General features: G+C 39.0%; 6 protein-coding genes and 1 long non-coding RNA gene across 51 annotated transcripts; 4 read left to right on the top strand and 3 right to left on the bottom strand.

Annotated features, from left to right (window-relative positions):
* Positions 1-6,863: 6,863 nt before the first annotated feature.
* LOC104140056 (multiple epidermal growth factor-like domains protein 6) lies at positions 6,864-221,181 on the bottom strand. 9 transcript variants are annotated; one of them, XR_011142750.1, is made up of 37 exons: positions 220,944-221,181; positions 206,778-206,912; positions 206,040-206,149; positions 204,441-204,548; positions 102,092-102,214; positions 80,752-80,874; positions 67,935-68,057; positions 65,146-65,268; positions 62,837-62,974; positions 60,521-60,643; positions 59,823-59,945; positions 58,737-58,895; positions 55,965-56,096; positions 53,644-53,772; positions 53,089-53,217; positions 51,760-51,894; positions 50,636-50,770; positions 49,877-50,002; positions 48,285-48,416; positions 47,157-47,285; positions 45,827-45,958; positions 42,682-42,810; positions 37,117-37,245; positions 31,521-31,649; positions 29,632-29,760; positions 28,992-29,117; positions 27,757-27,885; positions 27,022-27,150; positions 25,347-25,478; positions 20,717-20,845; positions 19,605-19,730; positions 18,771-18,888; positions 16,389-16,517; positions 15,923-16,051; positions 15,161-15,286; positions 12,446-12,574; positions 6,864-11,786 (listed from the first exon to the last, which is right to left on the bottom strand). XR_011142750.1 is itself a non-coding variant. In XM_068953771.1 (37 exons), the coding sequence occupies exons 1-37, from the start codon at positions 221,126-221,128 to the stop codon at positions 11,707-11,709; spliced, it is 4,761 nt and encodes a 1,586-aa protein (XP_068809872.1). In that variant the 5' UTR covers positions 221,129-221,181; the 3' UTR covers positions 6,864-11,706. The 9 variants fall into 9 exon arrangements, 7 of the variants coding, with proteins under 7 accessions (XP_068809872.1, XP_068809871.1, XP_068809876.1 ...); XM_068953771.1 differs by having other exon boundaries at positions 18,771-18,899; XM_068953770.1 differs by having other exon boundaries at positions 16,389-16,520; positions 18,771-18,899.
* A 33,464-nt stretch (positions 221,182-254,645) lies between these two features.
* GOLIM4 (golgi integral membrane protein 4) lies at positions 254,646-289,675 on the top strand. Of its 8 annotated transcripts, none has more exons than XM_068953778.1 (17): positions 254,646-254,715; positions 255,280-255,436; positions 271,342-271,416; positions 272,716-272,765; positions 273,502-273,555; positions 274,072-274,222; positions 275,634-275,716; positions 276,327-276,410; positions 278,512-278,679; positions 279,481-279,813; positions 280,901-281,139; positions 282,400-282,479; positions 282,984-283,096; positions 284,241-284,408; positions 285,150-285,218; positions 287,316-287,396; positions 287,762-289,675. In XM_068953778.1, the coding sequence occupies exons 2-17, from the start codon at positions 255,340-255,342 to the stop codon at positions 287,915-287,917; spliced, it is 2,001 nt and encodes a 666-aa protein (XP_068809879.1). In that variant the 5' UTR covers positions 254,646-254,715; positions 255,280-255,339; the 3' UTR covers positions 287,918-289,675. The 8 variants fall into 8 exon arrangements, with proteins under 8 accessions (XP_068809879.1, XP_068809882.1, XP_068809881.1 ...); XM_068953779.1 differs by having other exon boundaries at positions 254,662-254,715; positions 255,295-255,436; XM_068953781.1 differs by lacking the exon at positions 276,327-276,410 and having other exon boundaries at positions 255,295-255,436.
* An 18,831-nt stretch (positions 289,676-308,506) lies between these two features.
* On the bottom strand, positions 308,507-320,369 carry LOC104140036 (acidic leucine-rich nuclear phosphoprotein 32 family member A). Of its 2 annotated transcripts, XM_009668558.2 has the most exons (7): positions 320,104-320,369; positions 315,391-315,541; positions 314,215-314,308; positions 313,078-313,196; positions 311,861-312,003; positions 310,982-311,179; positions 308,507-308,996 (listed from the first exon to the last, which is right to left on the bottom strand). In XM_009668558.2, exons 1-7 carry the CDS (start codon positions 320,127-320,129, stop codon positions 308,885-308,887), a joined length of 843 nt encoding a protein of 280 aa, XP_009666853.1. In that variant the 5' UTR covers positions 320,130-320,369; the 3' UTR covers positions 308,507-308,884. The 2 variants fall into 2 exon arrangements, with proteins under 2 accessions (XP_009666853.1, XP_068810237.1); XM_068954136.1 differs by lacking the exon at positions 310,982-311,179.
* Positions 320,370-337,345: 16,976 nt separating this feature from the next.
* Positions 337,346-393,075, bottom strand: SERPINI1 (serpin family I member 1). 5 transcript variants are annotated; one of them, XM_068954962.1, is made up of 10 exons: positions 392,955-393,032; positions 373,373-373,499; positions 362,060-362,327; positions 359,552-359,782; positions 356,706-356,900; positions 355,616-355,820; positions 347,465-347,562; positions 341,439-341,525; positions 340,081-340,170; positions 337,346-338,306 (listed from the first exon to the last, which is right to left on the bottom strand). In XM_068954962.1, exons 3-10 carry the CDS (start codon positions 362,307-362,309, stop codon positions 338,230-338,232), a joined length of 1,233 nt encoding a protein of 410 aa, XP_068811063.1. In that variant the 5' UTR covers positions 362,310-362,327; positions 373,373-373,499; positions 392,955-393,032; the 3' UTR covers positions 337,346-338,229. The 5 variants fall into 5 exon arrangements, with proteins under 5 accessions (XP_068811063.1, XP_068811062.1, XP_068811061.1 ...); XM_068954961.1 differs by lacking the exon at positions 373,373-373,499 and having other exon boundaries at positions 392,959-393,075; XM_068954960.1 differs by lacking the exon at positions 373,373-373,499 and having other exon boundaries at positions 392,955-393,068.
* Positions 393,076-393,144: 69 nt separating this feature from the next.
* Positions 393,145-409,182, top strand: PDCD10 (programmed cell death 10). Of its 10 annotated transcripts, XM_068954969.1 has the most exons (10): positions 393,292-393,356; positions 395,022-395,137; positions 395,614-395,654; positions 400,599-400,864; positions 401,673-401,726; positions 403,149-403,266; positions 403,902-404,028; positions 406,501-406,579; positions 406,911-406,993; positions 408,699-409,182. In XM_068954969.1, the coding sequence occupies exons 4-10, from the start codon at positions 400,769-400,771 to the stop codon at positions 408,778-408,780; spliced, it is 639 nt and encodes a 212-aa protein (XP_068811070.1). In that variant the 5' UTR covers positions 393,292-393,356; positions 395,022-395,137; positions 395,614-395,654; positions 400,599-400,768; the 3' UTR covers positions 408,781-409,182. The 10 variants fall into 10 exon arrangements, with proteins under 10 accessions (XP_068811066.1, XP_068811068.1, XP_068811069.1 ...); XM_068954968.1 differs by lacking the exon at positions 395,614-395,654 and having other exon boundaries at positions 393,240-393,356; XM_068954970.1 differs by lacking the exon at positions 395,022-395,137 and having other exon boundaries at positions 393,350-393,420.
* A 4,902-nt stretch (positions 409,183-414,084) lies between these two features.
* LOC138068143 (uncharacterized) lies at positions 414,085-418,754 on the top strand. The gene is made up of 3 exons (XR_011142790.1): positions 414,085-415,998; positions 416,938-417,069; positions 417,893-418,754. It is a non-coding gene; the product is annotated as an uncharacterized lncRNA (long non-coding RNA).
* Positions 418,755-476,884: 58,130 nt separating this feature from the next.
* Positions 476,885-506,232, top strand: ZBBX (zinc finger B-box domain containing). 16 transcript variants are annotated; one of them, XM_068954400.1, is made up of 22 exons: positions 476,886-477,090; positions 477,546-477,616; positions 478,976-479,122; positions 480,786-480,855; positions 481,636-481,723; positions 482,571-482,684; positions 484,138-484,231; positions 486,708-486,756; positions 486,879-486,988; positions 492,961-493,128; positions 493,622-493,790; positions 495,247-495,367; positions 495,867-496,003; positions 496,257-496,360; positions 496,698-496,804; positions 497,646-497,815; positions 498,930-499,171; positions 500,024-500,186; positions 500,744-500,899; positions 503,470-503,700; positions 505,092-505,194; positions 506,014-506,232. In XM_068954400.1, exons 5-22 carry the CDS (start codon positions 481,656-481,658, stop codon positions 506,087-506,089), a joined length of 2,382 nt encoding a protein of 793 aa, XP_068810501.1. In that variant the 5' UTR covers positions 476,886-477,090; positions 477,546-477,616; positions 478,976-479,122; positions 480,786-480,855; positions 481,636-481,655; the 3' UTR covers positions 506,090-506,232. The 16 variants fall into 16 exon arrangements, with proteins under 16 accessions (XP_068810496.1, XP_068810498.1, XP_068810497.1 ...); XM_068954402.1 differs by lacking the exon at positions 480,786-480,855; XM_068954409.1 differs by lacking the exon at positions 478,976-479,122 and having other exon boundaries at positions 476,888-477,090; positions 497,784-497,815.
* Positions 506,233-576,716: the final 70,484 nt, after the last annotated feature.

Below are 576,716 nucleotides of genomic sequence, written 5' to 3' on the forward strand. Positions count from 1 at the left end.
TGTTTACACTTTTTTTCCCAAGCTGCAGTTAAAATGAAAATATCCAGACAGACATCCAGCATGAGGCTTGGGAAAGCATGTTTCTTTTGGCGAGTTCTACCACAAAATTTCACCTAAAAATGAAATACAAAAGATTGGGGTTGAGGGGAAAATACAAAAGAAAGATTTGTTTGTAGACGAATTACTCTGTGCAAACCCATCCAAAAACATCAATGCAATTGTTCATTAATAATAGACTTGGAAGATACTTAGAAATGTTTCTCTTACTTTGAACTTTGTGAAGGCAAACAGAGTGCTCAAACGAGCAATGTACTTGTGCATATACTTAACTTTCAGCAAACTGGTGTCCTTTCCTGCCTCCTTCACCAGCCCAAGTTCGGCAGATAAGGCGCTGGCCTGCGCTCAGGAAACGTTCAGCCCTCGGTGTCAGATCAGCCGCTGGGCGAGCACCACGGTCCCTCTTTTTCACCTCCTGTCCATCTTGCATACACAGATTTTCAGGTCCCTCGGTCAGGGATCATGTCCCACTTTTTCTTATGCAGCGCTTAATACGACGGAGGCAGGAGCTGGCCCTCTAGACACTACCGTAGCCGTGTTAATAACACCGATTTCAGTAGGCCTCCTCGCACACCGAAAGTTAAGTGGTGCTTAAGGGCTTTCCTGGCTGGGGACTAGAGGCAGGGTAATTACGCTGTGTAAGGATCCTGGCCTACAAAGTTGTGAGAAGCTTCAAATCCCACTGATTTTGCTGGCACTTCAGGGCACTCAGCACCTTCCAAGATTAATTCCTCAAATGGAGGGAGGTCCAGAAACATATATATTAGAGCACTTTACATCTTCAGCTGCAGTAGGGCTCTTCCTGGTGACTTTGACAAAGGACAGATTATGTATTACACCGTACCATAAACTTCAGCAATCTAAGAACTCAGAAAATACCCTGTTCTATTACTCTCCTGGCTTTGACATGAAATATTAAACACCGCTTACCAAAGTAACGTTATTGAACACAGATGTCCACTATCACATTCAAATTGTTCAAGTCAATCCAGGTTTATGTATTTTCTTTACTTAAGTGTTCGTATAAACCAAAGTATGCCCTGACAGTAATGATTTCACAATATACTATATTCAATTATGGAGATAAATATGCATTTACATTTTTACTGAACTTTTTGCACATATACATAAGCTCCAGCTCCAACCCATTTTTGACATTTCTTTGAAAATAAAGGAATAGAAAGGGTGCCACCTACTGAGCCACTTGGACATTTTTGTAGGCCAAGAAATCATGGAAATCACCAACAGCTAGTCCCAGTTACAAATACACAAATGTTAAAAGGTCTATTTTTAATCCTGCAGGAAGACAGACATGCACAGTGTTTTCCTTAGGTCAAATCATTCGGTGGCTACAGCGCTTACCTGGGGTGTGGGAGAACCCAGGTCTCGTTCCCTCTTGCATCCGAGTGGGTTTGAATTTGCCTAGTCCTCAGAAAAATCCAAGCAAACTGAATCAGTCTCTGTCATCGCAGTTTGCAAATATCTTTTGTACGCAATGAATGAGAACCTGGAAGTGCTGCAGCACCAACACAAAACATTGCTAAGGACCCACGTCATTTAGCAATCTGTCACTAATTGGAAATGTATGCTCTTAAACAGCTAGCATACAAGCTGTATCAAACGGGAGATTTAAGCATCTACCTACATTTAAGAACCTACCGAAAATGTGCATTAGGCCTGAAGATCGTATCTGTAATGTACTTAAAGGCTCAAGAATGAAGATAGGCTCTTAGTACATTGTTTTCCCTTTAGGAATCCAATGAGGTCCAGTCCCATCTTCAAATTTGGCACTGCGCGGCAGGTACTTTGAAAGCGTGGTAGGGCTACAGTTTCCTCCCTTGAAGAAGATAACTATCAAAATACACATAAATTGCTTTGATATCAGGCAGAGAATCTGTCATTTACAGGTTTTCTTTAGCTGTAAACGTATACAGCCTGGTCATCCTTGACTTTCACAAGGGGAAATCACCTTTCACATCAAGACCACTGCAAATACACCTATAAGCAGGAGGGTCACATCTCTGATAAACCACGATTTTGCCTGTGGTCCGAATTGAATCTGGTGATGAACTGACACCTTCAGAGGGATGGGGCAAGTACAAGAAAGTCCTTGCTGACTGGCCATCTGCATGCATCTCTCGGATTCCCTCTCGCAGTCTCTATACCAAAAAGATTCGGATGTATGGCAAATGGTTTGCTGCTTGACTTTCCGCAAAAGATAGAACATTTCTGCTGATTTTCTTTGAAATTACATAGAAGCTTCTCCTAAACAGTCAGTTATGTTCATGACTGATGGATCCCTAACTTTTTTTTTCTTTCTAGTTGCATACAGAGCAGGGAGATGTCAGGTGTGCCCTGTTTCAGGGAAAAAGCATGAAAAGCAAAAGTCAGAGATTTTCGCCTCTCACGAACTTCGTCAGCTTTGGGACCGAAAGGGGCTTGACGAAAAGCCAGAATCACAAGGACTGACAAGCAAATCAACAATAGGTAAGATTGCTGACATTATCATAAGGAGGAACTGGAGAAGTAGATTATTTTTCACGCATGGGCCAACTTCTAAAGCTAAATCTCAAAGGATACCAAACGTGTGAACAACACGCTCCATTAGCCCCTCCCTGCCGAGTATAACCTTAGCCCCATGAAGCCATCACCAGACTTGCAGATACACCTTCATCTTGGTCTTCGCAGATTCAGACGGACCAGAGGTTTTCATGAGTACCATGTGCATTTAATGTTTGCCAAAATTTCTTTTCTTGCGTTGGGGACTGGTGTAGCAATAACATACTTGGGAAAATAATTGTGAAACATTAACAAGTCCTTATTGTTAACAGGTGTTTCTGGCAGAAACTCCTTTAGGGCAACTTGGACAACACACTATAGTTTATTTGGTAATGGCATTTTTCCCAGAGGGACCTTCAAAGTCTCTTGTGTGGTGCCTTGTATTCCTGGCAGCAGAGGCAGGAAGAAACCCAGTTTTCAACATCCTCTTTCATGCCGACTCAAAATAAAACATTCATTTATCGGCTGTAACATTTTTCACATCTCACATGACTTGGCACATGCTTATCATACGATAGCTTTAGCGCGGGGCACTGAAGTACCATTTATGTATTCAAGACGAGTTGTGGATTGGTCCCTTTTTCAGTTCCCAAAGTATTCAGGGACTGTTTTCTGCACGCAGCAGAACTACACTCACTGAAATACGCATTAAAACAGATTTTTACTGCTGCAGTGCTTAGGTGATATCATTCTTTCCCAAACCTTTAAAAATCTTTTGGGATTTTCCCATGGGAGGTAGCACTGGCTACTAGACAGGACTCTGGTCTGGTAGTGTGGAGGTCTGGGCTCCGGGGAGTAGCACTCAATTTGTATCAACTCTGCACCTCAGATTTTCCTCCCGGGAAACAAACACTGGCACCTCCCCTCCTCAGCAGAGTCTCTGGGATTTATGCTGGAAAGCAATGTAAAAAAAAGCACCGTTTTTTTGGAGCTAGAAATAAGAAGAGAAAATTTACTTGAAATTCATCACGACAACATACTGAACTTTTTAGTGCAACGCTGGATTGAAAGGGCTGGAAGCCCTGTACAGTGCGCTGCCCCCAACCTCACGCTTCTCCGCTGTTCCCTAAGCAGATGGCACACCGTCAAAACAATGACATTTGACTATCAAACTAAAATTTGCAAAGCTTTCCAAGGGAATTAAAAAAGCCAGTTACCACTCCACATCAGAAGGGTTTTTGCAACAAAAAAACTAACCTAAAACAAGCCCTGCCAACACTCTCTACAAAGAGGTAAAGATCTTTGAGGCATTTTACTTTCACCTTAACTTTTTAAATAAAATACCTTGGGGAAAGGATTCCCTTAACTTTTTAAATAAAATACCTTGGGAAAAGGATTTCCAGTGTATCACGACAGAGGCTTTGCTGCAACAATAGCCACACTGGCAAACTGGCTTCTTTCAACACAGTCTTGAGTTTGTATTTTAAGTCGTTTTGCCACATTGCTAGCCAAAAATAACTATTTTCTCATCAAATTCATCAGTTCTTGTAAAAATTTACCATGCTACATGTGACTGTGAACAGGCCTAAAAGCCCTGCAAGGTGCCTGCTCAGGATCCTTGCTTTGCAGGAGGTGGACGGGCTGAGAGGGCTCAGGAGAGGAGGACGGCTACTGCAGCGCTCCCACCCCTCACTGCCCAAGAATACATCCTGGATTTAATATGTTTCAATGCTTGCTGTTCTGTACTTCATATATACCCCAAGGTTAAAGTAATAATTAAGAGCAGCCGCCTTTACTTATGTACCTAGTAGTGCACAGCCAAGATCCACAACGGCTACCACAACATGAATGTCAAATAGAAGAGTAAAAAAAACCAAATCGGCAAGCAGGAATTACCCCCACAGCCTTTGCTCACACTGATCTTATTTTTTGTTGATGACATACAGAAAGGAATCTAAGTGCATATCTTACAGGACATATAAATCATTTTAAACTGGATTTCTAGTTGAAAAAACTCCAGCTGCGAAAACCAGAGAATTTTCATTAAGTCACTTTGTAAGTAATTTATAGCACTCTAAGACTTACAAAATAACAAAGAAATGACAGGCCAATTCCTTCTTAATTAGAACTGGAACAACAGGACAGAATCAGTGGGAATAGTGGAGCATTTCCATCCCAAATATGGCTCCACTTAACCAGGAAACGTGCACTCAGTTAACTCTGGTGTTCCCACGCTAGGAAGCCTATATGCAATTTTCAAAGCAAAGCTTAGAAACAAGATAAATCTTGACGTTTCACAAGAGTTTTCCTTCGTGTTTTGGGGTGAACTGAGAAGGAATTGTAGGTGGAAGGAAAACATTTGACGCAAAGAGGTGAGAGTTTATAGAAACCTCGGCAAGTTTTGCATTAAGTTTGGGAGGAGTTCTGTTCAAGCACTGAGGCTGTGTGAACAGAGCTTGACATGCTGTGGACAAGCAATGGTCTTGGGGCACAGCCATCATATTGTTCTGGTTTTACAGTATCTACCCACAGGGGCCATGGTCCATGACTGATGCTGTTAGGTCAATCCACATGTGACCTCTGGGCAACAGCTGGACTAACTCTTGGATCTCTTACACCAAGAAATCACAGCCCTTAAAATAAATTAATGCTCATCAGGTCCTTGGAGTCACTAGAGGGAGACACGAGCACATGCCTTAAACTAAGACGTTACATCTGGATTGGAGAATACACCCAGTAGACGATGGCTTGAAGCATTTCAGAAATGAACTATAATATCTACACCACATGCAGCTTCTCAAGATGTTCCGCTGTCATCAGTTTTCTAAAAGACAAAGGTTTATTGGGCTATTACTGAAAAGCGAGCCACTGCCAAATGGCATGAACAATTAGGTTACGAGTTGCTGACATTCTTATTCATATATATAACCACACAATTAAGTTGCTTGGTTTTCTTTTTTTAAAAAACTACCATGCTTGAAGCAATAACAAAGCAAGGTCTTATCGCATAAAACTTTACAGAAAGTCCTTTTTAAACCGTTCATGGGTTTTGGACAGTTCTTTTTTACTGTGTGCAGGCAGAATATTGTATTAGCATTCTGCAGAGTTTTAGTGCTGAGCAAAATGAGAGATTTACCAGTACAGATGACAAATTGGTTTAGTACTGTCTCAGGATGCCAAAGAGACCACTCCTTAGAGCACTGTTTCTTTGATCACAGTAACAAGACCACTCTTATTCCAGTACTAGAATATCTACTAAAGGCAGACACAAACATTTCAAATGCTGCAAAAAGATATTTTTTAAAGGATTAAGATGCAGACTAACGCTAACCCTACACAGGTTGAGCATATAATCCACTGTGTCTACCTTTTGATCAGTTCTTAACTGCAATGTTTGGAACTAGAAAGGTAGTGCGATAACTTAAACTATTTCTTTAAATGGTTTAAATATTGCTTATAATAACAAAATTATTGGGCAAGCTGCAGGAATTATAGGACTATCCTTATAACGTATGCTAAGAAGAAGACAAACCAAATGACCTTAATAATGCTTTTCCTTTCTAAAACTATATGAACAATGAAGTAAATCACTTATGACAAAAACCTGCACTTCAATAGAGCTACAATAAAGAACTGTTTGCTCTAAAATTTAAAAATAAATCCAAGCCCGTAAAGCTGTTCTCCCAGAATCTAGTTAACCATATATGTCTGTTATTTTTTTTTTTATCTGACAGCTTGATATACTGTCCCCCCTTTGTTACACATTTTCTATTCAATTTAGTACGCTACTTCCAATTAAACACCACACACTTATTGCATTACTTGGCATTAAACAGGCACATGTGTTCCTTTAGTTCCTGCCAGGGCGAGAAGACAATACCCTCAAGGTGAACAAGGCTATTTGTACGGCGAGTATTAGGCTCTGGGAAGTGTCCAAGAAGTCTGATGGAAGCCTGCAGGTGTGCGGTTTCAAATGCCTTCAAAGTGCTCAATGCCCAAGTCTTCCAGAAATGTTACACTTCATAACCATCCTCTCCCAACAAGATTTATGCTGTGTTTTGAATACTTCTAATATTCTGGAGTCTGAGTGCCAGAAACCTCTTTTTATCAGGCTTGGTCACTGGAGAAGTTGCTCTGGTCAAGAATCTTTACATATACCCATTTTTGTACAGGCCGTATTGCTACTATTTATTATATACAACCTACTAAAAGCAGGTATGATTTCAGTGTGTTCGCTCTGAATATAAATTAGTTCAACAGAGTAAAATTTGATCCACAACATAAGCCTATTGCATTAAGATTATCAATAAGGAGAAAACAAGAACAAGTTTTAATGATACGTTTATAAAAAAATTAGCATCCTTTCACTCTTATAGGTATACAACAGAAAGTACAGTACAGTTTTGAGATATACCCCCCCATGTTCATTGAATAGGGGTTATAAATTCACAAAGACATAATACTGCTATGCAAATGCTTATTAAAAACAACAACAACAACAAAACAGAATAAGCAATTTATGCTCTACCAGTCTGAAATGCTTTGTTTACCCTTGGAAATTGCTCTACTGTGTTCGAATTTAAAGCTTTGACCCTGCAAAAGAATGACCGGGCACAACCGTCACTCATGCGGGGAGCTACTGCAGTCAGCCGCAGGTCAACATCCGTGGATGAAACCTCTTCCAAGGTCTGGAGGCTGAAAGGGTTGCTGGCCTAGCTGTAAAAAAAAAATTTACACGGCAGTAGGAGGATAGAGGTTTCCTGGTGCACCAATTCCCTCCAGAACTCTTCTTGAGCTTTCCTCTGCTCTGATAAAAAACTAAACTCTAACAGCAACGCCATTATTTGTCATCATTAGATCAACAGTATGAAGCCACCGTGGCTCCAGAATGTGTCTTTGGCTCCTCTGGAAAGGATACAAAGGTATAATTTCCATGTTTGTCCCCTTGGCAACTTCTGATACTGTGATGGTTATTACTTACACAAACAGAAAGCTGCAGCCAATCAAAATAATATGGTTGGCAAGGAATCTGGGCAAACTTTAACAGCAATGGTTCTTCAACATAAAAAGGATAAAAGTAGAATAATAATTTTTGGCAGCAGAAGCGGGGAATTTTTAAAATTCTGATTGTTTTCCTATGAGGATAGCATTATAAATACTGAAGTCTAACTGAAAACATGTTGTTCTGGTTTCATGAATTCACATTGAATAAAATTCTGCTGTATCCACTGAGTTGCACTCATTTCCATTCTTCTTAAACTGAAGTTATCTGGAATGTACAGCAAGGTAAGACAGTGGAATCTGGCACAGAAACTGCCTGTTCTAAATAATTTAAATATCTTTCTGAAAGAAGCTCTCTGTGTCTTCAAGTGTGTTACACTGGAATACACAAAGCGCTCTTTTCAAGAAAGCTTAATTAATTTTGGTCTTCTGGGAAACAGATGGCCAAGAAAGGCATTTGCCAAGTGGAAGATGCACATAAATTTAAATATAAGAATAACTGTCACTGAATTTTTCACTTTCATTTTCAACAAGCTTCAGCGCGATTATACAATTTTGACAGTCTATCACTAGGATCTGATGAACCAAATAAACAGAGTTATATTATCTTAGTGGTAATTAAACTCAGTTGTCACAAAATGAGTCTAAGGAAAACTCCATGCAGTCGAATAAAGGACATTTGTAGGCACAGAATCAGGTACATTTATTAATCTGCAGTAGGAAGCAGCATCAGAAGATATTAATGATATTACAAGTAAGCAAACTTGCTTGATTAATAGGTAATGATGTAGAGTTTGGCCCTTCATCTACAAAAAGACATCACGTGACCATTTTCCATGCCTTCAGTCATGAAAAAGTGAAAATCTGCAGATCTACAGATCCAAAGAAAGACATTTAAAAATCTTCTTTTAATGTTTTGAAATATTTAGTTTTGATTTTTACCTTTTTATGATTGCACTTCATTCTATGTTTTGGAACAGAAAGTCATACTGAGCCCCAGATCAGAATGATCTGTTTAACAGCACTGAAGTGAACTTTCTTTCCCAAGACAATAACATAAGAAGCCGAGAAGTATTTTGAAGGAGGAATTAATAAAAAAAGACTATTGCATGTAAATAGTTTTATATGAATTGCCGTTCTAATTTAAAAAAAATATATATTGCTGAAATATTTCCCAGGCAGATCAACCTGGGCCTCTAATTCATTGGCACAGACTCAATATCTGTCACTTAAAATACGTGTTTCATCATGTATCTAGAATTGTGAAATTCTTTAAAAATACTCAATACAAAATATGTTATTTCCTTTATAGTACATATTTACACTTCTAATATAAGGTACTGCGGAAAAAGTAAGCAAGTACACGCAGGTGTAAAGAACACAGCTTCAGAAAGGTTTCTCCTTCAATCAGCTGCTCTAATCACATTTCAGTATACCTAGATAAGAAAAACAGTCTATTTTGTATACTGCCACCAAAGAGCAAGATGCTCTTGCTCTTTATGCATTAGTTGCTGAGTAAACATGCCAGACATTGGGCCCACTGACATCAGGCATCTTCCCCTACACTACAATTTCAGACATACTGGAATGAGTCCAGTGAAGGGTCACCAAGACTATTAGGGGCTGGAGCGCACGTCGTTCAGGAGGGGCAGAGAGCAAGGTCTGTTCGTCTGAAGAAGACAAGACTAAGGAGAGGTATCGTTGCTGTCTTCGACTACTCCATGGGGACTGAAGTCACGATGAAGCCCTCTTCTCGAAGGTCATGAGGTAAATGAGATGAAGAGTGATGAACTCTTCTCAGATATGCACAATGAATGGATGAGAGGCAGCAGACGGAATTTGCAACATGGGAAATTCTGGTTAGATAGTAGGAAAAAAATTTTCACAAGGGTAGTCAAGGCTAGGGGGAAGGCCCAAAGAGGTTGTGGAATCTCCACCTCTGGAGATAGTCAGAACTCAGCTGGACAAGTCTCTGAGTCACCTCATTTTGCTTTGAGGTTGACCATGCTTTGACCAGGAGCCTGGGCCGGATGATCTCCAGAGATTTCTTCCAACCTAAATTATTCTACGAAAAACGTTGACTACAACGCAACGCTCGCATTACTGCTGTAGTTCGGCTCTTTGGCAAGTGAATGGTAAACACATTGGTGAGATCAAAAGAAGTCAGTTGCTTGACTCGGATGGTTTTTCTCCAGCAGCTAATAACATGGTATCTAATTGTCCTCTCGTACAAGATTTACCTTACTAGATCCAATCCACTTAAGTGAAATGACTTTTGATTTACACATTGGTGAGCTCAGACCCAGGCCAGCACATCTCCAAAGGCACATTTAAAATGTCACAGCTGACAGAACAGGCCTACTGAGGAACCACACGCTTCTGACTAGTTGGGGGAAAACGACAATTTTGACACATTTACATCAAGTAAACTTTCTACTAACATTCCTAGAGCTACAAAGAAGAAATGACAAGGGATCAGAATCCGTACCTGTGATTTTCTGGCTAAAAGCATAGCTGGTTAATTAATTTGGTCACAGACACAAATATCTTTACTGTGTTGAGAATGACTTTCAATACCCATAAACTGATGAATATCAACAATAAGCCTTACATTAAGCTTGAAAAACACCCAACAAACTTGTATTGCTTCAAACTGATAACAGTTTGAACTAAAGTCCCAGGTGAGCAAAAGTCCCAGGTGAGCAAAAGTCACTTATTTCTTACTGGACACTTAATGACTGCAGATTTTTTTAAGACCTGAGGTGAACCTTGGGGTTCACTCTCTTCACGCACTCCTTATCCAACTGCAGTAACAACAAATATTTTTTTAAAAATTACTAGTTAGCATCAAAAAGGAGGAAAATCTTTTCTTGCAGAGGGGTAATTTATTGTGGTGTGTGAATGACAGATGGAATAAAAGATCTGCAACTGCCTGCACTACAGCATCTAAAGAGCCCATGGTCTTGATGTCTTTCAGTAAGTGCACTTTTTATGTAGTCGGACCGAAGAGGTTACTGCATAGGTTTTGTAACTTCTAACAGACCTAAAGAGAGGTATAAAGTAGAACCATGGAATCAGGATATTAAAATAGATTAACATTATTTCTTTATACTCACTTTGTCCTATCTTAAAGAACAACCTGTTAAAACAGAAAAAATAGCACCAAAATATCTTTGTTCTTTTACGAGACCAACAGCAGATGTTGAACGGTATCAGGGCTTTCTAAAGCTGACTTAATCAAATTATTGTGCGGTAAAAGCACATTGCTTTCCATTATATAAACAATACACAAGAATCTTTAAACTACCTAAAAAACATCTATCCTTGCTTGCTTTCTCCATCCAAGATAAAGCTCTTTTCTGTGTAAGAAGATACTGTTTTATGAGAGCTGCTGCACAGTTTGACTTGACAAACCACTGAGAAACTCAAGTGACAAGACAGGAGAATGCAGAAACCCAGACAAGCCTGATAGATGACATCCTACTTTTCGGTAGACGGACTTAGATGTAAATGAGGCATAAACTGAGACCTTCCAGTCTGCGAAATTCATGCTAGAAATGTGGCACATATTCTTAGATTAATTAACAACTTAACGAGGACTGTGGTGAATTCTTCATCAATGGCAATTTTAAAATTAGACTGGACATTTTTCTATAACATATGATGCTATTCAAAGAGGAATTAATTCAAGGAATTCTGAGAGTTTCTGCGCAACAGGATTTTGCAGTGGATCCATATCGGCTTCATGATCTATGAAAAACTCATTTAATTTCACTCTGGTTGTCAAGTGGGTTTATAAAGTCACTTAAACTCGGTGTGGCTCACCGTAAGTTGATATGTTCCATACTGGTTATCCTGATACTCTGGAGCTGGTTTTTCTAAAAACGTGTCCAAGCTTTCAAACAATGAATTGTGTTATAAATCAGAAAGAATGTCAGGTTCAGATTAATTGAGGGGTAAGAGGCTAGGAATAAATATATAAAACAGATTTAACTTTTTAAAAGGATCCAGCTACTAAATGGCCTCTGTAGTCTTCCATAAGAAGTGTGAATACTTCTGTACTATTCAAGCTGAATTGAATAGCCATTTTCATATCTAAATTCAAATACCGTCTGTGCATATAAAACAGTTCATTTATTAATCCAAATGTTACTGTTGCAGAGCTCTTGGAAAAATATTCTCTCTTTCTTGGGTTTGTTCTTCGTAAAAAGGAAGCTTTGGAGGGCCACCTAGAGAATTAAGTAGAAACACAGTTGTAGGTCTATATAATATAATTCTGAAATATTATATAGATTATACAATTTATACTTAAATAATTTAATATACTGTACCCTTCAAAAGAAAGTAGAGGACTGAGCTACACTGACTTCCTCACAGAGATGGACAGAACAGGTAAAACAACAGTAAAAGCATCTCTCAAACGGAAAGTTCACAAAGTGTTTCCTAAATCAAATTCATTCTAAAATGTATGGTATCGCTAAACAAGTCAGCCATGATTAGCTTACAAGTGGGAAGAAACTTTCGCACAGCACTACACCTCCTTAAGAAGAGAAATTATCTAAACTAAAACAAAATCATTTGTGATACTCCGATGAGTTCTTCAGCATCTTCACAGAGCAATCAGAATCTACTTAACGTTTTTACTAACTCCCGGCCTCTTAGGAGGGCAGCACACACAGATACAACCCTTCCAAGCAAAGCTGCTGCTACCAAGGGCTGTAGGCTTTTCCACCAGAGATAGAAATGCAGAACAGCTGATCTTTCTACTGCCTCACACAGCCTGGCACAGCAGCTGTGGTGCCCGCTGCTGAGCACCGTTTGTTGTGGTGGGGCGATATTCCTGTCTAAATCACGTGGTCAACGCCTACACGTTTCCAGCTTGTGTTACCTTCTTTGCACGTTGGCCCCATCCATGTGGCTGGACATACGCAGTTCCCATTGTAAGGATTGCACTGGGATTTGTTGGCACACTGGCATCGCAGAGAGCAGTCAGGGCCGTACCGGTCCGACCTGCATTCTGGAAGGATAAAAGTGTTTACAAAGAGGGGTACGCTCCCCTAATACTGTCCCTGTTCAATGGCTGCCCTGCACTGAAGAGCTCCCCTGAAAGTGTACGGACAGAAAAGGCAGCAATTGAGACCAGTGTCAGCATTCAGGGCAAAACGCACACAGTAGGAAAAAACAGGGATATTTATTTCAAAAAAATTCGTAAAAGTCACTGGCTTTTCACTGGGGAGGAACACAAACCTCACACGGGCTCTGCTGAGAATGCAAACCTCCATCAAGTTCTGCAAACTAGGAGAAGCTTTGTTGGGGTCAACTCCTGAACTGAAAAAAGAAATTTTTTTTTTAATCTCTACTAAGCATCTGGCATAAGAGTCTGGGTTAGGAGACTTAACCTTGTTTTGTCTAAGGTGATATACAAAGAACAAATCAACTATTATTACATTGTATAAGCATGCTTTTGCCACGTATCTATCAGGAGGTAAGAGAAGTGAACCAGCAAAAGAGATCTCAGGATTTGCTCAGGGAAGTTGCTGTCAAAATACTGGGTCCACATTCTCTCCTGGTTCTCCACTACACGGTTTGGCTGTCAGTCTATAGCAATAAAGAGCCTTCTCTTAAAGAATATGACATTGAAAATTAATCCATTTTACATATACTCGTACATCTTATACCAACCACACATAATTCAGCTGACAAATCAAACACAAAACATCTTGCTCCTCTCCACCTTCACTGCAAAGGATGAACAAACACATTTCATGCCTAGGCTGACAAACTTCCGTGGCAATTTTTCCAAGATGTTTATGCATTCAGAGTACAGGCAGGAAGGAAAAGTTAGTAGCAGGTCACAAGGCAGGGTGCTAAATACGCTGTAAACAATAGCCCTCTTTCCCTCACCTCACTGGAAAACACAGTAAATAATCGAGACGCTTGCTTTCTCACACAGCCACTACTCGGTAAATAAAAGTGCTGCTGAGGGCGGCATCAGCTGCAGCCCCAACACGTGGGAGAATTCCTCCCCTGCGCTCTGAAGCTTGGCCTCTTCAATTAGGAAACGTTATGAGAAAAGGTCTCCTCGAACACCTCTGGACCTGATTTTAATTTACGTAATACCACATTTTCATGTTAATAACAATGTGTATTTAAGACATCTGTTTGAAAGTCTGCAATGTTAATTTACTACAGAAAAAGAGAGCTCATAAAAGTCTGCTATATTCTCTCTCTCTCTCTTTTTTTTTTTAATTAACATTTTGCCTGTTTAATGGGTGCTTTACCAGAGTTCAAATTAAAATCAGGCCTTTTATCTTTATGGCTGCTGCACAGTCACAGCTGCTCGCAGTTATATCACAGATGAACTGACCCTAATTGAAAATAAAAATGCAAATAAAACCTACCCCATAACAGCTTTTCATGGATGGGGGCTACCCTAGCCGATTTAAGAAAAATAAAAATGACTCCTATAGTTTGCAAGAAGCAAAAACTCTTTTCACATTTCTGGTGCTGAGCTTCCCCCTTGCGTTTCATTTCTGCCTAAAATTTCACTGGAAAAGACTCTGGATTCACAGAGCCTTACTCACGGCACAGTGTGGTTGAACTCTCCAGTCAGCCCAGGGCCTGGAGACTGAGTTACTTTGATTTCTGACAGTGCAGGGAGGGAAGCAAATCCAACTTTTTTGGATTGTCCTTAAGCTCCCAGCAATTACTTAACTCTCCCTTGCATTAATAGCATGATGCTTAAAATCGTTTCCTGTCCTATCCTAGAGCAAAGGAGACCTAGTATTCCTCAAATGTGATTCTGGAGCTTAGGGTATCAGAGTTTCCTGTGTGATCCTGCAATATTAGCACATGGACATTCATGCCTTTTAGCATGCTTGCTAGGACATGAGGATTCTTTTTCATTCAGTGATTGCCATAAATTCACATCAGCATTACTGAGACCAGAATCTGGCTCAGGAACTTTAACTATCATTAGTGCCTCTCAACTCTGCAATGATTTCGGCAGGGTACAGCATTCTGGTTTGTTTTCTTTACACTAGAATTTTCTCATCTATTTTTATGCCCTCGTTATGAAATAATTCTGCCTCTGTGGGCCAACCCGTCTCCAAATGCGCAGCCCAAGTGCCTGTGCTGCAAATGAGGGAATTTTATTTGGATCAAACGTTCTCGGACTACTACTGAATCCTAGAGCCAGAAACAGCTGCTGCAGGTCCCCTACCCCCCACCCACTCGTGCAATCGGATCCCTTCACACCCGCCTGCACCCCTGTCAAGCAGCTTCCCCACCACATCTGCAAAACTGCTACTTGTGCTACCTTCTTAGTATATTCTTCAATAATGCATGCTCCATGAAACTTAGCGCCAACGATTTTACAGCTGACCCACATAGTTTTCCTACCAGTGCGTCAATTTACATATTGATTAAAACAAGAGCTGCACCCCGTTGATAGAGCTGTTTAACCTGTAAGAGGGTACTTAGTTACAAGTGTTCATGAATACGCTATTCCAGTAAACGTCCTTTCACAATTAAGCTTAGACCAACAGGTCATACAGGTTTAACTATGTATCGTCCGGCCCTTGGAAAGTATCACTGGTCTTACCAACGTCACATTTGTCTCCAGTCTTCCCAGGTGGGCAAAGACACCTTCCAGTTGCTGGATCACAGGGAACTCCTCCACAGTCACATCGAAGCTGACACCTCTCGCCAAACCACCCAGTATCGCAGCCTAACATAAAGAGCACGTTTTCAGATGCACTGCATATTTGAGTTGCAAGAAATACATCAGCTCAGAGGAGTTTTTCAAGGATGTCTCACAGGACAGCTCATAAACTCTGAACTGAACCTAGTATAAATGCCAAATTTAATGCAGAATGGAATATCATGGAACAGGCATAATATTTATATGATCTCTCCTTATGTCGGTTTAGTCTAATCCAACCTATCAAAGGTATCTGTAAATCTGTCCCAGAAACGTAACTGGCACTTATTTTCATTTTTAATTAGAAGTCTTTGGAAGACTATTCCATAACGCTCAACTGGTTTAACATACACCAATTTAATAATCTTTTTGAAATTTTAGGAGCAAATTTAAAATCAGTAAAAGGAACTCATTTTTAATAATCAACATGTGGAACTCATTGCTGCAAGACATCATGGAGACGAGGACTTTAACTGCATTAATCAGAACCAGGTTAGTTTATTTATAAGGGAATGAGAACATCCAGCTCTAGAACAGGTAAGCAATCCCAAATTCCCTGTTCAGGGTATTCAAAAAGCTAAAAGTTTGGACAAAGTTGCTTTCCAGAAAGTGAAATGTTTGGGTAACAATATGATTTTTTAAACATTAGATGTGAATAAGTACCTTTTTCACAGTAGACACCTTGATAACCTAAAGGACAAACACACTGTCCTGTCACTGCATTGCAGCTAGCTCCATTTTTACAGGCACACGCATGAAGACAGCTTAGCCCATAAAATCCAGCGGGGCACCCTAAGAAATGAAAGTGTCAAATGAGAAAATTTATGAAGAAAAATATACATCCCTTGAAAATCCTGCGTATTCTCTGCTATGTTCCCTGGTAGCCAACAAAACTGCTATATGCTATAACCTCTAATAATCCCGTGTCCTTTTCAATTCACCACTAACACCCCCAATACCAAAGCAGTATGCAAGTTATTCAGATCCTGAAGTAGTCTGGTGCTCTGGGATGCCCCCCAATTTTTTTTCCAGAACCACAGAGGTGTTTATATGACTATTCGGAAGATCCCACGTAGTCTTACTGTTGGAAAACAGACTACTCAGGCTGTTGCAGGGGTTGTCCACTTACTGTGCTCGCAAGAGTGGCCATAATAACCTTCGGGACACTGGCAGCAGCCCGTGAACCTGTCGCAAGTGCCGTTGTTCTGACATGGGCAGGCCAAGTGGCAGTCAGCTCCGTATTTACCTGGGAGACATTCTGCTGACAGAACAACAGAAACTCTTTTTGCTGACCTCACATGGAAAAATGCTTGCATGATAGCCTTTATAGCTGAAATCTAATGGCCATATAATAGCTTGTAGAGCTGAGATGAACACTTGTTACGAATTTCCCACTTCCACTCCCTTCTGCACATTGAAGACACAGCAATTTCTGCACATTATGATGTATTTGTTTACTTTCGTGAGAAATGCTTTTCTTATTACACAGATGGTTGTACAGCGTTCAATTTCCTTGTGCTTTTAATAGTCCATCTCTTTTAATTGTGGCTTCATATAGTTATTGCTGGAAAAAATTAACTGTGTGTTGTAAGGCCACATAGAAAATGAGATCTTCTCCACTATTTGTGTATCTACAACAATATTTTCTTACAGGGACTTATAAAAGCTACATTGCAAAAACGTAGCTCTTCCTGGTGTGTGTTGTCACTAGAGTTCACACTATTCCCGGTCCTAACAAAATGGAAGGTTTCACACATAGTAACAGACATACCATGTGTAATTAGATGTCTGCTTTTACAGAACTAAACATGTCTCCAATTACTGAAAGCCAAGTCATGCAAAAGTGACTGTGTCAATATAATTAACCTGTGCATCATTTCTACAGAAGTTAACTTTGCCACTGCTGAATAATTTGAATGAGTGTGGCCATCCAAATAATCAGATTCATACGTCTGCAAATGTCAGACAAGCCTTTTTCTGCATCTTTCAAGAACATCACATCTAATCAGTAGAAAAAAAGATGCATGACTGCAAGATGTCTTTCAGTCAAAACACACTGAGAACCACACTGATGTGGAAATCAATATTCAGTTTTCCATTAGCTTGGCTATCTATGTCAAAAGATAAACAGTGGAGATCTTTCTAGTGATACAGCACACAGTCCTTTACGTTACGTGTTGCCCTTGGCAATTGAAACCAGAGACTTTTTACCTAAGCACACCTGTAAGATATACACATGATCCACACTACTCTAGGACACCTGCCTGGCCCCATAAAGGCTTTGCTACCCAAACGCAGCCTATGAATGGTTTTAGAGATTTCAAGGAACAGACAAATAAAGGTGAGCACCCACGGCCTACACAACTTGAAGTCAGTCAGTTATTGGTAAACTCCACTTTTCTGGGGGCTTCTCTGAGTGACAGCTAACAGTGGTATTCACATTGGGAGTGACTCCATGTGGTTAGCATCTTTTCTTTTCTCCCTGCTGCTCCCCTACACACACATGCATGAAATGGGTCCCTGAGTCTTTTCAGGTGCAAAGTGAAATAATTCTACAGAATTCTGTTAAAAAAAAGTGCCATTGTTGGATGCCTCTATAACGACCAATTCTTGGTAAAGCTAAGGAGGGAGTTGGATATTCTACAGATATCAGGGAAAGAAGCACTGTAAACGAACTGCAGCATCTGGAGCGAAGACTGGAGTGTCTTCGGGGAATTGCACCATGGCAGTCTTGATGTGATGATGACACCATCTTGAATGTAAACTCAGAATTAACTGTTCCTTTGACATCATATCATAAAACTCATGATTCCTGCACATCTAAGTCCATAACTAGACAGATATCTCTTGATCTGGAGAGAGGAATGGGAACACAGAAATGGAGAACGATTTTTGAGAGAGGGGAAGAAAGGAAGGACATGTGAAAAGAATCTATTATGGGATTGCAAAAGTATTCCTGGAGTGAAAACTGAGCTTGTTCTGTTGAAGCATGTTTTGCATGTCTAAAGGCCATCACAGAGAAATAAGAAAGAGCTAGCAAGGCAATCACAGTTGTTTTGGACAGATGTTGTCAGGACTGTACTAACAGGAAAGTCAATACATGGGAAGTTTAACTGCAGTCCAATGTCAAAGGGAAAAGACCAAGAACAGAAAAAACATAACAAAAAATAAAGGAGACACGGGCTTCTGCTGACCTAAAAATGCGTGTGTGAAAGAAGGTACAAAACAAGGTTCCCACGAACAAAAGAACATAAAAGATGGACAGAAGAAGAAATAAGACTTAATGTGAGGGAAGTCAGGAGCATTCCAGAGCAGGATTCACGAGGAAAATGGCTCTGAAAAAAGACCTAAAGCTCTGACTTAGTGCTATTCTGCTTGTGAGAACCCAGAGAGATGAATGCAGCTGGGAGGGAGTCTACTTCAGCAAAACCTGCCTTATTTTGAGTGTGTGTAGGCTCTGAAAACCCCTCCTTGAATCTATATTTCTACTATCATCAAATCAGAAAATTACCTTTCTCACAAGAGCTTCCTGTCCAGCCAAGACCACAAGTACAGCTCCCATCCACTTGATCACAGATACCACCGTTCTGACAGGTACATGTCAGCTGGCAGTTGGGGCCATATTGTCCCTGGGGACACACTACAGAGAATTAACAAAGTTTGAAAAAAAGATATTAGCATCACAAAGAAAGATGAAAGCGACAGGGAATAAATACAGATGCACACTCCCCATATAATATCACAAGTACCTGATGCAACAAGGCTGTGGGACACACGCAGTTCTTCACTGCATGTTTGTCAGCAGTTTAATCCAAGCATTCCGTCTCACCTCATCTCCATCTAGCTTTATGCCACGTTTGCTCTGCTTGCTCTCTTCCCCTTGTCCCGTCTCAGTCCTCCTCTCCAGCACATCCTTTCCCTTCACTTTTTCAGTTCAAGCAATTTGCTTCTAAATTTAGTCTCAGCCATCCACAGTACCCTCACACTGCTCACCTTGTGTGGTATGAGCTACCCTTTTCCCTGTCCTAGGTTTAGACTGCAGGTGCTGAGAGCCGTGAATTCTTTGGCTTTGCAGAGAAACTAGTGTAATGGTACCAGTGGTGGTGGGGTAAAGTGCTGAGGTCTGGGCAGGAGATGAGCATAGCATAAAGGAGGACTGAGGGAGCAGAGGGACAGGGGCTGAGATCCTGTGAGGTACAGCAAACTGCAACATTATCTAGCAAAGCTTGCCTTCAAAAATGTTGGGAAACGCAGCCACAAATAATGCTTGGCCCTGAGTCTTATTTGCTGGTTGTCCCAAGGACGTGCCTAGCTGACAGGACGACCGTGGGTGCCGCTTTGTTACCTTGCTGACAGCCAGCTCCCGTTTGGCCAGGAGGGCACGTGCACTTGCCAGTCTGTGGGTCACACTGACCTCTACCACACGAACAGAACAGGGCGCAGTCCTTCCCATATCGATTTTCAGGGCAAGCTGAAGGAAATACAATCTTTTATTAAACATCCTGGGCGTCCAATGCCAGTTTTCATTTTTAACAGAGGCAGCATTCTGCAGAGCCAGCTTCATTTTTATTCCAGGTAACGTGCTTCAAAACAACAAGTATGAAATCAAAACCCATCCAAAGATATGACAGCTTCTTCCTTTGAAACTTTTCTTGAGGCTATAAATGTCCTCCATGCCTTTACATGGAACGTTTGGTAGCTTTTCTACCACAAAGGTGACTATGCAACTGGAATCTCAGCTAGTTATGCTTCCAACCAAAGGATTCTTTCTTTCCTTAATATCGATGCTGTCTTGTACTGAATAGCAAAGCTGTAGACTACTAAACATATTGAAGTGTTGCATTTCTGTGAATAAGCTGAAGAGAACTTTAGAAAGTGACTGGAAATGGTAAAATATCAGTGAAGTTCTGATTAGTGCTAAAACCTGTACAGTCTGTACAGGTACAGCATGTGGAAATACCAAAGGCTCAGCACTCATCCATATTAGGAGATCATAGCTTTGGAAATACCACAGAAGTTCAGCCCCACAACCCAGCCCTAAAGCAGAGAAGGACAAGTAGGGTTGTCATGGAATCCTTACCAGTTTTGCCATGACAAAACTTGAACTTTTTCCCATTTGCTGAAAATAATGTCACCGTAGCGTGAAGCAAAATATTGAGATAATTTCTCAACCTAGAAATTTTGGACAGGAAGAAGGAACTTGAGCAATTCACGCTGAGCTGTCTCTAGAAATAAATTTGGGCAAGCAGGCTGTAATCCTGGGATGGATGTCTTGCTTTCGCACATACAAAAGAAAGGGAAAATATTTTGCAAGAGAATTTTTACAAAGCTGGAATCCTGATTTACAATTCAAGCAAGTGTTAGCCGGGATCTGTCTATTTTCATACCAACAAACTATGATCTGGACTATCCTCAATGCTGCTTTTTAAAAGAAGCAGAACATGAATGATGGCTTACTTTTACTACAGTCAGCTCCAACGAAACCAGGCGCGCAATCACAAGTTCCTGTCAAAGGGTCGCAATGGCCTCCATTCATGCATTTACAGGATTTTTGACAGTATGGACCGTAAGTACCTTTTGGACACCCTGTTTAAAAAACAAAACAAAACAAAAGTTGCTAGTGGGACTATTGCATTTCCGGTCATAAGCACTTTGTTTTGGAGGTAGCAAGAAAAGCAAGCCCAGTTCTCCAGAGATTTTTCCTCCTGGATTTCTATTCCAAAACAACCTGTTTCCCCTTCCCCTTCCAAGGCAGGGATGGAGAGATGAAGCCTTGGTCCCTCTTCCTTTGGGCAACAACAGCCTCTTTTGCCTGTATTGGTGAGAAGACATGAGCCATCTCTGCCTCTTTCAGGCGTTCCTCTGTAGGACACGTTCTAGTTAGTGGTGCGCCAGAACTTTCTTTTCTAAGTTTATGCAGTACAAAGTTTGTTTCCTCTGTAATCCACTCTTCCTCTCCAAACTGGAATTTGCATTGCTCTGTCCAGTCTAGTGGCTTGTGGATGGAAGACTATGAAAACATGTACGTGACAGTAACATAAGAGACTTCAGGACTTTTCAGAAGATAGATATAGGGCAGATACACTTCACAGGCAAAGCCAGAAAATTCTCTGAAAAGAGAAAAGCTATATTTTGTAATAACGCAAACAAACATTGGACTTAGATGAACTGCTGAGCCAATGTTTCAGGGCTGTCCGTCAACAGGTTTCTGAGTGTTTCCTGATGGCGTATATTTCTGGTTACTTTCTGGACAACTAATTTTGAAGGAATGCTGCATACAAAATTAGGAAGACACCAATGCATCTGTTTCACTTAGCCCACATCTTTAAGATACTCCTCAGAAGCATGAAGGCTAGAACCAAAAAAAGTTTCCACAGTTCCTAGGCTCGTGCCTCTAGCTATCATGGTTGACTCCAGCATGCTAAAACTAAACGCTGGAGATTATTCTCCCAACTTTGCAAGACTGGAAATACAATACAGAAGACAAAGGGGAAGAAGCCACTGCTTTTATAGCAACAAAAATAGGAACGTGGTTCAACAGTTGCACTCACGCTACTACCTCTAAATGACATTTCCTTGCTCCCCACTTCCTTCTTTCCCTCCTGCAAAAGGAAAGCCTATGGCTACTTTGGAAATCTGGTTGAATATATATTTGCATGTCTCCAAGCAATAGAAGTCTCTACATTCTGTGTAAACGATTATACATTTTCTTGTTTGAAGGCACAAAAACATGGTCTGAGTGGCTGGGGAAATCCTTGGGTTTTTTATGAGAGAGAGAGACAGAGAGAGACAGAGAGACATACACATGCACTATGGTACATCTTCAAAGGGATGTTTTTAAAAATACAACTGAAAATTGGCTTTTGCTTGACTCAGGATAGCAGATCATCAGGACTAAACAGATACACACTTTTACAACAGGCAGATACTCCCCCCAGCCCTTCTCAACCATGCCTTCTTCTCAATGAATACTTTGTCATCAGTGCTTCCATCTGTCAGTACAGAAAATCTGTTTCACATGCAAATCCTGGCATCAAAGAGTGATCCTCGAAGTATCTATTTAATTTCCACAAAGAAATGAAGTTAAGGACACACCCTGATTAAATGATTTAATCTGGACTCTAAGTGAGTTTCTTCCCTCCACCCCCTTTCCTTTTGGTCATCATTTGGCTTTTCTCTTTTTTTATTCCGTTTCCCACACTCCCAGCTATGCTGCTTCTCCCTGGCAAAGCTTTCAGAATTGGTCCTCATTTCGAGACTAACAAGAGTTGTTCCATAACTAAAAGGGGATCGAGTAATTCCCTCCTTACAAATTTATTTATGCTTGCAGTGTTTTATTTATTTCATTTCAATGGGGAGCAACACAAGCAGGGCAAACATGTCAGCTGCAACTTTCACATGATCATTAACAAGGCCGTCTCATCTGTTACCACTTTGCAAGAGAACTTATATGCAGACAGCTAGGGCAATTTACACAGTGTCCTGCCATTTAAGTAGGCTCTGCATTTATAAAGAGGGTTAGCCTCTAACCACCAGTTATCTAATAAAGACATTTTCTAATTTAACAGTTTCCTGTGCATCTGACTTATGTTTTTGTGAGAACGGCAGGAACTGCAGCCAGATTTCTAACTCATTTCCTGATCTCTTCCTTCTGGCTTGGGTAGGTGACCGAAAGCTCCTAAATCTTTTCATACAAACTGTGTACACTAGGGCTTTCCTTACCAATATTACTAATTGCATTGCCAAAAATGCAGTTTTGATGCATCTTGCTAGCTACAGTTTGAAGGTGAAGTTGGTGAGGTCTTTTTGGCTCAGGGTTCATCCAGCTCAGTAAAGAGCACAGAGATGCTGTGTGGTTTTTCTGTCCACTACTACACCTCTTACTGTTTTTTTTTTTCTCCTAGCTTCACCACACTCAAGTGCATCTGCCCATCCATCGAATTATGGACAACTGATGGGAACCTCATTGCTAGTTTGCCTGCTTCCTTTGTATCCTGCCAAGAGACTATTTCAGTTCTTCACTCCAAAATTTGAGAACATGAAAGCCTAGTTGCTCTTGGCTCCTAGAAATTTGACTTCCCAGCCAACTACACCTTTTATAGATATTTTCTTGAACCTTTTTTCACAGTACTATAAATATAGCAGTAGTTGCCAGAAACCATTTCCAGCAGCATCCAACCACATGTTGACTGGATTGAAGCCCACTTAACTTCTTTGGGAGCGGCTCCCTACACTGTTTTTAATATTTCAAAAGCTTCTTCACCATGGAGCAGCCCCAAGTCTCCCTGTAGTTAGAAACGAGGAGTGTCAGCAGAAACGAGGAATATTTAATATCTCCTCCAATGTCGCACTGGCTATCCCTGGTTATCAGACAGTGCAAGTTCAGAATCAGGTCCATGATGCCTCACTTCACTGACCTATATGTAAAAATAACTTACACACAAAATGCTTTGCTTCCATTTTCATGGCTTTCTCCAGATTGGTCAAAGTCACAAGAGAATAGGAAAACAAAAAAAACAGACCTGAGACAAAATTTCCTCTCTTTGAATCTCTACACCAGTGATACAAAGACATTTCATTATCCCTTCACTAAAATTTTAACAAAACTGCATCTCTTATTTGAGAATTGCTTTTCAAGATACTGTGTATTGTTGGAATCTAAGAGAACATGGCACCACGAGGGATGTAGGTCTTGTACACTATAGGTTTAATCCTAGCAACACAGAAGTACACAGCAAAATCCTTTTTGCAATAAAACACAGATTTCACTTCGTAAGTAATTTCTTTTACGTCAGCACTTCAGTACAACTATTAATATTTTAATCTTTAAATTTGGAAGCAAAATCTTAAAAGATCTAAGTAAGCTCAAGGGCATTCACGATAACCTATGGAGATTTAGTACCGTATACAAAGATAACAACTATTACAAGATTACTACAGAAAAGGTAATAGGCTAACCATGATTAAGTCTTTTAAAATAGCACTGTTAAATAGCTGATCTCTTCTACTGGTCTACTATAATATTTATTATAATCTAATTTATAATGGATCCAGACGGCTCTAATCTAGATTTTGAAGGCCAGATTTCGATCTCACTTACAGTAAGAACTGATGTACAAAGGAGGATAGAATCAATCATTATGTATTATTTTGTATTTATTTTAAAGAACGACTTGTGATAGCATGATGGCAATAGAAATGTCCATCTCTCAAATCTGCGAGCCTCTTATCCGTTTCTACTCTATGAATAAAGCACAGGTTTAACCCTTACCAGATCTGCACATATCGCAGCTGGCCTTTTTATCCAAAGTGTCACCCAAAAAAGCAAGCAAACAAACAGAGCCATGCTGGATTTGGTAGAGAGAGACAGACTGAGCTTGAAAGAAGACAGCCCCTTTTATTCTTTTATGAGACCATTACAAGCCAAGGAGTAAAAACAAAATTAAAGTTGTAAATAAAAAGGTAATTAACTGTCTCCTTTTTTGGATACTTCAGTATATGTTTCTTATCAGTTGCCACATTCCACCAGAAACAATTTTACAGATGTCCTAAAATACCAGCATGAGGCATGTGGATCTGGGAATATTTTTTATGATGGAGCGTTCAGCCAATTGGCATTTTGTCCTTTACACTAGTCACCATTTTTCAATCCAGAGTAACAATTTGTTTAATTTGATTGTTCCTCAGAAGGCTCTACAACTTAACTGACTTTATGAATCACTTAGATTTATTGCCAATTGCAGCTCGTTGTTTTATAATAACCGTTTGTCCTTACTTGAACACTCAGAGATTTCGCGAAGCATTTTGGCCCAGGTATTTTGACAAAAAAGAGCTATATAATATCTTTATGCAGCTGAAGATGAGAGTTGCAAATATAGAGTATTATATTGATATTCTTCAGTGTGGCATGAAACTGGAAAGAATTTCACTAGTAAATGATTGTGTTCTCCAGTAAAAAAATTCCTCGCAGAAAGGCAGGCATGTTTATTATTGAGTATTAACACAACCTATTACTGTATCTCAGTCAGCGCTGAAGGTATTGACAAAGATGAATTCAAAGCATCAGCATGCACTTCTGCATACTCACTGTGGTTACACTGGGCTCCGTAGTACCCCGGGAGGCAGGCGCATTCGCCTGTCACTGGGTGACACTCCTCGTTCTCTGCAGAGCACTGACATACTTGGTTACAGTTCTTACCATACGTGCTCGGTGGACAAGCTTGGGGAAGAGGAAATGTAAACCAATAAATTAAATTTGTCTTGGTAAATATAGCACTCAAACAAAGAGCAAGCTCAAATTTATTAAATAAAATCCCTGCCTACAGAACTATGCTGTCCTCTGGGACTTTGGATTTATTACATTTACTTGGGGGTTACTTCACTGCCTGATTTTGTTTCGTTCAGTCAATTTGTGCCCAACTGTCAAGGGCCAGATACAATTTTCTTGTCACTAGAGAAAATCATAGGGAAATGTCAGGTAAAATTGACTAAAATAACAGTATAATTCACAAGGGACCAGGTGTACGGATAAAGACATTCTACCTTTTGCAGGGAGTTTAAACTTGCAAAACTGCTTTAGCACAAACATTTTTATAGGTTGTATTTTGTCTGCTACAGCTACATTGTCTACATTTTTTGGTTTTTCCATCTCTATTTGTTATATTGCTGCTTACTACAGCGTTTCCATAGTTCAGATCCTCTTCACAGGTAATGCAAACTGGTGTAACAGAACAGATGTAACTGACTGCTAGTAACACAAGCAAGGCTGAGTTTTGCTGTTCCTTGCCTAAGAAGGTGGACTTAGGCTGTGCTTAAGGTGGGCTGCCCAGATAAAGTTATGGGATGGGAGAGGTTGTGCAATCAGGAGGCAACAGGAGGGCAGCCTGCAGCACTGGGCTTCCTCTCTCTGCTGCGAGGAGCACTAAGGTTTTTAGAAGATCTTATGAGTCAGACAAGCAGCAGCTATTGCTGGATGGAGGAGCAATATTCATCAATCCCAAATCCTGGCTTTTCCCCCAAGAGTGGCATAAGCAGCAGCCAAGCCTGGCCTTCAGCAAAGCCACAAGGGGCAGCAGCACCATTACCCTCTTTCTGCCCCAACTCAGCACGTGCCCAGGGCCAATTACAGTGGTTACTTACATTCCTTCTATTAATTAAGTTGCCTTAGTCGTGGATCACGATTTGTAGTCTTTTAGTAAAAGATATGGGACACAAAGTCAGAATTCTGCAGCCGGGGTCACAGAATAAGCCTGCTTTCAACGACAGCTCCAGACGGCCAAATCCAGCATCGAATAAAACTAGATAATGACATTTCCATGAACTCTGATAGGCAAGAATAGAAGTTCTCTCACGGGGAAAAGGCCAAAAGAAAGCAGAGTTCCTGCTTTACCCACGGCAGAATGACCGCCACGGACAGGGAGCTCAGCTAAGTTGGCACCTCCTCTTTCTATTTTTATCGAGTTCAGTCCCCAGTTGCTCTCTGCCAGCCTGAGAGCTGCAGATCTAGATAAGAAAAACCTTGCGAACCCAAACAGTACTAGGAAGAGAGGACAGAACTGGCTAGGTCAGAGGGTCATCGACAGGCAGCAGAGGGGTGCAGCTGTATTCCACACACTGGCTCTAGTCCATCTTTGTTACCGTAAAGTTCCTCTGCCCTTGCTTTTCAGGCGTAGATTAACTCATCGTTTTATTTATTTAAGAAATGAATTGACCTCCTGTAGTTTTTACCAAGGAAATTATTTACTTTCTTAAAAAGAACTTACTTTTTTCACAGCTGTAGCCAGTAAATCCTCGCGGACAGCCACACTCTCCAGTCACGTGATGACAGGGGGTACCCGCAGGACAAGTGCACCGCTGGGCACAACTCAGGCCATAGTAGCCAGGCAAGCAAGCTGGAACAATGGAACAAATTCTGGTCAGAATAGGTGGCAGAGTACAAGGATGATGGTTTGAAAGCTACCACTCTGCAGCTGATCTGCTGCAACTATCCATGTGAGCACTTCAGAACCTGCCCAACAGTGAGGCCATGCAAGTTGGCACAAATCTGAACAAAGTTCCAGTTAACACATTACCCTTGAGAAACGGAGATAAGAGCATGTAGAAAAAGGGTTTGGAGAGTAGGGTGAGGGGTGGTACTTTTAAAGCTGCTTTAACTGGAGAGAAAAGCCAAGTCTTTAGAAACCAAAAGCTAGATTCAGCATGGACTTCAGCTAGTGATAGTCAAGACTGGGCCCCCTATGCCATAAAGAACATCCATACTTTCAAAAATTGTAGCAGTTCAGAGAGGAGAATGAAATATGTTCTAAATAACTCCAGGCTGACTTGCAAAGGGGAGAAAAATTATCTGAATCCTACAGAATTGATACAACAGTTCTATGAGGTGGTGAAAATTTCAGAAGAGTAACGTAGGAATGAAAGGATCCTGTCACTGGATCAGAATCTAAAAAATAAACACAACAACAGGAACTTTTCTTCTTAAACTCTTAGCAGATACTCACGTTTGTCACACTGCCTTCCTCGCCATCCCTTTTCACAGTGACACGCTCCAGTCTGATGGTTGCAGGACAAGCTGTGCACACAGTCACACTGCTCCTTGCACCACTTCCCAAAGAATCCAGACGGACAGACTGAGACAGAGGGAACACCGGTTCTTTCTACTGCATGTAAGGCATCAGTCATTGACAAACAAATCGGTATTTTTCTTCTTGGATCTAATGATGTACACTTAGAAGACTGTACGCCCAGAAAATATAATTGAAAGAGAATATACTAAAAATATTAAAAGCATTTAGCATTGGTTATTAGTGAGTCTCCATATGAAAATTTGCAAAGACTTAGCCGTAGTCTAGAGTACAAATCCAGATAGTCTCTACAGAGGTGGTAATGTCATTTACTTTTACACTCTCACGCAAACAGGAAGAGTGTATACATAAGAGTGTATCTCACGCGAATAACCGTTTCAATAGTGAGAATACACCACGCCTAGGTATTACTTTCCACCTCATAGGTCCTTACAAAGCAATCAAAGAGAAAAGCGTGGACTGACGAAAAGGGAGATCCACTGCAGAGGTCCTTACACTTCACACTGATGATTAAAGCTTTGTGAGCTCTCAGCACTTTAGGATGCATCAGAAAATTGCTTGTGGCTTGCAGAGTCGGGGCAGAACGGAAAGCAGATTTCAATTCATCTGATACCTGCTGCTTCCGAGGCTTTTATTTAAGGGACTCATACGGATCTAAACATGGCAGACATCTATTTTAAACCTGAGCAATTAGGACCATAGGTCAGGCATGGAAGTTAGAATGCAATTTGGACCATTGCGGTCTGTTTTCCTGAGCTTCCTGCAGTGACACACAGAGAAGCAGTAGCACGTGGTTGGGGGCACGCTGATCTGGCAAACTCTCTTTATGACTCACTTTCTTTAATATATTCTTCTGTGTATCTGTAAGGTAGAGAAATACCTTTGTTTTCTTAGCAGGCACGGTACAGAAGTAGAAAGCAAATAAATGATTTGGACAAGGGCATGTATTTGTGATTGAGCAGACCTGTCTCCAGAGCTCCTGAGAAACAGGGTGAGCTCTCACGTTTTCATGATTTTATTGACCTACCGAATAATAAAAAAATTAAGATATAAAGAATGCAGAGAAACGGACTCCATATTCTAGAGGCAGAAAAGGCTGACTGCAGAACAGACTGTTAAAGAAAAGCGTTAGAAAGAGCAAATATTCGTACCAACATCACAGTGCTCTCCAGTCCAGCCTGAGTGGCAGATACATTTGCCTGAAAACCGGTCACAGGCTCCGTGGTGACAGCTACAGTTCTGCTCACAGCTCTCTCCATATTTCCCATCCTCACACTCTGAAATGAGACCGTGGAGACTGACAGAAGGCAAGACTGGAAGGGGTCCAGCGAGATCAAACTTACGCCTCTGAAATAAGGCAAGCCATCTAGGCTGCTCTTAAAAACCTTCAGTAATAGACACTCTGAAACCTCCCTAGGCAAACTCTTCTAGAACATCATCCTTTTTCTCCTGGGGAATTTCACTTATTCTATTTTCTCCTCATTTTGAGACCTTTTTCTTTCTTCCCTGTCCTTGAGAGACAGAGAGAATACTTCATTCCTCTCCTTTGTCCAACAACTCTCTACAGATTTGAGTATTAGTATTGTATCTCTGCTCAGTCTTGTCTTCTCTGACTAAACAACCCCAACTCTTTTAATCTCTCCAAACAAGGGATTCTACACCTAGATCTCTCTGGACCTCTCCATCTCGTCTCTTTTTCCTGGACTGTCTCAAATCAGATCTCACCAGAACAGAATTTCATTGCAGAGTGCAAGAAGGACCTGAAGTAATGAAGAACATGATAAAACTCACCCAGCTCACACGCTATCCCAGTCCAACCCTCAGGACACAGACACTCGCCCGTCACACGGTCACATGTAGCTTGGCTGTGGCAGATGCAGGGCTGTAAACAGTTTACACCAAACAAACCAGGAGGACAGGCTGCAGATAAGAGTTTTAAATTAAGAAGTGCAGGAGAGCGCAGGTAAAATACAGCCTTCCCCAACTCACACCTGCTATAACCCCAGCGATTGTGTAGGTACTGTTGGAGTTACAACAGAGTAAAAATGGAGGCCAGGACTTTCAAGGAACTACATTAATATAAAACTGGTCTGGGAGCAAAATATGCAAAAGGGCAGATGACAAAGACAAATAACTACGTCCCCCGCACATGAACTCAAAAGTTTTCTCTTCAAACTTACGACAAACGTTTCTCGGGTCCTTTCTCTTAGCTTTCTCAACACTAAGGAATGTAGCTATTGATTTCCCTGTTTTCAGTTTTCCTTTGTACAGTGCACTTAAAATCACAATTACTTTTGTAATGAACAATTGATCTTGCTATCCACAGCTGGCTGATGACGTTTTGCAGTTTACCTATTTTTAATGTAAGTAAGTTTATTAAAACCCATCACAACAAGTTCCTGTGGAGACATGCTAATTTTTGGCACCAAAAATACACACACCTCCTATGTGCTGAAGCGGTAACTGTCTGAGATGTTACCAGGAGTAGGTTCTCACTCTGCAAAAGGATGGTCACTAGAGGATACTGGGAGATTGCTCGCTCATCCTCACACATTTGTACCACCTCCTTGCTTCCAAAGGCTACAGAAACCACCAAATATGTCATTACAGAAAAAGGGTACGCTTGACAACTTCTTTATATTTGACGATGGCTTTTTTATTTTTGCATGCTTGGTATTTGAGGACTTTCAGCAAAACAGGAAGTTTTAGGCAGTACTGGAGATATCACCATGAAGAAAGGTTTGGTACATCTCAGCTTTTTATTCCTCCACGGAAAGCCCTTTTATCTTAGGTTCTAGAGAGGGACTCCTTAATTTCTATATTCCTCTACCTACCTTTCACCCTCTTTACCTAACTGTCCTTCTCCCTATTACACTTAGCAGCAGCTGCTTGTTTGGAGGTGTTTACTCCAAATCCTAGAGCATCCACAGCAGCAAGCGTACCAAGTTTGGCAATCCCTGTTCCACGGCACTGTTAGGATGCCAGGGAGGTGATAAAGCAGGGAATCTCGGCGGGGGCAGGCACAGAAAAAAAAAAAAAAAAAGGTTTCTATGACAGAGACAGTTAAGCTTTTGCTAGTGGCTCGGATATAGTGGATTAGACGTAACACAAGCCTCAGCACAGCCTTTCTTTGGCGTCCTCCTTCCTTAGGTCTCCTTGGAGTTTGTGTTTTGAGTCTTACATATTGGTATAACTGCCAGTGCTGAAGCTCTCAATGCCTTTCACATGTTCTGGATTCAGCCTACTATGTCTGGAACAGCCTAAGGTAATGATGCGTATCAGCAGAATACATGGGATAGTGAAGTAGACTACAGAAAAGAAACAGTTTCACTTCTGCGTCATAAATGGAAGTTTTCTGGACTTTTTCCTCCTTAATCAGACAGACTTCACAATCAGCTTTTGTTTCAGTTTATGATTCAGTTTCAGCCTCTTCTGCCTCGTGCATGCAGAGCTCTTACACCTGGCCCCGCAATGTGTGCCCTGACACGGTGCACTCACAACACCCACGACTCGGAGATTGTTTTTTAATGTGCTGAACTGCATTATTGTGCGGATACAAAAATAACGACAAAACAGTGCACAGAGCTGATAATTTTAAATACCAGTGGAAACCCTCTGAGCCAAAGTTTTATTTTTCTTTTCTATAATCTTCTGCAGCAGAAGTGAAATCCTGACTGTACCTTCTTGGCAGGTGGCTCCTCTCCATCCCGCTGCACAAGTACATGTCCCAGTTACATGATCACAGAGCGCTCCATTGTGACAATTACAAGCGTGACTGCAGCCTTTCCCGTAACTGTCACCCTGGCAGGCTGCACCGAGAGAAGTCCATAAAATGCAATTAGAACACATCAAAGGAGGCATCATACAGAGCAAATTCGAGACATAACCCACTTCTGGGGAAATCAGTTTGAAATTGGCTTCTGACAACACACTTTTCACATCTTAGAGGAGCACAGGTTCACATATTAACCATGCCTGACACTAAATAATGTGGCTTAAAAATATGTATCATAACACATTCTGAACAGATTTTTATCAAAGACTAGAATCACGGGGGTGATGGATCAGCTGTCATCCTCCTGCACTGCGGAATGTCTTTGTGTTAAACTAATGGTCCAGCAGAACAGCCAGCTTGACAGCCTGGATATTTATTTGCATCCTGGTAAGAGAACTGACAACTTCATTGTTTTCATTGTTCATTTTTCACAGTTGGATGCATTAGCTCACCCAGAGCCTTATTCTTTGGTCAGAGAGGAGTGATATTTTCAACACACTGAGTTAAGCAGCTGGCTCCCAGGTGAAAACTTAGCACGGCCATCTCGCAAACGTGCACTTGCTTCAGTGCCATTTCCAACTGCGCTGGTGCTGCCCCCCATGAAAAAGGACAATGATAAAATCCCTGTAATTTCCATTGCACTGGAGAGGTGGATCTCTTTAAATGGCGGAAAGCAGAATATACTGTCATTCTGGTTTCCTACGTATCATCCACAGAATACAGGAGTAGATGATGAGGGAAAACGTGGATAGTCTTATTAATTTTTTTTTTTTTTTAAATCTATGTTACGGAAGTTCTAATTCTCTTGTATGAAGCTGTTAGAGCGTCTCATCCCTGCTAGATAACTAGCACTGCTGGTACACACTGGAGAACCAGAAAACGCCCTGATCCAGGAAAGTGTCCTGTACTCCCTGACTGGGACATCTCCACGATCAGACCCAAATTATGACTTTTCACAAAAAACTCTATGCCTTTGAGGGGGTCATCTGCAGAATACAGTTCTGCATGGAGGACGCATCTCTAGGGCCAGAGCAGAAGAGTGAAATTATCCCGACCTCAAGGGTGATCTGGTTGACAGCATCTGAGCTATTCACAGCCTTTTTCTTCCTATCTGAGGACTTCTGCCTTCCCAAATGCAATTCTCATAGATACCATTCCTCCTAGAACTTCTTTTCAGCACTGTTCATTTTTGTCATCGCTTGGACCCCATCCATACAAAAACTACAAGAAAGTGCAGGAACTTAGTCACGTCACAGTTAAAGTTTGTTCTGCAAATGAGGCCTGTTTGCCAAGTTAAAGATTCAGCCCATCTTACAGAGCTTTGGCTCAGTTATGGGAGCAGAACTAAATATTTCCACAATAGAGATCAGGACTGTATCATAACCAAGCCAAAGGAAAAAACAGCTCATAACCAGGTCCCCTGACTAGTTACTAGTGGTTGGTGTGAGGTTTCCAGAGAATGTGGGCAAAGCTGCTCTTATACTCCCTGAGAAGACAGAGTTTTGCACTGAAAATTCTGGAAAGAAAACAGAAATTTCTGCAGAAGAAAATTTAAGCTGTTCTCATGTCGTGCATACAAACTTTTTTAGCTTCTCTGTGGGGCAATCCTAACTCTCAAACCACTTTTCTGAAGAATAAGATAACAAGGGATATATATAATCTAGTTTATCAAGTGCCTTAACTGAATGTACAAATATCCCAGGGACTTTTTCTCCTGTAGTTGTGATGAGTGTAACGGAAAGAAGAAATGGCAACATTTAAATTATTAGACTTTTTTCTGCTTCAAACTTTTCCTCTCAGTGCCTTTCCTTGCTAAAACGAGGAATTATTCATTTGCGGTCCTTAGAATCCTTTTTACACTCAGAATAAGGAACACGTGAAACTGGAGGCCAAAATATTCAGGCAGGAAGTCAACATCCGTCAAAAGCGTATGGGAGCACAGGGGAAAGACATGGACTAAGACACAACAGGGCGCGCAGAAGATTGGATTTCATGCAACTCACATAGATTATTCTCCCTCAAATTAAACTGCTGCTTTAAAAGAACAAGAAATTTGTAAAATCAAATACTCAGATATTATGAAATATCAAAACTCCAGTTATCAGTGACCCAGACACAGATATTGGGAGCACTGAGCTTTCTGTAGTCATTTACTCTACAAACCAACGTGGTTTCTCTACCACAAGGAGATGCTTCTGTGAAGATCCAGCTGAGCCCTAACAACTCCAGGAAGAAGCATTTTCAGTCCTAACAGAATTAGGGGCAAATTTAGTCACTGAACTCTAGTTTCTACAGTCTGTACACAAAATGAGGTGGTTTTTTTTTTTTTTTTTTTTTTTTTGGAAACAGCTGAATCTGGATGAGTTTGTATACAGAGAGCAAAGGTCACGTCTCTGGCATAGGAAAACGTCAACGGTAGAATCCTCGCTTCTATATTGCTGAGGCATTATAACTCTCAATAAAAGTCTATTTATTTATTTTTAATATATGCAATATACCTTTCCTAAACCTCTTTCTTGGAAACCTAAAATAGCTTAGCTGGACACCCAAAGGAAAAAAAAAATACCCCCAACATAACCTTAAGCTAAGGCTTGGAAGAATTCATCCCAAATTATTGAAATTCATTTATAAGCAACTGAAAACAGTCTTGTAATACAAAGTGTTAGGCAGCTTTCACAAAAGGCATCCCTGTCTGTATCTCCCATAATTAGATAGCAGTTTATAGCATGCGCTGCATGGCCAGCTTAAGATCAATTCAAATCCCATGAGGTCAGAATTAGTTTTCAATATCCTCCAGCACATTGCCTGCAATCTGATTACGTGAAAACAAATGCTGTCCTTCCAGCTGTTAGAGCTAGCAAGTTCCAGGAAACGGGAACACAAACATTAAACATCGAACACAGACTGGCAGTAAGATGTGAGCATCTCCTAGGCCTGCCTGGGAGTCATCTGGGGATGTTCAGAGTGATGCTGCCGAGGTCTGAAGCTCTGGGACAAATGGTACCCGGATCCGTTCCTTCAGTGGGTTTCCTCCTATTCTCTAGAGGGTGGTCTTTGACACCTGAGAGCACTTACGGCTGAGCAGATACACATCCTAACCAGAGAAACGCGCACAGTGAGGGAGATTGTGCAGCACCCAAAGGCATCCCCCTAGCGCGCCGGCTCCGCGAGGGGTGCCAGGTGCCCACGCACCCAGGGGCGAGCCAGCAGGAGCTGCCTGGAACCACTCGCCCTGCAAAGCAACAGGCAGGAAGAACTGACCTTCATTTACAAATATTAGTAAACCTACTTCACCCTGCAAGATGCTTCAGCTGAATCAATCATTTAACTCCATCAGGTAGTCGGCATCTCATTTAAACTTCTGCAAAACAGAAGCTGCAAGAGCAGCAGGTAAACGCCAGCCGCATTGGATGCAGGTGGGATGCAGACCTCTAATCACTCTGCTGGTCCCAGCTCTCCACTCAGTGGCAGAACAGGAGCGAGGGGTTCATTTTATCCCTCCTTATTCACAAGCTCTTTTCAGAGAGTTGTCAATTTTCAAAGCTTTTTCCTTTGCACACTGGGATTTCCCTAAGCCCACAGCTTTTAAGAGCAGCACAGTTGAGACCGAATCAATTTCTGTGTAAATTAGGTTCCCTTCAAACTTGCTCTTCTCCCCCATTCTCAAGTCCCTCAGCAACACCTCAGTATAAAGACAGTGTCATTTCCGGTCAGGCGATCTGAGAAGGGGCTACTTCCAAATATTTTATTAACTACTGCTGTAGGACAAGGCTTAAAATCAAAAGGAAGACTCACTGTTTAGCCAAGAGAAACACAGGTTACCCTTCTGCATTGTTAACTGACCTTGCTCTTTACTTAAGGCAAAGGAGGCCTCAAAGGCTTTGGCATCTTAACTAGCGTGAGGAATAAATCAAGCTCAGCATAAAGCTCTAATGGCCGCAGTGCAAGAGAATAAATAGTTTCTTTCTCATGTGAGTAGAGAGGGGCACAGAAGGCCTTTGACAAAGAGCCGCATTTCTTAATTGAATTTAATGAAATATGTAGGGAACAAAGCTTCCCACCCCTAATACAGTGTAAAGACCGGGGAAGGGCCAAGGTGACAGATCGCTAACTTCGAGGTTCGTCGGAAGGGCAGCAAAAAATAGGTGGTGACCAAGAAGCAAACATCACACCTGTTCAGCAACACCTTGTCTCCTCTGAAGCATGTCTACACGCCAACAGCTTTCTATTTATTTCTCAGAGTCAGCTCAACTGCCTACACCCACAGGGCAGAATCACAGTTATCTGCTTCAGATGACGGGACAAAAGCTGGCCAAGGGGCCCTACGTGGGGGCCACAAGGAGGCAGGAGGAAAGATTCACCAGCATTGACTCTCCTATAAATCAAGAAGGGCAGGAGAAGCCCTCTGCAGGAAAAAAAACGGCTGTGTGAAGGGGTGAAGGAAGAAGGAGAGGAGATGAGCAAGTGCAGCAGGCAGGTTGTGTAGTCGATCTGCTCAAACAGGGCTGGTTATATCATAGTGCATGTCTGGAGAACAGCATTGCTTCACTAAGAGTATTATTTCTATTTTCTAAATTAAGCTGTAAGTTTCTATCAAAGAAATCTGAACAGCTGAGGGTTAAAGAGATCTTATGAAAGTGTTCACCAGCAACAGAAGTTGGCTCTTTGTACATTGCTGCTTTGGATCATAGCTCTACAACACAACCTTCAGAAGACAGACAGATTTTCAAAAGGGAAATATGGATCATGGTATCACGCTAAAGGTGAAGCTGAGGTTAAAACCTGAAGATCTTAAAAAAATAAAATTAAAAATTAAAAAAAAAAAAACGAAAAATACCTTTGCTGAATTTTGCTGATGGGCTCAATGATCTTCATATATAATGCCATGTAGCTAAGGGAAATAATTTCATTTCCCAGGAAATTTGGTGAAAAATTTCTCAGAAGAGCCCATTTTATATCTGCATATATAGAGACATACAAAAAACCTATTAACTCAAAGATTGTGGGAAATTCCAGGAAGTGGAATATTTTACAAATAACTTGTCATATTTTCTTAGTTGTATAACTACGTTATACAACTATTTTCTCATGCTAAAATAACAAAATAGCCCCAGATCTGATTTTTCCACATTCTGCATTTGTGATCTGTGGCTTTATGACTGGTAATTAGATGAGGTACACCAGAAACATAGATATACCATTTCATCTCTTAATGTTTCACAAAACTGAAAAACTGAAATTCATCATACAGCAGGATATAGCTCTGCTATTTAAAAACTAGTACTTATAACGTTTGACAAGTGCCAATAGAAGTTAAAAAAAAAAAATCAAGTTGATTATTTACACAAGCAAAAATTGTTTCCTTTTATGACATCTTTGGAAAGGAATGTGACTTATCCAAAACCATATCCTAATAGGTCACCCTATATGCCTAAAAGAAACAAATATTAGGGAGTTGAATGGATTTGCAAACAAGGATCATGACTGTTGTATGTACATACGCTGGTCGCACTTTTCTCCCACCCAGCCGGGGAGGCAGTGGCACGTTCCTAGGACGTGGTCGCAGCTTGCCGCATTCTTGCAGTTGCACACCTGGTGGCAGTCAAGTCCAAAAAATCCATCTGGACAAGCTGAAAATGCAAAATAACCCTTTTTAATTGAAGGTCCCGTTTCTTCTTTGCATAAACTTTAGCTCGCTCAGAGATCTGCAAACACTGTATGCTGCTAACCTTCGACTTGATGCTTTGTCACAGCGTCACTCTGTGATTATACTTTTGAGCCAAGGGTGCTTTAAGGGTTAAACCTGCACAGTCTTGTGCTGTGCGTATCTCAGAAAAACGTGACCCATTTTATAAAAGCAATAGATTTCTGCATAGAAAAACACAGCTGAAAATATATTTGAGAGCCATAAAACAGGAGAGGGAGGAATCTGAATTCACACAAGTCAGTAATTGTGCCTCTGTAAGGGATAGAGTAAAATAAATGATTCAATACTAGACCACCAGACCATCTCTGCCGATCTCCCTGTCTTCTGAAATGCAAAACATACTCTCCCGTTTACTCTCCTGACACCTTTCTAAAGGTTTTCTAGCAGTGAACGTAAGATATATGGTTGCAGTTCAGTGCTGAAATGAAAACCTTGCAAAGAGAAGGAATAGAGAAAACAAAGATAAAATAAGTGTGGCAAAACTTCTTCAGAGAGCTTAAGGAACTCAGCACCATACCTAGGATGTGTAAGGAAGTGCAGCATTCAATTTACATCTTTACCACTGTTGACGGTAGAAAATAAGCCTGTGGTTTTCAGAGGGGCACATCATATCCAAAGTGCTGTATGACAAGGATGCTAAGGTGGCAATGCAGAGTTCAAAAATATTAGGAAGTGCCAAAATTAAACTGTCTATATAATCTCAATTTACCCTCTCTGTCTGCATGCATATATATGTGTGTTTGTAGATTATTTAAGTATGTATAATTATACTATACTCAGTAATAATAAATCTTTAGAGTCACAACTGTATGTCATTCTTTCCGCAGAACCTCGGAATCATTTAATCCCAGGAGCGATGGTGCTCCTCAGAGGGGCAGCTAGTCAACAAAACTTAGTGCTTTGTCCTCATTATCCAACATAAGCTTATATTTAAAACCCATTTCTCAAACTTCTACCATGAATTCAGAATGACTAGTTTCCCAATAAAGTTTTATAGGATGTTTATCACCATATGAGATTTAAAGACACCACACACAAATTTCACAGCTATCTACCAGGTCAGAGTAATAGCATTATCTATGGGCATCTCAAAATTTCAGACACTTTTGTCCCCTTTCTTGCCCTCTTTTTCATGCCCAGGCTTTTTGTTCCAGCCTATTTTTACTGTCATTTCTGCAAATGTAAACTCAGTCCTCTAACAGAAAGATTTCTATCTGTTTTGTCTACCAGGGGAGAAAAAAATCTGTATCTCTGGATATAGGCAGACCTGGACTTCAGACAGTGAAGATGGTAGTTTAACACAGAGCAACACCTGCTTTGGCTTCTTTACTCTTACCATTTCTGCTTAGCTTGTGATTACATACCATTGTTGCATTTACTCAAAATCAAAAGGCTGATCTCTCCTTCATCCTGTTCAGGCTGCAGCTTCTATTTTAGCATATGAAAAATATTCAGGTTACACTACTCTCCATGCATGTACTGGAGAAAACTGTCTCAGAAAAGTGGAAAAGTACCTCATACTGATATGAAACTATAAAGCATTAGTCAGCCTCTGTTTGGTTCTTACTGGTGAGAGAGCTGTTGAATCAAGCTGTAAGAAAGAACCGCCTGCACATGGTTTCAATCTTCATACATCCTTATTTATTACGCGTCAGTAGTGCGTATGGCACAGCATACAAGAAAGGACTTCTGCTACTTAACCCTAGGTAACTTCAAAGGCTGACAAGGTTTTCCCTTTGTTTAATTCAGGGACTACAGAGCATTGTCAGCTATTTTTAGACATCTACAGTATTTATTTTCCCCCTTTATCTTACTAAAATATCTTATTGGGCTATCTAACAATATTGATTAACTGCAGAAACCCCAAGACAGAAGCACAGTTAGTCTGTCCTGCAACAGCACCCATTTAGTCAGCAGTTCAAATTCGGACCTTCAGTGCTATACTTAACACGGGCTATAAATTCCTGTTATTAATACATCAGTGAATAAAAATAATGTAGGAAAAAATCTGAGACTCCTGCCCCTTTCAATTCTGAGGGATAATTGTGCAGTGTTTTGAGCTATGCCATCAGATCATGCAATGAACTGGATAATTCTTCTGCTGCTTTGATATCGCAACTTGACACTTGCCTTCAGTCATACAACACAACACACAATACCAGAGAGTAGTGGGGAACAAAATTAAACAAAATCACAGTACAGTAAAGGCACCTTGGTAGCTTTTTTTTTCCCCCCTAGTTAAATGGCCTATTTGCAAACCGTAGCTGCTTTGCAATGGAAACTGCTCTGCTCCTTTGATAGCTCTTTTGAGTACCAAATCAAACAAAACCCCAGAGGCAAATTTGGGGGCTTTTGCAATTTCAGCCTGAATCTGGACACCATGTTATCACAATGCATAATACCTGGAATAACAACTGCACTCTCAAAACGCTATTTGTGCGGGCGTGTATTTCAATATTACATTTTGTAAGGTGCCGTCTTCTCCTGGGACTTTGAACTTACAAAGCTATAAATGTTTCAGTTTCGCTGTTTCCGTGATGATGGCAAAGTCCTTCTCAGCCCTGGGATGAAGCGTCAGCAATATGCTAGATGTCTCAGGCAACTCAGCCAGCTGTAGGTCTAAATTCCTCTGGCGCATGTGAGAAGGGCGATGGTTCCAAGGCTCAGAACTTGGCCAATGTGGGTAGACTGTCAGGAGGACGGCAGAAAAGCACACACCTGCCAGAAGGACACCCTGCCAATTTCCAAGTCACTAAAAACAGAAGTGCTACAGCTCTTCAGAGAAAAGGTTGCCAGGAAGTTCCACCAAAGGCAAACCACCTACACATTTTCCTCAATCTTTATTTTTGCAAACAGCCAAACTATTCTGGATGAAACTTGCTACACATAATGGTAAAAAAAGGTCAGCTCAGAGCAAAGTCTCAGCATGTCTGAGACAAAACATGTACAAAACTGGGTCTTATGACAACTGCAAGGTAATCTTAACAATAAGCACTGAAGTCTGCTTGCCCCTAACACAATCCTCTTCCAGCAATTTAAAGAGATAAACATGCTCAACAGAACTGATTTGGAAACTGAGACTTGTATTTTTTTCAATAGACATCATCTAGGCTTCCCAGTATTCCTCACTCCTGCTTTGGTAAAGGATAGTTAGCCTCCTCGTCCTTTTGATTCCTGCTGAAAGGAACAGATTTGCAATGCAGATAACTATGGTTTTCCAATATGGTTCACACTCATTTGAATTCAGCAGAGAATGCTCAATTCACCAACGCCTTTGGTATATAAAAAAATAGTAAATACCTCTCAGTATATAAAAAAATAGTAAATACCTCTCAAGTTGAATGACTTAATTTCCTATAGAACAGACTGAAACTGGTCATTTTGACTCACCAGCTCCCGACATCATAACTACTACAGAACAGCAAACAAGTTGTAGGACACGCATCAAGATAAATACAAGAACCGTGTTTAGATGTGACTAGCTTAACAAAGGGCCTTCTTTGTTTTTCCCTTTCCTTTGCTATGCTGCTACAAATGAACTTTCCTTTGCTATGTTCAGGAAAGTGTTAAGAACAAAAATGAAAACTGTTTACTTTTCAGGTAAGTAAATCTAGGTTAAATAATTTTCTAAATATTCACTAAAAGACTGAAGAGTTTTGAGATGAGGTTGGACTGACATCAGTAACGAAAGATCTAGGTCAGGCCTGCACAACAGACAACTCAAGGGCTTCTTGTGGCCCTAGAGCTATTTGCGTGGCTGTTGAAAAGTAACACAATTTGTCTGGACTGCTACCCAGCCGACCGCTGGCCAGTCAACCTTCCTGTGGGCCACTTGGCACACCTGTACTTTCTCCTGCCAAGCCAGCAGGTCAAAGCATTCTCAAAAATGGACCTGGAGGAAGCCGGAAGACTGTATTGGGTAAGCAGGAGGGGCGTGAGGGAAGCCGGAGGTATTGTGTGGAGGGGATATGGCGAGACAAGTACACTCCAAGGCTGACAAACCAAAACTTTTGATGGTCTACCAACATAATGCTTCTCCTAGGCAGCGCTGGCTCTGGTATAATTGTCCTTAGTGCAAGGTGGGGTGGAAGCAGAAATTCTCTTGTGCTTCCTCCCAGTATCACAGTCTCTGATTCTTAGCTTTTCCATAATGCCTGGCCAGGTACCATAAGCCCTACAGGACCTGCACAGAGACAGTTCTTGGGAAAGACAGCCCTGTTTTCATACATACTGACTATATAGCCATTAATTTTCCAGGAAGACGTGTTAGCATTAGTTTATCAGTAACTTCTCTGTTTCTGAGCCAAAAGAGAGGATAGAATTATGAAAACAGGGTTAAAGTAAATCATTTTAGAAAGGAACATAGCGTAGATATCATAAATTACGTCACACAGTTTCAAGCAGAACTTTGAACAGAATATTCATTTCATATAATAATTCCTGGAGAGAATGAAAGGGAAACAACAAACAATTTTCTGAATTCCAATCAATTGCGCGTTTTGCAACACTGCTACAAAAGCTGTGAAGCACCTTCCTCTCCATCAGAGGGCAATATGTGCACACAAGTGGTACCATTTCCCTGTTGTAGCTGTTAACACTACTGTTGTAAGCTAGCGGATAATGCTGCTTCCTAAACAAAATAATTGCGGCATTGGTTTAATGATCATCATTTATAAAATTTTCAGTCATTTAAAACTAAATAATTTTCCGAATATCTGACTGAATATGTGCTACTTCTGCTGCATTCAGGAAAGAATATATTTTATGATTTGTACAATGTTACAGCACGCAGCAACATCCTTAGAATATGCCACAGACCAACACATAATGATGTATCTAAGAAATCCAGCCCAACCTTTCCATCGCTTGACCAAATTATCAGGTAATACATGATCTGTTGGATTTACTGAAGTTTACTGAAGATTGCGTTCTTAAGGAGTTCTTTCAGGAAGATGCACAGACTCATATTTTTCTCTAAAATATTTCAGAGATGCATTAGGAACAAGTAGTTCTGAGGCAGGACAAGTATCTTTTTGCTCACTGCTAAAACTGTAAGACTCTATGAAGAGAGCCTTCATAGAGACATGATACAGCAGGGGTCTCAAGCACATATCTCATTTTAACCATGTGATCATTTCTGTATGCTGATCGGACTCACAACCCAAAGTTAGGCACACACTTAAATGCTTTGTTGCGCTGAGATACAAATGCACATTTTCGTATCATGTTCCAACGAAGTTGAATGTTTTATTTACATCAGGCACTGCAAATTGTAAAACCAGATCTTCAGCGATCCAAAAAAAAAAAAAACCCACAACCTATCTGCATAAAACTGAAAGAGCAGAATGAGAAACAGTACCTTTTCCACAAAACGTTCCTGTCCAGCCAGCCGCACAAGTACAGGCTCCGCTCACATGGTCGCAGACAGCCCCATTCCGGCACTGACAATTGTACTCACAACCCAGGCCAAAGGTTCCCTCGGGGCATCCTGCAGGGGAAGAATCAAAACCAGACGATGAGTTAATTCTGGAACAGATCAGTGATCAACTGGGAATTTTTAAATACATGGGAACTCTTACTATTCGCAAAAAAAAGGATCAAGGCTTAACTGTAATACCTAAAACTGATATGATTAAGTATTCTCCTTGGGGTCCAGATAAAGTTAGGCTGTTTTTTATTAAGATCTATTTTAGAAAAATGTCAGGTTGTTGAAAGGCTGTAAATTGTACACAGACAAGTAACATCATTTGATAGTTGCAAAGCCTGCAACTTCAGTATTTCTGCCTGATGACTCTTTACACGCTGGTCTAGAACTGCTGGTTTGCACGCGTCCTCTGGGCCTTCCTCAGCCAGGAGGCGTAAGGCTCCCAACTTCTGGGCCTGCTTTGGAAGCCCTATCCCCCTTTTCCTTGCAATCCTGACTCCCCAGAAGGTTGGAGAAAATATAAAACATGGTGACCTCCTTTGGAAAGCTCCAAACTGAAAGGGGCATACTTCACTTGCAGGCTCTGCTTTCAAAAATTCAAGCTAAATTGAATTCCAGCTAAAACATTACATCTGTGGGACAGATTAAGAAACTACATTTTCACAGCAGTTATGGTAGGAGCTTTAAAAGATTTGCATGGTGCTCACTATCTGGAAGAAAACAATACTTGAGCACGCACATAATTTCTTCCAATTGCAATTAAGAATTGGGCCAGTCGCCTAATTTACATTAGATGCTTTGGACAAAGCCGAAATATAGAAATATATTTAGGTTAAGCACAATATTGCAGGGCCTCTATTCAAGTTTAAAGGTCTTGTGAACTTCCTTCTAAATGAATTACGTAGATTACTGCCAGGTTTCTTTAAAAGTGTAGGATTTTTACCATTTATATCAACAAAATGATTTTTCAGGCAATCTGGAAAGCATCACAGAGAGCAGAAAACAACAAGGATCCTCAAAGACGAGTCTACGTCTGGAAGAAAGTGGTGTGTATGATTCTGCCTATTCAGTATCCCGGCTGGCACTATGAGGAGCTGGTGTGAAATTTGCTCACTCCAGCATGTTAGTGACTCTCTACTAACGGGAGCTGGCCTCTGGGCCTCTTATAGAGGCTGGGGTAAGATGTCGAAGTACCTTAAGTCCTTCCTTACTTTCAGTCGTTGCTTGTGTCTGAAAATGGGTCTCCGTTTAAATGCATGTGTTCCTGCATTTATAGGTCAAATTCAGTCCCAGAGCTGAATTGGTGCAAAATTCCATTTACATCACCTCATCTTTCCAAAGCTGTGTATCATCATGCATACACTGTTTTAATGAGTAAATACGCAGAAGCGTACTCAGGTCTTAAAAGCTTGATTCTCCTTGGTGCTTATTTTCACTTGAATTTTCAAAGTCCAGGGAGAGCTATGCAAGGAAAACAGTTTTCCAGTGCAGTAATAAGCTTTGGGCTCTCAACTGGGCTTTCTTCAAACCTAAAGCATTTAACCTCGAGCCAAGACTTTCAAGGCGATGGCAACAGTCAGGATATTTCACAAATGACTCTGCTCTCCACAACACAGAGAACCTGCCCTCTGCTCCGGCAGGCACACTCTGCTGCAATGCATGCCCAGAAACATTCAAAACTCCAAGAGAGCCTGAGATGATTTGCAAAGCTGCAAGGAGAATGAGCCTAACCTTAAGCAAGAGTCTAAATAAACTTTAAGAGCAGAGGAACTGTCAGATGGTAATGGAGATCTTGCCTCCAAGGCAGCATAAAATGTTTAGGGAAGAATTGTGGCTTTCATAAGCTCGCTCCTTAAAACAGACCTACGTTTATGATCAGTGCTTCATACATACAGAATCAAAAAGAGGAGAAAAGCAAACAAAACCCTCCCATAACCTACAGACAAAACACTAGGGGTTGCCAAATGTTTCCCTGGTGGCAATGGCTTCTTTGATTACTTTGCCTCTGCCACAGAGGTGAGGATCAGCTATCTGGCTACTTTCTGTCCGCAGAGATGCCATTTTGAGAGAGATTAAGAGAGAAAGGTAAGTGCAGCTGGCATCTACTTCTCTGGGAGCTGGTCTTCCCACCAACTGCACTTCCACTTCCTCTAAGCTGACAGCAATAAGAGCTATAAGCTTAACTTCTCAGGGTTTTTGTCTCAGGTCACCATTCCAGATTAATTATTTTGACATTTCTGTGTGACACCAGCATTAATTCTGCCTACACTACTGAGACTTGTTCAGCTAGGTCTGTGCCACTGAAAGACTGTTAAACTGACAGATAAAAAAATTATTTTGTTTAATAATAATAATAACAACGTAATGAAATAGCTTAATTACATAATTTATTGCCACAGGGTGCTGCGAATACCAAAAGTTTGCATGGGATCAAAAAGCAATTAGGCATATTAACGGAAGAAAAATATTAAGGTAGAGCAAACATAGAGATACTATTTCTGCCTCAAGAAGCCCCTGAGGCTGAAACCAGGGAAAACGTATCAGTAATTATCTATATGCCTACTTTTATCCTCTTAAGGCATCTGCTATTGACCACTGCTAGGGACAGGTTAGTGGAGGACAAGGGCCTTTGGCAAGACCACTATAATTTTGATATTAATAAACACAGGTCCCTACATCTTTCTGATTTTACTTCTGATACGCCTATGAGAAGCATTTCTATGCCTGGTCTTAAAAAGGATTTATGAAGAAAAAGCACATACCTGAAATTGGATAAATATAACTGATACGGAAAAATTTATGCTACAAGTCAGATATATATCAATCCTATCACTGACATGAAGTCTTCCTAACATTCAAAATAGCTGTTTAACTCCAAACAAGTCTGAAAATAACTCTTCTGGAATCCAAATTAGTTAAACTATCTAACCTGGAAGAAATCTGAGATTCCTGGGATGTGGCGTTCCCCACAGACAAAAGACAATACAGCCTACATGTCTTCCTGAAGGGAATTTGAAGGAAAAACAATTTCCACTTCTTGGTTTTGCAAATTCCCCATATTGACCAAGTTGCAACTTACTCCATTCACAGTGTTTCCCGGTGTATCCTGGCTCACAGAAACAAGATCCGGTGACTGGATCACAGCTACCATCACTGCTATTGCAGACACATGTGTTTTCACAGCCTTGTCCCCAATGGCCACTATCACAAGCTGCAATGGGAAACAATGTTTACAGATACATTGGGCTTGGCCAACAGATAATTTTACATCTAAATGAGAGAACAGAAAAGGCGCAAAATGGCCACTTAAAATACAGGCACCGCAGACTAGATTCTCAGCTGCAGAAATGTGGCACAAATCAATTGAAATAAGTACAATTTTTGTTGATTCATGCCTGCTGGAGGTAGGCAGCTGAGCTGCCTTGCTGACATGTCTAGTCTCATGAAGAGGGCAGAGGCTGTAAAAATTTTTGCATCTCTTTTCCTGAACAGAAACAAACATTTTTCTTTGTCATGATCATATAACTCGTTAGACAGCCTAGGCATGTACGGGAAGTTATCTAAATGGTCGCAAATATTACTAATTGGTTTGATTTTTTAAAAACGCACGTTGGTGGACTCTTCAAATTCTGCCAGAGTTTTCCTCAGTACCAAGCCTGGGAAGCCAGGTCCAAAACTTACTTCTGTCAACACCTGCAATTAATTTGAACCTTTTTATGTTTACAAGATCAAGTTTAGAAAGAGATTTGTATACTGTTGGCTTTCTGCAACAGAGATCATAACAAATCGAGGAGAAAAAAAACGTAACAAGGAAAAAGAAAGACTCAGACAGGATGGTTTAACATTTATAGGCTACTACTCAAACAGGGCAAACCTGTACTCTTCCACTGCCATCCTTATGGAGAACCACACTAAGGTCAACAGAAGGATGCTCTGCTTTTACACAGAGCAGAATTTCTCCCAGCATTTACATTCACAAGTTAGGGAGCGACATTAAGACACAAGACTGTGCACATGACACTCACTTGTTGAAAAAATCTCTCCTAAACAAACTGAAAAATTGAGAATTAATCTTAAAACTAATCTGTGCAGAGGACGAAAAACAAAAGTGACTGTCAGTCAAAATGCTGACAGATGGCACTGGGCAAAGGGATCCACAGTGTTGAAATAAGTGCTTATATCAATACTTTGCACTTCATCAGCCATCTATTTCAACACTCTGAACCTAGATAATTAAGGATTATAACCACCCAGGCTGTGTAAACCTATAAGGACACCATTTCAGAGACAGTAAGATTAGTAAAAGTATATTAAAAAAAACTGTAATAGACTAAGAACAAACTTACATTTGTAGTTCAGTTCCTGAGAGAGACCGTGTGGCACATATAGTGAACAGACGTGTGACTCACCACGTTTGCAGTCCTGGCCAGTCCAGCCAGGGGGACACGTGCATTCTCCAGTAACACGGTGACACTGAGCACCTCTACTACAGCTGCATAACAGAAGGCAATTTTGTCCATAGTAACCAGCAGGGCAGGCTGAAAACAGATGAACAGACTGTAACATCACCTAGATAATAACTCAGGCACCCATCGATCTCTTCGAATGAGACAGCAACAGCTTGCCCCCTAAAACATGCATTACCTTCCACCCGGAAATCAGAAAGGTAAAGAGAAAGAAACATCTGCAATGTGTACACTAGGTGTTTATGGCTGGATCCTGTGAAGTGGGAATAGCTTGAGAGACTTTAGGGTACCTCTGCTGAATGTCACAATCAATCAGGTAAGGCAAAGAGTGCTTAGCACAGGTAAGCTGGGGCAGGGGTGGGCACATTCAAACGTTCATGAAAAGCACTGAGCCGTTCTGTGATGAACAAGGAGAAAACATACGCCATCACCGACGTCTTGCATGAAGGAGTGCTCTCTCTGAGGGTCTGTCTATATTACAAGCACTTGAGTCACACTCAAGCACGCTTCAATAAAGCTATGTTCAGGGAACACTCAGCCACACCACAGCAGCACAGACCAGTCGCTTGAGTCTGTTCTCAACAGCTCTGGTGGGTCTGCCCGGACAGCACTGATGCTACTCCTACGTCCTCACTACTATGATGTCCTGAATTAGCTAGGTTAAGGAGTATTGCTGCAAAAATAATCCTAGAGTAATGCCATAGGGGCCAGCTGGTTGCCCAACCCTTGTCAAGCAATCAGAATTACTATGTAGGTATTGTGGCTATTATATACAGTATTTCTGAGTAAATATATCCACAGATTAGGCCTAATAATTATATTATTTTGTGAGGCAGTTTAGCTAGTCATCTGCATTTGTCTGTAATCTCCCTCTGTCTGGCAAATCCTGCCAAATCCAACCTGGGGAATTCTTGAAGCTTAAGCGTACTTTATCTTCGAGCAGTGCGTCTAATGTAACAAGTATCTTGTAAAATAGGAATAAGGTAAAAATCAAACCATAAGCTGGATTTTCAAGCTAACTTTCTTTTTTTTTTTTCTTCTTTCACTGAGAAGGCCAATATGATGACTTACAGGATGAGCAGGATTCCCCAGTGTAGCCAGGGGGACAGTCACAGGCTCCGGTTTCTTTGTTACACCGTCCTCCGTTCGCACAGGGCTCGCAGGAGGACTGGCAGTCTAATCCCCACCAACCATCAGGGCAATCTATTTAAAAAAGCACGAGAGATGCCCACAATACCAATTTCTATTTCAAGACAACTACAGATTTATGCTGTTACTTAAAGAAACTCAAAAATAATAGCAAAGCTAAGCTGGAAAGAGGACCCTTACATTATCTCTATAGAGCTACAGCGCCTTCATAATAAAGCTCCCCAAAGAATCAACATGACACCATGTTGCAGTACTTCAGAACACATTTGAAGATAGACACAAAGGCTCTCTTCCAACTTCCATTGCTATGTGTGTGTTTTCCAGTTTGGTTTCTGATGCAGAAATGTTGGGAGCGTTCAGATATATCTGAAAAATGAATTACTGTGCTCAGCAATGGAAAAACAGGACAGTAGTCTGAAGGGAGGCTCAGGAGAGTAGGATTGTGTTTTTGTACTTTTGCTTGGCTGAGTGGGGGAAAAGATAGTCATACAGTATTTCCAGGTAAGCTGGTGTTATAAATGTATGTCACTCATAGTTCTGTAATTTGGTTTGGCCGATTTCTAATTTCCCATTCGCTCTTTCCACGTGCAAGTAAATCACGTCCCACTGAATCCTGAGGAACAAAAGAAACACAGCAGGAACATCACATATAACGTAAGTTGGAGGCAGTCCATTGGAAAATGAGAAAAGGTGATTAGTACAAAATAATTTCTATGGACCATTACTGCATTTTTCTATAGGGTTTTCATGTGAAATGAGATCATAACATGCCTGTCACATATTAATGTCTCTGCACTTTTGTCAGATATATTAGCATCCCAGTTTTCCCCCATGGTCCAAGCAGAGGGACTGGACAAGAGGTGGAGTCCAGGTCTCACCTTCAGCTCTACCTCCTTTGCCGTGTTTCCTCTAAAGGAAGCAGTGAGTCACAGCTTGGGTCTGCTCTGGGCAGATGGTCCTCAGAGCACGCAACCAGAGATTTACAAGTGTCAGAGGGGCACACCAAGATCCCTTGGTAGCTCACTGTCCCTGAGACTTTCCTCATTACTCTACTTACACCTACAATAATGCTCTCCTTTTCAGCTCCTTCCTCTGTTTTGGATCCATCGCTCCATTCTCCCAAATTTTTTTTCTGGTTCCACGATAGCTGCCTTTGACCTGTGCCCTTCAACAGCTCCTGAGGCACTGCGTGTATATCCCAAGCTCTGCTCTGGGACTCAGAGCTGCTGCAGTGCCCTGATCTCTGCCCATCTTGCATAAACCCAGCCCAGCACACAAATCACAATTATTAGCTGAGGCAGAGACACAAGGCAGGGTGACTGAACCACACTCCCCCTGGACAAGGGATTGCACATGTTGGATGTAGTATGTTCCACACCAAGACCTACCCTTTACCCATTCTGCAAATGAAGCATACTACACGGCAGCAGTTGTGGCGGGAACAGAATAATTCAGCTTATTTCCCTGGTTCCAAAGCAAGCAGGCTCCCTACCCTGGCCAAACGTCAAACACACCTTGGTCACATGTAGCGCCAGTTTTCCCAGCTGGGCAAATACACCGCCCAGTCTTTGAATCGCACAGTGCATCTCCGCAGCCGCAGCTCTGCCTGCAGTTCACACCAAACCTCCCAGGGTGACAAGCTGTTCAAAAGAAACCCAAAGACACGGTTAGTGTATCCAAACATTTTGAAGATATTAGGAGGCACCAACAGCAGCAATTTGAAATTGAGCTGTGTTGGTACAAAGTGATCTGCATTCGCATCATTGCCTCAGTGACCTGTGGTGTGTAACTAACTGCGCAAGAAAGCGCTAAAAAAAATCTGTGCCTGAAGCTTGACAAAGAAATATGGTTACCTGGCCAAATAAAGAGCATTAGTAACTTGCCTTAATCTTTTACCAGTCATTGGAGGGGATGTAAAAATCACACAGCAGTTTCCAGCCTCAGCAACAGACCATACTGCTGGTTAGCAAAACAGCCTCCCTTCAACAGCTGTAAAGGAATAGCAACGTGTCTCCTATGAAATCTAGCTGTCCTCTGTGTTTTCTAGATGAATTCAACAGCCCTATGCCTGCATACATATTCTCCATCATGGATCAGGGATGACGGCTAGCGCTGCCAAATATCACTTCAGCTTCAGTGGGATCTGCCTACCTGAATCAACAGCAAATGTAGCCTCTCTCTTGCCTGAAACTTCTGTATCTGAACACGAGTTTCTTTGCTAAGCTTTCCCGGCCAGTGTGTACCTCCCAGGGAAATATGCATTGAGTACCTACGTAAAAGGCATTTTTCTCCGTGAAAACCAGGTGGGCATGGATGCTTGCAGAATCCCGTCTCATGATCGCATAACACATCAGGAGGACAGCTGCACCGCAGTTTGCAACCAGCTCCATAAAAGCCAGACAGGCACTCTGAAAAACGCAATAAACACAGAACATATGCAAGGAGGAGGAGGAAGAGCTGAGAAAACTGAACAAAAGTCATAAAATAATTTGGCAGAAATTTACAGAAAATCCATTATAATGTGTATCTTAGAGGTGCTGATAACTTAGTTTAAACATTTATTAAACACGTGCATGGACATTTCCAAGAGGTTACGGCTCAGATATAACCCAGAAACAGAGCTGCAGGAGGCGTCAGGATATTGTCAAGTACCGAGCGATGACAGAATTCTTTACTCTTCTCATCTGTTACACCTTCTGCTGCCCTCTGTTTTCATTCAGTCCTGGGAAAGGGACACTTTCCCCCAGAATTTAGCATATTAGCAAGAATGCTAAAGGTATCCAAATCCCCCAGAACTAGTGTCATAAATCTGACACATTACTGTGTGCCCGCAGAGTACGGAGAAGAATCTGAGGGGAGGATCTCTACTGCATTACGCCACTGCTGTCTACAGAGGGCTACTGAGACACACAGACATGAATGTAGAATAATGTTCTCTTTGAACTACCCTCGAAAGCTACAGAGAATAGGTAAAATCCAAAGACCTGTAAACCTGAAAGAACGGTCACATTACACAGTACAAATAATACTGTTGTCATAAAACACAGTTTCCCCACTAATTTACTGTCCGTGTAAAAAAAGAGAAGAAGGAAAGTGAAAACTCACAGTATCTTCAGTTGTATAACAATTTGGTTTCTCAATTTCTGTTGTCATTTGATCAGGCTAAAACTACTATATTCTTAAACCTTGTTCGCACTGATGTCCCTGTAATATCAGCGCTCTGCGATATCAAGCACTCATAGAATTTGCTACATGAAAAACCACAGACAAAATAATTAGTAGAGCACATTAGTAGCAGCAGCAGCAGCAGCACAAAGCACAGGGGAGGAAGACTGAGAAATAACGATACAGGACAAAGGAACAAACAGACAAAAGAGAACGTGGCTTTCTCTTATACCTTTCTGACACTTTTTGCCTTGATAACCAGGTTTGCAGGTGCAGGCACCGCTCCTTGCATCACATTCCAGCGTGTTCGCTTTCACGCACTGACATTCCTCTGAACAGCCCGCTCCATAGGCCCACCTGGGACAGGCTGCAGCCAGATTAAAAGGAATCATTAACTCTGTAATTATGCATGAGTTATTTAAAATTGCACACTTTTGCAGAATGCAACTGCTGCAAAGCAAAAAAGTTCATTGTACTCCTCAGCAAGTACATCCCCATTCATATGATAGTACCTATTAATGTGTGGGTGTGTAAAATAGAGTTTACGTGACTCCTACATTAAGTAATTGATTTGATTTCAAGCAATCTGTGGTGAATGCAAGAACCAGGTATGTTTCAAAGCAAAGTTAGTTGAAGCTTCTGAATGAAAACTATTTGGGTTCACTCCAGGACAAAAGCTTTCATGAAAAAAAACACACAACTATCTTCTCAGTCTTGCATAAATTTTCCAAACAAAACCTGTAAGTGCAAAGAAATTTGACCATCTATGTCGTAACACTTTTATGCTTTGATTCTTTTAACATTTTGTCTTTACTCATGAGTTTATTAGCACTGCTGGTGTTTGTGAGAATTAGCACAGGCAAATATTCCTACTTCAGGGCCAAAACTTAGATGGCTCAGGTAGGAAGTCAATACAGAGGGAAGAATTTCTTTAGAGAGAAATTCAGAGGAAAAGCTTAACTTATGTGCTTTTTACTTTTGATTTACCATAAAAGGCAGAGAAACTATCATCAGTGAACTACAGAGTGACTACCAACATTTGACGTAAACCAAAAACGTTGGTAAATAGCACTAGAGGCTTAGTTAGGCTTGTATGTGGCCTTCATCCTGCCCCTGCCAGCCTTGCTCCTCAGTTCCCACTCCAGCCCTATCGAGACCAATTACTTAGCTCCAACCAGCCTTCAGTCAACGATTCAACCTCATCAACAACCCTACCGTTGACCTGCCCACACATCCATCCCAGCCCAAGCTCAGCTATAGTCTTCACCTTTATGCACTAGTAAATCTCAGTCCTTATGGCAAAATTAATTCCAGAGGAAGAGAAGCTTCTGTGCCTCGCCACAGTGTCTCATATGTCATCTGCTCCACTCGACTATTCTCAGTCCATCGCAGTATGTAAAATTTGGGCCAGACCTTAAGTCTGTGAGCTCTCCCTCCAAAGTCAGCTGAGCTACACAGTTCCCAAACCCTTGCTGATTTTATACCTCATGTAGAATCTCTTTAAGACTGTTATGCTGTGCGTGTGCTAAATGCACAGATCAGAAAAACGAGCGGGACTTACTAAGGTGGCAGAAACGCCCGTACAGCCCAGGGTCGCACAAGCAGGCTCCATAGAGGCGATGGCAGTGGCCAGCGTTGGCGCAGTTGCATGGCTTGTTACAGTTCTTCCCAAAGAATCCTTTTGGGCAGCCTTGGGAGTGCACAAACACGACGTCACATCAGTTGTTAAGTATTAAAATGAGAACACCAGACCAGCGCGCTCTCAGCAGGCACTACAGAACAACCTGCTGGGGAAGAAGCATGGCGCTGTGCTTACGGACGGGGCCTGAGACTCCACTGCTCCTGCCTCTGCCCCACACTGACTTTGGCACTGACCTAGGGCTGAGTCTCTGTATCCCATCCTTACAGCGCGCTCACTTTCTCTCACACTTTTCTTGTCTAGTATTTAAATAAAAAGCACTGCAAGTCGCTCATAGGTGTTATGTCTTGTACAGTGGAGATTATTCTCGTTTGGGCCCTTCAGACGAGCCATGCGCATTTACTTCTAGCTAGGAACAAGAGGAAATTGTGAGGTTCCAGGCATAAACCCCATCCAGCAAAACAACAGAAATCATACCATCTTCGCACAACTTTCCGTGAATTCCTGGCGGGCAGCGACATTGCCCTGTTACAGGGTCACAGGAGCCTCCGTTCTGACACTTACAAATGCTGGCACAGTCTTTCCCATACGTCCCAGGGGAGCAAGCTGCAGAGAAAGCAGAGAAGATGAATGGGCAAAGTAATTTTTCCCTCTGCTAGAAATGAAGTGAAATAAGACTTCCGTCATCCCAACTGAGCAATGGAAGAATCGCTTTAGCCAAGCAGGCTCTAAATATATAAGGTAATAAGTATTCATTCAATATTTGCTAGACAGATCATTTTAAAGTGACACCTGAAATAACCAGGCTTACTTACTGAAGGAACTTCCAAATCCCAATATCCAAATTCTCCCATGTATATTCTCCCCTCCGAATAATTCATGAGTCTTAAGAAACATTGCATAAGAAGTACAAAGTTTAAAATTGAAGCACTGTTCTGAATATTTGGAGGTAAATATTTTGCACATCTTTTTTTTTTTTCCCCAAAAGGCCTTTTATAAAAATAATGTTGTAGTTGTCTAAAATACTTAGCGTCTCCGAAATTCCACAGAGAACTGTGTACAAAACGGATCCATAACAGCATGGGATTCCTTCCTAAAGCTCAAACTCTTCCAGCGTGAAAGAAATTGTGAAATAGAGCATTGCTCCATTATTTGCAGCTTGAGCTAGCTGAGTAAATACAGTTATGGGAACCATCTGACTTAACTGACATTTTATCAATGTACATTAAGAAACTTGACATTTCACATCAATTTTCTTTCAGTTTCTTCTGTGCATTATTACAGAAATTTAGTTCTAGTTTTCTCAACTGTTAAGCTTCCCCTAAAACCATGAACCATGCTGTATTTTAAGAAAACAAGAAAAAAGAACAAAAGCACTCATATATGACTAATTCATACCGATCATATATTGCATTTATCCTTGTTAATGCCTGCTTCGTAGGACTGCAGGTTTGACTTAATAATGCACTTTCGCTATTCGTTACTCTTTAAGTTCCAAAGGAGAATTCCTCTAGATTACAAGCCCAGAAATCCATCGTAAATATAGAACAAAAGTGTTATCATTATTTATGAAGTGAATTAAATAATTTGAATCCTATCGTGAACATTTTATAATCTATCCTGAACCACTAAAGTGCCATGAAGTAAAAACATCCTAACCCGACAGGCTGAATTGTCTTAGGTAAACTAGAAATTATCATTTTACTCCTCTTCCTTCCTATTCTCTCATCTGTAACCAATGTTTATAGACCAAATCCAAGACTGGGCTCCCAAAATAACTAAGGGCAGAATGTTCATTTCAGTCATTTGCTGTTGTTTCTCCATTTTTGTCTTTGTGACGATGTCTCCAAAACAAACCTGACAGCGATTAACCCGAAGATGACTGTCTACCAACGCTAAGCATTAATTCTTCAGTGTTTCTTTGTCTCATCAGTGACAATGCAGCAAAGACAATTCCCAGTGTCATGGGCCATCACACTATATAGTACGAACACAAACAAAGAGGCCCATCTCAAACATATAGCAAGAACTGCTTTGTGAAATCTCAGGCAAGTAATACATAAGTTTTGCCTAACTGTAGATAAAGAACTGTGCATTGTACATCAAGAAATAGCCATTCTGTCTATACAGTTGGTTTTGGAATATACTTCTGAACCAGTAGACAGGAATATGGAAACTAAAAAACTTTATATAGAGAGTTCTGGCCAACTCAGTAAGAGAATTCTGAAAAAATACAACTTGCAATATTCAAAATTAACCAACCCAAGGAAATCATGTTAAATAACAGTAAGAATGAAAGGCAAGAGAAAAAACACGTCCAAGTTTACCAACACAAGAAAAAATACGGCAAAGTCTCTGGGATTCTATAAAAGAAAAATCACGTTAGGCATATAGGTCAACCCAGACTGTTACACCACCTGCCAGGACAGACTTCTGAAACTCAGCTGAGCAAGTTGTGGAACGAAGCATGGCAGACACACTACCGCACCTTGGCATTCTGCAGCAGCATTCAAAGTGAATAGGAACGAATACTGACATAAATAGTTTACAGAGGATGCTGTATTGTATTGGACGGTAGATGGTTTGAGGGTTCTTGCTGTAAAATGCAGCATCCCTTGCAGTTTAGTATACCATGCTATCATAAAATTTTGATCTGCCAATGAGACACTTGTACTCCTGGAAGACCTTTCTGGATTAAAAGAACAACAGTTTGTTACTATTTCCTACCTACCTACAGTGTCACAGCACTAGGATAAAGTCCCTAACATTCAAATGTCATCCAAAGATACAGTACTCACTTTCATTACAGATAATGCCATTCCATCCAGGTGAGCAAATGCAGCCACTGTTTTCAGTGTTGCATCTGCCTCCGTTCATACAATCCTCACAGCTCAAGGTACAGTCGTTGCCAAAAGTATTATCAAGGCAAACTGAAATGGAAAAATACAGGAGGCTTAGTGAGCACACAGATAAGACTTTCACAAGCTCTCACCTATCGCTCCAGATGCACAAGTGCCAAAAGGACATGTGCAGAGCACTGACAGGCTGAAAAAAAAAATATTAATGGTGTTAGCATTGCGAATATCACTGGAGCATCCCAAAAGGGGGGTCCAAATAGAGCGTCTCAGATTTTCTTCTTCAAATTTTGGAGTCTAAATAAAAGGAAAGCCGGAACTCCAGCTGGAATTAATTCCATTGCATACCGTAAATCTCAAAGAGTGCTTAAAACTATTTTTAAAAACTGCCTGATATGAAAAAAGGACATATTTATATGGAAGAACTGAGAAATATGAAAATGCATTCTTCCCTCACCTTCCCTGCCTTCCTTTTCTCTCTTGCACACAAATAAAAACATGCACACACACATGCACTCTTACTCTCTCTCTTCGTGGCGTCTATTAACAAAGGCACAGAAAGTAAATGCGAATCTTTGCTAAAATATCTCAGTGACATTAAGAACATAACCACATGGTCAGTCTACTGCCTGACAGGTTTTATGGATGTAGCTTGAGGTTTTTTGGAAAGGGATTTTGAAAAACACCTGAAATCAAGTTTGGCAGATTACTTCAGCTAACAGTAAGTCAGCAGGCTGGTTGCTTTTCATCAGCAATTTTCTATGTAGGGTCAGATTTCCTCTATGTCCCAGCACCCAACTGTTCCTTTTTATAAAGCTGAACAAATGCGTAAGCTTTCAAAAACAGTCAGAATCCCAGTGTTCCCACTTTGAACATGCTGAAAATTCACATCAACAAAAAAGAATACAAATTACCATTAAAAATGTCATGTTTCCACATTAAAAAGTCATTAAATCTATTAAAAAAAAGCAATCACTTGCAATAGCTTATTGTTTAAAGAGCATTTTTGTGTTTTGCAGCACAAAAATACGTTTGAAAGTATAAAGAATAGTTTGGTGTTTGGGAGGTAAAAGAACTTACTAAACCATTAAAAGTTTCATTCCTTCATCAGCTTTTCCTACAGACCATCAAGTGCTGCAAATTCTCAGCTTTCGAAAAAGGGCAAATGCTCAGCTGTGAGTTATAACACCCAAATTTATGTGGTTAAACATGAAAACAACATGCTAAAACTGGTCAATCAATATTTGATTGTAGTTTCTATGCTTGATAACCATGGGCAAAATTATCTTTTTTGTCCATTTCCCAGTTGGTTATCAATATCACTGAGTTCACCTGGATGCTATGTGATCTGGGAGGTCTTAACAGTTCTGTTCATAAATGTAAGTTAAACATTGGATTAAAGCCGAGAATAGTTCCTGAATTTGGCTGTACAGCACAGCCCTTGGATGAGTAATTGGAGCTCATGAGACTCTACAGATACAAAAATCATAGGAAATAAATAATGAAAATAAATCTCATTCCTCCCTCATGAGGGCGTATAACGCCCGTATAACCGTATACACCCGTATAACGCCCTCATCAAAAAGCAAGCACAACTTTTGAACTCATGGTGCTCTAAGTGATGAAGTTTCCATGTTCAGCTGGAAACAGGTGAATCCTGAATGTCATGCAAAGTCTCGGTGGAGTACAAAGCTGTTTGCTAGAAGAGGCACATGATGTGCTATATGCACTCACTGCTACGGCTGCGTACACTCGCATTGTTCTAGTTCATCACCAGTTGTGACAGGCCCCTAAGTCAGCCAAGGCCTTAAGGGAAACATCCATGCTTTTTCCTTAGAACGTGCCCAAGCCATCCAAAGGGACCTGAATCTCTAGAGGTAAATTGTGCTTTATCACAAATAGGAATGACAAACATCTTAAGCAAAAACAAAACAAAAAAAACCCCAAAGAGTTTATGAACCAAAATGCCCCATCTTCTCCCTAACTCTGGGAGAAAGGGGAGGGGAGCAAGAGGGATATTTCCTACGGGCTTGCTCTCAGTACAGAAGCTCTGGTGGACTTTGTGCATTGCAAAAAACTACCCAGTTCCCTCTCTGGCAGCATGAGAAGGATCTTTCTGCCTGTTGCCTCTGAGGCTTTGGAGAATATATCCTGCTTTTTGAAGTCTCCCATCTCCTACTTGTGTTGCTTGCTTTATCCCGGCCTCTCTCCTCTCGCTTCCCCACTTTCTCCCTAGCAGACTCCAACAGAAGCAGCCAAGATGGGAGCCTTTCTCCCTGTTGCCCAAGCAAGTCTTATTTAAGGCAACAGGGTATAGAGTAACATATAACAATGCTATACGAGAAAATGGAGTCTGTGCACTCCTGTTTAGCGGAAAGCGCCTCTGGTTTCCAGCAGGTGCACACACAGGGCTCAGGCACAGCGCTCAGGTCCAAAGCAAGAACCAAAAGGGCTGTTGCCCAGTGTGCTGCTCCCGGAGCCCTCCGAAGACCGCTGCTGTGCGACAAGGAGACCCCTTCTCTCAGAGAATACCTCCTTCCCAGCAGTCTTAGAAGATGGGAAGGAAATAGACTTAACGCTCAGTCTTTACTTGTAATGTCTTTTCCTGACAGCTTCAGCCTGTCTGGTTCAGCCTCCTTCTTTCCCCAAATTCTCCTTCAAAGACTATTCCTTCAGTTTGCCACTGCTACAAAAAACAGTGGCTCTTTCACTCACCAACTCTGTGTGTCAGCGTGAGCTCCCCTCGCTTGTCGTCATCCTCGTAGAAGGGGTCGAGTGCAACCGCGTAGCGAAGGAGCTGGGGTGGGTGTCTGAACTGCAGACCAGGAATCCCCGCAAAGCCCACGTCTGCCTCCACCTCGGCACTGCCTAGCGCTAGGACATACACAGCATTAGGACCCGAGCCTGTCTTAATTTGCGAGACCGTCCCCATTTACAACTTTTCTGTTAGATTTTTCAGCTGATTTATCTTATGGTCTGCATTTATAAACGGAGATTCCATTATCCAAAATAGAGAAAAAACCACAATGCTTCCCTTTCTTTTCTTCTGGAAATAAACTCTGGACCTGGGATGATCTGGAGCTCAGACCAAGGCCATCTTTATTATTGTGCTAAATTTTAAATTGGTAGTTTAATTTTCCTTAGCTGAAGTTTGAGACTATTTGCAGTTAATTAAGGTCACTACTTTAGCTTGTTTTGGAGATCAAAAATATAGATGAGGCTGGCTGTTCAACTCATCTTCAAAAACTAAAATCGGAGCCTTAAAATGATGGGAAATCAGTTAGCTTTTTTTTTTTTTTTTTCTGCAGTTAGACAAAATATCAAGCTCTGGCCCAAAGTTTAGTAGGTATTAAACTAGGTTATGAAACTAAGTAGCTAGGCTAAACTCTTTTTCTGGTTACATTGGCTGAAATCCAGAATCACGCCACTGACCTCAGTGGAAAGCTTGCAGTAGTTCATCACAGCAGAATTTGGCTTTTTTTCCCCCCCACAGGATATTAAACTTCTTGATAAAACAGTAGAGAAAACCGTCAAAATAGTATTTATTTCTAAAAACAGAAGGTTTATGTTTTCAGGCATGTCCAAAGGATATAAATGTTCACCTTCCATTAATTTCTGACAAAGCCAATTGTTTGAATATGAACTTGGGATCTCCGTGCTGCATATAGTGCTACCCTGGCCACGTTTAAAGATGGCTCGAGTTGGCGTCCCAAAGTCCCAGGGTCTTCGAAAATCCTGGTTCTGAATTCACATGCTCAATGAGGAATATTTAAAGGCCTTCAACGTGTAAAAATAACTTACCAATGCAGGACTGTCTGTTAATACCAAGCCTGTAACCCTCCTTGCATGCACATTCATATGATCCCAGAGAATTAACACAGAAATGGTCACAGTCACCATTATCAAGACGACACTCATCCACATCTAGAAAACCAAACATAAATGCTAATTAGGCACAGGTACGTCTGAGTGGATAGGGCAGCCTAAGCCTAGCTGCAACTGAAAAATTACTCTGGACATATGAAAACCCTGTTTTCTTAGTACTTTGGGGGATCTCTGTTTCTCCTCTAGTATTGAAGATTTCAGAGCAATATGCAACAGATTATTTCATCTATATTTTTGTCTTAAGTAAAAACAGCTGCTTTAAACTGTTAAGCTCAGTTGATGATCCTCTGGATAGGTTGGGGGCTCTTCTTTTGCAGAAGCAGTCTTTAAAACAGGTCAGTATAGTGTTTGTGCAGAGAGAGGAAGAAAAGTTTCCCTGTGCTGACCTGTCTCCCACAGCCCCACTTGTCCACGCTGGACGCCGAGTTATTACTGTAGTTCAGTTTCAGAAAATGGAAATCACATTTGTAAAACCTTCTCAGCAAAGCTGGCATACGGCCGCCAGTTCTCTCATTGGGGAAACTGCTAGAGAACACTGGAATGAGCTTCGAAGGCTTCTCTTCCTTGCTCTGTTGTGCTTAGTTAGACCGAGGCATCAGGATTAAACCACTTACCGTCACAGCCACAGCCATCGGCATTCAGCTGGAAGCCCGCTTTGCAGGCACACTCGTAGCTGCCTACGTAGTTGATGCAGAACTGGGAGCAGCAGGCCTCGCCGCTCGCGCACTCATCCCGCTCTGCAAGGAAGGGGGCAGCTCAGCGCAGCCCCCAGACACAGTCTGTGCTGCAAAAAAACCGCTCCCGAGGATCCACGCTCAGTGACTGCTATGAACGCGCTACTGCTCATTTTAACTGTCACAGCTTTGGTAGGTAGCTATTGCGCTTTTCAGCGAATGCCTTTCAATTTCTTCCTCTCCTGTTGCCCACATAAAATGTTGTTTGAATCCTGACAGCAGCCTGGCTCCTGCCTTCATCCACAGCAGTGGATATGCACCACGTCTAGGGATATGCATCCTGTCTGCAAGTCTCAGATGCTACCAGGTAGTTGATAAAACAGACGACATCAGCTAGGTCTCACCAGCAAATAAATGACACCTATTTAACAGCAATCTATAGATAATCATTTGCCCTTTAGCATGTTCAACCATATTCAACATAAACTAGCAGTGAAACAAAGCTCTGATCCAACAGAGTATTTGTCGTCAGGGTGAACTGTCAGGCGCAATTGTACTTTTTGATTACGGATAGGCCATTGCCTTATTGTGCCTTGTGTCCATCTGGAAATTGGTATGGTTGGAGCTGCTGTCCTGATGATTAGATACAAGAATCAAGCTGCTATCTTTTAACTCCAGGCTCCCAGCTGATCTCAGCCCTTTCAGTCAGTTGAGCTATTCAGCACCCATTCAAGGGGTACCTTGTCAATGCTGAGTTTGCAAAAGGCTTTTGAATATCACCTAGATGAGCAACCACAGATGTGAAAGGTCAGTGTCTCAATTAACCTTGGAAAGAGTATCAGCATTATTAGGAAACACTGACAACAGAAAGAGGAGAAAGAAAATGTAATTAATCAATCGAGGTGACGAGGTCAGCATGAAAATGATTAATGCAGGTTATTTGAACATGGCATGTTTTCCAGAAATGTCACGAGCAGAGCTTCTCTGCAATATTTCAGATGATATCTTGCTCTGGGTTCTGTTAAGAGCCCATTGTCCGTGCAGGAATGTGAAGCGTGCATCCAACAAATAGGAATTTTTTGCTGCTAAGAACAGCTTTTCACTTCCTCAGCCTTGCCAAAATCTTCACCTACGCGCTCACTTCCCTCGCTGTGGCCAGAGTAACTGTTTTCCCTCTGAAATCTCCATTAGCAGGCCTCTGAACAACAGCCTGGGCAGAATGCTACTCTAAGTCCTTTCACATATACAGAGAAAGGAGACTGGAGAATCCCGCTCCAGTCAATCTCTGCTCAAGCCAGGGTCCAAATCTGCCTTCCTTCCCTCTTCTCCTCCCTTTTTCAAGCTCCGCTGTCAACCACCCTTACAGGCCTCTATACTTTCCTTCCTCCTCTGCTTGCTCATCTGTCCTGCACTTGGGTTTTTTTGATACTAGTCTGCAACGTTTCTCCTATTCACAAGATTTCCTGCCCTCTAGCTCTCTTCAAATCTTACTGTACTTTTCTGTGATGCCTGTTCCTCTGGGGTTGTTTTCTCATCTTGGCTATTCTTTAAATTTTTAATGGCACAGTGACAGAAACCCTAAAACAGCATGAAATACAGTTTGCATAGCAAAAGCTATAAACACAAAAAATCACATCGTAAAATTGTATAAAACATGAAGGAATTTTTAAGCTCTTCTCTTGAAATAAAAACAAATCTAATTCTACTGCTTTCCCTTCTGAAGTGTAACTTCTCACACAGTTAGAAGTGCAAGCTCATCAGTGAGTAAATCTGATGGAAATAGAGCAGCTTCCACAATGCTCAGTGGAGCCCGCATGTGAAACGCTTCTGAAAAGCAGTCCTTACACTCACAGCTAGAGCCAATCTTCTCCTCCAACAGCTGGCTGAGGAATGTAAGGAGAAAAAAAAAAAAAAACACAAAACCGTTGCTTAGGCTGTACACAATGAAATATTGCCATGACAATTTAAGTTGCACAGAGGTGTCATTTTAATTTGGGAAGAAGAAACTCTTCTCCTCATAAATTAATAATCCCATCAAATGCACACAGAAAGGCAAGCTAGAGCACCGACTAAGGAAGTGCCAGAGGACAATATTAATTAAAATTTGTAAGAGAAGGGAAGGGGAGGGAAAGGTATTTCCTCCAGTGACAGCTCTCCTCCAGACGTCCCCTGGCAGAGGAGACCCTCCTTCCTTCCGACAGACCAGCAACACCTCCTCCCTTCTCCTGACACGATGCAGGATTCATCATAAATTACCTGTGCATGTTTTGCCGTCAAAACCAAGCAGATAGCCATCATTGCAGGAGCAGCGAGGCCCAGCGGTTGTGTGCTCACAGCGATGAGAGCAACCACCGTTGTTCTTCTGGCAGCTATCGACAATTTCCATTTCGATGCCTTGCAGAGAGATGAATCAAAAGGATGTTAAAAAGCAACTGTGGGAGGAGAGTAACTGGAGAATAACCCTCCTGCAAAAAAGCATCCATAAACTGACTGCTGTAGCAGGTAATATAATATAAGCTAGCACGTACACCAGAGAACAGCAAATTTTTGAGTCACTGAACACTAGATATATGTCTTCTTGTGTCATAGCAGTGGATACTTTCGACTTCAGTAACATGAAGCTGGTTCACCATTTTAGTAGTTGACCTGTTGCAGTAGTATTCACAGGTTTCTGGAGATTTATGTTTTGTTTGAACATAGCAGTGAGTTCTGCCCTTGCCCCAAAGGAGAAAAGGAAGCAGTTGAGAAATCCTGACAGCTAGACAGAGAGGGCTTCACAGCTGAATCTTATTTTCCAAAAAGCAGCCTTTAGCTTTGTATGTGAGTGGGAGTCAGTTTCTAAAACATCCACCAAACACAAATGCCTTCTACATTTTCATGGCAGAATTCAGGCTCCCAAGGCCGATAACTAACCAGGAGCACGTAAGATAACCTGCATGTTTTGGCCCTTCGATGCTTGGTCGAGGAGGGGTATAGCAGCTCCTTGTGCGTATGGCAACTCCAGTAAGACTTTGTTCAATACCTTATGAGTAAAGATAGGACGCCTAGTCGCTTGCCCGCTTACCCTGACAGAGACCACCCCAACCTCTGTCAGTTGGTTGCACTGCACGGTCCTCACAAAATTTGGGCCAGGTCCTCTAGAAACTCTCATATAGGAAAGGAAGCATCTTTCCATCTCATTCCCACCCACATACTTCAGGAAACAATATCCTTAACACTGAAAATAAACTGTCATGGTCATTTACTGTGTCTGTCTTAGTTCTTCATCAGTTAAACTGGAATAACAGTACTTCCATATTTCTCAGGGTAAAGAGGAGAATAAATAAAGAATGCAAATTGCTCAAAAATTGCGATAATTCTGATCAAAAATATATGCAGAATGGTTTAATTTTAGGGTTTGTTCCCTAATAACATAGGGCACAAAGAACAATGACCACAGACACTCGCTGAACATTGCGAAAAATTTTTTCGGAAAATCACAGTGAAATCTAAGCAGTCCAAACCACTTTTACTGTCCCCATAACAGATCATTTCCTATCTATACATTAATTGTATTTCCTCTGCCATTGCACTATTCTCAGGTCCCCATCACTTACAAAATAACTCACCAGTATCTCTCTCTAACGCTTGGTTTTTGTTTTTAATTTATGTCAGTGCTTTGAAACTGATTTTCTTCCTTATTGAATATTTCTTACACATAAATTCTTAACGAATGCATTCATTCTCTGGCATGTAGGATATTTTCCTAAGGAAATTCTGCTGAAAGTTCTTGCACAGTATTATTAGGTTGAACAATCTTTGCCTGCCTCTTTGCTAAAACAGGTCACGCTTTTGTCTGCATTCCAGTGAGCTTATGTTAGGTCCATAATAACACCAGCTCTTCCACACCACCTCCTTTATTAATCTAAATTTACCCTCAAGGGCAGCCCAGGACTACAAGTCAGTCCCCTTCTCAAAAAAAGCGGTGTTGCTTAAGAGACCTTGCTGGCAAGTATTAAGTATGTGAGGGGGGACAGCAGGGCTCAGCATTGGTTCAGTTTGGGAAATTTTAGTTGTATAACTACTTTTTTCAGCCCAAATTTGCTTCCTTCCTTTTTTTTTTTTCCTTTCTTTTTTTTAATAACGTCTGCTTAATAACGTCGATAATCTCAGGAGAAAACGTCAGTAAACCTTGACAGATAAAGATGAGAGCAGAACATCAAGTTGGTTTTCTCTTACATCAGATCCGGAACACAAGAAAACTGGGAGATGGGGACAGGAGTGAATACATTTCATAGAATAGCTGTCTTTTTGGTAGCTCTGGAACAGAATTCACTATACTCTGAAGAGAAACCAGCCGGGCTACTTGCTCTTTGAAATGCAGTAATTAAGAACAGTGTACACAGGCTTAAGAATGTATCAACTGCAAAAGCGGCAACAGCATACGCTGAATAAAATGATATTAAGCTTGAGCTTTTGCATGCATTTATTTTGCTGGGAGTTCTAATCTAACTGAATTAAAAATGAAGCATAGCATTTTCCAGATAAGATAGCCTGAAAAGCATAACTGCAAAGCTGTCACTTACGGTAGCACTGCTTTCCATCAGCCCCCAGCTCAAAGCCGGGATTACACACACAGGTGAAGGATCCTGGAGTGTTCACACAACGATGAGCGCACCTGGCTCTCCCTTCTGCACACTCATCAATGTCTGTGAAGCAGAGACATCCATTTGGATATTAAGATAAAAACCAACATCACTCTACACCCATGTGGATATATTTCCAAATGTCCACTGAAAAGAGCATCTTGATGTTAGTCTGCGCATGGCAGCATCTAATGAATCCAGAAATGCTAAACCCACAGCACTGCTCCCCAAAACTATTATTTTTTTATTTTAATACTGCTGAACCTGAGCCCCTCAAAATGAATATTTACAATATTAAACATTATATTTTCAGTGGCCAAACAGCCACAGTGGCTTGTTTATTGTTAACGTACCACGAGCAACTGGAAAAGAAGCCACCTGAAAAACTCAGGAAAAAAATATCCTAAAAATATCACTAGGTCCTCACAGCCGTGACATTTAAATTGATGGAGCAGGAAATATCTGATTACTTCATCAGTGACAACTGATTTGGATTAAGTAGTGGGTAGTTCTCAGCAGGTACGATGGAGACAGACCTTCTCTGTCACACCCCTGAATCTTGCAGTTTCTTCTACATAAAGTCCAGCTGAGAGGCAGCTACTCTAATCAAAGGAGTGTCACCCCATCTGCGAGAAAAGAAAAAAGGTGAAGAGCTCTGCATGCAGAGCCTGTTCTTCACAAAGACCTCTGTCAAGCAACCTGTTCCTCATCTTTACGATCTACAGTCTATATTTGCAGGTAAACGCCACTAAAGTCATCCATCTTCTAAAAAGCTCAATGGCAGAGCATGAGAATAATTTTAATGAATAATAACAAAAAAAGGAAAACAAAAAACGTTACTAAATATTGCTGCTGTAGAGTGTAGCTGCAGAAAACACCACTCTCTTTGCAAAGGCCGGCATCACCTTTCACATGCCGAACACCTAAGTGACTTCCTGCTACTTCTCTTGTTCTGATACTTTGCTTGCAAAATATAGATTATCCAATGCAATGACCATGGGTCAGACTGTTTCTCACACAGGAAAGAACTTCAGGTGGGCGGACTGTTATTTTTTACCACAGCAAACCACTTCAAAACAGTTTCTTTTCTCTATATGCTATAGGAAGTCCCATGCAATGAGACGAGGAGGTATTCTCTGCTACTCTCATGGACTCCTGCACTTGAGCACAAGTAGGTTTTTGAACACAATCAGCCTACTTGCAAAAAGGGGCCCCAGGCATTGCAAAAGCCTTTCATGAGGTCATGAAAATTTAAGGGTGAATGACAGCTTCTCTGAAGCAGCAACGTGTGTAGTTGCTGCTCAGAATAAAATGGGTTATTTTTCCTTTTTCTGTAATTAATTGTCACTTTGCAAGTAGAATATGTTGGCAAATGTTGTAAGTGTTCTTGTTTTTCTCCTTCTCGAGTAGAAAAAAAAAAAGTTTGGAAAACCATACCAAAGCTGCTGTCCTGCATACATTTCTTCATATCCTGTAAATACAGCTAATAGCTGAAGTATGAGCTCCCCTGCCCTCTGCCTCCTCCTAGCTTGGTTTCTGAAAAGTCAAATACTTAGCTTGAATTTTGCAAAAGGCATTGAACAATTTCTAGGAGCAAAACCAATAACTGAACATTCACAGTAAGAAATGAAGCTTAATGATTCAAGACTTGCCATGAGGTCAGGAAGAAAATTTGTTCCAATATATAGCATTGCAAGTTATCTGGTGCATTAGGTTATACATAAATTAACAGAATTGTCAACGTGTATCCCGGATAAAATGAGTCACGTTCTAACCCTGTTATTAAATCTACTGCTGTTTGCACCGATTAATCATCACTGCAGTGTCTTGAAAATATTTTAGCTGGTCAGTAACTTTACTGAGCTGAGTAACCCCCGTGAAAACAGTGCAATTACTTATGTGTTCAGTGTTACTCACAGTAGAGTTTACAGGCCTTTGAGTAAAATATTCAGGGCAAGAAGCAAGTACTTTGCTAAGCACTCAGCACACTGTCTAAGACAATGATTTAAGTCTTGCTAAAGTTCTGGCCAAGTTTTCTAAAAGAGTAATTTAAAATTACTGCCTGAATACGTACCCTGCTATTGACAATGCTGTTCAAAATCAGTTCACCATGAAGCCCATAGGTGCTTAGCACTTCATATAACTGATATACTATCTGGCTTCCAAACATCACATTAAAAGAGAAAAGCAGATACTTTGGTCCTTAATTCCCACCGACTGTGCGTCTGAAATCCTTTAGATCCTTTTGAAAATCCAAGACTAAATAGGGGACTTTGGAATTCAACTTTTTAAGCTCCTTGGAAATCTTAGACTTCACAATTTCTTTCTTCTCAGTAGTTTCTCTATTAATATGGAAGCAGTTCTCCAGCTAAACAGCCTTTTGAATTCTAAATAGGTTGTCAGTGACCTGGTTCAGAGTGTCACTTGAACCAATTTTTGAGGAGCTATATCTGGGGCATTATTTTAAAGGCACCATACAAGAATAATGCCACCATATCTACAAATCCAATTGCTACAAAAGCATGATTTAAGAGATCACATGGGGTAATCTTCATTACTAAAAGGGTCCTCCAAGACTACTGGCTGAAAAAAATATCACAGAAAGAACTGTTGTTTCAAAACGCACACATACATTTGTATAACATATTCACTTCCATTTAAAGCTCAGTAAGCCAGAACACTGAATAATACCTCTCTTCCCAATAAGCAGCCCACATGCAGTTTCTTACCTAAACAGGACTTTCTGTCTGCAGAAAGATAATGCCCTGGATGGCACTCGCATTTTGCAACTCCTCTCTCATTTTGACAGATCTGTGAGCATCCGCCAGTCCCACTTGCACAGGGGTCTTTCACTGAAACCAATTAGAGCACACTGTCAACTTAAAGGTCACATGTTTGTCTGAAAATGGTCTTACCTGCCATCGTTACCACTAACAACTAAGATTACTGTAGCTGAAAGAGATTAGCCTGAAAAAATATGTGAAGGCTCAAAAAATATTTGATAGAAGTTGGTGTATAGTTAAATTCGTTGTTTTACTGTACGCTATTTTCTCTGCTGTTGGACAGCGTTTTTCACAGAGCAGGAGAAACATTTTCAACAGTGGGAAAATGCGGTTGCACGACCCCTTTAAGTAAGACAGGAAAAACGCATTTTATTCTTACATTGCTCTAACTGAACAGATTCCAAGTTTCAAGAGTTGCTCTAATCAATGGCAATTGGCATTCCCAGATGTGTGAACCTACAAACATACGTAACAGTGGAGTTTGTCCCAGAATAATGTGTGTTTAGAAGTCGCTAGAGAAAATAAACGGCCCTCTTCAATCTAAAAACATAAAGCACTAACGTTGAACATCAAGATTTGTTTTTGAACAGCGACATACCATATCAAGGATAAGCAGTTCTAAGTGGCAAGTACTTACAAACACATTTATAATTTGCCTGCAAAAGTCTCCACCTCCAAGATTTCACTGTATTTTGTGTGTCTATTCTCTGGAATACATACCTGCACGCGCTCCAGCTGAGAGCATACAGATGCATTTGCCCATACAAATAAAGACTTTGCACACACAAATACAGGCCAACATTGACAACTGGGACTGTCTGAACAGGTCTGATTTGGGTTAAGAGCCAGAGTTTTAATACCAACATCTAATATTCTGCACGAGTTTTAAGTTCCCTACAGAGTACTAGCTATACTAACATGCTGGTGAGTAACATTACCTAGGCAAATTTGAAGGATACTTATGAAAAGGCATCCTCCAGTGTTCTGCTTAGTTTCAAACAAAGCTCTCTAAAAGTTAAGCCTATTTCCTTAGCAATTCAAGCTGTAATTCAGTTTCAAGCCTCTTACTAATTACTGTCTGATTTGAGACATTTGATGGGTATTCCTTGCTCACCTCCAGCCTGCCTGCGGCTGACCCCAAGCATTCACTTCAGCAGTACCTGTCTAGTTTTTAATCATGTCAGAACATGGCATGTCTGAGTAAGAGATACCTTTTATATATATATGTAGCTATACATATATATAGGGGGGTGGAGAGAGATTTTTATTTATATATTATATATTTTGTATAGAGATATTTAAATTTTTTTTTCCATTTCCTCCAATTTTCACCTGCTCTCTACTGCGTAGTCAGTGGTGTTCTCTGCCACTGTTTGATAACAGACAACACTGTCCCAAAACACATACGAATTCCTTCATTTCACCTCCTTGCATCTCAAGAATGTAACCGTTCAAGTCCGCAGGCTGAGTTTGACTTGACAGTATAAAAAAAAATCACTCTTCAGGATGTAGGACTAAAATTTTCTGTTGGACTTTCAACATAGGTTGCAAATAGGTTTCCAAGAGACAGCAGCTCTTCATCCTACGCAACACTTTAAAAGGCTGACAACGGCTCTGCAGTTTGACAATTTCGGTCTACAAAGGATTTAGCTTCAAGCAAGAACTCATTCCCTGGCTGGTATAAAACATTGATTTATTTGCTGGTTCTTTTTTTTTTTTTTTTATTTGGATGAACTAAATGAAGTCGCTATCAAACAGCATCTGTTAAACCTATACATTATAAAGGTTTTCAGAGCTTTAATTAGGCAATGATTACAGCATAGAGTAAAACTTGTAATAATCTCTGGAATGACAAAAAGCAAACGACAAATTATAGGGTAGATGTCAGTAAAACATAGCAATTATAATAAAAACAGGAGCCTTGGAAGTCCTTATACAAGATTAAGGTTTGTAAAAGAAAAAGATCTTCAGGACACAAGGCAACCACTGATTGACTTGTTCTACACATGTGTTCTTTGCTAAGGCAGATTTCAGGAAAAGCTTAAAATAATTAATTAGTGTTCTTTTTCCTACGTGTTTGGCTCTTATTGTTTGACTCAGTGACATTATTGGGTAACAGACTCCATGCTATGAAACTCTATTCCAAGCTGCTAAACACTATAGCAAAAAACATACTAGAACTTCTATGTTTTCTACACGTCCCAGAACAACCAGCAGAATCTCATCTGAAAATGTCACGCTACTGCACCGATTTAGGATGGCAGCAGTGTTCTTGGCACAATGTAATTGTGGATTTTGATCTCTTACTGCAGGTCTATTCTGATATCGGGTGCTGGAAAGTGTTTTATGTCCTGCGGAAAGTAGGGTGCACCTGCAACGCATGTGCTCTGGCCTCTTCCAGACCTTCATCGTATGGTTGCAAAGGACAGGGCCCAGCTCTCCAGTCCTATGTTTTATGCCCTCTAGAAGAGCAAGAGAAAGAGAACTGGTACTCACCAAGCTAGTTTACTTGCTCATAACAACCACGACTTCATACTGGAAAAGACGTAAAGCGGTACGGAGTAAGATTTCCTTCTCGTGTTTGCGGGCGGGGGGTGGGGGGAGGAGCAGGGGGGAGAAGCCGACAGTAGAAATAGCAGCGATTCATGCAGAGGAAACTCAAAGGGGCTTGCGAAAGATATTTGTTCTTTCCACCCCTGGATAGCCCCATGGAGAAGTCACTCCGGCAGATCTTGTGTGTTGCCCATCACTGTTGTACAAGTGGCAAGACCACTGCTGATCACACCCATACCTGCCTTACTTGCAAAACCACTTTGTCCGCCATCATGCCACTCTATCCCATAGTTTTGTTTCCACATTAAAGGGTGTATTACCCTGTTGAACTTTCTCTTTTAATAATCATTAATGCTATAATCATCCAGTGATACAAATTACGATACTAGATAGCCCACTAGAACTTATCCAGCTTGTTTTATATCTCTGCTGTGAATAGCATTAGGTATCAACTTTACGCAACGGAGCACGCGGCAAAGATCTCGACGCTAGTGCAGACCTACATGCTGATAAATAACTCCAGCCTACACCTGCAGGTAAGTCAGCTTGGTGCTGAACTCAGCCTGAGAAGTCCTTGACTTAGTGACCACCAGGTCAGGCATGGCACCATGTATCTGTAGCTGTACAGACTGAGTAGGCTTGGGCGTTTCTGTACCACTTTTCAGGGCTACCGACTGCAGAGTTCGCTCCCAAGCAGGCAGCTATGACAACTCTGCCCCTGCAGCACACAGAGGCCCACTGTTTTAAAAAGCCTCATGACCCTACAAATTCTCCATCCAATTCTTTCTGGTTTAAAATTAAAACCAACCAGGCACACCTCCTCCCACCTTCTCTTTTTAAAATGTCTCAGAACTTCTAACTGCCAATCCAAATGTATTCATGGCCACTTTACACGCATTTGTTCTTGTAAAAATCTTGGCTGTGAGCTTTAAGCAGCACTTTTCTCTCCTGGGTGTTTACTCACTAAGGTATTTATGGAGAAAAGCATCCCACTTGGTCTTCGTTTTGCCAGCCAAGCTCCTCGTACAAGATGTGTTCTCCTTTGTCTGGTTACAGCAGTCCTCCTGGGGCTTTTGGATTTTTTGCCCTATTATATTTTGATTTACATCATCGTGTATGTAGGTGACCAGGCATGCACACAAATCCCAGAAAAAGCCTGACCAGCTCACAATACTGACCTTGCACCTTCTCCATTGTTCTATAATTACTAGCAGTTGCTCATCGTTTGATGACGAACTGCTGCCTTCAGTGGATGCCTGACCCTAATCAGCCCCGTGATGTGAGCAAGTGAGCTGCTACAGTCACCTGCATTGCAGCAAAACCTCACAAATTAGGGGCTCAGTCCTGCTCATTTTGCCACTGACTGAACTGGACTGCAGCAGAAATGGACCCTGGCGTCTGAGACACAGGGTAAAGTTGCACACAAAGGCTTGACCCGAACTAAGAGCTCAACTGTTGCCAAAGGGCAGGACTCCTCCCACTGACCCAGGCACCGTTTCGCTCCCCTCGGCCACGTGCTCCTGGTGCCTTGCAGCCTCAGAGCCTGCCAACTCAACCTCAGCAAAAACAGCAGAGTTTTACACCGGGGTCGGTATGCTGAGCTGGTTCCACCGAGGATGGCTCAGGTGCCAGGGTAGCTAGAGGGCACAAGGCTAGGAAAATGGCCCAGAAGAAGTGGATGAAGATTTCCACCACCCTGTCCCCCACTAACGCTCTCATTTTCTGACTCATTCTGACAATCGCAGGGACAAAACAGTCACCAGCAGAGGATTCACCACCTAAAGAGACAAAGGAGAAACAAGCTGGCTTCAGCCATTCGCTGAAACGCAGCATGCATAATCCCTACACAGAACAGGACGCAGGAAGGCCAAAACTTATGGCCAAGTGCTCATTGTGCACAGCATGAGTTGGAAGCAAGCTGAACAGCAGGATTTACTAACACTTTATACACAGCATATAAAATCTCTGAGCAGAAGAGAAGCCATATGGAAACAGTTTTGTGACAGGAATTTTAGTGCAATAAATCCACAAATTTGGCCCTATCTTTCTCTGGCATATTCAGGGGTACAATGTGCATGTGCCTGTGCAGTGGAAGGAGGGGCATTGCCTTAAAAATTGATAATTTTTTAAGATTTACCAAAACAGCATTAATCAACTCCAAAGCATTTAACTCCAATCCAAGCATTTCTCTTCTATTTGGGAGAGCATTTGTTTAGTAACCTGAAGGGGGATGAATGAATCAGACTGTGATTACAAATAACATAAACCAAAAGCAGATAAAGAAAAGACCTCATGTAGAATAAAACATATTATACAGGCCAACTTTATATACAACTTGGTAAGTAATTAAATGCTAGGATTTAAAATGATTAAGCTCCTAACCTACGCCATCATTGTCAGCATGTGACGAATAGCCAGGGATCTATTAGCCCAATAACTTGTTTGTCATTATGAACGAAGGCAAACTTCACACCTCAACTGTGTATGATTTTAAGCCTGTTAATAAGTGAATCTTAAACCTGCTTTGGCAAACAGGGTGAAACATAAATGAATATAATGCCTAATGGACTACCCTGGGGTCTTTTAACTAGTCTGCAGTTTTCCAGACAGGTAGCACGGGACTTACTTTCACAGGATTTGCCATCCCTCTTCAGCTGGTGGCCTGGTCTGCATGGAGCTGAACACGCTCCTGCTCGCAGCCCCCTGGGCTAACGCTGCAGGAATTGACAGCTGAAGCCGAGGAAGCATTGAAGTAACACACGTCAGCGACCCACCGAATTTATTTCCCATTTCTAATACATAAAGGACAGTAAAAATATGCAATCTTGTAATTTTTACAGTCTCTCTGGACAGCTTTCATGAACGTACCTGTCCCCATCCCCTGCCTGTACTAGTCTCCCTTGCCTTCACAGGGCTTGCTTGCCGCAGCGTCCCACGTTTGCTAAAGCTAGTGAACTGCGGAGAGGTAGGTAAGATCTAAAAGCCGTAATGCTGACTGAAGTACAGCCACCCTTTGATCTGACAGTAGCAAAACACTCAAGAGTCCACTGAGGTAAGAAGAAAAACCGGAAAGGCTCCGCCGGCATTCTTCCATTGTTTTTTCTGACCCTGCTATTTTTGATTAAAAACAAGAAATTGTCTTTCAAGCTTATTTCCTCAGCCTCACGCACAGGAAGCTCTAAGTGACAGGAGTCATAAGCTCCACAGGACTACAGGATGGACACACAAAGTAAATAACGAGGAATAAGACATTCTTTAATACGCCTCTAAAGATGCTGCTTCTTTTACATAGACAAATTAATATTCTTTTTCTGTTCAACATATATCCCCTGCCCCTGGGGAAACATTTCTCTTCCTGCCAAAACATGTTAACACACACCCACACCTATTCACACTCTGCCTATAAAAATAAGATGGATCACTTGAGCCTGCTATTGTACTGTACGTATGTAAGTGTGAGCCTGTGTATGAATGCATCTATATATATTTTAACAGCAGTGTTTTATTACATTATCCATGGGTAGCTAGAAAAACTACTTAGTCCTTCACGGAAGATATCAAACTCTGGACCCACTGAAGTCAGCAAAGAGCTTTGCCACTTATTTTGGGAAGGCCAGCGTGTGAACGCAGAAACCTAACAAGAAGCTCAATTATACAATATTAGTTCAGTACAACAGTGGTATCTGCAAAGTACAATAATAGATATTCAGAAAATACTAGCCACTAAAGCTACTGTGGGATGCATTTCCCCATGTGCCACCAATTAATTGCGACCAATTCATTTCTACAATCAAATATGTGTTAAAAAGACAAAAAGAGAAGCAACTTTTTACTCTACCATTGATGCACACAGAGCAGCAGCCAGGAGATGTCTCTCCTGCACACTCGACCTGACCTCGGCTGCTGATTTGCGCTCGTGAAGAGTCCGCAAACCTGCTGCCCAGGGGAGGGATGTAACTCGAAAGCAGCTCTATTTCTACAATGCAGACACCAGCCCCGATACACTCAAAGCTTCCTGTTTGCTGCATCCAAAGACGCGTTTTTCAGTAAGAATATTCAAATAAGATGAAAAGAGTTCAGAACACAAAAATGCCTTCCATCAGCTCCAAGCAACGGCATATAAGTCCTGATTTTTAAAAGCGGCGTTTCTCCTTCCTTTTCTGGGCATAAGCCAATTTCAGAGTAATGGAAGAGAAGAAGTAACCTGCTGTACAGAGAATGTTGTCGGTTTTAAAGCCAAGAGCGAACGCCCTTGCACCAGGCAGGCCACAGAGCCTCATTCGAGTCCCCCAGCCAGCCCGCGCTCTGCCGTTTGGCAACGTTTGGAGACAGAGATTATCCTGGAGCAGCCCCTGAAGGGTTTCTGGAGCCCGCTCCCGCGGCATCTCACACGCTACATGAGAGAAGGTGCTAGACTGAATGAGATTAGCCACTAGCGAATGAACAGAATAAATTACGCTCGCGCTGCCAGGCTCTTGGCAGCCCATCTTTGATCAGGAAGAGGGAGAGACTTTGCATATAATAAGTCTAATTCCACTCTCATAAAAGGGCTTACAGCTTGAGGTCTGAGCACATTATTATTTGCATAGGATTTAGGCAGAAATGTGGCACTCCCTCCACTTTCCAAGATTTCCTCTTCAAGTTCAGGAGAAAACCAGCCCAGCTGCCAAGTCATTAAAAGCACAGAGGTCGGGGCCTGGCGCGAGCCGCTCGCCGGGGCCGGCGGAGCCGAGGCCTCGCGATGGCGAGCCGACGCAGCGGCTGCCCTCCCAACTGCTGCGGCTCGCCTGCCTCGGTGCCGGCAGCCCAGCGCCCGGAGCTGCCGCGCGGTCCTGCCGAAGCGAAGCACGTGCAGAGGAGCAGGGGCCCACTGCTCGCCCGCCCTTTGCACAGCCAGACAGCAGAAGAGTACGGGACTGCCGGCACGTCCCGGCTCGGTCTCTGCTTCTGCGTTTCCAGACCGAGCTGTTTTGAAGCATGAAGGATGACAACCTTTGTAAGGGAGATGGTGGTATGAGGCATCAGGTGGGAAAGACCAGAGTCTGCAGATGGGCTCCATCTGCACATCTGTTTAACGCAGAAGCGGACACTCATAGACAAAGGATTATTCTGGCTCCAGGAGAGAATGGTGTTTTCAAAATCTTCTGAACTTTCAAGTTCCTCCAGTAGATCAGTTATATAAATCTCCATCTCCTGGACCCACAGGACTGTGTCACTAGCTTGGCTTCTACTTAAGAACAAGTTACTGCGTCTTACAGCCATGTTGGAAGGCCTCAGAATAAGCCCTGAGCGCACGACTGTCGGCTCTGCAACAGCATTGCCTGCCCCTCGCACCCAACCCTTTCCATTCTCACAGACCTATGTAACACAAAGGAGGCAAGCTTTGGCCTTCAGCATATATTTTTCAAGCCATTACTTTTTATTGTAAAGCTCCTATCCGTCACCTTAAATCTAACCTTATCGATGATAAGGAATGTAACTTCAGGTGTACTGTGCTTTTACTTTGTGGCAGAATATAGATCATAGCTTTGTATAGATATTTTCCTGCTTGCTTCATCTATTAAGAGGATCAGTGTGCAAAAGTCCCCACAAAAAACTGCATCTCAACAGCTTTTCCGCATAAGGCAAACATCAAGGATAACAGCTGGCACAAGAGATGAATGGAGTCCTAAAGCCTGTGTTCTGCTTTGACTTCAAGGAGTTCAAATGGGAATAAATTCCAGGGAAGACAATGAATTTACATAAGTCCAAAAACACAGTCTGGTACAACAATAAACACGCTCTTTGTCTGAAATTTCTGCTTTCCAGGCACCAGAAAGTGAAACTTTAATGAAGTTAAATTCATTAAATTAACATAATCAAGGCATTAAAAACGAAGCAGAAACATTGGACACTGTTACCTTTGGTTATTTTAATTACCGAACTTGTAAGGGAGCATTCCGGCTGGCACACATATCTAAAAACAAATTCAGTATGGCGAGAAATTTATGAGACAAAAAAGATAGGGAAGAAAAAGAAGCATTAGAAAAAATGGGACTCCAGCAAAACACAAGGTATCGGAGATCATCAAGGGATTCAAGGGAAAGTATTTTACCTTTCACGCACTATTCCTAAGTGAACAAGGCAACCCATCGCAGAGAGGTTATTTGTCTTCAAGTACGTGCAGCAGTTTCTAACGAGAACAGGAGGAATGCCAAAGCACAAATAGATTTCTTTTAATCTTGTTCTTTAAGGATCACACTAGCGGTGCAAGGATGGACTAAGAGGTTAGACAGGATCCCAAATGCGCTAGGAAGGCTTTGGAGCAGGATGGGCCTCACTGTGAAGAGCCTGCGACAGAACTTCAGTAATCTTCCATAACAATCACACAATAAAACAACTTATCCTACGTTTTTGAGTCTTCAGAGGTGGGCTGAACAACTTCTTATAAGAATATAGATCCACTTGCTTATGTATGTGCTACTTGCAAGCCATCTAGGCTGGAAAATCTGCTTCCCTCAAGTGATTTTGGCACTTTTGCTCCCAGAAATGTAAGACTGCCAAAAAGAGAAAGAGGAGATGAAAAGAATGAACATAACAAATCTGGGCTGTGTTCATCTGAAAAGCTTGTGTAAAGGGATGCTTGTTTCTTATTCCTATATCTGATATAGTAACCTTTCATAAACAGATCGTTTCCAGAAAGTAGTCCCTTTTTATTCTTAGCATGCCTGAGAGACTGTTACATTCTCAAAGTATTCACGGAACAAATACTATTGCAAATGTGAGCCCTATTTGAAATGCTAGATGTTCTGCTTGGCTGCACTAGGTCAGAAGAGACATGCATTATTGTTTCTACTTCCTGATCAGACGAATGCTCAAAAATTTACGTATAAATTGGTGGAGCAGAACAGACAAATGGTCCGTCCCCACCGCAACCCTGTCTCTGAGAGCAGTTAGTGCCGGAGTCCCTAGGCCAGACACTCTTGGAGTTCTGTTTTATATAAAATGCTTCTTTCTGTCCTCATCAATGAGCATTTGTCCTGTGCTCCAGTGCATGAGAGTTTATTATATCCATTTATTTTTGTTGTCTTATCTAAATAGCTGAAATGAAACTCAATATTCTCAGCTCAGTATTGTGCACATCTATTATCATGATAGCAACTCTCTCTGTAACTTACTTCTGTTTCTCATCTTAGGATTTATTTCTGCTTCTCCTGGATAATTTCTGAGATATGGTGAACATAAGCAATATTGTATTAAGTATTTTTAATAACTTCTTGTGAATACTTACATTTGTGAAACAAAAAATCATTTTCTGATAATGTTCATGACTAAGAAAACTCTAACTGAACTTCTTGATTTTTTGTGACAAAAGAAAACTCTACCATACTATGTTAACAGTAGGTTCTAAGTATTACACAAGTAAACTCATTTAATCACCAAAATATCTGCTTTTTGTGTTAATTGCTCACTTCTGTTGCTCTTTTCTCCCCAAGCCCCTTTAGTCATTTTTAGTATGAAATTCCTTCTCCACCACTGTCTAAATGAGACTCTCCTAGGAGGGAGTAACATAACTCAGACATCACATCTTCGACATCTGGGTCTTCCCTAATCAGAGACAGCTGCATTTCTCTATCTTCTTTTAATTTACAGAAAAATACTAGTGTTTCCAGTTAAATATGAACCATTCCTTTTTATATTAAACTTACCTATTTCTTTCACACATGTGTTTCCTTACCCACTCCTCTTCCAACTAAGAGCACCAAGCAAAGATTGAAACTTCACCATATTATTCATTGCAGCTAATTATCAAAACGCTGCAAGTCTTTGTAAAACCAACAAACCTAGAAGGGTAAGTTCTTCAAATAAATAAGACATCTTGAGCACTAGTATGTCTTGTGTTCTAGTTGTGCCAATAAATTTATTGCTGCGATAATACAAGAAATGACTGATGACATACTTGGCTGATTTTAAGCATGAACAAGGGACTTCACGCAAGAACTGAGACAATGACAAAGTTGTGAGTAAACTTATTTTGCAGTTGTGATATGACTGTACTTAACTGTTCTTCTCATATTATCTAAAGCCGAGTTTAAAAAATTCAAACAAGAGACAGGCTTTTCTTCTTCCCAAATGACAGAACATTTAAATCCTTTTACAGAATCTGACAACTTGACTTTTGTACTAGCTTTACTGCAATACAAGGACACTGTATTTTATTTTGTTGTTGTTGTTTTTTAAAACAAGACGCAGAATAAACTAGAGATATGTTTCAGGACACACAGTGTCCAATGCAAGAAACAGAATTTATTATGAATTGAATGGCAAATCTGCTTGCTAGTCCTTTGAAGAAGCACAGAACAGAAACTGTGCCACATCCGCTAGCTGAACTGCTGAGCTCCATGGTGCTCTCATTTACATGAGCGTACGTCAGGGTAGCTCCAAACTGCACGTCACTGGATTTTCACCTCAGCCTGAAAATGGATATAGCCTTTAGGATCATATCAACTCTGTTCCCACTGTTTTTGAATGCTGGATTCTTAAAATGGGGTTACTCTGACCAACAGTAGATGCCCGTAAGTACAGCTGAGACTATCACTCAGATTAGCAGAGCAGCTGTAGAGATAACTGCAGCGATACATGCTCTATTTGTAATGACAGCAGTAAGGAGGGCTTATAGTCACCAAATCCAGAAGCAAACATACCTGAACATTTCCAAAATGGGAGCTTTAGAAATAATTATTTAGAAATAATTACTGTTGTTTGGTTGACAACTTCTGCTGTTGTTGGCTTCCTTTATTTTCTTTTGCTTGGGTGTGCCACAGAGGAGCACAGCAAAGGCTTTGTAGGCTCAGCAGATAAGGTGGATTCAGTGTCAGGTGCTACAAAGATGCTACAAACAGGACTGCAGCAGATTAAGATGTATTCCTGACGGGCAGGAGTGATGTAACCATGTAAAGACAGCTGTAGATAACGGAATAGATCAAGGGAGATAGGGCCACTGCGGGAACAAAGAGCTATCATAAAGCTACTGCTTCCTAATTATCAGCCAGCAGCATGAGTACAGTCTCAGGAAAAGCGCTTAAAACTCTCAGCTTCATATGCATGGGCCCCTCTTCTGTGAGCAGAAAGGATTAGCACAAGATAAACACACTGTAATATGCCTGAGAGGAGAGTTTTGAGCCCACCTCGCACATCCTTCTCACTATGCCTAATAAGTAAAATATAAAACAGGCTTAAGCCGACAAATTTGCACTACCAATGGTTTTACATAAAAATTCAACATACAATGAAAATTGAAGAAGAGAGAGCAGATGAAGGGAAGGGCTCCACCTCATGCACTTCTGAAAATCAAAGACCTCTGACCGCATACTTACATTTTCATTAGCCTTTTAAAAAGCTCCCTCTCCAGCTACCAGTCCATAGCACCTTAGCCTTAAAAGTATCTTAGTAATTCACAAATTTGGCCTCTGCTCTGGTGCCTCTCAAGGGAATTGTCTGCTCTGCTCACTGTAGCAGCATCTGGGACTCTGCCTCTTCCTCTCACGCCTTGACTCTCAATACAGTTAATGATACTCTCCTGCTTCTTCTCACGAGATAGCCTTGGAAATCTCACAGGGTCCCAGCAGCCTCAGGAGGATGATTGCCTCTTATAGATTAGGTTAAAATCAACTTTAGAATTCATTTAGAGCCTTCATTTATGAGCACTGAAGACACAAGCTGCTTTATGGAGCTGACTGCCTGGAACAGGAGCATTTTGTCAGGCACCTGTGGGCAGAGGATTTCACTGTCTATTATTGGTGCCTCCTCGGAAAAAGCAAGCAAAAAGAATAAAGAAAGGGCAAGAGAAATGGGGGCAGAAAAGCCAAGAGCTTGGTTGGAACGTGCAGTGGGATGCGATGAAAAGAAAAATGCTCAGAATTGGAAAAACTTTTTTGTTTGAAATGAAGACCTTTTATTTCTTTGACTCCTGCTGGCTTCCAAAACAAAAAAAAAAAATTTTTTTTCACAAGACTGCATCAGGGAAATACTGGATGCCATCACCACTTTGTCCTCAAAAAAGAACAAATTTGGAAATTCTGGCAAACTGCTTTAAAGGAAAGAGATAATGACATCCTTTGTGAGTTAAGCAAAATTCAGATTGCGAAAGACTATACACCTTCGCGTTTACGCAAAGACAGGTTCAGCAGAGAAAAAATGTCTTGAAGTATGTGAAGTAACGTTTACTTACTTACGCAAGTGCGCCCGTCAGCATGGAGCTTGTATCCCGTACTGCACTCGCAATAGAAGGAGCCCTGGGTGTTCACACAGCCCTGCTGGCAGCCTCCGTTCACTACCGCACACTCGTCGACGTCTAGAGAAGACAGGCAGATGACTAAAATTACAAGACAGCCTCAGAAAAGACATTCTGTCGTTCTCCCGGACCACAGACAGATGATACGTAATGCAACCATCGCACTTCAGTTGCGAATTTTTTTTTTGTTTACTTTTCTTCTGTACTGTAAACAGAGCAAAGAAAATTGAAATGTTATGGAGTTTTTCAAAGTTCCTGCAGGCATTGCCTGTGCACTCTCTACTTCTGAAGCCCTTGTTAACTGAAGTGATCCGCAACATGGATGCTTCCTAAGATACAAGAAACAAAAAACCACAGGGAAAGTATCACAGTAATGGAACACATCTGAGCTTGTAGTTAGCACTGGATAAACATCTCGCTTTTGTAAAAATTTCCTGCATGAAGATTTCCTTTTGCATTTCCTTTTTGCATCCTTAATTTTTTTAGCAGTTGCTCTTGAGGGTACTAGCACATACAATGGACATAAAAGGAAAAAAGACATGCAAGACCATCTCAATTGCCAAAACGTTTTCAATCACTGACTACACAACGAACTTTAATATTACCTTTAAAAAGGAGAACGATTTTGTGCCATATTTTCTGTGACTCTTATCCCTTGGGCTTCCTCATGTTCACCTGAGCTTTCCTTGTCTTTTTCTCAGATGAACTCGCTAAAGAAAAGTGACTTCACTGCAGTGATTTCCTGATGGTATCTATTCTGAATCTAAGCAGGCATCTTTCCATATTTCATATGTTATAGGATTACATTCAGTCAAATAAAGAGAGAAACTGCCACTAACCCAGTTTGAAATTGTTTCTCTAATATTCCATCTGAAAACAAAGACAATAGACAAAAAACATCGAGAAAATTTTAAGCAAACGTGGAAGTTTAAAACAGTTCTACAAAACTGCATTTCCAGAAGTACATAAGCAGTAGCATGAAGTCACTGTACACAGCATCTGACTGGCATGTTGCTGCCAATGCCACAAAAATCAACACACAAGTCTTTGGAAATAAGGGTCACTTAGTCCATACCCTGACAAAATTTTTTGCCTGATAGATGTCTAGAATCTGTCCTTTCCTTAACAGCCTCCAGCAAGGACAATTCCACATGCACACATCTCGCCCAGGTGCAATACTGACAGTAAATTATCCTCAGCATTCAGGCGATTTTACTGTTGCTAAGGCCAAACCACCCTTCCACAATATGCAGCTATAAGGGAACCAACTCCTTTACAGCCCCCTCCCCTTTTTTTTTTTTTTTTAAAGAAAGCTTCCCACTGACTTAACTGCTCTTTAGATCATGTTCTAAAACCACCCTAAAGGATTTACCTACCCCAAAAAAACCTAAGCCTGCGTGGATGAGGAGATGGGGTTTTACAGAAAGGACTGGCTATGAGGAGAAGCGCTGCAGCAGGGAAAGGGGCCAGCGACCGAGCAAGGCACGCGGGGCCGAGAGGAGCACGGGAGCAAGAACACAAGAGGGGTGTTTGCCCCATATTGCACTTGAGAAAAATGGGATCTGGCTTTCATATTTTTACTGTTGATATATCTGTTTTCTATTTCACTTTTATGGTTTACATTTTTTATGTGTTTATGTTCATTCCATTTTGGAAAATCTAATCAAAACTAAATGAAAAAGGAAGTTTTAAAGATGATTTGGAAACACAGAACGTCCTGGTCCTGATGAAATGTAGTTATAAAGTTAAATTTTAATACTTTACATGTGCATTTCACTCATCTAAAATGAAGTCCTTGTGTTCACTAGTGTTTAAATTCAGACCATTTGCTAACGCGTGCCACTTTTTAGCCCTTCTGCTAAATTTGCTCTTTTATTAGGTAGTATACTAGGTACATTTCCTACAGCCTGGAGGCATCTGGAATACTCTTTTTTTTAAATAGAAGTTTCATTTTTTAATGTAAACAGTAAACAGAAAACGTTATTCATCTTGTTGAACGCCATACTGTTAAGAAACGCTCTGCTGAAAAATAGTAGGATGAAATCAAAACCAGGAAAGTGTCTTGAGTATCACAGAACTAAAATAAGCAAAACGGTTCAGAAAAATGTAACAAAGAGGCAGCTGAACTATACAGTCTACCATATTATAGTATTTGTACCTCAATAATCTCACTTGCTGTGAATTTCCATGTATTAATTTTATAGGATACAACCAGTTGCAGAAATTATCTAATATTTCAAATACAGCTTTCGATTCGGATATCAGCACTTTTACAAAGGAGAAAAAAGAGCTGAGGTGATAAAAATGAGCAAGTTAGCGACTCTCTATTTGAACATTTAAACAAGTGACTTGATTTAAAAGAGAGCTCTGCACCCAGGAGCGCCAACGGACTTAGGCAATTCTTAAGCTGCCTTCCCCTTATCGAGGCACATCCGGAAAGGTCAACATCTCACTTGAGCTGAAGGCACATATCACCAGACCCTCTGTCACCTACCTTCTTCATTAACTCCTCCTTTATGACACTTCCCTGTTTCAAAACCTGCCAATTCAATTTCCACAGGGGCTTCAGAGAGCTGAGTGCTTCTCACAGGCAGACTATTTATTTCGGCATTTAAGGAGGGTTTGGAGGCCTAACTTTAGGCCTCCATTAAGAAAGAGACAAAAGCAAAAAAAGAAAAAAAAAACCCACCTGATCAATACCTTAGGGACAACCAGTATACTTTATTTGCTACATAAAACACCTTTCTAGGCCCAGCAAGAGGATTTGATGGCAATATAATTAAATGAAAAACAGAAGACCCTGAAATACCTGTATATAAAAGCTGTATCTAAGCGCACCCGACTCCCTGCAGCCAGGTGGGGAGAAACACGAGCGAGAGCAATGAGCTTGCAACGCGATTCCAAGACTGCCTGCTCACGATGCCATATGAATGGTACGTTGGATGGCAGACAACTCTTTTCAGTCAAAAGCTTTCTCTGCGAGATCAATATTTTAAGGACTACATGTTGAAAGATTCCTTCATGTACTGTAGACATAATCAGGAAAAATGCAATAGGAAACGCACACGCAATGGTATTGCCTTTCAGCGTCTTCTACATCTCAGGGACAGGAAACAACTTTGCCCCCAATTACGGAAGAAAAATGCCCTAATTATTTTGCCTGGAAGGCACTTTCAAAGCAGACACTAACCTAAATGCTAAATCTACTCTTGCAAGTTTAAAAAGTGTAACCCGTTGTGATCTTTATACTAAAACACTTACACCAGTAAAAGACATATACTGGGAAAACAACAGATATATTTAGGGGTGTTTAAGTAGCCACTCCTTTTTCCACATGGGAATCATTATAGAAATATAAAATTCTTTAAAAATTACAAAGTCAAACCACGTGGGATTACAGGAGATTGTATCTATTTAACAACACAATACACTATCATTAAATTTGGATTATTTTCTACCACAAATCAAACTAAAATACCTTCATGGTCAACTTTCTACAGGTGCAATTCAGGACGCTTATCTGAACTAATCCAAATTTCAAGCCATTTTCAGGTTTGCTTATCACAAGTCATACCATGATGAAAGCAACTGCACTTCCAGAAAGCAGAGCAAGAGCAAGCCACTGAAACGAAAGGTCATAGAATGAGAACTCTGTGCTGTCCCAAAGCGATTTTGAGAAGGGGAATGATTATGCTGCGAGGTGAACAGAGCGGCCAGTTTGTGAATATCCTCCTATTCACATATGAAAGATTTAACAGGGAAACATCTGAGATTCCCCACTGAAGGTATCTCTGCTTTCCAAGCTCTCTGTACGCAGCACACGACCTACTGGCTGGGGCCAGGCGGTGCAGCCTCCAGCCGTCCAAACCACCACGCAATACCAGGATTTACAGGGATTGAATCCCAATTTACCTGCTTGTCATGAGGAACAAAGGAACCTAGTAGGAATAGCCTTATGATAAACTGTACAACCTAAAAGTCAGTCCTACATGTTTCTAAGCTGCAAATTATTTTAGCCGCCACTAGATGCACTCTTCTTAGCTGTTCATGCTTCTGAGGTCCGCGCGTTTAGACAGGGCTCGGTGCATAGCGACTGCAAACTGACCTTTGGGGCATCCTGAAAGGATGCACATCTCAAGTCCTGAGCTGGGCAGAGGGGACACAGTGCATAAATGCAAGAACTGCTTTCCACATTGTGCCTTTCCCAAGGGCAGACTGCACCAAGGAAGCTGCACGTTTGCAAGTCCTCTATACCCCCGAACAGGGGCTCTGCTCATCTCCAGGGAAGTCTGTCCCCCACTCATTTGACAGGCCACACTAGTAACAGTCTGACTTCCTTGCCAAATACCAGTTTAAACACAGAGCTCTGAGATTACCTGTTTGCAATTCAGGGTCATCCCGTCAGTGGCTTTTGTGTACAGCTTCCTGTTTGTTGGGTTTTTTAAATATCTTCACTAAAATGTTTACGCACAGCTATGATCAACTAGTTCCTTAAAAATAAACAGGTAGCAGTGTTAACCAGAAACACAGCTAATTAGCAGACCTGCAACTATGCTTTTATAAAGGGAAAAAAATGCAGGATGTTGTCAGACCTATTCCCTACTAACAAACATCTTAGCCTTTTAAACCATTATAAAAGGTAAACAACATGCAAAACTAAAGAAATCTGAAGAGTAGAAAAAAACAGTTCCAATTTTTGGATTGAGTAGGCTTGAGTATTTGCCATGTTCCTTCCATTTTTATCTTTCCCCTCTTTCTTGGCCATATCACGCAAGGCCAGATACACCTGTGAGTAGGTGAGTATTTTTCAACTCTCAGTTTTGGAGTTCTCCGCTTTCAAGACCGCAGCAAGACCCCCAGCTCAGGAACAGGCTGCGGGGTTGCTGCAGCCCCGGGCAGCCTGCAGAGCCACAGCTCCCACAACTCTAAAGGCAGGGAGCTGCCAGAGGCGGTTGCGCTTGCACTGGAAACCATGTTTACATCCTTAAACCTGCAGCATAACCAATAGCTGAATGGTCATGAGCCTCAAAAAGGGACTGAAAGTGCTTGTCCTAGTTTACAACCACTGGACAGACACTTCATGAAATCCCAAGTCCTATTCCCTTTTAAATCTTTCTTTTTCAAGGAACCTGTCCAGCAATTTCTGCAGTCCCTGCTCCCAAGATTAATACATGATCCTCTCTTCCAGGTTATTGCCGAGTGATACATTCATGACTCTCTTTTTCTCTTCTGCAGACACATGCATATATTTGGGCTCTGGACAGCTGCCACTTCAGATCTCAAAATGCCTGCAGAAGTACTCAGATAAAGGCCTGCTTTCTGTTTTAATTCAATTTATTTTTTTAAAGAAAGGCAAGAATGTTTCTCACCCTGTTTCTTCACAAGGTCAGTATTTGCAACTTTTATCACTTCCACATACCTTACTTTCCTGCTTACTTGTGCAGCTGTTTGGAAACTACAAGCGCAGGACAAAAAGGTCCTCTCACGTCAAGTTTATTGCACACTTGCTCCTACTTGCACATTTGTAGTAAAATGAAAGGCTGAGCATAAAGTTATTTACAACAGAGGCTCTGTTGCAGGCCCGAGTTCCCTATTCTCCTTTGGGCTGGGCAACCTGTCACTAATATAAGTATTCTGAGAATCCCCGCCTGGAGAGAGAGGTGACATTTCAAGGCATCAGAAGAACGGCATTTACAGAAAAGACATTTTGCCAAGAGCGCAGTGACAGCGTAACACGAGGTCTAATCAGGCACAGGGTGGGACAGCAGAGTTTACCTTTCAGCTGCCTTCCCTGAGCCAGTGGCATTTCCCCTGGACGACCAATGGACAGGCTTTGTCTCCCTTGACTGGAAGGAAGCAGCCACCGCAGACTGATAACTGTTTGAAGGCAGTACCACGTGGCAGATAAGCAGAGAACAAATTTCTCCTTCCTAGCGTACTCTTCAGTGCAAGCTGAAGCACTCTGAAGTGCTGTGAAATTTTCCGGAGGAAAGGGTAGACGTGGAAATGCCCCAGAAACAAACAAATCTGGGGAATAGGGACTTACGGAGAGAAGGTGGAAGGTTGCCTGTACTGGAGCCCTGTAAACTGAAGTTATGCTGCCACCACATTTCAAAGCAGCTGTAGAGCACAGTGTTTTGCACATACATAACTGGTGCCCAGCTTCTGGATGCGGATGCTACCCTGGAAAGGAATTACAGCTTGAATGTGAGCCCGCTTTAGACATGCCCTGACAACCACAGAACAGACATGGCGCATTTGTGCATGCCAGAGGGAGGGAAGGTGACTTTTTTAGAGGTCGTCTTAAAGGACAGCGTAATCTGTCCTCTCCGTTAGTACGTCAGCTCAGCTCTAAGGCTCATCGCTGTAGAAGGGAAAGTTAAAGAAAGATTTGAACAGTCGTAAACTGACAAACTAAAAATCCCTCTGTAGCAACCACAATCCGGCTGTAAAGAACAACGCAGAGAGAGGCAGAGACTGAATACACTTGAGCTGTGAGTGTCACCCACCCAGCAAACACAGGAGACTCGACAGGGATGGAAAGATTCATGTCAAGCTGGGAGTGGCTGCCAGACACAATCTCACTGAAAGCAGGCACTACAGCCCTTATATTGAAAACGTGTAATTGGGCTTCAGTGCATGCCAGGTAATCCACACACATAAGTAGTCAGGGTTTACTTTCGCCCAGTTAAGATCAGCTGAGTCAGAGCCTCACCTGTACGTGCTGGCACACCTGCCTGTGCTCAGGAGGGGATCCAGAAAAACATACACCATCCACCCAGATGACTTTAGCTGAAGCATAACTACATGCTTCTTGCAAGATGCCTAAGAAATACTACACAGAATTGGAGTGACTGACACATTTTGCATTCGCCACAACAAACCCAGCTTATTGCAAACAGGCTGCAACCAACAGAAGCAGCAAAACACAAAACCCTAGCTACCCTTCTTCAGAGGATGGTTTATGCTGACGGTTTTAAATTTATAATGTTAAAATATAATTATAAATAATTACAGCAATTATTTCTAAAAAGTCAGGACCAGAGACAGGAAGCATGGTCTACTGGTTGCAGCAGTATCCTAGAATTTAGTAAAGTCAGGGTTTTGTCTCTTTGTTAGTCTAGGCAGCTCTGTGGGCCTTAGGTCCACACACAATGTTGTGAGGATTAAAGATAGTGGTACAGTCAGTCGCTATGGTGGCAGAGAAACAGGGAAGGGAAGATGAGATGTTTATAAAAAGAACCCCAGAGAAACATTAAATGGTTGCATTTGAAATTACCACAAGCAGCTGAACCGTTCAACTCAAACATTTACTTGGAACTGAAGTTACCAAACATCAGGTTTACCACCCGCTCGACCTGAAGAGCTTGCCTAGTCACTTTAGCTTGCTAAACTGCAGCTCATTTGGTATGGCAGATATGAGAACTCCCTTATTTTTGATATTCAAAATGAGAAGTCAACAAAGATGCGTGACAGGGCTTTCCTTCTGTTCTTTGTAACTGCGCTGTGATTAGTCTGTTTTATATATTCCAAAGGATGTTTAAACCTCACACAAGTTAAGAAATGAAAATATCATATGGTCTTTCCCCACTAATTTACATGGTGGAATTTAAACACGATAATTTGGCGTGTTTCTAAATTCACTAATTTAGATGCTTAAGGGAAGCAAGAGAAACAGGCTTGGTCGTAGATGTTCATAAGCTGATCTCAAAAGTTAAAATTTATTTCTATAAAAGCATAACATAAGAACCATTATTCCTGTTATTAGATTAATTTATACAAGATTCAACTTCCAGCTCCCCTAAAGTCACGTAATTTCCCCTAGTCTTGAATTTGAAAACATCCATAATTTGACAACCAATGTGAATCTATTCACAAATGTACATGCTATCAATGATGGCACAGTTTGCTCACGTTACAACAATCTATCCTGTTTTGCAAACATGACAGTGGTTTTCAAAGTTTGACTGAAGGAGGTTTGAAACTCCTGCTCCTAGTAATATATTTGCCTTATTTCTTTGACCATGAAATTAGTATTGATTCTAGGAAGAAAATACAACAAATTTGAAGTCTGGTCAAAATTCCCCAAGAGAAGCAGAATTTACTGTTAATTGGAAAAAGTGTTTCTGTTTCACTGAACCAAACTCATCCGGGAAGAGGGAAGAGAGCGATTTTTGATAGCTGTTAGTCTTCCATGAAGTCTGGGTTTGTTTATATGTATATAGATGTGTGTGTATATATATCTATATATATTTAAACAAAACAGGTGAACATGTTATGAGTTCTTCTTTTGAGTGGTCTCCTAGAAATTGGTGTTAAAATACCTTTGTGAAATAGCTTTCAGCATAGATAAATGTACTCCTGTGGAGCTAGCTGGTCATTTTAAACTGTTACTGCTCCTAGGCATTTATTTTTGTTCCTCAGTTGTTTGTTTCTGCCCTTTTCTGGCCCCTCCAATGGATTATATGAGCATCCATTGTCTGCTTCACTTCAAAGTCAGCCAGGTTAGCTCAAATCGCTGCTGAAGCTTACTTAAATTTCAGTAAGTCACAGGTGTCTACAAGCCTGCTACAACAAAATTAATGGAATAGCTTGAGCAAATCGTACTGAAAGGAGCATGTCAAGTCTGATAAGAGATTGGTTAAAAAGCATGGTAAAGAGATTCCTTACCCAATTTAGTCCCTGAGAACCAATTCCACAATGAAAGAGGACCCTTGTCAGAGCAGTGAGTTTTGCACTGTGTTTCTTCTTTGCACAGGATTAAGGACAAAGCAGCTTTAACCAGCACCTATTTTGGCAAGGCTATCCAATTAGCTATGCACAGAAACAGGCCTTTGAAGTTATTTAATTATTTACCTTTCCCTTAAAATCAATGGCATTGAAAAAGGATTTTTCGTACCAGGTTCTCTTTCAGGTTGTCACCTCTTTTCAGACCTCCCCAGTGATTCACACTGCGAACCGGTATTTTCTACCCTACAGAGGGTATCTTGCTTATATTGCAGATGTTTTGCCAGGTAGCTTGTTTTGCCTAGGTAGAGATTCCTTTCTCATAGCCCCGGGTTTATCTGTCTTTGAACTGAGAACACAGCAGGGCAGGGTGCATGGCACTGGGAAATGCTTAACAGCAGAGTCATCTACTTGACTCAGTAATTAAGCAATATTTGTGCCAGAGCTTGAAGGGAGATGATACCAGTGACTGCTTTCAAGGTGGGAAGAGGAGTGAGGCATCTCTGCGGTACAGCTTTTTTAGAGGAGCGGGGAGCAGCTGCGGAGAAAAGGCAGAGATCTGCTTCCCACGAGCGAGACGGCGCACATCGTCCAGTGCAAGCACCCTACAGCCCCAGGGGACAGGCTCAGCAGCAGCCATGCTTTTGGGGGGACACGTCTAGAATCACCGAAAGGGACAATCCAGCTGACAAAGTCTTAAAGACCTGGATTCAATTTCCTGAACTGTCACAGGCCTTATGGTACAATAAACACATTAATAAATTACTGTGAGATGTCACACACGCCTATTAGTGGGAGCCATAGATGTTTCCAAAAAATGACATCCGATCTGCAGAAAGTCCTAGTAATTCACTTGAATTAACTTCCGGGGGGGACAGAGCAGAGAGAAGAGGCTTTAAGACTACTTTCTTGGGATACGTCTTTCATGCAAAGCCTGACACAATCCAACAACTGAAAGTGGTTACTTCCTCCTCACTGATGACTGGATTCCACATTCACAGTTTATTTCTCAGGTAATCCTCAAGAGCATATCTCCTGAACACAGGGATGTGAAAGGAAGAAAATGGCCAGCATCTATGCTTTTGATTTCTGCTTACATTCAACGTCCGACATGCCAATCTCTCCTGAGATATTTAACAGTGGTTTAGCTCAATAAACAGTCAAGAGCCCTTTATTCACAATTCTATATGCAAACCATATGTTGCAGTTGAAAACTCTTAAGATTATAATTAGAACTGTCCATTCAATTTAAACAAGGTCAAAAATGAAAACTATTTCAAATTCAATAAACAGGCCATTTGAAAGTGTAGACGCTGTGGAGGACAAGCTTAACGACTTAACTGACAGGTAAAGCCTCATTTCTAATCCTCATTTTGATACCGTCTGTAGCCTCAGGAGTCAAAACACATCACTGTTCAGTCCTCAAAATATGCAGAGAAAATGAAAATGTCAGTTGAATGAAAAAAAGGAGAAGCATCTGTTTGATAGCTGTGTAAGCCTGTGATATGTAAACTGCTTTGGAGTCAAGCAGCCCTAATTAGAGTTTGAAGGCATTCTTCATTAAATAGACACACACAAATACGAGTTTTAAGTAATTATTGGGATCAGATGATTTGCAAGAAAATCAGGGTCAAGAATTAAAGGAACATAATAATTTTCCTGGACAGACCCTCAGACAGCACTGTGATGTTACCACATAACAGTGAGGGAATACTTTTTACCCCCTTTTCACAACGCAGAGCTGCAGATTTTTCTCCATTTGTAGTCTTTAACAAGAAAAAGAATGATCTGCTTCTCAATCTTGGAGTAGTATAGAGCATCTTAGAGAAGTAAAGCCAGAAACGAAGCCTGATAGGATTACCGACCTCCACACTGGGGTTATACTAATACATATTTTGGCAACAGTACACGCTTGATGACTCCAATTGACGTGACTCTCCGCATGAAATCCACACGGATGGACGTCAGCTCTCAGCGAAAAACTGGGGCAAAGAAAAGTGAACGACCACATGAAATAACAAGGGAGTACCATCTGAAGAATGAGAACTCAAACACATAACTCATGAACTAAAAAAAAAATTATATACTGAAGAAAACAGTCTCATTAATTTTATTCAGCATATCCTGCATAAAAGAAGTCAATGCACCTGTTGTAGACAGTGAAGTTGGAAGAGGAAGATTTGCCTGTGCACCACAGTAGTGGGTTGAAACACAATAATTAAACATTTATGTCATTTCTGCTTAGGAAAGAGACTTTGAGATCACTAGCATTAGCAGGTACACCACAGTGCTACAGCAAGATTTTCTGACATGGGGCACAACAGTAGAAGGAAAATTGTTATGGGACCATGTCACACCATCAATTTTTAAATGCTATTCTTCAGCACAATTCAGTTAGGCCATGCTGGGAGGCAGGAGGGTGGCAAAGGATATCTACAAGGAGACGTACTTAATAGGTGACAGCATGGTACAGCCTAAATTCCTTGTACAGATTCAAATCTGAGAAGTACTAAGGTAGTTTATGAGTTGGGAAATCAGCATCTTCTCTCAGTAGGAGATGACATTTTGAAAATATGGTTATGGAACAAAATTGGAGAAAAATGGTTGATCTGATGAGAACATCTGTTTTTTGTTAGCAGCAATATTAACGTCTGCTTGCTGAGCTCAGTAAGTGCCTTTACTACAGCAGGATGCACAGAGAAATGTCTTTTCCATGCACAGTAAAATATGCAAGAGAAAATGATAATTATGCAAATACCTTCATAATCTGATCTGCTTCCAGCTTACAGTACATACACCCTGCTTTTCTGAAACACGAATGCTATTTGTGACAAATGTCCTACTTCGGTTGGTAAAAAGCTTTGTGTCATCGCATCGGTGAATTTGTCTTGCAAACTGACTGGGACATAAGCCAATCTGGGTAATAATTGGTTTGGGTGGAGCAGTTGCCAGTCAGAAGTGTTTTGTTCAACATGTGAAACACATGCAATGCGATCATTACTCCCTAAGCCAGGCCTGCTTTTGCATTATACCACCAAGCTAGTTTGGAGAGTGGGGGCTAGGAAACAGGGAGAGAAATAAGATGTGTCAGCCAGCAAGCTTCACATCTCTATAAAGGAGAACACAGTACCTTCAGCTCCATTTTCCGTAAAAACTGGTTCACTGAAATTGCTCTGCACTCATTAGTTCATATGATACCTTCTCAAGAAGCCTCCACAAAGAGTAGCTTCCCCTCTGAACCATAATTCCAGGTCTATCATCTGCAACATTGTCAGCGAAAAGAAGACTGCATGTTACATAGATTTTCTTGTTGTTCTTCCTTGTGCCATACACTCGTCACGGCTCTGCAGATTCATCCGCAAGAAGAAAAAAGTGGCGCTAACACATCCCAGACCTGTCCATACCAGCTTTCAGAATTGGATCCTAATGGATTTTGTCACTAAGAAAAGAAGACGCCTCTTTTTTTCCTGAGATTATAATGACATCAAATTAATCACCTGATTGCACCATTTTTATTAGCCATTTCTGAACTCCTTCACTGACATTGAATCCCTTTTGGAACCGTAATTGTTAACAAGGTACTCAGGTGGGTTTTCAAAGAACAAGTATGCAATGAAGGCAGGTGTATTTCAAGTTGGTCTTCTAATAAAATCACAGTTAAAGCCCTTAGGTACTCATGTAATTGAAGTTTGAGTAATCCAATACAATGTTGATCAAACTACTGATCTTTTAATAACAAACCAGAGCCTTCCCAGCAGTTCCTGATCTGACAGTCATGTCTGGATCACTTCCTTTGGGCCATTCTTTTCAACAGAGAAGCTGTCATATTTCTGTTTGTTTCAGATATTATCGAATATCGTTTTGAAGCTTTTTAAGTATATATCAGATGGCTCATAAAACACATGGGTGTTTCTATAAAAAAATGGGATCTTTATTCGTTGTCCCAGGGAAGAAAGGTATTAGATGCTACTAAAGAGATATATAAACAACAGTTAGGATTTCTCCTTCTCCATATCTCAGTATCTGCCGTTTGTCATTGTTTACATAGCCTGTAGGCAAAGCTAAACAAAAAGCAATAGTTACGCTGCACAATACTCTCCTCTGAAAGGCAAATGTGCACATTTTTCCTTTTATAATTTCCATTTAAAGTATGAACTGAAGGTTTCTAAGCCTTGCCTCTCTATACAAGAGTAATTCAGCTGCAATCTACATTTTCGATGTGCCCAAAATGAACACCAAGATGACTCATGTGCTGGTTACAAGATGCTTATATTTGCTAGTAAGTACCTTGCTACAAACAAGCTATAATTTAAGTATTCTAAACTCTTGGTTCAGCATAAAATTACTACTAACTGTAATTTTGGAGACCATGACCAGAGCTTCAATTTCAGGCTTGCAAAGCTCTTCCTACACAATGATTCTTAAAAGTATGAGCGTATTTTCTTCCCTGACAACAGCAATCATTGTATCTCCGTAACTGTGGAAAAGATTACCTAGCTTTTAATTCACATTAGGTGGCTGCAACAATACCATGCTTCTTTTCTTTAAAATAAACTAATTATTGTCAATCAGCACAGCGGAATGTTAACATTCACCATAACCTGCCTTTTCAAAGGGATTCAGAAATGTTAGAAACTAGCTAATATACACTAATCATCAGAGCCCTAGAAATGTCTCAAAACATATTTGTTCTGCAGTCTATCATTTTTGCCATATTATTTCAATCTATATATTATATTTTGTCTGGACAATAATAGTCCTATTATACAGCTATATAGTGCTTTTTATCTAAATATTCAAAGCTCTTTGTATGCATTAATTATACCACGTTAAATCCTGCATTGAGGAAGTAGTATAATATTTCCAAACCTTAACCTTTTCATTGCCACAAGCTGATCAATAAAGCTTTATACATCAAGCAGTTTGGACAAAGAAAAGTTTTCATGCCAGCATGCTCGATCATGCCAAACTTTCTGCACAAATTCACAATTGCAGAAATTGGACTCTCACCCAGAGAAGCTATGAAGGGAACGACTGTCATTCTCCCTCCGCTTTACACAACCACTCCTTTCCAACGATAATACCAAGTTTCAGTTCCCACCTCGTGTCTCCTTCCAGCTGGTCGAGCCCATGTGAGGCTTTTCAGAGCCCAGAGGACAGACTCGGAAGCCGCGTGGCAGCCGTCCACGTGACAAATCTATAATCAGGTCTGACGCACAGTTAGCTTTCAAGCACCATATGGATTGAGCAGCAGAGCCTGTAGAGATGGGACTCTTCATTTTCTGTTACCTGGGAGGCCTGTGACATCTACAAACAATTTTTCCCTTTCAGTCCCTGTCAGATCAATAATTCATTTGATAACTGAAATGCAGAATGGAGTGCCAGTTTTTTCTGTGGTTTATGAATAAAATGCTTTTTAAATATCACACTGCGTTGGAACACAGCAGAAGGTATGCTGTAGGAAACGTATTACATATTGATATGCCATACTACACTGAAGTCTAATTGCAATCCTTACGCAATTTGAAAATTAAACTGACAGGTACATGTTTTGTGTAGGCAAGAGGCTGTTATTAAATGCTATAGGTGAATTACACATTCTAAGAGAAAAATCTAGATTAAAAAATTCCCCCATGGAAAAAGGGCAGTACCTTGAACCAACTGTTTTCTTCTTGAGCAATAAATGGTTGCAGTCTGACTGTCCAGAGATCCAAAGCTGTAATCTCCCTTAAACTCCCTTAATGTTGCTGTTGCTTTGGAGCCTCTGATTTGGGTATTGTCCGTTTCTAACCAATGGGTCTGCATAAAACTCCTGTTTAAAGAAAGTGATGGAAAATTTTGGCTGCACATGTTATCGTCAGTTCCAATCAATCAAAAAATGTATGCAGGATAAATTAAATCACTCATCAATGGCTATACTCAATCTGGAGGAAGCTGTCATAACTGTTAGTTCATCTACCCCGAGGGATATCATATGTGAGGAATTATGTGGTTTAGTTCACAGTTAACTTTGCTAAATGTATGAGAGAGGAGAGGGGAGCAATTGTCAAGCATGACTCTGAGAAAACCTAAACAAGTGCAATTAAAATCCAAAATTATATCATTACAATTACCCCAATGAGTTCAGAGTATCAGATGCTTTTCGCAACTAAGACTGCCACATTACTGCTCCAAAACTAGGCTAGAACTCCGTTTTCCTTCTTGGCCCTCCATGGTTTGTGTAGATGTATCTATCCCCCCTCCTTCCTTCACTGATTGAAGAAAAACAAGTCAGATCTGAAATGACTGTGATTTTGTTGCGTTTACTATATGATACATTTTAACAAGATTGAAAGGGTTCATGTGTCCTCAGCGCATAATTGCATGGATTAGGCTTGGAACGCGGCACAAAATGAGAGGGGGCTCACCGAACCCACCCGCAGCCTTCTTCACCTTCTGGCAGAAGCTGCGAGGCTTAAATTAGCACTCCAAAATTCAGTTCAGGTCTCTGCCTGCTCTGGGCTTGCTGCTCATGAGGATTCCACTAATTCATTAAAAAAGTCCAATAACCTACCGTTAATTTTACCTTTACTATGTATTGGTTGAAATTTTAATGCTTGCTCTTGGTAATTTTTTTTGCTCTAATACTGTAACAAAAGAGACAAACACAGAAAGATGACACTATTTGACTACGAGAGTGCAACAACTACTTGCATCTATTGATCCCTGTTGGCTCTTAATGCAGCCTAGGACTGCATAAGAAAGGTTAGTCGAATGACCTCCAGCATTCCTTTCTTCTGAAAAAGCAGAGGCAAACGCTTACTAAGAGAGCCAGGAATTTCCAAAAGAATTACTGAGGAGCAGAAATAAAATTTTAAGTTAAATTTCCAATAAAGTCTGCAAATATAGCTATGAAAGTCTTATAGTAGTTTCTGCCCACATCTTTGCAGTCATGCATAAACGATAGGCAGTTCTCCCACCTAAATTCTCCAGAAAACTGTAAAAGTCTACCTGCATAATGCCAAATAGTCTTTACAATGCACACCTGAGTCTTAGTTAGTATCTTTCCTTTTACAAAAAGAATATGGGAATCCATGATTTGTACCTACTGGGATCAGAAATCAAAAGTGGTAATTGTGCTCGTTATTTATGACTAAAGACATTGATTTGGCACTTAGAAATAATCATAAATAAGCAATATTTAAATGTAAAAGCAGCTATTGCTACTTGTTAAATTTACTTCAAACGATCAGACATCTACCAGTATTCCAGATGGACAAACTGATGGAGAGGAAAGTGTTTATTCTTCAGCTTTTGACAGAATGCTTCACGGCTTTTTAATATATTTTGCAATTTAAATACTTAGAATTTTCTGACTCAGCTGTAAGAATCCATTTTGGAGTCCCAGGATACCAGAGAGCACTTAAAGACACAGTTGAGAATACCAGAAATTACTTTTTCCTCTTTTCCCAACTCTTTTTTTCATTGCCCATTCTTCTTCTCTCCCCTCTTGAATTACTGGGGGGAAAAAAAAACTAATTAAAAAATCTTTCATAGTAATCAAGATTGTCCTTATCCTTCTGATAAGGTCACAAGATGGTGGTGCCTGTCCCCCTAATTCTTCTCTGAGGTGGAAATTAAGTAGGCACAGTAATTCAGCTACAGATAATTGTGCTACAATTCCTGCAAACAGTTTTATTTGCCTATCTTAAGATGAGGTCTTGAAACAGAGAAAGATAAAGGAGGTCGGGGGGCTTTACCTCATACAGGACTGCTTTCACCGGATTACTGTAAGTTTTGAGCTCATGCTGAGTGAAACTTGTTGTGTGTGTAATCAGAACCAGTCTATTTTTCTTTCTGTTAAATATCATTTATTTTTCTTCTTCTTTTTCTATTGAAGTGTTCCTGAAAATACCCAAGAGTAAATCTGTGTAGTGGTGTGTCATAATATTATGAGTCAAATGGAAATTTCTAAGGCAAGCACTACTGCAAAAGTATCCTGAATTCCTCCAGTGGACCCATTTCTCCTATTAAAAAATAAAAGCAGAGACTATGATGAAGTAATCTCTGCAATAATTCATCCTTCAGTATTATTCCACTTTGCTCCTTGCCATTTCCTTAGAGGTGCACGCTGTTAGGTCCTTCAGTTTTTCATGGTACATAGCAGGAGCTTGGTGAATTGATTCGACGGGTAAGGAAAACAGTCCAAAGTGCAGAATTAGTGTGTTCACCCTCTTCAGCAAAAACATTAGGTTTCACCAAAGTCTCATACCGTACAGACTAAATAAATGCTGAGGTCATTTTAATAAACACTTTCTTTCTGTTAGACAAATCCTTCAGTATTCCTTTTAGGCAAGCTATTAACTCTTCTTTGGAAACAGTGTTTAAAGACTTTCCATCAGACATGAAATCAAGACAAATCACTGGCAGCAATGACTATTATATTACTTGGGTAAACAGTGGTGGCCTTGCAAAGTCACACACTGTCTCAGGGCGCAGCCGTTCCAAAGGTCTATCTGGCAAAGGTCAGGAAAGCTGCCAAGACTCAGAAGTTTGTCTAAAATCCCCAGGGATGCCTGTGGATCAGGTTACAGTGATCCAAATATTACTCTAATCAGTAAAATAAAAGCTTCTTTTCATTAATGGCTAATCATATGACTTCATTTGTCTCTAACTTCTTCCAGTTGCCTTGACAGATGAGAACACAATAACATAAATAAGAAACAACAGTCTATCAAAGAAGGTTAACATAAGGTCATGGCCTTTCTTATTGGACCTCTGCAGCTTATTCATGTGTAAAAAGATGATTTTGTAGCCCTAGACTCAGCATGCTTTACAAATCTGGACTTGTACTGGTAACTGAGTTTTAAAACTGTACCTTTGTTTGGAAAACACCACTTTTGCTTTCTATGATGTTCAGGTAGAATTGTTTTGTGTTAATATGAAATACAAAACGAGCATATCTTACATCTCCTGGTGTATCACATAAGAAGTCAGCGTCACCTCTGCTCAACAAATAAGGAGGTACGGCATGAAGAAGTTGATTTGCCTCAGTTACTTGGCAGACCAGAGACAAAAGCACGAAACAAGCCTAGCATTTCTAGCTGCCAAGCCTTTATTAAACGAATACTGCAAATTCTACAGATAGAGGCACAAGGCACTTCACACACGCACGCGCACACACGCGCGCACACACACACACACACTTCCCCTCCCTTACTCTGACCACGTTACAGCTTTCTTGAGCAAATTCACCCCCTAACGTTAACAAGATTGCTCCCAAAAATTCTGTACTCCACTGTGGATGCAGACGCTGCGCAATCAGGCTGACAGTCACATCCTAATAAATGTTAAATATTAATTTATTGTATTATTTGTAGAGCGATTAAATTCAAATCCTTTCCCATTCAAATCAGAGGGTTTTGTCATTAGGAAACATGAAGAGCGAGAGGTAAGCATGAGTTTTATGTCAAAATTCAACTACTTGCAAAAAAACTTCTGTCAGATAAGGAAACCTAAGAAGGCCTGTCCATGAACAGGGGAGATAAAATGCTGTGGAACAACAACTTAGATAATTAGTTTTGAAAGGTTAATCAATTCAGCCCTCTGGCATTTCTATACAGATACACGTGCCTTCACCTTACTACAACTTGCTTCGTGATGTTAGCACCACGCGTTGCGGAGAAGTAAGATAGTGAAGTAAGATATTAACAACATACAATTCTAAACGATATATCCTGCTATGAGAGCCCACAACTGTTTAGAGAAGATCCTTACTGTACTGAGAAAGGTTACAGAGCCTGCAGCTGTACCGTTCGATCCCCTGCCCCTATGGCTCTCTTAGCTAACACCCAAACCATGTCAGGAAGCAAATGCTTAGCTAATGCTGATTGCCATAACTTGTTTTAAGTTTATATTGCCTATTTTTTTGCTGTCGTCTTGTCTGCATTCCTGTAGCCTCGTGCCTTGCAGACACCTTTGATGCCACTGAGCCTGAGCATTCTCAACTCTTTCGTCGTCTGCTGTGAGATTAGGCCCTCGGATCTCCTAAAACTGCTCACAAAAAGAACAGCTATTATTGACAAAGTCAGCAGTGCGTTTCATCATATAGTTGGATTCATTAATTTTTATCCACTTTCCGCTCCTCAGCATTAAAGAGCTCTGAATGACTAACAACAGTTTTAAAGAAATACACAGTTATTTCTGACAACACCTTTCCTTTTTGTCAGAAGGATACTCTATTTTGTTTCTGAAAAACGATATCAAGTTTTGCACCATAAGGACCTACCAAATAAAATTCTGCACGACTTCTATGGTGGTTTTCATAATGTTATGCCTTATTTGTATCTTGGCTTATGAAAAACTGTACAGCAATTGATCATTTCAGTCACTGGTGAAATAAAACCCAACCGTGAGATGGATAACAGAAGCAGAATAATAGCACCCAGCTATTTTACACGATACTTTAGACTAAAGGTAATATAAAGGAGATTGAAGCTATAAGGAGAGAAAGAATGCAACTACCCAGAATGACTATAAGCCTTATTCCTCCAAAATGCCCGGGTAACCTCCATGATCATATTTTATCCTCATCTGCAAAAAGGCACCTCTGAGCAACACAGAAACATCGTCCAGGGGCAGCAATAAAATACCAAGTCACACGCTTACTTTTCCCACAAATAGTGGTCAAGCACTAAGTCACTTCTGCTTCAAAATCTGAGGGCTAGAAGTTGAAGGTCTCTTGTTGCAAGTCCATATAGCCATATGCTCATTGTCATTACTGACTTCATTTGAACGTTCACTTGTAATTAGCGTCGCTCCTACTATCACAGTATTTTATGACTTGAATGGCAACCAGTTTATTCCACATTTCCTTTTTTGTGTGAAGTTTTCAAGCAGTGGCTTCAAAATAGCTAACAATGTATTCTTCTGTAATTCCTGGTTAGATAATATATGGTATAAGAGTCAAATTTCGAAAGCTCTGTTTAAGTTTTTAAGGAATGTCAAAATAATAGAATTTAAAGTATATTTTAGGAATAGCAGAATTGTGCAGAAGAAACACTAATTTAACTAACTTACTAACACAACTATTCCAACAGAAATAGTACTGTCACATGCTAGATAATTTTGAATTAAGATGAGTAGGAACCTGGCTTTCAAAATCTGAAGTTTCTGAATAACTTTTAAGTCAATCTGAAAACAGTAAATATTCATCAATATACAGTCCTATGAACTCATTCACAGGTATATTACCAAATAGTCACCGAAAGAGGTAACAGAAGAATGAGGTGAAGTAGCAGGAATCTGTGAATCACACGCAGTATTTCTGGCTTCAGTTCTCCAGAGGCCAAAATGAAAGCACAGAAGACCATAATGAAAAACTTCAATCAAAATAAAATAACCATCCAGATCTTATTTACGTTGTCAAGCTGGATATCAAATGATAGCTTGCAGTGGAAAATAATTCTACAGTCTTCCAGCGAATAAAGAGTGCAGCTGAATAAATTATAAAGTTAGGATAAAGAATATAATCACATCTAAGAAAGGCATTGCTTTGTATCAAACCTTAAAAAAGTTTAAAGAGGTAAAGAACAATGGTATAATGCAATCCTGGCAGAAAGGAATTTATGAGATGCTATGCAACAGGAAAAGCCAAAGAAGATGGCTTCTTATGAGAAGATGATAATACATTTAATAAAACTGTATCTAACACCTTTCATCTTGAGAGAATCAAAAAACTTCAACTATATACTTATTACAGTAATGAAACGCAACTGAGGGTGCAAACTAGGCACACAGCCAGGACCCAGAAGGTCACAGAGCAGAGAACGTTTATTACAAGTGTAAGGAAGCGCATTCAAGAAGGAGAAGGAACCACTTTGACCTGTAATACACTATACCTTGGCTACATTTTTACACCTGATCTCATCTACACTTTGCATCTGATGATGCAAAAATGTAGTGAATAGGCTTATTTACACCTGCTCTATGTTTATCAGAGTGTCATTTAGAAATCTAATCATAATTCACTTAATTGTTCTAACATAAGCTTATGCAATGCTCTAGTTTTCACACAAAGTCAGACTTGCACCTGAGATTGTGTACAAGAACAAATATCACCCCATAACGGGACTTAGATCTCCCCTAGGAAGAAGGCAAATGGGTTTACAGAGCATGTGATTTTAAATCCCTTTTTATTCGCTTAATCTCCAGCTGTGGAATTGTGACTGAAATGCAAAAATGTATGCGCATTTTCTGATAAGAACAGTTTTGTTTTAGAGACAGATGAAATATTTGCAAATATAAATACTTTCTTCAGGCTTTTAAACAGATGACGGAAGTTTCATAATCAGAACATGGCACAACCAATCCAGGTTAAGTGATACAATTTTTCAATAAAAACCCTTTGAAGTGTTCTTAGAGTTACATCTTCATAATCCAGACATAAGAAGATCTATACTCTTGACAACTCTGAGTATATGCTCTTCAGCTGGCTCTAAATAAAAGGTAACATTTCCCTTTCCTTTCCATGATTTCCTCATAGTGGTGAGACATAGCAAAGAATTTTTACCTCCACATGATTTTCCATCTTCCTCCAGTTTCTGGCCAGTCGGGCATTTGCAGTAATAGCTGCCAATAGTATTACAGCACTGGTCGTGACAGCCACCGTTCTCAGTGGTACACTCATTCACGTCTGGTAGGAGAAAGTATTAGGCAGTCAATAAGGAGCAAGCATTGATCAGATTATCTGTTTATTTAATAACAACTATGTACAGTTCTGATCTTACAGACTGAGAAAGCTACTGATAAATACAATTAAGGATCTATTCAGGCAGCGACTGCAGAACTGACTCCCGTCTATGTTACTGTTCCCCAGAACTCAACCAAGAGACACGACTGCGCAATTTTTCCTCTTCCACTTCTCTGCAAAACAAGCTGCATTAGTGCACCCTCCCTTTCAGAGCAGGCTATACTAAACACGCTAACTTTGCACTAAAGCAGGTCAGGAACAACTATTACACTGTCAATTCTAGCAGCTCAATTGCCAATTGTGTTGCTTCTAGCAATCATGACAGAGATGAAAAACACCCGGACAATGGTAGCATCTTAAATCAATGAAGGTCCTTTCTTTCCGTAGGATGTGTGTGTGCTAATATCCACATGACTTATATACTCCTCTGTTTGAATCTGTGCTTTCCTGCATGGTTTTGGATAGGAAAAATAGATATTTACACATTATAAATGAAGAACATTACAGAACTATATAAATAAATATATAGATAAATAACTAGCCAATGGCTGAGAAAAATCCAGTGAAGACCAGCTTTTTTAATCCATGTACTTATATATTCTGCATGAGAACTTCTGAAGTCGACAGAACTCTGCAGGTCAGTACTGTTCTGTTGAATGGGATCACAGACAACAGACGGTACCAGAGTATTTCCAAACTAAAAAATCAGTCAAATGGGATAGCAAACTTAACAAAAACAGCAGGCATTTGCTGTATTGATTTCATGTATTTCAGAAATCTTGTGTAACACCTTCCGGCTTGTATTGCTCTCTCTGAAGTGTTAATATTGTCACGGAGATGCAAAATTCATTCAGTTCAGGGTAAGGAGTTACAACAATGAATCTGCATAAGAATAATGGGTTGCGGGGATCTTTCTTGATTTGTTGATAAAAGCCTTGAACTAGCTTGTTGGCGCAGTAGTGCTACTCAGCATGAGGTTCAGCGGAAAGCCAGGGCCAAGGGGACATAATGCATGCTCCAAAGCTGGCAGGAGGATGCAGGTGACAGCTCTCACATCTGCAACGCCTTTGGCACTGGTACAGATCACACAGTACATTCAGGTTAGAGAAGCAGGAGAAGGAAAGCAATGGAGAAGCAGGAGAAGGTAAGCAGTGAAAGACAAATAAAAGAATAACTAGAATCACAGTCAATAGCTTCGTCTAAGAAGCGTTCTGCGTTTCCAGCGGGGAAGCACGGCTTTTTGTAAAGTGTCTAATTAGACACTGGTCAAAAGAAAACAAAAAGCACTGTATAGAAGAATTTCACATATATACAAGAAAGATGAGAATCCTTCAGCTGCAATCCTTAGCCTTCAAAGTCTAAGATTTACCTAGGTTTGTCAGCTCACTGATGAGCTTGAGCTCAGTTTCACTAGCTTATTAATGATTCTGGCTACAAAACAAAGAGCTTAAAGAAACTGGGGCGGTGGGGAGGGGTGTTCAAGACTATTAAAAGGCTAAAAGGAAAATGTATGAAACGTCAACATTTGCCAAAGTGAAGCTGAAGCAGTGCAAACTCACTAAAATCAATTCATTTCTCTGCAGCTCTAAATTCAGTGTAATGACCCACACCATAAAACTTTCTTTGCCCTCATTATTATTGAAAAAACATGGGTAAGTTATAAAGAAAAAATCAATTATCTCACAGCTATAGGCTAAACCATATCCTAACTCTCATGAAGTCAGCAAGATTCTTCTCTTGATTTCATGGGAACACAGTTTGGACAGATAACTTTTTTTGCAGAAAATGCACTCACGCACACCCCAGAACACCAGAAGAACCATAGCAAAGACAGACTTTTCGGAAGAGACTGAGGGAGCACATGCCCAGGGACAGATTTGAGCCACTTTCCTCAAGGTACGAGAAGGCAGCACGGCACTGTTGGGTATCACACGGAAGTTCGACAAAACAGGCATGTTCCAAATGATTTATTTCCTCTGACTAGCAGACGCCCTGATATGCCTTGAGGTAATGAGCAGCAACGAGCTACGTAATAACCTTGCTCCACAGCTTCAACTTCTATACTTTTATACTTATAGTATTGAAAATTACTTTATTCTTTCTAGACTATGTTTAACATATACTATACTACTTGACCTCCTAGCATAACATATTGACTGCATGATGTGATCTGCGATACTCAGACCAATTTATTAACATCCGTCTCTGTACTTTGAACCAAAAGATTAAAAGAAAGTGTTTCTAGCTGAGAAGCTAATCATTATGCTCTTGATTTCACTAGCGTAAAATATATTTGGAATTCTGCAGTGCTATTGCATATCAATGTATAGAATATTTTTGCTTTTGATTGCAGTGTGTTTATATTAGCAATCAGAAATCTGTTTATTTCCTGTTCCGCATAAAAAGCTGTGGTCCCCACATGTGGCATGCCACGATAAAAGTATCTGTGCTACGTGACCCATAGCCACTTTTCCCATCTCTCTCTCTTACTTCTTACGCTGCGTCCAGGATTTCCTCATCTCTGCCTTAACGCACGCTTTCATGCCGTGCTTGCTGCTTCCCCTTACACCAGAAATCCACTGCTTATTCTACTATATGCAGAAAACTTGACTTTTCGTTCACACGCCTCATTAAAACAAATATTTCATTTAAAACTGATCATCAGGACTCAGCAACTAAATGATAACTAGCTTCACGTAAGAAAACAAAATAAGCTTTTTGATATAGCCTTATCCCTATCACACAGCATTTGAAGACATACACTCATGAGGTATAAACTGTAATAGTTCTAACTTGAGGGTCAGGAAAATTTACTCCCTAAGCACCTGCCTCCTTAATTGTACTATGAGTCCCTGTAGAAAGGTTTCTCCATTGTCTGCACCATGCCCGTTTGTTTTCTAAATTCAGTAATAAAGGTCAGAAGTTACCTCAGTCAAAGGAGCACAAAAATAAATGATCTGAATATGAACCAAAAATGAGTTTGTTTGACATTTGTAAAAACACAATCCATATAGCACTTATAACCTGCAAGCACCTGTTCTATATTCTTAAAGCACACAAAGTATTGAGAATTTTAAAATCTGATTACAGATTTGACACTGTAATTAAAAAAAAAACACACAAACCAAGAAAAACAATTCTGCTAAATGACAAATTTCAGCTTGCTTTCCATATTCATTGTCATTCAAGGTTGCAAATAAATTTGTCTCTTGGATAGCAAGAAAAATGACAGAAAATTTCTGACATGTTACAAGTCTGCCAGCTTAGGCCTGACAAAAGTTCAATGTTATCAAGACCATCAATCCATCTGTAATGACATACTGTAGGCGCTTCAAAAATAAATGTGATTTTTGCTACTGCAGTATTTCACATTTATTTATAGAGCCAATGTTGCAGCACAGAAACATTATCCATAGGACATGCTCCACGAGAGCTTTCAATCCTGCCATACCAAGTCTTAAAAAAGACTCTTTCAGTAGACGAAAAACCCTTCTTCATCAATGATAGTTTCCAGATTAACGTTATACATGATCTGTCTATTATACAAGTGGAAGAAAACAGTATATTTAAAATCCACTAGTACTCAAAAGCGTGGATTGTAGACACGTGCCTACATGTCCTACTTTCCCTACACGCATGGTCTTACAGGGCAGCACCACACACAACAAAGGTATTCATTTATCTAAAAATCTCATCAAATGCTTTATACCTTCAGAGAAGGAGAAGATGTCTCATTTCATTATATGAAACACCTTTGCTCAATTAAATATGCCCAGGAGCTATACGATAAATAGAGAAGGACTGATTCCATTCCCCTTTCTTCTGCATTCTTGTTTAATGCTACTCACACCTTGTTTGAAAATATCACGTAGCAGAGCAAGTTAGTGAACACCCCAGGCTTCAGTAAAAAAGAATGTTTCATTGAGATTTTATGTAAAACTAAGTGATTTCAGATTTCCTGCAAGTGAAAATTTTTTATAAAAGCAGACACTGGACAAAATGTCTTTCACTGATGATTCCAATTTTAAATCTAACAGAAGTGACCTGCATTATTACTAACTCTCAAATCTAGCAAGCAGATTAGGACAAATTAAAAAAAAGTCAGTCTTCCACTAAGAAGCAGCAATATGTTAGGCTGCAAGTCTCCTCTCCACACCTCTAAGCTCAGCAACTGGGGAGGGCTGCAGTCGTGCAGCTCCTCTGCACAGAGCTGAGTGCAGCATCCCTAAAAAGCAGCACGAGACGCAGTCTGCCCTGCAGTCTGTGTTTATATCTATGGCACATGGCAGCTACCCTACTGCCTTCAGTTTACGGTATCTTTTAAGTATGACATGTTACTAGTATAACGAGTTCATGCAATATAAAACAGTATAAATTAATATGAACATTAACATAAATTAATACAAATAGACATTCATATCTCAGATAACAAAGAGAATCTCATAACTGCAGGCCGCTGTTTAAAACATTTTTTCCAGGGTTGCTATGTTTATGAGCCACACATGAGCAATAACTTTATTTATTTATTTTTAAGCCAGCCACATGGCTAAACCTGCCATCTCAGTGACCACCCCTTTGGGGCTAACCTGTGCTCTGAACCATAAGAAGCTGACTTCAGTGCATGTCATAGCTTATGGGATTTGCAATAAATCACTAAAGTGGAACAAAATCTGTAAAAATCATTCACATTCTTATTGCAATACCACATGAACAAAGCTCACTACCATGGAAATGGAAGGTTATCCTGATTAGCTTAAAAGTATTAGTCTAGCACACAGTACTAGCGTCATTTTAATGGCAACTTAGATATGTAAATTCCTAACTCTGCAAACATAACTCAAATGCTTTCAGCTGCAAAACCCTATACTCATGATGCTTTGAATCAGACTCTAAGTATGATTTGCAATGGGCAACTTAAATCTACCTATATGTCTACCTCAAACAATATACACGAGTACCTGGTACGTATACAAAGGGGTATGTATGTGTTACATTTTGCATTTACATGGAGGTGTTACAGGCAAGTACCTGCAAACCGTAACATACCCTTGCCCGCTTCACCTTCACTCTGCCCAGTAATCAGAGCCTTTTAATACTACAGAAAATTACAGAATTTTAAATTATTAAAAATCTATACAGAGCTGTCTTCTGGCACCTGGGAGAACTCAGTGAATGAGCTGCAAACTGGAAACACCTCCAAAACATCTGCCAGATACGCAATATTTGAAGAATCTGCAGTGGTGAGGGACAGCACGTTTTTTAATTCAGAACCGCAGGGGATATCTCTGCCAGCAGAGCCATAATTATCACAAGATCAATTCACCCAAGCAGGGGGTCATAACAGTGCTACCTTGGGCCAAACCTTTTAAAGCAGTGGTCAGTAGCAGGTACACAGGGAAAAGCGTAAACCAGGCCAGCCCACAGACACGACCAGGATATTGTTCCTACGCCCAGCACGCCGTGGCTCAATCACCTCTTAAGGCACAAACACCGTCTTTAAAATATCAGCTCTTGATGGGCCAATTCCATGAATTTGTCTGTTTGCTCTTGCCTCTGTATAAACTTTTAGCATCCAGAACACGCAGTGACAATGAGTTCGCAAATAATGTAAACAGAGATTTTAGAACTGGACTTTCATATTCCCATTTATAGATCTAAATGATTTGATCTACTTTTTATCCACTGAATAGGTAGCCCCTTAACTTGCTTAAGGCTTTAGGCACTGTTTTTCAGAACTATGGCCCAGATGGTCTAGAACAAAAACCATATGTCTGAATAAAACTTGAAACTTGAGAAAGTTGATTTGAACTTTGTGCCATACCAGTGATTTGCCTATAATGTAGCTGATGCCAATACCTATGCATATATATCATAGTAACGTTATACAAAACTAGTTGACCTATAGACAGGCTGATGAACACAGTGCCCACACCCCAGATAATACGTCTGCCTTTTTTTCCTCCTCGTTTTGTGCAAGAGCCATATAACAGTCTTCTTTTAACAGTAATTGTCTCTAAACGTAAATTACATCCATCACTTCCAGCGCTAACCATAAATTATCCGTCTGAATAGAAAACAAAACTGCTCATTCTGATAGTCAAGCACAGTCCTACATGTGTATTGATTAAGCACTCTTAATGCTTTATTAGGTTTTCTTCTCCACAAAGTCAATAACCGGATGAATATTTCTTCTTGTGCTGTTACGAAGTACCATAAATCTGAGCTGCTGAGCTGTTATTAACAAGCACCTGATGAACGGAGCAGACGTGTCTGAGAGTCTGGCACAGATTCGTCCTGAGTGAACTCTCAGAAAACACCCATCACAGCCATTGTCTCTCCCGGCAGCTGTAGTATCTGTGCTTTCCCAAATTAGTCCTTTTTCTTTCCAAATTACTACTGCATGTACTTCTCTTAACCCACACATCACATTTACATACGCAGAGCACATCCGTCATCAAATCGTACGAATGCACGTAGGGCACACCTTCCCCTTGCAATCTGAATCTCTAAAACGGACAGCCGTCTTCTGATACGGAGCATTAACAAATCTGGTGTTGTGAAACCTAGATGCAAAATCAAAATCAAACAAAAGCCCTAGTTATAAAACTTATTTCACCAGTTTTCATTTTCCCTCATTAAAATCATAGGCTGCAGATAAGGATTCACCAGGTTCATCAATGCACTGGCACACACCAAGAACAACTCCTTTAAAGTCAGAATAAAAACACTGTAGAGGGAAGAACCTGGCTCAAAATTTAAATAAATTAAACAAGAAGCTCTTAAAAAACAAGACGCTGGCAAAAATTATGTTAGACTTGAGCTGTGGTTCATCTTGAGAAGTATCAGAAAACGTTTGGTACCACATTGTCGGTACAGAGACGATCCGTACTATCACAAGCTCTCCTCCTGCTCTCTAGTAACTGAAGACTAGGATAAATTCTGAAACACAGTGTTTAACAGTCCTTTCCAAATCTGTATGACTGATTACGGCAGTCCTGCACAACCATACACACAGCTGCTCTCTCTTTTTTTTTGTTTTTCTTTTTTTTTGTTCGTGAGCTTCACTCACGTTTTGCAACAATGACTTCCAAAACCAAACAGTTATGTGAAAAGATATCAGCTTTGATTTGGTTTTTTTATCCCTCTAAAATACTCTATAGAGCAAGAGCAACTACTTCCTAAGTGTTAAATACAAGACCTAAATCATGTACAAAGTTTTCTTTCCTACACTGATAGGAGTAAGTGAAATGAGAGGAAATATATCACATTACAATAAAATCCTACAATAGTACTCATTTTAAAAATACATTTTCACAGGCAAGGTGTGAATAACGCAACTGAATGTCCCAGAACATCTGAATAAAGCAACAACAGACTAACAGACGCTAATTGGCTATGATTGGAGATGACTGTGGAGTATGGCTAGAACTATGATTACAAACAGAGCTGATGCCTCCAGCCCAAACCTCAAGTACCGTTGCTGCAATTAAAGATATTTTATCAAATTAGACAAGTGTTTGCCTTTGCCTGCGATGATGGTTACGATCAAAACATAAAAGAAAGTATAATTTGCTATAATGTATCTTTCCTTACAACAGAGCTCTGCTGAGATGGATTTCTTTCTTCTTAGATTTCCTGTGCCACACAAGGGAGCCTTTTTAGGAAGGATTCAGGACTCAGCAGCGACACCCTTAAACGCCTGTGCTTTTGTCTAAAAACACATTTGCCCTAAAAATGCACTCTCTTTGAGGTATATCTAACTTCCATTACCAATGAACGGTGGTTATACCCACACAAACAGGAGAAAGGACTCCCAACTTTGTCCAAAAGTTTGGTTTCACTGTTTAAGTTCTCACATATCTTCAGGGCTGAATACCAGCTCAGAGATGCACAGCACTGGCATCAAAAGAGCACGGCAAGAAAGCAAAGGCGGCAGCTCTTGCATTCTGCACAACCTGTATTTTTCAGAGATTTAAGATGTCACCTCCTGCGAGGAACACTGCAATAGTCCAACACAGAAATAACAAAAGGAGGGATAAAGATAGCACTGTACATGCTGCTGCTTTTCAGACTCACTAGGATAAAAAGCAAATGAATGATTTCAGACAGAAATAAATATGCTTGCTCCCAGGTAAAACTCCATAATGACAGGTGAGATTCGACCAATTCGACAATGGCATACTTTGGTATCGGTGTGCAGCGCTTATGGTTCAGTGAGGTTTCAAAGGTCTATGGTACCGTTACTTAAAATCTACCTGCAGCACCAAGCATATGAGTCCAGGCAGCCCGACAAGTAGGAGCTGTACGAGTTTCACACAGCAGGGTACAGAAACAGTGAGCTGGACCCTGCAAGAAGAACAGTTTATGGGGAAACTGGCTCCTAAACCTTTACGTAAAGGAAAAACAAATCTTGGTTTTAGCTTCTAGTTCCAAAGGAGGTGACAAAGAAAAATACTAAAATAGGTGTATAATAAAGTAGGTGTTCATTCTAGCTTTTTCTGAGCACAGAATAAAGGGAGAGAAAGAGGCAAGGAACTGAGCAATCTATGTGAATTGCTCCTTTTCTCCAACCCTGTAAAATAAATGTCTGAAAACCAGGAATGTCTTCACTCTGCAGCAACGCTATGGAAAAGGAAAAATCAAGGACACCACAGCAGATTTTAGTACTTTCATTCATGTTGGGGCAGATCCTTATGCACGTCAACACTGTCATGTCAACACTGTGACAATTCATTTTAGCTGAAATCTGTCCTACAGCTTAGCTTTACTCAGAAAGTCCATAAGCAGATATCCACGTGCAGAACTGTTTATATCTTCAAGTGAGAGTCGAGCCCAGAGTGCTTAAGGGCATAAACTACTCATCCCTTTACAGGGGAGAGGGGGAAAGAAAGAACAGGAAAAGTCAAAAGTCTAAGATATTTCCAACCCCACTGCTGATCCCACATGCAAGCACTCTTAACCTTTTAAAAGTTTAAAGTTTGCAGGAGTAAGTTGATTTATCATAAGTCACCAATCCTGCTGCCTTTGCACTCACGCAGAATACAAGCATTCACAAAATTTATTGATACTGCTTTGTTTGGGACAGTAAGCTCTGCCTCCTTGGTAATGAGAAACATTGGTCAGGAACATCCTAAACATTCAGGCAGATCCACATGGTTTCTGACGGCTAGTCGCATCTACGTCAGCTGCCTGCCCAGGCCTTTCAAGAAAATGTTTTTGGAACCGCTTGTTTCCTTTACCAAATGAAGAAAAACCCGCAAGCCAGAATCGTAGGTGCGAAACCATCAGTGCTGCTGTAGGAGGAAACCTGTCAGATGACAACATTTAAAATCACGTCACCTGCTTGCAGTCTCCATTACAGGACCAAAGCCATGGTTCCAGAAATTGCTGCTTAACATACAAACAGGCTGATTATCACAATAGTATACCGAGAGCAAGCTAATATATAAAGGAGTTTAAATTTCAGGTCACCTCTATTGCAGTAAGCCAGTACTTTATAAACTACTCTTTTTCATAATATAATTAACCCCAGGACTAAGCATGTGAGCAAATTAGTTCATTTTTCACATGAATAATGAAAACTTTTCTTTCAAGCCATTAGGTACTGAAATGAATGTAAAAGATTTCTTAGCAGGAAAAGGATGATATGTGCCCAGCTTCTGGTTTAGGATCGGAATTAATTATTGGGCTTTAAATGGAAACTCCCATTTTCTTCTATTTTCTTTCTTAATAGTTGTCCTTGCCTGTCAATGTCAATCACTAATGTTTCCTGGTAGGACAGGCTCTACCCATCATTAGATCTAGCACAGGATGCTATGAGATTAATGTGAATAGAAGAAACAGCAATGAATGGAAAGCTTCTGCCACTGACTTAAAGGATTTAAATATTTCTTTCTTCCTGTGCCCTCCTGAATATTCTCTCTTCTTTTGTTTTTCAGTTTTAGAATATTTTCCCATCAGTTATGCGGGCAGAAGTACTCACTGCCCTGATAAAAATGCTCTGCTAATAACTGAAGTTGCAAAGTCACTCTCACTTTCTACTACAGAAATTAACTTTTCTGTAATCATTCCCTGCATGGCTGAAACGCTCATACAATCAGGTCACTCATTTACACCGAACATAAATGAGAATTCTTTATTTGGTTTACAAAGACATGTTCCATTACCATTTACCTGCACGCTGTCACAGCGTCTTCTAGTAAGTGATCTTGTGTGTCAAGGGCAAAGGAACCCATGGAAAAAAAAAAAAAGATTAAATCTTCATCAGTTTAATTTGTAAAGAAACCCAAGGGAGGTCATTATTCCCAAAGACTTCATTGCCTAATTTGTCTTCTGAATTCTTCTAACTTATTTGACACCAATGGGTGCTTGTTAACTCATACTTATTGCTACTGCAGGGCAGATTTTCTATAGAGTTCCCCGAGCAATAGAGTGCGTGCACAAAGAGTACAATTGTTCAGCGGAGAGGACATAGGAGAAAGGGAACTGCTGGGTGCTTCAGAAATGCAGCTATTTCACTTAGCGCTAAATGGGAGCTAGGCATTTCAGAAAAATCTGGATCTTTCTCACTAGAAATGATAGTCAGGCAAACATCCCTTAAGGAGAAGGGAACTCCCACTACCGAACTCAAGAGGGACACTGAAACTTGTATGCAGAGTTATATCAAGCTTGCAAAGGAGAAAGATGTACAAGCCACTAACTTACATGTAGTTTTAGCTGGGACAAGCTAGAAGCAAAAGACCCAAGAAATCAGACCTTCCTCTTCCATTTAAACTAAGAGTGACTAACAAAGCACAGCTCCGATCTCTTAGGTGCTTTGCTAGGAGGACAGTACAATTTTCAAAGGACAGAGGTTTCCTTTAAAACAAATCAATCTTGCTCCGTGCGATTGTCTAGTCAGACACTCTACAAAAGGAACAACTTGGCTGAAAGTTACCTTAGCCTGGCACCAGCATTTGAACCTGGGACCTTCGCTACTTTTGCGAGCACAGATGTTCACCATGTGTAGCAGTGGTCGTTAACAGCAGCTTTAGTTTTACAGCCCGGGAGTTCTGGTTATAAAAACATGTGATCTCAAGGTTTTTAACTGTCGGATGTCAAAGGTGATCACACACAGAAATCAGAGAACCGAAACTGTAAAACCTGCATTACTAAAACTGATTCATACCAGAGCCAGAAAGAGCCAATTTTATGTAATACAAACTTTACATGCTGGTTTCCAATACAAACCAAATTTGCCTTTTAAATCTATCTAGATGTCAGCATCTGGTTTTGATGCACAGCCATACCAATTTTTTCAGTGGGTATAACTGAAGAGAGATTCGTACTTCTGTTTTCAGCAAAGCATCCGTGAGACGGTGTAAATCATTTAAAATTACTGCATCAATTAGTCTTTTCACATGTCATTATTTTACACTTTGAGATACCCATTCCTCCACCTCTCTCCCTGCAAATGGTAGATAGATCTTTTACGTTCCTCGCTATTAACAAAGGCTATACTGTTGTAAAATCTTAAGTAACAACACGCTTCTATAAAATTCTTGGTTTCAGGACACCCAACTATATTTTGTGAACAATAATATGGTCAAAGTATTACATTTAAAATGCTCTTAAATATTAAGCAGAATAATGAATAGAAATAAATGTAATTTTCTTAAGATATATTGTCAATGTTTAATAAATTAAAAGCAGACAAAGGGCAAAAATTATTAGCAAATGAATATTGCAAACACGGGCAAAAAACCCCTTCAAACACAGGCAAACAGGTATTGTGTGGAAATAAAGATATATCCATGTTGCCTTTGTGTATGAAACACGTAACTTCAGGCAAAGACAAGTATTCCACAGGCCCACATATTATTTGCAGTCCTAGTGCTGTTTTCAGAAGAGCAAGTGAGAAAATAAATCAATAAATATGTTTACCTTGATCTTTAGCTCACTCTATATAGACCACTCAGAGCTTCTAATTTAACTAAACCACTTCAAACCAAATGCTGCAGGCTCTTCAGCACATGGAAAACCGGTTGTATAGTGCACCTCAGAAAAATCCAAGGCAGAATAGTCTGGCCTGAACTTACCTTAGATGGGATTGAGCGCTATTTAAATCAAAGACCTTTCTTTCTGTGTGCGCGAGTCCCCCACCAAGTGTAAGCATGTAAGCCAGAGAGCAGTGGTGATGGGGCATAGGTCTATACCAGTTCACAGCTCAAGTTCCAACACTTGGAATTCCACCCTTCGCTTCCAATCAAAAAATAAATTCCTCACATTCAGACAAGTCTAATTACTTTTTTGCATGGAAGAGACAGCCAAATTCATTCTGACTCACAAAAGGAAAGTGTGATTTATGAGCAAAGTACAGCAATGTAATGTTATGGATGGTTCTGAAAACGTAGCTAGAAACATACGTCGCTTCTAACATCTTAGCTGTTGCCAACAGTTACCACCTAATGCTGTCTGAGCTATCACAGTGATTTCATGTTCAAAGTAAAGGAAAGACTCTGGTATCTGAGACACCACGTTGTGGTTACTGATAGCAACAGTGAATTTTTAACAAAAGCAGCAGAACCTTCACAGAGAAGGCAGCAATCACGTTTCCATCACGCGGGATGAATTCACCACATACGTGTCCTTGAGTTATTTGAAGAAACACTGCGTCAGAGTCCTCAAAGTTGGCTGTAGAGCTAGGAAGCAGTGTAGAAAGTTTGACAGGAGTCAGGCAAGCTGGATATTTAAGTTGCTCATTTCACTTTTCTGTGCATACCATACCACTTCTTTGCCCCTCCTAGAAACCTGAAATGTTTAATTCTATTAAATACATACACCTCTTCTCCAGGGTGCTCCATCTTACACAACATGAGCATTAATGAACAGTGAAAAGAGTTGACAGCAATTGGATATTCTTACTGGATAAAAGTATATTCGTACTGGATAAAAGGTGTGAACAGTGACTAATGTAAGTAACGTAAAACCTGATTACTACACCACTAAAGCAACAGATCACAGGCTGAAAGACAGAAGAGAAGGAAATTAAAATTTTAACTTCATGGTTAATTTTCTATGCAGCGTAAGGCTAAAAAGGATTACCTGGGAGTTTTAGATAACCCAAGGTTATTGATAGAAATTGTGTTAGTAACTGATATTTTTTGCCTGATACCTAACCGTGGTGCTACATAGCGCTATTCAGTATACTTTGCCACTGGATATTATTGGGGGTTTTGGTGAAATATGCTGTAGCAATGACTCCCAAGGAGTGCTGCGGACTGCACTGGCAAAGTGTGGCATGGCCCAAGCGGAGAACAGGGGCTCCAAGCCCAGCAGATCTCTGCTTGGCCTGTGCTGGCCCTGGGCAGAATTTAGGATCAGGCATGAAGTTTCGCTTTATTTTTATTTTTTTAAGAAAGTGTTGTTCTGTGGCATAGCTCATAGAAGGTAGATTTTCAGCCCTGTGACATGGGGAACCTAGAGCCTCATGTGAGTATGCACACCAAAGGAGCGATGCCCCATTCATGTTCCCTACAAATCCTCTGTCACACTCCCAAGAGAAAGATTTGGTGTGCTGTTGGCTGTCTCTCCTCTAGTTTGGGACACCAGGAAACCACTCAGTAGGTTAATCCACTGGTTTACAGCCCTTTGTGTTTCCAGCTGTGTAAATAACCTGAATTAAAAAAGGGAATTTGGATCATTATCTTTCAGTTCTGTCCTCCTCCCTAAAAACTGTTGTGTAGACTCCCTGCCGGTACATGAGTGATATTCCAGCAACCTTTTGTAGAGCTCAACAATCCTATCTATGTACTACTTGGAAGAGCTTTGCGATGCTTGTGGATAAAAGATGCAGCAGAGGTTGTTTTGGTTCTTCTGGAACACATGATCCAAAAGTATGCAGTAGGAAAATTAGTAAAAATAAATGTTAATAAACAAATTTATCACAGGAGATACGAAAAACCTTTAATGAATGCTTAGGTATTGTCAAAAAAAAAATTTCATACTTCAAACAAAGAAGAAAAGAAAAAGAAAGTACAATCTGTACATAAATGTTGCACTGAGATTGGTCCTCAAAAGGGCAAACCAGAAGGGTAGACCCAGCAGGAAGAGTAAAAGCAGAGGCTCTGTTTCTTCATAGTCCTTGTAGACTCGCAGAGCTCCCCAAGTAAGAGCGGGAGAGTGATTATACCGGAAAAGGAACAACTCAAGGAAATACTTCTCTCCAAGACAATCCTTCCTACCTTTTTGTTCATTTGCCTTTACAGCAGGTGTCGAGTTTGGCCCCCTGCACAGTGGATGACTGATGGTATACAGCAATGAGGTATGCCATTCCCTTTTGGATATGAACAACTCCACACACTTCTGAAACTAAAAATTTAAAACATAGCTCCTTTACCTCCACCTTTTTTCCCTCCATTTTCTGACAATCCTGTTGTGCATTGTCAGAGCAGAGACTAAGAGGCATGGGAGGAAATCAGCTGTTTTGGGGAAAGATCAACACTTCTTGTGAGGCCAAGATTTAACTTTTTGAACTCCTAAATGTGTGACCTGAACAGGTAATATTTATCTGTAAAACAGGTCTGGTACTTAACTCACAATAATCTTTCAGTATCTTCACGTTAAAGTGCTTAATTCTATCTTTCCATCCCATGCAAATTACCCAACTCTTGAATCCATACACTTCTGATTAAATTACAAACTGGCTAAATACAGCATTTGAAGGGAAAAACCCACAAAACTAAAGTATAACTGGGAGGGGGGAATTACAAATTCTACCAAGGTCATTAGTGTACAGAATGCAAATTGTCTCCCATTTGTCAAAGACCCCGGGGAAGTCTAGAGATAATTGAAATGATAGATGAACAGAGGACACTAACTGCTAATGGTCTGTATATCAATGAATCAGTGTCATATTTATGAAGGGCTTTGGGAAATTATTTTAAATACTTCATCTATGGCTGAAGTTTAGCCTGCTTTTAACGCTGCAAAATTAAGTTCAGTTTATAGTTCCACAAGTACAAACCTGTGGTAATTTAGGGTCAGTAGCAAGGTACGGAAAAACTGCATATATGCTTGTGCCAGAAATAACCAAAGCAGCCCATAGTTAGCTTTCTCAATTACCATGGCTTATGGTGTGACTGGGAGCGATATTCATTTCAGAGCTGATCAGAATATAGGATCAGGCCTCACCGTCATAAAGCTAGCACTTAAACCCATTTATTTTCCTGCGCATCTTGATTCTTTCAGAATCTGAACAAACTGCAAAGACAGAGATTGTATCACCGATTCTCCTAGTTGCTTGTTTTCCTAGTATTTTTAATTAGAAACTGCTTAGGGCAGGGACTATTTGAGAGGTATTTATATGGCACTGGCCAAACAGGAACGGAAAGGAAGAATTGAAATGTTCCGTTCTGAACTGAAAAGTTAAGTCATATCTTGGAGGTAACTTTCCTGCGGTGGCACAGAATGCTGTATTTCTGTTTCAAAGGAGGAAACACTGTAAAAAGGTAAATGATTCTACTTAGTCCTCTTCTGCTTGCATAGAGGCAGTGGTGTTACATGTTGCCTAACTACTAAGAAATGACAGCAAAAAAATGAGCAAGTAAAAGGGAAGTTTCAAACTTTACCCTGACTCAACCAAAAGGAAAGACATCTTACTGCAAACAGTTTTGAGGGTTCAGGTTTCTTCTTTTGGTTCTCTGGGTTTTTTTTTTTTTCCTGCTTTTCTTCCTGCACAACGGGAAGATTCCTGATGAAGGCAAACAGCAGGATACCTGCAGACTTTCTGTCGAAAAGGTTCTTCTAGCAAAAAGAAATAAACTATTACATCTACTTTAAGTGACAGATAGCACTATGCTGAAACAAGTAGCCTTACCACAAAATTACCTGAATGAAACACCTTTTCATTCGCTACCTCACTGAAGGAAATCACATAGGAAAACAGGAAAAGAGGTAAGTTTTATGAATGATTTGTATGTAGAACAGAGAGATTTGTTTCATCTGAAAAGGGTACCGCAATAGGCCAGCTTGTAGAAATATGCAACTAATCCAGAAATTACATCTGGATTTCTTCTAAATTTGAATAAACTGGTTATATCTAAAATAAGCAACTGATTCTCCTGTTATTACACAAGGTTTTGGCACACAAGGCAAGCACATGAATAAGGTTCTCAGGAAACCATTGCTGTTCGACAGGAAATTGCCACAGTCTAAGAATTACTTTCTTTGAGAAAAGATAACACATACGCGGCATTCCAAGGAAAAACCTCTCAGTAGGTTTTCTGGTCAGTACAATTGTATTGTAACACTTAAAACCACACAATTTATAAAACGAATCAAGAAGTCTCATTCGGCTCATGAGAAAACAAAGAAAGATTTTCAGGTATTGGAATCAGTCTTCTGAATTACAAAGTAGCACCGGGGATGCAGGAGATCTGCATAGGCATCCCTTAAAGTGACAACAAATCTCAAAGAGCAATTGTGATCAGAAAAGCAAGACTCACACAAAAGGACCCTGCAAATCCATCTGCTGAGAACAGCCCTGGCCATACTGACTCTCTTTTCTAATAAAGACATCTGAATAAATACTCCAAAACATCCCTGTAGAAAAGGCTTAGTATTACTGGGTAAACTAAAATCAGCAGCACCTCTTTTCCGGAATAAAGACAGACTAGCTAGCAGGACAAGCAAAATAAGATGACTAGAAGGCATTTTTGAAAAGATCAATTTGCATTTTGCATTTGGCTTGCAAGGCTGGAAAACACACCAAACCAGTGTGTGCTCAACACTGATTTGTTTTCATACCTGTCTTTCCCCCTGTCACCCCCTTTATTGTCTTCATTTCTCTTTGTCTTCCTTAATGCAAGTTTGAATTAACCACTCTAGAAACAGGAATGAAATATCCTGCCTTAGTTAAAGAAAATGAACACATCTTTTTCCTCCTTTATCTATCAGTATGAATTTACCAGTCAGTGAATAAGAACTGGGGCAAAAACAAGTAGAGCTGAGCCCGAGTGCTCCCTCTTGAAGGCCCTACAGTTTCAGCTTGAGAGCCTTGCTAAATCCGTTTTATCCCTATGTAACACAGTAGTGTACGCTTCCTTTTATATGGACATTTTTGCCTAGGACCACAGTGTTTGGCACTGTGGAGTCTCCACAGTGTTAGATTAAAGCCGCTGGCAAGGGCCAGCACTGCCCAGTGCCAGCCCTCCAGCAGCTCTGGTTAAACTGAGAGGCGTTGCGCTAGGGGACCGGCGGCACCTTATCTCCGCCTGCGGCAATACCACGTTTCCCCCAGCAGCCTGCACCTTCCCTTCCTCCCAGATCCTTTCTCGAATAAGCAGGCACAGAAGACAGAAAAAGTTCTTTGCAAAATAGTAAAAGCTCCAACAAAAATAAACGTCGAGCTTTAGTGAAATCTTAATGCTACAGAGAGAGACGATATCTCGTCGTTTCTCTGCTCAGTGCAATTCTATCTTCTGTCTGCAGAGAATTCCCACCTGTGGCTTCGTGGAGGCTCTAAGGAAGCAAAAAACCTGTCCCTTAAAGATTTCCAGGGGAACGGGTTGCCGGGTCTCAGTGTAATGTTAACTCTTCATCACCATGGACTCTAGCACCACATAATCGGAAAAGGGATATAAATAAGTTATTTCACCTCACAGGTGTATTATGAGGCTCCATCAATTAGTCTTTCTGAAGTGCTGTCTCTGTATCTGCAATTGTTTTTATAGCTTACTAAGCAGCCAATTAATAAAACATTCAAATCACCTATTTGCTGAAGCACATTTGTTCTGCTAGATTTTAATTTTTTGAATGAGTGAAATATGAATAAGATAATTTACCTGAGTTAATGATACAGTACATGTTAACTGATCGGTTATTCTGCATGAGGAGACACCTATTTGCAGGGAACACACTTGACAGGCAGTCTTTCATGAATGCAATTACTTGCAATGCCAGTGTTTCAGCATCCTCTTCTGTTTTCATTTTTGCTGTTTTATAGAAGTGTCTCTCAAACCCATAAGGGAAAGCAGATTACCTACTACTGATTACCCAGCACATTCAGAGTGAAGGTAAGGGAAGCGTCTTTCCAGCGACAAGTTTTGATATCTGGATCAAATTCTCCTCTAACTGAGCCATGCTTCTCCCTCTAAGGAAGTCTTGCTGAAACCCAGGGGTAAATTTGCCTCTTTGTGGAGTAACTTCTCACGTCATATCCTCCGCTTTCTTTTTTCTTATTTCATTAAGATTTTGAGTTATATATACAAACTGTTCATTTCAAATGCTCATTATGGAAATACTGCAAACCCAGAAGATGTCACAATCATTTCTTTTACAGCTTTTCTTTTTGTGGGCGACATTCATATTGCAGAATAATTTAGACAGTAATTTAATCACAGGGTTTAGAGGTCCAGCAAATGTTACATTTACATAATGTCAGTCTTTCAGTAGATAATTTGGTCCTTTGCATGTGTTAAAAGACGACACGGCTTGTTAAGATCATGTTAGTACATTTAACCCAACAGATGAATGGCTGGTTTGTTAATCTGCCATATAGTTCTAATTTTCCTAAAGATGATTAGAAAATTCTATTTAGAGCAAACCCATGAGCGTTTGCATTGCATCAGAGTGACAAATCAAGAAGATCATTCAATCTCTGGGTCTAGAAATCTCCTTTAAATGGTCATATGTAGTAGCTACAACACAGTAAATACCAAAACTTCCTTTGTATAAATATATTAGTTAATATTTTTCTCATGCCTGCTTTGAGTACATGTGACTGAAGACAGCAAGATGTGCCTCATAACTTAATTTTTATAATATTGTCATAAGAAAGTATGGGTATTTAATAGTTTGGAAATGTAATATTCTTTTCTCTCCTGTCAAATGTTGCTAAAGAGAATGAAATGGGATATAAGAAACTCGATTTAGTTTTAGTGTGGTAATGCTACTACTCTGGACCTCCAGAAGATAAAATAATTATTACTCAGACAGAAATAATATGTCTGTACAAGTGATTTTTAAAAAGTACTACTGTGCATTTAAATTTAGAAGCATAATAGTAGAGCGAAATGGCATCTCAGGAACCGCAACAGTGAATACCTGTAGTTAATACTTTTTTTTTTTTTTTCCTTTTTTTGTTGTTGTCTCCCCCCCCCCAGCCCAAGTGGGACATTGTATCCCTGCTACTTTCATTAACTGAAATCTCTCTCTTAAATTAAAACTTGCACAAGACCACGATTTATAGCAGAAAAACTCGTGTCATCTGGCCAACCCACGCCAGTGTAGGATTTTCCCCTCTTTTCCATTGCCTCACTTGTCTGGCTTTAAATGTACTGCAGCTAACCACAGACAAAATCAATAAGCCAAAAATTACACCTGGAGCTGATAGCACATTTTGATCATTTACTTGCATCTCGGACCAATTTCACCACCCTTTAAACAGAAATGTGTCTACCTAGAGGACGAATTCATACAGGCTTTGATCACTGTAATATATAATAGACATCCAGAGCAAATGTCTGAAAGAAGCTGAGGAGCAGGACAGAAGAACAATGCAAGGAGACACACACACATTATTCTCCTTAATCCACTCAACTGACATCTGTTACCCGTCCTCCTTCTCCAGCACAGAGAAGCACTTACTTTCTGTCCTGGCATAAGACTTTGAAAGGATCGTATTTCATTTCTGAAACAATTTTATTTCTTCTCTTCAAATACTTAATAATAAATGGAAGTACTGTCACTTCCCCCATATTTGTGTAGTATCCTCTCTTTTTACAAGATACTGGAGATATGGCTGTAGTCCTTGCTGCAGGCTTTCACAGCTGATACATCTAATTTGAGTTGTGATGCAAGGGACAGCTTGGGGGGGGGGGTGAGTGCTCCATTATACAAATTTTGAGAATAGCTAAAAATTTCAACTCAATAGTCTGCAATCTGTATCACGAGTTATTATTTTATGATTATCAAAGCAACTGAGTGGGGTTTTCCATTTATTATTTGTTTTTAAAAAGAAATCCAAGTAGCATTTCTGTTGTAGCAAGTTTGTGCTCAGGACTCCAGGAAAACAAGGAAATTCTATCCCTTCAAGCAATAAAAGACAATTCCGATTCATCTTAGCAAAGAAAAAAATGGAATTGCTTATATTTGCATTAATACTTTGAAGATAAAGTATTTATCACCATCAGAGTTAACACCATCACAGTTAAATCACAACGGCTTACTCAGAGATTTAATTACCGTTAAAGATAGAAAAATACTACTTGTTATTCACACTTCAACACAGCAAGGTTCCAAATTTAGAGTTGAGGTATGACACCTACAGGCAACTCAAAATGCATTGATAAGTTTGTTGTGCAAGTAATGAAGTTTTAGGATCAAGACACTTCCTTTGTATTTTCTCAAACATAGTTTGCATTATGACACTAAGATTGGATGACCTATCACCGAGTTTATTTCCTTACTCAGTTAAGTCCTTAAAAACCGTTCAAGAGAACAATCTAACAATAAGGCGTGGATTTCTGTCAGCCAGATGGTTCCACTAGTTGATTCTCTGGTCAACCAGACAGGCATAGACTTTATGATCTGTGGGTCTGTACAAGGAATACCTTGGAGAAGACATACGACGTCAAAGTATTCCGAAGGTCAGTGTATATTTTGATGTAAAATGAGAACCTTAATGGTAAAGTCCTTAAAGTTCTTTACACCAACCAAGTAACTGGAGAAAAAAAGAACTACAAAGAACTACATGTTTTCTAATGAACGTGAAGTGCCAATTTCAGTCAACACTGACCTATTCCCATCTCCAATATATTTTTTGCCATTCTTTTCCTTGCAGTCCCCGGTGTTTAACTACAGAAACACATCTCATGCACTTGATAGAACTAAAAAAGCTGGCTTACAAGTCCAAAAACAACATGTCTAACTCTTATACAAGAAAGCAGTGAAAAATCGTAGAAGTTACTCCAAAACTATCTATTAACATTTCATTAGGCATAAGAATCAAAGAAAAGCTTTGTGAGGAATGTCTGCCACATCTATATATTGTTAAAGCTATTACAATCATATCAGTGACTTTTTTGAATCTTGTATTTTATAGGCACTGCACTATAAATAGATCACTAAAATCCTTATTCTTCTGCAATTGCTGGCACATATATTCTTTCCTTGAAGAGAAATAGAAGTTTTGACACTGTTGCAATTTAATTAAGAGCCGATTCAAAAATTCTTAATGTGTCTGAATTAACATGATTTGGGGCATTGGTTAAGTTTCAAATATATTTTTATATGGACAGCAACAGGTACATGCTGCACTGATAGCAATCAATACACTTAACTCAAAATAAAAGGCCAGATCACTGTCAAAGCATATGGGGAATAGGTTTCAACCTAAAGAAGAAACCAAGAACTCAAAAGGTCATATTTACTTCATGGTGAGTATACATACACAACAGAGGCACATATCATATAATGCTTAGATTTACCTAGTGAAGCCATAAAAGGGTAAGATGTGAATCTTAAGTATTATATAATATGCATCTGCATTCCCAATTGTATATGGACACCTCACAATATAGTACAATAGAGAATATTTACCACTCTTATCTGGCAAATGAACCTCATTCACGCTCAGGAATGGTGGACTGCTTTGTTTTCTTGTACGAACCTGTTACGTAATGGTTTTGGTAGCCAACTCCAATCTCTGCCAGTGTCAAACCTGGGAGAAGACACAGTGATTCCCTGGTACCAGCTGAATGCACACCCTGTGCGCTTTACCTAAAACCCCACAAATATGAATAACCAGCAACCGGCACAGAAGAAAACTTCGCATATCCCTCAGTAGCAGAGCTAATCTTCCTCTTACTATAAGATTTAATCATGTAGTTCAAAGGGAAGCAGTGCCTTTATGATGTATAGATTTTTCAAACACTCAGGATGCACATTTAATTTTCTATTTACTGAAGCCTTCAAACCTGGCAGTAGAGAGAGACTGCAAGATCACCAAAAAGTTGGAGAGAATTGAGACTAGAGAGTATAATAATGATAAAAGCCTCACGAGAGATTACCCAGATGTTTCTTGATGCTAAGCATAAACTATATGAAACCCCAACTAGCAAACAATGAACTAATTGAAACAAGTCCCTACCTGCTGTAAAAGGGGAATACTTAGTGACTCAATGCGTAAAATATTTCACCTGCTTGCACTGTCATGTACAAGGCACAAAAGCCTCTGGGCTACTGTCATGGTAAAGTCTGGAAGAAGTCAGTCTCAAATGGGCAAGAAGACAAACAGGATGTGTGATTTAACTAGGCCACAACTTTATTAACCTATATCTTCAGGGAACTAACAGTGATAACTTACACAATGTAGGCCATGACTCATTTTTTAATCATTTCTGTCCGGTAAAGAGCTGTGCCGATGCCCCCTCCCTCCTCTTGTACATAGCTGAACTCCTCTCAGTAAGACTCTCAAGGGGTCTAGATACGGGGGTTGCCTGTACTAGATGTTATCCTCTACCCCACTTTTTTTAAGGAGATCCTTGTTCCCCCAGGGATGAAGCACTTGCCCAGGAAACATGCAGGTATCACATATTGGTTCAACTTCTACTCAGTCCCAACCGGTACGGACAAAATTAACAGTTCCCTCAACAGCATTTCCCACTGGGAAAGTAGACATTGCTTAAAAATCACATCAAATGCAACATATTGAGTGGGTGGATACCTAATTCACATCATCCCTGCCTCCTCCTGGCTTTGTCACCACCTGAAGGGCTGGTCTGATAAAGCCTCAATATACGGTTCCTTTGTCAAATCCCAAATGAGTTCCACTCATGCGTAGAACAAATATTTTGCAGAGCTCTTCCTGGTGGGATTAGCCCATCTAGTCTTGCGTTGGCCAACTGAGCATGGTTTTACCATTGAGATACTGCTGCGAATTTCCAGGGGAACCGCCGGTCCATCTGAAGACCCAGCGCACAGTAGATCCAAACACTAGCTCTCACGATTATAAATTTTTATAGAAAGGCTACAGCCCAAGACACTTTCAGATGAAGACATGACCATCAACTTTGATAGCATTTGCAAATTTTGGGCCAAGTGCTCTGCAGGCAGAACTCTAGAGACTTCAGAGTTATACCAGTAGAGAATAATCGTCTGGCCAAAAGCATTAAAAAAGTTCTTGTTATTGTTGTTGGAAGCCAAATGACAAGCAATTCATTACTACACTGTAGTTCAGTGCAATTTATTGGTTGATTTGCTAAGAGGGATTTTAGCTACATACTAATATACATGCTATCAAAAGAATGCAAATTCAGTAATGTAAGTCTAAATGAATGAAAAGTAACATTTTCTCACAGTTTGCAAGAAATTAACCTTTAACGTCTTTCCTATGCTTTGGGAACAGCACTTGGCCAAAAGCTCTTACAGTAATAAAGCGGTGACCCATAGCAAAGAATAAATGTCAGAATGAAATGATAACAGCAAGCCTATTTGCCAGAAAGTGGTAATTTATAAGATTTTAATTTGAGATCATCATGGGGGGGGTCAGCCTTATCAAATAATTCAAAATGTAGGTCACAATTATAGCCCCTGAAGTGTGGTTCTGCTCTGAAATGTGACAGTAAAAATGGCATGTTTATTATTTCTGAATGATTTCTTTATCAGATATATTGAGTCTATAAGTAAAATGGTAATGGGACAGATTCGCTTTTTGCTTTCTCCAATTTTTATGCTTGTGTAGCTCACTGATTTCAGTAGTTATTTCTGATTTTTGCCCTATCCTGAAAGGAACATCAGACCCCCTGTTTATCACCTGCCTGTTTAAAGTTCTACAGGGCAAATTATGCCCTTGCTGTTCCTCAAGTCACCCAAAAGCCTTCAGCAAACACGCACATTTCTGACTAACTGGAATTCAGCACGACAATTCTCTCAATAATAAGGATAACAAAACATAATCTACCTCTCACTTCAGGCAAATTCCTTAGGTGGTGTCAGTCAGTGTGGCTCCATCAAAATCAATGGAGCTAAGCTAATGTACACCCTCTAAAGATCCGTCTCTTGGCTTCCTCAGCTCTTCAAGTCTGACAGCAGGGGGGGAAAGGCATTTAATGGGCTTTTAAATCACCCTGCCCAGGTCAGTAACTGTGAAACTCTAATACTTGCTCTAGAGCACATCACTAGGAATGACCAGAATCCAGCATTTATTTCAAAGCAAACCACGTTTTAAATAAGTTGGTCCAGGAAGAAGCAAAGAGCTATCAAGTATGTTTCTTACCTTTACTCACAGCACCTTCACGCGCCTGTGAACTCCTAATTCCAGGTGGATTCTTGATATACACAATGCAATTACTCATTACTCCCAACCGCTCAACATACTTTCAGCAATGCATTTGGGCCACTTCTCAGCCATTTTCCAGTGAAACTGAATTAATTCTAACAGAGCAATAGAATAAAACAAAAGAACAGCGAACGAGGCCCACCAGCTCCAGGTGAGTGTGTTTGCTCCTCCTTTCCCTCTGCAGAGGGGAGGAGACGAGGCTGTTGATGTGCCAAGAGGGACCTAGCCCGTCAATAAGTGCACACAGTGTTGTTGCTGCAAGGAAGCAAGTCCTATCCATCCAGTTCTGTCCCAAGACCCTATATATTTGTTTCTTTTTCCTTTAAACTACAACAAAAGTTACAGAGGCTGAAAAAAACACCTATTCCCCTCTTTGGGGAAACAAGCTGTAAACATGGAGGATAAATCCATTAAGGACAATGGACTGATTCAACTTTCCATTACACAACTTAGAAATCAATTAGGAGAATACTAGACTTAAACACAAAGCAAGTGAGAAGATGGCCTGTAACATCTCCATAGTCTCCATTCAGAATAGTGTCAGATTCTGATTCTTTCCCATCTCCAATTTCATTCAATAATGTTATTCAATAATTACCAGCAGTTTCTCAGTAATTCTGTCTTCCTACATTCCTCTTCTGCAACAGCTTTTGATATGCCAGTATACACATTTATAAAACTTTATGCTGAAATGCAAATCGACGATCAAAACAGACTGTATTCTCTACTTGTCTGTCCTAGAAACTGCCCTGGCCTAAGAAAAACACTAAAACAGATTTCCTAAGCTTGCTAAACTCTACCATTTCAACAAATAAAAATCTGTTGTCACTTCAAAATACTTTGAGATTGATCTCATCTACTTCAAAGAATATTCCCAAGAGAGAGAATAAATGGGCAGTCACACAGACTGACTACCTGGTAGAATTGTCTGGAGGTGACAAGTGCACACAAGAATGCATAACATTGTATATACACACTCACCTTTCATTATAAAACAAGTGGGAAAAATTCAAGTAATTACTCCTTATGGACAATTTGTTGCCGAATGGCCTGAAGCAATAGCAAGGGCAGTTAAGAGTTGATAAGCCAGTCCTTAACTGTGGCAACAACCTGTATACTGGGATGAATGTTATCGTGAAGTTCAAGTAATGGTTTATAACTCTAAATATTGGCAATATTTAGAGCAACCAATTTTCTCTCTCTTGGAAGGCAGAATATCTCACATTAAGTAAATAAACCATAATTCAAAAGCAAGATCCCCAAAAAGAAAAATCTATACCCTCCAAAGGAATAGGTCTCACTTATCATATTGTGTGTGCTTGAAAATACATAATTATATGTCAGAAAACAGAACATGAAGTAAGGCACTGAAAACACCTTTCTGCTCTTTTCTCCCAGGCTGAGTCAGTGTTCAGATAGCATTTTCAAGAGGATGCACATGGCTTAGTCAGTAAGAATAAGCCTGCTTTTAGGAGGCAGTTGTCCAGCAGTATGTGCCTAGTCACAAATGCACATAAAATGCCTGGAGAACTTCCAGAGCAAGCTGGGTTTTTTTGAATAGCCACCAACAAAAATAGTCCGAAATACTCTTCAACGGCATCTATCTCTTCTTCAAAGTTTCAGCAGACAGCAGTTCAAATCTCTTGAAAAAGAAAACATGAAAAACCTAAAGGTTAACAGGGAAAGTGAAAATGAGCCCAAATTCAGTCCTAATAAATACTGCTTATTATTCAAAGCTTATAAGAAACTCCAATGGGGTGCCAAATCCCACAATAGCAAGCCAACTCATTAATTTTTAACATTCAACTTCTGGTCCAGACTGGACAAAAACTCAATAATAGTTTCTCTCGCAAAGTCATCTATCACAGCTAAGTTTCCAGGTGGGTCTAGAACACGTACAAGTTCAAGAGCAGAAAGGGCTGGACGTTTATTAGAATGCCTTTTTTCTTTTTTTTAATGGATCAAAAAGGCATAACTAATACTAGGACTGTCCTTTAAGTTCTCTTACGCAGTAAGAATATTGAAATGAAAGCACAACTTGCTTCAGTTAGCACGTTTGACTATTTGTATCTTTGCTTCCACTGGAGGACAAGGGAGGGAAGGTTCATAGCTGTCCACTTGATTTGATCCCTTCTTACTCCTTTAACAGTGCCTGCATTAAGGGTGTCCTGGCCATGATGGGGGCTTCTACGTACTGCTGTGATAAGAGCGAGCACTGTTTTTTCCCCCTTCTGCTTTAGCTTGAAAACTGCAGAAACTTAAGCGTGAAACTTAGAAGCTGGCCTTTCGGTATTTCCGCCCCTTGTACATCAACTAGCTACTTTTTGTTCTTATTAAGCGGCTGCATTATTCTTGCAAAAGAACAACGGGTGTGGAAGAATTTATTATCATATATATTTTTAGAACATACCATCAAAAGATGGTGAAAAATGCTTGCGTGCAGGACAGGTGAAAGACAAGTGTAATTACTACTGCTTGAAAAGTTTATTTCAAAAGCTGGACACAAGTCATTGCCATGACATTTTAATTTTCCTGGATAAAGCACAGCATTCTGATCTCATTTACACTGGTGTAACTGCATTAGGATCAGTGTGTTTTTTCCAATTTACGTTTCAGTAAGTAACACAAGAATCAGGCCTGTAACCCTTAATCATTAATTCTGGTTCACCTCTTGTGTGTAACAGGAGCTGTCAAAAAGATTTTGGAAAACTGTCAATCTCTGATACAAGATAAAATCTTGATTAATAAAAATAATTTAAAGCTGAGTTTGTTCTATTAGAAAGAGAGGTCACTGGCACTACGGTGTCAAGAAGCCAGTATTTTTCAAACACATGGTATTCTTAGGGGAAATCAAAGCCAAGTCTGTACAGAGTCTCCTGCCAAGTGAGCTAACAAACCCTGTTTAACAAAACAAAATCATACTGATTCTTAGAAGAACTCTTTCCTTAATAAATAAAAATGAAATCAAAATGCAGACCAAAGTAAAATTACCTTCAGGATCACATTTAAAAGCAAAGGAAGACACTGTGTGTGTGTGTCGGGTAGGAGGAGATGTTTTGTTTTTAATAAGCCAAAAGATTAATGGAGGTAATCAACAATGCAAGTTTAGTTAGTTATCTGAGTTTCCATTCAGTTCAACTTGCTTAAAGCTAACTAGAGCTTAAGTAGTGATCTAAATGATTTACTGAGAAGCCACTTGAACAGCTTTCAGTCTACAGACTTGCTCAAACTGAGAATGTCAAGAGAAAGACTCTGTAGGAACTGAAATGATCGTACTCAGCCTGACTGTCCTTCCATTTTCATCCATTTTATATATGTGCCCCTTCTCCAATATCAGCTGTTTGGGAAACGTGAATACAGCTAGGTCTTCTGAGAGCAGTCAAGGCAAGATTTAAGGCAAGAGACACAATAGTCAAGTCACTCCACCTGCACACACAGACCTACAGAACACCTCCGGACGCAATCACTGCACTTAGCAAAGTTCCCATTTTTGAGGAAAGGACTAAGTCTACAACTTCTAGCAGCCATTTGTGGGTCCTAAATATCCTTTCCACCTCTGATTAGTCATGTTTTTATACAAGCACAATGTACAGATGCAAGGTGGTGAGGTATCCCATCAGCTACATACAGGTATGTCCAATACTCCAGGTTAGCTGTTAATTTGTGATAAATTTCACAAAGACGGAAGGAGAGAATTTGGCTCCAAATTTTAATTCAGAGGTGTCCACCTGACACAATGCAGTGTCTGTTAGTGTCACCTCCAACCGAGTTCAGAGAACGGCTCTCGTACTCCTAATTCTCGGATCTGAATTAAAATGCCTTTGCATCAAATTTTCCTCATTCAAGTTAATTCGGGCTATGCCTATGAAGAAAAAAAGTCAAGGTGCGGTTCCGTGGGCGCGCGTATGACATCAGTTGCAGCTAAACTAACTAGCTACATGGCAACATGCACTGGAGATAAAACCAAAGCAAATGCCAGCACGATATATTGTGTCAGTAACATCAAAGGAGAAGGGGAGGGGAAGTGAGTGTGAAAATCAAACAGAGTGCTTGGGAAAGAAAGCTAATTTTGAGTTTGATGTGCACGAGTGACACTCATTAAAAATTGACAAGTGCATGTTAGAGGATGCCACCTGGGATTATGCAACTGCTAATTAACATTTAACACCATTTTCTAACCTTATAAAATATTCTTAGCCTGCTGAAGGCTTCTTCATAACAAGCACATTGGAAAAAAATAAAAAAAGCAGCACCTAGCAACAGCAAATCAAATGGGAAAACTTTATAAACTTTTAAAAGTAAGACAAGATTCACCAAGGGCTTGCTTAAAGGGACACCACCAAGGGAAGCACAACGTATCAACAGGTCAAAATCTGCATCTCTGACACTCCCATTTCTTACTCGAGGGCAGGCGCAAGCCTCACACCAGCAGGCACAGAGCAAAGGCAACGTGCACCAGCAACAGATGCCGTGGCATGAACTGCAAGCACCCGTGCCTCCTCGCTGCAGATGGACCCAGCTCTCCGCCGGGCCCCGCTCCTGTCCTGCCGCTGCTTCCACCGTGGCGCCAACGCTCCTGGCCACAGGGTTAGCTGCGGGCTCGCACAGCCCCAGCACCTGCATTTTCCTACAGAGCACCCAATTTCAGGGTGAACGCCACCCTCCTATCTTCTGTAAGCCACAACTGGCTGTCTGCTAACCTGAGAGTATTGAAATGAGGTAAAAGGGTGAGTAAAACTCTCTCACCCTTGAGATCTGGCATAAGCCTTGAGATAACAGAGGATTTTTACCAAAGGCCCTATCTCCTAGTTTCATGTCACTACCCGACAGCTGAATCCTGGTTTCTAGTCTTTAGAACAGAGGAAATAGGAATGCCAGGGCACCTAGCATGTGTTCTGGCTCTAACTTCACGTGGTTTAGGGGGTCCCAAAATGGTCATTTTGAAAAGTAAGGTTGGAAGTACTGCAGAAAGGAGAAGGAGCATACAAAAGAATAACTGAAAAGAACAGGAGAACGAAAGAGTGAAGGTGGACAGAAAACAGATAAGGTGACAACACTTGCACAACACTGGTGGAAGTGATCACAGTAGAGAGATGAAAGGGAAATATTTGCTAATTCATCACACATTTCAAGTAGTCCGGGCAACTTGTACTTCAGCACATTTGAAAAAAAAAGCTAAGCCCAAACCAACAACTTTTACAGATTACATTAGTTTTTGGCTATTTATGCAGTGTGTTTACATTTTGCATTTCATAGCTTCAACAAAGAAAGGAGACCATACGGACAACCCAAACAAAGCTTGCTTTTACACTGCACGATCTACAGGCAGCTCAGCAGATTCCACTACAGTAATGACAACATGGTTCTCTGCAGTTAAGAGATGTTTGTATAAACGCAGGAGCCTTCTAGACTTGTATACGTGTCCCAGAAATAAAGAGATTTTGGGAAAGATAAATATGTAATGCTGTATGTGTATGCTATAACCTCATGAAAAAAGATGTCCCCATAATCTTTTTGATATGGCCCTAACTACAGCATATTGACATATTTAGATAGTTTTTAACTAATACATTGGTATTCATACAGCATGCCCAGGAGCATTATATTGCGTCTTTCTTCACAGGCTTCCAGATGAACTTGTTAAGTGCATGGTTAAATGCTTTCCACAGAGGCAAGATAGAGTTTCTCCCTCTTTTCACTGGGAAAAGAGAATGGGATTAGCTCTTACAAATAATTCTTAAATCAAAATCTTTTAAAATGGGGCAATACTTCCAGCACGTTCAGATGTGCTGCATTTTATCCATATTCCTTGAAATTTAACAGATAACAATAGCTACTAATGTAAAGACACACCCAAAGAATATGACACGTGTTGCCTTGCAGTTCTCTATCGGGGTAAAAGATAACAAGGAAAAACACACAGAGAGAAGACTGACCATTCAGAAGACAATAAAGGATACTTCTCTAAAGGAAAAGGAGTATTTTAAAAGAGGAAAAAGGGAGCTCAGTAAATAACATGCAGTGATGTTTCAAGTACTACTTAAGCCAACATAAAAGCCCAAAACCAAGAGAAGAGTCAGGATGTGTAGGATTAGATTGGATCAGAGACATTGTACTGAAGGAAAGCAGGGTATTGGAAGAAAATTAACTTTTAAAGAAGAGAGTTGCTCTTTCTTGCAGAATTTGAAGGAGCGCACACCCAGGTGTTCTGCTTGCGACTGCCCGGTCCTCCAGCCCCAGCTCTTGCTTTTGCTTTTAGTGGGCACTACCAGGAGCAGCAAAAGCTCGGGAGCTACCAGAGCTGTAATCAGAGCAGGACGTTACTGCACATCCAAAACGAAAGCCCTATAACCTGCATAAGCTGGACAGCAAATACATTGTCTAAACAGAAGGTGAAAGAGTTGTCAACATACAAAGAAAAGATACGTAAAATACATAAATTCTCTTGGTAAATCAGAAAAATTTCCTTTTTATGGGCCTGGTTCAAGAAGTCATCCGCTGTACTACAGCAAAGAGCTTCCTGGGCTCAGTCAGAGCATTCAGTCAGAGCCAGGGCTAGACTGTGCTTCATGTCAGGCATCTATATTAATTTTCAAGTGTGGCTGTGCTAAAGTTTTGGTGTTCACCAGTCACAGATACTATGCTGGCTTGTTCATGAACTGCAAAACCTGAATTTTCTTATTGTAAAAGGCAGAGAATAAACTTTAGGTTTATCAAAAAACAAACAAATAAAATCAACACAAATAAAACCACCCAAGGATTATTTTTACTATTACACACCACTGTTTTAAGAAGTTAAAAATGATGGCCTTTTCTGAATGGTCTCTATTTCAAATGTAAAAAGACACTTTCTCTTAAAGGAATACTTCTTTTGCAGAAAAGCTACAGTGATAAAGCTTTCTGATTGCCATAAACTGTCATCTTCTTGGAAAAAAAAAAAAAAGATCAAACATAGACTTTAAAATCTACCCAAAGATTCTAACCCTTAAGCCACTAAAAGAAAAACAGTAAATCAGCTTTAAAAATATACTACTGAACCCTTCATATTCCTAGAAGAACATGCATCCGAAAAATTATTACACTGCAAATATGAAGTAAGAAAAAAAAAAAAAAGACCCTATCTTATATGCCAGAAGGAAATACAGCAATTAAAAAAGAAGAAAAGAAACAGGCTTGAAAAGCCTATTCAAAGAATGGCAGAGTAGGGTTATTTTGATTGCCACTATGCAAATGAAAAAGGATTTAGATAAATGGCACACAGAGACGAATTTTATTCTTTTCTTAACTCCTTTGTCAGATCCTTCCAATACACAAAGTTTCTGCCTATACCATGAAGTAACATTTTAGGGGAGTTTTTACTTCTTTCCTTATTTTCTAAGCATTTTAATTTAAAAAGACACTAACAGTGAATTTTGGGGTACCCTTAGGGCAGTTTAAAACATACACTTAAAAAAAAGCTTTTTTAAGATTATTGCCAACAATTGTCTGTACAACAGAAACTCATGTTTTCTGTACTACTTTATTCACATGCTTCTGTGTATACCAGGTGGAGGCACAAAAAACAAAAAGACAGACATGGAATGGACTTTCTCTAGTGAAGTGCCAATTACGTGGTCCACCAAATCTGCCAGTTGTTTTGAAGGCCACCACATCCAAGATATATTATAATAATTAACGCTGGAAGCTATATCTGCATGGTTAAATATAATCAGATTCACAGCTAGGAGAAATGGTAACAAGTAACTGCTGTATTCCTCAGGAAACCAGGAAAACCTCTTCCAGTTTAGCAGGAAGAAGAAAAGGCTTTTCAGTAAGACGGGGCAGGTATTTGAGGCTCAGACTACTTCCTCCTAACTTTACCCCTACTCTATTTGCAATTGATAATGACACACCAGTTTATTTGTTGGAAATTCCCATTTTATTTTGATAAATGGGAGTTGGAGTAAGTCTCTAGCTGAACCGAACCAAAACGCTTAAGATTTGTCCAGTGCACTTGAACAATGAAGAAATATCGATACTGGAAGATAAAAAACAAATGTTATATTTATTATTATAGGACTTTTTTGGTTGTATTTCTGTGGACTTATTGTACAACCAGCATTCCCAAAGGAAAACTAATTTAATTTGTCTACTCTTCAAGCAGAAAATTTAGGGAAAAGTGGAAACAGCACAAAAAAAAATGATTCTCTTCTTCCAAAACTAGAGGAATATTAAAATCAGAATATGATAGCTTTGTAAATAATAATAGCTTATGTAAAATCAACAGAAACAAACCTTTTCCTGTTTCACATACAAAGGGGCTAACATCAATAAATTCAAAGGTATTTTGTACAAAACTACGAACTATCTATGAAAAAGTGGGGATAAATTTCATCTCATTTTTAACAACTGTGCCCTAAGATCTCCCTGACCTTTACGATGATCATGATAACAAGAAGTCTAAGTCCTCCCTTCTTTCCCTCTTCACCACCACCTCCCGCTTTTCCCTCTTCACATTTATTAATGCAAAAGAGTTCCTCACACAATTTTTCATTGTCATAGACTTCATTGTAAGCAGGCTAAAAGCAAAATTGTTCTGTACTTGCCACACATTTATCATTTCATGTAAGAAAGTAAAACCTGCAGACACACATACTCATCGATAACCAGCGTTGACAACAGCCACACAGCCCCTGAAACCAAGTATGGGTCGCCTTAAAGTTTTCTTACGAGGTCTTACCCACCCTTGATTTCTGGAGCCATGGGGGCGGCTTTGGTGGAGCTGCGGCATCTCCGTGGTAGCCCACATGGGGTGAAGATGAGGAGTGTGACATCTGTCTGTGCTAACTCCTTACCGATTGATTAGAAAACAAAGGGGGTTTTGGCCAAGAAACACATGCGCCTGATCTAATGACTTATATTTCCTGCACAACATCCCTCTTACATCATTTGTGCTGTCTCCACTGCACTTTACAGGGACTCATAAACATTCCACACTTATTCTGCAATGTATTTGCTCCCCGCAAGACAGCCGATTTTCTATTAGCGTGTAAACTGCATGCTTGCCAGTCAGCTAACCTCATCAATCTTGTCCAAGGCAGAGGAGCTGGTACCCTGTTAAAGTTTCTTCCCAGAAATATTGTAAAGTTATTCATTTATTTATCAAAAAAAAAAAATCATCTCTAGACTTTAAAAATAGGATGTATTAGGGGAAAGAGAAAGGATTACTGAAGCTATTTTTAGACTCACACTTCATTTTTTTAACCCAGAGGAATCCATTTTTGTGTTTCCCAGAAGAATATATTACAGTACCATACCTAGTTTGAACTAAAAAACCAGAAGATTTTTAAAATAAGTACCAAGACCTTATCTTGAATTTCTACATTATGTTCTCTCTTAATAATGACTAGTAACTCAGCCCCTGCGGAGCAGAATAGATTGAGTATCATGCTAACACAGCTTCTTATTTTGGGGCTGACTTAGTTGCTTACTTCTTCATGCCACTGCACTGCACAGACAAGGCAGACTTTGAGATACCTTGAAGAACAGGGCTCCGCTGAGCTACCCGCTGTCAGCACGCACCGTAACGCAAGAAAGGCAGCCTCTGCCACGAAGAGCTCGCAGTTTCAAAAAAGACATGGTAGAGACTACTGGAAGCGTCACGGATGATCAGAGTTTGATTAGTTCAGTATCCTGCCCAGCAGACGTCTAGGAAATCACTACATCAGAAAGGGAAGGAAAAAGTCATCCTTTCTGTTCACGTTCTGCTCATTGCTGGAAATCAGCTGCTAAGAGATTTCCTGATGCAGAAATGCACCTATGCCCTACGATATTACAACAGTTACTGATGGATACAAATTTATCTAGCCCTTCTGAATTCATTTGTACTTTCGGCCTCTACATATTATAGAACTGAGTTCCGCAATTGTGCACTGTTTTTCCTCAAGACTGTTTGGGGAACGTCTCAAAATAATAAAAACACATTCTTTTGAAATTCCACTTAGATATTTTAAAACCAGCTCTTACATTTTTCTGGAGCATTTGTGACTGAAGAATTTCAATGTGTGCCCTATGCATGAATTAAACTGAGACTTCATTAAGCAGAATAAACCTGAAACCTGAAAGATTTTACCTCAAAGTACAAAAATATTTGCCATTTCAGAAGCTCTGTTCCTTAATTGTGCTGCCTCCTAGGAAAGCTTTTCCAGATGATGTTTCATAACCCCAGCACAGCTCACAACGTGAACAAAAGCTCTCGCTACTGCGGGGGGAGGGAAGCATCTCCATTATTTCATTTTGAAGAGTGGCTGTTGTACAGCAATTACTTTGCATAAAATCTTTCCTAATGAATTAAGAACACCGAGTTAGTACAGCAGCCAGTCTGACATAACAGGCAATCCATCACAGAAATGATTCATAAATTAAATCAGCCCCAACTAAGGCCTTCACATATCACTGTATAATAGCTCCTAAGGAGTCATTATGGGTATTCTGCCAATAATGTATAAACTTCATGACCCTTTTAACTCCAACCGCCCATCAGATCCAAGCTGCAATAGCCCATCCCTTCCCCCCGTTTATGACTGCTCTGCACCGCTTTCTCACCACCGCGGAAGTCCACGAGAGGACTGGAGAAGCACGTCCATGAGAGACGTGGAGAAACAACGGAAGTTAAGGGTGAGATGCTCACTTTGCTTAGACAAAGCTCTGCCAGACGCCGTCGTGCGTATGATGCACCACAGGCAGACAGAGGTGGGATTGCTCAGCCAATTAACTACTACAGATTTTATTAACACTGCTCAATTTGCTACCTTCACACTGTGGCTTCATGCACAATTTCACTGACAAGAACTGATAAACTAAGAAGATAAAGTCCTATTTCACCTAGCCTACGCGACTTGGTGGTTTTCTGAAACGTTTCACCATAGTGCCTTAACTACTGAAATGAGAAACTATCTGCTAAATGCCAAACACTGCCACGAGGGAGCCCTGCTGAAAATCACCTCTTGTAATTCAAATGATCTAGTAAATACTTCATCAGTTGCTACCAATGAAAGGTGCTTTTCAAATGAAGTGTGCTATGTCAAGAATTAAGCACAACTGTAATTTCAAATCTGAAATATATTGGTTAGGGAATGAAAACACTGAATGAGAAATTCTGAGTCTGAAGCCTTAGCCCTTGTCGAAAGCAAGTTGTTTTGCAGAGTTTTCTCTTGGGAGAAGAAATATTATGGCCAAATTCAGAAATGTGAATTACAACTGTGAGAGTAACATAACTGGTTATATCTATATTAATGTAAGGACTACTTCAAAGAAAACTGTGTTCTTTCTTTTAAGAACTTTAAAAAAGGGAAGAAATATGTTTTTGTCAGGCACAAAAAGACCACATTGCAACTTGGTAACAAACAATACAAGGTGACATTCCAAATATCACAGTATTTTTGTTTAGAAGCAAGTTTTATGAGAATAAAAAGCACCAATTTAAGCACAACGTATACACAAGTGAATCTGTACTTCAGATAATATCTTAGCCCGAGCCACTTAAGTCTGGAAGTCTATTTGAAATAAACAAAAATTAAATTTTGAGTTTACGTAAGGGTGCCCTGTACTATGCAAGGTAACACAAGTCAGCGTAACTTGCAGCTGCACACATGTAATAAAACAGACTAAAATACAGCCTGCCTCGTTACTGTAGCTTTTCCAATTTCATTGCTATTCATCTCATACCTTGCAGAGTTCACTTGCAGATCAGTCATATCAATTACTGCCTTATGCTATGAGGCTCTGATATTACCTTAAGGAAAGCTCAGTACATCCAAATTCAAAGGCTGGCAAGGTGCACTCATGACTTAAATGTATCATTTGGTATTCACATACAACAAGGAAACCTATCATTGTGAAAATGGGTAATCAACCAAATAATCTTGCATTCACTCCAATTACAGCTCTGTAGTTTACAGTTCTAAAACCTGAGTGAAAGGATATTTCTTTTTCAACGGTAAATATCATTTGTAGATTATTGGATTTTTCAAGGGGAAAAAATGAGAATGAAATGAATATACAAACTGCAAGGAACTACACGCTGGGTTTCCTTCCAATATTATTTTTCAGGATGGTTCAGGCGTTTCTCTTTCAGGGATTTTCTGCATGGTAAGCAGTAACAGTATCCAGAAATATTTTCATTGCACCAGCCTTCTGGATCCAATGGGATAAATCACCTCTTATAACAGTAGCACCAAATACTTCATGTCATTTTAAACCTCTCGATGCCTAAACCCATCCTTTACTTCACCAGTAATTACTTTTTTAGAAAAAAGAAATATTACCTGCTTGACAATTTAAGCCAGCACTGTCACATTAATCTTTCCCTTCAGGTAGTGTCTCAGATTGATCTTCCCTGCTAACAATGGAGCCTTGGTTTGGGAAGACGCACAACGGTGAGGCATCTGGACACTGTTTTCAATCTGGCACTTGGGAAGGTCAAAGAAATGACTAGTCACATTGTTTCGGTCTTTAACAGCAGGTAGATTTGGTACAAAAACTTGTTTTTTCCACCACTTAGCAAGACAGAAGGATTCAAATAAAAGCTCACTTTGATTTTTGCATGCTATTTCTCTACTACAGGAACCTTGAACTCTCCAGTACCACAGATCCTAATTGCACTGGCGTTAAAGCTGTCTCTGACACTCGCTCCCTCTTTCATGTGTACAAACACAGACACATTTTTCACAGGATATAGAACAGTCTGAAAATCATAATTTCACTAGTGGTGTTTGTGAGAGTTATAAATTTTCCAGTTCGCCTCTAACTCCTGTTAAAGTCAAAGCAGAAGTTCCATTATCGTAACTAGTTTAGAGTGGAAGTTGTCTTTAAACCACAAGGCATATTAATGGCACAGCTGTACTGTCACACTGACATGTCAGCAGCGGGCTTAACGGGAATACAGCCTCAGTAAGTATAAACTATAATAAGTGAACCTAAACGAATGCAGCCAGGAGAGTTTACATGAGCTGAGGATCTTCCCAGTGCTGTTATGTATTTACTTGACAAACAAGGACGCAGTGTTAGCGTCAGCATAAGAACTGGGGTTGGGGGTGGGAGGTTTTTTGGAGGGGGCTGTTGTTCTGTGTGTGTTTTTTTATGGTTTAGACATGGCATCTGACTTGTGCTTTATAGACTAATAACTCTATGACCTTGGATGCTCTTGGGCTAACCTCAAGAGTGCAACTACCTTTTACTCTCCCGCTATTCAGCATTAACTGTTTGGATTTACATATTTCACATAATTTTAATAAAAACACAGGAACTGGCATAACATGCCCTTGATGCAGAAGGGCTGAACATGAAGCTCCAGCTCCAGTATTTCTTGTGGCAAAACTATCTACTTTTTCACTTTCCACATCTCATTCTGCACACCCAAGCACTTATTTTTAGGAGGAGAAACAGTTTCACACAGTCAATATAATTTTACATATATTCAGTGAAAAATCACATCCATAATTCAAATTTCTGTTGATCTGACTTACCTGCAAACTTAGATCAACGAGGCATTCATACATCTGAAATGCAAGATAATCAATTGCATTGAAATGTAACCGCGTAAGACAATACACAAACATGACTTGCGTTACTTACAAGAATGAAGCAAGAACCCGCCCAGAGGAAGAGTTTCCTTTTCACTAAATTTATTGTGTACTCAGATGAAATGCAAACCTTATTCAATCTCTTTGTTGCATCTGCATTGTTTCTTATTTGGATTAGAACACAAATACAATCTAGTGGCTTCATATTTTTACTTAAGTATTGATTTTTTTTTTTATACTTTTACCTAGCCTAGTTCCATTTATTAGGAGCATATAAAAAATGACTGCCTTCTATAACTCTTCTTCTAACAATGCCTCCAGCCTGCAGGCTTCATAAAGTTATAAGCAAAGATTTATACATCATAAATTACTGAAAATGAAAAAGGGGTCTTAAATAAGTTCTGTCGTCAGAAAAGTAGTAGTATATTTCAGATAACAATGACTTTACTAGTGAAGAGGAAGATAAAAGTCTATTTAACAGGTATTCTGATACCATAAACTACAATGCAGTATTTGCATGCTAAAATATATTACAGGAAGAGATGCTACTTCAAATCCTATATTAAGTGACTTACTGTTGTGAGTTGGAATTCCAAATAAATAATAAGCCCTGCTACATACTTAAAGATACGCAGTCCAGTTGGTAAAGAGAATCCACTTAAGGATTAAAAAAACAACAAAAAAAAAAACCCACATACATATTATGTTAAAAGAACAAGCAGGAAATACTAGAACTGAGATTTCCTGCCTTTGTAGCACACAGTTTCTCCCTTAAGTGCCCACTTAATACTTTCCCCACAGGAGCACTACATCCGCACCCCGTTACTCAGCGCATAAAATGGACAAGGCTTTCTCACAGAAAAGCTATTACGTGGATTAAACCTTTTGTTACTGTTGGGCTTCATGCCTTATTTTCTGCCACAAGTCCAATTACGATAAAAATCAAAATTATTTGAGGGCTGTACAATTCACTAATCACTACTGTATATGAGTACTAAATAAATGTTAAATGATCTACCTGTGCCAAGTAGTTTCCCTAATACATTGCGAGAACGAACAAAAAGGCTTGAATCTCAACTAGCACGCGCATGTGAAACTTGCTGTGAAAGCAGATACTTTACACATTTCTCTGCAGCAAGGTTCCCCGAGATTCACGCTACAAAGAAACACTTTAAAAATTCCATGTTAATCACTAGTCACCAGATTATAAACACCAATAGGCATCTACCAGCACCTCAAATTAAATACAAACCAGAGGCCAATGAAAACACACTGCTAAGAAGGTTAAAAATAGCAATGAGTGATATCAATCCACCTGAAATAAATTTCAGCTGCCTGTGTTACATTACATTATTAATTTAAACAGGGAGATAGAAGTTTTGTATTGACTAGGACATCAGCTTAATGTGTCTGATTCAATCAGTCTTATTGGAAAAGATAATACTTTTGGTACTCAGAAGGCATCTTGCATCTTAGTAAGCTACTGAAGACTATACAAAAAGAACTGCTAGGCAAAAGGATTGAAAGTGTGTCTAATACCTTTGGTCACTTGTTTACAAAACAGGAAAGGGAAGAGAGAACGTAACTGAAAATATAATAGTAGTCTGAAAACAAAAAGGTAAGGACTTGCGCGCTGGGGATGGCCAATAGCAGCAGAAAATTTGATCTGATTATTACCCAGAGAGTCCCAGCCAACTCTAAATTCCCACAATATAGGAACTTCTGGTGAGATAGTATGGCCCCAAAACGTCCCTTTCCATCCTATCTTTGCAGACTTGCACACGAGCGCACAATCGCATGGTTCCTAGGAGTACAGCACAAGAACCAGCTTTTTAGTCCAGTGCTTAGTTCTCCTTTCCTGCCTTGTGTACTGCTCTCGTCTTTCTCTCAAAAACGTGTTCTTTTCCAGTTTTCCAAAGAGAAGTTCCAAGACTCTCTTTCATGATATTTGCACTGACCCTCCAAATGGACTTCCCACGCATCCTGGTGTGCATAGAACATTCTTAAACAACAGAAACATTATGCAACAAGAAGATGCCTGCTTCAAAATATTTGGGAAATATTGCTGTTTAACACTGCAGGTAATTTCTTACATATATTCAGAAATATTTCCAGTGTTTAAGCATAATTTTAAATGTCATTAAGTCATTTAAATGACATAAAGATCAAATTACTTATAAATGCTATGCAAAAAATTATATAAAAGATGTATTAAATTTAAGAAAGGTCATTTAAGTGTTCATGTGTTTCTTGTTATTTTAACAGGGGGGGAAAAAGAGTGATTAGAATAACATTTGGGAAGAGAGGCACCATAAATAACAGAGGGGAGGGAACAATCAATCTCATCCCAATTTAAAAAGAAATAGTGGGGAAAGTCTATATTCAGTTATCCTTGAGTGAAGGTCTGCACTGAGAAACTGCCACTAAAAATCATCTTAGCCCATTTTAGGAATAAATTTACGCCTCAGAGAAAAGCTTGCACAACACAAACCACTTTTAATATAACCACTTCTACTCCGAAAATATACTTTGACATTCAGCTTCGAAGAACACTTCATTTATTAGCAAATCAGCACTGCAAATGAAAAATTCAGTATTGCAGGAAGACAGATTATAGCATCTACAAATACTTGAAGTGGTGCGCTGCCGCAGAGGTCCAAGCACGGACCAAGCTCCAAATGGCAGGGAGCACCACACGCTGGCTCAAGCCTGGGAGCATCCAGAACAAGACGTGGCAGTACTCCACTCAGGCTGCTGGCCTGCTGGGTCTGTGTAATTCGCTCTCCAACCTTCATTGGTCCTGCCTGGTCTCAGCAGAGCCAGCTTGTTCCCATCTGTTCATGCACACTATTGCAGCTGTGACACAAGTCACCTAAATATTCAGAGCATTGACAAAGAGAGCTCTCTCCAAGAGAAATGAAGAAATGATCATAGGGATCATAGATGAGTTTGGGTCTCAATGTCCTGCTTTGTACATTTACAACAGGATTCATGGGATAGCCTCTTCCCTCTGGTGACAACTGCAATTCACCTGACAAAGCATATTGATGGGACATTCAGCTGACAGACAGTGTCACCAATTCACAAATACCCTTTGAGTTGTTACTGTGCATATAAGAGAACATCACAAATGAAAAAAGAGTTGGCTTTGTCCAAAACTAGCAGAACCAATGAGATACTGATGAAAATAGGAAACACTGAAGTTTGTGTTGATGGTTTGCCTCTATTTTCCAACGGACGCACAGCTTCTCTTCAGAGAGATGCCAGACTTCCAGGTTCTGCAGGATTTGTCCCTAAGCCTGAATAATCAAGCACTAGACAGTCTATAGAATAGGTTATATTTCATCTCTGGTTTCATGGCATATGTAGCCGCCTTCCGTACTCAGTAAGGCCTGTTCCACAACAATCTATCCACTAGTCACTTCCAGACTAATTGCAGTACACAGTAGCTGAATCTGCAGAAACTGTACAGTTTTGAAATGAGATAAGATTGCCCAGGTCCCCCACCATGCTAGGCATCACCAGGACCAGCCCACATCCAGACTTCTCCAAGTCAAACTCTAATTTAAAGTCTCCAGACAAAAATAGATCAACCAACTATATTACAGTTGGTATGGAAAGAATCCAGACAGACAAATTCTTCCACAGCAATTCAGATCACGGCCCATGACAAAATATATAGCCACTTACACCAGAAGATCCAGAAAGAAAACTTCCAGAGCAGATGAGGTGAAATTCAGAACACTGCCACCTCTAAGCAGCACTAGAAAACCTTCCTTCTACCCTCTTTGAGCAGGCCTTTCCCACACAAAAATAGCAGAAGCCATTGTCAACGCTGCCTTCTGTTCTTACTCTTTTCCCTTCCACCAAAAATAGAAATTCACTTACAGAATAATCAATCATAAAGATAATTAATAACAATCTTCATTCTAATATTACACCACCCCTTCGGCCCCTGACTGCCTCCAAATTTGCCCACCTAAGAGTACTTTCCTTAAGCTTAAGCTTTCCTTAAGAGACTTTCTACAGCTAGTGCACACAGTTTGGTTTACTCCTGCAGGAGCACAGGAAACCCCTTTACCATCCCCGATTCACAGACAACTATTTTGTTGGCTGGTTAAAATGAACAAGGTCTGCTGAACAAGTCTGCCAAATCTTCCTGACGCATCAGGTGTAGTGGCTTCCAGGTGAATTCGATTCTCTAAAAGCTTACTTAGCTACATGAAGAGATGCATATTCAAGCCAGGAAGTAAATCAGATTCTACAGAGCTTTTGACAACGCTGCAAAATGCCATAAAAAAAGCTAAAGGCAAGATGAACATTTAAGGAGCTCAATGATAAAGGAGGGCACAAAGTTCTCCTACTTTCTGTATATAATCAGATCTTCCCAACTGAGAGCCAATTCTGCTTTCAGTAATCCCCAGGACAGTGGAGCAGTACAGCCAGTAACACTAAACTGCTGCTCAGCATCCTCCCGCAGACATCAGGAAGTGAAGTCAATGCTGCTAGCAAACAAAAAAAGTCTCTAACCGATAACAAACTGTGTCTGTCCTTAGAAAGCTGATATGCTATACTGCGGACACTTCTGAGAGCTCTAAGAGGATACGATAAAGATGAAAAGAAGCATGACCCACTGAACAAAGCTTCTCAGGGATACAAGGGAACTGTTGAACCAAGAGACGGCAAGTCAAAATGCTGCAATACAGCAGAACCCCTACCATACTCCCACGACGATTACATCTGACTAGGAGCACAGCCGTAAGGCAGGAGAGATGCAAGATGACAACCAAGCCATTCCTGTGGAATCAAAACGACTTATCTCTAATCCTACAGAACAGAAAAATGTCACATTTATGAAGTTGCTATCACTGCTAGGGATGAGTTCAAGGAAACATCAAGTCAGAGAAGAACCTGATGCACGGCCTGAGGGCCTCGAGGTATGCCAAACCCGTGGCTCTCAGCTTCTTGAGTTCTGTCATACCTCTTTATTTATCCAGCTTTAAAAAACTCACTAGAAATATAAAATTTCTGTTTGTATTTCCCATTTGTAAAGTTTTTCACTGACCAGGAATTATAAGGTCCTGAAACGAGAACTGTAGCATCTCTCTCCACATGAAGATAACAACAGGAGAATCTCCATGTCAGCTGACTGTTCTCCACACAAAACCCTTTGCAAATCAGCTACCTGTTTTCCCCTACAATTATTGCACCACTTTGCAGTAAGGCAGTACATTTCACTGCTATCAGCAATTTTCTTGAATACTGAAGTGTTTTCTTTCCTCTTTATAAATATGGTGCTCTAGAAAATTCCCAGGATATCTTTAGGTTTATCTTGCTCAGATTATTGGCTTTCTCCCATTGACTTCCATCATCTTGGAAATTTCATTTCTAATCCACAAGTCACAGTAATTTTTTTTTCCTGCTGAATATACCACTGGCCGTGCAGCTCCTGCTATGAGAGCTTTCCTAACAAGCATGCCCGATTTGCTTAGCCCTTAGTAAAGGGCAACTCCCCCTTCCAGGAACCTGCTGACTACAGAGCTACCAGGGAAAGAACAGTTAGAATGTACGTGAGTTGCTTCCGCCAGCAGGCTGGACTGCGAATACATGCAGAAGGTAGATATGCAAGGAAGAAGGTAGATATGCAATACACGACAATTTTCATGATAGGGCCATGCTTTAATAATAATCAAGATTTACTCTTTTAAGATCTACCCAAAGCTACTGTCAGTTTATAGTGGACACCCATGCTGAGCAATAATGGCTTGCACTGTGATAGAACAGATTTACTCTCAATAAAAATATAGTTACTGAAAGAGTTTTTCTAAAATCTTTATTTACAGGAGACATCAGAAGAATTTCCTTCCATTTATTGGAATATATATCAGACTTCTCTCTTTGCTTCATTTCCCAGAAGGATTACAAAACATCACTGACACAAGAATCACACTAAAGAAATACATATTTTAATCAACAGTAATTCCAGAGAAAACAAAACACTATGAAGAAAGGTACCTCTAGAGAATTCCATGCAAATATCAGTCTATACCCCCACATTAGGTCTAAAACACACATATGTAGCTCAGACTCCAAAAGGGACAGAATCTAGTTGACAAACCTTCTGGAGATATTTGCCCAACAAAAGAAGAGTTTCAAACCAACAGTTTCTCCTCCTCCTCCCCACCCCCATTCTCCCCTCACAAGATACTATATTTATAACATATCGGGAAAAAGATTTAAAAAAAAAAAAGGACTTCTATATTCACACCGAAATATACTAGGTTGTTTTGAAATTAATAAGTAATAGAGCCACTAGCAACACACTATTGATTTGCTGCTGGATTTGTCTGTCTCCCCAGAATGTTAAGAACTGTTTAAGCAGATATCCATTATGTGGTGGAAAGAATTTTAAAATTCTCTAATAGGTCTGTAGTTGACGACACATTGACAGCATCTCAGACTGAAATAGTTTTGGAAAATCCATTTATGTAGTCTGCAGATGTAGAGCCAAAAACAGCCAGCTGAAGGGCTAAGTGAAGGTCAAATGCCTAAAGCGCTCACAAATAGCTGCTTACTACAATACTGTTGTTCAACCCTTGGTCATCAGTTAGCAAAGACAGAAGCAATTCATGTTATCAACCATACAAATACAGTTATTAAAGCACAGACTGCTTTTTCCATCTAAAATAGTGCCCTAAGGAGTAAGATTTTAACTTTGCTGCTAAGGAACTGAGTAATTCCTATCTTATCTTCATTTGCTAATATAAACAAAATACCTGCCCTAATTCCCAAAAGCAACTCCTTTGCAAAGCTCTCATGCAGTCCTTTCCTCCTGCTCTGCTTCTATTGTGGGCACAATTTAGGAGAACATTTAATGCATTGAATCTTGAAGGCTTTAGGATTTTCCATTTGAAATGTAGGATATCAGAACACTGTCACCTGGCTAATAAAATGAAATGATGTGGTTTCACATCCATTTACCAATCCCTTGGAAACTAAGGTAATTTTTATATTTTAATGCGCTAGTTTAGCAGAAGAGAGTAAAAGATATTTGGTTAAACTTTGATGGGAGACTAAAAACATGTTAATCAACTACATAAAATGTTCAGTCTTGCACCGTTCCTATTTTCTGCTCCTCTGCTTGAATAGAAATGTTTTCCTCATTATGGTCTTGATTAAGGAGTTTGATGTGCTGACCTTGAATATCAAATTAGGCTCCATGCTGCAAGCAAAGCATCCTATCTTCTCTAGTGGCTTATAAACTCATTAGACACTTCAGACATTGTTTTAAATCTGCTGACACTAAATTCATTTAATATGGAACAGAACGGTTAAGATTTATGAGAAGCAAATTTGCATTTAAGTGAAATACACAGTCTCCCGGTGCTTTCCACCAGCAATCCCTTCTACCTAGGTTTTGCCTTCTTTTTAAAACAATTTCCTATTAACTATCAGACTGTTAATTATCTTTTCATTTTCCAGTCAAGTGATCAATACGAAAGAACAGACAGGAGTCTGACAGCTGTTGTTACAAACGCAAGCCAGAAAGTCTACAGCACTGAACAAACAGCGTTTTCTCGGTGCCGTATGGCTTGAGACAGTTGTGTTGCACACCATGCAGAAGTTCAAAAGGAATAATTTCAGTGTAAAAGTTCACTTGCTGCTACACAGTGAAAATAATTTATTTCAGGTGCCATGTTTTTCTTTTTTTTTTTGAAGCTGCTGTATCAGAATTTTAAATCTTTTTGCCATATATGTTCCCTTAGGGTACACAAAGTGAACCAAGGCTCTTTTTTGCTTTCATGGATTCTAGACATTGACAAGAGTTCACAGAGAAAAAGTAACTTCTGAACATCAGTCAAGCCCTGTGAGCCTGGTCGTTGCTTAACATGCTTTGTTTTCATTGTGGCACTTCATGCCTTGTTTATACTTAAAATTGGGCATTTGATACCAAATACAGGACATTAACTAAAAAACAACTTCACCAACAATGTGAATCTCATCTAGTATGAAGGATCAGACTCACAGAAGAAAATTAATTTAGTCTTTGGTAAAGACACTTAAAGGGACTGTCAGGACGTAGAGCTGTCTAACAGCGGGAAGGAGGAATGGGGAGAGGGAGACATAGGGCAAAATTTATTACTGGTATAAAACTCTCAGACTAATTTATCCTATATGAGGCAAAGTGCAAGTTGCATACCCTCATGCTGACAAGATTTAACTAAGCAGATATACTGCAGAGAAAGGGTCAGCATGAGGACACACAGGCACCTAAAATACCCAGCAGCATTCCCTAAATACTCAGCTGAAATTATTCTCTCTCATCTTCCACATGGTGTGCGATGCAACAGTCTCAAGCCGTATGGCACCAAGGATGCTGATGTGCAATTCTGCTGCCATCCTGGCCAAGAACCCAGAACAGCAGCAGCTGCCGCAGGGATGTCTCTTCTTTCACATTGATCATTTTGCTAAATACTGAGGACCAGTGCAGCTGTACACATCACAGCTCCTAGGTGGATGCCGCTCGCCTCACACCAAGATTTTCTTGGAAGTCTGACCTCAGTCTGTGCATTGCCTGCGAGAAGAGGATCCAAAAATAATTATACCAATCCATAAGTCAGATTAGTAGAGAAGGTGCTTAATCAACAAATGCATCATACAACCTTGGGTTCTGAAATACTTTCTTTGTGAAGTATGTGGCTGATTCATCTCTAACTGCAATTAAAGTCAATTTTGGCTGAAATAAGTATTTCAGTACAAAATACACAAATAAGGACCATTTAAATAAAAAAGCTGATCTTTTGCACCTCTAAAAAGGCACCTCTTTGCAAGCGTGTGGGACTGAAATGTTTAACTAGATAGTGATTCAAATTAGCTTGACAAATAAAGCGGCATCAACAGAACCTGATCTTACTGTTTAGTTGACTTCTCTCTATTCTTACAGCTGTTCAAGGGGAAGTAACTATATCTAATGTCAGCATTAACGGCTAGAGCTGCAATTCAAACCAGGATGGCAAGGTGGAAATAGGGGTCATATGTTGACCTTGGAAGTAAAGAAAACAGAGTGTAATTTCAGTCCACAAAAGACTAAAATGCAAATACAAAAGGATAACAACAGGACTTTATCCTGCATTTAAGCTGAAGTTTCTGAAGTTGATCAAAGAATTGTAGGTATTTAAGTAGTATCACACAGCTAACTACCACCAGAAAAGGGTATGAACTGCACTAACTCAAGTAAAAGAGAACCTAGCAAAATAAAAGATGAGATGAGAAATGGAAAGAGATCAGCAGCCATTTCTGACTCTTATTGAATCAGAAAATAAAAAGGGAGAGGAAAGAACTACACTCTACACTGAGAGGTTAGAAACCCTCTTCTATTGTAGCTAATCTTTCCTTGTGCAAATATAATAGGCTTTAACAATCAGAGAAGCGTGTTTTACATTTTGGACACTAAACATTTGATAAAGAAACAGTTGAATTAATGCAATTAATGAGCTTTTTGAAAACTAGAAATAATGTAATGGCTCACTTATAAGTATAAAAAATAACAATAAGAAAATACAACATGAAAAGTTTAAGCTTTTCTTCATGTACATCATACAAAGGCGGCAAATCAAGACTTAACGCATTTTTAATATTTCGCATTTAATCTACAGCGGCATCTTTAAAACGTTGTTATAGAATGGCCTTATACTGTCCTTAAACACAGTGTTTTATGATTGTTCTGTCCTTTTTTCTTCTTTCCTGTTTAACGCTATAATTCTTTCATTTGATATTCCTGTCAATTTTCATCTACTTTGGTTCTAAAAATAATTTTAGAGAATCCCCCCTTCCCAATTTACTGTAACTTTATTCCTCAGTCACGACCTAGTGCCACACACAAATTGATCAGAGTTATCTATAGATGCTCTGGCACAGCTTGCAATAGCACAGAGTAGCGTTAAAAATTTATTTTATTGAAATGGAGATGCAATATTTGGCAACCTGGAGCCTGGTGTGCTTAATAGAGATGCTCATCTTTTTGTCCTGTTATACAATGGAAAAATAATTGCACAGTGCTTTCTGCTCTGCCGTCTGGGGGCTGCTTTGCCCTCTTTCTGAGAGCACCTTCTTTCATAGCCAACTACACGCAGACAAAAGCATTCCTATTGCACAAAGGCAGACAAATTAGGCAGAGAAAGGAATAGCATTTCTTCCCTCATTTCTTATATTTTTTGTGCCGGCTTCCTGAAGAAAACAGACAGATTTTACACAAGAAATCCCAGATTACAATATGCTGTGCCCAGAAATGTTTGTTTTAACTAAATGCAATAAAAATGTGAAATTGCCATCATAACAGTCAAGGTTCTGTATATGTCATAAATCAAGAGCTGCCTGTGCATGGGTCATAAAATAAGAAAAGTAATAGTGTTTTAACCCTTCACCCCTTCATTTCTTTGGAATTCTGTCTGGTGCTAACCAAGGAACCAAAACCCAACAGGAGGAAGGGAAGAAAACCCTGGAAATACTAGAGGTTCTGTGTCCAGAGCCAGATGGTTTAACAGCTCTGCAAATATTTAATGACAGTAAGACCTCAATGATACAAATACAAGAAAGTGAGGTTTAAAAAAAATATAGCTCAACAAGTTTATAGAAGGATTTATACGACACATCTGCTCTTGCTACCGGAAAATTCTTTCAGTGACCCAAGAGCTTGCTTCCAGTTCTAGGTCCATGTGGCTTTATGGGAACCTCTCAGTCACGTGTTTACCATCAGCACTCTCCTGTGCAGTCAGGAAACACTGTTCTTTCCTTTTCACCAAGCTAAGAGGGAGCTTTTGAGGCTGTCAAGGCTCACACAGGAAGACCCGCTTCCCCAAGCAGCGCACGTCATGCCAGTCTCACATGGCCTCACGGCACTCTTCTATGTTTTGCTGCTTGTTTCTTGGTTGAAACGTTTCTCATCTTTATTCTTTTACCTACATACAGTAAAGTCCCAAATTCCACATCCTAACTCACTGCTGCTAGACATCTGCATACTACTTGCATTCGCAATTATCAATTGTCTTCCTAAATGTTAAGTTCTAATAAAAGAATTGTGCCTTCAAATTCTCCCAGGCCTTACGACCTCGTTTCTATTCCTATTTCACGTTCATTGCTTTAGCAAATACCAGCTGCTCCTCCTTCCCATCACTGAGTTAGCACATTTCCCACTACACTTTCAACCTCTGAAATGGATGCCGTGTTCTTCTATAACAAAACGATCCCATGAAAATGGATTGCATCCCACCACCCATCTTCCCCACGTGGTTTAATCCTACCTCCAACAAAATAATTAGCTATACTCCTACCTTTTCCAAGATCAACAAATCTCACTCAACCCTCATTAGCGTAACCCTCTTATCATAGCACACAATATGGCTTTCTATGAAAGCTATTTTCTGAATACTTCATACTCTTCATAGCATGGCAAGAAAAGCTTCCGGATAGCAGGTTTTTAGATACTGTTGTGTAATGCACAATTTAGTTTTGTCAAATCAAATTCCTCGTCTATTCATCCAAGAACATAGATGCATATAAAACTTAAAAACAAATTTGATTTTCATTTCCTATTGTTCTAACACTGCTGCCCTCTCATACGTCTGCCTCTGTTCCCATCTCCTTGCTTTCTTCTAAGGTATGATCACAGTGAGGCCAAAGATAGAACAAGAATATTGCTAAATGTGGCAGGTTTTTAATTTCCTAATATAAACTTCAAACTTTCCATGCTGTGCACACTTCTCCCCAAATCTTCAAAAGGCTACACCAACCTCTGTGAACTTACACATGCCAGGCGCTGTTTTCAAAAACCCTTGCTTCTATTCCACTCCAGAGGAAGCCAATTTCATTACGGAAGCAGCAGAGTGGCTTAAGCTAAACTTTAATTCTAAGCTCTTTATAAGGTAATCAATCAGGCATTAAAAACAGCAGAAAAATTAGCTGCAAAATTATCTAATCCTCCAGCTGCTAAAGATTCACAACTGCCTTCTTCTGTTTTTCAGTCTGATTAAAGTAGAGAGCTTCAAATCTGAGAAATTCGTCTTCTGTCGCTAAGGAATGTTAAAGCAAACCAGCTACTAATGCCTCACATCCTGAGCAGAGTCTCACAACCCAGTGAAGGCCTCCAACAGCACTTACTCATTTTCACCTTCAACACCCCTGAAGCAATGTTCTTATAATACTGCATAAAGAGATGCAGATTTTTAAAAGCTGGTCTATTTTCACTGCCAGAGAGTCCTGAATTTGCAAGAAAGGTTAAATCCCCCATTTAGGTTAATAGAAGTGCACAGACTTTTTAAAAAGTCCTCCAAGGAACTGCCATATTTCCATCATCTCGTTAGTACTGATACCCTTACTGATACTGATACCATCTCGTGTCTGATACCCTTTCGAGTTAATGAGAACCATGAATTCAGCGTCCCTACTTAGCACAACCACAGCCTTCTTCAGCAGGCTTGTTCAGCACTGCCGAAGACTCAAAAAGCCACGTCAATTTCAGATATCAACTTCTGTTCTGATCAGAAATAAAACTGCATTTTTCCCTAACATATTTTAATCCACCAACTGGATTTTAAGGCGCTGGACACACTTCTAATGCCACAAATATAATGATGGTTTTCTTCCTCCGAAAGAAAAAATTCCTATAAGGAGAAAAAAATAACAGTTTTTATCATGAGGCAACCTGAAATTAATTTTGCGGTATTTCAGGATGACTGTACATGGATGCTCAGACTGCCAGCTATACAAATTACGTTTGCTTTACATACTTACGCTGCCCCTTGGGAATGGCTCATTGTTTTAGTCTTCTAATGTTAGTTTGAAAGACTTTCTTGCATATGATTTTTTTTTCTACGTCTGTCCTAATCTTACTTGAAAAATTATCCCACAAATGCTCCTAAGTATGATCAGCACTTCACATAAAAACACAAGGTGTTTTGTTCTGTGGAAGTGGTTGTTTTAATTTTGCTTTGAGACCTAAAGTTCCCACTCCTACTAATAAATGCAGCAGCAGGATTTTTCAGTTCTCCTGGTGAAAGGAGGGTGCCTGGTAGTACTCTGTCCAGTCAAATACAGAAGTGCATACGTGCATGCCTGTATGTTGCTTAATTGCATCTATAGCTACTGTTATCTATAGCTCAGGAACATGTTATATTTAGAACTATGAGTAACGTGGACTGCAGTTACCATGCTTGGCTATTTTAAAGTACAGTATACGTTGCCTTTAGGAGCTGACATACACAACAAAGAAAATGAGCTCGAAAGAAGATGGTCCCATCTCTGCAATAAAGGAATTTATGTTCAAAGGAATTCATTTCTTCTTACAGTAATGACAGAGAGAGAGAGAGAAAAAAAAAATCTGCCAGCAATCAGCAGAGAGTTGGGGGAGCACCCAGAGGAAATCTAGTCTGAAACCTCAAGGGATGCTTAGGTAGGCATCATCCTGGGCTTTCCAATCTAACTGCTCAGCAAACCTCACATAATTAAGCTTTAAGAACCAAGGTCACGCTTTTGAGTTGTTTAGCTGAAGTTTATTATTGAATCTTCCAAACTTACAGGGTAAACTTTTTCTGGGTTTTTTTGTTATTATTATTTTTCTAGTCTTTTGAGTGTTTTTCAACAGGAAAATTTTTAAGAAATAAACTTGAGCTGTGGGACAGGAGCTATGAAGAAAGATTCAAGTTAAATATTTTGCATCTCTCTTTGAGAAAAGAGATATCTGTTTTTTCCCCCCCTATTAGGGGAACACCAGAGAGTCAGTGCCTTTCAAATGCACTTACAAAGGGATGATTGCCATCGCTCAGAGAGCACAGTGACCAAGGAAGAAATAATGAGAAGCAGCAGCCCATGGGCAAGACATTGTTAAAGGCAGGGCTTGATTAAAGATCAACATACGCTGAAAATCTGGTGACAGTGGATTGGATTTCAGCAAAGCAGAAAAAAAATATCACATCATAGTGAAATGACATGCAGGAAAACCTGGCAATGCTCAGACATATGACAACATGATACAAGAGGAAAAACATTATTACATGAAGAAGAAAATCCAAAGAAATCAAATGAAAAGAAATTCTGGTTAGTGGGCATTTTTTTCTAGTCATCTTTAACTACCTACTACATAGCCCTGAGAACTTCTGAACTCTCAGAGTCTCTCAGAGGAAAAATTTCCAAGGATAATTGGGATTGTACTCTCAGGGTAACAGTTTAAGACTTGTCAACTCTCCCCATACTTCTTCAAGTATCAAAGAGTAAGTTTTCTTTGGAATTTGTTCCCAGATTGGTGGAAGAGGTGGCATTTGCATGGGATGTTTACAGTCCTCCTAAAAAAGGTTCCCAAAATTGCTGCAGAAAATGCGAACAAGTATAAAAATATAGAGAAGTACACACAAACAATGACAGCACTCAATTTGGGGTTAGCAAGAGTTCAAGCTGAGTTTTAAAGCTTTACTCCCAAAAGACAATTAAGCTTTCAAGGTATTTTCTGTCTCAATGAGAGAAAATGTTTGCATCTAAGTGTGTACTGAGGTGTGAGTTGCTTTACATATTGATGCAGTGTTAAGTCTATTTAACATATAATCCTTAAATTTACGGGGGTAGTTTTAAATGCCAGTGTTGCCACAACATTAAGTTTTTTTTTTTTTTAATGTCTTTTTATGTCCTATAACGCTGGCTCAGTTAGCTGGTATAATTCTGTAGCAAAAGCTGGGCATAACAGTTCGCTACAGACAATTGAGCTAATTGAGCATTTCTCTCATCCTGTTACTTAAGAACCAGAGCTAGTAAGTGCGCTGGTGAATGAAAAGAACATCTGCCTGATAACATCCATTGCATGTGCGAGTTACAAGTTTTAGAGAGCAATTACACAGCATTTTTGTTTCAAATCCAAATCAGATGTTTAAACCATTTTTGATTGCGCAATTATCTTGTTTTACCAGACAACCCAAACATCATTTAACAAGACCTGAATACTACTGTGTATTTTAAATTTATTAACAGAAATACAGAAGCAAAACCCCCCAACCACGATAGAAGAGAAACAACAGAAAAGGCATTTAACAAGGCAGGGTGGAAAATTTCAAATCCTGTAAGTAGCGACGAGGACAACCTTGTTGTGCCAACACCACTCCCCACCTTAACCGGACCTTAAAGGTGCTCATAGTTTTTCTGCCCGAGTACTGCAAGGATTATTAGACATGTAGTGGCCACTGATGGAGTCCTTCAATACAACATAAAACTATAAAACCATATATGATAATACAATTTAAATAGCTTTATTGGAATCTGTTCCCCAAAATGACGTTTGCTTTTATGGTCAAATCTATCTGCTTGAGTCTACAAGAAAATGACCCATATTACAAATGAAGCTGAGGAATAGAGACTGCAACAGGGCAGGAAGCAGAGGCACAGAGGGAAGCCGAGGCAGCTAACTCCTCTATAGCTCCAATGACATAAGGCAACGACAATGGGCAGAAGAGCCTCCTCTCTCTCATCCAGTGCTATACAAATCTGATGACCAACGGAAGCTGCTGCAGTCAAAGCTCTGCTTACTGTTTACATCCAGATTGGGCCTGTCATCTGAACTGAGACGTCGGGCAAATCTGGCCAACATACGTAGGCAATTTTTACAGAAAGTCAAAAAAACTGCAGAGAGACAGAAGTGCCAGCCCTCCACTTGTGTACTCAGAGCCTTTCCAGGACCTATTACATGAAACTGCTGGCTCCAGAGCAAAGAGCTGAGAGCTAAAAGGAATTTAAGCAGGACTTGGTCCCTGACTTACTTGGTTAAAACTGCAGTACACCATGACATTTTTTTATCCTGACTTTATCCAAATGCAAAATTAGATAGGAGAATAAACCAGATGTTGCCCTGGAAGTGACAGAGGCTGAGTAGACGTTAACGTAATTCTGTTACTCAGGAATTAATTCTCACCAAAACATATTGATACCACACTGAAACTGTAATACTCAGTCTCCAAATCCTCAAACCTCATTCCATAGGTATTCAGTACAAGTTACAAACTGTTAAAAGAAGCTTTGATTTATCATGTTTCATTTCTATAACCTCCTTCAACAGTCTAAAGCTAATTGAGCATTTTCTAAGAGCAGATTTCTAATGCTACTATACTGAATTAAGCAATAAAGCTGAAGAGTCAAGGCCAACTCTCAACTCCTAGGGCACTGTTTTTGAGCAGGGCATAACAAAGAACAGTCTAAATGCTCATTTGATCCTCCCAATTCGCACTTTGGGAGGACAAACAACTGAAATACCTTTCTTTGTTTAATTGTGCAAGGCAAGAAGGATCCCAACCTAAAGCTTTCGCACAGGGGAAGTCATAAGCTGACCATTATTGTATTACAAGAAAACAGATGGCTATAGGGAATTAACGTGATGCTTATGACCCTGTATTTGCAGACCCTCAACAGGAAAGTTAAGTCATTGGGACTTTTGCCTGAGTAAGAGTGGTTTGAGAAAGCTTCTTTATTGAAATAAACAGGATGATTCTCAGCAACATGGGAGGCTTTCTATCATTCAGATGAACTGCTTCAACTGTATTCACAGGAATTATGCTTATTACACAATTTTGCCTGAAGGTTGTGTCGCAAAAACAGTCTTTAAAGCTGTTAAAAAGTACATCCCTTTTCTCTTTGATAGTTTATTTTCCTAACAGTATTTTGGAAAGATGAGAAATCAGACGCCCAGTGTGAAACCTGTCATGCTCAAAAGCCAGCACTTACCACAGATGCTTATGACAATCATGAAAAAGAACATGATAGAAATGCCTTGGCATGCATCACTGTACTTGTACCGGATCCTCTGCAGAGGAACCACTGTCTGTCAAGCTCCATGGTAGGGAGCTTACTGGCACTGTGATTTAACCCAAGCCTACCAAATCCGTCTCAGTAGCAACACCGCTGAGCCCACAAACCAAGTGGAGTGAAAACACCCTAACATTTATTTCCTGAAGGGCTGCTGCTCTGAGAACAGCAAACCTACGTCCTGCGGGGAGATCTTGTCAACATTAGAACAGTTCTTCTCGCTAACCAGTAAAAAAAAAAAAAAAAAAAAAAAAGAGTGAGAAAAGGAAAGCTAGAGGAGATTAAAAAAAGTAGTAATAAAAAAGGTAATTCTCTGTTTGAGAAAATGCTGTAACTAACACGTTACCATTGTCTCTACTTAGTCCCAACTGTAGCAACATTAAGTCTTCTGCATTGTTTGTTCCCCTTTTGGCTTGTAAACCATGCAAAGAAATCCTTAATGCCCATTTCCTCTTAATGACTTGCATAGTGCCATAATGTGACTGAAGTTAAAAATAGGGGAAATATTGCCATCTACATTGTATAGTAGATGTGCAAATTGTAAAGTGTCTCTCTGCGTGCTAGCTGTGAGCTAATCCTGTGCAGAAGGGATCAGTCATATCTTCACTTGCAGAATAGTACGTGCTCCATATGTTTACCTTTTAGGGTGAACCTTATCACATCATTCTGCTCTTTAGCAAGATATTTTAAGACTAGGCATTTTCTTAGTATGTTACAAAATACATCATCTCTGCTGTATAACTTGGGCTCTCTCAGCAACCAGCTACTCAATGCAAGTTTTCGTCTTGCTTCCCCTCTAGGATCTGTCTCTTGCTCTCATAATACATAAGGGGCAGCTGATGAGAATTCTGCATGGTGCCCTGAAATAGTCCACCATGACAATCCTGCTTGCAGTAAAAGCACAGGAGAAGCCAGGAGCACTGGATAGCCAGCCAGCCTGAACAGCATGCTGCAAAATCTTGGTAAACTAGAAGGATCACCACTAAATCTGGCTATGTATTGCCTAATTACTTGACAGCACGTGGTGGGAGATGACCAGGGTTTCTGCCTGAACGCTGGCAAAAACTGAGGACTGCAGCTACAGGGCGCTTAGAGAACAATGAAAGCTCGAAACCTCAAAGATATCTAACCGAAAAAAGTCACTAATTTATCCGACATAAATATTTCATAACTTTGTTCAGTTTTATGGGGCAAAAATAATCTTAAATGCAAACAGAATAACTTAATCATTCCACCCCATTTTGAAGACTCGAGGTTCAAGGAACACAGAAGACTAAATAACAATGAAATATGTAATGCTTTTCCTTTTTTCTTACCACCCAGCACCTTTTAGGTCTGAGCACTCAGCCAGCGAATCTCCTTTCTACAAGGTTTTAAGAGATGCATACTGCAGGAAATAATCCTGCACTGGTATAGGAACGGACTAGATGACTGAAAAGGTCATTCAGCGCTCTAGCTTCTATTGTTCTGCTTTTCTGGACTTTGATAGAGGCTATATAAGTATACATAATTTGCAAACTCATTTCCTCCCGCGTCATCTTTTATTTACCTTTTTTCTCCTTGCTGACTTACAAAACTAGCTTTGTGACTAAACAATTTTGGTAAGCCTTGCAATCAACAGGATTAAACAGTGTACGTTGGGTGAACTACAGACAGAATTCATTTGTCAGATCCCCAGTGCCCTGACTTTAATCAGGGGTAATAATAAAGCCAGCAGTACTGTTAATCCAATCAGTGAGTCCAATGAAAAATAAATTGGTAAATACAGAGACACATTTCAAAAACTAGCCTTTCACCGTGCCACACAAGTACAAAGAAAAACTCTCCCTTTTCCTCTCACTCCAAAGGTGTCCTTAATGAACAGAAAAGGGAGGAGGCAGAGCAAAGGAGTTCCATATCAAAGCACAGCTGCCTCTGGAAATCCAACTTTAATTATTAATATATGTGGTGCACGGAGCACAGTCAACATGTTTTAGTTCTGTTTGCAAGCTTACATCGCAAAATGGTCTATTACAAAGCTACATCACTACAAAGCATGCAGACTGCCTTTTCAAGAAATTTTTCCTATTAAATTGTTTCCTCGAATATGGGATTTTTCTACTCTACCCTGAAAAATGACTTCAAAAGTTAGAACATTTCTCAGGAAATTGTTCTCAGTGAACAGCTGCTTCTGCATTTCACTTGCAAAGGGGCAAGGTACAGCTCAGAGCACTGGAAACCACAAAAGAGTTGCAAGGACTAAAGAGACCACGGTGATTAATGGATGCTTGCTGACTCTGCTGGCATGAACTGCTGCCAGGAGCTTCTCCTATTCACCTTACCTTCAGTGGGTACCTACGGCAGCACTTTTATGAAGAAAGCAGAAAAAACTAAGGAGTATATACGTTACAACTATAGCTCCCCTTAACTCTTACAGGATTATTCACTATTTTAGGAACAGCTATAACACATATTCCAGGTACTGATATTATGCTTGCTCCAGTGACTTATTACATGCCAATTAGCTGGTCAAGAACTAAAGCAATTACTTTCTGGTGGGGACCGAATCCCAGATTTTATTAGATTTTGGGCTTTTGGCATGCAGGATACAGAGAAATTTTGTGTCGTCTTAGCAGCAAGACATTTGCTTCAGAGGCTTACCTTAATAATGGCAAAGACTAAAATAAGAAACATTTCTTATGTCAGAACTTTATTGCCACGATTGTGCAGAAACAACCACACCAGCTAATGAGCATTACGGAGCACACCTATCATGGCTCACTGCTCTTCAGCCTGAGCTCCTGAGTTCTGGGAGCTTCTACTCTGACTATGATCTTTTGAAACCTAAATTGTAGAACAAAGCTACTGTGGCTTTTGCACTGGCAGAAAGAAAGCCTAGCTAATGCATATAGGGTCCTTCCCTTGAAGCTGCTTTTTTTTTTTTTTTGGCCATGACGTCTCTAACCTTCTTTCTATGATTGATGTTATGTCAAGGTAAGAAAATCCTCATAAATATGATGTAGAAAGATCTAGCCAAATTTGAGATACTTGAATATACCAGTACGGTTGTCTGTCACTATTACTGGGCACGGTCATCTTCCCTATCAGACACTATGGCATTAAACTTTTCAAAAAAAAAAAAAAAGGTCCTAGGATTGTACTTCAGCCTTACCTTCTATTTGTTGTTTTATGAGGGCTTAACTCAACATGCTTCCATGGATGTGTGAATTCCCTTTGTCTCTCCATCAATTTTTAAAATGATAGACTTCACGAGTGTGGCTGAGAATGGGCCATTCTTTAAAAATTCATTATTTAAACCTTAATAAAACTCCCTCAAAAGCCCATACATCAGCAGGATTTTTAAAAATACATGTGAAAACTAACATGGGTTAGGAGCAAACCCATGTCTCACTATAACATTAGATGCGCTGCAGACCAACACAGGTACCATCATTCAGATTAGATTTAAGAGGTTGAGTAATTATTCAAATCACCAAAGAGTCAAATAAAAACGTTATGATGCAGTTGTGCTAAAGCTAAGATGCTAGCTGTAAAGTCTTCATCAGTGTTTCACTATTAGAAGCTACATTCTCACCTATATCAATCTGTTCCTTTAAGCTAGATAGGTTGTTCTAGACAATGATTAGGCAGCTGCTATAAAATAACCACTGCTAATACTTTAATTACAGCGGTATCATCATTAACTTGTGCTCTCCCAACCTGTTGCCTCCACCTGTTATTGTGAATTTTATACTTATCATACTATCTGGAAAAGAAATTATCTTCCTTTTATGTAGCTATACTTTACCAGCAATACTGGGGCCCAAGCATTGACTAGGGTCTTTACATGCTACTAAAAGGAGAAATGAAAAATTTTAAGAAGTTCTCTCTGTTTTCTCTACCGCTACTGGCATGTGATGTATTGACTGCAGAGTTCGGGCCTGGAAGCTAACACATTTTTGTAATGAGAGAAGGAAAGCAATTGCTACAGGTAAGAAGTTAATGAACACTTCATAAAGCACACAGACACTGTACATCAAATATAAAACATTTTTGGGGATGCCAGCTGCTTAGCAGGTAGACACAGCCAATTTGAAATGCTATTTTGTACTGATATGGGTTTAATGAAGCAACTTGTGCTAGTTCTTGAAAAAATCACTGTCTCTTAACTCTCTGTTCTTATCCCAGCCTCTTGATTACCGTTAAGTGGCTGCTCTTTTGGTCCTCTGAAGTCACAGCAAGCAGCAATTGCATAAAATACACAAACAAAAAAGCCATGGATTGCTTGGAATTCCAGTCTGAGATACTGGATTTGGATCAGCTCCATAGTTTTAGGACTGGTGACAGGCTGTCTAAAGCTGAACAAAGTTGTCTGTTGCACGTGACAACCCCAGCACAAGTTAGGACAACTTGCCTGTACGCCTACTCATAAAATGAGGAACATCAAGATTTTCCCCAGATAACAAAATGACTTCAATTAATCTTTACACTGATAGACTGTTTCAGAGCATATTTGTGAATGGTCCAGGGAACAATAATTAAGCACTCAGCTTATGAGCAGCAACACTTTTTTGAAAGCTAGTCATTAGAAGTAAAGATAGAGTTGCCTGCCTCATTGTTTAACAAGATCTGTTAGAATAAAATCATGAAATAGGAACCCTGGAGGAGAAATCATTCGTCACAAAACATTAGATGGCTGCATGTGGTTTCCCCCCAGAGTTTCCCTCCTGGCTCCCAGTTTCTTCAGGAGGAAGGAGAAGGCATTTCATTACTGCCCTTGCTCTTTTAGAAAAGCAATGCTTGTGATTTAGCTAAAAAGTTGGAAGACGTTTCAAGGAAGTGGATGACCTCTGTATCTTCCCTGAATATAAAGATTCAGGAAAAAAAATATATGGGTCCTGGGTCACAGCTGTCCTGGAATACCCAATTAAAGCAGAATTGCCTAAAGTAGTAAGTTGTTATACAATCACCATATAGGTATGTTATTCATAAAACATTTTTTCTTAGAGTGTCTCCCTACTGACAATTTATAATTAATCATGACTGTACTTATTTATAGAACTATACCTTCATAAAAACACATAACTTCTCCAAGGTCTTTCAAATGTCAAACAGGAGGAAAAAAAATTATTAGGATGCGTAAATTATGGAAAAAGTTTGGCTGTGAGAGACAAAGAAATATTTTAGTCTCTTTATAGCCAATTGGTTTATCAATCTGCTATAGAACAAAATTAAATACAAATATCTAAAGATATAACTCATCCTTATTAAACTTTTTCATGAAAAATTCTATTTATTTTTTGTATGACCTTTGTTAGGCTAATGAGAAGACTCTACTCACTTCCTCTCTTGATTTAATAAGGATGTTCCTGTAGGGCACATCAAAATGAAGTGTAACTTTTTTAATTCTCAGTTCTCTTCCTGAACCATCACTCTTTGTACAACAGAATCATTTTGGTGAAACGCAAAGTCTCATTTCAAATAAGAAAAGAAATGAACGTCACAAAAGGAAAATAATCAGACAGGAGGTTAACTTTCTCACTAAAGCAACAATTAGAGCCTGGTCTATTCCCAAGGAAGCCAATGAAAAGACTTAACTCTGGAGAGTATTTGGATCAAGCTGAAGTCATTAAGAGTAAAGAGGATCTGACCTGGATACATATTTTGAATGTGTTTCAATTTAATGCCATAAAAGTAGGTGAAGGAAACTGTATTTTACCTTTAGACCGGTTTGGTCTTTAAGATCTCACTAATGCCATGCTGCATTTTACTCAATCCAAAGCTATTGGACTAAACACTTGGATATATATGCTATGTCTCAGCACCAGTAACAGCAAAACTATTTTCTAGAACTGGCTGAGTATTTGCAAGACTGTGGGCAACATTCCAGATCCCCAGAAGACTTATTTTCAAAAATGTCAAGCTTATGTACTTCAAATGACTTCCCAAATAATGATTTGGGTAGCCAGCATTTCTGAAAAATCAAGCTACTGTAGCTAACTGTTCTTCAAGGAGGCAGGCAAAGCACCACAAAAAGAGAGATCCTTTGACGGCAAAATTTGATCCTGCATAACCTGGCATGCAGGAGTTACAGAAATAGCCCAAGATCAGGAAATTTAGCTTAATTATGGCCATTTTCACTAAATCGCTGTGTATCCACAATCACAGTTTATAAAATCAACGTCTTAGAGACCAGATGGTAGATGAGTGCCATGTAAAAAGCACTACTGTGTTGATGCCTACAACTCACCACCAAGAGAGAAGAGGTAGAGGAAAACAATCCTGCTGCTAGTCTAGGTCCTAAAATTTCAGTGCATCTGTGGCAGTTTTGTATAGACAGAGGAAGTGCAACAGATGAAACATGTAAGTATTTATTCCTCATACCAGACCTTCAGTGGTAAAAGGAGAACATCCCCAAAGCTCTAATGTTCTGTAGGCACAAAAGGTTAACAGGCAAAACTCTTACCACTTAATGAGAGACTAGATGAAGTTAAAAGAAAAAATTACTTTCACTGGGAAAGTTTCTATCTGCTCTAGAAACAGAAAACAGTCAAAGGTAACACAATTTGTCCTCAGAAAGTAGAATGGCTGGTGTCTATATGATGTGAGGGTTTGTGCTTGCTCAGCACAGTATTTTTGGGTTCACTTAGACCTTAGTGATCTTTGCTATACTCAATTGCTCGGCTGTATTTCTCATCACACTGTCTGTTACAAAAGCAACTATTTGGAACGTATAAGTGCTGAAACTCCTCGTCTTGAATTTTAAAGGCAGATTACATTAACCTTCATCACAGTGCGCAGTATTTTATATAAAGTGTATGCCCAAAGTCACTGAGAGCATCAACAGTACAGTGTATGGCACAACAGTAACATCATCAGGTGATCAATATATACTCTTGGCACTACGTGCTTGTTGATAAATATATCGATGCAATACACAATTTTACTAATACTAGAGCTGTTAAATGTTAACTGGCAGAGAAAAGCTATGTAAGAAAAATTTATGTCTGCATCAGAACAAAAAGGCAAGCTGCACTTGCAGAAATCTGATTGCATTAACTGTTCCTATGTTATTGCTGCCCGCCAGGTTTGAAAGCTCTTGCAAGATTCTGACCTAATCTAAAGGTGATGACAGGTCTCCCTTGCTTTGGAATGGATTCAGATGCCAAACCACAGCAGTTGCTTTGACTCTGCAGAACAAAGTCGTCTAAAATTCCCTTCACTGGCAAGAATCATGAAAACTAAATCCACTTCTATCATGCAAGAAAATACAAATAGTGTCATTTCCCAGAAAACAAAATTGCAGAACCTCGTCTGTCATGTATCATTAAACTGAAAATAAGCAGAGTAAGCATCCATGAGCATATGAAGAGACATGCAAACTGCTCCATCTCACACACGGGGTTGACTTGGAGATTGCCAGCTCCAACAAGGTCAAACTGGCAGCAGTCCCTGCAATGACTGGGCTACAAGTCCAGCCAACTATACCCTGAACCACCTGTCAAACACAAAATTCACTCTGGCTTACAAATTATGCCAGCCAGTTGCTTGCAGGTGAGAAACAATCTCCCATACTTTACCATGAAGTTAACCTGTTCATATTTTATTCGAGTCTATCTACAAATGGTCTTCTGATCACTGTTCATTGAATTAAAGGCTACAATAGCTTATTATGCTTAAAGATGAATTTCTTAAAGACTCTACAGCTGCAGCGCACCATACTTTCCCTTTTAATCCCATCAACTCCCTCATAGAAACTCCTCTGAATTCTGACAACTAAGGCACTTACCAACTCCGTACAGCAAAGCAAAGGCTTCAGCTAGCCAGAGTGAGCTCAAATTGGCCCAGGATTCCCAGCAATCCACAGGGTTGACAAAAGCTCCGTTGGCTACCTTTTAAGTCAATAAAACCATCCACTAAGGTATAAACTTCTGTTAAAATATTTCTTCCACTATTCTTTCCTTTCAGACTTAATTGTATTAAGTAAGAGTAGTGCATGTAAGTCACCCAGGAGCTCTTTTTTCCACATTATTAAGTCTTGTGGAGTCAGCATAGCATGTGTATACCAGCTCCAGAGGAAATCTTTTTATTAAAGCCTTATCAAGAAGGTTAACATCAGTACTCCCCAAATTCATTTCAAACTGTTACTTATTTTATTCAAATCCACGTGATCAGATTAATAGTTCAAGGTTCTTCATAACAGTACATTTTAATTATCGGCATGATTTCCCAAATATTGTAGTGATACATTTCTGAAGAAAAGGCATTATACTTCAGAGCAAAGCACACCGCTGTTTAAAACAGAATCACAGTTCAGCTGGCTGCCGATGGACCTCGTGCTCCAAGGTGATTACAGCTCTACACTGGATCATCTAGTACATGCGCGTGGAAGACGTCACCCTTCGCAGAAGCGGCTGCCCTTCAGCCCTCTAATCCAGCCTGCAGTAATTTGTGCCATTCTTAAAAACAAACAAAAGCCTTACAAATTATAAACATTGTCTTTCATCAGTACAAAACAGTTTACAAACTAATCAAGCTATTGTGTTTGCAGTGAAGTTTTCTTAGCTGTAGAAGAGGAGATAAGGCTAAATCCAGAGTCTTGCTTTTGTGCGAGGGATATGGAGACAGGAGACAAAAAGCCCTGATCATCTGCTATGTGGTAAATCTACTTTGGACTGAATTTGCAGTACTTAGAATGTCAGTTTATATTTTTTAGAAAGCAACCCTACTCCTCCACTAAAAAAATTTTTACAAAGCTATTTTAAAATATATTTCACAGTCCTACTCTGTTGTTTAAGTATCTCTTGGTAAAATATATCCTCCAAAGTATGTTTTTGGGGAGGGGGAAGAAAGAAAAGGGAAGACATTCTGTCTGATTTTAAAGGTCATAAATTAAAAGATTATTCACACAGCCGGATACAAAAAACCTAATATTTTAAGGATTGCATTGTATACGTCAAATTAAGTCAGTAATGCTATCAACAAAGCTGCTTGCCTTGATAGCATATGGAGATTTGTAATGCTGCTGTGGAACTAGAGAAAATCCGCTTAATAAAAGAATAAAAAAAGTTTTTTAGACCCAGTTATGGGAGAAGTTTCTATTCTCTTTCAACCTAAATTCAGTTCCAATTCAATTTCAATTCAATTCCGATGTGATTCACTATACAGGAAATAGAAGCACTGCCTCCAATATATGGTGTTAGCTTTATCATTTACTCTTTTCTGTATACTCTAAGTAGGATTGTGTATAACTTCACAATCACAAGCTTTCTATTTTTGCAGAAGTGTATTTTATTTAATGACATCTCATGGCTTCACAGGAGAGACAGACCATTAATTTGAACCACCGCATTTTATTTCTTTACACAAAATCAGTAATGATAAGAAATGACATTAGAGACCAAAGGAAAGTAACAGAAAGACACAAGCTGACTGTCTTAATCAGCCTAAAAACAGTACAGATATTATGGTATCATCTATACACCTCAGCTCTAACAATCTGTACAAAAGCTTTCAAAGTGTGCCTACATGGCACTGCAAGCTGCCATTTCTAGTACCTCCCGTGAGCTTCGAATAAGGTAGCTCAGTCGCCACACGCAGCATGGCTAAACTAGCCGGCCAAATAGCAACAGATCGCGTGGAGAAAAATCCAAGCTAACATATATGAGGCCACCTAGCAGGGAGAAACTGCCCCTACTCTGAATTAGTTCAAATGAACAATAAAGAAATGGTAGGACATGGAAAACAACAGTGCAGGAAGGCAAAAATAACCCATAAACGCAGGCTATGCAGAACAACTCCACAGCAAAGCCAACTCAGAGCCAGATCCCCTGACTTCCCTTGTTTGCCCTATATATTACTACATCGCTTCCATAACATATGGTGAAATTCTGCAAAAATACTGAGGAGCTACAAAAATTACACCTTTGAAGTTGATCACTTGTGCATTTTGCAAAAGCGACTTCGTGCAAGGACTTTCTGAAGAACAGCAGAAAGATTATGCCCTTCCCTCACAGCTACAGAATACAGTTAAAGTCACTCCACAGTTGGTGCTCTGGGATGCAAAAGTGCTTTCCACAATGCTTGCTTTCTTTCCCTTTCCAAAAGGAGAGGTTTTGCCTTGCAGAATTAGGAATCGCTTGCAAGCGGTTGGATCCAGCAGCCAATAAACCCCTCTTAGACCTGCCTCTATCTACCTCCTCCTCAATAGTACTTGGAAGTTTTCCAGTGGACACATCCCTTTTCAGCAGGATCTGTCCATAAGACAGAAGGCTATTCATTTTCTAATGCAAATATTATTCAGTATTTGTCACTAAAGGCATACAGTATTTGGTGCTGTGTAAACACAAAGATACTTTCCTGAACAAAGAATGTAGACTCACTGGCTCTTTGCAGATAGGAAAGATAGATTTACTGAATATAGATGCTACTCTAAAATAACCAAACGATAATATAGTGAAATAAAGACAAAACAATACCAAGCAATGTCCTATTCAGTTTTTACCTATCATAAATAAAGAATGAAGGCCTTTGATGTGTAACGTATACAAGAAACACTCTAGAAGGCTTGAATTCATTTAAAATGGATTTTGTTTAGAGTCACTTTCAACTCCTACCACTTTCTTACAAGCCTCAGGTCTTCATTTTTAAACAATGAACCCCTTGTATTCTGTCATACACTCACAGTAGTAAAAGCCAGATGTGACCTGCATAGTCTCATTAAAAGCATCATTGCAGAGAGGTGATGGAAGCTTAGAGGACTTCTGACCAAGCAGGGAGGCCTGAGATTTCAGTAATTCTTTTGGTGCAAGAATATTTTCAGAGAACAAAGCTGTCTAACGTGAAACAGCCTTTAAGCTTTCAAATAAGAATACAAACAGTGGTGTTTTCAGCAGTAACACAGCAATAAGAAATACTTAAAGATAAGCAGTGTTTGTTAGCTTTACTTTATTCTACGTGTGCTGCAAATAACTTGGGTTTCTAGGCAAGTAAGTCCTGCAGCCCTAATACTAGTACCACACATAAATGGTTTAAATCTAGATTACAGCTAATGCCTCACCACACTGAAAACAACCTCAATTTACACAGATTGCCTTCCTTATGAGAAGCCTGAAGTGGGAACAAAGACAAACAACCCTCGCTACTTGGAAGGATTTCCACCAGCGACAGCATGATTGAGGCGCATTGGAGGCCCACTAACCTGGAAGCCTGCTTTGTTATTCTTGCACAGTGATAAATGTAAGGATCCAGAGCTGATGGCTCACATGGCTTCATTTCTACCCTCTTCCACAAGAATCATGCCCACAAGGAAAGTAAAGTAAAATGTGGACTGAAAGGAGTTAGGGCTTTAAATCTTTTGGGATTTGTACCATGACCATTCTGCATAAGGCTAATAGGACACATCTGTTGATAGCCAAAAGGATGCCCTCTTAAAGGTGGTAGTAGGAACTTAGCAAACATTTTCACATCTCAAATGCTTAACGTAACATTCAAGCCAGGAGTTTGTAAGTGAGAATAAAAACATACACAGTCAAAATCAATATTGTACCACTCAGAATCAGACGAGCTACGTTTCCAAACTTTGCACCTTGGAACAATCAAATTATGTCAGTAAGACAGCATGTTCTTCCACTAGAGCCCACGTAATAACTGCTTGCATCTCTGATCTACCTAAGATTCGTTTTATTTTAAAGTCATTTCTCTCACTCTCCCTCTATACCAAGTATGAGGACATTGCAGAATAGAAAAACGAGGCAGATCTAACAGTTCACACTTATCTCTTCTTTTAGGAAAGATATAAACGATTTAAATCCAAAAAAATTTGTATTAATATGTGCTTGCAGGCATTCCCTTGAGCTTTCACGTTTGGAGAAAGGTGACTAATCATATCAAAACTTTAAGTGCCAGACAGTGAAAATGAAAGTTGCAAGGTCTATGATTAAACATTAAGACAAGGTGAGAAAGAGAGTTTCATTCTCAGATGTGCAAGTCCATTTTTCTTTAAAAATAAGTGTTAAATTTACCAGCATTCTCCGCGGCACTTTTGGACTCTCCATGTATAGTTATACTAACAGTGATTAAAAGAAATGAAGTCCAATTTTGTTCTTTGCGATGAACAAGTGATGAATGAAAAATTTCCATCTGGTAAGCAAACTACCAGGAAAAAAAAAAAAAAAAATCAGAACCATTGCAACTGCTAACAGCAGAAGCAAGGCAGAGATTTCTATTCAACCTTTAGCTTTGCTCTAGCTATCTGAAGTACTTAACATTTTCTTTCACTTTGTAGCAAGCTACTTGAAAGGGAAAATAATTCAGTGTTCCCTGTACAGAAGAACAAAACCGTATGATAAGAACGTATCTTATCATAGAAAAACGCATTTCATTTTTCTTAAAAATGTCCATCTCTTAAATTTCACATACAAAAACTGTCCCAAAAGTATCAATATTAGGAGTAAGCTGGAGGGGGGGTGAGGGGGGGGAACTGATAGGGATTTAACCAATCATTCAAATGCAAGGAAGACAGGACATATGTAAATTTTAAAATGAAAATCTTTGCTTTTTAGTGAGATGTATCCTAGATGTTTTTTAAAAAACAATTTAAACAATTTATTTGCAGATGTCTGTCTGACATTGCATTTTTATTGTTGTTTGTTATTTACAACTTGGAGAAGGCAAAGCACATTAATAAACATCCCCTTGGTTTACAGCATGTTATGCCTTCCAGTTTGCAAATATTTGCATAATATTGCAATAGCTGGATTGAAAATACTGCATAGGGAAGAGATGCCTGACCCAAATGACTGGATGAATTCCTCCTCTGAGGCTTGCAACATAACAGAATAATTTTAAAGCACCTGATAAAACAGACAGACATCCTCAGGTATGGAAAACATGGGAACACTGCTGACAAAGACAAATTTTCTACAGATAGCACATGAAACAAGAAAGCTACTTCCGCAGGGCTGTTGATCATAGGGCAGAATAACAAAACACTGAGCTACTAGTTTTGCCCAGGCAAGAATCATATTTAGCTGAGAAAAAGGTACACTTATTTCTAAAATAGATAAAACCAAAACTTGCAATTAGCTACCAACTATAATATCCACCAAGCAGTCACAGCATAGTCACTCAACTAATCAATTGCGATTGTTACCCATTCAAACAGAATTACAAAAATTCCTCTAGAAAAAGCATTATAGCTCAAAGTAAAACTTGAGTGCCAGCACTTTCTATTGCTATGCAATAGCAATTAAAGGCAATTATAAACAGAGAATTTGCTTTCCTACATAATTATAGTCATTCCAATCTGTACGCTTGCCATATGAGAGGAGGGTCAGGTAAGAGAAAAACAAGCTGAGAGCTGCACAGGTCAATTCAATTTATCTGAAAGTCTCAGTGGACATCCAAAACAGAAAGAAACTTTATGGAGGGGGGAATGTGTCAGCTGCACAAGCCTGAAATCAAATATATTTTATCTTTAGAACAAAGATACAGAAAATTAAATGCTGGAGCACGGAGATGAATAGTTCTGATCATTGCCAGGCATTGTGATTAATTCTCCCAGACCGGGGGCGGGGGGGGAAGACACCCTTGCCCCTCCCTCCACTTTTTTGTTAGTGACTAAAAATCATTAAATATTAAAAGGGAAAATAAAATCTGAGGGAAGAGCCTGCAGCAGATAACAACAGTGGGCAAGCACTTGACAGTGGAGGAAACAAAAAAAAAAAAATGGAGAACTCTGAAAAGATGCAAAGACCAAGAGCCATTGAAGTCCCTGGAGTAGCATCTCCAGGTAAAGCAATTGCCTGAGATTCAGTTTATCATGAGGTTCAGCTGTATTTTTCTAATTCTCAAATGGTTTTGCTCAAAACAGAAGCTAGTTTACTGCATGTTCTTATTTAGATTTGCAATTCCAATTCTGGTTTTCCATAGGAACTGGAATATTTATTCCATTGGACTCTTAGATATGGCCTTTTGAATGGATAAACTAATTAACAAATTGTTTTGAATGTTTTATTGAGGTAGTCTCCAGCTCCTTTTAGGATTAGCTGACATGGGGAGAACAGGATTTGTCATGTTTTTTTGTTTGGGTGTCATTTGCAATGGAGAAAGTTACACTGCTACATCTTTTCTCATTTACTGGGTATCCCATTCCCATCCTTTCAGGCAAACTGCTAATCTGTACGTTAACTGCACCCTAGGTCTTCCTGTAGATCGCCACTGCCAGGTTCTGAAATTCTGCAGAGCTTCTGCCTACAAGCTTCAACAGTCTGTTTGTCTAGATAGCTCGACCCCTTTTCAAGGTTCTCATCATTCTACACACTGAATGATGTAAAAAGATATTATTGCACCCTTTTTTTAAGCTTGTGTTGCAACTTCCCCTGCTCACACCATACAGACTTGTGAAACTTGGCAGTCTAGACAAATGGAAGCTGCAGCCAAATCTCAGTGCTCTTTCTTCTTCATGGTCCTCCTCCTCCTCCATGACATCAAGCATATATTTTCTCATCTTATTTCCAAGGTCCCCATCAGCTCTGTCCCATCAACCAAGATGCGAGACTTCATTACCTATTTGATAAAAAATAAAAGCAAACAGCTCTCCTTGAATGTTTCCTTCTGCCCCTCACCTCCTAGGGTCAGAAAGGGACGCAACTCTCCCCCCAAAAACAAGTAACTTTTTACCTTCAGAAATGTCCCTAACAACTTACTTTGTTACCAGAAAGCTCAACAATTAGGCCATGCATATACCAGAAGGACAAGATAATACAAATGGTTAAGTTCTGCAAGGGTTAAACACTGTTTTTGTACCTCCCTGTTGTCTGTTAGCGTCTTTTGTCTTTAAGATACAAGGTGTAAATCCTAGGTTGGGATAAGCAACAGTTCTTTCTACTTTCACCACTCTGGGAACTGCACTCATGACTAGGCTCCACAGTAATAATATTCAAAAGAAATGCTATTAAGAAGTAAAATATTCCTTATTCCTATAGGTTATACAATCAAGAAGAAACAAATATACCACATCACGTTTGAAATGGCAATATAGTTGGATGATCTTTGTGTTTTGTTGCTCAATGTTTTTTCCTCAAATCACCCAGAACATGCTCCTCTCCCTTCCCCTTCTGTGCTCCATCCAAGTTTTCTATTTGGCCTTACTGTATGTTGATACAATATGTATAGGATGTTCCAGTGAACCAACTCAATCCTCCCCAACATCAGGCTCTGAAGAACAGTGCATTAGGATAAGCATAGGTTTATTACGCTTACCAGCATTTTGTACTCTTCTAATGTTACTAGCTATGGAATACATGGAATATCTTGCACACCTGCTCTATGTTGATCTTAGGGTCAGAGTCCAGAAGAATAAGAAGAATTTAGTTTGAAGTATCTAGTAAGAGCATGCTAGAGTCCCTGAAATGTGACTGGTGCTCTTATCAATATTATTTGCAAAGATATGAGTAAAAATAAAACACTCGTTTGATTTCCTAGCACCGGTTTGGCCAATAGGAACCATCCACCTCTGTTCACTGATTCCAGTACACCCTGATACAGAGTTTATGAATCCAGTAGCAATCATTTGTCCTTTTTCTGCAGTGGTCTTTGCATGAATCCAAAGCAGAAGACAGGATGAGGAATGTTAAAATGAGCTTGAACAATCTGCAACATTCTTGCATTACACAGTTTATGGCAAACTTATCACTACCCTTTAGATTCCCATGACGAGGTACTTTCTTAGTAGCCTCCTGAGGGCACTGCAGACCAGTCAGAGTCAATAGTAGGATGTTATGGGGTAACAGGAGACAGTTCTGAGCTGGCATTTTATATTCAAGAGCAACAGAGATGCGAGTGGATTGACCTGGACTCTGCATCCTGAGATGGCTTCAGTCACAAGGCTGAGTAACCTCAGGCTTCCTCTCTGAGCTTCTTCACTCAGGAATGCTTGTATATTTTTGCCCTTTGAAAGCTGGCATGGAGCAGACTTCTGCAAATCAAAGGAAGAGTTGTAAAAATTCTTTGTTCTGGACAACGCACAGTTACTCATCACAGAAAAAAGTAATGGAAATAAGGACGATGTGAACTCTCAAAGCTGCTTTCTAGAAACACGCTGGACCACTCAACATAGGCCATAACAACAACATACCTTGTTGTATATTGCCTTTTAGATTAAGTGTCTCACCTATTTTTGTGGAGCTGTGGTTGGTGCACTTCACCACAGTACTTCTCCAACACTTAAATCACTTCACTTGCTCTTTGCTCTCTAACATGAAAGCTATTATAAGCTTTAGTACATCTTTAAGGAAGTACATATTGATCAAACCTCTAATATAACTATAGACTGTTCACAACTTTGCTTTCTCACCAAGTAAATTTTGCCACTACTGGGGAAGACACTGTATCTGCAATAAAATCTGCTTCCTTTCAAGCTTAAATGGGAGGCGTAATCTCAGCTGAAAATCAGATTAGTACGTATACTGGCCAACATTTATTACAGTTCTAAATTAGGTTCATTTAGAAGTGATAGCCTGCAAACAGATATAACATTATCTAACCAAAGCACAAACAGTAAAATGCTGCTTTTTATATAAAAGTCTAAGCATTTAGTTCAATAATATATTTTTCCTGAAGTTTTGGGGAACTTACAAACTGCAACAAACACTAAAACGTGGCAAACTTTTTGTTTGTTTTTTTAAAAGATGACAACTACAAAGGTACAGCCTTTGAAGACCCACATGAGCAAAAGTATACTAAGCATAAGGCTAGCAGAGATAGTTTCTAACATCTAACTACCCTTTCCCATTCTGGATATCTATATAACTTTTCAAACACCTCATTAAAAGATAAGCTCAGTTTATTTTTGAAACTGAGGAAAATGCAAGTTAACTCACCCCCAAGAACAAACTGGTAATAAGAAACAGGATCCATACAATTCCTATCTCACAAAAAGCACAAACTTTCTCAGAAGCAACATTTGAAAATTTATTCAAATCGGTGATTCAAAATTCAAAGTGTTGAGCAATACAAAAAATAAAAAATAAATGCATACAAAACCTAAAATATCTTCAAGTATTTTCAAATCTTCAGATGTGAAAGAAGAAAAAAAGTGTAGGAAGAGAAAGCCTTGCAAGAACAATTCAAGAGACAAATGTTTTAGTATTTTTAAGAGTTAATAACCTATAGAAGGTTAACAATAATTACTTGTTCAAGCTAGCTATTCACTGAACAACTTCTACAGCCTTCAGTGTTTCATAAAAAAGCACCTGCTCAGTTCTCCCTGAAAAAGTCATTTATTTCACACCGGAAATAATAAATTGGAAATATTCTTAGAAATTTTCTAAGAACCCCTATTCTGCTGCAAGAAACGCTTAGTGGAAGGAACTTACGTTTCAAGTTTATTAGTGATTCTTTAAGTTGTTACAGAAACGTAATTGCAGCAAAACAATGAGACCCCCCAAGTCCCATCCATGCTTGCATAGGAACTGGTTGCTGAGGTCACCCAATGACGGAGTAAGCTGTAACATCCAATTCCCTATTTACAGAGGCATTATAAAACCAGAGCTTTACAACAGAGCAAAGTTTGCCAAAGCAGCTACCAAGCTTTCTTTATCATGCATGTATTTGAAGAAACTACACAGCAATGTTCTGTAAATACCTGTTGACCATTACAAGTGGAATCAGTTCTTCAAAGATGACAGATATAAAGAAGAGCTTTACCTGTAGAAAGAACACTATAGCCACAGATTTAGGCTCCAACTCTACCAGCTGCTTAATAACACTTAACTTGCAGCATATGATAAATCATTTTTAGCTTCAGTAGGGTTATTGAGTGCTTGGTGAGACATCTGGGGTGAGATCTTGAAGATCTCTGAATACACAAATAGCTCTACTCAGGAAAGTCATTCCTTTGACTTTTCGCAAAAACTCAGGTAATGAAAAGATAATTTAAGTATTTTTTCAGGCTCCAGTCTTTAGCCTGTTCCACTTGCTATCTGCATCAAACACTATTGGGCTATTTCCCTTCTTCTCCCCTTATTTTGTCTGCTTTGCTGTTACTGTTAATTTGTCACTGGTAAAATGTCTATCTTGAAAAAAAGGTAGAGTTTAGCAAGTTGTGATAGACCACTGGTTAGGAATAGACCATTCAGGTTAAAAAAAAATCTTTCTCTTCAGGAAAACATCTGAAGCATCTCCCATATGCTATATCTTGCCTAATAAACAGATACACACAAAATAATATCTAAAATATAGACCCTGAATTTGAGCAAATAGGAAGAACTGTTTAAAAAAAGAAAAGAGAGGGTAACGCACCAAGCGTGCCCGATATTTTTTCTATTGATTTCAGTACAATTGTATGAATTTGTACTCTGGATTGGCAAACCCTACCAGTAAAGAGCTAGTCCTGAAAGGAGCTTTCACTGGCCAGCCAGTTATAAGTGCTGGTGCTTGTTTAGCATGAACATTTGCTGATCAGGAAAATACATGAAGTCTTGTGGAGACAAAACACTAAGAAATTGGAAGGACTGAGTGCCAAAGCCTTGGATATGTACATGCCTTCCCCAATTAATGTTCTTGATCAAAATCTTCAAAAGCACAGAAATCAGTGGAAAAAGCTGATCATACAAAAAAAAGGTTTTGTTGTTACAATATCTAAAGCAGATCATTTTTGAATACAATGCAGTGAGCAGGGATAAAAGTCAGGCAAGGAGCGAGGAGAAGGCAAAGGAAAGACTTCATCATAATTAAAAACAGATTTGAAAAGAAACTTCAACTTCACTAAAGTCAATGAAAGTTTTTCCACTGACTTCAAGGGAGCCAAGACTTTACTCCCAGACAGCTATGAAGTACAATCAGCTACTACATCACTTCCCCCTCCCCCCCCCCCTTTTTTTTTTTTTAAAAAACAAGCACAGGAATAGTAAAGTGAAAAGTCTTTGAATCTGGAAAATCCCAGAACAGCCATTGAACATAGGCAAGATGATAAATAATGAAAAGTACGTTAAAGTAACTTTTCAGTATGTTGGAACAAATCAAAAGCTTGTAATTTTGCTCTACACATCCAACATTATTTTGGGAATCTGGACCTAGGAATTCATGATTTGTTACGGGTAGTTGTCTCCCTGGATAACTAAATAGTCTCATTGGATTCATAAGCAGCTCTTAAAGCATGCCTGTGGATGTGTACACGCATATCTGTGTATGTTACAAATACAACCGCATATGCTAGAATGAGAAATATATACAGCATTTAGAAAAACAGCGTCAAAACAACGCACGCCATTCAGAATTTACCATTTTAAAGTAGACCTCTTATTATAAGGTCTCTACTAGTATTCTTTTGAAGAACTGGCTGCAATTGTATTCTGTTTTTCACTTTGGCCTCTGAACAATTTAAGTTATGATTACTTTTAAGTTAAGTTTTTAACTTAAGTTATGATTATTTCTTTAAGTGGTTTTCACCCTTCACACAGCTGCTTTCCAATGTAACATATAAGACTCAACCCTGTTGCTATCAGAATCAATAGCAAAACCCCCAAAGGGACTAAGATGAACCTGGATTCCATTTACAAAATAACAAAGTGTGGAAATCTTGCAATCCAGACAAGGTTTCTATGTTATAAAAGTATTTAGAGACATTTATGACTATTGCACCACAGCACCCAGACACTCCTGTGGGGGAGAGCTAAGGTGCTGCAGAAAAAGCGGTAATATGTTTGATACCAGTATTTTCTGATAGTATGGGATGGGTAGTAAGGACTTCTGCCAGGCATCAATTAGACCACTGCAAAATGTTTGTGCCTTCTTGGTCTCCTCTACAGTAGGAGAGTACCAAGAATGTGGCTATGCTCCCATCGTCATCCTATGTCCAACACACTTTCAGACAATTTCAGAAACACCTTCTAGCTGGTATAGCTTACACTGGCTGGCTACCCAAAATACCTACACAGCAGTACTAACCATGATTAAGGAGGGATATATATATATATACACACACACATATAAATGTGTGTGTGCACGCACGTGTGTGTGTATTAAAATATTATATTTAGAATGATATTAAAATGAAGAAAAATACAGTCACTAGAAAAGGTTCTAAAAGCTTTTTAAGATAATTGGTTCTAAAAAGGAAACGTGCCTTTTCTCTTTGTCTCTATTCTGTTTGTTGTCTCTTCTTTACTATTCAGAGACATGGATTGCCTTTTGCTCAGTGTTTATCTGGTCCTTAACATCATCTAGTACATGCCAGGGCCTAAAACTGTATTCCTACAACACTAACAATCATAATTCATTATTCAGAGCTCTAAAGGAGATTATGAAAAAGGCTGTTACTTTTCATAGAACTGATATGAGACAAGATTTTCATACTCATTAACTCTAAATACACATCAGCTGTGTATCATTTATGTGTATATACCATATTTAAGTGATTAAATCAGTAATAGCACATATGTCTATAACTGGCAGGCTGCATTTAGCGCAGGAAGATATTAAGAAGTTAAACGCCTTCGTTTCATTATGCTATTCAATAGAGGGTGTTCTTGCCTCTTCCTCTTTCCAAACAGTCTGAAAACTAGATTAATCTCATAAATCATTTCCTATTGTAAACACCTGAACTGCAGACCAGCAAGAAAATCCATCACAAGCTCTTCCCACCTATTGTGGCATTCTCCAATTCTCTAATGAAAAGATCTCAGGCTCTGAAAGCAGCCTCCTATTTTCTCTAATGGTTATAGTTTAATAAAGCAGATATAATCCAGGCAAGCTTTATAAGATAGCCACTAGATAAGATCCATCTGTGTTTCAGTTTTGTCCAATAAGAAAAAAAGTTTTCACTCTCACACGACAACAATTTATGCTGAATCAGTTCTGCAAACTATTCCTCACTAGAGTCCTACAGTCTTGACAATAAGCCCATAACAAATATTACACTCATCCACACAGATGATTGATGATCATAAAAGGCTCTCAGCGTCCTGCGTGTCTTACTAAACTTCATTTAAACTCATTGCAGCTGTGTAATCGCTCTGGAGTTTCTCCCATTTTATTTCCAGATCCTCATCTATAGCCTTGAAATAGTAATGAGGCTTTTACTTCAATTTGGGCTTCACACTCCAAAAGATCAGGGAAAGCAGGTCTTCCAAAGACCTATGTAAAGCTCTACCAGGCCAGTTCAACCAGCAAGCTGAATTCATGGGAGATGTAGCACATGCATACAGGAGATAGTAAAGGTACAAATCAACCGGATTCTTTTACTTGTCCAATGACATATAGGCCAGGCACTTGACATAGCACCGTAACAGTAGAAAAAGCTCCTGAAAAACTCTTAACACAATTTCTACCACAAAAACCTTTTGCAGATTGTTTTTCAAACACTCCAGTTCTCTCTTCAGTTATATAAAGCGACTTCAGACTGGTGTCAGTGAAGTTGCTTCTGATTTACAGTGATGAAAATGGAGGAAAATATAGCAGCGGAGTTCACAGAAAGTTAATTGGCTGAACTTGCAGGCAGATAATCTTTTCTCCTTTAGACTGCCACAGAAAAGAGGAATTAATAGCAAAATGATCATCTGAACTTTTGAGCACAACTTAAAGTCTACAGGACAACAGAAGGGGAATATTTGATTATGTTACGGGGGAAAGAAAACCACCAACCTTTAGGACTGACAGTTTCTAGTGCCGCAACAAAAACTCAGTTTTTCACTGTATTATAGTACAGTATGCACAATAAAGTGGGCAGCAGCAGGGCAAAAGGAAAACTGAGACCTAGCACTGAGTCTTCGTTATGCACCACCCTTTCTTGTGCATCCTACCATATTCTATGCAGCCTCAGAACCTGCACATTCCCTGCTGCCACTTCCAGCGCTAGCCCCCAGAAGACTGGATAAAATTATATCCTAAAACTTCACGTGCCATGTTGAGAATAAGTGTTCAAAATTCTCACTAAAATGAAACAGATGTTGGAATGCAGCAATGGAAGTAATGGAGTTGCATCATGGCACAGGAATTACACTGGAGAATTAAGAGTCTTCCAAAGACTTGGTATTTCTACAATTAAGCCAGCTTACAAGATGAACATTTAAACATTAATAGAGAACAGAGTTCGAGGCATGCTCTCATTCCAATTCACTACAATACATACATTTTTAGAGAAAATGGGTGAGAGATGGGTTTACATTCAATGCCAGACATGCACACATATCTGGCACAGAAGAAAGTGTTTCACTATAGTCCCAGTGGCTGAAACCACGATTCACAAACCAATCATTTAAAAGCATTTAGTCATTGTAACACTGGCTCTCTGTGAGTAAATCAAAACCAAAACAGTTTGCACCATGCAAGATAAGATATTGGATAATGACTCTACTTAGGACAGCATTTACTTGCTCTGTAATATTACTTCCGGAAAAAGTCCATACCACTCTTCCTACAGTTTCTTTGACATATATTACCAGTCTCCTTGTCTGGAGTTTGGTAGGAGTAGCTTTTTTTTTTTTTTTTTAAACTTTTAAAACTGATCCTATAGTTCAAATCCTGGAAGTAGCCTCTCTCCTCAGACAAGCCTGCATCTATTAAAGCAATTAGGACACTCCAGCCAACAGTGCTTAGATCCCAATATCCAGGCTGGTGTTGAAGCAGTAGTCCTAGAGGACTCTCAGCAGAGGAACCAAGCCTTTGCAAAAAAGATTCTTTTAGAAGTGTTATACAATTATTCCCCATTTCATTCAGAGATTTGCCAGAAGGATAACTGAGAAGAAAGGTTAGCTTTGAGACATTTCTTTGTATGTATTCAGCATGCATAGCAACTTCGTGTTGTGCATGAACTCAGAAACTTGAGGAGTTCATTTGTATGTGCATGTAAATAAGTCTTCCTTAAGCAACACAGACACCATTTACTTAAAGATCTTTAACTAAAAAAGTTCTACAGATAAAGAAAATCAATTTGATTTCTTCCCATTTGTATATGTTTGTGTATATATGCACACTTATGCACACATACATATGCATCACTCAATTACGTATTCACTGAGAACTTCTATATACAGAAGACGCACAAACAAACAAATTAGCTCCACTGTATATGTTAGGCTATCTCAAATTGAGATTTAAAACTTGCAGAATTACTGTCTTACAGCACAGTCAGCTGGAAAAATCAAGAGGCTGTTGTGAAGAATTTCTCACAGGTTTTCTATATTAAAAACAGCTAGATCCATCTTCTTTTATTGATATCAGAAAGATGCATGTAAAAAAGGAAGACTCATGTATTTTGAAAGCAACAGCTGCCAATCAATCACGCAGTTCAGTGACATGCATCTCCATCTTTTCTGCAGATATGTCTTCTCAAAAGTGTTTTTGAAGAACATGTCTTGTTGAAAACCCTTCCCCTAAAAAGGGCATCAGGAATAAAAAACCCCAACACTAATTCTTCCACAGCGGACATTCTCCATAATTATACGGGCATGTAACATTGCTAATTAAGTAGTACAGGTATTGTAAAAAAAATTTGCTCACGTTTTTAAGCACATATTAAATGACTGAATGACAGAAATGGTGATTTCTAGCAGAAGCTTTTTGTTATCTTTCAAATGGTATAATGACTAGACCACACGTAGTGGTCCTTTCCTGCCCTACCATTATCAATAAGACAGAAGGAATTAAGTAGCATTTAGGAAAAGTTATTATCTAAACAATGACTATTTGAATCTATTATTATTGGATATTTTAGTTGTTACCTATAATACTAGCAAAGAGAATAGGATAAGAAAGAATTGCCTAACAGATTAAATTACAACGTTTAAGTCTACTCTAAAGCCTAGATGATATGGGTGTCTCAGACTGAAAGACCAGAATGACCAGGTAAAGTAGGGTATACAGAGTTCAACCTCATGACTCAAAGTTATTCTTTGATATTATTAATAATGGAAAAGAGGAAAAACAAGCAGCCAAAAGGAGTGCAGTAGCTGAGTCAGGGCTGACACATTCACTGCCAGTAAAGTAATAAAAAAATTAGAAAACCACAGTCCAGAATTGGCCGTAAGTGTTGTTTTAGCCCCTTTGAGATTTAACATTATTTATATAAGAAATCTGTAATGCAATATGGACTAACATGATCAACAAGATTTAAAATGAGAAGCGTACAAGTCCTCAGTGGAACAGCTGCCAAACTGGATTCGGGACAACTCAAGTCTAGAAGACTTTTTCAATTGAAAGACTACAGTAAGCAAAATCCTGAAATATTATGCCTATAAAACAGTTCGGAAATATGCCGTAGTACTCAGTAAAACCAGCAAAGGCAATGCAAATTTCAACTTGTTACTCATTTCAATTTGAATATGGAAAACATGTTCTTTGAGTAGTCATTGAAGATCTAGCAGAGAAGGCTATCTATAACAGTTTACTCTTATAAACTAAGAATTTGCGTATGCATCCTCACTTATAAAAGTGTAAGCCAAGACGCCAGCTCTCCTTTCAGTGAAGTCAAGCTAGAGTTTGACATTCACATCAACAGCAGCAGAAACACACTAAGAAGCTACAATCACATACGAACAGCAGACTGACAATCATGTTGCAGAATAAACAGAAACACAAAACATCTTCAGTGATTTATACAGACTTAAATGAGATCAGAGTTGAGGTTTTTATTTGATTTAAATATTATTTCAGTTTTACTACCTTCCTTTTAGTAAAAGGATGCTGAATACTGTATCTTGTTTAAAAACATTTCACATTTTAGTTTAAAAATGTATGCTCAGTTTCATTGTGAGGTTGAATGTTTTACTCTTTTACTAGTTTTAAATAAAAAAATAACTATGTTTTCAGCAGAACACATTTGAATGTTGCACTAAGTCCATTTTGTCTGTCATCGATAAGAAGAGGCCCACTACTGGACCATACCATGCAATCCTTCCCTAAACTTCAGAATAATGAAACATACAGTAAAGGCAGTTGAGAATTTTCCAAGAAAATAAGCTTGCTTGTCTTCAAAGAAAATATTCACTGAAATTTTAAGTGCCTTACAGGAAACACATGAGTTACAATCAAATCTCTTAAGAAACTAGAGGAGGCATCTGCTAAAAAAAAAAAAAAAAAAAGGGCATAGCTCCTTAGCAGCTCACCTACATGGCTGCTAGGGATCCCTGGTCTGCAACAGCCCACATAAGCAATGACATATTGGAGGGCTGCAGACCCAGAAATCACAGGAATTTTCATTGGCAACAGAATTGGGGCACTCTAGGAGGATGGACATCTCATGAGTCTCAGGCCCTGAGACAGCCAGACTGCATGGCTTGTGTGCAGCCCGGGACACATCCTGCTGTGATGACTCAACAGCTCTCCATTTCATTAAGGAGTAAAATGGAAGCAACAAAGATCATTTCAGGTTTACTCAGTACCTACCAGAGCAGGTATCTTCTGATATTGTGCATCTATTCTACCTGAGGCAGAATAATGGAGAACTTCAGGTGCATGAACACTCGAACTTTGATGCTCTGTTCCAAATCAAAGCAAGAACAAAACAAAACTCCTCTATGATCTTGAAAACAATCACAGAACAGAAATATTCTTGCCTGGCCAGCCCTACACTATGGCATGGTTTCTCTCGTGTTACTTGCAAATGCATCTGCAGTCCCAGCCCTCACTGCCTCTAATATTCAGTGTTTAGCTCGCTTCAGATTAAGTGCAGGATGATGAAAACTCGTGAAGCACAGCAGCACCAAAAGAAAATCTGCACCACCATTAATTGCTGAATAAGTACACTAGAATTGTCATGAACAATGACATGCTAGGCATAACAAGCATCTCTGAAGTCAAACTCCCAATTTCACTCTGCCACAGAATAAAGCATGCTGATGACAGATAGGCAGAGTTAAGCAAGCTGTTTGGCCAAAATTCTGGCTAGATGCTTGTAGCTGTATTTCACTGCCAAGAGCAGAACCTGAGTTTGCATCAGAAACCACTAACTTCCTCACTCCAGTCAGGGGAGAAAGTTTTTTTTTTTTAATATATATATATAAAATGTATATATATAAAAAAATAAACCACCCACCCTTCTGGCTCCTATTCCCAGTCTTCCCCTGGTCCCAGGCCTATTCCTGTTGCCTACATAATCCCAGATTAACCTAATTACTGAACTGCCATTCCACGTCACTTTTAATGCTACCATTTACTTTAGAAGTGAAAAAGATGAGATGTGACTAACCAGCCTATTGAGCAGTGGATGTTCTCTACCTGGACTTCAGTAAGGCTTTTGACACTGCCTCCCATAAAATCCTCACAGGCAAGCTCAGGAAGCATGGGCTAGATGAGTGGACAGCGAGGTGGATTGAGAACTGGATGGATGGCAGAGCTCAGAGGGCTGTGATCAGTGGCACAAAGTCTAGCTGGAGGCCTGTAGCTAGTCGTGTGTCCTAAGGGTCAATACTGGGTCCAGTATTGCTTAACTTATTCATCCATGACCTGGATGGAGGGACAGAGCGCCTCCTCAGCAAGTTTGCTGATGACGACGCAAAACTGGGAGAAGCAGCTGGTACCCCAGAGGGCTGGGCTGCCATTCAGAGAGGGACCTGGACAGGCTGCAGAGATGGGCAGAGAGGAACCTCCTGCAGTTCAACAAAGGCAAGGGCAGCGTCCTCCTGCTCCTGGGAAGCAATAACCCCATGCACCAGTACAGGCTGGGGGCTGACCCGCTGCAAAGCGGCTCTGCAGAGAAGGACCCGGGAGCCCCGGTGGACAACAAGTCAACCATGAGCCAGCAACGTGCCCTTGTGGCCAAGGCGGCCACTGGGATCCTGGGCTGCCTTAGGCAGAACGCTGCCAGCAGGCTGAGGGAGGTAACCCTCCTCCGCTACTCAGCCCTGATGAGGCCACACCTGCAGTACTGCGTCCGGTACTAGGGAGCCCAGCACAAGAGAGACACGCGGCTCCTGGAGTGAGTCCAGCAAAGGGCTACTAAAACGATGAAGGGACTGGAGCATCTCTCCTATGCGGAGAGGCTGAGAGAGCTGGAACTCTTCAGCCTGGAGAAGAGCAGATTGAGGAGGCATCTGATCAGCATATAGAAGTAGCTGAAGGGACGGCGTCAAAAGTTTGGGGCCAGACTCTTCTCAGTGGTGCCCAGCAATAGGACGAGAGGCAACGGGCACAAACCGACACACAGGTAGTTCCCTCTGAACATGAGGAAAAACTCCTTTCCTGTGAGAGTGACTGAGCACTGGAACAGGTTGCCCAGAGAGGTTGTGGAGGCTCCTTCCTGAGAGATACTCAAAAGCTGTCTGGACATAATCCTAGGCAACACGCTCTAGGTGTCCCTGCTTGAGCAGGGTGGTTGGACTAGATGACCTCCAGGGGTCTCCTCCAACCTCAACCATTCTGTAGTATTCCTTATCTTCTCCACCTGAATTAGGCATGTACTCTTATTCTGCCATGCAGACTGGGAATCAGCTCAGAGTCACTGGACAGAAAGGGAAAGGGAAGGATGGAGCCTAAGAGAAGAAGAATACAGTGAGAATAGAAGTTACTTGGGAAATCTAGTACAATTTCTAATGGAAGCTGAATGTTTGTCGTTTGTTCCACGGTGACAGCACATCATCTGCTAGAATTACACTGAAGCTTCAAAGCACGCTTAAGGCAGTTGGGAAGGACCCTGCCAGACGGGTCCATTACATATTATGTGATATTTTGCTACTTCATTGCTGCTCTTCCTAATTCTGCTGGGCCAGTTTGTTTCCAGTTCTTCTGCCCTGACCTGCCATACCATTGCTTCACAAGGAGCATTCCCAGTGACTTCAGCAGGAGCTGCAAGTGTCCAGCACCCTCAGTAAGACAGAGGGTCCTCTTGACCAACACTGCATCAAATTCTCTGCTGCCTCACAGCTCTCTGTAGAGGAGAGCAGGACTGAACAGAATATTTAAGTCAGAGTATAATTTCAGCTGAAGTCCTTGCAAGGATTTGCCACATTCACTTTTCTTCTACCCACGAATTGTAAATAGCAAGTTACAAACTACTGCTATTTACATAAATTTGCATTTTAAGCTTAATTCTGTTCTCAAGAAGATGAAGGCCAACGTTTTCACTTAAGTAGGTGAAAGAATATGATCATTACAGGTACACTGCAGGCAACAAGCAAAAGAGCAAGAAAATGTTTGATTGTTTTCATTAATGGCAATTTGTCTAGACTTAGTCTAGCCATCAACACCTGGTCAAAATGAAAGCAATCAATAATGCGTTTCTACTAAAAGAAATTTGATATACTACAATGTTATTGCATGTATTAAAATCAATAGCTATCCCTAGTTTTAGCATAGCACTGCAATATTTTAAAAACAAATTTGTTTAAAAAACTCATTTCAATAGACTCTCACTCATTTCCTTCACTTTGAGCAACAGATGGTTTTGCAAACATTTCTGCATATGGATAAAATTCCCTATAAAAATAAAATATGAAAGATTCAAAGAAGGACTTTGTAATTATTAAATGTTTCTAATATTTAGATCAGAGATGGGCCCCAGGAAAGAGTTTGGGGCCCACAGGCATCATTAAACAAGCAAGGACAGAGCCAGGACATCCCCTCCCCCCCCCCAGATGTTTTATGGAACTGTTTCAGGCCCTTTTATGCTCTGAAGTAGTCTGCAGGATCAGTCACCTACTTTTCAGTAATATTTGTTCCTTCCTGTAAGTCTGATGTAGGTGCCTTTATGCTGCTATCTACAATACATTGCAAGAGCCCTGCACAACAGCTAACAATGCTGCTTCACACTAGGTGAGGAGGAAGACAACTAGCTCAAGTTAGGTGCAGAAAGAGTGCCTTAATGCACAGATGATAAAGCAGTGGTGAATCTGCATCCTGGCCAGTACCAACAGTGCTTGTAGAGCTAAGCTTGAGCTCCACGAGATGGCTCATGGTGTTCCTTTTCAGCCTCTAAGAAAACCTTATCTCTTTTTCAAGTCTGGAGCAGTAAGTGTTACTTGCTGATATTTCAACCAGTGGTAACAAACAGGTGCATCAATCTCAGTCTCCCTGGAGAATCAGCTAGTCTAGGCATTACTGTTATCCCCAGAAGGTGACCAAAAGTGCAAGGATGTCCTTTCAGAAAACAGAGCAAACTGAAAAACATACAATGATGCATTTTGCATGTCAAAACCTCCATATTTATCCAGGAGAAGAATGGACTGTTCAACAGAAAAGGTAAGAAAAAAAAGGAAGGGGATTTTAGATTTTGACCTTTTAAAAGGAGTATTATAATAGAGTGAAAAGAGGAGGATTAATCTGATTCAGGATTCTGAAAGAACAGAGATATGCATGACTAGAGCTAACAAAATACTTCATGCTCATCAGAATAACAAGACAAGAAGAGGAAGAAACATTAATTTAACTTTCCCATGTATTCACTGGGTTCAGAATGTTTAGTTGATTTTAATCATTGGGTTCATTGTGAGGGATGTTTGATTTTCATCACTAGTTTCAAATTTGACACAAGTTCCCAGCCATTAAAACACAACTAGATCAGAAGAAAACTTGGACCCAGGAAAATTCCCATAAGAAGTCCTTAAAGACATTTTGCAAGAGTGCCTCAGACTCGCCTTTTACAGAAAATAAGTGCTATCAACTTATTCTTCCCAGATTGCATTTGGACTGCCTCTTCACAGCATCCATTTGACATCGGCACTTTTGCCCGATGTGTAATTGCGTCAGGCTTTCCATCACGTCAATACATGCATATGGTGCTTCTGATCACTGAGACCTATTTTTGCAGTCTGAAAGCTGGCTGCAGATTGCCACAACCAGAAAAATACAGCAGTTTTGATCTAGTTTTCTCACATATTACTTGCTGAAAGGCTAAGTGCTGATTTTCTCTGGAAAATAAAATAGACCCGATGTATAGCTTAAACAGGGCTAACCCTACCTGCCACATGGGAAAGGGCTTCCACACAACACATCGGGGGCCAATGCCATGCCTGATGCTAAACTAACACTGCCTCTGCATCTGTCTGCACACACAAATATGCCCCTTCCCCCCCCCCCCGCTGGGGCCAACGCCAAGCAAATACACACTGCCGGTGTGCACAAGCACAGACATGGGGCAAGCGCTCACAGACAGAAACCACTTCTGCAGCCCCGTCAGGGGGTACCCCCAAAAGCTGTGGCTTAACAAGAGCTGCTTCTAAGGCCAGTAGCCCTAACATGAAGGCTATATAGGTCTCATCCCCTGCGAGGGAGTGATTACATATTCCTCCTGAAGCGCTGAAAGAGACAGGGAGAAGAATACAGAAACAGAACAGCCCTTTGTAATGGAAGGAAAGACTCTGGGAGGAACAGTCCAGAAAGGGGACCGTGCTGTTTAGTATCTCCCTTTGCCGATTTGAGTTGCTGGCATGACAAGTCCTTCCTGACCTGGAAAAGAGGCTTTACACATGCTCTCCAGAATTTCTGTACTGACTTTAATCATAGCCCAGTGCAATCAAATGCAACACAGACATCCCACGCATTCCACAGCGGACTGCAACACACATGGGCCCAAATCCCCGGGAGTACCAAACAACCACCTACCGCTGAGCCCTGCGGCTTATGCAACCATCTTGCAAGATTAAACACAGAAGGAAAAAGTAAAAGAAACTGCAGTGGATGGAAGATGACGGATAACAGTTCACCGAGGTGCTGGATTCCCACTAGACAAGGTGGGATAAAGGAAAGAGCATTCCTCAGCTGGGCTGCCAGTACAATAGCACTAGAGCAACCTCCCAGAAATACTCTACACTCATACGCATGCCCTTCTCTCCTGAGGAAACAGAGAGGTGCCTCACTCTAAGAGGCATGAGCAGGATATTTATGCTGTTTCTGGACAAGTGTAATCACCCATCATTTGTCCTCGCATCTCAGTGCAAAGCTGTGTAAAACTGTCAGCTAACTTGCAACTTATAGTGGATTACCATTGTAATGAAAGACTGGAGCGTTTGTCAAGACAGTACACTACGTAGACAAAAATTCTCCTCCATTACTGGTTGGAAGTCTCGAACAGGTCTTCTGTTAGCACCTATACATGCAGGGCTAGCCCATACATAGGTAACCGTAGTAGTTACCCTCTTAGCATGTTTACATTACAAGTGCTTATTTCACAATATGCAGAAATTTTGAAAAAATGAGAAGGTACTGACTGAATTTTGTTTTGAACATCAGCATTCTGGACAGGTACCTAAAATCACCTCTGAAATTTCCAAGAGTTGCATTAACTTCCACATACGTTTCTAAACTGCTGATTTACTGATTAGCTTTAGAATTCATATCCAAAAACCTGCCCAAAACCAGCACAACAGAACTGATGGCATTTCATTTGTTGGTGAAATCCAGGTTGTATCTGCCATCTCATTTTCTTGTAGAATTGCAATGAAACCAGAAAGTGTTTTCAAAGTTTAATTACCTACACAGTCCAAAAAAACCCAAAAGTATTTATTCACACATACAGTAGTTCATCAGCTCCAAAACTCTAAGCTTTATTATGCATTTGTCAGAATAAGTGATAATGCCAAGGGGCTGGCAGGATAATGAACAACTGCCATGATAAATGGATTGTCACACAAAACTATCTGTAACACAAAGATGATGACGAGAGCAGCACTCTGAGCTACACCTACAGTTTCTTTTTCATTTTCCCCCTGTGCTGCACAGTTTTCTTCTGTTCCAAATTTACTTGGCTGGAACAGAGGCGGAACATGAAACAAATTGTGGTTAAGTTCTCCAGGGATATAAAGTACAATCCCACTGCAATCAGTGAATAATTGTACATTCATGCCATAGGTGAATTTGTTCTCCATGCAAAGAGTTCAGCAAGCATTGTTAATACATTCATTTCTCACTTTCAGTTATTAATTTTGCCCTCTGATGAACATCTGTGATCTACTTTGTTAGCACATTCTCCTTTCTTCTGCTTCCCACTCAATATAAAACTAAAATAGGATTATTACATGTGGGGAATCATTGCTTTACCATGGTAAGGTCATAAATAATTCAAAATTCAGTTCCCAAGGACCTTTATATAGCACCACCTGAAAACTGGCTGAAACATTTTAAACCAGAGTCCCAAAAGCACAGCTGTGATTTAGCCACAAAGCAGAGAAGTCAGGAAGAGCAGACTGGACCCCCAACTTCTTTCACTGCGTAAGAATCTAGATGTGATACACTAAGGCACAAGCCTGGAAATCATCACTTACATAAACAATCCTTATAGGTACCTGTAATGCAGAAGTAACACAAATGAGCCGACATGCCTATTCAGTTGAACCAGCATTGTACAGTTTAATAAAAGTTTTCATTAACATGCCCTGTAGGGTAAAAAAAATCCAAAACAAGAGATAGAAGAAAACATTTCGGGAGGCCTGACATCATACTGAGTTTGATAGCTCCCCCCCACCCCCCACCCCATCCCCAGTGAAAAAGTTACAGAATGATTCCAAAACTCGGATTTAGAAGCCATGAAAAATGTAAATAATGTAGAGACTGTAAAAATGAAATCATGCTCTGTATTGGATTCAGGTAAATGGGGGTGGGGGAGGAGGGAACAGGAGACAGTTGAGGGATCAACCCTTAAGTCTTCACCAGAAAGTGGCGACTATTTTTTCATGAATTAACCTTTATGTTATGTATTAATAGGACTTCTAGCATTCACATATAAAGGATGTAAAACAAGTATCTACCATCTAACAGATCAGTATTGCCTCCTCTATCTCCTGTCAGCCTTTCTGAGCTCCAAAATAGCATAAGATTACTGTGAAAGAACACAGATTCAGGTCAACAACCCTGAATACAAGAGCTACACCTGCAATATGGGCAATATTGGGAAACGCAAGTGCCCCATGAATTCTTGGTGAACCAAAAGCAACTAGACTTACAAAAAGCGGAAACAGAAAAAAGTTCCCTTCAAAAGAAAATCATATCTACGCTATCCTTTACTTCAGTGTTCATCACTTGCGAGGAACTATCAGAATATCTCAAGCTTCTGAAAAACAAGAGTAGCTACTTTTATTTCAAATAGCCACGAGCTAAAGTTGGTCTCTCCAGCTTCAGCTGTGCCTAGAAGGTTATAACTGTAGAAAGTAGCTGAAGAAGCAGAAAATAATTTTCAAACAACTGGATCTAAAGTTTGTCAAATAACTTCTGGCTTGGAAAGTGGTGAAGATAGGAGAAAGCAAACAGAGAAACGGAAGGAAGAAAGGTCAAGACATGTGACAAACTAAAGAAATTTTGTAGAATCACAGGAGTACAAGGGTGAGACCTCATGAGAGCATCTCATCTGTATCCTTCTCATCCTTTGCAGGAGACATGACAAAGCACAGATGACATACCTGTCTAGATAAATAAAAGCCTCCAGCAAGAAAAATTGCAATGCATTTCAGTGCTTCATTACTACTACAGGGGAAAAAAAGGCCTAAGAAATGCCATGTGAGACTCAGCTTTGAAACATTTGACTCCTCCATTCAGCTAACTACCATAGGTTTTATGTGCCCAACAAGAAATACCTTAAATAGGGCCTATTTTCAGAGAGCACTGAATCTCAACTTAATCAGCGAAAACAAAGAAAAGGATTTCCAGCATTTCAAGCCATTACTGATTTCATAATTTAAAAGGGCATGGGAAGTGATTTTAGGAAGCAACTGTGACCAATAACATTGGAAGTGAAAGTGGCAGCAGAGAATGGCTGAACTGAACAGGGTTGGAAGCCTGCTCCATTGCTATCTCAAGACTAGCAGTTTGATTTTTATACTGTACAATTATAATCAGTTTAGAGAAGCCAGAGTGCCTTTCTAGGCGGGAGAAAAATTAAGCATGAATAATTAAATATATTTCCCCCAATTAATGTGTTAGCATTTATATAAACAAACCAAAGCTCTGGCACATTTCTTCTACAGTTAACTTCCAGGAGATCAGGTCCAATCCTTACCTGCAAGTAACACTGGCCTTATATTTATACTACAAGTTTCAGAGATCAAAGTGTTCTACAGGCTACATGCCCATATTACCATTGAAATGCTACCAAAACCACTGGCAATAAGAAAGATAGCAACTTAGCACTGCAAAGTAACATTAGAGAACGAATTTCCTACCAGATATTAGCGCAAATCTTCATACTACAAGGGATATCACAGGGTCTATACAGGTGCACGAAGCAGTACAGCTTTGCTTTTTAAAATCTTCTCCTGGAGACACTATGGGGCTCAGCTAATGTAATGAAATCAAAAAGGCACGTTTGCCTTCCTGGAGAAATAAATCCTAGTAGCAAAGCAGCCTTTCAGATGGGATGGTGCCCAAATGGTACAAATGCAACCAAATTTGAAACAAAGCATAAAATCTTAGCAAACTCAGAACTTCCAGGCCATTTAGAAACTTGCTTTCCCCCCCCCCCCAATCCAGATTGGAAAAAATATATGAAAATACCTATGGAAACTGGAATGTCTTAGTTTTTAAAGATTCACATTCATTTTAGAATTTTAAAGTTTGCATTCTAAAAAACTAGAAAATATTATCAACCAAGAAATGAAAATATTTAATAGCCACACACTATTCCATAACATGTCAGCTGTAGTAGCCTATTACTGACCTGTCATTGACTAACACACAACTTTAACAAATGCTTAGCCTTTCTGCCCTCTCCTCATGTTTCAGATCAAGACAGTCTTTACCTCATAAGACTGCTACAGAAATAACAAATCCAGTAGGTTATTTCCCTTCTAACCCATTTGCCCACATGCTAATTACACAGCCAATGCTTAGCCTAGACTTCCCAGCATTATGGGAGTCGCTCAATTCTACACAAAAGCACATGCACAAGCATTATTGCTCAATGTGTCCTGAGATTAGACTCTTTAGGACTTTTATTTGTGAATGCTCACATAGCCTCATATTTCGAGTGGAAAGAGAATAAAATACTGCATGCCTGACCTATCTGAGTAAGAGCCAAAAAGAAAAAACAAACCTCATACTGCAGCCTCCCTGGGGAAATCTTTGTTCATTTTAATACTTGTTCAGTCAGCTGTCCCTCTGAATGACAAGGTTTTATCTCTAATGTGAATGGCTTCGAAGGCTACTTGCATTATCCATTCTTCAGCAGCTGCTGCTGAAACCACAGGGTTGCAAACTTATAATTAAATCCAGCTGCCACTACTGTGAGTTCAGTAATATCGAAGTGAGCAGTAACGCCTAGTGGTTGCTGGCAAGATTCTGTCTCCGTTTCTAGACAATGTAATTAACTCTTTTGCCCCTTTTAGACGAAATAAACATCAGCACTGCAGAATGCTGTTAGCAACTGTAAAATAGTATTTATGTAGAAGAATTCTACTGCAGTCATTAGACCTGAGAAAACAAATTTCTCGATGGATGATGGCTAAGAATGACTATTTCCTCAGAAGCCTGGGAGGACACCCAAGATATAAGGCATAGGATGGAAGGAACTTCCTGAGGAAAGGAGGTATGACAGGACCAACATCAACAGATCTACTCTTGAAACAACCTCAAGCAAGGAAAACACAATATCCAGTTTTAAGAGAACACCAATAGCAGGCAAGGGCTGGCAGACACGATCACAGTGCTTTCTTTGATCCCAAGACCACTTCTTAAGGTCCATTGTTGAAGCCTTTTAAATCAGATACAGTTACAATCTTGACTGAAAAGCTACATATACACATGCACACTTCCAGAGACAAACCTTTTCTTACAGTCAAAAACCATTCATATCTACATGTTCAAGTCAATAACACTAATTAGCTATCTAAACTGGATATTCTCATAATCCTCTAAGTGTGGTTCAAGGACATGCCATTTTATTATTTTTATAAAGAAAAATTGTGATGAAAACATCTCCCAAAGATTTCAGGAGTACAAGCTCTTAGCATCAACATGCTAGAATAACGGTCTAAGTACAAAACAAAACAGTCAATTGAATCTTTTGTTTGTGAAGAATTGTCTCATTATTTGTACCTCTTTGGAAACTCTGCAAGTGCAATGATTGGCAAGGCAGCCCAAGCAGCCAAGAACGCCCAACCTCTGGCTTGGGGGGTGAGAAGGTCAAAGAAAGGGGAGAGCCATCTGTCAAGAGCAGAATGGGATGCATAGCAATCAGCTCAGAAATGCACTCTGGATTAATATAGAGCAAACCTCCCATGTTACATCAATAAAGATTAAAATCACTACTGGATACTCTTCCAAATCACAGTGAAAATCCTAAAGTTATCTAGATGTTTATTAATATTAGGGATTGCATACAGCTACATTAGAACTGCATGAACCAGCTGTGGGTTTGGCAGAAGTCTAGCCACAGTACCATGGGCTATTAAACTCACCTGCAGCACCTGACCTTATTGATTGTGATCCAGCTCAGATACTTCTGTAATGCACTGGGCAGGCTGGACATCTCTAATTAAATTTTGCTTGAGGTCAGACAGCAACCAGCAGGAGTCATGAAACAGGATCCAGGTGTTTCTAGAGACTTCAGGTCCGCTCACTCACCCTTTGCTAGGGAGAAGATAATAGCAAACATCTCTGCACAATGCTTATCTTTTCCACAGTTTGCTACCGCATTTCCTGAACCAATATCAAACAAATGCTAGCAGCTAGAAAGCAAATTTGCTGCCATTACTCTTTACTTCTCACAGCAAGCACAAAGTAAACAGCCTTTTGTATCAAAGACAATAAGAGTGAATTTGCTCTCAAGTGGTTATTCTTAGGTTCATTTACTTTTGACATATTTGTTTGCTGTTTCAGTACTCCCGTCTGTCTACCTGTCGCTCTGTACTAATGGCTGCAAAGCCCAGGCGCTCAAGAGCATTTCAGCAAAATGGGCCAATTATTATATCCTGTCATATCTAGATGGGAGCTAGTCATGATTTTTCAATCAGCATTTTAAAATGGAAATTGTAAAGTGACAAAGCTTTTACCCCTCCTAGCTTTTTACTGGCTGCTATAAAGGGCTTATCTGCAGACTGTTCGTATCTTACGAATATAGAAAGACGTTCCTGTAGACCATTCCTGAGGACTAGAAGCCTGGGAAGAAAAGAAACTGCAGGGAACAGGGTAAAAAAGGAGGAACAGAAAGATTGAAGGAGACCACGCTTTAATTCTTTGAATCCTTCTTAGGATCTTTCTTGCAAGTGGAATCAATCTCTGAATCCACTGTTACGCACCATCAGAACAGATGACATCATCTCATCTTAACCATAGCTTTTATTGGATAGATTACTTGGACCTTCAGTGGCATTGTGTGTACTACCGCACCTTTGTCCTTCGCAAATATATGGACAGAAGAACATCTTGCCAAATTTGACAATTTCTATCAAAATTAAACTTATAAATTAAAAACTCATCCTTCCTGGGTTTCTAACCAGCTCTAGCTCTGTGACATTTTGTCTTCAGGTCCAACATTACCCCAAATTAATTTGGGGCTATATACCTATACGCATATTACATTCAACCAAAATCTGTATTAAGTATCAAAACATCTATCATTTTGCACCTCAGTGCAGAGTATAGAAATAGGTTAGAGAAAGTTATATTATCATGAGACCAAAAGCTGAAAGCATTCAGTGACCAAAGACCGTGTTAATAGATCAACATGTACTGATTAACATTATATTATTAGAAACAGATTTAAAAATATATATATTTGAAATGACTACCTCTCTTAAAACAATGAAGAAAAAAATCAAACATGCAGTTATGCTATGCTATATTACAGCTTTGAACAATAATTCAGAAAATTAAATGCAAGCTGCACTTATTTGGTTCTCAAATTTTCAAGGCAATTAAACCACCAAATTGCTGGAAGTCTGACTATCCACTGAGACCAGAATCTGCTAAAAGGTTGAGTCAGAAGACCTTGCCATGGCTAAAATTTCATTAAAGTTGATAAACTCATTAAGCACCGCAATAAGCACGACACCAGTGGGGTGGGTTTTTTTTCCTACAAATAAGGCAGAATGAGATTGTTATTTATAGTTTGTGAATGGAATTGATCATTTTCCTGATGTCCTACACTATTTAGAAACAATCACTGTTCTGGTTAATATAAAAATTTTAAGCACCAAATGTCTGCTGGCATACTTTCTCTCATGCAAATACTTTTGATTAGCCAAATAAAATTGTCTAAAGCATTTGGTTATATAGAGCACTTCAAACTCAGCCCTTACCCAAATTTTCCCCCTCAAAGGGATTAAAATTTTGCAGTTAAAGAAGCCAAACAAAAATAAAGAGATCATCCACCGTTTTCAAACAAACTAAACTTTAGAAACAAAGAGGTACACTAAAGTACTTAAGTAAATGTACATATCTAGTACTACTCCCTGATTAGGAAAAAATACTCAAGTTAGACATCAAACTCATACGAAAGTCTAAAGCAAGAGCTTGCTTTGTGCCTGTATTTCTCTCGTGTTCCTCTAGAATTCACATGGAAATACCTGTTCAATATCTATTTCCCTTAGCTCCTGTTTCCTGGCATCCAATTACAACTTAAGCTAGTTTTTGCTTTTAGTACACTTTCAACAACAGGACTAAAATCACAAGTTTGTTACTACTGAAAGTCACATGCTACTAGGGCTCACTTGCAGCTGATTGCAATAAACTGGAGCCACCTTTGACTAAGCTGAATATCCCTGCCCCACTCCCTCTGTCAATTCCTTCCTTAGCAGGGTCTCTTCCAAACCATGCAAATATTGTCTGTCTTCTGAAGAATTATGCAAGCCATCTTTCTGAATGGATGCAAGATCTTATTCCCCCCTCCCCCAGTGAAAGGGCAGCACACTTCGTTTATACCTTCCTCTCTACTTCTCGCCAAGTAGAGTTGCTAAGACTCCTAAGAGTTGCTGTATTTGCCTCTGTGGTGATAGAAAGTCCTCTCTAGACTTCTATGCCATCAAACAACCTTTAGCACTGCCAGCCTTCTGTATTGGCTCTGAAAGGGCCAAAACTGAATTTATAGATCTTGAGAGACTTCATAGCCCTCACTTCAGGCAGAAACAGTGTTGTGACAGCAGCTTCTAAGGTCACCAAGAAGCAGACTGTGCGAGAAGCATAGAATGAACACTGGTGACAGCAGGACACCAATTTAGCCCTGACAACTCCAAGCTGACAGAGGCTGATGAGACACCAAGGATTACACTGTGACATACAAAGGCTGCGTGTAGTAAGAACTCACCTGATACCAGTGTGTTAACAGAGGATACCAAGGAAACTGAAGACATGCAGGCTGAGAGGACTAACAGCAATAGCAACAATATCTTCACATGAAGTAAGATACTGCTTTTTAGTTAAAAAGAGATCAAATTTGAAAAGGTCATCCTTATTTTAGGCTGAGAAGATTTCTAGCTCTTGTTTTTGTAGGTGTTGCATGCCCCCTAGAACACTATGAGTTGAGTATGCAACTCGCTATCCTTCAAGTCACACGCAGTTTTAACTAGGGCAACATTTTCCACCCAACTAAGTAAGATGGAAACCCAAAACTGATTTCAGGTCTCTTCTGATTTTACAGAAGTCAAAGGGAAATTTTCAGACTTATGCTGGGCAGTTTAATACACAAACAAAAAATTATTTGAAGCAGCCCTCAAAATAGCTTTAAAGCAGCTAAGATCTTCAGCAATGTTGGAAAGATAATAGCAAAATGAAATAACATATGGAATTCAAATCATTTCATCTGAGTCAATAACTTCTGCATTTGTCATATGACTAATTTAAAGTCATTTAAGACTTAAAACTTCTAGGAATTTTATTGAATTAAAATAATTTGCTTTCCACAGAACCATCTGAGATGTCAACAGCAATGGTTTCCATAGCACTCCACCAGCCATTAGTGACTAGCCACCAGCACCACCCCTCATGTAAAGTAAGCACAGCAAAGCGCCATCTTGTGAAGCTGCCTCATGCTGTCTCTCTCTCCAGGGTGGTTCATGTCTGATGAATAGGAAGTGCCAGGGTCCGTGCTTAACTTCTGATGAGATGGAACATGTCAGCACACGTTGTTAGCCATGTTTGCTTTTAAAAAGCACACAAATTTTCAAGTTTCACTACTCGGAAGCGTTTTGGATACTCCAGCACAACAGCACTGCTATTACTTTGACAAGTGCTAAAAAGATGCTCATTACTCCAGTTATCATGGCTTTTTTTTTTTGAACTAAAAAATATCCTTTCTGTATGGAGCAAATATGAGCCAAGCTAGGAGTCAATTAAGCTCAGAACATCCACCACATGGCAGACAGCTACCTCCAATCCCAAACACATAATCCAGAAAACACATAACTAACTATAGTCACTCAGTGTTAGAATCTGTTTATGCGTTAGCATTTACCCACTGAACAAGAGCAACCTCTTACAGAAAACCTGGCATTCCTGAGTTTCCATGTATCCAGCTGTGGTGCCAAGTTTGAATATTTCTACCACTATGCTTAAAATAGCTACCCAAAAAACATAAAAGCTGAGTTGTTTGTATGAAAAGAAAGTAAAGGGGTGAATATTTTTTTTTTTTTTAAGATCAGCACTGAAATCATCTCTAACCAGATTGAGCCACCTTATCCCCATTTACATTGTTCCCTATAGTTTGCACCAAACCTGTAAACACTGTTAGTCTACAGTAGCATTTCAGTTCACAGCAGCAAAACACTGCTGAGATGAGTCCTTGATTGTGCCCATATACCAGGTGTTAGTTCAGATCAAAGCAGCTTTGCTGAACACAAGCAAGATTGTTTGGATGAATCCAAACCAGAAGATCCACTCCAGACATGCACTTAACACACTCCCTAGGCACCTAATGCACTCTAGTCCCTAATGCAGGCACAAGGAGTGCACAACTTCGCAGTGCTTCAGCATATACCAAGGCAACAGAATCCTCTCCAGCTGTTTGTCAAGAGTTCATACAACACTGATGCTCTTTCAGCACTGCATAAAGGAGCGAAGACACCTGGACCTTCATATTTGCTGTTAAACAGCAGTTCAAGTCACAAAAGAACAGAAGAGTACAGCAGCCAGAGGAAAAGGTACAGGGCAGAGGAATCATTTTTCCAGGAGCTGAAAAGGAGCAGAGAAACAACAGAACTTGCAGAAGAAACCTTGCAATCATCCTCTCCTCGTGGGGCAAGAGGATGGGTACCTTTCCATCTTGAAAGGCCTCAATACAGCATCTCTGCCTTGCTTGCCATTATCATATCTCAGTCTCCTAAGCTGCAGCAACCACTGACATTTTTACCACTCTTTCCTCATACCTGCCCTTTCTATCTCCTTGCAGAGTACAGGGCAGGCAAATACCTCCTATCCCCACCCCTTGCTCCCTCTTTCCTGAAGGCAGCGCTCCTACCTGTCAGCTCTATTTCCCTAGCTCCAGTTTCAGGTTTCCTGATGTCTGGTTAGACAACAAATCCATTCTCAGGATAAAACAAACAAGCCCCCATGCCTCACACACCTTGAGTCAGGGAAGAAAATGTTTGTGGGACAGCTTCAAACCACATGCTCAGCAGGCATCTAAGGGACCATACTAGGTACAGTCTGAAATAAAACATCTAAAACTCATATAATGTAGATGCAAGATCCTAAGCACTTGCTACTTCCACCTACTCATCTGCTCCTATCGCACCACAGACGTATTGCGGACATAGCCTTGGTGACTGATATACTGTTAGCTCATCCCGAGAGCTCCCCCTCCATGTAGGGAGAGCTTTTTCGGACCTACCTAGAGACAGACTACTGTGCTTCCTTCCGTACCTTCTATGGGCAGCAGAAAAGGAGACAGAAGCAAAACGTCAAGAACAGGGAACTGTACAACTGCTTAGAGATCTTCTGATCACTCAAGCACTTTTTTTAGACACAAAGTACCACTGAGTACCCAGTCTCCATATTGTTATGGCGCATTTACTGTGTGCAGAGTTGGGATTATTTTTCTGCTCCTGTGTACTCTGAAAAGTCAGCCTGAATAACAAGTGTCACTGAGGTACCCTAATCAGGATGTCATTAGCATCATGTAATTGAAATGAACAACTATTAATTACTGAACCCCTTCCACCAGCTTATTAGAATGAATTCAAAGGAAATATTAAGCAACAGATCATTCTATTAGGGACTAAGAATTCAGCCTAGCACCTTCTCAGAGGAGAATGCAAAAAGAAATACTAGTTTGGGGACAGTTTTTAAACATCTGTTTTCAGTGTGACTTTGCTGAAAAGTCCAGAGCAATCTAGCAACGTGCGTGACTGATTTCAGCAGGCAGTTCCACATGCTATCCTGGAAGGTTTTATCACCTGCAGGAGCAGAATTTTTGTCATAGAGGATGTGCCTTGAAGACAAGATAGGCAAACAGCTTGGCAGGGGGACAAGGAAGTTCCCTAGTTCCTTCCCTAGTAAGGTTTAGTAATTTGGAGGGGGAGATTATTTTAGGACAGAAGAAACTGACAGTCTTGCAGATTAGGAGGACTGAACTAGAGCAGGCTTAACATAGATTAGCTTTGTATCATTCCATTCCATGCTCCCTACAGGCTAATTCGGAATTGCTGTGTATTTTTTTTTCTCTTGTTGACACACTACCATGACATTTCCTCTTCGCTACAACTTTATGGAACTTCTAGCCAAAACATGAAAATAAAATATGAGAAAATATGAGAACCCCTAGCAATGACAAGAGCCTTGTGATCAACAGCACAGCATATGCACATGTGAAGAATTAACCTACCCTCAAATACACAAGCATTATCTAGTTCCACTAGGAAACAAAGATCCATGGAATATAAAGATCTCTCTTCTGGCAGCAGAGCCATGCTATTTTTAGGCTTGCCATTTGCTATTTTAAGGGACCTATAAAAAAATGAAAATTTCTAGCACCTTTTGTGGATATACTATATTGTAAGGCTTGTCCAGACCTTGAGTCTCAAGAATGAACAGAATATGAATTTCTGAGAGACAAGAATGGCACTAACAGGGCATTCATTGCAAGTTTTATCAAATAACTCTTTGCATTCACTGTAAGTTTTATCAAATAACTCTTTACAGGAAGAAGTATTTACTAGAGAAAAGGGAAGGAAAGTATATCTTTCACAGTTTGCTGGAGAGAGAAAAAGAGTATTTATGGCTGCAAGAAGTTCTAGAGTTCTTGCCATTTCAAACAAATATGCTTAAGAAAAAAATGTAGTTTTACAGTGTGAACTCCTGGATTCACCTGGACTAAGACTTGCTGACATTTTCATTTACTAAAATCTTTATAGTTCAATATCTTAATAGCACGTGACCAGAGTCACAGACGAGATTGACAGCTAGTCAATGAACTGATGAATATCTATCTCATAAGCATTTCATTTTAGCTACCCATACAGCAGGCATTTTGCTTTTACATACACATTCCAGTGCTGTTACCGCATGCTTAATTACTTCAGTCTCAGAGCACTTTACAAAGGAACAAACTATCATTATAAATATTTCATATACAAAGGAATTGAGGCATAGTAATAGTATTTGCCATAGGTTATTGAACTCATACCCAAGGTCAGTAGCAGGTAAAAGATAAAGCTCTTACCTCAAATAGCAGGGCAGAGCTGTACTCAGTAGTCTACACTGTCTCAAAATGTAAAAAATGCTTCCCAGTGTAAGAGCGTTTAAGATTTCGCCTGCATTACAACAAACCAGTGCAAAGTTTCAATATATTGACACTTGTAATATTCCAGTGTTTTACAGATTCCATCTCAAATCTGCATTCAGTTTTCTGCAAAGAATTAGGCCAAGATAACAAGTGCTGTTTCCTGAAAAATCTACCGTAGTCATTCCTTGCCCACTTTTTAACATCTGAACACACCTATATTCTCAGAGATGCTCTATTTTTAGTCTTCTTCTTTAATTATGGCAGCCTCTTGCAGAACCTCCATAATGCTGGGATTTTGTTCCAGTCAAAATTACAAAGCCTTTTCATTTCTCCTTCTTGCTTCCAGTTTAAGTATTAAAAGACTGGAAAGGTGGAGGCATTTTGCAAAACCAACACTAACTCGAGGCTCAACAACAAAATGCTCAAGAGCCCTTTTTTGCATTGGGCAATTTTATGTACAAAGGAATAAATGAAGTTACTTCTGTTTGTAGGATTTGGAGTGTTTTCATTAGCTGCATGTCCAAGTACGAGTTTCATACTGAATTAAACAAGCTAAATGAAATTAATTTACTTCTACGTCCAGCTCAGGTGGCTAGCAGGCCTTGAACAAGATTACTAGCACAACTACTGAATAACAATGAAACCAGCACTGCAGCAGACTGCATTCTTGGCACTGCGTTTTGCTGGGTTTTTTGTGATATAAGTCTTCCTTCTCTTCCACTGGACCCGGGAGAAATGGGAAACAACTTCCAAACAAGTTAAAAAATAGAAAGAAATGCAGCTTGCAAGTTTATACCGTAATTGATATGAGTCTATTATTACAAGACAAATTGCAACAGACAATGAAAGAGACAGCTCAATCTGTTACTGAATCCTTGTAATGGCTGTATGAAGAGCTTGGCCATTTCACTCATAAATCTTTCTCTTAAGTTTCATTGCTCTTTGTGAGGGTAAAATAGTAAAACTACAGAGTCAAGTATACAAGAGATACAGTTAATGCATTTCTAGTCAGAATTTCATGACTTGTTACAGGAATCATAACACATTCAGCATCTAATCAGAAATAGCCTCATGTTACAGGCTGCTAAAACAACATAGTAGTTCTTTAAAAAGTCATCTGATCATGTCAATTGTGAATAATCATCTCTGTTACAGATTGCTGTGATACACTGAGCTATCATAAGTCATTATCAACAATCTGTTACAAACTTTGTGGTACAGACTGATGCATATATAACAACTTGATTTTGCAGGAGGTTGAGCTGCTAATTAACTTAATAGCATATGTAAAAGCAACAACAAACAAGAAAATCCAGATTAGGAGTTTCTAGAAAAAATATTTCCATTTCTTAGAGCAACTAATTTTAACCCATTCTTCTTTTGTAATAATTTCTTGTCTTTCTTCTACAGATCATAGTTGAAAGCAGGGGAATCACTGGAGCTACTGCACATATGAACCTTCAGAACTAGCTGTCAACGCTAAGCAGCAGAAAGACAAGCAATGAGATTGGAGTGGGAAATAACGTGCAGGTATGTATGAACTACAGGCACGTGCAACAGTTTTGCTCAAATGAGAGTACTGCTATGAAATGCCAGTGGTTCCTCCTCTGTTAGGAGAGGGACAGAAGGCCACAACACCCAAATGACAGAGAGCAAGATTATGGCCAAGGATGCACCATTTTAGTGTGGCAGATGGGTAACTTTCTGCAAGGTTCCTTGCAGCCCCATACCCAGTTTAGATGCACCTGTGTCCCCCCTTCCCCCCCCCCCCCCCCCCGTCCTGTAAAGCCCATGAGAGGGCTACCTGAATACCCCTGCTAGAGACAGGGTCTGAGGATACAATCTAGTGGCACAAGGAACAAGGAATTATGTCTCTGTATCAAAGTCTGACCCTTTGACAGCTCCCCATATCATGATAGTCTCTTTCATTAAGACTTTCTAGCACATATGTTCCAAAACCATAGACAGTGATCTGCCTATGATGTATGATCTGGCTGATGTTTCAACATCAACCAGAAAAACAGAAGCTAAGTCTGCTAGCTCCACATTCCCTTTGCAACAAATATTACACAAACCTCACAAGCACCCGACCGGAGACTCCTGCAATGGTTAAGAGGACTTATGCTCTAAATTGCCTTGCTTTTCTTAGACAGTAGAATCCATAACCTTCCTTCTGAAAGAAGGTTTTTCCTTCAGAACGTGATTTATAAACTCACTCCTGCCAGACTGCGATAGGCACTACTGTATAACCCTGAAAATGGTGACTACTGAGATTCCATTCAAACCCTTCAGAATCGCTAGAAAGCGGACAAGCCACCGAGACAGAGTTCCACCCAGCTGCAAAGAGCAAAAACTGCAGGATACCTCACATTGTATTTCATGGGGACGTAACTGGAACCACTGTAAAAAACAGACTGCACAATCTTATTTCAGTCTTCAAATCTGACCGCCGCTCTCCATATGCTGCATCCACATAATCTGCCTGCTGGGAATGCCTTAGCGCTGTAGGTATTTTTCCAAGCAACCAGTGCTTTTGGGGCTGGAGTTCTGACTCAGATTTTTTTGACATGCAGACGACAGACTCAAGACTACTGAAAACAGTCTAGATTTTGCTAAGACTTGTGCTGTATATGGTAAAAACTTATTATATGGGCTCCTTAGAGATCCTGAGCAACCCTGCTTACCTTGAAGTAGCAATACTACTGTGAAGCCAGTAACAAAGTAATCTTCATTGGTATAACCTTGCATAAACCAATGCAACATAAACTTGTTGTTTCTATTTGTAGTATAGAAATGCACAATTGCAGCATCACCACTGTAAGTCTGCTTACTTGAATTAACATTGTCTGAAGGCAGACTTCAGCACAGTATAGTCTGATGACAGCAGAAGTTTAAATGAAATGCAAAGCATTTTTACAATGAAATGCTTGTTTTTACTTCACAAATGAAAAAAGTCATCTATGACCAGGCTCTCATGGAAACAACTCTATTGTCATGTTCGATGAATTTTTGCATTTCCCACTTAATGTTTAATTTGCCTGCTGCAACTCCAGCTGCTTTATTACCTTCCCCTAGAGAGAGACTGCTACTCATATGGACAGAACGTTGCAGTAGCGCAGTGAGCCCACACAAGACCCAAGACACCACATAAGCCTTGGTGGAGTTCAGAGATCAGGGTATGACACAGGTTATGGAACAAGAGTGGCACAAGCCATGTATCAAGCACAGAGCTTAACCTTTCAGCTCTTCAGTGGACTGTTGTAAGTAAAATTGTTACGCTCCTCCTCAGTATACTCTCCTTCTCATTTATACTTCATCATTTCACAAGATAGAAACCAGGTAAGGATGTGAACATGCAAGAATTAAAAAGTACTAAAATCTCACTGCTTTGAACAAAACACAGAATGCTTTAGTTGAAGAGGACATTGTCTAATAAAGAGAAATCCTTTGTCCCACTCACAGCCCACTCCAAAGGGCTGGTTTTTCTTTTGACTTGTGTCAGCTTACCTTTGCAAGGTTAAAAATAACGTTGAGAAATTTAGCGAGAACGCCAAGCTACTCGCAAGAATGTGCAAGTTCAGAAGCAAGCAGTAGAAAGGCATTCCATTTGACACCAACAGTAAGATTCAATGGCACTGTCCCTTACAGAAACTCAGCCTCTATTAACCAGCCTAATTTTTCATGTTGCTGTGTTAAAAATGAATACAAAAAAAGTAATAAGTGATGGGAAAAACAAGAGCATCACCACACAGTCAAAGTACAGCAGATGTATCTTCAATTTGAAGTCAATGATATTTATTTATTAGTAATTTAATAAATTGTTAAATACACATTTTACCTGAACACAATGTGAAAGTGGTTCCCAGCAGATGCATTTGAAACAATTTACGTTTGACTCACCATACTGGCAGCGAGGACCCTGAAATCCTGCAGGACACTGACACATCTGAGTCCCAGATTCTTCTGAGCATTTCCCTCCATTGAAGCAAGTGCCAACAGTGCACAGCACTAGTACAAACAAACAGAATGAAACAGGGTTTGGGGTGTTTGACTCTCCAGAACTGTCTCTTCATGTCATAGTTCCGCTGTAACAGGAACTTCCAAGTCAATCAAAAAAAAAAACCAAGCTTTTGATTTTATTAAACCAGCTGGACTGCAACAGAACTTATCAGGGCTATAACTATGATATTGATATGATACCTTAGTCCAAAATTAAACTTTAATGAAAATAATTTTATTACAGACTGGGATGATGTAATTTAACTTCAAGATGCTTCAGAGGCAGAAGAGCCACATTATTTGGACTAAAGATACTACCTGAATACAGAATGACAAAAAAATTTAATTAGTGGAGAATAATGCAGAGCTGTTTAGAAAACACTGGTTCATTAAAAGAGGTTATATATGTTCAAGGAAGATACAATAATTCTCATCCTCCAATGAGGAACATTATTTCCTTACAATAAGGTAAACGCCACATACCGGAGCAAAGTTTGCAATGACTGAATGCACCAAATATAAGAGAATGTTAACCACTTCGGCGCCTTAAATAATTGAAGGCAAGCCTGCACTGCTCTTTTGGGAAAAAAATAAGTTTATATTGCCATAGGTGTTCAAATATTCTAAACTCCTGTAAGCCAGATATTAAAATATAGATTACACACATATCTTACACTTCTTAAATAAAAGAGGTACACACTAGATAATAGATTCAGGCTGAAAGAAACAGGAGTACCTCTCAGGCTCGTTTCCTTTGCTGTTCATTAAATACAGAAAGATAATCATAAAAAGCAAGCTCTCAATACAGACCTCAAGCTGGTATGAAGATAAAAACCACATAGGAACAGATGCTAACTTTCACACAGAAAATACAATTACTGACAAAACAGTAGCAAAACTGAACAGTGAATAGATTGTTATCATGCACTTTCATGTCCTGTTAGCAGTGGACAAAGTGCTTCCTTATCACTTAAATTTAATTCCATTTTTTAGGAAAACATCCAATCATGATGAAAACCTCTTCCTATTAGTAATTTTTAATCAGATGAGTAACCTTAGGGCAGAAAAAAGACAATTACTGAAATATAACAGCAACAGTGAAAGAACCAAAACCAGTCAGACTCCACAATGAGTGGCAAGTCCAAGAGAAGAGTGCCTTACAGCACCCTTACTCTCCATAATTTGGATAACAGCACTAAATTAGGCTACCCGTAAGTTAGGCTGGCACAAAAATGCTGCAACAGCTATAATCAAAAACAGAATTTCTACTTTTTAGCTTAGAATTAGAGATACTCTGTACTTTTGCATCTAACAGCTTCTGTATTTTTAGAAGATTCTCTCTCCATAAACAGATTACCACTCTTTATAACTGGGAAATTCCAGTTATGAATAACAAGACATAAAATCCATATTTCTAAAAGTAAAATGCAGTTAGAAAGTAAGGCCTAAGGATATTGTATGTACCGTCCTTGTCCTATCACAGTTTTACAGTCAACTTACAGTGCAAACAGCCAGGTTCATTGCCTTGTTGGACCCATCCAGGGCAGCATTTATAGACAGTCTGATGCTCCATTCTGTATACCTGCTTGTAAACTGTGTAATACCCAGACCTTTGAAGAGAGATCGTTGAAGAGAACAATCACAACTTCCATTCAGCTTATTCACATCTCATCAGTAACAAAGATTACTCCTACATCATGTTTACAACATTTTGTTTATAATAGGAACTACTGACCAGGTCTGAAAAAAGTAAAATGAAAGGCATCATAACTTCCAATAGCTCTACTACAGGGCATGTCCACATATATTCTGGTGACTGTATTAAGACTAGTCAGAGATAACGGCATGGCATTTAATGATAGATTTTTATTTTTGTTTTTTGGGAGCCTGATCTTCCAATAATTCTTAACACAGGACATAAATAGAAAGAAGTTTCATTTTTCAAAGCATATGACTTGGCAGCTGTACTTCACCTGATATAGGAATGGGATAAATTTGTACGAAAAAAAATTGACTTTGCTGGGCTTTACATCACAAGAAGTTCATAATACACCCAAAAAGTCACATTTTCTTCTGTTCAATAAAAAGTCTTAAAAAAGGAAAAAATCTCAGCAGGATATGATATATCCATAAGTAATGGTTATATTTCTGGGGGTGAAATAGAGTTCAAAAATTCTCATGAAAAAAGGTACAAAGAACTTGTATTAAATTTCAGTAACAGAATTCATAATATATTACCTTCTCTCATAGCCCATACACCACCTCCGCCCTGTGCAACCTTGTTTCCACATCTTGACCACACGACTAAAGGCTTGAACACACGGCTGCCGGTGTCCCACCAATGCCAACTCAAACTCTGGGCAGACGTTTGACCTTAAGGGAGAGAAAAGAACAAAAATACACTTTTTTAAAATACAAAATTTAAGAAGTCTTACAAATGCATAAAGCTAAGTTATAAAATAGTTTGAAATGGATTTTATATTGCTATTTAAAAACATTGCAATTCTGCGATTTTTTCCACTCTGAACTGATCACAAAGCAGCTCTCTTGCAAGAGCACAGTATTCATAAACACTGGAAAATCATGATCTGATGAAGTCAGAACGGCAAGTGTCCCCACAAACTTTAATTGAGCCAAGACTTCATTAGCATGTTGGCTGTCTAAGTCTGGGCATGAATGCATTTCTGATAGCATTTTTTTTTTTTTCCACAAACAGAATAAAAACTGGCCATCTCTGAACAGCTAGGCTAGCAGAATGCAATTGCACTCTGTTCCCAGAAAACAAACACTAAAACGTCTGAGCAGGATTTGACTGAAAACTCAGACACTTTGCTGTCTGTAGATAAAAGCACTGTAGTAATCTCTCAGATGTGGCACAGCCTGACAAAGGATGCTGCCTCACAAACTGAAAAGCAGGCGAGTGTAAGGTGAGAGAGCCTGGAGGGCTCCGAGACGACACATATACTGAAACCGCTGGAAACCATACTGCTAGGGATTGTACAACAGCCCCTATTTTAGCTGACATAACAGGGTGAGGATCAGCGACTTTAGAGCTATAAGCACTGGCCTCCAGAGCTTGAACTAAATAGCCAGACTCCATACGTATATAATGGAAACACAGTTTCTACCCCAGAGAACAGTATATAAACTAAACAAAACATACAATGAAACTCAGGCCCTACAGTCCAAGCTTTGCCATGGATTCCAGCAGAGATAAGATTTTTACTGGAAAGAGTACGTTCTGTAACAACCCCCCGCCAGTATCAGTTCCCTCAGGGAAGCACATGACATTTATAATAGAGGAAACTTATTTGTTCTGTGCCAATTATTCCTAAAATAACAAGATCGTAAATGAAAGTGTTGCTTTGTAGGATGATATATGTTCATCCTGCCACTAAGCCCTAGTTACAAAAATAGTAACGTTTTGGCAGGCGTGGTTGGTCAACACAAATTAAGAATGCTACGTGTTGACGGTCTTGCAGAGATAGTTGGCCATATTCCCACTGCACTGTCCCGCTGTAAATTAGGAAGTGCTGCATACCAGAAAATAAACCTGCAAAAGATTATAGTGTTTGACTAAAGCCACAGAGCTATCAAAATTGACACTAATTTGTTGATGTTTTGAGTAGTTTACAGTTTGTTAATGCAATAGTTAAATCATTAATTCTCCAAAGCACCTGTTCTAGCTGTTAAAGCTATGCGTTGCAAGTTTAAGCCTCGACAACTTAAACGCAGGAGGACAGGGATGGTGGTATACCTACGCTGGAAAGCAGTAAACAACACCCAGCAGTTGTGTCCTATCAGCTCGCAGGGAGGCTCTTCAAATTTTAATTTCAGAGACACCATTCAGGCTAGATAGTAAGAGAAATACACACATGCGCACACACACACATACACACACACACACACACTTCCTTTGTCAATTGACCTAATAGGTATGAATGTCAGGCAGTGGCAGAAAGCAATTTCTTTGCATTAATAAGATAGATAACAGTTATAGCCCAACAGCTGCCTAGCTGTTAAAGTTATCATTAGCTACATTGGATATTATTAATACCTCATTCATGATTTACAGCGCTTTTTATCTCAGGGGCTCAAAGCACTTTACAGCTCCCTATCATGTTTGAACACTACACAAGGTAGCCTTGTTAGTAAAAAAAAATATATATATAACATGCCTTTCATCTGCAGATCTTGAGGTAGTTTACAAACATCATTAAATTAAGTCCACACAGAACAGGAAAACACTATAAGCATGATCATTCTTACTGATGAGTTAAATAGACACTTGGAAGAAACCTTGCATGCCCAAATCAAAGCCACAACATCAATATAGCAGAAGTGCCTAAAACAGAAGCCCAAGAACAAAAGTATTTCCCATTGTTTTGGTCACCATAAGAACAACAGAAAGTGGCAGGTGCCGGCTTATCTAATCAATAGCCAGAACAGCCTGTACTCTGACCAAACTGTGGTCTCAGCTATACCATCCTAATGTCTGCTCTACCAGCATCTTTACAAGGAAGAGACTCTACAAGAACTATGATATACTTAAGACACACAGAAAACAGCTGTAATATCAGGACTGAAAATTTAGACCATTAGATTTCCACAATAATTGAATCATTCCTGCCTCTCAAATAGTTTGAAAGTACTGCTACAGGACAAACTTCCCAGACGGTGAATACAAAAAATGGCAACCTATACACTACTGTGCAAAGGAGTCAGAGCTCCAGAGATCAATTATGCAAAACACACAAAATTGGAAATCCAAGCAGGACTCCCAGAGGCCTTACAGCTCCCCATCAGAGGGGAATATTTGCGACATCCACCTCAGTTAAAGACTACTTCATACTAGGAAACCTTATATTGATAGAAATTATTTTCCTGAACTAGAACCCCTTTTCCCCAGGCTTTGAACAAATTGCCACCCTTGAACACCCTGAACCAAATTTTCAGTAGACCAACACACATCATCTGGATGAGACTGTTCAACAAGCATAGAGTATGGCCAAACACAATGATCACATTTTAATTTTCCACAACAAAAAAAAAAATCTATCTTACACATCCGTATTGCAGAAAGTAATATATGCTTCAACCAATGCACTGAGGGTCTTCCTGAAAACCACAGGTGACGCAAACAACTTGAACATACCAAAATAAACTCACATAGTGGCAATTGGGTTTCTCTCTTACTGATTGTCTGTGAGGTAGGTCCCTCCCTAAAGTCAACCACACCTCCTCCGACCTCTTAATCCCACTCTTCATCAGACAGGACTCTTGCTCCCACGCTCTTCCCCCTCCACCGTGCGCTCACAGCGGTACATTTGCCATATTGCTCTGTATTTCACATTCTTCGGGTTCACCCTAGCTGCAGCTGCCAACACTGCAAAGGAAGGCAGAAGCCAGTAGCAACGTAGGCATCCGATTGTCTTGCTCTCCTCCAGAAACCATCCTACCTCCATGCTCCAGTATCATCTCCATTACTAACAACCTCTTACATGTGTTCCAGCTACCATTTCCACTTCAATTAAATGTATTAAAAGGTGAGGTAATTCAAGTTCACAGCAATTGTTCTCAACCTATTCTTAGCTCAAAATCTACCATTTGTGTTTCAGAACCAAAAAAGTCTTTGTACGCCCAAAACCTTGTCTATTCCCCCTTCACGTTAGTTGGTCTAGTAAAATCTTCGCCTTACTTAGCAACCATGCCTCACTTAGCAGGCTTTTTAAATGACTCTCCCTCCAGTGCATAGAACATCACGTACTGATAATTCATGCATATCTCCTTTTATTAGAATTGCCTAAAACTTTCCAGATAAAGGTACATTCATCTGCACTGCTCTTCTATAAATAAAAGGAAGAATTTGACAGTTGTTGTAATGACATACTGAGCCCATCCTAGAAATTCTTACTCGTGATTTTTTTGCCATGTTTCCAGGAATAGCTGCATTGACTTCTACAATAATAGTTAATAGGAACAAATAGCACTTGCACAGAACAAAGCAAGGCAGCAGCATAAAGTCATGTGTTTATTAAGATTTATTCAGAGTAAGCCATTCCTCCTAGATGCCCTTGGGATAATTTAAAGGCAGATATCAAAACCTCTGCTACATTATAATTAAATTGCAGCAATTGTATAACTTGTAATCCTCTGCTGGCAAACCTAGCAAATAAAACACTCCCTCACCAACAGTTAGCTATCTTCACAACACTCACCACCACTCAACACACCAATTTTTAGCCATCTGACTCACTCTGATACATCACCTATAAACTTAAGAACAGTTTCTTGAACAACAGTATAATTATTGAAAACAATTTTGTATGATGGCTCTCTACTGAACAGAAGACATTTCGTCCCTTACTAAGTCTGAAATGAAGCCTTCAGTGGATGCAACGGTACATTTAAAAGAGCACTCCATTTTTATTCCTATGCTCTTTGCTTTCAGAAAATATTTCTTAATGGGATTTTAAGTGTTAAAACAAGCAAAACAAAAGTCTATTATATTTTACCATTTGACTGATACACCAATCCTCTGAAAGCTTTTTATATTGATGCTCTGTTAGCCAAGACTAACATGAATGCTGTTATTAGCTTGTCAGTCTGACTCAGGCAAACCAGAAAGCTCTTTAGTATTTGCATTAGGAGACTGTCCTTCAAACAAAGACACCCTACCTACTCCCAGCTCAGGGCTTCAGATCCTAATGAACAGATAAGCAGACCAACAGGAAGAGAGAGCAGCCTTGGCTAGTCATATAGCTGCAATACCTGTGGATCACTGCACAAGAGAAAGTTCACAAAAGGAAAATTAAAAGCATCTCCAAGAGGGGTTTAATTCATTCCTAGGTTTAGATTTCAAAGACAAAAAATACTGCTTAATAGAGAAAAACCACCATGAAGGTCTATTAAATACAAAGGCAGAAAACCCAGCTCAAGTCCCTGAATCTCAAATTACTGAAGATAAAGCAATTATTCAGGCAAAGATTTACTGCATACTTTAAAAAAAAAAAAAAACACTTTTACCAAGCCATTTGCCATCCACTCTTGGAAGCACAACACACTAGACGGAGTCTGTTCTCAGCCATTCAATATGAGAACTTATTTCACAGTATTCGTACTTCCTCCAAAAACTCTATATTCCCCAAGGCATATGGTTACCCGAGAATCTCAATTTTCATTTAGAAATAGCCTTTTTAGCCTCGTGGTTTTAGAGAAAAGCTTGCAAAATATCCTCTTTACGTTCAAAAGCCAGAAGGCAAATGAGAAATTATATTCTTTAGCTTTTTATCTTGTCATTTGGGGGGGGGGGGGGAGGGCGCGCAGGGGAATGTGACTTCACTCCTGAATGCCTGGATCTGATGACTCAGACTGAAGTGTTAAAGAAACTAGGTTCTTTTGAGACAATTAGTAAATATGAAAGTCATACTCCACTACGCAAAACATTTTATTGACAGTTTCATAACTACTAGGATGAACACAAGTCTCAGGCTGCACTCACCCTGAAAAAGAAAGAAGGTGGGGGTGAAGAACCCTGGAGTTTCCCACCCTGATATATCAGAAACATTTAATTTGATTCCTATTAAAATTAAGCTTTCCGTTCAAAGTAAGTTTGTCTAACAAATACAGAAAAGCTCAGACACTTCAACACCAGCGGAGAAATCCACAGATCCCACAGAAAACAGAAAGATGATCATTTCAACATATGGCAAAAAGCCTAGAGACTCCAATGACCTGCTGAATGCAGAGAGCATCTTCTAAGGCTTCAGCAACTCTCACATCAGTGGTGCTACTCTTGCCTATGATTCTGTAAGTCCAATATTAGAACAGTAGCTATCTCTTACACATGCAGCCACCCAAGCAGAAATAAGTTTAGAACAACACTGGCTCTTACGAGGAGGTGCACATCGTTTTCCACACAACAAGGGAAGAGACAGCTGCAAGTACAGGCTGTCTGCTCACAGGAGCAGAGAGGCTGCCTTCTGCACATGGTCTCCACATACATGTGGTTCAAAACAGACAGACATGAGGAAATGGAAAGACAACTCAACACTGAGGCAGAAAGGGAGCAGCAGATCCACTGTTTCAAAAGGTGCATCAGCTCTCTGCAAGAGGAATACTCTATTATTCTCTGTCCAGCAAAATCCCAAGAGCTGACCCTTTGAGGGACAAATAAGGTAAATCTCTCATCCTCTATCAATCCACATTTTTTCCAACCCAAATCAAGAAGCTAAAGGTAGTGAGTTTAATGGTAGTAAGACAACAAACACATCAAGAGGTCCCTGAAGTTTGTGTTGTTGAAATAAACATTTAAGTCAGAGCATTAATGAATATGAACCAAAACAGAATGATTTGGCTGTCTAATTTTTTTGGCCTTTCCACAGAGACTTAGTGAATGACATCAACTTCTACACTAAGCCAGAAGGCTGTTAATATCCTCCTAAAAATGAGATGTTGTAGTTGCACCGCCTCAGCTGAAAAATTTGCAGCCTGAACACTATTGATCTTCCCATGAAACAGTCAATAGATGAAACCTGCCATAAGAAATGGCTTACAGGAATTCTATATCTTCAAAATACTAATTGGTTAAGGCTTCTCCCCCCCACCTTCTGCTATTATTAATAATGTAGAAAGGCATAATCTGTATGCTTTTCCAGACCTATTTCAAAGAGATTAAACCAGAACTATACTCAAGGAAACAGACTATATTAGGGGCTAAATTCTCTACTCTGATGAGAACTAACATCTTCACTCTAGATACATATCAACTTTGATGAGACTGTAGCCGTACATTGTTATAATCTCTTCTAGAGGTGATTATAACTAGGCTAGAAACTTCTTTGGCCAGAGATATCTCCAGATCTCCTCCCACCTCCATCTAAGCAAACTATTCCCAGCATAGTGGTTTCTACCACAACAAGAAAAAAGATTTAGAACTGTGCAAGAACACACTGCCCTGTAGAGGAGAAAAGGTCAGCTATAGGACATTGCATGCAAACAATGTGTTAATTAAAAAGTTGCTATAAATATTACCTCAAGTAGAAAGAGGAAAGAAAATGTCATCCAGGCAAAAATCTAATTATGAACTAGGTCATGGAAATAAAGGTCTGAAGAAGAAAAAGGATACATATTGTTGAATACAGACCACAATTCAGAAAAGCTCAGACTACCTAAGCTGCTTTTGCCTCCTTTTTCAATTGCTGTGCTCCCTCATCTACTCTTTATCTGAAGACATGTTTCCCCACATTTCTCAGATAAAATTAATGAGCTTTACCAAATGCTATTAGGACATACTGCCCTCTTGACCTCCAATCAATCCCTGCTCTCTATTGATTCTGTATCAATATTTGTGATGCTGATATGTCCTCTGGGAATTAGACTGTGAGCACCAAGCTCATTTAGATTAGATCTCATTACCATTACTGCCTTCTGGAACAGTGGATGAAGGTCTATCATGGAAGACTAACCCCACAGGCTACTAATGCACTGCTGTGTTGTATTCACATCCTCTCCAATTAGATGGAACAGCTAAATAACATGATAGCTCTTTCAGCCTTTTTCACTGCATCTAGATTCAAACCAAATCAATGAGATGATTAATTACACACTCCGCTATTATAGCAACAATAAGATTTTTTTAGTCCCTACTGCTATCAAAGCGCAGTGTCTGTCATTTAGCTGCTATTTAGCTATCCTTCCCCCACCCTCAAGACAGACTGTTCTATTTTGGTTAACAAGGAATGCGGAAGATTAACATGCACATCCAGATGATTTAACAGGATTTGCATAAGACCTCTTTTTTTTAAAGATGCAAAAAAGATCCAGGCCCTGATTCAGTAGACTGCCAAGTACCCCCAGACTCCAGCAACATTCGGTGATGTAGTTTCTTCCACCGGCTGACTTCTGCAGGCACTACATGGTTTCTGCACGATCAAGTGAAGTTGATCTCACAGGGGATGGCAAAGAGGCTAAGAAATAGTTTTGTCTGACTTCTGGGCAGTTACTTGCTTTATCTTAGCAACGAGTACATGCAAACTGAGCCCTAACGAGAAATCTGAGATTGTAAGAGGAAAACAAAGCAGCAGTAGTCATTTCTAGGTACAGTTTCACATTAACTACACCCATGCTCTATTATCGTTTCACAGCAAAAGACTGAAAAGTAAAAATATCCTGAGTACATATGCCAAAAACACACACCTGACTTTCTTTCGGCAAGAAGGCACTTGACACTAAAATATTAAAATAAACTGTATGAAATTTTTCAGTAACCTTTGAGTCAGGAGGAGAAAAAACCCACTTTAATCTACAGTGAATACTGCATTGCTTGACAGTGAAACTAGTTGGAAACTAGTGAAACCCTCAATTTCAGTTTGGCAATGAGCATCCAGGACTCGTCCATCTCTTTCTGGTGGATGTCAGTTTTTAATAGGACATAGCCAAACCTTCTTTTCTCAGAGGCTTATCTTTGAAGTGAAACGTGAAGGAAAGCTTAACTTCTCACATGCCAATATTTTCAGTGTTAAAAGCTGAAATTCCAAGTCAGTTACTCCCTTATGAACTCTCAACTTGATACCATCGATGCAGAATGCTCATTTGATTTTAAGATTAAATAATAGTAGAGCTAAACATTTTATGAATTCTAGCCACAAGAAAGAAATTGTGGCAACTAACAGGTACACATTAGTGAATTAGCATTCAACAGTAGCAAACTGGTAAAACAGCTGAATCTTTTACAATGGCAACTTATACTAAGGTTCTGAATGACCCACAGATTCCTGATGGTATTTTTCAGACAAAGAAATGAGCAATTCTTTATCTCAAAGAATGCCACTATAAGAGATAAGTACATGCAAGTATTTTTTTTACAATTGATGATGCATCTGTCAAGGAGAGTGCTAGCCACTACAAGGAAGAGCATAACCCTTACAATACTGTTCAGTAGTCAAGGCATAAAGGAACTGACTGTATTTGGGGTCTAATTTCAGATGCACCTTAACAAGTCTCCCTTTTAGGCATAGCGTGAGAAATGACGATATATTATCAGTATAAAAATCAACTCATATACATAAAACCACAGTATGGACGTATCAGGATATTCTCTACTAAACCCAAACTTACATCAAGTTCTGCTCTTGCTCACATACTTACAAGTGGAAGCTGCTATGGTGTCTCTGCTAGGGAATACAAAGAAAAATGAACTTTGGCCCTCTGACTAAAAAACAAAAAATAAAAAAATACCACCACCACACACACTCCTCTTTTCACACCATGAATGAATCAGATTCATTCATGGAATCAAAGGCATGGAAAGAGATACAACTAAATGTACAGCTCACCATGTGTACACATTATACCTGCAGCACGCACCTTTTTAAAGGAAAAAGCAACAAGTTTTGAAGTTTACCCTCACATTAATTAATGACTAATTTTAGACCAAAACCAGTATTGAAGCCAAAGTACAAAACAGACTACATATGTTTGGTCTACAATTTTCAAATGCTTTGGTTTGGTGATAATGAAAAGAAAATTTTTTTTTCCACAGAAATAAATTAAAAGCAACAGATTTCAGACAGAATGTAAGCAATAACAGGCTTGAATTTCAGAAGAAGGAAATCTATTAACTGTGTTCAAAGAGAAGGTATTTAATGGGTGAAGAACATGGGTTTGCAATATGGTCGGTTAACTCAGAGCGCCAAAGCGCTGTTTCTACCAAAAGAGGTTCTGCTAAGGAGTCATCCAAATGCTATGTTTTAAGCTAATAGATAGTTTTTACCCACACCTTCAAGAAGTTTCTTCAGTTTCATTAAAATATCCTGCGTTCTCCCTAATACACAGGGCATTACATACCTGAACTGAGATAAGTCAGCAGAGCTGGAGATAAACAACGCAGAGGAAAGAAGTCAAAGTGGAAAAAATCAGTGATTCTCCTAGAAAGCAGAAATACTGGATACACAGCATTAGCTAAAATAACTAAAAAGCATCAACCTTTCAGAACACAGCACAATTAAACCTAAAGAAAAAGTGACAAGTTCTCTTTTGTTATGGTGCATTTCTGGACAATTTAGGAGTCTAAATGCCATTAAAAGTAAATGGGAGTTGGGAGGCTTTTCTACCTCAAACTTGCAGAAATTTCTCAGTGTATATACAAGCTATTGTGATTACGGGTGGCAAGTTTCTAAAATCTCTTGTAGGTACACTATGCAAGGCACATGTTATGACACAACTATAAAACTGAAAAACATTTTACAATCCATCAGGAGATCAGGTTCATCTTTGAAAAATAACGCAGCTTCAGGCTATCAGATTTTATGGCTGTGTATTTTCATTATCTTATGGCTATTTCAGAGTTTAGGAGCAAGTCTTGATCTCATTTTTCTCCTGAAGAGTGGGAAAACATGTCATAAATCAGGAAGAAGGAATACTACGGCACAATGACACTCATTCATTCACTATATTTCACTTCCTGCCAATGAGAATACCAGGGAAGAGAAAAAAGACCTTTTTATTATTTGTTAAAAGACTAAACTCAAAAATTATATTTTCCTCCAGAAACTGTTGAAACAGAAGCTTTCAATGCAAACTCTTGCAAAAAGCGATTATGCGTTATTACGTAGACCAGCATGAGCTCTATCTGGTGGCAACATACTGTAGTGCAGAGGCTACAACGATAACCTGTTTTTGTTCAGCATGAAGTTAGTGCACTCACATTCACAAAGATGAGAGAGCTTGCAGACACACTAACATTTATTTTTACTTCCTAGCAGTGGAACATCCTAGTAGCGTATATTATTCCTCCTTTTTTTTTTTTTTTTTTGGGGGGGGGGGGGGGGGGAAGAAATCCTGTCTAACTTCTATCCCAAAACATTTAATCCACATTTACTAGAATCATGTTATCCAAACCTCAAGGGATGGAAGTAGATATTACTCAGGAGTATCAAGAGTTTACTATAACCCTATAGACTCTAAGCAGATAGAACTGGGAAGAAGTACTTGTAATTTCAGCTGAACGAAAATAACTGTTAGGTACAATTCAGTAGTCCAAATTTAGAATTCTACCTAACAATTATTTCATTCAGCTGAAATTGCAGTACTTCTTTGCCTAAAAAGATTTTGTTAAAAAGTTTATTTGAAGTACATTTCACAGTCCACACAAAAACGCGTACTTCATTTTTAATTCTAACTACTTGCCTAAAAGAATAAAGTACTTTACTTACAGTACTTCAAAATAGCGTCCATAACCACCCCTGTTACCAATGAAGCCCCGTACAACAATAGCCATGTATCACCGTAGCCCAACCACTGGTACAATTAACAGACCAAGTTTACATGAGGGTTACAAATGTAGATAGCATCCTAAATATTAGGTTTTGCTTTTGGGAATCCAGTTCATCTAGAAGAGTATGAGTAAGTCTGCAAGTCTATCGTGCTTGATAGACTTGAGGAAGCTGGAGGACATAAGTTATTCAGATAGGAAACCAAATCTAAATACAGGTGTATCTTGGGATGTGACTAAGTTTGCTTGCTTATGCCAGAGTGAAAAACAGGCAACTTGCTATATTTTAGCAATCAAAAAAAAAATAAACCAAGCAGCAATTCTGATGCAAGATTGTGACTGGATCCTCTAAGACCAGACATTATACACATCCTGGACCTGCAAAACCACAGAGCAAATCAATGCTTAATGTGAAGAGGAAGCAGTTTACCTTTCACTTTTTAGAAACATCCCTTGCTCATTTGTCACTTGGGAATAAATGAACCCATTCCTGTCTCAAGTCCTTACTAGCAAAGACAACATTTATTGCATAAAATGGGTTCTTAACACATGCCTTGTAACCATTCCTGCTTTTTGCTCTGTCCTATATAGACAACTGTAAGCAAATATTTGTACTTCTAAAATTTGCAGTGGAATATTTCTCTAGAAAACGAGTTTCCATTTTTCACAGCAATTCAAGCCTTCTACACTTAGTTCCTATTTTTCCACTGCCCCATTATTACCTAGAACCTTCAACGGAGCACAAACCTCAAAGTAACCTTCAATACTAAGATAGCTAGCTACGCATCACCCTGTAATGCATATACATCCTAATTTTAAGTTACAGGGCTTACTGCAGCAAAGTGAGCTGCTAAAGGTATGTGCTTTAAAATGAGTGGTGGTTAATTACTCATTTAAAGGCCTAAATAGCAGATTTTTTGAGGAAAAAATCATACATTTGTATTCTGGTAGTTCCAGCATTCTCTCAAGTTCTGATAGAAGATCATCAAGGGCTAATTGTCTGGAAACACAGTTGATTGAAATAGCTAGTCATCCTATAATCTGTTCTACATTAAATCTCCTCAGGGGGCTTGGAATCAGAATACCAGCATCCACACGAAACCCTCGCATTTTTAGCTAGAAGCGAGCTTGAGTGCTCGCAGCAGAACAACAACAATCACAAGGAACATCCCGTGTGTTCTCAGCCACATAAGATCTCAATCAAAACAGCAGCAAACACTAAAAAGAGAGCGCCCAGCATGATATTTTCCAAGGGACGCATTTGTAGTCCTTATCCCACCGCCAGTAGATGACCAAAATCAAAGGAACAAAACTGTAATAGTAGAAAGAGGTTACCGACTTAAAAAGAAACAAAGCCTTTCGGATTGCTCCCACTCTCCCCCAACAAAAGGTGGCAGGCTTACCCGTAAGGAGCAGTAACTTATTGTTTTTCTGCTTACAGCAAACAAAGACCCCCCAAATAGCATAAAACAAGTGAGGAAGAACACTTGTACTTACCCTAACTTCAACAGACAATGAGAATTATAGTAATTTCAAGAATGTTCCAGGTGGGCAAATCACCCAAGGCTTTGCCACAGGTATTTAGTTTTTTCACATTGCTGCTGGCTAATAGTACACTGCTACTCCCAATGACTGGGGCAGAACAGCAATAATCTCATATTGCATCATTTCCAAAAGGAAGTGTGCTTTTGGTGACACTATCTTACAAGGGCAGAAGCAAAAAAAATATTTTGAATTGAAGCAATTCACACTTACAGCTTCCTATCTCCAACTTCAGAAGCACAGAATCATAGTTGCTACTTGCATGTCAAATGCAAACAGAAATGACTAAGTCAATGGCATTTTTCCTCATAGTAGAATAATTACTTGTAGAAGAGAGAGAAGCAAGCCTTAATGAAACACCAAGTGCTTTTAAAGAAGAAAAATACGTTAATCAAAACATGAACTTGATTTCCTTAAATTACGATGGGTACTCACTGTTCTAGCAAAATGGAGTACTAGAAACCACTTCTGGGAAATATTCTGTGAATACATATACACTAGAAAACCAATGAGTGATAAACCCTGAAATTTCAATTTTGTGACAGAAGTAATAACTAGATGGGCAGCATATGTTACAGAACTGAATCGTGAAAAGGTAGGGCAAAGTTCAAGAATTAAGTAAAAAAACAAGAACAGCAAAATTGACTAGAAATTAAGGTACACAGGAGACATCTAAAAAGTTAGGAGATTGCAAGTTTGCGGCGGGGGGGGGGGGTAGAAGACAATGTTGTTCCTTAAAAAAAACAGGGATACCCTTTTCCCTCTGCAAAGCTCCTAAGACAAAGCAGGAAACCGCTTCCACAATTTCCATTCTCAATTTCAAAGAGCAAAAACTTTGAACCTAAGATTTGGGGGGGTTTTTTGCTGTTGTCGTCGCACGTTGTCAAGCTACCCCAGCTCACAATTCGACCACAAAACCGCCACTCGGGAATAACTCTAGGGTACGCGACAAGGGCCGTCCACCGCAGGCGCCGCGGGAAGCGGCCCACGGGGGCTGGCCGGGCCCGGGCGGCCACGCGCGGCCCCGGCTCCTTTGTGTCCGCCAGCGAGCTGCGCCCGCCGCTGCCTCTGCTCCTGCCGCCTCCGTTCACATTTTATTACCGCGACTTTCCCCGTGATGGTCTCCACCAGGTGACGCTCACCTTAACCCCTAGGAGCCCTAGGGCAGCGCAGCCTGGACCGGGCTCCGCTCCGCCGTCCTTTCGCCGTCTTGTTGGAGTTTTTCTTTTTTTGGACGGAGGGGGAAGAGACAAGCCCAGCGGCACTGATGCGCTCCCCGAAGCGCATTTCAGACCGCAAATCACGGAAGGGGAAGCCAGCAGGCACACCTGGGGCTGACTAGCTCACGCTCACAAATAACTTCACAGACCCGAAAGGGCTTGGGGGGGGGGGAAGTGTTTAAACGAAAGAAACACCCAGTTACGCGTCCCTCGCCGCGGAGCTGAGCCCCGACGAGCCCCAAAGGGCTGGAGGCAGAGGCGCAGCGGCTCCCGCGGGCGGGGAACGGGGCCGCCGCCCCACGCACCGGCAGCGCCGCCGCCGCACCAGCCCCCCGCAGCCCCCGGCCCGGCCCGGCGCGCCCCACTCACATGCCCCGCTGCAGCGCCGAGCTCGCCCCGGCGGCCGGCGCCCAGCACAGGCACCACCACAGCCACAGGGGCGCCAGCCCCGCTCCCGCGGCCATGCCTGCGCGGGGGTGGGCGGCCGCGGCTCCGCACCTCTGCGCACCGGCGGCCGTAGCAGCAGCAGCAGCCCCTGCCGCCCTCCAAACCATTTAAAGCGGCGGCGAGGCTCGCCACTGGCCGGGCGGCGGCGGCCCTGCCCCCCGGCCCGCCCCCGCGGCCCGGCTCCTGCGCGCCGCCGCCGCCGCCCCCCTCCGCGCCCGCGTGCCCCGGGCAGCGGCCAGGCGTACGGAGCGGGGTCTCCTCTGCTCCCACCCGCTCCTTCCTGTGGGGTTACCGCCTCACCTCGCGCCTCTCCTCTCCTGCTTCTCCTCCTTTAAAGGGGCTTTCCTCCCGATCCGAGTTCCTGTGGGGTACGACACAGAGAGATGGAAGGAAGGAGGGATTTGTTCACTGAATAACATGTGAAGTTAAACACAACCTTGTTTTCGTGAGAGTTGCCCGCGACTGGGAGAGGAGGGAAGCTGGGTGCCCGTTGCTCGGCGTCGGGGCGCCGAGCTGTCTCTCCTTTACTGCAGGAGACATACCTTGGTCTTTCTCTTTTTCTCTGGACCTCCTTTGTTCTACGTGCGATGTCCGTCACAACCACATCCGAGCACTTCACAGAGGCAACTGTGAATATAAGTGCATTTAACATCAGGAGGGAGGGATAATCTCATCGCTTAGAGTTAGTGGCAGCAAGAACATAAAGCAGGGAACTGAGGAGGGGTTTCTTAAATCCCAGAGTTGCGCGCTATCCTCTACACCATCCATCCCATCCTTTTTAGAACCTCTCCAGACCTTTACAGCTGTCAGAAAGGGAACTCTTTTCCCTTCACCTGAGGGAGAAAGGAGACTAGCTGACCTGGAAAGGGAACGGTGTGTGGTAGCAAATAAAAGATGGGAAAACATACCTTAAGCATTTTATGATCTAATGTCGGACTCAGGGTCTATTACACCATGATTTTCATATCACTAGGGCCCTGTAACTAACCAGCCACTGAGCTGTGAAGGAACAGATGAGCCCTGAGCCAACTGATGCTAAAGACAACTGTGATTTCCTTTCATTCCCCTGGAAGGGGGACGGTCTCATGTTGCTCCAAATTAGCTCCTATGAAAGTTTGTGACGGAGGGAACTGACAGGATGGGTACACTAACATCCCTGCAGGTTAGAGGTCAACATCATTTGTCACAAACTGTGTATTAATTTGTCTTCCCTTCCGTCCTGTATTAAGGTACCCCAGTTTCTATTTTAAACACACTTTATAAGCTCAGTTCCACGCATGGTTTTTATTTTCCAAGGCCTTTGCTAAAATAGGTAAATATTTGCCAGTCATAACAAGAAACCTTTTCATACTGTTCATTGCTTTGAAGCTCGCAGTGACACAGCTCCCTTGAGACTGTATCACTGATTTTTTTTCATGGTGAAGAAAACATACCGTGCTTATCTGACCTTAGAGCAGATTAATTGTACTCCAAAACCTCCATTCGATGGCTAAGCCTTTCTTGTATCTGGAGTAGTTTTAACTCTGCAGGACCTTGTGTTGAGCTCATCTCATTACCTCCTGTAGAGCACACAGTTTTCTAATCATTTTATTTCTTAAACCACAGAAAAATCTCTCTTCATAAAATAATAGACCTTCCTCGTGTCAAGGCTGAATGTTAATTATGTCTTGAGATGCCGTCCCAACCTGGAATTATTTTCAGGATCACATCATGGCAAAATAGCAAAGGATCTTGTTGCCTGGTTATTTTTTCTAGGAGAGGTAAATTAGTCTTTCAAAAATATTGTTTTATTCTGTCTTAAGGAACTCCACAGTAAACTGTTCAAAATTACTTAATATTTCAAATCTGTATGTAAACCTTAGAAATAGCGCACAAATAGTTATTATACCCAGTTATTAAGACTAATGGACCAGCAACACGCAAATTGGGAGGTACTAAAGTGGAGAGTTCTCAGCATCTTATCTGGTGAAGACCTTTGCCTGGGGGCCACATAGCAGAATACTATTGCAGTTGAATTCTGAGATGGAGCAATTTAAAAGTTTCCCTGCAATCTGCCCAGAAAGACTTCCTTTAGGAACTATGACACTAAGTTCTCCTGAACTGAAATGTAAACCCAGTTTGTGCAATGTGCCCTTCTTTCAAATATTATCTAATGTTTTATCTTCAGCTGGGTTTTAATTGAGAACATCCTGCAAAGCTGTTAACTTTAATGGGAGGATTCACATGAGTAAGAGTTGCAGGGAACCAGCGTTTGTGAAAGCAGTTTCAAAAACCTACTGAGAAAATTGATCTGACTGTGCCCAAGCCAGTTAAATCTTCGGACCTGACTCAGATAATACAAAGGTAAAAGCAGACTCATTTATTCTTGTTCTTACCGAGGTAACAGTGGGAAATGTTAGGAAAAAATGGTAGTGGGATATAGCATTAGTGACTTCTTTACAGTCCGTGTCCCTGCCATGACCAACACGACACACGCTTGCTGTCATTAAACTTATTTGCTATACAATTGTGTATCTTTGATCCTGATTCCCCTTGGTGATTTTACTCAGGTGAGTCATAATCTAATCCAATTGTGTAGAATGCAAATTGAGAGAAAACACATCCCATTCCCTGGCACGTAGTACCAAAGGACTTTCTGCAGGATGGAAAACGCACAATTTTCATTATTCTCCTCTCTTGTTGATCAGAAAATTGTTCTTACAAATTCCAGTGCAATCTTTTACTAAGCACTATCAAATTCAGCACATTGGTTACATCACTGTCCAGACCATGAATTCTGTAGAAAAGATGGCATCTCACATGAAGTCTCATACCACCCACTCCCTTGTAAAGTGTATTTCCCTCCCCATTAACATGTTAATTTTCGTTTATGATTTTGCCTTCCTACAAAGACGTTGTGAAAGATGTTGTGGATCCCCAAGCATGAATGAGTCAGCCCACTACTTTGAGTCTGTCACATACCACCTTTTTCTATTTTCATTTTTCTGTCTAATCCTCAATACCTCAATTTCCAGTGTTTTTAAATTGTAGCTGGTTACAGGATTTAACATTCCCTTCTGATAGAAAGGAATTCTCGTGCAGCGATTGTAATTAGAAAAGCTGTGCTGTGTTCTGTTATTAGCAGGAATTGTGATTTTTAGAGTGGTGGGTTAATTGCTAATAACCATATGCAATGCCTCTCTCAAGATGTTTCCCATTACAGTAATTAACTTAGCAGCTGGGGTAACAGACATTTACCATTTGTCTTCACAGTTTCCCTGATTTAGGATTGTTCCAAAAACCCATTTGGATTTTGTCTGTTCAATTCCCAGGGACAAGATGAAAAAGAGGGGATACTGAGAAAGGGAGAGTTGGAAAGAACAAGTTGCTAGGATAGTACCTGTTTTCAGATGCTAACTGTCTATCAGCGTATTCTCAGGAATTCTGCTTTTTTTTCACTTGTCTGAGTCTTGGACCATCGTCTCCATCAGTGCTAACTGGGTGGAAAGCATGGCAAATCAGAGTGAAACAGAGAATGTAAAAAAAAAAAAAAGTATTGATTACTCTGTTGGTCAAATTAATCTGATTAATACTTAGTCTTCTTGAGGATTCATTCATTGAAAAGTGCAGAATTTATTACTGCCTACTGTCTCCTTACTATTAAAATCCCTACAGTTTGTGATTCTTCTTAACGTTTAATAGTCAACTACACAAGTATAAACATTTTTAGGTAATTACTTCCTTTCTGTGTTGTCTCACTGGAATTCCTTCCTCCACAATAAACAGTAAAAAATAGCTAAGAAGCTAGGCTAGAATTACATGAATATTTTTCAGTATATGGCTAGCCTGAAATTTAAGAAGAAAAGAAAGTATTCAGTTTGTCTACAAAGCCAGAACACATGACAGAGCAATGGCAGTTTCGTTGATTTGATTCATTAATGCAATATACTGGAAGACTTAATTTTGCTTTCAAGATAATTCTAAAGACTTTTAGGAACAGAATTGTCCCTATTTAAGTTCACTCTGGCCAAACAGAATAAGTTCTGTACAATACTGTGTTAAAAAGCTTTGTTAACACTTACAGATGTAAAGCAGTGTATCAAGGCATTCTCTGCAGCGATAAATCAACATTGCTCCATTGCAATGTATAGGGGAATGCTAATTTACAGTAACTAAGCATCTAGCTCACGTTGTTAATCATAATTACGGACTTCAGGAGGTACATTTTCTAAAATGGTTGGGTAAGACAAGAAAATTAAGTTCAAATTATTTTCTTCCACAGGAAGTAAAGCAGTATATAAATAAATACTTGGTGTTGCACTAGATCTTTAAAACATATAATAGCTTTCTGGCACTGCATCATTCCCTGATATTTTCTCCCACAGAACATAACAGTAAGTTTCTGATAACAGTGCTCACAGACAGTTTTGATTATAACCACTTGTCAGGGAATGGATAACTAGGAAAATAACACCGTATTCAACTGTAAAAAATGCTGCCCGAAATACATTAATACACTGATAATTTCTGTTAATAGAAGCCTCCAAACCCCATCCATTAGCTCTGAATTGAAATGCCTGCTTCATTTCTATCTTTCTGAGCGTTTCTGCCCTCTGACCCTTCTTCCATTACTTGGTAGCAACACAGCCATTCGCAGATATTAGCTGCGACACAGGGCCAGACCCTGAACAGAGCATAATGATAAACTCGCCGCGTGTTTAAGCCAACCTGGCTGGGCCTGGAAACAGGGATGCCTGCAGCAGCTCTGCTTGCAGCACGTGTTACTCCACAAATGCCCATACAGGATGCAATGAAGAGTAGGGCGTATGTCGTTCAGTAGGTATGCCCTGTATGTGAATTTACTGTCAGCATCCTACCTACTCCCTAGTCTCTTCAACTCCATGCATCTAGCAGTCGTCAGTCATGTTCTCCCGTTTGCCCTGTATAACAGAAACTCGTGTTTTCACTGATTTTTGGGACTCATTCAGAGGAGAGGGTGGAAGGGATTGGAAAGAACAAAGAAAAGACAAGATCCGAACAATTTGACTCTACAGCTGTGTCTCCAAGAGGGGAAAATGCTCAAATAAAGTATCGTTTTGACAGTTTAAGTAGAAATCTATTGATATTCAAGTCAGGAGTATATTTCTGTAGGGAGCTATTACATTTGATTGAGAAAATAAAATGTTACCTACATTTACAATTACTCATATAAAGGCCACTGATCTCATTTCTTAGCTTTTCACTTTAGCATTAGTTAACCAAAACCCTAGCAAGAATCTGCTATTGACAATATAATCCTGAAATACCTTTTATAATGGCAGACAATAACACTTGGGAATACTTTTATCTATTTCTGGGTTTGGGATAATGACACTCCAGTGAGTGGCTAATCCAGCGTACATAAATTCACATTAAAATCACACATCTGGGGAGACTTGCATTTTCTCTGACCTACACAGGTGAGAGCCAGATGTAACTCTAATAAATTCAGTGGAGCTACTCCAGCATCATGTCAATACAAAGAAAAGAGCCAGGATTTAGCAGTTTTAGAGCAATGCACTGTTTTGCAGAGCAGTGCAAATATTACAAAGTGTTTTCCAGCAATAATTTTTTTAACAAGTCTTTTCTCAGTGAATTTCTTTTGGTCATGCTGTTATCCACCTGAAAATCTGTAAACAGCTGAGCAGGCAACTGATTCAAATATTCAGCAGAGTATCTGTATGCTCGTATATTCACAGAAAGCAGGTTTGGGGTATTTACGCTGGAAGTGCTTCTAAACTCATCCAGTCTGGAAATACAAAGAGCACTTTGTGACTTATCCAACCAATCAAAGGTCGACAACTCAACCCGAATTTCGAGTATCTTGATCTATCCAGAGAACAGCACATTTCAAAAAGTTATTCTCAAAATAAATTGAAGCAACAAATAAATGCAAAAAATATTAAAATATATGATAAAAGAAGTCCATTTCACCTAATGAATTATTCAGCTAGTTCTAACCATAGCATAGTTTAGCGAGCGTCAAGAAAAGACTGTACTGGGACTGTAAAGGAATGAACTCAACTACACAGAACAGGCAATAATAACACTCAGCAACTTCTGTATGTAAAACGAGAGGCTTAACTAGCACTAATACTTCAAGTGTTCCACGTTATCCTCCAGGGTAGTCAGCCCCCTCAAAATCTGTTTTTCAGATGTTAAAACTAGTAGCTCTAATCTACATCACTAAAAATGCAGTTGCAAAATATATCAAAGAAAAAAAAGCTCAGAAGCAGAATTCTCCTCAGGGTTTCCCAGTCCCTTTGGAATTGCTCATCTGTTTCAGATGTAAGCTCCCAGGAAGGTCTGCACTTTCTTCTTTGTCTAATTTGGGGCTAAGCACACCACTGGTACTTAAAATACAAAAAATTCAATGAATAGATGTTTTGTTTGTTTGTTTTCAATTAGGAGCTAATGAAATCCCAGAAATATATTTTCACATAATTTGTCACATAAGATCCAAAATGCTGTAGTGTGTTTCTGTGTCTAAGTTTCTCCTGTCTGTTCTGCTGACAAAACTAGACCTCACTTCATTCTCGGAAAGATATTACAGCATTACTTTACTGTTTTTCCTCTAAATTACTTGCCTGACTACTGTCACCATTGATCTCTTAAGTTCTTGACTGAGTAATCAGTCAGATAGCTAATTAATGTAGTGGCTTGGAGGGAAAGAGCAAGAGAAAGATGAAATGAAAGAGGAAAATTTTTTCCCTTATTCTTCATGTTTTTATTGCCTTTGAAAGGTGCTCTATCCATAGCTTAAAGGAGCATTGAAGTGTTGTTGTTTTTTTCCTGAGAGACAGTTCACTTACTATGAAAATATTTACCAGTCATTAATAGAAATCAGGAGAACTTCATGGGAACGACAGAATCAAAATCTAAGAAAAAAATCTGAGATTTCTTTTTGTTTCACTACACACTCTTATGGACTGCAGTACATGTTTTGAATGTACATGTTTGAATAAGAACTGCAAGATCTAGACTGTACTTTCAGATGGTTTTAGAGCTTACTGTGTTTTAAAAGTTAGATAACTTCTTTGTATTTTGATAGAGAGGAAAGCTTTTCCCCCTCCTTTCCTCCTCAATAGATAAAAATGACCCATGTGATCTAGAAAATTTATCTGGATTATTTTTACCAAAATGGGTCAAACTCGGGTGCCTGAACTGACTCTTTAAACGGCACTACTCAGTTTGATCCAATGTGTCTGAACCTAAAGACATGATCAAAGGAGTCCCTCATGCTGAAATGTCTGTTTTCCAACCAAGGTTAATCTGAAAATTTCTATAGGCATATTTTCCCTTTATGGTGCTGAAGTATTTGGCTCCCGATCCTCCCCTAACTCCTAACCTTTTGGTAGTCTCTCTTTTCAAATATCAAGTCTAGAAGATGACTCCTTTGCGCTGCAGTTAGCATTAGGATATTTGCAAGCTTTCCTCCATACTTTCCTACCAAATATTAGTAACCAACTTCTCTTAAAAGGATAAATGAGCTATTAAGAATTTTAGCACTAGATAGATCCTGTTTTTCTAATCATGGATATTTGAGAAGCATGGAGGAATCTCTTCTGTGTACATAAAAGGGTTTTCATTTCCTTCATTCTCAAGGAATCATAAGAATGAATCCTGGAACAGCTCTCTCAATCCATTGAGTTAACCTGCTACTGTCGTGCACGTATATGTAGGTACATATGTATTACAAGGCAGGTTTTTAAAAACATTCCTGTCTGCAGGGAATTGATGAACCGAACATGGTTTAATAAGCTTTCTTTCTGAAATCTTAAGGGAGGCAGATAAGGGAGGCAGATATAGAGCATCAGCACTATTTGTTGCCAAATACAAATAAAATCATTCTGAGCATGTGAATTGCACCGATCATGCTTCAGGAAACAGCAAGCAAAGGACTGCGGCAAGAAAGTGGCAATTAAATATTTCACACATGCTTGCTTGTTTGTTTATCTACAGCTTAACAGCTTAACTGATCCTATCCAACAACAACAAAATGGTCTGGAATGGAATTCCCAGCTAATAATTCTGTGCCTATTATTGACCTGTGGAGAAATCTACATTGCTAGATAGACTTGTGGAAAACATGTTTGAGAAGAATATATAAGGGCAAAAAACGCAGTCTTTACTCCAGCAAAATCAACATTGAATGGAGTAAGAACTGCAAAGCAAACATATTCTATTAATTCAAGTATTAAGACAATAATAAATCGAGCAGCTAGATATAAGGAGGAAAAAGGCAATGTCAACAGTTACAGCCTTTTCAGACTGACCTCAAAATTTGTCTAAAAATCAAAAATCTTTCTGAAGGTTACTATAATTAAAGATTAATAGAAATGACATAAAGTACCGAAATGTTTATGAAGGTAAATCATGCCAAACTAACTCAAAATTCTTCTTTTATAATTGATTTTTTCAGACAGGAGCTCTAATCTATGCAGACTTCAGTGAAGCTTTTACTGCATGTGGAAAATTATTAGTTTAACCTGATGCAGCTTACTGTACAAGGAGAAAAGCCAGGGGGTATATAATGGTAAGCTGTGTTCAAAAGCGAATTGTTTAGTTATGGAAAGTTCTAATGAATTTCTCAAGGATGAGTCTCAGGAAAAAAAAAAAAACCAGTACTGTCTCTGCACATGGCATAAATGATAGGAGTATACTCATGAAGTTTGCTGGTGAAAAAGATGAAAGGTGTCGTGGAAGAGAATGAGAATTTCATGCTTGAAAAACATGATGACTTTGACGCTGAAGTAAGAAAAGTAGGAAATCTAAAAGCACAAGAAGCCAGAGGATGCTCTCAGGACTAATAATAACAACAACAATCTCTGCTCCATTTCACATGCAGACAAAGAGAAAAACTGGAATGGAATAGTCACTCACACGATTCTATAAGCAACTAATTTGATACGTTATTAAAAAAAAAACCAAAAAACAAAGAAGTTAGCTCCTCTCCTAGAATATAGTGCTACGCTAGAAATAAAGTCATTAGAAGCAGTCCTCCAAAGTATGTTTTTATTTATGTTGGGGGTTGCCCATTTAACTAGCTTTTACTAACTTCCAACAACTGGGCCTTTTGTCCTTTCAAACAAGAATAATCTTTTTGGTTTGTGTTTGGGTGCAATAGAATCCTGAACCTTGCTCATGCAACCAAATGCTCAATGCTCAAATGACAACCAAAAAAATGGCAAACAAACCCTGAAATTACAGCATGCCATGATGTTTTCTCTTAAGAGGGGGAAAAATGTATTTATCTTTCAGATCACAGAAAAAATAGCTAGAGGCTGGATAAAAGCAAAGGCCAAGCTACAATTTTAAAATGCAAAGCTGCATGCACCCATCTGTACACTAAGGTGGTAATTACAGCAGTGGTGTCGAGGTAGTTTATACCTGCTAGCTAAGTTTGTTTGCAATGTTACTGGCAACGTGAAATGATCAGTTTGTAAAGTTTAGTTAGAATCGGAAAATAACGATATGTGTCAACTTTCTTCTCACTAAAGCTGCCCTTTCTTTTCAACCATGTATTTACCGATAAACCAGATCCCACTAAAGACAGCACTGCAGGGCTAGTAGAAAAACAAGAGAGGTTCCATTATACCTTTGTACACCTTAGTTGCCTCCTAAATTTTCTTTATAAGACCTTTATCTCTGGCAATGAAGCATGCAGGAAAAAGACTGGAGGTTGATCAGCAATTTTGAAGTCCACTTTGCAGATCTAAACTATTGCAGAACGTTCTTTTAACCTGGACACCATTTTCTGCAAAAGAACAAAGTCTCAATCCTACTATGTCATTCTTTGCAGCAGCATCTTTTTCACTTTTGTACTGAAGTAAACTCATGGTAGGAAAACATGACAGAAACATTTAATTTTGTTAACCTGATATAGTAGACAACATTCACTTAACATCAATTAGTTTTATTATAGCACATAATTCGGGCCAGGGCAACATGCAATTGACTTTCAGAGCTTGGTCAGGATATGATATGGATAAAGGGGGATGCTTCTACAGCTGTATTTCTCCTCCCCTGTCACTTAACTATGTGTGTGCATTGAAGTGGGTAGCAGCCCTCCAGGGTGTCTGCTCATGATATTAGGAATTACAGCAATGTGATAAAACCTAGCTTAAAAAGCAGCTGCTTTTTGTACAAATTTTCTTATGATTCTCAGTGAAAATGGAATTTGCTTCCTGAACTGCTACAATATATCTTGGCCATTCCAGCATTATTGACTGGAATCTTCAAATTTAAGTTGTATTTTATATTTGGCTTCTTTAAGTGGTAAGCACAACAGTGACATCATAAAAACGTACTAACTGTGATAGACTATTCTGTTCATCTTTAGGCTCATTATCACTTAGTTAATAAGTCAGTAAATGCAGCACAGTAACCAGATTTCTAAATCTTCATCTTATTGAGCAGGAAGGACTATTTGAAGGTTTAGGCATTAAAATGATATGGGACATTGGGTTATTTTTCTTGTTCTCAAAGCTCATAGATGACCTGAAGGAAGTCACAAGAACCTGTAAAGGCAATCAACTAATTTTTTTCTACTTGGCTCTTAGCGTCGACTTGCAGCACCTAATCTTGCTGCACTGAGAAGATACAGAACCTCAGCACAGGTGTCAGCTATTATTGAGATGGAAGCAATTTAAATTATCCAACAGAAAAATACAAATGACAAGAATGTGTCCTGACTCTCACCTTTCTCTGGGCTTAAATACTGGCCTATGACAAAATAATTATGTCCGCTTGGAATTTGTAGTCTGGAACTATCGTGATCTTTACAATGAACAATCACTGGATAAATCAGTGATCTTTAGAAGAGGAATCAAGACCAAGTTGTGTCTTTTTCAGCTCGATGCCTTAACCACTGAATGGGGTCAGAAAACCACATTCACTTTTTTATACAGGGGCAAAACTTCCAAAGGGGTATACCAGCATGTCATACAACATTTAACTAAGTGATGAGGATATTAATGTGGAAGTGCTGGAGATGCGTTTCTTTAATGTGCTTAGAAGAGCACCAAGAAATCAGGTCTCCCACACTCCTAGCCAGCACTCAGAAAGAGTGGTTGTTAAGAGCGGGAGATACAAAATCTATCAGATGCATGCTGCAGTAGAGCATCTAAGCTCCACTGAGAGGTAGAGAAAGGGGATCAGCAGCGTCCATCAAAGTCTTTTCCTGTCCTGCCCTGTCCTGCACTGAGGAGCCAGAGCCTACTCAAAGCAGCTCCATCATCCGCCTACATCCTTATCTTGGCTTCCTTCAGACAGCCTTCTTTCTCCCAGCAATCCCCAATTTCCTGTCCCCTTTCCTCCTGCGTAAGGTGTTTCTAAAGAGGAAGACTGGCAGACGTACAGGAAACACGGAGGAAAAATGTCTTCTTCTGAACTATTGGGTAAGAATAAAGACCTGTTTCCTCTGGTATCATTTCTAATGAAAACAGATTTTGTCTCCATGTCTTTTAGAGAGTTCATCTCAGGTAGCAATCTGCTCAGAGGGAAGTCAGCACGGGATAGGCAAAGCTGCTGAGCTCTGCTAAGACAAAGACAGTTGTGGACACAAGCGGAAACAGAGGGTTAGCCATCAGAGAAACGACGCTGTCAAAAGCATGGCCATTAGGAGCTTTAGGGTTGTAATTTTCACACTACTGCTAGGACTTAGGCGCTTGTTCTTCACTTCAACATCCTAAGGCCTTGTAGGGTTGTGTTTTAATTTCAGATTTCCCTCTAAATTTTCCCTACCTTGCCAACGTGGCTTAAGAACAAATCCATTAATACACGTGAAATGCAGATATACTTACATTATGTGAGTTACTTAAGCAGGTAGATCTCATGAATAATGAAAGACTTTGGTAAGCAAGATCTGATCGTTTTTTCTTCTAGTTTCTCAGGGTTTCAGTGTAACTCAGTATGCTTTTCTTGTGAAGAATTTTAAGGGATGATGTTTATTTCCACTCCTTTCCCCTGCAAAAGATTGCGCGGACCTCCCTCACCCTTATTTCTGGTAGAAACGCGCTAGAGGAGTTACCAATGAAAAAAAGGAAGTAGTAAGGAAAGGGTCAAGCTCTCTAGTCTTATTTTGATGACAGTCTTGACAAGCTGTAATAAAATGAATAGTTTCTCTTGCTGAAAGGTTTCTTTCTATTGACAGCAATGACAAGAGGATAGCGGGCAAAGAGCTCTGTTAGTTGTTCTTTAAGAATCAAAAATCACACTTAAAAGCAATAATCAGTGTGGCAACAATTACCCAGTGGACTAATATTTTTTCATGCAAATGTCCTGAATGTCAGAGAACAGAAATACTTTTAAAGAGATAGGAAATAAAGTGTCTTTCTATCTAAAAATCAAGAAAATACCAAGTACCATTATTAAAGACAGCGAAACCAAAGTCTCAGATCTTTAAGGGGTACATATCAACATACAAATTTAATCCACCTGAACATGAACAGTAGATTATGATCAAGATTTGTTTGAAGCCTAATTTAATAAGTCTTTTAAACTTCAGGAAGTTTAAAATTCATGAAGTTGTGTTCCTAGAAGGAAGCCATCATGGCTTTGTGTCACTTCTACTATCAAACTTTCTCTCTTTCACAGTCTAACAAGCCACTAATCCTCAATGGCTGGTGAAAGCTGTGAGCTGATCCACAGACACCGAGCCACTATTTTATATCAGCTAAGAACCAGCCCTTTACACTTCCATATTATATGTAGAAACAAGACACATCACAAAGATATAATTGGCAATTACAAGGTCAGTATAAATGGCTATGTAGTAAGCTATTTAAACGCATGAGGAGTAGGTAAAGCAAAAGCAACAAATAAAACTATCTCAGGTAAAATGCCATATTGGTGCAGAAGTGAGGTAAAAATGATCACAAATCAGCTTGTTCTATTGCATCACATTTGAATTTCAGCAGGGTTTCACTGCCATAGAAGGACAAATGAAAGCCAGGGCAAAGAAAGTAACTGTGCTTGGAGAATTATTCCTTGCTGACATTGGTGAGCTTTATTGTGGATTAATGGCATGGATGATCAAAACACCAGGCCATTTTCATATGCTCCTACTTCTGTCTGAGATGTAGGGAGATGATGAAGTTAAGGAACACTGTTGCTTATTTTGAGGGAAAAAAAAAAAGAACACCCCATAGATGCTGGAGTTACAGACAGAATGACTTTGTAAATGTGGACAGCAGACTGTACTCTGTCTTTTCATGCTGTCACGTTTCTTTGTTGATGTCTCTGTTTCAAGATCTGTTTGCTCCATGCATCACCAATTGTCTTTTGTTTTCTCACAGCAGGGAAGGCTCAGTTAATCCATATGTCACGGCAAAAATTCAGGCTTCTCTTCGATAGGAACCAAGCATGACAGCAATCTATTGAAAAGGTGTCCTGGACTATCATTTTTTTCCAAGCTAATTTATTGACCGGATGGCTTTCAAAAATAGTTAGTCTGTTCTCCAGCATAATGAGCTGAGATGTGTCCTGTGAAGTCCATATGAGCATACAAATTATGAGGAATAAACTAATGCACTACCAGTCTCTAGAAATCAGTATCTGTTACGACATACCAGTCTAAATTTGAGAGCATCACGAATGTTTTCACCTGCTCCCTTCTGCAATGATCTTGTAGACTTAGTTACATAAAATAAATTTCTTGCTATTAAATCATGGACAGATGAGGTTGCAAAGAGCATGTCTGGTGGGAAGGGTGAACAGATAGCTTTGTTGAGTAAACAATTCAGTGCTAGGGTCTTAAGGGCAAATGCTATGCCATTAATATTTAATTAGGGTCCTAGAATCCACAGATTTATAAATCAGACCTGACAGAGTGAAGCATCCATGTAAATAAAAGACCTTTAACACACTCCACTAATTTATTTCCTCAGTATTTCAATTTAAATATACATACCATCGTGTAGCTACATAAACAAAGTATCTTTGCTGTAGTGTTTGTGGAATAATTTTAACAAATGGCTTCTGTCATTCATGTTCCCACTCCTAAGACAGATGATGGACAACATGCAGCCACATTTCAATTGTAGAAAAGGCATACTAAAAAATGTGACATACTTAGGAAACATGAACGCAATAACACTTCTTGTTCTAACAAGCAAAATGCCTATAAACTTATCTTCCAGAAAAAGACTGTGTCCAACTTATGCTGAAGCTAAAAGACATATTGTCACTATCTAGTTCAGCCAGTTTTTAACTCTTTCAACATAAAGTATTCAGCAGAAGCACTGTCTGGGCTCCAGAAGACATTTTCACAATGCATAAGAGTTCTCCTGGCATGTCCACGACATATCAAAAAATGTGTATTTTGTAGGCATGGATTGGCTCAAACCTCTTGTGAGATTGCAATTGTATTTTTTGTAGACACCTTCTCAATAAGAGAAATGGACACAGGAGCCTTCCAGTCCATCTTTATTAGATTTTCACAAATAAAACATGGGTTATATTTTCCCTTTCAGGCTACGTGTGTTGTTTTTCTCCCCCATAAGTATGAATTATGGATACCAAAAAAAGCCTTCATAATGTTTTCCTCCCTTCATAAGTAATATTTAGGTGTAAACCCAACAGAACCTTCAATGATTACTGACTACCTATGTTCACTCTGGGGTAATCAGCTATAAAAACTGTTGAACACTAGAAAATTCTGGGCTATTGTCTGTTTATGATTCTTTTAAGGCTAGCACTTTTAAGGCTGACCCTGAATCGTCCTGATCTTTACTTAGCTGTTGAAATGTCTACGCCTTATGTCATCAAGGAGAGAAATTGCTGCCTTAAAATGTTCTTGACCTTGTTCGGCACATTCCTCATGCCATAACCAACTTGCTTTTAGTTGCCAATAAAGCACAGTCAATGAGTTTAGAGATGACAAACCAAAGTTGCAGATGCTGCATTCCAGGAGCATTTACAATCTCTTCTAAGTAGAAAGAGTTCCCTTTTAGAACTGTGAACTCCAGACTGCTGTGGATGCTCTGACTGCCTTTTGCTTATATTTCTATGAATTATTATGTGATTTCTACAAACACACTTTAGCATATTGTACTTACATCAACACTTACTAATGCCTAGAAAAACTTTTGACAAGTATGGTCTGTTCTGGATATGCGCAAACAGTGAAAATAATACTGAACTACATAGTCAGCATTGTTTTCTGAGCCCTATTTTCTCTTTAGAACAACAGATGTCCACTGAAAAGAAAAATATGTTTCCAATGCTTTTAAAATTATTAGGATTTTTCCTCCCCAAACATTTCCCATAAAAGCTGTTCCTGAGAAAAGTTAGCGATCAAAAGCCCTGGGCGGAGCTGCCCTGGTGAGCCACTGTGTATACAGACTTCAGCTCTCTCCTTTTAGGGCCCTGAATAAGGCCTTCAGTTTGAGCAGTTCCCAGTAAATTGAGATTGCACAGTAGTAACATTTCTGTTCAGCAGAGATGAACAGGTGCATTTCTGTTTGTGAAGGAAAACCTAGATTTTAAGGGATGAAATTCTGGGACATAAATAATCACATTGTGCCAAGGCAGCCCCTCTTACAATAGATCTAAAACCAATTTGCCATAAATATTTGTGTACAAGCCAAAAAAGCAGTCCAAGTACACTAAATTGATACCTGCTAGGTCAGTTCTAACTAGTGCAGGTCAGACAATTACCTGTTGGTTTCAATTAAGCTTTGTAAAAACACCCCCGTGTCATGGTGTACCACAAAGAAAAATAATGAGGCAACATAAACCAAAGTGCTTCACTTAGAGTGCAGGCTTCAGGCTGCGTGCAATCAAGTTTGCACTGAAAACAAGCAACTCACTGGCACACTGTGAATAGTAGGTCAATGAAAAGCAGGAAGAATACTTGGGGTGGTGGAAAGAGGGGAGTAAGTACTGTAACACTTGCCAGAGACAGACCACAGTTTCCATCAGCTGGGTACAAGCATTTTATGGCTTGTTTCCTCTGAAGCTCCATAGATTATATCAAGGTATAAAACACAGGCTATATCATCCCACTTGGCACTTCTTTAGCACATTCTTCCTGCAGATCTCATGGCACTTTACAGACCTCTGGTAAAGACTGCCATAAAGTTCTGAAAAAGTTTCCTGAGTGTTATCAGAAATTTATAGATAGAAAAACAAATCAACGAAAAATCACAGCAGTCATGTATTGTTTCCATTATATTAACAACTAGGGAAACCCACCGAGGTCTGAGCTCAGTTGTGAAAAAACATGCCGTGAGAGATGAAATTTTTGTAGTATAAATAAACAACACGTGAATCCTATTTCCCTATCCCTATTTCACTGAAAAGGAAAAGGCAGTGTCCCATATTAGGCAGAAGCAGAGCTAGGAAATGAGCACAGATATCTCGAGCCCCACGCCAGTGCCCTAGCTACAAGTATAGTACAATATGTTTCTTTCTCCTTTTTTTTAAGGTAGTAAAGGTCAGTATAAGCAATACAGGAAAACATATCAGCTGATGGGAAGCTTAGATGAACAACAATATACAGCTATGTTTTCTTATTTAGTGACATAGTAGGCGTATAGTTTGAACTCAAAGATTAAATTTTTTAACAACTGGAGGAGGGTTTTATTTTTCTGTTTCCTACTCATCATTTCTTTTTTGGCTTTGAAATGAAACTGACACATAGGTGGCCCCAACTAGATTTTATTTCCCTTAGACAGATCTACTCTCAAGTCAAGTGGAAGCAGAGTGTCAGTAGAGTATTTACAACTTTGTGGGCGATGAAATGCTTTTGCTCCAAGTAGCTAAACTCTTCCGTCAAACTGACAGTGCAAAATGCCAGAATCTGCCCTATGCAGATAATGATAAGATCATAGTAAACAAAAATCCTGTTTTATTTGAATGTTTTATTCAGCTCATACTAAATGGTCACGCTCTGAAGACAGCAGGCCTACAGAGCAACACTCTGTCTCCAAACCAACAAGACAACTTGAACCGGTAGGAACTAGATGTACTTTTTAAACTGGAATTTTTACCAAAGCTGTTAGAAATGGACCAAGAAACTACAGAATAAGAACACTAACATATTACAGCATCTTTTAGGTCCTTTTGCAAGAGCTGACAAACGTTCCTCATACAGCTGGAACTACAAAATGCAGGAGGTGTGCAGAGGGAGAGCAACAGAAACCCAACAGCAGCAAGCAGCTGTTCTCCAGGGCCGATGCAACCCAACTGGAGAGCAGAATCATTCAGCTATAGCTCTGTAGGAAACCTGTGGCACATGAGAGGAGGAGGAAGCCAGGAATGTTTTGATGAGGACACTGGCTAGCCACAAAGATGTCCTGGCATATGGATGGGTAGGAAGATCCTCTCACAAAGATCCTTCAGAGCTGGAGAGTTTTTCAGGACCCAGCATCCTCATGTATTCCCCTGAAGGAAAAATGCTGCCCTAGGGAACTCTTTAACTATGTTTTCAGGAAATTTGAATATTTACGGTTTAGTTCAATCTCTATAGTCACCTTCTAGAAGGGGCAAATGGAGAAATTTTCAATTTTTTAGGTTCAAAATCTAAACAAAGTGCTTTTGCTTTCACAGGACTTATTTTTGTCAGATAAAAGGGAGACAAAGATGAAGCCAAAGTACACCTCATTCAGGTCAACCACTCCTTCTGTGAGTCAGTCATAACCATCACTAGTGACTGTCATAGTGAAAATACAGTGAAGCCACCGAGGAAGTTTTTATAAGCATCAGTAGCTTGGTGCCATCTGGTGGACATTGGAAGCCTACGGCATCATCTGTAACAAACATACTGCACAAAACTAGCTCTCTGAATTGGATTTTGTGATAGAGGGATGTCTGCATTGCTCCTGTATCTTCTGTAGCCCACAGGAACAACATACAAGGTCCCCAGGCCTGCATAACGGCCCAAAATATCATTAACTGAGTAGTCATATAAAACAGTATTTTCAGAATTACGCATGTTTAGCCCTTACGATTATATTGCTTACAACAGTAAACTAAAGTAGAATACAGTCTGTTGGTGTTAAGGAATTATAGAGGGTAAATAGAACAGAAATTTAAAGAAGTCATAGTTAAAGATCTGACCAGACTGAACAAGGAGAGGAATGAAGATTCTCAAATTGGTTCCAAGGTTGGATGCCTGGTCTCTGCTAGTAGGAAAGAGGTTTTTTGGCTTTCTGCAGTTTTATTGGATTTTGAAGCAGAAGAAACCATACAAACATTATTTGTTGCTGGTGGTTCAGTACCCTTGTCCATTAATGTAGATGCACAAACATAATGTAAAAATGAATGTTTGAACCATGCCTGAGTAGTCTTAAGAGCAACCAACCCACATGCATAGTAGAAACTAGCACTGTACTGTCCTAATTGAGAACTAGACCTTTTCGGCATTTTACCATCAGACTGCAGTTGTAAGAAATATTTCTGTCACTATATATTCTCATCACAAGGTGTTAAAATTGGCTGACAAATATACTGCTCCTTCTTAATGCATTACATGACTGTACTTTAGTCAGTGCTCCTTGTAGCATTAAAAAGTAAAACAATTTCTTATAAATAAAAAATAATTGGTGCCGTTGAGTTGCATGCAGAGGCTTCCGTATCACTGCTGTGTCTTGAAATATGAAGTCCTATTTCCTTTAAAACCTCCACAAAAGGATTAGTTACCCATCTCAAAGCAGTTATTATCCAGCATCTGAGAGATTACTATGAGTCCAACAAGGATTTGTTGGATTTGTCCTGTATATACTGCCACAGATAAATCTAAACAAGCAATTTGCTTCTGAGGAGTTTATTATCATGAAGAGATGAAGTTACAGCTCACGCACCTCTCAATCCAAATGGAGATTCCTATAAAAGCTTGGATAAGCCTCCTGCTGATGAATATGCATCACAAACATATAATATGGCAGGATGCCCAGCATAGATGATCTTCGTCCAGAAGATAGTTGCGCGCTCAAAGCAATGTAGAAAATAAGGCACACTGGAGAACCTGGAGTAAGGAATCATTTGATGTGTTTTCCTCCTTTGAAAATACTTATTAATATAAGCTGGGTATCATCATTTAGCCCTTTTGCCTCTTCTTTTGTTTCCCCTGTCCTTGTCCTCTTTTCAGTGGTATCACATTTTAGGCCTTTGCTGGATGGGCTCTACTGTAAGAAATGTGACAGTTAACAGCTTTTATACATCTATTAGGTTCAAAATGAAGTGGTCGTGCCCTGTACTTCATAATCCCTTTACAAACTTCAGTTCAACACCAGGATCTTGACCTCAGGAATCAATACTGCCTCAAAGTAAAATCAGCTTTAACTTCAAGGCAGAAGGTATTTATAAGATTCTGGGCAGAGGAGTGGTATAACCAAGCTACAACATCAGACATTTCTTGCAGACTCACAGCTTTCTGTGCAAGGGAAATGACTTAAATTGGCAAGGATGCATTTCTAATTGGTAGTTTGAGAAAAAGTAGCTTACTATTTGAGGTGAGAAACTCCCAGCCTCACACTCCCATCCCCATCCAGCCTGCAAAAACTGGAAATTTATAGTTATGATTCCCCTCTGGCCTGGGATAACGTCAAGACTTTTCAAAATGTTTTTGCAAAACTGAAAGGTATCCAAAACGGTTAGAAACACTAGTGGTTAGGACTTACACCGTATGCAGGTGGCAGGGGTGAATTCTTCCTTTCCCTGGTTCAAAGATGACTGTAACCTGCATCTCCCAGTGGAACTACTAAGTACTACCTGTGAGCGGCCTTGCTGAGCACTCTGACAAGCCTCACCTCTCCAACTCAGAAACACAACTTTGACAAACAGGCGTTTTTTTTGCTATGTATGAGCGCACCTTTATGTTAAAAACAGCTCAGATAACAAAGCCCTAAGTATTTGTGATCCAGTGTAGAGCCTAATTTATTTAGCTGTTTTTAACAATGTGATCCTCATCAATGTTTCTTGTAGTCAAGCAGAATTTAAGTTCAAAGGAAACTAAATTGTTTCCCAACAAAACACTATACCACAGAAGCAGGACAGAAAGCTTGGATGTGCGTTCTGTACAAATAGAGCGTTTGAGGCCCTTACAGTACCAAAAAGATTTTAAGTATTTTGAGTGATTTCAAGACCTATGATCAGATCTTTTGGGTGAAGTTTGTTATTATACAGGACTGCTCTACCTATGTTTAATTGCACAATTTCCTCTGAAAGTACTAAAAGAGAGAGAGAAAGAGAGAGAGAGAGAGAGAAACTATTCTCATAAGTAGCTCTGAAGTCTTGGTATGCTATCTGGGTAAGCAAGAACCAATTGGAACCCACTCTGAAGTTTATTACGTGTTTGCACAGAGAAGACAGTTCTCTAGTGATAACAGCTTTGGTGCCTGGAATTGTGTTTATTCCTGCCATAAGAAATTCTGTACTAACTAAAAATACTAGGCATATCCCAAATACAGGTTTATCCGATGGTACCTAACACATGCCTTTTAAGGTAAATATCATGCTATAGCTTCCACATGTGCACATGCAGGTCACCTAGAGCACACCACATTCCCATGAAGTTTACAGGCAAATATTCACAAAGCAGGACTTCTGTGGGAGCACTCACTTGGCTTGAGAAGATAGCTAATATCACAAACATCAAGTTTAAACAAATCCTGCTCTTCTGGGACAAATGTTTTCCGAAAAAGTGATGTTACGGAGTGTCATCCAGCATCTGAGGAACCTGAGGTTTTCAGTTTTATTTGTTGCATCACATACAAATGAGCTAACAGGATACACTTGCATGGGTCTTGAAGTGAGTTTTAAAATGTACATTGTTAGCACTGTGAAGCCACTTAAAGTTAGGGTTTTATCAGCTCCCCTCAAATAAGGACAGGAACCCTTTTTGAATGAAAATATGTTATATATCATAACTCCTACTGAAAAAGTAGAAATAATTTCTCATGAAAAAAAACTCTACTTCTTTTCAGATGAAGCCATGTACCTTTGATATTTATAGGGAAATGCTGGCATACTTGGATGTAAGCGATGTGTCCAAAGAGGATGCGTAATCCCGACTAACTGTGAAACTTCATGTCTTCAGAAAGTGATAGAAAACCCACTTCTTAAATCAGTTTCATTATCTGAACTGAAACACATGAACACAGCCCTAAAAGAGAAATTACACTGACCTGAAGAAAAAAAGACAAATTTAGAAATTTCCGTGAGGTCAATTAGAAACATAATAAAGTTTCTGAACACCACTCTGATAAGTGCAGTGAAAATGACAGAATTTTAGGATAAAGAAATCAAAGAAGAGTAAGAATCTCACAAAGTTATCTAGTTTATGGTTATTATAATCTATTAATGAAACCTCAGTTATGTGTCCCAAAACACAGGCAACCCTCCTCCCTCAAAATACCCTGCAAAAGTGAAAAAGTGAGAGTCTGACTTCAAAAGCCCTTCAACACTGTAACAGTAGATCAAGTATATTTTAATTAGAAAAAGATTCAGAGTGTAGAATGCAGGTCTGGCTCTGGACATAAACTGTTCAAAAATGCAGTCTGGCTGTCATATTTCAACTGGGGCCTCTTATTTTTACTGTGGAAATAAAGATGAAAAAATTCTCCACTGCAACATTGGTATGAGTCCAAATTGACAGTAACTTTACTAGAGTTTCTTGGGATTTACTCTAATAGGAAGTTTTATCACTGCATATCAACATTAGTCATGCATTAGGTTATAAGTCAAGTCAAAACAAAGTAAGCATATATTAAATTGTGAAGTCAAAAGAAAGTAGAAGTGAAATCTTGAGTACACTATATTCAGTAATCTGATGTTGACTTTAATTGAACCAGTATGTCACCCTAAAAAACTGTAAGAATTCAAGCCTTTGTTCTATATACATGATATGCATTACATAGTATGTGCCTCTTCCGAAGAGCAAAGACCTTAGGTAAATATAAATGCATACTTGATTTGATTAGAAATTGCTGTTTAAATCAATCATTCCTGAGGGTAGGAGGTCTGAAATTATTTCACCTGACTGTATCATTCCGATTTGGACATTTCTGCTATCTGAAAATGGAGAAAAACATCAGCCTCTTAGAGCATGTTTATTCTGTGTCCTGTATGAATGCAGAAGCCATGTCACTTTGTTGCAACAGCCTTCTCTTTTCTATGAAGTAGTTTATAGATAAAACAAATTAATTCTAGCCAGCCAGGAAGTTTACCTGAGTCACTGTAGAAAGCTGACCAAAATAAAATATTATTTTACCAAAATTTGGCAATTCCCTCTCCCCACTGCTGGTATTTGAATGTTAAAATATCCAGTAAGGTATTCTGATTTCCAATTGTATTGGTTATTTTATCCCTTGGAATAAAACAGCTCTACTCCAGATGTACTTTAATCTTCCTCACTGCGTCCGCCAGATTTCAATTTTCTGTTTTCCATTTGCTTAGTGCTCTCATCATGAGCAATGTGTCTGTGTCACTTCCTCCCTGTATGTTTAGGATTTTTCTTGAATCATACAATATGTAAGAAGAAAAGCTGAAACAAGAGTCCAAGTTCTTCATGGTTGCTATTTTTAAATACAGGAACTTCTGCGGGGCTCAGTTTGAAAAGAAGATTCCTTTTGAAGAGCAGAGAAAAAACAACAGCAAGCTACAAATCACATGCAGGTACAAAGAGTCATATAAAATCTCACTTCCTTGCCCTCCAGCAGGTCAGCATAAGTGAGACTTCAAAAGCATCAAATATCCAAACAGAAACAACAGAGAATCAGGTCCCCAACTGTACCTGATGCATTTGGGATATGCACTGAAATGCACAGACTGTCACCAACGTTTTGGGCCATTCGGTTGCTGGTATCTCTTTTCTCTCCACAGTATCAGCCTGACTTAGGAGAAGTGCAACTTTGATTCCTACAGATGCAAGGCTAACTTTTTTTAAGTCAAGGGCAGAATAGGTGGGGAAGAAGGGAGAGTCTTCTTGACACTGGGCATAAGAGGGGCAAAGCAGTCCCCGGGGCAGCAGAGACATAGGAAGCCCAAGCCATCCCTCTTTGCTCTTCCTAGGAACTATATGTCATCTGCCACCTTTAAGTCACAGGGCACAGGGTTCTTGAGGGACCATCAGTTCCTCTCTGCTGGCAGGCACATACTGTCATTCCGAACCCCCATTTGGAGACAAGTTTAGGATCCTATGTTTAACACAGAATGAATAGAATAGAGCCAGAACACTTTCACAGTATACTAGGATGTTCTACTGTAAAACATCAAGAGAAATCTAGGTAAGACAAACACCTTCGTTGGAGTTCTGCCAGGATATAAATATATTCCAGATAAGAACATTTGTATCATTAAATGGTGTCACGGTACCAGGCAGCTTGTTGAGGTACAATGCTTATTGTGCCTGTGCGATTTGCACTGGTGTGTATAATACACACTTCAGAGAGCAGACTTCAGGGGTGAACCCACTGATGCTGCTGAGTACCCTAATCCTGCTCACATTCCTATTTTACTACTAGCTTTTCTACTAATTCTATATGAACAATCAGTTCCAACAGAAATTTATTTTTGCAAGTCTTGTGTTTTATAGTTGACTATGACAACTAGTGGTAGCTTTTCCTGTGGTTCCAGTATTTATGAAGTATTTTTCCATGTTATTAGACACTACAGAATAAACAACCCAGATCACATTTCAGCCTTTCCCTTGCAGATCTCTCTCCTCTACCCAGCCACCTATTTGCATGAAACCTTCAGGAATGTAGTATCTGAGATAGCTACTACCCTCTGTTAAGTTTACTTGAAATCAGCCAATGAATTGATTGGTTTTAAAGAGGAGAACACACAAACACACCCTCCCTTGTCTGATTACAGTATCCTCATTTCATAAGGAAGCCATACTAAAAAAAAAAAATCAAACCAAAAGTAACTCACTGAGCTGAACTCCATGCCTGCTAGAAGCTGTCTGTCCATCATCTTGGCCAGAACACAAGAATGTCTGGTAACATAGATGAGTAAATTTTACTCTCAGGGCTCATTATTTATTATGCAGTAATATCATACGATTTTTCTTAATAGTAGCCAGAGCACTTCTTTATTCACAGTGCAGTGGCTGTGTAAATGCCTGTAAAACTTTATGAGCTTCACTGCTTCAAAGCACTTACAATCTAGGTATGATTAATAAATCATGCACATGCACACTCTCTCTTGTCTCTCCCTAATCTTTCAGAGCAAGACTCCAGTTAGTTTGTGTCACATCACCCGCAAAGAGCTCCTCTGCAGTGACTGAGCAGTGTTGTTAGCGGTTCTTTTGTCAGCTAACTCTAAAACATGCAAGTCCCCTTGCAACTGAGCTACATCAGGGACTTAATTAACTCTAACATTTTCACCCACAAAACACCCACACATGGTCTGCCAGCTGTTTCCCTCTTCTCGCACATTCCCTTCCTTGCTTATTGATGCTGCTGAGCACCTACACCCTCATCAACGATTCCTTTGTTTTATGGCCTGCCCTCCACGAGGCTTCTCTTTTTGGGTGTATAAGCAGCACCCTGGTTTTCTATGCAATGTTCTCAGAGTTCCCACTAGGTGGCACTGACTATCTAGGATTCTTTCTCCATTCTGCAGATTTATCTCCCTTGTTTTGCTCCAGGTCTTCTCTCCCTTCTTGCAGCATTTCCAAGCACTGAGATCATCAGTTTTAATAACCGCAAAAACAAACAGCTCCTTGGATCTTTTTTCCTATCTTTGCAGTGCTGCACTGATTCAAGCCAAAAGACAAGCCATCCACAGACAAAAAGATTTCCAATGTCATTTTTACAGCTAGTTCAAAAATCTCACCGGTATAACCTTTAATTACTTCTTTCAGGACCACTTTCATGTAACAAGTCCTTACTGATTCACTGCTCTGTCATCCTCACTTCTATGTGCACACATAATAAACCTAATCTCTGCAAGCATTACCGTTATCCCAGACAGACTCACTAGCTGGACAGACAGGGAAAGCTATGAGGAAAAGTGATGTGACAGTGACTGAGAACCGCCAGTAGTTTTTATCTTCTGATAAATGTGCGGACAGGGAGAGAGGAGTTCTAGATGAAGGCTGTTGAAGGAAACTCCTTAAAGTTTTGGAGGAGAAAGACATGCATGAAACAGGCCCAGGAAAGGAATTATTCTTTTATAGATTGAAGTAACTACTGCTGGTGCACCTTTTCAAAGCTTGACCTTAGCTAAACTTTAACATATGCAAACAAAATTAGCTCATGAAAAGCTAGTATAGGTTATTTAGTTTTTTTCTTGGGAAAGTAGTTATAAACTGGAGAGCTGGATAAAGAATTTAATTGTAAACAAAGGCTAATCAAAGCCATTTGAGTTTAGAGCAACTGTTCTGCAAAATGCACATGGCTTTCTTCTTTCTCTTCTTCTGGGCCCTGAGCCTGCAAAATCGTAAACACAAGAAAAGGGGCTATCCGAGTGCTTGAAGAAGAGGGAACTAAATTGGGGTTTGAAAGTGCAGCTGCCACTTTCTTGCTTTTCTTTACCTAAGAACTGTTTAATGATTTATGCTACTTTCAAATTGCTCAATGCACCTTTCACCGGATTTACAAGAGATCTTCAGAGAAAGCGCTTCACAATACAGGTTATAAAACTGACAATAAATAACCCACAGCTCCTGTGACAGAAATGCATAAACCCAGTCACCGATCACAGCAGACTTCAAACAACATCATTAAAACAGAAGGCTCGATCCTGTTGTCTCTGGACTATATAGCAAAAATATCGATCACTGAAGTCAATAGGATGTCACAGGAATATTCTGATGCCATGGTGTAACTTCCTGTCTGGTTGCACTTCTGCTGAGGGGTATAATGCCATAAAAGTTTGACTAACGAATCATTCAGTTAAGTTCCTGTCCCAAAGAATTACAAAATACAAAATGTATCAGGCAAAATGAAGTTAAATGAGTTTCTGGTAGCCAAAAAAATAATTCTCTCAATAGGAACTAGTGATGAATAATTCCTCACCAAAAGGACTGAAGTAATTTTGGATATCTTAGATATGTAATTCTCACAGTGCAAAACTCACAGTTAAAGAGCCGTACTCTTCTCAGTGAAATGGAGAAAATGCTCGCAAATGGAGGGACTGGGATCATCACATCTCCTAAGGTGTCCAGTCATTGAGCCACCTGAGCATAAGGACTGATGCAAGCCTCCATTTCAAAGCAGCAGCTCACATAGTAAGGAAGAATTCCACTCAAATTCTCTCAAATTCTTCACAGCATGTGACCTACTGGTAAGACAAACAAATACTTGCACAAAAAGTAAACACCAAACGCCCAACCAAAAACCCATACAATGAAGGCATAAAGACTAGAAAAAATTAGGCGAATCTGAAATATAACAAATGAATTTGGTTTGCACTTTAACGAAAGGCTTCTTTTCCTCAGCCAAGGTTCAATGAATTGCTAGATAGCCTTTTATAAATTAAGGCCAAGATACTAGAAACTGTATGTATTAGTGTAAGTGCAACCACTCCCACTGAGTTCAACAGTAACACCTGAAATACAAAAAGTTAAAAAATTTTCAGGATAAGAGCCTAGAATTTTTCTAATGACAGGTTTTTCTCAAATTCAGCTATTTTCTCCACTCCTCTATACTCTTTTATGTTCCCAACCACATCCCTACATCTCAAACTCCTTTGAACAGAAACTAATATGTTATTTTATAATGTGACAGTAAAGCACTTTTAAAACTAATGATTAGGATAGATAGTCATGGTTTGAGAGAAGCCTGCATTCATTTTGCTGATGTGTATGGGCAGCACAAAAGCCAGAAGAAAAACAACTAAATTAAAAAATGAAACAAAATTCAGTCAGGCATAAGCCTGAAACTGACTGGAAAAACATTGTCTATTTCTGAGTCAGGCAGGCCATCATAATATCACTAATGGAGAGGACAGTCATATGAAGACAAAAGTGAATGTGAATATGGCTGTTAAGGTCTTTACTTCATTTTAATCTCATTTGGAGTTCTTTATCTACATTTCTTCAAATTTTATAAATAAATTCCTGAATGCTTGTTTTCTCTCCTCAGACTAATTCAATGAAGTAAAAAGTTCTTTCCAAGCTCTCCTTAAAAGCCTCCATTTCAGATGCTTAAAAAATTGCAAAGATATCACAGATATGAACATCAATGAAAACTACATTAGTTCATCAGTCACTACCTTATCTTGCTGTGCAATGACAATGGAAAAAATTTTGAAGATGAGATTCTCTTTCCTGGAAGGCCAGACAGTTTTACAGCTGTAGAGTATCAGACCCTGGCTTTTATTCAGGTACTGTAAAACCAAAAGACTGTGAAAAAACTAGACAAGTCTGACAAAACTGGAAAAAGCAGGGGATGGAATAATTCAAAATTCACTGACCTATTTACTCGTCCATCTGCCACAGCCTACATTCTGGATAGCCCAATGGGAAATGCACCAGGCAATTGTAATCACAGAGGATTATTCTATATGTCAAAAAAAAAAAAAACTTTGTAGTCAGTGTTCCCAAGGTCAACATTTTCCTCTAACTCTTAAGATACTGAGTCCAACTGCTATCTTTTGAGACAGTAAAATGGGGAAGTCCACTTCCCTCTCAGAATTTTACAAGTAGGACACAAAACTCCCCAATCTACCAAACAACCCTTTACCACACAGAGAAACCACCGGGCTTCTGTATCCAAATTGTTCTTCTTACATTTGCATGGTGCTCTCCCAGGAGTCAGGTACTGCATGACAGTTCCCACCTCACTGAAGGCACAGCCCCATATCTTTATATGCAGTTACTCATACTGCAAAACAGATCTACCTGCCGGGCTCAAACTGAACGTTATCATTGTTTGCGTTTCACTTAGCGGCTGAGATTGATCTGCAGTACAAACAGAACACCCAGAACCAGAATACACACATCCCTGCGGCAGAGCACTTCTGTTCCATGTAAATAACATACTGCCAGAGAAGTGCCTAAAGGCTCAAATATCCAGCCCCCTAATCATAAGTCATATTATCATTTGCAGTCAAATATTATTATTTTCCCTTCTGTAAAATGCTAGCCCCCAGGAAAACAGGTTTTCCAATTGCAAGTCCGTCATAAGGCTGATCATCTGACCATCACTTAAAGTCAATTAGCATTTTAGCATATGATATTTAACTGATCTGGGATCTTAAAATTTGTTTTAAGGTATTGCTATTGAATAGTTTTAGGGCAGCTATAATTTTAAGAACAATGGAGTACATAATGGTAGGAGGAGCTTTTTTCTGGGGACTGCAGCAAAAGGCTGACTCAAATTCCAGTGTTTCCTAGAAGTTGTTCTGAGTAGTTCTACCGTGACAGGCAACTAGTAATTACTCCAACATAGGACACATCGGTGCTACTGCATCTTGAAGTTCATGTACGACGACCGTATGGCAATGATGCAAAGCAATGTATGGCAGTTCCAAGTGTGTCCTAGATGTGTCACACTTGTGCATTTGTAGACCTACTGCACATGCAGAGCAGTTCTATTGCTTCCTAGTCCTATTAGAACTACAGTACATTTTAATAAATCTGCTTATGTGCATTAATTATTAATTATAAGGATAATTAATTGGAGCCAGTAAGATGACAAGAGTATGTAAGTCAGAAAATACCAGAATTAAGATATTCAAAGACTGAGCTTAGCCTCCTTATTCATTTCCACTAATAACTACATTTTCTCACCTCATTCTGACACTGTTTAAATTACATCATGTACCTATACAGAATTTTCTCATAGGCATTTTATCTCCTTTCTTACCATGACTGCCAAGCAATTCAGAACAATACATCTTTACATATCCCTATAAGGTAGAAGTTAGCCATATCTATTGTTCTACAACCAGAACTGAGGTACCAGAAAACAAAAGCCAAAAATGTGTGTTTATTTTGAGGGTCCAGTTTGGGATAATCTGTGTTTAAATTTTTTCTGAATACTAAGTAGCAGAACACTTTCTATGTTGAAACATAACTCCCATTGCCCTCACCTCAGATTAAGACTTTGATTAAGCAAATAAGAGTTCAATTGATGGCTTCAGTTGGACACTCAGATATAGGCAACTGATAGTCATCTATAAAAAGCCTGCTTTAAGTGACTTCCCCTAATGTCACTAACTGTGATCTCAGTCAAGGATGTAATTCAGTTTTTCCAGGCAGCATTCACCTCCTGAAGCCCAACCATTTTATTTCTTCAGTACTTGACCTCCAATAAATGACCCCATGTGTTAAAACAATCTTTATACGTGTTAGCAGGCTGCAGTTGCTAGACAAAGGTCGTTCTTGCCTAAACATCTGCAGCTGGAATGTACTTTGTAGCTGGAGCAGCAATAACGTATGTCTTGCCTGTACAGTCCTTAACTTCTGGCAACCAAATGAATAAGTCGTGAGTTGTATGGGACAACCTTCACAGTACCTATCCATCACTCTGGATCCCTGATCCATTGATAATCTGCCGCCAGGTCTATTGAATTATTGTCGTCATTGGGTCATTCTGGAAAACCTCAAAGCTGTCCACTGATCATTTTTATTAGGACATTGGTTTCCATAGTTACAAAATAATCAAAGAATCAAGCTTAATAAAACTGGCAGTGAAAGAATGAATGAAATCATAGGAGAATCACGCTAAGAGGAGGAAAACAAACAAGGGAAATAAAAGAAAAACAAGTAGTTCTGTGATATCCAAACTTCTTGAGGACTGGCTTCCCACCCTTGTGGTTGACTATGAGAACTAACGTTCCAAAGAAATGGGACATTTCTAACATGTCTCTCCTGTGTAGATTCTCTTTTACCTAGTTGAGTTTTAGCACATGTAGCCTTACCTTCTGTTAGGTAACTTACTTAGGCTTATACTTGGTACATTGCTCCTCTAATTTCTCAGAATGTATAGGAACTTAATTTTGCTCAACATTTCTATGGTACAGTTAAATTTTTCTGAAATTTGGCAACGAGTTGCCAACTGTTTGTCCCTGTCATGGACAAACTGACAGATGGTGTGATTGCATAAGCCTCACTTTGTTAGGAAACTAAGCCAAAAACGGTAAATATATGTGTGCAAATGCCTGCCCATCAATTCCCTGTCGCAACCTCTGAGCACGCTTCCCATGTTACAACATGGGTCAGCAAGCACCTATCCCCCTTCCGTCCTGATTATATCAATAACTTATTCAGTGACTAGAGCAGTCAAAGTAACACTCCTCTCCTAGCAACTAATTTAATGCATTTGTATAGATTACAGTTTCCTTCTGGTTCAAACCTTTCTAATTTGGGATTTGAATTCATATTTGCCTAATGGATTCACTTAATAGTCCCTTGCTCCCAATAAATTCCTCATTTTAACTTTAATTGGTTTGCTCATGAAGAATCAGAATTTACATTAGCTGGAAACGATTTATCACCAGCTATTACTGAATGTAAGTAATATTTGATCAAGCAAAAGGAGAGAGACTCATTTCCTATTTTCTCAGCATTTGCTAATGTTATGGCCAATTTCTACAAAAAGATAAAGTATATTAACATCATAATCAAATAAATGCATTTAGAGTAAGTTCTACTTAAAGACCTTAATTCACTGTCCTCTTAAATCTATGACGTATCTTTGTGACGTGTATAAACTCATAATGATAACCAAAAATAACTACCACATTCAGATGTAGTTGCTGGCTAGACAATTGTTCTTTGGTGCAAAGTCATCAAAACTAAAGGTGTAGACTCTTTTTAGGAAAGGTAATGTAAGCAACAAGCGTATAGTTTGATTACCTGCAGTACTAACATATTAATCATCTCCAGTGATTTTAAAGTCTCAATCTAGAAATAAAGAACTGTTTTATTCTACTTAAATAAGCTCAGCCTGAGGAGTCTGGGAAAGCAAGAATACACAGGACATCTCTGTGAGTGAGTCTGGGAGAGAGGAAGACAAGCTGGAGTTTGGGGGGTACTAAGAAGCCTACATGAATATTTTTGTGAAAGCAACAGATACTGTAAAACTGAATGAAAACAAGTCCATTTGAAACATTTGTGGTTTTGAAAACAAGTTTGAAAACGTAAATTCACAAGCTTCAGGAAACTTACTGAAGGCAAGAAAAAAAAACATGAATACTTAAAAAGTATCACTAGTTTAAAGCAATTATAATTATTTCTGGGTGCCTAACTTACAATTTTTGAACATTTTAGTTGGCAACCGTGGAAGTCAGTGGGTGAAGAATATTGTTTATCCACTGTAAATGCAGATACTATGAATATAATTACATGCAATAAATTACTGCTAGCATTTTTGCTGCTAATGGAATTTTCCACTGAATCCGTTCAGCAGGGAAATACATCTTTCTGTACAATATTCAGTACATGAAATGTTAAAACTTGAGATGGAAAGTAGTCCCATCCGCAATCTTCTTTAAAACATTTTTGCAAAATGTCACAGTATTAATTATCTAATTCTAAATGTTATAAGCAAGTCAACAAGTGAGTATAGTTGTTTGATATTCAAATTCAGCTGCAAATAAGCTAAAATAAAGCTGTTCACTATTGCAGCTTTATGGATGATGGACAGCTTGGGCGTAGGTAGAGCAAATGTGCGTTCTTGAAAATGAGGATGGTACAGACATATCCCAAGACAGGCAAACATGGGAGAAAGATTAAAAGATGATACAACTAAAAGCATAAGGAAAAATGAAGATCAAATAGGAGCCTTTATTCTGACTGTAATAGAAGAACAAGGCATTTAGTTAAATTAAAAGACAACAGATTTAAATTAGAAATACATTTAGGTAGAAGCCATGCCAGCTTGTGGTAGTGACTGCAATTAGTTACTAGTGTATGTAGAAAATGTGAACATATTTTTATACCTCTTTTATGCTGTATTTCTTTTAGGGCCAGCAATGGCGCCTGTGATAAACTCTAGCTGCACGCACACTAGAAAGTTGGATATTTTTGGAAAAATAACTTTGGATTATGTCTTTTTTTTTCCTTATTAGTATTACTAGCTAAGCTTGTGGCAAGTGGTTTTTTTTTTTTTTTGGATAATAAAATACCTTAATAGAGAGAACTCTAGTTCTGTTAATTCTGAAGTCCTGTTGGTTAAGAATTAATTCTGTAAGACCTTTCTCACCTTTCTCGGCACAACGATGGAATTCGGAAACACTGCATGAGCAGAGCACAGGCACAGACATGCGGCCTCAAATTCACCAACTGCCTCAGCTGGACTCTCAGAGGAGAAAAAGGCAAAGAAAAGCTGTCAGTGATGCTCGGTGCCTCTGGGCTGTGTCAGCACCCGGAAACAAAGAACGGTCAATGGCCTATGACATAAACGAATGAAATGAAAAAAATCTAAATTAATGTGGGGCTCAAGCAAGAAAAAGAGGCTTTGGGGGACTTTGTTTCTTCTGTAAGACGCAGTTCACCCTCGTGCTCCTGGAGCGCTGCAGGCCCCAACGGCCACGCGGCGGGGCCTGGTGGGCACCCCGCCACACCGCCTGTCACATGCGGTGTCACACCCCGCCACTCCACCTGTCACACATGGTGTCACAGTGTCACACCCCACATCGGCTGTCACACATGGTGTCACACCTCGCCACATGCGGTGTCACACCCTGCCACACCACCTGTCACACATGGTGTCACAGCCCACCACATGCAGTGTCACACCCCACCACACTGCCTGTCACACATGGTGTCACTCGCAGTGTCACACCTCACCACATCGGCCGTCACACATGGTGTCACACCTCGCCACATGCGGTGTCACACCCCGCCACACCGCCTGTCACACATGGTGTCACAGCCCACCACATGCAATGTCACACCCCACCACACCGCCCGTCACACGTGGTGTCACACGCAGTCTCACACCTCACATCGACCGTCACACATTGTGTCACAGCCCACCACATGCGGTGTCACACCCCACCACACTGCCTGTCACACATGGTGTCACTCGCAGTGTCACACCTCACCACATCGGCCGTCACACATGGTGTCACACCTCGCCACATGCGGTGTCACACCCCGCCACACCGCCTGTCACACATGGTGTCACAGCCCACCACATGCAATGTCACACCCCGCCACACCGCCTGTCACACATGGTGTCACAGCCCACCACATGCGGTGTCACACCCCGCCACACCGCCCGTCACACGTGGTGTCACACGCAGTCTCACACCTCACACCGCCTGTCACACATTGTGTCACAGCCCACCACATGCGGTGTCACACCTCACCACACCACCTGTCACACATGGTGTCACACGCAGCGTCACACCCCACATCAGCTGTCACACATGGTGTCACACCTCGCCACATGCGGTGTCACGCCCCGCCACACCGCCTGTCACACATGGTGTCACAGCCCGCCACCCGCGCCGTCACGCCGGCCGTTACACCCGTCCCCTCAGGCAGGGCCCCGCGTGGCGCGGCGCAGCGCAGCGCGCGCCGCCAACCGCCGCCAACCGCCGCCCCGCTCCCTTGCCGGCCCGCAGGAGGCGGAGGCGGAGGCGGAGGAGGGGGCGGGGCGGGGCCCCCGGCGGCCCGGACGGACACGCCGCTCACCCAATGCGCGGAGGCGCTGCCGCCCCGGAGGGAGGGGAGAGCGCCGCGGCCGGGCCCAATGAGGCGGCGCCCGGAGCGGGACTTCCTTGGGGGATGCCGCGGCGGGCAGCGGCCGAGCGCGGGCGGTGACACGTAAGTCGGCGCCGGGAGGGGGCCCAGGCCGCCAGGGAAGTTTCCTTTGTTTCTCGTCCAGGTGGCAGCGGAGCGGAGCCGGGCGGGCGGGCGGGCAGACAGACCCGCAGGGGAAGCGCCGCCGCTGCCGCCGCGGAGCGGCTGCCGACGCAGACGCCGCCTGACGGGACGCCGCGGCGAGCCCCTCCCCGCCCCCCGCTCAGCCCCTCTCCCCGGGGCTGTGGGGACGCCGCCCGGGCAGGGCCGGGTCGGGTCTCTGGGCGGCGGCGGCGTCGGGCCGCGGCGCGCAGCAGCAGCAGCAGCAGCAGCCGGGGCGGCCCCGCGGGGGGCAGCATGCGGCTGGGGCGGCCGCCCCGCGCCTCGCTGAGTGCCGCCGGCCCCGCTGCGACGCCCGCGGAAGGCGGCGCGGCGGCGCCCCGGGGCTGAGGCGCCCGGCCCGGCCCGTCCCTCCTCCCGCCGATGCCGCCGCCTCCCGCCGCCGTCTCCTGCTGCTGAGCCGCGCTCGCGGGGGGCCCCGGGGCCCCGCCGGCGACTATGGGCAACGGGATGTGCTCCCGGAAACAGAAGCGGATTTTCCAGACCCTTCTGCTCCTGACCGTGGTCTTCGGCTTCATCTACGGGGCGATGCTCTACTACGAGCTGCAGAGCCAGCTGAGGAAGGCGGAGGCCGTGGCGCTCAAGTATCAGCAGCACCAGGAGTCCCTCTCCGCTCAGTTACAAGGTACCTCGGCGGCCGCCTCCGCCGCCCTCTCCCCGGCCTTCCGCGACACCCTCCTCTTCCTCCTCCTCCTCCCGCTCCTCCGGGGGCGACCGCTGTCTGGCCCCTCGCAAGGTTTGCCTCCTCGCGCGCTGCTTCTCCCCTTCTCTTCCTCCCCGTCCCGCGAGGTTTCGAGGTGCGAGCCCAGCCTCGTCCCAGCCGGTGGGAGCCTTCGCCGTAGCCTCCGGGGAGCTCTGCTCTCCCCTTGCGCCATAGCCCTTAACGCCCGAGGACTGCGCGCCGCTTCGATCGCTGCTGCGGACGGCGGAGGCGAGCGTTGCTCCTCTTCCCCTGACAGTAGCGAATGCTTCTAGCTCTAGTAAAACCCCTTTTTTTCAAAGGGTAATTTGAAAGTAAAGTTGAAGTAACTGAGTTGAGTAAGGCGATTCTGTTGCATTTAGAACAACTTGGGTTCTTTTTTAGTTCGAAGCTGCCACGTAAATACATGTATCTTAGTTTAAGGACGCTCCAAACGTGAGTATTCCGTATCTGAAGACGAAAAGGTGCTGATTCCGGACATCTGCGTGTCTGGAAATCAGGTGCAAAGCAGAAAATACATACACGAAGCATCAGCTCTGTAGGAAGTGCAAGACCTCTGCACCTCCCTAGTTGTCAAGTGCAAGCTATCAGGTCACCACATTCAAAGACCAGAACCAACTTCCAACTTTTAGGAATTTATTTCTTAAAACTGCACAAAAAAATAAGAGTTACCTCTAGCTACTGTAACAGTACTTGACTTAAGAGAGATCTTTAACCATACTCTTCACTGGGGAAGCCGATGGAAAAGCATGCCTGGAAGCATACAGTTTTTAGGCAGAGATAGCAGAACTGGACTTAAGCTCTTAGGTTCTAACAGTGATTTGTTAATGAATATGATCAGTTATGGTCAGAGATCTTCGTTATGTAGTGTTTCAGTTTCAGGTAATAAAACTATAGTGCTGTGGAAAAATTTGATTAAAAACTTGCGTTTTCTTCACCGAGAAGGTATACATATTTGGCTGAAAGATGAGTTTGTGGCAGATGGCTAAAGAGCTACTTTTACTAGTCTGTATATTTGCCAACGGTATTTGAAGAGGAAACAGAGAAACAGGAACATCTTGTTCTCAAGTTAAAATTCAACAAGTTAGCTTTTTAGTTTTTCTCCTCCCTATTAGGATAAGGTTTGCTGCATGCTCCTCTTTCGTGTAGTGAGAGAAACGTATCAGTCAGATTCATTGGGTCTGGATTGTGAGGTTGAACTTTCTACTTCCTAATTGTTATTATGAGTAGCTGTCATCTATCCAAATAAATTCATGGATGCAGCATTGTCCCTGCATTAAGTTCCTCATTGATACACTAAAAAGAGTGAGAGGATAAAACTTAAAAATATGAGCTAGAATCTAAAAATGTCAATACAACTGATTATCAATGGAAAAACCAAAACAATTACGGTTCTGGGACCCGTGCCAACATTTCAAGTGTATTAAGTGGGAGATCTGATATATATCTGGAATGGTAGCCATAAGTTTATTTAAAAAAAAATTATTTGTGAATTGTAACATACAAGGAAAACATGATTTAACAATAAAATTGAATCTTTAAAACTTTCCTGTATTATGGCAACAGCTAATATAACTAAGAGAGGATAAGGCTGAGACCCCTGGAGGTGCAGTGGCAAGCCTAGTCTCCCACTAAAATAAATTGTAGCTATATGCTTAAATACTTTTAAGGCTCTGGGCCTAGTGAGCTAGAGTCCCTGTCTTTCCCTGTACTTTTAATACAACTGTTTCCAGGATGAACTGTGTAATTGCTTCCATCTTTGCAGAAGGAGTTTACTAGTGATAATAGAACAGAACTATTCCAGATCAAATTCTAGACAGAACTTGGCACTGGTGTCTATGTCCAATTCACCTGGAGCTGAACAAATGGTTCAGAAATAGTTTTAGTTTTGTATATAACCAGTTATTGTGTTTGTATAACTCTTTAATATTAAAACAATAGAAAGGAATTTTCTTTAAATAGCTACTCTGTTAAACATTGACAGAAAATCACGGGTCTGCAGGTGTGGTATCTGACTGCACTTTGAACTCTTAAATGGCCTGGATTTTAAATCTACAGTGTTTCTGTTGTCAAAGAAAAAAGCTCTACAAATAGGCTATGTTTCTTTGGTGTCCTTAACAACACGTGAGATTATTCTGACTTTATTCTCTTTGTAAGAACAACAAAACATGTCACTGCTAAGCAGCATGACTTATCTTTTGCATGCGACATAACCAGTTTGTCTTAAGACACAGATATTGCTGTAGAGACAGTTTTGGGAGCTGAATTATGCTGCGAGTGCTCTGAAATCTTTTAAATGGGAACTGTTAAAAATGGCAGGTCCAGTAACAAAGCATTGCCAGGAGGAAAAGAGAGTGCCTGTATTCAAAAACACTCGATACCTTAGTGCTTACAGCTCTCTTCTAGGTGGTTGAAAAGGACTCTAACTGTCATTACAAGCAGGGGAGGGAACTGAACCTGGACTTCCTGAAGAAACACTTCATCAGAGGGCTTGTATATAAAAAGGGGCAACTTCTAAAGTGTCTTTTTAAGGCTCCTGAGGATGTTTTGTGCTGAGCTGGGTATTTTCCTAGGTGGCCTACTGGACTGAAGCGCTTGGTTGACACTAAAATATTGCCTGGTTTTGGTTGGGTTTAGTTGTGACTGTTCAGGTCTATAAAGACAGCTGCTCTCCTCAATACATACAGAGGAACACTTGTAGGGCTTCCAGGGAAACTTGAGTCATTTGGTGAAACGGTTAAGGAGCGTAGGTAACTCCCAAGTTTGTGTGTCAGATCAGTTTTAGACTTGAATGCCTTTGGTCTGCCTAAATCTTGGGAAGGATCCTCAGGTGTAGTTTAGAGGGAAGTCTCTGTTTGCTTCTTAGCATCCTCTCTACTGTTTTTCTCTCTCTGCATAGTTTTTCAGATTTTCCACCTATGCCAGATGGTAAGAACCCTCTTTTTGGTGCTGGCCAATTCTTCATGTCTGAATAAGCAGTACTTTCTGTCTTTGAAAAGTCAGTCTTAGATGTTTTCTCTCTTTCATAGTCTTACTTTGCATGGATTCAACACGTGGACCAGGGCTGGATCTTCTATACGCTTGGGAAAAATAGCATTTACGTCTACCAAGGGAGAATGCATAGAGCACTGGAAAGAGGTCTCAAAATCCGCTAGCCCGTTCACCTGATCTGGAGAGTGGTACATACAACCCCTGCTGTAGGGAGTTCTGCTTTTTCTGGTGTTCACAACCTCAGGTACTTGGTTGAGAATTATTTATGTTTTCTGAAATAAGACAAGGATGCAATTAAAAGAATGGCAGACTTGGGAAATGAGAACAATTGCTTCAGAGAGGCTGGGATCTTAAGTTCCCCCTCTTTAGACAGTTCACATTGTGGAAGACTTTGTATTTGAAAGTTAAGCTTCTAAGCCATCACACAAAAGAGAATGTCAGCCTTCGGCATTGTTATCTCTTAACAAAGTTCTGTTGGACATGGAGAAAGTAGGGCTTCTTCTGTAACTCACAGTGGGAATCCTGGAGGCAAAATTTAGAGATGGCAGAATGCTTCATGGCTGCTAAGAAAACCCAAAGTCATTGTTATCTGTAAGGTCTTTCATAGAGAAGCTGATCTTCCCAGCAGGCTGATTATTTCTTTAAATCTTATTCTCTGAGCGTTGTATCTTCAAAACCTGAAGATAATCTTATTTCATCGTCCTTAATATGATAAAACAAAGCTTGACACTGTTTGTCTCCTACAAAGATGCATCTAAGTCTTAAGCTATATAGGAACAGACTTCAGCTACCAGAACAGATATGCATTGATGGCTGTAGACGAAGCTGATCCTATCTTTGACTGCTTCAAGTCTAAATGTATCTACAAATGCTGTTTAGCCCTTACAACTTCGGTCGTCTTAGCCTCTAGGTATTATATAACTCCTTGTGTGCTGTAAGTCTGCTTTAATCCCTAATCCCAATAGCAGCCTACATCTAGTGCCTTGTACTATCTTAATTTTCCTGCTCTTTCTGTTAGAGCCTTAATTATCTGAGGACTTAAGCAATCTCTCTTTCTGCAGTCTGAGGCTCAGCTATAATCTTGGGAGGCAACCCAGTAGGGGCTCTGAAACTGAGATTTCAAAGTTTACCTTATTATGGACAACCTGTGGGTTTCCCCCAAGCTGCCTGACTGAGCGCAAGAAAAGCACCACCTGAAAAGCAAATACAGAATTCTTCTGTACCTGTTGGGGAAGTTATTGTTCACATTTGTCCCAAATTGAGAACCTTCCCTGGAGGTGACCTGCTGAAGTTGATCAGATCTATTGCAGCTATATGTATAGAGAGCTATATAATGATGTATCACCGTAGCAGATCACAAGTACTGTGTAATATTGGTAGATTACTAAGATCAGTTTTGGTAGGCTACATCATATTTATTATGCCTGTCTGCCTGCTAGTTAAGTACACAAAGATGTGGATGTACTTAACTGTCTCCCTTTTTTATGGGCCTCTATTTAAAGTTCTACCTTAAGTTGGTAGAAGGAAGAACTAACAGCACATGTGATAGTCTTTTCTTCCCATGCATCATACAAATAGAACTACACCATGCAGCCCTACATGGTTTGGTTGTTGTCTATAATAACAGCAGCCTGAATTCCTGTGATTCCTATTCATTTCAGATTGCATGCAACAATACAGAATGATCCCCTCCAATTTTGGAATATAATTCAATGTAGAAAAAAAAGTTTGTGGAGTAAGCTTTAATGCACGTAGAAGTCTGTCATGCATGCTAAGTCTCCACACATGTGCTTTAATGTGATGGTGCTCAGAGAAACGCACACCTGGTAAAGCGAGTCTTCTGTGTCAGGACTGTGTCATCTCTTCTGTCTTCCGATGCCAGGCTCCCAGCAGGGCCAACAGCACTCCTTTTGTTCAGGTTTTGTTGCTGTCCGAGATCTGAAAGATCTGAGGCAGCACTGTTACAGTAGAGGTTAGTTCCCTGTGCACTGTTGGCACGCAGGTTAGGGAGACCAGGAGTACTGCTGTGACTGCACCATGTTGAATTAACCACTGGATCTTAATATGACTTTTTCTGCAGGATAACAAAAAGCCGATACTACAACCTAGCAATCGCCTACTTTGAAACTCTGCTTCTTTGTCCATATTATACTGTCTCAGCCACAAAATCCAGACTTGGCTTACAAGTAGTTAAACATCATCCAGTTAGATAATGGAAGATGGGAACCTTTAAAATAAATATAGACAAAAACTGACCGTATTAGTTTTATAACAGCTATGGATTTCCTCTTATGTTCCAGAAGAGTTTTCTGCTTGGCACCCTAATTCTAGAAGTGAACAAATATGGGGAATCTTCTGTCCTGTGTGTTCCCTTAAAGTTTATAAGACAACTAGCTGCCCCAAACCTAGAGTGAGATGGTGGCAGAAGAGAAGGAGGAGGAGGTAGACAAGACAGGTGGGTGCTTTGGAAGGTGTGCGTTCTGGTGTCCTTGACATCCAGGCAAATACATTGAAATCCAGTCGATCTGATAAATGACATCTTCTGTCATTTACCCCTAACAGATAAAGGCTTGATAGAAGCTTCTGCGTCACTTAAAACGTCACCGGCTTTGTTGGGGGAGACCAGTAGAGAAGCAGAGAATGAAACAGCTACTGTTATGATCTGACAACTGCAGCTAAGCCAGAAATCCACAGCGTGGTTTAAGTGATAGCTGGTACTGCGAAGCACACAACGTGGGCAGGGTTTCAGGGTGGTTGTGACTTTGTAATTGTACTTACAAAATGTTTACACTTAACATCCGAGAGTTGGGTACTCATAGTGGTCAACTGAGATTATTGCTTTACCATTACAAGGAAAGCCTAAATGACAGAATGGGATTCTTTCTTCTGTGAGCAAAACTGATTGAATTCTTAAGTCTTAAATGTAATGTTCCAAACGCATTGTCTCATTGCGCTGGTTGTTTTTGCTGGGCAGGATACAGGCTGGTCACCCTGTATATCTGGGTGGGGGAACATTATGAATAAGATCTCCACCCAGTCTCAAGAGATTTGAGTATGCATTAAAGCATCCCTTATTTAGTGGTGAGGATACTGCCAGCAATTTGTGTTAATATAGTTCACATTGCTCACTTTGGAATGTGATCCTTGCTTAGAAAAGGTAATTACATCTGTCCTGCTAAAGAAGTCAGGTGCTATTTTGAGGGTTAATGGTAATGAAAGCTAAATAATTCAGATTACTGAAAAAGAGGAGTGTACAAAACCATTAATTAAAGAAGAACATCTTGTTGGGTGATTATGTTTGCTGTTTTAGGATTCAAGTGGGTGAATTTCTATTCATGTTGTAATTTGAGGTAAGGACTTAAGGAATTCAGCCTGTTTGGATGCTCTTGCTTTTAAATAAAGGTTTTATTAGCTGGATGCAGTTCTATTCTTTTTCTGGAACAGCATAAACCAGATTTCCCTGATTTTTCTGCTAAGTATTATTATTTAAGAAATTGCTACTATTCTACCTCTTCTTCCATGTTACTTTTCTAAGGGATCCAAAATTAGCCCAATGTCATATTTTCCCAAGATGACTCACGTCCCTGAGTTTGGCAGTCATATACAGGGCTTAACTTAACAGATGTTGAGAGAAGTATGGCCTGTTTGTGGTCCTTGAGGGCATAGTAAGCAGGTTATTCCTGTCTATGCCGCTACATTGAACAATGACATTCTCAAATATTCTTGTTACTCTCTCTTACTTAGATGCACATTTTGAGGTTTGACAGTGATTTTTTTTTTTTTTTTTTGGTTACAAGAAAGATTATGAACCACTAACTCAAGCTATTGATTTCTGTATTCCACTTTTGAAGAATACAACTGGAGTTGACTCAGTCCTTTGTGTTAGAACTGTCTTGAACTAATTTAAGGAAGTGGTTTAGTAGTTTTGTAAGGTGATAACCATAGCTATTGCATCAATTTTTGTGGTACTTCATTATGATTAGAAACATAAATGTATGCTTTCATGGGGAGAGCCTACTAAAACATGTACATACACTGTATTTCTTAAATTGATTTTACACTAGTCTCTGAAAGACTTTTTTTGAATATTGACATCTTGTAGATAGGATCACTGGTCTTTTGCATAAAAGCAAAGAAGTCTAAAACAATTTTAGAAAGAACAAGGCCTTATTTCCTAGAGCAGTGAGAGATGGGCAGACTAAGACGTTCAGAGATGATGGGAGAAGGGGCTCTCCTGTATGTTTGGATGCACTGGATCTTTTTATAGAAAAAACAGACAAGAATAGCAAATAAAGGACAAAAAAAAAAAAGAAAAGCAAAAGGAATAAAGCTTTTTGGAAGTAAATCTGCCAATCAGCCTGTGTAGTTTAAAGGATAATATAAGTAACATGTAGGTAACTCACCAGTAGAGGAGCTAAACGATTGTATAAATATATCTGGCAGAAAAAATCCTATCATTGTAAATACAATCATAAAAACAAGAGAGGTAAAGAATTTAAGTGTAAAGTTACTAAACACATTTTGTCTGAACTATTTGTATTTATCATCACCTAAAAAAATCTTTAGCCTCTCACCTTGTATATGGCATTTTCTGTACATCCATCTATGGTAATCTGATCTAGTATGTCAAACCCACCGTGGGTGTCACCGAAGGTTGAAAGAAATCTTTTCTGGGATAGAAACTGTGATCTCTCTTCTAATAAGTCATGTCTCAAGTTTAATGGTTATGGATTAAATATTTAATCTTATTTAATAACACTTTTAAAGCTCTTATTTTTAGCAGCAGCTATTACAGTGTACTGCTTCAATATGATAAACACCTTCCCCTCTCTCACCTCATTGTTGGTATGTTTTACTTGTAATTTTTTTAAAAAAACTATTGTTTCCTAGAGATGTTATTGACCTCAAAGAAAGGGAGGTAGGGAGAAGTAAAAAGATTATATTAAAATTAGATGTTTTCTTCAGTTCAGAAATTAACTTTCATGTCTCGGAATCCCAGAATGGTTGAGGTTGGAAAGGACCTCTAGAAATCATCTAGTCCAACCACCCTGCTCAAGCAGGGACACCTAGAGCGTGTTGCCTAGGATTATGTCCAGACAGCTTTTGAGTATCTCTCAGGAAGGAGCCTCCACAACCTCTCTGGGCAACCTGTTCCAGTGCTCAGTCACTCTCACAGGAAAGGAGTTTTTCCTCATGTTCAGAGGGAACTACCTGTGTGTCGGTTTGTGCCCGTTGCCTCTCGTCCTATTGCTGGGCACCACTGAGAAGAGTCTGGCCCCAAACTTTTGACGCCGTCCCTTCAGCTACTTCTATACGCTGATCAGATGCCTCCTCAATCTGCTCTTCTCCAGGCTGAAGAGTTCCAGCTCTCTCAGCCTCTCCGCATAGGAGAGATGCTCCAGTCCCTTCATCGTTTTAGTAGCCCTTTGCTGGACTCACTCCAGGAGCCGCGTGTCTCTCTTGTGCTGGGCTCCCTAGTACCGGACGCAGTACTGCAGGTGTGGCCTCATCAGGGCTGAGTAGCGGAGGAGGGTTACCTCCCTCAGCCTGCTGGCAGCGTTCTGCCTAAGGCAGCCCAGGATCCCAGTGGCCGCCTTGGCCACAAGGGCACGTTGCTGGCTCACGGTCGACTTGTTGTCCACCGGGGCTCCCGGGTCCTTCTCTGCAGAGCCGCTTTGCAGCGGGTCAGCCCCCAGCCTGTACTGGTGCCTGGGGTTATTGCTTCCCAGGAGCAGGAGGACGCTGCCCTTGCCTTTGTTGAACTGCAGGAGGTTCCTCTCTGCCCATCTCTGCAGCCTGTCCAGGTCCCTCTCTGAATGGCAGCCCAGCCCTCTGGGGTACCAGCTGCTTCTCCCAGTTTTGCGTCGTCATCAGCAAACTTGCTGAGGAGGCGCTCTGTCCCTCCATCCAGGTCATGGATGAATAAGTTAAGCAATACTGGACCCAGTATTGACCTGTTGTCCTGATGGAGGCCAAAACTGTTTCTTGGCAATATAAGCGTGTGTTTCTGTGATGGACCCCATCAGTGTTCCAGATACTACCCCAGCATTCTGCTATTTCCAGAATTGCAGTCAAGGAAAACTTTACAATCGGCAAGACTTGTGTATATTGTGCTTTGGATTTTCTTTTTCTCTTCTTGCAAAGCTGAAGGTTTGATAAGCATATGAATTTTCTTGTATGCTTATCTGAACTATACACATGTTTCAATGCTTTTTGAAGTTCTCTCATGATTAGTTTTGATACTTTTGGTAATCTGTTACCAAGCTCTGCAATGTCAGAATGTGGAAAACTCCTTAATGTAAGACGAGTTTCACAGAGGGTGTCTGTGCTAATTTTGTTCTGGGCCAGCACACCAGAGACTGAATTGGAGTTTTTAGAACTGAAAGCAGGAGTTTTGCAGCTTTAGTTAATGAGTCAACTGTGAGCTTGAATGGACTGCCAGTGCTCTTTGTCACTTTGACCAGCAGCGTGCAGGTAACTCTCAAATATGTATATTTGGAAGATGTATTCTAGCTTACCTGGAAAAGATTCCAGTGTTCTAAGATTAGGAAAGTTATATGAAAATACATACAGTCAACTCTTCGTTATCTTTGGGTAGACTTTATCCGGTTTACAGACAAACCGTGATGCAAGTGCGGGCACTTGTCAGAGCTGTTTGCGGAGCTAATCTGGGATAGCTGTTTTGGTAAGATGTGTCTGCCTGTGTGGAGCTGCCCCGCAGCATGCTGATACGCCCCACGTGGTGCAGCACCGCTCTGGCATGCAGCTAGCTGGCTGTACTCGAGCTCATCGGCCCCAGATCCTCCTAATCTCATATTTCTCATTTCTTGTAGGACTACTGACTGTATGCTATATTTTAATCAACATGTTACTTTCTTTGTAGGAGCTCTTAAAAGCAAGAGATGTTAGCATCTCCTTGTGCAATTGAAATCAATGGTAGGCCTATGACAGACACTACAAAACCCCTGACCATAAAGATTTGAATATTAAATAGAAACTTCCCTCTTAAAGTCATTAACTCTAGGACCAACATAAATGACCAAGGAATTAAAGTTCATTTTAAGTATGACTGTCAATACATGAGTTAGTTTTTTAGACAACACTCTGTGCTCTTCTTCTGTAGTAACTGGTTGTAATTTGACAAAGCAGTTACCTGATTGTTTTTCACATAAGTAAATTGAAAAGAGTAGGAGTTTATTTTAAAGTAAATGTAACTGCAATACTGAATGTGGTGCTTGTTGTGGTTTTTGGTCAACAAAATGAGACCAGTCCACCCTGTCTGTATGCAAAATTGTTCCATAATTAAGCTGTAAAAACACTTGTTTCTCGCACACAATCAATTGCACATCCCTTGGCCTTTATTTCTGTCCTTCTGTAGAAATTCAGAACGAAGAACTTAAAGGGCATAAAATATGAAATAGCTTCAATATTTGTTCAACGTTACAGAAACCATATAGCAATGGTATATTGTTTCTTGCACTATACTTAAAAACAAAATTTTCCTAGCCTTTATTAGGGGACAAATTTCCATAGCTTGATTATTTATTAAAAATTTACAATAAGCTAGTATTTGAGTGAAATTGCAAAACTCTCAACTAAGCCTATAAAAGAGGTGCAGTATATACTGTGACCAGAATGTGTTGTACTGTGGTGGGGAATCCTGATACTTTTCCAGGAACAATCTGAGCAAGTGGATGTTTCTGGAAAGATCGTCAGTGGTGAAATAGTGGTTCTTGCTGTTTAAAGCCAGGTTCACTGGCTTAATGACCTTGAAGCTCAGGGAGCAGGTCTTGCAATATTAATAACATATCCTCCCAGCACGAAATGTAAATAGCGGATGAGTTAAAAAAAAAAAAAAAAAAAAAAATCCCTTCGCTGATCAAACTCTTAATTATTATTGCTGGACTAGAAAGTCTACCCTGCATGTGTATTGAAGGGATTCTTACTAGCCTCATAGGAACCTTCTTTCTCAACAGAAGAGATATTTTTATTGGTTCACACTTCAAACGGTTCTGTTTGCAATGAAAATAATTGGAAAATTTAACTGTGTTTTTATGACAAGCCTATGTTCTACAAGTCTTCATAGGGCTACTAGAAAAGTGCCAGTGGTGGATAGCCACACACTGCTGCTTCACTTCGACTTTGATGCAGCCTGAGAGAAAATAACATTGAATATTGCCAAGACAATTGAAATCCGCTGTTTTTAAACCAAAGAAGATACTACTGTAAGCTCAGAGAAAGAGTGCAGAATTGCATGAGGAAACAGTAACCTTGAAATTAAGAGAAATTCTTAATGTATGCTTAAATCTCAGTGTAATCTTAATTTTTCATTATATGAGATAGTGAGCTTTGGGGTATTATAGACTCTCTCTTGAATCCTGCTCTGGCAGACCAAGATAGCAAAGTAACATAGTTGCAAAATTACTGCTAACGTAAAACAAAATACTTTGTTTTACCTGTGCAGTAATGACTTATTTTTAAGTCATTTTAATAGTTTAACTGCTTAGAGATGTAAAGCCAAGATAAGTGGACTAACCACGAACGTTAAGCAAGTTTTCTGCCATCAGATCATTTGATTCCTGTGTTGTAATTAACGTTCAGTGATGGCTGTAGTCATGTAATCTTCTGGGAACCTATTGAGGGGTTGGGGGGGGGGGTCCCACCTTCCCCCCACCTTCCCCCCACCCCCAATTTCTACCTTCTTTCCCACTTTCTTTTCTTAAATCAAAGACTTCAATTTGGGATGAATTCAAGAACTGTTATCTATTTCCTTGATTGAAGGCAGGAGGTATCTTGACTAGCTGTGACTTTACTGGTACTGGTTTTGGACTTTGTTCTTTGAGACTGTATTGCTTCTCTGTGGATTCATGTTCTTTTGTTCATTCATATAGGTACCATTATATAGGTAACTTAAATTTGATATTTGCAGTTATTTCAGTTTAGTATAGTCAGCTTGGGTATAGGGCATGGCAGCCATTAGATGATGATGTTTTTCCATTTATTTTGTTCCATTCTATCTAATTTAACATGCAAATAAAACACAGTTATTCATGCAAAGATTACTACAAGATTAGGTGTGGGGGGACTTAACCCTATGGAATATATTTATTTTTCTCCTGGGAAGTCTATAATAGGAAGAATATTTTTTTCTGGATGTATTTATTTTTCTGCAATTCTTGCTCAGACATCATCGATCCGGGCTGGTCATGCAGAAGGAGGAATTGATTGCCATAATAATAGAGTGTCTTGTAGTTTGGACTCTTGTGTACGAAGTTCCTGATTGGTGGAAATCAATCATGTTAACGGGAGAGAGACTCCCATATGTGCTTACAAAGTCGGACCTGTAACCTGTCCTCAAAAAGGACATAGGAGGAAAATATAGAAGCTATGCTTTCTTAAATCCATTCTTAACTGGATACTTCATAAACTTGCACATGAGTGACTTTTATTAGGGAAGAATGCCACTGAACCAACCAGCGAATGAACTAGAAGAGGAGAGGGGTGGTGGGAAGCTTTTTTCTTGTTTCATAGTCCTTTCTTGGGTTGTTTTTTTGGTCATCTGAGAGACTATTTTAAGCTATTCCAAACCTTATTATTCCAAACCTTAGTACCATAAACGTGGAGGCAGGGATGGGCTATCTGGGAGGGGGTTAGAGACATTGCTCCAAAGTGCAGGGTGGAGTTAGGAAAGAAGAGCTCAGCTGGAGCTGAAATTAGCTGTCAAAGGTGTAGAGCGCTGTGGTCTGTAAAACCTATAGTATTACGTTATTTTTCTCCTTTCTTCCTGGACTTATAATTGTGGTTAAGTTGTGTAGGTTTTCCCCCAACTTGTTAAAACAGTAGGAGGAGCTGAGGAAGGTACAGTAGCAGACAATTACAAGTAGTGAAATGAAAAATATTACCTCAAGATCGGTGTGTGGTCTAGTCTGATTGCCAAAAAGCCTGCTTCCGCTCCTGATTGCATGGGAGGAGAAAACCATTATGGATTTTCACTTCTCTCCTGAGTTGCTATGCTACAGCCACTGTTCCTTTTGCAATGTAATTCAGTATTCAAAATCTTTGGTGCCAAGATAAAACCGTTACTGCAGTGCTGCCATACTTTTTCTCTGGAAACTTACTTGCTGGTGACTTTGTGAATATTCATTATGTGCTTGTTTTGTTCAGAGGCTGTGGATATGTTAGTTCATCTTTACTGTTGCCCTTGACTTTAGGCAATAAATAGCAAAGTAGAGGTAGGTGACAAGGACTGATTAGCAATCTAGCTTCTAAGTGAAAATGTAAACACTTTTAGATAAATCGGTAGCTGAAGAACCTGCAGAATACATCTTAGTGGAATTAAGAACAAATTTTAAGGTGCTAAAGCGTTTTCTGTGGCTGCCAAGATACAAATTGTTATTTGATGTTTCCTGTTAAAGGCTTGCACTCACCAATGTTTTACTTTTCAGAAAATGGGTTTCCTATTTTTAATAGAAAAATCACATGTTCCATTAATTGGTGTAATAATTGTTTAAAAGACTGCTGGCAAATTAAAACTTAGACAGTAAAAAGTATGTGTTCAACTGTGCTTATGCAAATGTAATTATACATTCTTAGGAATTTTAATGTCTTTTGTTGCAAATGTGATACAGTAGTTCAGATAAGGATCCTTCAGTGTGGTGAGTGGTGAGGAAAGGGTAAGTAAGGAGTGATGCTCACCATCTCCTCTGAGAGACATCAAGTGAAACATGACAAGCACAGTTTGCGTTCTGAACATCTTGGGGTGAAAACGTAGGGAAAAAGCTTACTTTAGCAGTGCTGATGGTTGGGGTATATTCTTTTCTTAGTTTTCATTTTGTCTGAACCTGAAATTTGAGTCTACCACAGTGGGGTTTTTTTGTTTTGTTTTTTTCCTGCTCTGATACAAAAACTGAGGGAATCTGAGTTGTGTCATGGTATACAATGCTCTGGAACTTTCAGTGAATGCATTTTTTTTTTCATCTGAATTTGCATGGAGCTGGATTACATGTGGGTGCTTACACTACCTTGGTTTTAATTTTCAGTAGTTACTTTTGAAGGGAGAATAGTTTTGTTGCTGCTCGTTCTTAGTCCAAAAATATTAACAGTTAGTGTAAGTGTATATACAAATGTGCTGAGTAGATATGAATGTTTCAAAACTAGTCCACAAGCCATTTGAAAGGCTGTCTGGTAGTACCGGCTCTTTTTCTGACATCAGGTCTAATGAATGGAACGATGTCTGTAGAGCAAAGTGTTTACTGCAGACTGTAGGCGTTATTCTAGCGCATGGGTCCTGTGACACTTACATCCTAATATTCAAGAGACTTGACAAATCTGAAAGTTTAGCTTGAGGGGTTTCATGGTTGAGAACGTTGTTTCTGTCTTTGGTGATCAGATCTTGTCCGGCACGTCTCTTGTCATGCCACAAACATTTCCGGGCCACTGGTAGAAGCTACTACCCCTGTCTGAAAAATTTTATGTGCTAGAACTGCCCCCAATTGCTAGGTGCTGCTGTCACACCACCCCTTGCAATGAGTATGAAGGGGGTAAAGATAATACAAGAACAAGCAGCAGAAATGCTTCTCTGGGTAGCCATATGAGCTCAAAGTGCTTGCAGATTTTTGGCAAAAACTTCAGAGCATCTTTGCAAAAAAAAAAAAAAAAAAAAATTTTTTTCTTTCCAGTAAATGACTCCGCTGAAGGAGAGAGTGATGCACTGTGTGACTACTGTTATACTTGGTCTATTGAGGATTTTATGGGATGCACTATGCATGTTGGGCCCCAAAACCCTGTTGCTTTTGCCTAAAGTGCTGTACACAGACCACTTCTCAGAATACTGCATGGGAGTTTTGGCCCAGTTAAAGAAAACACATGAATGGATTTAAAATCAGTGAAGATGTGTTATTCTCAAACCAAAATGATTTCCTGACCAGTAGCCCTAGAGTTACTGAGAAGCATAATGTTTTGCACAATGGAAGTGCTTTAGCTAACCTGGTCTTCCAACTGTGTGGAGTTTTTCTAGTTCTTTCCACCTTGCCCCCTTCACGAGGAGAAGAAAACCCAAAAAACCAGAATCCTCATCAGATTATGTAGATACTTTATGCAAGTACAGGGTGCTTTGGCTTGTGTGTACAGCTTGCTGACAACATACGCCTGCTAAGAAATTGAGGGCATTGTACCTAAGCTTTCCATTCAGCAGTCCGTTGGTCTTCAAGAGCACTGTTTCGTAAAAGGATACTGTTATCCTGGCTGTACAGGAGAGAAACAAGGCCTCAGAAAACTGAGTTGTCCAAGTTTTCAGAAGAATTTGGGAATTTGTCTTAGGTTTTCCCTGTCTTCGACTAAACAGTCTGTCTACTGTGCTATCCTAACTTTCTAACCTGTCCTGCTCTCGTGAATCTCTGTTCCCTCCTTGTGACAAATGGTACCTGGCCAGAATTCACCCCTTGAACGTTCTGACTGAGATCGTTCTAATTTCCTTATCTCCTTACAAACACGGCAGAAGAGAAAGAAAGCATGAGAAAAGGTGCACATGTGTACCTGAGGTGGAAAGATAACTTGGTAGGTTTCATGTAGATCCACCATAACTGACTGTCTCCATAAACAAATTAATTGCATGCTTATTGCATTCCATGCTTATGGAATGGAGATAACCCAAAATTCAGGATCAATATAGTGGGGGAAAAGGCCAGCATCAGTGTCTCAAATGATGTACGCAGGCCTAAACCTTATGACCTTATGTGTTGTTCTGGTACATCCTGTGCCAACGCTCTTCAGGTTTGCTGGGGGTGGGAATATTGTTTTCTTAGTATATATTACTTGTTCACAAAATTTTCTCTTTTCAGTTGTATATGAGCACAGGTCAAGATTAGAAAAATCGTTACAAAAGGAAAGGCTTGAACATAAGAAAGCAAAAGAAGGTAAAACGTGCATTTTTCACTCTAACATCTAAATTAAGTTGCCTATTTTAAAACCTAGCTTTAGAGTTATTTCGTTCAATTTTAAACGAGACAGCAGTGTAAAACATGTTAACAGGACCACCTTGGCAAATCTGTGGAATGCATACTTTTAGTACTGTTTACAGATCACTACAACATGGTGTAGTATATGCAGAGAAAACATGTATGTAGCTGTACATACATCCAAGCATGTATACGAGATATGGGCTGTGTGAATCTCATTATGTTATAGTGTTAAAAAAATTAAAACCTGTACCAGTAATAGGATCTTTTCATGCATTCCATAAACACGAAATTAGACTCTGATTTGATATTTTTACACGTGCTTTTAGGTAAACGCATGCTTAAATAGCTCTTCTGAATAGAACCAAGTTCCTGAATCTTTGTGCTGGATGTGTGTGTGAGAGGGCGAGTGCTGGCACACATTGTATTTGTTATGATACTGTATTTTCTTTTTCATAGCATATGCCGCCATGGCATTTTTGTAAAGTAAAATCCTTTGAGTTTTTCCAACTTTGTTGCTCTAAATGCACCACAAGTTTCAGAGTGAAGTCTGCATTCTTCCTAAAGTGAATGACTCAGCCTTTGAATTAAAACAGCTAATTTAGCAAAGGTTAAGAGTATCTGCAAAAAATAGTTCTTATCCTACAAATCTAAATAGCTTTCTGGTGCCATCTAGTGACAGTTATCTATAGTTCTGCAAAGGTGAGTCATCATTTTCAAATCCTGACAAAGAGTATAAAGGAATAAAAGGGAAAATTTTGTTTAAACTTAGTCTTTTTAAACTTAGTCTAAACTTTTTTTTTCTTTTAAAGTCTGTGTGTTTGTGTGTGTATGTATATATATGTGTGTGTGTATGTATGTGTATATGTATATATTTATTTATTTATTTATTTTATCCTAATAAGAAAATAAAATAGACAGTTTATAAACGTTCTTTTCCTTTTGAATGATACTGCTGGACCTCTACCAAGAGAATTTATGTAATGATTTAATTACCCCTTGTAATCCAGAGCCTTTCTGACCTATATCTCACACTAAGATTTAGAATATATTCTTAACTAGCCTGTTTTCATATGAAAATATTTTGACAAAACTTTTGAGTATTATGTTAAAGTCATTTTAATTGCTGAGGATTTTTTGGAAAAGTTATAACTGCATAAGCATTCAGCTCTTAAGGGAATTTACATGTGTAATAGTTGCATCATGTGTTATTTAAGTACAGATTCTAACCTTCCTGCTTTCCCTTTTATGTTGTAGATTTTCTTGTTTATAAACTTGAAGCACAGGAAACGCTAAATAAAGGAAGGGTAAGTTGTTATTCTTAGTATCAATTTTTAATATTTTAATAATATTGGATATTGCTTGAGTTACAAGAAAAAAGTAATGCTTTGCAATTGTAACTGTTCAAATGGAGAGGTTTCACAGAATGCTAATTGAAGGAGCTCTTACTCCATTTCCACTCTGCCTATTTAAGTATATGTTCTAGTAGGATATATCCTAATGCTTTGATATAATAAGAAATAGTAATTTCTTTATGGAAAATTAATTTGGAAAACACACTTCCATTTATGTTGTAATAGCTCAAACGTAATTTACCAGTTGGTGACGCAGGGGGAGAGATGAGGCATCAGAAAGCTTTGTTACTTATGCTTTTCCTGTGGACTTAGCTACAGATTTCTGACTAATGGTCTTTAAACTGGAAAGTATAAAAAACATCCACAAACTCAGTATATATGCAAAGTACCAGAAGAAAACTGTATCTGGCAATGTAGAGAAGTCTTTATCAAACGACAGTAAGTTAGTATTTTATGGCTACTTTGGGTCAAAAATGGGGAGAACTTTGAGAGCAGAGTAATGTAACACAAAATACGCTGTTGCTGCAGTACCTGCAAAGTAGGTATACTTGCTATGTTTAAAAGCACGTGGAGAGATTAATTTGATTCCAAGGAGAGTTATAAGCGTTCTGTGGTTCCCGAATAACTGCGTGTACAGAGATTAGGGGCATGACAGTATTCTGATAACACTAGTATTTTCATTTTACAGCAAGATTCAAATAGCCGATACAGTGCACTGAGTGTACAACACCAGATGTTGAAGGTAGGTAACCGAGATAGCCAGTTTCATAGGACACCGGTATCCTTCTCTTTCAAGGGAATGTGGTCTCATGGGCTTCTGGTAGTTTATTGTAGCGCGTCAGTACATAGATGGTGCCTTCCTTTTACAAAAGGAAGATGGATTTAGGGCAGTTTTTACGAGCCATGTTCTCCAGTGGGTTGTTTAATCCTATCAAATACAATTACTTGTACGGAACGCTTATTTACCAGGCTGTACATAGTTTGGCATATAAGGAGTTTCTCAGACACACATTCAGCTGTTCCCAATGGGACAGTGCAACTGCCAGGTGAGATGACGTCGCCTTAGAACAGGAGACTACCCACCACAGAGATCATCCTGTGCTGGAGAGGATCTGTAATATGCATGCTTTGAATAATAAACTTCTTGCTATGAATGATTCCTATTCAGCTAGACTTACTTAACAAATTGCCAAAGACAATATTAGCCAGATATGCAGATGCAGAACGCTTTTCCAGTGTCCAACTTTGGTATTTGCAGAGTCAACATGAAGAACTAAAGAAACAGCATGCTGACCTTGAGGAAGATCACCGAAAACAAGGAGAAGAGTTTAGCAGAACATTCAATGATCACAAGGAGCGATATTTACAACTGCAGCAAGAAAAAGAACAGGAAATTTCCAAGCTGAAGGGTATATGCAACCTGTATCTGGTTACCCATATTAAAATGTACATCTGATGTTGCATTTTAAAATTACCAGCATCAGGAGATGTGTGATGTGAGACAGAAGGGCATTTCTTCTGTTCTCAGTAACAGGGCATTCCTGTAGAGCATAAGCCTCCTAATAAGTTACGTTTTACGATGATTTTCTGTGGCCTCTCTTTCTGAAATCTCATTATTGTACTTTCAAATATGTGCTTTGTATTTCTATTTAGATTAGAGAAGTAATAAGAAATATAACTCTTAAGCCTGTCAAATCTGGGAGTTTGGTTTATTCTGCCTTTCATTTTAAGCTCTAAAACTTATTTAAACAGTAGAAAAATAGGTTTCCGCCTCTGCCTTTCGTTTGTGGGGGGGGAGGGGGGGCCGGGAAACTCCTAAGAATGTTTGCCATCGCTGTTAAAGAGTCACAGTTAAAATTAAATCTATATGAAGTGACTTTACATATGTGTTATACCTTGCTTTCCCTCTGTTTTTTTCCGTCTGAAACATGTTACATCAGTTTACTTTGAGGATGAAATATAAATTCATTTTTTTCCTCCTAGCATCTGATTTCCTTTTAAAGAGGTTCTTTACAGTATACAGAAATTTTTAATCCTAGTTGTACAATTGCATAGAACAAAAGGGCGAGGCTTTCTCCATCTAGGGCCTTTTGTCACTTTCTGCCTTGTGTCACCAACACATTAGTTAGTTGTGGAGCTGTGTGCAGATTTGTAGCGCTGTATTTTGCAGGCAAAGGCTGTGTGTATTCATTCTGACTTGGCACCACACCAGTGCAATCACCCAGCTAGCTCTTGGACTGAGCTGGATTGCAGCCTACCAGCTTGGAGTGTGGGCAGAGCTTGCTTGTGTCTGCTTGCGCTATTCCATATCAACGTAATGTAAGAGGTGGGAAGAGAAGCCCCTCTCCCCGATCCCAGAACGTAAAGCTTTTTAAGTATGCTGGCCATCTGGATACTGCCTCTATGAGAGTTGCTTAGTCCTACAGAACAGGATTCTCACTTGCCAGATGCAGCGTGGGGGAAGAGGGAAGAGAAAAGGGTGGCTTCCTCTCTGCATTTTAAAGTTTCAGATTAACATAATGAATTTTGCCATCTGCGGTCCCCAGCATGAACAAGAACACATAATTCCAGTTCCAGACTGGGTGCACCAAGCTAAAATTTAACTGAATTTCACAATCTTCTCATTGCAAATGTAAGGCTCTTTACAGAGCGGGTGAGAGAGATAACGTAAACAAACTCTGCAATTACTCTGATCTGTTTTTACTGTAGCAATCGTGTAGTATCTTATGCAGTTGGTATTGTAATCTTAGTTTTGGTGACTTACCTAGCGTTAACAGTCTGACTGAGGTTCAGTTCCTGTATGTCATTTCTTTTAAACAGAATCCCTGTATAACTTACGAGAAGAGAACAGACAGCTGAGAAAAGCTCACCAAGACATTCATACCCAGCTACAAGATGTCAAGGTAGGCTTTGCTTCGAAGAAGTAGGGCAATTTTTTTTCTCCCCGATCGTCTTAAAAAGTTCAAGCTTTAACAAGCTGGAGGTGAGCTATGACAAAAACTTGCATTTTTTTTTCTGTTGTGGTAAAAAGGAGAGGAGTATGGCTTAACTGGATTTCCTGTCTTTTGCCACTTGCGTTCTAGTTAATTGCCCTCCTCTCCCCTCCTCCCCGCAAAAAGCCTAAATCAGAGGAGTATTTCGTATATGAATTGGAAAACAGACTTTACAAATTTAAAAAAAAAAAAAAAAAAAAGGCCAGAACGAAGTTTGTCAAAATAAATGGTTTACATCTCTATCATTTTAAACATTTATTAACATCTACTCAAACTTCTAACTTCAGGTATAGACATTCTGGCCTTTTAAATTTTGTTGGCTTGAATTGCTCACTTTCTCTAAGTTGCTTTTAGTATGCATTCCTTGCTAAATATCTTAAAAACTGTAACTCCACCTCAGAATTTTCGTTTCTGAAATAAACTGAATTATATCTTCAAAGTTCAAGAACCTCACAGGCTACTGAATTTGCCTTTAGAATGAACTTAATGTGAAACGTATAACGTTCTTCTTTTTGTGTAGCAACAGCATAAGAATTTACTCTCCCAACACAACCAGCTTGTAGTGACATTGGAAGACCACAAGAGTGCACTAGCTGCTGCGCAGGTCAGAAAGGAAAGCAGCTTGCATTAGCTCTAACCTTCCTAAAATTCGTTTCTCTTAGTTCAGCGGACTATAATGTTATGCATGTAGCCTTTCGCATGGGAATCTGCAGTTAGCACCATGCTGCGCACTCCAGAAAAATGCATGAGTTAGAGGGTTGCTCTTAAAGAATCAGCAACAAATCATAGGGCTGTCAGAAAATAAAAAGCTCTAAAATAGGCCAAAGTGTGCATGTATTACTGATACGAGCGGTATCTCTCCCTCCATGAGAGATGCAGAATACCTCTCTCTCTATCTTCTCTGCTAGAACTTCTGTTAGTTTAATGCCCCCACTCTGAGACTCAGATGGATCACTTAGAGACCTGAATAATGATATATATCTCAAAATCTCCTTTTGTATATGACTAGAAGGTTTATAAAGCTATACACATCAGTGCAACAGAGGCAGAGTATATATGGAAGAAAGTAAAAACCAGGTGAAACTCAAATTAGCTGAAAAGGAGCAGCAGCATTACCTTAAATGTTGTTTTCAAATGAACTATATATGAAGCTTGACTCTTGCTAGGCTATTGCAGATTTGGACAGCTGTACCAACACAAATTGTGTAGGCCACAGGGAACCCAGGATTAGGACTACTGTTGGAGCAGAGAAATATTGTCAGTGAAAGGACAGAGGAAAAGCAAAAAGGCAGCTTCAAGTTGTTTTTATTCCCAACTCGGTTTTTCCTTCAAGTGTTTTCAAGGTCCACAAAATCATGAGCAGCATTTAAGGGATTGGATCTTTCTCAAGTTTTGCTTGTTGTCTTTCCCTCTGGAAAGACAAGTGTAATTACTTTGCATTCTGCTTTGCTTTTAGGCCTGTCTGTTTTAATGGATGTCATAGTCTTTTGAAGATGCTTCGAGGTGCGTCTAGCTTCGGAGCTATTATCATGCATTGCATCATGTCAATCTGTAGGACTGTGGATATTGTTTTGTATGAGTATTATGCATTGTACATCAATGCATCATGCCCGTCTGCTGTACTATTGATTGCTATGATATCACATAACATACACAAAATGACCTACACAGTCACTGAATGTGAACTTTAGCCAATTTTTAACCTAGGGGGAAGAAAAAAAAAAAATATATATATATATATGAAATGCACCTCTCTGACTTCAAAATGGGTAGTAAATCATTACTTTTCCCTGCTGTAGGATGTTGGGTTAGTTTTTCCTTTTTTACCCCTGCCCCTACTGGAGCAGCAGAGAACCCCTTCCATGGGGCACCACCTTTTGTATGTGATCAGTTGAGCAGCTTTTGCAAACTTTGTCTGTTTCAAAAATTTAACTTTGAGATAATCCTTCTCGTCTGCTGTGTAGACAGTGACTTGTAAATGTGTAGCAACCAGTCTTACTTCTCACACTGGTCATTAAAGCTTGTTAAAAGTATCCTGATCTTGTACACAGTTAAACAGCAAATCAAATTGCAACGTCCTGTTGTTGCATTTTAGGAAGACTTTAAAAAAAAAAAAAAATCGGCTTTCCTCTTTTTTCCTGCTCTTCACTGAAGGTGTTCTATGACTTTCTCTCCCTCAGTTCGGTATCTTGATTATTGTCTTGTGTTAACACCTGTCTAAATGTTGAAGATTTGGTATTTTCATGACATGTTATTATATGTGTATATACACTTTAAAACTTGACTGCTGTTTCTAAAAGAACTGTTTTCCCCCCCACCCTTATTCTTCCCCTACCATTAAAGGAGATAGCTGTGGTGCTCTTAGTTTCCCTTACTTTAAAGTCTACAAAGAAAAAGGCATAATCCCCTTTTGACAATTGTCCTGCCTGGCATGAAAAAAACAAATCTTCATCTTTGTCTCTTGGGTTTTTTCCAATATACTTTGTATGCATGCGCACCTTGGCTGAAAAGATTGTGATGAATCAATGCTATCTAGTGCATGGAAACAACCAGTCCTAAAACCTCACATCCCTTCTCCACCTTGGTGTGTGCTCTGAGTATCAAGCATTTCTGGTATCTGTCTTGGCAGCAAGTTCATTCTGGGGTGACTGCATTTTATTAGAAGATTATTTGGGTACAATGTAATTAATATGTGTTGACTTTAGTCCCAGGTGGAAGAATACAAACAGTTGAAGGACACACTCAACAAAATGCCAAGTTTCCGACAGCCTGAGAAGTTGGAAAAACCACGCAATCAACCAGAGGAGCCAGCACCTTCTCCCCACAGTGACCTCCCAATACACCATGAAGCTGTGGCTGACGAGCATGAGGAGGTATAAAGTACTGACTGACTGGCTACTGAAGCAATAGGAAACCATTCTCATTCAGCGAAATACTAGATACGTGCTTAATTCCCATTAGAACTATGTGCTTAATTGTACACCTTTGTCGGTTCTTGAGTAAAGTAGTGAGGAACAGTTTACTGTTACTGAGCAGTATAAAAATGATGTTAATGATGTCTGTAAATGCCCTTCAGACTGTTTTTTAGCAACTTTTTAAAAGAGCTTACCCAAATCTTAAACTTTAGGATGATACACAGTCTCTAAAAGTTTAGGTATCCTATACTAGATAGGAAAGCTTAAATAAGATATGAAGAAATTGTCTTTTCACTTGCTTTATGAAGTTTCAATGGTATTCTTAATAATCAAATTTTAAGTTTATTTAATTTTATCTGATGCACAAAAAGAAAAAAAAACTGTGTGTAAAGTCTAGCAGTTACAATGTCAGTTGTACTTTTGTTTTACGAGAGTTCTTAGCCAATAAAACCTGCACTATATAAAAATACAAAGCACACTTCGTAGATAGAGTTGTAATAGTTTTGTTCCACTTCAGATAACAAGAGGCTTAGATTATTTTATGATGCAATTGTGCAACATGTTACTTAGTTGTACAGGGCCAAGAGTCAGATGTTGTTATCTCTTGGCAAAAAAGATATCTTGTTCCAAAGCAGGCCTTTGGCTTTCCTTGCAGTGGTAAAATTGTACTCAGCTGGAATAAAGGTACCTGCACCTGGTCCTTAGCTCTCTTTAGAACATAGAATCTATAGGATTTTTGATCTTGCACATGTTTTGCAGAATGAGAAGCCAAAAGGGAGAGAAGAAATAAATACCCAGGTGAAAGAAGATAGAGCTGAGCCTCCTCATCTGAGGAGAGGGACTAATGAGGGCCAGCATGCCAAAGAACTAAATATTCAGGAGCAAAAAGAAGCAGGAGAGGATGAAGAGCAACATGTCGATCGAGTTGAAGAGGAACGTAAAAAAGAACTTGAAGAGGAAGAAATGGAGCAGGCGGGTCAGCCTGAGCACTTAGAGGAGGAACAGGATCAAGTGCCAGAAGAACCTGAGTGGAAAAAACAGGAACAGAAAGAAGAAGAAACCAATATGTTGGGTGAACATTTCCATTCAGAGGTATGGAGTTGTTTTCTTTCCTACTGATTTATTAGATTTGCTGTTTACATGGAGGCACCTCTGACCATTGCTGGCCCTGTGCTGAACTCACCTATAGATAAAATTAGTATCATGTTTACAGCAAGTTTGGGATTCAAAGCACAACACTTAGATGCATAAGGCTCGGGCTAAACTTTGGCACATGCTTACTTCAGTGCTTGCCAAATAGAGCTATTTAAGAAACATTAATTCTGCTGATAAAAAGCAACAGATGGAAAAAAGAGCAGCCAGCCTGAATCCCACCTCCTACTCGAAGTCTGAGTTCTGTGGTAACTGATGGGAAGAAAATAGCTGATGAGAATGGGACTTGTGTTCAGCACTTTTATGGAGAGCTGTCCTGCCTTGTTAATTTGATGCACCCCAGCAAATTGTTGGATGCTTTCCATTCAAAAACACCTACCTTCCACAACATTTTTCCATCGAAGCGTCCACTGTCATTTGACAGGGAATTCTAACTACCAGATGAGTATGTGTAAAAGAGCCAAGGGAAGTCGGCAAAGGCAAGTCTTGCTCTATGCTGCTCTAAACAGAACCGACAAGTCCTGGATTTACATTCTAAATTGGATTGCTAGCGGAAAGTGTATTTTAGGGGCCTCACCTTAGGTCTTTTGAACTAGCAGAATAACCATGTAATTCCAATGTGATGAGAAGCCGTTGTTCAAGAAGTGTGCTATACCAGCAGGGGCCAGGTTAGGCTGTGATACGCAAGCTACAGGTTAAGTTATTGCTAGCGGTAAAGAATGTGTAGTGCCTCACTTAAGGCTCAAAGCAGCCCCTGCTGAAACGGCCGGTTAAATCAAAGGAAGCATATTGGGTGTCTAATTGTTGACCATCCGAACATCAAAACTTTGGAAGGCTGTGTTAAGCAAGGAGAAAACTTTAAGTGAACTTTCTTAAAGTTAAAATACCTTTACTGGTAAGTTTTCCCTATTGCATGTAGCCTCTGCATAATTTTCCCTCTTATTTTTGGTATCCCTGGTTTGTGCATGCTTGTTTCTGGTCACTGAAATATTGATTGATTTTATGACTAAACACATTTCTCTGACAGACAACTTTAACGAAAGCTGTAACAAAAAGACACAAGCCAGCTTATGAACAACAGCTGGAGCAGCAGCATCTTGCAGCCCAAAGAGCAGAGGAAGCCAATCAGCTAAGAGAGCATCAGGAATCATTACACCAACAAAGACTGCGAGGACAGCTGTTACGGCAGCAGCAGCTTCAAGAAAAAGAGCTTCAGCTGCAGAAGCAGGCAGAACAAGGAGAAAAACTCTATAAAAAACAGCTAAGGTTAACCTCTTTTAAATGAGTCTGTTGTGGTCTGTGCACTGGGTCTTCTGGTTTCATCATACCGCTATTGAAAAGAGGGTAGTTTAATGTTATAAACCTAGGTTACCTAGAAAATGAAGTCACAGTGCCTCATCTGCTCCTTTCCAAAGATAAATCTGACTTCCTATTTTAAGCTTTTTCCTTCTCTTCTTTTTCTTTTTCTATGGAAGCCTCTGAAGTCCAGAGTACTGATAGGAGTGCACACTGCTATGCACATCTCTGGGAGAGGTTAGGAGCTCCTAGCCTCCTTGACCAAAATGTTCCTTGTCTTACAGCTTGATTTCAGTTAGCGATTTTTCTCCACCAAGCAGCAGTTATGATCCTGCAGTACTGATGAGTTCTAGTATTAGCTTTGCATTAGATCCTTAGGCTAAAATTTCTCATAAATGAGATACTATTTTTAAGTAATTCCTTGAGGGCTTTGTGAACAAGAGTGACTAGTATTACTTGCATTGCAGAGACAACAGCATGACTTCATGAAAAAACAACGTCCTATTGGCATCATGAAGTTACTATGAATGCAGCTATATTCATAATATTGTAGTTTCCACCTGCCTCTTGCCCTCCCTATAGTAATCCATTATGCTTTTGCTTAGTTTAAAGTTGTGAATGACAATTCTACTTCTTTTTTGGAAGCTTAAGCCTATTGAATGTTCTTTTTTGAAATATTAGTAGAGAATGATTAACATGACCTATATTTTGAAAAGAGTTTCGGTACTGGAAAGTTTTTTTTTTTATAAATTACTACAATCAAAATCTTCAGTACTTTGAGAATAATCACACAAGTAAACCCCTTTCAGGATCAAAGCTGAAATTGCTCTTTCAGCAAAATAATTGATCCATGTCGTCTGTCTTGTAAGACCTTTTACTTGAAACATTACTGTGTTCTTTGCTTCCAATTCTTAGTATTTGTGCTTTAAATATGAAACATACTAGCTTAAGAGTTTTGAAAATACAAGGCAGATGTTATCTTCCATTTTGATACATCGAGAAATACAAATGCAGAAGTTAGTACAGTATACTGAACAAGAGTCTTGTTCTACAAAGCCTATTTTCTTTCAGGAAAGTTGATGGGGAGAAAATATTAGGTAATAAATAGAAAGCTAACTTGGAACCGTTCTGGCAGGAGCTGGAAGAGGGGCAGATGCGCTAGGGCGCTTTGTTTCTTGAAGCAAGAACGCTCTGAAACTGAAATGACCTATTTACATTTAATTTTTTCAGCCAACAAGGTCGTTATGGTAACATGGACCATGATATTGTACAAGGGGAAGAAGAGCAAGGTGTTCAGGAAGAAGAAGGAGGTAAGATAATTTGTTATGACCCTACTGTGTTCACAGGTTCCCTCTGTTGCCTTTCGTGCTAGAGTTTAATGTTCACTTCACATCCAGTTTGGATTCAAGTGAAATGTAAACTCATTTTAAAGCCAAAAGTTCAGACAGACTGACAACTCAGCCAGTACTAAAATACAGCTATTGATAATGGTTATACCCACGTTCCTGAAAGGAAAAGTGCCCTACTGAATAAGCGACTAATATTGGACGTGGTGGATCTTGATTACATTCCTGGCTCTGCCTGTGACTTTGTTTGATCTCTTGAAATTATATAATCTTTCTGTATTGGCTTCCTACTGATAAAATAATTCTCTTAGCTATTTTTTTTTTTTTTTTTTTTTTAAGATAAGCTCTTTAGGGAAGAGCTGCCTACTGCTAAAAACATATGCAGCAACTAGTATATAGGAGACCATTTCTTGAAAGGCGTGTCTAGAAACTGCTGTAACACAAATACTAATAATAAAAATTTTTCAGCTTATGAACATGACAACCAGCACCAGGATGAAGGTGAAGATGATGATCAAAATAATGCAAATGAACAGCAAGAACCAGAACATCAAGTAGAAAATCAGCAGGCCGATGAATCGGTGAGTATGCATTAAGAGGCTATGAATTGCAGTTGCTGCTGAAGTTAAAACGTAGAAGTCTCATCTAACATTATTACATTTTACAAAAATAAGGTGAGCCAGGGGTCTGCTAGGAAGACAAATCTGACAATTTAAAACTGTGTTTAGGACCTTGTCCTTACTGGTTTAGGAAGAAATGAAGAAGAGTATTATTGTTAGAAGCAAGTTACGTTACTATCCTTGGATCTGTTCTTTGGGTGTAATAAAGGATTTTTGACTTAGCTGGAACCTGAAGAGGGAAATTTGGATTCAAAAAAGGCACAAGTAACTCATTGGTGGTCAGTCAAAAGTAGTAGCGGTGATGGTATATTTTTCATGCTATCATTAGGAAAGCAGGTAAGAGCCAACTCAACACCAGAGATGCCCACTGAAACTGTCTGGAAGTTTTCCACAGGCATTGGTGGTCACTAGGTCAAAACTTAGTTAGTTTAGAAGAAGTTGCAGTTCCTTAAAGAAAAAATACTTCAGCACTGAACATACAGAGCTGTGGTATGGATTGCTCAGAGATCTGGATGCTCAGTTCTGTACTTTCCACATCTTATTTGGTGTCACGGAACATAGAATATATCTTCTAAGGCAGATGTGGTAGAGGGTGTTTGGGAGATTTTTTTTTCCCCCAAATTAAGTTGAATAGCAGTTATTTTTAAGAGGCTTTTTCCTTCATGCTGTTATACATGTAGAAGAGGTCAATATTGCAGGATGGACAGGCCCTGAAAGATCATCTCAGCGCTTTTGAGCTGTGTGCATTAATTTTTTTTTTTTTCCTTAAACTTGGTCTTATAATGCATTGTCACTTGTTGGATAGTCAGTAAGCAAAAGGAGTTCAATGTCCTATGTGAAATAAGTCAACAACTTCAAGACAGTTTTCAGTAGACTGATGTCCATATTAAAGTTCTGCGTTCAGTCCTGAAGTACTTTTTCTTTCAGGAACTGGTACTTTTATGCTGACTGAGTTTTGATCTAGTGAGCACTGATGCCTGATGAGAGGTTTCAGCGAGTATTGAGTTGGCCCTAACATAGCTCTTGCTAGGGTAGCTTTTGAGTGAAATGGAATTGGACTGTGAGATAAAAATGTGCATTTAACACTCACTCCTGAAAATTGCAGAAAGCAGCAATGGAAGATGTGAACCCTGCTGATGACCCTAACAATCAGGGAGAAGATGAATTTGAGGAAGCTGAGCAAGAGAGAGAGGAAAATCTACCAGATGAAAATGAAAAGCACAAAGAAAACAATCAGGAGCAGGGGCATCCGGGAATGGAGGAGCACCTAGTGGTCAGTATAGTGAAAGAAAGCATCCGTAGGTGCCCTTTAAGGACAATATAGCACATCTTGATGTAAGAGCACCAAACTCTTATTTCAAAGGCCTCTTTTTAAACCATATATAACACGCACAGGTAAAAGTACAGAACTACTCCTGGTGATGCGCTGCTATGTCTTTAATCATTGACTCTGCTCAGCAAGGTTCTGTAGTCTCATAATTTGGGGTCCCTCTATTTGCCTTCACACAACCCCATACAAGAACACCCGTTCATTTACCACTCTCCTGTCTGTGCTCAGATGCCATCTATACTGTTTCCGTGCCATCAGCTGTCAATCAATTGCAAACAGTGCAGTGCAGTTTCCTTCTAATGGCATTCCAGCAAATTCTGCACACTTGAGTTGTGTTTAAACTGTAAACTACTCTAGGCAGAGATAATCTGTATTTTTATGGCATTGGTCTTTAATGGTGTGAATATTTCATCATCTCCTGCTTAGTATGAAAATCTTGTGTTATTCTGTTAAATAATTTTATTATAATCATTCTGCTTCTATTTTTTTTTAAATTTAAAGCAGTTCTAAATTTTGTGTAGCCAGGCTAACAGTAATGCTAATGAACACACTGATTTCTTATGCTATTATTGTTACTTTACCTTGGCATAGTTTTTAGTTCCAGAACAGGTACCTTTAACCCACAGTGTTGTAAAATTAATAAGCAAGCTTACAGAACTAAATTTTCACATAATGTCTCTGCAGATGGCAGGAAATCCTGACCAGCAAGAAGATAATGTGGATGAGCAGTATCAAGAAGAGGGAGAAGAAGAGGTAAGAGAGAAAATAGGCATAAGGCACATGTGGACCCAGGTAACGTAACAGATCTCCATTTACTTTCAATGTTGGTCTCTCTTATAACTGCAAAATGAACCCAGATTACTTTGTCTATGGTAGTTTCTGACTTTATGAAACCTAAGAAGTCTTTGCCATTATTTTGCTGTCCATTGATGTAATGTTAATTACATTTTCTAGTGCTACTCATGCTTCTATGCTGCAATCCATTAATCTTCTATGTAACTGACTTAATTGTGCACTAACTGAAAAGATTAAGCCATTCACAACTCGAGAAGAAATTTCCGAAAACCTCAAGCTCTCTGAAAGTCCCTGGAAACCTCATTAACTTTGCGTCTCTAATCACACACTGCTGTTCTGGGCAAGTTACTTTCTTGGTCAATTATTTACTCTTTAGCTCTGACTTTGATCTATCTGTTCTCCTTCTAAGCAGGCCAAGTTATTTAAGCCCTTACTGTTCATAGAATCAAATAGTTGGGAAGCTGTTAGCATACTGCTTTGAAGTGAAGGAAAAAGGGGAGAGGGATTTCTTCCTTCATATGTTGAATGGCATGCTAATCATGCGTGCAGTAGCATATGCTGTTCTGCAGTTCTTTAGTACACGCCTAATCAATTGCTATTTCCTACTTCATACATAATGATTTACAAAAAGCAGTAGAAATGGCTGTTCATTACTGCGTTATGATGAACGCTTTGTCAAGATTAGCTGGTGTACTTAGAATTCACTAGTTCAAAATACAGTTGTTTAAATCAAACCAGGTCATTGGAAACCAGGAATAGCTTGCCTTTGGCAATTACTCCTTGGCTTATAGGAAATAATTTGATGTGCATTTCATAAAGGACTACAACCAGTATTCTAACTGGAAATATTAAGAATGGTCAGTGATTGAATGAGCAATCAAGAATGAGTTAATTTGTTATAATTGGGAATAGTTTCTTCAGTAGACCACAAAACTATACATTGTTGTTGGATCATTTTGAGGCATATATGGAAAAGATATGAACAAGTTTGATAGCTGCTGTTCTGCTGGCAGCAATACCAAACCCCTAACACTTCTTTTGCAAGCAGCCTTCCCTCTTGTTGGAAGCAACTGCTAAATACACTTTCCTGCTACTGATGGAAGTTGGTACAGAAAGAGAGAGTATTCAGCTTTTGCTGCTGCTGTTCAGGAGTGATAGCAGCTGGTACAGGGGGGACTCCTATCAAAAACAACAATCACATCCTCACCATCTGTCACATTGTGGCAGGCATAGGTGGCAGCATTGAGTAGCAAATGCTTCCCGACCAGATGAAATGGCTATTTTCCACAGGGACAGACAAAAGGCCTCATGGAAGTGTCTTGCCCAACGTGCAGGACACCATTTGGACCATATGTTGCATAACAACTCCGCATTCTCCAACAGAAAATCCAAGCCTACTTCTACAAAGCATGCTTCATTCAACTTTGCACCTAAAAATAAAGGGACATTGAAGTGAGGGAAAGGGCTTTTACGAAAGAAAAGTGGTAGGTCAGGACCTGGAAAATAGGTTAAGTGTGGATCACTCTATCATCAGCGAGAAGGTTGGAAGAGGTTACTCTTCACTCCCTATTCCCGCTTGCTCTTCTGTGATTTTCCAGGAGCAGCTGGCAGGATCAGTCAACCTCTAGGAAAATATGGAGGAAGTTGCAAATAAATACCTGTATCATACGTCAGAACTGACCCATAGTTCTGGGAGTCCACAGTGGGGTGGAAGTGTCGGTAATGACTCTGCTGTGTCATGACAATGGTATTATAAAGGGCAAGGAGAAAATAACGTTGTATGTCTAAAGTTACAAAACAAAATAGAAATCTAAATGTATTAGCTGCTGATGAGAGAGTTTGTGAAAATTGTAGTTAACAATTAAGTTGGCTTTCAGAGGAATTGAATTTCCTGGGTGTGGGTGGGTTCCCCCCTCCATCTTTAACCTCTCCATGCTCTCTCCACCTATTTGCTTGAATCTTCATTCTATGAAAGTGTAGTTGTGGAAAATGTGCATGCTTATGCCACAGGCTACTTTTTAAAGAAAAGTAAAATGTACAGAATGTCCCTTGTAGATTCATGAAGATTTGACTGAAGAGAAGAAGAGAGAACTGGAACGCAATGCTGAAGAGCCATATGGCGAAAATGATGAAAATGTAAGTACTGTGTAAACCCACAAACTTAATGACATGACAACACTTAAAACACTTAACATAGCTGTGATCATGTCACACTGGCGTTAGAGTAATTGCTGTAGCTTGCTTTTGATCATAGATCTTAAAATTTCAGACTATCCCAATTCCCTTCTGTTCATCCCTCCACCCCCACATTCATTCAGGCTTTCTGGAGAACTTTCAGCCTTAAACATCTGGAAAGCTTTTCCTGTTTTTCTCCATCAGCTCTAAGAGCTCTAAGAACAGTCAATTTATTTTTTTTCTTTAACTTCACCTCATCACCACAAAATTAAGAAAACTGTCAGTTGCACTGAATCTCACTTGTTTTTTTTTTTTTTTTAAATCAGGCTGATGAAAAAAATAATGGTGCAGATCAAGAGCAAGAATTGCAAGAAGAGAACAACCACAAAGAAGTTCATGAAGACAATTACGAGGAAGAGGAGGAAGAAGAGGATGAAGGTGGAGCTATTGCAGCAAAAACTCGTAGACGAGGGGAAATGTAGTCCCCTTCTCTTTTATGGGTCAAATGCAGCAGACATATTCCTGATCTAAAAACTCCTTTAGGCTATCTAATTCCAAAAAATGTTTGCCTTTTACACTTTTTACTTTTCTATTAAATGCTATCATAGGTTTATACGAATACAGTATTTTGATACTCTAGATTAGCATTCCTTTTATATTAAAGCTGTATGTGAACAGACATCATATAGGTCTCATGTTTCATAATTCTGGGAATATTTTAAAAGGCCATTTTGGAATACACTTTCACATTGTCCAAGTTTGACAAAGCGATTTCAGGTAAATTTTAGCATCCGAAGGAAGGTATCTAGTGCCTAAGTCCAGTCAAACGTTAGTCACTTGAACTCTCTTTGTCTTCCTTGACACTACCTGCATGACTAATGGCTGGCCACACTACCTGTCCAATCTGCAATGTTTATGTAGGTTTATCGTTACGCCACGGATAGTTTCATTGGTTATAATCTCATGAGATTACTCGAATGCTTGAAGATGAGCGCATGCCCACCTATTTCCAGGACCAGGCCTTCATTTTGTAGTTGGAGACCAGTTATAAAATACGCAAGTTTTACAAGCTTTCAAAATACAGTCAATCTAGCAGCTGTTCATATACAGTTAAATCATGCATTTATTTGAATGAGCATACCTAGGTACTTCAATTACATGCACTACATAGCAGATAATGTAAATGATGGTATGCTGAGATGACGTGAGCTAGAAAGCCATTTAGACTTGAAGTTCCGTTATGCCGACTCTAAACACTGCAGCTATCGCGTGAATGAAGACTTACAGGAGGAACAACTTGGTCGTCCTAGTTAATATATAAAATATTTGCCCAGATGACTAATTACATCACCTTAGTGACATGCTTTCTGGAGACTGTAGAGGTGGTTAAGGCGTTTTAACTGAGTTGACATGATTGGTGCAAGAAGCTTTGTAGTAAGGCCTTCAGGCTTGTAAATAAATAAATAAGGTAACCTGGAAGGATTCCTATGTCTTCTATTGTGCTTAATGCTCACAGTCAGACTAGAGACAAATTCCCATGCAACTTTAGAACAGTAAGCATCTCTACCACTGCATGCCTACATGTAAGGGGGTAAACCTCTCCCCCTCCCCGCCCCCAACCAAAGCCAGGCCTTTGGTAGGCTTCTATGAACATAATCACAGTGCATGAATATATAGTATATTTGTATTGGTACAGACCCTAGCTATTTAATATATGTTAAAAGGAGAATGGGAATCTGGATTTCCTAGGCTATGCCCCATTGCTGGAAATGAGGCACACAATAGCTCCCCATGAAAGTGTGTGTTAATATATGAAAGGGGAGGATTTGGGGATTTGTTTCCCCCTTTTTAATAATGGTGCATAACAAGGTTTTTAGTTGAACTTTTTATATGAATGTAATTTAATTTTTTTTAACTAACTCAATTATATTATGTTTTATAGTTGGTTTTCATTCTCCACAGTTTTCCTAAATGTCCCAAACAGTGCTTATGTTTCATAGGAATATTTTTGTCGGCAAGTACTTTAGGTTTTCAAGTTACCGTAAATCAGATTTACCTTATGTATAAAAAAGAAAAGTTTACATGATACTGTAAAATGTATAATATGTACATAATCTTCAGAATACAATTATTTTGGTAAATCAGCCTGTATTTTTAATGTCACTGTTGTGGTATTTAATTATTTGAGGCATAATAAAACTTGACTGCAGTCAATAAACTAGAATATAGTAACTATCTTTCTCAAGTGTGACAGTTTGTTATACTTGTAATAGTGCATTCATACTTTATTTTCATATGCTTGTACAGCAGAGGCTGGTAAAGAAAGCAAAGGAACTAGTAGCCATGGTGGGATATTCAGTGAAGTGGAGCAGAGTTAGGGCCAACATTAACAATACTGCCTGCTTTAGCAGTCTGTAGATAGATGGTCTTTAAATCACTCTAAATCACACTGCTGTCCTTTTCCATCTGCAACAATAAGGCATGTTAACCTTTTGCATCCAATGTCGATCTTGTCCTCTTACCCTTTTGCAAAAAATGTGAGAAAGGAGGGAGCGAGGCCCAAGCCCTTTACCGCACAGGCTTCTGCCACCCACAAGACCAGTTCCTCTCTGCTCTGTGACATGATTCCTAACGTGTTCATATCCCTACGGACTTTCACGTGAAGCTCAAAAACAGCTTTGCTGCTTTGAGCTAGATGGGTAAGAGTATAAAAACACATTAGTGAACGCCTTCCCAATCAACAGTATTGATATATGAATAGTCTCTTTTGCATACGTACTTGTGCTAACTCATCCATCTCATAATTACAACACAGGAAATAATTACCTAATTTACATAATTACAACAACTAGGAAGTAACAATCCCTTTTCTCCGCTGCTTATTTTACTTCATAAAATAAAACAACTTGTTGCCTGCAGAATAAGTCAACCAGTTTGTTCCTGCTGCTCATCATCCTACCACACTCACTGTTCAGTTGAACTGGAGAAAGAAAGGGAGTGGCAGCTTTGATTTCTACAAACTGAAAGTCCTAAGGACTGGTAGACGCTTCATAAAGTAAAAGGACTGACTCTAATTGACTACATCAGGAAATGGCTCAGCCCTCAATGCCCGTGTAAGGTTTCTCCCCTGCCACCAAAGCTCTTGGTCCACTTGCTTCTCTGCAAACGGGCTTCCAGAATGGCAGTCAGTCACTCTAAGCAATGATGAGAAGTACAAGCTGTTCTGTGACTTCTCTACGGTTCTTTGTCCTTTTCCAAGAGTGAGAAAGTAAATGTAAGTATGTATTTGCTGAAAAAAGTGCTGCATAAACAAAAATTTCATTGCTAAGGATCAGGGCTCAGTTCCTGGTGTGCCAAAAGTCAGGCCCTAGCTGTCAAGCAAGTCAAAATCATAATAAAACAATTACTGTTCCCTAAATGCTTGTGGAAATTCTTCAAGTCTCATGTATTATGTAGGAGGGTCACCCAAGGGGTTCCTTGCTCCCACTCCCCTGCTGCACTATCGGTACTGTGGTTGTTGGCCCACTCCACGGCCCTGCCTGCCTGTCAGGTTGGTCTGTCAGCTTAGTGGATGGGAGGGGGTCAAAGATTGGAAGAGCGCTCACAGCACTGTCATGTGGCCAGAAATAGCCACGCACCACCTCCTGCCAGAGGAAGCTACAGGAAGGGACATAGTCCCCTGCTCCCCTGCTCCATAGCTCCACAGCCACCCCTGGTTCCACAATCTTTCTTTCCTTAAACGATCAAAAATATCTACCATACAACTCACTGTGAGACACACATCTCTCATGAAACCAAGATTATGGGATCTCGTGCATCAGAAGACAAACAAATTGGAGGGTCTATATTTAGATTAGTAGCTCTATAACAACTTCTGGTTTTTAGCATGAATTTTTAAATAGTATCTAGTGGAAAGATCTCCCTCATTGCCAGGGATTTTGGTTTATAATACAAATAAGCGACCACAGTTACACTCCTGAAAGAGTTTATATTCATGTTGAAGCCCATCCTTTTACATCTGTCTGGAAGGTGCAATTAAGCACTTACCTGTGAACTGAAGTAGATTAAAAGGTTAGCTTTAATGAAAGGTTAAAATTCCCAGGGGATTTTATACGCTCGTGTATGTCATGGGAACAAAAAAAAGTCACGGATGACATTTTGGAAAAGGCAGCATCCTTAATTAATGAAAAAATGATATTGTTAGCAGTTCGTCTGAACAAAATAGCCAAAGTTGTGTAAAAATAGGATTATGAAATTAACTCACAGGCTACCTGGGACACATTATCCTATTGGTGTCAAAGATAATGGCAAGACAGGCAGCTGCTCCCTGATCTGTAGACGATATATGCTCAATCTTCCCTGGCAGGAGCTGCAAAATACCTTTCTAAAGTAATAATTATGGTGAATAACCCAGGTCAGTCCTGTGCAAGGCACTCACAATTGCAGAAACCCTGATCTGTCCATCCAGGAGATATTGCTAGTCAAACAACCCTCCCCATTACAGGGAACCAATTCTCAGGTCATTTATTGTGACAGGCCAGAAATGTGAAGGCCTCTGTAAGTTATACTGAGAAATGGTTTATAATACCAAACAATGCCCTCAGGCCCAAACAAATCCTACAAGGATTTAGCTTTACTAATAGTTTTATACTGCAACGTCAATGAATAAAATCAATATCTGGGAAGACATACAGATAATCAGAGCATTCATTTAAAAGTTGGTGCAGAGCACAAATGGCAGGTGGACTATAGCCAGACATGTCAGTACACAGCCAGCCAGCATGATCTATTTAAAGCAACAGTGGGGTTAATGAAAACTGCTATATTTAAGTCACAGCAAACTAAAGCCTGTGCTAGAAAATTAACCTTAAAGAAACAATAAATTTTTTCTTTTAAAAGAGCAAAGGAGTTTGCTGTTTCACCATGGGAATAACTAGCATGTGTTACAAATGAACTTTTGCAGGTGTCTGTTGCAGCAGACACACCTGAAAGCTTAAAAGTCACCTTATGGTAAGTACTGGACCTCACAGTTGTTTAACCAGCCGAGCAGCACAAGCTTAATTCAGCACCAGCACCACCTGTTCCTGCTGAGGAACAGGAGCAGATGGAAGGGACCACAGATATAGGGTGGAAGTGAAATAAAAGGAAACATAACCAGCGTGCTAGAAAAGGTGCAGGGATGGACAACTTAAAACCATATGGCACTGGATTTCATTAGCTCTAGTGTCCATGGAACAATTTGTGTTACCTTGAAATTATACAGGTATACACCAAAAGTATGCAGGCATTTATATCGAGAAATAGGCTGCTTTGAATTGTGTCTACCTGAACCTTGGGCAAAAGCCTCCTGGAGATGAGCTCCAGAGTTCTGAGTTTCCAGCTGCTGCCTTCTATCCTACCTTCTGAGTTAGACCTTTACGAGTCTAAACTCATATCTAAATTTTATCTGCCTCTTTCACTGAAGAATGATAATGTTATGTGGTAAAGGAAAGACAACTGCACTGCTTTACGCTCTTTAGGCTTCCAAACGCTCCAGCAGATATGGATATGGCTCCACTTCTTGTTTTACTGACGTGTTGGCTAGCCATGTTATCAGATTGATTTGCCTGTAAAATTAGGGAACACGGTGCAGTGAACTAAATATGTTGAGATGTTTCTGATCTCAAGATCAATATTTTGATAGTTTGTAAACGAAACTTGCTGAAAATAATGCTGTAACTGAAGCATGTCTGTGTAGATGTGTTATGGTTCACAGTGATAAATGTGAGAAGCCACAAATCTAGTTATTCCCGAAAAGACATTGAGATTTATTTGGGAGAAAGTTTCTCTAACATTAGAATATTGGACAACCTGACGCTATTCTGCAACTTGAAAATAATAGAAAGGTTATTTGGAAAAGAACTTAACACTAGTGTGCTCTTATGGAGGTCCCTAAATTGTAACAGTATATAACAGATACATGTAACAGATATGTAACAGATATATCTGGCTCTGCCATGCTGAAAACCAAAAAACTAAGACTCTAGATTATTTAGTGGTTCTGTTACAAACCAAGGTGACTCAGTGCAAGTATGAGGAAAGAATATGTCACAGCTTCTAGTCTTGCTTCGATTTTCTGCATTGATTTTGACTGCAATGTAATTAGTAGTTCACAAGGTTATTCTGCTTGGTGATTCCACACTGTCAAGTGTTCTCCTTAGGGCTTGTCTCACAGCAAAGTTAGTTAATGTGGAGTAGCTTATACACTGTAAATTTACAATTTACCTTAATCCATGCTAAGTTCCCCATCCAGACAAATCTTCACGTCATACTGCCTCAATTAACACAAAAAGCTGTTGGTCTACCATTGTTTACCTGTGACACTGAGAGCACTGTTTTCTATCCTTCCTTTCCCTGTTTGTATTTATACTGTTGTAGGGGCCATGTCTTTAACAGTTGTTTTCAGGAGGGCTGATTTTCCTCTTCTTCAGGCAAATCAGCGTGAATTGCGCTGCTACTTCAGGTCTTCCCCTTACACACTGAACTGCCGTATTGAGCTTCACAGATTTAAGCCCTTTGCAGATAATATCACCAATAGATTAATCTAAACACAAAATTCGGGCTGCATGTATCTAATCCACATTGTTAACGGACCATCTGCAATACAGAAATTATCATCAGTGTTGTAAGGAGTGAAGGAAAGAAGGGGGTGTTTTCAACTTACTGGACGGTAGAGGTTTCAAATCTCCCAAATTAGAGTTTATAGTACAGAAAAAGAAGAGGAAAAGTTATTCAAAATTCCTCTTTATTTTAGGAAATGACTAAAGAATCATAATTGTTTTAAAGAGCCTTGGCTTTCTAGAAAAGGTGTTGGCTCTTTTCGCTGTGTTACAGATGCAGGCGATTTTGATACCATGTACAACACCACAGACGCATGCTTAAAGATCTAGTATGGCTTGACTGTATTTTAAGCATCAGAAATAAAACCACCACTGCTCTTTCTGTACGGCAAACCCATGCCTTGCTCAGTTCACATTGCGCAGAACAGCACTGCCCTAGTGTTCCTATCGTTCAGACAGCAGCCCAGTGTTACAGGCCACAGTTCCCTGTATTTTGGTCTCAGTAGAACTTACAATTTCATAAATTGCTAATTCTTTTTGTGATTTAAATTTTCTATGGCAAAATACACATTCACACAGAAGCCAGACTGCATTATTTGCTCACACTGCATAGCAGCTCATTCTGTTCACAGGCCGCTGAATTTTGCTACTTCACGTCTCATGTAGAGAAGTAGTACTCAGCTTGAGTAAAAGTGCAGAATCAGGCCCTAGTTTTCAAAAATTTCTGTTTATTTGCCTTGATGGAATGATATTTTTCCCTCCGATGTTGTTTTCCTGGGATAGTTCTGTCTAGAAGCCAAAACAGCTGCCAGCGTTAACTTCCACGGGACTCTGCAGAGCGCTCCCTGCCTGTTTCTGTTTACTGATCATTCAGCCACCAATTAACAGTCCATCTGCACAGCCACGCAGCGCAGCACCGCCGCACAGCACCATTACAAACCTGGCAGCAGCTGCTGAATTTATAACATGACTGAGTTCAGCCTCTCCAAACACCTCGAAAACCACAAACTTCATCACAGTGAAAGCACACCAGGAGAACACAAAGAAATAAAGAAACAAAGCTTCAGCTCCCAGGAGGAGCTTAGTTTGTTCAATTTCTTCTGATTTCCTAAGGGGATAAAGGCTTTCCACATTTTGTGTTATTGGGCCCATACTCAATAATCTACTTGCCAGAGAACAGAACTGCAAACTGCATTTGTCCCCTGCACTATGGAACATGCATCCAATTATATTAAACGGAGTATAGCAAATTTTTAGTTAAATTTCCCCATCCTTCACAAGATTTGGGTCCATCTGGGTATTGTCTTTTGTACGTTATCAATGCAAATTGTTTGGCGTATTTTCCCTCTTCATAGAAGTCACTTACAAGATTCTCAAAAAATGACAGATCACTTCATCATCATCTGCTTTTACGAATAGCTTGCAAAAACGTTAACAGCCAAGTAATCCAATACCTAATAAGAGGATTAAGTAGAGAGGATTTCTATTTAATATTGTAGTAGTAATAGCAGCTACCTTCCCTGCCCATTCTAACTCCCTCACAGGATACAATATCCATGCTTGTAAGGAAAGCCTGTTGACATCTGGTAAGTCAATAAATCTGTTTTTGTTTTTTAATGACCCCCAGGGTTGTTCCACATGCTCACATAATCTTACCAACAATTTACCCTCATCAATTAATAACTACCCTTAAGGCTCTTTAAACCCTAGAGGCTGATACAGCTCCTTTGCAACTCTTCTCTTTTAGTTGTAAATCAAGACTCAGTGCAGAACAGCATCAAGCAAGCCTCACCAAACCAAACCAAACCCAGCAATGCACAACAAATAGCAAAGGAACAGAGAGAACGATACTCGTTGTGTGTACAATCAACTCTAACACCTGCATACCTTAGCAAAAAATAAACTGTTCCAAGGAAAAGGGATGATCCAGGAGTTAGGACACTAGGTTTGGAGTAAGAACACCTGTTTTTGAGTCTTTGAGGCTAAATCCTGCGTGTGACTTTCGCAGTCATTCTTCTCTCTGTGTTTCAATTTTTTATCTGTATAAATGGGGAAGACAGCATCTTCTTCTCATACACTTGGACTCTCATGGACTTGATAAATACAAATACGTTAAATATCTGTATATAAGTACATTAAAGCATCCATTCTGTGCCTGTGTCTCCCATTTTTAAAAGCTCAGGGGGCTTTTGATTGACTCATTAAATGAACAATAAGCAAACCAGAAACATCCAAGAAGAAAAAGAATTACATTCTACTAGCAATTCGTGTAAAATCAATGGGATTGCACAGTAGTAAATTGATGCACTTTATTTCATGGCTCATAAGTGAAGATGAATCGGTAACAAGCTGTCAGTGCTGACAACTTCGCCTCTGGAATGAGCTGGCTTCTCAGCTGCTGTGCCCGCAGCCTCCATCCCACGGACCCGCTCCTTCGGACAGCTGCCCCGGGTGCGCCAGCAGCCTTTTCTTTAACAAGTAATATATACTGGAGCTTTAGCCAGATGCAGGCAACGCCTACTGCACATATGACCTCTGGTATCCAAAATACTGTGGGGTGGCAGAAAGTCCCTGCGGCCTCAAAGGCTGGCCCCAACAAAACTGCAGTGTGTGAGGAAGATGCAGGAGTGAACACCGCATCAGTCAGCCAAGCTATGCAAGTGCCTTTCCAAATTGTGGGGTTTCTGCTCTCTCCCTAAAGATCTTATCCTTTAAACAAACAAGATATTCACTAAAAAAGTCATCACTTCACTTCAGAATACAGAAGCACAGAGAGATAAAGCAGTGTGCCTGAAAACAAATTAAAAAATCTGTGCCATAGCTACAAATTGCAATGGAACTAGGGCTCCCACAGGCCTTAAAATTGGTGTCCCAGTCCAGGGCCTAACCAAACCAGAAAGATACAGTGTTAGCTAGCTGGTTTAATTTTAGAAAAATTGTTAACACGTGGCAGTCATCAGATAAGATTGGCAGCAACCGCAGCGCTACAAAATACATTGTGAGAGGAAAAGATGCATATTTCAGAGACTTGGACTTCGGTGACTGTGCTGTGCTCACTGAACTGGTAGGATGGCTGAATTTGAGGGAAAATGCATGTAAATATGCACAATGTCTTGCAAACATTAGTCTTTGCTGCTTCCCTAGCTTGCTGGCAGAACATTTACCTACATTTGTATGACAGAAACATAGTGTGTGCCAATAAATTATCTCTTTTCGGATTACCACACAAATAACTTGTTTGGATGCTGATTGTTCACTTAGGGAGCATAGTACCATACTCCAGGTTCAACATCAATAAAAGCCAGCAGTGGATCTACACAAATTAGCACGCTGTGGCCATTCCTAGAGACAAAGGTCTATAAGAACTATACGTAAAATTAAATGAATGTTATAAATCTCTGAGGTTCAGGAAAAAAACAGACTCAAATTTAAACACTGCCACCTACTCCTTCGCATCAGGAAATTAAAGCAGAGCTTGCTATCTAACAGTGTAAAGCATGAACTTCTGAAATCACAAGACAACAAACCAGCCTAAAACCAGAGTACATTTTTCCATAAGCCAAGTTCTTAGCCTTATCCTCTCCCCAGTTACTGAACTTGCCTTCAGCTCCTTCCTTTCAAGCTGCCAACCTCCTTACACAATCCGCAGTCAGGCAAGGTTTTCCATCAATCTCTGCCTAAGCTTTCAACTATTTTCCTCTTCCACAGTGTTTTTTCCCTGATAGTGGTTCCTGATTGCCCTCCAAAAGGCATTTGAATCTGTTTTTTCCAACTCATACAACACAATAAATTATCAGGAATTAAATTAGCTATCAAAGGGCTAATAGACCTGTTCCTTCAAGGGCTAAATTAGTTTTACCTTAATTTATCAGGAAGGGGGAAGGTTTAAAAATGTGCTCTTCCAACCGATTTAGTTCCTTATTATGTATACTGAAGCCTATCTTCAGCAGCCACTCAAGGGACCAAGAAAAGTCTGCTGCTCAGCACAGATGGCCTTGAACGAAAGGTCAAATAAAAGAGCATGGAAAACGTGGGAGTACTTTAAAGTTGTTCTTGCAGACAGCAGTTGCTGGATGGAGTTGCCTGTTGGTACAGGCTTCACTGTCTTTGAAAAGCCTTCTCAGTATTACTGTATTCATTTTAATTCTAGTTCTTTGGTTTAGTTTTGCTTTGTTTTTTTAAGTGGGATTTCTTGTATCTCTCATTAGGGAAAAAATATTTGCTTTATTGTGAAAGGATTGGGAAATATGGACATACAAATTAGCTAAGATACTGTAAAACATTAAAGCAACCTGGACTCTCTATTATACAGTAAAAGCTTAATTACAAAAGCCGTCAAAAGTAGACCAGAAGAACAATTTTTCATTGTATATAGCAACCTGATCCATGCTGGCAGCTGAGTGGAAGAAAAGTCTTTTTAGTATAGTATTTTTCCTTATCTGAATGAGGTTGAACTAGATGACCTCCAGAGAGGTCCATTCCAACCTGAATTATCCTACGATCCTATAATGCTCATCATAACCTTTCTACCATAAGTATTAACAGTGAGTTGCCTTGTACCCACCACTACAACTATATTCCAACACCCTGTGAGATAAACCTATGAGCCAGGAAATCAAAAACCAGTGAACTTTGGCCAGAAAAAAGACGGTCATTAACATGATGAGCGAAAAAATGGTATGGAACAACAGGGGCTGTTCACTAACACACACACAAAAACAGAGCTATGGTTTTATATAAGGTGGAAATTAGTGGGGAAAAGCTTATATTTCTTTCTTTCTTTCTTTCTTTCTTTTTTTTTTTTTAGGAAAATATGGTTAAACAAAGCACAACAGAAACAGTTCCTGATAGATAGTGGGGTGCTTTGGGGAGCTGAATGTTCTCAGTTCTACAGCATTTCTTGAGAGCTGAGTATCTCTGACCTTGGGAGTCTAGAGAGAGATCTTTACACTGAACGTTAAGTTAATTATAAGAAATGCCATCACAGGGGGATTTCATTCCTTTGGGAATCCTACAAAACAGATTCTCTGAGGCCTGCAGGAAACCATAATCTGCATAATGGGAAAAATAATCATGAAGAAAAACTTTAAGCCTAAGGCCTACAGCCAACTATCTCAGGTGGGATCTTTCAGGCGCGCTCTACACAACGGACTACACTTTTAGCAGAAGTCAGCAACTGAGAGATCCAGGTTTAAGGCAGAAAGAAAGGAGAAGCAAATGACTAACAGTGTCCAGAAGTTCAGTGTTTTTCTGTGAAACCTGTGTTTCTTTCAGCTGTTTCTTTCATTCTTTCCACAGAAAAGAATCTGTTTATTTTTCTTATTCCTTTTAATTTTTGACAGTTGCACTGTAGTCTATTGGCCAGGGTTTGGTGGCTGCTCTGCTCGCTGTTGTTCTCATTGTTGGATAGTTCAGTTCAAATTATTTTTCCCAAGAAAATGAAAAATGCTGTGACAGTTTTCAGTGCTCATATAGATATATATCTAATAGATAAGCCACTAATTCTGTCTGTTAATAGCTTTTTTCCCAAACAATGTGTTTTGTTCAAAAAGGTTTATACACTGAAATGAATAAAAGGAGTATAATGAGTAACTAAAATTAGTATTAAAGGAGTTACAAAGCCCCATGCTTCAGGAGTGAACCAGCTCTTGATATGCAGACTTGCCCTTCACCTATCTCCAGAGGAAGACAAGAGTCAAGCACATTTGAAAAACCCCATTCATTTTCTTTGAAAGGTTGCACCTTGGCTCTACTGCTAATAGTAAACCATCCATATAGTCCTATCTCAAATTAAAGGATGCATCTCCAAGTTAATTAGAAAAACAATTTATTTTAAAGCAAGAGATGAATTATAACTTAATTAAAACTACACAATAAGGCTGCAGAAGGTACGATTAATTCAGACTAGTCCTAAGGGAACTCCAGTCCTACTAGAGCTTTGAAGGAAGACATTCAGTTACCATACATCATCAGCACAAAAATTTCCATTAGTTATTCCCAGGGGTGTGACTTTCCTATGGCTCCACAAATTCACCTCTTTGCCACGGTATTCTCAGGAAACACAGAAATCACTCACTCCAAAGTCACTTGGTATTTAGAAACAAAAAGAAACAGCGACTGAATGGGAGCACAGCAGCAGCCTGCTTCTAAAAGATTTAAAGTTGCAGCAGACAGAGCAAAAGACGTGCCACTTGCATAGCATAAAATGCACCTTAATTTACAGCACAATAGCCAAAGAGGGTGTTTCAGCATGGCGCTTCATATCGGAAAACAGACCGTACTCTTGGAAAGTACATTAACTTCAGGGAGTGTTAACCTTAAGCGACATATATTCTTTAAAGAAACTTGTTTACCAGCTGTTTTTCTCAGAGAAAGTCACACTCAGTAATCAATAATCCAAGTTTTACAGCCTATGAAAAGGTTTGTCAGAATTAGCTTACCTTGTTGAGTGATGAGGTTGTCGCTGTATTTGTTTCTGCTTATAGGTTGCTAGTTGCCCTCAGACTATTAAGAAGAATTGAGGCTTCAGCAAATTGCCTAGGCCGCAGGAGCAAAGCGCAGTAAGTCCTCTGGGATGAGCACTAACACAAAACAAATTCAGTCTCAATGGTCTCCCCTTCCCCGCCACCCCATGCACATCATAACCCTTTATCTGCTCTTTCTTCTGAGGCTCCAAAGTTCATTTTGCCAAGCTTTACCCTGCTGGGCAGTGCCAGGTGACAGAGGGCTGCTGTTCCGCAGATGTCTTGGTCCACTGGCTGTAGCTGGCTATGCTTTCTTTCTGGATTTATTTCTACAACTTCCACCTCTGTATGAGATGCATGAGATGTGACCTCTGTCCTTAGCTTCCTAGAGAGCCCAATAAAAATCCTTCCCACACTGGAAGGGCTTATATGTGGTGATGGCTGCATGGCTCCAGGCCTGGAGGGCAGCGTATTTTTTAATTTACAAACAGAAGAAGGAGAGATAGTAACTGGAAAACCAGTAGTAACTGCAATATAAGCACCGCAGAACTCCAGGTCACTTAATGATGGGCCTCATAGCTCCCATACTGGATTTCTGTCATTGAGAGGAATCAGGCATATGGAAGAGAGAGATATGCTTACAGAGGGAGAAATGGCTTTTGTTTATAGACATACATTTATAATTACAATCAGAGATTTTTGTTTTCTCCTAGTATTTTCAGGTCACAAGTTTCGCTGTACTTTTTTTTAAAAATACTTAGTTTCTTTTAGACATGATGGTTTATATACAGATTTACCACCTAACCACTCCCCCCAAGCCTTGACTCCTCTCTTTTGCATTATGAATTGCCCTATCTGGCTCCGCGTACTTTGAAGTTGCTTGAAATTAAATATGCACCCTTACTATGTCATATTCTATTTTGCCCTGAACATAGATGTTTGGTAGATGCGGTGCTTTTATTATTTATCTGCATCTGGACTTTTTCCTCTGGTAAGTACAACAGAAGACATCATTACCTTTTCAGGCAGGTTTATTGTTCTAACTTTGAAGACAACCTGCATATTTTCATTGAGCTCCACACCACTGTCACAGAAAAGCTACTACAATACATCTTACAAATCCACTAAGGCATTACCTTGCAAGGTACCTGCTGAAATGCATCTCTTCAGCTTTGATTCAACATCTTGCCCAGCCCTTGCCCAGGCTCTCCCCAGAACTCCCTCCTCTCTTCCAGGCTTATGCAGTCCCCGGCCATCCGACCTCTTGTTTATCCCCACCATCCAGTTCGGTTCCTCTCCAGCACACTTGCTCACACCAGCCCCTTCCTCGACACAGAGATCACCTCTTTCCAGTACTGCCCTCAGCACTGGTGTGCCACAGTCATTGGGATTACAATTCCCAAATGTCTGGTCTTCAAGGACTAGCACTACTTCACAACGGTGCAGGTTTGGAGCTCTGATAACAGATACCTAGTTTCCAGTAGGGCTGGCAAAATAAGGAGTTCCTTTTTCTTTTTCTTTTGGACAGCTAGCACAGAGCTGTACTTGCTGTTATACCCTTTAGAAAGCTCTGTGCAGAACTTAGCAGTGCCACACAACTATGCTGGAACTCAGACACCTCCGGTCACATAAACCACTGCGGTGTGGCCCTGCCCAAGCTAACGCCTGTTGTGCCAGCATGACTATATTGCATCCAGCACCTGAACTACTTCAGGCATGCAGGCATCGCGCTGAGCTGGGATGTGAAAATCATAAACTTACTTACAGGTAGATTTAGGGTAGACTTAATTATGGACTCTTTAATAGCTTATAGGCATCTGTAGTATAAATAAACACTACTGGAATAAATGCAATTATACCTGGAGCAAAATTTGTCCTGGAATTATTTTAGTACGTTCAGGTTGATGACATGTTAGAGACTGAACATAATAATTAGGTGCACTGCTACTGTATGTTTTTTTGGTTCAGAGTGCTTGAGTGTGATACCATCATAGTAAAAAGCTTAGGAAACTTATCTAATTTTTGTGGCATAGGACATAATAAGCACTTTGGACACTTCTCTCTGTAGTGAAATGAACACTGTTAAACATTTTCTCTAGATACACACATCTATACCTTGGAACTCGAGCTGTGATTCTGAGGTTGTATCTATCTTGCAATGTTTAAAGCAGGAGAGAAAACAGAAAACAGAAGAGGGAAAAAGGAATACCAATACTTCAATTCAGAGGTAAAATACTAAGCTGAGTGAAGGAATGTAACAGGTCCTAATTCTTTGTCATTTAGACATTATTGATTTTAAATGTCTTCCATGCTGAACAAATAAACTTTCCATCATTTCTCTATAATCTCATACCCTGATTTAGACATCTGTCCTTTTCTTTTTAAAGATTAGATAGAGATAGCTCCTACAGAATGGACGGCATTTGGCTCATTTATTTAAAGCCACAGAACTCCTTGCTCCACCAGCAATTTTGTACTGCCTTTATAATATCAAATATACTAAACAGCTGAAGCTGGAGCTGGGACAGAAGTGATGGCAGGACCAGACACTCAAACAAGGAGAGGAGAATGGCTAGCCCTGGCAGGGCTTGCAGCAGAGCCAGCCCGAGCAACCAGAGACACCTAGAGCTAGACATTCGTGCTCGTCAGAAGCACTGGCCCAGCAGGATGAAGCTGTTAGCAGCCACAAGTTCTCAGTGCAGCTTAGCTAAGGTAGAAAGAGAGGCAGGATAAAACTCCAGAGAGTAAAGCTCAAAGATGCATAATCCTGAGAAAAGGTGAGAGCTAAGTACTGTCTGAAAAAGGGCATCTGTAGACTGGCTCAGTGCTCAGGTCAAAAAAGAGTAAATATAACAATCTATTATAAAGAAAACAGACTATACAGAGTAGCAACATCAAATACATATTAACACATAATAAAAATAAAATGATCCGTGTGAAAACGGAAAAAACTTGGCTTGTATTCCACTCCCTAAGGCTGACTGCGCAGTTTCATGTCATTTGACCATTCTTGAACTTTCTGGTCATTCCTAATTTGTCGCTGTCAATGCTTGTCATGTCCCTGTTATGGTCGCTGCATTTATTTTTATAGCCGCTTTTATCCAAAGCATATGTTGTCTACGGCCTTCTTCCCTTATCTTCAGTGCTATCAATGTAGCATGGTACCTGGCAATTCCAAAGCAAATATATCCTGGATGATAGATTACAAATGAAAAATGAATGCTCTGAGACATCTTAATAGCCTATTTCCACCTAAGCTTCCAGCCAATGTGCCTCTGTGTGTCTCATACATGTATCCAAATAGATCAAAACATCAATCAATACATTCACTAAATTCATTTTTTCCTTCCGTGCTGATAGCAAGGAAATCACCATCAGTGCTGAAGGTTGTTTAGTGAATGGCAAACACTAAGTGGCAGTGACTGAAAGCTGCTTTACATAGACTAGCAAGTATTTGATTTTAATCAGTCAGGAAGGGAATGGTAAAACAAATGAATATCCTCTGTTCTTCTGAAAGGGGTTCTCAAGGGAAAGGGGAGAGTGTCTGCTTCTCGAAAGTAAACAGCCTCATAGTGCCCTTTATTGTAACCTGATCCCTACTTTGTGACTGGTTTCCTTCGTTCCACGCAGAAGCACAAAGTTGTGCTTCTGTAGCTTTGAAACCAGTGGAAGATTTGCTGTTGAGTTTAATGTGGGAAGGACTCAGGTAGTCACTTGTAAAAGTGAGTGAATAAGCAAGTACTGAAAGTATCAGTCTCCTAGCATCACTAATACACAAACAACATGAACAGAAAGAAAATGAAACCCCTTCCTGGCCACAGCAAGTTTGTCCACAGAAGATGAGCTAGACCGCACCAAAGCAGAGCCTGCCATGTAGAAAGACACCAGCACGCTGTTTGAGCACAGCCCTCTGTGTCAGCTCTTTCTTGCTTTACAATGATGCAGCATGACCTGCCAGCTTACCCAGCTCCTCTCACACAGCATACGTCAAAGTACGTGCCAGGCAAACTCTTAGGGTTATAGTGAAATTAGAGTTGACCAGGACCTAAGGAGGTCACTTGTGATGTCCATATAACCATTTTGCGCTCCAGCACTATCAAGCTAAACTGCAGGGAATCAGAATATTTACTCTAAGTTGTTGATTAGCTATTAACTCCATTAGTGTGTAAATCTGGGCTGAGCCATTTGCATCAACATTCCTGATGTTGAATCTGCAGCCTTAACTGATCAGCTCTGATTTTCCTCTGATGCTCTCCCTCAACCTCTGGAAGCTCAGTGTAAGAATGTAGAAGAAAACACTTTTGCAAGGTAGACCGGAGAGCTGCTGCCTCCCTCTTTACTGTACTCACATCTAGTACAGGGGGCTGCAATGCACAGTCCTGGTTTATTTCCTGAGCTATTTAAATAAGTTGGACTGATATGAATATAGTCTGTTTATCCTTCATGTTCTACAAGGTTACTGTGTATGTGAGCAAGGGGCCTTCTTTGAAACGCTCATTAGTAGCTGGTGATTTCTTTTCTGTTACATCTTTGATTGCCTCCATGATTCATGTCCTGGAATATTTTTAGATGCTTTAAATCCTGGTTGGGAATTCCTGGGATAATAATGAATGGATTAAAGTCCTGTTTTCTATCTGTTCCTTTCAGGAATCTGCCTTTTGATTTGATATTGCTCACTTTCTATTTTGTATTGATAGAATTACACATAATGACAAGAGAATAGAGAGTTAGAATGAGACTTGGGAACTCAGTTCTGGGCTCTGCCAGCCCTGGCTCTGTTACGTGAGGTTAGGCAAGACTTTGCAAATACTCTGCTAGATTTTCTTGAAATCTCAGGTTTTAAGGTAACTCTAGGAATAACTAGATACGCACTTCATTTCATGATACTGTGATACTGAGGTCACAGGTAGTAGTTTCTATTTTAGACTTCAGAGTGCAAACACAATAGATGAAACCTCAAAAGCTCTAGCAAAAGAAAGGGCCTACTTTTTTTCCATTTCTTCCAGGTTTTCCTAAAGTCATAGATTAGGCTTAGATTGGACTGCTCCGTGGCATAACTGTGGAACAGCAAGGAAGTAAAACTCAAGAGCAATTTTGCCTCAGGCCCTTCTTCTCTCCGTTTTGGACAGACGTTTCTCATGACCGCAATAGTGTTGGGCCAAAACGCCATCTTTCAGATAAGAGAGTAATGAAACAACCTTTTAACCACATAGCAAACTCAGCGATTCCTTCTTCCTATCTGCACCCTAACAAAATGTGTGCAAAGTGTTCTCAGTGGTGCCAGGCCTGGAAAGCTGAAATGGAAAAAGCTTGGAGTTTCCTTTGTAACAAATGTCTAAGTGAAGCTGAATGTAATTTTGGCAGAAAAAGAAAGTTAGATAGCAATAATCTTATTTAGAAACGAAAAAGGTTATTAATTTGCCCTTGGTTTGGCATGAACTGGAGGCGAGTTTCAAAAGATTCCTACTACTGGCGTTTCTAGTTGACTGGCAATGTTAAAATGTATCCAGTGTGCCTCCTCTGTCTCATGGCTGTTGCCCAGTCAAACAGCTGGAACTTAATTGCTCTTTCTTGCCAGTTTCCCATGTGACATTGCTGATAGTGAACATCCCATTTAAATCTCATTGCAACAAAGTGGCTAATACACTGCCAGTACATTCCTGCTCTTGGATGCACTTTAAATAAAATCAACAAGACTCCCCAGATATTACCTAATATTTCGCTGGGATACCAAAGCCAGAGAATTAAGATAATGAAAGGAAAAATGATGAGAGTAGAATCAACTTCCTGTCAGGAAAGAATAAATCAAAGTCTATTCCCCTTCCTCGTTAGTTAACCAGGACTCAGGTCGACGAGAACAAAGCGTTTGAGCATGTTCTCAGGAGAGAATCAACCAATTCCTAATTACAGATGTGAGCAGTGGGTGGTAGCTTCACTAGGAGCTTGTAACTGTAATATCTGCCTGGAGGATAGGGGAATTTCCCAGCTCAGTCACCCTTTCTGATCTCTCAGCATGGAAAATATTTTTAAGGAAAGGTATGATCAGCACCTCCATCATGCTACAGGGGGGCTGCAGAAATCCCTTTCCTGCTCCCAGACACTTCTAAAAGTGTGATATATGAATTTTGAGTGTGTTGTCTCTATAGGAATGGGAAGCAGAAAGCACAACAGGTGGCCCGTATTGCATACAGAATACAATGAATATCCTAAAAAGCATCCCAGTGAAATGAGCCAAGGTGAAGACATTCAATGCACTTCATCTCAAATCCCTGGCTTTGGTTCTGATACATTCTGCGATGATTTTGTCAAATCCTGGGATGACAGTGGAAAAATTCAGGCTAGTCCCCAAGAGCTTTTCCTTTCCAGCTTCCAAACACAGCTGATTTGAACTCTCCCTAGCATCTGTTAACTTCTGAAAAGATTCTTTCCCTTTCTAGCCTCGAGATGCAGTAGCCTCACAACAGTCAGTATTCAGCTACTTGCTGCATCTGCCAATGCTCTTAAACTCCGTTTACTTCCCACTTTTGTTCCCAACTTTACTTCCCGAGATGGTGTTTTCTCACATACCTCCTCAGTCGAGGAGAATACATTTCAGCCTTGTTTCTACCCTTTCCATTCCCAAATACTATAGTTAAGTTTTTGTGTTGATTACTGTATTATATTATTTCTATATTAATTTCTCTCTCTGAAGTAGAATACTAGCTTTGTCCCTCAGAAAGCTTTCAGCTTTTCTGCTACTATCCTCCCTTGTGAAAGACTCCTGTTCTTTTGAGCCAGAGTGCCATGCTGCGTAGCACTCAATGTTTTGCTTTTTCTGTTTTAAGCTTCTGGTTGCCTTAACCAAATCTCATCAGCTGGCTGCCATTTGATGTTGAACTGTATCATTTCGATGCTGTAGTACATTTATGGAGAGGTTTGTCATAGCTTGGTCTATTCCCATTTTTTGGAATGGGCTATACTGCCTCAACATAGTTATTGAATCCTGAGAGCATGCGAACATCTGTGTCTGGGAAGGGAGCAGCGTGCTTTTATGGATCACTCAAGAACACTTCCTGGGTGTAAGCCCTAAACCTGACACCTCTCTGCAGTGGTCCATAGTCTTGTCTCCTTTCACAGCTGTAGAATATATTTTGAGTTACATACTATTATACTTTCAAGATCCTGTGACCTAGTTTATGCAATATTTTGATAAGTATTGTGTCTGCTAACCTTTGGGATAGGTAAGGACACTCACAGGTGTCCTTATAGGTCCACATAGGTCCTCATAGGTAAGGGAGCCTGGAAACTTTTCAAGCTGATCAGTTGTCTGGTCCCAATCCAATACATCACATTATACTGAGCTTCCACAACCTTTCTGCAGGGAAGTCATTGTACTGTGGAGTTCTGCAGAGCTGAGCGGTCGTTAGTCCTCCTTGTGTAATTGAACCAAACTGCTCAGTCAGCCAATACACATCAGAGAAGTTATCGATTGTCTCTGGAATTAGGCAATGTTGTTAATTGTCCTCATTTTCCAAGACACTGTCATTCTTCTCCTAAACCGTTAGCGACACGTATTTGTGTGCCAGCAAGAGCTGCCTGGAAAAAAGCTAAAATTGGACAGCAAATGAATCAGAGAAGGACAGATACCTCTCAAAATGAATTGCATTCAGGTCTCCTGGGGAGCCTTTACAAATCCTTTTTCAGCTTCCACAACTCTTTCTTCCTTGTGGCCTTGGTTTAAGGACCCTTTAAGCAGCACTAAGGCCTTCCTAAACAATGCCAAATGCCAGCAATCAGCTGAAAGGCTTCTTTCCTCTTCATGATTTACCTCTCCCCAGTGCTCTCTAGACATCCCAAATGCAATGAGCAAAACTCCCAAACAAGAACTATCTGCACTATTTTTGAATTTCTGAAGGTCAAAATGATTTGAGTGGCTCTGGCTTTCCTATCTACACAACCATGAAAGAGCCCTAGGACACGGGTGGGACATAAAGAAGGAAACTGAACAGCCTATACTTTTACTCAGTTTTGTTTTATTTTTTCATCCCTGCATCAGTTCCTGACACAGACACGTGGTCTGAAGTTGGACATGTCTTAGGGGGATGTAATGGGAGTCAATAATCATGGGTTATTAGTTACATAGGAATTCTCAGACAAGAAAATTACCTGATATTTTTAATACACCAAATTCGTGACACTCAGCATACATATTACGTCCTATTTACATGTCATTTATCCATACTTACTTGAAGTCTGTGGTATCAGTAAGCACATTCAGAAGAACTAGAATATTTTTAGTTCAATACCTCTTTGATCAGAAAAAAATGGTAATTTGTACATATAGAATGTATTGATTCATTTAAATAAGGTGATTACAGCATATCTGTGATCATATAAAAATACAGTGCTAGAGGATAGTACACATTTTGGAAAGAAAATTGATTTCTGGAGGTGAACAGTCCTCTGGCAGTTGCGGGACACCATCCAGTGTTTTCAGGTTTGGCAAACTGGAGAATACACTTAAAGGAAGCCAAAAGAAAAACAAAACAAAACAAAAAATCAGAGGAGTATTCCTGGGAAGTGCTGAGATCAAAATAGACATTGATAAAAACCAAGCAGTGGTTTCAAACATACCCAAAATATATTTTTGTTGTTTGAAATCTTAATTTGGAATTTGGTACAGAATTTATCTAAGAGCTTTATCAAAGAATCTATCAAAGAGCTAATGAAGGTTGTTCACTTTTCACTCAGTTGCACAAGTTTTATATTCTCAGACTCAGTAAAACACTACAGATGGCCGCATTTTAAAATAGAGCAGAACCAAACCAGAAGTCTAATACAAAAGAGAGGACACCGAGTCAGCCCAGACTGAAATTCCTAGACTGCTGGAAAGCAAAGATTCAGCTTGTAAGAAGCTTAGCTCAACTTTTATCCTTCTATGATAGAGAAACTGGGCTCTCTGCATAATTGTTTGCACTCTTATTATTCTCATAGAAGAGAAGCCCTCCCTGCTCTATGGACTTGATGCTAAACAGTCCAGAATGAAGGACTCTGCCACCTAATACATAGTTCCTTTTAAGCAGTGTATCAGGGTATGAAACCTTGGCCATTAACACTTACTTCTGTTCTCTTCTCCAGAAGAGGAGTTTGATGGAGTCTTAGCCCTGATAAGCATTGCACAAGGTCTTAACCCACTTGCATGTGCCCCTGCACTCTGGTGCTCAATCCCTGCACGTCACTCAGGGCTACACCTATGCTTGAAAATCATTTTGTCTGTCTTCTAACACTGGCAGTGAAAATAATACCAGAGTTATCTATATTTAATTGTCTTTAGAACTGGTAGGATTAGGGGCATAAACATAATTAACAACTGTTAAAAGGTGCTTATCAGCATTTCTTTTCCTGGGCCTTTTGATAAAATAAAAAATATATATTATTTCAAATTCACTTTTAAAACTTTCACTTTGATATCTATCTGTCTTTAAAATGCACTAGCATCACCATCACTCTGTCAAAGGGAAGCCTACTAGCCTGAAGGGAAAAGCCTGCTGGAGACTGAGAAAGGTTTTTATTAAAAAGATGCTTCCTCTTTTTTTCCCTCTCACTGAGAGAGGACTTCTTAGACACATGCTGTAAGCAATGGGTTTATCTGAGAAACATCAGCAATGCCTGCTTTAGATGGAAGACTAGACAGTTTTCAGTGGGGAAAAACATCCAACAACGTAGAGTTCTGAAGAGTTCTGAAGGAGTATGCTTAGTACCTCTTTCTGACCTGTATGCAATGTTTCCTGGCTATTGGGTTTTGGAGTCAATAGGGCTGGAGAAGAATGGAATAGGGATGTGAGTGTCAAAACACGCATGAAACTTGGAATAAATTATCCTTCCCCAAGTTCTCTACTCTGTCATGGATAGACCATCCCTGAGGCAGCTCAGTTAAATCTATGCTACACTGTAATGTCTGCAACCTGTACATACTCTGGGTGGGGAGTTCAAGGCAGTGTAACTCCCACAGTGCTGCCAGAGAGAGAAGAAGAGAGTATCAGAAAAGTAAATTAACAAATTTCTTTTGCTTTAGCTCACATCTTTCAGCACTTCCTTCTGATTCTATCTCTGACAGATAATGTAATTTAGACTCCTTTCAGAATCCCTGAGTGATGTAATGAGACTGAAAGGAGTTTTAGTAAAAGTTAACTTTCTTAATAAAAGAGAATCTAATTTATCTACCCTACTCTCTCTAAATTTGGTTCATGGACTTAGTTCAGTTCATGAAATGACATTCATGTCATTACAGAGGCTTCCAGGCAGTTGCTGAATATTCTGTGACTATTCTCAAACATCAGCTTGCCAGCCCGTATTTTTGGAGTGTTTATGATGGTTGGTACTGCAGGAAAACAAAAAGGCTGCCTGGGAGAGCTTGTTGTATTTGAGACCCTATTCCTTCTGTGCTTCCCTGCAAACATTTCTTTATGCATGCTTGTGTTGACCATGACATGGCAAAACTTACAGTTGCCTGTAGTTTTCTTGAAACTCACAGGGATTCCTCTTGAGTATAAGAGATTCAAGTGGAGTATGTCTCAAGGCTGATATTCCACTTAGTGTCATAATGTTATTTTCAGCCAGTGATAAGTGTCGGATCTGAGGTATCTTTGGCAACTTTTTGAAGGATGTAAAGTGATTTTTACTGACATTTAGTTCTTTGCATCTGCAAAGTACAAGGCAAATGACATCACTGATCACATCTACAATAGTATATCCCTGTAAACCAACGTAAGGATGATTCTTCACCTACTAAGGTCATGGCACCTTAGGGTTTTCAGAGAGAGAGACAAGACTTCGATTCCTGGGGACCTGCTTTCACACTAGTTTCACACTTGTGTTATTTTTGCCTAACCAAGGACTGCAAGATCAGACCCCTACAATTTATACTCTCAGCTTTCCTTATATTGCACAATGGATATTTCATTACTCCCATTCTCAATTTTACAACTTTCCATATATCCAGTCATAAGACAACACAGTAGCAATAGACACACTGCAATAACACGGGTGTGATGATCACACCTGGCCTCTCCCCTTGCATCATATTTCACCATCTCTGCATACACATTCCTTCAGCAGTGTTCAGCAACTTTCTCTTTTAGCAAAAATATCACTGAGCTTGATGAGACACATGAAACATCCACTAAGAATGATCTGTCTACCTTGCTGAATATTTTTCAGCTTAGGGAAGACATGAACAGAATAACAGTATAATGACAGCGTCTCTAACAATATCCTATTTTGGTAGTTCCCGAGGATCTGCCCTAGATGCTACTGAAGCATGTAACAGCTTTGATTTCTATGACAGTGGATAAGAGCAGAAACAGGAGTTTTTTTTGTCTACCTTGGCAGCCTTACGGCACTGAGGTCTGTCAAAGAATTGTCCACCAACCAAAGTTTTTCCACTCGAATTAATCTTCTAAGAATTCTATTGAAGTTTTCTACCTGGTAAAGATCTCCCAGGTCCTGAAATGAGAGGTTCAGCTCCTGGGGAGGGAAAAGTAAAAGAATCCAATTAATTTTTTTCTTGCTTTCTTATAATTATATTATTCAATCTTTTCTATGTCAGAACTAGTTAAAAGATGAACCTATTTTATTATGTTGCTCTTATATCCACTTAAAAACAGTCACGTCAAATTCACCTTAGAACTGTAGCAATGCACTGCCTAATTCTATGAAAATAAGGTTAATCTGAAGCAGTACAGTAGAAACAGCTGAGTTTTTTCTATCCCAATAGCTGTTGTTTGCATGGGGCTGTATCTGAGAGTGTTACTCTATTTTTCTCTATAGATATCTTTGCACTGATCTTTTTTTCTCTGTTCCTCAAAAGAGCGTTTCCTGTCATCTTTTGTTTTCTTTCCTTCACCATTACTTTTGCATTTTTTCCACAAAATCTTTTATACCTGAAGCAAGTGAATCTTACTTTCGGGCCTGCCTTATTCTTTGACTGGGGAGTCCTCTGTGTGTGCTCTGGCTGGAGAATGAAGTACTAAGTCATTGTGGCTCATTGATTTGGTCTCTGAACTCTGGAAGAAGTGCCCTGCAGCAGCCAGGCACTAGTGTTCCCCTAGTCTGTATTGTGTATTTATGCAAAGGGAGAAACAGATCCATCTAACACTGAAATCCAGTGCTCTGAAGTTACTGCCTTGCTTCTTCCTTGATCTTAGGGAGGTTATAATTTATTGCTGACCAGAAGCAGCAGTAATGTTGTACCTCCAGCCAAATCTAACAGAACTGCTCAGGCTGGTATAAGGGGAGAGTGGAAGAGCTAAAATGAAATGAAGCCATTCCCTAACCATCCACTTTTTACTGATTTCTTTGAGGAAGGCACTAAGCAGGCAAATGACTTCACAAGTTCTTATACACCCAAGCACAAATGAAACCATGTCACAAGACAGGAGTCTACTCTTGGTACAGCGCTTGTAAAAACCTTCTGCTTTATAATGTCATGGTGCCAGTCTCAGCTTGAAAACTGCTAACTGTCAGGAGCCACCACTGCACTATATATTTGGCTTATTTACAGTGCAAAGAGTTAATGAGAAGAGTTAATGAAAGTTTTACAGCACAGTTTTCCCAGTTCTCTTGCAGTTTCTTTTGCCATTTTTCTGTTTCAGTTACTTGTTTTCTTTTTTTCAAAGTATGTTCTTCTCCTCTGAAAAATAGCTCTTCTTCTGAAGGCCCTGCTCAGAAAAAAGATTTACAATAATGGATGTGATATGGAACTGGCATTTAGTTACTTGCTGAAATATTATATACATGGCTGGGAAGACATCTGAAATGAAGAAATATATATAGTATTTTAGCTGCATAGATTTCCAGGCTTCTATAAGGTAAATTAATGTGAAGATTTGCTACCTTTTCCAGGCCCATAATTCAGCAATCCATCTAAGGTCATAATGATTTGGCACATGGTTAGTAAGTGACATTTCCTCTAGAACTTAGAATAAAAGCTTTTTTTTAAAAATGGTGGAGCCTAAGAAGCTGAGCTTTAAAATAGTGTTTTTATATATTTTTCCATATACTATAAGTAAGATTATACAACAGATACATACTTATCCTTTCATTGTCCTGAGAAAAGGATGTGTTTGTAATTCCTGAACCATTGACAAAAGCTGCAACTGGGCTTAATAGGAATGACATTTTGAGTATGGCTATTTAGAACACACTTACTGAAGACTTAAATAAGTCAATAGAGCTACTGAAATGCTTAGAGTTATGCACATATTTAAATGCCTAGCTGAAGTAAGGACAATGTAGGACTTCTTCTCCATTTAGTCCCAAACACGCAAACACCTTATTTTAAGCCCTCTTTCATTCCACATTCTTGAGTACTCCTATAGGCTGTTCTTGGGCCAATTCAGGCTTAAAATAAAGTGTGTGTAAATTCTTTGTAGGACTGGATTTCACTCTCAGCTTCTTATTTGACACATGTGTATAGCATTCTGAACATTATTTAAATGTTAATGAACTTCTGAGAGAGATAATAAACACCACATTAATGGTAAACGTTTTAAAATGACAGCTCTGGCTTAAGGGTATTTTCTTAGCAATTGAAAAAAGTAAATATCTGCAATATGGGATGAAACTCTGTCCCTTTTCAAAACAATGGCAAACTCTGATTTCATCTCTAACATTTAACAACATACCGTCAGATAAATAGAGTAAGGTTTAACATGAATATGTCTTTTTCATCTTTACCTTCTCTTACTCGGGGACAACGGAGCTGATTTCCTCGAACATCATGTTCCTGTAAGTCACACCAGCTGAGATACTTGAAGGAATCAGAAGGAAGCTTAAAGAAACAAAAGAAAGAAAGAAAAAATTGGTTAAGGTTTTCCAGCTTCTGGCAATACACTTTTTCATATTTCTGGCCTTACTCCAGTAGAAATAACATTCATACATGTTTGTACAATGTTTTCTGCCTTAATACCATCTGGCGAAGAGCAAAACGATGTATAGAAGTAAGGATATAATGACACACATTTGTGTATGCATATGCACGCAAACACAAATTCATGGACAAACTTGCAGACAAAATATCCTGAATGCAATTCAGACATGAAATCTAAACACAGAAAACCTGCCACTGTAGTCAGGAACATCAGGTTTCTGCCCACTTTGCCTTCCCACTAGAACCTGTTCTGTAATTTCCAGGGCATCAGTCTCTCAGAAGGGAGCATGAAGCAAACACTCTAGTTCTGCCTGCAGTTTGTGGGACAGGATGATTTGTTTCATGCTCAACAGAACCGGCCCTATGATTGCCTACAGCGGAGGAACCTCTCAGTGTATTGCAGGTTACCATCTGCTCACATTTCCAGAATTTCTTTTGGTGCAAACGATGATGGTTGAGTTGAAGGTAGAGGAGAGATGGAGCACACACCTCTGGCTCACCTCCAGTTGGGGCAGAGCTGTACACAAACACAGAAGCTGGCAAATGTTGCCGGGCTTTTACACTTTAGGGGTAGTTTACCACAGCCCATTCTTGTTTCAGAGTAGCTTGTACGTACTGGCTCAAGCGCAGGAGAGCTTTGTGTTCTTAAAAGCACAGCATATCCATATTGAAGCCTTTCATAGTGGTACTGGCTATGATATTTTATAGCTAATGTTTACAGCCACTTCAGGATTGATCTACTCACTAGGTGCATCCAGCTAAGGGCACAGTGCTCAAAGGCTTCCTGGGCTGTTGAATCAAGTCCCTCGCTACTGCTGACATTATATGATATAATCTCGTTCATAATCTGATCTAGTTTTGGAAGATAAAAGGACGCAAAACATAATCAGTTCCAAAGTTGAGGAAGTGATTTCAGCCTTAGTTACTCTTTCAGCATTTCTGTTCTACAAACTCATAATCAGATTGGTAAGCTAAACACTTACTGGAGAAAATAGCTCTGAATCACAATTCTGCCCGACGAGCCCTCTGTTTTGTGAGGAAAGCGGTGGAACAGTATGTATATCACTTAGGACGGAGCAATAGGATGAACAGGACTTACAGAATCTTTGATTGCTTGTAGCCAGACCTGAGGAACTACAGAGGAGATGTTAAACCAGTAATAGAGTCTCATTCTGTTTAAAGAAATGCAAACTGTTTTGTAATAATAGGAAGCAAGGAGTAGCAAGGGGTAAGACATACTACCGGAAAACAGTCATATGATTCTGAGGTCAAACCATAGATACAGCAATTCCTTCCAGTCCCTTAGCGGGACCACTCATCTAAATACCATTTACTTACGCATATGAGGCTTTGACAGATATGTCCAAACATTGGAAAGGGGAACTTACTGCCAGTTTGTTAGAAAAATTCATCCTTGGAGATGATGAAGAACTGAACCTGTTCAATAGCATGATATGCCCCCTTCTATTCTGTACAGCCCTGCTTTTATGGATCCAGTTTGTAGGAAAAAAACACTTCAGCTGTTGCCTTACAGATATTTATTTCAATCTCTTTAGTAAGTTTTAGTGGAACGCCAAGCCTCCAAAGAAGAGCTAAACTGTATTTGATAGAACCTTCAAGTCTTGTGCTCCATGCTTTGCTAGTTCATTGCTTTAGAGCACTTTCAAAACTATATTATATGTCCCTCATGTGGTGCAATTTCTCCAATTCTGCTTCACAGATATTGAATAACTCACAGGCTGGCAGCTGCAATTTAGAAATTTACCATGGAACACTTCAGAAAAATAATTTTAACTTAGTAAGTGTATGCATCCAGTGTGATAATTTGCCTTTTACCGTACAAGCTCAGTGAGAGCTTGTCAGAAAGTATGATTAAAACAACTGTATTCAGGAGTAGAAATAGAGAATAAAAGTGCGTCCTTAAATTTAGGTAGCGAGGATGGTAATGAAAGTTTTATGTTGAATATAAAAGACAAGCTAAATAGAACATAGTATAGAACTCCAGATTACAGAGTTATTTGCAAGTAATAATGAATAGACTTATTCTGTTGACCTTCCACGATTTTGTTTTGCCTTTTTTAAGTATTATCAAAAACACATACCACATCTCGCACGGCTTTTACCTGGAAGTACATATTGACTGCACAGACCAGTACTGACATACAGAACTACTCCTCCCTTCTTGCTTTATGCTTTTTTATGGGTTCAAAACAGCCACAATAAACTGTAGATGATTTAAAGGAAGCCAAGCATGCTCAGCGTCTCTGAATATACAGCTATCTAGTTAGACATTTTTAGAGATCATCTTGAGGCGAACAGACCATTTTCATGCGTGCATGCTGTTAAGATCAGTGGGCATTCACGCAGCAACCCTGTGAAAAGAGGGTTTACACTTGGTGGATGTGTCCTGAGAACCTTTGCTTACCCTGTCTCGGTATTTGTTTTGCTTCTGCTTTGTTGTATGTTAAATGAGGCCACATCAGAGGGTCATATCTGAAATATATAGAAATACTTTTATTTTTAAGAAGAGGATCTAACATTCATCTATGTTTTGGAAGCAATTTATTATGATGTACTCAAGCTACTGTTTGAAATTGCAAGAATTTTCAAAACCCAGCTTCCTATCAGCTAGGTGCTGCCTCCTCTGCTGAGGCATGGATACACTCCCTAGTTCCTTGAAATGCAGGCTAAAACATTTTAACTGAACCATTTAACATGATTTCTACTCTGGTCTCTCAGCAGAAGCCCACTCGCAAAATCCTGCTTCAGTGATAGAAACTAGAACATGAAATTCCAGAACAATATGTGAAAGATAGAACTTGTGAAGTCAGGTAGGTTGTGAAATTTCTATCAGAGGGAGGGACAGAAGAAAGAATGTTTCATCTCAGAACTGTCTGAGTTTTATAAGCACCAGCTGGACCCTAACATTATGTCAAGAAAGATTTTTCTCAAGGAGTAAGCACAACACTGCTTTTCTCTCTCTCACTTTGTTTTTCTTACTATTTTGCTATAAATTTGATGTAAAAGAAATTGCAATGAATGAGGCAGGATGCAATTTCAAACAATTACAGATCACACAATACATGAAAGTAACAAAATTTTCCATCTTGATTGTGAGGCCCTTCGGCTGGATATGAATCTCCAACGACACTTCTGGGAGCAGCACACTAGATTATGTCAACCATTAGGGAAAAAAAATAGATTCATGATGTCTGTCCAGGCTGAGTCATTTCCTCTCACTTTGCCTGCAGTGAGAAATTGGTGGTTATTATAAATCATAGATCTAAATTCTTATGAGAGAGGAATTAATTTCAGTAATGGAAACCCACTGTGGCAATAGCCTTCCTCCATTCTCTCTCTTCTCAGGGGGGATCTACGATGCTTTTTTAAGAAGTATTTTAAGAATCCTGTAAAAAAAAAGGTTGGAGAAGAAACTTAAAATGGTAAGGTGGAAAAATCTTGCATATGACCAGCTTTTAACTTCTGAGGATCACCCTCAGTCCAGTTGGTAGTATCACAAGTATAGCTTTGCCACTGATATCAAATCCACCTACAAAAATTCAGAATAATGAAATCAACAATAAATACCTAAAACCTCAATCAGAACAAAGTAGGATTTTTGTCACTTAACTGCAGTTGCCAGGTTGCATATCCAGGCTTAGCAAGTTGTTTTGGCTCCCTCTATACTGATACCCAGATACCCACTTACCCTGCCCAGCATCAATAACTATTATTTTCAGCTGGGGTGAACCACAGTCTGCAGGTGCCATCACTCTCCACTGTCTGCAGAAGGAGCCCTCAGGCTCCCCTGGGAATAGACACAACTTTTAGGCATCTGAAGTTTGATGAAGAGGATCCCATCTTCAGTGCCTAAAGCGTGCTATGAAACAGCAGGATTTCCGATCATTTCAAAAAGCTCAAAGGAATCATTCATTGTTGAAATATATAAAATCACCCTTTCATCTAAACAAACAAACACAAAAAAACCTGTTGTACAAAGCAGATCTTTGCTAGCACCTTGAAATCTGGAACGATGCATATGTCTTGAATGGAGATAGTACACATAATTGGAATAAGTGAAAGTAATCATGACAAATCAATATACTTTGTACTTTTTCCTCAGTGGAAGTTAGAGTGGAGAATTAAGTGGCTGAAATATTTTGTAAACCGGAAGGTATGAGAATACAAGAGCTACTGCATTTTTCAAAACATGATTTATGAGATACGAAGCCATGTCTTAAAATCATGCACTCCTATAAACTTCACTAATAAAAATTACACATATCAAGATGTCAGTGTCATTTGTGTATCAGTGAAACGGGTCTGCTTCTCTTCCCAATGATATGTTAGCAAATTTTTCATAGGCAACAAAATGCTGTAAATTTTCTAACTAACTGCAGTGCAAGTACATTTGAGTCCTGCTGACTTTAAGGGTAGAATATACTAAAAGCCAGTGAAATACTTTGAAGAGCTATTGCTGCGCTGCTTCTGAAGCTGTATCAGTGAAAGATATGCTGAGTGAAAAACATTTCTCCTGTTTGGTATTTTAGATATTTGGCCTTTAAGAAGAGAGTGTCAGTTAAAATTGACACTCCTTTCTCCTGATATAACGGGTAACTTCAAAATAGAAACATTTTAGAGCCTACTGCAGATGCAGAGCTTTGCCTTATGGAAAACAGCAAATGGAAAGCTCCTAAAAGCATGGAAGTGAAAAATGGGAATTATTCTAAGGGTACCAAATCTGCAGAATTTTATGACCACCTTTAAGAAAAAAATAGGTAAACCAAGCAAGGGATGATAAAAACTCTAAAGTGGAGAGTTCTTACATCCAGGTAGGAGCTGCTGATTTGGCACAGGCTCCAAGAGAGCTGGTTATGAATCTGTCCAAACCACTTCCACAAATGGTTGTTTGCCTACAAGACACAAAGACCCAGCTATTTATGTTGTCTTAGTCAATTGCACATGCCAAAGCTGATAAACAGAAATGAACCACAGGGTTCAGATACAAATCCAGTATGTATACACAGTGTAAAAGCTGGGAAATTCAGAATTTGGGCTGAGCTTTCTTCATAACGCACATAATTCACTGCTATCTAGCAGGTGTTTTTAGAATAGGAGAAGACTTAGACGTGCTTTCATGCTCTATTACCTTTTGATTATTTTTATAGGAGTTTTATGAGACATTATGCAATATTTCGAAGCAGTCCTTTTGAGCATAATTTAGTGACAAACACATCCGTAAGTTATAGTTACAACGCATCCTTGCTGTTAACTGTCGTCATTTATCTTGCTTTATGTGTCATAAAGCTGCCCCCAAAGAGATGTAATTAACGTAATCAGGTCTTATCAACATAATCACACATTCCTAGTATATTTATCGCTAAAATCCCATGCAGCTCCTCACAGATGTAACTGGCAGTCACACCAGTTCCACATCTCAATCAATGTGCCTTTTGTACCTGTTCATAATAAAGTATGTATTTTTATGGAGATATCATTTGTCTTTCGGTTTTCAGCCACTGACACCAAGAAAAAAACACATTTTTTCTGTTTTCACTGCACAACGTCCTCCATCGGCAACACAGTTTGGTACCTTTTAGAAAGATACTTAATCCCGTAATACTATCTTTGTTGTCAAAGTGTGTCAAGCCAACTGTGCAATGACTACAGGTAGTTATCTTCTCTCAGCCTCCTACCTTTCAGACATGTCTTGCTGTTGCATAAAATCCTCACATCTTGCATAAGGCTATTTGTCTACAGTCAAAGCTCATCTTCCCATCTTTTCCCCTGTACAGAGCAGTAGTTCTGCATCCTTTGAAAAGAGGTGATCTGTCAGGATCCCGGCTGGTGCTGTGTGGATTCACTGTCTCCAAGGAAACACTCTGTCCCCTCGCAACGCAGTCAGGTTAGGAGCTATTGTTACCAATCTCTTACGTACATCAAACAAATTCCTGTGCTCATCTAGCTGGTATCGATGAACTGTCTTTCCAGAAGGTGGCTAAAGATAGACTGGTGATACCTTTAGCAAGATACGTGATCATCCAGATGAATCTCTGGTGTGCTCCTTTCTTTGACTTCATTTTCCTAAATTGCACTAACGTTTTGCCCATTTGAATTTTAGCTTATCTTTGCTTAAAAGATCTCCTGCTTCATTAATGACTGTTGATAGGCTTATGAACTAATGCAAGAACATTGGATGAAAACTAAATAGATGCTTAGAGTGTCTCACATTTTATGCAACGTTTATCAAAGTTCTTTATGAGCATCTCTTCTTTCTATTGAATATCCTTGCCCCACTTGAAAATGTTCAGCCATTTTGCGCACATAATCTTCCACGCTATCTTCTTCGAGTTTGCATGTGTGTGTGAAAACAAGGGATGCTTTTCTGCGTGGGAACTGACAGGCCAGTTCTGTGTCTATTTTTTGTATATTATTTTTCTTAAAACTTCAAAGCAATGGGGACTACCCAAGTGTGATTATAGGGTTCTGTGGAGAAGCCTAGTGAAGCTATTCACTTTAAAATGCGTTTGATATAATGTTCACTCGGTTCACTCAGACAAAGCGGAGACACTGGCAGTGCGCCACTGATGGAATTGCAACAGCTCAACGTCGTTATGGGCACTGACTAGTCCCTGCTGAATTTTACAGATGTCTTTCAATCTTTAACAGCAGTTACAGGAGCCTGAGTTTCAGTGGTGTGTTGTGTAAGGTTGTGACAGAGCAGTCAGTCATGCCCTATTGATCCGTAAGTGCATCTCCTTCCCACATTATGGGCATAGCTCCTTCTTCACTTAGACTCCTAGATTTCATACTGAAAGAAGAGGGATAAATAAATTAAGATTAACGTGAAGAAAAGTACACAGTAAACTCCTCTGCCCAGGGATAGTCACCTGGAAATATTGTATAGTCACAAACTTCTACAGTTCAGCCTTCCTGCCTTTCACTTTCTTCAGAGAAGAAATATTCCCTATCCTCACTTTTTTTCAGAATTCCCTTTTCTGTTCTTCTTGGTCATTATAAAGGCTGAGTTGTCTCAAAATAGCTGTCTGCCTATAAAGGCATAAAAGAGCTTGTGCTTTTATGAAGAATGACTAAGTCTCTAAAATATCCTCTTAGAAATTTTCCTGGCAAATTCTGCTTTGCCAGTGAAGCATAGCACCTCAAAGTTTATCAGAAAATTTCAGCCCCTTTACAAAAGTATACGTGGCTCCAAATGCTGAATACTGAAGTTTGAAATGACAATTGTCAGATCACTATCAGAAATTAATTCCACAGAGGTCTCACTAAAACCTCAAGTCATACAGACTGAGCTTACTATAGGATGGGCAGAGGACACTTAGCACTTCTTTTCTCTAACTACCCAGAAAAAAACCCCATGTATTTCATTTCTAAATTAAGTAAGTAATTTGGGACCTTTCTACTTAATGTTTTTCCTCTAAGTTTAAAATGAAAGGTATTATTCCACACTGCAGCTTAATCGGCTTCAGATCTTTTATGGCAAATGCAATACTCAAAAAACATATGAAAATTTATCTATGTGCCATTTCAATGAAACGATATATTTAAGATGGTGTCTGCATTTCCATTATAAACACTGTTTTTCAGATCTTTACAACCTGCCCACAAAAATGTGCTCCCGCCTAGAAATTCAGCAGCATACCACATCGGTAAAAGAAAGAAAAAGCATTTCCCGTTTCATCCCATTTTGATCGGTAGTTTTGTTTTTGGAACGTCTGAGCGGGGCAGATACAGGGTGCGTGTCAGTCTCAGGCACATGCCTCTCCCATCTACATTCCACTTATCAGAGGCTTCTCTGCACGTCCTACAGCTGGTGCACTACTGAAATATGTATGAGCTGTGCAGAATACATCTCATCCTGAGGTCTGATTAATGATAGAAACAATTCAAATTATTATGACTGGTGTAGGTCACATGAGACCCTATTGTTCTGGGCACCACAGAAAGCCAGTAACATAAAGAGTTTGCTCCAGAGAGTTTACAGTCTAATTGAACAGAGCAGACAGACAAAGAGTAGGAGAAAGGAAATAATATTATCCCTCCCCCTTTTATAGAGAAATAACTGAAATGCTCAGACCATGAAATCCTGGTGCTGTAGTAGTCAACAGTAAAAATTCTGTTAACGTGAATAAGGTCAGCATTCACACGGGATTCACAGAGACTGACTTCGTTGAGATCAGACTGGACAAACAATCTTGCTTTACAATCTATGTACTTAAAATAAATTGCTGAGTTTTTCTGATCTAACATTATGTTAATAACCTTCAATAAATACTCAAATTACACTTTACATTTCTCTGATGCAGGGATACAGCAGCCTTTTAAAAATCAGTTTGTTGATGTTATTTCATGTTCTTTATGTCAATTTCTTATCTATCTTACTGTTAGCTTGATTCCTACTGGTGATATTAAGCCACTTGATTGATGTCACCAGTAAAATCAGATCTAAAAACTTAGCGACATCTTACATGGTTTGACGATATCCAGGAATTCCTGGCATTTATGCTGGATGAGTCAGTCAGAGAGAGAATTTCTTTAAATTTTTAATCAGTGCAATCTGCATGGATACTCGTAGGAAGCACTGGAAAAAGAACATTATTAAATGCATATATGCTCATCTGCGTACATGCCCCAGCACACAAGCAGGCACACTTGCATAAACAAACTGGTTATTTTGCCTCGTTACCCAGGCAACAATTTTCTTTTCTCCAGCACATTCAGGATTCCAGTAAGTTATTTGATTCCCAGCGGTAGGACTTGGAGAGTATTCACAGGGAAAAGCCAAATACAGCAAAATAAAGTCTTGGATAGTGGAAGGGCAGAGTGAGTGAAACAGTTCATCAAGGTTACCAGACCAGAAGGAATCAACAACTAACGACATAAATAATGGAAGTGAAAACCATATAGGTCTGGCTTTCTAAGGTGTTAAAAACCCACAACTTCCAGAGGGGCTGGAGGGACTGTAACCAAGCAGCAGTATTGAAACTTGGTCCTCTTTTCTGGAAAAACAATGGACCTGCAACTCATAACGACAATATCTGACACTGAAGACCGAGTCTTTCCACTGATTTTATGGTCTTTGGATCAAGCCATAAAAAGAGATGTTTATGGAATGAAGAATGGCATTTTTATTTGATTTAGGAGAGACTTATTTTGCTATCAAATTTGACTTTGCTAATAAAACGTGGGTCAGCAATTTCTGGAAGAGGTAGACATTTTCTGAAATTAAAGAAAGATCATGTGGAAGTAATATTTGAGTTTTTTTCTCAAAAGTTTCTTTTCTTGACAAACCATGTATGCTTCCTAAAAAACACAATGGACATAACTTGCCTTCTTTTGCATTTGGCAATTTATATGTAGGTGCATGAAAGAGAAAATGAAATTGTGCCCTGAGTGAAGCCTATGGCACGCAGCCTTCCCACTGACTGAAGTGCAATAATACTTTCTCCCACTACATATCTCCCAGAGATGAGGTATATTTCTCCCTTTCACTTTCAAACATAGCTTTATATCTTTGAATAAAATTACTGGAGCTCTAATCCACAGATGCACATAAGCTTATGTTTAATGTTTTAGCCCTTAAGTGTAATGCCATTAACTTTGGAGCAGAAATAAACTGTATGTGCATACAGAAAAAAAAAAAAGCTATCTGCCAGATATCTGCCAGATTTTTCACATGAGACTGAACAAAGTATCCTTTTAGGGAGGGCATGGTCGAGAGCTCACTGAAATCAATAGGCAAACTGCCATCCATTTTAATGAGCTTTCTGCCAGTCTTGACTTGTCCAAATGCCATTTCTATGTCATTCTCAAAAATTGAAATATCTTATCCAAAGCTGCCAAAACAAATAAGTTCATACATTTGATGAAGCCATGCACAAATTGAAAACCCTAATGTGAGCATGGCAATCTTTTTTTGCCTCCATCCACATCTTTATTATGAGTCTCACGTTTCATCTTATGTTAATTGTTAATAATTCCTGATTGAATACAACATTAAGTGGTTCCTAATTTATTGAACATGAGTCTCCTCAGGTAATTTTAATTATATGAAAATTATGCCAAATTTCTAATGCAGTCTTGTAAGCTTCCTTTTACCCTATGTAATTTGAAGTAATATCTCTAGTTATTTTCCTGTCTAACTTTCATCATGGCAGATGCCAGCAAATTTCCAAAACTTGTTGCATGTATTTATGCAACTGTTGCTAATCGCTTAAGAGTCAGGTTTCCTTTCTTTTGTGCAGAATCAATTACTTGAATTACATTGACAAAATTGTTTCACTTCATCCATCGAAACCCCGCCTTTCTGAAATTCAGATCTTGAAAATATGGGAACACTTGGAAGTCGCTAGAGCACTCCTTTAATAAACTGGCTTTACTTTACAGAGCTGTCATATGCTAGATATTTAGGCTAAACAGACATAATGTCTTTAAATACGGAAGGGGAAAACTACTCATTTGATTCATTCAGTCTGGCACTATCCATACCAGCAGCGCTCAAAGCACTTACAGTAGGCAGCCTTTCCTCTTGTTTGAAATACTCTGCCCCTTTCCCTCCCTTTCTCCCCAGTACCTTCTTGCCTCACCTGTACATCTATTTCATATAGATATTGGAATATGTTTAGTTGTGTGCATGCACACACAATATACATCATTCCACCTGCACAGCCAACTCCAGTTTTATACATATACTTACAGATATTTATATTTGTATATAGATGTGTATGTGGCATGTGTATGTGTGCATGTTTACACACACACACATGCAAGTAATATGCATATGCACATGCAATATGCACATACTTATGCTAGTAACATGCAAAGGCAGGGAGGGGAATGGAATATACACTCTCTTATACATACGAAAATTCCATAAAGACCATCACACTTTAATAGAAAAGTGGTTTAAAACATATCTACTGCCTTTCAAAGAGCTACCCCTCCTTCCTTTTGTTTCTGTGACACAGTTTGCTTTACTGAGCTACATTTCTCATTGATGTTACTCTGTTGATGGGCTGAGATGGTAAAAACAACCTAGCTCTACATGAGCTAAGAATGAACTGAAAGAAGAAGAAAGCATGCAAAAGCAGTACAGTTGAATGACAAACATATAATTCTGCTGTTTAAAATTCAGAGACATCTGCCTAGCTTGCAAACCAGACGGAACTGAGAACTGTGAATGGGTACTTACAGGCAGAACCTGACATCTCTGACTTTATCCCTATCCTTTCCCCATTTTTACTGCCAAAGAAAGTTTAGTTTAAATGACTATCTTGTTGTTCACTGTCTGCGAGGGTAATAAAGATGCTTTGTGAAAACGCTTCTTTTCTGGGAAGGAGGCAGACACACTATAGCTATCCATGCTTCCTACAGTTAGAGCTAGAAACTGGCATGTCCTGCCAAAAGAAATTAAACGTAATGAAAATGTGCATCGAGTGAAAGTCAGAGAATGCATTTGCCATATCACATGGTCATAAAGACTTCATAATAGACATAAGAAACTTGGGAAGAATGGAAGCTATACACATCCTGAGGGCAACACTAGATTGTGTTTTCGGCAGTTCTGGAAGGTTTTAAGCATTCTTTGGACTGATTTTCCATTGCTTTCTCCCTCAGCTAAGTATTTGTACCTGCTGCTAAGTAGGTGTAATGCTGGCCTCACCAAATGGAGAATTCTGAGTAACAAGCATTTTCCGTTCATGAGGCACACATAAATAGCTACCTTAAATCAGGTCTACTGACTTCCATAGAGGAGGCATTCTTAATTCATGTACGTTCAAAAGACAAGAGGACCTTGAAGTAACTTCATATGGATGGTACAGCTTCCCCTTACTCCACACATCCTTGTCTTTCCATCCAAGTTCTGATATTCTAGGACACCAAATCTGTTGGCAGGACTAAACCAGAGCATGTGTTTGTAACCACTGATAAGGGGAATACACCATCAATATGAATTAGTCTTTTAAGCCAACTGGTTAATTTTGATCAAGGTCCAGTAAAGCAATCCACTTGAAATGGAATTTCATGCAGTGCCTCTCTCTCTTTTAGCTATTTTCATCCAGAATCCCCTCCAAAGACAAATCTATCTTCTTGCTTAAGTTCATTTTTTCCCTCATTTAATTTTGCTTTAACAGAGATGAGGTGATAGAAGAAGCATCTTGAGGCTGTTTCAAGAAAAGAAAAAAAAATAGAGTAAAAAGTATATTTGGATGTTACACCCAAACCTTTGGACTTCAGAGAAGCTATGTCATTTGCTGGCCTAAAGGAGGAGTATGAAGGTGCTGGTAAGTTACTTTACGTCACTGTATGTTCCAGTTACAGGCCTGCCTGGCCACCTTTTGGCTGCTCCGCTTTGTTGTGCTCTGCCAGCTCCATGCTTTTTTCAGAAAGGCCATTAACCATGGCCTCCAGTAGTTGGGAAACGCAAAATTTCTTTTCTCTCTTACTTGTACTGGGAAAAGGAGGAGTCCTCATCTTCAGCAGTAAACATTAGGTGGTGGTTTTGCTTCTTCAAACAAACATTACATTAAAAATTACTGACTAGGTGTAATTCTGTTGATTAAGATTAAGTCTAATTTTTCTACTGATACTTGTATGTTTCATTTCAGACCTCTGAATTTTTGCAGTAACTGTGAAAGATCAGCAGCTGAGCTTCAGTAGTATTCCTCATTTTGCATTTTACCTTTGCTGTTTTGTAGAGTTGCTGAATATAGAATGAAGCAGTAAGAGTGTGTTTGCTCTATAGCTAGTAAGGCATGAAGTACTTCTCTCTACAGCTGGGGAGTACATCCAGAATATTCATAACACTGTCTCAGGAGACGTCATTCACTGTATGACATTCAGTGTGCTACTGCATGACACCAGATGATTAATGCTCACAACAAAACACGTGCTAGTTTAAGTAAATAAAATTAAATATTCATGATTGCAGAAACCACGTGTTACATCTTTGAGTGGCCACCAGCTGTCACTTGCAAATGCTGCATATATGTGTTGGCTTGTTTTTAAATGCTTTGATTGTTCCCTGGGTTCTCCTACCACATAAATTCATTGACACTACGGCCCAACAAGATAATTCACTGACTTGGACAATAGCTTAGGACGCAGTGGTTAGCTCCCCCCCCAGTCTCAGTCTCCATATCATTTTATGGCTTGGAATTCGTAGCATCATACTGCTCTCATTTTCAGATTTTATCTGACAAACAGGGATAACAGTATTTTCCTACACAATAGCCTTGCCCCATGTGAAGCAAAATTTTAACCTGCAAGGTTCTAGGTGAGCTCTGAGATAGGGGACAGGAGCAAAGAATGTGATTTTATACTCGTTTACCAACTGTGTTAGGAAAAACCCCATCCAAAGTGCTGTGATTGAGCAGGATTAGAGAGTGTGCTACAGCAGCGTAATTCATCAGCAGCATTATTGCTATACTTACAATGGCATTACACGCGCAAAAGCATAACTCTGCCATAGATCCTGCCAGGTTTATTAGGGTATTCTGTCTTCCATACTGCTGAATGTGAACAAACCTATAAAATGAATAATCTCTGAATTTCACTTAAAAGAAAAAAGGCTGTGTACAGAAAATCTAAAGAATAAGCAGGGCTTTATGTCATTCAAAAAGATACAAAGGTTAAACAGGTTTATAGGCATTTTCCACTTAAAAATCTTTGTTTATAGGGTTATCAGGATGTATTTTCAATGAAAACAGCATGGACTTTGATTTGCCTTTTTCCTGAATGCTATTCAGATTATCAGGCTTACAATGAGGGAGGACGGAAAATGGGCTCCCAAATGGTTAATGGCCTTTCTGAAAAATAGCCTTCTATGTTGCTTTTCAGAAGATACTTGCCATGGAACTATCATAATACAATCTCTATACTCTTGTCATTTGCAGAAGGGAGCATATTTTAAGCAGGTGTTATCAAGCCTAAGAGAGCCCAAATTAACTTGTCCTAAAGTTACTTTTCAATATAATGCCAGTAAATCTACTCACAAGCCATTGTGATCTAGAAAATGCATGCAAAGTAATACATAGGCAGTATATAAGGGAATGAACTCTGCCAGCTCCTCAAATGAGGGTCATGGCTCCTCATTAGAGCCCTCAGCGTTGACAAGTGGCTGGTGAACTTTGCCACAGACCATCGCGTTATACAGTGATATCTCTTTATTTCCCTAGGATTCTCTGCCTTCGTCTGTCTATTGCTTCTCATCTTACATTTAACTTGTGCATTCCATGTGCAGTGGCTGTAGGAAGAGGAACATGCTTCCAACAGTTTTAAGAGGCCTGAATTCATCCCATTTAACATTAGGGGCCCAAAAACACAGATCTAGTCAAGTTAGGTTCCCTAAACAGCTACTGAGAAAGAGAGAGAGTGAAACAAGCTATACTACTAAAGGTTCACTGCACCAAGGAATAGTCGTCCAGTCTCCAAACCAAGAGGTAGAGAGCAGCTTTGTTATTTTGCACTATATTATCTTATGGTTTCATGCAAATATATTTTTACTTAGTTTAGGCTTTGCTTACTTATAATATAATAGTATAATAGTAACAGTATTTATGTTTCTCATATTATGTCTACATTCAGCATTCAGTGGAGTCTTTGCGCAGGTGTACATATACACATCTGTTCTATAGATTCTATATCCTACATGCTATAGTCTTTTTTTTTTTTTTTTTTTTTTTTTTTTAAGAAACACTGTGATCTGAGGTCCATTTCATATTTTCAGGAAAGTGACTTGAAGTGATTTTTGCAATAACTGGGCAAAAATTGAGTTCTTACTAATCAACCAAAATCATAGGTATGCCAGTCCCACCTGGTTCTCTATTATGCTTCAGAATATAACCTGAGATAAATTTTCATATGGCCCCAAACTGACTGAAACTAACAGCAGTATTCTTTATGGACTACAAAGGGATTTTTATCAGGTCTCAGGTGACTCTGACTAAATAGTTCTAATGGGTCTTTATGATGATACTTTTTGCTATGAGTATTTTGGATGCTATATGGTTGATACAAGTCAATCTATTTTACTCATAGTTTCAAGCTCTTCGTCCCACATATAGCATGATTCAAAAAGTCAGTAATCAATAGATCATTTCTTCAGAACATTTTGTTTCATAGATGTATACACATTAAAATGGAGGTGGAACTGAAAAATAAATGAATTAAAAGAATTCAAGGTTAGCTGACTCCACTTGCACCCTATGAAATTGTAGCAGAGACTAGCACGGAAATATTGTGATGATTCACAAATGATTTCTGTTTAAAAAAAATCTGAAACGAACTTATAAAATGTAGCATGCTGTGTCTGATTCTCCTTTTGTTCAGATCAAGGAAAAAATTCTGTGGAGGAAAAAAATCAATGGAGGTACGTCAATGTAAAACAGCTGGGAGTGCATTAGAATTGGCCTCCTTGGCCTATTTGTGGGTTTCACTGAGGGTTTTAATAGCAGCTCAGCTGATACAGCTTATAAAGAAATATCCTTGGTTCAGAGCTGGCAGGAGAGCTTTATGTGTTTCTGCTGCTGGAAAATGACGGAGTGTCTCTACGCTCTGGCAATTCCAAGTCAGCAGCCTGACCCAAAGAGAACTTTTCCCAAAACCACTGATGAATTTTAAGACCAGTATTTCTCCTGTAATGAACCTGAAAAATTCTATCAGTTTCTGTGTGAAATTAGTCCAGCTTTCCAGCATCTACAGTGTGAAATATGCCATTTACAGAGTATACTGACAATTTAAAAAGCCTTAAATAAAAAGCCTTTTTTATCAGATTATTGGCAACTGGTGAGCTTTGACATCATCCAAACCATGACCCTGTAGACCATGACCCTTACAGGTCTCAGACCATGAAGGACTTCCCAGTTTCTTCTATTTCTTGGCATGTCCTCATATATTTGCTTCATTCTATAAAGGTGACGCTATCATACAATTATTGGCTGGATGCAACACTTTGAGTAAAACATGAGTCTTAACAAATACATGTGAAGACAGAACTAAAACGTTAAACTCTGATTTAACCTAAACTCCTTTTTAGCTTTAGAATACATGAAAGAATGCATGAAGCCCTTTTATCTAGCACTAGATAGTGTTGCACCTGCACCCCATCTGAAAAAACATGCATGAAGGATCTTTCTGGAAGAAAAAAACAGGATATTTTTCCACGACCAATTCCATTCCCTTAATGGGAACAATAAATACGCGATTTAGATAAAGGCCATTAACTATGCATCAGATTTTCCCTGTACCTCCTTTCTTGCTTTACTTAAAGCATGCCTACATAAATACAGAATCATTTTTTTTCTACAGGAATTCTTCCTTCAGTTTTTCCAAAAGATGCCTTTTCCATAGAGAACAGAAGATATATGTTTATGAGAGCTGGATGGTGAAACAACCTGTCAACAGTAAAGCACAGGTCATAACTGAATAGTCATACACGTTATGATTCAGTGTGGCTGCAAAGATAGAAATTCAGGTAACTTGGGCTAAATTCCCCAGCTGCAGGAATGAATTTAATCTTTTCCTCAGCCGGCTCCCAGTAGAAGACCTAGAATTTTACTACCTGGCAGATTAATTTCCAGAACACAGTGTTGCAAATACATCATTAAGGAAAAAATTTCACACTATCTGGTCACAGTAGAAGGTGGAGAGTTCTGTGGAGACTTTTGCACACTATGCTGCTAATAGGAACAGCTGCTAATGTTTTGAGCTCTGCTATGCTTAGTTTGGGCTTCCACTTACTTGAGAATGATTAGCTGTTTGGATTCCAGGCATAGCCATTAACAGACTTTTGAGGCTCTATTTGTAAAGTGTTTTGAAAAAAATCTGAGCAATTTCTAAAACAGTGAGTGGAGCTAACAGTCACTTATTATTTGGAATATGTTTATCTGTTGATAAAAATAAAGTGCATTTATCTTCACTGCCTTTCTCCATTTACCTATCTGCCAGAGTTATTGTGAATAAGCCTGATATCCTTCTATCAGCCTTGCAGTCTTGATTATTGTACTATACTACTGTCTATAAACTACATTTTAAACAACATTTTATTATATGACTTGTGACAATCTTAATGTTCAGTTTACTTAAGGCAGAGCAACTGATCCATGACTACGGCTCTTAATTACTGCTATAAAAAACAACATTTTGAGAAGCTCCAGTAGATGGGGGTAACAGATATACAATGTTGCTCATGAGTTTTTATAGTACTGGCTATGTTTCTTTGTGCATTGCAAATGGTTTCTCAAGTGTAACTTTGTATTATAGCTCTCAAACAATACCAATTGGAGGCCAAAGACAAGCTACCGAACCAATTCATCAACAAAAGTCCTCAGCAAGCAGACAGAGTCTTTGTTTTGTCTGGGCCGTTGTAACTATTGCAGCTTGATCCCAAATCCTTGGGAACTGCATACTAATTTACAAGCCAAGTTAAACAACATTTTCTCTCTGACTGTGTCCACAGATTGCAGAGTAGCTCATGAGGGAAGTGAACGCACTTCTTGCAAGTATTATCTGAGTTATTAAGGTACCTTTCCCCCTCTTCCCCGGCTCTGTGCTTTCGTAATCACACATCCCTCATTTTTCATTCATGTATTTCCACTTCTCACCATGAGGAGAGAGGCAAAGATCACCCATTAAAAGGGATAGAAACACTGCTCCAGACCTAACCTGCAAACATAGCCTTGGGAACACACCTAGTCTTTTCTTCTAGAAAACCCTGATAGGAAAAATTTTCCTTCCTCCCCAGGAAGAGAGTGAAACACCTGACACACTACTGTAATTGCATTGCATAAAGGGACTGGGACTTTGCTCCTGCAGAAATTCTAGTGGCTGTAGCCAAAGCAGCAAGGGAGAGGGGAAATAATAAAGGTAAACCAAAGAGAAGAATAACAGAATAATAAAACCAGCATATCAGTGACTCCAAGCCTAGTCATTTCTCTCTTGCAGTCAAGAAAATGAATGTCTCCTGCTGCAGCCCTGAGATCCTGATGTGATCACAGTATAACTCTAGTGCTGTTTATTGGGTTGATGGCTTGAAAAACAAACTTTTTTTTTTTTACTTCAACCCACCAAGCACACAGTATAAACATGCAGGCTGTGAACTGGACCTATGAATTCACCTATGAATAATGAACTTAATGTTGCTAAGCTGCAAAGAATCAAAGAGAAAGGTTTGCACCACAGAGCAGAGATGATGAGTGATATTTACCAGTTACTAATCCCAGGCACATGGGTCTAATTAGACTCTCAGACACATGAGCAACTCCCATTGATTTCACCAAGACCTGCACACACTTATTTGAGAGAGAATCCCATCCAAGATAATCAGCTTTCCAACAATCCCAAGGGATTACTATGAGAAAGCAATTCTCAGCTTCTTAGGATAGAGTGACATCTTGTGGTTTCTCCTTTTGTCTGTCATTGAAAAATAAATTAGCCACAAAAACACTGACTAATTTTTTTTCCCCCTGTTTCTGGTATAACACTAAGTAGTCACTTGTTTGAGGAATATCATGGACTTCATTCAGCCTCATGGCCCAATTTTATACTTGTGTCTTTGCTGCAAAACTGTAATGGGGTGAACTAGGTTCTAAATGTAACCCATGGTCCTTACTGACATTTACTGCTGATTTGGAGACCAAAGCAAATGAAAGGAACTTAGCATGTAACAGACATGCACAGCTAGAAATGGATTTCCTTTGTTATTGCAACAACAGAACGATAACATGGACATCTCGCCATTTTCAAGATACTCTCAAGTCTCTTCTGTAGACCAGAGAAGGGTTTTTTTGAGTATTAAACATAGATTCTCGTTAAGACTTTTGGTATGATAGTCACAGTTAGTGCTTGGAATGCAATGTTAACATGTTAATGTATATAACATTAGAGTTGTTGAGTGTAGAACAAATCTACAAAAAAAGCATTTGCCACTCAAAGTCATATAAACTTGAGATCTACTACTTAAATGTGATAAAGTCTTTGATCTTGCTGTTCACCCTCTGCAGAAGCAGAGCACAGACTGCTTTCTGCTAATAGTATAGTGCATTGTAATCAATTTTGTTCACTCAGAGCTCTTCTACAGCTCAGTAAGCACGCTTAATAAACCTTTTTCTGGAGGAAAGAAAATAAAACAGCAGCATGAAGCATATAGACTAGATTATCTCTAACTCATTGCCAATAATGGTACTCTCAGATAAACTAATAAACTTCTATGAAACCTCATGTATGAGAATATTAATTTAATATTAAGCAGCACGGTCAGATTTACTATGACAGTTCTGCTGCCCTCTACAGGTTGTATTCATTCTTAGGTAGGTCAGCTACTGTTTGAGAGATTTTCCAATAAGCATCCTTCTGCTACTCATGAGAAGCTAGCAACCTTTGCGTCATTGCCAGATCAGACAGAATTTGGCTTACTTAAAGCCAATAGTAGTTTTTCCCTTGATCAAAGTCAGTATTTTAGGAATTGTAACTTTATTATAGAGCTTTTCAATACAAACCCAAGGCAATTGTCTCTGTGTTTCAAAGAGGTCACAAATTAAATCCAGCTAAATGAGTCACAATGAAATCTTACGAAAACGAGAACAGATCATCTGTTTCCTTATATTAGAAAATAAGTGCCAGGCTCTGTTTATATTCTATTAACATCTGCGCATGTGTTCTAACCCATTCCTCTGAGCATTATCGTTATTGTACTGAAAGGAGCTCCTGATATGTAACAAAGCAGGCAAAAAATTCTTGAATTAATGTTTTCCTTACTATCATGCTTAGCCACAATGGTAGAGAAGGGATATGTATTTGCTAACCTATTTGCGTTCACCATGTATACTGCTGCATGTTTACAATGAATTAGCTTATTCTGTTCACTTGCGAGAGCTTCTCCTGTTTTTCTTCCAGCTCTCTCAAGGTTAGTAGGAGACTTCTACTTATCTCCAGCAGTCTGTGGGCAGTGGCCAACTCTAAGAGGAAAAAAAAAAAAAAACGCAAAAAAGCTGAATGATGAATTCAGGGAAAATGCCCAGTTTTCAGGGCTTGGGGAGGTTTTTAGGGGGAAGAAGGGACAACCGTAAAGGAAAATACAGTTTGTAAGGCTGAATGAAAACTGATATATTTCTCTTTTTAATCCTACTCTTCCAGTTCTTCCTCCTCACTAGTAACTTAAAGATGATCTACTACATCAGCTTGAATCTGCTGCTACCATAAGCAGTCAGATTCTGAGTTAGTATAAAACTGTTCTATAAACTTTTTGGCCCAAACACTTATTTGTATGATGAGTTCTAGTCTTCATTTTATGTATGAAAACCTAGAGCAACTACAGTGATCTCAAACAAGTTCTGCCTCATTTGCACTGAAATAAAAGAGAAAAAGGCAAATGAAAGTTACACTGTTTCCTCTCCTGCTTTTGTCAGGTGTGCTCAGGTGAGTGATGTATAAACAGCTAGTCAATATAATATCAAACAGACCAGAATCCAGATAAAGTGGCTATTTGTTTTTCAGAAAAAAAAAAAAAAACCCTCCCACTATGATTAGTATCAAGATTTGCACCAATGTTGTTGCTGGAAATAATCAGTCCACAAGCCTGTAGCCAAAAGAAATTACAGGGAACTTCTTGGGTATTACCTTATCAAGACTACATTGTTATAAATAATCACAGCTCTGTTAGATTTTGAAAGCCACAAAGCTTGACTGAATAGGGAGGAAGAGCAAATTTAAAGCCTCCCCCCAGCTGATTATTCTCACTTTAGGAACGTGTATATTCTGTAGAAACTTAACACCTGGTTTCCAGAGATGCTTTCATGTATGATAAGCTCAGTGGCTGTACAAGTGACCAGCTAGCCTGAAGCAATCAAGCAGAACTCTTAGTGAGCTGCTCCTGAAAGGATTAGTAGGAAAGTACTCTCTAACTGCAGCCCTGGAAAGCATTCCCAGGTAGACGCTGGTAAGTACGTAAAGAGGACAGAAGATTAGGGAACTGCACCTCCTGCAGAACTCCACCTGAATCACAGAAAGATCTCAGTATACGCTGTCACATTATGGGTCACTTACAGAGCACAACTATGGAAGTTCCATTATTTCATTTTCCGATAAGTTTCCCCCCACCTCCAAATACAAAACCATTTGTTTTTGTTTATTTTTGAGAAAGACTAAATACCTAAACTAACACGTGAAACTCAACTGACAAGTTCCCATTACCAAAAAACCAGAGACAAAAGTATTTTGCTACTTTAGTTCTGAAGAAGCAGTATCTTTGATAAGGCCTACAAACTGTAGATTAAAACACACAATAGAACAGTATTGATACAATACATGTATATGTGTATTTTATATATATATATATACACACATACACACACATAAGTCAGCAATAATACTCAAGATACTATTGCTATTGAAAAACAATATTGTCTGAGAGCTGCTTTCATTGGGGTTGACAGCTAACAAGTCAATTCATGTTGTTGTTGAAAAACTAAATAATTCTAGATTTTCAAGAAACATGAACTGGCTATATTATGAGTATCAAATGAGGTAACTACTCTGTGTATTTCTGCTTCTACCGGTTCTCCTAAATGCCCACTGAGGCAATTCTCACAGAATCAGAGTTGGATTAAGAGATTCTGCATCATTCCACTTAGTACCTATGCTCAGCCTAACTGTTAGGGAAGTCTATGCACTTGCCTGACACGCTCTATAAGTACTGCTGACTGGCAGTCATCGCTCCATAATTCCACAGCTTTAGTTCAAGTCTATCTTCAAAGTCTTTCCCTTAGTAAGAAGCATCTACACTGCAACAGATTAATGCAAGGAAAACAAAATCGGTTAGGAAGCACTTTCACTTGGCTGAGAATAAAGATCATTGAGAGCTGTCATCCGCTTTCTCTTGTCTCTTTCAAACTCAGAGTAATCACCTTGAAAGTTTGCCTGAAGAAACGTAATAGCTTAAAAACCTTATCTATTTTCAGGCTCCTCATAAAGTTTAAAATACAAGAGATGCTTAGCGTATGGGTCACATCTACAAACATCAGATGATATTCACAGAAATATTTAAATATGAAGAACCCACCATTGTATAACTCCATTCATGTCATAGGAGCTGCTTCTACTTGCACTTGGGCTAGTTCCAGGCACTGGTAAAGTTAACCTCTGCTCCTTCTTAAAAGCATTCCCCTTCTTTCTCTCAAATGTAACACTTCGTTACAGACAACTAAAAAAAGATTACAACTTTTGCCTAAATTCATTTAAATATAAAAATTACTCTAAGTCCAGAATAATACACTACGGGTAATAAACAACTACAGCTACACATTAAGGAGCTTTGTGTTTCCTCTGTGCAATAGAATGAAACAGTTCAAGGAGACAGGGCTAGATGTGCTCAGGTGCCCCCTTCTCAGAGAAGGTATAACCAGCCTTCAGCGGAGAGCATCCATCACTCACTCTGTAGGTTTGACTTGCGTGATTTGCACCAATAGTATAGAAAAGTGAAAACAACGTGTTAAATTTTGGAAATTCTCCTTGCATGAAAACTTTGTCAGTGAATGCACAGTGAAGTGAATGCATGCCAGTAAAACCCATAAGTAAAACTAAAGCTTGGCCAGTATGCAAGTGTTCCCATAGAATTCAAAAGACAAAACTCCAATTGATTGAGAAGAAACCCACTTATTACCAAAAAGATTGTACTTGGGATCTGTTTCAAAGGAGCTCCTCCCCTCTTTTCTCCTATATTTTACATTTTAGTAACTTCTGTTCATTTTATATCTTGCATAAAGAGGGAAGAAATAATTATATGCCTTTGGTGAAAACCGGTACTTCTCCTCCCTCCTGCAAATGGGCATGACAACTAATTTCCTCGCTAATATTTACTTATGGTATGTGTCATTCTCCTCTCTGTCAGTTTATTCTCAATAAAAAGTTAGGGAACAAAAAGGATTATGTTCCATTAGATATTTATTTATGAGCTGAACATGTTTCAACACTTGAAATTAAAGGTTTTTACTTTATAGAAAAGGTCATTCTAGATCACTGAAGTGAGATATTGCAAAGTCTAAGTTAGCAAAGCAGAACATCTACTTTGGGGGAGGGAGGAAATATGTCCACAAGAATGTGATTATTTCAATTATTTTACTTCAGCCATATATATAGCTACTCTATGCTGACTAGTCTCGAATATTCATGTGATCAAATTTTATTGGCATCAACACTTACGGAAGGTGAACTGCAGGGTCACATGCAGCAGCATTCATAAAAGCAACATTTTAGAGTCACATGGGGGAGATTTCCACAAAAACTCTATCACAGTTAACTTATAGAATAAAATACAATGAGCTTAATTTCTTCCATTAACTTTGATGAAAAAGCATATCGCAGTCTGTTTACTACAAGAACAGGACAAGATTACATTTTCCAGACATAGCTCTTCATCTAACTCTATAAATTAGCATCAAGCTTTGCCATTTCTGTTATTCAGAGCTGCACACGTTCTGCTCCTGTCTCATCGATCAAGTCAGCCTTTGGACTGTAAAAAAATTTAGGAATTATGGATTGGCAGATTTTTTTTTCTTTACAATTCACTGGAACAAAAAACAGCTGTTGACATGTACACAATTTTATTTTAAAGACACAGCAATCACAATTACAGAAACAGACCATTATTTTAATACTGTAAGCTTCCAGAAACTGTCTGGCAATTTAAACCACAGTTAAACCTGAAAGGCTTTCAAACAGTATCTTGGGGAAAAACACAGCAAACCTTAAATATATTAACTTCAAACTTCATGTGCTTATTTCCTTTTTTTTTTGGTAGCTGGTGGTAGTTAAAGTTCTTCAAAGTCATGGCCACTTGCATTCATTGCTTCAGGGTGCATTACCCTTCCCATAAATAAGACTGCACCTGTGGCAAAAAAAAAAAAAAAAAAGGGGGGGGGTAGGAAGAAGGGAAGAAGTCAGAATCAAAAGAAAAAGGTGAGCTTATAAGATGACGAATACTAATATTAAAACCTAGAACATGCAGTGCACAATTTTTATGGGAACATAGGGGCATAGGGGTGTACGTGTGCATGCGTGAGAGTGACAGAGAGAGAAGAGGTACAATACAGACAAGAACAATTAAGTCCTCTACATATAAGTGCCTCTTAGCTTATTCTAAGGTCTTGATTCAAAGCCCACCAGAAACCAAAAGGAAGGTTCACTTTCATTTCGGTGCTTCTGGTAAAGGCCTGTGGAAATATTACCAATGCTGTCAAGTAAGCAGTTAAGCTAGTGTCGGCCTCTAGGCTGGAGGTTTCCAAAGGTGTGCATACCTATTCGGAATAGTTTTCTTAATCACTTCATACCCTCATATCTCTGAGCTGCTGGACAATGTTTCTCACAGTTAAAAGTGAGTCATAGAAGCCACCACACAATCATTATTTGATACATACTTGTTCATAGATGTACTCCCCGCTGGAACATACAATCCACAGCAAGAAATTCCCTATATGAATACTACTCCCTGAGTTATTTAATTACCATTTACAGTTTACATTTTTCATACACTTTCACCTAACCTGTTCAAATACAATAATCAACCATGAGCACTTATAATACTCTTGAGAATAAGAATAAAACCCATGGATTTCCATACACCTTTTCAAAAGGTTTCCAACCTTAGGTTTCTAAATTAGCAATGTGCGTTCTGGCTTTAAATGTAGCTGTTGGCTATACATCCAACAGCAATGCCTGTGAAACATTAAGAGTTGCCCCAAGGCTACCAACCTCTACTCTCTTCTGATTTAAACTTTTCTTTTTTGGAAACAAGGGAATCGAGCAGGGGAAAGAATCGACTCCACTCACATTTTTGCCCAACTATGTGACTGCAACAGCAAGGTTTCTCAAGTTTTGGTCGTTAGGGGCAACAGTCACGACACACTGTAAGCACTTCTACGACACCTTACCCACAAGGCACCCAACCTGATTAGAATGCAAATATTACTGCAATCTAAACGGTTTAACAAATATTGATACTTATGATGGTCATCTCAAATGCAATAAACCCCTGCAAACTGGAACTACTGATGTTTGCTTGTAAAACAGAAAATACCAGAACACAGATCCATCACAGAGTCTCCTAAGTGGCTGTGTAGTTATGTTCTATTTGTCATCCAGTTACATCCACATCATTAGGAAAGACAAATTACAAATATGAAACCAAGGAATTACTTAATCATTGCCCATTTCGCTAGTGAGTGCTGTATTAATCCCTTGCCTGCCACAGAACACTTCAACAGCACAACAGTTATTCATAGCTGTAATATCTGTCCATTATGTAAATCATTTGGTACTGCAAACATATCTTACTAAAGCCTAGCTCAATGATTACAGTTATTCAGGAGAGTAACACTGTTCTTTGAAGGAAAACAACTTAGTGAATTTTTCTTCCCCTGTATTTTTCTCAAAAAGATTACGAATATTCTTCTGGATGATGGGAGATGTGGGTGTCTTACTTGGTGAAATGTTAAGGGGACACCAAAGGAGATTTGCTGGAAAGAGTCAGTCGTAATACCAGGCATCAAGATGGATTAAGGAAAACTCATGCTACAAGACCAGCTCACTGATCAAAGTATGAAGTTTTCTCTTGCACACCTCTGATGGACTGTGAAAAATGTAGAAGTCTCACAGAATCTCACCTGTTCTTCTGTTTCTGACCAAAAAGAAGAAAGGATGATCAACTATAACTTGGGGATACAGCACTGCCATTCTACTAATGGCGATCATTCCTAAAGGAAAAAGAACATAGGCAACTTGTTAAACATCACTGCATCTTTTTCACATTTTCCTGTTCTTCATGGGAAATACTTCTAAAGCTCAAACAGACACTGAAGTCCCACACTCCAGCACTGAGTGTCACCAAGCAGTAGCATGAACAACGTAACTGAAAATGAAAGGGACCTACAAAGTAATTGCATGCCTATTAATGCTTTGAGAATGATTAACAAGAGTGGCACAATTTATTTTCAACACTGAGGGAGCAGCTTATAAATTATAAGATCCAAAACCTTAAGAGGAGTTACGATGCCTGCTCACTTTAGAAAGAAAACGCATTATGTTAGGTCAGCAGTGCTGTCTGTTTTAAACAGCTCCAAGTCTGCATTTGATAGTAAGAAGTAACCCTTAATAACTAGAGTAAGCAACACCTAAATAGGCCGATCTTGCAGCTTTAGATTCCCTTGACTCCTTAAATAACAAAGGGATTGAGAGTAAAACTAACTAGCAGTCAGGCAGAATTTGGCTCTTCATTATTTTTATTTTATTTGGAGATGCGTGGATTTCTCCAGGGTGTTATTATTCCCAATGTGTCATTTCATTTTACATTTTGACTGCACTGTCAACAAAAACCCATGCATGCCAGTAATCTTTGTCCATAGTAACATTACATTCCAACAGTTACTGGTATTTATGACGATGGAAATCGTTTTTCCTTTCCTTAAAGATTGGTACAAGTACCGGCACAATTAGCAATCACCTAATAATCCCTATTGGCAATTAATATAACTTATTTTCAGGAAGAGCATGTGACAACTATCTGGCCTTCTAGCATGAAGACTGGCAAACTAACCTTTTATTTATTACCTCCCACCTTACATCTCTGTGTATGAGCTTATTAAAATGCAACAGCAACTACTCTCAGTTCCTTCTAGCCATTCTAGAGCAAAGGCATCAGACTGTCTCAATTAGCAGATCATTACCCCAAATGACCAATGCTTAAGTTCCAGAAAGAAAATGTAAATTTCAGTTTGTACTCACCTGACACTTCGAAATAAAATAAGAAAGAGGAGCTTTTCCACAGAATGCTCAAAATTCTTGGTGAAACATACCATGTTAAGAAAATGCTAACATTTTCAATTTCCAGAATTCTCTTCAGAAAAGCAGCATACTAGCTGTGCTCTGTCTTCATGCTACTCAGCTTTCCTGGCTTTGCACCATGTCAGCTTTAAAATATTAACTAACTAGACATTTGATTTAGTTCTGCTTTTCAGTCAGATACCTGAGGCAGCAGCAGCTTCTGATCCTTCCTCATTAACTTCTAGGAATGCTTTGTGAAACGCCTTTCCAAGGTAAAGCTCTTTGTTTTCTGGAGAGGAAAAGGAAACATTTCAAGTGGGTCAGAGTGAAGTATTTAAAAGTACACCAACACTACTACCCACCTTTTGCACCAGGCAGAGGCAGGATAAAAGCTTTGTGTACAGGAGTTGCATGAAAATATTTTCTGCCCACGAAGGGCAGAAAGTAGTAGCATCATTTACCCTGTTTATATTTGTAGTGCTCCCCTATGCTATTAGTATTATAATGGCATTGTACTACCTAGAGCTCCAGCATACTAGACTCAGCATACACAGAGTAAAAGACAATTCCTGCTCAGAAAATTTTAAATTCAATAGTTTGGGGAAAAAGGATTATAAGACTCTAGGGTAAATGCTTATTAACAGGAAGAATTTTAACTTATTTCTGTATTAGTTGCAATATAGACTTCATCTGGGGGAAAAGGTTTTTTTCTTCGCTCTCACCACTACATATAAAAGAAACTGAAGATAAATATTTATTGCAACAAAACCCCCTGATTTTTCTCGGTTTTGTTTGTTTATCATCCTTCCTTCCCAGTATTTTAATGCAGGTCCAAGCCTATTCCTGCTGAAGTCTCCGGATGCTAACTGCTCTTCTTCACTGACTAAATGATCAGACATATCAGAATACTCAGCACTTTGCAGGAAGCAATAACTTTAGCATTATTTAATCAGTCAGACTAAATTTCATTGGTAAGACACACCAATGATTAGATATACTATAGATATCGTACCTCCCGGAAATCCACAGTAAAGGCAAAGCACAACTAGCAGTTAAGAAAGAAAGAAAAGTTTTCTGAACAGGGACTTACTTATACAACCATGAAAACCCGATCCAGCAACCTCAGTAAGACAGCTATACCTTTTTGCATTTTTGAGCCTCAACAAACACCACTCAGCATGAAAATTCTAGCTGAAGGCCAAGTGAGAAGGGAAAGCTTGGGACTACTCTAATCATTAGCCGTTTATCTGGGCTCTTACAACTACAGCCAGCAGTTCTAATATTAATGTAAACCGTAACACAGGAGACAGCAGGTTTAACGTGCCTCTCCAGCAGATTTCACTACTGCTATATACGCTCCAAGACTGAACTGAACCTCATAGTTCAGCTGCTTAACTTAAATCTCAAGAAAAACCCCAAGTCATTCCCTACAGGACTGTGTGCAGTTAGATATACTAGACTGCTAAACATTGTACAAGTTCTAGGCTTCAGTTCCAAGCCTCCAGAAACATTATCTGGAAACCTAGGATTAATTGTCCAGTTGTATTATTTTAAAACATGGGGCATACAACATCTGCTTAACTTGTAGATTAAGCACAGTTCCAATAGCTTTTGTATCCTTAAGAGCTGCTAATAGACATACCAACTGAAAACATAAGGTGGTTACATTCAGATACTGAAATCACTTTTTTTTTTTTTTAAATAGAACATGCCTAAGGCTCAAAAAAAATAAAATCACAAGTTAAATAAGCACCACAATCAAGCGTTAAAAACAATCATCCTCTAAAACTCACGTTCTTATGAATGTAGTAAGACTCAAATTTTCCAAAAAATGTTTTTACAAACACTAGATGTGCAAGAATATTTACAAAAATGATGACTGATAGATACCTAAAGCAAAAGAGGGCGACAGATCCACACTTATAAATAATTCCTGCCTTAGGTGTCTCATGTCAGGTTTGTGCTGTCTTTTAAAACATGTCAGTTAACAGGATTCCTGCTGAGCTTACTGGTCAGTTCCACAAGCCTCTTCTTCCAAGCAGCTGTATTTTGCTATCGCTGCTTGAGATCATTTCAAAGTTCAATTAAGTATTTGAGCTAACTCACACACAAGCCAAGAGAAGATAAGAATTTTGCAGCCTTTAAAGAAAAATACTGTTTTGGAGCTCCTTATCTTAAATCCCAATAAACATTTATGTATTTAATAGCAGACAGAGATGTCCACTCAGCCTATTTATACATTTCAATCATATCTTTTTATTATGTTACTTAAACCCTTCTTCTGTGACCTGATATTTACAATACTCCACGTTTTCATCCTGAATGTTTGATTCTGCATCAAAGCACAGTGTATTTTTGGTCAAAACTCTTAGCACCTTACAAGACTGCTCTCCATTCGATAGTCTGAGTACCACAGCAGGAAGGCCAAATATGCCCTAAAGCAAGTTTATAAAGCACTTCTGTATATTCTGTGCATTATTCAATGTAATATGGATAGTTTTCATTGCCTTGAAATATCAAATCTGTTTTTTTTTTTTTTTTAAAATCCCAATCATCTTATGATCTCAAACAATATCCAGCAAAGAGCTCCGTGGGTAAATTTTCTGTCACAGAGAGGTACTGTCTATTTGGTTTCAATTTGTTGCCTTTCAGCTTCATTGGATATCTTTGTCCTTGGATGGTCAAAGGAGCAATTCTACATCCCAGTTTACTTTCTCTAGACTATACATTTTATACTGTCACTATCACATCCCTCTCCTCCTTTTCTTCGTGAAGTGAATGAATCTCTTTTCATATGTAAAGATAATGCTGTTACCTGGTGTTTGGGCATGCTTCTTCTGTTCTATTTTGTGATCATCAAGTCAGGACTGATGGCAATATTTCAAACTGAGGCGCAAACTCTTGTCACTATATGTCTTTCCTTTATCCCTTTCTTTCACTGGGGATAAGGTGGGGTTTAACTGAGGACCTACTATCATGTCATTTTTCCTTAAGTAGCTTCTATGAATCTGAATTTTCACAGGAGCCAAAAAGAAACGGATTGCTATTATCCCAGAAAAGCCCCACAGAGGTTTGTCATCAGAATGTAAGCCTTCTGCAAGACCCTAGACTAGATACTCATTAACGTATAGGAGTAATCTGAGGTTTACTTTTAATATAGATGACTTTGTTAGCATCACATTTCATTTGTCACTACACACCATATGTTTGCAAACTCCCACTCAGAGCTGCCAACTGGTTGCTCGGCAAGTCTCATTTAAAAAAAAACATACGCAGGTTTATTGGCTTTTCTGGCTTAAGTTGGGCCAGAAAAATTTATACCTACCTCAGTCAAGACTTGTAAGAACTATTTACTGAGATGATGCTCTTCGAATTACTTTACATTGTGAAAGTCAGTCATTAAGATTACTTCATCACTCATCAAAATGCAGCTCACCTTGAGATTAGAAGTAGTTGCCATTTAAGGCATTATATAACAGTAAGAAATATTATAAACATTTGACAGGACTTTACTAAAGTAGACTCAAACTTGCTCAAGGGCAAGTCTCAAGTGGTGTCAGAATACTCAAGCAGCAAGTTTACACACTAAGTAAATTCTAAAATTCCAAATACCGAAAGCTGTTTCAAGATTTGTTTGTTCATAAATTTCAGGTTTGATTATTCTGAGCACCTGATGGAATCAGAGATACATAAATCAAATCTGTCAGAAAGTTTTTGTTTTTTCGCTTAAAGTGAGAGTTAGAATACATGTACCTTGATAGGCAAATAGGAGTGTTCCTTCAGTTTCCCCACTCACCTGTATTATCTGACAACTTAATTTCCACAAGCTAGTCGCATCTAAAAACGTACATCTGGATTAGCACTTTCTCTTCGGTTGCTCACAATCCAGATAATTCCAGAAGGTAAAACTGACTCACATATTTCCATTTTTCAGATTGAATGCAGTAAGTATTAAAATTTAAATATTGAAAAATAAATCTGTAATCCTGCAATTTGATTTATATCCACTAAAGCCGCATAGAATTTCACTGAAGTCAACAATTTGTATCTGGATCTGATTATAGGATTAGGGCCTTTGAAATTGCAGAAGGCTTTCCTGGACAAATAATCCAAAGGCAACAGCAACAGGAAAGTGGGAGGAGAATATTTCTAAATACAGCAGATTTCAGAAAAATCTCCCTATGTTTTCTTTTGCAATTTGTATCTTCCTAAATTAAAACCAAATATTTGAACAAAATGTTTCCATCTGGACTTTTTTTTTTTTAAAAATGTTTCATTGATTGCCAAAATTTCCAGAGGGCAGACAATGAAGCATGTATAAACTTCTGGCTTTAACCCTCCTGTTAACTGACACAACATGCATATACTTTCAAGAGCTAGCTTTCAGCCTTTGTCTTCACAATTTTTTTTTCCTTCCCTCCCCATTTTACACTGTGAACGTTTTGAAATGGTAAATAATTTTTTGTATTTTAATTACTTAAAATTTTGTCTGTATAGCATGAGCAGTTGGGTTTTCACTAGATATATCACTTCAAAAATATTTTCTTATTCTTAATGAAATAATGAATGACCTTTTAACCTCCTGGTGGCACATGCTTTTATTTAAATGAAAGGTGAGAACGTTACAATGAAACACATTAATTCTCTCTATGCACTGCTCTACATTACTCTGTAAATAAGTTAATCTTTAAATAGTAGAGGAGTTAATTCACTTATGCAACATGGTATTTTGATTTTGTGCAGTACAACTATAAAAAATAAAGCTTTAAACAAATCATTAATCACATGGATTGAAACAAGTTCCAATCTTTCTGCTAACCTCTTGACTTCAGAATTACTCATCAATATTTAGGCCTCTATTTTATATAGAACGCAGTAAGAACCAAGCACTCCCTTTGTGGTTCAGTCTCCCTGTGTGATTTCTGTCGGTCTGGACGCTTTTCTCGTTTAAATATTCTTCAGTATATAGACGTCAAGTTACTGTACAGCTTACTTTTCTTTAGGTTGTCAGAGAAATGGGAAGTACTTCTCTTTGGAAAAGTTTTTTTTTTTTTTGAAAGGAAGGTTTTTTCACTTATTCAAATTCTTTTTGCATTATCTAACTCCATCTTTTCCCACAGTTTCACTAGAAAAGTACAAGCAGCAAAACAGTGGGATAAACTACATGATGAATAATAAACAGTTTTTCAAATATGGTAGAGGTAAAAGCTTTGTGAAAAGCGTAAACATTTCTTCCGTAAGTTCTAGAGAAAGGTTCCCTTTCATTACCACAACCTTGAACAAAGCCATACAAACATGACTGCTTCCAGGAACAGACAATTAAGAACAGCTGATTCCCATCACCTGAGGGTCTGTCTGGCTGATTAAGCAGTAACCCATAGAGCAGAAACACATATGGAGGGGTGTATAAATGTAAGTTAGAAGAACAATCACAGTAAACCCACACTGGCACACACTTCTAGATAGAGAGCAACCTAGGACCTCAACTGGTCTGCTACACTTCAGCTCTAAAACAGACTAAACACACTGCTTGTGTGGCTCCTTATGCAGAAAGGAAAACTTCTCGGGCAAAGATGGCTCAACTACCTTTTGCTTTAGTTCGATACCTTTAAAGGTTATTGAAAGCATAAATGTGTCATTTCGATCTGAATTTCTAAGTGTATGGATATTTCAACTTCTGAAGATAAAATATTAACAACCAATTTAAATAGACAGACAGCATATGTGACCAATTTGCCTTTATCAGAGAACTACTTCTTTCATGTGCTGCTTCTATACAGAAGGTATCTGGGGAGATGACTAATTGTACAGCAGCTCAATGTTCTTAATACGGTCAACAAACAGCCTCTAGAGATAAAAGAGGCAACCCACTTGTGGTGCAAATCCCATTTGCCATCGAGGCACTCAGGCCACGTATTGTTGTGTAAATATGGATCTGCCTCTTGCACAATACTCCATTTTCTCCACAATTCTAATAAGCTCAAATTCTGAAACGCTCAGAATGAAGTTTTCCACGTAAAAAGCATCCCCCTAAGGGATTCCCTCCCCTACCCCAACAGCTCCTGCATCAAGCATACACTTAGGTCATTCAAGAATCCCTATGGATCAAAAACTTACTTACAGAGGTTTTTTGTTCGCTTGGGTAACTCTTAAGAGCTTTTTGGTTATCTTTACATGATTTTAAGACTTGCTCATATATTTTAAAAGACATATTTTAAAGCCTCTTACCAGACATTGCAGTAAGGTCAGCATTACTGCTGAATAACTCCGTAATTCCAAGACCTTTCATAACATCTTTCAGATCAATTTCTTGTTCTACTGTGAACCTATAGAACATAACAGAAAATTGCAAAAACTCAAGAACTTAAGCAGTATTTATTGTTATTAGAAGATTAAAATTTCTAGATAATGACAACTGAAACACTGAGGTAAATGATGTGAAATAGTAGATTTGGCACTAACAGTATAGACACTGACACTTTCTATGAAAATGCTTCTACGAAAAAGTTCACTATCACAGCTAGTTTTTTTCTAATGCAGAACAAAGATATGCTGATGTACAGTCCCTTACCACAAAAGGCTAGTATAATAGTCATGTAGTAGCTGATGTAAATGCTTATTCTTAATAAGAAAAGGTTAATATAAAAACTGAATTAACTGTATACATAGTAGCACAAAATATCAGGGAAGTCAAAGGACAGCACAAGCTTCATAGCTGTTGGCAAAAAAGGAGTAGGAAACTACAGATATTCTACTCTTATTTAAAAAGCATAAGCAAAGAATAGCAGTTATGAACAATAATATAAAGTAATTAGACACTAAGTCAGAACTAATCTGGTGGCAAAATTCTCATTGGGTTTTGATAGTGAGTAGAGAAAAAGGAAAACAAATAGTTATTGGTGCAAATGCACTTGTGACTAAAATCTGGCATGATTTTGGGATTAGCTTGCCAATCCACGCTCTATACCATGTTACTCTGCTGGCAGGACAAATTCAAATCCGAGGGCAAAATTTTGGGCAAAAGTATGTTCAGTTTAGAATCTTTTAGAATAAGTTGTTGTAAGAGTTATGTCTGGTGTTGGTAAGACAAACAAATCAGGTCCTTTATAGGCAGACACAGACTTGAGCAGCTGGAGAAACACAATGAAACATGTCAAAGTAAAAAGAACAGTAACTCTGGCCAGAATAAAAATGCCAGAAGTCTACTGACAGACATGAAAGGCTAATTATAAATGTTCGTATAGTTAAGGGCTCTCTGTAGAATGGCTAAACAAATTATGAATGGCTTCAATTATGCTGGCAATGACTGGCTATAACAACTGTACAAAGGATATAGTCCGAAAAGCTTTGTTACGGTTTCTCTAGCAAACCATTTGGTCAGATGACTGCAATGAGACTGCAGTCCTTAGCAAAGGGTCATATCTGTCCTCTAACCAGTTAAAATGCGCTGCTGTGAAATTTCTTGAAATAGAAGTTCTTCCTATGGTTAAATTTCCTTGACTATAGGGGTCCTTGACTACAGGTTCTCTTCAGTTCTTAAGTACAGCACAGGACTCCGAGCAGAGAGCGGCTGATGAAGAGCAGAGATGATACCTTCGCATGTACAGATTTTTATCTGTTTATTTTTAACCTTCACAGGTTAAAAAAATAATCTGGACATCAATGGGCAACTGAATAAGAGTGAAGTGGAACTTCCTCACTTACAACATTTACACAGAACGAGAAAAATTCAAAACACAGTCTACATTCATAATGAATTTAAAAATGCTACTGGAAGCCAAAATGTATCACAAAATAGATATTAGTTATCGCCCAGAGAATAATTTCATCTAAGTTAAAACAAGGTCTGGAGATAGCTCAGGAATGACAAATTACTGGTGACATCGCAAGTGTTCATGAACCCTGTCCAAACGAATTCCAGGCTATGCCTGGAATGAAAAAGTACAAACTAACTCTTGCGATCTTACTGTTTTTGGCTGTTATCAGAAAAACTAGAAGAGAGACCAATATAGACTTACGCATGGGAGGAAGCTCCTTGTGGTATTCTCATATATTCTGTATTAGCCAGCGTTGCAGCATTTGTTAAAAACAAAACAAATGCAGCATAACCTTAAAGGAGATGTAGGTAGAGAGACACAGAAGATGACCTGAAAATTGCCGATGGGATTTTAGGAAAGAGAAATACGTCTTACTAGCTTTCTCCTCAAAGAGGAATCGGCACCTGCTTTCCACTTAGAACATTGTAGGCACTGGTCAAAAACTACAGACAGGAAGCTCTCGAGACTTTCTGTGCAATTTTAGCTTTCAGCTAAGAGACAACTCTGCAGGTTGTTTATTCATTCAAGTTTCCCACTGGCTTCCAGGCTCCAAAACAAGAGACTAGGTTTGGTTCTCATTACACACTATGTAAAATACATCTGGAATTACTTTACAGGCTTCAGTAAAAACCCTAAAGAAGAGATGAACTGAGACTTGACTCCTGATGCCAGAGTTAATGGATTTAAACAGTACAGAAGTTCTCTCTGTGCTCTTACACCGGAGGAGTCCAGCAATATTTCCTTCTATATTAAACAATATTATGATATTTTTCAAAACATGAATCCAACTGTACTTACCTTACAAACATGCAGAAATGGTAAATTAATGTTAAAATGCATTTTACAAAGATTTCCAAGTGGTGTATTTTTCTCTTTTTAGGTTTTACTTCACCACAGTTAACATTAAATGTATCAATCTTTCAACATACTTTAGCTGTTAACTAGCAATATCAAACTAGATGGGGATACCAGGATAAGACAGTAGCAAGAAAAAAAACCTACGGAAGTGCACTTTTCCAACTGCAGAGAATCACTATAGGATATAAATGGAAATTATGTGGGTTTAAGTCTCTGCACCACCAGCAGCAAACACACTCATGCGCTAAGTGATAAGTAACCACCCAGAAATCCAGAAGGTAAAAAACATGATACAAAAAAAGGATGCTTTTGCATGCTAATCCAGAAAGAGGTTTGGGAAATCTTTTTTGGGGAAAAAAAAAACAAAAAACCAAAAAACCCTGAAAGCCCTAGCTGAATATGCAGCTAAAACAAAATACAAAGAAACAGATCAATTGTACTGCTAAAGAATGCCTACATGGAGGATAGTATTGGCTTAATTATTGGAAAGAGGCTATTAGTCCTGAGTGAAACCTCTGGAAAGGCAAAGAAGTGGATCTATAGAAATGAGTAGCTCCTTTTTAGGACATATGAACTAGACTGAAGATATCACATCAACTACCAAACTGCCACTTTAAGGAAATAAAGTTGATTACTTCCCTTTGAGTTTTGCCATATGGTAAAAACCCACTCAAAATAAACTGTCATCAATATGGCATCTCTCCTCCTTTCTCACATGCACTGAAGAGCACTGAAAATTACAAATAAGCTATTATTGTTGATATTTCACATATTTTAGCTGACATCTGAACCAACCTCTTGAAAATAATAGGGCTGCTTTAAGCATTGAACCATAACTTCAGGCTCTGCAAACTCAAGTGAGCACTCTGTATCAGTTATACTCCTATTATTTTTGGATTTCTTCGCATTCTTTATAACCAGTGATGTAGTTATTCAAAATGAAAGCTGACAGCCTAGAACACAGAGAAGAGACCCATTCAGTCTCATTTCCTGAGTCAGGTATTTGCTGTACCTCCAAACTTTGGAACGCTGAGCTACAAGATGCTAGTCCTAACCCATGGTTATTTGCAGTGTCTGTTCCATATAATGAACTAGATGGTCAGACCAATTTTTTCCCCTCACAATCTTTTAGGTGCATCTGATGCTAAGAACAGTTCTATAAATCCATTTCAATACTTATTGTAAATCATGGAATCGTCGTAACTTGGGAACATTAGAAACTGTGAGGGGAGGTCTGAGAAAGTTCAGACACCGAAGAGAAGATGAAGCTGTATTTTTGCCACAGAGCCAGAAAAGAAGTTGGAGGACTGATCTGTTTAGTCCAAAGGAGAGTTTCTGTTCTTATTACACAGTTCTAGACTGTTTCATTGATACATATGCACATATACGTATATATGCCTCTACAGACTTCCTCAGGAAGCATAGAGCAGAAAGATATTAATAAGGGATAATGACTCAGCCTAGGAGTTGAAGCTAGTCAAAGTCAAGGAGAAGTAAAGATAGGAGTTAGCTTCATACTTATTTTCACAAGGTTTGTTTGTAATGTCTATTTCCTATATGTGAAATGAGGTCCAAAAAGCTGAATAACAATACTTCATTTGCTTTCAAGTGTCTTCGGATCTCTCATATATAAACTGGAGAACAGAATGAGACACTTAGTTTCTCAAACTAATTCTATTTCCTAACAAACAGTTCTCTTGAGAGTTTAGCAGAAAAGGATGACCTTCTCATGAAATTTGAAAGTTATACAAGAATTAGATTCAAATTATGCATTTATGTCATAGACAGAGTCTCCTTAGTTATATATCTGAAACTTCAGATTTTGTATATAGCAATAACTATGATACAAGATCAGGGCAACTGCTTCATAGACTTTTAAGACAGAAAAAAGATGGCTTGATCTCGTACAGTGCTCTGCAACCCTTCCGAGATGTTAAATTTTTAGAGAAGTCCTCAGAAGCTCACGATAAACAGAATCGAGCATACTTTCTATTTACACAACAAAAGTGAACTGGAGACTAGTGTGATTCGTCCCAAAGGCTATAATTTCACAAACTACTGAAACTTCTGAATGAGAGAAAGCAAGTAACTCCAGGTTCTCAAATTGGTTCTAACACATTACATTCTGCAGAACAAAAAGCAAACAAAGGAATGGCTGCCCTTCTTCGAACCACAGGGTCAAACGTACTCCTGCTGGAAGGACAGGTCCTCAGGATCCGTATCAGTATTTTAACCTGGCAAGCAGCCTACAATACAAAGCTGACAGCAATTCCAACATTTTAGCTGAAATTTCAGCTAGGTCTTCCTAAGGTGCTAAAACTAACTTGCATGATCTAATAGCCTGAAAGAGACAGAGCTGCTCTGATCACCAAAGCCTGGTGCCTTCTATAGCAAGGTCCTTGTTTTCAGGGTTATTAAGGGCTGCAGACGTTGGCTGCTAAGCGTGCATTTCAGCACAACACGGTTTGGTGCCTCTTTCATGTTTGTATCTCAGGAAGAATCAGAACTGGCCTGTTCCCCACAAGATGGAGACTCAAGAGAGCACGCTGAACTTAAAACAAAAAAAGAACATTTGCTCTTTTTTGGAGGGAAGAGAAAACAATTTCTAGCAAAAGAAACTTATCTTTTTAGTACAGTCTGAGGCATTTTAAGCTGTTTCAAATATGCAAAAAAAGGAAGGTCTTTTGAGAAATCCAGACATACTAGAAATATCCTTAAGAGGAACTCTGAAGACTGTAGCACTGTTATCACGTAGTTCTTCCTTCCGTGCTCTTGAAATAAATTATGTTTGGGAGACAGCTTTGTAAATTAGATTCATGGTCTGTTTCACTTCTATGTAAAAAGTGGATTAAAATGTTGATCACTTTAGTCTGGGTTAAGCTGGAAACAATGATTTGAAAATGAAAACGAGAAAGTATAATTTAACAATTCTGTGCAAATCTCTCCTTTGCTATTAAGAGAAGTAATACACAATTTCATATGCACACAGATAACAGACAGAAATTGGAAAGCTGTGATTAACTCTGCTTTGGCTAACCACTCAGGCCCTATTACAAATGTATAAGTTTAAAAAATGTTCACTTTATAATTGGATAGCATCTTTCAGGATATAAAAATTTAATTTTATTCCACTGCTGCTTTTAATTTCTCAGTGGACAGTGCCTGCAGGCCACATTTCATAACATGTCTTTCTGAATCAGAGTATAAAATATTTATGAAGTGTTTATTTAGAACACTGATAAAATCCCACAGATCACCTCTGAATCCTAATGAAAATCTAACACCCTGGGAGCATGCAACTAACCTTTGGAATTTGATAAGGAAATTACTGTAATACTGTATGGAATTTCAAGCTCATGCTAGCTATCATCTATACTCTGAAAATACGGAAGATAAGTTGTACCTGTCTTGCTTATAGCTTTAATTCACTAACAGAGAAGATTGAGAGGCGATCTCATCAACGTGTACAAGTATCTGAAGGGGGAGTGTCAAGAGGATGAGGCCAGCCTCTTCTCCGGGGTGCCCAGTGACAGGACAAGAGGCAACGGGCAGAAACTGAACCACAGGAAGTTCCACCTAAACCTGAGAAAAAACTTCTTCACTGTGAGGGTGACAGAGCATTGGAACAGGTTGCCCAGAGAGGTAGTGGAGTCTCCTTCCCTGGAGATATTCAAAACCCGTCTGGATGTGATCCTGGGCAATATGCTCTAGAGGTCCCTGCTTGGGCAGGGATGTTGGACTAGATGATTTCCAGAGGTCCCTTCCAACCTCAACCATTCTGTGATTCTGTGATTTACCAAGTTCTTTGAGATTCTTAGATGAGAGCAACAGACAGAAAGACTAGTTTGAGGAAGGAAGTATTGGGCATAGAAAAAATATGGACACAAAACCTAGGTCCCACAAACTCACGTCCAAGATCCTGGCTTAGTATCATTAATATGTTTACAATAGTATTCATGTATTTAACTTCATATACCTAAGCTTCTTAAATTTAGAAGCTAGTTTTCATAGATTTCCTATATACTCAATGGAGGGAGATTTTTGCTGTGGATCACACACTCCCTCTCTAGTAATCCACTGAGAGAAGTTGTTCAACTTCATCACCCCATAAAGACACTGTGAAATACTCTATAGTTATAAATGAAAATCTTGAGAAATGGAAGAATTCTCATATTTAACTTAGTAACATCTAGGCTGTCTGTGGACATGGGCATATGCTACCTGAGAGAAGCATCCCTTGCATCTTAGCAGAATGTTAATACCAAGCCTCCTTGGGTCTGAAGTTTTTTGACAGGGGGCAGGGAGGGGAGGGGGAAAGAAAAAAAAAAAAAAAAAGAAAAAACACAGACTCAGTTTGTACAAAATCTGCAACGTAGTTCTTTGCTGCTCTGTGCTTCTTCAAAGGAACGACACGCTAAAAACGGGAACACCTACTGTCAACTATATGGAGCAGAGAAAAATAGAGAGACCCAAAACACTGCTGTTCCCTCACTGCTCTGACTTCAAACATTACAACTTTAAAGGAAGTGGAATTCAATCTTGAGTTGGAATGATGCGGCATGCCAACAGCACCCGTCCATCTCAATCTAATTTATTGCCGCTAGCCTTGGCTTATTGTGCTCACAGCTACAGTTAGCTTCTTGGAAGTGGTCCTTACACTGGAAGGAAAGTCAATGAACTGCAAGGACTCTTGCCCTGCTCTTTATATGTGAAATATAACATACTCAAACAAATCCTCAAATCACCTGAAGAAAGAAAGAAAGAAAAAAAAAAAAAACCAAAAAGTCTGTTTTAATGAATAAAAGGATTCATTACTAGTATTTTTTCTACTGCCATGTACTGCTGCATAATGCCACAGAAAGTAGAATAAGTAGTGAAACACATCAAACTTGTGCTATATTGTTACATAAACACGTCAATGAAATCATTACGAATCACTTAAAAAGTATCATGATCCAACCATGCATGCGAGACATTTAGTGGTAAACACCTCTATTACTGTGTCAAGCATAGGGCCAGAATGAAAAGAAAATATTTGAAGGTAGATAAAATAGAATTCTAGGAAAAATAACTAAGTGGTATGATAGATATGACTAGATATGCCACTAATCACATGCAGTTTATGTGCCCACAAATGAACAGAGAGAAATCCCTTCCCATTCTGATAGTAATGTCTTGTTATTCTGTCGCTCCTCTGAGGAAAAAAGAAAACTATTTATTACAGCTAGAAAAAGTGGCAGACTAACTGGAATTACCTCTTGACACTCAACCATTTCTATCTACGTAGATGCATACTATTAGGACTTTTAAATTAGCAACAAATAGAAATCTAATTAGTACTTAAATGAAACACTTCCACTTTTGTTAATTCTCAGACTTGCAATATGTTTATGACTCCTTTCCTAAGCAGAATTTATTCATAATGAGCTCTACAAAATGAAGCGAGCCATCATTCAAAGTGAATGTACTCCTCCTTTCTGGGGCTTATATCTGAAAAAGACAAACGCAACGTTCATCTCTTGCTCAGCCAACTACCACCTCATAGTGCATGCCTCCTGGGCTTTCTTCTCAAACCACCCTGCATTTGGATGCTACATAACCACAGATCAGATCAAGCTGTTCAGGTTTTATCTACTCTGCTACTCCAGTCAATCTGAATGCAAACAGTCCTTCCCGTTCTTTTGACTTGGGAACATAATCTCACCTTGGTAAATATACTTCCACTTTTTGTTTTTTCACAGAGTTAGCCCATTCATCAATCAACGAGGCTTTGACCAGTGGTTCCAAGGTGACCAGTGGAACTTCCTGTCTGGAAAGAACAATCATCATACTAATCTCATCTCCCTCATATGGTATTTCCAGAACTTGATAGATGCCACCTGCTTCATTGGAGCCATCACTGAACTCCCCTACAAAAGAGGAAAAAAGCTATTAGAATTATTCTTCTTTTACCTTCCCTAGAGACAGAGGAAAACCTACAAAAAGTTAATATTACACAACATTTGCTGGATACTGGAGCTTAAAGTGACCCTCTTTATTCTACTCTGTAGAAAATCAATATTGCTTTCTTCATCATAGGATCTGAGCCTTATATCCTTTTTCCTAAAGCAGGGAAGCTTATGCAGTCACATAGACTGCATCATGTAATCATACTTCTGAACCTGTTAGCTGATTTCCGTTAGTTAGAAGCCTCAAAGAGGTTAAAATCCGTGAGAGTTTCATGGAAATGAGCAGCAGAATATTTTCATTCAGGAGAGAGAGAGCTTACTGATGATAAGACTGAGGGAAATATTGTCAATGCCAGACATTGTAGAACCCATATTGGAAGTTCAACCTCAAGTTAAAGAAAACAAGTATCATCAATTCTGTTCATAGAATCACTATCTCTTCCCTAAGGTTGTTAAAACAACAATGAACAGGGGCAGAGACATTTACAAACAGTACTCAATATATAGCAAAGCACAAAAAAAAAAACCAACTTTAGTTAGAACCAGGAATAGCTCTAGAAACACAGAGAGGTTAGAAACAACAGTCAAACATTCTATAATTCAGCATGTGACACCAAACATACACCTAAAAATAATCAAGAGGTCATTATTAATGTAGCTATTCAGAATAACACACAAGTGCACACATTATGAAAAGATATCAAGTACGAATCCCTTCATTGGGTAATCAAACATCACATTTAGAATTACAGGAGGAAAAATACACAAGAATTCAAACGAGTATTACTGCAACAATGCTATTAAGGAAAGAATTACTAGCTTTAAATTGCTAAAGCTCCAGCTCACCGTAGTAAAATTCTCCTTGCTGGTACATCATTGGAATCTGCACTTCACTTTCATCATCTTTAGTGAAAGAGAAAGTTCTTGTATTTTCAGGTCTGAATTGTGATTTCCAATTACCCTTAAAGTAGATTGCATTGATTAGAGCCAAATGAGTTAGAGCACCAAAGTCCCTTGATGACACAAAATCTCTGATCATACCTGAGGGGTGAGGGAAGAGAAAAAAAAAAAAGACTGTCAGCCAGCATGTTAAACTGAACATTAGGTTTTGATTTAAGATAGCTTGAAAAATGCAAGAAAATAAAAAGCTGTGCTAACATATAATTTCCAAATCAGATGTTCCATTAAATCCCAAATCAAACTGCCAGTGTTTTGCAAACCTAAATCACAGCGAAGGTACATAAATCCTTCCATCAAGCATATGTCAGTCAACGGTTTCTTGATTACTGCTTGAATATACACCACAATGAAATCTTAAGTGCAAAAGCGGTCAAAGAATGTTTATACTGGTGCTACAGTAGAGTTCAGTTTTATCCTCTAGAGGTCAAAACTTCTACAGACACCGGTTCCAAACTAAAGCAGGACTTATATGGGTGCTTAAGGTGCATAAGCATATCCACCGGAACTTCAGCAGCATCTGGGCCAATTCTGAAGACAGCATTCACTTTCCAATCACATAGACAGTGTCCCACTGGCTCCAAAGAAAGGACTGATCTTAAAGAATGCAAGTTCTCAGCATTTGTTCCACTGACATTTGGTCTTAGAAAGCAAAAGAGAAAAGACATCTTGCATCTGCTCTGTTCACGGGAGGTTTGTTAGCTGAGCAGCTGCTTTGCACCTAGTCATAAATAAATCATATCAGAATATATTCTATGCTACCTGCTTTAGCTCACCTTAAATAGCTTGCTTTACAGCAAAATAATTTTGAGTTGGTTAAATCTGGTACACTGACCAGATTTGTCACTATTCTTGAAGAATTACAGCCTACTTCAGGCGGCTTGTTTTCTTGCTCACTTCTATTTATAATTGACAATGCAGTGCAAGGTGTTAAAATAAATTTCTCACGACTATCCCTAATTATACTTCATTTTATCCAAAAGGACATCCTTGGAAATGAAATGTCACCCGCACTTACACGCTCACTCCCTATTGCTGGAGGGGAAAAAAAAAAAAAAAGAAAAAAAAAGAGAAAGGAAGAAATCAAGGTGCTATACACTTCCAGTTTTTCCTTTTTCATTTGGTATATCATATTCCCTTACATTTCTCAGCCACATCTTGTTAACAAATGTGTGTTAAGAATTTTTATGGCCAGAGAAGCCTTGGACAGTTACGTTTTCTACTTTGAGCCTCCCATCATGCTTCACACACTGGAACTGGAATCCTGCCTGTTCTGTATTTCTTTCCTAATGAGAAAAGTGGTCTCCTCCATCAGCAGAGCTAACAGGCAGGACAAAACGATTTCTAGTGCTAAGAGAGTAGACTGAGGGACTGTTACTATCACAACCTAACGCTAAGAGACCCCTAGATGCCTTTGTTGGCTCTACAGCTCCTGCCAAGGTGACAATTATGAGCTTGGTCAGCACATGTGGCAGATATTAAGCAGGGGATCTGCTTAATCTGATATTGCAGTTCTTTCTAAAAGAAAGAGAATTTTGTTTCCCTCAGACATGTACCATGTTTCCCTGTGAAAACACTGCGCAATCTGCTGCATGACTTGCCTTCTCTCTATTTCTGTTGCTTGCAATAAAGGGTAAAATTTATTGTGGATACAATAGGTTCCATTTGCCTTGAAAAAACAAGGCCATTTTCAAAATGGAATAAAAGCATTACATGAGCAGCTTTTCACTTCAGTGCTGCAAGTTTCCATAAAGCACTAGGGATTCTTAAATGTTCGGACAACACGTGTCAATTCCTTAAAGGAGATTCTGATCTTACCTTCAGATTTACAATGGTATGAATTACGTTAGAACTGGTCCTCTGCTGAATTCCTCTTAAAATATCAACTTCCACAGAATGTGCCAGATGAACTAGAAGAGAATTATGCTTTGATCCCTACAAGGGGGCAGTAACTTCATTCCCATACCTTGATTCTACATGTATTCAGAGAACACCATATGCTTGGGATTCCACGTGTGAAGCAAGCACTATACATCATGCAGGTCTAAGTAAAGGCATTTACAAAAGTAGTTTTGCACTTACACCTTCCCCCTGCTACAAATTGCTATTAACCTCTGCAGTGTCAGTCTTCCTGAAACCAAATACTCCCCCTACATCCTATCTGGCTCATTTGGGTTGTTTCCTCGCATTGGAAGAGGTTCTGTTACAGAGTCTGATTTTGTGCTTATCAAAACTATCTTTTGTAATCCCTAATATTCCATTTCTTAGTACCTTGCACCTATGAGTTCCTAAGAAAGGGAACTAGGGATCCTCCACGCATCTAGAACACAGGCTAATAAGCCTGTCATATAAAATTTTTCTGCAGTTAACAACAACACTTATCTATTTATTTTTAGTAAATAAATATCTAAATCAGTATTAGAATACTGTTAAAATGCCTACTATCTAAATATCGTTCTCCTTCAATAAACGTTACAGGTAGTTCAAAATAGCAACATAGGTGAAAATACATTCTGACAAATACATTTGGTTTAGTAACAGTAAATACTACCTAAAGACAGATCATCCCTACATAGGAAAAACATAACTCCACAAAGAACTGATATTAGGATTCTTTTTATGGGAGGAAGTACTTCAGTAGGGATAACAGTCAAGGCAACAATTTTACAAAACTATCCAACTCCGGAAACACAACAAACAATGCAAAAGTACATAAAAGAACCACACGGACTTACTATTTGTATGATTCTCCACCCACTTATTGATGTGGGTGGCTACAGCCACACTTTGACTGAAATCTACGTTCTCTACTTCAGCTTTAAAGTATTTTTTCACCAACTGCAAAAATTTGTCACTGACATGAAATCCATTCTGCACATAGAGGGAGTTAGCAATATTCAGAATATAATGACTTTCTTCAGTAGTTGCCATATCAGACAGGTCCTTCAAGAATGCAAACTCCTCACCTGAGTAAAGAAAAAAAATAGATTCAGGGAGACAACATTTCAGGAAATAAAATTATTCAGTGATTTCCTCCAGAAATTCACAAAGCTAATTGGGGGGGGTGGAGGGGGGGGTGGAAACAGATGTCCTTTTATTTTTAATGTTTGTTTTACATTTGACCTAGCTTTTCCTTTTATTTGTTTAAATATAGTAACGACCAGCACATGCAGCCTTATTGACTGGAAATTGCCCACACCTTCAGATCTGAATGAAGACTCTACAAGGCAGAACATCATGTTATGCAGATCTTATTTTTTCTACTACCTACAACAAGCATAATTAACAAGGCATTTGGACCCCATTGCACACAGAGCTGTCAATGGTATTCCTTTCAATACCAGGAGAGCAACTTAAAAGAATTATTCTTATGAGTTACACTTACACTTTATCATCACAAATCCTTAATGGAATATTTGTTACATCCAAAAAGCCCATTGTTTGGGGCTCTGACAAAGAACAATGAGTTTCAAGTTTCAAACCTAAGGCCCTCAGAGAATTCCCCTTCACAAGATCAGGTCTAGAATTTCCCAAGATCCTGCATGGAGTAGGATACAATCATTTGTTTGGTTAATGAGGAATTAAAAAGCTCTAGAAACCTAAACTGCTCATAAAGCCAAAAGCTGATGAGACTCATGAAGTATTCGGCTTCGAGAGAGAAAGCTTGCACGGTCCACCTGAAGCCAAAATTTCTGGGTTATCTTTAAAAAGTAACTTAAAAGTTGAGCAAAATGATATATTCCAAGCCAAAGTCATTCGAGTACTTTCACTGAACACCGCTCATGCAAGAATCGTGAATGGCTCAGCTTAAGTCAACTGCATACCTTCTTCAGTTACAGTCAGGGGATAATTTGTTAATGCTTTAGAGACCAACTGTAGAACTAAACACGTGCTGCAATCTTCAGAGGAAGGTATCATCTATGTAGTGGTACAGCGCACAGTGAACTTGCTGAACACATCTTATTTCCTAAGGCGTATTCAGAATTGCCTCCCCCAGCTCCTTTCACAGAGGACTTAAAAGTTTAGTAGGATAAATGAATATGAAATTTAATTCACAGTTTTCAAACCAATTACTACATCAAAATTCATAGAAATTGCCTCCTCAAAATCATTTTTTTTGCCATTCACTGATCCCTCTCAATTTGCAGTCTTACTATGGAGCGGCTTACATTAACACAGTGTGCTTGCACCCCACAGCACAGCACTACATCAGGATGCACAACTTGGCTCAGCCCATACAAGAAATGGGATGGTATGGTAGCATTTATCTCTCTGCGAAATAAATGCATCCTGTTTCTTAGTAAAGCTATTGGGAACCCAAAGAGTATCATCTCGAAACATCCAAGACACTCGTATTTCCTAAGTTAGCTTGAGCATCTGTTTGCTCCCCTGAGCAAAGCAGACAGAGCATTAGAGAATACAGAATTTAAGGTAAAGAATGTGCAGGTTCTGTTAGAAAAACAAGAATGCGTGGGAAAATTTTGCCCTCATTTACATCCATACAACTACATTAGTTGCATTTTTCTTACAGTAAAATTCAATATTAGAAGAAACGAGGCAAAAGTAGTATAAAGTGTAAAAACAAGTGTTCTTATCTTCACATTCTGCCTTTCAGTGGTTAATGCAACGGGAATTATACATCCGACTTCAACAAATTTTAAATACAAATTTCATGACTAGTGATACTCAATATTTACCATATCAGTTTTGATTTTCCCCCCCCCCCCTCAAAATTTCAGTTAGTTCTATCAAGGAATGACTAAATTATGTAAAGTATCTTAGAAGAATAAAACTTTTTGTCGGAGTTAGAGATGCATTATAACATTTCCAATTAAATTATGATGTTTTCCTGTTTTCTTCTATGAAATACTGCTTAATTCTATTGCTTTCATTTTCAAGTTTCTTTATAAGTCTTAACAAATGATACTACCAAAAATAATCTTATGACTCTCAGGCAAATGACATGCTTATTTTACATATGGAAGTCAAGTCAAGACTTAACAGTTAACTTCAGTTGCTTGAGGTTCAGGTGATCAAGTCAGGATTGTATGTCAACATCTCTCAAATTACAAAGAATCCACTGAAATATGCTTCAGCATGCTCAGGTCAAACAAGATGTCAAGAAGCCTACTGATTAATAATGCATAGACAACACTGAACCATTTCTGTGGTTGTTCAGGCATTGCCATCGGTTACTTTAAGATAAAAAATACTCATAGCAAAACATGATTAAAAGGCCTTACCATTTTTTAAGCTGTCAAAACCCAAGGAATGTCGAATTTCTTTCAAGGTGGTTCCATGGGCTCCAAGCTCTACCATTCCCGTCGCTATTACAATGCTCAGAGGAGAAAAAAGAATATTCTCATCTTCTCTTGCAGCTCGCAGCTGATTGTAAACATTCACAGAAAGCTCAGCAATGGTTTCATCGGGAAAATTTGTACTGAAGGCCTTACTTTGCAAAACGAGCAAAAACAGTAGTCCAAGGAAATACATGTCTTGAGATTCTATGAACTGCAAGATAAAATTTAGAGAAAATAAGTTAGCCTTGCTTAAGAAATAAAAGATTCAGCTCAAGGAAGAAACACAATAGTAAATTGTTTAGCTTTAAATCTGTGTGGACAAAAATTCAGTCATGGAGTTCAGGGTATTTATTTGGAGGAGACAGTGATACACGTACCAGACTGAAGTAATGATCTATTTTCAAAAAAGTAATCTATTTCATTATATGACTTTATCCTTTTGAAATCTACCTACAATAGATTAGCAAAATGCAACTTCTAGAGAAAAAGGCTCAAAAGACACATTAATGCCTTTTCTTTTTTTTTTTTTTTTAAAAAAAACAATGATTCAGGAATCGGTATGTGCTTCTGCAGTTCTTCACCAAGGAGACACACATTTCTTTCATTTGACCTTCCAGTAAGATGCAACTTATTCTTCTAAGTCACCAAACGCCCCGAACTGTTAGAAGTATTTTAAGTACTGTAAGAGAGCTTGCTGACACTCATGACAAAGGAAGTATACCATGATGTTGCTATTACACATATGGTAAGCAGTCAAAAAAAGTCTTTAAAAAAAAATAAGTCAGTGTCAATCATGCCTCATTTACCAAATGAAATACCTGTTGTTAGTAAATAACAGTGAAAAGTTGGCTAGTTAGCTAAGGGACAACACCAGCTCAGAGTTACCACAGATTTCTATATACCTGACATGAAGACCCTTAGTAAGCTTTATACTACATTTATATTAGGCATTTCATCTTCAAAGCACTTCAAAGCATTATCTAATCAACTCACACAACGCTGAATGATACATAATTTAAGCATTATTACTCACATTTTATAACTGAGGAAATTTAAAAAGCAACAGGGTTCATATACGTGTGTTGGCAGTAGCTTTGATGTAGTCCCTGTTTAAGATTTTTCCTGTCCCCTAACCACAGATTAGCTTTTTGTTCCCCCCCACCCCAGAGAAATTGAAACAGATGAATGGGTGTGCAAACCACAAAAGCTTCAAGGGAAAAGGACAGGTCCTGAAGGGTGTTAGCCAGGGCCTTGTTTTACCCCTTTCCCTGTCTCCTTTCTGATGATTGCTTGTATGTACATGGCAGTATGAAATACGCCCCACTTCTCAATTCCAGTAAGCAGTCCTCTACGCTGACATCACACTATCTCTCTGGACTACCTGTAAATCTTTGATTCTTAGCAAGATATCAAAATTCTCCACCAAAGAGTCTCTTACACTACTTACCATTAACTTAAGAATGACACAGAATATATCACCTAGACCTAAAGTACTAGCTTCAAATTTTGCTTTTTACCTGATGACTCTATACTTCATCATAATTATAAAACTACCTAACAATTCACTGCCTCCCAATGGCACACACTTCAGTCTGTGGCATGACCTTTGCTATTTATGTCATAAAGACCGAGATAATTAATTTTTTATGGTCCAAAACAGCATAAATGTATCACAAGCTCTCTCACTACTTTTCTTAATAGTAATAAGGATTTGTTTTACCTATCCACTTACAAATTACTGGTTTAAGGATATTAAGATTTCTGCTACATTAAATAGATCGATTTCTCTGTTTTCTTTGCAGTTCTGGACATTCCAGATTTCCTTGCAAAAAAAAAAAAAAATAGAGTAAGTATCTCTGCTAATACTATAAAAGTAAGAGATTGCATTTACTGTGATATATAGAAATCTGGTGCTAGTCTCACTTTCTAAAAGCCGTACAAACAGAAGGAAAGATGCTTATAAACACCTCACAGCCTGAACAAAGAGCTCAAAAAAAGAAGCTTCATAAGTGATATTTTACACATGAGAAACAGATAGACTAAGCTAAATATATTAAGTCTTGCAGGAAGTCTATGGCAGTATCATAAACAGAACTCCAAGAACAGCTAAGCAGAAGCTTATTTTTCTTTTACTAAGGATAAACTCAAAGTACCATTATGGCTTTTAAACTGGCCTATGAATTCAGGGAAATTCACATCCTAATGTGAGTAAACAACCTGCACTGCTGAACATGGATGTAGTTATAAGAATACTGTATCATGGCCACAGCACAGAACTGCTCCAGCTTGCTTTAGGTGAGAGAAGGTTACAACAGACATGAGATAATCTTCCATTTCCAAAAAGGAAATTTCTCCAAAGCCTTTTTGCTGCAGAGGCAGCTAATCAGCACACCATCATTGAATGCTTTCTGACATATGTATTATTGCCAGACACATTTAAACAAATTGCGACGCGGGAGTTTATATATCTTAGTGAAGTGCTCACCGTTAGACTATTTGGCATCAGATAATAGTAAAAAACCCAAACCGTACACAAATTAAGGATTTTCTTCCTGACTAGTCTTCTGAAAAGCTCTTCACGTGAAATAACCGAACTAAAAATATTTTTAATTATTTAGTTGGACAGAAGATAGAATAGGTACATATACAGAGACAAATAAGATCTATACTGTTTATTTATCATCAAACTTTTTGTTGCATGCTTGAATAAAGTTTGCATTACCAGTTTTTAAGTGAGACTAATTCTCTTAATCAAGGGAAACGTTCTTTGAGGCAAAAAGCACCAAGTTTGAGCTTAGTTTTTAAATACATGCTTAAATTCCATTGATGCCAATGCATAAAGTTAAACTGTGCTGAATCAAAATTCCAAGTATGAATGAACAACAACAAAAAAAAAACAGTTAAGATTTTTTCCCCCCTCCTTCCACACAACTTCTAGTCTGGAGAAAGTCATAGTAAGGTACCACATACACACGTGCAGGAAAAAGGGAGAGAGTCAGCGAGGTGGGAGTGAGTGGGTAGGTAGAGGCAGAGGATGGAACAATTTCTTCTAGGGGCAGTGCTAGCTTACAATATTTGCGAAGCTCTGGCTTTTTCACAGTGTATCAGTTAGTACCAAATAAGGGAAGATGTTCTAAAGGAGACTGAATGTCTGTAGGAGAAGGCTACAGAAAAGCATTCTGATCGAGCCTTGCCAGCCAGTGCGAAAAAGACTACCTATTTTTATGTTTTATTCTTACTTGTCCGAGCTGAGAGGTTTGGGGTAAATTCTTCAACTCAATTATTTTTGTACTTCTGGTACAAGCATATAGTTTCCTACTGAAAACTGGATATCTAGCTCTAAATAAGCATTCTAGTCATAATGGTTGCAGCTTCCCTGATTCCACCTTACTTAAGGCTGTATTACTTTCTGGCTTTATGCTTTCTCATGCCTCTTCATGCAGGTGTTGATCCAATGAACAGATAAGCACTTATTATGGTGCAGCATGTTCTCAACTCTTTCTTCACTAAGATTTGACAGCACTGCATATTTTGTTGGATTGCAACAGTGTAGGATTATAGAGCATTTTTTAAAATGCTCTATACCCTATTCACAAACATACTTTAAGTAAAGGAAATGAAGTCGAATGTTATATAACGTATGTTCGGGAAATTAAACAATTTCCATGAATATCGGACTACTTAGCATTCTTCCTCAGAGTCATCAGCAGTACAGTCTCTCCCAGCTGTTCTGCATCAGTGAAGTCTAGTTAAATAACACTGTATCAGCTGAAAAGGGAGTTGAAGTTCACATTCAGCAATCTTTTAAAAAAAAAATAATCAAAAACCAGTTTCAGATGTTACTGTATGCATTTTGCATTTACTGGCTACCACATGAACCAAAAAAAAAAAAAAAAAGGAAATAGAGTTGTTAAAATTATTTTCACCAACAAGCACACAGATGTCAAGACCACACAAGTGGATTTTTTGTTTGAGGGCCAATCAGTGACAAAATACTGCTGTATTCTGATGAAAAAAGCAAAGATAAAATACAGCAGTATTTTATCATAACTCAAATACATCAACACACTCTCTCTCCTACCAGGTGATCAAAGAATCAGCACAAATACACAAATGCTCTCCTTGTTATAACCGCCTCTTGAAAAAAGAAATGTGTACAATAAATGATCTCTTGCTACAGAGGTTTGTCATAGTCTTGTTTTTTTTTTTTTGTTTGCAACTGTTCTTCTCAAAAAAGAGGATGCACCAGAACACTAAATGATGCAGCGATTCTTCAAAAAAAATGAAAGACACCAGTACCTTTGTAAGAGATATTACCGCACAGTCACACCCATGTGCATCATGTTATTTGGCTATTTTTATGATAACTTCATTTTAAGCCTACTTCTCTAACCATACGTATACTACTTTACTTGAACACCTACTCCATTCAGTTTGACGTTCCTTTGTGGTTCTCCTTGTACTTCTGCTCTGGGTACTGACATATGCCTGTTTTGTCTGTGGGCTTCTTTTGTTTTTGGATGCAGTTCTGTAAAGAGCTTGAGTTTCTTGGAACCACCTTAAAAGAAGGGCTCTCCCCTCTGCTTCTGATTTTAATGTATTTTTATGCACAGCATGATCATTTGGAACAACTCCTTTCTTCCCAACACCAAATGATTTTTCACCTTGAAATTTAATCTCTGAATGCCTTCTATCACTTCACTCATTTATTACTTAAATAATCCAGAGGTATTCCAGAAATGCTTCATTCAGTAGTTAGCCGCATGGAAGTCATAACTACTGCAATTCCTGGGAAACTTTCTTTCAGAATTTCAGAAAGCTTCCGTAAATATTTTGTTAGCCAAAAATTCAGTCCATCCCACCTCCACAACAGACCCCGATCAGCTCAGTGCAAGGGTAACGTTTTGTCCTATAGTCAGCATAGATTCAGTAGTGCTCCTGTACACAGGCAGAGAGGAAAAAAAACAATTTAAATTAGATTTAAAGAAAAATGTCCATAGGCTAGAACACAAGATTGATTGTGACTGTAGCTTTTGCTTTTCTCCAAGCATAAGGCTGGAATGACTAAGAGAAAGGAAGTAGAACAACATCGCCCCCTCACACCCACAAACTCTGAACTATTCAGTTCATCACATATGCTTTCCAAAAAACGCAAAAGGGGCAAGCATCCTCTATAAGCCAAGATATTTTGAGATGCTATATTGCCCAAAACAGAGTTCACAGAAATAAAATTCCATGAATATTGAAACAGCAAGAAGAATTGGACTCAAAGTAGGAAGGTGCCAAAAAAACTCAATGAAGGGTCAAATTCTAGTATCTTGTACATGCCAGACAGGTTTAAAAAACAAAACTAAAAAAGGCTGTTTCCTTGTCTTTTACATCTATACAGATTTATACATAAACTTTCCTTATGGCTTTTAAAATCCAGTGACTTTACAAAATAAAACTGTGATGTATTGCCCTTAGCTTCTCACGCACACAGAGACTAAACTAAGTCTACTCTTGGCTACATGCAAGCTAAACACCAAAGGCGCTGAAAGCAAATGAGAAAAACTACTGATTCCTTCTGATGAGGGAAAAGCTTGGGGAGACAAGCAAATGTGGTAGCAGGACTGACTACATTCGCTCCTTTTGAGAAGAGCACCTGTAAGAACAAAGAACAACAACAACAAAAAACCCAAAACAAAAAAAAATACACACCACACACAGCCCACAACACACACAAAACCCACACCACTACACAAGAAATGTTTATGTTGTATGGACAAATTTGATGAAAGTTTCAGCATCTACTGCTTTGCTAGTCAGTAAACAAGATTACTGCCTTTATTCTAGATACTGTCTTGTTGATACACATAAGAGGGAAGGGCTGCATAAATAATAATCATTTAAAAAAATTCAACACAACTCTCCCTACTTACAGAAACCAGCAAACACTAGTTGAGCAAGGGAGACGCACTGAGCAGTTAGCAAGATCCTTAGCTGTCCACTGAGCGCCAGGCAGTCATTGTCACGGCTACACTAAAGGATGTGCAAAGGTACACAGCAATAAGGAAGAGCTCCTTGACTTGAGGCTTGCCTCAGGCCTGCTGTCCTGGAATAACAGGGGAACGTGGCTGCTATTACAAATCATAAGATTCTTACAAACCCATTCGGTCAGTTTTTACTGCAGTATGATATTGAATCATTATTTCAATCCTTTCTGCTTTGTGCAGGAATCAAATCTTGCGCTTTTTTTAATTTCAAAAATTAGCAAAAATTGCATCTCCAGCTAACGTTACCTGAGCAAAGCATTCTCACACCTAGAACTCTGCAGCTTTACCTCTAACAAATCCCACAAAAGTAACATGGCACTTCCTCCACTCACTTTGTTCATGGCCCTCTATCACTCAGCTGTTCTCTTCCTTCAGCACGAGAACTTACACAAACAGCACACTGTGAAACAAGGCTATAACCTGCGTTGACTTAGCCTGAGAAATAATTACTTTTACGTGACAAGTAAGAATAAGCAGGTACACAGGGGATGGCAGTGCAAAGGCTAACCGTTATAACCAAGCATCTAAATGTGAAATCTACACCTTATCTACAACTACAAGGATCTGCTTACTTAATCCACTAGAACACGTATATACGTGGAATTAAGATACAGGAGAGTCCTCCTGAAAGTGATATTTAGGAGGTGTTAAAAGAAAGTAACAATTCCAGAATAACAGATAGGCTACCCATGGTATGTTACTGCTTATAGCCATGAGGATATACCCAAGGAAAATGGGAGAACAACTAAGTGTCCATAAATAGTTTAAAGATACAGCTATTATGGATAATGCAAGCAGTACATGAAGATACCTGCAAAGTAGTTTGGTTATTAGAGAAGTGATGACAACCATGTTAAATTTAACGTGTTTCAGAATCAGGCACTTAAATACTGTCTCTGACAGGTATGTTATAATCAGCCTGCAAGTCAAGTGCTTCATGGTAGGGCATATATTTGTTTTCTGTGTTGCAAAAAATGCTTATACTCAATAAACAAAGGCAGCTTAATAAGCCTATGTGAGCTTCTGACCTTGTCAGATGGAGGTTCTACAGATATATGTTCAATCATTAAGCTTGTTTGATTTTGTTTATTTCAGGAGACATGCAATGACGTTCATATTTCAATCTACATGAACATCAGTAATAAAGTTATGGGATTTTATCACCATCTGTCAATTAGGGAGTCAGCGCCTTCTGGAGCAGGAAACTGAAGTCAATTTCATCAGAAAACAGCACAGTACTGTGGTATTTAAGGGTTAGTATATAGTACCTAAGACAATGAAGGGTCATTTGATAAGAAATGTTCAGGACATACTAAAACCATGTTCTCAAATACATAAAGCAAGCCATGCTTCTCAGGATATGTTATGGCCCCACAACATCAGCAGCTTCTAGAAAGCCGGAAAAGAGTACTGCAAACTTTCACACTGACAATTTCTAACATCAAACCCCAAATGTTTTTAAACTTTCAGAGAACTTGGCACTAAGTCACTAACCTGCTGATGCATTTATGCAGGCCAAAGATATCTTAATTGAGCTTCCTCAAGCATAATCCCTCAGCTCCAATTAAAAAATAAAAGGAGATGCTGGAAAGCTATGTCCAAAATATTTAAATTTGAGTAGCCTAAAGCAAGCATCTAAATTCATGTTTAGACAATTAAGGAAAGGTGTTCTTATTTCAGACACTCCTACTGTAAGACCTGCCATTGTGCTGACCCACGTACAACTCCTATATTTGTTTCTTCTTCTGTCCAGAAAAAAGAAAAGTGTTAGGAATTCTTCAGCAAAGTGTTTTTATCTGTGCCAATTACCATGTGCTCCACAAAGAATAAGCTGTAAATAAGAAAGAATAAAAAAAAGGTCTGGGAAGGGGAAAAATCTGAAGTACTGAGAATTTGGGGATTCTAAAGGTTCAGAATTGATGGTCTGCAGACAGATCTCCTTAGAAGGTCAACAACTAGCTGTGGGCAGAGAGCGCGCCTCCAGGCTAGAGAATGAAATACTGCTTTGGATCTGCTTTCAACAGATCAAAAAGGTCTACCTGTCAAGTCCCTTAGACGCAGCATAATCAGGTGCACAATGATATATATGTGGGTTTCAGTGAGGGTTGCGAGTACTGTGCACTTCTTGGAATGAGATCACTTGCATGAAAGCTGGACTTACGGTAAAGATGTTGACCTCAATTTAGTATTGACAAGAATAAAAGCGGCTGAAAGAATGAATGTGTTTCATTTCAGAAGCATCAAATATGCTTATTTTGCTATTATATCATAACTTCGCATATACAATTTGCATAACAAATTAAAACTCAACATACCAAAAGAGAAAACCAGGAAAACGGTGATTGGATCTCAATTTCTTCTCTCTTTTTTTATTTTGCAAATAATTTAAAAGTTTCAGGCATTTTCTTCTATTCAGAAATGAAATGACTAGATTACCCACAAGAACAGAATTGTAGCTTGCAGTCCAGTCTTTTAAAACAAGGAGCAAGAACAACAAAAAGGTTCATATAGGTGCCTCAAAAAGACTTCCATCCCTACCCCTACTCCCCCAACAATACAGTCAGCACTACTGATAACCTGTTTTTGATAACCTAAGATGTTGCCAGATTCTTTAGTTCAACCTTGTGAAGAATCCTGAAAGCTGATTTAGGCTCAGGTCACAACAGCTGACCAGCAGCTGTACTTCATTACAGAAGCAGAGACCTGAGACAGTGCCCAGCAGTGGGAACCTGCTCTTAGGACTGCTTTTACTATGGAGAAGAAACATGCTGAGGCATTGGGGGAAAAGAGGGGCAAAGGCGGCGAGGCCTTAAGAACCAATTTCAACAAGTTACACTTTCTGATTTTTTTTTTTCCTCTTTTCAAAAGAAAAATCTAGTACTCCACTTGCAATGAAACCACCAGCTAGGGAAGATGCTCCAAATGAGACAGGAGCGTTATTTTTCCTCCCTCAGATTTACTTATGGATAGGTTGGGAAAGGTGGAAAGGAAAGGTACAATCCGATGCTGTATTAGTCTTCTACATCAGAAGCAGCACAGATAGCACACTGCAATGAATTATATTAGATACGGGAACAACTACTTGCCTGCTTGCACTGCAAATCCTGTTATTTACACTAAGTTACATATTCTGTTATTTTACTGCGAAATTCAGTTGACCAGCAAGCTCCCAGAAACTAGCTCCCAAGTATAATTTAATTACAAAGGCAGTAGCTAAGTTTCACCATATGCAGCTGCCAGATACAATCACTGCAGTTTAAGTCTAAAGGCGACATAACTGCACGTACTGGAGCGTAGTTTTACAAGTGATGAAAGCTGTCATTTAGGTCACAACTATTGCTGTAATGGATTATGATACTACAGTTTCAGCAGAACTTAAAAATATTAGTATATTTTGTGAAAGCATTTATAGCCAGGAAACTTGGAATATGTTTCAAGTGCCTTACACTTTTTCTTGCAACTCTATACATAAAGTAACTCGAGATATGTTACATTAAACTATATATTTAGTTGGGCATTATACAAGACCTCACAGACAATTTTAAACCTTAAAATGTTGGAAGACTGAAAGACAACGAATTAGGGATTTAAAGGAATGCAAACAGAATAAGGAGCCCTTCACTGTTCAGTGATTCACAAGAATAGGGAATACTGCACGGAAAGTACCTTAAAACTGTTTCTCTTTGGAAGAGACTTTTGCCAAATTCGATGTCAGAAGCCTACCAACTGGCTCAGGAAGTCTTTAAAAGGCCTTCAATAAAATGCAATGAAGAATGATAGTCTTTAAATCACTCCAGAGTACAAGGCATATAGTGGCTGTGAAACAGTGCGACTCAAAAGTTCAAAGCAGATAATTCTTTAATATGTTGTTTAGTTTCCTTTACAAGGACTTCAGAGGGAAAGGGATCAGACCATGGATATAACTACATGTCAAAAAGGTTAAACAAGTTTAATTAAGTGTATCAAGATTTGAGAAAAGGACTCTGTGACTTCCTAAAGTGAATGCAAGCGTGACATACAAAACAGCTCGCTTTCTTACAAAGCAATATTGGCTTCAGGCTTGCAGTCAACATCAGACTCCATTTACGTTTAGGTAACGTCACTATTGTCAAGAGAGTTATTACTCATTTATGTTACCACTACTTAGATCAGAATTGGGTTCTTACAGTACAGAAATAAGATTTCTTTAAAAATAATGCGATTTAAGCCAAAAATTATAAAGTAAATGTTACACCCAGATTAATTACGAATGGCAACTCATCATTGCAAAGATTGGTATAACTGGCAGCCATTGTTTGTCTGATGCTTTTCAGCTTCGTAGTCCATTTCGACACACAAGACAGAAGACTGCAGCAGCCACAGAGACTGGTGAGCTTCCAGCCAGCTACAATTACTCTTAGAAATAATTGCATGTATCAGATAGATTGTCATGACAGCCACAGTCCTGACAGCCAACTGACAGAGCAGTAGGCAACGCTGGGCCACAACAGCTCTCAGGCACAGCAGCTTGCCAGCACAGCTCCCCAGGCCACCCCAGCAGCCTGGCACCTCCCGTGCTGGCAGCAGGTCTGATGCCGGCCAGGGGAACTGTGCTGGTAGGGGTGCCAAAGCCATTATCATCCACTTAATAGAGCTGTACTGGCAGAGCATCCAAAGCAGGACAGGACCTATGAAGGACTGTATTTTTAAAGCCCATTGAAAGAGCTGTTTTAGAAAGTGTGCTGAGCCTGACCAATGTAGCCATTGGTGCTACAAAATCAAAATGAAGCAGCCTACAAAGGTGGTCTTGCATAAAAACTTCAAGGAGAAAAAGATGAAAGAAGAGTCAAAGAAAGAGTAGTTATTTCTTAAGCAGAAAAAGGGAGTCAGTCAGTCAGCATATATTTAATCGAAATGTGTATCTTTGAGACAAAATGTAACACTAATATGTAAGCTTAACCACTTCAAATATTTCTGTAAGATAGCATTATAATGTCTCTCATAAAATACACTTTTTTCCTGAAAACTACAGAATGAGCTGGCTGCAAAATTCAGCTAGTAGCAAGATTTTTCTCTCTGCTTCAGAGTGGAAAATTCCAACAAAGGCATGAAGACTTAACTTTTAATGTGAAGGATGCTGATCACTGATCTTCCCTAAGGAGTGAGAAACACTGAAAGAGCACCTGCAGAAGAAAATTAAACCTCTTCTTTCTCCTGTCCTAAAGTCAGTTCTAATTCTTACCTCTTAGGCTTCGCCATAGCTTTCTGCTCCGCTAGTAGTTTCAAACATTTTCATTTACTTTTCTCATCTCCAGGATTTCTTCAAATCCACAACTCCAAATTTATATACCTTCCACTTGGGAGCAGCTCTGCAAATACGCAAAAATGAGAAAGCAACCAGGGCAGCTGTCTGTGGGCCATGATTACAGATACTAGGAAAGGCAGTAGTTCAACTTACGTATCTGGATGCAAGGAAAAAGCAGCTAACATTGATAGCAAACAGAGCTGCCGCTAAAGTCCCCCTTTTTCCCCCCCTCTATCTCCTCATTCAAATCGTTCTTCCCTCTCACTTCTTCCCTAGCATCCATGAACTTACCAGCTTAAAAAGACTGCAACTACTCATACTGTTCTAACCTGATGAGCAGGCACGATATGAAGGCAAAAAACAATTTCAGCACCACCCTACATGTCTTATTCCAATTGCTCATCACAGAGAGAACATTTGGAACAGCAGCAGCTTTAAGGGATAAATGGGAAAGTGGGAAACAGAAGGAGAAAGAGATAGGAAAGAAAAAACAATCCCTGTTGTGCAGTTATCTTGTCTACAAGAGAGAAGATATGCAGCAACTGAAGACAACAAGGACTACTTCCTCAGAGGCAAAAAACAAGGCTCATTTCACTTGGGAAAAAAAAAAAACCCCACGCAGAATGAAACATCACTAGATAATCACATCTTTGTTCTGATGGTTTTGCTTATCCTGGCCTTTAAGACCTACGGCTGTTCATAAATCCCTCTTGGCCCTCTGTGGACACAGCAGTTCAGCATAAAGTCCAGGATTCAAGCTGTGCCCGGAAGGTGGAATCTGGCCTTGAAGTACATTTCTGGGGATCACTGTTCAAGCCTCATTGGTTTGTGGTTATGAAAACTGATGCTTTTCCAAGCATTCTCTCTACGATAAGCTATTTAAATGACACATGTATGGAAACAAATTTGTTTTAATCTCTCTTATTCTCCCACACAGAGAAGTTGGTATCACATTAGCTCTGACTGGAAAGGCTACAGCACTGCAGACAAGCGAGCAAACACAAAGCTCCCAAGAACAATCAATCCATTTCTGTTCTTCACTGGCTCACATCTATGCAATCTCCCTATGGCTGTACGAATGCATTCAGGCTGTTTCACTCTTGAGAAATTTTTTTAAAGGTTTTTAAAGAGTAAATTGTTATAGTTTTTGAGAATTCCAGCACCTTACAGAAAGGAATCAACCCATATCTAATATCCATAACGAAAAGCAAATGCTGAAGTCTCACTGTCCACATCACACACACACACTCTTCCAAAACGCAATACTTGTTTTCCAACCAGTCTTAGGTATTTCGTCTAGGGCTTCCTGTGGCAAGTCAACATTAATTCTATCCTTTGTTAAGAAGGCTGTACTACTAACCCAATTTTTTTGCATTATATGCTATGATTCATCTACATGAAGTATTTTACATTGGCAGGTAATACATATCCTTGTTAAAAATATTAGGCTAATAATCTTAATTAGCTTGGCTTTGAAAAATAAATAGGTTAACTTGAACGCTTGGGCTGGCATACAAGTCCTCCATGGATTATCTGAGTTTTAAGTCTAAATGAGGAGGTTAAATAAGTGAGGTGGACAGCCGTGCCTCAAAGCAAGAGCAAGCACACTTGCAAAACCGGATTTTGACCCAATCTGTGCTGGCCAGTTCCATTAACATAACCACATCAGAAAAGATATTTTAAATCATTATACCTCTGCAGGAAATTCATTATCATTAGCCAACAACCAACCAGAATGCACTGCCTCATACAGATGTCCTGTAGCTGGTGCTATGTGCTAAATTGTGCTCGAAGCACACAATTTTCTTTTTCTTTCCTTTTTTTTTTTTTTTTTTGGTTAGTCACTCACTTGAGACCAATTATTTTACTGGTTCCAATTACACCCCAACAGTATGGCAACTCCAGTCACATAGAGAATCTGTTAGCTCTCAGAGAAGCACACAGAAATCAACCATACACCTTGTGGGAACTGGCACCAGGCTGCATACTTCAGCCACCTCCGCATCTCATCATCAGAAAAATTGTATCATATTGATAGACTGCACACTCTATTTAAAATTATGGTAAGCTTTGGGGGACAAAAATAGGCATGCTGGATTTAAACGGAGAAACATTATTTGTGGATGATATTAAATTATCCGCTTAAATTAAGTTCTTAATGTATTTCTTCTCTGTTCAAAATCATCCAACACGGCTTATAAAAGCACTCTAAGTGAGGAATACTGCTCGAGGATTTGTTGTTTTAAGCAGTAAACTGACTGTGTACAGGTGGAAGCAAATTATCTGTAGCAAGTGCCTAATCCTGTTTGACTTTCAGTGGCATGGATTTCTGCATGGCTTAACGAGCAAACAGTAATCAGCTGAGACATCAGCTTGGTACTTGTATTTATAAAAATAGAGAAAGAAGCTGACCACAGCAAATATCAAGTCACAAATGGGACACATCTTTTCTAGCTCCCAGAGTCCTCGGTAACCTAGCCCAGTAATAATAATGGAATAAAAGGTCAATATATGTTTTTCCCTTATGCTAATTAAAAAGGCTAGACCTAAAACATTACAAACTTCACCATACAGAAAAGATCATAAAATCTGCACACATTTACTGTAGTTACTAAATACAATACAAGTGATGTCAGACAAAAACATGCACTTGCTTTGCCTAGTTAAGATTTAAATATATGTCTGTGTATATATCCAGAAATGAATAGCCCAACATTTGTTTTCCCAAGATTCACTAGGTTTCAAGAATTGTTACTATACGTTAGGAGGGGCAGCAAAAAGCCTAGTAAGAAAAAAAAAAAAAGGATTAAGAAAAACTCAGTGCAGCACGACTTGAAAACATACTTTATCACAGCTGTAATTACAAGCCTGAATGGTCACAGCTGATCCCTAACCTCAAGCACTGCTTACATTCTCATTCAGTGAGTCTGCATTACAAAAAAAATGTTCTGTGACCTTATTAAACAAACATTTCCACGTACTTATTTTAAAGGTGCTACTAGTCTAACCTGTAGATATAGAGCCAGACCATGATGTTATAAAGTTAGGCATTAACCATCTCAAAGCCATCAGGTCGTTCACATATTCCTAGGTCTCACCACTGTCTTTTGCTAAAGCGTTTCAGGAAGGGAACTAGAACCATATTCACCTGCTACTGAACATATGCCACTCACCAATCCCTCTAACAATCACTGAGCTTACTTTACCCAGGAAATAGGAATTTATTTCCATTTAATATCCGGATCAAACTGTGGATTTCTCAGATAATTTGTTTTACGATATTATTGATGAATTGTCAAAAAGAGAGGTCTAGTTGGTTACTGTGAAATGCAAGCTTAGTGAAAGCTTATTGTGAAAGGCAAGTAGTGCCTTTCAAAAAACTAGGAGCATTTTTTTCCATCAAAGTGATTTTCTTTTAAGCTTGACTGCCATTCCAGTTCAACTGTAAATTCTTTAATGCAGGTGCTTATTTTTGTAATTTGATTAACAATGATGCCAGTTGAAGCGGCCAAGTATTAAAGTGACATGGATTTAAAAAGCTCAGTAAAAGTGTGAGTTTGGGGCTCTTTTATTCCGGTTCCTATCTTTTATATATGTACAGGAGGGAAAAGCTAAAAAAGGACTTAAAATAGTATTCCGATTCCATACTTAAGAGTGAATGGGACAAGAACCATGTCAAATTGCAGTAACAACATATCAGGCTAGATTTTAGCGATGGCATTTTACTGACAAAGACAATAAAACTCTGGAATAGATTGCCTAGGGAAGTCTCTACCATTAGATGTCTTTAAGAACATTAGACAAACGTGTCACAAGTCAAGATATGGTGGACCGTGCCTCGGAAAAGTGGATAAACTAGATGAGTAGGTTTCAAATTCCCCTTATACATCATACATACCTTCCCCCCTCCCCCCAAAAGCTGAAAGAGATTTATATATACATGAATATAATACACACACATACATCCACACATATATGTGTACATACACACACATGTACATCCCCACCATATACATTCTCTTGTCCATATACATTCCCACATGCATCCCACAGACCCAATTTAAAACCCACTGAACTACATGCTCCTTAAATCCTGAAGAATAAGGGTGAAAATAGGCTTCTTCTGCCTAATTAGTAATGACCTCACATGGAAGGGGGATAAAAAAAGGCAAGAGAAAAAGGCCATCTAAATATGCTCCTGATCTATGCTCTATGCGTAATTAAACAACTGTAGAGGAAAAATCAAGAAAGGTCCACCTCAGCATATCTTTCAGTCCAATGCTTACAGGGTCTTTTTGGCAATGTGGGCAAGTAAGGTTCAAGTCTCCGAGTGAGGTATAAAAACACTGAAGTAGTTACTGTTTAATAAGTTTTATGGATGACAATTTCTCTTATAAACTGAATTTTGTTTACTATGCATCTTTGCTTTTATTTGAAAGGCCCAAAAAATTAAAGAGTTTTCCCCTATGCACGAATATTCTGAATATTCAGAAAATATTTCAAAACTTCTCAGCTAGTTTTTTTGGCATCCCAACCCATACAGAAAAAGAAAAGTTAATTACACAACCCAACTGTGCACTTAACATCCCAGGACCAAATCACTGCGTGTCCAAAGGAGGCACATTAATAAATATTTTATCTTGCTTTATTAAAAAAAAAAACAAACATGGTTACTGTTTTTCAATAACTAAAGCAATTAGCAATATTACCTTATTAGCAACATGATACTTTTCTTACTTTCTGAAATTAGAACACAGTGGCAAAACCTGTTTGAATTCAACTCAAATACCAGTTTATTGTGACTATGTCCTCTTCCCCCCCCCCCCCCCCACACACACACATACGATGTCAACATTCAGGGCCAGCTTTCTGAGAGCACAGCTCGGCTGAGAACAAACAGAAACAGTCAAGCACATGAGAAAACAAGTCTCTACTCTCATGCCTGAATGGGAGGTGAATATTCCAGAAAATACTATTCCCAATGAGTGTATAAATAATTTTGTAAACCTACAAAAGTACTATTACTATTTTGTAAACCTTTGATTGACACATCTGTTTCCAGTAATGCAAAAAAGAGAGAGATTTTGACATGCTATCAGCTGCCAGAGCTCCATTAAATTGTCATTGCTCACTTGAAATGTATTTGAGTCGAAAAATCTGGTCTGTTCTTCTTTAATAGATATAATAAATATGGACTCAATTCAGTACTCTATATATAAAAAAATATTATCTGTAATGAATTGAGCCCAAAGGCCTAATCGTGCAAGCTGAAAATTTACTATAATAACTTTTATTTAGATTAAAAGGTATTTTGCAAGTTTTAAGATCCTGCCAACCTATCTATGTAGAACTCATGTCCACATAACCCTCTGCCACACACGGATGGGAACTGGCTGCAAATTAGAGTTGAATTCTCAAATAACTGAACTAACCAATAAGGTACGCTAACAAATAGTAACTATAGTAACTATACATATTAGTAACTATATTAAAAAATTATTTATGCGTGTGGACAAGAGGAAGCCAAAACAGTATTTCACTTCCCTATAGTAGCCAGAGAGAATTTTAAAAGGTTCAAATCTGTTGGACCTCTATTAGCTAGAGGGTGACTTGCAAAGCATTATAGCAAGAATCTATTTAATAAGTTTGAAGCTGAAAATGTTGGAACAGATTCTAAACACTCAAGTCATGAACCTGGACCCCAAAGAGCCATAGCACTAGGATAAAAAGAAAGATGAAAAAATGAGGTTCTTATTTGCCTTCCAATTCTGAGCTTTCAGGGTTCGTGTTTTCAACTATTTCCTTACGACAGAGGTTAAGAAACTAACGTAGTCATTTGACTACAAGAACTGGCCTCTTAAGAAAAATTCAAAATATTGGGACAACAATCTCTCTCAAAAGATGTCATTAATGTCTTCATACATGACCAAAGGGTCTTCTCACACATTTGGCCCTCCTTCCCCTGCCCCCCCACCCTCAATTTTGTCTGTAGTTAACTGGCTGGAAGAACTTCCAGGCTTGGTACTGCTCAGGTCTGCAGAACTCTGAGCTTACAAAAAAAAAATTCAAGTGGAATTGTCCAGCATGCATAAGAACTACTGAAAAGCCAAAAAGCTTTAGCCACTAAGTCATTTCTATATTTTGAAAGTCTCATCCTTAATAGGTAAGTTATAATGAAAAATGTGGTATACAGGGAAAGCTTCGATGGATTAAAAAAAAAATACTGAAAGAGGAGTACATGCTGTTAGACTTAAAAGATCATCATATAACTACTAGCAAAGGGGAGGAACAAATAAGAAAAGGGATTTAAATAAGAAGCAAAATAAATGGAAAAAATTAACTGAATGGCATTGGTCAGTTATTGTATCTGATTAATTTTAGATCATCATCAGTCAAACTTCTTTTAAAAATATTTTGAAAGAATGGCTGATTACCTACAACAGCTCAGATAGCAGTTGTCAAATATTAATTACATAAAGAGCCTTTAAAAAGGAAACAGTCAGGAGAATTTGTTATTTCACCCACCTCACTGAAAATTAACTTCCGCCTACTTTATTTCTCAAAGTAACGTGACCACTCAAATGCGGTATAAAACTACCTTTTTGTGTAATGGTCAAGCTTTTAACCACTACTTGCACTACGCAGCACCTTGCTCCGAAAGGTCCTCCATCAACTTAAAGGAGTTCATGTATAGACAAAGACATTAACTCAGATCTACAATGGAAAAGGCTGTTTTGAAGGGTAAGCTGTGCATGCGTAAAACAGCAGGTTTAAACATTTCATGCTGTACTCTAGCTTTTTATTCACATGAAGTCACATTTTTAACTCCCTGCATGATCTGTGTTATTTATTTGGCAATAGGCACGAGACACTGAAAAAACATGAACAGCTTATCCATCAAGATGGTGAATGAAGAGTCCCTAAGCAATGTAAATAAATTCCCAGTCATTTTAAGAAGTTACCATTTCATATATTTTACCTGCTATCTGTTTTCTGATATGCTTGAATATTTACCTCTATTTGGACACTAAGGTTTTCCTTTTATGACTTTTCTAGAGAAACAGAAAAGGACAAAGGTCTATAGTACTGCTTAACCAAAAAAAAAAAAAAAAAATTGCACACACAACACAATCTAAAGTGTACCCAAGTTGTTTGGACTAGACTAGATCAAATCCATATTTACATATTTAATTTTGCTTGCCTGCCATAAGTTCTGTTTCAGAAGTGCCCATCACTGGATAATTCAAATGCTGATAACTGCCATATGAAGCAGGCCTATATGTTTTGAAAATCGTTCAAACTTAAAGAATACATGTAGAAACACTAACACTAAGACTCTACCCCAATGGGCAACTGTGCATCTCAGTCATTCAATACATAAGTATTTAAGAAGTTTCCTTTATGGAATAGAAAACAGTGTAGTACTTTAATGGGTCTCGGACTTGAAATACAGAGTCAGTTGAGAGACTTGAATTCAGCCATATTTTACATACGTGGAGGCTTTGTGCAACCATAAAAAAACCTTTCATAAGTTCATACAATTCTACTTTTGCAATAAAAAAAGTATACTTGAGATGGAGCACATAATCTTTGTGCAACAGTAATGTAACGTACAAAGCTCAAGAGTGGAAGCAAAGACTAACATCTTGGGTGGCTGATACAGGAAAAATTTAGGTACAGAGTGGATGTTTTAGTTTCAGATATGGGACATGGGCGATAAAAAAAGAAAACCCCCTGAAGCCAATTTGGTCTTTAATACTACAAAATCACCAGGTTGTAACCGCTTTATCTCAGCAATCTGACTCCTTTATTCTGGGTTACTGCTCCACTTTTAAACTGCTACTGAAATATCACCAAGCTGTAGGCTTCCCTGCAAACAGACCTAGCTGCATCCCTCTTGTTTTGAAGAGGGACAAAATGATTGCAAATTGTTATGTATTAGCTGTAGACTAGTAAGCCCTAGTATTTCAGTCATGAGTGAAAGGTAGAAAAAAATCCTGCAAAGGATGCAAAAAACTAGTAACTTTTCCTGCCATACACACGTTAGTTACAGTATAATTTAACATGTTAAAGGGCTTTATGAACCCAGCATAGCAAGTTTTCTCCTCAAGTGTAAGTCTTAACAAAATGTATGCATCAGTCTTTAATACGCATAATTTGAGACGTGCTATCAACTCATCAGCTAATCACCTCTAGCATATTAGAACATAGGAAGGTCTTATATGCCATGTATTAGTGTTTGTAGTACTCGTTTGCATTGTCAGATATAGTGTTAAGATTTTTAAAAGCGTCATATATAAAGTAACTGCTACCTAATAGCAAAATGACATGCCCAGTTACTAGAAACTTAAAAACTAACACAGTGGTTCATCCAGTACAGGTACCCAAGATTAACCCAAGCTAAGTCTCATGATTTTCAGTTTTTCAGAATAATAGAAATTAAAAAAATAATCCCCCTCCCAAAATCTTATTCCCACAGAAAGTCATCTCAGGTGGATCTGTTTCAGGGGCTACAGCCCATCACTACTCACAGCATTAAACATTCTAAACTAAATTAAAAATGTAGCAACAAGAAAAATAAGTGATTTCCTTGAGCACTTCCATAGCTTGCATAAAGACATCAATTACCAAAGCTTGTCTTCTAAATTAATGATTCACAGTGATGGATCATTCATGTAAGTTGGCCAATTGAACATTATATTTCGACTCCAGGGAAAAAGCATAGCATGTCCTAATTAACTATGTTTTGCATAAGCAAAAGACAGTCAAAAACATTTTATTACTGTAGTCAAGCAGGTAAAATATGATAATATAAGACCAGTGGCAATTTAAGGGTGAAAGAATCTTCAGTCTCCATAATTCATATTTAAGGCGAACTAGGCTCATGTCGCAAAAGCATGTTGCCTCAAGTAATCTGAAGTAGTTCTAAATTGCTGCTTAAGGAGTATGTTCGGTTGAATGAAATGACTCTAGATCTACTCCATGGAAAAAACTTAAATCTCATGTTAGCACGCTGCCTTCTGCTGTTCCCACAGATTTGTAAGACTTCAACGATGGAACAACTCCTTGTCTCAAAAGGGTATCGAGTATTTTCACAGCCTTGACTGCAATTCCGCTCAACACTGAATTTTTCTACAAGTGAATATGTTCTCTCTTAATCATATTTTCTAAAGGAATACAGTATTCTAGTGGTCTCCTGTAGTCTCTTGAATGCATGCAATGCATATCATGAATAGATACGTACACTACACAGCTTTGATCAGGGCAGTACAAAACACCTCTACAATTCGCAAACACAGTTTCTAGGATTTACAACCGCTGTCTTTCAGACAAAGTGTCAGTCAACCACTGCACTGAAAGATTTGCAAAAACCCCCAGGAAATCTATGGTACCATTTATCCTTAAAGTATCTGATGTGAATGATCTGACATCTCTAAGAAAACTATACCAAGCTGCCCTAGGACAGGAAAAATCACCATGCATGAAGACTATTATGGCAACCTAGTTACCTACCCAGCTATTATATACAACACATTAAAGCTGTTAAAAGTATTATCACATTCAAATTGACCTTTACCTTTAAATAAATCAGATGCCTCACAATCATCACAGGGTTTTAATCTTGTGAGTAGGAAGAGTTCATTTTCATTTTATGCTGGAGAAATGCAGGTTAAGTAGATTAAATAACTTGTCCACTAACAAAACATTGGGGCAGGGGGGAGCTTCCCCCCCCCCCCAAAAAAAATAAAACACTAGGTAATTAATGTTACCTTTTTGCAGCTCCCAGAACAATCCTAGAGCCCAATACAATCCCTAAAAGTAAAAATTTATGTTGTTCTTGTTCTCTTAGTGCTTCGGCTACATTACTGAGGATTCTTCTTAAGCCCTACAATTCTTAAGGAATTAAGTAACAACTCAAAAACCGGATAGTTACATAGATAAAGATTATTCCAAGTTATCACAAAGAAATGAGAAATATGTATAGGAAGGGATGTTAAATTTCAGTTCAGTTAGTCTCTGTCAATCCCTAAATAAGTAGTGGTAATATATAACTATCATACACCTACCGCTTTAGGGCTCTCACTGTCAGGAGAGATACTATTGTATTAGATGTAAGTAGCTCCTCGCAACAATTCCCGCATGCAGATTTGAACCTACGTTGCTTGCCTCTCTTTCCAAAGAACGCAGGATATGCCAGTGTTCTCATTGAGAAACACGCTTCCAGAACTTCAAGAACTTATTTTCATTTTAACTGTGTGAAAGCTCACCCCCTTGAAGGTAATAGGTACTTTGCTGTCACTTCATATATGAAGATCTGGCATCAGTTATCTCAACCTCACAAGTGTTTAGATACCACGTGTAGGTTTTCCTCACTCACTCAAATATGAGAATTTTACCAACAGCATTTTCCTTGTAAACGCAGCATCCTCACAAAATACTTACAGTTAAATTCTTCCTTTTTCACTTTTACTGATGCAAGTTCTCTATCTGCCCTGCCACTCCATACATCCCATAGGACATTTCTGCTTGCTTCTTTTTCTTAGCATCTCCTCGTAAATCTGACATTTTGCTTTCATTACTATTTCAACATACGCACTGCAGGAACAGCAGATGGAAACTGCTAGCTACACATAATACTAAGAAGTATCTTCTGCGCCAGTGGGGACTCCAAAAGCTCCAAAATCCACATCTATTTGTGCTACCATGATATCTTCTATGACTCAGATGCTGGGGAGGACTAATCAACTAAAAGCTCCTCCCTACAGGAAACTGAGAACAGGTACAGCGAGGGTATGAAGTGACTACTCAGGTGATAGCATATTCAGGAGTTGCATTCAGACATGCATGGCGTATGCTTTGAGAACCAGTCCCTAGTAGCGAGAATGAGAACACCTACAGCCAGGAACCGCCACAAACATTGTTTCAGATTGTTTAGTTCTACCAAATACTGTTCAGCTAAGAACATTACTTCACACCTTTCTTAATTTCCAATAGGTATTCAGAGCTCTTCATACATCTGAGCTGGAGTTTGTCAAATAAGGGGCAAGGAAAAAGAGCAGAAAAAGTTACTCTTCAGCCATTCACTGGCATGCTTTGTCTCTAGCTTATAAACAGATTTCTTTCATTCAATAATGAAACCGCTTTGCTTAGCAGTTTATTGCAGTGTTAGGAGGGTAGTAATGGAAGACAGTAAAACTACTCCTGCTTACCCTAGGAAGTAAGCCACAGCAAGTACACCTCATAGTTCACTTCCTTGTGACGGCATTTTCAGTTGGTGGAAGTAAGGAGGTAGACAGTAAGGTAGACAAAGCAGTAAGGACTCACGCGTACACTACAGAAGCACAGAGCGCAACGGGCACAGCAGAAAAAAATGCCAGAGCACATGTAAGCAGTTCTGTACAGCCGTATCGGGGAACCAAAGGAGACTTAAAACAGAAGAGCAGATGAAGAGGGCGGGCCCAACTCTGACACAGAGGAATGACTTAGGACAAAGTCAAAACGTCCTTCCCAGACTTCCACTACTATCATCTACTAAGAACACATGATCCCTATCCTAGGACTCTTACACACCTCTCAACAATACTGCAGGATAGAAGTAAGAATTTTCTTTTAGTTGATAGCACTTCTTATATACTTTATGCTATATTCTTCTTCCCAGCTCAGTTTGCACCCCTGCACTCAAAACATCTTTGGATAGCAAGAAATGGGAGATAAGATACTGCTGAGCAGCGGACTAGATGTAGAGGCATGAGTTCTGTGACTAGACTAATCACTGCCAGAGAGTTAGAGAACAAGGAAAAAAAAGAAGGTAGACTGTAGAGCATATGGTGCTGAAAGAAGACTTTTTTTCTTGTCAGGCCACAGACATGCAGAATTTTAGATCCTTATGTGCCCAAAAGTCTATTCTAGGTTCTTCAACTCAAATGTCAGCTTTGCAAAGTGTTACCGGAATCTTTATTTTTAGAAACATGAAGTCAGTTTTGTTTTTCACTTTTTTTTTTTTTTTTTTAAAAAACACCTGCTGTCTGGAAATTATTGTGAATAAACAAAGCCACTTTGATAAGGAGGTTTTTATTCACCATATGCAAGTACACATGCTTTTAAAGAAGAAACAGAACTACAATAGTTGTTTTAAAAGTTCACATCCAGTTTAATACGTGAACAGTTTATTTTTCTGTAGTACTTGTAGGAATTATTAGACATCTTTTGACTCCCACTAATTACTCTGGTTTTGGCAGACACCAGTGTTTCCTCCTCCTGCTTTTTGAATAAATCTGAAATTAACAACTCAATAAACTGACATATTTACAGTAAAAATAACTTGGCTTCCCTCTCATCTTCCTCCACTTCTCTTTGCCAGATGAAAAGGATATGCATCTACAGTCTTTACATATACCTACAAACTTCTGGGTAGAGACCTAGGTATCTCATTTACAGCAACAGGATGCCAAGTTAAAGATCTGATATTACAGTCAGTTGCTCAGATAATTTTAGTATTTGATTATTATTTTAAAATAGTTTAGAAACTAGAACAAATGCTTTATATAAAAAAAGATCTCTGAGAAGGAAAATATGAGTTGCTTCAGTGACCTGAAATTGTTATGTGAAGTACACAATCATGAAATGCTCCAATAACCGCTTTACTTAAATGCAGAAAAAAAACATTCCAGAAGGGCAGTTTTACTGTACTAATTAAAAAGATACATCTTTTAAAACTTTACACCTGTTTCAATTCTAACCACAGCTTATATAACTGAGATGTATACTGGAAAAGCTGGGACAGAGAACATTACCTTAGACATAGAAACAGCAGTTACTGGAAAATGAGATTTTGCTATATTGTCAAGGAAGGAGGCAGTCTCCAGTGGTGGTGACAGTGAGGCAATCGGACAGGCTGTCTTTAGTAAAATATCTGTGTTTCTAACGTTACCTTGTCAAGGTCAGTTTAAAAAAAAAAAAAAAGGCATTCAAAAGTACGAGGCTAGGTTCTATGGCTTACTCCACAAACTCTGCAGGAGAATCAAGAGGTGAAACAGAATCTCTCTTCAAAAGGTTCAGATGCAAAACGCAACTAGTGAGCAAGTGTTTGGCCAAACTATATTATGAGAAGGCAAGTGAAGTGTTTGCTTTCCTATGTTGTCTAAGCAAAACTCAAGGAATAATATTGGAGAAAACAAGTCTTAAATATGTTGTTAAAAGAAGCCAGAAAGAAACTGAAAATTCTGCCTTCTCAAATTCAGAAATACCCCAAACCTGCTACACATACATACAAAAAAAGCGATAGAAAAAACAGATGCAAACAAGATCACAGGAACTGAAGTTCTTCCAAGGCTTGGAAAGACCATTCCCAGTTAACAAGTGCTTATGTTTGTATATTTAAAAAAAAAAAAACAACCCCACTGTACATATGGTATAGTTTCAAAGTTTCAGTCCTGATAGGCATCAGGATCTTTCTAGAAGCAGCTAATTGTCCACTGGTCCCATCAAGGTCATCATGAGTTTAGATTTCTGACATACATAGTAGATTAGAAACACTATGCACTATTAAGCAATTACTTGTTTGGATGTAATGGTGGTAATGCTGTAGAACTGCAGGGCTGAAGTACATAAATAAATAAAGGAAAAGATGTCTTCTGACCAATAGTTCAGCTATTTGGGTAAAAGTGAATGCAACCACAATGCTTAACTTCCTTCTTCTGCAAGGAATATTATTTGTCATTATTATTTCTTCCTGAAAGAACAGTCTTAAGACCTGAAAAATATTTCTCACAGCTTACTGTAATTTTTAAACACTTGGCTAAGACAAAAATCCTTTATAACACAGGAAGTCAATTCTTATTAACCTAAAAGCCAGATGCATTTAACTCATGAGCTAGTAGCAATACAAATTTTTCTTTTCCAGTCCCATAGATACAGTTGCTGCACAATAATTTGAAAAAATACTAAAACGCAAGTGGATAACTCATTCAGTTTTCATCATATTAGCCACAGTCTGCAGTTTTCACAATCGTTAGCTTTGAAGTATATGAAACAAAGCAGGATGTGACCTTACACACCACATAAGAACAATTCCTTATCAAATATTTTATTAAGGCCACCAAATGAGATATTCAGAATTTTTCCACCTCAAAACAGCTAGAAAAGAACATAACTGTTGCACAACAAAAATAGGACAGGTTTTGGCAACACTGCCAAGGACTAGCTACTTTTAAATGCTGTATCTGGGTTGAGGGAGCAACAAGTAGAACGTGTGCGTTTGTGTACGTGTGCAAGAGATTAATATAGAAAGAGCGAAGCCTTTGGTTTTTGAAGCAATGCAATCTAATGTAGCTTTACTTTTTCACAAAACGCACAGAATATCTTATTATTTACATATGTTTAGTATAATATGTGATCACCTTCAAAAACGAAATTTGGGTGAGAGAAAATAAAGAAAGATCACATCATTCTTTCAAAGAAGATCTCCTAATAACCACGTTAAGCTATTTAAGGAATAAAAGAAATGAAACATACTCCTAATGTGATTGATGCAGTTTATTTACAACTCTGCCTTTGTGTATTGCTTTAAATTTTACATAGCAAGTAGAGAGGAAAAGTAAGACCAAATCTTTACCCTTATTATGTAGCTGTAGGATTTTCTTCCATCTCGCAGCTGCTAGTTTCATTATCTCCCATACGTGATTTTACATGATTTTCCTAAGATAAGCAAGTTCTATTCATGAATGGGAAGCTATTCAGAACTATTAAATTGCATTAGGTGAATGATTACTAAGAGGAAAATAGAATCTACATTCTTCATTTTCAATTGTGTTAATATCTACAGGGGAAAGGAAATGTATTTTTTCTGTCAAGTCAATCATTTAAAAATTAGAAAGTATTTCTTCTCCTCCTGTAGGAATGCATGTGACAAACTATTTCCACCCAACCTCCATGAACCTTTCTTTATCAAGTACACAGGACTAACAGTACGCAAAAGACACAAAGCAAACAAGAATTTGAAGTATTTTTCCAACTTTAACTACTCTGGTCTTTTCCATGTATTTCAGGGAAAAATACAAAGTTATAAACAGCCAGTTGTGAACAATGATAAGATATGTACTTCCCTACCATCCATAAATTATGCTGACATGTAACCACCTCTATTTACTGTAGAGATATACAACTGTATATAAAATAAAGAAAGCTTGGCATTAATTATTAAATCCATGTTTACACACTAATTTCTAATTATTTTGGCCATATAGCATCATGAAGATGAGGGCAGCCTAAACACTGACCATAGGACAGAGGTACTTGATAATAATTCATATTCACTAGGTATTTTATAAAGACAGAATAATATATTGCCTACACAGAACATGGACTCTTAGAAATTACTTTAAAAGGTGTTCAACCATGTCAAAAGTACATCTTCATAGATGAAGAGCAACCACAGAGCAAACTTGAAATTGAGAAAAAACAAGAAAGTAATTTTCCAGCAACCTATCTAAAGAGCCAAGACTAGCTAGATTTTAGATCTTAATGTGAAAAATGCTACTAGCACTAACTGTTCTCCATTACGTTCTGCAAGACAACAATAGAAGTGGAATTAAGCTACATGTAAGCCCATGACATTTGTATCTATAGAATAAATTTAGAAAAAGGCTGCAATGCTTTAACATTCACTTTTTTAATAAGTCAGCTGACCAAAAAAAAACCAAAACCAAAATAAAAAACCCCAAAGCATGCTTAACAACTTAGCGCACTTCACAGCTCAGAGGTGTGTTAATCCCAGTCATTTCTGGAATCAATCTTTTCATGTGAGCCAGCAGTGTTGTAGCTAAAGCATTTAATAGCCCAGGCACACAAGACTGTGTAGATTAAAAAAGTAGGTAAGTAGCTGGGTGGTGACTTCAAGAATACTGATTTAAAATAAAACAAATAAACTAAACCATCTTGAACTGACTACAGAATGTGAAAACATAGGATGAAGAGACTGTGTGGTCAAGATAACTTTTGGAACTCATGTCTGCATTTAACATAACCTTAACACTGCCACAGACCTTCCCCTTGTGTTCTCCTAGCTGCTTCATGTAATTCCACAGACAAGTGTTAGATCTGTCTTAAACTAGAGGCCCTTAGAGTCAAAACATGTTGAGAACCTCTCCAAATTACAATTCAAAACCAGCCACAGAGGAAGTTTATCCAGTCCCTTGCTTACAGATTCATATACTTGCAATATGAGATTGCTCTGATTGAGCAAAAAACAGATTATAGTGCTCATCAGTTATGTAAGTAGGCCCTTTCCCCTGCAGATATTAAAACAATTGAAAATAAAGAATATAGATTCTATTTTACTCTTGATAATCATTCACCTAACTAGTCCTGAATAGCTTTCCATTCACAGACAGAACTCACTTATCACATGGCAAAGGTAAGATAACCCTTACGGTTTCTTTTTTTTCTCTTAAAAGGAAGATTTGGGTTGCCTTCTGCCTTCCTTACTTCTGTAAGACACATATGCTTGCTATACCTAACTACTCATTACTGAAAATACCCATATATTTGTTATCCAAATCTGATAACCAAAGGTAACATCAAACAAGGGAGATCTTTCTGGGCTTTTATCAGAGAAAAATGATTCAAAAGATTAAACAGCATCTTTCCATCATTACCCTTGCTGTACAGGGGGATTTGAGATCTCTAGTGCACACCCATGCATTTTACAATGCAGCAGAAATTTAAAGACTTCTTCTTGCTGTATCTTTTGATTTTAGGTTTCTTTTAATTCCAATTCTCTCTCTTCCCCCCATCCAACACCATTGAAACCAAACCAAGAAGAGGCAGAAAAAGAACCCACTCCTTCCTAAGCATAAGCAATTGTTTCAAACTTACTTGCTCTCCCCGCTAAGTCTTGAGAGCCCTACTTTCAGCTTTCCATCAAAACACGCAATTCATCTTTTACGCTTTGCCAACTTCAAATTCCCTTTTGGGAGGATATGAAGAAAATAACTTGGAAAAATGTGGTATTCTTAACTTCATCTTGTGTTATGCAAATATTTGTTAGCTACATGTCTTTCTCAAGTTCAGTTACACAGGTGATACTCAAACTACCTTGAATTTTTTTTTCATGAACATTTAGCTACGTAATTTTTTTTCTCCTGTTATTTTCCCCACATGGGTTAGAAAGAACAGAATGAAGAAAGCTGAGCCTTAGGTAAACTACACAGATTTTCAAATATCTAAAAAAGCTATACCCTAGACCATAGAAGTACCAATCTGTTGTGGGGTAAACGTATCTTAAAACTTGCATTATTAAGGTAAGGGATTATTTAATACAATATCTAACCCTAAAGGGGTTAGGTAAAAGGGTAAAACCTCCCTTAAAGAAAAAGGGTAACAACAACCATTCCTTCTCTCTCCCTCGCATCCTAGAGGGTAACTCCTCATCACACTCAAGCAAGCTTACAGCTACAACAGTTCTGAAAATCGTGAAGGAAATGAAAATAGTGAAGTATAAATCTGGTCTAAGACCTCCCTGCTTAAAAAAAATACAGAACTTAGGAAATATAGCTGATAGAGGGAGAGAGATAGTTTAGAATATTCTATTTTAGAAGCTTTGTGGCTTTATTTTAAAACACTGATTTCACAGAAAAGATAAAATGCCATAGACAAGCATAGACAGCATAAAATGCCATAGACAAGCATAAAATGCCATAGACAAGCATAAAATGCCATAGACAAGCATAAAATGCCATAGACAAGCATGTACCTCAATCTATAAGATGACATTTTGGTAAAGTTTCTCATCTAAGCAGGGTGGCATAGTTTTTCATCAAACTAAAGTACTGGTCCTTTCAAAACTGGTAAGATAAAAGACTTGGTGTATCAAAGATAAGAGGCAATTAATGAAACATTTCAAGCATATCATGCAAGTTACAGGACTGATCCTTTAACAGCCAGATATATTAAATATTTGACACACTGATCATACATAGATCTGATTACAACAAGAACTGGTGGGGAAAAGGGAAAAAATTTGTACACACAAGGAAGTGCAATAATCCAGGTGTCCTTCTAAGTGTTCTTGCTTACCTATGTGAAGCGTGTTTTGAATTGTTAACATATGTGGGTATATGTGCATGATATGTACGTTCAGAAAGACAGATGTCAGAAGTCTTCCCACTTTGCCATTTCACTGCTACTAGGAGTCACAGATAATGCTTCTTAAGTTTAATCAGTTGCATACTCATTCACCTGCTTGCATCAGAATTTGGGCCTTGTTAATATTAGGCCACGCTAGCCAGTAATTTAAAAAAAAAGTTTTTGTCCTGACGTATGCAAAATGCAGATACAAACCTAAAACTGAATTACACACTTCAACAATATTAAATTCATTTTAAATACAATTAAAAATTCAAGTCTAAAGCTTTTCAGTAACACAGCTGTTTCTAGCAAATAACGTGCAAGTTTATTTAAATTTCTTAATGGACAAAAAATGAAATACTCTGTATATGGCAGGTATATATACTATGTATATGTTTTATGAGCACTGAAATGCTTTACAATGTTGTTATAAGTAAAAGGGAGGATACCATAAGATAAAGCTGGAACTTCTGCTTTTAGACAAAAAGGATTATTCACAGTCACAAAGTTCATAACAAACAGAGTCATGGGTCAAACGGTCAGGGCACGCAAGCATTTTAACTGAGAAGGGAAAGAGTAGCTGCTGTAAATATCCGTATAAAAGTTTACCCAAAATCTTCATGCGTAATTGGACCTTCCTGGGGACTAGGAGATGGCCAGGTAATTCATTAAAATATATCTTCCAATCTTTTTCCCTGTGATTTCCGACGAAAGGAAAAACCCGTGCCTCAAAGGAGGGAAGCCCGTCAGGACAGGGCTTCAGAAGTACAGCTCTATTCGGGCAGCTACCAGAAGAGCCGCACAGACCTGTACTCTATCACCCCCTCCGGCACGAACGAGTTTTTAAGTACTGCTGCAGCACTTAACCACAGAATCACTGGGAGACAAAGCGCCCGTACCACAATAAAGACGCTGCGAAGGGGAGCTGAGCGTCTCCTCAGAGGCGCGGTTCTCGCCTCCGCCGAGGAGAGCGGACGCGCTCCCGGGCGCCACAGGCGGGTGCAGACGCGCACAACGGATGACTTAACAGCAGCAGGTTTTATATCTATTCCCCCGCCCCCCCCGCACCCCTTTCTCTAACTTCTCCTGCCGGCGGGGAAACACCTTCCTCCCTCACCGCCTCCGTCCCTGCCGCGGCGGGAGGGAAGGCGGCGCGCGATGCCTCCCCTCAGGCGCTAACGGACGGGCTCGCGCGGGGAGCGCCGCTCCCCGCGGCCGTTACCGCCACCGAGCGACGGCGGCGGAGAGCTTCCCACAACCTACGGGACGAAACCACGCTGAGGAAACCTCCCTCCCCAAGCGCTGGCAGGGAAGGGACGAGCACACTCACCGCCCCCGGTACTGCTGCTGCTGCCGCCACAGCCATCCAACCGACACGCCCCCGCCCGCTCACCTGCCAGCGCACCCGCCGCTCCGCCGCGGGCAGTGTCCGCCGCGCCTCGGACACCGCCTGGATATTCTTCCCTACCCCACCCCGCCCCGCCCCGCCCCGCAGAAGCTCCGCCCCCTCCTCCCGCCCCGCGCTCCGATTGGGCGCCCCCTCCAACCTACTCCTCCTCCAGGTCTCCGCCCCCCCCTCCCCTCCCCCCGGGCCGAGCGCCGTGTTGCATTGTGGGACGCGTGGTGGCTGGCGGCGGACTACAAATCCCAGGAGCCTGCGCGGCTGCTGGCTAGTTCCGGGCAACGCCTGGTGTGTGGTAACAGCAGCAGACTCTTCCTTCTCGCAGGCACTTCCGGCGCGGCGACGAAGCCCACTCAGGAGCGCTGGGGGCTCGGCGGGGCGGGGGGGGGGACGGTAAGGTGCCGGGTTGCTGTTGGCGCGTGCCCGCGGGGTCTCGCGCGCGCTGCGGGAGGGCCAGGTTTGGGGTCTGTGTGTGTGTGGGGGGGGGGTCGTTAGTGTGTTTGCGTAGGGCCTCGTTCTCCTTTCCAGGCTGCGCTCCGCTAGGAGCGTAAAACGCCTTCGAGCATTGGGGCCTGGCTGAGGGGCGCGGGGGGGGCGGCCGAGCGGCGGGGGCCGCCGGCAGCGCCGCCCTGAGGTGAGCGCGGGGCGGGCGGACGGGCGGGCCTCGCCGTGCGGCGCGGAGTGAGGGAGGCGCCCCCCCTCTCGTCCCTTCCCCTCGCCTCCCCGCCCGGCCGCGGGGGTCTGGCCCGGGCAGGCAGGTGACCGGTTTCCCCTTGGTCTGAGGCCTGGTGCAGGCTCCTACTTCTCGCCGCACTTCCCTCTCCCGCGGCCTTCCAGGGCCCTCCCGTGCTGCGGCGGGAGCCGGAGGGGGGGTGCCCGCCGCCAGCCCCCCCCCCCCCCCGGTCCGGCAGCCGTCTTCGGCAGGACGCCCGGGCCTGGCAGAGGCAGGCCCGGATGTGTATTTTTAGCTCGTCCTAACGCTTGCGAGGAGCATTGTCAGGTGGCTTGGCCCCGCTGCGGAGCGGGAGCGCTCCGGCGGTGCGGGCAGGGTTTCGCTAGGCGGGGGGGGGGGTGGGAGGAAAAGCGTTTCTCTTCCTCCTCCCCCCCCCCCCCAAAAAAAAAAAAACACTGTAAAAGGGGCAGCTCTGCGGCTGCCCTGCTCGAAGCCAAACGTGACCGTGCCCGGCAGCCCGGGCTCAGCTGGCCGGCAGCGCTGTGCGGGGCTGCTGCAACAACAGTCTGGAGGGACAGTGAACGCTGAAGGATCCCTCTAAACTGCTCATTTAACTGGTGACTTGGCTTGGTGCCCGCAGCTTACAGGTGTTGGGGGTGCGGGTAGATGGCTGAAACCTTGGGCCAGGTTTTGTGTTTTTGCTGTATCAGAGGAAGTAGTTGCCTTCTGTTATTCATTTACTTGTTGGAACATGTTTGTGTGTTTGAAAGTGGTTTTGGTTGTATCTAGTTTCTTGGAGTATTTGATAAAAGAGTAGAGACAGAAATATTATGTTTACCTTCAAGTTCCCAAAGGGGAGGTGGGGAAGAGCTTGAAAGAGAAGCTGACATACGTTGTTTCCATTATGTATCCTAAGAGTCGTGACCTGTGTCAGTTATAATATTTTTAATTTAGGTAACTAATGAAATTGGGGTGCAGTCCAGGAGGCTATTCTTGTTCCTCCTGTGGCAAGCACAAAAAGTAGATATGTTAGGAAAACTAAACCATTCTCACTTTGAAGTTCAGCATTGCAGAAGAATGTGAATTAATTGTAAGAGTGATTTCAGAATAAGTTTATATTAAGATTTTTTTTAAAGTTGATCTAGCAGTAGACTAGTTGGGTTTATTGTGAATTGCTTGTGTGACTTCTGAATCACTCATAAGAATCGCGGTAATATAATGCATAAGCAGTTAAACTTGAGTTCACTCTGACAAAGCATAAGTGGCTATAGTGTATTTCAGCGAGTGTTTGGAAACTGCAAATCTCTTCAGTAGAATGTGTTTTAAAGAGCCTTTTAAAACTTGAGTGCTATCTTTTGATGATACTCTTTCTGTTATCTTTTCAGGGAAACTACTGGATATACAAATTAGAATGTGGAACTATTGCAGCAGAGTGCCTTTTTAACTTTCATGTTTTTTCTACTGGTTTTTGGAATACAGAAGTTGTCATCCTAGTTGAACTGTATGTTAATTCCAGTGAATGGTCTGAAAGTGAATGTTGAAACTTAAATTTTGAAATCGCTTCTAATTTTTAAAATCAAGCCTATTGGGCATAATGTTTTGTGCTATTCAATCTCTCTTATATAATTCAGTATTTCTTGGTGTAATATCAGGTTTTTGTAGGTCCCAGACAATACTGGAAAACATACTTGCAACACTAAGCATTTCGGAGGAGGGAGGAGGAAAGATCACAGTGGCAGAAAAGTGAACAAAATGAACTTTAAAAACAGTGCAGAAATACTACACTGAGATTTTTTTCATGTGTTGCTACCACTTTCAGACAGCACAGTGGAGACGATTTGTAATGCTCAGACTTGGCTTTTCAGTCCTCATCCCTCTTCCTGCCCCCAATACACACGTTAACCTTTTTCTCCTTACTTGCCTCATTGCAAGGAAAAAATCTTCACGTTTTTTTCCTTTTTTCCTCCCTTTCTCCAGGTGGCTAGCGTGCTGCACAGGGAATGAAAGTAGAGCTAAAGGTGATGTTTTCTTCAGTGTAAGCCTTTGGTTTCTCTAGTGGTTGCAGTAACTAAAAGTAGAAACCCATGTTTGTCAGCTAGATTCAGCGGTGGGTTTTGGATTTTTTTTTTCCTGTTTGTTTTCAGAGAAGGTGAGGTATTTCTCCGCAATATGTAGAAATAGTTTTTCTTGCTTGCCATTCAGAAAGTTGAAGCCAAGGCCTTCAGAAAGTGAATGACAAGGAATTAACTTCCAAATATCTCAAGCCAGCCAGCCTTACCTTCTTAGTATTCTTATTTAGACAAAGCCTTGTTTGCTTGAAAGATCACCTACTTCAGTGTTTTCTGGCAGTCTTTTTGCAAATGCTTACTGCATCATAAAGTCACTTAAATTTTTGAAAGAAGAAAAGTAGTTCTATATCTTAAGTACAAAGCTTAAAATCTTTGTTCTGTGTGCTTTTAAGTTATACAATGGGAAATGATTACAATCTAATTGAAGTATAGTGCTAGCAGGCAAGTTAATGTCTGAAAAGGAAAAAGTGTTTTTTAACTATTTTGAATGGCCATTAATAAGGGAAGCATAATAAAGCAACCAAACTGTGTGGGGTATGTATACAGTTAAAACAATATACTCTATTCCCTCCTGACTTGTAAATTTGTACTTGCACTTAGTTAATTAAAGAGACTTTCTTTTCGAAGAAATTCTTGACTTTGTGCATGTTGGATTTACAAATACAGGCCAAACTTTTTGTCTCTGTGAATACAGTGTACTATTCCTACTAACTGCTATTCCCCCTGCCCTTTCTTCTTGAGCAGAAATCAAGATTTTTTTTTTGGTAGAATGGGGATTTTTGGAGGGCTTTTTCTTTAACCTGATGTTCTTGAATCCTCACTGCAACAGGTGGAACAGAATTCTGGGCAATAAGGACAGCTTTTACCAACAAAGATAGTCATAATTTTGGTTCTACCCTAGAAGCCCACTATTGAAATAATCAATCTGATTGATTGGGGCTTTCTTAAAAGGAAGATTGTGGTTAGGCATTAATGCCTAGGTGCTTAAGGTTTTCCTGGAGAATGGGATAAAGACAGCATTATACTGGTATAGGTAGGTCTACTGGTGGCAGGATGTCAGTCCTGAGTTATGCCAGTTGATAATGTTTCTGTTATTTAAAAAGGGAAAAAAAAACTTTAGCCTTATAATTCAGAGGCTATGCTCTCTTTAAACGCAATTTCAAAAGCTAGTATTAAACAAACACCTTTCTTATGTTCATAGATATCTCACTGGCTTTTGCACTGGTCAATGAGCAAATGCAAGTTTTGGGAAGATTACTGTAGACTGCGGTGGTATTCTCATTAAGTAGCTCTGTTTTTCTGCTACTTGATTTAGAGCTTGATCAAAAATCTGTCAGTGACAGATTAGAGAAAGCAACCTTTTACTTTGTTTACTATTAACAGTAGTTGTAAAATTCGGGAAGTGGTGTTTGCTATATTGCTATATATTCTTTTTCGCTTACAGGAAGTTTAGCTTAAGGATTTTTTTTTGACACAGTTGAGCAGAATTATTTAAAATGTCTTAGGGTCCCTTGCATCTGTTTTGTTCATTCTCTCTGACTGATTTCATCTGATGTAACATAAAGCATGACTTTTGTTATACCTATTGGCTAACAGCCTATGTTTGAATCTGTGGGACCACTGCAATAAAAATCAGGTTTATATGCAGTTTATATTTGGTAGTCTGTGCTTATTCCCAGACAGTAGATCTGACTGTTGTCTTGCTTTCTCAGACTAGTTAGCAAGTTTTATGCCAGTTGAGAAGCACCTTTGTGTGTCTTTTGATAGCAATTTGCTGGGATTTTTCTGAGGTAAATTAGCGCAGAACTACTGAGCTGTTCTAACATCACAGTTTTTACATTCTCAGGAAGATGGAATACAATTCTGTGAAAACAAGTTAAATGGCTAATGGAGCTGGTGTAAACTTATTTCAGTTAAGACTGTTCTGAGATTCTAGTGAACTGCAGTTAAACTTTCAGAAGACCGTGTTGCCATAAGTCTCAGTGCTATGCACGTAACAGCTCTTGATCACAGACCAAAAGAAATGTTAGAGGTGCATGATAATTTTTGTTTAACTTTGGCTTTAGCCAGGCCCTTCCGAAGGCTTGCGGACTTTGTAATAATTTATCTGAATAATAGAGCTGATTTCTGTTTCTATAGTGATTCATGTATCCATATGGATATATTCTATATCCATAATCAGGATTGAGACCTCCTTCTAAGATAATATTTGTATGTGTTTCAGCGCAGCTATGGCAAACTAACTTTCTGTAAGACAAATGACTTGTGTTTTTCTGGAAAGGCTCTATTCCCTGCTATTTTTCTGTTATGAAAGACTACAGTACACCTGAATTCCATATAAAAGATGGAAAGATGTCTCTCCCCAGTTAGGAAAAGACATAGTGTGGCAATATTAAGTCAGATACACTAGATAATTGAGTGTCACGTTATTATGCAGTTATCTTCTGGAAAATGGGAAGCTTTACCGGCAACCAGGGCTACTGATGTCTTGAATATGTATTTCTCTTAGGCTGACAACAAAAGTACTTTTTTTGTTGTGTGTGCATGGTTTTAAACTGCCTCTTGTCTTCAGTCACAACACTTGTATCTTTTATATTACTATAAATCCAAGTTTTGTTTTTTGAGCGTTGGTATCTGATAGAGATGATTGTGTATATTTGTTTCTATATGGCAGATTAAACTGTGCCATAGATGAGTAACAATAGTTTATGGCTGTTCAGGAGTGAATGGGTTGTTCATTGTAGGCCATGATATAGTAATTTTTATAATCATAAAACATCTTCAGTTAGCATTTTTTCCTTGTGAGTATTGCTAACTGGTAAACAGTCTAATTTTATCTAACAGTTGGTGTTATGCTTCTTCCCAAGATCAAAAATCTTGTTTTGGGAAGACTAGAACAATGTTCAGTTACATGATACAACTGTCTTAAACTAAGCTAAAAATCTATTGATGACACTGTTTTGGGTAGAAACTTGCAGTAAATTAATCTGGAAATGCCCTCCTCAGAGATCATCCTTGGTATAGTATGCCACTTGAATATTTCTTTCTACTGAACTTGCACAAACATGGAATTAAAAAGTAAGACAGACAGCTTCCCTACCCTTTAGGTACTTGAGTTATTTAGTACAGGGAATGTGCATCTATAATAAATAGGACAGCTTGTGCTTGCAGTTGTGAATGGAGACTTGTTTAGACTAGTGTTTTCTCATGTCATATTTGAGTAGATGTTGCATGATTTTGTAACTTCGAAACAAGTTCTTTAAAGATTCAACTTTGTGGTATGAGGAATACTCCTTTGTATTCTTCTATGTTCTTGACAGCTGTAAAATAGCTGCTGGTAAGTGATATAAATGTGAGAATCCTAATTTTGCAGTTCTGTCCATGTGGACATTCCTCATATGTTCAGGTCCCTTTTTAAAATTGCAGTAGACCTTTTTTGTGGCTGTAAGAACCTGCCTCTGTATGTCATGATGAAGGGCTTGAATAATACATGAAATGAAGATTTTAAAAAAAAGGCAATAGGTAATTCATGTCAGAAGACTTGCATAAAGAATGGTCACTTCTTACCATAGTCATACTTAATTTTTTCAAATCTTCTCTTAACTATGGGACTGTTTCTGCAATATGACTAGTTTTTTACTTGATTTTTCACTTTTTGGTTAAACTCAAGCCACCTACTCGCATGTTTAGTTATGACATGCATGGTATTTGTAGTCATCCAAGTTCCTCTCTGTGCTTTCTGTAACTGATAACAAATTTCCCTTTGAATAATTACGGTTAACTGTTATATACCTTTTCTGGGAAAAATGAACACTACTTTTTTTCTATTTAAATGTTTTCATGCAGAAGACTTTTAGCCACTGCAAAGCATAAGCAGGAATATATCTGGAAAAACATTTTGGCCTTTTTAACCTATTCAAACCACTGAGAAGTGACACTGATTACTGTAGTAGCTTATGTTATTTCTTAAATTCCCTTTGTGTTGTCTTTACACTAAAATACTAATTCAGTACTTAAATATATGAATACCTGATGTGAAGAATTCTCCCAGCAATTGGGAAAATTAAGAATGAGTCAAGAAAGTAAATTGATTTCTGTGGATCTTTAATCCCAACTTGGACTTTAAGTCTATAAACTCAAATATGTTATGTAAAATATTCTAAAAAAAATCTTGACCTGTTAAACAAAAGATATAGCATACTTTTACAGAAACTTCTTATGAGCCACAGGGTGACCTTTTTTCCCCACATCGCTTCTGAGTCTTAGCAGTGATGGCTCCGTGTTGGAGAGAATGAGCTGGACAGGGTGGAGAGCTTCCAAAAACTAGGTTCAGTTACTGGAACAATTTTCTATTGAGTTAACATAGCTGTTAACACAGCTGATACACCCTGAATGGAAACAAGACTTCTGCTTATATGAAAACAAAGATGTAGTATTCAGAACTCAAATGGGTAGGAAGCAGGCACTGATATTTGTATTCTGTAATATTTGTTAGTGTTCTTTTCAACAGAATCATAGCTTGCTACAAATACTATGTGTTTTAGGTTATGAATGTAGTTTTAATACTAACTGTATTGAAATATATTTTTTAGTATTTTGGGTTTACAGTGTTTAATGCTTTTAAAGCTTTTCACATATGGGTTGTCAGGAATCTAGTGCTGTTGTGCATATGAAATGAAATCACTAATTTCAGGATAATGAATTATATAAGGACTTAAGCTGAAGCTTTTCAGTAGTACCTTGCTGAAGATACATGCTCATTTAATGAATTTGAACTAGGGTTTTGAAACTGCATTAAGTAGAAACATATTTACTTAAACTCTTGCCGTAGAATAATTCCTACATCCCGGTCAACAGTGAACTTAATGTTGTTCTGTGCCTTTTCATTTTTAGAAACTTCAGTCATTAGCGGTCTTATTTTTTTTCCCTTCACGCGTCCTAAGGACAACATATTTTTTCAAGTTCTTTAAGTATTCTTGCACAACGCGGAAAAAGAAGAAACGCTTCAGTGAATGAGGAGTTTTATGCTTCTATAGCATTTTTCTTGAGAAGTGGGTCTTTGAATGAGGATGACAATGGAAGAGATGAAGAATGAAGCAGAGACCACTTCTATGGTTTCCATGCCACTTTATGCTGTTATGTACCCCGTCTTTAATGAGGTAAGCAACATGTTTTTGCTTTAGAATGCAGTAAACCCATTTACATTGGGAAATATGATCACAGCAGTAGGTTGCCCATCTTGATGTGGAAAGCTTTTTGCCACACTACTAACGCGATCTTTCTATGTTTTTTTTAAAATCCTTTCCATGAAGGCAACACTTCAGATTCTTCAAAGATTGCTAGTTAACTTGGCCCTGATCTCTTTTCCTTAACTCTTGCAGTAGACGAGAGTTTTCACCAAAGACATTGATTGATAGTGCACAATATAGGAGTTAAAGGTGAGCTGGTAAAATAATCATCTCAGAAGGAACTGTACTTTCAAGAAAAACATAATTTTAACATTTCTTTATTGTAAATTTGGGCTTTTCCCAGAGTTTTCAGCTATAATAGTTGCAGATATGATATAGCTTTAGTAATTTCTGCATTTTGTGACAAGAAATAATTAGTTACCTGTGAACAGCTTGATATCTTTTATTTTGTTGCTAATGGTTGTAATTTAATAGGATATTTTTTTCTGCAAGTACTGGAGGTGGTCAGGATGTTTTCAAAAGCTTCTTTGGAACTGCAGCTGCAGACTGGACAAAATCAAAACATGTCCAGTGATATGTTTGGGTGTTTTATACTTTTATTTAGGGAGGAAGTCTTTACCTTTGGGAGCAAACTTCTTATCATTCAGATGAGACCAATTATTCAGATTCTTTTGTCTATTTCCTTTTACATTAGGCTCTATAAAGTAAGACCTGAGTACTTGACTTGTTTTGTTCTGATAACATTAGAATTGCTAATCATTCTAAACTTTCATTGCAGCTAGAAAGAGTAAATCTATCTGCAGCTCAGACACTGAGAGCAGCTTTTATTAAGGTGAGCAGTGACTCGTATTAAGGAATGATTATTTGGAATGTAAAATATCTGTAATGAAGCTTAAAATAACTTTCAGCTGTCTTACTTCCTTATACTGTCTTGTTTTAAGACTGTTTTGTTCTTAATCCATAGTCTTAAATGCGTATGTGTATCTGTATAAACATATCTGCAGACAATTGCATATAAGTTTGACAAATATGGCTGTACGTGTTATGAATAGAAGTCTGAAAGATTTAAGGCGTGGCTTGTATAAAATTGCTCAATATACCTATCTTATCTGTGTTATACAAATGCTTAAACGAGGGGGCGGTCAGTCAAGGCAGGGCAAAAATGGCAAAGGTAACAAATTTTTGTCTACACATGACAAGGTTATTTAGAGTAGATGTTTGTGGGAAAGTAGGCATGTAGCAAACTGCAAAAATGATTTGCAAAATGAATGGATTTGGGATTATTTTTATTATGTGGCTGAGAGAGAGGTTCAGTGTTTGGCATACTTGCATCCAGCAGTAAATAGAAAAAAAGATGCTTCTCCTTTTAAAAATGCATAATAATAATTCTAAATCTTTAGGAATTGATTCTTTCCTAGTGCTTTATTTATAAGTGGCAGTGACTTTTTTCTTTAAACAAAAAATAACTATATACATAATATACCATCTTAGCATGTGAGCAGTGTAAATAAATAATGTTTCCCTGTCTCTACATTTAAATCTAACTGTACCTAGACAATCTTAATTCTCAACTAGAGTTCTTATATGTTAAAACAAAGTTTTTTAAAACTGGTGGTAAAGAGCTGAGCAGAATGCAAGTAGTGTAAAAATGAAGATGCTGAAGGAAATGGCAGTGCTGGAAAAGTCCCCCTCGTTCTTATTTTCACAGCATAATCTTTTGATAGCAGCACAGGTCGTGTGAATACCTTCAGTGTTAGTCTAGTTCGGTTTGACTTAGATATCTGTTCTCAAACAAGAGAGTGGCTCTTCCAAAAAAGCAAACGAGATGTTTGAGCATATGGTGTGATTTGTAAGATGCCAGCTTACAAAATCTCATGTGGAAATGGGGTGAAATACCTGTGCGTGACACAAAGTAAGGTATTGTATGTACTGGAATTTAATTCACTCAAAGTTTGTTTATAGGAGTAAAACAAAGAACGTGGAGAACTTCATTACAGAGTATTTCTTATTCAAACTGAAATGAATGGAAAAGCTTATCGGCAAAGTTGCTTATGCAAAGCCACTAATTTAATTTAAGAAAAATGGGCATTGTAGTAGAAGAGTGGTGTACAAGGTAACCGACTTGTTTAAGCCCATTAGACTTTAAAAGTTTCTAGCAAACTCCTGCTATATATGAAGTATGTTGCATCAAAGTCTGCCTTTGTGCTTACAGTATTCAAGTCTGCATGTCTAAATAAAAATCTTTGCAATGCAGGCTGAAAAAGAAAATCCAGGTCTCACACAGGACATAATTATGAAAATTCTGGAGAAAAAAAGTGTGGATGTAAACTTTACAGAGTCTCTTCTGCGTATGGCAGCTGATGATGTAGAAGGTAAAATCTCATCCCTTATGTTGATTGTGTATATTCTTAATTATACTGTTACCTAGGAACATGCATTTCTCTATATTTTCAAAAATTCTTTTTCTTAATAGCCTTCCTATTATGTAGCATAGTAGAAGAATAGTAGTACTTTCTGAATACCTCTTTCAGAAGTTAAATCTCCCAAGCATGCTTGACTAACGAGAAAAAAAGAAAATGAATGTGTAGAACTTTGTGTGGGGAAGTGTGTAGTTTGCCTTTTGCAATTTAAACAACCAGAAAAAAGCAAATATGGAGGGAGAGGATAAAACTTGCCTTTCTTTTCCGTGCTTCAAATTACTAGTCGTAGTTATACAAGCAAAGAGCAGCTTGAAGTTCTTTTTAATGTTGCATTTGATTAATGTAATGTTGTCAGTGTCTCACTCCGATAAAATAAGATTGCTCAAATTTCTAATAATAATGGTATTTGTGCTATGTTTCTGTTGATGCAAAGTGTATCTGTTGCAGTTTTGTGGGTGTGGCTATTTGTGGTGCTCACCTTGAGATGAGACACAGGGATACAGCTGTATTTTGTGAAGTAGCAGTTTTAGCTATCACTAGAAACTTGAAGAAAAACTAATGGTATATATGAATGTTCTCCTTGTTAGAATATATGATTGAAAGACCAGAACCAGAATTCCAAGACCTGAATGAAAAGGCACGAGCACTTAAACAGATTCTTAGTAAGATTCCTGATGAGATAAATGACAGAGTGAGATTTCTTCAGACAATCAAGTACGTACTCTATTATATATTTATTTGCAGGTCAGGATTAAAACACTTTGTCCTTCACCATGACAAACTAAAAACCAGTTGTGTGCTGGTACTTGCTGAGGCAAGTGTTTCCTGGGGAGCATGGCTAGGTCAAGTCAGGGTGACCAATGCTGTGTTTTAAATAAACTAAATGTCTGTGCACAGTTCACAAGAAGCATTAGTTTCTTTTTCATTAATTTGGCTTAGGCTGAACTTCCCTGTGGCCAGATAAAACTTAATTTCCAACACTCATGAAAAACTGATTTAAAATCAGTTTTTCTCATGTAAGAAATAGTTTGTGGTGACATTCATATAACGTTGCATAGCATATCAGATTCTGAATCTGTTTATAATATACCACCTCTGCTATTACAGATTTAATTAAAATGGCTGTACAAAGTTATAATATTACTACTGTGATATTTGTCTTGAAGTCCTAGGAAATCACTCTATACCTGTGTCAAATTCTGTAGCTCATGTCTGTGAGGTATAAAATAGTAAATGTGCTAGGAGATGTTTTCTTGACATAATATATATGAACAATGAAAAATTAAACCTTTAAAATGATAGCACCTTAATTGCACTATTGTAATTCTAGTTAACTTCTGTAACTCCTGTCATTGTAATGGTACGTGGAACACATTGATATGAAGCTATATAGCTACCTTCGGAGAACTTAACAGCGTTTGTTTAATGGAAATTGGGTATTTAATTTCCTTTGGTTTCATATGTGTATTCGTTTGCTCCCTTTTATACTGCAAATTGTATGTGTACATACTGCTGCCTAAGTACTGTTGTGATGGAAGGACTCAAAGGTCTCTTCAAGAACAGAATTGGTTATGCAGTATTATGCAACCTTTTTAAATTACATAAGGTTTTTATAGTTTTGCCTCTTATCCGTCTAGTAATGGATTTCTTAAAAATCAACTTTCCTTTGTCCTTCCCTCAAAAACAATTCTTCTCCTAGCCCTTCACACTAGGGGATTCTGTCTCCTTGGAGTACAGGTAAAGAGCAGATAATAGGATCTGGAACTTCCTAAAGGGAATCTGCCATTGATGCAGAGAAACTGTCAGCAATAGATTTATCTCGGGACTGTCTTTCTTATGTTGTTACTGCATGCATGGATTCCTTTCCCTTTCTTGCTAGGGATCAAATGAACAGATTGTATAGTCAGTCTCTGACAGCAGAGTGTGGGAGGGGTTCTACCTCCTGCAGAGAATTCTTAAAAAGACAAATTCATTTAGTGAAAATGCTTGGTAAATCAGCTAGTTCACCTGACCTAGTTTTTACTTGTACATTAGTCTTTTCTCTCCCCCCCGCAACCCTTGCCTGTTAGTCCTTTTCTAATACTAAGGGCGTTTTGCTTTTTGGAATTTGTAGCTTTCAGCAAGGAGTTGGAAGTGTGTGAATTTCCCTTCCTAAGATAAAAGTCAGAGAATTTGTATATCTGAAGATTGCAAAGAACACTTACAGAATCACAAATGTTAAATATGAAACAAAAGGTCAGACAAAGATATTGTATTCGTGTGAAGTCTTAAGCTTGGTTTATCGGATGGCTCGCAATTAATTTTGGATTCACTGTACTTAAATGACATTGCAAAAATACATCAGCAATCTCAGAAGCAAGAAATTACTTTGTAGCACTGTAGCAGAAAAGTACCTGAGCATCTGTACACTCTGCCTGCTGAGTAGAAAATGATCTTAAATACTCTGAAATGCAAAAGATTATCAAATATTTTAATAAAGGTAATGCATAATATCCCTACAAAGCTACAACTCTGACTCTCCTGATGTTATTGGCACACCCTAATGGTGCTTAGTAAGGGAATGGAGAATTTTAATGCAGGGTATTGGTTACTACTCTTCAATACAGCAAGAAGGAATGCTAAGCTTTATTAAGGGTGGATCCTTCTGATCGGTTTGAATTACATAGCAATACCTTTGCTACTCTTTGGGGAGGGATGGGGGAGATCTGTTTACTAGCACTGAAGTCTCCCTTAAGACTCTCTTCATTCTGTTGATGCTTCTGTGATGCTAAGCACAAAACTCTTCGACATAGAGAATGACTCTTAAAAGTGTGGGGGGAAAAAAAACTGAAGGATCAAACGTGTTTAGGTCTGAATGTTCAAACAGTTGTAGAAGATGCTAGCAGCTCTGCTTCCATTTGAAAGTAGCTTGATCCTTGCATATAGAAGAGTGAATAGAGTTGAGTGTTTTTAATAAGATCCCCGTGTTACTAGTCAGAATTTACCTTACTGATACCTAACTTGAATTATCTTGTAACTTGACAGACTCTTTGCATTTGATCTCACTACATCCTATCTGACATTCATTCTACAAAGTAGAGAATATTTTAAGAAATATGATTTGACTGCTTGTAGGAGGGGATTAAATTCCAACCTTTAATTAGGATAATTTGAGGATATTACAACTATCTTTTTATTGCCAAATAGGGACATCGCGAGTGCAATAAAGGAACTTCTTGACACAGTAAATAATGTCTTCAAGAAATATCAATACCAGAACCGGAGGGTATGTGAAATACTTCTTTATACAGCACTTTTAATAGTATAAGAGGAAGCGTATCCTTATGATCAAAGGATGAGTAGGAGAGCTTAACTGGTCAATGATAGAATGCGTAGCCAAAGAAAACTTCAAATAGACATATTGCTTTAGCAAGAAGATTGTTTTATGAAAAGTCTGTTTTGTAGGAACAGGATCATTTCTCTGTATGTCTTCTAAAATGTTTAAATTCCTATATGTACATATTCTTAACCTATTTTCCTCTCTTTTTTAACTTATTAAAGACCCTCACTGTGGCCAACAGTGTGAAGAGACTACTATTGTTTTTTTGTTTTCTTAGGCACTTGAGCACCAAAAGAAAGAGTTTGTAAAATACTCCAAAAGTTTCAGTGATACTCTGAAAACCTACTTTAAAGATGGAAAGTGAGTATGCTTTTTGTAATGATGAACTGTGTACTTAAGGAGGAAAAAAACCCTTGTATTTGACTAACTGGCATGCTTGGAAAATTCAGATAAGCTTTTAGGCATAAACCACCTTCCTCAGGACTTGTCTAATTTTTTTTCTCCACCTAGGTTCTAAGTGTGTCCTCAGACCATCGTGGCTGCTTTAAAATAGTATTCCTTTTGTAATGCAGTTGTGGGAAGGGGAAATTATTTTGTGAGACCGTACAACATCCACTTACAGTATTAGCTTTGAAATCTTATGCATGTAGGTAAATTGCACAGCCTGATATCGTGTTCTTCTGCTTATATACAGGGAAAAACTCATGAATACTTTATTTGGAAAAAAAAACTTCTCTATTTCAAAATGCCATTTGCAGAACATTATACATCTGTGCAGTGTTTTTAGGTGACTTAACTATTTATTGTCCTTTCTTCATAGCTATTTAATGTGTTGTAATATTTGAAGTGACTCAGCAGATTAATTTTTTTATGTTCTAATTAGTAGTTTAGTCAATTAAGTGAGGCTTTTAGCCATGGTTTGGGATGATGAGCTTATACCCCTAAAGTTATATATATAGATTTTGACAGTACCAAAGTGTGTTCCGCATAATGCTGTTTTACAGAAGAGAATTAACTTACATTTCTGGTCTTGCTGAATTTAGCAAAGACTAAGCGTGTTCAGAGGATAGTGCATTACTAAAGGAAAGAACTTTTAAGAGACCTTGCCCCTATCAAAGGGCTGATGTTTCTTTTATCTCATTGAAATCGTGGCTAAACTTGTATATGCCACCAAAAAGGGGGTGGTAGGCCTTGGTAGCTTTGACTACTGCATGTCCTCTAGATGTATAGATAAGTGTTCACATGACCTAGGTCAAAACAGTATGTCAGGTGATTAGGAAGAACCATTTGTCTGAAATTTGGGGGAGTGGTGGTGTATGTCTGCATACCCCAAGCGTACTGAAAGAGACCAGCTTTAAGCCCTATGTGAAGTGAATACTGTGCCATGTGTGGTGGGCATAAGGTTTAAACTGCCTTAGCTATTACACATATGGCAAGGAGTCTCACATAAAACTTGAATTCCTTATCCTTCTGGTATAAGAATTTAACTGTGTCAGAACTGCATGCCATGTAAGATGCCGTGGCCCCACCAGAAAGTAACAGCACTAAACAAGATACAGTCATACTTGCAGATACAATTACTTATTTAAAAAGTCGGTGGCCCTACACGTCTTATCTTTATGTTAAGAAACAAAATAGTGTGTTGCTTCCATATGTTTGCACATTCAGTATTTGTTGCAGAAAGAGTTGAAAATTCTGAAATTACTAGGGAATGGAGTGTTCAGCTCTGGTGTGTGTGGGGTGGGGGAGGCATTTAGTAACCATCTGTGCAACTCTTTTTAGTTAGACCCCCCCCCCCCCCCCAAAGTGAAATAATTGAGAAAATCTTTAAGTTCCTGCCTATAAATAGAAGACCTGTTTGCACAGGTAAATCTAGAAAGACTGTCTATTTGCCAACTGTAAACTTAAGGTAGACCACAAAATCATGAAACATATCAAGATGCTTCTGCTTTGCAAAGCCTAGATACTGACATATTTAGTTACCCAGATTTAATACTATATTTTGTTCAATGGCATGACACACTTCTAAAGATGTCTGAAGTAATATCTTTTTCTGTTCTAACAGGGCAATAAATGTGTTCATAAGTGCCAACCGACTAATTCATCAAACCAACTTGATACTCCAGACCTTCAAAACTGTGGCCTGAAAACTGTATATGTTGAGTTGTACTTTTCAATGGTGGATAGGGTACCTTTATATGTAAATTTTAAAGTTTTGACTGTATAAATTATCAGCCCCTCTTGAAGGGGCCTAATGCAGGATTTTGAATGGGATTATTGCCATCTTACACCATATTTTTGTAAAACATTGTAGCTTAATCATAATCTCACAATGAAGATTTTGCATCACTTTTTGCTATTATCATTCTTTTCAGAATTATAAGCCAAAAGAATTTACGCCTTAATGTGTCATTATGTAACATTCCTTATAAGAATTGTAAATATTTGGTGTTCTGTTTCTGACATTTTAACTTGAAAGCGAAAAACTGCAAGATTATGTATTTAACAATATTGGTGGCAAATATTCAATAAATAGTTTACATCTGTTAGACTGTCCTTTTGTATGTGAACAAAAATGCGTAACATCTTTCTAGAACTGCGGAACATAGATTAAATGGAAGAAATTCAATTATTGGGTGCTTAAGGCCACTGGCAGTTTAAATCAGCATAAAAGTGAGTTTTTTCTTCTAAAGCTGGGATTGTGACTGTGATCCAATATTGGACTAGAATACCAGAAACGTTGTTTAAAGTACCTTTGGCAAAATTAGAAAGGATGCCGGAAGTAAGGTGTTTTTTGATAGAAATTAACCCCACTTCTTTAATTTTTTGTTGTTGGCAGATTAGCAGACTTTACTCCTAGGATATTCCAGGATTTTGAGTACAGAATTATTTTTTTAAAATGTGTATCTGAATATGCAGCAAATGGTCACGTTTAATACTGTAAGACAACTAGTTTTTATATCGGTACCCTTGGCGGGGAGGGGAGAGCACTCTTCTAGGTAATACCAGTGATGTTTGTGCTATGCATGCCATAGAAGGCTTTTTTTAAGGACTTAAATCGTGTGAGACCTGAGGGTTAAATTTCATTGTTATGCAGATGGTGAAGAACTGCTGGACATCTTACTGTGGTTTCATGGCAACATTTCACATGTTTTACTGAATACTTTGCATGCCCCTTCCAAATGCAAGTTGAGTTTATTTTGAAATGCAAATCATCTTCATAGAATTAACTTCTAAAACTTATTTAATCTTTACATTGAAATAACTCGTAAATTTAGGGAAGAATCTGAAGTAGTTTATAAAGCTGTAGAAGCTGTAGGAGGATCACTTCAGACTGGAAGAGCCTTTGTAAGGTGTTTTCCTTAGGTGCTAATGATGAAGAAAATGTATGGCCAGACATTCTTTGCACACTGTGGCCTTGTGCTGTCCTGCTCATTTGGGGCAAGCACTTTACCCAGTACCAACAGTACTGAAATATAACAAAGATGTGAAGGAGGGTTTTGAGTGAAAATGAGTTCTTGGGAACATATGTTTTGAATTTCATGATTACCTAAAACTATCCACAACTCGGGCTGTTTTCTGCTGTGGCAGAAGTGTGTTGATGGTGGTATCTTGTGTTTCTAGCAAATACTGAGCTTTGGTATACAAAGGTATATGTACACTGTTTATAATACTTAAAACTTTATATGGTATCTATTAAAGCTGGACATGCTAAACTCATTTTTTGGAAAGTGATAGAAGTGTTGTTAGCAGTTAGGAAGGAGGCAGTTGGTCTAATTTAGAATAATACTTAATTTGCATCTTTGAATTCTGTAGCTAGAAAGGTTTACTAGTCTTCCTTGTGGAAGATGCTAACTTACTAATTAAGACCTAGTACCAAAGGGCTTAACTAAAACTAGTTGTGTGGATGTAAGAGAAAGACATGCAATTTTTGATACTTAGCTTGCACTGAAAATATTTGCTGTTGGGAACTGTACTCAGTTAACGGTGGCTATTAGGAGTGACCTATGACAGCTTGGGTTATGCTTCATGAATTGGACCCAGTTCTAATAAAACTGAGTTTGCACTGCCTGAATCGAGAGGAACAATAACGATAGGAACAATAGCTGGTGCTGGCCAGCCGCCTTAGTGGTGGAATGATAATAGTGTGTTTACATACACTTTTTTTGAACTACCTGCAGAAAAAGTATGGGGGTGTGTGTACAAGCACACATTTTTTTGACTTCTGTCCTAAACAGAATGATGTGTTTATGTCCTGGTAATTGATTCCTTGAAGTTAGAATCAAAGGCCGTCAAGAAACGAACTCTTTCAGTTCTTGCAAACATCTTTATCAGGTAAAGGTATCTAGTATAGCAATAAGCATCAGGTAGTCTGACCAATGCATTTTGTTTTATGTTTGTAACCTTATTGTGGGTTTTTGTTGTTACCCTTAAAAATAGAAAATTACTCATTTTAATCACTGTCTGATAATGGGAAAACTTAAACTGATATATTTAGGTCACATTCTTTCCTTGCATACAGTGAGTCCATATCTAGTGGTCTTACAGACTTGGTCTTTTCCCCTGGGTAAGAGCTGGGGTATAGATCTGTCTGAATTTTACTGTGATTTTGCACTTTATGTTCAAGTTGTCTGAGTAGCTAGTGATAAGTTTCTGTTTAAAGAGATTTCTAATTCAGCAGCTAAAGTACTACTAATTGCTGTTACAAAATTTCTGCTGTAAATGTAGGTTAGAACTGATAACATGTTGTTAACACACAAATCAATCTAATAAAATTAAAGCTTTGCATATTTGGTATCTTTAGGAAGCAAAAAAAAATGACTTGTCTTAATTACTTGATTTGTTTTGATGGTTCTTTCTCAGTCTATAAAGAAGTGAAGAAAAGTTTACACAGAACTTGGTCTAAAAGATTTTTGTTTTAATATTCCCCAAATGAATTTTTTAACCAACTTATAAAATGTGCAAGGTGCCTAGTTCAGTGTAAGCCTTCTCTTGAGCTGGCATCATCAAGTGGCAGCTATGAAGTTTCTTGAGAGAACTTGCTGGGCCCTGGTGTCTGTCTCATCTTTTGATTTTTAACAAAGATACCATATGTTTACTTTATGAATTGAATGGGGAATGGAAGGAGAGGAAAGTTATCTAGATGATCTCACCACAAATCTGAGTTTGATTATTCCATTATGAAAAGAATGAAAAGGGAGATGAAATAAATGCAACTCTGAAAACTTGTGATGCTAGTAACCATTGCTGGTACTGCAGTCATTATCACTTACCTTTGGAGCAGACACCAGCTGTTCTGCTCAAAAATATTGCTTTGTTATAGGAGTCTTTTGGGAGCTGCCCAAACCACTGTACTACTCAGTCTGGCCCTATCTTCCTGCAGGACTATTCTGATCTTTCTGAAAAGGGTATTGCAGGGGCCCTCTACTCGTGGACTGTGTAGGAACTGTTCTGGCTTTGTATAGGATTCAGAGCATTAGTTTACTTTGCTGTTTTTCACTTCAGTGGTCCTGTTTTTCCTCTTGCAGTCTTCTGAGCAGATGTTACTTTGAAAAGACTAATAGGAAAGGTACTTCAGGAACAGAACCACTTACTAGTTGCAGCCTTAAAGCTAGAAGGAAAAAAGGGCTAAAAATGCTCCAAGATTAAGTTTATCTTTCTGTTACAGAGAGGAACAATATTACACAATGGTCACTGTTTTGTCAAGTTGTGTTATATAAGACCATCTTTTTATCCTCATTTCTCTTATTAGAAGTAATTTAAAAACAGTTAGGGGGGCCTTTTCAAATATGGAAGCCTAATATAAAGCATAAATTTAATTTATCAGAAAGTATCAACTAACCTTGTCCATAAAGTTTTTTTTCCCTCTTCCTCACTTTAGTTTTCTAATTTATTATGGGGAACTAAGTGTATCCCATCCCCAGCTTCACTTTTCAAAGATAAATAATTCCAAGTTCTTGGTCTGTCTTAAAAATAGCAGAAGTATAAGCATTGCTAAACTTTTTCCTTCAAGGCTGAAACGAAACTCTTTGTCCTTATGTTTGTAGCACAAAGTTGAATTTTTGCCACAGAGGAGCTGCCATCTCCACAAGTGGAGGAATAGGGCTTGGCTGTTTTAGAGACCTTTTTTTTTCCTGGTGGTGAGATCCCTTCTCAAATTCCTTATCCCTTCTGCCCCCTTGCTTGTATGATCTTGTGTGATCTTATATGATCAAGATTTAAAGCATAATTTCTGAGACAATGCGAAGTGATCCTGACCCACATAAAACACAAGATGGTTTTCTAGCCGAATGCCATAAGGATCTTCTCTGTGATCTCTTCTTTTGCACCTTCTTGTTCACCCTGACCCAAGTATGGCATGCAGCAGGCCATCTACAGGCAGGCATCTATAGGCAACACGTCATGTCAAGGACTTATGTAGTATGTACTGGTAGTGAGAGAGAAAACAAGTGGAAAATGGGGGAGCAGGGGAATGCTGTGACCTGACCGCTTTGGGGGCAGTGAGCCTGGCTTGCAGGGAGTGTTAGGCCTATAGGACTTTTGGAAGCCTGAAGCTCCTGCAGGCTTTAGAATATCACACTTTGCTATTTTTTTCATTCTGTTGTCCTGTGCAACAGTGTAACTTGCTGATCTTTGTTTCTCTCTCATGTTTCCATCTCCGCTCCCCCCCCCACCCCCAGCTTACAACAGAAACTTCTAACAGCTCATAAAAACCTTGCGTAAAGGTTGCATAAAACCCTTTTTATTCTGTTAAATTCCATTCTGGTTGTATTACTCTGTTCTCAGTCATCCCATGTTCTTATGTTTGGTGTTGTGATGCTTCCTACTGTTATCATCAGCAAACTTAATTATCACGCTTTCTATGGATGCTTTGTTGATAATGAGTCTCAGTCTTGGAGATGCTCCATTGGTTGTTTTTTTCTGTCATGGTTGTTTTTCTAATACAACTTGCTGACATTTCTCTTTAATCAATTCCTTTCCTATCTCATATAGCAGGAACATTTCCTAGAAACAGCTGTAAAATTAAAAAGGCCACATGACATGTTGCCAAGAATTCTTCTGTTCTCTCAAAGTAAAGCAAAAGCAAGAGGATAGTTGTATTTGCAAGACTGCTCCCTGCTATTTACAACAGGATTGATTCCTACCTGTTCATTTGTGATTATTTTCTTTAATTCAGCATATACTGTTTGTCTTCTCCACAATCATATTTCCAAAATCTGTGCAAGAATGTCTCTTACTACCCAATAGTGAGGATGAGGAATGCAGCTTGCCAGTGTTTTTGGTGCAAGAATAGGTTGTGCCTGCATCATGCTTGTCATAAGACTGTGATATCAATACCTGGACACTATCAGAGTATACAATTGTTAGGATAAAGGGTTTAATTGCTTTCTCCTTTTCAGCCAGGTTGCAGCACTTGTTAAGTGATCAAATTGTGTTAAGATCAGTAAGACTTTACTGGGCAGCATATGCAGTGAGAATTGGCAATATGAAAGTCTGCCATTCCAGAAAACATACTTTGTGTAAAGAGTAGTTTTGTCAGAAAATTCCAGTTGGAAAATTTGTCTTTGATTAGACTCTGACATTGCCATTCCTGTAGAATTGTTGTTTCTTGCTGTTAAGGATCTTTCCTAGGTGCTTCTCTTTTGACCAATAACCAAAGGAAGCCAGAGAGGGGAATTAGGTAATTTTTGCAGAGATTACCAGGAAATACTTGTGAGCAACAAGGGTAAGGGAAGCAAAAACTGCGCATTCCTGTAAATGTTAAACTCTTTTTACTCTAGAGACAAAGGTGTTATTGCTTACAAAGTATGTTCAAGAAAGGAGTGGAATTCCAATCACAGCACTGAACACCTTATTGGTGACAAGGTAAACAAAATGGATTTTCAATTAGTGATTTCTAATGCATATTCAGATATGCAATATAAATATCTGTAAACTTTTTCTGTATTACAGTTTAAGGGGTCATTGCACCAAATGGATATGATTTGGGAATATTTTTTTAGCGTTTCACTAAACTTAAATCAAGCTTTAAAACATTGTTATCTTTTGAACAGTAGGTAATCCCTTTTTTCCAAAGATGCATTACCCTTCAAGGACAAGTGATGGGTGAAAGAGAAGCATGAGTGCCATAAGTTTTAGAATAGAGAATCAATCATCAACTATAAGTATTATTCACTTAAATTTCCTTCCAAGGAAGGGTATTGAATCTCAGAAGCCACAGTAAAAAATGCTGTGGAGAAACTTGAAAGCAGACAGAACATAACATTTAAGAAAATGCAGCGCACTTTCATGGTAAGTGAATTTTCTAATTTAAATGTTAATTGGAAGAATTTTGCATAGCTTGTCAAGAAAATGTGGTAACCATTTTTCACTGAGGTTTGCATAACCATGTAGTGTTAACAATTTTGCTTGTTTTTCTGCATCTGCTTAATGAAAGTGGCAAACAATTTTTTTTAAGTGGTTTGAAGTGTGAGATTGGACCTTCCTATCGAGAACTTAGTGCGGTAAGGGTAGTAAATATTGTCTGGGTAGGTTGAGAAGCAAAATTCAGACCTAGCTATAAGCTTTCTCTGATTTGCCTGAATTTAGACAGTCTGCCCAATAATTATTTTTGGGTAAGATTCCCATGCATGTGATACTAACTACAGGTTTAGATAAATTGCAATCAGTTAATCTGGCACTAGTATTTAGGAAGTTTTGCTGCTTATCTGCCTAACTCGGACCATTTGGATGGGCCAAAACTAGCAGTGCAGATGTTGGTGGAACTTTCCCAATATAAGACATGCTCCATAATTCTAGCATAACTTTCCTATTAGCCATTAACTGAGATGGTAGTCATTCAGGTCACCCAAAATACTATCAGGAGGCAAGAAATTTATGAAAATGTAGTAGTAGAAAGATAAATTTAGGTTTCTGCTCTGAACTACTTAGCCGACTTTTGCTTGCCAAAAGTTTTGCCTAAGTTTAAGAGACCTTATGAATGAAAGTTGTTCTCAAGTTTCACAAAGAGCTTTGGTTGCTGCAAAGGGGATGGGGGAAAGGGGGATGTGTACTCTTTCTTATTTGATAAGGATCTATAAGGATTAGGGGAGGAAATGAAAATATAATTGAACCTGAATTTTACTTCCCTTTTGGTATTGTTTTAAATATCAAAAACTAAATCAAAATTTGAATACCAAAGCCTTTTGCAAGTAGATGTCTTCTATCGTAGCAATAGCTGAGTGAGAACTGAGCTAGTCTTTTCAAAAAAGAAATATGTTATCCACATTAAGGCATAAAAGCTGAGTATGTTTTTTCCTTCCAGCATAACAAGAGTTTTATATTATGAAATACAAGCTGTAACATCAATTGCTGATGATGCTAAAGTAAGTAAACTTCAACCTGTTGACCTCTTTCTATCTGATGTTTTTTCTCATGAACATGCAATAATGCATCTGTAATTGTCTGCCAATATATGAAAGCAATGTGCATTAGCAAAGTAATGTGTAAGGAAAACACAGCTGAGGTGTTTAAAAAAAAAAACAAACCAACCAACCCCTGTTGTAATCATGTCCAACAGACACAAATTAAATTGCAAGGTGGACACACTAGAATAATTAGAGATCAAAACTGCCATTTGGCCAATTCTCATTTACTGAGGTGTCAAGTGTGATGTGTAACCTTGTAGCAGTGCTTCATCTGCAAGGGCGCCGAGCCTGGCAGGACATGCTCAGTGTTCTCACTTCATCTATACTGGATAGGGCATAGGAGGAGGCACATGACACGTGAGCTGATGCTGCTTTCGTTCATCCAATTCTTGAAATGGTCAGCCCCAGGAAACAGCAGCTTAAAATGAGCAGCTACCACTTCTTCCACTAAATATGTATTGTAACTCTAAAATGTAAGACAGAAGAATCAGGTGCTAACTTCTTGACTGTCATTTCTGACTGTCACTGAGCATTTAACGATTTCAGCCTGTACTGCCACAGGTCATGAAGTTGCCTCTGAATATGGTTTAGGTTTTAGAGCAGGCACCTGTGGCCTCTGGGTCTGGTGCTCAGGGCAGGGTGGGCCAAAGTGATTTGAATCCTCATTCTGTCTGTAGCTGTTCTGTGCAAGGCCTTAGCTCAGGGGCATAATTTCTAGCACAGACTTTTCATTTGTTCCCAGGCTCTTCTGTTCCTAATAGCTTTTGAGGCTGCTTAAAATGAATGGAGTTCGTTTGTACAAGGTACAGCTGCACTCAGCAATTTATTTTCATAGCAGCAGTCATTGGGCTTCCTTTTGTGTTCAGTCTGCAAACTCCAATTTCTGTTCTTCTCCAGACTATTAGTCACTGTCCTTTGAGCCTGACTTTAAGAACAAGTGGAAAAGTATATCATCTAAAATACCTAAAACAGATGGATTTTACTAAGGAAATGGTTCAGCTGCAAACTGTCACTTCTGTACATCTCCAGGTAATCTGTCACTCCGAATGAAGTTCCCTGGAATTAAATTTCAGGAGTGTGCAGCTTTGTGGGTTTTCCTGACTTAATAGCTAGTTCTGAACCCATATACTCAGCTACTTGCATGTTGTGGAGGCAAAATTTCTGGTCACTTTATTTACAAAAATTACTTGGAGGGAAATAAGGCCAAATTTCTCATTCATTTCTACCATAACATTTGTTTTTCTTGGCCTCTGAAAACTTTCCAAAATGTAGTGTTACTCTTGCTTTATTTTACTGGTTTGGTTTTACAAACTAGTTATACCCTTAACGTGTAAGGAAGCTTCCGTCAAAATTCATGCATGTATGGCCATTCATCTCAGTGGAAGCTGGATCAGATTTTTTGCTGTAGACATTGCATATGCTTATTGATTGTAGGGCATGGCAGTGTTTCCTACAGTTAATGTTGCCTAGTTCTTCCTATCAGAAGATTCAGCCTCTGTTGCTTATTCTTAATTCCTTTTACTGTACTGTTACAGTAGCCTAATATAGCCTAATATGTGAGGAGTTTAAATATTTTGGGTGTTTTTTAGGATCAGTAGTGAAATGTGGCTACTTAGAAATGATCTCCCTTTCTATGGAGCAAAGGAGTTCTGCAAGTTGTTCTACAAGACTACATATTTCAGATTTTTATAGTGGACTTAACAGCAGAAATAGAGGTGGTTTTACATGTATTTTCTCCATGAGCTGTTAAAATAGAATTCAGAAATCCAGCACATAATCTACATCCATCATAGACAACATGCCTGAAATTCTTTCATTTGGTCTCTTCGGTAAAAGGCTGTTTCTTTTACAGGTGCATCATACTGGAAGAACTCAAAACTTGGACAAGAGTTAATGCTACTATGAATGTAACTTGAAAAGTAGAGAGATTTAGTGTGTTAAATTTCATTAAATTTTTTTAATCACCTGCTGAACACCTAGTCCCCATTCCTGACTCTTTTTGATGACAAAGGTCAGACATGTTCTTGACACTGACAGTAAATTTGTAGTACTGCAAGGCTTATTTCCCATTTTTAATTAATGAAGTCAGAGCATACTGTGATGCATGTGACACAACTGGAAATGACTGCTGTGAATTGCCAGCTAGCATCTTTTTGACCTAGCGGTCAGCTCGAATCCTTAACTATTGTGGCATAATAAAGTAAGAGACAGGACAGAGCTGGGAAGAACAGCAGTGTGGCACCATGCATATCTAGTTTATACTGACCTCTGACATGCATTAGTTTCATATGAACATAGCAGTTACACTCATGTATTTTGTATGAATAGAAAAATTGTATAGTTGGCATCAGTGGTCCCTTTTCCTTACAAGAAGGTGATTTGGTTGTTTTATCTGTGGTAATTTTAGCACAGTTTTGACCTCACACAAAAGAGGCAGAGAACAAGAATGGCCTTGTTTAAACAGTGGCTGTAGTTCCAGCTGTCTTAAACCTTTGTGTGACCTTGATCCACTTATATAAAAGTCCTCTGTGCCTCAGTTCCCTATTTGTTATTTAAGCAGTATACACAATGGGGCCTTGATCTCAGCTAGGGTGTGTGAACATTACTGTAAAAATAATAAAACTTCCCAAGCATAAAGAAAGCTTTGCAGGCCAGTGAGTCTGGCATGATTTCAGAGTGCTGCCTAAAGTCTTTAACATGAGAAATGTTTTAATGCCAAGAAAGGTAAATCACTTACAGTATGGTAACATTAAAAGACTAATGGTATCATCCAAATATCTTGCAATGGAGGTAAAAAAGTCTGTATCTTTCAACTAATCTGCTGCACAAATTATATAGCCAGAAGAAATCAGAGAAGCAAATACTGCGGGAGAATGGCTGTAGCTTTCGGAAAATAAGTGCATGGAATGTGGAAATCTTTACTATGTCATTAAAATGCCTACTCCATGTTTTCCTTCTGGGGAACGAAAATGCTAAGGTATCTTAAATGGTTCATTTTTTACTGAGGTGCCTAGTGGAACTGCTCTGAGCTTTAACTCTGCTGCTCTGTGTGCCTTGATGGTACCTGGAAGGCTTGCAGCTCAGTATGCACCACACTCTTAGGGCTGTGTGCATGCCCTACCTATTGCAGCTTCAAAAAGGGATGTGTTGGTAAGCAGCATAATAGACCTCTTCCTCTAAGACAGCACTGAGATGTCTTTGCTTTTTGTAGATACAAGGCTTTTGGGACTGCTTTAAAAGGTATTTGCTCTCTTATGTCACAGGAATTGGAACGATAGTCTTATCAGAATTCCCAATATGCTTAAATAAATTTAATATGTAATAGCATTTATGAGCTTCCTAATTTTCTTGAGCTTCTTGAACAAAATGTCTTGAATTAAGATTTTTTTTTTGCTTCCCTATTTCTCTAGCACCTTTTCTATTTTAAGAATACAATAGGAGCTCTTAATATTTATGAGAAAAACATTCCTAAGTGGTTTCTGCATTTCAATTTTATTGCAGAAACATAGTATTTATTGTGTTGTAATACTGAAATTTGTCAGTTCAGAGTGGGGTCCTGTTATGTTTCAATTTGTACAGATGTACAAGACAAATTAGGGGTGAAAGAGCCTGTTCAAAACAGTATGACACCCAGAATAGGAAAAAACAATTTTAGTAAAGATCTGATGTGATATAAGTAGAATCTAGCTTTCTTTTGCCCAGACTTTTGTTCTAACTATTGATTTATATCACGTCTCTATAGACCAGCATGCCTCTAAAGTCCTTCTGCTGGATTTCGGTGAAGATGACTGTTAAATCAGAACGTCACAGAAAATCATGTGGAAGTAATAAAATTTGCGGTTTCGCATTTAAATAATACATATATATTCCTTGATGTATTTATAGGGGGAAGGGGGAACAGACTGACCTTATACTTGAAGCTGTAATCTGGTCACACACTCTCCAGCTGTTCATAATCCTTCATTAGCTTTCTATGTTGACTACAAGGTGAAAATAGTAGAGAGCTCAGTCTTAGACTTTAGTCAACTAATGTGTGTGGAAGCCAGCACAGCTCGTCGACATAGTCCTCCTTTAAATATACTGGTTTGAATGGTACAGACCAAGGGAGGGAATAATGCCATTCCCTGTAATATGCTCATTTGTAGACAGAGCTGCAGAATATAATACTTCTATTCTGCAATTAATTCTGTAAACTTGGTATAGTGCTGTATGACTAAAATGGCAAATGTAATACTTTATATTCAAAAAGAGCGTAGAGGGGAAGTGATTGAGGAACTACAGGACCTGTTAAGCTGGCTTTACTATTATGCAAAGTCTTAGAAATATTGTGAAGGAAATAAGGATAAGGAGGCAAAGGAAAGCGGGATAAATCACGATCTGCTTTTATCAAAGGAATAATCTCTTCTGGTTTATGCAAAACCTGTTGACTAATTAGCTGAAGAAGAAAAAGATTTGAAGATTCTTCTTAAATGATTGTGGTCACCAGTATGAGAGCGCTATGAGAAAGGATCCCATGATTATTTTCTTGAAGCAGTAGGTCAAGTATCTGCAGCATTGTAGGAGAGTCAGGGAAGCATTTTATAATTATAATGAGTAGTGGTAAGGTGACTTGGAAAAGCACATGCATGTTTCTAGCTACCTTGGTTCAAAAAAGATTGCCTGAAGTGGAAACAGAACCCGAAAAGTACATTTAAGATTAAGGGAGCTGATTAATCAATTTTGTGAAGAGATTAAGAATGTGGCTTGTTTAAAACCTAGTCAAGGTTGGAGGAGGGATTGTAGATCTTGTTATTTATTCCCTCCCAAATATATAAGGAGAGAGAATGGCTTGGGGCTAAAAGGTTGTTACAATTTTATGATTAAAGTTTGACTGCAGCCGGCTGGAGATGGTGCTGGTGCTCCTACTGGCTTTAAATGCGTAAGCACTTGGATAACGTAAACTCGTTTGGTGTGAGTTTAACTCAAAATATATGCTGCTATTACAGGGATGTGGGACAACAATTCCCTTTACGCATCTCTAGAGAACATGTAAGAGGTCCTGTATGTTGCAAATTGCTAGGAGGGCTGTTGTTGACGTTGAGCATGTGGTGACATGTCAAATAGATGCACTGAAGCCCATTCTCATGTAATGCCAAGTGAACTTTTTTCAGACCACAGAATTATTTCGAAGAAAAAGTGTTGCTCTGGACTGAGTGAAATACCTGTAAATGTGGATCAAATTTACTAATTAATGTTAGCAAAATAAAAATGGGAAGAATATTAAAAAAAAAAATTGCCTTACAGTACTTCAAAAAAAAGGGGGGGGGGGGGCTGATGTTTCTTTTTAAATAATGCTACATTTAGAAATTTAAAAATCTGAATTAAAACACTTCATTTCTAGTGAAAGAAAACTCATGGTTCACTTTGAAGGGTTTTTTGTTTTGTTCTTCACATGTTATGGTGAGAAATGATTTTTGACTTCAATTTTCAGGTACCAAGCGAAAACCTCAGTTACTTTGTCTTACCCTTATTGTCTCATGTTACAGAACGTTTACTGTGCATTGCTTAGCACCTTAGAAGATTAGGTTATGTTTACATTTCATAAAGCAGAGATCCTCATTCTTGCAAGAATGAAATAAGTTTCTCTTCAAATATGTTGTTTATATTCTAGAGTATGTTCATTTGTAGCTAACAGGATTAACAATAAGAAAATAATACAGAATTATGATGAGACTTAGTTGTGCTTTTTCTGCACCATTATTGCGCTGAATTTCATTTTTTAATTAAACAAGAAAATGAAAGTGTCAGCGTTTACTAGTTCAGGCAGGAATTTTTTTTTATAAAGAGTTGGGACTGTGTTCATAACTTAATTCTCTACCCTTCGCACCTCCCCATGTAAGTACAGACTTTGTATTGGTAATGGACAATTGAAGAAATCAGAAAGATGTGTGCAGTAGATAATTGCCTAGGAGATCAATAATAAAATACAGGGGCTTCCAGCCAAGCTAACCAGATCAGGTTGAGCCCAGCAACCAAAAATCATTGCCATCTGACAGCTATTCGGTGGGTCATCTGAAATGTGTTTGTGGTCTCAAGTGTCCAAAGCTCAAAACACCTCATTAGAAGTGGAACTAATTTGCACTTTTGGCAGTTCCAGCAGAATGACTGGCCCATGGAAAAGGAAATACCACTGTACTCTTCAGGGAATTGAAATATATTGGGATTACCTCTTGAGCTGGAGAGGCAGAACATGCGATATTCCCCCTTGTCCTCAGGGCTGTAGGGTTTCAGCAAGTCAGGGGGTATGTGCTTCATCCCTTACAGTGGAATTGAATTCATCCCGGAACGTCAAGAGTGTCTTTAGGACTATCAGTTTTGTCTTATAAACGTGTACATGCCTCTCTTTTTCAAAGACTGATCTTAATGCCTAATTATTATGTGTTGGCACTGCTTTTCAATATTTATGGTGACATCAGGACTCGATTCTGAGTCTAAACACCGTTATGTGAACTTGAGAGAACTATTCATTTAAAAACAAAGCTGACTGTTATTTGGATGTGTTGCATTCCTTTGCTAACTAAAAACTAACCTAAAAACTGTAGATGGATTCTTTTATATATGATAAAAATCAATATATTAGCATCTTTCAGAGTTGGTGGAAGAGATACAATTCTGAGTAAAGCTATTTTTGTTTTGTATTTGGTAAATACAACTTCAGATCTGTAAGCAACAGAAAACATACAGTAGTTGTTTCCTTCCCCTTTTAGAAGTCTCCAGGGTGAAATGGATCGGCTGTGAAGAGAGCAAAGAAGAGTTTACAGAGCAAATGCTTCCAGCAGTCAAATGTGCTGCTACCAATTGATAGGAAGAATAACCAATAACAAGTCTGTTAAGGATCCTTAAGTGGTTCAGTGCAGCAATCTTTCTCTGTGGTGGTTCTTCTATAGCTGTTGCTTTTGCGAGCAAAAAGGTTTTCTTCTATGACCTGAATACTAGCAAGAACTCTTCTGAGTAGAGGCTGTCCTGAGGGGAGCAGGGCTATGGATGAGCTTGACATAAAGCATATGATGAAAATGAAACTATTCTAACACCTGCAAGTATCTCTGTGCAGACAGGTATAGCATGAAGAAGACTAAAGAGATGGCATAAAGTAGACCCTATTCGCAAGTGGAGAATGTATTTAGCAGTTTAATATGTCCTAATTAATTTTTGCAGAAAAAAATAGCTTTTATTTATTCAGTTTTAAAATGGAAACGTTCTCATTGGTTAAATGAGAAATCAGCTCCCCATTCTCATTGTCATAACCTTTATTATGAGAAGGAATAAAGGTTTTTGGTTTTTTTCTTGGTAGGCCTAGCCTCTCTTGAGACTGAGGGAAGCTGTAATATCATGCATGGATATGTTAAGGGAATAAAAAGCAGAACGGAAGAACTAGTCAGATGAAAGAACCATACCAGCACAAGAACATGAAGTGGTCTTGAATGAGTTAGGTATGTAACTAGAATAATAGATTAAATCATTAAGGCAGCTAGTTTTAGTACATTTGTCCAGTGAAAACTGTAAGAAGAGCAAACTATCAAACAGCAAGAAAGCATCCAAACTGCTTTTAAGTTACATGAGATTGCTAAATTTTTGAAGAAAACCTTATGATGTATTCCTCGCAGTATCAGAGGTTTGGATTTGCTGACCTAGGAGGTGTTTGTTCTTTTACCATACCTAAGCATGACCCAAATGAAAGGCAAAGGTAGGAAGGAAATACATCATTGAATCATAATATCATGGAAATTACAGGAGGAAAGACCTCTCCTGTCATTTAGTCTCTTTCCTTGACAGCACAGAATATGAATTCAGTCTCACTGTTAGAGAGCCTTTCCTAATACTCAGCATAAATTATCCTTGTCCCAGCTGCATCCCACTACTCACTTTTTTTAATGACAGTGCCCCACTAAAGTAGGTTTTTTTCTCTTTATGTTGACTCCCTTCAGTAACTCTAACATTGTTACCTCTGTATTTGTCACATGCCCTATTCATACATGCTTGGGTCTTTTGGTCTCTTCTCATTTAAAAACAAACCAACCAACCCCCAAACCCTTCTGTCTCATTAAAGAAAATAGCCATAGTAGTGATACTAAAATGTGAAGACTTGCCAGTTTATGTGTAGTTAAGAGGGTGGAATCTCCATGCTGTACTCGGTGCAGCTACCTTGGTGCTTGTTGATTTGAAATGTAAAGATTGACAGGACCTTTTTTGCTCTTTTTCCTCAAGTAAGACCTTTCTTTTGCAAGTACAAGTCACTTCCTTTACCACTACTCTAATTTCCTTGTTTGAATGACTAGCTAGTTCTTCTGAAGATGGAAGAAGCAATGGTGACCATTAGCTGGCAGGAGCCAGTCTCTGGACTTCACAGATGCTGCTGTATGATGAGGCATAGTATCCTTCATAGAGACAGGTCAGGCAAGGTACTGAGCCTGAGCAGCAATGAATTCTTAAAGAATCTCACAGAAAATGCTGTGACTTCACTCACTAGTAAATGCTAGCAGTCCCTAGGTATGAGGAGCCGTCAGTAACTGCATGTCTAGGCAGTCCCGCTTGAAGTCCTGTACCATATCTGAATACAATGAGGGTTACAAGAATTCTCTTGAATGAAATGATCTTTGCACTGAGCATTTCATGTTGTTGAAGTAAGCAGCTATGATTGCCTAACTCAATTGAAACTCCTAAAAAGAACAGCCTCAGAAGAATGTGTCGGATGCTGGGCTTTTTGGCAGTGCTTTGTGGGTGTCCTGATGACTTGCCCCATTAGCCCTATGCAATGGGGTTCAGCTAGACAAAGGACAGCTCTTGGAAGTGTTGCAGCTAAGAGCCGAAAGGACAGGAGAAACATGTGAAGGAGATTCCATGCCCTGGCTCCAGGTTAGCAATGTTGATGAAAAGCATAAAGTAACCACTGGTTTATACAGGCAAACACTAATATACTTAGGCTGGTATTACTTTTACTTGGAAAACTGGGCCCAAGCCCTGATTCTCAGTAGGAAAGGTCCCACGAACTTCACAGATCTTAAATTAGATCCCTATCTACTTGGCTATAACAGTTGTGCAGTATACTAAGTCTTATTTTAATGACATAAAGGCTACATAGGTCATATCCTAGGCCTGTGAATGAGGTTGAATTTAGCATCCAAGATAAATTATTATCCAGTTTCAGTTCAGAACAACTAATTTCAAATGGCTCAAAATACTCAGACTTTCTAAAGTTTTTCATAAAATTCACAATTTCATTATTTTGTTTCTTTGTATTTCATTTTGTTTTTTAGTTTATAGAAGTCCTTCGAATTGAACTTCCCAGGGTGTTTTTCTCTTTTCAGACTGAATGTGAAGGATTCTCTGTTTCTGGGCTACAGAATGGCTTGTATGTGTTGCTGTGTGAACTTGAGTATCAGTCAAGTGGAGGTGACTGGGTAAAGAATTTAGAGAACCGCTTAAGAGCGTGTGGTGGGAGGTTGTTGCTGGTGAATGCTCTTAAAGTCTGAAGTGTACAATATGAGGCAATTATGGAATAAATTAAGAAAAAGAAGAATGCAGAAATTAATGAGATTTGCTAAGGAGACGTAATTTTGGGAGTTGTAACAGTGCTAAAGTTGAAGGAAAGATTAGATTAGATAGCTTTTTTCTGAGAGTTTAGTAAAGCATTATAGAGCAGTGTTTGTTAAAGGACAGGGATTATAAGAAGCTTTAGATATTGATTTACTTGAGGCTAGTAAAGAATTTGTAGAAATTGTTAGCTTGATTATTTAAAATAGCAGGAAGAAGTCTTTATTTAGTGTGTGAGGAATGTTTTTCATCTTGCTTATTGTAAGATGACTTTAAGGGTCAAATCCCTGTGTGATGAACTTTGCAAATCACTGAAGCTAAGCTGATTTATAGCAGCTAGGAGTCTGCTCCTTGGAGAATTTTTTTTTTGAATATATGGGCACTTCTGAAAAGCAGTTCCTGAGAATGAAGGAAGTCATTGTCAACCATTTGAAAATCGAATGCTGTGCTTTGTAAAACAGAGTTAGCATTGCTGTTTTCATAGCAGTATGTTAGACTTTCCCATCCATAACCGATGCTTGAAAGTTATGATTAGGAAGTTCATTCCATCTCAGTCTGCCCCTTTTCTCCTCTATGTAGCTGAACGTTTTGATTTGTTGCGTAGTTTGATTTTATGGAAATTACTTTAGTGTCACCTTTTAGTCAGGCGTTCTCTGAGGAACATGACTTAAAATACAATTTAGTCAGAAACGAGTTTGTTTTTGTAATAAACTGCAAATTACCAAGCTTGGGAAACACAGCTTCTCATGATTGCCACTCATAACCTGCAGATTCAAGTCCTAGAGCAATGTTTGGATGCTTTTGAACTTTCTAATTTGTCTTTCCAGGTGGACTTTCTTTGTTAGTTAGCATGCAATATATATATTGGATATTTTATTGGGTATAAAGTATTTTAAACTTTCTAATTTTTTTTTCCAGAGCAAAAATTAAAAATGGATTTGAATTTTAACTGGGAAAAATAACATTGTAATTTCTCAGGTAGTTATGCATTTTGATCCCATTGTAATTGTACTGTAGATTAACCGTGTATTTGTGGGAGTATAATTAGTGTGTATTGTAAACATTAGATATCAGTTTTGCTGTGGCGGATGAAGGCCAACTGGCCTAGTAGCGTGGACAAAAATTGTGAGGTCGTTCCTGCAAAATCACTTTGGAACTCGGTTTTGAGGCAGTGGCGACGATTTAGAAGCAGCGGTTCACAAGTGATTGTTGAATGCAGTCAGGAGTTAGCCAGCTTTCATTCTTTTTACGTAGCCCTTAACTATCTAAGCTGTATATATTGCATGGCAGTGTGATTTATTTTACCACAGTGGATCCCTTTCTTGGTCAATTCCAAAACAGTGGATATCCTACAATTTTTTTCCAGTCCATTAGAGTTAATGCCACTGAATACCTCACAGGATTAAATGCACGTGATCTAGTATGTGATCAAATACACATCCTTGTTATCTATGGAGTCATATGTTATCTATGGTAAGATCTCTAGCTATTCTCCAGAAATACACATAAGTATGTGAGCAGTCTTGAGTTAAAGCATGAAAGCTCGTGACCTTGAAGGAGTCGGCTCTTTGAGACTTATTCAAACCCAATGGAGTTCATTGCCATGTGGGGAGCGTCTATAGTGGTCAGCCCATAGCACAGGTTTAATATTTGTTTTTCTCATTATGTGCCTAGTTCTGTGAGAATCTAATTTTGAATGTTTTTTTCATAGTTGCATATAGTTCATTAAATGTCTTTTTTTCAAGTGCAGCCAGTGTTATTAATACACTAGTGCTGATGTGGAAAGAAATGATCTGTTGCAACTGTGTTTCACTATTGCCCAATGACTTTATGCTTTTGATTTCCACTGTCAGCTCACCTTAACTGGTATGTTAAAAACTTATAAGTTTATGCTCTTTACCAAGTTACCGTGATTTATTTTGATGAGTAGGATTATGTATTGTACCAATAGTTTTAGTGTTTTATCTGTACGCATATTACCTATTAGAGTGAATACTGATACCACATCAGTTATAATAGTGGCTGTGATTTTTTGAAAGGCAAATCAACTTCACGTGTGAAGTTTCAGTTTAGACAGTAAGCTTGGGAAGCCTTCAGGTAATTGAAGATGGGAGTAGAAGGGAAGCCATTATGTATTATTTCTTATTAGTGCTATAATATATTATCTTGCAATATAAACATTCTCATTTAGCTAAGGTGTCGTTCACTGTGTTTTTCAAAACAAAGGGGTAGTCTATAAAGTAAAACACCTCTTCCACTTCCTTTTAAGAGTACTTCTGGGTTTAATCTATTTTTGATTTGTGATCTTGAACAGCTACTGCTGATATTCACCACTACATTTGTCTTTGGACCTGTGTTGTCACGTCAAAACCTGTAGGTTTTCATCAAGACTATTCAGCCAAAGTGATAGCTGGTCAGTTTATTATCAAAAGAAAGCAGCTTTTCAGCTTCTCCAAAGACAAGGTAAGCTATAGAAACTGCCTAGAACTCCAGTTAAAGGTTCCCATAAGCAGCATTAGCTCCTTAGTGGCCAGGTTCTCCAAGAATCCTTGGTCCATGTTTAGCCACCAAGAACAAGTTCAGATAAGCTCAAAAGTCGTCAGAACCCAGGAGAACGTTCATAGCCAAATTTTCAGGAAGCCTCGGTAGGCTTATTGACAGAGAACTTGGTCTCTGAGTTTTCTCCAGTGCAACAGATGGCAAGGTGGTTGAAGATCTTATTAGATAATATTTATCAAGTGTCTAAGTGACTGCTATCTGCTTTGTGCACTGTGCTTGTTTTTCTCTAATGAGAGCTAAAATATACAAAATGAGGTAAAAAGCAGTGTTGGAGGAGGTGTGATTCTAGCCGGTTGTAGCTGCTTCCTGCCCTAACAACATTCTCAGGTTTGCAGATGCAAAGCCATGAGAACGTTAAGGGGGACAAACGTTGTCTCAGTGGCTCCAGAGAAAGGTTATAGAGCTGCAAATAACAGGCCCTTAGCTTTTCTAAGGCTAAGGCACAAACGAGGCTAAGACATGAAAGCACCTAAGCAGCAGAAGGGATTGAACAGTCTTGAGACTATCTCCATGGAAGGCATGTCAATGTATTCTCAAACTTAACACTTAAGTTGATTGTGCTGTCTAGGCACTCCGATGTAAAGGTGTGAAAACGTCTTCCAATCAAAGATAGGGTGTAATATTTAAAGCATTATTAATATTGAAGACTACTTTTTAGTTTTCAATGTAGTAGTACTAACACGTTTTACCTGGCTAAACTGCAGTATTACAGAGCAAGTACCTCATGGCTTTTTGGCATTAATATAAGCCCGTTTGAGGAATCTAGGTCTCTCTTCACAATGAATCCTTTGTTGTGAAAAAAACTATTTGAGCTTTTGTCAGGAAGAAAAAAGCTAAAGTCTTCCTCCGCACATCATAATTTTCCCTCCTTTACACCCAGCAAAGTTCACCTTCTAGGAAGGCATGACTTTGACAGCCTGGGAGAAATTACTGGCATTGCTGATGCTTTCTTGTAGGTAAGACGTGAGGACAGAACGCGCTTTACTTAGTGTCTTTACTTAGTGACAGGCTGTGTGTTTTTAACACTTGACTGAATTTACTGCTTATGTAAACTGCTGAATACACAAACACAGACTGTCAAAAGTGGATCAAGGCCTCTTTGTCATTTACTTCAAATCAAACCTAAGTAGGAGATGGGTACAAAAATACCTCTGAGGATATCAGCTGTAGAGAAGAGCTCTGCATCTGCAAAGAAGGTTCAGTGCATAAAGACTCCACTAATATTTACAGTCGTGGGACTGCAGGCATTAGTACTGTGTGCCCACATCCTCACTCACTGGTTTACTTATTTGCTTCTTGCCTCTGTAATCCCACTTCTGTGCTGCAAAACCCACCTTCTTTATATTTGCTAGTACTTCTAAAATTTGTCAGTCGCCAGAGCGGAGGCACCGAGAATTTAGGACAATGCTGTGGAAACTGATTTTAGAAGAAATGAGATGGGTTCAACCCCTTACTGGCTCATTAGTTTGAATTTCTGATGATTGTTCAGCTGTTCTGGCAGCTCCATTAATCTCTGCTGCTTCTGGGTAGCCTCTTGCAGAAAGGGGCCTAAGGAAAACGTACAGTGAACTGTGTTTGAAGGAGCTTGCATGTGACTTCCTTGTCTGCATTTAGTTATTGGTATATTGCAGCTTTATTTTCAAGGAATGCTAAAAAGAATAGCCCCCCCTTTCTTCCCTGGCAGAATGGGCAATTTCATATTATCCGTAGCTGTTATAGCTGTATATTTTAAGCCTTTTACAACCTACAAGCAAATGATGGTTTCGAAATTGCTAAGCTGTTACTTTTGTGTCAGGCTGTATATGATTCCACATGAGATTTTTATTGTAATGCTTCCTAATCTGCCTTATGGGCTGCAGAGCTCATGTATGGTATTTCCATATCTTTGGAGACTCTTGCAAAACATAGATCTGCAAATGGTGATGTTTCAACTTTTCTCTGATAACTGTGACTCTAATTGCTTTCTGTCTGCAGGAGTAAGAGACTCTTGGACGTAAGTTCTGCTTCTCATTTGCCTCATTATAAAACAAATAAGCTTCAATGCAGATGCATCAAATGAAAGAGGCACAAAACTGAAAAGAAAACTAGCATGATTCATTAGCTGAGACATTTTTTTTGTATTGAGATCAGACTTAGGTCTGATAGCAAATAGAAGGAACAGTTTGTAATGTGACCTTGGATAAATCACCTATTTGCTTTTTCTGCACCCTATAAACGTGCAGCTTGTCTAGACATGGACTATGTCGTAAGAATTGATGACTGGAAGGGCTAACTGGGATTATCGAGCTGATTCCCTTGCAGTTGCAGACATTTGTGTAATAGGTGTTCTATATAAAGTGACCATACTACCCTGTCTCACAGCCACATATACCAAAAATGTTACCAGCGTAATGTATCCGCTAGAATGTTGTATATTTGTGCAATGATTTGTACAACAGGGCCCTGAATAATAATATACAACAAATAATAGAAAATGATCACTGACAACTTGATGAAGAGCAAAATAAATAAAAATTTGTTTAGTGGTAAAGGATGAGAAAAACTAAGCAAGGCAGACTGTGTGCTGTGCAAGCAACTCATTCCCATCCATTCTGAAGGAAAAACTGGAGATGTCTTTATTTTGCACCTAGGTGTTGAGGTCTGGCGCGTTCAGCAGTGGCCGTGCATCCGGAAGACTGCTGGCTTGTTCCCAAAGAGTCTGAAATTCCTTCTATTTTAAATAAGCTCATAGATGCCCCTTCATCTCATTTAATAATCAACTCATGTTACTGGAAAAGGAGCAGGAAAGTGGTAAAAGGATCACAAGTAGCAAGAAAAATGTTTGCAATTCGGTCTTGAAGCAGGTGAAAGAAAAAAGCAAACGAACCTTTCCGTGTTTTCCCGATAAAGAACTTGAGACTGTGTGTCCCTACAAGAGATTTCAGAAAGTTAAATGAGGGAAGAAAAGAAGAAACAACCCTTTATTATAGAAAGGAAATTATCTCCTACGGATGTATGCTAATTGTAGTGCTTTGTGGTACCTCCTGGAGAAAAATATGGGTAGACTGCTTCCCCTAAATTTCAGCTGAACTGACAAACTAGCTGAAGTCCTTCAGCCTTTCATATTTGAAAGTGGTTTAGTTTCTGATTAAGGTTCACTGTTATAAAGAGATCTAAAATCTTCATGTATCCTGTGCTTCAATGAAACACCTATAATAAAACTAACACCCCCTACTGTGAGATGTTTTAGGGTTATCTCTGAGAAAAGCTAGTCTTGATGTGGCTGCCAATTGCAAATGAACTTGATTATAAAATTCCTCTTTATTGCCACCTTTCTGTATCCCTGAGGTTAATTCTGAAATATGCATGAAATGTAATTAGTGCAGATCCATTTCTGCCAGCACACTTTACACAAGTGGCTCACAGTGGCAGACCTGGATGTATTCATAATAAAATGATTCAGTTAAATGTAATACCACTTGGTATGCAGCATGAGTGTTGTTTGTCTTCACAGTACTTTAATGATGCACTGCAGTCTTCGGTATCGAAGCACTACCTGCATCTCAATGAAGAGCCACAGTTGCTATACAGGGGAACGCCTGTGATAACGTTTTTTGAGCTCTGCCCAAACAGCATCTTTATCTACAGGTTGAGATGCAGCTAAAGCAAACTCTAGAGCATATTGTGTTTTGATATGGGTCATCATGGCTTTTGGTCATCATTCTGTTGGGTGCATGTGAATGCTTAAAGCATGGCAGCGGTGCTACAGTCTGATTAAAAGGAGTAGCCGGTGATCTTGTGCGCTGTTGAAGCAACCTTTCCGTACCCACCTGCCTGAAAGTACAATTTGGAATTTTCTCCCTCTGGACAATTTTTATTACGTTAAAGAAACAAATGCTTATAGCTCTCAAATGCTTATAGCTCTCAAATGCTTATAGCTCTCAAATGCTTATAGCTCTCAAATGCTTATAGCTCTCAAATGCTTATAGCTCTCAAATGCTTATAGCTCTCAAATGCTTATAGCTCTCAAATGCTTTAAAATCATACATACATTATGAGAAGTTACTTTGCTGTTTCATTAATGGGGATACTAATATAATCTCTTAGAAGCCTGTGTGGTTAGCTATTATCCCTTTTCAGGTTTTTGTCACCCATCACTCAGAGGGCTAAAATAGCTTTTATAATCATTGGCATTTATGCTGGTAAATTATAGTCTGATTTCACTTTCCCAAATAACTTCTGGTGCACTTGAAATTTATCTTCGTCAATTGTAGTGTGTATTTGGATCAGGCTCTGTGGGTGAGGTATGTATTTGAGAGTGCCTTTTTTCCTGGCCTCAGGAAGCTGAATCAAAATGCCACTTGTCAGCGTGTAAGAAGAAAACTGCTTTTCTCTTGCTCAGTATAGATGCATCACATCATAACAGAAAATAATTTTGCAGGCTTGCAGCCAAAAGAGGTAGCAGGAGCCTTCTGCTGGATCTTACAGGAAAACATGTACTAAGTCAGTGTTTGATCAGACAAAGAGGAGATATAGAATCCAGTCTTGATGTTGGGGTAAATGTGCTAGTGAAGGCGTGTGGTTTTTCACATATGGTAGGCAATCTGAACCTCATGCAGTAGCTGAAGAAGTTATGCCACTTACTGAAAAAGCTAGGTCTTTAGTGTTTGTATCCTGCCTGGTTTTCAACTAGGATTGCTGTTTTTCTGCCAGTGCAAATCCTCTTTCATTTGTAATTGACTGAAGAGCTCTTCCTTTACGACTGTAAGGAGTTATAGAACAGTTAGGCATTTACTGTGGCAGCAGTAAATTTTCCCGGGCAGTGGACTCTTTCCTGTATGTTTTCTGCTTAAGACTTCAAAAGAAATTAAGCTGCAGAATGGTAAATACGAAAAATTAATTTTATTAATAAAATGCTACTTAGCCAGAGGCCAAATAGACTTAGCATCACCTACAGTGACATTAATCCTTACTATTGAGATTTGTTTTTCCGAGTGTTTGGCCAGTGGAAGATCTGGAAATCAAGAGTCTCTTATCAAATATTTGTCATCCTTAATGCAATAATAATAGGGAACCTGGCATTTGTAAGCAGGAAGAATAGTTTTTGCTGCAGGATTTTAAAATATCACTGTACACAACTCTTAAAAAAATCACACCTCTCTGAAATGGAAACACCTACTGTTCAAATAGTCTAGGCTTGATCTCTTTCAAGAGAGTATTCCCTTGTGAAATAAAATCTAAGTTTAAAATTTGAAAAATTCCCTTTTGAAATTGGGGAAAATGGTTATTGGTTGTTAGAAAGCTTTCTTCCTGCTGTATACCATTTATCTGTATTTCCGCATATAGCATTTGCTGTAACTACTACAGAGACTCAGGGGAGCCAAGGTATGGTGGTGGTGCCTGGTGATTTGGCAATAGATGTTCAAATACCACAGCTGACTCTGGCTCGGATAAGCAGCAGGAATTTGATATGAAACGCTGGATTTTTTTTTTTAGTTCATTTTTCTGCAGTTAAACACTTCTACAAGAAAGCTTGCAGTAAGGTAATACTTCTGTGAGAGCTGAATCATTTCAGAAAAGCTTAAAATACAGAAGTCTGGTAGTCTGTTTAGATGAATTAGCCTCTTTCATAGAGCCAATCTCTCGCATCTATAAGTGGATGTGATTTAGATTGCAGAATTATTCCCTAACTCTATAGGATAGTTTTGTCTAGATTTAATTCCAATTTCTCGGTCTGTGGCTCATCTTTTTAATACTACAGCTGGTTTTGTATGGAGCCATGGGAAATGGCCAAGTACTTGGGGAGCAGGGGGAAGAGAGAGTTTCAATTTTTACAACTATAATCTGGTATTTGAGGAAGCTCATCTGTTCTGTACTGCACCACAGATTTTTATTTTTATTTTTTAAGTCCCCTGGCAAATCACCATTTTGAAGTTTTCATTTCTCATTGGCAGAAGAGGGGATAGCAGTATTGTCCTGTCTTACAAAAATGCTATGCAGGTGAAGTGCTTGGATGCTAAGTTAATATCTATGTATAAGGCAGGTATCTGAAACTTGGGTTTCTTGAGTTTTAAACCTACATCTTCACTTGCATTGGTGTATGGTAAGATTTAACTTTGTAATGCTCAATAATAACTCATTAACAAAAATACTTATTGGAAATAAGCTGAAAAGCGTGGGAGGAGAGGATGTTTTCTTTCAACCTCAAACTTTTGTTAGGTCAAAAAACTCTTGCATTTCACTCCTTTGGTAAGCAAATGGACAACAAGACGACTTTAACCCCTGGTCTCTAGAGGCTGTCTTCAGCTGTAACTCTAACTGCCCAGTCCTAAACCAATATTTCACCCTTTCTGACTTTCTCTGATATTAGGGTACTTTGATCTTGACAGAGTCAGTAATAGAGCTTATGTTTCTTGATGTCAGTTCCATGTTTTATTCACTAATGACAAACTTCTGTCTCATGTTCCTTGTTCAGATTACCTTGGTTGTATTAATAAAATCAAAGACAAGTAGGACAGGACATCATTTTTTGTTTTCCTGTATCCTGTTTTAAGGAAGGATTATCTTGATTAAATTACAGAATCACAGAATCATTTAGGTTGGAAGGGACCTCTGGAGATCATCTAGTCCAACCTCCCTGCTCAAGCAGGGACCTCTAGAACATATTGCCCAGGATCACATCCAGACGGGTTTTGAAATCTCCAGGGAAGGAAACTCCACTACCTCTGTCTCTTTCCCTCCTATTTCAAGTAGAGCTCTATCTTTTTGTCATTAACTACCTTATTGACAACTGTAAGATTAATTTAAAAAATGCATTGAAAATTTTGGCTGCCTTGGCACTGTTTGCCAAAACCTTTTTTCTGTCTTTGTAATCAACCGAGACTTTTCCTGGTCTTCCTCTTATTAGTAACGTACAGAATGATTTCTTCTCTTTGGCTCAGGCCAGTTGCCTGTTGTTGTAGTGTGCCTTTGATTTTCCGATTTTTGTCTTTTCATTCTTGTGCTATTGTACTGTTCTGTGCTCTTGATGCTTCTGCTAGTTGCTCATTAAAAAAAAAAAATTGTATATTTAACTTTCTGAATTTAGGGATCTGTGGTGAGCTGTGATAGCTCCCATGCTCTGTTTTTCCTTTTAACTTTACTGACAGATTTTTGAGAAGGTGCATGATTTCTTAATACACAAGATAATCTCTTTTTCATTGTCTTCCCTTTCTGAGCAACCTGTACCCTCTTAGTATTCTTAAATAATAGGTGGAGAGCTTAGAATGCATAAGAACATATCCAATTATGTTAAAAGGAAACTTGTAATTAGAGTTTATATTGGACTACTTAAGATGATGCTTGAGAGAGTAGTCTTTGTAATGTAATAAATGTGAAGTATATTGCTTCTCACATAGGTTTCACTAATTAAATAAGACCTTCTAAAGGCAACTGCCTCACTTTAGTAAGTTTCTTACAATTATGTAGGCAAATATTTTTAATATTGATTATTTGTCACTAGAATTTTTAGCAGACTATTGCACAGTGTTATACAAGTACAGAACTTAAAAAAACCACACCTGGTTCTTATTCAACATTTGAACTACATTTTATTCTAAAATCTTAAGGGTCTTGGGTCTTAGAAATTCAGAGAGAGTGTGAGAAAGTTCAGTGAAATGAACTAGCAGAATACAGTATGGACTTGATTACAGTAAAAATACCTGAGTAATTGTTCCTTGTTTGCTTTTAGTTAGTAGAGAAAATATCTTATAAGCGAAAATTACCAGATAGTTTTCAGTTGTTACTGCATAATTTACAGAAACAAGTTATACATCCATATTATGTAGAAGAGCTCAGTGGGCTGTCGTAACGGAGAATGTGTGTTTTACTCATGAGATGAAAATAAAACTCTCAATCAACTTTATACGAAGAGCTCATTCAGTCATGAGCTGACACGTAGCGGACTTAAGATAATACCTCTTAATGAAGTTTCAAGTGCCTGGCACAGCGTGGTGTGTTTTTTACGTAAGGTTACTAGATGTGACGGTCCTGCAAGATTTTTAGCAAATGGTAGTAGGAGGGTTTTTTTTTTTTTTTTGGAGCAAGTGAATATCCATTGAGGAAAACACAGAAAAGAAACACTCACAGTATGCTTAAATAAACTTTCTCCTAATTTGTAAATTTGATCTTACTGATGAATTGTAAATCGTAGCTACTGTATTTGCAGTTTCCTTGAACTTCACTGTCCAGCGTTTGGTTTCAGTGATTCATCGCTCAGTGCATCAGTCCTCTGAGAGAAATAAAGATGATGTACCTCACCAGCAACCATCATCTATGTAGGCATGTCCTCTGACTCTGAAGCAGCATGTGGCTGTGCTTGTGTGATGGCCTGTTTCACCCCTGCTGATGGTGCTGAAGGAAGCCGTCTGCTCTCCCCCTGTGAGCTTTCATAGCAGGGGACCAGAAATCTTTTTAATGAATTGAAACGAGGAGGGGGTGTGTGTGTGTGAAATCAATACCAGCTGTTCTGATTTACATTTCAGACATCAGTAATTATGTAAGTTCAGAGCATGTATGTATGAGATTATTGTAAGGAAGACTTATATGTAGCAAGACTTTAAATGTCATCAGTTTGTTTTCCTCTAGGTAATTAGCTCAGATACAGGCTCTACTGTTATCTTCTTGCTGATTGACACTGGGCAGAAGATCAAACACTTTCCTGGTTGTCATGGTGATGCTGACTTTTAGCATGATGGCACTGCATGGAAGTGAAACTTGCTTTTAACTGCAAGCACAAATGGAAGAGTAGAGGTGTAGTAAACCCCTTCCTTCTCTTCTAGTCTTTCAAGGTATTGGCTTCTTCTGCAGTTTTACCCACACTGATAGAAAATGTTAAAACAATAGCACGTTGTTTTCCCCTGCCTTGCTAAGGAAGAGATATTGAAGTCTTAATGGTGTTAGGAAAATGCAGTTTGATTTCACTGCTTATCTGAAACCCTAGATATACACATGAACTCTGATACATAATCCTTGCTTCAAGGAATGTGCAACATATGGGAGAAATCCTGCTTTTCTTATTCCAGTACTTTCACTGATTTAAAGGAGAGAGATTGTATCAGAAAGCTGTACAGGATTTGACCTCAGTGCTTTTTGCTTCTCTTTAGCATGGCTTTATAGCAGTCCCTATAACATGCCAAGCCCCGCATAGCATGTGACTCTTGGTAATGTAAACAGGACATCCCCTTTTTAACATCTAGCAGATTATTCCCTTGCTTTATTTGGAATGCTCATCGCTTAGACGGGTGGCTTATCACATGGTTAAGACGGTTGTGACTACAAGACAAGCATTTTGAAATGAGAGCTAGTTTAGTAAATAACGTAACATTTTGGTTTCCACACTGGGCAGTGTCTATTCAAACGCTGGTGTATCAAAAGCTAATAAAAATGAAACTTGTAAATTTGTAATGTTCTTAAACTTTTCACCATATTACAAACCACCACATAAACTAAGGTGACTTTTTGTCTTGGACCTTGACATATATATTCCTATGGTGAAAACACCAGTTTCTCAAAGAAAGCCCAGTATATAGTGCTATTAATTTTTCACTTGAATGCACACTAAATTCACTCTAGCCCACAGACCAAACTGACTTCTTCAGTCAACTTCGTTTACTGTTTTTTCTGTAGCAAAGCACATATATATTAGCAGATGCTGGAAGAAGGTCTGTGTGCAGAGAGTTCACAGTGCGTGTGTAAAGCTAAGGATAGTGCTGGAAAATGGCTTTAAAAGAAATGCAGAAATTCAGCAGCTGAGCTGGCCAGGGAATCAGTGTTGTGGGTTGTGGCTCGGTGCTTACTTGCTAGACCATGCAGTTGCTTAACCTTTCTAGTGACATTTTGTGAAGTCACTAGATTCAGTTCCAAATGCATGTATTTCTGTTTTTTCTTCCTCAGCAATTGGACAAAGTCAAAGTGACTTAGTCTAGCACAAACTCGTTGAAAGTTGGATGTGTATTGTGTAGCTGTAGGGAATATGGCAGTCTAAATCTAATGCACCAGTTTAAAGTACTTCTGATCCCTGATGGTATCTCATAGGCAAAAACTTCTCTATCAAATGCCTCTCCTCCCCAGCCCAAAGTAATATTTTTGCTGCCTTGATCTCAGTGTTGTAACATAGTATCAAGCTTCTGCCTTTATGCTTTTCCCCGTTATCCAGAACGCTGATGCTGAGGTTTATGTGAGTTATACTCATGGCTTCGTCTAATCAGAATTATTCTCTGAGGAATGTTACTTCTTTGAGGTTGAAAGCCCAGGAATATGCGTTTCCTGGAAAAGAGTCTTCTCTTAATGCTATGTTAGGGCTTGTCTAAATACAAAGAGTTTGAGATTAATGACTAGAATGATTTGCCCAGCTCTGGATATGGTACAATTATATCCAGATATCTTACTCCTTAATGGAAAGAGAATGAGCTATACTTATGTGAACATGTATAGCAATATTAGGTCTTTGAACTCTTATACCTGTCTAACTAGTCTGACTTCTTTTAAAAAAAAAAAAAAAAAGGCAACCATAGCCCTATTTTAAACAGCTGTAACAATACAAAAAGTAGTTGCAACTCTGTTTCTGAAGAATAAATTAGGGGAAAGTCCAAATATTAAGATTTTTAAATTAGTGTCATGAAGCTAAGGTCAAGTGTGGCCAGTAGAGATATTATAGCAAGGGAACCTTATTTAAGTGTTTTCATCTTCTAAATTAAACTTGAAGATGGAGCCTCCCTGAATCTCATTTACATAAAACAAATGTATACAACACCTTTGAAACAGATTGCTGCTATAAAATATGCCTAGTTGGAATACCAACAGGTGGAAAATACATTCCTGCTTTAATGGCAAATATATCTTATCTAAAATTACTATCAGTGTAATTTATTGCTTCAAGAATTATATTGCATTTAAAATGAGATGTACTACCAATGTTTCCCCAAATTGCATCTTTTTAAAAGCTATTTCAATCTGTAGAAGCCAGACTGTAAATTAATGAATATAAGCCTAGCCAAAGCACATATATTGGGGTGTAGCAATGTACAGACCTTATTTTTATTGGTGTTCAGGATGATGTCAAGCTAGTGCAGGAAGAACTGGAGTTACGCATGAATAAAGGAGTCACTGCATGCAGTGTCAGTGCGTTAGAGGACAGGTAAGCTAGGAGGGGGCACATCATATGACCTAAATTTCCCCCTCAGCTGACTCAATGGAGAGAGCTAGGTCCTCATCTAAAACCTGATGAGGAGTGATTCAGAAAGCAGTGAGGACTGAGCTGGGAGATGTCTACAGCCCTACAAAGGGGAACAGAGTTTGGGCACACTTATCAATCCTACTGCTAAGGAAGCCAGCTACTAACTTATTATTACTCCACTGGATGCCATTGTAACTTGCAGAGCAAGGTGATGGTATCCTGCAATCCCAGACAGTGTGCACAGCCGGAGCAATCTGTGTGTAATGTCATGTCCCAGTACCTTATTTTTACTGCATGTGAAATAGAATTGCTTCTGTGTAAGGGCGGCGAGTCTGCTATATTCTGGAGATGTCAGAATTACTGAATATGCATAGGACTACCTGAAAAGCAAAGCATTGAATTGCGCAAATATAAGCGGGGGATTTGGATGAAAGTTACATCTTTTAACCCTCATGTCACTGGTTCATGCCCTGCCTCTGATACACAGTTCTCTTGTCTTACTTTAAGACCTGCAAATTTATTTATTTATTTATTGAAGTTTAATTTGCTCACAGCTTAGTAACTCACTGGCTAGTTGACAATTCAGTGCAGGAAGATTTAGATCTGGCTGCACATCACAGGGGAGAGAATATTGCTATAAAAGATGCAGTGCAGTTGAGGAAATTATGCACCATATCTCTTTCAAACTAAGGTACCAGTTTTAAGTTACTGTACTAATTAATGATATTACTTTGTAGTAATTCATATTTTCCTAATATTTACCAATGTTAGGAAAAATATAGTGAGACATAATTTGAAAACATTTTATCTCTAAACTTAAATTCAAAGAATACAGAAGCTGCTGTACCTAAAAAGGTGACTTACGCAGCAGTTATTTACTAGGGAATTATACTAAGACAGGAGGGATAGGATGGGATAAATTGCTTTTGTGTCTTTTTATCATCTCTGACGCTTTCAGAACAAATGCATCTTTCTATGCCTTTTAAGATATAAAATTAGCAAGGAAAATGGCCATAAACACATTACATACAGTGTATTGACAGTGCTCTGGAAAAGGAGAAAAATGCCTTTTAGGCCTGCATAGTACCTCTTTATATATATTGTATTTTAAAAATAGTTTTATATAATAATCCTCAACCACAAGTCTACATTTAGGGAACAAACTGTAGCTGTCAATACATGCTTGTAAAGTAATCATGGCTCATGACTGACTACAACTCTGTTTGAATCTCTGAAGCAGCGATGTTTGCAATAAACCAAGAATAATATTAATTGGCATTATTGCATTGTTTTCAGTTGATGCCTAGCAGCAGGCTTGACCTCCCCAAATTCAATAATCTAAATGCTTATCTGTTTTTTCGTCTCCGGAAAAGGTTAGCTCTGTCTTTAGCTGGCCTACATAGATGGGATGAGCTGCTCTCTGAGTCTCCGCTGACCATAGTAGGAGACTAGGCAACTGGTTTGGATTAGTCACCTACGCTTTAGGTGGCTAACACCTGGATAAAACGAATCCCCACTAGCTATCAACAGGAACTGCTAGAGGACTGAGTCCCTGCTTGAGCTTTCTCGAGTCAGCCCTTCCTCCTGGCCTTTATGGTGCGCTAGATGACCATCATCATAGTCGTGCTCTGCTTGAGAATAGCTGACTTCTTTGCACTCTTACACGCACAGGCATATAACTAGGATGATAGTTTGTTTTGTTCTCTCTACAGCGTCTTGTCAATCAGTTGCTGATATTTTCTGATTCCAGTTATTGGCTCCAGTCCTTTTAAATAAAGCTTTATGTGCCATGGAGAAGAAAATCAATGTAAATCAACAGAGAATAAAACATCTTCATGCCACACAGTCTGCTTGCAGGCAGGCTAAATCTTGTGCCTGTAATCTGTTGATCATTGATTTGCCTTTTTTATTCCCAAAAGCAAATGTTAAAACTTAAAAAATATGTATTAGTGCTTATTTCTGCACTGTTCATTGAAAACATGGTGACAATATTTTTTTGCAGTTGAAATACCTGTGTATCCATGCTGTAGATCTGAATACCTCTTGATTAGGATGTCATCATAGCAGATAACATATGTTACAAGCTACTCGTGTACAAATATGTATTTAGAACACTGTAGACACTAGTAATATCACTGATACGCCTGCTGATCAGAACATGCATCCCATAAGGCTGTCACTGCTGCAAGCCAAATTCTTTGTTCTACTTTGGTAGGGAAATAGTATTTGTGGCAGTTACTGTTCTGCTCCAGTTTGTCGTGAGAGGGCATTTTTATGGCAATGCAATTCAAAATTCAGTACAATCTATTAGAAGTCATGCTGATAGAATGCTCTCTGTAGTAGCAAGGCATGACTAGATTAAATTGTGCCTGGTTTATTTGTGCATCTTTTACAGGGCTAATTACAGTCTTCTACCTGAGCCACATGAAAGCAGGTTTCTGTTCAAGCTGAAGGATGGTGAGGAGGGGTGTCAGTATGATGTTCTTTGTGCTGCGTTTTTACTGCCACGTACTCTAGTTACAGCTGGCAGAATATTTATTGCTGAATAGATTGTCCGGAAATGTGCCATTATTATTTCACGAGGCTGACCCCATTACTGCCTGGGAGGGCTGAGGTATTGGCTTGTGGCCAAGCTGTGTTACTTACCAGATATGACCAAACTGGAGCTTTTTGAGAGTAAAGGACACAAATGTATGCTTAGATTGAACTTTAGCATAACGTGGACTTTTTTTAATTTAAGCATTTTTCTCCTGAGTCTATATGCGTGTGTGTGATTGAGTGGAGTGACTGAAAGGACAGTGGGGTCCACATCACCAGGCAGTCATCAAAATAAGATATTTTCTGTGTAGCAGAGTATGCATGAAAATACAGTCTACGCAAAAATCATCAAAATGATGCTATATGTAATCTTTATACCTTGTTGATTTAATTTGGAATCTGTATGAATTTAGCTGTTTGAAACATTTGCTGGCTTAGTCTGAGTGTCTTGCAGCAGCTAATTTTAGCAGCGATAGCAGGTAACGAATTTCAGCCTTTAATTTAGGCGCTTTCTGATACTGAAGATTCCAAGTTCAATTTTTGCTAATAGAATTGGCAATTACATAGGCAGTGAAAGAAGGTATAAGCTTTTGCTTGTGCTGACTTTAAGGAGGCAGGACTGAAAGCCCTTGAGAATGTACCTTATTACAACTTAATAGGGACAGTGAGAAATGCTTCATTCTTCCCCATTTCTTCCATCCACCAGTCTAAGATTGAAGGAATGAATCGAGGCAGGAAATCCAAAGTCTATAAGCAGTCAGCGCTGAGCTTTTCTAAGATGGTCCCAAATACACACCTTGTAATGCAGAGCCTCACATTCATGTCAGAACCTTGCATTGTCCTTGTTTCTCAGAACATGACAAGTTTGTATGATCTAAGCCTGAAGTGAAACCTCTTCAAAGGATAGGTGTTAAGCAGCGAGGGGAGAGCTATGCAGAGCAGCAAAAGGCCCTTCAGTCCAATTTAGAAAAAAAAAAAAAACAGTTGTTTTTTATTTAGATTTGCATCAGAAACTTAGATGCTACTTTAGCTGCGTTTTTCATTTGACAAAGATCTTACAGGAAAAGCTGAAAATTCATAAAATCAGGTTCTAAGATACTGGTATTTCCAAATCTGAGTGATTGCTTTCTCGTTTGTCTTTGGATCAGGTTTTAAAGTACTGAAACATGCCATATGTAAGTATTTGCTCTACCTTTGCCTTGCAAACTTCGTAGCATGTATGAGTTAGGAGTAAACATTTATTTTAAAGTACCTGAGAGTGAACATCACAGCTGGTGAATTACTGGCAGAAGATAAGATAGTATGTTTATTATTATTAAACTTTGTTTAAAAGGAAGATTTCTTCCTTTGAATAAATATTACACTGATTTTTTGACTATTTCTTTTAACAGGGAAAACAAATTATAAATGCATGTGTCTTCTGTTTATAATAATAACCTGCTCCTGCATACCTAGAAGCTGGCTTACCTGATTATTTAAATATTCTGAGTGAAGCTTGTTCACTTAAGTCCATGAATTACCTGTGGTTTGCACACAGCAAAGCAGGGCAAAGACCTTTCAGTCCTGCTGACAACAGATGGAGTTGAGCCAGCAATGCCTGCCCAAAGCCCCAGCACTCCAAATAGCATGGTTTTCTGTGCCAAACAGGCATCTCTGAAATAGAAGGCATAATACTGTCATGGTTTGATTTTCATCTGCTTGGAGAACTTTCTCTTCAAAGGAATCTGGAAGCTTTCGGTTGCTCATTTTTCCAACCTTTCTGATTTTTCCGTAGAAAACCTCTATTACATAATCAATTTGTAAAAACAACTTTTCTCTGGTTTTATGCAGTGACCACTATTACATCTCTGTAAGAATCCAAGTTCTGCTAACTTTTTAAAAGTGAGCTTTCATATAGAACTTGTATATATTTCTGTGCTGGTAATAATTTTTTTTAATATGACCCATCTTCAACTTCAATCCTCCAAAGTTTCTGCAATCCAAATCAGATGAGAAAGCAACTTATCCAAATAATACTGTTGTGAGCTGGAGATGAAATATTGTATTTTCCTGTGCGTATAGTATCCTATGTGTCAGTATATTCCTGTCAATTGAGTATAGACCTGGGGGGATTATTTACAATTTTGTCCTGTCAGAGTGACAAAAGGCAGCCTTGAGGTGGTGTTCACTTTATTCACTTCCACATGTTCTTCATATTCTCAAGGCTATTGCTTTTGTTTACTGTCACAGATCTACATCAGCGTTTTTATATTACTATCTTAGGCTAGAAGCATTCCCTTAATTTTTGCCTTGTTTAATTCCAGACTGTAAATAACACTAACTGCTCATGAAGCTGAGCTTTGCAGAACTCTACCCTGGGGGCTTCTCAGAACTTGAAAATCTGACTGGTTTGACACTCTGTACAGACTAGCAGTCTAATGTATTAAGTACCACACTGGTTGGAAATCTGTAATTATGACCCACACTAAACCGTAGCCTGGCAGAGGAGAAATACTGTAGAGTCTTCTGCAGAAGAAAGTGTATTGAAAGTATCTGTCAAGCCATTTTCTCTATACAGTTCTTATTTTGGCTCCCTCTCCCCTTACTCCCTAGTCAGTATGATGGGAAAATAAATATAGAGATGTATGTACATTTCAAGGAATGCAGTTGTTCTGGTGCATGCAACACCCAGGAGGGCTGCAAGAAATAAATTAGTGATCTACTGTGTATGTATGCCAGCTATGATGCATATCTGTTTGGCTTCTAAGGAGCTAAATATTTTAGATGAGGGAGACTTACAATACTGTGAATGTCACTGTTATGTCAACGGAACAATAAGCTTATTAAGCTTTAGGGCTCTGTACGTCAGCCGGCTGCTGATACAATCTTGAGTAAACCAGTGTAGAGTTGTTGAAGCCAGTGGAAAAGCAATGATGACTAAGGAGCTGTATTTTTAATATTGCTTGGGCTCCCTGCAGTAAGTGACTTATGCTGATCCTAAAGTTCAACAAAGAATCTCCAGAATTCAGAAGTCAAATATTTAGGTGATGTAAACTGTGCATGTCTGTTGACTTAAAAGCAACTAGGCCCATATATGTTGGCTGAGGATCTTGCCCCATAATTAGGTAATGCTTTCTGTTCCGACAGCTGCTTGTTTGTAGATAACTCACTGATGTAGTGGTTGGAATGTGCAAATAAGGCAGTGAATATATTTTGTCCTCATTAAAGAAAGCGTCGGAAATCTCATACAGCCACCATCTGCCGCCTTTTTTGTTGAGTTTGATCATTAGTCGATGAATGTTCCACTGAAATTCAGTGATTAATCCCCAGGAAATGGAGATTCTCTTTACCATGATGAAGGATGGCAGAATGTAGCTCATTATTATGAAATGGTAATACTGTGAACGTTCTCCTCAAAAGAGACTGAAATCCATAGAGCAATAGGTACAAAAATGGGAAAATTAGCTATGAATTTCTCTAATGTCTTTTTACAGCTATAAGCTCTTTGATAATAGTTTGGAATATGTCTTGTAGACACTCAGTTATAAAACAGCAGTGTGGTTCTGCTTGAAGAATGTCTTCCCAGAGACGTATGATGTCTGCAGGTGACTCTAATGACTTACACGTATTGCAACAACGCTATTATGAGGCTTTTCTTTCTAGATAGAAAGAATATTTCAGTGACAGGTATTGTAAAGTATTTTCTGTATACTGGTTTGACTCAATTTCTCTGTAATGAATAAAATGAATTTTGGGGGAAGGTTATTAATGGTTATGTTAGTAAGAACCTTTCTTTTTCTCTTAAAAAGAATGCTTCAATTAGAGGGTTTTTTTTTTTTAAGCGGATGCTGCATTTTTTCCAAGCAACACAGCATTAACTCTTGTTATGGATCTGTTCTACCTTGTGTGAACTGATTTGGCCATAACTGATACTGACAAGGAATTTAAATAATCTAAAGAGTGGTAACGTGCATAGACTCATACTATGAGTCTTGTGCTGATTTACAGCCCAAGAAATGTGTCGGAATTCAGTGAGGTTACATAGGACGTAGATCAGGGCAGATCATAGCTCTGTACTGATATCTTCAGCTGTTTTCTGTCTTCTTGAGAACATAAACTGTATTTTCTGTTGCCTTCACTAGGCGTTCTTTGAATCTACCTATGTCTACAAAGCAAATAGAAAAGCTGCAGATTTATTTGCTATAATTTAGGAAATCAGCTTCTGTTAAAAGGGCTATTGAATACATTCTTTCCTGCCTTATAAAGTATCTTCAGTTTAACCGGTTAGGTTCACTCCTATAAAGAAAACTGTTTATACAGAGACTTATTTCCGATCACAATATTCCTGAACAGAAAATAAAGGTTAAAAATTCCTGAAAGAACATTTGTAGTCCTATAACTTTTGTGTATTTTGTACTGCTTTGGGAACTGAGCACTTCAGGTAACTAATGTGTAGTACACAGCTCATGTGGATGAAACTTACTTGCGAGTTTGTCCTATTAAATATTTTAAAATGACTGGAACAGTGAGCTCACGCGTAACAGCATGCCTCAGGGCTGAATTGCTCAGCCTGTACGTTTCATCACGTTTGTGTTTGAGGGGAGCAAACTTAATCGCCTGTGGAGGCGCTGGCTATGTCAAGCTTTGGAAAACTCAGGGGAGCCAGCTGATGGCGGAGTTTGCTGCTGCTGCAGCTCCGTCCGTTATCGTGACTATTGATAACACAAGTCAGGGGCTCATAACAGGAGACCTGGTCAGGCTGGTGAAAACAAGGCGTATACAGGCAGAATGCGAGAGAACCTTTCCTTTATTATTTTTACTCTCTGGTTTGATAGGACAAACGCAAAGGAATTTAGTTGTACCTGTTTTTTAAAAATAGGAGGAAAATGGAGCAAAGCTTCAAACTTCAAGTCTAAGCTATTGACGGAAGTCTGTGGGAACCCTTTTATTTCAATGAGTGTTCAACCAGGCAGCTAAAGAAAAGCTGTTGTTCTCCTTCCCACCATCTCAATAAATTTATGAGATTAGTAGGAGCTTTTTCCTCATCAATCCTTCAGGGCTAGGATCACAAGCAGAAAGCAATGGCCCTGGTGAAGCTTTCGGACAACTCCTCTCTGTTTGCATCAGGTGGTTGGGTGTGGGGTGTGGGTTTTTTTGGTTTGTTTTTTTTTGACCAGGACTACTGTCACGGTCGCAGCAAGGACAAGGTCCCCGAGCCATCCCCCTGCCCAGGATGTTCCAGACGTGTGCCGATTGCCCTCACCCGTGTGGAGACCTGTGTGCAGAGGGATTCCTGTCCGCTGGTTCCCTCTGCATCTGCAGTGGTTGTCTCATTGGTGTCTGGAGCACTTGCCTAGGTAGACGTATTTCTTTTAATAGCAAAGATGTTTTTTTCCACCTTTTCTTAGTAAGTCACATCACTACTAATTCCTCCTCACGTCCTTTTCTGTATTACCAGACCCTCCCATTCTGTTCAACTGTACTAACTTTTTCTGTGGAAGGCAGGAATGTATATATATATTAAAAAAAAAAAAAAAAAAAAACAGTGGCTATCGTATGGTAGTTACTGACCTTTATAAACAAATGCATTTAAGAACTGCAGTGGTAGCAATAAATACTATAGCACTGTGGATCTCTCAGGAGACGCATGCTTTCTCTTTCCTTATATTTTCCTTTTCAGGAAAAGGATAACTGATATATATCCTAATTTTATATATAGCAGTCTGCCAATTTTATCTGAAAACTGTAAGAAATTATTCAAACGTCAAGTAAGTGCTCAAGCTGTGCTCATTGTTTTAAGGAAAAACAGCAAATTGAAAATATTCTTTCATTCCACAAGGATCAGATGTAGCGAGAAAAAAGTACAGGGTAAAAAAGGAAGAAGAAGAAAAAACAAAAATAGCAACTCCTTTTCTTGAGCAAGAGGAAATTCATCTTTTATGCAGTGGTATACATTGACCTATTTTGTCAAATTTGGATGAAAAGTCAAAAAAAAAAAAAAAAAGCACTTCAGATTGAATTTTGTCAGCATATTGAAACACTTGAATATTTTATGTTGGGATAAAACATTTAAATTGTCTCCAGTTTAGCAGTTTAGGCCATTTAGGTTTATTAGCCTAACATGATATAAAAAATTTAAGTAAATTCAAGTGCTTTTTCAACCTTTCATGCTTTACTTTCCACATCCTCCAACTGAATTCCTGCAATGAGCAAAGAGCAAATGGAGTCTCCCAGCATCACCCAGATGTCTAGTACACAGTCTCTACATGCTAGAAAGCATCTCCTTCAAATGGAAAGGGGATGATATATCATGAGGCATGTTTGCTAATGTAATGTATATTGCTTTATTAGTATACGAATAGACTTTACTTTTCCAGTAATAGTATGTGGTTTGTTGTATGTTATTATGAAAGATATATAGTCCATATTAACCTTTATTGCTTTGATATGCTTTTAAGCATCTCAGTCTTCAATAACCTTCTGTAGCCTGGACCATCCAGGATGCAAGCATAGTAAAATGCAATTGTACAAAGATAATTCCTTGTGTGAAACTTTTTTAACACAAAACCTTGAAGCATTTGCAGATTAAAGCACTTTTAAATAACATTGACAGAATACAAGACATTTCTAAGATTAGAACTGAGTAAGTTTTAACCAAAATGAATTAAAATCAACAGTATTCTTGTTGTATATGGGATTATTTTTATATGGAATAGAGTATTTCTTAGAGTAAGCAGCAGGTGAAAAGCATTCTATTTGAGTAAAAACATTTGAAATTATTTTAAATCCACACTAACTGTGGACTGTTTCCCTAGATTTCACTCTATAAAACAGTTTTAAAATGAGACCCGAACTGGACCCAACACCCAGCGTTTTTAATATCCTGATCAGAAAAGAGCAAATAGCTAAATAAGTAAGTGACTGTAATTACGTGACTATTTTGTGACAGAGCACGTGCTTTGTCTTAACCACGGCCAGAGCTCTGTCCAGCAAACTGTGTGCGCCATCAGATTGCAGAGCCTGCGTTTTTCTGAGGCGTTGCAATTTTGTGCCTATTTCCAACAGTTGTAAGTAACAACATGTATCGGTGCCAGCTCAGTCTTCCACCTTAGAGCAAAGTAAGCGCCTAAAGACGAACAGATTAAATTGTTCCACTTCTGGTACGTTTTTACAAGCACATGCATGAAAAAGAGACTGACTTTTGGGTGTTCTTGTAAATATTTTAATAGAAATCCCTTGTGAGGGATTCTATCTTTTGTCAGAGCCAGGTTCCTCAGAAATAGTGCTTTTAATAATAATTGCTTTGGGATCACATCAGCATGTCCTAGTTTCCACTTCTGCAGTGATGTGAGGCGTTTCTTTGAGCACCTTCTCTTTTTGGAGAGCTTTATGGTAATGTATAAACCGCTCCACTGGTTATTAATTTTTACATAATTAACACATCATTAAAAAAAGATGTTTTGGAGCCTTATTATGTAAGTTGAATTTCTGGCTCATTTGCTAAACATCTAGCTTGTACTCGTGCAATGAGTGAGTCACTTCACACATGATTTGCGAATGGCTATTTGCCTGACCTCTGAAATCTTGTCCTCTGAAATCAAGAAAAACTTTCCCTTAGATTGAAGGGGCTTTAGATCTGACCATGAATTGTTAAAGGAGTCCTGTTTCTTATGCTTACTCAAACGGAAGCTGCAGAGACTTGTAGACATATTTGTATGTCCTCTCACTTCATCATTATAGTGTAGAAGCAGCAGCATCTTTTTCTGAAAGGTGTGGTCATCTCACTGTCAGCATAGAGTACACTCTACTCTTTGGATTTTGTTTTTACACTTTTTATACTTGCATCAAAAAGTCTTTTATTTTATAGCAAAAGCTCATTAGGAGACAAAAGAGAAATTTTTAAACGCCAAAACACGAAGCTGAAGTGATGAACAACTGTTTTGACAAAATTTCAGTAGTTACAGGTATGAGTACAATGTAAGTACAGAATATTCTGGGGTTGGTATTTATTTTTCAGAACTGACAAAACCAGAGGAATGAGAGCCTTTCTACTGAAGAATCATTATAGCTTCAAGTCGTTCTTCAGCCATGTTGTAAAAGGTATCCAAGAGCACTATTTGTGAAATGAAGTGAAGGTGCCCATAGTGTTTAGACAAAAAACATGTCTAAACGTAGACACTGGCAGGCAGAAGTTGGTTAACTGCTCCTCAGATCAATACTTATAGATTCCTTCTGCAAGACTGTGACCTTGAGGGGGAGACATGCATTTCATTTATTATGCTTGGGGATTACATGAGTGATGTGATTTGTGGGCAAATACAGACTTATTTCAGCTACGTTGTATGCATTCTTGCTTTTGATACGGACCCAAACTCCCAGCTGACTCTTAGCATCATTTTTTAAAATGGTATCTAAATACTTGTTTTCCTTCAGCAACAAATGAAACCTAGTATCTGAAGTTTCTCAGTGCAGACTTGTACTGAGATGCAACCAAGTAGCAATTAACATTATTAGTTATTTCCAAGAGGCTGGGCCAATTTCCCTGCACTTAGGTTACTAGTTTAAGGGTAGCTGTGCTCATCTCCTTTAAGAAGGATCCCACCTATAACAGGTGGAATTTGGGGTTTTTAACTGAAGTGAAAAATAGTTTTATTTCCCTTTCTTCACTAAAAGATAGCAAAGAACTGACTGTTTTTCAGGGAGTAAAAATAATGATGGCTTTATCCTATACATCTGTGTTTACAGGTCCCAAACGTTTTTGCCTCTATGTCGTCTGCCCAGGTGGAGTGATATTACGAAGAGCAGATGAGAAAAGTTAACTCACCACAGCAGCACAGCTCCATTTGGTTTGCAGTAAACCCAGTGTTTTAAGGTGCATTTAGACTGTTGAATATTGGAGCCTGCAAGGAGATTGACGAGATGAACACGCGTCACTTTGTTGAACTCCCTGACAAATACTTTAGGGAAAAGGTGGAGGAGAGGTGCTCTGAAAATCTGAGGCTTCCTACCCTGTCAGAAAATGAGTAGACCTTCATTATATTCTCATTACTCCAGCTCTCAGCACAGAAAGGCAAAAAATAAAGGTCACCAGCTTTTACCATCTGTGCTAAAACGAGATGAAGGTAATAGAGACCTCCAAGATTTATTGCTTAGCTACTGATCTGAGGCTTCAAGTAAGTAGTAAGACATATAATCCTATTTGAACAACTTCTTACTTTGTAAGGGCATGTTCCCCAACCACTGAATTTGATTGCAAAATTGGAATTTCTTTCATCAGGGACTGGATCAGGCTTTACACATTAATTGAAAGAATTAGTCTGAAATACTGACTTCTGAATTTATGATGGAAGAAAGCAAGAATTTTAATTTGTGAGCAGATTTTTAAAGAATACATCCAGGAGTATGAGAGAAAAATGAGATTAATTGTACCAGATGATTTCTGCCAAAGTATGGTGGTTAATAAGATGGAAGACTTCCCTCAGTTCATTTGGGAAACGTTTATAAGCTTCATTCAGCTGTCAGACAACTGAGGGATAATGATACCTGGGCAAGAGGCTGTCTCAGCAAACATGAAAAATAATCCTCTGCTCAGTGCAGTTATAGTCAAAACCCAGCAACCTCAGACAATTCCTCGTTTCCCTGATCAAAGTTTGAATGTGTAAGTGTCTGGTGATGGCTTAATTGCTCATTAAAAAGAAAATTTCGATGAAACAGAACAAAGTAGGAAATGTTTTGAAAGTAAATGTAATATTATAAAAAAGCTGGAAAAAAACCCACGATTACTTCCTTGCTGTGTCTTTCTCAAGCACCTTCAGACAACAACATTCTTTACATGGTCCTACTGAACAACCAAAATAGAGTGCCAATAAAATCAGGGTGTACTTAAAATAAATATTTGCTATCTGGGTGTCTTTCTGATTCAGAGAAACCCATTTACTATTCAAATAAAACTGGCTCTGGGCAAGATTTATATAACTGCTTAATCTGATTCATGAAAGAAGCCGATTTGTGCATTCATTTACTATCTCTGCATCCTTGATGGGAGTGTTTCTGATGGTTTGCGAGTTGTTTTACAGTTTCTCCCTATTCTTTGGAAAACCTCCTCTCAAAACATAGCTAACAATCTGATTATGATGTGTGGTAGGATATGCAACGCTTGTAACTATGCACATTATAAATTCAATTGATGATGGTTATCTACAAACACCACCAGCCTTTCAAAGGTCAGTATCCTGTGCTCTTTTGAGATACCATCAGCTTTCAGTGAGATGGATAGCAAAGCTCAATAGCTAAATTCATGGAAAGAAATGAGGCGAATGATGTCTAATTGTATTAGACGTTTTGCAGCTGATTCAGCAAGGCCAGCTGTGCAATTGTAAATACTGTGAAACTCTGTTAATTGTCATATGAGCTTGCTTTCTTTTTTTTCTTTTCTTTTCTTTTTTTTTTTTTTTTTAAATTGGGTGCCTTTTTTCATCTGACCAAGGGATGTTTTTTCTCTGAGGATTTTATCAGCCAGTACTATCTTTCTCTCACTCCCCAGCTCTCTCTCTTTTCCTGTGAAAGGCCAGGTGTAACATACTGTGGTTATAATACCAGGTAATTCCAGAATTTCTAACTCTTCTGCTAATTGAGCTTTAACTATCCAAAAGTTATCCTGGCCAAGAAGAGAATAAATCTTACACTTCAGCATTTATGTGTTAGTCTAAATAGTGTCAGGTGAAGGAGAAAGCCACAAAAACAGTGTTGACAATGCAATTTTAATAGCAATTATGCTTCATTCAAGTTTTGCCATATGCAAATATCACCAACCTTAGCAAACTAAATAACTACAGCTGTTAGTAAATTTGCATTTCTGTGTTAAGAGGATTTGGCTTCTTGCTGAACACTATATAGAGAAAACAGCTAGTGTATAGACCTGGATTGTTGATACAAGTCTTTGCCATGTCAGTCAAGTTTGTGTTAGTGGATAGTTTTAATCTAGGGTGGGCACAGTCATATCACAGTCAAGGCACTGTCAGCACTGAGACCTCTTCCTGCGTGTATCTAACAGTCTTCATGTACTGGATTCAGAGCTTTAAATGCAAGTAGACTTTCAGCTTAAATGATTGTTAAAATTTTGATCTCTGTAGTTCATCTATGCTCTGATGAGTTAATGCGAGGAATGTGTGGAAATCTTAACCAGTTAATGAATTCCTGAGGCCTCTTTCCTGAAGAACAGCATAGGCTCACCTCCAGTCTGTCCTAAAATGAGATGCTGTCAGGTGTCATAGTAACAGCTCAGTGAATATTGTTTAATTCTTACTTATGAGCTTGTCTGACTTTAGCAGCAGAGACAGGTGCACAGTAAGAATAATCTTGTCCTTAATCTGGGGCTGGAGGAATCCCTGAAGATCAGCCTGCTGTGTGTGTGTATATATGTAAATACATGGTTGCAGGGTAAACCTGCTCAGTCATGCAGACAGTCAGCAAAGTTTTAATAATCTTGTTTCAACAGAGGATAATTTGATTTTTTTTTTGAGTCTGTAATGGCAGTAAAGAAGACAAAATGAGTTAAAAGAATATTAAAAAAAAAAAAAAAAAAGCCAGTCTGGTCTCTTTCCCGGTAGAGCAGGGAATTAGTGCATCCGTGAAAAAGTAAGCAGTGCTGCTTGACATTGTAATGGTTTGGGTACAGGCAGTGAGTACAGGAAGATCTCTCCATTTGGGGATGATTTTAGGATCTCTTTAAGTAGGAAGGAAATCAAATATAATAAACAGTTATATAAGCATCAGTAAGGCCTCATTTTCTAGGGATTTGTCTCTTGAGATAAACTGGGTTTGACTTAAGTGCCTAACAAGGAGGTAGCTCTGACTGAAGATTTTCCTGGAGCTGGGACACCTTTCAAGAAGGGCTATCATCCCCTGCTCTCTTATAGGCACTGCATTTATTTGCAGTACTGCTCCAAGAGAAAGGCTCTTCCTCTCCATCCGCTCCATCGATTCTCCTGTTTCATGGGAATTAAGTTATCTGAGATCTTAACTCTTCCTTCTTAAACTTGGCCAATGGACTCAAAGTTTCTGAGTCAGAGGGAGGCATAGGACAGTCCTCATGAATGAATAAGCCTCGTTTCCCTAACTGGGAGAAGATTACTGGAAAGCTAACACTGCATCAGAGGGAAGCAGAAAAATCAGTGGTGTTCTTTGTGAGTTGCATGCTTGAGGTCTGCCTCTTTATTTTCCCCTCTTCCGACAGCCTGATTTCTAACAGTGTGTCTCACTAAATGTGTAGCTGATTTTGATGTGGAATTCACTCCTGTTTTGTAGCCTTGAAATTTTGATGAGAAGAGCCTGTTCCCAAAAGAAACTCTCAATCATGAACTAAAAGCAAGACAACTCTGTGAGCAAATATGCAGTGAAGGCAAGATAAAAAGAAATAAGAAGCAGGCAAAGCTGAAAGAAAAATAAACCTTCCTTTCTCAGGAAGGTTTGTGCAAAGGAAGGTGTGTACAAAGAATGCCACATGTAGATTGAAACTGTCTTTGCTACATGGTGTTATTTTTACAGTGCATCTCCTCTCCCCCTCCCCTTTTTTTCAGGGGAAACCCTTTCAGCGTTTGCTTGGGATCTTGTCCACATAGGGCTCTTCGGTCTTAACTTGCAAATAAGTATCCAGCTGTCTAGCTTTGTTCCTATGTATTTCATCTAAGGAACTGAAATCAATGAGGCTATTTTTACACTTTTTTGTCTGTTCTGAATCATTTTTTTGACCAAAGTCCAGCTGAAGTTTCTAGGCATTTGGATGCTTTTGGAGTGATAGTAAAATTGAAGAGCAGCCAAATCCGGATTTGGTTCAGACCAAGTAGTCTGGGTCCAGTCAAGTTATTCATCAGCTCTTCCCAATGTAAGGTTTTCTGTAAAAATTTCCTGTTCTAGCCCTAAGAAGAGAAATGCAAGCTTGAGGCCGGAGAAAAATCTGAATTTTGCAGTTATTTTGTTACTAAGCATGTGCTGTCCACATGATTTGATATTCATTAATTCAGATTAAACAAGTATTGACCCCAAGTTTCATCTCATGCTCCTACCAACCCTTCCTTTGTATTTGCGAAGGTGTATGCAAATGACAAACAGCAGCTGAGACTGATGCTTGATTGTTTGGTGGTGTCTAAACATTAATCATGGTAATCCTGGCTCTTTTTCCTTTAGATTAAAAAATGAAATACTTATTTCTTGTGTCTTTTGGAAATGGAAACACCAATATTCTGCGACTGTTGTACTCTCACCTCCTTTCAGCACCTGAAGTGCAAAAAAATCTCTGTAGACAAGCTAACTTCCTAAATTTTCTAGCTTAATACCTGTTTTAGATTAAAATTTAGCAAAGTAATTGACTATTCAAGTGCTTACCTAACTGAAGGAAATGCTTTAAGATATGCTTTTTTAAAAATTCGTGTCCCAATATTCTTCCTCCTTTGGAAGCCTTGCCATTCAGTAAGGAACAAGGTCAGACTATAGGAAGAAAGCAACTAGCTGGTTTTCAACCTTCTGCTTAGGAAATACTGTTTCCTGCAGCATGTAGTTGAATGTTTGTCCTCTTCATTTAAAAGCAACTCAGTCCACGGTTATTAGGAATTTTTTGCACAAATACTTAAACGTCAGAGCTATTCTACTACAAAGTGGGTGTCATTTCTACTTGAAAGTAGTTTGTTTTCACTAGAAAATGGATTTTATTCAAACCAATTTACATGTCTTATTAAATAAATTCTAGTATTTTGGCTCATCCTCAAGTTTAAATCAATATGCAAAATTGTTGTTGAATAATTTGCTTGTGTAATTTTCAAAGCCTAATTTTGTGAAGTTTTTTAACATGTTAGTTTCACTGAATTCAGTATGACTTTTCAGGTTTATATATGCTTTTAAAAAATAAATCTCATGCCTACTTGTTTACAAAGTCAAATCTTGTTTTTTCCAGTATCATAAAAAAACCTCCAAAATCAATAAAGTCATCTTTTATAAGAACATAGTCACATCATAATGGGTAATATCAAAGATTAATTCAGAGCTGTTTTATCACCTTAGTGGCACGGATATAAAAAACAGTGGATAATTTCATGAAATAAACCAAGCTGAGGAGAGGTAAGTATTAAGCTACAGACAGAAATATAAAAATTGCAGCATTTTGTATTCTGTTTTTTGGCAGAACTATATTATGTCTCATGTTTGTAATCTTTTTTTTTTTTTATACAGCTCTCCTGTAATATTGCCTTCATGGTTTTAGGACCTCAGTTACATACATACGAGTTCAGTGCTTTCCAAGAAGTGAAAAATTATCCTTACTTTGAGAAACTGGTTCTAGATTAGATAATTAAGTGGAACAGTGATGAAAGAAGCAATCTGAATACACGTGTAAGTATGCAGGTAGATTTTGCAAGCTGTATGGCAAAGTTCAGGAGGGTCTTAAACACAGAGCAGAAGCAGGCTAGATAGGCTTTGGCAGACTGCTGTATCCTTAAAGGGTGTGAAGAGAAAGGCATAGGGATGATTATATCAAGGGTGACAGAAAGATGCCTGCAAGCATGGTGGGAGCAGAGGGTGCTCTCCCTTTTGACTGCCTGATACCTACAAAAAAAATCTTTATTTTTTTCGTATCAGTTAAACATAATTTCAAACCTGAGGACTTTCAAGCAGAGGCCAATTTTTTAAAATCAATCTGCTGTAGTGATGCTCTTTCTTGCCTTCCAGAAATGGAAAGCAATTGCTGCATGTCTACCCCAGATCAAAATTGTACAGGTCAGAGGTGCAAATGGGCAACAGTTCTGCTGTACCAATGACAGCTTTCAGGTTTGATTATTTCTCAGTCCTCAGGACTTGAAATGAAATCTTTATAGTCTTGGACAAAGAAGATTCCTACCTTCCTAGCAAGACATACAACGCTTGCTTCTGATGCTAAAAGATCACAGTATCAAACTAATTTGGCATTGATCCAGATTAAACTGTATCTACAGAAAACTGTATCTATCCCCTGTATCTACAGAAAAGCTACTTGGGTCAATCTCATCAGTTTCTAAAATAAGCGTTATGGCATTCTCTTCCTTTAAAGCTCAAGCAAACTTGAATTTATACCAATATGAAGAGTGACAATGAACGTTTGTAAAACATCCACAAATAATATTTTTGCTGTACGTACAGCACACATCTAGCATAGCCTGGATAACGTGTTACCAAGGTGAAATGCGTTTGTGATTATTTGCAGTAAGTCTCAATAGCCTTGTCTCCAACTCATGCAGGTTAGCTTTCTAGTCCTTCTATTGTGCACTTTCAGTGCTTTTCATGTCAAAATGTTTCTCTGTTTTAGACTGGACTGGCTCTTAGGCTAAAGCTGTTTTGGTCACGTACAGCTGTATAATTAAAGGTGGATTAGGGAGTTTCTCCCCGCTTGTGTTGTATGCCTTGCGTAAAGAGCAGGCACCTTCATGCCTTTAGTACCGGCCCTGGCTGTCCCTCGAATGTGGGATCCCGCAGCCCAGCTCCTAGCGAAGCCATGCAGGAGGTGCTCCCTGCCAACCCAGGACAGTATATTGATTTCAAATGTACCGAGTTGAGAACTCCGTTTCAAACAAAGATGCTTTCAGGTAAACAAGTGTGAGAAGCACCCGCCTATGTTAGAGTAGAACTGGGATCACCTTCCTAAGGTATCTTGTCATCCCATTAAACCCAACCATTGTTCCCTCTATTAATTTCTTACAGAAAGTGAGGCAGCCCAATTAATGTTGCTACATTTTGGAAAGACAGCCTTTCATAACAAAGTTGGCAGCCACCTGTTGTAGGTGTTGATCCCTTAATCACACTGTTTTTCACGATAGGCATAGTTGTGTCCTTGCCTTAGTCTTTATTTTTTCAAGGCAAACTTATTTTTAAAGTTAATATAGCCCTGAACAGTTAGACAGGTATGATACTGTTTTTCAGGTAACCATACATGTTAATCCATTAAATGGCTTTTGGGAATAGTTAATGTATTTGTGATGGTTAGTCACAGGAGACAGCTAATGTGTTAATGACAGCTACTAACACCAAAAGCTAAATATTTTAAAATACGTTTAGTATTATCACTGCCTAAATCCCAGTTCCTTTTACTTAAGTTTCAGCAGTACAGCAAAGCAGTAAGTGTAGGCTTAATCCTTGTTTTCCCTGAAGACCAATAAATTTGCTGTTGATCTCAACAGCAGCTGTTTTGGAAAACTTGACTGATTAAATAAATATTTATCTCTGTAACTTAAGATGCTTGGGCCTTGATCCAAAGCCCATTGAAGTAAATGTGAAGAGTCCTATTGGTTTTATTCCTTTTCAGGTTGTGCCTTTAGGACAGTACAGGTGATAAATAGAATTAAGGGTTTGGTACAGGATTCTCGGAAGAGCTAAACTGAGATGCTTTTAAAATCCCTGCCTTCAGTTCCCTAATGTGATTAAAGTTTATACTCTCGGTTAACGCATTAGAGACATCCTATTTCTTGGCTTTTGCTTGTCCAGTGAAAAACAGGATTCCCATAAAAGAAAATAAATATGCTGTGGCAGTTCTCTGAGCGGAGGAAAAGGGTGCGTGGGTGTTTGTGTTCCTTTTGAGGGGTGCTTCTAAGTGTCAGTATCTGAAACTAGCATTTCTAAAGGAAAGTTTTACTTGGGCTTCCAAGTATCAATCAAAAAAAAAATCTTATTCCCTTAAATATCAGTTAAGAATTGTAAAAATTATGCAAGAATTATGCATTTATATTTTTTAAAGCAGGACTATTTGAAGCCTGATTCTCAGAAAGGCAGTAAGTCCACTTCAATTATTTATCGTTCTAATACAATCTTTACAAGTACAGTCACTGATTTGCACTTAAAATAAAATGTCTGAGGCATATGTAATGTTGCGTTGGAACACTTTGTTTCCTATTATAGCACTTTCTATAGACCCACAGCAGCATTAACTTATCAAGGGAAACCTTGGCTTTTATCACATATTCATAGACCTATGATGTAAGTCTACTCATTCAAGCAGATGATTACTGGTTCTAACAGTTTGTTGCCCCCACCATTAAAATATTTAAGTAGACAAATTACATTAAACACCATCTCTCTAACTGCTCCCAAGTGTCAGGCAGTCAGTCGCTATCCGAAAGGTCTCTTTTCAGAGTACCTATTGACACCATATGGTGCAAGCAGAGCAGCGACAGTGGGTGGCCACAACACTAGATGAGTTTCATATCCTGCGTGGTTGCAGAAATGACAACATCAGAGGGATAGAGTGAGACAAGCATGGAACATAAGAGAGGAAAATAACAGAGGCTGTAGTAAACTGAACTATTGATTTACTGGCATAAAGCAGTTTAGTTGTAATGCCAGTGACATCAGTAGGGATGTTATGGAAATGCAGTTGTCTCAGGATTAAAAAAATAAAAATTAGAATCAAATATGTAATCAATAAGCTATAGATTTCAAAATATAACTGCTCTCTGTAGAGGGCTCTCATTATCCACCCTGGCAGCACTTTTAATAAAAATAATGACTGCCGGAGCACATAAGTGACTTCAAAAGTCACCTGTATCTCTTACATGCCACCCACAATCAAAGTCAGACACTTTATATTTTCAGCTCTCGGCATCGCTTTATAAGAGAATCAAAAGATCTCACTGGTACGTTATCTTTAAATTACTTGGTTTCATGTTTTGCTTTTGAAATGAGGTTTATTCCATGTTATCCTTTGAAGAAACTCATACAGTTAAGAGACAGACTTTGCTGTACTTAGGCTGAGCAGTGTTTTAGTTTTTGAATAGTCCCTGAGCCTGTGTGTGGGTAAAGTGTGTTCTGGGGGAAGGATGAATCTGGTTGTAAATCATTTCACGTATGTGGGTTGCAAAAAGATAGATTAGGTCTTAATACCGAAGGGGTGGCTTCACTTTACTTTCCACTCTATATGAGCAGGGTCGAGAGAGGTTTCAGTAGCTGTCAGGTCATATTTTATAGGAGGGCTCTGAGTGGGGAACAGGATATGGAGCATTACCACATCTGTCTTTCTGCAGTGGTGCTCTTTTTGAGGATCAGCTCTGGGATACTTTCTAGCTGGAGGAGCATGGGTGTGGAGGTACAGCAGGCACGCAAAACCACGAGTATTTGCTTTCTTACTCTTTTCATGAAATCTTCAGGCTTCATTACTTTGCCTGTATCCGCAGGCAGCTTCCACCTGCTGTGGTTTGCCGTAAAATGACAAGGCATCCTCTTTTGTGCGACTCCGACACAGATGTTGCCAGTTTTCAGGGACATCTACTTTCCTTGTCTGTCACCTTTACCAAGATTGTACTAAGGGGCTCTGTTTGGCAGGGGAGTTCATTACTGTTGTCTCTCAACTTTCTGTTTCGTTAAAACAGAACTCCTAGCGTGAAGGAAACACTGGGAACGTTGCTGCACATTTATAAAGCAGCCCTAGCTGTACCCTGTTGTAGGCTTCAGGGAATTACGGAGTGCGTTTTGTGTATGGATAGCAATGCTGTTACACAGCTGCTTTATGTTCTTCGAACAAAGGTGCTACTACTAACATGTATATTTTGGGGGTGAGGAATTCTCCCCGCTCCAGTCACTTTTCTCTGTCCCTCTATGAAAAAAAAAAAATTTACATTTCATCTTGCCAGTGTCCTCTACCTTCAAGAAGGCTTCATCGTGAAAGAATGGTATCGCCATAGCAACGAGGAATTTTTTCAGACAGCTATAAAACTGGTGAATTTCCAAGACACAAAAGCTTTTTTCGGAGGCCAGAAATACCTGGATAGAAAACAAAACAGATGGTAAATTCTCTGCAGCTGTCACAGAATCATTTTTTGCCAGTTATTCCCCACGTTCCCCTATGACCCAAATGTTTGTTTTACAATTAGTTTGTGATCCATGACAGATTCAAGATTTTACTCAGAGGAATTTGAAGTTAGCTCTTTTTCCACCATACCCTGTTGCTCACATTAGCAGTTCGTCTGTAAAGGATAGGAAAACCACTAAGCTGATCTAAAAACATCAGTAATCTTCTCTAGCTTCTCAGGTATTAGAAGGAATTCTTAATACTGTTATACAGAATGACATTTTATAAAGCTGCAAGAGTTGTGATATTGGGAACTGTCACTCCTTACTAAACAGAAAGTCCTTGTCTTGTAAATGACTTCTGAAGACATACCTGAACGTTGCTGCAACCTTGACATTTGACTCCTAGCAGGGAAATTTTCTTTGACTATGAGGGTTATTCAGCTGAAGGATGGTTCTGTTTGGTAATACAAAAATAATAATATACTTCTCTAAAAGGATGCGTAGTGCCATGTATCACAAATTCTTGCCATGAACATCAATTAGTTTTCAAGTGTGTCAATATTTTTGCTCATTTCACTGGGACAAACATGTAAAGGAAAGTTTTCTAATAGGAATGTGACAGACTTTTATAGAGAGACTCTGTACAGTACCTGATTTTATATTTTGTTTAAAAGGTAGTGGCTGATACCATGATCTTTCCATATGAAATGAGAGCAAATTTTGTTACAATTCTTCCTTTTGCTCTGAGCGAAATAATAATAATAATAAACGGTTCCAAGTGAAGAATTTGGTCATTAGGCTTGTTCTGCTGAATTCCACCTGCTTCACCGGAGAGTGAAGCAGAAGGTCAGAACAGAAGCCACTCGTAAGATGCCATTATTAAGAAAGAGATTTCTCTCTAACAGCGATAACAATGATACATTTTCAACACAGAATGAGAACTGGTATTTTAATATAGGCAAGGTTCTCCATGTATATGAAATATCCACTACTGCCTTAACCATTGTTACCAGTTTCAAGACATAACTTTTTTGCCTTTACTTTAGCCATTTTTTCTGACAATTAAGAGAGCCATCAGATTTTGGAACTGCCGTGAAATGGAAAGAGTTCAGCTTAGTCTTAACACTTCTGCAGAAGATACAGCTATAGAAGCAGTAGAAAAATGGATTATAGATTAGCTGATACAAGACTGGCTTGCTGAAGCTCAGGAGGAAGAGGTCGAAATAAGTCTCCAGTAAGGAAATATGTTCTGTTATTTTTTGTTGCTTTTCACTACGGAAGAACCAAAGGCTTAAAATACAGAAATCCTTAAGTAAGGATATGGTATCAAGCTCTCATCTTGCTTCTCTTAAATTAATGAGATTAAGTTAATTTTCTGTTGGTTTTGGTAAGCAGCAGATGCACTTCCTCCTGAACTCATTGCCATCCGCCTCAGTGAAGACAAGAAACCCTGTTTGGCACCTAGAGAGAACCTGGCTTACTTGACTTCTAAATATTGCTGTCTGGGAGCAAAGAGCTGGAACGCTTCTTCACTGCACTGTGATCAGCACACCTCTGACTGCTGGGCCCAGAGAGCTGGCCCTGCTTTTGTATTACATCTTGGAAATGTTAATTTTGCCCTTAAGTTGATTCCTGCTCTAGTTTTTCGGTCCTTGGGCTGCTCGTGAACTTGTTTTAAGGCATAAAAAGTGATTTACTGTGTCTAGCAAGGGTGCTAAAAGGAAACTGGAGATAACTTGATTTTATTTTAATGGTGGAGTTTGCCAGAATCAAATCTTAATTCTTAACCAGCCCATTTTCAGTTGTAAACCACTGTTCTTCTGCACGTACATCATTGCTAAAATGGGCCATTTTAAGCTTTCAGTTTGCCAAATGCCTGCAGGGAAGGTAATAACTATAGTTAAAACAGAATATAGTTACAATATGCCCTCTAGATAAGTTTTAAAGTGAAATACCATGCCTTGTGTTGAAGAAGTTAAAATCACCTGCTACCTCAAGTAAGTTACTATCCAGGATTATTTGTGCTAAGAAAATGCACGCTGCAGAGCAGCCATATAAAGACAAGTGGATTTTTTCCCTTGTAATTGTTCAGTTGTATTTAACTTGTGATCTAACAAATCATTTTACTGAGGTGTGCCACTATTCTCTGCTACACAATGTACTAAAGACCAGGAGAGTTGGGACAGTGGCCTGTGGAGGCAGATTTTGACTACTAATGTAGTCAACAATACTTAGTATTCCTAACTGATGATGGAGAAATGCAGTCTGTTCTTCGTGACCCAAATATGGATCCCGGGTGGTTGATTAAAAAGAAGGAAAAAGAAAAGTTATTATCTTCATTCAGTGGGGAAGAGACTTGTTCTTAAAAAAAGAACACATTAGAGAATCTTGAAGGCATTAGGATTTAGCAGAAGTCTATTAGATTATTTTCTTTAGTGAATCAGATTTAACTGATCTTCAGCTTCCTTTCTTTTCACCATAGTGCTTCTGCTGAGACTTTTCCCTTTCTCTGAATAAAATTAAACGTTAAAGCAAAAAAGTACCTATATTGGAATGTTTATCAGAAAGAAACCTAATTCCTCATCCTAGCTTTTCTTGGTCTTTATCCAGGGATAGTTCGAGACCCTTCATACTACTGTAGTATACTAGTAAGAGCGTTTGGCACTGAGGAACTGGGGAGTAATAACCATGCTTTGTTTCTTTGTTACAGTACTATAAGGCAGCAATTTTGGCACTTTATTACAGTACCATATGATGGCAATCAGCAAATGAGAGTGCAGAGGGGGAAACAGGAAATTCCACCCATCCTTTCAAGCTACAGTTTTTAACAATATGCCTTTAATGAAAATCTCTACTGTTTTATGATCTGTGTTGGAATTAAAATGTCAAAACTAAGATACTTCTTAAATTATGGGTTTGAATCAATGACAGACCATTTGTAGAAGATGCAAACGGCTGCCATAAAAAGCAGAAAAATTACTGCTATTTTTAAAGATCACACAGTCAGTATTTTTGTCAGAGTGACTTCAGAATTTGTCATAATGATAGGCATTTAGGGAACTATATAGGTCTAATGTGTATCATTATACATTCAGATGGACGAAATAATATAGTCCTGTACGGTTGTTTTGCAGGACTATGGCAAAGTTGGTTGTTTCTTTACGGCTGTACTCTCCTTCCCAGAAATGTTAAATTTCAGTATTTGCTCTGAAGGAGTGAAACATTCTGGCAGATACAAGTGCAATGGGGGAAGATGACTGGATACTTCATTTGCAAAGAGTGGAAATAATGAGGGGATAGTATAGTTGGTTGATCTGCTACTGTATCTGTGGGCAGAGTATTAGCCTTTTGTAATGTTGACCAGCATCAGACAAGTGGAGTTCAGAAACCTTTTACAGGTGCACACTGTAAAAAGTAAACTTAGTGAGTAATTAAAGCAAGGAGCTACAAGAAAAATGTACTATCTATGATTGTACCTCAAGTACTAGCTCTACGCTGAGCAAAAGTTGAATAAGCATCAAAGTATAGCACAAAACCACTCAACTTTACATCAGCTTGATGGATGTAATGCTAGATGGACTACAGAAAAAGCCGCAGAAATATTAAGCATTAAAAAGAGAAACCAATACCTACTGGACCAGGGAGATGAAATTACTGTGTTTAGTGGGATTTTGAAAAAAAGACCCTCGTTAAAACCCTGAACTGCATGGGGATGGGAATGCTAAACATACAGCATCTTTCTGATAGGAGAAGGCAAAGAATGCAGCATGCAGTTTCCTGACTACACACGTCTTTGCTATTCAAGACGACTTATCCACATGGGAAATCACCAGTGAATTTGCATGCAGATGAGCTACTTGAGCTGTCTGAGAATGCTGATGCTTTGAAGGACCGTTACTACTGAAAATTCCTTTTTAATGAAAGGAAAGGAGTCTTAAAAATGTATTATTAGTTCTACTTTAATATTCTTCCTTTTAAACTTCAATACGTGAAGAAAAATATTTGGTCCTTTCACGAATAGCACCCCTTACCCAACGCTTGTGAAATGGTCTTTGAAAGAGAAAGTATCGGATCCCTGAGGAAGCAATTCATATGCTGGCCGTCCTGGAGTCACAGGCCCAAGAAGTTCTGAGGCCTGGGCAAACACGCTCATGGAGAAAGGCAGATGAACAGGCAGAAACCTGGAGGAGTTCCGATTTCCGTCTGTCTGTATGGCATTTTGATTTGAGCAGAACTGTGCTAGAACCAAGTTGCTTCTGCAGAATGTTTTGATTTGAGAAAATCAGTACATTCTAGTAAGAATATTTTGGTATTAGATTTTTTTTCTAAATAGCTGTACTCTACATAGAGATTGGCCTGGATTCAGTCATTGCACCGAATAATGTTTCTATATGGATAGCTTTAAATCTATATGCGTCTGCTGAGTTTTATGTGGGTCTTTGAGATTCCACAAGGTTTGCGGGCAGGTTCCCCGATCTCTTTTGCAGTCTCTCGTGATTTGATGGGGAGATGGTTCCTTGGAACCACTCTCCCTGAGACATTTCTCTTTGGTATTTTCTCATAGGAAGGGATTTTCTGACCTATAAACTGGTTAAGGAGGAAAAGACTATCCTGCAGTTATTACTCTTCATCCACTCTATACAGAAGTGTTCCATTTCAAGAGAAGTCACTCTGGCACTTTTCCTAAACACTGCATTTATTTTTAAAGAGAGATTTTCATTAGGAAAAAGTACAGAGTTTTAAATTCTGTTTAATACTAAAGGCAAACTGAAATTACTGTTGGCAACAGCAGGAAGTCATAAAAAGGTCAGACCACAAAGGAATTGGCTCCTAAGGCAAAATAAAAAGTCCATAATAATGGTAAACTTTGCCAAAATAGGTCTGGGCTAAGCTCATTTGTGACTGGTAGTTCAAGCGACCTGAGTTGCCAGCAAGTAATAGGTCAAAGAAGAAACAAATAAGGATCACGCTCTAAAAACATCTAACGTAACGATGAAACTGTATACCAAAGACTATTTATTTCAAGCAGCCTAAAACAATGTTGTTTCCTATTCAGTTCTCTAGCTCAGGTTCGTTTCTGCTTTTAGAAATGAGGGAACTCTAATTATAAATTAAGACAAACAGCCACAGTGAGTTTGGGACATTTACTCTTTTTTGGCAAAACGCTGTGCTCTGTGAGACTACCGACTGTTCACTTTGCTCTATTACTTAATGTTGCGCGTTGGGCTTTTGCCTCTATTAACGCGTGGCAATAACAGCAACGTACGCAAACAGGCTTTTGCAAGCTTTGTTGTACTGTGAGGGAGTCTGAGAGATGTTCAGGCTCTATAAATGTTCTGCCAGGTTGGAGTTTTTTTAACTGTTTCTGCTTTGTAGTTTTGGGGGGTTTGTACTTGTTAAAGAACATCTCTAGACTTCCAATGCTATTGTGAGAACAGAAACTTTGATTATCTGTGAAAAAATGGAAAGGAAGAACGAGAACAAAGTTTATATGAGAACACAGGCTGCTTATCCCCTCTGAATGAGTGACAGTAACGTTAGGAACAAATGACTGTTATTTTTGCATATGAGACTCTTACTGATAGACAAATTCCTCTGTGAAGCAGGGCAGCAACATGCTCAACCTGTAAAACATAAAACCACAAAACCAAGGAAATGATAATATTTGTACATTCAACCAGCAACACATAGCAACATCAGAAAGTTTGCTTTTTCAGTAACCACCTTACATCAGCTAAACATAATAAATTAAACACCAGAGACAATACTCTCCTCTCCTGCCCTCCCTTCTGTTCTTATCTCTTCCAACAGCCCCAGACTGGTAATTATAAATCTTTGCTGTAGGTGTTGCTTGCCCAGGAAGAATGAGGATTACATATAAAATCTGAGGAAAGGCTGACATTCATAGAGGGATAGAATTAACCCAATTATTTTCCTGGTCTTTTGTGCTGATTTTCTAGATTTATTTTCTATTGACTTGAAGGAAGAGTATAGAAATGTACTTCCTGACAGACAAGATTCTAGCCATCAACATCTGCATGGTTTTTGTGTCAATGGCTGTACGTTCATTCTTTATGATAAAGAAGGGCTGAAAATTAAGCTTTAGATAAGGAAATGTGTTGACATACTTCAGTCTTGATACCCTATCACCTAGATTCAATGGTCACTTTCGGGTTCATAATGCCCACGCTTCCACTTAAAAGTCAAAAATATTAGCTTAATTTCAAGTGTTATCTTATGGAGAAATTATGTGCTGCAAGCTTAGTCTATGTAATGCTTTTTTGAAAGGGATTGGTCAACACTGAACATAAAACTGCTGTGGACAAACTTCTACTGGATCTCCAGACCAAAGGCAATTCTACTAAAAAAAAAAAGAAAAACAGAAATCAAAACAAATATGTCAGGAAAAAATCAAGTGTTTAAAAAAGCTAAAACTGTAAAAAATTCATGCTTGTAAGCCAGCTTCATAAAGAGAAAATCAGGGTTTTTTTCTGTTTTAAACCCTCTGAATGCACAGAATCCTTTGAATTTGCTACTGTGCGTGATGATAATATATCACTAGTATGAAAAATTTCAAGGTAAACTTACAGATACCATACTGTAAGGGTGTTGAAAATCTTATACAAAATACGCACCTTAGTGCTGAAAGCTTTGTAGTTTGACTATAATTCAAATACGCTCAGAATTTCTTGCTCAAATAACTAATAAGGGCAGGAATGGTCAGTTTAATTGGCAAAGACAAGAGAATTTTTAATGTTCTGCAATGTTATATTTAACTGTAGTGTTTTCTAATGCCAAGAAAATGTAATAACTGATGAGAAATCAAAGTTCATAGTAACAGTTACCATTGAGTCAGCTTTCCTTTCCTTTGAACACCTAGGTTCCATACCTTTTTGGGAAGGCTGAAAATACCTGATAGATCACAAGGACAAAAAGATGTAATTTGGTGAAATTACAGTCTAATCATTGTTAGACAAATGCTGGTTTTATGCATGGAATGTTAAAATGATGAGAATTTTGCATTTCAGAATAAGAATTCTATTTCTTTAGCAGCTTGTTTTTTGTCCAAGCAGTAACTGTCTGCTTGTTCATCTTAATATAGCTAACAAAAAGATGTCTTTGAAGTCTGTACTGAATTCATGCAACCGGAACAGTGACTTAATATCTTTCTTTTCTCAGCTGTCTGGAACTGGAAGAAAAGGTCTGACCTTATTCCTTTGCTATATGAATTTTCCATATGAATTTCCCAGCAATGAGATCCTCGCTTTTATTTTCTTGGAAGACTAATGTTCTACTCTGTCTAACTCCGGCATGCCAACAGAGATGATTAATTTCTATTGCTTTTTGGTTCCATTGGAGCTCTTCTACAGGGAAGTTTTTTGTTCTGTTCTTAATACAGCAGCTGTTTTGTGCTTACTTGTTTACTTGATCATTTTTTGACAGACCACTTGGATCATTCTTTCCTTAATATGTAATATTGTCAGCAATTTCCTGATAGAGATTGTCTTGTCTTTTCTCAGTAATGATCCAATAATTAGAGTACAAAATTTATATTATAAGGGCATTTATGTTTGCAGCCAAATATCTAATATATGATAATTGTTTGGTATAAAATTCTAGTGGTGCCTAGATCAAGGTTGTAATTTTTACATAGATATGGCTAGCAGTTAGCCCTATGTATTGACCTTATGTAGCTGTAATGAGACACTAAGTACTTGTTTGTTGGCTATATTAAGATTTTAATCAGAGAAATAACTCATCTGTAGAGCACCAGCCTTCACAGCGATTATGTTCTATTAGCACTGTATTCTGTAAATAGTTTTCTGTGCAAAGCAACAGAACTGAGAAACCAGTCCCGTGAAGGTCTTTGTCATCTAAAGCAGCATCTAGGTACAACTGAGACTCCTAAGTTCAAAATAATAATTTAAAAAACTCAGAAAATGAATTGCTGACCTTGATACTAAAGGCCCCTAGTCCCCACCATAGTTTAACTTCTGTTCAGAGATGACCCCTTCTGATTAGCTTGCTGTTCATAATCAGGCTAACATAACTGGGATCCCAAAACTATTTATTTCTTATTGAAGTTCATGGAAGGATTTAATCTATTACTCATTATCAAAGCAGGCACAGTTAGAAAAACTTAGAGGTGGTCACCTAAAAAGAGGTAAACAATGACAGTTCAATACAAGGTGCAGAAACAGAGCCTGAAGGAGACAGGGAAAAACCCGCTCCACAAAAGGAGAGTGCCGGCTTTTTCTATCCAAATTGCTCCTTACAGAAAGGACACTGTCCTGGGCGATGAGAAATACTGAGACCTCTTTGGCTGAGATGATCATGGAACAAAGGTTTCCCTTTTTTGGAGGGTTATGAAGCAGGACATTTTAGAGGTGGATACGTTTATACTTGCAATACTTAAAATAAGAAAGAAATTCTTTCATAGGATGAAAGAACTCCGACAAACTTTTTTTAGATCAGTCTTCTAAGACACCTTCCTCGCCATGCATTGTGCACTGCATTTACTCATTGCCTCACCAAAGATTAGATTCCAGTCTACGCACCTAAACGGGAGCTCAGCATATCTGGTATTACATGGTGACTGGAAGGGAAGAAAACTTTTCAAAGTTGCAAACATGTACAGAACTAATAAAAGTCGTTTCTCTAGTCTTTCTGAATTTTGAAAGCCTGCTGCAAACAGTTAATTGCAGAACGGGAAGAGCTGCAAGGCTCCTTGGTCATGGAATGTTTCCCAGCAACTTAAACACAGGACTGGCGGCAGCCCTTCCTTTAACAGAACAAAGACTTTGAGAATGCACAAATCAGTTTCCCAATGCAAAGGTTTTGCTCCACCACCTTGTCTGATTCACCTAGCCTCAGCAGCAATGTCAGTGACTCCGGTAACATTTGTCTGTTGATCACAGTGCTTTCTGTACTGCTTGCTACAAGTTATAACCAATTGGAAATGAGAACAATACAACCTAAGAGGCATGTGTTTCAAAGAGCTCATGTGCCTGTAAGCCCAGAAAAACAAGATATGAATTTTCCATCTTTCCATTTCAGTATGCCATTGCCGTGGTTTAGTAATGAAAGGTTTTTCATACAAGAAGACCAAACCACCCTTATCGGCATTTTGCACAGTCTACTAAATACACAGGAGCTGTAATAAGTGAATAGGAAGAGTCTTAGCAAACGTTTGCAAGACTGCATTTTCCTAATGATTATATTGAAAACCTTCTGTCCTAGAGAAGCATCTCTCACTTTCTCCTATAGATCTGCTAAATAAGCAGTAATTTCTCATCATCGTAAATGCCTCCAGTGGAAGCTGCAGACCATAGAAGCCTATTGTGATCTGCATTCTTTTTTGTGTCTTCCTCTTTTGCTTATTTTATATGTATGAAATAGTTGAACAACTTCTACTAGGGCTGAGGGAAGTTATTTGGTACCACTATTAGGGCTAATCATTATTCACATATAAACTGCCATTTACTGTTTCTTATTTTCAAATTTTGAATAAAATATTGATGAAGACTTAGAAATACCTTGGCAAGGCTTTGAAGAGGCACTACAAGGGTATTTTAGAAAAAGCTCGCAAAATAGTGGGGCAGTCACAGTGTCAACTGAATGTCAGAATAGTTAAAAGTTCAGCTGAAGATGTCTTAGTTTGAATCCTTCTAGGAAGTTAGTGCATCTTACTGTAAACAGATTGGTTCTACAAGACTCATCTGAGACAAGCTATCTCCTGATACCTGTTTTTTCTCAGAGCTAGGAGAAACTGAGATGCAGCACTTATGACATCGGATGGAAAAGGTTATTAGCCACTTAAGAGATCAGCATAGCTCAGTCCAGTTTGGGTGAACATTGGCCTAAAACAGCTAAGATTTTTTTTCGCCTTTAAGGGAGCACAGAAAGCTCTCTTTACAGTAGCCTCTGAAGCCCTCTGCAAAAATTGCATTGGTATCAGGCTATGGAAATCTGGTTCGGAGAGTGGGCTACGACACTGCCTCTGAACTTGTGAGGTGGACCTACGCTAAAGACAAGTCATGGAGAAGCAAGGAGAGTCTTACAAGTAGCTATGAGAAAATCAGTGGTCAGAGACTGAGGATATTAGGTAAGACTAGGTGCTATGATTCTGCGGAAAAGGGGAATGGGTGCAAGGTGAGGGTGGGCTCGCATCTGGGTAACCTCGGGTACTTACAAATGTGTTATCATAAAGGGGTAAAAAGAGAAGAGAGAACCACTTCACCCTATCCTTCCTTAAAAACCCAGCTGCCAGTTTCCTTCTCTGGTGAGAAAATTGTTCCTGTTTGAACAGACTTCTGGAATGGTAATCGTCAGGCCTGATGACTGCATCTCGTGATACGCACACCTGTAAAATGCTGTTATGGGTACTAAACATGATAGCAAAACCTGCTTAACAACGTTTATCACTGAGCTTATCTTGCCATCCTGCTCTTCACATGGATTCTCCCCTGAAAAGCCTCAAGGAAAGGCCTTTCCTATCCAAGCTCCTCAGAAGTTTGGGCCTAAGAGATTTCCTCTCTGACTATGAAGTTTTCAAGCAAAAGTGAAGGGGTGTGATCCAATGCAGAGAGAGAAATTTCAGGGAGCTAAAATATGGAATGCCTTCAAGGTGGCAAATGCCAAACGACCTCATTGTGTGTTCAGCCAGTAGCTGGATCTTCCCACTATATCATCTGCATGCACACAAAAAGTTATGTTTCCTCTCCATTACAGTTTGGAAGAAAATTGCCATTTCTATTCTTAACACTTGAATACTGCTGAATACTTTAATACTACTTTATGGAAAGTGAAGATTGTCTAAACATCCAGATAAGTGATTAGACAGACAAAGGAAAATGGCTGTTGTTTTCTTTGGCTATGAAACAGCAACTAAATGGTTAAATCCCTATAATTTCTTAAGCCATTTTTGTACATCTATAGCTTAATTTGCCTTGTAAAGAAACTAGCAAGGCTACTGTTCTTGTTCTTCTGATCTTGTATTTTCTTTTATTTTCTTAGGGCTTTGCCATGAAAGCTACTTTGTAGATAAATCTTTGCGGATAAATCTTCAGTTTTTTTTTTTTTTTCTCTTAATATTCCAGCTGTCTTAAGTCTTTCCATTTCATCACGTTTAAATATATCGGGCAATTTGAGGCAGTAATTATAAAAGGATATATGATTAAGATTAGGCCCTACTAAGTGCTAACCTTTCCTTCCAACCAGGGAGATAAAGTCTGTCTTAAATGTGAATGGCTTAAAACAAGTTCCTTTTTTTTATCCTTACAAAATGAACAAACAAAACACTATCCAGCAGCTGTATTCACAGGATGCACTGAAGATCATCCCTTACTTTGGTTACTGCAAAGTGCCTTTCTTTGTAGGTATCAGCCTGCTTTACTTCCGGTGTGTAGGCCACAGATTATAGAGCTGCCTGAAACTTGGTAATGAAACATGAAACTCACCTGGTCTCACAACAAACCCAAAACTTGGCTCAATTTTTGGATACTTTTGATTGAATTTTAGGTGAACGAGGGCCAATTCTAGAACTGGAGTTCTTCCTTCAAGGCATTTTCAAGCACAAACTAATTACTCGGTCTCTGCAACGCTCCTCAAGGTGAATGATATCTTTCTCTTTGTCAGGTAAACTGGGACACTTTGATGTTCATACCTCTGTGCAGAGGTAGATCTTTATTTCTTCATGTGCTCAGCTGACCCTGAGGTTGAGCCCAAGGTTTTTAATCAAACAAATAGCTCTGCCTGAGCGAAGAAGTCCTAATTTATGAAGAATGCTAAAAAACTACTGAACATGACAATGTAGCCCTAGAGTTCGGGGAAGCCTGAGAGGTAGTTCTGATAGAAAACCAGATCTGTAATAGAGACTTTGATCTCAGGGTTTCTACTTCATGAGTGACAAGCTGAAATGCTGGAATGATTATTTTATGGCATGGAGCATGAGCTTCAGTACACTGACCACAAGAGACATGTAGGCTCCCTGGACAAATGGCATGTTTTCCTTAAGTTCTTCCCTGAATGCACAGCCTGCTAGGGTTTGTCTTCCCAGCAGATTTAACCAGCCCTCTCCTATCAAGGAAAGGGGATTATGCTGTTTTGGGGTTGGCCTATATTTAAATAGCTTTAATGCCTCACGCTACCTTAAACGGGATCTGACGTGACTAGAAGCGTAACATGCTTCATAGCTGATTGATTGGTAGCTGTCACTGTATATGCATATGTTGCAGTCAAAAATGTTGGAGGAGGGAAACAAGGTTCTTGTGCAGCAAAGCGGAGCAAGCAATTCACAACTAAGTCTCCTCTTGATAACTGCAAATAGCACTCTGCTTTGTTATTGCTGTATTAGCAGTGTACAATCAGGTGAGTAAAATGGTATTATTTCCATTTCTTGGTTGATCATAAGCACAAGCTTTTCTCGAGCAAATTTAAAGTTCATTTCCTGCAAATAGTGGTATATGAGATTTTAAAAGTGGCTTTTGGTGAATGTTCATAAAAGTGGAATTTTAACTACTGGGATGTTTGCAGAAAGTGAACAAAGGGAGCTTGAGGAAAAAAAAAAAAGATATTTTCTGTTCCCTGTCCTTTATTTTTCAGTATTAGCCTAGCTCATAGCTCTCAGTCCTCAGAAACCATGCAATCTTGGGTCTGGGACCTCCCCTCCACAGCCAGCGGTGTTTCCCGATTCTTGTATCCTCTCATATGCACACTTGTGCTACAGCCTGCCACAGACACAGGAAGGATGGGGAGAGTGACCTTTCCTAAGAGGATCTTCCTCTCCTCCTGTTAGCAGCTTTCCCCGCAGCCCACCTCTCTGCACCGGTGTGCAGTCGCACTCAGTGACTCATGTTCTTGGGGAAAGGCAGGAGCTCAATGGAAGTAAAACTGGCCAAATCAAGCCTGAGGGCCACAGATTGGATGACGTTCCTTTACCTCCAGGGCTGAGCCCTTTTTCACAGTTTGGATATGTGACCAGAGAAGGTGAAGCAGGGAGTAGACTAAGTTGCAAAACAATCCGATCTTCCCAATTTTTGAAGTGCTCAGTTCTGAACTGGACAGACTCTTCTGCTTTCCCGTGCATCTTTCAGCTCTTCCTGTTTCTCCAACGAGGAGGTTAAGACCGACGTAAAGCTACAAAGGGAGTCAGTCCACTTAAAAATGCCTCAGAGATCAAAAGTTCCTCAATCCCAATCCAGAGAATGCTGCTTCCACTTATTCCACAACAGAAATAAACAGGCTTGCATTTTGTCTGAAACTGAAGCCTGAAGCAAATTTAAGGAATTGCAAATAAAAATAGGAATGTAAGTTGGTACAAAATCTTACAAGACAGTCTTGCTAACATATAGACTACATTAGGCATAAAACTACAGTTCTAAGAATACTTTTAAATATAGAATGTCCAAAACACCATTCCAAAATATTTTAATATAGACTGAAAAGACAAAACCAGAAAGTTAATAAATCTGATTTCACTTGTCAGAAACAGTATAGGAACAAAGGTAGATAACGGCAACAGGAAGAGCCTTAAGAAGCACAGAAGGTTTATTACTTATAGCACAACTCCACCAGATGGATTTTAGTTGAATTTCAGTTGCTTTTTTCCTTCTAAAGTTTATATTTACTTTCAAGGCAAGTGACTCTGGGAGACATCAGGCATTTGCTTACTTATTTCATGTGCTCTGTATCTGTGAAAGTTGATTGCAAAAATATGAAATTATGTTTGATTATGAAAACCAGATTTAAATAAATGAAAAAAAATAGAACTGAACACCCAAGAAGATACACAAAATGACTGGAGAAGATACACAGAATGACTGAAACTTAAATAATCTAAGTATAGATATGGTGACATGCAGAATGCCAGCACTAAATTCCACGATACTTCATCTCCCATCTATGTTAAATCTAATTGTCCCAAACTTGCACCACATTGGCTTTTGGTACTCTTCCAGCTAGAGAACTTGATCTATAGCCCACAAAGTCAGTATGAATCATTTATGTTTTGGCAGATGAATGCCAATAGAAAATTGCCTTACACACAAACTGAAAGTTTTTGTATTTTTCCCAGTGGAAACTTGGTAACAAAAAGTAGTCTTGAGCATAGTACCAATGACTGGGACATAATTCATCATCAATAACACATTACTTTCATATTCGTTAAAGAAAACAGCTAAGTTTCCCATGTAGATGTTGCTGAAAGGAATTGGCATCGAACACATGATACGAAGAATTTTATTTACCTGGTTATTAATAATGTAGTTTTCCTATTTCATATGGGAAAGAATGTGCATGTACGCTACAAAATAATGCTCTTGGCCTGAATATGCTCTAGAATGCACATTGGCTGTATTACCAGTGGCACAATTCACACAGGATATTCTCAGTCATAATAAGAACACGATGAAGAACGTGGACACAAGAGGTTTAGGAAGATATAGCTTTCTCTGTGTTCAGATATTGGTTGTTTTTAAACGTGAGCTTTGGTTAAACATCTCCTCAAAAGAATATTTTTTCTAATGCCCAGTTCACTTACTAGCCTGAAGTATTTATTTATTCCCAACTAATAGAACCTAAGTTGGTTACTGTTTGCATGGTCATTGGAATTATTTTGTTAAAGTAGATAATCTGTTTATACTTTTTCACCAAAACTCTGGTTGAACAGAAAACAACTCCAAATTTGTTTAAAAAGAGAGAGTATTAGGATGTATTTTTAGATTCATATACATTATGCAGAATACAGTTCCTTCTAAGGATCAAAAAATCTCTGTGTTTCCACCAGCTCCCAACACAAATTGCCTGTCAGGGTAAAATTTTGAAAACTGCACTGTAACCACAATGATGAAGGAAATTACTGCCAGACAGATTATATAGTCAAGAAAAACCATGTAACTTATTTCGCGCCTCCTAGCTTGAATACATATGGGACAAATGCAAATTTTCCAAATGAAGTACAGCTCATTGCATAAATTTCAAACAGATAGTAATTTGCACATATTAAAGCTTGGCTTGGATCATAAATGGAGAGCTTTTTCCTGAAATGCCAGCTTTTCTGTAAAGACTTTTTTTCCCCTAAAGGAACATCAATTATAAATAATGGTCTAGCCAGCAAAATTGGAAGGGCCAGACTTAAAGCAAAGAAATGGGGAAATAGGATTGATTAAAAAATTATTATCCTGCCATGCATTACAGGTATCATGTGAGGGAATAGTTTGGGGCGTACTGGCAGTTATATAAATTCTAATCTGAAATTTTCAAGAAGTTATGTTGACACAACTGGATTTCTGTGTGCACCCATGGGGTGTGCAGAGATAGAGCTTTTCAGCAAAGTTAAATGTCACAAGCAAGCCCTTAAGCTCTCCAGGTCCTGAGGACCTCTTAAGATTAGCGTTAGCAGTGGGTAATGGGATAACTTGTATAAAAAGCTATTAGAAGCCTCCTTGCAGTCAGCTAAGTTGATTTAGATTTAGCTGCTTAAAGCATGGAACTAAATCAGGAGTATAATCGTTCCTCCAGAGATTATAAATTCCGACTAAATACTAATTTAGAAAGAAAACACTGACAAGCCCAAATACAAAGAGATATATTTTGTTGCAGTTCAGAGAATAAAGGTTGAAATGAGGTGGAAAGACTCAAACAGCATGGATGTCGGGGACAGGTGGGGCACAGCTACGTACCAAGTCGGTGTATTAACTGAGCAGATGAATCCGAGCTAACAGCAACTCATCTATTACTCTATTACTGGGTGGGCCTCAACTACAGGAGCACTGTCCCTGACCAAGGGAAAAACTCGATCAATTTGAGAGATCAATTCATCCGCTGTTGCCAGGACCCTCAGGACATCCCCTACACCTTCCGCATGCAGTAGGGCACTTAACACACGCATAGCGTTGCCAATACTATTTTGGGATTTGGCCATCAACTGTGTGATTCCTCTCTGTCTTTAGACAGCTGACAGATAGAAAGATATGCCCCACACAATAGCATAAGCACACTACCCACAAATTTTCATTTCCACTGAATAAAAGCCTTTGCGGCGACTGTGGGGAAACCCGCGCAAGGAAGCCCCACGAGGCGTCAGCGGACGAATCAAAATGGCGCGTCGCCAGCGGGACGCCTCCCGCCTCCCGCGCGCCGCAGCGGAGACGGGGCGCGACGGCGGCCGCGAGGGCCCGCAAAGGCCCCGCAGGCGGCAGCGACGGCGGCTCTGGGCTCGAGCGGGCAGGCAAGCCGGGACAAGCCGCCCCCGCGGGGTGGAATAAGCTCTCCCCGCGCCCGCCCCCTCCTCCGCGGTGTCAAATGGACTCGCCGGCTCCTCACCTGCTCCTTCCCGCCGCGTGCCCGTGATGCAGCGCGGCGGTGGTGGCGCTGTTGCCATGGGAACCGCGGGCGGCGGCAGCGGCAGGGTGAGGGGCCCGGCGCAGGCCGCGGCGGTGAGGCGGGAGTGGGGGAGGTCGGGGCGCGGCCCCCTCCGCGGGCCCCCCCCGAGGGCCCCCCCCCGAGGCGAAGGCTCGTGTTTAGGCCGGCGGCTGCCTCAGGGAGAGGCGGGAGGTGGGGGGCCCCCGGGGGGCCCCCCTTGCAGTGCACCGAACGGTTTGCCTTTGTGTTCTTCCTCTACGCTTTTTTTCCCCCTCTCCCCTGTCTGATTTTAGGCTACCGTTCTAGACCGTTTCCTCCTTCTTTCCTTGGCTTTCCTACCTCTCGTTGGTCTTCTTGAAAGCAGAGCCACCTATAATTTAAAAAAAAGAAAGGGGGGGGGGGAAAGAGCATCCACTACGTTGATAGTATTTTTTTTCCTTTTTTTTTTTTTTTATTAAAATACATCTTTTGTCTTCCCTTATGGTCTTGTATCTTTCTACAGTTGTCATTTGGACTGATTGAAGTCTATAAGCCTTGCTTAGGTGAGACCAGAGTTTGATACAAGCGCTGATGGCAAGTACCGACTTTGTTGCTTTTATTGATCACTTTTTTTTCCCCTGCTGCTTCCTCCTTCACTTGCAGAGCTTACTCTTGCGGGAGTTTGCAGGGGAAATGCTGTAGCTAAGTAACGCTAAAGCTCAGGCACGTACCTCATACAAGCTACTTGGTAACTTGTGACTGCATGGAGAGAGACCATTCTGTCAGCGTCTTTATTATTTGAAGTTACTCCTTAAAACGCAGCTGAAATCATAGGATTCGGTTAAACAGTAAACATACGCAACTGACGAAAATAGGTGCTGACTTGTCAGAATCAGTGTGACAACACGTCCTTCAAATGTGTGACAGACTTGCTGAGTATGGGGAAATAACTTAGGGAAAATATTGTTTAGATGTTTTAGTACATGTTGTCATGACCTTATTTTGTGTATATTTTAGTGTCAAACAGTTAAAGTGATAACTTGTATTTGAAAAAAAAAAAGTGAAATTTGAAGCAAGTGGCATCATTGATGTTATGGCCTAGGGAGTATGAGCTGGCCATGAGAGACTAAGATTACATTGCTATACCTGACTGTTGGATTTACAAGATAATCAAAAGGTTTACTTTTTTTTTTTAATTTTACTTAAACTAATTAGTGAAGTAATAAAAAGCATTATGGGAGAGCCAAAAGTCTCAGTTGATACAGTAATAATAACTAACGGGAAAAGGCTGTTTTGAAGAGCAGTGCTAGGGACATTCTTAATTACGCTAACAATTCTTTAAAGTAAATGAAGAGTAGTTGGGTTTGAAGTTATGCTAAGTGGCTAGGGACTCAGTCTAGCATAAAATCTGTGTTCATGATTATAATAATTGGGTGCAAGTTATTACATGTGCTATCGTTTCCCTTTGGTTTTTATGGGTTTATTGATGTGAGAAAGGTGTAGGAATTTAGCCTGCTTTATTTCAAACTTCAGGAGTTAAAATAAACTACAGCTGTCTCTAGTTGTCCTTACGTTATAAGGCTATCTTTAAATTGACTAGGAACAAATGTGAGCTAACCTGAGGTAGAGGGTAGATGGACCGTCCAGAGGACCCTGCTCCTGGGAAATATGCTCTAGAGGACCCTGCTTGAGCAGGGAGGTTGGACTAGATGATCTCCAGAGGTCCTTCCCAGCCTAAACCATTCTGTGTTGTGGTCATTTAGCTGTACTGACTTAAAACTTATATTGACTTACATTTCAATTAACGGAAACACCAGTTCTATTTTTGTTCATTTGCCCTATATATGCACCAGCAGCACAGCGGAATCTGCTACAATGATGAAGTTGGGCACAAAATGGCAGGTGGAAATGATGTGGATAATTAATGCTTGATTTGTTTGTTTATGTATTTAGTGTCGATGAAGTTGCTTTGCTCTCTGCCTCACTGGAATAGCGTCATGTAGCATAGAAAGAAAAAAGGGATCCGATTCACAGATAAACAACAAGTGCCCATAGAAAGGGAACTCCTATCTGTATTTAAATAAACAACCCTGCTTACAGGTATTGAATTTGTTTTTGGGAAATCAGAGGCTGGGTTTGCCGTGTTAATACTTATTTTTGGCAGGTTTTTTCAGCAGTCTTTGACAGTCTTTCTCATGATTGCTCAAGCTTACAAGCTGCTTACAAGCTTTGCAAGCCAAGGGTGTGTATTTTCCCAAGTTGTGTACACTTAACTTTGAATATAACAGTCTCATAGTTGATGTTTGCTTAACAGCTGTTCTTATAAAAAGGAGTTAATGCTTGCCATTACAATTGACTATATTTGGTTCTTAAAAAAACGAATTCATATATTTTCTCAGAACAATTTAAACTTTTGATCACCTATAACCTATTTAAATAACTTAATGCTTCTCACCGTGTACGAAACAGCCATTTAACATAGTCTGATGGAGACCTGCAGTTGTCTTGTCTAAAAGTCACCTCTGAAAGTTAAGGAAAATAGTTTGGAAACTCTGTGTAAATTACTGTTGGAAGTAGTCCCATTGCTAAGAACTCTGTTTCTGCCTTGTGTAATTAATTGCATGGGGATAAAAAGATCTGTGTACGTACAGTGATGAGTAGTTCATTAGTGACGTTCATAAAAGAAAATAATAAAAGTGGTATGATTCACATATATAATCTCTTTGTCTTTCTAATATAAGGAAATGGCTGATAATGTACGACTTGATAAACAATCTAATTGAGAATAAACTTTCCTAATTGCATTCAATGAACTGATAACAGATTTTGAATAAAATTCTGTATTGATTAAGTGCTCTATAACATAATGGTTATGAAACTGATACAGACCTATATGAGAAAAGGAAAAAATATGCACTTCATCTTCTATTTATGCTGGAAAAACAAACTTTAGTGCCTTCAAAATGTGTTCATTTGATTCAGTCTGTAAACCTAATTTGTATAGTAAGCTTAGTTTAGTCCAGGAATTCAATTTTGGTTTTAATAAAGGATTTTTTTTTTTACCCAATATTGTTATATTCTGCTTCCACTTTGTGGATGGTTTTATCTCAGTGTACGCAACCTTCTAAAACTAACTTAAATTACTTCTTTAAATGTTTGCTTACAATGGAATGTGTTAAAGTTTTATCTCATTTTGATTAAAAAAAAAAAAACACCTTTTTTTTAAATTACATATATATTTTTCCCTCTTGGAGCATTGTAAGTTGGCCTCAGTCATTTATGTCAGTTTTTACTTTTCACCAGTCTTCAGGTTGAATCAAAACCAGTGTTATCCTTCTCTGCCTAGATGCTCTAGTCGTGCTAGCACAAACACATTCCCCAACAGAAGAATCTTTGTCTGTTCTGAGATAATAGAATCTTGTTACATCTTCGAATCTGATAAAGAAATAATTGTTTTGAAATGATAAGGCATAGAGTGTTTATTTTTTCCAGCCACAATAGGAATGTTTTGTGCACGCGTGCTACACTTCTGAGCACTGAAATGTCACTTCTTTTAGGTTTTTCTGCCACAGTAGAAGTTTTAAATGAGTTTGTAATATATTATTGACACGTTTTGTTTCATGGATGAAGGTATTGTTTAGATATGTAACTAATTAACTGTACTAATTGTTATTTTCAAGTGTATGTGTGACTGGACAGTTCAGCTTTTGCTCTTGAGCTCACTTATGTGTTAAACATACTAAGCTTGTCCACGTTATTTCAGTTAGGTACTGCTCTCAGCTAGATTCTGGTAACCAAGAGTTGAAGAGCAGTTTCCAAACGGCCTGTCAGCTGTAAGTCTCTGGACTTTAATGCCTTTTTTCTTTTCAAAAGGCATCTGTGCAGCACAAATGAAAGCTCAGCTCTGGCACTATGCTTGAAATTGAGTGTTGGCACGTTTCTTCTAGCAACCTTCCTGACTCTGTACTAGTTGTACTGCAAACATTCTAGCGCAGCATATGGATGATAAGCTTCAGTTTGAACTCTGTACTATGTTAACTTGGTTGTTGGAAAAGTATTTTACAACTGGAATGGAAAAAAATTGTCTCCAAAATACCTAATACTTCTAAAATTGTCTCTGGATTTTTTAAAGTATGGGATAAGTCTGTCTGCTATATGAGTTATCACGTTGTTTTATATGGATTTGTGTATGATGCACGATATTTATCTTCCCAAACCATTCACAGTGGTTTTCCTTTGACTTTATAGCCTTTGTTATTGAGTATTATTTTATCCTTCGTGCTTCCTGTGGGTCTGGTTCAAGAAAGATGCATTTTGTTAATATAAGCAAACTTCCTTGAACTTGAGGGAATTGCCTAAATGAAACAGACAACTAAATCTTTCCCTTGATGTCATCAATGTAATAAGGTGTTTTTTTTCCTCCCAGTTGTATTTAATTTAAATTTGCTTTAGCATTTTTATTGCTCTTTCATATAAACAATTTCTGCTTTCCGTTTCTCTTTCCACACATTAATTTTTTTTGGCTTTGTAATGAGTTTTTGCTGTTTTAATTTCAATCAAATTCCCATTTGAACAGGTTGCTAACTGTAGATTATTCTCATTTTCTTTTTTAGAAGAGATTATTCTAGACATCATGAACATCAATGACTTTGTAGTACTCCCAGGTTCAAAAACTGGAACCTCAGTGAAATTAAAAGCTAAGTAAGTGCATTTTCTCTGACTATGATAGAGATATTGTTTCAACATTTTTAATAAGCTGTAATGCAACATTAAGTAGAAGAACTTACTTGCATAAGAGCAAGAATAATCATAATACGTTTCTTTTCTAGTATTTTCTCTAAGCTTTTATCCTTAAGCCTTTCTTAGGCTTTAATCTACTTTCTGAGGTAAGTTACAGGTTTTATGACTCTGTATATCTAATTATACTTTGCAAAACAAAAATACTAAGCTGTTTCATAGTTTATTTTAATGTAGTTAACCAACAAATCAGTTTTCCTTTGGCCACTCTAAAGCTTATATTGGAAGAGCCATATTGCTATCCAAAAAAAAAAAATCCCAAACAAACCATAAATCCAAGATATCTTTATAGTAGCCTGTGTTTTGCTATATAATCTTTTTGTCCTTATGGCTATATCATGAGGGCATGCAAGTTGGCAGGCAGCTGAGCTGTAGAGGTCCCAGTCAGAACAGGAGCAAGTTCTTCTTTCGCCAGAGCCTGTCTTGAAGGGCCTTTTGTCTTTCTGCAGCAGACAGATGACCTTCCTCAGGCCTCTCATATATTTTATCTTTACTAGAAAGACTGGAGCAGAGTCTCCAAATCCTCTGAGTACTTACTGGTTCAGCAGACTGCTCTGTGAGTTATTCTTTGGTGCACAGAGGCACCTCACCTGCCCTCCATTTTTGGAGCGTGTATTTCAGTCCTGCTGAGAGATAGAAGGGTGACCTGCCTTTCCTGACAGATTTCTCAATGTTTTTTGTGTTGCTGCTTTATACCTTTTCAGGTATCTTATTTTCTTTCATGTAACTTCTAATACATATTTTACTCCAGAAATGTCAGAGAGTTGCAGTTGGAGAAAGTACAGTTAGAACTAGAAAACAAGGAGATGGAGAAGAAATTACGGCAACTACAATCAAACATGAATAGAGAAAAAGAAGAGAGAAAGTACGTGACACTTCTATTTAAATAAGGAATTCAATGAGACATGGTGTGTCCCCGCGCCCCACCAAGTTTAGAATTCAGTTGTTTAGTCTCCTCTCTCCAATCTTTATTCCCTCAGCCTGCCCAATGATAAACTTGTTGTTCTGTGGCTTTTTTTTATACTCAAATGTGAAATCTTGTTTTTTTGTTTTTTTTTTTTGAAGAACTAAACTGGCAAATCATTTTGGGCAGGAATATCCCTTTAGAGGCAGAGATTTTTTTTTTCCTTCCTCATTTATTACCTCTTCTGTTCTCACCTCTTTCCCTTTTTATCCCATAGGATTTGCAATCCTAGATTTAAAGCAGGAGACAAAATGCCATGTCTCTTGCACTATTTCAGTCTAATTTCTGTTTCTGAAGAGGATGCTTGTCTTGCTAGTGCTTTAATCCTGTTTTGCATGCCTCTGTAGCTTTTCAGAAAGACTGTTTTATTTTTTTATTTTATTTTTTTTGCATGATAGGAAAAACGGCTCAAAGTAAGCATAATGTAATGAAGCAAGTGCTAGGCTGGAAGTTTTGATCTCTGCTCTGCTGCTGGCTTGGTCTGTATATTAGCAAATACCTGCAATCCCTACTTCTATTTCTTTGTATTTGTCTTACATATATATTTGCATATATATGTCTAACATACTTTGTTACTGGCGATAAGTGCTGTTGCATTGTGCCTTGTGTACCTTAGTGCCTTAGCCTTGGTAACAGTAAAGGCCTACCAGTTGCACCTCTGTAATTTTTTACTTGAGCCTCCCCTGCTCCCTGTTCCCTGGCCACCCTGCGCCCTGCTTTTGTTTTTATTTTTACTCAAAGTAGCTTTCACTGTTATAGCCAATGGATGGCATGAGCTACGGAGTCTGCTAATCTTTGTGCAAGTGTGTTAAAGCTGTAATTGACTCTAATCTTGCTTGGTCTGAAATTCTTCCCTGCTGTCTTCCATGTCAATCATAGTAGTCACTATCAAATCTGTTGTTCACTAAAATCTGTATTGTAGGTGTGTATATGCACCTAGCATGGTAAAAGATGGGCATATTAGCTATGCTGGATGAATGCCCTAGGGTAAATTGGGGTAATCAAGATTTTTTTTTTTTTAAATCCATTTGTTATGTTTTTATTCTCAAGATTGGTTTTGGAAGAACTGATGGGATTTTCATATGTCTAAAAATTCATACCATTTTCAAAACTTGAAAAACAAACACTTTAAGTCTAATGCTTTAACTCCTAGGCAAGTAGACTCAAAGGGATAACAATTGAAGGGAGGGGAGGGGTTTGTGTTTTGGAGAGTTGGTGATCGTACAAGTTTATTTCTGTAGTATTTCATTCTTAATTAAAAACCTGAAGGAAAACCTACATGCTTCTCCCACTCATGCTTACAGAAGACACATGACATATGATTAGTAAACTGCTTCTTGGTGTTGTTTCCTAGGAAATCAAGGGCTTATCACTGGAGATGTGGACAGGCAGGACCAATGACCATCCAAGCTCGAGTTTTGTCACAGAACCAAAAAAACAATAGTAAGGTAAGAAACTATCAGTATATTTGCAGATAATGCTATTTAAAAACAAGATTTGGAAGATTTATTCTATTGAATATGCCAAATTTAAATACTATAAAAATAAAAGGATAAGCAAATTCTGAATAGAATTGAAGATTGCTTTTTTTTTTTCCGTGCCAAGCTTGTTTCCATTTGAGCTAGAGGAACATCAAATTTTGATTGGAGATTTGTTGTTTTCTACTTGCAATAGCTAAAAGCAAACTTTCATTGCTTCTGTAAGGTTAGTATGGTAAGTCTAATTTGGTGCTGATAGAAGTCTTCAGGAGTCTGTCTTTCAAATTAATTTGGCCTTGTCTAATGCCCACTATGGATCTGAAGTACCAGGCTTCTTGTGTAGCTTTGAGTACAAGTTTGCCATCTCCATAGCTATAACGTATGTGAAACATACACCAAGTTTAAAAATATTAGACTTCAAATTTCTTCTCTAACTCATTGATGCGTTAACTCAGTCATTGCATGACAGTGTCTGTCTTCACAGTAGAACTCCCGTCTCTCTCTGCGGTTTGTTCTCTGGCATCTGCAGGTTTCTCTTCAGCATTGTGTTTTACTGCTTCTGCATGTCCAATAATCTTACCCCATGATGCTTCTGCATTTCTTTACTCTCAGTAAGTACAGAAGGAGACTGAGAGCATAAGCAGAGAGTCTCTTGTCATGTGGCCCACAGTAGCTGGGAAGGCCGTACTTTCATCCCATGAAGGCTGATGCTAATAGGTCAAGCGCAGGTTAAGCAGACCTTTGAAGCATTCTATTAGACAAATTCCAGCTGAGATTGGACTCTGAGTGTTTTAAAATGCAAATCGCACAAGGTTCTAAAATGTGAATAGAGTAAGGCTCACACCTTAGGTTTGGGAATGGACTCTTGTTCTGTAAGGCATTTTTTGTAAAATAGGGAAGCGTGTAGATCTTTCCTGATAAGAAAATACACCTTTCAATAATTTATGTGCGAAACATGGTATTTTCCCCCTTATCTCCTTTTGGAAATGACTAGGGCAACTTTCCAAAAATCTTAAGTGTAGAGCAGGCATGTCTTGAGAAACCTTGAGCTGAGATAGGTAAAAACTGACTAAATTTTAATTAGCTTAAGGGTGGGCCTTGTAGGGAGCATTATCACTTCCGACTGTAGTAACCTACTTTTAATATTTCATTCTCTGGTAAAATAAATTCTTTACTGTGATAACATGGGCTTCTGTCCTTGAGGCTTTACTATCATGGAAGCAAGCACTGGGTATATCCATGAATAGGTAGTGTTCATGAGTGTGTTCAAAATAGTGGTTGCAATAACAGAACTGACATTCTTTACTCCTTCTCTGCGTTATTAAGAATGAAAGACCTACAGGGGTTCTCAAAATCAAAACTGATTCAACTTAGATATGCCAATGTCTGCTAAAGGAAAGAGGAAATATCTGGAGATGCGTACAGATTGGACTGAATGGGACATAACGGAGAGGGCTCTCTTTTTTTTTTTTTTTTTCCGGGGGGGAAACTGTGCTATATATGTTGAGATAGCTGTTAATTAAGAAAGATTGTTTGAAGCTGGCTGAGATAAATATAAGCCTAAAAGGGGAACCAGACACTGATAACTTCAGACTAGGCCGTAGCAATTGCTGTTTGAAGTCTTTTGAAGACATAGGGGTTTGCAAAGACCTGCAAAGGTCTTCTCATCCAACACCCTCAACTTCAATAAAATTGCCTACTTGGCTGCGAGCAGAAGAAAGAGGGTCAGAATGAAAGAATTTTTTTTTTTCTTCAGCCTACCTCTTTCTCTTTTCCCTTCTCTAAGATAAGCTACTCAGAGCTTTTGCTACTTCAGATTACAGCTGTGATGGCTAAGGAGATGATGCATAGGGCAGAATTTTCAAAGGGGCAAAATTAAAATGCCTGCAAGAGAAGAGAAGTGAGGTTGCAATGTAGACTTTTATCTGCTTGGAGGGAAAAATTCAGGAGCAAAAATGCTGGAAATGACCAGTCATTGGAGGTGCTAGATCCTGAAAGGGTAGTGAAAGGAAGCAGATGCCCAAACAAATGCCCCAGGGAGATGTCTGTGCAGCTGCCTTTTAATTCTGTGCAGTAGACCTCACTGGCTCAATTTAGGTCACTGTGGTTATGAAATTTCCACAGCCCTACATGTCTGTGCTTGGGGAAGATCCTTGCTGCCTCTCCGGCTAAGCAAATAAAGGTGGTGTTATTGCATTGGCAGGGGTTCATGGTGGAAAGTCTTTTTTTTTTTTTTTTTTTTTGGTGGGGAAGGATGGGTCACATATTTAGAAAACTATTTATTGTTCACGACAGTGACTCTTTACAAACATGTCTAGCTCTTTTCCTATAAACACTAGCATTTTAATATTTACGAAGTTGTATTCATTTTTATTACCACCTTACACTTAATTTTAATATTCATACTCCAGTAGCTTAGTACTTATAAAAATATTTTTCTGTACAGGTTTCTTCAGGAAAAGTGAAACTGAAAATACTCAAAGAACAGATTAGAGGTAAAGACATCTTTATTAACTAAAGAACTCACCAACTTCTGATAGAATAATTGTTTTGGAAGTTGCTACAGTTAAGTGATAAAGAAGCCAGTGAAAGAATGGGGTGCTGCTTTCTTTTCTAGAGCCAATGGAACAGTCATTTAAGTGTGAAATGGCAAATGCTGTAGCTTATGAAACTTCTGAAATGAAGGGAATGCTATGTGGAAAATGTGAAACAAACAATGCATTACTGGTGAGTAAATTATTAAAAAGTTACTATATAGCAAAATAATATACATATATATGTGTAGTAGCTTTATAATATGTAGTCAAATTAATTACTTCATATTTTTTGAAACTGTAAGCTTAGTCAAATGAATTACTTCGTATTTTTTGAAACTGTAAGCTGTGTGTAGCCTAGAAGAGCCAAGTCATCTGGCCTGGAATTCAGTTTATCAACCTTCACCATCAGCCTGTTGTGTAGATAATTTTTCTTTTTGTCTGAGTTTTTTTTGTATATTTGTGATGAATTTAATCCTACTTTAAATGTCTTGTCTTGTTGGAATTTTTACTCTCTCTCCTGTCTCTCAAAATATGTTTACTTTTTTTGGTTTTTACAGGACTATGTGCATTTTAATTCTAGCATTGCCCTCTGTGATAACTCTACTTAGTGAGCATAAAGTAAAGGAAGGTTTTATATGCTGATCTCCCTGACTGGCAAGGAAAAGGATAAATGACCCTGTTATCAGTTCTTTAACAGGGAGTTTTTTTAAGCTTTTTAAAATTTTCCCAGCATGTGTATGTGGCTGGAGACTGATGTCTTCTTTAACTAAAAGACAACACTGTATTATGAAAATAAGCTATATGGTTGCATGGTTCTGATCTTAAATAATTTGATAAGCACCATGGCACGATTTAATTCTAAGTATTCTTTCTGAACTGATAGTTGCTGGATATGTTACAGTGAGAATTAGTGTTATCAACTACAAGATGACTTATATTTAGTAGAGATAGCTTGCCTTTTAGCAAGTGTAAATAGGAAACCTATCTTCTAGCATATCTAAAACAGCCCGTTACTCTTAGACTTTTCAAGTAGTGTTTGTGTGAACAGAGTAGTACTGTTGCTGAAGAAGTAAAACAATGTTTTTATCTTTTTAAAAAAAAAAAAGTAGCATGTGCCCTTTGGGTGTCCCCTTGCCCCACCGAACCAAATGTACATGCCATGGTATTTTTGTATTGCTTTTATGGCAGACTAAGGTGGTTGCAGCTGTTAACTGTTAAAATAAATGGAACAATTTTTAATTGGGGGAGGGAGCGGTGCCTCTTGTCCTTTGGAAAAAACCTGTGAATTTTAAATTCTGTGAAGATTACCTGGCATTAGAGCCACCTGGATTTTCTTTTTTTTTGTTTTTTTGTCTTCTGACATTTTGTTTGATTAGTACTCACCTAAGAATTAATGTCTTGTTTCTGTAGTAGAGCTGAAAATCTAACAGTGCAAATTGTAGGTTGTGGGGGGGGGGGGCTGGGTGTCATATCCCCCCCTCCCCCCCCCCCGGTGGGCTTTCTATATGCTGTCCTGTCAGTAGCATAAATCCATGTTTTCATATGGGCAGTATCTAGTTTTGGCAAAACTACTATGATTAATATTCTATGCAATCAGTTGAGCAGCAGCAGTCTTTCATCAGCATTTACTTCCAAAAAGTGGAAGAAATGTCCCAAGGAAACTGACCACAGTGATAATTCTGGGTGACACGCTGAGCCCCTCTCCTCCTCGTCCGTGGAAGTGCCCAGAGCATGCTGCTGTGGGGCTGGCTTCACTGGGGTGCCGCCGGGGGGTGCAACAGCCCCCCAGGATGGTCCCCATCTGCGCTGCCTCCCCTTGCAGAACCTGGGAAATGTGAACCTGTCCGTCCCCTTAATGCCTTCCTTGTTGCGTAGCAATGCCTTTCTCTGTGTGTATTTCTGCCACGTTTATTGTTTCACTTTTCTAATATTGGGCTTAAGTCATTGAAGTAGCAGGTGGGCTACAAATAGTTATTTTTTTGATGTGTTAATAAACTGTATATATATTTTTAATTCAGATGGAGCTATGCTTCTGCGTAGCTACTTAGTTCTTGATCCCAGAAAGTCTAATATGACATGAATAGAACTAATAAGATCAGGGCAAAGTGAGCAAGGGTAGCAAGCCATAGTTTGGACACTGGGTACAGAGAGATTACTTCTGTGCTATCAAATGTGACTTTTTTTATTCAGTAGATTTTGTTTGTTTGTTTTCATTTAAAAAAATAAGTTCTCATAGGGGCAATTAGCATATACATATGGCAATGGAACAGCTGTGGAAAAAATACTGTCTTGTGCATTAATAAATTTTATTGTTATGAATGCCTCAGGGAAAAGTGAGATAATCTGAACCAATGGTAGTGCTACATAGTTGGAAAAATGTAACAGGCCACTACTTCGAAAAACTTTACAAGCGCTCTTTGAAATGTTGTTATTGATGCATTGCTTGGAACTTCCAAATTATTGGATGTCAAACAGTTTAGAAGAAAATTGTACATACTGAAGATGGCCATACTTTGTTTGTAATTTAAATATAGTCGTAAGAAAACTTGAAGGTCTGAATTCCTACTTAAAACCGTCTCTTCTGTCAAATGTAACTATCAGCATTCCTTTGTGGGGGCTGTGTGTGTGGTTTTGTGTTTGTTTTATCTTAAATTTGATATTACTCACAAACAACCAATTACTTCACTATGATGAAAGTGAAACGTGCAGTGGAGATTTAAGCTGTGTGTTTGTTCAACAAAGTAATATTCAGCTTTTAATGTATAACTTTGTATCTGTTATAAAACAATAAAAATTTTATAACTAATGTAATAAAGTTGCTGCCTAGAATTACTGTAGCACGCTTAAGTATTACACTCAAACATTATACATGAGAAAAACTGTTCGAGTTTGTATTTCTTAAATGGGTTGTAACAACCCCTTTTGAACAAAATTGTACATATAACTTGGATTTTGTCTTTTGGACAAAATCCTTATGTCTTTCCTCCTGAGCGTCTTCAAAGCTTGCTTTTTGATAAATGCCAAGTTTTGCTTTTTTATCTTTTCAAATGTTCATAATTATTCTTCTTTTCACTTTCTTTCATTCCTAGGTTAATTATGACTGTTTCATGGCTGGATATAATGAATCAAAGAGAAACCATATCAGGAATTATATAAGTTATGAAAAAATGTTTAGATTCCTATTTCCCAGTCATTGGAAGGAATCAAAGTTGCTGCATCATGAGAATGAAAACTATCGTAAATATGGAATACGTAGATAGTGTCTTGAATGAGTTTAGTCAATCTAACCATCTCGGTTTTAGTGAATGAGGTTTTCATGTAGAAAAATTATACTTTTGGATGATGTCACTTAGTGTCAAGATTCACCCTGTCACTGAATATGGCATTCTGTTATTCCTCTAAAATTTATTTGATTATCTCATTCCTCCTTACCGGAAATATAATGCTTTTAGTAACGCAGGAAATTGTCAGACCTGTTGTTCTGATAAATATATCCTTGCTGGAGTGATGCTTACTTATGGAATGATCTTTACTTATACTATATGAGTTGAAAGATGACATCATTTGATGGAAAAACTTCAGGTGAAAATTTAAAGGAGTTACAACAGTACGTAGCGTCCTGTGGGTAGCCAAAAGCAAGCAGTGAATCATCTTCTTGGGATGACATGCTAGCCTGTGTTATACACTCGGATATAAGTTGTTTTGTTTTGTTCTTTTTTTTTCTGTGAATTGTTTTGCATGGATATAAAAATACTTTGCCATGCACGTCTAAATCCAGGTTGTTCAGGGTTTTTTGAATTGATGATACTGAAACTTAAATCTAGAACTGAAAACTAGGTAGTGACAGTAGTAAGACAGCAATCACAAATCTTGATTATTGTAGTGCTTTTTCTCTTAAGTCCATGTATTTTTATAAAGGATAACCCATTTATCTCATTTTTAGAGGTAACCTGGACTGAGACATTAGAAGTTGATTTGTGGGAATTAGAGGTCATGCATCAGTTCAGTGGAAAAATACAAGGATCTGAACTGAGGATCATGGAGTGCTCTGCTCATTTCATCTAAGTCAGGATTCCATCTTAGCTATCTTAATACTTTTTTTTTTTTTCCCTCCCATCACTTGTCATCTTCCCTCTTGTTTCCAGTTCTACTCTGAAGCTAGTTTAGTGATGTTGCCTCTGTTAATAAAGGCAGCTAACAAAAGAGTGCGGTAAGTGGAGAGACGTGAAAGATGATCTTTAGCGTTTGGAATAGAAAACAGTAACTATGACCCCATTTTTCAAAGGGGGAAGGATATTGCAGTCGTAGTGACATTAGGTAATTCTCGATCTAGAATTTTAGCTGCCTGAGTGGGAAGGAAAGGGTTTTGGAAAAATTATGCATAATGTAGAAAACGTCAAGCAAGCAGTCTGGTTGTGAGAATCTAGAGTAGTGCTTCCCAACTTTCTTGTTGGTGGGTCATGTTGCTTCTGCCTGTTACCCCGTCCCCTTCCCCCTGCAAAATCCGGTTCCTGGCTGCTGCCTTGGGAGCTGGCATATTTGTCTTTTTGGTTAGATATTGAAGTGGGAGAGAATTAGCATCTGAGTTCAGTTGCTGGGAACTTTAATATAAGGCTTAAAAAAGAAGTTTTGCAAACATTCTGTAAGATCATCTTTGCAATTATTGCTTAGACTTTTTTTGAAACAGTTGAGCACAATGTTAATGAAGATGTTGAAGTTGTTTATCTAAACTTTATCTAAATAAAGGACCACAGGACCAGTCTTCCCAATATTGGTTAACTGCTATATACCATGTGCCAAAGTACGAAAAGACATGTACATTAGTGCAACTATGTTTGCTCAGAGAGAACAATGAAGTTATCCCCTTAGCAGGGATGCAACTTCTCCTTGAATTCCACTGGAAGGTTAAGATTTCCCCCCCAGCCTTCGTGTGGTTAGAAAGAAATCAACGCAATCTTTAGCTGTGTTGTACTTCTGGCTGCATGGAACATAGGAGATGGGATGAGCCAAGCAAGGAGTAAGGCTGTTACAGAGAGATTTTCCTGTTTCTCTTTAAGTATATGCTTCTGTGATCTCTGTGTGTTGGCAATATGTTGATGGTGCTAGGGGAACAAAAGAATTGCTGTCAGTTATGAATGGCTATGGACTATTGTGATTGAGGGACATGACAAAGCATGCATTTTCACATTGAAAAACTTCTTCCTTTATTCATTCTACATTGTGGTATAAGAATCGGGAAGATCAAATGGGAAAAGTAACTGCTGTTTGAAGCAGTCAGTCTCTCTGCATACTCACTTTTATCTCACAAATACCATCTAATGTCCCACTAGCAACTGCAAAGGCCCTGGGTTGACTAAAGGGAGTTAGAAAGGAGGAGTGAGCGAGTGAATTCTCTAGTGTGTCAATGATTGCCTGACATCTTTGACTCCTGCAGATTACACTTCTTGCTTGTTTCTTCACTGCTCCTGTGTTTTGGTGGTAGGAATACATGTTCAACCAAAGGATTTTGTTTTTTTTAAATCTTTCCTTCTGGTCTTGCTCCATATATATGAAGGATATGAATGTAAAATGTTTGGGTTTTTTTTTTGCTTGATAATCAAGAGTTGACAAACCAAACCATATTATATTTATGCAGTGATTTCTTTTGTTCTAAAGTAAATTGTAATCAGTGAAGCAGCAGTGTAAAACTGTTGCTCTCGTTCTGCAGCTATTTTCAGCCAAATTCGGACTCATCTAGTTCTTTGTAATCTGGATTTTCCTAGACTGACTTCTAAGTGTGAAGTGATATTCCAGTTAGTTGATCCTCTTGTTGACTGTTACAGATGTAGCTCTCTGTACTGAAGAGTTTCATTAAGCAGAATTGTCAAACTGAACTTTGTTAATTACATTGCTTATAAATCAGTTTGTGCACAACCTGACATATCCTTTAAAACACCTTACTTAAATTGTCTTGTATCACACCAAATGGAACATTCAAATTACTGAATTTTCACTTGTATGCTCACTGTGTAGTGCAGATGTAAACGCACTATCGAAATACTGAATTGGGTGTTTGTCACTATCACTCTGTTCTCTTGCTTCTGCTGCTTTTTTGGTTTTGTTCAGTGGGAAGTTTGTTTATGTTTACAATAAATGAATGGTTTCATAATGTTTCGTTAACAGACGGAAGCCTGTATACCTGTTGGAAAATTGGAAATTGCCCATCGGTTCATCAAAGAAGTAAATCTGGATGAATCAAAAATTAATCTTGAGCAGAAGAAAATAAATAACAGGCATCAGCTCACATCAGACAAGTCTTCATCTCTGCTAACATCAGTGGGCAGTGGTGAGGTAGTGTGCAATTCAGAAACAAACAAATAAAAACTTTATTTTTTAAACATTTGTGACATCTTAGGCAGAGCAGCCTTTAAGTTTTCCCCCAGTGTGCCAAATGAGGGATCGGGCCATCAGTCTTGCACAAAATCTATTGACCCCTGTTTATGTTTCTGTGACATAGCCTATATCTCTAGTTATGTGGCTAGTGCTTTCTGCCCACTAAAAACATATAAACTAAATGCTCTTAATTCAGACTGCTTATTCAGACTCTTCTGTTTTTCTTTTGTTTTTCTTAGTATGCCCTTGATAGAACTTTGCAAATTTAGTCTTTAGCAAGATCACACAAAAAATTGGGAGGTATTATTTCCAGGGTAGCTAAACTAAGCCCAGAAGACAGGGTGCTGCATTTCCATAGTTGATACTAAAAATGTTGTTGCTATAGTATACAATTGGGGAGAGGATTAAAATCAGAAGTGATGTGTTAATTATTTTGTGGAACTGTTTTTAGTCCTCGGAATCAATCTGGACAGGCCTTGAAAATCAGGAGAGTGGGTTATTACTACATGGTACGTTTAATGAGGAAGAATCTACGCAGTCGTTTCAGGAAGCTCTGATTCAGTGGAGAAGTAGATATTGTGATCGCAGAACTGCACTGAATTCCAGTGAGGTCCTATCAGGTATGAATTTACTTCTGTTTTAACTGCGCTTTAAAAGCATTAGTAGTCGTTTTGAGGGGTAATACACATTCTTACAAGAAATACCTTAATGTGTAGAATATTAGCAGCTTACTATCTGAACTGAAACAGGCATTAGTGACTTTCTAGCTGCACCCCATGCAACTGGAAAGTAAAATTGTGATACTAGCTGTATGCTGGCACAGTAGACTAGATAACTTGCCATTCATATTACTTTAATAAGAAGATAAAATGTCTAATGAAACTCTTAATTGCTACAAGCTGTATTTCTACCAGGGATTTTTTTCAGGTATTATAATCTAGTCTCCTACCGGTGTAAGAATCTTTTTAATAACGGGCAGGTTACTGTTTTATCAGGATTCTTGTATTGAACTCTGATTTTGGTTCAATCTGTGTCCCTATAGTTTCCTGTGACAAACAGTGGCACAGAAGACTTTAATGACTAGTAATGTCAAGGCATAAAGTCTCCCCTTTCATTTGAGATGAGAAATGTACGTGCCTCAAGTTTTCTCATGTTATATCAAAGTATTGTTGTCTGTTAGCCTTTTACAGGCTTTCAATATTTCTGTCTGTCCCAATGAAAAAATGCAATCAGTTAAAGTATGCATGAAAAAATATGAAAAAACTCTTATCTGATTTGTGCAATCTAGTCTGTCCTCTAACCCATGGATGGCTTTCATTTTTTCCTGTATTTTTCATACCCAAAATATATTGATATTTTTCTCCTGTGGTATGGTAAGGATTTATCTGTGGAGTCATGGAATCTGTTTTCTTCCAGCATGTAGTCGTCTTCCTTTATGAAAGAAACTGTAACAAATGAGGTTTTACTGGCTATTCCCATTGCTGACTGTATTGGTTAAATACCAGTTTTAAGAGCTCATAAATCCAGGAACCAAATTTTTCTGAATTGATCAAGTCTTGCATGGCACAGGTGACATGCATCTGAGGAATAACGTGTTACACATCATTAGATGCAAGAAAGTCTTATTTAAGTCACTGCTTATCTGTGGAATCTTTACATGAATCTCACAATCTACTGTTTGTTTACTGATGTTTCAGTCATACAAGGAGAAGTTGGCTAACAGATTCACAGAACGGTTGAGGTTGGAAAGGACCTCTGGAGATCGTCTACTCCAACCCCCCTGCACAAACAGGGTCACCTGCCACCCCAATAGGTTCTGGCAATTTATCAATTATTTTTTTTCCAGCGGAATCCAGTAAATCTGTAGTAGTTCTTAAATTATTTTTTGTATAGTTCAAAGCTTCTAGATGTGTGTTTTTTTGTCTTTAAGTGTAGTATAATATTGCTGGCCTTTTAAATTCTGGAATTAAGGAAAGACCTAGCTAGACCTAGGCTAATCTGGCATTCATTCAGAAATCATGTAGTTAATAGAAACTTTAAAATCTGAATAGTTATATAAAATTTTTATTTTAATAGAAACTGTGGGAGTTTGTGAGGTACAGACCCGCCTTACTGTTACAAAAGAACCTATCCAAATTGAATTCAAGGAGGACAGCCTGAGCTACATGGAAAAACTCTTGCTTAAGAAATACAGAAGGTATTCTTGAAATTGCTGGTACTAATGACAGAAGTGAGAAATACTTTATAATATTAACTCTTGATAATATGTCGAGTATTAAAAAAATTCAGGGACATCATTAATTAAAATGATTGTATACAGGGTATTTTATTTTAGTTAAAATAATCATTGTAATCAGATTTGGTGGCTTAATATTTCAGAATTACTCCAGAGGGAGTAATTGGAAGGATTCTCTTTGCTTTGTTTGTTGTAGAATTTGAAGTACTGATAATGGTATTTGATAGCTTGTTTTAGGAGCATTTGCTACAGAAGGAGTTTCACAGGAGAAAGGAATTATGATCTTCAGGATATTTATTTGTAAATATAGCAGAAATATGTTGTTAATCCCTAAAGTGTGAGGTGCTCTTGGTGAAATTAGAAGTTGCCACTTGTCAGTAGCGGTAAATACTGAAGCTGAGATGTTACATATAAAATACTGATGACTTTCTAAAGTTTAGTTTCTGTTTCTTTTTTTTAGAACTCCTGTTAATCAAGTTTCTAGTAATCAGGTAAACAATTTAAGGCCTGTACAAACGCTGGATGAACATCAGGCTGCTGTTGGAGGAGAAGGAGGTGGAAAAGGAGATGATGGTGGTGATGATGATGACTTAACAGGTGTATTGGATTTCTGTTTAGTGAAGCTAACTTTTAAGTATCTTTTCTTGGGTTTGTTTTCCTCTTTCTGCTTGCTGAACAGCTGCATACTTGCATTCTTTTTGCAGGTAGAAAATAGTTAACAATTACGGGAGCAATTTGAGATGCTTCGTAATAAGCAAATTGTTTGAATTTTGGAAGGTGTATCAGGTAAACTTTAATGTCTAAAACCAGAAAAAATGAATATATCAAATAATTAAATTATATTTCATAGTTGAAGATATGAAGAGATATTGGGCACCTGTTTTCAGAGAGAAAGTACCTAACGCTGTTTCTGAGAGTGCAGAGTCGTCTCTGAAAATTGAGGTCCTTGATGATGTAAGTATATAATAGAGTTTGTCTCTTTACAGTGATCCTAAATGATTAGGTTTAAAAGTCCTGTTCTCTTTAATCAGGTTGCCATGTTAAAAATTTAAATTAGCAACAACTAAACCTCTAATAAGAAAATTATTTGGTGTGTTGTTGATCTTTTCAATAGATAGATATAGGGAATCTTTCGTAAGATATTTTCCGCATAATTCTTTCCTGTTGTGTCTAGTGAGCCTAATTGTATAGAAATTATACAAAAAGAAAATCTATAGGCTTTTCCTCACGTGAGTTAATTTCTTTGGAATATTGATCTGTTGCTGAATATGTATTTATTTTTTTTAATTAGTCTTATGACAAGGACTTGGAAGAATCATCTGACTTTTTGGTGATGGAAGCTGGGGCTATAGGAATGAATAAGCAAAGAAAAACGGAACCACTCGAGCAGTTTAGAAGGTATCAGAAATGCAGAGATTCTTTGGAAGAGAAAAGGGAGTAATCCTATCTCGCCTTTGAAATAGTTACATTCCTAAGTAACAAGCTCTCTTCTTTGCAGACAGTCATCTCCTTCATATTTCCTGTGAATCTTGGAGAATCCTTGACTGTAAAGTGTTTTAAGGCATGGTTAGGAAATTCATTGTCTCATCCTTACCACAAGACGTAGTTAGCCTGCATTAGTGTTACGACACTGTCGGTTGAGTTCTTTCCCTTCCTTTACATTTCTTCCAAGATTCTGTCTGTGATTGCTCTTTGTTGTCCTTGAAAGTTTTCATTTGGTGAATGACCTGATGATTTAATGAATGTTTTATAAGAAGTTATAAAAACAGTTTGGCATTTAACAGACACATTTACCGTTAAAGTTAGTGAATGGTAAGTTTGTGTCCTCTGCTATGTTGATGAGTCACCAAGGAATGCTAACTGTCTGTAGTTAGAGAGATGTCACTTTGAAATTTCTTTGTTTACTTTATTGCTTGAAATGTTAAATCATGTAAGATGCATTTCTTCATATATGTAAGTCTTGAATTACAGGTAAAATTTCTTTTGCCTGTTCTTATCGCAATAGGATCAGGGATATGCCTACAGACAAGTCTGTAATTGGCCGTTGTGCTGTATACTTTAAAGATACTCTCACATGATTAATCTTGTAATTGCAGGCAAACTAAGAGTCCTAATAAATGGACCTATGTTGTTAATGGTACATGAGCAACTCCTCTGATCTCCAAAATTTGTCTGTGATTAGATGTGATCTGCCATGTTGTATTTTATTCTGGTCTTTCCCGTTCCCTCCTCCTTTAAGTAGTGTAGCAACTGCAGATCATAGAAACTCAATACCAGACCTTTTGCCAACAAAAACTGTAGGCGTAATGAGAAAGTCATCTGGTCAGTCGACTTCTACAGCTGACACTCAATATCTTCTACCTCTTCCTCTTGTTAGAAATCCTGTTTCTTCTAAAGAGACTTTTCAAGGTAAGTTTTGAAAGTCCACTGTACAGAATTGTCTTATATAGTTTTGTCATTCTCATATAGGATGTGGTAACCAACTGTGATAGTTGTCTGAAAAAACATCTTAATGGTCTTTACATGGTATGCAGATATGCACGTCACTGAGCTATATCGACCCCTTAGCTTAACTACCAAGCTGTGGTCATGCAAGCTATTCTGAAACCAGAGAAGTTTTCTGTGATAGTTGCTCTCATAGATAAAATTATGAGCTTCATTTTTTTGGGGCAGACTGCCACTCATACCAGTGAGTGGTATACAGAAAGTAGACATGTAAAACAGATAGTGATCTCACAAGTCTTTCTGTTTCTCTATACTTTATTATATTTAATATATGGCACATGTTCTCTTTACATGAAAAAGTGCTTTTATAGGTTGAGAAATGGTGTAAAGCAGTTGCTACGTAAGAGTACTTTATTTTTTTTCTTAATCTTGCAAGCCACTGAATAACTGCTCTAGCCCTTCAGGACCTAGCACTTGTTTTCTTTGGACTTAGTTCAAGAAACTTTTTATTTTAAGCCTTCAAATGTGAAGGAGCAAATAAGAGCTGACTCAGATGCAATTCCTGTTCTTTAGGCACAGGATTAAAAAAAAAAGAAATGGCTATGTCTGGTATTTAAAAAAAAAAAAAAAAAAAAGCTTGCAGAATCATTGTCAATCTGAGAGTAGGCTTTTCAAACAGTTGTTACTACTTTTTGAAGAAATGTTAAGCAAATGCTACTATTTTGATTCTTAAGATGACTCTAGTTAGATTATATAGCATTTTAAAGGTAAAGATTGTCAAGAAGTAGTAGTTGGAAGTACGTTAAAAGTATAATCAAGATCTAATGTATTCATAGGCAATAATGTACAGAAATGGATACGTTGGATGTAGAACAGGTACTACTATCCCGTAAGTCTACTCTGTCAGCATCTCTGGAGGGTGCTGGAAGTTGATGTTTGTTTGTTTGTTTGTTTTTTTGTCATGTGCCTTTGGACTAGCTTTAAATTCATGAAGAACAACACTGTAGACTTGCAGATTATAATCAATATAAATTTCCATTAAATATTGCTATGTTCATTGTTATTTGCCCTCTCACAGAAATAATGGTTTTCTGCGATCACCTTGAAAGAAATGCAGTGCAAAAGGAGAGTAAGATAAAGACTATGGGAGGAATGCTTAGCTCTTGTAAACTCTCTGAGAAGACCTCTAACCCTACGAAACTAGTGAGCAACAAATATCTCTTTGAGATGCAATTACGGGAAGATAAAGACTCACAAATATTGGATGGCACCAGCAATAGCCAGAGTTTGGTTTTGCCTGTAATTGCAAAGTCCTCAGTGGTAAAATATTTAGTAACTTAAGATATAATATGTAAGCTGTATTGCCTATCTGCTTTCCAACTTCAGCATGTGCCAGCATAACATGTTTCTGAATCAACTGAGAGAGACTAATAACTGTATGGCTACTATGAAACACTATATCCCTCTTCCCCCTTTCGCTCCGCTCTCTCCTCTGCCCCCAAACCCAAAAAGCAATCAAGAGTATAGTTATACTGGGAGAGGATTGTTACATGTGTCACATATTTCATCTTGGGAGGATAAAAAGGCTTTAATTCATTCCACTCTGTATTGTCAGTCTTCTGTTGGTAGTTCCAGAAAGTAAAAGAAAAAACAGACTAGTCTCAGACAGGAGGGGAGGGAGGGAAAAAAAAACCCACCCTGCTCTTCCCATGTTAGTATCAAGGCCACTTCCTCTCAGTTGGATACTGCATACTGTAGATACTCTTGCCAAATCTGAAATACTCACTTTCAATTTTATTTTCAACAAAAGAACATTTGAATAGTAATGGTGAAGACTGGGACGTTAGATTTGATGTCATTAAGAGGTTAGTCAGTATTACTTTCCTTAATATACACGAAGATAAGTGAGAGCAAGCAAAAAGCTGCTTCTCATCGCTACATTCAATCAGTGGAAGAAGAGACTGTAAACTCTTGCTGCATTAGCAACAGAAGTCTCTAGAATTTGAAAGCATACATCATACAAAGCCATCAACCTTGTGGAAAAAATATATCAATTATATCAGGCAATTAGATCATTCCAGGTTTTATGAAATGATCATTTTATTAATATAAACTTGAAAGGGAAACTTATGTAGCCTTTTCCTTTTCTAATGATTTTGTGTTTTGTTCAAGTTGTTACAGGAAGTAGCCCACAGAGAGAAACCTGTTTCTACATGGTACTGGGGACTTGAAGGTTTCTTTGTTTTAGGTGTAAGCCCTAAACAAGTAATTCTGAAAGCATGTTCTTCACTGTGTGCTGACTGCAATCCGGCAAAAAATAGTATTTTATTTTCAGGTAATGATGTATGAATAAAACCCTTAAACATGATATGTTTTGAGTACTGCCTCTGTAGCACCTCCCTCTCTTCATGTAACTGCCCTAACTGGATCTAGCTGATCTTTAAAAGTCACTTGGGGCTAACTGTCATGCCAGCAGGTGCAACCAGTGGTGTGGAGGGATAAAATAAATTCAGTACTTTGAGGTAAATTACATCAATATATCATCATAGATTTATATTCTTTTTTTGTACCCCCTGAGAATTTAGTTCCAGTACGAATTTCTGCTTTTTGCTCTGTAATATGCATCACCAAATAAAAAAGTATCAGTATCCCATTGCCTTTAATGGTGTATACGAAGCAACATATGAAGTGTTTGAACATGAATATTAACTTGATCAATTATATCACTTGAACTTAAGCTCACTAGCGTGCTATATGAATTTTCACATGTGCGGAAACGTTGTTGCATTACTACCTTTAATCGTTCCTGTATTCAATGTAGCAATTATAGCAACAGTAAATACCCTAGCACAAGACATGTAAATATTTTCCTCTAATGCTTTTTAATTTCAGGAGATGGAGAGTGGGTTATTGACAGAAGCTTAAGTGAATATGCTGATAACTCTGTTGTCCAAGGTGTCTTAGAAAATCAAAGGAACAGACATTCAAATGGTTTGGAAAGACAGGACTCTCCAAACAGAATGTCTCCCCTGATGGTAGTGTACCCTGGTAAGGATAACAATGTTTTTGAGGTTCTATTTGGCAGGTTATTTTTACCTTACGATTATTTTTAAGCATGTTTGTAATCATGATACCTTTTAACCAAAGCCCAGTTTAGTGACTTGCTCAGTTTGGTTCCTTAAGTTTTTAAAACACAAGTTGTAGTGCTGGCTGCTTCGCTGTTGGGATTTTATTACTGTTTTCTAAGAGAAGTATTTTTAGAATCTGTCCATTTTAACTTGCTTTTTAAGTGGTGTATTTGAGTTACAACAACTGATGCATCCTTCTGTGATAAGGAAGGATATATCCCAGTATATCCTGCTTAAATGCATCCTTTCAGAGGAAATGACGTTACAATCTGTCAACCAGAGGATGACTGTCAAGGTGGAGTCCACCAAGTGCAAAAGCATGTAGCAGATATGGCTGTGGTCAGACATGGTAAACGCCATAATTTCCCAGAGGTGAAGTGAGTTATCCGAAGACTTGCTTTCTCTAATTATGCTATTTTATAATTGTGTTATCGGATCTATCACTGGTATTGAAAAGAGCCTGTGCCTTCTATTTCATTGCATACCATGAAATCTGTGATAACTGTGGTAGTCATCCTCCACCCCAGTGTTATACCAAGTATTATAAAATTTCTGCTGAAGTTATCTGAGGATTTATAACCGAGTCCTCAGTAGGACTTGAGCCTTTACAAATTGTAAAGTTATTTTACAAAAGAAGCCATTTGTACCAATGATTTAATTGTCAGAGGTTCATCACCTCAATATTTTGCCTGTATACCAAATGTCCAGAAAATGCACCTCACAAAACTCCTCCAAAATATCAAGCAAGCTGATGACAGACTAATAGAAATACATAGCTAGGAAAAATAATTTAGAAATTTTCTTCCCTTCTTTTTTGTGTTTAGAGATAAACTATCAAATTTCTGGGGTGTTTTGCTTTTACTCAGTATTTTTAACATAATCTTGCAAACATTCTGCAGTATTGACAGACAGTTGAAATCCCAGGGTGATTTTAGCTAGTTATAAGAAGAAAATAACTGTTACTTAGCTTTTATCATCTGAAAATGTTCTTTACGCTTTTGGATTGCTGTGAATGAGCTAAATACTGAAAGATCCCGGAAATATCAGTCTGATTTGTTTCTGTATAGTAAATATGATTCAGGAGCAGTTAGGCTTGAGAGCAGTATAGTTTGAGATTGTTGAACATGAGTTGAAATTGTTCCTAACCACCATCTTCCCTTTCTTCTGACAGTATAAATCATACTTCTTCACTCATTAAAAATACTGTTTTATATAGACATAAATGATATTATGTTTTGCTAATGTTAAAAGTTTATATGGCTTCGGTATGTCTACAACAAAACCACCAGTTGCACACAAGACATAACACATAATGAAAGTTGTCTTTTTTCAGTGACAGTATGCATATCTGAATCCTTTTGAGGTTTTGAAAATGTCAGTAAAAAACACTGCTTTGAATATTGTAGGCAAAGTATAAGACCTCATCATTTTTAACTGAGTTTCCTGTTCTTTAAAATACATGGAAAAAATTGTAAGAATTTAAGCAGTGGTTGGGTTATTGTGCTTAATTTGTCTTTTTTGCAAAATTTTTGAAAATTTTTACTTGATATCTTGGCATGTCAGGAAATGTGATCTATTTCTAAAAATAGAAATTTAGTAGAAGCCCCCTCTGTGATTCTGTCGAGTTTAGGCATTATTTTTACATCTACATCCATGTATTTGTATTTTGGGTAAGATGGCTTGAATACATAATGCTTTTTCATAAGAACTGGTTTTGAGTTAAAAATTATCTCTTACTGTAATAATTCTTTTTATTGTGCTTCATGTTACTCCTGCCCCTACCGCCTTACTCTCCTCTAAGCCTTGGATATATTGGTAATAAAATGTCTGGGACAAAATTATGTATTACTATGAGTTTTGCAACAACTAATACAATATGATTTTGGTCTAATAAAAGATTTATTCATGATACTGAAATAATTACTGTTACATAAACTAAAAAAGCCAAGGAGACAAGCAATACATCACTGCATCTGCACATTGCTGTTACTTTTTCTCAGTTTCAGCTGTCTATCTGAAGGAAACTAGCTTACATTTTCTCTCATCTTAAGCAACCAGTTTGGCATTTTCATTTTAAAAATGCCATCTGTGAAATTGCAACTGTCAATTTTGAATTCCAGGAAAAAACAATTTGAAAGTATCAATATTATATTCACATTCCCATAAATTAAAAGTGACAGAACAAAAGTGTTAAGTTTCAAAAACGTCCTTAGCTTCTCCCCTCGTCCAAAAGTTGTACCATCCTATGTAGCCTTTAACTCAAATTTTTTTTCTGAAAGATGCCCCTGAAGTATGAGAGGCTACTTTCCATTATAATTTTAATGTTTTTATTAACATTTGTCAATTCAGTTTTAACTAAAATTAATAATCGGTTTGGATCAATTGATAATTTTAACTAAAATTCCTGTCATTAGCTGGAATGAAATTCTCTTTATATGCTACATAAAATCTTGAGCTGATGAGGAGCTATGACCTTTTGTGTTATATCAGGGAATGATTCTAGAAGACCATGGTCAACAAATATGCTAGACTGTAAATTGGCTGAAAATCGTCCAACTCGGCCAAGACCAAGGAGTTCACCTATGCGTCCATTAAGAGTTGTTCCCGAGATATCAAAAGACAAGTGCCTTGATGCAACTGAACAAGATGGGGATCTTTTGGGATATAGGGCTGACCAGGAAGCCCTACTTACTCTGGGAAGAGAGTTACAAAGCTATACAAGTAAGTGGCAGTGTTGTTCTTTCTTTCATGTTTACCAAAAACACGTTTGTCTTTTAACCCTCTGTTAATTTAGTTAAGCAACGTATGGTATGCAGCTCTCTGAACCTTTCATCTCCTGCATTTTTGTTCCAGGAGTCTGTTGGATGTGCTAGGTTGTACAAATGACCTCTTTCAGATCATGAGTTTCTTTTGAATAGGTATCCTATCTTGGGATATGTAATAATGAACACTTCAGATGTTGATGGAGAGCTGGATTTATTTTTGGTGTAAGGGTAGTGGGGAAGGTGGAGTGGAAGTCTTATAGATCTGTCCTGAGGAGAACTGCCACTAAGAAGACACAACCCCTTTCCCCTATTTACTGCAGGGGGACGAGGTCAGTTGGTTATGTTTGAACAGAACCAGTCAAGAGAGTGACTTTCATTGTTGCTCTTTGAATTTTTTTTGGGGGGCGGGCGGGGAGATTGAAATGCTTCTGTTCCATCTTACTTTGGTGGTAGTTTCTGAGTGTCTAAGACACTTGGCAGACTCCGTCTCTTAGGATGCAACATGATCCCTCCCTTCTGAGTTGCTGTGGTGCTTTAATGTTGGCAGGTCTTCGCTGTGATGCATCTTAGTTCAGTAGAAACGTAGTCTGGATTACGGAGAGTGTTTCATCTTTCAAAATGTTGTTTACTTTAGGTTTTGTTATATTTGTCCACGGAGCTCTCTGCTCTGGTTTCACAATAGGACATTTCAGGAGAACTATCCTCCCTTTTTGGGTAAGTTCTCATGAAACCCATGTCTCTACAAGAGTTTCTGTTGGTGATTGAAGAATGAAGATCAATGCTGCTTATGCACAGAGGAGAATAGGGAGGGAAGTTATTACTGAAGAGATTGCCCCATTCTTCCTCTCCCTCTTCATTCTGATTTTCTTGGAATACTGCTCACTTATTTAGAGGCTTGTATCAGAAACTTATGACCATATGAAAGTATGAAAATAACAGTATGCTTATATGTGTGCTCTAAAGAAGCATAGACTGTGACCCCAGTTGATCACCATTTTGGACTGGTGGGGCTGTAACAATTAGAATATATCCTATTAGTCTGTTTTGAGGTATATTACCCTTAGTCAGCTACCTGACTTGTATCTTTGCTGTAGTGTTTTGAGGTCACATAGGAATTAGTGGACCCTACATACAGGTTTTGATACAGCATTGACATAAAAGTCTTAGAAGCAAACCCTTTCCATCCCTTCTAGTGTTACAGGAGCCATATAATACAAAGTCATATTTGAGGGCTTGTAGTGACATTCTAAAGAAACTAGAGTGGTTTTTACTTTTTACTTTGTTTATATGCAAAAGGCATATACCTTTTGTTTATATTTGTTACTAAAATGGCCTAAAATATTTCAGGTCCTCAGGAAAAACTTTGCAGCTTAACTTGTGAAGGCTTTCATAGTACCCATTTCCATAAAAATCAGGAACTAAAAGACCACAGCAGAGCTGATACTGTAAGGTAAGTTAAACCTGCTGGCTGTAGTTTTATGATATTGTAGAATGCTTAATATTAACCCCAAGCATCTTGCCAGAACTGAAGTAAAACCAGTCTTGACTTTCTGATTGCTGATTACAAATGTCAGCATGATATTTTATATTTTGGTGTTTTAAGTCAGTTCTCTTGGGCTTTTCAGATTAAATGATATACTTTGTTGTTGAGACCCCCAGATTATAAATGTTGGAATTACAATTTTTAATGCATTAGCTTGGTTAATATAGAGCATTGGGACTTACAAATGTGTCTGTTAAAAATCATCTGAGTTCTTTGGTTTAAAGGTACCTTGAACAACAGTAGCTGTGAGCGGGTGAGCCAATAACGTTTAACTCGCCATAGGCTATGTCTGTTATGTTGCCTCAGAGATAAGGAGGTGACTGAAAAGGAGATTCCCAAAAATTCTGTCTGGCACTGGGCTGTGTACTGTGATCTTGCAACTAGTAAAGATAGGTGAGAGACGGTGAAGTTAACTATATATAGAGTAGAAACGCTGTTTCTGTATTCTGCACTGTGCTTTTAAAATTATTTTTGTTATCTTAGTTTACCTGTAATAATGACAATGTTTACTTCTCACTTGGTTAAGTGCTGAAAATGTTTGTGAAAAAAGCTGAGGGGAAAAATGAATATAGTTGCCTATAATTTATGTGTCTATGCAATACATACAGTCAAAGTTATGTTTGTGGCCTTTTTTCTGAATATTTGAACATATGTCACTAAGGCTGCCAGTAGAGTAGCCTGAGGAATTTGAGCTGCTGCTGATCACTGTGGTATGTTTCTTTTAAGGGGCTGGGATGAAAGCCAAATGGATGACGAGGAAGAAATTCTGAAGGATAAGCAACAGGTTCTTGCGTTACAGTGAACATACAAAGAACTTAATGCAATCGTTATTCTTTTATATAAGATACAAAACCAAGAAGCAGATGGAGAGGTGTCTTGAGTGCTGCAGATGTTATTTATAAGGATCATTGTCTAAGTCTGTGAATAAAAATGCTTAGTTACCTGGTTTTGACTTTTTTTCTTAGTGTGAGTGTGATAAATAATAAAAGAAAAATGAGAATTCCTACTGTGCTGCTGTTCTTCAGGGTTTTTATCCTTTAGTTTTTAATCAATATAAGCTTCCTTACCTGAGGGTTGAATTTTACATCCAAATGCATTTTTACATTGCTAAGGTCACAAGTAATGTGTAAGAATGTGTTAGAGTAGTGTTCTTATATTGGGAGTATCTGAACGTGTCCAAACTTATATGGTGAGATGCATAGTAGAAAGTGTAACGGGGCTAGAGTACTTCATTATTCTTACAGTATGTGGTATTACTAGGGGACTTTCACTTTGCAGAACAAAAATATGCTAAAAATTTTACATAGGAGTGTAGTAGGACAAGTAAAATGTAATTTCTTCTTTATTTCAGCAGATGACATATAGTAGTGGTAAACTTGTCCCCCTCTGCTGAGCATGAGAGGGGAAGTTAATTCTCTTTCCACAGTTCTACTACTTCCATTTCATTTGCCGGTTTGGAGTGATCTGTACTCGGCATGCCAAATTCTCCTGATGTAGGCCGCTATGTTACAAGCCTTTTCAGATAAAGAGAATAAAGAGGAAACACAGTGATTCTGATTTCACCAACCCATTTTAGTTTCTCTATCTGATCAGGATAAAGCCTCAGAAGAGATTACTATTTAACTTGCTGCATCTGTGTTGTATAGCAAAATTTAGGATATTTAGGTAAGTATCAAATCATCTGAACTCCATACTCTTTTCTATGCCGAAACAAATTGTCTTCGAGGTGGAAAACCAAAAAACAGTATTTGAAAGATACTATTAAAGCAGATTTTCAACTTCTTAGTTCTGCTCAAAATTCTGCTATTTCTGTGTGTTTAGGAGTAGTGGTAAAAGAGCTAACTTGGTGACTTTCCCCCTCTTCATTCCTTCTTCCCTTCCCTTCCCTTCCCAATTAATATATGATTAAATGCAATTGATAAAACTCAAGTAAAACATCATATGGCTGCTACATGCTTATACAGCCTTTTAAATAGGGTTTGCTTTTCTGCTTTTTTTTTTTTCTAACTGATTCTTAACTGTACCTAGTAGCAACTTCATGTCTGGGGAGGTGGTAGGGAACAATCGTTTCAGAGTGATTCAGCTACTATCTTTAAGGTTCTCAGATTGCAGCATGTTCCAGTTTTCCTTTTTTTTTTTTTTTTTTAAAAAAAAAAAAAGCTTCACCTATTTGAATATGGTGAACACTTAGTTTTCAGTATAATATTACTTTCCTGCACTGTGTTCTTAGGATGCTTTTGAAAGCATGGATATCTTTCTCCACTTTTGATGATCAAAAAGTGCAACTATTAAGTTGCAGTTGCAAAATTAAAGTTTTTGTATCACATAAGATCATGTAAGATTTCAGTCTGATTGTGTTGGGAGACTTTGAAAGTGAGATTAGCTGAAAGCTTTTGTTCTTATCTGTTTACAGGTAAATCACCTGACATGATTCTAAAATGAATGGTAGTTGTTCAGAGAAACTCTTCTATAGGAATAGAAACTTCACATCCTGCTTTGCATCTTGCATCCATTTTCCACAGTTCTCGCATAATTGCTTTAAATGGGGAAGTTGTAGAAGATGTAATTTGGAGAGCAATGCCATGCTTGTCTGTTTTTGTCCATTTTATATTTAATGAAAGGATTGTGTTCTGCAGTCGTTACTCATCACAGCAACATTAAGTTAAGTCATCAGTGAGTTATGAAACTTCATGTCAAGCCTTTTAAAGGTCATAATTTCTGTTAACTTTTAACTTTGTTCGTAGTTTCGAATGTTTAAAAATGGATATTGTTGAGGGCTCATACTGACACACTTGTGATTTTATGGCACAGATAAGTTACCTTCACCTGTATTGGTGGAAAAATTGCGGTGTATTACTTAAGTCCTGACAATTAAACACATGCTTGTTTGTGTTCTCATTAGGTCTTACAATAATGAATGGAACTCTATGTTAGGCTAGGCTTTCAACTGCTATACTTCATTTTTATAGAACAAGCTGTAGAAAAACTACTCCAACTCTAATATAATCTGAATTTGTATCACAGAAAATAATTCTACTCGAGGAGGATTTTGGGCCTTATTTCTCTGTTACTGTTTCTGTCCTTCCCAATAATAAAATTACATAAAATAACACTAATAAACATAAACAGTAATCATTTCAACAATTTCTTTTTTAAAGTACTTCATTAGCCCTAATTCATAAAATTAAGGTTATCAGACTGAACAGGTAATTTATTTTGGTATCCTGCCTCATTTCTTGTATTCAAGGTGAGGACATACTTTTCATTTCATTTGCTTTATAGAGCGTATCATATACTGATTTCTTATTACAGTAATTCTTTGCCAAAAATTCTAAGAAGAAAATATTCAGAAAGCAGGTTTTCTGCTTTGTAGATTAAAGCCAATACTTTCCTCTTAGGAACGCTACCTTTTCTTTCCTTTTGGGTTACTTTTCCAGATATTCCTCTTATACTCGTTTCCCTTACACAGGCAGGCTGACTACTTCCATGCTGTTCCCAGCCCTTTATAACTAGAGAAGCAATGAAGCAGGTGCTTCCAGCCTAACAGACTTTAGTCTAAAAATAAGCTCACTTGAATGTAATAGTAGTCTCTGGTTAGTCATTGATGGTGTCCTGTATCTCAGGGAACTGATAGCTTGACTAGAAGATCCAAGTCTGGCACTGATACAGTTCTGTGAGTACAGTTCCTTGTTTTTCTGTTGCAAATAGAACAAATCTAGTGTTAAAAGCTCACTGCTTGTCATTATGGGTGGGGTTTAATCTACTTCTCCGTGTTTGGTTTTTTTCCTTGATACAAATACAATGTGCATATGGTTATGTTCTTTTTTTTTTCTACTGCTCTTGTTGCAGGGATGCCTAGAGCTGAACCCAACTGTCAAGGGATTTGGAGAGAAGACTAGTCTTTTCCTATCCACTTACAGAAAGAAGGGAAAAAGTTAAAGATCCATTTGTTTGGGTTTTTTGAGCGTCTAGGCTGAGTTTACATGCCATTTTGTGTTCATTAACTTTTTTACATTTAAAATGACCTGTTCTTACACAACATAAATCTTGTGAGTTAACTTGGCAATTTGTTTTTTGTAATCTACTTTGAAAGAGGATTACATTCATTATATATTAAATTATTCTAGCATTTATATGGACGTATCTAATTTTTAGTAACCGGGCAGTTTTCCAGCTGCTGTCCTTCTCTGTTTTTGCATCCTGTCAGAATGGCCTTTGTGTTTGCCTGTGTGTCCTCGGTTGTTCCCGTAACCCAGCAAAAACCTTGAAAAATACCCATATGGAAATGCAAACTCTTTAACACTTTGGAAGGCATCTTGGTAGTGATTGTCTTCCTGTTTACACGAAATTAGACATTAATTTTAAACAATAACCTAAACAGTAAGTTTAGCTAAGAGTTAATCTTGCTGGCTTTTCTGGACTATAATTGTAATTTGAATATTTGAGGTTCACCAAGTCAGTTTTGTACAAATGTGATTTTTGGAGTCTTCCTGAGCCATCAGTTGTCAAAACAAAGTCTGACACTAGCCTAACTGAAATGGTGGCCGTGAGCTGCATGTTATATCCCTGTAGTTTTGATTTGGAAGATTTTTACTGAATTCTGTACTATGTTTAATGGAAAAAGTTCACAGAAGTTCTGTCTCTGTCCTTAGCCTTTTTGAATGTGGACGTTTTCTACTTTTCAGCAACTAAGTGTGACATATACTAAATTTAAAGACTACTGCCTGAGCAAGTGGGAATACTATCCTTGGTGGTTATGCAGCAAAAAAATTGGTGAACCTGGTAAGGAAGAACGTCAGTTGAATTGCTTTGGACAGTTTGGAGGCTCTGTTGTTGTCTTAGGAGCAAATGTTTCTCTCTTTTTAACAAAGAAAAGTGGTGGTGTTGGGTTTTTTTTTTGCTTGTTTATGTTATTATTCTGACACACTGAACTTTTTTACCTGTGCTTTCTGACTATAAACTTGACATGGTGATCAGTGAGACCCAGGAAATGTTTGCCCCCACTATTTTTCTGCTTAAAAACTTAAAAACAAACAAACAAACAAAAAAAAACCCCAAACTGGTGCCAGAGAATGAAATAATTGGGGAAGCATGAAGATCCAGAACAAAATTTCTTAAAGCAGGAAGAAGCTTTATGACCTGTACAGAGAGCAATATATATAGGCAATTTACATGCCAGAGTGCTACTGAGCTGAATAGTGAGGGTTAGCATATGGCAATAACCAGACGTTTCCAGATGCTCGGAGGAAGCCTTGTGTTTCAGAGATCTACTGTCTGTCTCTGGTGGGGAGCTCTGCCCATATATTAACAGTTGGAGCTTTATTAGCCCCAGTTCATTGCAGAATTCTTTCCTACCAGCCAGTACTTCTTTTTTCTTATACCTCAAACTGATGGTGCGTCAAGTAGAGCTACTATAAGAAAAGGGTCCATCAAGACTCATGCCTCATCCTCTTCTCCTGAAACTGCCTTTTCTAGTGGACCTACCAGACTGCCAGGCACCAGTGGATGGCTTCTACAGGTAAATCTAGCTAGTAGGAAGATACTAAATGTTTTTCAGCCAGTCTGTTTTATTTTGGTATTTAAGTAGCAGTGCTTCCCCCTGCCTGCCAGAAGAGATGTGTCTGGTATAGTGATAAAGGAAATGTGAAGTTTTTGATTTTGTTCCCGAGTCCTATAGTTCCAAGACTTTTTTCCCCTCCTTGCCTTCTACTAGATATCTTAGTGCCTTTCAGGAACGTCGCAGAATTGTTGGTAAGGTAGCATCAGACTGGCGCTATCCATCCAGGGGGCTGTGCTGCTATGCCAGATTCTGGTGTGTGTATATGTAATTGTTTCCGATGAAGCAACCGTGTTTCCGTGACCATTAATGAACAAACTTACAGTGCTAAATGGCTGTGCCAGGTTTTCAAAGTAGAGACAAACTTAACAGCTGTTAACTTCAGTTAAATGTCTATTTCTACAGCACTTACCTGGAAGTACTTAGCCTCAGAAATATTGTAACTGGCTGCCATTTGACTGACTGCCTGATAATGTTTGTTTTTATTTATATGCATACATTTTGTATGTGTGTATGTGTAAATATACATATATAAATATATATATATGCATGTGTGTGCATGTGCATAGAAAGGGTACTCCTCCAAGTAGCCGAGTTACAGAAATAACATAAAGTGCTGCCTACTTCTGCTGATGCAGTTAGTTGCACGTGCAAGAATGTGTTGGTAAAACTGGAAACTGAGAATTAAGACTTTTGTTGTCATATTTCATTTCAACCAGCTCTGTCAACGAATGAATGGCACTGAAAACGTTGTGCATTATTCTGCTTGTGCTGATACTGTAATAGTCTCTTGCACGTAACGGAGTTATAGGAAGAATTCTAGTCTAAGCTCTGTATAAGCTCTGTTTTAATATGTTTGATTCCAACCTCCAATGTACTTGAAGATGCTGCAATTTTTTGCAGCTTACTTATGAAAGAGTAAGAGCTGTTCTTTCCTCCATCGTAACATGACTTACATGCACGTCATTTAATTATCAGAAACACAAAGCCAATTAGTTTTAATTTGTCCAGCCCTCTTTGAGCAGGAAAAAAATGTCTCTCTTCATCTGATAAATGAATTCCGCCAATTGCAAGCTATCAACACAAGGGTGTTTCTGAATTATTTTGGTTGAGAGAAGTGTTCCGTGACTTTCTATTTAACTAGGATTAGTTAGGTTGTTGAAAATGCTTGTGCCCTTTGTAAGGAAGGGAAACATGATAATAAGCTGCTTTATATTAATATTACTGATCAGTTGACATGCACAAGAAATGCAAACCTCAAAAAACCCCCCCAAAACTCATGTTACATACATTGAGGAGCATAAAGACCCTCAAATAAAAAAAAAAATCATTTATTTCAATAAATCAGAGGGATTTCACATTCTGAGTTCCGAAAGAAGTAGAATAGAGGAGCTATGCTATAAATATTCAGTAGAATATCTTTTCCAATGCTTTTGTTTTACTTCACTCAAAAAATGGCAATTGCACAGACTTCTTGAGAAGCAGAGGTCAGTTTTTTCTAGAGTCTTAATGAGCAGGTCACTGGAGGTTTTCTTCTGCATAGTAGCTGACAGGAAATGCAAATTTTGCAGAGTTACCAATGTAAAACCATGGTAGATGAGAATTGCGGTCTGTATACCAGTTTCACTACAAACTTGGAAAAAATACAGCAAATCCTTCATGAATCTCTACCCAAAATAGTACTATAGGACTTGGCCCAGTATATACATAAAATATGGCTCTCCACCTAATGCAACAATATTTTAAGTGAATAAAAATATTATCTCTATGTAATATTACACTGAAGAGAATAAAAATTATTTAGTAATTACAGATTAAAGAATACCAAGATCAAACTTTCAGGTTTTTAGCAAAGCTGTGCTACTTCTACCAATTTTTTAAAGGATTTTGGAATAGAAGTAGGAAAAATGCACGAATTTGTTTCCTCTTCCTTTGTCTAATATGAGTCTTCCATATATTACATTTACTGTAGATATATTGAAAAATCCTGGCTGAAGGAATTCCTTGAGAGAGACCTTCCATGGTTTTATGCTGTAGTACATTTTTTCTATACCATAAAATAATGACAATGGATGCAGGAACTTTTTGTTTTCAATAAGCAGTATTGTAAAGATGGCCCTTGTGACAACTTGGGAATTACGTTTGTATCTAGTTGAGACTCCGTTTAGTTATAAACGGCTGTAAATTGGGCCATCCATCCTGTAGGAGGAATCTGACGTGATACAGCAGTAACGGGGACAGCGGAATCGAGAACTAGCGATACCGAGTATTGCCGCGCTGAGCAGCGGGGTTCATGCCAGCACAGCTTTTTACTTTGCGCAGTTTTTCTTCCTAGAAAACCATCTAGGGAGAAAAAAAGAGTGCAGAGCACTTCTCCAGGGCCGTTGCTGGAGCGGCTTCAGTTTCTCTACCGACTCGAAGCCCCTCTTAAAAGGAAGCTGCCTGTGCAGTTTGGAAGCCCGTCTGAACGAGTCGGGGGGGAAAAAAGCTGGAGAAAGTGTAGGACAAGGTTTGTCCGAGGAGTTGAGCGAAATGAGCTCAAGTGTGTGTTTGGGCAGAGATATTTGTATTCCTTAAATGGTTCTCTCGGAGCCTAAAACTCTTCGTTCTGTTAGGGAAGTCTGTGTACTGGGGAAGTCTGCGTACTGAGGGCTTCCTCTGCGGATCCTGTATTTCCTTGCCTTCCACCTGGGCTCCCGGCGCTCACGTTTCCCACAGCAAGGTGAGCAACGGCTGCGTAGTAGAAGGAACAGAGCTCAAAAAAATTGGGGAAACTCTTGAGGTAAAACAGATACCATATTATCTTTCCTCTTTAATTCCAACGGTTAAGCTTCCCCAGATTATTTCTCTCCTGGCCAAGCTGTCCTTACCCCTCCTCCCTAGTTGTTGGTATTCCTGTGAGAGCAATACTGAAACGCCCTCATCAAGGTTAGGGTCTCGTTTTGCTAGACGACGTTCTTTGTAGGTGAGATGACCCGTGCTTCAGAAAAGTTAAATCTAATAAAAGACAAGCTGCAAGTAGAAATGCCTTGATCCGCTCGGAGGCGAGCACAGCCAGGGACTGCCCGAATCCGCTTGAGGGCCCTTGAAGTAGGTGCTGAAAAGGGAGCGGTGAAATGTTGCTTTTCTCTACGGCGAGGCTGCTCAGAATCAGCTTTCTGTCGCTCGGCGTGCTGTTGAGCGTTGCCAAAGCGAAAAAGCCGTTGGGTAGTCAGCCGTGGTAGCTGGAGCTCGGAAGCAGGCCAGGAAGGAGCGAGGAAAGAGGGTCCTGGTAACGTCTACCACTATGGTCACAGCTCTTCCTTCCCTGCCCCTACACCCCTGTTCTTACCTTCTAATTTATCTATTTTTAAAGGTGACTTTGAATGCGTGTGTTCACTTGAAAAATGGCAAGCTGGTTGTTGTTGTTTTTTTTTCTAAGGAAGTGGAAATAGGAAATAACTTTTTACTGCCAAAGGTAAAAAGAAGAAAGTAGTCTGGCCTCCCTTTCAGCACATACTTTGCGAATGGCTTGATTTTGAAAGATGGAATCCTGAAAACGTTCAGGGACGGCCTATCTGTTCTTAATAAAGTCTGTGGGAGTCTTGCCAGTGAAAATGTGCATGATGTGCTTAGTCACGTTTTTCCTTGTACTGTTTAAATGACTTTGGAATCCATTTTATTGAGTGTACTGTATAAAGCAACATCTTCCTCCATCACTGCAATGGACTGCGTTGCCCGCATTAGCTACTGCGTACTGGAGTTCATCTGCTTTCAGCCTAGTTAGTCAACCGGATGTACACGATTGCTCAGAAGGAGGGACCTGGGGAGAAAGCGCTCCTATGTACCGCTCGCTTAGGAAGAAAGCGCCTGGAAATAGCTTCCAGAGTCTTTGAGCTCCCATGAACTCTCAAATGTGGGAGACAGGATTCAAGCTCATAGTGTCTGGCAAATATATAGGTAAAGACATAATAATTTGTCAAAAAACGTTCTAGTATGAAGGATATATTCTGTGCCAGGCATGATGTGGTGACTGGCTTGATTTCTGCTATAAGCCAACCATTAAAACTTCTTTAGGTTACCCGTGATAAGTTTTACAAACCCCTGTTCATCCTTCTGATTTAAAGTTATTACATGACTTCTAAAATCATTCCCTAGACGTGCAAAATTTCCTCAGCAGTGTGTAGCGTTACAGTAAACACTAAGAGCAACAGGAAGAAAGTTCTTGCATCCTGCTGTATAAATGTCTTTTCGTTTACTGTGCTTGAAAGATTAACGTGAAAGAAAACAAAATCCTCGTCTTGGTTGTAGGTAGCCTGGCATTTCTTATGCAGAAAGCTATAGTACTTGACAAGAACTTGGTTATAAGTTAGTCTTTCCTTCTTGTGATGTAGTGAAGAGTAGGAAAGCAAGTGCTGGACACGAGCAATTCTAAACGGTGTCCATGTGGCTCTAGTTCAATTTTTTTTCAAAATACTTTCTATTGAGTATTTAGAAACGTCAGGCCCTGCATGGATTTGAGACTGGAATGGGAAAACCCCATTTCTGTTCTGATGGGGCATAACAGTAACCTTTCATTTCGATGAAGAGATTAAATAATTAGATTTTTCTCAAGTTTTCTAACTGAAAAGCAACATGGTAGATATGGAAGGACATGGCTAAATTAAATATATTGGAATGTGCTCTATTTGTAGGACAAATACAGCTAGAAACAACAACCTGATCTGCATAGAATATTTCTACTGCTGCTTTAAGCAGCTGTAGGCCTCTTTGGTTGTTTCTTTAAGAACTGGTTAAATCATGAAGTAGTTAGCTCGGCCAGAGTTAAGGTAGTGTAACTGGCAAGCACTGTAAATAGCATGCATGATTATGAATATTATTGTTGTTGAGTCACCTTTAATTTTACCAAGAACTTTTTAGGCCTTATTGGCAAGAAAATGTGTCCACTGAGGAATTTTGAAATTAACAACGTAACTTATATTTGAAGGGTACTGGAAATAGTCCTGGTGTTTTACAAACCACTTAGAAGAATAAGGAGGCTCCTGTCCTGAGGAGTTTACAGTTTAAAATGCTGTTCACTTCGTCAAAAACTAATATGCAAATGTCACGATTAGCCTTTATTTTTCTTCTACGCTTCACTGGGAATATACAGTACCTTTTGATAAATTAAGATATTCATAAGTTGCAAGACTTCAAAAGGCAGCTTTTTATAGTTTATGCAATGCCATTCTGCTTTGCAAATTAAAATTTGCTTAACTGTCAGAGGTAAGCATCACCAAGTTGTGTTTCTTATGCTGCATGAGGTGGCTTTGTTTTGAAAGTCAAAGTAGCTTTCCTAGAGCCTATTTTGCATGTTACTTTTTCCACCTGAATGTATCTGGCAATGTAGTTCTAGGAAAATTTGAGTTACTTATATAACTTAAATAACACTTTAACACGTGACTATACTAATAGTCATATAGAAAGCCATTTCCCTTCCAGTTTCCTGGCAGCATTTTATACTGAAACTTTAAATACTCTGAATCTCTGAGGGGATTTTTGACCAACTGTGGATGTGAAGTAAATGCCTGTGTCATTATTCACCGTGATAACCCAAACACAATTGTCTACAGTTTCGCAAAAAAGCCTCTGTTCCTATCACTTCCTTTGCTAACAAGATTTTTCTGCTCTTCTCAGTCCTAATGATAAGTTAATTTTTATGTCACAGATTGTGAGGCTTTTGAGCTGCAGAATCACAATAGTGGACTGTGTTTCAACTCAAGCCAGTAGGTTTCTGTGCCCAGCTTGGTGGTTGAGATTATTTTTGGCACCTTTTTGTGCAGTAGCGTGTTAGGGTCCCCCCCCCAAATGTTAAGTAGTCTGCCGAGGCATAATATCACCGTCAGAATAAGACAGTATTTCTCCTGCTTGGTGTTAAGACTGTCACTTCTTTCTGCAGTGAATTCTTTAAAGCTAAGTAAGGCTGAGAAAGGCGTTTAGTAAGGGAAGATGGCTAGGGCCAGATGTGTTTTTGTCTAGGGGAAATCTACCGGTAAGAGGAAGAGCTCCACTGGAAAACCTCTAAAACCCTTCCAATGGAAATTTGTTGGCGTTCTTCCTTCTAAAGATGTATCCTCACGATCCTCGAAGGGAGCTGGAAGAGACGAGCAGGTCTGTTGCTCTGCTGCAGGGAGTCCCCAGCTCCATTAGTACCAGGGGTGCCAATGCTTGTTTTGATGTGTGACTTTGTGCCCTGTGAGCCCATCAGTTTCCACAAAGGTTACCAGGCCTGGAAGTTAAGTTAATGATGCCTTTTTTTAAAATGTTATACGATCACCTTAAAATATTTAACTGATTTGTCAATTGAATGACTTTCAAAAGCACAATAAGTTTTTTCTCATTATTAGACAACAGGATTTGAGTCAAAATGAGGAGTTAAATATAGATATAGGTACAAAGTTATGAAATGAAATCAAATGAACTGCAGCACTTGATGAAAACTGTCTGAAAGAAGTAGGAGAACAGGACAGTGTGTGTGTTGCTGGCTGTGTGTGTTTTCTGTTCACAGCTTTTATGTCCTCAAGTCTTCTACAGGCTGTCACCACAGCATTGTCACTTACGTTGCAGATCACTATGAATTGTGTGGTTGGTGCTCGCTTCCCTCTTATGCACACAAATGTGGAGCTCTGTGAGTGTTGGTGACAGCGCCCAGGAATTCAACAGCCGCTTGAAGAGGAGCGTGTTGAGCAACGCAGAATATCCTGACCTATACTATAGCCATGTCGTCTTAATTCTAAACGTTTTCTGAACTGTATAATCTCTGCTTCTGTTGGTGATACCTATATCTATATTTAACGTCTCATTTTGTTTCAAATTCTGCTATCTTATAGTGTGAAAATCTTCCTGTGCTTTTGAAAGTCATTTGTGGTTGACAAATCCGTTAAACATTTTTGCACGAATGACAATGAAGGATTTGTGCCTGCAAGTACTGCTTCACAAAATGGGCTATTGAAAGCAAATCTACTTGCTTCAGAGAGGAGAAAAATGCTCTGAATTTGAATGACATGTCAAAATGTCAACCAAATTGTTAACCAAGTGTGACAGCTGCTCCATGCCTAGGTTTTTTATACAAAGATAACTGAGCAATGTTGTAGCTGTTTCTAGTTTTTTAATGCAAATATTTCTTTCCTCATTAGAAGTGACTTTTTTCAGTGATTCTCTTATTTCCTAATAAGTTACAATTTTGACAATAAACAATGAAAACTTTATTTAGGGTTCTGAATAAGCTGCCTATTTCTGCAATATGAAGAAACCAGTATCTTCCATGTGAAGAGCTGTTGGGGGTTGAACACTGGTAAAGACCCAGGCCAGTTTCCCTCCTCTGCTCTCCTGCGCTTTTTTCATGTTCTCTGCCTCCCCTGCCCTTTCATTCCAGTAGTGCTGATCAAGATGCAACAAGCTGCAAGGTAAAGCGAGTAAACAGCTCTTAGGTAAACCTTCTCAATTCCTTCCCTAGTCCCTTTATAACCTGTTATACTGGAGGCATCTACTGCTTGTACCTGAAGTGAGGCTTCTTGTCTGTAACTTCTTCTTTTCCTTCCTTTTGTAGCTGGTAATGAACCAACGGAGGGGAGAGAGAACAAGAGACAAGAAAAGGATGTGGCTGATTGGACAGCAGAGGTGGTCTTTAGCGGTAGGCTTTCTGTTTGGTGCACTTGCTAAGGCAAGAAGCACCTCAACAACCTTCTCATCTGTTGGCTCCAGGAGTCACGTATCCAGGTCTCTGCCTCCCCTCGGCTTTGCTGAAGTCAAGGGAATCTTGTTTTTCTTGATTCCCTGCTGCTAGCCAGTGCCTCAACCTCTGCCTCTCTGGCCCTAGCCTTTGCTTTGTTCATCACTGTTCCTCTTTGCTAGGCAGCCCTCAGCAGGGATGTTGCTCGTACTATTTAAACACTTCACATAGATCTTAACTCAGGAAAATAAAAATAATTGATTGCTGCTCTTTCGTGTGTACGATGGTCAGGAATTAAAGCTTCCCGCCACAAGATGCACACGCAATTCTTTCATTACAAATACTACCTTTGAAAGATGTATCTTCCCCCAATGTTCTACTTCCAAAGTAAAACAAAAGAATGTTTTACTTGTTAGGTTATTAGAAATGTAACATCCAGTAAACAAAACTCTGTTAAAATCAACTTGGGTCCTCGGTTTAGCTTTTAGGAGATGAGGAGAGTAGATGAAACGTTCATGGAAGTATGGAAAGAAAGATTAGGTTTAATTGTATAGGTGCATGTGGTATGCACGTTACTATGGAGTAGAGGAATTGTTTCATATTTTGATATGGGGGAAGCTAGATCTACAATGAGGAGATGGTGCATTGCGAGATCAACAATATTAATATATTTTTATTGATATGAAACTCTTAACATTTTCAGCGTGTGTGTGTGCATATATGCAGTGATGTGAATGGTATAGTAAAGGCAAATCACTTGCCAGCAAGAGCCTGGACTAGGTAGCAGCTTTAATATTACAACATTGGTCAGATTCCCTTATGATATTTACCTCACTTAACCCAGCTGGGAAAATGGCTAAATAGCTCTATCTCTATAGATCTTGTAGAAAAGCAGGTGCCATGCCTGTAGATGACTTCTAGGTAAATTGTACTGCAAAATGAGTTTTCTGTAGGGTCTGTTAAGCTGGATTGACCTTTGTAATAGCACGGCTCTACAGTTTTTAGCAGTACTCTTTTAAAACAAATCAATAAATTGAGCACTAACAAATCGCTAAGACCCGATGATCTTCACCCAAGACTTTTAAGAGAATTCAAATGTGAAATGATCAGACTACTGTTGTGGTATATACTTAAATTTGGCTCAGTGCAGAAAGAATAGCAGGGAGTAACTATGACACTAGGCTTTAAGAAGCTTTTCAGTGGGAGGCTGAGTTCAAAGACCGCAGCAAGTATATCTGACTTATTAGTACAGATTAAGAAAAAAGTAGGGTAACCTGGAGAAATAGATAAGTATATATTGGGGAATCGTCACCATAGCTTTTATAAAGACCTCATACTGGCAAAACTGGGCTCCTCGGAGAAGTTAATAAGCATGGTAATACGGATGCCATTGTTTGTCTGGTGCTTAGATTTTTCCAAAAAGTCTCATAAAAATTATAAAAATCTCTTCAAGAAACTTGAACAATCATTGGATTAAAGCACAGGCCATCATGCATTCGTAACTTATTTAAAAAAAATAGGTACTGAAGGACAGGAGTATATATACGTTTGCATGTGGCAGAAGACAGCAAGACCTGGACCATGCAGGAGGTATGACCTGGAAAAGGTGGTAAATAATAACTTTCTGCTGACAAAAAAAAAAAAAAAAAAAAATTTGGTATAGTCAAATGAAATCTGACTGTGGAAGTTTACAGAAATAGCTGAACGGCAGAGGAAACTGAATGTCCATAAATGAAGTATTGTCTATGGATGGGAAAGACGCTCAGTCAGTCACAGATGGATTCTAAATTGGCTAGTTGGGAAATAACCCTTGAGTACAGCTCTTTGAAAATGTTAGCCGAATGGCAATCGGGCTGCCATGTAGGTAGTTCTGTATCTGGATGCTAGTTATGCCGCATTGCTCAGCGTGCAGTGGTACTGCTGATGCACTGATAGAAGGAGGGTTAAAATTCCCTGACTGCTCTAGGAAAGAATCTTGTCAGCAGAGGCCCTGGAAGAGGAGGTCCCATATCAGCAAGTCTAGTCCTTTGTTTTGCAGGCAGCCAGCACGTGATATCTTTCTTAAAGTTGGGGGGGGTGGTTATTTGTTTGGTTTGTTGTTGATACCATGTTTGGGAGGCTCATCTGCACCTTGCTGCTCTAAGAGTCAAGGTGAAACCTTTATCTCACTCCCAAACTACCTTTAATTATGTTTGTTTACTTATTTGGCCTAAAAGCTATTTATTTCCTGTATTAGCATTTTTAGTTTTAAAAGATCTTCTCTCTCCATTAATGCTCTTCTTTTAATTCTCTCCTTCTAATGAAAGACAGCAATTAAACCCCAAAGGCAGTACTTTGCTAAACTGGCCAAAGAAAACTTTTTTTTTTCTGGAGATCCTCCGTGGTTTTCATAATAGCACATAACAGATTCACATTTTATGAATGCAGCTATGTTTGATCTAAAAGATAAGCTAGACACACTAGTTATGTAGTTAATGGGATATAAAAGGTTTATTACAGTCATCCACATGGTTTCCACATGGTAGAGAAAATGACTTTTGAGACTCTCTATGAAGACTGAGTGTGTAATGCTTATTATAAATTCCCTCATTTGTTGCATAAATAAGTCTGACATCTGGCAGGGCTAGAAGAAAAAAATGTGAATGCTTTGGATCAAAGATAGCTATGGAAAATTATACTGCGAAGTGTCAAGTAAATGACAGGAATATGAAATGACAAAGTTTAAGAAGGTATGAAACTGTTGTCATCAGAAGTTAGTACATTTTGGGGACATTTTTGTTGTGTAACTTACTTTCTTATCTCTCCAATGAAACGGGACACTTGCATGTAACATATTAAAATAAGAAGCTTTAAATAATGGGTTTTAAGACTGAAAGATGCATGCCCTAAAGCCCAAGTTTATCTAAAATTAAGAAAATTAGTTACAGAAGAATAGTCTTCAATGAGATGAGAAAAGATTTAGTAAGTTACTAAGTATAAGTTAGATAATTTCCCCACCATCCAGAGTTCACCGTCATGCAAGGACAAATAAATTTTTTCCCAGCATTTGATTGGAAACGCTCAATGTCCGAGCTAAATCAGTGGTTTAGCTTACATTGCTTTTTGAGGGCTGTATGATGTTGGAAATCAAAGGCTATTCAATAAATAATAAAGAATTTACTTATTTCTCAAGGATGTAATTCCTGTAATTTCCTAAGCAAGCATAACGATGGAGAGAACAACCTTCTCCCATTGACTATAGAATAGTTAATTTTCCAGTTGTCAGTTCTGTAATCTGATTTTACTGCTGGCCACCTGCAGACAATTTTTTCAAATCTTTTGCCTTTCATGATGTGATATTTGCTACCTTAGTCTTCTCTGAAGGTGAAGTTGTGTCCATTGTATGCAAAATGAAAAGTACAGTAATCTAACTGGCTGGCTAGTGCTCTAGACACTGAAATGAAGGCAGTCCTTAGCTTTTGGAAATGGTATTAATATCATTTTCTTGATTTAGTAGGAACAAAAATATTTGTGTTTTTTTATTTGTTTTGTTTTCTTCCCGTAATGTAGTATAGCTCTCCAAATCTCCAAATCAATATTTGAGTAGAGCTCAAATATTTACATTCTTTTTTCTTTTGTTCACTGGCTATCTGAGTCTTTGGAGTAACTGGGCAACGATGCCATCAGCTGTCTTGCATTTTCATCAGTCAGCCTATTCCAACTACTTTTGCTTGCTCTGTGCTTAACTAAGGTGGAGTCACCTCCAGTGACTCCACCTCCAGTCATATTTAAGCTTGACTGGCAGCTGAAACCGCAAACATAGCGAATAGAGGGAGGTTGTCTGAGATAAAAGCATTTCTCCTTCCTCTCTTAGTAAGTGGCTTGTTATTCATTTGAATGTCTTGCTGTATCAGGGTCCTTACTGGATCCAGAAGTCTTCTGAGCTTACTTGCCACTTTGGTGGTGAAAAAAATCATTCTTCATTTCTGTGTACGTTTTGAACTGCTCCTCTGAGGCTCAAATGTATCTCTCTGTGGATGGCTTTAAGGCTTCTAGTTTGGGCTATTGAAGTGTGTGGTGTGCATGACACCGCTTTCCAAAAGAGCGGGGAATATTTAGGCACAAGGTATGATGTTGCGCTTCTATGCAGTATGGTCTCTGTGTCTAACGTGATACTTCAACTTCTTTTCACTGCATGGCTGCCTATCTGCTTCCATACACAATAGGAAAGGTGAGTTTCTGAGGGCATTTAGAGCGACTTTTTCAAGTGTTTGAAACACAGATGTCAACAAGTTGTTGTCTTGGTCTTGCTCTTTTTGGGAGTGTATCAATCCACATACTCGGATACGATAGCTGAAATGATAGTGAGGTGTCTGAGCAAACAGAACTCTTGATCAAATTAAATTTTAAAGGTTTTTTAGCAGAAATCTGAATCCTGTGCTCTTGCTCCCACATGCTTGCTCCCATCTGAGACGTGGTTGGTGTGGTGTTTCTGTATTGGTAGCATGCGGAGTTTAAAAGCTATGCCTGGACTTCCCTGGAATGGAATTATTGTTGAGGAGCGTTGAGTGGGATATAGAGAAGGGATGTGTGTTTTTTGATTGGTGCTGTATTTTTTTAAAGTGTATTTTGAATATTGAGGTGAGACTTGGAACTCTGATTTGTGGAAGAAAATGAAGTAAGGGAAGCAACATGAGCTGAATTACATAAATCCTTCTTGTCTTGAGTGATAAAGAGTAGGGTCTGGCTAAAATACTGCTCTGACATGAAAGCCCACATAGTCAAAGTGAAACCTGAAAGTCCTGCTGTCAACCTGAATGCCCTGTTACCTCTGTGAAATCAGCAGCAAATTCTCCAGGATGATTTGCTTTGGGGAAGATGGAGTGATGCTGATGTCCTGAGGAACCAATGCTTTGTCGTAAATACTGTGAATCTGCTGCGTGCCTCCCCAGCCCAAAGCCCACAAAACAAAGAGCAAAGGGAAGCAAATTGAAGCGTAAAACTCATTTTATATATTTAAAAAAAAAAAAGACTGAATCCTGAGAAGGATATTGTATTAGTTCTCATTTCCTGTTGCATAACATGCTCAGCTGCTAGAAACCGATCCGAATGTGACCAATTTACAAGGTGCTATGAAAGAATTAGGTGAGAAATCTGGAAACCTCTTGTTTTACTGTTGATGCACAATACTGCTTTAAAACACTAAACAATCTCAAAAGCTGTTCCTCCTGACTAGAGAGAAGGATTAGGAGAGGAGCCCTGCGTGGAGACTTAATAAGTGACTCTTCACCAGCGTGGGCGGTATGGAAGAAAATTAAAGCAGTGAGAAAGGAAGCTAAAGCAGCAAAAACTTTTTTTGTGAGAGCTGAGCCACGAAGTAGAGCCACGGAGCTGCAAGGGCCGCAAGGCAGCCCTGCCATTTGATGCAAAAATTAGTCGCAGCTATTCAGGTACTGAAGTAAATAAATTCGCTGTCAGAGACAAGACTGGTTAAAGCATCATCGATGTTTTTAAATCCTGAACGCATCCTCACCCGTGCCTTTATACATGCTGTTGGCCGCATTAACAGCGGTGATACTGCTCTTTGGAAATGCTGTGATGCAACTCCACTGAGGTGCGTGGCCGGATTGGTGAAATAGGGCTTTGAAACACGGCGGGGGGAAGCAGAGGAGCACAGGCAGGTGGCTCTAGAAGGAGGAGCCATTTCGTTCCTTGTGTTAGGAGGGCAAGTGCCTGCTCTGTCCCAGCACCAGCTCCGACAGCTGCCGTTGCCGCCCCGGGGAGCGCGGAGGTAACGGGAGCGCGAGCACGAAACGAGAGCTGTCGCTTCAGGTCATCTTGTGCTGAGAGGATTCCGCAGAAACAGAAGTTTGCGTGACTGGATTGCTTTCGGTGTCTTAGGGAACTGTTAAAACTAACTGTGTTGAACAACAAACTTTGGGATGCCTAGGGCAACTCTCAGCTTTTTAATGTTTCAGCTGCAGTGCGTCTGTAATATGTAAAAGGAATGCTTCCTTTCTAAGCTGAGGGTTTTATACACTTGCTGATATCAGAAACACCTCTGCTTCTGTAGGGCAACCTCCACTGGTACCCATGTTGTTTGGTTTTCACTTGCCCTAGCTCCAGTAAGTGATTATTGCTGAAGGGTTTGAAAGAGATGATTGCTTAACTCCAGGACCAGTTTAGCATAGGTAGTGTGTGACAAGCTTTTTAAGGAAGAAAATAATGAAATTGGTTTTTAACTCTTGCTGTACACAGGAAAAAAAATCTCTTGCCTGTCCTTCACAGGCTGTCAAAAATGTCTTTATGCATCTTCTTGCTCACTTATTCCACTTTTCCCATTGCGGTTTGGGTAGGGAGTGAGGTGGAAATGACCCCTCTCTCTTTTTATAGGGGCTGCTGTATTCTCATTTATCCTTTCCTTTGGAAAGGAAAACCATCTGTGAGTCTGAATAAACATTTAAGAGCAGGGAGTAATAAAACAATGTTTTATAGATGGTAACATTTTCGTGACTTTAATATCAAATTCAGAGGCCCCCAGAGAACTCTGCAGAGGGGTTGTGCTGTCGGCCCGGGACAAGCACAGCCCTAAGGACCGGTGCCCAGCACCGCTTAGAGTCCTTTCATATTTACTTGTGATTTTATATTGGATAATGAAATGAAGACTTTTTAAAAATTCGTTCAAGATTTTTCCATCAAATTCTTTGAAGGAGTCCTGTTCATAGATGCCTTTGTCATGCAGCTGTTTAACTCTTCATGAGCTAAGTACCTAGAAGTATTAAGGCCCACTAGGAAAAGGAAACAAAGAAAAGGAGGTTTTGCTGGCCAGAGCGTGAAGCCTGAGGTGTTTGGGAGGAAGAGCTCTACTCTCCGCGTGCCTCAAGATTTTTAGGTGAAAATAAAAATAGTGCTTTAGGTAGCAAAATGCCAGGTTTTGAGTGTCCAAGAATGTGGTGTTAAATGAATGAGTACTGAAATGAGTACTGAAAAAAGACTGAAAAAAGTCTCGACAGATGTGGCATAGGTTCCTGAACGTGTCACTTTGAGTTGATAAAGAGAAGGAGGCCTAGAAAAAAAGAATTATTCTTGCCTTCTGGAAAAGCAAAATCTTGAGTATGTTTTCAAGAGGGAACACATTGTACAACAGTGATGCAATAATACAGAGTCAATAACAACTTCTAAAGATGCTCCTTTCTGTAAATTCAGCAGTCTGCAGGAAAAAGGTGCTGATCCTTTGAAAACTGTAGTGTTTGTTTGCTCCCTCTGAAGAAGTGTTAGCAAAGTATATGCAGCAATTATAATAAGCAGCTTTGCTTGGAGACTTGCTATTAGCATGGTTTTTCTGACATGACTACAATGAAAACATTTATAAATTGGGTCCCAAGAGATTAGCATACAGTATTCAAAAGTTTCCTTATTCTATTTAAAACAATACATATTGCATACACAAAAGTGTGATTAGGCAGCTTTTAGAAATTACTTCTAATGCAATTCCTTCCCGAGTCCCCCATTTTTTAACTATTTTTTTCTGTAGGTGTCACTATAGCATAGCGATAGAGAACGCTTCCCTTAATGAAAATGTACAGTACACAGGCAAATCAGAAGCAAGGTGTAATCTGGTTTACTGTGCTGCGGTTGTCATATCAACGATAAGGTTTCTGAGCAACTAACAGAATAAATTATTTTATAGATTTATTTACTTATCCTTTCTAATAGTGAACTGATGCTAGAGATTTTTTCCCTTTATGTTTATTTGGCAATTAAGAGAGGCTTCCCAAATCATTTGCATTTTGTCTTCATGTTAATACTAACAGTTAAAATGAATCTTGTTAATATAATTGAAGCTGATGGAATTAATGAAAATTTTCTACCAGCACAAAATGTAGCCATTTCATGTTGTAACATTTTCCATACTTCTACTTAAACTGATTGCTATGAGAGGAATAAATTATTAGCATACATCAAATTGGTGTTGGTAAGATAAAAAGTTTGGCCCCCCTGTACTTGTATTACTCTCTCTTTCTGCTCCTCAGTAGGCACTTACATTATTTCTTTAAGAAGTGTTGAGCGGGGCTTACTGTTCTTAAAACATGGTTGAAGGAGGAGCCTTGAACCCATCTCTAACAGCCTGATGGTTTAGAGCATTCCTTGGGATGCGAGAAACCCAGGTTTAATACATACTTTAGCCTCCAAAGGAATTAATTGCTGTTATTAGGCAGTATTCTCTTCCAGCTCTGTGGAGCTTTGCTACCACAAGTATGAGCTGATAGTTGGTAGTGAAGGCACAGCTGCAGAGAGGGGGTTGTCCTGGCTGTTGGGAAGAACTGGTGTGTGTGTGAGCTCTTTCCTTCTCAGTCCAATCCTTGGTCAGCTTCAAATGTATAAACCGTAATGAGAGCTGACCTAGGGTTGCCATTCCCTCTTCTGCCAGAGTGCCATAATCATGAGGCTACAGTGTCACTGTTACTTTTGCACTCTTCCTCGTGGCACGTTAGTTTGGCATGATTACACGTTGGCCTAGCTTCAGCAGAAGGGTTCACCTTCCCCTTGTTCTTCTACAGTCCACAGGCTGCTCGCTGGGGTCTCATCATCAGCGGTGAACACTGTGGTCTTGAATCCTCTCAGGCAGAAGATTATATTGACCTGCATTTCATTTCCCTGGAGGACTGTTCTAATTATTAAGCTATTTAGGTAACAAAGTAGCAGTGGCAATCATTTAAAACCAATGAAGTTGCTCTTGTGCGTTGTGCTTTGTGCATACCCAGCAGATCAGGGTTTCAAGGGTGTTAGGAGTCTCTCTGCTTACTTAGAGATTTGGGATTTACATATGTGGCTCAGAAGGTCTGCATCCTTCTAGATGCAATTTAAAGAGCTTTCAGGCAAAAAGGGAGGAGTTCCTGTTTCTCACCTAGGAAACCAATAAGAAGGTGTTTTGTGTATGGCAGTTTCTGTCTTAAGCTCTAAAAATCTGTACAAAACCTTTGGAAACTGACCTTTGTGTGTATATCTAATGGATCAAATTACTCAAGAGACTGAGGTATCGCAGTGCCTTCGAATCTTAAGTTTGAGCTGCAAACCTAGTTCTGGCCTTTAGTTTCTTGAACAATATGTACATTAAAGATTTATTGCACACAAACTGTTTTGGATTTCCACTCTATTCAAACTACTATGTAATTTATACCGCACCTCTAATAAAACTCTCAGCCTACTTCCATGGAAAGTACAGCACTTGAAGTTCATTAAGTAGAGAAGCTATGTGAAGCTCAGAAGAAACTAGAACAGCACTGACTGTCTGACTGTAGGAGCTCATCTCAAGTACGCAACTGGGCACTTACTAGCAAACAGGGAAACTATATGTAAAGAACCAGTGATTGTAAATGTTGTGCAAAATCTAAGGAAAGATCTTTTTCTACTTTTGGGAGGAAAAAAGTGTTCAATGAGAAACTCAAAGGAAATAATTAAATCTATTTAGTAGAAATAAATTTACTAGCCCAATTTGGGCATAAAAGCTGAGCTTCTGTTTGCATGGGCAGGATGTCCTAAACGCCTAAAGGCACTGGGTCTACTCGTTTATAATCTTTTGAAAATAGTCAATTTCGAAACCAGATGTGGCAGTCATTTTTGGGAGTAGAGTCTCTGTGCCTGTGTGTTGGAGCTGTCTTCCAGCCTTTCTGTAGCTATTGTGATCTACTGTGTTTGAAGGAAGTGGAATTAGTGTTATCCTTGTGTAATCATTTGGCTAGGATGCACAGATACCCTGATAAGGACAGGCCTGTAAAACTACAGACGACTCTTCTACAGTTTTGTGTGTGGTCAGCTGAGAAGATAACATAAGTGTTAACTAATTCAAGCTGCACCAGGCAGTAATACTTTGATAACTCTGAATTTTTTTTAGTACAAGGAAATTTACTCTTTACTATTGCATTATATTCTGGGGCTGTTTGGTTTTTTTTTTTTTTTTTTGGATTGGCAGGTTTAGTGGGTTGTTTTCTACTCTGCATATAATTCTCGGCATTCAATTGTCACGTGTCTAATGTTGTTTAGAGCGTTAGGTCTTTGGAGCTTCAGCTGCTTGTTTACATGTTGCATGGCCTCTCTTTGAGCCTCCTGCACTATCATAGTAAATTGATCAACAAGTTTTGATGTTCTCATTGATTATCACTTTTCCTTGCTTTTGAAACCTATCCAAGATTAATTCTCTCTCTCTCTCTCTTTAATGTTTTCTCTCCCCCCTCCCCCCTTTTTTTTAACTTCTGACTTTTTGGCATTTGTGCGTTTTAGCTGTTGCCTCGCTTACTAGTGACGTTCCAAGACACCTCTCAGTCTGTAGTCTCTAAGTCATTGTTCCTTCATGCTTGGGTTGTTTCCTCATAAGGGAAGAGTCCTAGAATAGAAATGGTTATAAATCCCCAGAAGGAACAGGACGCAAGAGTCTGTTGTCTAAGTTGATGTTGAAGTCGAAGTACCAATTATTAGCTTGAGGCACCTTCTGATAATTTCAAAGAGCCAAGATACGTTTCTGAGTAATTCAACTCAGCATCTCTTTCTAGGGAGTTGTGTGACCACTTTCTATGAAGTATAACCTTTAAAATATGTGTTTGATAGATGAAAACATTTTTGAAAGACTAATAAGTAACATTAATATTTACAGAAATTGTTCAGCTTCTTATTTTGCACTCAAGCTTCACTATCTCCGATTGTCTTTGTAAAAAATGGTTTATGAAGAAAACATGTTTTTGAGACTCTGTTCTACTTAGCCAAAAGCAGCACCGTCATTTATTGTTGACTAAGACTATTTTATCTCTATTTGTCCCAATAAGGCTTTAAATCGCTGCTGGAGTGAATTCATTTATAATGAATATAAGAATGGAGTCTGCTGTTTCACTAGCTGTGATAAAATTACCGACTATTAGTTCTCAGGCTTCAGGATATAGATAATCATTAAATAGGGTCAATGATTTTTCTTGCTATAATAACCGGATTCTGTATGCTTTTTTTGCCAATTCTAGATATTTTACTTTAAATGTTTGATATTGGCCAATGCTGCGGACAGCTTAAAGCTATTAGACATTTTTTTGAATCTTCACACTCCCAGGGCTACTTCATTGATCTCTGAATCCTCCACTCCTCCCTCATTCTTTTTACTCCATCCTACCACCAGAGGAAAAAAAAGTTGAAAAGGAGGTGGAAGAACAGGGATAAGATCTTGTACAGTGCACTGAAATTACAGGCAGCATTCGATATAGCACTTAATTTACTGTACTTGTTTGGTGGAAAAATGTGGTAAATTTGAAGTAAGGATTTTGTTATGCAGGATATAGAATATTAATATAATATAGCAAGAGGAGAAGAAACTAAAAAATAGGAGAGGAAGGAGATGAATAATTTATAAGAAAACACTTTTCTTCAACTCATTAAAATGGCCTGACAGTCATGGAAACTTAAGATTTTTCTTATTCAAGATGAATGTAGAACACATGCAAATAAACTTTTAAAGAACGAATCAAATGAACCCGCCCCCCCCCAAGTCTTTAGCAAAATAAAAATATTACTCAGTAAGATATTTCAGATTGAAGTTCTTTGCTGTTTTTATTTATTTTTTACAACTGTATTGAAACTTCCATGAAGAGATCATTATTCGTAACTAAAATTGAAGTTTAAAAAAAATGACCTCACGTGTCAATTTCCTGTGACAGATGAGCAGGTCATCACAAGGCGATGACAGATGGGAAGAGTAGGGGGAAAAATGTGATTTATTTTATTTAATTTTTTTTAGTAAGGTAGTAAGGAATCTCTCTGTAGCTGGTATAAAGACCTAAAAGGGAGCATTGGGGTAGTTGGTCTATGTGGCAGAGCTCTTTCAAGATTAGAGGTTGGCCTACCACTGAAACAGTACACTGATTTTTTTTTTTTTTTCTGCTCTTTTGTTTCTCGGAGCTTAGTTCTGATGACAGGAGTAAATTTCTCCAGTTGTATCTTTCACAAGAACCAGGCTGCCATAGAGCTCGAAGAAGTAATGGGGAGATGTGACGAGTTTACACAGGTGGCTCCTCTCTGAGAAAGCCACCTCCAATGTTTACTGGGCTCAAAAAAATGAATCTGAAAAAATTTCAAAAACTGGGGAATTTCGTGAGGCATTCTTTCTTTATAGAAAATGATTCTTTGTTTGCATGATTTTCAGTTGTTCATCATAAAAATAAAAACGTGAAATCAAACTTTTTTCAACTATACTTTTCCCACCCCAAATTTTTGCAGTGTCAGCAAGTTTATTTGATATGGATAATTTTTAAGGGATGGGGAGATATAACAGGAAGAGTGTATAATTTCCCATCTCATAATTCTAAATCAAATACATGAGGTTGCAATGCTGAATTTAAGACGGAGGGAATATAATCAAATTAATATTTAAAAATATCAAGGAACACAAAGTCATGGCTGCTTCTCTGAAATAAGTCATCCTAACAGTTTCAATAGTGGTGTATTACATGTATTACAATAAGAATTCATTGTGAGTACCTTCCTTTCAGCAAAGAGTTCCTCTGCAATGAGGAAATTCAATGCATCACACCACCATCTAGTGTCAACTGGGTGAACTCCTGGATAGTCTGTGAACAAGTGACTGTTTACAGAGTATGAAAAGTGCCTGGAGCAGAGCAAAGTGAGATGTAGTGAGGAGCAGCGATAACCAAATTATCTGGTGCTCTCTGGTTTTGCAGACAAAGAGAGCAAGATAATGTGTACTGTGATTTTGTTTGATGTTTTATTTTGCTTGTTTTTAACTCTTGAAATATCCCATGAATGCTTTTTTGATACCGGTGTGAACTTGACCTTAACTTCGTGTTCACGCGTTTGTTTTCCCTGGAATATATAATGCTGTGGTAACATGCATTAATAAGGGCTGCTGTCCTGCAGTAATGCCAGGCTATTAATCTTTTTGGCTTTTTTGACTGTTATTTCTAATTTTTAAAAGTATAGTAAGTAATCCTTTCTATCTTTCTTTCCCTCTTAAGTATGATGGGAAATGAACCAAAAGAAGATACTTGCTGTTTTGAAAAGACTGGCATCTTCCCCTCTTATTTGATTCTTCTTTGTAGTTGTAGTTTAGATTTGCATTCAGTTTCTACCTATCACTTGCACTGGATATTTGTGTAACAGATGTTCTTGGTTTCGCTCTACCCTTAAGCATGTTTTGTTTTCAATTTTTGTGCTTCTGAATGTTGGTCAAAAGAGCCCTGAGGAATCATTCTCATCACTCAGACACTATATTCAAAAGAGTGTCTGAATATTGATCGTTTCTGAAACTTCATATATAAAAGGTTCTTGAAAATTTAAGACTAGAGGACATAATTTTGATAATCTACCTTGTCATCTTATATAATATAGACCATAAAATCTTCTCTAGAAATTTGTGCAGTTGATCTACAAAACGCATGTGTGCGAGATTTCTAGTGATGACGAATTAGCTTCATCCTTTGGCAGACTTTTCCACCAACTTTTCCACCATTCTTTTAAAACAGCTAGGACTCGCTTATTAAATGCTCACTTCCTCCTGCTCTTTCCCACTGTACCTGTGTAACAAATTCTTAGCTTTAGGCCTCATTTCCGTAACATGGATTTTGCTTTATCTTGGTGCTAAATGAGGCTTCATCCAAGTTTTTTGGCATACGTTCTTTTCATTTATTGCCCAGACACTTTATCTGAGCAGACTTGAGGATATCCTTTGTGTGGGTATTGGGTATGCACCCAACTGATCACTCGTAGCTGCTCTGCGGTAGATACAAGTGACGTGCTCAAGTCTAGGAATCTCAGGTGTGTCTGCCACACTCACGCAACCTGTCTCGCAGCGATCCTGACAGTTCAGGAAAGCATCAAACTTGCGCTTAGTTCATGTGTATGTAGCAAATCCAGTGCGTCTCTGAAGTGCTGGATTTATTGCAGAGAGCAGAACAGCTGTGCTCTCTTCTGCATATATCTGTGCCCAGGAAATCTCAGACCAGAAACATAACAATCTAGAGCTTAAGCTTTTCATTTACAGTCTCTTAATGAAAGAAAATACTTTAAAGCAAAATGGTTTCTAAGTGATCACCTTAATTCAGTTTACTTCCTTGGCATAGCATTTTTAACACTGTTTTTCACTAAAATATTAGTGCTTGGGGAGTGAAATTTAACTGCACAGTCCCTTCTTCTAGTAGTTCAGAGAAAAATACATGCAGGAAAGGGATATCATAATTTGAAGCGTAAAGAGGTTTTTGCCTTGTGATTTTGTTTTTTTTTGAACAACAATCCAATCATTATTAACATTTGAAAGGAAATGATCGTTAACTGTTGATGTAAATCATAGGAAAATCTTATTTAACAGGTGAGTGTGTCATACATGCGCGCACACACCCACACCCACCTGAGCTGGAACGATTCTTTGCACACTTGGTTGTACATGGCTAGTTTGATCCAGTCCTTTTCAAAGATAAAGGAATGTGCTGTAACACTGTCTGTTTAGATGAGGCCTTCGAAACAAAACGGCAGTACCATCAGCTGGACGCACAACAACGCGTAATGCATACCAAGGCCCTAAGCTCCAGCCCGAGACTGACAGTCTGCTCAGCTCTGTATGAGATGAGATTACAACTGTTGTCCAAAAACTGGACCATGGCTGTCTGTGGATATTGTGCGTATGATTTTTAGCTGCGTGTTTAGGCAAACCAGCTCTCTAAGCTCTTACTTCTGTCATGTGGCATACAGCAAAACCATGGCTTATTGATTTTACACTTTTCATGCATGACTAACAAGATACAACATGATTTTATGTACTTTGTTTTCTTATTGTGCATGTCTTCAACTTGGAATAGAAAGACTCTTTTAAGATCAAAGATTTCATTAGCTTCCTTAAGAGCAAATGATAATTAATCAAAACCTAAATCCAGCTCCACAGTTATTCCAAAGTAAGCTAAAAACAAAGAAACAACAACCAAAACAAAAACCCCAACATGCTGCTTTTGTTTATCCATTTAACACAGTCTATTTTTAACAAAGTTGCTGATGTTTGTCCTTTCCCCGTTGAAAGTCTTTTGGATAATGCCTTGCAAACCCAACCAAACTTCTGAGTACTTTTTGTAATGAAGACAGTGGGCTAGGTTTTTAAAGATCTCGTGTATCACATAATCTCCTGTAGTTGCTTAGGGAATTTATATTACAAGTTTATCTTTTTAAGAAATACTTGAGACCTACTCCAAGCTTACGGTGATAAATGAAAGGCCCTAAATATCAGATCAATCTGTGTGTGATACTGCTATATACTTTGACGGATTTTCAGACTAGGAATTCTAAGATTTCTGTTCTGCTCTTTAAAATCTTTCATACATCTTTTTATATAAGAACAGACAGATTTTCTTTCGGTTGTGTTTCTAAGTCTCATTCTATGTTTTATTCCTACCTAAGTAAATACCCGTACTTGTTATGAACTAAGACGCAGTTTACAAAGAACCACCATTTAAATCGGTTGCTTGCCAGAACCCCGCTGTCTTCAGCAGAGCTCTAGGACACTAAGATTTTCCTTAAACAAAAGGAAGTATGGAATTTGGGGAAAAGTGACCTAGCTGGAAAAGTTCAGGGTTTGGACTGCATTAATTTCTGACAAGAAAGGCAGTAGGTTCACTGTTTTGCTGCTAGAGGGCATGGGAGAATTCTTGGGTTGCAGATTGAAGCAGAATTCTTGGTGCAGAATTGAAAATTTTGGAGTTTGTTCCACTAGCAGAAGTGGAACACCTTGTCAAGGAAGATGCAGAAGTCAGTCTAGAGAGGGTGCTGGTTGTGGCAATTCACAGCCTTCCAAGAAATCAGGATCTGCTTTTGAGGCCATATGCTTGGATGATTTGGCAGAACACGCTCATACTGCTGCAGTTCGTGGCTTAAAATCATGCTTTTGCTTTGAAGTGAGCCAAACTTGCAACTTTCCTGTTGCTTCATTGCTAGTATTTTCTTATAATTCTGCAATAAAACTTGTCATGTCCAACTTCCCATGATTTTCCTTCATCTTCTATTACCAGCAGTAGCAACAGGAGAGGTTAATCTCTTGGCCGTTTGCAGCTGTGAACTGACTCAGCTCTTGCACTTCCTGATGACATTCTGATGAAAGTGGAATAAGTCATCCTATTGAGAACTGTGTATAAATACATCTTGAGAACTGTGTATAAATACATCTTGAGAACTGTGTATAAATACATCTTGACATGCACAAGAGTTTTGGAAAGACTCAAAACAAGATATCCCAGAACTCCTTAGGGATCCTATGCCGATTCTTCAGTGTAAGGAATTTCTATAAGCTGTATTTGGTTTTACTACCTAGCTATTTTAGTTTCTGCTCTGACTTTTCGTGTTTTTGGTGTCATGGGCCACACTGAGTAACGCTCCATGTTCTCTGTAGGGTTGTGTGTGTGTATAAGATTCAAATGTTTTAAGTTACAGAATTTGTGGGATTTTTTTTTTTTTTTGCTTACCTCCCCCCTCTAACTCCCCTGAAATGAAAGGACAGACATTACTTTTATTCACAGAGCGTGTTACGTGCTTCTATAACACCTTGGCTAACCTTCCTTTTTCTTGGCTACAGCTCAAGCCCTTGAACTTTTGACACTGTTTTTCCTTGTTGGATCTGTTTCAAGACTAACTGGTCGAGTTAAGTTCTTAGCAGGAATAGGCTTCAAGTTTCTCTCTGAGAGCATGTTAGGGAGATTCATCTTCTGCCCTGATTATTTTCCTCCTCAAAGTGTTTGCCATCTGAGCAACAGCAGAAAAAACAAGTGAGCAGCCACCCAATGTAGGTAGCTGAAGCCAAACGGTCAAAACAAATGGTCTCAGACTGAATGTTATTGGCCTCAACAATTTAGCAAATACAAATAGTGGTTTAAATATGAAGATTGTGAACGTGGAATTGTGCCCAGCTTGCGAACCCAAAGGTAGCCTCACCTCCTGTGAGCACTTGTCTGATGCTTCTGCCTATTCAGGAGTAAGCTTTTTTCCTGCCTATGCCACTAGACCAATTTAAAGTCCCTTTTCTGTTAGATTTTTTGCAAGGGCTGGAACCCCCCCAAGTAACGTCATTAATGAATGTCTTGGTTAACGTGGCTGTGTTATTGGCTGCACACAGAGGTCTCCAGCTTGGGACTTCAACTGCAGTATGCAGAAGGATCTTTGGAAGCCTGTCTGCAGGTCTCGTGCCTCTCCCCGTGGTCAAGGATGGGCTTGGAGTACATGGAAGTAGATGTTTGCATAATACCAGTGTTTTTATCTGCTATAAATGGTTTGGAGGGGTGTGAAAATCTGTTTTTTTTTTTTTCAGAAGTAACTTGCTTTTCTAACTACATATCTAAGTTACTGTGGGTTATGCAGGTCAGACTACCTGAGGGCCCAGCATAGATGAAGCAGTACTTCCCGAGAGGGAAACTCGGAGCACTTTGGAATTCCACTCCTCACATTTTGTTTTTAAATGTAAGTGGCTGTTTTTGCTTTGCTCTGTACGGGGCTAACTGTTCATGTGCGTTACCCACAGTTACATATGTGTTTATAGCACATAGCTGTGCGTTCAGCATAGTTTGCACGTGACCATTCAGCTCCACCCAGGGACTTGGGAAGAATCTGTGAATTTTGTTTGTCTCTGAATGGGGATGGCTTATGTGGTAAGTGCTTAGGTGTTTGGTTTGAGGAGCTTCTAAACGTGTAGAAGAACCTATATTTATGGTGCTAACAGTGAACGGTGTTGCAAAATGGGAGAGCAGCTGATTTTGGTGTTTCAAGACTACGTTACAGTGGAGAATAGAGAGTCCTGCTGTTGTGGTCTGAGGGACAGGATATTGGACCTTGTGTGGAACGCAGGTGCTCTGGATCTCAGTGTATCTTAGGATGCCAGAAGTTAGCAGGAATTACTTGTGATGGTGCGGCAGCTAGAACTGGAGTGTTAGAAAGCAACCGATAAAGAACGAACAAAATTGTGGTAACACCTGGGTTGACAGTGCTAAAGAAATTCAGGTTAACAACCTCTGCCCACTATGTTACCTAATTTTAATCCAAATAATTGTGTATTTGGTGACTACACTGCTGAGTTTCACAGTCTCTTTTTCAGGCACCAAAACAGGTTAAGAAAGCCCAAGAACATTCTGCTAAATGTATTAGGCTATATTCACTGATATGCTCTGGGTACTTTGTGCTCCCCCAGTGATGCAAAGCAGCCATAAACCTGGATTAATGCACTGGAGCTGTGAGTAGTAAGGGAGAATTTCGTAAAGAAACAGGATGATTGTAATTTGCTGTGATATTTGTTTTTCTGAGACTCCTGTCTAACCTTAAGATATTAATTGACCAACTTAAAATTAGAATTTAATGAAGGTCAGTTCTCCTAAGAATCATGAATATAATACAATTATGATCAGTTATTTTCCTTTTCCTGGAAGAGACAGGGACTGTTTCTAGTGTCAGGTTTACAGCTGTTGTAATTGGTCATTGCTCAGAGTCTAAAAGAATCAGCACTTAGCTGTGAAAGGTGAAAATGTCTTGCTCTGTATCTGCATACTTTTGCAGAAACAGGAGGAAAGCGGAGAACAAGAACAAGACTGCACATTTGCAACATATCCAGGGGATATAAGGAGTAGGGTTTTTTTATTGTTTAAAAACTTGTATTCGTTCAGAGTGAGAGTATACGGGGGAAAAAAAAAGCTAGCTTACAAAGTCTGAGGTCAACTTTAAAGCCTGGAAGCCAGAAAGGTAGTACGAGTATCTTGTCTGGCAGTATTGGACCGTCCCAGTGCTTACCATGAAAGAGTGAGCAGCTGACATTAAACAGATACTAAAGTGGAAAGCTTTATTTCTAAACTCTTAAATTTGTATATGAACCCGTCCTAAGGAGAAAATAGAGTATGCGTTGCATGAGAAAGATAAGGCTAGTCTTACTTCTCCCTAGTACAATGTGTCTTTATATCATCATTTTATCCTTATTATATTTTATTTGCACTCTATTTCAGCATAATGAACTAAATCTTGGGAGACATAAAAAAATCCACAATTGGTTAATAACCACTTTCTCCTGTTTGAAGCCTAACATTATTTTAAGTAAATTGAGATGAAGTAGGTGTGAATATTTTGTTGTCTTTATGTGTGTAACCATCAACCCTACAAAAGTAGGATTTTGCAGTTGCACGCTTTTTTGTCCAAAGAGCAAACATGTATTAAAAGACAGATTTCAAGAACTTCAGCTATAAATGAATGACTGCAGTCTCTCTTGCCTATCTCTATTCTTTGCTTGGTTTCCAGTAGAAAATTGGTGGTACCTCAGCTGAAATTTGAGCATTAGAATCAAGCCCACAGAGATGAATTTCGTAACTTCCTTCAAACCACACTGGATCCAATATATGGACTCTCATGTGTGCACCCTTCTCTATTTTACTGCGTTTCTGAGCAATACTGAATTCTTGAGTTTGCATAATTTACAGGAAAATTGCATAGAAACTATTCTTAATTTGTTTCTTATGCTACATTTGTTCTCCTTGCCTAGCTGGGTGAGAGTTGATGGTGAACTCTTTCAGAGTCAGGCCTTGAAAGGCTGAGCTGTACAATGGAGCAATAGCTCTAGTTCTTGTATTTATTCTTTTTATCTTTGTATCTAAACCATTGCTTGCTGTAACATTAGGGCTTGTTGGTATGCATTGCTGTACCTGTTCCAATTAAGGTATAATTTAAAATCAGTTTTGTTAAACCAGTCCAATAGGCTCCATAGCCATTCATTTCGGCATAAACTGAATTTATTTCAGTTTAATGTAAATCAGTTAAGAACACTGTTGGGCTGAAATATAATAATCCATTAAATTAGACAAAAATTGAAGACATGTCCTCCCAGGAGTTAGCACTGGTATATACTAATCTAAATTAGCTAAAGCAAATATAGATGTAGACAAGAAATTAGCAATGAAATTGAGCACCTACTGTCATAAATTCCATTAACTGAGACCAATCAATACCTCTGAGGAAGCAACAGGAGAAAAAGCAAAGAAAACAGGACCTTTTACCTTGCCTGATCAATGTAAGCAGTCGTTGTATACACGAGGACAGAATTTTTGGAAGCCCGAGTCGGTAGAATGGAAAGGGCAGCCGTATGTCTGCTGGGCTCTCATGTCGTTAACTTGAGAGCTAGAGCCGGGAAGAACGGATAAGTAGAGTTTGTGGTCGAGCTAGTAAATTTTTCATGCCTAATTTTCACACCTCAGCTCGCGTCTCTTTTCCCGTTTTCTAATACAGTGGGAAGAGAGAATGGAGAGGGTGAGTAATACTAGGAGGGTTTTTTTGGGTGAGGAAAGGGCTGTGTTTCAATTTTGTTACCCTTCTGTAGGATTTTCAGGAGGGAAACGCGCAGTTGCAAAATGGTAAAAATAACCTACACTGTATATCTGGAAAGCTTATAGCACCATCTGTGCTTTGCCCCAGCTCTCTTCAGCAGCAAAACACCAGACTGCTTCACCACCCTTAGTGATTTCTTTTACTGAGTTGCCGTTTTTCTGAAATCCTTGTATATTCAGTAATATCTACTAGTATAACCATATTGCTAAGGATTCAGTGGAGGAAGGGATTTTTGGGGACTCCTGTATTTTTCTTCTGCCTAGTTTAGCTTCAGATTATTCTTTTACTTTAGCTGAACTTCCATAAAGACTGGAAAAAGAGGGGCAGAAGTAGGGACAGCATCTTGAGTCTATAACTGAGGTTCCAGTAGCTGGTTTGATATTTATGGAGCTCTAAGTAGTGCCCAGCGAAAGAGTTGTTTTGGGAACACTGTTACGGTGATTCCCTCCCCAGCTGGACAATCCCCAGCCATTTCAACTTCATTCTTTACATTGTGAAATTAGAGGGTGGGAGGAGGAAGGTGACTGTACACACCTTCATTTGGCATCAGGCACTGCCCTCTTAAGAGCAGGAATGAAGATCACCACAGTAGCTATTACTGTCTTATGCTTACAGCAAGTGTTGTTGCACCAGACCGCAGCAATCATCATGAGGGCAGCTGTTTGGTGTCATATTGATATTCTCCAAATAGGAGCTAAAGCAAACACTAAATGCTTTGCTTTGTTTTGTTTTCATTTATATTTCTTGTGGCGCCAAGTCAACATTAGAAAGGATACCAGAACAGCTTTTTCACCCCCTTTTTTTCCCCCTTTTTGTGGAGGAGAAAAAAAAAAAAAGAGGTTTCAGTTGCTCCCGCTGCTTATGTGCTGAGTGTGATTTGCATCAGAAGAGATATTTCTTTTTATCTATAAGTTCATTTACATAATATTCATCAGCCTGCCAGCTGAGGCCTGACTTGCACTGGTGAAAGGAATGTTGATATGGGAAGAGATGCCTCTGATTTCTAGTTTACTGTTCAGGCAACAGGTATTTGAGACTAGAGCTTGCCAACTATATACTACACTTTCTGCCAGTTCCACTACCTTCGCTCTGTGCAAGAGAGGCTTCGTTCTATTTGTAGCGTGATGCTCAGCAGCCCAGAAGTACTGGAAGACGAGATCATTTTTCTTAATACGAAAACAGGCCCACAGCAATTTTGAGATGAAATTAAATCAAATTTCATCTTCAGCTTGGACACGCAAGCTCCCGAAGTTTGGGAATACGTAAGTGTAAGCCCCTGTCTAGATTTTGTGTCTCCCAGCCATCTTAGCAAAACAAGCATTTTCACCGAAATATGAAAGTGTGAGAGAAAACACTTCCTATAAAGTTAACACAGCTTCTAGAAAAGGGAATCCTTGAATCTAGTAGTTTCTGAATTCACGTAGAGTTTTCTGAGATCAGTCAGGGTACTTTCTGAGCATGCCAGCCGATCTGCAAGGACCCACTGGCTTGATCAGAAAGCAAACGCGTCCAAGGTGGGACACCACAGTGTTCCTCAGACCTGGCGTGCTTCCTGCGAGCGCAGCGTTTGCTGGGAACGGTCGAGTGGGTTTCATATTGCAGAGTCATTAAATGCAAAGAAAAAGCAGGTTGCTTTTGTGCTTGAGTTGCCTAAAGAAAAATGGTGTGATGTTAGGCAGGTTTTGGATCTTTTGTGAGCTTTGGATATGCTGTCGCTCATACTCCAAATGTTTTTCATCTTGTTTAAGAAATGGAAGTTTCCTGCCAGACTGGCTGTCTGCCTTCAGTTTCATTGACCTTTCTTGCTTTTATTTTTTTAAAATGTAAATAGCTCTAAAATGTTTACAACTCCTCAAGGAAAATACGTTTTAATGTTGTATGTCCCCAGGGGCCTACCTTGATTTAAGAAGGACTTTTGAGCTGAACCATCTTTTCCCAATCAATTATGTGTAACTTTTTTTTTATTTATTATTTTTATGGTATCTTCAATGTATTTTGATCTACCAGACAGAAAAGATTACACCTTTGGGTAGGCATTGATCCTGAAAGGCTGTAAACATTCACTTAATATATGAGTGAGCACTAACTGACATAAAAGTTGCTAAGTATAGGTCAAAGAGCAGAAAAAAATCTTTAATCATTTATATGTACTTGGTATACAGAGGCTGTAATTTTTTTTTTACACTGGACTTGATTAGATAGTGTGTTTGAATTTGATGTAGGTTGTATGTGTGTACACATCGTGCTACGGAGATTGCAAGCAATACACGAAGAAAAACATACATTGTGTTCAGTATTGTGATCACAGTCTGACCTGTGAGTCTCAGCTAACGGGCTCTCTTTGTATGTGAAAAGAATAAACGCTGAGTGCAAGCTCAAGCTGCTGAACGCTGTGCAAGTAAGATTTGTTCTCTCTGCGCTGTAATCCGCGGTCTTTTATTTGAGCCTGTAAGTGATGCACTTACTGCTTTTGTATGTGCATAGATTTGTTTCTGAGAGATGGAAGGCTAAGTCGAGATTTACAAGCGCTTGCGGTCTGATCGTCGCTCCTGACATGATGTAATCCTAGGAACACCACAATCCTGGTTGTACTTGTAGGCGGTTCTTACCCCAAAAGATTAAAAAAGCAAACAAACAAACAAAAGGACTTCTTTAGCCTGCTGAAGGCAGTAGGGAAATGTGGCAGGACACGTTATCCAGAACAGCTTGTACCCTATTTTTGTCACTTTTCTACAACGGGCTGAAAAACACGGTACCGTTCCTGCCTCAGTATGCAGAAGCCGATGAAACCAGTGTTGTGAAAAAGCTGGAAACTGGAAGCTGCAGTTTTCTAAGGGATTGCGTAGTGAAGACTTGAACTTTCAACCCTCCCATAAACAAAATGTGCTCCGTATCACGTTTAAACTTCTGGCAGTTTAACCTCCTACCTATCATGACAGAAAAATTTCTTTGGCTAGATATTAGAGGAGTAGGTAATACGGGATGGTCATGGCACTGGTGATATGGTTTGAGTTGGTACTGGATTTTGCATATCATCTTGCTGAGATTTTGGGCCACTGTATTTAAAGAACTGTTTATAAAAACAGCATGCCCTCTACTGTCTTAATTAAATGCTGATTTTAATTTTAGAGTAAATCTGCATGTAACATGCAGATTGCATGACTTAGCAACCGTCTTACGTAAATCCATCTTTTTTAATAATGATGCTTTGTTATTTTACGTTTTATCACTATCAGTGTCTGTCTTTGTTTCTTCCATCTTATGCGAGAATGGTTTAGACCTGGCAGGTGATGTAGAGCTATGGATAAATACTTTCTGAGGAAAGCAGATATTTATGTGGGATTCTTTTCCTGTCCTGCTCTCTCTCCTTCCCTGAGCCTCTGTAGAAGCAACATGGCTAAACCTAAGTTGCTTACTCAAGAGGGAAAGGTAAAACGATTTACAATACGTATTTCTAACCGTGGGCTGACTTCAGACTTCAGTTTTGGTCCTGTTTATAGCAGTGGCTGACTCAAGGGTAGGTTTTTGATAGCCCTACTCCCAATGCTATGCCATAATCACTGAAGAACATTACTGTCTGGAGTTAGTCAAAAACTTCTGAAGAGAGTGAACTTTTAGAAATGTTGGAAGGACTCATGGAGCCAAAGCTGGAGGGTTTTTGTTGTTTTATGAAATGTTTAAAGCTAGACATAAAAATGTTAGAAACTTGTGCTGTTCGATCTCTGGGAGTTTATGACTTGGCTCCAAACCATTTGTCTAGTCAGAAGCTAGTCTTGGATTATATTTTCATATTTCAGTTAGACAACAGTGCTGCTTGGTAAGAACGCAGGTGGTTTTAGCAGAGCGTAACAGACACTTAGACTGAACAAATACCCTGAACCAAACAACTTCCACAAACACAGAAACTAGAGAGTTTCCCTCTCCCCTCTGAATGACACAGCAGGCTGGATGGAGCAGGGGGTAGGTTCTGCCTTTCTGACTTGTGTGGTGTCCCTCCATCTAGGCTGGCTGCTGGAAAACGCCAGCAGTGTGGCAAGGGATACAGACTGTTTTGAATGAGTCAGAAGGTAATCTATCTTTTTTTTTTTTTTCCTGTGGCGTGATTTCTTAGAAGGTGAATTTCACTGAATGATCCCTTTTTTGATCTTAATGAACACTTGTACAAGGTTATCATCTCCATATCTAGACGCTTTCCTAGTAAAGGACTACTGTTCTAATCTCTTAACACACGCCTGCTACAAACTTGTTTCCACGTTTGGACTTATACAGCCCCCAAGAGAACCTGGAGAAGCTGCTCTCCTGCCATAATTTGAAGTTATTACTAGGACATTGTAGGCTTTTTCTATCAGGGCCCAAACTTTTAGAAATGTGAGGTGTTCAGAAACTGACTGAAAGCTACTTCTACAATCCTCTGACCTTTCACTGGATAACTCAGCTGCTCCAGAAAGCCGAGTTATTGAAGGAAAACGGCAGGTTTAGAATTCCATCATTATTAGACTTACCTCTCCATTTCCATAACCTGTGTCCTCTCTAAAATGCATGTAGTCGTTTGCTTCATTGCCTTGCTTTATCGAGGATGAACGCAGTGCGTTCTCGTTCAAATATGGTCTGTGTGACCACATCGTGTGGCAACATTTACATAATATAGGTGTAAGCAGGGTTATTTTCATTTAGAAGTTTCTTTTTCCTAGAAACATTATGACCATATGATTTTTTTTATGTTTAATAGAAATTATACTTATTTCAAAATATTGACATGCAGGCCATTTCTGTTCACAATGCAAGCAACAGGATGAAACAAAAACTCATTTTGAAGCTGTTTTTGATTTAAAGTCTTGAGTAATTACAGGTAATAGACCTATTCATAACTAAGTTTGTTGTTTGTTTTGCATAGTTCAAGAGCTATGTTCAGATTTGTAATTTTTTTTTTGAATCAGCTATGCATTTGCTAAGACTTGTCAAGTTTAGTCTTTGCTGCTAATTTTGGTCAAGCTGTTTATTTTCGCCAGATAGCTGATACTTGGTTGATTTATTACACGTGCTCAAGTTCCTGTTCTATTAACTAGTCATGTCTTAAATTTATTTCACAGTGTCAAAGAATATGGGAAAATGGAAATGATTCCATCCATTCATATCAATCTCTAGAACAGGGAGAGATTGAATTGTGGGCTGCAGTATGGTTTTTTGTTTTGTCCTCTTAAAATGAAAATGAGATCCTACCACTGAGCTCCAAGAATTTAGAAATCTCAGGACAGTGCAGGGGTGGGAGTGTGGATGTATGTAATGTGGGTGAGGGTGCGTGCGTATATATGTGTACACACACACACACATATATGTTTGGGCAGGTAGTAAATTAAGACATGACTGAGTTGTTTGCTTCTGAAGAACTGTATTACAAGCCAATATGTGGAAAAAGTGGGGCTTAGTCAAAACAAGGAATTTGGGTTTTACTGAGCCTTACAAGTAGTAATTAGGAACAAAGCTCTGCACCTTTTACTAAATGTGAGCTCTGACCTGGCTGCCAAAACCACACCTTGAAAGGATTCACGTGCCAATCTTTTTAAGCTGAAATGAAAAATCTCCAAGAGTTGCCTGGGCTTTCTTAGAGGATGTCATTAAACCTCTCCTTATTGAGGAAATAGCAACTGAGCATGCAGTACAAAATGCTAATTGGGCACTGCGTTATTGTGGCTTGAGCTATAAAGAGATCAATAAAATGTGCCAAACCAAGTAAATTATATTATTAGACTCCACAGTTCAATCAGGAAAGCAGGCAGCTATTTTATTAGAAAATTTGGCTGAATCAATGGAACAGGCAGTTCAATCAACGGATTATGAATCTCAGACCCAAAGGTATATGGAAAAGCAACTACTGCTTTAATGTATGCAATCTGATCATTAAAGTATAGAAACATTTATTGAATTAGGAAAAGCATGTGCTTTAAAATGGAATGGCTTCTGTCTTAAGTGGTATCTTATAACATAAGGATCAATAAAACACTTATGCGTATGAATCCTCAAGATATTTGTGCACCTCTGAGCTGTTTTCTAGCTGGTCTATTTTCTTAAGTTGGTGCAGGCAATAGAAAAAAACGCTGAAGTTATCATTCAAGCAAGTTTGTTTTTCATCTCAGCATAATAAATGAAATATTTTTGAAGATATTATGTACTTGAATGCATCCTAAAGGGTTGGAAGGCTTTTATCCGCTATTGTGTAACAGAGTGAGATTGGAAATGAGGATAAAATTTGATTACTTTTCATATATGTTTAAGCTTTGTGCATCGTATTACCTTTGCATTTGATTTTTGCCAAGAAGCAAAAAGACAAGTATGGCACACTGTTCAGTTTTAGTACTTGTTTTAGCAGCTGCCAGGCAGAATTCTCTAATGGACAGGGCGTGCGACTGGCAATCTGGAGACCGAGCTCTTGCGCTTCTGTTGGTAGCATGTCTTGTGGAGTCTTTTGGAAACTTCTGTTTCCTCTTCCACTTCTGTTTTCATCATCTCTTAGATTCTCTGGCCTTGATGGCAGGACTTCTTGTGTGAGACATTCAGAAGGAATTACAATGTAATTGTTTATAAGTTAAGTATGAATCACTATAAACAGTTGTTCACAGAATCACAGAATCGTTTAGGTTGGAAGGGACCTCTGGAGATCATCTAGTCCAACCTCCCTGTTCAAGCAGGGTCACCTAGAGCATATTGCCCAGGATCACATCCAGACGGCTTTTGAATATCTCCAGCGAAGGGGACTCCACCACCTCTCTGGGCAACCTGTTCCAATGCTCTGTCACCCTCACAGTGAAGAAGTTTTTTCTCAGGTTTAGGTGGAACTTCCTGTGGTTCAGTTTCTGCCCATTGCCTCTTGTCCTGTTGCTGGGCACCACGGAGAAGAGGCTGGCCTCATCCTCTTGACACTCCCCCTTCAGATACTTGTACACATTGATGAGATCCCCTCTCAATCTTCTCTTCTCCAGGCTGAACAGGCCCAGCTCTTGCAATCTTTCTTCATAGGAGAGATGCTCCAGCCCTCTAATCATCTTGGTAGCCCTCCACTGGACTCTCTCCAGGAGTGCCATGTCTCTCTTGTACTGGGGAGCCCAGAACTGGACACAGTACTCCAGGTGAGGCCTCCCCAGGGCTGAGGAGAGGGGCAGGATCACCTCCCTCCACCTGCTGGCAACACTCTGCCTAATGCACCCCAGGAGACCATTGGCCTTCTTGGCCACAAGGGCACACTGCTGGCTCATGTTTAACTTGTTGTCCACCAGCACTCCCAGGTCCTTCTCGGCAGAGCTACTTTCCAACAGGTCAACCCCCAGCCTGTCCTGGTGCATGGGATTATTCCTGCCTAGGTGCAGGACCTTGCACTTGCCTTTGTTGAACTTCATGAGGTTCCTCTCCGCCCAGCTCTCCAGCCTGTCCAGGTCCCTCTGAATGGCAGCACAGTCTTCTGGTGTGTTAGCCTCTCCCCCCAGTTTAGTATCATCAGCAAACTTGCTGAGGGTGCTCTCTGTCCCTTCCTCCAGGATGAATATATTGAACAAGACTGGACCCAGGACGGACCCCTGGGGGACACCACTAGCCACAGGCCTCCAACTTGACTCTGCGCCATTCACCACAACCCTCTGCGCTCGGCCATCCAGCCAGTTCTCAAGCCACCTCACCGTCCACTCATCTAGCCCACACTTCCTGAGCTTACCTAGGAGGATGTGATGGGAGACAGTGTCCAAAGCCTTGCTGAAGTCCAGAAAGACAACATCCACTGCTCTGCCCTCAGCTACCCAGCCAGTCATTCCGTCATAGAAGGCTATCAGATTGGTCAAGCATGATTTCCCTTTGGTGAATCCATGCTGACTACTCCTGATCACCTTCTTGTCCTCCAGATGCTTAGTGATGACCTTCAGGAGGAGCTGTTCCATCACCTTTCCAGGGATGGAGGTGAGGCTGACAGGCCTGGAGTTTCCTGGCTCCTCCTTCTTGCCCTTGTGGAAGACTGGCGTGACATTGGCTTTCTTCCAGTCCTCAGGCACCTCTCCTGATTGCCATGACCTTTCAAAGATGATGGAGAGTGGCCTAGCGATAACATCCGCCAGCTCCCTCAGCACTCGTGGGTGCATCCCATCGGGGCCCATGGATTTATGGATGTCAAGTTCAGCCACTTAGTGTTCTTTATAGCATCTAATGTTTCCTTCTTTATAGCATCTAATGTTTTCTTCTTTATCAGTTGCGTTTCAGATGGTTTCTCCTTGGTATTTTCAGTTCATTCGCTAATCAGAAGGATTTTGAAATGATGTTGCGTCAACTAAAGCTATTCAATGCTGTTTGTGCACAGCAGCACATCATCAATCCTTGATACAAAACTGGTGAAATATTCAGTTTGTTTTTTAAAGCAGTTAAATAAAAATAATTTTCACTGAAAAATGAGATTCTCTCCCCCTCCCCCCTTTTTTATGTAGAAAACAGTTCTCTTAGACAGGACTTGTGTGATATATTTATCATAACTGTAGTGAAAAAATACGGAAATAATCATCAAAAGAATTTATGTCAAAAGCAATTAAATAATGATTATTCTTCATATTTTGTCTTGTCTCTGTGCAGGAGCTAAAAACTAACTCTTAAAAGATGCATCTAAAGATGTCCAGTGCTAGTTTTATCTGTAGCATGGACTGAGAAAACCAGCAATCGTTTGGGCGGAGTAATCTGTCACTCATTAGTGTCTTGGCTTCTGGGCAATTTACATGGAAGCCATAGCAAGGTAAGTGTTGTTATATAGTTACATTGGTAAGAAAACATTGCCAGGAAAATTACTAGTATGCATGATGAAAAATATACACGTAAATGGTAAAATATATATACTAGTCTCTCTTAGTAGCATAAATTAGGATTACATGTGTGTGTAACGGGGTGTGTGTGTGTGTGTCCATATATATGTGTGTGAGTTCTTAAAAGCTGTAAATGCTCTTTCTTCTCACCTGTCCTCACCTCAGTTCCTAGTATACCTCCTCCATCTCAGTGTTAGTTTCTTGTCTGTTAGCCTAATTTACTATGCATTGGAGACTTCTAGTTTGCTGCGAAAGAGTAGGCAGAGGAATGAGACTCTGTAAATGCCAGTGTTTCCTTCATCCTAACATTTTTTTTTTTAATTTATCTGTTGCAGTAGATTCCCAGGTTGAGATTAGGGTTACTAGTTCTCATGGCAATGGCAATGCAAAAAAAGCACAAGTGAAAAGGCAACTATAAATAAAGAATTTCTTAAAAGTGGAGTCTACGTAAATTATAGTTCCTCACGAAGTCTCTGCTCTGTCACTGACTGTTTTGCTAGAAAAGATATTTTTAATACTCTTTAACTTCTTGTCATTAACCACTTTCCCAGTAAGTCTATGAACTAGTCTGGAACAGACCGATAGGTGTACTTTCCTGTCTTGTCCAACTTTGAATTTCTAGTTTCTAACGTGGATATGGATGGGAAGTAAAGATATTATGGTGTGTCTAACCTTTAAGTCTCACTATCTTGTGTTTTTGGGAAGCGAGATCATCCAAGATCTTTGTCCCTAGCCTTCTAAGCTTACCAGGAGAGGAACAGTGAGCGCAGAACGTGGAGGGAATCCACGAATATCAGTCTGTATTCCTCAGTAAAACACTCCTCGGACGTGGCCATAAACTTGGTAAATAGTATTCAAATCAGAGTTTCATACTGTTACTGCTGTTTCTAGGTGAATGAATGTAATAGGAAAAAATAGGAAATTATTCAAATCATGTTAAGATTGCTAAATAGTTATTTTTAATTCCTAAAGACAAGCTGAACATTAAACTGAAAGCTCAACATTTTAAATATGCTATTAGACATCGAAGGAGGTGATAAAGCAGTTGGTTTGCTCACCTCCGCTCTCCTCTGCTAGTTCAGAACCTGATATAAAATAAGATTGGAAGAAGCTAGATAACTAAGCTCTGCAATATTTGCTTGCTATTCAGTGGTGTAGCTACTTACCATTGTGGGGATCGAGTATACCCGTGGGGCAGGTAGGCGGAACTCGTTACTGTTAATGATAATTGTGACTGGCACTAGAACCTGATTAAAATCTTTAGGTTAAGAGACTATAAGGTAAAGAGTAACTTTCAAGTCGTCTGCTCAAGGAAGTTACTTATTAAAAGCAGAGAAGAACCATGTTCTCAGAGTTATGTTAAGCAGTAGGAAACTGTGCTGAAATGTTTTTCAAGAACATTCTCAAATTACCATTTATCCCCGGTAATGCACATTAGCAATATGCATTTTTATTCAAATTATATTTTAATAGTCTTCTGACCTGGATGAATTTTGAGCGCACACACACACCCCTGATTATATGCTCCAAACTTCCATCCTGAAACTAGAAAGTGTTTTCTTTTAGGGAACATGGTTTTTCCAGTAGTTATTCTAATCATTCGGTCTTCTGTACTTGCTTTTACTCATTTCCTGTGTATTTCTAAATCTTAACTGTCCTCTAAAGTTCAGTTTGAGCTCCTGAGAATTTTTTATGCTTTTCTAGATTTACATCCTCGAAGAGCTCTCTACCACAGTCTGGTCCTCAGGTTTTCCTCTGTTGCTTTCCTTTTTCAGCTCCTTTCTTCTTCTTTTCCATTTTATCTTCCTGCTCTGATGTGGGAGACAAATATCCTTATGATATTTACAGGAGAAGTAGTAATTGGATTTTTTGGGGGGTATTTCCATTGGAAATATCACAAGCAATCATGTTTCCATGATATTTCCGTTGACGTTAACTTCAGAACTACTTCTTTTAATCGGGCTTAGAGGGTGGGGGGGAAAAGCTTCATATTCACTGCCAGCTTTGGGTGTTTGATTTGTCTTTTTAAAAATAATTTGATAAACAAACAGAGGAAATGATCACAGCCAATTTACTTGTCTGTATTTTGACTGAAAACCAACACAAACGTAACTTCTGCACCTATATAAAGTTCATCTACAGCAACAGTATATTGAAGTGGTTTTAATTATTTTTAGATATTAAAAAAAATCATTTCCCAAGTTAGAGGAGCTCCTTACAAGATTAGTTAATTTTGCCTGTTTGGTCTATTTGGCTGTTACACTTCTTCCTGGAACTGTTGTTACTACCTTTATTCTATTTCAAGGACTCCAAAATCATGAAAAACTACTTTGTATAATATTCATTGGGTCTAATCACTTTGTTATCAAAATCTGAGTTTGCAACCGCTACCCTTTCTGTTCTTTATTGTTGTTTTTTCTTCTTGATGCCTAAACTTTGTTTTTGACTTTCTTCTTCAAACTTGCCCAGTTTTGTCAAAATAGAATAGGACAGATTTACCAGTCTACTTTTTGAAGGTAAGGGAATTAGGAGTTGTTATGGTTTGGGGTGGAGGGAAGGGGGGAAAGAAAATAGCATTAAATGCAAATGTAAAGTACAGAAGAAAGGAGAGAATGGGTGAACAGGGAAGGAAATGAAAATATACAAAAACATGAACTACACTGAATTTCTCAAGTTTTAAGAATTATTAATTTTTGTAGATATTTTGATTTCCTTTTGGTATTTCCCGTAGAAATATTTTTCTACAGAAAATGAGCTTTTATAAACAAAAATTTGTTTTCACTTAAACAAAAATACTCTCAACACCATAAAACTATTAACATTTCTCTTGCAGTAAAGACATAACTGTGGGATAGCTGCTACAGATTTAAGAAAAATGATCAAAACTGGATTTTTCTACAATCTCAAATAGGAACTAGAGAAAAAGTGTAAATAAATTTGTCTTCAGCTGAAGAACAAAAAGGATAAACATTTACAAATAATTACATTTGGTGAAGAGGTTAAAACAAAAAAAGACAAAAATATTTCTCCTTTAAAGAATTATTAATTATGCATGGAAGTATTGGGTATAATTAGGAATATAGGATACAGAGTGTCAGAATATCTTTGCATCTTCTCTCTAACAACAGCCAAACATCTGAAATTTTAAAGATGAGTTAGAGACACTTCCCCCAAAGAAGTCAACCACATTTTTCTTTAAGATATCTTTGTTTTGGATTTTGTTTGAAGGCTGCGGTGTGTGGTGCTGTGTTTAAAATAGTCAGGAGCATGGATAAGTAACTTAGTTAACCAGTTATCATGGTTCATTGACTGTTGAATCTGACCTAGAATTTAATTTCCTTGCGTTTAAATGCATGGATAAAAATGTGTGTTTATGTGTATAGAGAGAGAGAGAGAAAAAGAAAAGGGAAAAAATAGTAGAAAGTTCTGGGAAATGAGCAGGTAGTTGGGTCGATGAACTTTTGTTTTTTCTGTTAGGAAAAAGAACTGAATGTCTCTGCTGTTTAAGAGTTTAGGAGTACAATAGGCATGTTTAAATGGGTGAGTGCCAAGGAAAGCTTGCTGGCAACCCCAAAGAGATGAAGAATTTCAGATCCCTTCCTAGGAATATTTTCCTCTAGGTCCAAACCTCGTGCTTTGATGCCAACATCTATGAATGCATATTAATGTGAACCTAGAAAACTTATTTTTCACTTATTCATTTCTTTTTTTTGAGTTATGCGTAGTTTACCTCGCTCGAATAGACACTAAAAACAGTCTTGCTTTAATATTGCATTATGTGCTTGGAGATCTCTGAATCTTGAGCGATTAAGCCTCTGACAACATTGTTCATTTTCTGTCATATTATGCTCACTTTTATACCTACTTTTATAGTGTAAAATGTAGAACTTTAAAAAGTTAGAGAAGTGATAGAAAGCAATGCTGAAAAGAAAAATAGAGAACTTATCTTGCTTCAGGGAGAAAGAAACTGAGAATAAGACTGAGAGGTCTACTTTTAATGAAAAATGAAGTATATATAGGTTTATAAGATGCTTATCTAAAATATTTGGAGCTATTAGATGTGAAACGTAAAAAGCATGGTTAAGTCATTAAAAGACTGATTTCACAGCCAGAGAGGCCTGTTGTCCCAGGTTATTTCTGAAGTTGGAGGATGACTAGGGCATGAGATTCTGGTACAGGAATTGTATGATGGAGTCCAGGAGAGCTTTTCTCAAAAAACTATCCCACAATGCTCAAGAAAGGTTGAAAAAGTTTGTATTTGAAGTGATACTATGTGTAATCATCGTATTTATTAAAAACTTAAGGTGCTGAAAGAATGCATTGGAGAGAAGATGTACCCCAAAGTTTGAAAACTAGCCAGTGATTTCATGTGCCAACAAGTTTTAATTGCTCTCCAAATATGAGATATCTTGTTCTGAAGCCTAACTTGTATAGCATAATTATTCAGAGCTTCCTGGATAATTGAATGACTTCTGGGGAGTGAAAAAACCACTAGTTACAACTTAACATCTTATTCATAGATGTATGTGTGCAGTAGGAGAGCTATTTTTTTAGTGGGAAGGTGGGTAACATTTCCCACAATTTTTGATGAGCAGAAATGGAAAAGATGTGATAGAAGTCATCTCACATGCCAACGTGGGTCATACCCCTGTTGGTTCAGTTGCAGAAGATTGCTGTCCTTCTTACACATCTGTATGCTGGTCAGTGTAGTTCTCCAAGCATCAGTCTCCTTGAACGTGCAGCTCTTGATTCACGCAGCCTCGTACTGCCCGTTTATTTGATTGGAGCAGTGAACTTCGCGCATGTGGACTTTTCTAGCTGTGACCCTTCAACACATGAGTCCAAAACCGTGGTCCTAACCACAGATTGTACATGTCATAGTTTCTTGTAGTCTGGCTATTTCGTGACAGCTTGAAATGGTAAGAAGAGGGATGAAACATATCCAGGAAGCTGGTAATACTTAAAACTTTGATAGTCCACGTATATATAACATAAACTCAATCAATATGAGGTATATCATAGTGATTCGAATGATGTAAGGCTTGCCAAATTATCAGTCTGACTGCAGTCTTATGTTTCAAATATAAACAACAAATCTTGATTTATAGTTCATTACAAATTCTCAAGGGAAATTGCACAGGATATGCAAGAGATACAAATTATGTCAGTGCTGTTTATGAGCAAATATTTTGAAGGAACATTCCTTGAAAGTCCAAAGGAAGATATTGAAGTTAAGGAATAGTGATGAAAACTGAGCCATTCTCTAATGGAGTAGAAATACTATGTTCAGCTCATCTGCTTTCAAACTCTGGCAAAAGGTAGTCAACCTTGGACACGAGATGGGTAGATGGAATTACAACTGGTATTGTTCTCCAGGTATTTTCTAACAGATAGGAGAACATCTACAGGGAGGAGGAGAGATATGCATGAGGTGATTATGAAATTTGTAGGGAGATTATCTGGCTATAGTTTAAACCGAGTGCCTTATTTTAAACTGAGTGGCTTTTTTTAAGTTTTATAGTTCTATCATTCCACACACAGCTCAAAACATCAGTTAGTGCTGTCTCAATCGGACACATAAAAATTTTCCTCAAGTCTTCATCCTGTTAGGTCAAACAAGAAGTTTGCTGTGATATGGGAGTAACAGCTGATTTTAAAAGATTTGTAAGGACTCAATATCCAGAGCTTCCTGCCTGTGCAAAGGTCTGGTACGAGGAAGTGCACTGTCTTACAATGTGTGTAACAGCATAAGCCTCTCTCCAGATCTCTTGCTAAGAGCTGTCCCTACTCCAGATGGCTACCTAGTTATTTGGGCTGGGAGGGAGCTATCTACAACCTCTGGAGCTATCTACAGTTTCTGTTGGTTAGAGGAATCAATCCACTGGAATGGCATGGTTAAATATCTGTGCTTGCGCAGATATCTGACTCTTTTAGACCAAAAAAGAACTTTTTTAAATAAAAGCTAGAATCCTGCTTTTTTAAAAAAAAAAAAAAAAAAAAAAAGCACTTCTAATAAAATATTAAATTTAATGGTGAAAAGTTTAGCTTGTATTAGTCAGGAACCGTGAGAGTTTGGTTTTAATTTTGAAAAAAACGAGTAGATTTTGTCTAACGTGAATCAAGACCAATTAACTGCAAATCTTAACGCTTCTGCATTTAAAACAAGCACAGTTGCAGTGCACTATGCCTGGAAGAATGGTTTTGTGGATATAGTCAGAAGACCTGAGTTTTGTTCTCGATAATTTCACAAAGTTACTGAATTTCTGCAAGTCAGTCAAAGTTCTGCAAGATATCTTCTCTACTTCACAGGAATATTAACTGGATATTAGTTAATGATTGTGGGATGCCAGGAGTAACGTCGGCTGTACAAATGTTTAGCTAATCAATGCTTTAGGATGCATATTTGCATAAAACCGTGCTAGAAGATTAGTTAGAGGCAGCCAAGCAGCCTCTTTGAAACTCTGTAATATTTTACCTTAATTTGCACCTGGCAAGGGTTACTAGCACAAATGGACTGTAAGCTGGGTAAAATATGGCCAAGTTTAAATGTAAGATGCATCTTATTGCAGCAGGCACATGGGCAAATAACAGTGAATCAAAGTACACACTGACCCAAACAGTCTATTTGAAGTTCCTCAGAATCTGTCCGTTGGCTTTGACGGGCTTTTAATAGTTTGTTTAGGAATGCTAGTGTCTTGTGATGAATGACATCTAGCTAACAACATAGCCCTGTTTTTATCCTCAGCTCTCTGAAAAATGAATTTAACATGCCTTGGAAAAATTCAGAAAACAAAGGAAGATTAAAATATCTTGCAGTATTGAAACTCTTAGGTGTTCAGAACACGAGTTCCAAAAAAATTTTGTTTTCAAAGAAGCTTTGGAATTTTGCTTTTGCTTTTAAAGCTCCTTAAAATCGGCAGAAGTCCAGCCGTTCATATGACTATTTAGCCATTGCAAGGAACATTTGAAGGAGGCTTCTAAGGAACAAGGGTGCTGGTTTTCCAGTACATAGAAGAATGCCATTAGCTGGTGAGAAGTTGAGGATCTCTGAAGCCTGACTATTAAGGAGCTATGAAAGCTGTGACTGAAGATGCTTCTGACTCTGAGATACTTCTGACTCTTCAGCAAGCTGAGATTATGTCATGCTGGGAAGAGGGTTTTTGGAGTCAGGTTTCAGGCTTCATTAGTTTTCATGAAAATTCCACCAAAATGATTATTGTCATGTAGTATGTCTTGATTTCTATGTCAGAATTTTCCAGTATAAGAGAGACTTGTATTCCTGTGGATTTGCATCTAATAACTGTCTGACTCTGAAATATGAGAAGACATAGTGTTTAATTCCTTCCCCCCTCTTTCTTCTTCCTTCCATTTGGGACTCTCTACCGTGTGCGTTCTTTATATAACTACATAGGAACCTACTCTGCATCTTTTATGCAGATTTTGCATTTACGTAGCCTCTTTACATTAACATTCTGCAGTGTTCCTATATCATTTTTAATTGTTTTTTAATGTGAAGATGATTGCATTCTGATAAATTTCATCTGACGGATCTGCCTAAAATTGGCTGACAGTTCCGAAAACTCATTAGGAGTGCACATGCAACTGCGTGGATCTTGTTTCCTCAGAAAAGTAAGACATATTAGCTCATATCATTTTGTTATATGTATGTTTTTTGCTTCTCACTAATTGCGCCACCCTTAATGATCAGGTAAGCCCTGATATTTGCTCTTAGAGGTGTCTTGCAGTGGCTTACCTGTTTCCTTTTTTGATCTCTTTCTGGCTTGGACCCTTAATGCTGCCATTGGCCAACATGTTGAATGCTGAAAAATAAGTGCTGTGGGTTCATTTTCAGGTAACTTATCTTGAGCATTTTATTGGTGGCATAATCTGATTCAGAATCAGAAAAAGTCTATGAAAGTCATAGGTGGCAGGTACCATGGTTATTTATTAGAAATATAAATATCAGGAGGAGGAGGAGGATTACTTTAAACGTTCCACTTCTTTTGACAGGGCTGTAACAGCCACACCAAGTTTACAAAACCTGTAAACTTCTAGGATAGCTTAATTAAAGACTGAGGGAAATTTGTACTTGAGAGGGGGAAAAAATAGTGACAGAAACATTGTTCTAATTGACAATTAGAAAAGTCAATAAACTGAATATAATGCTTTCACAAGATGCTCCAAATTTATAGCCCTTTAGCCTCTTAACCCTTTCGGGTTTCAGTCGATCACTTTTCCTGCTCGTGCTTCTAGGGCATCTCTGCACGTAAGAATGAGATTTTCATGCAGCAACTCCTGTTTTTCTGTTTAAAACATCTGTAGCCAGACAGTGTTCTTACTGTAGACTGCTTCCTCTGCGATTACCAGCAGTAAAGCTGAAGAGGTCAAGGTCACCTAAGGAACTTGTGCTCTCTCTTTACCTCACTTGGAAGACATTTTGTAACCTATTATCATAAGTTTTAAACTTCTGATTGGAAGGATGCCCAGCAAAAGTCTTTGAGTGATTAGATTAATTTCTTTTACGTTAGAATCTCTTTTTACCAAAAAAGTGCTGGAAGCCATTATTTAGGCATTTATTTGATCACAACAGTATTTCAATTTAAAAAAAAAAATCAATTGTCAGAAAATGAGGAAATGGCAAAACTAAAATCATATAAGATGCAGTTTAAGATGGAGAAGAGAAAATCCAGCACCGCATAATAACAGGATTTCCTTATCAACCACTTTCCAGATGCTGTAACTGTCATTTAGGCCTTGCCAGTGACTGGTATCATGCCAACCTAATACAAGTTGGTTCCACTTGTCACCCTTTCAATTTTCCCAGCTGGCCTCAGTTTTAAAGGGCATATTAACATTGTCAAGGTAATCTTTAAGATGTGTATTGCCTTTCTTCTGAGTTTGTTTTGTTTCTAAATCATATTAGTGGAAAAATAATGGAATGCTGGTAAGATGAAAAAAGAATATTATCATATTTGTATGGTATCAGATTTTATGCTCTCAAGATAAACACGTTCTATTTTCCTTTCAAAAGAATGTGAATGTCTTATCCAACACAAGATGGTAGAAAAGATCCGCTTAAAGAGCTCTGGAGAATCTATTTTGCAATCAGCAATTCAAGTGATATATAGCACTAGTTATTAAATTAATATTCATTGAACTAACTGAAAAACGTTATTGCCGCTTAACTTTTCTAAAGCGCTTAGAGATGCTTGGATGGAAAATGTTGTGTGGAATGTAAGTATTGATGCACATAACCATGAATCTTCTTTACTTCTGTTTAAGACTATGAGGTATTGGAGTATACTCTCAGTTAAGTCATTATGCAGATATTTTAGTCCGTCTCACTCCAGCTGAAGTCAAATGCAAACCCCTGCCTTGTTGGCTTCAGCAAGAGAAATGTCCAGCTCCTGACATTACTATATTTGTTCTGTCTATTGTATTTGCCCTATAGTTTAAGTACTGTGCATCATGATCCACAATGGCAATGCTGTTCAGGGAGGTATTTGAATGTAGGTTTAAGTATATGCTGAATATCAGCAGCCTTTTTCATGTGGCTTTTGACATTATAGCTCTAACATACAGGTCAGAACCCTGACTACAAATGAAGCACCTGTGAACCTAGGCCACTTAAAGGATCTGCTTTGTTTTGATTTTTGCTCTATACTTTCTGCTCATAGAATTGTGATCACAGGTTAATTTGGTTATGTGACTCTCAATCTCTTTGAAGGGGATTAAGAAAGCAAGACCCTTTTTAAATTTGAAACTGTATGTTTTAAAATAGAGAAAAATAGTGAAAATAATTGAAAATTAATGGCTGTGTGAATATTCTTGACAAAAGAGAATGAGGTTGTAAAAATACCTAAGTAACAAAATATTCTGTGCTGTTCCACCTATCCGATCTCCTTTTTTAGTCACTGTCACTAAGACAGTTTCCTTAAGCTTGGGTTTTTTTTGTGTGTGGTTTTTTTTTTTTTTGGTGAAGCTTTGAAATTGAGGTGTTGGGGAGGGTTTTTTTTTTTTTTTTGGTAGTATGGTACTGTTCAGATAACACATTTGCTGTGCTTTTTTCACTTCTTACTGAGATAATTAACGGAAACCATTTTTGGTTATCTGGAGGCATTTTTAGAGGTGGTATTCACAAATATCAAGGCTTGTAGTGTAAAAGAGAAACTGAAAATAGTACTGGAGACAGGAAGTGGCATTAGAAAAGAAATGATAGTAGGCTTCATGCAGCAACCATCAAGAAAATTGCTCGTACCAGAGCCGTTCAGTGACAGTGTGTTTTGTGAGCACAGCTAGAAAGGGACGGGTCTCCCACGTGCTCTTTCTGATGAGGTGAACGGGATGATGTTCGAACTAAAGACTGCTGGAGGGGCACGTGTAATGAGATGAGGGTTACACCAGGGTGAGACACGTACCTTTTAATTGCACTAAAGTTGCCACAAAAAAATCAATAGCCTAATAAAAGGCGGAAGGCAAGAAAAGCAGCAGCATCCATCAAAACAAGCACTGATGAAAGTAAACTGTTCCCCATCGCTGTCGTTGCTCTTCTGTGTGTTAGTGAAGTACTGGAGTGCAGCTAGAAACGACAGTACAAGGGGAACGGGAGGGTGGTCTGCTGCATGGCAATTTTTTCCCCTGTGCCCCAGGTCATGCATGTTCTGTACCCAGCTGACCCATCCTGAGTCTTTCCTGCCCTTGTGAATAGGGAGGAGACAGCAGGATTCCACAGAAATTACTGGGAAACCTTCAGATTTCATTTCTGTAGTCATTTAGGTTTCTGTTCTGTTTTAGGCAATTCTGTCCTGATATTCGTGCTGTATTCATGCCGTAAATATAAAACTTTTTAATCTCCTCCTCCTCCTTTTGTCAGTCCCCTTTCTTTTGCACTTTTTTCTCCTATATCCAAATAATCTATTCCTATCCTATAAAACATCCTCTTTTGCTAAATTACTTTTTAGCCAAATAGGCTCCCAATCTAACTCAGTATGCAGTTGCATAAACACTTTCAGCAGTTGCAGGATAGTGAGAAGTAGCTGAAATGGGAAGAGGATGCTGACCTCTTCAGCTGGTGTAAGTGGCATTGCTGCTGAGTTTCTAACTACAGCCTTGCACTCCCATTGCTTTCCTTCAGGCATTCCCTTCTTCCCCTTCTCTGGGCATCAATATCTGATTCTTTCTGAAAGCAGTGTTTTTCCTGGCAAGAAGAAAAAAAACCATTGCTTTCTTTATTTTAACCTTTCCGGTCGCTTTGCAGGTCGTTCTATCTTGTCTGTCTACCCACACATGGAATTATCTAAGAGCAGTTATTTCTTCTGTTCCAATATGTTGTTATACTTAATGTTAAGCACACTGAAGTTAGTGTACGAAGTGTACGTTAGGTGTGCTACAGTTGGTAGGGTTTTGCTGGTATCGTAAGGCTGGTGAATATTACCTGATTAAATTCAGAGGAATTGAATTCCTAGAAAACTCTAGGAAATCTCCTGATTATCGCTACAGTGTTAAGTTGCATTTGATCAAAAATACTCAATTTCAATTACTATTACTTTTAAAAGCGTTTTCTACAGTTTTTTTAAATATGAGAAATGTGAAATTAAGATGCCACAAGTAATTTATAGATTAATAGAATTATAAAGGTGTTTGGTAGGTAAAAGTATTTTACAGTTACTTATTATTTAATTTACAGGTGCAAATTCTGGTCCCATCAAAGGTCATGCTTCAGCTTAATTTTAATTTATGGATTATACTGCGTGGTGACTGCATGAGTGGACGCTTATTAAGCAACGTTGCCTGTTAATGCCACTCTGCAGGGTGGATATCTCAGAATGGTTTTGCATGTCACACACAACTTTTTCATCCAACATAGGAGAAATTCATTTTAAAACACTAGTCATATTAATCTAAATACACTCTTATATTTTTAGAGTAATTGCCTTGATCTATCTAAAAGACAAAAATCAATGGATCTGTTAGCATATTTGAGCAGTGCATTATGAATATATGCTAATAGTTACTACAAAGACAACTTTGTATTGCCTTGATTGCATTTGAACACTACTTATTCTCCCAAAAGTGTACAATTAGTTTTATAGTGTTACTGATACCTTATACCTATGCAAGGTGAAATTCACCGTTTTTGAGAAGCTTGTTGCAGCCTGTATTTGGCATTAGAGCGCTCCTGTTAATTAAGTTATGCACAATCCATTGTACTGGGAGCAAGCTTTCTTCTCAATTTAGCCCAGCAGTACATGATCATAAATTTCATAGAATATCTTGCCAAAGTAGCCATCAGTCCTGCATATCAGGTAGCAGAATCTAATTTTGATTGTCTGCAGCCTTAATGTAGCTGATCCCTACTACGTTACTCTGCACCTAAGGCTCTGGAACTTGAGCAAAAGCTTATGTGATCCTTCTTGGTTTCTATTTACATCTCAGAATTTATTCTAAATGTAGGATGGTACAAGATGAGACTGAACAGAGCTATATGATAGGTTACAGAACAGGAGAGCATTTGAGGGATGTGTGGGTGTAGAAAGGAGACATTTGTAAGCAGATTCTGAACCTTACTGTAGCAAACTGTTTAGTTCCTGGGATGTGTGGCAGTGCTGCACGCTGTAGATCATCATGTACTAAGCATTTGGGCCTATAGAAATGCTCTTGTAATATTGCCCAAATGTACATTTCTGGGGCGTTTTCCAAGCCATATGAGGCTTCATTGGCGAGCATGATTCACAGGCAGCCTGCCTGCAATCTCAGCTGCTGGCTAGGTAGTACTGCATATTAGAGCTATGACTGGTGGCTACCTTCCCAGTAGAGCTGGAGATGTGGATATGTAGAGCATCCCTATATCCCTCCAACTGCACACAAAATGCCTGCATGGGGAATGGCATTATGTCTTTGTGTCCTTGTGCGGGTAAGGGACAGAGCAGACCAAGTTTTGAAGTACTTACTGCTTTTGGGGGATGCTAGCACTCACCTGCTGGGCAGCAAGGTGAGGTCAGTTCAGTGCTTTCCTCCTTGTCACTCTCCTTTGGCCTGTAGACACACCAGTATTCCTGATAGTCCTTTCCCTATTTTAGTTCAGATGAGCAGCCTACTTTCTTGGGAAGTGTTAGGGGGTGTTGCTTTACTGTCTTCAGCTAAAGTTTAAATGCAACAGTTCTGCCCTCTGGGCAGACATTTGAAAACTGTTGCTGCGGTTGGAGGGAGTGTTGAAGAATCAAAAAGGAGGAATCCCTTGATCTCTCTCAAGCTGTGCATTTTCATGTGCACTCTGGATGAGTGATTTTCTTTTATTGTTATTTCAATGTTTGTGCTTCCATTGGCTTTCTCCACGTTTCTCATTGTGTAAATAGCACCAAGTCAAGAGCAGTGAGTGGATTAAAGTAGAAATGTGTGCCTGGAGTTGATTGGGCTCATCTAGGCACAGTAAAGGTCAATTTTTTTTATCCTATTGCTGACGGTTGCTTAAATATGAGACTAACATATATGGCTCAGAACCAGCCATGATCCACAGACAGCAGATGCTGGGAAAAGGTTTTGAGGGGAACTATCACTGTGTGCTTGCCTATCCTTACAGCAGCCATCTGCTCTTGGCTTCTGTTGCGGACTGGATAACAGGTTAGGTGGATCTTTGGTCATACCCTTTCTCATGTTTCCTCACTCTTATATGAGATGGGGAGCAGGGATATTTCACACAGATTTGCAGCTTGAGGTTTCTGACATGAGCTGCTAAGGGGGTTCACAAAATTTGCTTTCTTATCTGTGGATTTTGGATGTCTTTGTGCATGGTGGGATGCAGCAGGAGCCTAAGTTGGAGAAAGCACTTCCCCCGTACCTGCAACAGCCACTTCATCTCTCATTCCTTACAGAATACAAATTATTCCAAAATGAATGGGATGATAAATTTTCCTTCCTGGAACTCCTGCCATAGCAACATATATTTTTGTGTGTGTGTGTGTGTCCCAGGATAGGGGACAGTTCTATCTTCTCCTGATGATGTCAAACTATGTCAGCGCCTTCAGCCTTCTTATAGACTGATCTTAGAGCTTTACTCTTGACTGTATTTTGTTCTGTGGTGCACCATCTAGGTAGCGTTGAGAATGCTGGAGAGTGAAGAACAAGGTATTCAGAAAACAAACCTGGAAGATCAGGCAGTGCTGATCGCGTTGTAGTCAAGGATGACATTGGACAAGCGTATGAGTGATTGTAAAGTAGTGCTCTGTCAGTTCAGAGCAGCAGGAAAAAAATGGTTTAAACTTGGCAATTGTCCCATTCTAACACACACAGAAGAAATATGTGCACAATGTAGGTTGGGGTCATCAGACTAGTTTGGGAGGCTAGAGAGGAGGAATGGAACAGAGAAAAGCATTGGAAGCCTGTTCAGGAGGAGCTGCTAGCATATTTGCTGGAGCGGGTAGGTGGTACCAAATCCAGGGCAATAGATGCTGGGTGTGAGTTGCCTGAATATTTTCAGCATCATTGAAAATGTTTGTCTATTTTGTACGTGAGGTATATGCAGCTCTCAGATCCTTACATTAATGCAATACATAAATGCAGAGTTTTAGGCTTACAACACTTTCTTCATTGATCCAGCATTTTTCTTGAGTCAAAGGATTGAATGCAGTAACTCTACTTTGATCTGAATGTATATAATTTTGTAGCAGGATAGAAAAAAAGTGATTCATATGAACAGATGAATAGTAATGATCAAAAAATGAACAATGAATAGTAATTAACAGTGCTTTGCTAGAAGTAAAGTATGTTCAGGTCTGCTTATCCTCCCACTAGACAGCTGAGAGAAGCTTTAATAGACACTGAAGAGTCTTCTCCAGGTGTTTTCAGTTGGAAAGAAAATGATTTCTCCCTTTCCTTTCCCCCTGAGCCATAAGGAAGGTTTGGAAGTCCTAGAAAGTACTGCAGACTTCCTACAGTTTTATGATTTTGATAAGTAGTGGCGTTCATACTGATTGCTTGTGCACCTCTGTGTAGTTGGAGGCGTGAAGGAAAGCATCTGTCAGCTGGGAGAGAAGAAATTAAAAAAAGGCTAGCAGTTCAGTCCCTTTTTCCAAATTCATAATTAGAATTTTCTTCTGTGGTCTCAACCTGTGAAAGCTTTAAGAACTGATTATCAGTCCAGATTCTCCCCTTCTTTTTTTTTGTCTGACTCATCAGACCTTTAGCATGCTGGTTATAAAAGTGAAAAATCCTGCTGTGGAAGAGAGCCTGACCATGCTTATCTCAGTGAATGTTTTTATATCTCTGTTGGGCTCTCGTTCTTGGAGCTGTTTGAATAATAGCATCAGGATGGCTGCGTCAGTGCCCCAATTTCTCCATTTGTCTGCTCTGAACCTAATGAATGATCCTAAGCGCACAAAGGAGGACAGGTTGGAGGCCTCAAAGGCAGTGAGTTCACTAGCTTAGGGGGCTGTAATTGTTGTAGTGCAAAATGCTATCGTTTATCTTGCTACTGGTAGTTTGAAGTGGTGAATTTGCTACCGGCCAGTAGCAAACTGCTTTGGGTATTGAATAACAGCTTCTTATCTCTAGATTCACAGATGGAAATGAGGATGTCCTGCTTCTGATGGTTAGCACTGAATAGGAAGTTTTGTAAATGATTCTTGGCAGGAGTATTCATTACATTTCTATTGAAATTTATCTCCACAGCTGAGTTTTCCTTTGCCTTTTTTTCTCTCCACCATGCAATTAAATGTTGACCATCCTATGCAGAAAGAAATGCTTGTATTAAAGATGAAAAGAACTGATAGGGAAGCTAGCCACACAGCACTGGGTTTTAAGCCAGCTTTACTTTGGTTTTTCAGGAGGAACGATAAGGAATGCATATGTGTGACATCTACCTGGTCTCAGAGATACTGTGCAGGATATTTGCCATAGAAAGCATATGCAGAAACGTTTTTCATTCTTATATCAAACTCCGAGCCTGGAAAAGGCTAAAAGTTCTCATTTTCTAACATTAAGTAATGAAAGCGTGTCTGTTGTTCTACTGACAGCAGCAAACAATTCCTATAGTTTTAATGTCAGTACTCCCAAAGCTGACTACACCATACATTTTGTTTTATAAGAAATGGGTCTGAGAGATACTCTATTGATGGGAGAGCCTTGCAGCATTTGACAGGTTTATCATAATGAATCTATGAATCCACAATCTGTTTAAAATGTTTTGAAAATGTGAATATTTGGAAATACACAAACCTGAGTATCTATTGGGCTATGCTTCTACCCATAGATGATGTGTCCCTATTTTTTTACTAAGAGGAAGTTTAAAAAATGAAGAATTTGACTGAGGAGAATGTTTATGCATTCAGTCCTCAGTGTGGACTTTTCTTTTTTTTCTGGACCAGAAGAGAGAGCTTATAGGCCATTTTGGAGCCCTGAATTTGTTTCGATGTGTCGTTTTTTTTTAACGCATGTACAGAGAAGCAGTTTAGATTGAAGAAGTCATTTGAAGACATATAGCATAATTTCATGGAAAATTCTCTAAATGAAAGCCATCATACTGCTCTTCCTCTGAGGTTTGCAGCCATGTAAGTTATCACTGCACATCTCTTGAATCTTTCCCCTAAGTATGAAAGTAGATTTGATTAAGTTTTGTGCCAAAGTATTGGTTAACCTACTGGAATAAGTGTAGCTACTGTAAGCACTTTCTGTGACCTTACTAAATACTCGTTTTTTATACAAGTCTTTATAACATATGATACATCTAGGCAAAGGTTATATAAATTCCCTGTGAAAGTCAACTGCTGTAAATAAAAGCAGACCATTAGCTTTCCTTCTGATTCTTTCATATTTAGTATCCGTTATGAACACACTACTTTGTAATTACAATGTTTGATCTCTGTTCACTAGAAATCTGAACTCATCTGTGACTCCTGTGTAATTTGCCAATAGGTGGCATGAGTGCATTACTAAGTATTGCAGGTGTAACCTGCAAAACTTTCTGAAGATGCGTCAGAGGCTGCTGTGGCTAACACTAGCAGTCGGCAACTCCCATATAGTAACAGTTGGCTGAAATTTGCAGTATGAGTAGTGCATGTTGCTGCTGGTGATAATGAATGAAGTATTTTAATGAGAGAATTAAGAAAAAGCACATAAACCAAAATTAATGCATAATACCTATATGAAAAAGGAATGAAGTGGAATCATTCAAGAGGTTGAGACTTCACAACCACGCAGTGGCATGACAATTTCAAAAGAAACCCAATGGCATTTTCTTGTCAGTTAATAAATCATTAAGCATTAATCTATGGCTAGTCTTAAAAACGAGCAAAAAGACCCCTCCCAAAAAAATCCAAACCACCTTAATAGAGGCCAGGTCCCAAACCCACTCAATGTAATTGCAAAAATTTCACATTCATTTTATGTTTTGGAACAGGCTGAGAATAAATCTTCCCTGAGCATATGGAAGAGGAATTTATTAACAGCAGTTGCATTGTGGAAGAGCAATAGTTTAGGGGAGAACAGAGGAAGTGATGTGGCAACCTATGTAGAACTGGAACTGTTGTAATCCTATTTCATTTAGCTACAGACTGTAATCTAGCCTGATGGCTGTCCCATCCCGAGCCTCATCTGATGGCCCTGAACAAACCCCACCCTGAAGATCCATCAAAGTAGTTCACTATCCCCTTCTGCCCTAAAGGTCAGCGCAGTGCTGACCTGAAGCCAAGTTTTTCATAGTAGTACACAGCTTTCTAGGTTTATATGTAGAATTTAAAAAATATTCACTTACAGCTAACATGAGCAGAACGAAATATGTGCTGCCTTCTGTTTTCTCAGAACTTTTTCAAATATTGTTTACTGGCTGTGATTTATCCAGATTGGATAACTTTCAAAATATGATTTATGGGTTGAAGAGCAGTTATGAGACTGATGCACCAATTCTCATTTGAAATTCTTTACCATGTATTATGCAAGTGGTCAATTAGATGATTATAACCATCCATCTGCCTTTGAAGCCTATGAATTGATTTGTGGTGTAAGAATGTGAACAAAGTAATTGGGAAGTGCCCCTATAATGATTTTATTCCCTGTCTGCCTGCTCCATTTCTTCACAGACCAAATAATTATCCTTTATTTATTATTTGTGATGTGTGAGTGGGATGGGGATATTCTATGAATTAGAATAACAGATGCGGGTATATCTTAGGCCATTTTTGTCATACACACAAACTGGCAAATCCCCAGAACGTCAGCATCCACTCTATTCTAAACATATACTTTCTCTTTTTCCTTCTTGTAACAGAAATATCAGAGAATAAGCATCAGCTATTCGTAGCAATTCCATACAGCATTCCTGAAAGTTCTTTAGAGGGCATGGAGTTAGGCACTATTTAAGATTTGATATTTATTTTTATCTTTTTCTTCCCAGGCAACAGGGTTTAGAGTTCTGCCATCTTCCTTGAAGTTCTTCCTAGGCATTTGCTTTACTCAGAATTGCTTCTACTCAGTCCATTAAGTACTGAAGGGTTGTGGCAGGGTGAGAGAACTTGCCTTGGATGGGGCTACATAGGGGCAGCTTCTAGATTTGTGTTAGTAACAACACGCAGAGGCTGGGTCTTTGTCTGTTCCTAAATGCAGCATCTTCCCTTGCCTTTAGGGATGGACGTGATGATGCAGAGGAAAGACGTCGCTTAGGTGTGCCCATTGCCTTCCCTCCCCTTGTGTCGTTCAGTTCATACAGATCTTCCAACTCCAAAGATCACCAAATAATCAGTGTGCACCAGTCTGAGTGAGTGAGTCAGGCTTATGTTAGGGCTTTACATTTGCCACGTGTCCACTGTTCTGTGTCTGAGCCTCTCCCACAAAAATGAGTATAATAGTATAATACTCAAAAATGAGTATAATATTCTTTCAACCAAGGCCGATTACATGCGAGATGAGACTGAATAAGTTGGCAGTAGTACCTGGCATGTTTTTGACAGCTGTGTGAATTTGAATTGAGAGGTATGCATCAGAAGCATTAATTTCTAATCTTTGCTTTTGTGAGAGCAAGAGTTTTCTCACTTGTAAGCACAGGGCAGTGACTGGACAGTGACAACTCCTCTGTGTTAGATCATCTTGGAGAAGAGGATGACACCCTGCTCTAAACACAGGTAGAAACAGGTGATCCCAGCTGTACCCACAGGTACTTTGTGTCCAAATGTTACCAACATTCGAGTAGACTGAACTAGAAAGCAATACTCATGAGGAATTTAGTAATATTTCCTTAATACAGACAAAATTTCAGTCTCCGTACAATAGAAATAATAGCGCTTCAAGAAATGTGAGTTACCATCATTCATCTCAGTGGGATACTTATCTTTGAAGGCTAAGCTCTGAGTTTCTAAACTTTTTCCTTTTTTGGTCAATTTAATGTGCAAATTTTTAGAGAAGGCTTTGAAAAAGGAAAATTTCATGAAAATCTTAAATTAAGAAACCTTAACTGCAATTAAAAAAACCCAAAAAATGAAAACCAAAAAACTGTGGGATGTCATTATTCTGGGTTTGTAGTCAGTATTTAGTGTTAAAGGCTGACAGCTTTTGCTCTCCTGCTCCTAACAGCCCAACTGCAGGGGTCAAGATAGCAGAGGTTCAGACAGTTCCGCAGAGCATTATATTTTTCCTAATGTGCCATGCAAAATGAACAGCAATGAAACGCAAACGACTTTTTGACTTATTTAGAATGTTTTTATAGTTCTGCTTTTGTCCTTAGAAGTTATCTTCAGCTTTGTTTTATTTCATCTTCAGTAAGGTGGATTTAGCTATAGGATATATGGATTCCACAGCTACTACATTTGAAATACAGAGCTCTATAATCTATGCAACCTGAAATATTGTTTAGTTTGTTTGCTTGACAAGTTTGTCACTTGAGCTCAAGAAGTGTTAGTTAAAATGTATCCTGACATATCCTCTCTCTATAGTACTAGTGTCTGTGTGCAGCCAAAATGTAACCTTTTTTTTGTACGGAGAAACATTTATATTTGTGGTAGAAGTGTGTTTAACATCCTTATTTAACCATGATTCTTTGATCTCCTTGGTGTCTTATACAGATAAGTTAGATGGGAATGAAATTGTTTCTTTTGGATGCAAAATAGAATCATTCTGTTTTGTTTATTTTGGCCCTTGTTTCGGATAACAGCTTATTAACAGTGGAACAGAGAAACCGTGCCTATTTGCTAGGGAATGAGAGTGACTGGTGGTCAGAAGTGCTGCAGGGGCATAAGATCTGAAAGCAGATGGCTTTGTGCTTCCTAGCAGAAGGCCATGCTCCACGGGGATTTGAGTGATACGGGGAATTTGTGGGCCAGGCTCTGACTTTCTTCAGCAGGCGAAGTGCAAAGTAGATTAATCTCAGTTGCCAGATGCCGAAGAAGCTCAGAGTGCTTCCTTCATACCTGTCTGGATGTCCCATCCAAGGGACCACCTGCCTTCAGAGGAGAGTTCAGACCTCTGTGTTAACTGTACTGAGGGTTATATCTGGCCTTCTGTGATATGCAGGACATGGAAAGAAGTTAGGGACCTTCTGTTCCCTATCTAGTAAGCATGTAGACCTAGGCATAATGGCAAGCTGGTATTTTGAATGATGTTAGTGAACATATTTAATGAGTAGTCAGTTTGCAGCACTATGCTGTTTCCATGTGTGGGTGTTGATTTCCATTATATCTGCTTCCTTTTATTGTATCTCTTGAAGTATTTTATTTCATTTTATTTTTATTTTTGAACCTTTCCAACAGTTGTGATTTTTTTCCTAGATGTGAAATTCATGTCATTTCATAACAAAGAGAATAGAAGCCACCATGTAAAATATTCCTTCTCTTAGTGATGCTCACAATGAAGGCATTGGTAAGACATTTCCAGACAAATCTATGCCTATGAGAAAAAACTTAACACCTGCAATCTTCTGTACCAGTCCCTTTCCTCAAAAGGGACAGAAAAGTGTGAGAGCTGGTTCAGAAAATACTGTAGGGCTTGGCCCATCCTGCACCATGCAGGAAAGCAGCAGCAGCTCGCTCGCTGCGTGAGCGCTCCCGGGGAATCGGTGAGGCTGCTGCTGGAAGGAGAAAACACTCCCTGGGAGAAACAGTGCTGTAACATGACCTGGTATTTGAAAAAAACAAAGTGAAGCAGGGATTTTTATTTGTCTGGACTAAGCCTCATGCTGCAGCTTTATAGGCTTTTTAACTCGCTGTGCTACCTGTCAGTCTCTGAACAGATGCACAGCCTTCAGGCTCTCGGAGCTTGCCAGCAATTGGCATCCTGCTGGGAGCTGTAGGAGGACTTTCAGTGTGAAGCAGGGCAACCTAATAATAGTACAAGAATACATTGAAACCAATGCTTGCACAAAGAAGCAGAGAAGAGCAACCTGTGGTTCTTCCCCTCCCTTTGTCTCAGCTAGCAGAAGGATGTATAGTGAAAAACCATAAGCTGTTGACTTGAGCACTTGCTTGGCAGCAGGATACTGAATATCTTGGCCAGAACAACCAGATGTTTGAATTTCCCCAAAGCTGAAAGAAGCCACAGAAATGTAAAAAATACACTTTCATAAGCAGACCTGCTTCTCAAGCTGTTTGAAATGTGCTGGGTCTAGTTTACTGTGTGATTAAAAACAGAGAGATACAATAGAATATCTGTATGAAACATGCTTTTTTCCCCCTTTTTTCCCCAGTTTTACAACTGTAAGTTTCATAGCTCTTAACTTCAGCGATTCTGTAGGGTTCAGTTCGGTTGCCCACACACAGGCCTTGTGTTACCTCACAACTGCATGGGGCTGGCAGATATGACATGGGACTATTGATAGACTGTTTCTTTCCGATATGACAGCTGGAGGTCTACCTCTTTGACACCCTAGGACACCTTACATGGCAATAAATGTTCATGTGTGGTCAACTAAAGTCCTAACGGTCAAAAATGAAAGATTGGGCAGAGTTTAGGGAACGGCGGCAATGAAGCGAAAAGCATCCTTCTAACATGGTGTGCTTGGGAGACTTGGTGACCAAAGTATTCATGTTCTTGACACGGTTGGGGGAATGACTGCTCTGGTCTTTCATTTTTGCCACAAATGACTTTTTATTAGAAAAGCAAACAAGCAAAAACAAAACATGGGGATTAGAATTCACGGGTTGTGAGAAAAGAGGAAATAATTATTAATATAAGCGTAACAATGTGCTAAGTGCTGCATTTCAAGGAATAATGGGAATTCTATATCAAAGCCGCCACCTGCCAAGGCAGATTTTTCTCGGATGGCAGCAGTAAACTGAGCAATGCTAGATTGCTCTTTACATTTAATCTGTTTCTGGAAAAGAAACCACAAATTATTCAGTTGTAAATATTAATCATAAATCTCTCAAAACCATCCCTTCTTCTTCCTGCTTTTTAGACTCCTATGTATTGGGAAGGGACTAGAACAATTTTCCCAAGCTGGGGAAAATGTCAGGTCTCGTGTGAGGTAGAACGCAAGTGCGAATGAAAAGTGTAGCTTTGGGCACAGTCACATTGCCTGGTGATGGAGCAGATACGTTGATGGGATTGAGTTGCAGTGAAACAGAGAGAATGAAACTTCCCAGGAGTATGTGGGGACAAATTAAACTCAACGGCTAGTCAGAGGGGACACCAATTGAGAATGATGCTGTTACATAAAAGAAAAGGTCTCCTCAGAGTTTTATTCAGTGTTGGAAGTGTCACAAAGTAACAACAAAAATGAACGCTAGTAACAGTTCCACTCAGATACTTCCAGAACGAAGAAATAAAAAACAAACAAACAAAACAAAACCTGAGAGGAAAATATATCTTCTTTTCCTTGCCTTTATATAAAGGTGTTTGGAACAACGTTCTGACCAAAAAAACCCAAAAAACAAAAACAAAAAAACAAAAAAAAACCCCTTTGCAAATAGAAAGTGTTTCAGTTTTAAAACTTGCTACTTAACTAAATACAGATTCTAAACAAGAGGATTATATACATCTTTATTGACTTTATTGACTGAAAGATAAACCATCCTGTATCTGGCATTCTGTTTGTGGAAGAGTGAGAGTATTAACGCTATGTGTGTTAGTCGCTGCATTTAAAAGTCTAAATTCTCCTGCTGGTCAGCGGAGAGAGAGAAAATATCTCTGAGCCAATGTAGAGCACCTGAGTGAAGAGTGACAGGCTATAATCGATCAGAATTGAACTTCTGTCTTGTTATTGCCTCCAGTTATTTGATGCGCCCTTCTGACGTTAACTGCAGTGAAAGGGATGTCTCGTTTACCCTTAAATGACTGATTTAGACAATGCGAAGCAGCCCCGGGCGCTCTGTTCTCAAGTGAACTTTGGTTTGGTTTGGAGGGGAAGCGTAAGAAGCCTAACAGCTGCTGATAGTAGGAAGACGCAGAGATCATGAAGGTCAAAACCAGCTCATGGAGCAGGGAGTGAGATAATGTCCAAAACCACCTCCAATGCTGATTGGTTTCCAGGAGGACAGCCTTTTTAGGAAAGCATCACTAAGAGTGCATAAAATTAGCCTTGGACTACAACCTCCTGCCTTTACGAGTTTGGTCAGGAGCTGGTAGAATTTATGGGAAAATGGCCTAAAAGGCTTACAGTGTAGACAGTGACAAATTGCATGCTGAACTGTTCTTCTGCAAGTATCGATGTTTTTTTGTTCCCATCTTCCTCAGCGGGAACTAGGTCTTCCTAGTCTCAGACAGTTGTTTGGTGCTCTTGTTGCAAAGAAAAATAAACTTTGAAAAGTGCTTTTGAAAAATAAAATTACTAATGCCACTTCCTGCAGCTATATCTGGAGGAGAGAATTAGATTTGCTTAAAAATATCTCCCCTATACCCTTGTGGGGGAAAAAATATAGTCTCTTTAGTGTCTTCAAGGCCAATTAATTTTTTAATTAACACAAGTATACTTGAAAATGTAAAACATTCATTTGTGAGAATTGCTCTGTTTTCCAGTTATTGCTGGATTACTTTGGCAAGTTTAGATGTGCGCTATATCTGCTGTTGTGAGGAAAAAGCATAATTAATTTGAAATGCGGTTTCATTATGGTTTTCAGCTTGATTCAAAATAACTTATATTTTCCATCAATTTCTTATGTTTTTCTCCTGAACTGCCATTAGTTCGACTCCTGTAAAATAATCAGGAATAATCTCAATAACAGGAATGTGCAAACACATGCTTGTTGTTTGAAGTTGAAATAGTATACAAGTATTTAGTAATGTTTTAGTTCACTAGTAAATTGAAAGATAATTAGAATGCTTTGCAATTTGCAAGTGTTCATATAGTTATTCTAGAATTTGCTTTATTATATCATGCTGGTGCTGCAGAAAAAAATATTTTAGCTTATGCTACCAAAATTAATGTCAAAACTAATTGACCTTCATAGGCAGATAATTTTATGCTACTTTGAACATGGTCTGTAGGATCACCCCATTGGTATTACATTCATTTCACTTGTCAGAAATTATTTTTTCTATAAAAGTTCTTACAGTAACTTCACAGAATAAAAAGGATAGTAGTAGTAGACCTAAAATTTCTAACTCTTATTTTTTTGTTGAAGAGTAGTTATTGAGCTGTGCAAAATAGCTCATGTTGCAAAGAAAAAAAAGGAGAATGTCTTGAAATGGGATTTGCCAAAAGTAAAGTTGCATGTAATATACATTTGTATTGAGTAGTGATTCTTAAACTGCAGTAATGTAATAGTATTAAGAACTTATTAAATTCTCGATCTGTCAGTATCTCTCTTGATTGCAAACTGCAGTGTGACAGGGTATAGTGAAGATGTGTATGTTTGGAGAGGAGACTCTTACTTTTTCTTTTGGAAAAAGTATCCTTATGTCGGGAAACTTAACCCAGTGAAGCTTATTTAAAATCTTCTCTCAAAGCTTAAAAGAGGTAACAATACTTCATAATTTGACATGCTTAAACCGTTGCTGGATCAGCTTAAGTTGTCAGACACGGGAGTCTAGCAGTTCTCCCCTCCCCGCCTTTGGTGTCCCAGCCTGGCTTTGGTGTCCCACTTTGACTTCTCTATAAGGATTACTCCCATTTCCGTGGGAGCAGTTGGAGGACTTTGGGAGTCAAAGAGCTGAGGCGGGGGGTTGAAGGGAAATGGCTGGGTGTTGCAAGGAACGGTATCGATGCTCTTCATATGTGTCTTGCTCCTTGCACGACCTGAGTGAGGGGTGCTGTGCTGGGTGGAAGGATCCTCCTCCTTCGAGGTGCCAGTAGTGGGAGGAACCATCCTGGAAAGTCTTGCCGTACCCAGGATTGCATGGGGAGCTGGAGCCTACTGCCCGTGCCGGGACAGGGAGCAGCCAGGCTGCAGCCCAGAGTCGCTGTGTGGCTGCCCTGCAAGTGAAGTGCAGCTTGCAAGGCAAGGAGCGAGGGTGTTTGTGCAGCTTTTTAATTGCTTTGCTGAGTTATCTTTGGTGTGAGTTTTCTGTCTTTTTTTTTTTTTTTTTTTTTAGAAAAGGGAAAAAAATCTCAATTTTTATTCGAACAAAGCTGTTGTTTAGCTGAAAATTTTTTCAGGCTTTGCTGATGCCTCTAAGGAAAGTCTGGGCAGACCCACTGCAGAGCTTTGGCCAACTTGGGAGTCCCTCTGGGAGATGCAGAGTCAGTGATGTGCCAGCACCGCTTCTGCGCAGGGGAGCCCCGTGAACGCAAGGGTGAGCCGCTGTTGCCACTGACCAGGTAAGAAAAGCCTTGGAGCAGAGCTACGTTTAAGGACGCAGAGTTAGTAGCTATGCCAGTTCTGCAGTGGTTCTCCCCTCTGCGGATGGGATAGTCTCGGGGGACACGAAGGCACTGGCTTTTGGAAAACAGGACAACCATTTGGTGTGTGACGTTGGATTGCTGACTCCAGTGTTTGTGACTTACCTCTTAAGGTCTGTAATAAGTAGCATTTAAAATATTGTCACGTTTAATGATACCTTTGATGTATTATGCCTTAGGGCTACTTTTAACTGTAATGCTGAAAAACAGTTTATGAAAATGATCTTGAACCTTTTGGCTCACAGGATTTTTTCCTAGACTGTGTGAATGATTTTGTTTGTTTGGGTTTTTTCCTTAGTATAATCTCAAATCCTTGGCAGAGAGACAGGGAAAGATGAAGTGAAACCCATTGTCATTTTTCTTTGATTGTATTTTCATATATGTCAAACTAACTATTTTCATATCTAAAGATTTCTACAGCATGTGGATTTAAGTCCTTTTCAGAGGGATTTTAATGCATTGAATAGCTGATGTATTTTCCCTAATTCGGTTTCTTTCTTCTACATGTTCACACAGAGGGGAAAGGGAAAAAGTATTTTGCATTTAAATTTAAAAAAAGGGAATGAAAAAAGACCAAGTCCTGAAGCAAGTGCCTAGTAACTAAGACAAAACATATAACCCTGAAATTTAGGAAGAATTCACATCCCTGTTAATAACCCTTTAATTTATAGGCTCCTTTGAAAAGGTCTCAGTAGCACTGTGCTGCTTTTGTAAATATACATCACCAAAATCTTGTCATTTTGTTTTCGACATGATCCCATAATGTAAGAAGGCACAAACGTTTGGCTCACCTTGACTGAGAGCCAGGTGATGAAGAACTTTAAGCAATGTGCCCCTACCCTGGTCAATGCAGTGATTTGTACTGTCCTCAAGTTAGCAATTTTAACAAGAAGTACAATGACGATGCACTGATTTAAAAACAAAGCAAAAACAAGCAAAACCCTATTGCCTTTAGTGAAAGAAGCTTAAATTATAGCAAGCCATCAGTTATTGGCCATACCACAGTTGTTTCTTTCCTGCATTTGCAATATCTTATATTTATTGCATTATCTTTATGGTGCTGTAATTAAAGATTCATTGCAGTTTCCACTGTACATCCAGTTATTGAGGAGTTCATAACTCAGTCTGCTTAATTTGTATCATGCAGAAACTTGGCATATAAATTGTCGCTCTGTATGCAAATTGCTACTGTGTGTGTGTATTTGATTTTTTTTTTTTAATGTCTTCAACTGATTAAGTCTTTTTAAGCAATGGGGATGGAAAAACTCACAAAGAGCCAGATCCAAAAAGGATTTAGGTACCGAAAAACAACCAGCCCCAATTCCAAAACCCAAACTTGACTAAAGCTTGGAGATTTTGAGCAATGGAGTTCAAAATCACAGCTTGGGCCCCTAGGTGGGACACTATTTGTCCCTAGAAATGCCTTCCCTCTCCCCCCACCCCCAATAGTTGCTTGTGCTCCAGAACCATATAAGACAGTGTGTCTTAATGAACTGGCCTCTGAAGGACTGGATCTGAGATCTCTGCTTAGAATAGGAGGTATCTGCAGCAGCAGGACTGGAGAAAAATGTTGTGACTACTTTATAATAAAAAGTTGCACGTCCTAGTAAAGGAACATCTGGTTGGAGTTTCCCGTTCTAGTGCAAAGGCTATGAACTCTGATCTTGCTCTTCTAGCAGAGTATCCTAATCACTAGGCTACATACTAGGCTGGTCGGAGATAGGGAAGTTCCCTGAGTATCTCATGTTGAAGTTGTGCACTGTGCACGGAAGTTAGACCATGAGGAGACCAGTAAATGGTTAAGCTGATAATGTGGTAGTCAGGGACACACAGATGGATGGGGAAGTCAAGGGTTTTACCGTTGCCTCCAGCATACCACTGTATTTTCCTAACAACCCGATCTGAATGGATAATCTAGGTTTATACTTTTGTGCAGCAAATGTCATTGCCAAGTGGCTACCTGTGCAGCCAGGAGCCTTGATAAACTTTCCTTAAGCTTGTGTTATACATACAAAAGTCCAGAGCATATGTCTGCCTGCCAAAATGTCCTTGGCAAGCCGTCCCTTGAACAATTCTGATCTATTTCCGTTTAATTAATGAATTTGTGATTATTGTTCTTGCCTGAAGTTTTTCCCATTATAGAGCTGTATAACTTACTTTGCGTATGACACTAGGTTTCTATCTGCTTTGCAACCCTTGTTACAGCATCAGGAACTTGTAGCTTGTCCTTACCTTTTAGTCCTCACTAACTCTGCGTCTTCTTTATTTTTGTCTTTTACAATGATTTCTGTTACATCTTTCATCATCAGTTAAGATTTTATCCCTGAAGTTCTTTTGCTGCTTTTATAAATATCTTTTTTTTTTTTTTTTAAACCTTTTTCCTTTCTCATGGAACATGTCTCCTTGGTTGAGGTAGGAGGTATCCTTTCTCCTCATTCTCCTACCATTTTTTTTTTTTAGGAGCTTTCTGTGCCACATAAACATGTGAAAGATGGAGCATAAATTATTTTAGACATTTCCTGCTTATAGGAGAGGAATCTTCTATTAATTCTTACACTTTGTGAATTTCATATCTGTTTGTACCTTAATTACTTTCTGTGCTTTCCTTTGACTGTTTTCAGTGAAATATCACTTGTAAAGCCTTTGGGAAGAGGAGGCGTTAAGTATAGTGTGAAAAGGCATCATGCGTGTGGGATGTACTGGAAAAAAAAATCAAAAATAGCACGTGATTTGCCTGACCTGTCATGTGGTAGAGCTTGGCAAGGAGCATAAGGAGCCTACTGCACTGGCTGGCGTGTGTTACTGTGGACTGGCTAGTGAAGAGCTGCCAGTAGTAAGTAGAACTGTGATTTTTCCATTTGTGAGTTATCGATAACTGACTACTGTGCTCAATAAATAAATGATTCATGAAAACAGCAGGTGCTAGTCATCTCCAAATTAATGTCTTTGTGGCGTTTTTTTCTGTATTGGTTAATATAAAATATTTGCTTTGGCATCTGCCATCTTGTTCTATGAGTGTCACAAGTACCAGGCTATTCTATAATTGTTGTTAGCCACAAGATAATAGAAACTATTCACTTTTTTGACAACCAGTGCTTTAAGCTGAATGTCATCATAAATTACTTGTATACCAGGTAGCCCTCTGTCTGCATGCCTTGCTATAAGGGTAATATATCCTAGGTATGCCTCTCAAGTTGCAGTACACAATCCTAAGCAAATTGTCAGCATGGCATTCACAGCTGCTCTCAG

Source organism: Struthio camelus, chromosome 9 (genome assembly GCF_040807025.1).
Source record: "Struthio camelus isolate bStrCam1 chromosome 9, bStrCam1.hap1, whole genome shotgun sequence".
Classification (NCBI taxonomy): Eukaryota; Metazoa; Chordata; class Aves; order Struthioniformes; family Struthionidae; genus Struthio; species Struthio camelus.

What these genes read in the sequence shown, in the direction of transcription:
- SERPINI1 (XM_068954959.1), bottom strand. Translation starts at nt 392,927, where the DNA reads ATGGCTGTGGCGGCAGCAGCAGCAGTACCGGGGGCG. An exon ending in GCAAGGAGAATTTTACTACG is followed by an intron (nt 355,821 to 356,705) that starts GTGAGCTGGAGC and finishes CCTCTTTTGTAG; the next exon opens with GGGAGTTCAGTGATGGCTCC. An exon ending in TGACCTTACTGCAATGTCTG is followed by an intron (nt 341,526 to 347,464) that starts GTAAGAGGCTTT and finishes TTTCCTCTCCAG; the next exon opens with AAAACAAAGAGCTTTACCTT.
- PDCD10 (XM_068954965.1), top strand. Translation starts at nt 400,769, where the DNA reads ATGAGGATGACAATGGAAGAGATGAAGAATGAAGCAGAGACCACTTCT. An exon ending in TGTACCCCGTCTTTAATGAG is followed by an intron (nt 400,865 to 401,672) that starts GTAAGCAACATG and finishes CTTTCATTGCAG; the next exon opens with CTAGAAAGAGTAAATCTATC. An exon ending in ACCTACTTTAAAGATGGAAA is followed by an intron (nt 406,994 to 408,698) that starts GTGAGTATGCTT and finishes CTGTTCTAACAG; the next exon opens with GGCAATAAATGTGTTCATAA.
- LOC104140036 (XM_009668558.2), bottom strand. Translation starts at nt 320,129, where the DNA reads ATGCAACAGCAAGACATGTCTGAAAG. An exon ending in ATTCAGAGCTATTTTCTCCA is followed by an intron (nt 314,309 to 315,390) that starts GTAAGTGTTTAG and finishes TGTTTCTTTAAG; the next exon opens with CTTCCTTCTGATTCCTTCAA. An exon ending in CAAGAAAACTACAGGCAACT is followed by an intron (nt 308,997 to 310,981) that starts GTAAGTTTTGCC and finishes GCTTCCTTTAAG; the next exon opens with TGTATTCTCCAGTTTGCCAA.
- GOLIM4 (XM_009668559.2), top strand. Translation starts at nt 255,250, where the DNA reads ATGGGCAACGGGATGTGCTCCCGGAAACAGAAGCGGATTTTCCAGACC. An exon ending in AAACGCTAAATAAAGGAAGG is followed by an intron (nt 272,766 to 273,501) that starts GTAAGTTGTTAT and finishes TTCATTTTACAG; the next exon opens with CAAGATTCAAATAGCCGATA. An exon ending in GAATGGAGGAGCACCTAGTG is followed by an intron (nt 284,409 to 285,149) that starts GTCAGTATAGTG and finishes ATGTCTCTGCAG; the next exon opens with ATGGCAGGAAATCCTGACCA.
- LOC104140056 (XM_068953770.1), bottom strand. Translation starts at nt 221,128, where the DNA reads ATGGTTTGGAGGGCGGCAGGGGCTGCTGCTGCTGCTACGGCCGCCGGT. An exon ending in AGACAGAAAGTCCTGTTTAG is followed by an intron (nt 65,269 to 67,934) that starts GTAAGAAACTGC and finishes TCTGCTTCACAG; the next exon opens with ACATTGATGAGTGTGCAGAA. An exon ending in TGGAGACAAATGTGACGTTG is followed by an intron (nt 12,575 to 15,160) that starts GTAAGACCAGTG and finishes TTATCCTTCCAG; the next exon opens with AATGCAGGTCGGACCGGTAC.
- ZBBX (XM_068954395.1), top strand. Translation starts at nt 477,031, where the DNA reads ATGCAGCGCGGCGGTGGTGGCGCTGTTGCCATGGGAACCGCGGGCGGC. An exon ending in TGATGATGATGACTTAACAG is followed by an intron (nt 496,004 to 496,256) that starts GTGTATTGGATT and finishes TATATTTCATAG; the next exon opens with TTGAAGATATGAAGAGATAT. An exon ending in TAATTGCAAAGTCCTCAGTG is followed by an intron (nt 499,172 to 500,023) that starts GTAAAATATTTA and finishes GTTTTGTTCAAG; the next exon opens with TTGTTACAGGAAGTAGCCCA.